We start from the raw sequence: 537051 nt of genomic DNA on the forward strand, positions 1-537051 counted from the left end.
ACTACCTCATCTCTTGGGGCCTCCCCCACTTACTGGGAAGGGCATTCTGACCAAAGGTCTCTGCCCAGCTCCGCCCCCATTTCCTCTGCTGTAAACATGCTGTGTGTCCTCCGCTTTTCTAGGCACTATGAGGGGAGGATTCCCCTCTGGGCCAAGGCTATCTTCCCTACATCTCCCTTGGATCAACCTAATGGCTCTGTGGCAACCTGACCTAGGGTCTGGCCCCCTTTCTAGCCAGTAGCCCTTGTTTCCATGGGTCTCTGAGTCAAGGGTTTGGTGGGTGAGGCTTTGTCCTAGTCCCAGTGCTGCCCTTCCCTGTCACCCACACTTGCTTTTTTTGTGTTGAGATAAGAATACTCAATCCCAGCTACCTCCCAGAGCCTTGGAGCTGCGCAGACAGAATAGCCCCAGTGGAGCCCCCTCTGTCACTGGGGAGGCACTAAATCCCACCCCTCCGATGGGAATGGCCATTGATCTTTTCTCCTGTCAGTGTGGTTTTCCTGGGGATGTCTCCTTCCCCGTCAGGGTTAGGTTCATTGCTGGGCCATGGGGAAGGACAGGCAGGGATAGAGTTCCATTAAGATAGAGGCTGGAGTTTGGAGCCTCTGAGGGCATAGGGGAGAGGCTCATTCACTAGAGTCAGGTAGGGAGGGGCTGGTTACTTTATGTCTGTTGACTGAGGATGTTTGGCATAGGTCCTAGTTGAGGGACTGGGGTGCTGGGGCTCGGTGGTAGCGCACTTGCCTGACACGTGTGAGGCACTGGGTTCGATTCTTGGCACCACATATAAAAATAAATAAAATAAAGGTCTATCAACAACTAAAAAAATTAAAAAAAAAAAACAGGTCCTGGTTGAATATGAGGTCCTCATTGCACCTCAGTGGTAACCTGCCCAAAGCCTGGGACTGAGAGCCTTAGATAGGCCTAAAGACTTTACCCACCATTAGTGACCATGCCTACCTTAAATTAGGCCACTTAAAACCCCCAGACCCCTTTCTGGGCTAGTAGCTCAACACTTATTCATCCATTTACCCACTTTTGAGGCCTTTCCCTTAACTCATCATATTTTAGGGACAAAAGGTTGTTTTTTTTTCTCTAATATTTATCAGTTATTGATGGACCTTTATACATTTATTTGTTTATATGTGGTGGTGAGAATCTAACCCAGTGCCCCACACATACTAGGCAAGTGCTCTACCACTGAGCCACAACCCCAGCCGACTAAAGGTTTTGATATGAGCACAAGAGGGAGAGGTGAATAAGATTGGAGAAGGTGGCAGGATTTCCAATGGTATCTAAAGAAGACTGGATTTGTGCAAAGGTGAAGGGGAAATCTCTTAGATCTATAGTTCCTTATCTTAGGGCCTCCCTGGATATCTTGAGACTGCCCTCTGGACTGAGACCAAACCCCTCTACCTAGTGAGGACAAAGTGCTGACCTATCTTAGCACCCGGTGCTGACTCCAGCAGCTAACTTTCTGAGGTGTAGTTGGCTGGTCTTATCCTTTCCACCCTGATTTGGGAGCTGCACAAGGGCAGTCCTTATGTCCTTTATGGCCAGTGTTGGCCTGGGGGTTGGGGAGCAAGCACAGAAGACTAAACTAAGAGCTTCAGATGAGAGATTCATGGCATGGAGAGGAGGAACTTGTTTAAATTGAGTTTCCGCCAAGCCTCCTGTTTCCCCCTGGAGTGAAACAAGGGGCTGGGTTGGACTAAACTATACCATCCTATGGCTTTGAGGACACAGAACCTTCAACAGTGGGACCTCAGGACCAGGCCTGTGGCAGCTGGTAAAAGAAATGTCTATCTGATATTCAAGCCTGGCTGGCATTCACACATGAGGGAGAAGGGTGTTCCTGCATTCTACTTCCCTGGCTCCTGGGCTTTCATTTCATAGTGCTCTTAGGTAAGGAGTGGATCAGATGACTTGCAGGGCCTTTGGAACTTGTCTTATAAAGAGGTAATGAGGGGAAATCTTGGCCCTTGCTGGGAAAGGGGGTGGAAACAGTATGCATTTTTGGGTGTGTGTTTATAGGTCCCTTCATAACCTGCAGCATCCTGGCCATTGTTACTTTTTTTTTTTTTTTTTTAACAAAACCAATTGCTCCCTGCAGTTGGTGGCCACTCCTGCCCCAGACCTCATCACTCCTTGTTAAATTCTCAGTTTATTACAGACCAGAAGTCTGCCCCACAACATGACCCATTCTAAGTGTTCTCCAGATGCTCAATCCTTGCATTGCTGAGCATTTAATAAATGGGAGAATTTTTAAAGCCATCTACATTTTGTCTGTGGTCCAATTGGGGTGTAGGGATGAAGGAGCTGGCAGGCCCTGGATCTCTCTCTTGCCTGCCCTTTGGTCTGATTGGCTGAGCTCCTGGTTCAGGTGAAATCGTGTCTGGAGGGAAAGAAGACCTGGGATAAGGGTCTATTTTCTAAATGCAGATGACAACCTGGGAGGTATGTGTATAATGGTGGGGAAGGGGATTCATCCTGAAGTTGCTGTAAGTTTTGTGCGGTGGGGAGGTGAGCTGACTAAGCTTTTGGCACCTTACACTATATCAGGATCATATTGCATGTGGTATTAATAGGTGGGCCGTTAACTTGAGGCAGAGGGCTACAGAGCTGGAATGGCATTTGGGCTCCAGGTTGGAGATTCTCTGAAGGCAGGACTGCTTGTTGGGAAGAACTTTCTACCTAAAGCCATTTTTCCCCCTAGTTGGTCAGTTTGTCATCTCCTGCCTTTAACCCCACCCAACTCCCCATTCCAGTATTCCATCCAGAATTCTGATCATGTAATACCCTTGCTCTAAACCCTTCCATAGCTCTCTACTGTCCTCAGGATATAAATCCAGGCATCTTGCAGTGGCCTATAGATCTCTGCCCACACATCCAGCTTCCCCTTTGTCTACTGCTTATTGCAGGTACTTTCTGGTCTCCAAGTCTTTGGAAGTCTGTTCTTTGCCTGGAACAACCTTTCTTACCTCTTGCTTGTATCTCCTGTTCTTACCTCCCTATGAAGGTCCTGCAGCCAGGGAATTTTGAACCTTTTCAGAACTGCTGGCACAGCTCTAATCTCTTTGCACAGTAATTAGAGATTTGCTGTTACCCTTCCCCTGACCCCTGAAGGGAGACTTAATTTATCTCTGCATCCCCAGATCCAGAGTAGGTAAAGGCATACAGCACTGGGCAGGAATGAACTGGTCCAAGATGAATGTCTCACATGCTCAGGACATTCCTAATTCTCCTGACCTAGTTAGGTTCCCCCTAGGGCTCCCTGGTAGCTCAGGAGTCACTGAGATCTCTACAAAGAGCTCCACCTTGCCTCCTCTCCCAGGGGTTTTTGTGGGTGGTGTGGGTATGCTGTAGGCCCTGTGAGGTGGCACTTTTCAGGCCTCCCATCTACACTCAAGCCTCTTGAGGCAGCACCATGGGTTCCTCCAGTAACGCTCTTCAGGAGATACTATGCCCTGTGGGCCTTTTGCCAGGGGCAAGGAGCCTGGGGAGACCATCATTAGTGCCTCTCCTGACTCCCTGTCTACTCATGAGCCTCAGTGGATCCCCAAGTAAACAAGCCCAGGCTCAGAGTCCCCAGACCCAGGAGGCAATGTCTTGGGCTGTCCTAGGAGAAGGCAGGCCTCTGGGGATGGACGGGACAAGATCCCTCCTGCATTCATGGCTGTGTATGGGGATGTAGAGGTCAAAGCTGTGAGTGGCCCGAGCTCACAAGGAGTTCCCTGCTCTGCCTGCTCAACTTTGATAGGGAGATAAACCCTGCCCCTCTGTCTTTTGGATGAATTCTAGAATGCACACGCTGCTTCCAAGCAAGGCAGGCTAGTGGGGCAGACAAAGGTGCAACCATCAAGACGCGGGCCCCACTCCACCGTAGAGGGTCTGTTGCTACCCATTTCCTTGGGCTCCATCCACTCCTTACCTGGAGCCTCCGTTCAGTCCCTGCTCTTTCGAAATTCCACCGTTGAAGTTGGGATGGAGGGATGGGATTGAACCCAGGGGGCGCCTAACCATTGAGCTACGTCTCCAGTCCTTTTTATTTTCTATTTTGAGACAAGGTCCCGCTTAAGTTGCTGAGGCTGGCTTTTAACTTGCGATACTCCTGCCTCAGCCTCTGCCACCTGAGTCGCTGGGATAATAGGCGTGCGCCACCGCGCTCAGCGGCTTTTATTTTTGCTCACGCTGACCTCGAGATCACACAGCCTCAGCTTTCCGAGGTGTGGGGATTAAAGACGTGTGCCGCCCAGGCGGGCCACCATGCATTCTTTAAATCCTGTCATCAGTAGTAACTCTAAACGGCCGCCCATCATCAAACCTATAACCCTATTGGTGCTCCTTCCTCGACGTGAACTCTGCCTAATGAGGAAAGGCATCTTCTCCAATTGACCTGTGGTGGTTTCCCTAATCCAACTGAAGAGGACTATGGGCTCTAACACGGGCTTGGTTTAGGAGTTCCAGAGGGAACAGAGGCGTAACTACAACTCCCGGGAGGCAACAAGGCCTTCGAGTCCATATTCACGTGACTTCCTTCTCGCAGATAGGGAAGTCACACGATAGGTTGGCGAGGGGCGGGGCCCGCAGCGCTGCCGGCCTATGAGTGGCCGGGTCGGATGGGCGCGCGGCAGGGGGCGGGGCCGGGTGCGCGGTACGGCGCGGGCGCGCGCCAGCAGCGGCGGCGGTGGCGGCGATTCTTGGGGGGGCGGGGAACTTTGGCCAAGGCGGCGGTGGCGACTTAGACACCGCAACTGGCGGCGGCTGCAGCTCCTACTGCTTCTCGACGCACGGCCAGCTTTCTAGTTCGAAACGAAACGCTCAACGTGGCGGGCCACGCCCGGAAAGTTTGCCGAAGAGCCACGACCTCCTGGCCGGCGCGGCCCGGCATGAAGCGGCGCTGAGGAGCCCGCTGCCGCCGCCGCCGCCGCCGCCGCCGCCTGAGGAGGAGCCGCGGCATTCCGGGCCACGCCGATGACTACTGCAAACTGTGGCACCCACGACGAGCTCGACTTCAAACTCGTCTTTGGCGAGGACGGGGCGCCGGCGCCGCCGCCCCCGGGCTCGCGGCCTGCAGGTGGGTGCCGGGCCAGGCGGGACTGAGGAACGTGCGAGCTCGCTTTTGCCTGGTTCTCCGATTGTTCGGGCACTGTTAACCTGGTGTGAGTGAGCGTACTGGGTAAAGACAAATTTAAAGAGCTGAGGAGGTGTGTGAGTTGCTGTACCATGGAAGTGGCTGCTCGCTTGCCTGTGAAGCAAACTAGGGAGGAACTTGACTCCCGGACGCCAGTGGCGGGTGCATACCCGGGGTTTGGAGGCCGAGGGTCGGGGCCGCAGCCCAAGTGGCGTCTGGTTGTCGCTCCTTTGCCAGCGTGGTGCAGAGAAAATGTTATCCCAGTGTTATGTGAGGCTCACTTGTTATTTAATCTGTGCTAGGTTGTTTTAAAAATTCTTTTTTTTTTTTTAAGAGGCGTATTTGAGGGGTAGGATTCTTTTAAAATTCGTGTACTGTTTTTAAAAATCTACGTTGCTAGGGGAGTAATGCTTTCGGGATAACTTTCAGTTGTGCAAGTTTATGGCCTATACCTAATTCGGAGTGTAATTATAACGGAATTTATCTGAAAACTGTTTTCTTGCTACAGGAAAGTGTAAGTTTTGTTTTATTTTGTTTTAAAGTAGGATATCTTTTTCATAATTATCCTAGAAAGTTCTGAAAGTCTTGTTTTAAGAGAAAGCTCTCTCCTTAGAACATTTTAAAAGATATCGTAAATTGGGAAAGCTGGACACTGTAATTCTTGCAGGTCAGACCAATCAGGAAATAGAAACAGGACGACTGGGAACTTGGGATTCTCCTATGACCTGGTTTGGAATACTGTGGTTCATTAAGTTCAGTTACATATGCAGGAGAACTCAAAAAAGTGGATGGGTAGGGTAATCCCTATTTATTCTTTCTGGGTATTTAGGTGAATTACTTCATGTTAATATTGATGTTTAACAGATGGTTCTCTAGAGTTGAATTGGAAATTTACCTGAATGTGAGGCATAAGAATTCTCTGGGCGCTTCAATACTTGTTTTATCAGATCTTTTTATTCTTTATGTTTAGGTGTCTTTTTCAAATAAATAATTTGCAATAGTTATTTATTGGCTGCATTTCTTTTCCATTTTCTTTCTTTCTTTTTGTACCGGGGATTGAACTCAGGGCCACTCCACCACTGATATCCCCAGCCCTATTTTGTATTTTATTTAGAGAGGGTCTCACTGAGTTGCTTAGTGCCTTGCTTTTGCTGAGGTTGGCTTTGAACTCACCAGCCTCAGCCTCTGGGTACAGGCAGGCATGGTGCTGGCTCTTTTCAGTTCCACCAACATTTGAGCATCTATTATGTTAAATGTGGTGTTACTTTGATGCAAAAAGGACTGGCTCCTCAGGAGTTGGGGCAATAGTTGGAGGAAACACATAGTCCAAATAACTAGGCAGATTGACTCATGATGTATTTTGTAACAGAGGAAGAAACAGGAAAAGTGGAATTTGTGGAGAGGGTGGCATTAAATTGTACTCAGATTATTGGGACTAAACAAAATAAAAACAAAGTGTTTGAGTACGTTATAAAGAAGATAAACAATTGATACCAACTTTCCTAGGCACAGATTTTGCTAGGGTCAATTATACACTAAATATATAATTAATAAAGGTGTTAACCAAACATGAATTTTAAAAGGGTGTTGTCATCTAAGTAGGAATTGTATGTACATCAGAAGAAAAAAAAAAACACCTTTTTTCTTTGTGGTACTGGGGATTGAGCCCAGGGTGCTCTGCCAACTTGAGTTACATTTTTTATTTTTGGGGGGTAGCCTTTTTTTTTTTTTCCTTTAAGGGTAGTGGGAATTTAACTGGGCTTTATCTTAAACCCTTTTTACATTTTATTTGAGACAGGTTCTTTGCTAAGTTGCTGAGGCTGGTCTTGAGCTTGCAATTCTCCTGCTCAAGTCTTCCCAAGTTTCTGGGATTACAGATGTGCACCACCATGCCTGGCTTTTTATTTTTTACTTATTTTTTTGGTACCAGGGATTGAACCCAGGGACACTTAACCACTGAGCCACATCCCCAGCCCTTGTTTATTTTGAGGCACAGTCTCCCTAAATTGCTGAGACTGGCCTTAATTGTATGATCCTCCTACCTGAGCCTTCTGAGTAGCTGGTATTACAGGTGAATGCCAGTTGCCCCCTGCAAATAAACGTTTGATATTAAAATGGGTCTTGATTTATAATTGATGTTACTAAAGGTAAAATGAGTAGTTTTATTTATGACAAAAAAAGTCCGCTTTTCTAACTGGTAAAGTTTTTAAAAATTAAGGTGAAGTACATGTGAATAAGTAAACTATTTTCAAATCAACAATTTACTGTCATTTAGTACACTCATAGTATTGTGCCTTACCACTTCTAATTCCAGATCATCTTCATTACCCCAAAAGAAAACTTGTACCCATTAAACCTCATTCTTCTTCCCCTCCCAGCCTTTGGCTACCAACAATCTGATAAGTGTAATTATGAGTACAGTATGTTTCCAGGGATTGATTCATTCTGTGTATTTCATATAAATGAAATAATATGATATATAACCTTTTGTCTCTGATTTCTTTCAATTAAGATGTTTTCATAGTTTGTTCACTGTCTATCATGTATGCATACTGCATTCCTTTCTAGAGCTAAGTAGTATTCCATTGTGAACATATAACTCATCACAATATATTTATCTCTTCATCCAGTGATAGATATTTGGGCTGTTTCATCTTTTGGTTATTGTGAATAGTGCTGCTGAACAGCACTGACAAGTGTAATTATGAGTACAGTATGTACTTTAAAGGAATTAAGTAGATTAACTGAATGCTTTTTTGAAGGTATATGCAGTGAGGTAGGCCATGAGAATAAAATTGGAGAATTGATTTAAATGTATTGTTTAAATGTATTTACTTGGTTTTGGATTCTTTTCCTCTCTGGAATGGAAGTTCCTTGAGAGGAGGGTTAGTGTTTGTATGTTGTTAATAATTATATTGTTCTTCGTTGTGGCCAGCACACTGCTTTGATGTAGTAGGCACCTGATATTTATTTAATTAATAAATAAATACCATGTTAAAAATTTTTAAAAAATATTAAGTTGTAGATAGACACAATACCTTTATTTTATTTATTTATTTTTATGTGGTGCTGAGGCTGGAACCCAGTGCCTCACATGTGCTAGGCAAGCGCTCTACCACTCAGCCACATCCCCACACCCCCCATGTAAAATTTTGAGTCAGTAATTTTTTTCCTAGTAGATGAAGTTAATGATGTTGTTTCAGTTCTTTGGCTTTTGTTGGTTTAATTTCATAAGGTACAAATCATGATAATTTGGGCCTGCAGTGGGTATTCATCTCTCAAAAGGTTTGAGGGTACTTAGCACATCTAAATTTTTTTTTTTAATTTCTCTTTCTTTTTTGGGGGGGCCACATCTAAATTTTCATACAGGGAAAATATTTTTGAAAAATGTTTGGTGGGAGGAGGAGATAGAGAGTAAAGCCAATCTAAAGGGCTGAATTTAATGTGTGTGCTAAGCAAGCTTGCTAAAGCTTCTACACAGTAGATGATTTGTGGCGTACTTGATAGCATTGAAAAAAATATATATATATGTGATTGACTTTTTTTTAATGTTTTGCTTATTGAGGTGTTTTGAGATTTTTTTCCCATTGAAGAAAATTTAAGACTCTAGAGTCTTTAGTTGTTTTTTATTTTTGTTTTAGCTCCCAGTGCTTCCTCTGATTTTCCCAGTTAAAATGGGAAAACTATTTTATTAGACTTTCTTCTTGTACTCAGCTTCAAATTGATGATACCTACCCCTCAATAGTAAATAGGGACTTTAAAATAGGTACCTGTTTAATATTAATTTCATTATTTGCCATTGTAAAGACCAGCTTCTGATACCCTATTTTGGTGTACTAAATATATATCTAACTTTGATGTTATAATAAACTTTATTTTGCAAATTCAGAGTTTCATTGTGAAATATTGATTTTCTAATCTTCAACGAGAGTCACTGGGAGGAATGTATACTACACTGTGTAGTATCTTAACCTACTGCAGTTTCCTAAAAGAAGCAATATCTTAGATATAATACATATTTTTGTAAAAAACTTTATTATAAGATTTAATTTTGCCAGGTATTATTTTTAAAAAAAAACTTGTAACACAAGTTTTTTCACGTGAAATTGAGGAACTTTTCTCAGATGATCTATTTATTTATTTATTTATTTGGTGCTAGGGATTGAACTCAGGGGTACTCGACCACTGAGTCACATCCCAGCCCTATTTTGTATTTTATTTAGAGACAGGGTCTCACTGAGTTGCTTAGTGCCTCACTTTTGCTGAGGCTGGCTTTGAACCAGTGGTCCTCCTGCCTCAGCCTCCAAAGCCACTGGGATTACAGGCACGCGCCACCACGCCCAGCTTGGGTGATTGTTTAAGACTATGATTTAGTGTTTTTGTCTTGTGCTTGGAGATCTGCTCTATGTGTTCATTATAATTTATTGCCTCTTAGATCATTTTCTCATTTTTCAGTTTTATTTTTTACTCAAGGGTTTTATTTTGATGCTCTTTAATGGTAGTTAACATTTTTTTTGTAACACAATAGGCTGGTTCCCCCCACCCCTGCTAGTTGTCAAATTTGGTTTTAGACATTTTATCTGTTTTTTAAAATTCTCTTAATTCTAGTCTTTATTCTTTAAATGTTACTTCTTTTCTCATATTTTACCAAGTAAGTGTAAGTACTGAAGGTCATTTGCTTTTTATTTATTTATTTGAGTTGTCGATGGACCTTGATTTATTCATGCACGTTGCTGAGAATCCAACTCAGTGCCTCACATGTTAAGCAAGCACTCTACAACTCCGGCCAGGTCATTTCCCTTTTTGGGGGGGTACCAGGGATGGAACTCAAGGGTACTCAGCCACTGAGCCACATCCCCAGTCCTGTTTTGTATTTTATTTGGAGACAAAGTCTCACTGAGTTGCTTAGTGCCCCACGGTTGCTGAGGCTGACCAGTCTCGACCTCCTGGGCTGCTGGGATTATAGACTTGTGCCACCATGCCCACCCAAGTCTTTTGCTTTTAATTGTTTTTCCCCTTTTTTGAATTGTTCCTGCTGCTGTAGGGAGTGAAAGGTGGTTGGTTTGCTAACCATTGTAAGTATAAGTGGATATTTAAATTAGGATTAAAAAAGGGAAGTTGTTTGTGTGGTTTCCTGTAGAAATTTAATGGTATATTTGTACATCTCATTAGTTACTGTAAAGGATGCTAATCCATATTTTCATACCATAGGCCACCTTTTTCTGTAGACTTGAATGCAGTGAGAATATGTATTAAGTAGAGTCAGTGATAAATATTTCACCATTTCACTTGGAAAAATAATTAAATATTTCATTGAAATGCTTCCTTGATTGGGATTGGAGGATGTTTCTGTAGTTATTAGCAGAGTTTCATGGTGGAGATTAGTGAATAAATGAGTTTTAGTGAGTATGAGGAAGAACTCAGGGGAAGAAAATTCAGTGTCATATTGTTGTGTTTAAAAACATTGACCATGGGCTGGGGATGTGGCTCAAGCGGTAGCGCGCTCGCCTGGCATGCGTGCGGCCCCGGTTCGATCCTCAGCACCACATACAAACAAAGATGTTGTGTCCGCCAAATACTAAAAAATAAAATATTAAAAAAAAATTGACCATGTATGCTTTGGTATTCCTGCACTTTGTTAAGTTTTCCCATTTGCTAATACAGAAGGAATATTTTGGTATGTATTCTGAAGTATTAATAGATGTTATACTACAGCTTTATTAGATAATGTAAAAGTTAAACCTGTGTATTATGTACATGGCCAAGAAATTGTGGGTATCCAATAAGGCCTGCATCTTAAGCATTAATGAGCTTTTAAAGTTATTAATTTGGGGTAAATTGTAGAATCACCTTCTTCTTATGACTTGCCTTTCAGTGGCAATCATAAATTTCCCCTAAAATTGTATGTATTTTTATAGAAGGCAGAGTCAAACTCTGCTTTTTTTAAAAAAAATATTTATTTTTTAGTTTTAGGTGGATGCAATATCTTAATTTTATTTTTATGTGATGCTGAGGATTGAACACAGTGCCTCATGAATGCTAGGCGAACACCCTACCACTGAGCCACAACCCCAGTCCAAAACTCTGCTTTTGAGGTTCACTCTATGTGTAACTTTTTGGTGAAGTGTGATCATAAGGACATTTTTGGTGAGAAAATGTATTCCTTTTTTGTTCAGGGAGTCATAAATACTGATACGTAAAATGAAAACCTTTTAAGAGAGGATAGTGACGTATGTTACTGATTTGCCTCTCTTTATTGCTAGTTGAGAAGTAGATTGTTCCGAAATGGTGATGTTTTATTTTAAACAGGGGTGGAGTGGAGGAAGCCATAGTATAGTGAAGGCAGTCATATTATTCTCAAGAGATAGGAAACCTGAGTAGTTTGAGCCTCATTTGATAGTGAGCGGTAGGTTGACTGCTCGAGCAGTAACATAAATAAGGGAGGTGCTGCTAAAGCTGTCCTGATGGTTCAGGGGAGTAGATACAGCAGATTTGGCGGTAAGCCTGCCTTCTAAAACTAAATCCAAGTCATCAAATTTGCCCAGGCATGCCATATGAGGTTCAAATAGCAGTGGAATTTAAGAGGAGTGAATTTGTTCTGGGAGGTTTAGGAGAATCACAAGCCAGAGCAAGCTTTTTTTTTTTTTTTTAAACAGCCATAATTTTAAATCAAACATAGGAATGGTCTGCATATATTTCAACTTTTCAGGTAATTTTCTATATTTATGTTGGATGACTTTCACCTGTTTGTCTGAATTTGACAAATTTTTGGAAAGAGGAACAGTTGGAGCTGTAAGATTTAAGTAGTATTGCTTATCAACAGCTGAAATTTGTTTGGACTGTCCTAGAATCCTAGTATACTGGAGAAGTAGCTTGAAGAGTCCATTTTCCTACAAATTGTACAATTTTCATTATGTTTTATGTTTCAGCAGCAGATGAGAGTTTTAACATTTAAAATATATATTTTAATGTCTCAAAATTTGTATTAATTTTGGGTTAAATTTTCATCAGCTTTTACTGTTTATTTTAATTAAAAATAAATAAGAATTGGGGCGGGGGTTGTGGCTCAGTGGTAGAGTGCTTGCCTAGCACGCGTGAGACACTGGGTTCAGTCCTCAGCACCACATTAAAATAAAGATATCGAGTCCACCTAAAACTTTAAAAAACAACAACAACAAAAAAAAGAGGATTATGTGAGCTCTGAAATTGGGTTAATTCAGATTAATATTATTATTATTATTATTTTTTGGTACCAGGAATTGAACGCAGGGCCACTTAACCACTGAGTCACATTCCCAGCCCTTTTTATTTTTTATTTTTAAACAGGGTCTTACTAAGTTGCTTAGGGCCTTGCTGAGTTGAAATATAAATGTATTTCAGTATTGCTTTATAAAAATCTTACAGTAAAGCTTGGTAAATATCACATTCAGAAAAAAATGTTATTTAGAAATAATTGAAGCTAGACACTGGGTATATGGGGATATACTTATAATCAGTGTCATGTGCCATGAATATGTAATAACAAATCTCACTATTATTTATCATTATACATCAATTAAAATAAGGAAAATTATAATAGTCTCTGCTCTTTGTATGTTTTTAAGCTTACATTTAAAATTGCACTCAGAAGCTCTTCAAGCTCTTTGAGGTGCTAGGTTAGGATAAAAAAACTGTTTACTTTTAAAAATAATACTGCGAAGTTAATAGAATTTGCTGTTGCGTGTAATTTTTAAAACTTTAATTTTTTGCAGTACTGGGAATTGAACCAGGGGCACTTTACCATGGAGATATATCCTTAGCCCTTTTTATTTTTTTATTTTTTATTTTGAGAACAGGATCTTCTTAAGTTGTCCAGGCTGGCCTTGAACTTGTAAATTAGCCTCATCCTTCTGAGTAGCTGGGGGGCTGGGGATGTGGCTGGGATTGCAGGCATATGCCACTGTGCATGGCTAAATAAAACTTATTTAACAAATTGAGAAAAATTAGTGGTATGCCTGATTAACAAAATTCATTTCTTCTTTTGATTTTGTGTATTAGCAGTGGGATGGTGAAGTTAGTGGTGTGCATAAATACAAAGTCAGCTGATCTTGTGACATGACTTATTAATTTATTTTTTGCTGTACTAGGGATCAAACCCAGGGCCTCATGCATGCTCTGAGCTACATTTCTCAGTCCTTGTGATATGCTTTTGAGTAGGTATTTTTTATTTGAAATTATTTTCTAGTTATCTGTGTGTGATCAGAAAAGTTTACTTGTTGTTTAGCAATTTAAGAGATTACCTTAAAACATTTAAATGTTTGAGCATATTGCTTGTATACATCAATCTGATGTTTATTAAGTGTTGTCAGTTCACTTGCACTTTTGAATTAATGATGAAATGAAGCTAGAGAGGTTCCTCTTAAAGACTACATTTTTAATCTATAAAATTGATGAGATTTATTTACAAAGATAATAGATATAAATTCTTTAGATTTGCGAACATTACAGAGCAAATAAGATCTGAAATTTATATCAAATTTTGCCATTTGTGCCTGGTGCAGTATCGCACGCCTGTAATTCCAAGCTACTCAGGAGGCCAGCACAGAAGGATTGCAGGAGTTCCAAGCCAACCTGGGCAACTTTATTTACTTACTTATTTGTTTATTTATTGGTGCTGGGGATTGAACCCAGGGCCTTGTGCATGCAAGGCAAGCACTCTATCAACTGAGCTATATACCCAGCCCCTGGGCAACTTTATTGACCCTGTTTCAAAATAAAATTTAAAAATGGCTGGGGTTCAGTACCCAGTACTGCAAAACAAAACAAACAACAACAAACCGCAAACCATTTGTAAGATCATACTAAACACTAAAAAATACAAATTTTAATCCTGTCCTTTATTTTTTTTAAGTTTATTTTTTAAATATTTTTTTAGTTGTAGATGGACACAATATCTTTGTTTATTTTTTTGTGTGGTGCTGGGGATTGAACCCAGGGTCCCACGCATGCAAGGCAAGTGCTCTACCACTGAGCTCCAGCTCTAGCCCTAACCCTGTCCTTTATATAAGGAAAGTCTTTGGGGGAAAATATAGAAAGTTTTACCTAAATGTTGCTTTAAAAATTTCATTTCACTGTAAGAGGTTTAAGAGAACTTGATATTTTCTCTGCTTTCAGCACTTCTTTATATTTGTCACTTCCTTTCAGTAAGGTTGTCAGTAAAAATAACATTCAAGAAAAAAAGGACAAGTGTTCAAGCTAGATGACAGGTGTATGGCATTATTCTTTTTTTTTTTTTTTTTAATTCTACTTAGTTTTACATAACAGCAGAATGCATTTCATTTCATTGTACACAAATGGAGCACAACTTTTCAGTTCTCTGGTTGTACATGATGTGGAGTCGCACCATTTGTGCAGTCATACATGTACCTAGGGTAATGATGTCTGCCTCATTCCACCATTTTTTATATGGCATTATTCTATCTATATTTTAGTTATGTTTGAAAACTTTTTTTATTTTTCAGGGTGGGGATTGAACTCAGGGACACTCAACCACTGAGCCACATCCCCAGCTCTTTTTTGTATTTTAATTACAGACAGGGTCTCACTTGAGTTATTTAGCACCTTGCTGTTGCTGAGGCTGGCTTTGAACTCAGAATCCTCCTGTCTCAACCTTCCAAGGTGCAGGGATTAGAGGTACAGGCATGCGCCACTGTGAGTGGCTGAAAACTTTTGTAATACAAAGTTTTGAATCCTTTTTGACCATGATCCAAGAAAGAAATACTTCTTTTGAACTACACAACTCCTAGAAGAAAATGTAGGATTGATACTCCAGTATATCGGCAGAGGCAACAGCTTTTTCCGTAGGACCTCTAAAACTCAGGAAATAATGCTAACAGTAAATGGTTGACATCAAGTTAAAAATCTTCTGCATAGCAAAGGAAACAATTAGGAATGTGAAGAGAAGCTACCAAATGGGAGAAAATTTTGCTAGCAATTCTTCAGATGGAGGATTGATATCTAGAATATATAAAGTACTCAAAAAACTTTATACCAGAAAATCAAATAACCCAATTAATATGTGCAAATTAATTCAGCAGACTCTTGTCAAAAAAAGAAATACAAATGGCCAACAAATACATGAAAAAATGTTCAGGATCATTAGCAATTAGGGAAATGCAAATCAAAACTATACTGAGGTTTTATCTCACACTAGTCAGAAGCATTCATCAGGAATACAAATAATAAATGCTGGAGAGGATTGGAGAAAAAGGAACGCTTTTAGGTGAAACTGTAATTTAGTACAACCACTGTGAAGTCAGTATGGAGGTTCCTCAAAAGACTAGGTATGGAACCTCCATATGACCTAGCTATACCACTCCTTGGAATTTATCCTTAAAAATTAAATTCGTTGGGGGCTGGGGTTGTGATAGAGCACTTGCTAGAAAGTGCAAGGCCCTGGGTTTGATCATCAGCACCACAAAAAAAAAAATAAATAAAGGTATTGTGTCCAACTCCAACTAAAAAATAAATATTAAAAAAATTAAAGTTGTCATACTATAGTGATACATAGATACCCATGTTTATAGTAGTGCAGTTCACAAGAACCAACTATGGAACCAGCCTAGGTGTTTATCAAAGGGTGAATGGATAAAGAAAATGTGGTATATACGTAATGGAGTTTTATTCAGCTATAAAGGAAAATGAAATTATGGCAGTTACAGGAAAATGTATGGAACTAGAAACTTTATGTTAAGCAAAATAAATCAAACAGAAGGTTAAGGATCCTTTGTTTTCTCATGAGGAAGCTAGAGAGGAAAAAAGGAAAAGAAAGGTGCAGTGGATCTTATTGAAATCAAAGAAAGATCAGTAGAGGAAAGGGAGGGACCAAGGGGTGGGAGATGGGTAGAATGGGAGAAGTGCTAAAGAGTGATATTAGCCAAATTATATTGTTACATGGTGTTCACGTATGAATGTGTAACAGTAAATCCCATTATTATGAACAATTGTAATGCACCAATAAATTGAAAAAGAAAAAAATAAAAACAGAAATTGAAAAAGGAAAAAAAAGAAATACTTACTGTGTGGTAGTGGGGGTTGAACCTTAGGGGTGCTAAACCACTTACTTATCTCTTAAGTAAGTGGTTTAGCACCCCTAAGGTAAGTAAGTGGTTTAGCACCCCTAAGGTTCAACACACACATATATAAAATATATACATGCATATATGTATGTATACATATATATGTACATATATAATATGTAATGCATTCATTTATTCTATAGTACTGGGATTGAAGCTGGGACCCTTTTTATTTTGAAATGGATGTCTAAATTGTTCCGGCTGGCCTTGAACTTATAATCTTCTCTTTCTGAGCCTCCTGAGTCTCAGTACCACAGTGCCTGGACTCTCTTTTTATTTTTTGGGACAGAGTCTTGCTGAATTAACTGAATTTTTAATTCTTCTGCCTCAGCCTCCCAAATTGGTGGGATTTTAAATATATGCCACTGTGCCCTGGTCTAGAAATATTTTCTTTTTTTTGGGGGGGTACCAGAGATTGAACTCAGGGGTGCTTAACCACTGAGCCACATTCCTACCCTGCCCCCCCCCACTTTTTAAAAAATATTTGTTAGTTGTAGTTGGACACAATACCTTTATTTTATTTTTATGTGGTGCTTAGGATCGAACCCAGGGCCTCGCATATGCTAGGCCAGTGCTCTACTGCTGAGCCACAACCCCGGCCCCTCCCCAACCCTTTTTAATATTTTATTTAGAGATAGGGTCTCACTGAGTTGCTCAGGGCCTTGCTCAGTTGCTGAGGCTGGCTTTGAACGCACAATCCTCCTGCTTCAGCCTCCTGAGCTGCTGGGATGATAGGTGTGTGACACCATGCCCACTCCAGAAATATTTCTGTTTCAATGCAGCACTCTTTTTTTTTTTTTTAAACAGTACTGGGAATTGAACTCAGGGGTGTTCTACCACCGAGTTACATCTCCATCCCTTTTTGTTTTTTGTTTCTAGATAGGGTCTTCCTAAATTGCCCAGACTGGCATGGAATCTGTGATTCTCCTGCCTCAGGTTCTTGGAGTGTTGGGATTTTTATATGCATAAAATGAACACATTTCATACAAAACAATGCTTAACTTTTACTCCATGGTATTATGCTGACATTTTCATTATATTAAAAAATTGTAGGCTGGGGTTGTAGCTCAGTGGTAGAGCACCTCACACACGTTGAGGCACTGGGTTTGATTCTCAGCACAACATAAAATAAAAAAAATAAAGATATTGTGTCCATCTACAACTAAAAATATATATTAAAAAATTGTCATAGGTCGTTAATAGGTCATGTACCACCTTCAGTTTGGTAAACAGTTCCCTTGCTCCAAGTGCAAAGGCATGTCTGTAATCCCAGCTGCTCAGGATTGCAAGGTTGAGGCCACCCTGGGCAGTTTAGCCAGATCCTGTCCCAAAATTAAATTAAAAGAAAAAGGGATGGGGATATAGCTCAGCAGTAACATGCTTGCTTAACACACACACACACACACACACACACACACCAAAAAGAAAAAGAAAAATACCCTTAAACCAGAACTCTAGGAAATAGTTTAATAGTTCTGATTAAAACCGTTAGGGCAAGGATGTCACTATGTTGCTTAGGCCCTTGCTTGCTAAGTTACTGAAGCTGTACTTGAACTTGTGATCTTCCTGCCTTAACCTCCAAAGCTGTTGACATTACAGGCATGCTCCACCATGCCTGGCAGAAAACAAATATATTTTAATTGTTAAAAATATGTAGAAAATAATAGTCAAATTTTAATTTGATATTAAATAACATAGAAAGTATTCCCTTTTTTTGTGGAGGAAAAACAATCTACAGAAAAATCACATTTAAATTTGCATTTTTATCATTATTTACTACTTTAATCCAAAAAGTTTCAGTCATATTTTAGAAAATTTTTTTAAATTGGAGGAGATAAAAATTTGTTGTAGGATCAGGTTAGAAAATATTATTTGCATGTATTATGAGTGTTATAACCAATGGGTTAACTGGAATCATAATGACATAGTCATACAGACTATAAAACATTAACTTTCAGTGTGCTTTTTGTAATAAAGTTTCATTAACAGCTTCAAAGTATCTTTCAAATTTCTGCAGTTAAATTTTTCTAATAACTAACTGTTTGCCAAAACTTTTTTTTTTTTATGTAATGCACAGAAAAAGTATTTTAAAAAATTAGGTAAGTAATTAATGTTAATGATTCTTACTCAAAATAAGAAATTCTAGCAACAAATATTAAAATGAGGTAAAATAACTATTATTTTACTAGGAATACTAAAAAATAAGTAATAGAACATTTCCCCAACATTGTATTAATCATTTTGGTCAGTATATTTAGTTTTAGACATTTTTCTTGATTACAATTTAACTGTCTATTGAATGCTGAGATCTGTGTTTTATACTTTATGTAAACAAAAATAATAATTCTGGTTTAGCTAATATAAATTATTCAATTTAACATTCATTTTAATGTTGATTAAAAAATTAAAAATAGAGTGTTTTACTGTGTTTCTACAGTGAGGAAAAATACTGGTTTCTGAACACCAGAAATATCAAAAGAAGACCAGACAACAGAATCTATAGTAAGAAAAAAAAATCAGCTTTTTTGTTTATGTTTAATGGTGACCTTTTAGAAATAATATTTTTAGCAAGTTATAATAAAAATATTTATAGCCATATTTGAGAAAAAAACCTGTTTAGGGCATTACCATATGAAAACTAGCAGGATGCAGTGGCATATGCCTATAATCCCAGCTACTCGGGAGACTGAGGCAGAAAAATTGCAAGGTTGAGGCCAGCCTAGGCAATTTAATGAGAATCTGCCTCAAATTAAAAAAAAAAAAAAAAAAGTGGGGGACAGGCATGGTGCTGGAGATTTAGTCAAGAAGTAGAAAGCTCTAGGTTCTCTAGATTTATTTCCTAGTATAAAGTTGGGTAAGATGTATAAACCAATAAAAACTACTAAGGCATAATATTTTTTAAAATTTTGCTTTGGTGTTACGGAAGGAACCCAGGGCCTTGTGAGCAGCACCTCCAGCCCTGGGTTTTTAAAAAATTGTTTAATTTATTGCTATCTTTTTATATGTTAGTTGATTAGTAAAATTTGCCATTTCTCAAAAGTGACTTATATCTCCCTTATTCTCTTTGTTCTATGGCCAGAGTCAGTCTTGGTCACCTTTCAGTTGGATTTGTGTAGTTTCTCTTTCTATTTTATTTACCTAAATTCAGGAGGTTTTTTTGTTGTTGTTTTGTTTTTTTTTTTTTGGTGGAGGAGTTTCTGGGGTTTGAACCTAGTGCGCTGTTCTACTAATTGGGTCTCCATCTCTTTATATTTTTTTAATTGAAGAAAGGGGGTTGCCAGGCTGACCTCAAGTTGCTGGGGTTATCAGTATGTGCCTCCTTGCTTGGACCAAATTCAGTTTGAAAGTCACAGCTAATGTTATCTTCAGTTTCTGCTCCTTTTTGTCTGTAACTGTCCTCAAAAGTCACGGTCATTGTGTTCACCTAAATTAACATCAAACTTATCACCTTTAATTTTATTTTTATCTCTTTCCAGGCTCAGAATTCTATACTCGTTTGAACTGCTTGGGATATCAATATTTTATGTTTTATAGTCTTTCAAGGAGATCATTTAGAGGTATTTTGATGTCATACTAAGCAAGATCTAAGTTTATTTCTATTGTTATTTGTGTGACATTGCTAAAAACTACAAAATAGTATCCATCTATATTTCAGTCCTTTCATTTTGTGAGGAACAAACTGAGGTTCGCATTGACTTACCAAACTGGATAATTTAACTAGTTAATATCAAAACAAAGACCTAGGACCTCTAACTTTCAGATCTTTGCTTTTTTTCAATAAATTGCTTAATTTGTGATTGAAAATCCTAGAGTTGTTTTTACACAGCCTATCATTTTGATCACTTTTTAAATTATTTTTTTGCATATGTTGTTAGATAAATATTTAATCCAGTATTATTGGGTACCTGTTATGTGCAAAGTATTTTTGTATGTATTATCTTTAAGACTCATGTTAACCTGGAGAGGTAGGCATTATTTTTTTTATACATGAAGAAACAAATAGATATTGATTTGATCATTTAGAAAGTGGAATAGTTGGAATTTGAGCCTTGCTTTTTTAAAAAAATTATTTATTCTTTTTTAGTTTTCGGCGGACACAACATCTTTGTTTGTATGTGGTGCTGAGGATCGAACACCGGCCTCACACAAGCCAGGCGAGCACACTACCTCTTGAGCCACATCCCCAGCCCTAGCCTTGCTTTTTTTTAATATTTTTGTTGTTGTTGTTGTAGTTGGATACAATACCTTCATTCCATTCAGTTAGTTTTATGTGGTGCTGAGGATCGAATCCAGGGCCCCGCACATGCTAGGTGAGCACTCCACCTCTGAGCACAATCCCAGCCCCTAGCCTTGCTCTTTTTTAACTGAAGTCTTGGACTCTGCTAGGCCTGCCTCTTGCCTCTGGACTTTGCAGAAAGAGTATAAATATAGAAATAATTCAGTTTTTTCCCCCTTGAGGAAAGCAAGGCTTATGGTGAGCCACGGAATCAAACATATCTTAGCTAAGACTTATAAGTTACATGTGTTCCTATGACTAGATTTTCTGCTTTTGGCTTGAAATAGCTACTTGAGGGATGCTGCTTATAAAATTTTTAAATGGTAGCAGTGGTATAGCAGACCAGGACCATCAAATGGTACTGTACCATTATATGTGTTAGGCCCAAATTTATCTCTTATGGGCCTTTTCTCTTTGTTTTTCCCCTGTGTATCTACAAGTAAAGGGATGTTACTGTTTTAGGGTTTGTTTTTTGGGTGCTGGGTATTGAACCCAGGACCTTGTACAAACTAAGCTTGTACTTCTAGGACTTGGGTACACTCCCAGCCTATTTTAGGCTGTAGGGCAGTTTACTAATAAGGAGGATTTGGTGTTTCTTTTTGGCACCCCACCCCCCACCCCAAGATATCCTGATGAAGTCTGCTTTGTGATTTTTCAGGGGTTTTTTGGTAGTTGGACTGAACCCAAGGGCAGTTTACCACTGAACTACATACATCCCCAGCCCTTTTTATTTTTGAGAGAGGGTATTGCTAAGGTGCTGAGAGTATCACTATTACTGATGCTGATCTTGAACTTGTGATCCTCCTGCCTCAGCCTCTTGAGTCAATGGGATTCCAGGCATGTGCCACTATGCCTGACTCTTACAGGCATAGTAACACCTCCACCAGTTTCCCTGCCTCCCTCCCCTGCTCACTCCTTCCCTTCCCTGCACTCTGCCACTCAGCTACACTTCCAGCCCTAAAATTTAAAGCATTTTTAGATTTGTCATCAAAGTTACACAAAACCTAAAGAGGGAAAAGTTTTAGAATTTTGAAAATGCTGCACTGAGAAATATAGATCATTAGTTTTTTTTTTAAGGTTTACATTTTGCTTTCACATGTTAAAAAAATGAGTTCCATTTATTTACTTTGAATTTCAAATGCATGTAAAACTGTACTGCCCTTTATAGACACTAACATTGATGCACATTTTTTCCTTGATATTTTGATCAATTTTTCATCTGCCATTTATTTATTTTTCACTATACTGGGAATTGAACCTGCATCTTCCCACATGCTAATCATGTGCTATAATACTAAGCTACATCCCCAGATCTTTATTTTACTGTTTATTTTTGTTTTGAGACAGGGTCTTACAGAAATGTGCAGGCTGGCCTTGAACTCTTGATGCTCTTACCTCAGCCTCCCAGGTAGCTGGGAATAGTTGGAATTTAGTGCATGCATCACCATACTGGGTTACCTGCCTTTTATTCTTATCGCCCAAGATCAGTATTATATTTTGAACTTTGCCTATAAACTTTCTCTGTTTAATACATATCCCATTGTCTGCCTTCACCAGAACTCTTCTGTCCCAAGACAAGAAAGGCCTTTTTGTCCGTACGGTTCCCTAGTAAATGTTGGCTGATCACTGTTTTAGAACTTTTGTCGACTTTTTATTATCTGATCTCTATTTGAAAGAAATAGTAAAATACTTTTCATTTTCTAGTTTAAACATATGCAAAATAATTATATTTGGCATTGACATTGGTGGTGAGAGGGAGGGACAGAGACACAGATGCTGGCCTCATGGTAATTTTCTTTTTAAAAATGTGAAAAAATGCCGCAGTCTGGCTAGAGCATGGAAAACTTTACAGGGGCATGGAGATTTACAAGGACAATTATCTAAGGTAATACAAGGAGCTAATGAACCTTACGCTGAATTTGTAGATAGGCTTATTCAAATAGCTTCTAGAATATTTGGGGATACAGAACAGGCAATGCCATTTATAAAACAACTGGCTTATGACCAAGCAAATCGTTGCTGCAGAGAGGTCATTAGACCATGGAGACATGAAGGTTTAAACGCATATATTAAATTATGTAGAGACATTAATGAACAAGGGCAAGTCTTGGCAACAGTACAACAGGCTTTAGATGCCAGGCCAAAAACATGCTATAATTGTGATCAAACAGGACATTTTAAGAGGAGTTGCCCCATAGGAGGAGGGTTTAACAAAGCTAGGTATCAAAGGAATAGAATACCGGGTATTTGCCCATGATGCCATAGAGGGAGACATTGGGCTAATGAATGCCGTTCTCAAACCACCATAGAGGGTACTCCGTTACCAAGTGTTTACCCACGATATTGTGGAGAAAGGCATCAGGCTCCATTGCCAAAAAACGGACTGGGGGGCCCAATGCTCCGGGGCCCAAAACCACAAATATACGGGGCAATGGAGGAACCCAGCAACACCATCAGGGTAGTGCCCAGGACACATTATCCATTAAATCCCTCATCAGACAAACTAGAGGGAGCACAGGGTTGGACATCTGCGCCTCTGCCAGAGCAGTACTAACTCTAGAGATGGGAGTTCAAATCATTCCCACAGGAGTAAAAGGATCTCTTCCCCAAGGAACAGTAGGCTTATTATTGGGATGCAGTTCTTCTACACTAAAAGGACTTATGATAAGTCCTGGGGTAATTGATCCCGATTATGAGGGTGAAATAAAAATTATAGCTAGTTCTCCAAGAGGTATATCAGTAATTTCACCAGGAGATAGAATAGCACAGTTATTAATAATACCCAGCCTGCATGATAAATTTTCTAGTCGTACTGTAGAAAGAGGTTCCAGGGGATTAGGCTCCACAGGTGTAGATTGGGCTATGCTGTCTTTAAATTTAGATTCTCGCCCCATGCTAAAACTAAATATTCAAGGACATGAATTTAATGGACTACTGGACACAGGTGCTGACCTTAGCATCATATCTCGTCAAGAATGGCCAAAACATTGGCCATTACAACAAGCCACTCAAACGCTTCGAGGCCTAGGAGTGGCGACTAATCCCCATAGAAGTGCAATGGTATTAGTTTGGAAGGATCCTGAAGGATGTGAAGGAACTATACAGCCCTATGTATTGGATCATCTTCTTATAAATTTATGGGGACGAGATGTCCTAGATCAATTAGGTTTGACATTAACAAATAACATCAGTCCTAACGCGCCCACTACTAGGGCTAGACAAGGCTTTAGGAAAGAAAAAAGATTAAGAGAACAAGAACAAGGTATAGCAGCACCAATTCAAATAGATCAAGGAATAAATAGACATGGATTGGGTTTTCAGAAAGGGCCACTGAGACAATCAAAATTACTTGGAAATCAGAAAGACCAGTGTGGGTTCCTTAGTGGCCCCTGACTAAAGAAAAGATACAAGTAGCCCATGACCTGGTCAAACAACAATTAGCGGAGGGACATATACAACCTTCCGTATCTCCCCATAATACTCTCATTTTTGTCATTAAAAAGAAATCTGGTAAATGGAGATTATTGCAAGATTTAAGAGCCGTTAATAATGAGATGGTTATTATGGGACCTGCTCAATCAGGGATTCCCCAATTGTCTGCTTTACCAAAAACCTGGTATGTTTTACCTATCGATATTAAAAATTGTTTTTTTTTCAATTCCAATTCATCCTGAGGATAGTCCACATTTTGCATTTACTATCCCTGCACTAAATCATGAAGGTCCTGATCAGAGATATGAATGGAAAGTACTCCCTCAAGGGATGGTTAATAGTCCAACTATGTGTCAAATTTATGTTAACAAAGCAATCCAGCCACTTAGAAATCAAAATCCTGAACTACAAATATTTCACTATATGGATGATGTGTTATTGGCACAAAAAGATAAAAACACATTGCTAGAATGTTATGCCACACTTACAAATTTATTAAAAAATTATAATCTAGAGATAGCAATAGATAAAGTACAATTAAATCTTCCAATTAATTATTTAGAAGTTCTATTATCCTCAAACATGGTCCGTCCACCCAAAATTCAAATACGAGTAGATCAACTCAAATCACTTAACGACTTTCAAAAGTTATTGGGAGACATAAATTGGATAAGGCCTTATCTAGGCATAACAACAGGAGAGCTAAGACCTTTATTTGATATCCTAAAAGGTCCATCAGATCCAAATTCACCCCGCATGTTAACGCCTGAAGCAAGAAAGGCATTAAAAATCATTGAAACATATATGGAAAATATGCATTTGGATAGAATTGATATAAGTTTGCCTTTATTATTTATTGTACTACCAACAAAAAATATTCCTACAGGAGTATTTTGGCAAGAAGGTCCATTATTGTGGATACATTTATCTTATTCTCCTAACACTATTCTTACTAGGCTGTAGGACAGTTAATACTCAAAGGAATAAAAGCAGCAAAGGGAGTGTTTGGGATTTCTCCCAATACAATTATTACTCCATATACTATGGATCAAATTGATGAGTTAGCTAATGAGTTAAATACTTGGGCAATAATCATGTGTAAATCTAATGTTTCATTTGATAATCACTTACCATCTAATCCTTTGTTGTCTTTTTGGTCTAAGCATCCTGTAGTTTTTCCAAAAATGACAAGAAAAACCCCTATTATGAATGCTCCAAATATATTCACTGATGGGTCAAATAATGGTACAGCAGCAGTAGTTACCCCTGATCAAACTTTTAAATTTTTACATTTAGTACCCAAACAATCAGCTCAAAAGGTAGAGCTTAATTCAGTATTACAAGCTTTTATGATGTTTAAAGAGTCTGTATTTAATTTATTTTCTGATAGTCAGTATGTAGTTAATGCTGTAGTATCCCTTGAAGATGCTGGTAGGATTTCCCCTTCTTCTACTGTTTTCTCTTTGTTTTCCACTATACAAAGTCTAATCTGGGACAGAAAAGATCCATTCTTTATAGGACATATCAGGGCACATACAGGATTGCCTGGAGCCCTTAGTTTGGGCAATGAATTAGCAGATAAATCTACACATGACATACATATTTTCTCCACAATAGAAGAAGCTATAAATTTTCATAAAAGGTTCCATGTCAATGCTAATACTTTACAAAAGCGTTTTAAAATAACTAAAGAACAAGCCAGACATATAATAAAGCAATGTCAAAATTGTGTGACATTTTTACCACAGTTAATCTTGGAGTCAATCCTAGAGGACTGATACCTAACCATATTTGGCAGATGGACGTCACACACTTGCCAGAATTTGGAAAGTTAAAATATTTGCATGTTACAGTTGATACTTCTTCCAGATTTTTGATGGGCTCCCTTCATGCCGGAGAAAAAAACTAAAGATGTTATAGCTCATTGCTTACAAAATTTTGCCACTGTGGGTGTTCCAAAACAGTTAAAAACAGATAATGGTCCTGGTTATCCTTCTACCTCTTTTAAACAATTTTGCTCATCATTTGGCATTAGTCACATAACAGGAATCCCATACAATCCACAGGGACAAGGCATAGTTGAAAGAGCTCATCAAACTATTAAAATGTACTTATTAAAACAAAAGGCGGGAATTGGAAAGGGATATATATCCCCCAAAGATAAACTTAAAATAACCATTTTTACTCTAAACTTTTTAAATTTGGATTCATCAGGGCTTAGTGCTGCGGAAAGACATTTGTATCCAAAAAATGTACATAAGCCTAAGGTACTTTGGAAGGATATTCTAACAGGACAATGGAAAGGTCCTGACCCGGTGATTGTCTGGAGTCGGGGCTCTGTTTGTGTGTTTCCACAGGGAGAACAACAGCCGATTTGGATTCCAGAGAGATTAACCAAAACAATTTCTACAGACCAAAAGGAAGATGATTTGACTGAAATCCACAACAGCTGATATCCAGAACTCCCGCTTGGCTATTCTTACATCTTCGACAGTAATTAACCAGGATGCTTTTTTCAATATCTATTTTATTATTGCTTTTTCCCACATCATAAAGTTCTATTTTATTTTTAAGCTCATACAGACCTAGGTTAATGTTTTTCTGATCAGTTTTATTTTTTGACTGTGGAGTTTTTAAACATTGCAATGGAGATTTCACCTATGTAAAGCTACAAGGCCTTTACTATTGTCTTATGTGTTGTATGTTACGTGTGCACACTTCTGTTTTGTGTTGTATGTCTGTATGTGCGTATGTCCATATATCATATATGAGGAGCGCTCATGAATAAATGGATCCAAATTTTTTTTTATTATTCACGTGATTTTAATGGTTTAATTTAAATTGGGTAAACAGCTGTTGAGGATTGTTTTAAAATGTGTACAAATAAGCAGGTTAACAGATCTGTTTGTTTACTTTCACCTTTCCTTTTCATTATATTTAATAATTCTGTTCAGGATAATGTAAATCGTTCAAAAATTTGTTTTCTTAGTACCTGTTAGAATATTACATATTTTTTTTTTTTTTTTAGCATCATTGTCAGAATTCCTATCTTCATCCCAGTGCCGGTGAAGACAAAGATGAAACCAAACTACAGTTTCTTCGATAGTTATCACAACAAACTGTATAAACTGATGCATCTATGAATAATAACTCAACAAGTAATGCTCAGTCAATGAGTCGATTTATTTTGGGAGGAAATGGGCATATTGATAGATTCCTCCGCTTTGAACTGCTTACAGAACTTGCCTGGACTATGTATCACTTGTATGCATTGTGATCTATCTGTTGATGCAGCAAATTATGGTAGTGCTGGCGTATCTTTGCTGATGTGTCACCAGTGATGCAATTTTTCCTAAGGAGCCGTCAGTTGACTTGGTGTTGTGGCATTTCTGTATCCTCCTCCCTTCTACTAGTGATGGTCTAATTTTGGGGGCCAACAGAGGTGAGGCAAAGAACCTCACCCCCCCACCGGCACCAAGGCCAAATTTGGGGGCCAACAGGTGAGGCAAAGAACCTCGCCCCCCCACACTGGTGCATAGGCCTATCCACAAGTATGGCTATGTGCTGGACCGGTAGTCAGTGACACGTATGATCCAATTGCAGTGGTATCAACCTAAGATAGGAGGCTGACACCTAGAGGTCAGTTCATCCCGTAACGGGTAAGAACCATATGTTGAATTGGACAAACCTAACAGGCATGGTCCCTAGCCACATTGCTTGTTACTTAATTAACAGAAAGGGGGAGATGCTAAGAGCCACAGCCAAGTAATATGATGCATGGCATTTTTGGTTGAAAGGTGATGCCAGCAAGCCATTGAGATGATATGATTATGTTAAGATTTGCATTCATATGGATATTGGACTCCTGCTGTCCACCTAGGCCTGCTACGGGACTCCTGGAGAGTTCCCATTGGTTGGGGAAGTGCGGTAGGAGGGAATTCTGGAGGAGGAACTTCCTCTTGGGATCTGGGAGAACGCTGTGTGTGTGGATCGGCAATCTTCCCGGGCGCGTACGGGGTATTGGCGGCAGTTTCAAAAAATAAAGTTTGTTCCTGCTTGAGTGGCTCGTGATTTTGTGCCCAGCCAGACTGCGGCAGAAGAACTTTTCTAGAAGGTCTCAGCAAACTTAACCTTATATTTCATTGGCCAAAATTGGGTTACATTCCCTTTCCTAAATTAGTCGCTAATAAAGATGGAAGGAATTATTCTTAGCCAACCAGGACTATCCCTTGGACTGATTGATGTGATTGGCTTCTCTTGGAGCACCTGCTTCATGGAAGAGGAATGGGTACATGGATGAAAAATTGTTGAAAGAAGGGGAAAATGGATCCTGTGAGATGGTTACCACAAGAACCTTCTGCACTTATTAACTACAGTGTGCTGAATTTGAGGAACTTTAAAATGTATATGTGGCTTTTACCATGCAGTTACTTTTTCTAGCTGTTGCTTTTTTTCCTGCTTTGTCACCGTTCTTGAGATGGACTTTGAGATGATAGAGGTGCAGAAAAAGAGAGGGAAGTATAACTGATCCTTTATTGGTAGGTTTCTGTGTCCAGTGAACTTGGTGTCTGGTGGGCCAGAGATGTAGGGGGTACTAAATTCATATTCTTTGTGATCTGAATGCAATCTGATGGTGATATAGATGTACAGAATCTTAACGGGTTACCTCACAAAACCAGCTCTGATCAAAATATAGTAAAATGTTTGTTTTTCGTTTTTGTTTTGGTTGGGTTGGGGATTGAACCCAGGGCTTCATACATGTTAGGCAAGCACTCTACCTCTGAGCTACATCTATTGACTCTTTTAATTTTACTAATCTATATATTTGATTGTTACTGTTGTTGTTATTAGTGGTACTGGGATTGGACCAAGAGACTGACACATGCTAGGTAAGTGCTCTATCACTGAACTACATCTTCACCTTTTTCTTTTAATTTTATTTTGAGATAGGGTCATGCTAAGTTGTCTAGCCCAGCATCAAACTTTGGATCTTCCTGCTTTATCCTCTCCAGTAACTGGAATTACAGGCATGTACCACCATGCCCAGCTAGTAAAGTGTTGTGAAAATGTCTATTAAACTAGTTTTATATCACTCTATGGCCAGTTTGAAAGGAACTAGCTTTTGTTAAACTGAAAAAAAATAGAAGACTATGCATTGGGTACTGGACAGGAGCACTCTATGATGTCTTGGAGTAACTAAGCTGAAAGGGACCTTAAGTTTCCTTCCATTAGGTGGATGTACTAAACCATTCAATCTTTAATAAATTTTATTGTGTCAATATTATGTGCCCAGTGTTGGAAAAAACAAATTGAATATGATTTAGTCTATTGAAGGGAACATAAATAAATACAGCAGTATAAATGTAACAAGTATAAAGAAGGTCCTCTGAGAATATAATGACAAAGAACTTATCCCTGAGTTGAGAGGTCAGAGAAGGTTTTTTTTTTTAATTATTTTTTGTAGTTGTAGATGAACAGAATGCTTTTATTTTATTTGTTATATGGTGCTAAGGATGGAATCCAGTGCCTCACATAATGCTGGGCAAGCACTCTGCCACAGAACCACAACCCCCCCGGCCTCAAGAGGGTGCTTTTGAGCCAAATCCATAAGGGTGAGTTCACCAGAAAGAAAAAAATCAATCAGGTTGATTGATTACCATGCCCAGAGACAAGTTAAAGAATGTGGTTAAGGAGCATTTGGAAAAGTGGAAGATCAGGATTCTGGAGTGTCCAGATGTGGCTGGAGAAAGAAAACCTATAATGCTGTATTGAGGAGTTTGGATTTTAGTTTGAAGGATTGGGGAGCCATTGAAGAATTCCAAACTGGACAGAAGTATCATTTATAGCTCAGATCACTGCTGCACTCTAGGGAATGGATTGAGGAAAGCAGGAATGGAGGTGGGAACAAATATATCTGACAAATGAAAAGGGTAGAGTAGTAGAGATGCCAAGGTGGAAATAGAACTGAGATAGATTTAGAGAAGATTAACCGGTAGGATCTGGAGCTGGGATTGTAGCTCAGTGGTAGAGTGCTTTCATCACTCATGTGAGGCACTGGGTTTGATCCTCAGCACCACATAATCTATAAATAAAAAAATATTTAAAAACAAACCAGAAGGATCTGATATCAGTTGTGTAAGGAGAGGAAGAAGGATAGGATGATTTCTGTTTTACTAGCTTGGGTCAATTGTGGTAGGAGAATCAGACTTGAAGTTGGGGGGCGTAGAATTTATTTAATAAAATGTGCTAAGCAGCATGAAAATTCTGTCAAAATAGAGGTGACTGAGACAGATATGGTCCTTACCCTCCATGGAATTTACAATCTGGTAATTATTTGTGAAACAAATGTAAAGAAAATAAAGATATTGAATGCGAGAAGAGTGTATAGATGTATATGTCTGGTTTGAGGTATATCTAGATTTGTTAAGCACTGGAAATAAAAGTTTAGGATTCAAAAAAGAATTTTGCCCAGAAGATACAGATGATAGTTGAAGCTATGGGCATGAGTGAAGTCACTGCAGGAGGTTGTAGATTAGAATGGGAAAAGAAGGTTGTAAGTATTAGCGTCTTGGAAACTTTCAACAAGTATTTGATGGCCAGAGAAAACCCTGAAGAAGTGTCAGAGAGTTAAGATAGATAACCAAATTTGGTGCAGTGGTACATCCCTGTGATTCCAGCAACTCAGGAGGCTGAGGCAGGAGGATCACAAGTTTGAGGCTAGGCTTGGCAGTTTACTGGGGATGATGTAGCTCAGATGTAAAACGCTCCTGGTTTCAATCCCTAGTACCCACCCCCCTAAAAAAAAAACCAAGAGAGAATACTGAATACTGAACTGAATGAAAGCCGAGGTAGAAGAGAGTTTTAGCTATTTATTATTAAAACAGGTTTATGGTGTTTGATATAAGCTACAAATATTTGCACAATTATATATGTATGTGTGTGTGTGTGTTTGTGTATGTGTGGTGCTGGCAATTGAACCCAGAACTTTGCTCTACCACTGAGCCACATCCCCTCCCTAGTTATAGGTTTTGATAGATGTATAAACCCATGAAACTAACCGCGTTCAAGACAGTGAACTAACTTATCCAGAAGATTCCTCTTCTTCCTTTGTAAAACTCTCTTCTTCCCCTTTCTCAGATAACCACTCGTTATAGATGTTATATAAATGGGATCATAGTATGTTATTTTTTTGTGGGTCTGACTTCTTCATTTATAATTATTTTGAGATTTATACATGTTATTGAGGGTGTAAATAGGTAATTTGTTTTTATTGCAAAGTAGTTTCCATTATGTGTGAATACTATAATTTGTTTGGACTACTGGACTGTTTCCAGGTTTTGGCTATTACAATAAAACTGTTATGAATGTTCATCTATAAGTCTTTGTATTGACACATATTAGGAATGGAGTGTTTGGATTATTTGTTAGTTTTGCATTTAGTTTTTAAAGAACAAGCCAAGTGTTATCTAAAGTAGTTATATCATTTTACATTTTCACTAGCAGCAGAATTACATATTTTTACATCCTTACCAACATTTGGTAAGGCTTTTTTAGTTTAGTCATTCTGACAGGTGTGTAGTAGTATCTCTTTTGGTTTTAGTTTTTATGTTCCTGATGACTAAGGCTTCTTGAACATCTTTTTTATATGCTTATTTGCCATCTCATATCTTCTTTGGTGAAGTATCAGTTCAGGTCTTTTGCCCATTTAAAAAAAGCTTTTGGGGGGGTTGGGGTGTGGCTCAATAGTAGAACACTTGCCTAGCGTGTATGAGGCCAGTGGTTTGATCCCCAGTACTATGAAAATAAAATTTTAAAATGCTTTAAATTTTGAAATAATTATAGATCCACAGGAAGTTGCAATAAAGAGCGGGGGCTGTTCTGGGTACTCGGTACTGTTTCTCCCATTGTTAGCATTTTGCTTAACTGTAGTATACAAGACCAGGACATTGACATTAGTGCAGTCAGTTTACTGAGATATACATTATATATGCACCGTGTTTGTGTGTGTGTGTGTGTGTATGTGTGTGTAGTTTTGTTACATGTATGGATTCATATAACCATTACCACAATCAAGATACAGATCTGCGGGCTGGGGTTATGGCTCAGAGGTAGAGGGCTAGCCTAGCATGCATGGCACTGGGTTTGATCCTCAGCACCACATAAAAATAAAATAAAGGTATTTTGTCCACCTGTGCCTAAAAAATAAATATTAAAAAAGATACATATCTGCTACATTATTACAAGGTTCCATCTCACTGACCTCTATAGCCACACCCACTCCTTCCCTCCCCACCCTTACTTAGACCTGGCAGTCCTACCAAGTTGTTGAGCATATTAATAGTTTGTTCTTTTGTATTACTGAGTAGCATTTTATGATGTGGATATACTACAGTTTGTTTAATGTTTTACCCATTGAAGGATATTTGGGTTATTTCCAGTTATTGGCTATTATGAACAAAATTGCTCTGAATATTTGTACAGATTTTTTTTTGTATGAACACAAGTTTTCATTTTTGAGCTATAAATGGCCAAAAGTACAGTTGCCTTCTGATCTTCAAAATGTGAGTTTAATTTTATAAGCAGCTGCCACACTTTCACATTCCCACTAGTTGTGTATGAGTTACCCAGTTCCTCTGGATCTTAGGCAACATCTGGTATTATCACTTTTTTTAGTTATTCTGATGGGTATATAGTGATCTCTCATTGTGTCTTTCATTTATTTATTTTTTAATGACTAATATTGTTGAGCATCTTTTTTTTTGGTCCTGGGAATTGAACTCAGGGGCACTGGACCATTGAGCCACAGCCCCAGCCCGTTTTGTATTTTATTTGGAGACAGAGTCTCACTGAGTTGGTTATTGCCTCAGTCTTCCAAGCCACTGGGATTATAGGCATGTGCCACCATGCCCGGCTGTCTTTTTTTATTTTTGCCATCTGTATGTCATTTTGGTCTTGTGTCTATTCAGGTCTTTGTCCCTGGTAAAATTGAGTTGATTGGGCTGAGGTTGTGGCTCAGTGGTAGAGCGCTTGCCTAGCACGTGTGAGGCAATGGGTTCAATCCTCAGCACCATATAAAAAAAATAATTTAAAAAATTCCATCTTATTAAGAAATTGTTGTTTTCTTATTGTTGTTTTATGAGTTGAAAAAAATTTTTTAAAGAAACAAGTCCTTTATCAGATATATGCTTTGCAAAAAGTTTCTCTCAATCTGTGGCTTGTGTTTTCATTCTCTTAACAATATCTCTTGTAGAAGTTTTAAATGTTGATGACTTTGATTTATCAATTTATTCTTTTTTGGGGGGAAGGGTGCTGGGGATTGAACTCGGGTACTCCACCACTGGGCCACATCCACAGCCCTATTTTGTATTTCATTTAGAGACAGGGTCTCACTGAGTTGCTTAGTCTTCGCTGTTGGTGAGGCTTTCTTTGAACTCGTGATCCTCCTGCCTCAGCCCCCAAGCTGCTGGGATTACAGGCAGGTGGCATCAATTTGTTCTTTTATGGGTTGTACTTTTGGTGATATATCCAAGAAACCTTTGCCTAATTCAAACTCACAGATTTTCTTTTGGAGATTCATACACATTTGGGACTATGATCAGTTTTGGGGGTTAATTTTTGTGTATGATGTAAGAAATGGTTCTAGGTTTATTCTTTTTACACATAGATATCTAATTCTTTCATACCCATTTGTTGAAATACTATTCTTTCTCCACTGCATTAATTTTACCATTTGTCAAAAATTAGGTGACTATATATGTGTGAGTTTAATTTTGGATTGTTTGTTCTGTTCCATTGAGCTGTATTTCTGTCCTTTACTGATACTGTACTATCATGATTACTATATCTTGGGGCTGGGGATGTGGCTCAAGCAGTAGCGCACTCGCCTGGCATGCGTGCGGCCCCGGTTCGATCCTGAGCACCACATACAAACAAAGATGTTGTGTCTGCCGAAAACTAAAAAAAAAAATTAAACAAAATGATTACTATATCTTTATAGTAACCATAGAAATCAGCTAATGTAACTCATCCAGTTTTGTTCTTTTTCAATTCCCCCCCACCCCTACACTGAGCTACATTCCCAGCCCTTTTTATTTTGAGACAGGGTCTTGTTAAATTGCTGAGGCTGGCCTTGAAGTTGTTCTACCTCAGACTCCTGAGTAGCTGGGATTATAGGCATGTTCCACCATGCCTGGTGACCTACTGGAATTTTGATTGGGATTATATTGAATCTGTAGATAGTTTTGGGAGAGTGGATATCTAAATTATAATTGTGTCTTCTATCCTGTGAATAAGATCTCTGTTGTTCTTGTTATTATTTTTATTGGTGGTGGTTGAACCCAGGGCCTTGCAGAAGCTAGGCAGATGCTCTACCACTGAGCTGAATACCCAGACCTCTTCATTGTTTTATTATTAAATCATATTTCCTTTAATTTTTTTTCAGCAAATATTTTTAAATTTTAAGTCTAAAAGTTTTATGCATCTTTTGTCAGATTTACCCCAAGTAAATATTACCCCTATTTAATATTTTTGGTGCTGTTATTAGTACTACTATAAACATTCACATAAAAATTGGTGTGTGGGCACGTAAATTTTCATTTCTCTTGGGTGTATACCTAAAATGGAATTGCTGGATCATATTTTAATTATTTTTTAACTTTTGACAATTCTCCAAACTTTTCCACAAGTTATACCTTTTTATGTTCCCACCAGATCTATGTGGATTCCAGTTTTTCTATATTCTTGCATTTACTTGTTATTGCCTATTTTTTTGGTATTGTGCTGTGATTGGTTTGCATTTTCCTAATGGCTAATGATATTGAACATTTTCATGTGCTTACTAACCATTTGTATATTTCCCTTGGTTAAGTATCTATTTAAGTCCTTTATTCATTTTTAAATTGGGTTTGTTTTTTATTGAGTTGTGAGATTTGATTATATATTCATTATATATATGTATATATATATATATATTGATTATATATAGATATAGATATATAGATACGGGTATAGATATATAGATATTTAAGAGCATCTATTCACAAATGACCTCTCCAAACCACCACTGGTTTGATATTTAAGAGCATATTAAAAGTTATCTTAGTTGAATTAGGAAAAATGCTTTTAGAGAGATAACATTCTGAATATATTGGCTTGGTCACAGCAGAGAAGAATTTGCTTTAGCTAGATTAGTTCTGTAAATTTAAAGCTACTACTTTTGCATCTAATACTCCAGGAAAATGTGATACCCTTTACAAATTTGTGTGTCATACTTGTGTAGGAGTCATGTTGTTTCAGTTGTAGTACATGTGCTGTTGAAGTGAGCACTGCATTTATTCTTTGTTTGTTTTTTTTTCCTGCTTCAACCTTCATGTTTGCCTTTCTAAAAGAGAATTTTAAGAAGGAAAGGTAGTAGCTTGTAACTCTCCTACTTGGGAGGCTGAAGTTGGAGGATCGTAAGTTCAAGGCTGGCCTCAGAAACTGAGCAAGACTTCCCTTTAAAAAGGCGGGGGCCTGGAGATGTAGCACAGTGGTAGAGCACTTTGGGGCTCAATCCCCAGCACTAAATAAATAAATAAATAAGGTAGAATGTGTGGTGGCTCATGCCTGAAGTTCCAGCAGATCAGGAAGCTGAGGCAGGAGGATCACGAGCTCTAAGCAACTTAATGAGGTCCTCAGCAACTTAGTGAGATCCTGTCTCAGAAAGGACTGAGGGGCTGGGTTTTTTGCCCAGTGGTAGAGCTCCTGACTAGCATGTGCAAGGCACTGGATTTGATCCTCAGCACCACATGAAAATAATAAATAAAATTAAGGTAATGTGTCAAAAAATGTTAAAAAAAAAAAAAAAAAAGACTGGAGATGTTGCTCAGTTGTTATGCACCTCTGGGTTCAATCCCTGGTACCCCACCCCCCCAAAAAATTATCTCTAGTGCCTTAGTGCCTCAGTGAAATTTGTACAAATGATGGCTGAAAAAGTTTACATTAGGTTTAGTGATTCGGGTAATAATGGCTATTATTAAGATTGGTTTCTCTGAAAAGATGTGATCTGAAGCCAGATAACATTGGAAAGTGAGAAAGTGGAGACAAGACAGTATACCACTCTTTCTAGGAATTTACTTTTGAGAGCAAGTTCTCTCAACCTTGACACTATTGACAGTTTGAGCTAGATAAGTCTGCTGTGGGGGAGGATTGACCTGTTCATTGTAGGATGTTTAGGAGCATCTCTGGCCCCCACTGACAATATGCCAGGAATGCCCCTCTATCTGTGACAACTCAAAATGCCTCCAGATATTCCCAAATGTTCCCCTTTGAGAACCACTCTTTTAGAGGAAGGAGAGAGAAGAACCTAAAAACAACTCATCTGGGGGAATCTTTTTAAAGGGAGTAATAGATTGAAGGAAGTAGCCACTGGAAAGAAGGGGAAGATTGAAGATATGGAAAGAGAAGTGATGAAATTAAGGGATGGAATTTAGAGCATAGAAGGAGAAATTAAATTTATTTTGGAGACAGGTCACTTATTTTCTTTTATTTAAAAATTTCATTTTTTAGTTGTAAATGAACAAATACCTTTATTTTTGTTTATTTATTTTTATGTGGTATTGAGGATTAGATCCAGTGCGAGGCAAGCACTCAACTGCTGAGCCACAACCCTAGCTCCAGGTCACTTATTTTCAATAAAAGGAAGAAGTAAAAAGGGTAAATGTAGACACTTTAGAGATACATATATTTTTTTTTATTTTTTATAGGGTCTCACTACGTTGCTTAGGGCCTTACTAAAGTTGCTTTGGCCGGCTTCAAACTTATGATTCTCTTGCCTCAGCCTCCCAAGCTGCTGGGATTATAGGCGGGAGTTTATTTTTTCTAATACATGGATGTTAAGGTGTGATTGTAGCACCATTTCTATGCTGTTGTCTTTGTCCATATAATCAAGCATAATTGTGTAAATAAGTTGTTGTTGAATTATTCTCCTGATTTCTTTTTCTATTTTTCATGAGGCTTCCCTTAAATTATTATTTTTTCAGCAATGATAAAATGTAAAGTCAGTGGAATCCATTGGGTTTTTTTTTTTAATTTTTAATATTATTTATTTATTTATTATTTTATGTGGTGCTGAGGATTGAACCCAGGGCTTCACCTGTGTGAGGTACCACTAAGCTACAACCCCAGCCCTATTTTTTAATTTTTTAATGGATATTTTCCATTGGTTTTTAAAACAGGAAGTATTTTCTTTCCCTTTTGGCAGGATATAATAGAAATGAGTATTTTTGTGAAAGTCTATATTTACTCTTGTCACAGTTTCTCAATATGTTGTAGTTGTTCTTTCCCATTTCCCCCTCCTCCTGCTTCTCTTTTCATAGCTACGGATCTAACCCAGGGGAGCTTCATGCATGCTAGGCAAGAGCTCTTCCTATGGAATATATCCCCACCCTTCAGAATGTCCTTGAGTGAAACAAATTTCCTTTGCTTAATGAATTTTGGGTATAAATTAGTTCACCTTTTCTTACTTCTTTATTGCATTTTAAGACTCTTGATTCTGCTAATCTATTCTCATTTCCAACTTAATTTTCCCTTTTTTGTAATATTCTTATTTTTCTTTCTTTATGAAGAGTTTTAGGTTTAGCCAATTGATAGCTTTTAACCCTCATTATCTTACAAAATGCTGTTTCTTAATTGTAGTTAGAGACGGGGTCTCACTGAGTAGCTTAGCGCCTCACCATTGCTGAGGCTGGTTTTGAACTTGTGATCCTCCTGCCTCAGCCTCCCAAGCTGCTGGGATTACTGGCATGTGCCACTGTGCCCGGCTCTCATGCCTACTTCTCATAACTCGTTCCTTCCTCCCAATCTTTTAGGTTCTTCTCTTTGTCCTTTGTGTTCTAAAATTGCAAGATGATGTGTATCAGTATGGATCTGTTCTCATCCATTATGCTGGATACTCAATGATACTTTTTTTCATTTTCGATTCTCTTCTGTAACTCCCAGTTTTCAGGAATAGATTTCAATATTTTTATCCTATTTTTTTAACTTTTAAAATTTTAATTATTTTTTTCTTACCATACGATTTATTTTTATTTTTTTTTAGTCATATACATGACAGCAGAATGTATTTTGACATATAATACATACATGGAGTGTACATACATCAATCATATTGTCTATTCTATTCTGCTGCCCTTCCTATCCTCCCTACTCCTCCCCTCCTCTCCCATCCTTTCTCCCTATCCAATCTAATGTGACATACTTTTTTTTCTTTTTCTCATCACAACATCATATATGTATTCTGTATAACAATGAGGTTCTCCTTCCGTCTTTCAATATTTTTATCCTATTTTCTGTTTCATTCTTGGCTTACCTTTTTGGGAGATTTCTTCAATTTCATGTTTCAGTTTTTCCTGAAATCTTCCATTTATAAGGCTCAAATAAAATAGTATATATTTATATAATAAACGATTTTAGGGGCTCTTATTTAATCTTTTAAAATAAGCACATAATCTAATTTCAGGGTTGCAATATTATCTTTTTTTGTGAGGGTATTGAGGGTAGGTTTTGTTGTTTCTATCTTATTACAAACGCTTTTCCATCTGCATTTCTTTTCCTTTTATCTGTCTTAATGTTGCTGATTGATTGATTGATTGATTTAGTTACTGGGAATTGAACCAAGGGACACTTAACCATTGAGCCCTTTTTTTGTGTTTTATTTAGAGACAGGGTCTCCCTGAGTTGCTTAGTGCCTTGCTAAATTGCTGAGGCTGGCTTTGAATTCAAGATCCTCCTGCCTCAGCCTCCACAGCTGCTGGTGGGATTATAGGCATGTGCCAACACACCTGGCTAATGTTGAAGATTTAAAATAGAAGATTTTCTCAAATGCTGGTGTGATTGTCACTATCTGCTTATTATTAAAAAATGAACCACCAAAATTTTATTGGTAATATATCACCAGTGTCATTTGCTAACCGCAGGCCTTGTTGTAGTGGTTTTTACTAGTTTACCACTCATGTTAATATCTGTAGTTCTTTACTCTTAGGCTAATTAGCTTCCCAAAAGGAGAAATCTTCCAGTCCATTGCCTGCAGAGTATAAATAAGCCCATTATTCTGAGTCTAAGGAGTAGAAAAGCACTTAAGTTTTCAGTATACAAGTTTTAAGGACTTTTATTTCATCACTCTGTATTTAGTATGGTTGCCCAGGCTTTCAGTCATCTGTTTTTACCTCTTCACAAAATTTCATCTTTTGCCTCAAGGAAGTCATTCAGTAGTATAGGGTGGGAGGTGTTCAGGAATAGATTTAGCTACTCTTTAAATAAACTTTATACCAGTCTTGTTTTTAGCTTTGGTTTCACATCCTCTTCCAGAATACCTGTTAGTACATTTTCTGAGTGTTTGGGGTTCTTTGTTATAAATCATTTTTTTCCTTGGCTTTCCTCACTGTTGGCTTATATTTTAGATTTTTCAAGTTCTAAATCAGTTACCAAGAAGAGTCCTACATTCCAGCATCTAAAAATTTTGTTGCTGTGGTTTCACCTCCTGTTCTTTTTGTTCTTGGAAGTTTACATCCATTTTATAATTATTTTCTTATCAGTTAGTGGAGTTTGAAAAGGACATGGGTAAATGAATATTTTCAGTCCTCTTCACTGAAAGTTCTTTGCATTCTTTCTAATGAGGTGGAATTCAAAATAATAATCACCATTTAAAAACATACAATTAAGTGATATTCAGTGCATTTACAATGTGGTACAACCACCAGCTCCCCCACCTGCAGCTTCCCCAAGTACTGGGGATTGAATCCAGTGGCACTTAACCACTGAGCCACATCCCCAGCCCCTATCTATCTATCTAATCTAACTATTTATTTATTTGAGACAGGATCTTGCTAAATTGCTTAGGACCTCACCAAATTGCCAAGACTTGTCTCAAATTTACAACCCTCCTGCCTCAGCCTCCTGAGTTGCTAGGATTACAGGTGTGTGCTGCTGCACCCAGCTGTCCCCAATCCTTTTTATTTTTGTTTTAAATAGGGTCTTAGCTAAATTGCAGAGACTGGCTTTGAACTTGTGATCCTACTGCTTCAGCTTCCCAAGTTCTTGCATCACTGTGCCTGGTAATCACCAGCTCTCTCTAGATTCAGAACTTTTCGTTACCCACAGTAGAATACCCCAGACTCATTAAAAAGTCTCTCCTCATTTTTTCCCCATATCTGTTGGTGACCTGTATTCTGCTTTCTGTGTCTTTGGATTTGCCTATTCTGGATATATCAGATAAGAAGGCATCATATGGGCTGTGGCTGTAGCTCAGCAGTGGCAGAGTTGAGCATGTGTGAGGCACTAGGTTTGATCCTTAGCACCACATAAAATAAATAAAATAAAGGCATTCTGTCCATCTACTACAACAACAACAACAAAAATTATTTAAAAGGCAGCGTCATATAGTATGTGGCCTTTTTTGTGTCTGACTTCTTTCACTTAACATAATGTTTTCAAGGTTCATTCAAGTTGTAGCATCTATCAGTACTTAGTTTCTTTTTGTATTTTACCGAATTTATCACAGTTTTCTTATTCATTCATCTATAGAGGACTATTTAGGTTTCCATATTCTGGCTAACATGAGTAATGCTGCTATAAACATTTATGTACAAGTTTCTATATAGACATATTTTCATTTTCTCCGATATGTGTAACTGCAGGTGGACTTGCTTGCTCATATGGCAATTATTCATTAACCTTTTGAGGCACTATCAAACTGTTTCCCACAGTATCTATACCACTTTACATTGCCACCAGTAATGTACTAGGGTTCTCACATCCTCACCAACACTTACATTTTCTGGTAAAAAAAATTTAAAGCTGAGCATCATGGGGCATGCCTGTAATCCCAGCAGTTTGAGGCCAGCCTGTGCAACTTAGACCCTGTCTCAATAAAATAATAATAATAACAACAAAAGGGTGGGGATATAGGTGGTGATAGAATGATTGCCTAGCACACACAAGGCCCTGGGTTAGATCCCTAGTATGAGTGTTGCAGGGGGGTGGCCGTGGTTTCAAAGGCATCCTTGTAGGTGTAAAATGGTATTATTTTTCAGGAGGCTGAGGCAAGAGGATTGTGAGTTCAAAGCTAGCCTCAGCAAAAGCCACACAATAAACAACTCAGTGAGACCCTGTCTCTAAATAAAATACAAAATAGGACTGGGGATGTGGCTCAAGGGTTAAGAGTCCCTGGGTTCAATCCCTGGTATTAAAAAAAAAAAAAAAAAAAGTATTATTGTGGTTTTGATTTGCATTTCCTTAATGGGCAGTGATTTTGAACAGCTTTTCATGTGTTAGCTGGCCATTTTTATATCTTCTGTGGGGAAATGTTTATTCATATTCTTTGCCCATTTTTTACTTGGGTAGTTTGTCTTTTTGTTATTAGAGTTCTCTATATATTCTGAGTACTTTTTTTAATCAGAAAAGTGGTTTGCAGATTTTTTTTTCTTTGTAGACCATGTGCTTCACTTTTCATTTTCTCTGATATGTGTAACTGCAGGTAGACTTGCTTGCTCATAATGGCAATTATTCATTAACCTTTCAAGGAACTATCGAACTGTTTCCCACAGTATCTATACCACTTTACAGTGGCTTTTTGAGATTGGCTAACTTCCTTTGTGCACAAACATTTTAAACTTTTACCATGTCCATTTGATTTAGTAATGTTCCTTTTGTTGCTTGTTGCAACAACCCTTATTTTGAGACTGGGATCCCCAAAATAAAATTCATCTGCTCCAGTCAATCCTAGATTAACTATAATACTAATGAAATAATGAGCAAGGACTAAATTTATAATTTACTTTTTTTTTTTTTTTTTTAATCTGTTCTGGGGATTGAGCCCAGGACCACAGGCAGGCTAGGCGAGCTCTCTACCACTGAGCTATAGCCTTAGTCCTTTAAAAATTTTTTTCTTTTCTCTTTTCATACAGGGTTTGTAACCTAGGCTGGCCTTAAGCTTGATAATTATTCTGCCTTAGCCTCCCAAGGAGCTCGGATTTGAGAGGCATGCACCAATTAGGCCCAGTTTATAATTGACATTTTAAAGGAAAATGTACTTTGCAAATAAGCAATATGATTAGATGGAATTCTTTTTATTTATTTATTTTTTAAATACATGACAGCGGAATGCATTACAATTCTTATTATATATAGAGAGAGGGCACAATTTTTCATATCTCTGGTTGTATACAAAGTATATTCACACAATTTGTGTCTTCATACTCGTAATTATGGTAATAATGTCCATCTCATTCACCATCTTTTTTACACCTCTCGCCCCCTTCCTTCTTCCCTCCTCTTTGCCTTATCTGTAGTTCGTCTAATCTTCCCATGGTCCCCCTCCCAACCCCACTATGAATCAGCCTCCTTATATCAGAGAAAACATTCAGCATTTGATTTTTTGAGATTGGCTAACTTCACTTAGCATTAGTTTCTCCAACGCCATCCTTTTACCTGCAAATGTCGTGGTTTTATTCTCTTTTATTGCTGAATAATATTCCATTGTGTATATATGCTACATTTTTAAAAATCCATTCATCTACTGAGGGCATCTAAGTTGGTTCCACAGTTTAGCTATTGTGAATTGTGCTGCTATAAACATTGATGTGGCTGTGTCCCTGTAGTATGCTGTTTTTAAGTCCTTTAGGTATAGACTCAGGAGAGGGATAACTGGGTCAAATGGTGGTTCCATTCCCAGTTTTCCAAGGAATCTCCATACTGCTTTCCATATTGGCTGCACCTCTTTGCAGTCCCACCAGGAATGTATGAAGTAGACCAATGGTACAGAATAGAGGACACAGAGACTAACCCACAAAATTGCAATTATCTTATATTAGACAAAGGCACCAAAAACATGCATTGGAGAAAAGATAGCCTCTTCAATGAATGGTGCTGGGAAAACTGGAAATCCATATGCAGCAAAATGAAATTAAACCCCTATCTCTCACCATGCACTAAACTCAACTCAAAGTGGATCAAGGACTAAGAATTAAATCAGAGACTCTGCGTCTAATAGAAGAAAAAGTAGGCCCTAATCTTCATCATGTGGGATTAGGTCCCAGCTTCCTTAATAAGACTCCTATAGCATAAGAATTAAAACCAAGAGTCAATAAATAGGATGGACTCAAACAAAAAAGTTTCTTCTCAGCAAAAGAAACAATCTGTGAGGTGAATAGAGAGCCTATATCTTGGGAGCAAATTTTTACCCCTCATGCATCAGATGAAGCACTAATCTCTAGGTATATAAAGAACTCAAAAAGCTAAGCACCAAATAATAATAATAATAATAACAACAACCCAGTCAATAAATGGGCCAAAGACCTGAACAGACACTTCTCAGAAGAGGATATACAATCAATTAACAAATATATGAAAAAAAAGTTCATCCTCTTTCGCAATTAGAGAAATGCAAATCAAAACTACTCTATCATCTCACTCCAGTAAGAATGGCAGCTATTCTGAAGACAACAATATGTTTTGGCGAGGATGTAGAAAAAAAGGCACACTCATAGATGGAATTCTTATAGAACAGATTGTTCTGGATGCTTTTAAGGTACTATGCCTTTGAACTGCCTGGTTTTTGTTTGTTTTTTTTTTTCCCCCCATTTCTTTTCCAGCCACCTTCTCTTCTGGTTTCCTGCTTCTAATCTGAGCATATAGTATTATGAGTTCTGAAACTGAGTTAGAGTGCTTGAACAAGAGGCCAAGGAAAATTCACATTCCTTTGAATTAAACATCTGAGATTTTATGCTGTGTCTCTGTATTTTGGGTGTTCAGAGATTTGTTTTACCTCTGTGTGTGTAACTACTTTTTGGATAGGTGACATTATCAGCTAAGTGGTTCTTGATTTATCCTAATTCAACAAGTCTGATACCATTACCAAGAAAATCATGGTTCAGAAATTTCTAGTTGAGGGTTTGCAGAACATAATTTAGGGAGTAACATGGATTCTATAAGGGAAATAATTCAACAACATTAACAAATTATTATAGGTGAAATAAATGTTAGGGATTTGCTAGGTATTGGATATACAAAAGTTGAAGTTATTCTCCGATATAATAGGAAATGTTATTCTTTTAAAAACTCTTACCATGGTTTCCTGTATACTTTGAATAAAATTCACACTCCTTACTGTGGTTATAGTTCTTGCTTCTTCCAGCTCTCTTCATTGGTTAGCTCTAGCCACATTGGGCCTTTAACTTCCTCAAAGAAACAAACATTTTATCAGACTTAGATTCTGTTTTCTTATGTTGTTCCTCTAGGTCAGAATTATCACCTTCTCTACCTTTGCCTTCCTTTCTTTGCTTGCTGGTTCCTAAATATTTTTGAGGTTTTATTTTACATGTTATCTTGTCAAAAAAGCAATTTCTGTAGCCTGTCTAAAATAAGTTCCTTTTTAGTCTTTTTTATCACTTAGTAGTACTTGAAATTTTTAATTTATGTTTTTGTCAGTCTCTCTTGAGACTGTATATTTCATGAGGATAAGGACCATACTTATAAGCATGTCTTTCTATGCTAACCATGTAGAATAGTTCCTAAAAATAACAATAAACATAACAACCACATTATTAGTAGGTCTTCACCTGCCACATTCTTCTTAATTTTACTGATGTCTCCCCCCACCCCCCATTTGTTCTTTGTTCAAAGTACTGGGAATTGAACCTAGGAGTTCTCTACCACTGAGCTACAGCCCCAGCCCTTTTTAAATTTTTTATCTTTAAACAGGGTCTCACTAAGTTGCCCATACTGGCTTTGAAATGGCAATCATCCTCCTCTAGCCTTCCAAGTTGCTGGGATTACATGCACTTGCCAGCATACCTGGCATCTTTTCCCAATTCATTCTTTTTTTTTTCCCCTCCCTAATCCCTAAACCTCGAAGTTCTCTATGCCTCACAGTTGCCTGCTTTCTTCTCTGTCTCAACTCTGTGGTGATATTCTGGTCTGTGGATTTAAATAGCTATACATTTATGACTCCTAAATTTTCATGGTCAGCCTGTGCTTTTATGTACAAGTGTCTACTTGATATTTCCATTGAAGTACTTATTGGAATCTCAGTTCAATATATACATAGTAGAAGTTTTTTTCATATCTCCCGAATCTCTCTTTTCCTTTTCATTTATGTGATTAGAAGCGCTGTTCTTGGGCTGGGGTTGTGGCTCAGTGGTAGAGCGTTTGCCTTGCACGTGTGAGGCCTTGGGTTTGATCCTCAGCACCACATAAAAATAAATAAAAATAAAGATTTTGTGTCCATCTATAACTTAAAAAAAAAAAAGTGCTGTTCTTACCAAAAGCCAAATATTCTCCATGATAAGTGGAGGTTGATCCATATGGGGGGGGGGGATGGGAAGAATGGAGGAACTTTGATTAGGCAAAGGAGAGGGAGGGTGGGGCAAGGACATGGGGATAGGAAAGATGGTGGAATGAAAAAGACATCATTATCCTAGGTACGTATATAACTATGATGCAGCTCTACATTGTATACTACTAGAGAAATGAAACGCTGTGCTCCATTTGTGTACAATGAACCGAAATGCATTCAGCTGTCATGTATAACCAATTAGAACCAAAAAAAGAAAAAGAAGAAGTACTGTTCTTAAAATAGTACATGCCTCAAGCCTTGGTCTCATCCTTGATTCTTCTCATATCTAGGCAAGGAATTCTGTCAGCGCTATCTTCATCCAAAATCTGACTCCTATTGTTATTTACACTTTTACAACCAACTGCCACACAGGTCCTGTGCTCCATTATTTTTTACCTGTTATTACAAGTAGCCTCTCACATGTCTTATTAGATATGTATATCAGATTATGGCACTTTTCTGTCTAGTCCCCTTTAGTGGTTTCTCGTCTTACAAGGTCCCTGACTAGCTTTCCTCTAATCGCATACATCCACTCTTATTTTCCCTTTCTTACTCAATTCTAGTCCCATTAGAATTTCTCATCCACTCTGAGAACACTTCCATCTTCATTCCTTTTTATTTGCAATTATCCTTGGCTTACAGTATTCTTCTCCCAAATTTCTATATAGCTGTGTTAAATTCATACTTTTTTGGTACCTCCTCAAATATTAGAGAAGCCTTTCCAGACCTCCCTTTCTAAAGTAGTAATCTTGCTTCCTCACAGTCTTCTTTGTTTAATTTTCCTTATAGCAATATCACCATCTGACATTTGTTACTAGAATATAAGATCCATGAGGGTAAGGACTTTGTTTTATTTACTATTGTGTTTTCAGTAGGATTAAAAAGTGAATAGCACAAAGTTAGTACCCTCAAAATGTCAAAATGAAATATAGCAAGATCCTTCCTTCCTTCCTTCCTTCCTTCCGAACTGAGGGATACTCAATCACTGAGCCACATCCCCAGCCCTGTTTTGTATTTTATTTAAAGACAGGGTCCCACTGAGTTGCTAAGCACCTCTCCATTGCTGAGGCTGGCTGCTTTGAACCTGTCTCAGCCTCCCGAACCGCTGGGATTACAGGCATGTGCCACCACACCAAGCTGTCCTTCTTTTCATCCTTCCTTTCTTTTATCCTTCCCACTGCTGGGTATCAAACCCAAGGTATTACACATGATTTGTAAGCACTCTGGCATGGAGCTATACCCCCAGAAACTGATTTCTTGTAGACATTGTTGAACTGATGAGATAACCACTTCTGGAAATATCTGATAAATCAAAACTTCTGAGACCCAGGGATCTCTGAAATAAAAAGATTTTTGAGCCATTACGGATAATAGCTTGAAAAACAAGGTCCTGGGACAAGTTTCTGTAACTTTTCGCAACAAGGCTAGATAGTAGTTGGAAAAATGTCTGTTGGACATTTTTAAATGAAACTTTGGGGAAGAAAAGCAAAAGCTGTTTACATTGAACCTACATTGGCAGGATATAACTCAAAGTGAAGAAAATTTTGGAACAGGAAGACTCTGAATTTGACTAGGTACCTCATATAACTGGAATCACACAGTATTTTTCTTTCTGTCACTGGCTTATTTTAGTAAAACATTTTCAGTTTTATCCATGGTGTTGTATGTGTCCTTTTTTGATATTTAAAAAAATTTTTTTAGTTGTATATGGACACATTATCTTTATTTATTTATTTATTTTTATGTGGTACTGAGGATCGAACCCAGTGCCTCACACATGCCAGGCAAGTGCTGTACCACTGAACCACAACCCCACCCCTGCATGTGTCCTTTTAAAGACAATAATATTTATGTACACTGCATTTTGTTTATTCATCTGATAATGGATGCTTGGATTAGTTAATAACATTACTATGAAAATAGTTATGTATAAATCTCTCTTTGATTCTCTGTTTTCAGTCTTTTTTTTTTTTTTTTTTTTTCCTTTTTGTCCTCAGTACTAGCGGTTGAACCTAGAGATGCTCTACCATTGAGCCACATTCCCAGCCCTCTTTTAGTTTTTCTTTTGAGACAGAATCTTGCTAAGTTGCTGAGACTGGCTTCAAACTTGTGATCTTCCTGCCTTAGCCTCCTAAATCACTGGGATTACAGGTGTGCACCACTACACCCAACTGCTGCTTTAAATTATTTTAGGACTATATCATGTGGTAATCCTGTTTTTAATTATTTGTGGAGATGCTTGACTGTTTTCCATAGCATCTACATCATTTTACATTCCCAACTGCACATAAGTGTTCCAGTTTTTCCATTTCTCCACATTTTCTCCAAAACTTGCTATTTTCTGGTTTTTTTTTTTTAATAGTATCCATCCTTATTGGTGTGAGTTGGTATTTCATTGTGGTTTGATTGTCATGTCCCTTGTAATTAGTAATGAGCATCTCTTTTCATGTGCTTTTTAAAAAATACCTTTATTTTGTTTATTTTTATGTGGTGCTGAGGATTGAACCCCGTGTCTCACACATGCAAAGCAAGTGCTCTACTGATGAGCCACAGTCCCAACCTCTCATGTGCTTTTTGTCCATTTGTATCTCTTTGGGAAAATGTCTGTTTAGTAATTTTTTTTTTTTTGTCCATTTTAGGGGTTCTTTATAAATTCTGGATGTTTACCCCTCATGAGATATAAGATTTACAAATATTTTCTTCCACTCCATAGGGAATTTTTGTGTTAGTGTCCTTTGATGCACAGATATTTTCAATTTTGATATGTTCAATTCATCTATTTTTACTTTAGTTGCTAGTGATTTTGATATCATATCCAGAAATAATTGCCATATCCAAAGTCTTGAAGCTTTTCCTTTACATTTTTTTTCTGAGTTGTATAATACAATTCTTCCATAATAAAGAACTTAACAAGGTTTTTAAAATTTCTTTTCAAAGATTGACTCATTGTATTTGAAGAAAATATATCATTGGTAGGTATTGGAGAGGAGTGAAGGCAGATGGATGGTATTGTGTAAATGGATCTTCAATTCACTGATTCTCTTAATATATTATTGGAGTCCTAGGCCAGAGGCCTGACTCTGGGGGTCCTAACAGACCAGGTTCTGCCCAAAATAAAACTGAAAAGGTAATGGTGGAAAGTAAGAAAATAATTTTTTAATTAATACAGTAAAAGTTGGGGCAGAGGGTGAATGGTATATATAATTAATATTCTTGGTCAGACTGTGGTCTGGTTGATTATTTTTTCAGTTCTGGTTCTGTAAGGTGACTCTAGAGATGTTCTTATCCTCAAGTGGACAATTTCCACTTGTTCAGGGTGTTTATTTATCAGATCTATGATTCTGGAAGGGTCAAGTGAATTTCCATGAGATAGATGATTGCTACTGCTTGGATTAGGGGCAGTCTCACATTGGGTGATGTACCTGCTTCCTCTTGTTACTGGAAGGTGTAGGACAACCACTGAAGACTTGTAGGCGCCATTCCAGGGAAGTCTGAAGCAGGATGCTGCCTTGGTTTGAGTGGGATGAGATAGGTTGGGTAAGTTTAGGGATAATAAGCCTTTTGTTACCACCTTTTAGATGAACGCTCCTTTAATGATTAACATGCCTTCATGCAGAGCTGAGCAGAGACCTTTAATTGACCCAGTTAAAAGTAATAAAGCAGACAGTTACAGAAAGAGAGTAGAGATGCCAAGTTTTATCCACATTTAGCAAAGACAGCCTAAGTTCCTGTTAAAAACTCAGTTCAGTTGAATTCAAATTTAGGCATAGTCTTGGATTTATACCCCACCAGTTAAGGATTCAATTTCCTAAGACTTCCCCCACTTCAGATGTTGACTGGCTACACATTTGCAGGTTTCATCAACCCCCTCTTAAAGTTCAGTAATTCACAAGAAGAACTCAAGTAGACAACTAACTTTTATTTGATTATTATAAAGGATACTACTCAGGAACAGCCTAATAGAACAGATATGTAGGGCAAGACATGGAAATGGGTATGTGTGCTTCCTTGCCCTCTCTGGGCATATCACCTTCCCAGCATTTCAGTGAATTTACCAACTGGAAGCTCTTCAAAACACATTGTTGCAAAGGTTTTATTAGAGATCTTATTAGATAACTCAGTTGATTAAATCATCTGCCACTGGTGACTGGATTCAGTTTCCAGCCATTCTCCCTTTGTTTTGTGGGTATGGTGGGAGCCAAAAGTTCTAATGCTCTAATCATGCCATCATCATTCTGAAGACCAGCCCCTATCCTTAATCTATCTAGGTACCCAGAGAGTCACCTCATTATCATAAACTCAGGTATGGTTAAAAGGGGCTTGTTATTGATAACAAAAGATGTTCCCATCTCTCAGGAAATTCCAAGGAAGCTCTGTGCCAGGAATCTGGGACAAAGACCAAATATAGTATATGTTTTCTGTTACACCATGGTGGATAGAGGAGTTGTTGCCTTGAAGTTTTATATATGGAGAGCATGAGGGTGCATATGTGCACACATACAATACTGTGTATAACTCAGGGGCACTGTACTTCTGAGCTACAGCCTTAGCCCTTTTTGTTTTGAGACAGGGCCTGCTAAGTTGCTGAGGCTGGCCTCTAACTTGCAATCCTTCTGCCTCAGCCTCCCCAGTCCCTGGAATTACAGGTGGACACCACTGAATCGTACTACTTCCAAATCTTAAGTGGTTACTCCATTACAGTTAAATCATAATTACATTAAATCATTATATTTAGTAATGATTCAGAAGATGTGCATGATTTAAGTTTTCATATCGACAAAGTAGAGTAATATTTTCTGGGAGTTAAGGGGAGGAAGAATGCAGAGTAACTGCTAATGGTGTCACTGGAAAAGTGATATCACCAGAAGAGGTTCCCAAGGAATTACCAAGGAAAGGGGGACACTTAATTCAGGATAAGTGGGGTCCTTCACATATGTCACAGAAAAAAAATTGAGCATATATCAGTAAGAGGGATAGATTAATTTTGTAAAGTAAGTAATGCACATTTTTCTTTACCACATTCTTTCTTGTGGTGAAAGATATTCCTCAATCTAGAAAGAGATGTGTTTTCAGGGTTCCTGACTCTTAAAAGAAAACTTGATGAAGTCTGGTTATGGGAGAGTAAGATTATAAGGGTGTCAGAAAGTAAGGGTATAAGGCTGTCAGTCTGGTAGTTCTTAGTATCTTTAGGCTGAAGGTGGTCTTCATTACCTGATTGGTAGATAACATTGGAAAGTACCCTAAGTTATAGGTTTCTTAAAATATCATATCTTTCTTCATTTTATTTATTTTTTTGGTGGGCTAATTAACAGTGCCCAAGGTAATTTACATAAGCGAATGAATTTATGGTAACTTTAAGACTTAGAGATTTTCTAGAAATTTGGGAGTGATAGGCATAGGAGAGAAACTGGCTCAGGGAATGATACACCTGGAAAGGTATATAGAACCTTAAGATTATATTTCCTCGTCTTTGCCTTTTGTATCCTTTCTACCTATTTTTATTTTTTTTCTCCTAACTCTTATAGGTTTGGAGTTTCTTTGCGGAGGCAAGAAAAATATGGAATTAGGGCTGGGGACATAACTTAGTGGTAAAGTGATTACCTAGCATGCACAAGGCCTTGGATTCCATCACCAGCAACACACATACACACAAACACACACACCCCCAGAGTTAGATAATGGTGATGGTTTTACAACTTTATATACTGTGGAACCAACTTAGATGCCCTCAGTAGATGAATGGATTTTTAAAAATGTAGCATATATACATATCTAAATGCACAATCTCATCTACTTCATTTGTTTTTATGTATGTATTATACCCACTATCCTATATCTTGTATTTTCCCCTCATTCTACATGACAGTGTTTTTCAGAATTTACTGTGTCTCAGTTTCCTGGAGAGCAGTCACATCAGATTGCTGAACCCTACACCCAAAATTTGTGATTCTGTAGGTCTGTGGTAGGATCAGAAATGTACATTTCTATCAGGTTTTCATTTGTTAACTGCTGCTGTGATGAACAACCACACATGTGGTAACTTAACAAATTTATTATGTTACAATTCTATATTATTTCCTGAACCACATTCTTTTGTCTTACTCTTCCCCTCCAACCCCTGTTCTGCCTCTTCACTCAGTGTTTTGTCTTTCTTGTTATCCACGTGACATGTTTGGGTTATACACCTTTCTTTTTATCCACAAATTTAGTTTTTTTCTTCACCACATTCTTGTGGTGAAAGATATTCCTTAATATCTATCTTGTTAATATTCCATTGTAGCTTATGGTACATTCTTTAGCAGCCTCTTTGATTGTTTTTCTTTCTTTCTTTTAAAAAAAAAAAACAAAAAACCTCTGGGCTGGATGAGATGATGCATGCCTGTAATTTTGGGGGAGACTGAGGTTGGAGGATTACAAATTCAAGGTCAACCTGGGCAATTTAGTAAGACCTTGTCTCAAAATGAGGCTGGGATTGTAGCTCGGTGGTATTGTACCTCTGTTTTAATGCCCAGTACTGAAAATAACCCGAACAGAAAAAACCCCAAAGCCATTTCATTTTGAAGTGTTTCCCTATGAATGTCCTTTTTCTGTTCAGCATCTAATCTTAAGATCCCACATTGCATTTAATTGTTGTCTCTTCTGTGACTATTTTTCTAGTTCTTTCTTCGTCTTTCATGGTCTTCATACTTTTGATGAGTTATTTGTAGTATCTCTGTAAGTTTGGGTTTGTTTAATGTTTCCTCATTATTAGATTGAGGGTTGTGGGTTTTTTTTTTTTTTTTGTACTAGGGATTGAACTCAAGGGCACTCAATCACTGAGTCACATCCCCAGCCCTTTTTGTATTTTATTTAAAGACAGAGTCTCACTGAGTTGCTTAGGGCCTCGCTAAGTTGCTGACGTTTGCTTTGAACTCGAGATCCTCCTGCTTCAGCTTCCCCAGCTGCTAGGATTACAGGTGTGTGATATTGTGCCCGGTGAATTTATTTTTTTATTTTTATTTTTGGTAAGAATACCACAGAAAAAGCTGGGCACCTGTAATTCCAGAAATTTAGGAAAAATGAGGCAGAAGGATTGCAAGTTCGAGGCTAACCTCTGCAACTTAGCAAGTCTAGACCCTTAGCAATTTAGCAGAACCTGTCTCAACAAGTGCTGGGGATGTAGTTTGGTGGTGAAGTGTGCCCTGGATTCAGTCTCCAGCCCACCCCCCACAAAAAAAAAAGTTTGTCCTTTGTCCCAGTTTTATGAGATTATTCTGTCTTTATAAGCTTATGAGATATCTTCTGTGTACTTTATCTGTTTCTGGACCTTGTATTATTCTGTCATTCTAATAGCCTGTGTTGCAGTAACAAATTCGGAGTTTTGTTTTGCTTTTCTGCAGTGCTGGGAATTAAATCCTTTTAAATGTAACACTAAGCGATTTTTAGTATATTCACAGAATTGTGCAGCCATCACTACAGTCACAGCCAATTTTAGAATATTGATTGTGTTCTAAATCAGTCATTTTCCTAAAAAGAAACCCAATATCCATTAGCAGTCACTCTACATTTTCACTAAAGCCCTTCCTTTTTTTGGGGGGGGTGTGGGGGCGGAGGTGCTGGGGATCAGGTCCTCATGTATGCTCTGCAAGTGCTCTACCACTGAGCTACATCCCAAGCCCCAGTGTTTTTTGTTTTGTTTTGTTTTTAATTTTTAATAGCTTTTTTTCTTCAGCTTTTTTTCCCAATCACATATGGGTTTTCTTTTTTGGAACACTTACTTTCTACTTCTGTTTAAGTAGAGAGGTGAGAAAGAATAGTGTACTTCAAAAACTGTTTTGGTTGATTAAGAAATATTTCAGAATTAAAACATTGTGTGTGTGTATAGAGAGAGAATGTGCATGCGTGCACAGTGCTTCCATAGTACATATGATAAAACTGAAATAATATGAAGATGATTAGCATGGCCTCTGTGCAAATTTGTAAGTTGTTCCATATTGTAAAAAATATATGTATATACCCATCTTAAATTTAAAAAGGGGAAAGAAAAGGTAATTGATGTGTTAGTCAGTTTTCTTTCACTGTAATAGATAACCTACTATAAATCAACTTAAAGGGAGGAAAGGTTTATTTTGGCTCACAGGTTTGGAAGTTGGGATCCCTGGTTAATGGCTCAGTTGCATTGGGCCCATAGTGAGGCAGCACTTCGTGTCAGGAGTGTATGGCAGAGGAAGCTTCTCAACTCATGATAGCTGAGAAACTAAGAGAATGGTAATAGAGTTCTAGTATCCCCTTCAAAGCATGCTGCCAGTGACCAAATTTCCTCCTAAGCCCCATCTCTTAAAGTTTCCACTACCTCCCAATAGCACCACAGGCAGGCGATCATTCCTTTAACACATGGACCTTTGGGGTACACTACCTCAAACTATAGCAAGATGTATTGTGTTCTTGCCAAATATTAGTTATTATATTAAATTGCCTATCTTAAAATGATCCTATATGTTTTAGATGATACCATACTCAGCTACTGACAGGTTTGGTAGTCCAGAACATTGAGATTCAACCAGGTGAAGTAACTTGTCCAAATTTGATCAGTGACTGGGTATAGCCATGAACTCCTGTGATCCTAGTAACTCAGGAGGCTGAGGCAGGAAGATCACAAGTTCCAGGCAAACCTTGGCAACTTAGACTGTCTCAAAGTTAAAATAGGGCTGGGAAAGTGGCTCAGTGGTAGAGGGACTCTGGATTTAGTCCCCATTACATTTTCCTGCCCATCCCCCCAAAGTTCCAGAATCTATCATTTACAATGATTATTAAAGGACCCTACTATTGATAGCAACATCAGAAGTTTAAAGAAGTATATTTTTTCCAGGTATAATAATGTAATGAGACAACATAATCGTCTTGACTTGTGAGCAGAGGCATTTGCACTTCTCTTTGGTGTATTTGTGAACAGTTTTCTTTTTGGTTCCCCATTGATTATCTCCTTAGAGGAAGATGTTAACAAGCACCTTGTACTAGGGTTTATTAAAACTTCTGCCTTTGTGAACATGGATAATAATGATCACTTCTTCCTAAAAGTGAAGTTTCAAAACACCCATATTGTTGCAAACACTCTCAGTAGGTTATCTGACAGGACCCATTTTGTGTTAAATATACCAGCAAGGGGTGAGTTTTAAACTTCTGTCCTTATGAAAATTACTGATAAATCATTAATTTAAAAGCCCCACTGAATTATTTTCTTTTTTTAATATTTATTTTTTGGTTAGACACAATACCTTTATTTTGTTTATTTATTTTTTATGTGGTGTATCGAACCGAGGGCCTCACGCATGCTAGACGAGTGCTCTGCTGCTGAGCCACATCCCCAACCCCACACTGAATTATTTTCTACTGAAGTAAAGTGTCCATTGGTATCATATGGCTTGTAACCTGGTCTGCTATGTGCAAATATATGAATTCTTGATGATTTGACTGCAGGGGAAGGAGTTGTCAGTGTTTATAATAAACATTTTATGAAAAAAAAATCTTAGGGACTGGAGTTGTGGCTCAGCGGTAGAGCGCTCACCTAGCATGTGCAAGGCCCTGGGTTCGATCCTCAGCACCACATAAAAATAAAAGTATTGTGTCCAATTACAACTAAAAAGAAAAATGTTAAAAAAAAATCTTTAAAAATTTTACTGCAAAGAAACTGAGGCTTAGATTAAATGATGTGACTCAGAGCTCAAGTTAATGGCAGAGGTATTCTAGGTCTCTTGGGTTTTGAGTCTATAATCCTTTGTTTTAATAAATCTAGTATGTAAGCTGGATGTGGTGCACACCTGTGTCCTGGCAGCTGGGGAGGCTGAGGCAGGAGGATTTCAAATTCGAGGCCAGCCTCAGCAACTTAGTGAGACCCTGTGTAAAAAAAAAAAAAAAAAAAAGAGCTGGGGATGTGGCTCAGTTATTAATTAAGCCTTGGGTTCAATCCCTAGTATCTCCCAAACAACAACAACAAAGAGCCCTTGTGTGTAGGCCAGAGATGTTGCTCAGTGATATAGCATGAGCTTAGCATGTGCAAGGCCCTAAAGTTCAAACTCTAGTACAACCCTCCCACCACCACCACTACCACCACCAAACAAAGGACTAGTGATGTAGCACAGTAGTAGAGTGCTTTCCTGCTGTGCACAAGGTCCTGGGCTCCATCCCCAGCACTACAAACAAAACCCCACCACCACCCCAAACAACAACAACAACAACAAAAGCACTTTTTTTGTATCCTTTACACCATTTTAACGTGCAAATCCCAAATGAAATTCAAATTATATGATTGTATCATCCTGTAATTCTGTTTTTTAGGATCACAGATGTGATTATCTTTTTAATAAGTGTTTATCTTCAGATTATATTGTAAGAGTATCATTTTTAGGAATGTGATAATAAAAATTATGCAATTATATGTAAAGATGTAATAATATATCTGCAGAAATAACTAGATGCATTTTAAAAATATCAACTCTTCAGTGGAGCTAGTGACATTTAATTTACCTCCCACTTTTTTCTCTAAAGATTATTATTATTGTTTTCATCTAGTAAGTTATACACCTGAATCTTCTAATTTCTTGTTTTGTTGACTTTTTTTTTTTTTTTTTTTTGGCTTTCCCTCATAGATCTTGAGCCAGATGATTGTGCATCCATTTACATCTTTAATGTAGATCCACCTCCATCTACTTTAAATTCACCACTTTGCTTACCACAACATGGATTACCGTCTCACTCTTCTGTTTTGTCACCATCATTTCAGCTCCAAGGTCACAAAAACTATGAAGGAACTGGTGACGTTCCTGAATCTAAATACAGCCCATTAGGTGGTCCCAAACCCTTTGAGTGCCCAAGTATTCAAATTACTTCCATCTCTCCTAACTGTCATCAAGAAACAGATGCACATGAAGATGATCTACAGATAAATGACCCAGAAAGGGAATATTTGGAGAGGCCTTCTAGAGATCATCTCTATCTTCCTCTTGAGCCATCCTACCGGGAGTCTTCCCTTAGTCCTAGTCCTGCCAGCAGCATCTCTTCTAGGAGCTGGTTCTCAGATGCATCTTCTTGTGAATCTCTTTCACACATTTATGATGATGTGGACTCGGAGTTGAATGAAGCTGCTGCCCGATTTACTCTTGGATCCCCTCTGACATCTCCAGGTGGTTCTCCGGGAGGCTGCCCTGGAGAAGAGTCCTGGCATCAACAGTATGGACTTGGACACTCCTTGTCACCCAGGCAATCTCCTTGCCACTCTCCTAGATCTAGTATCACTGACGAGAATTGGTTGAGCCCCAGGCCAGCCTCAGGACCCTCATCAAGGCCCACTTCACCCTGTGGGAAACGGCGGCACTCCAGTGCCGAAGTTTGTTATGCTGGATCCCTATCACCCCATCACTCACCTGTTCCTTCTCCTGGACACTCCCCTAGGGGAAGTATAACAGAAGATACCTGGCTCAATGCTTCTACCCATAGTGGATCAGGCCTTGGCCCTGCACTTTTTCCATTTCAGTACTGTGTAGAGACTGATATCCCTCTGAAAACAAGGAAGACTTCTGAAGATCAAGCTGCCATACTACCAGGAAAATTAGAGCTCTGTTCAGATGATCAAGGAAATTTATCACCATCCCGGGAGACTTCAGTAGATGATGGCCTTGGATCTCAGTATCCTTTAAAGAAAGATTCATCTGGTGACCAATTTCTTTCAGTTCCTTCACCCTTTACCTGGAACAAACCAAAGCCTGGCCACACACCTATATTTCGGTGAGTTGATGGAAATGACTGCTGCTGACTGAATAGTTTGGATCATTGGTGGAAATGGTTTAAACATTTTTACTCCTTCCCTCCCTTTCTTATTTTCCTTCTTTCCTATCATCCATCCATCCATCTATCTATCTATTTAACTTTTTGGTACTGGGTATTTAACCCAGGGGTACTTTACCAGCCCTTTTTATTTTTCTTTTGAGATAGGGTCTCACTAAGTTACTTAGGGCCTTGTTAAGTTGCTGAAGCTGGCCTCAAATTTGGAATCATCCTGCCTTAGCCTCCCTAGTCTCTAGGATTACAGGCATGCACTACCACTCCCAGCTCCCTTTTTATTATTATTTTTTAAAATTTCTACTTACAAATAACTATTTGTAAATCTATTTTTATTTTCTTTGAAGTCTTCAAAGCAGATAGGATAAAGTTATAATTTTGGAGGTATATAGGTGTTATGCATAGTGCACATTTGTAATCCCAGCTACCTCAGGAGGCTGAGATAGCAGGATCCCAAGCTGAAGACCAGTTTGGGCAATTTATGGAGACCCTATCTCAAAATAAAACTTAAAAAAGGATTGGGGATATATAGCTCAGTGGTAGAATACTTGCCTACCGTGTGCAAGGCCCTGGGTTCAAGTCTTAGTGCCCCCTCTACAAAAGTATATAGATGATGAATTATAGATAATAAGAAATTACACTTAAGGATTTCCTAGAAGGAATTTTCTTATCTAGAAAATCTTGTAAAAGATGGGTTATGGTGTGAATTATATTAAAAATAAAACTAACTAATTAAAAAAAGAATTGCCAAAAAATTATATATAGCAGTAACATAAGAGAATTCTAAGAGCATTCATATAATTACTAAAATCCTGTAATCATAGAATTCTAACATGGGAGCAAAGATAAGATATGAGGTATATTTGTCCTATAATATTCAGCATTAAAGTTATACTTTATCTGAAAAAAATAAAACCTAATTGGGAATAAACTTAACTCTCTCTATATATATTTTTTAATATTTATTTATTTATTTATTAGGTATAGATGGACACAACACAATGCCTTTATTTTTATGTAGTGCTGAGGATTGAACCTGGGTCCTGCCAGTGCTAGGCGAGCGCTCTACCGCTGAGCCACAATCTCAGCCCCTTAACTATATTTTTAAGAGCTTAAAGTCCCTTGTCAAATTTGTGGCAAGCATTTTTCCCCCATAATGTTATTTGTTGACTGACTGACTAGGATCTTACTACATGGTGTTGCCCAGGCTAACCTTGAATATGCCATCATCCTCTTGCTTCAACTTCCCAAGTAGCTTCCCAAGTCCACTATACCTGGCCTTAATAAAAATTTACCTTTTGACTCTCAGCTTTATAAATTTATGATTTTATTGTTTTTTCGAGAAATTTAAAAATTTTTGTATTCATATTTATCTTTTTCTTTTTGACTTTGTGTTACATTTGAAAGTCTTATCCTACTCTAAAATAATTAAAATTAAAAACCTAGCTTTCATGTGTTTCTAATAGTATGTATATGTATATATATATATAAATATATAAAACATACATGATATTTATATCAGATATGTTTGAATCTTGGATCCAGCTGAAATATATTTTGTTGTAAGGAGTGGAGAATAGTATAACAAATACTTTCCAAACAGCTTGTCAGTTGTCACAATACTATATCAAGAATTAATCTGATCATCTATAATTGATTATAAAATATAACATATTAAATACATAAAGCTGTATCCGTTTAAGGGATTTATTTTTATGCTTTTCCATTGGTATGAATTATCATCTGTAGAATTCTTAACTTTAGAAAAATATAATTTGGAATTGTGGTATTGATGCTATCTTTGAACCTATTGGTCTGCTTCTGAAATTTATCTTAATCTTTCTGTGTGGGTTTTCTCAAGCCTGCAGAGCAAGTATAGAAATTAGAGTTGATAAAATTGAGTTGTTTTTTCAGACTAATAAATATGAATACCTTCACAGTGGAAAGGTAGGCTGAGAACAGTGAAGGAGAAACAATGAAATAATTGAGATATTTTAGATGTTAAGAGTTACCTTAAAAGTTCCATTTCAGGGGCTGGGGTGTGGCTCAGTGGTAGAGCATATGTGAGTCCCTGGGTTTGATCCTCAGCACCACATAAAAATAAATCGATTAAAAAAATAGGTATTGTGTCCAACTACAACAACAAAAATAAAATATTTTTTTTTTAAAAAAAGTCCCATTTCATCAACCATTAAGATGATGTTACTTTTTTTAAAAAGTTTTTTTAAGATGGACACAATATCTTTAATTATTATTTTTTATATTTTTATGTGGTGCTGAGAATTGAACCCAGGGCTTTGCACGTGCTAGGCAAGCACTCTACCCCTGAGTACTCTACCTCTGAGCCACAACCCCAGCCCCCCAATATTACTTTTTAATACATAGTATTGTAGCTTTGGATCCATTAACATTTGACTTGTAGACATATGTTATTTTCTAATTCTATATTTTCAATGTTAATATATCTAAATGAAACTTAAAGCATCTAAGTTGTTTTAATTGTCTTATTGATCAAGTAAAAAACAATTGACCTTTTAAGATGTTACTGATGCCTCATTTTGTTTTTAGCTACCTATATACCAAAATTAAAATTATACCTTAAATTGCAATCTGTTGCTGAATATAAGCAATTTTTCAAAGAGATCAGCAAAAGAGTAATAGGAAGTGGGGTAATTAACATACGTAATAGAAGGACTTCCACTGATTTATACCTGAGAGGGAAAAACGTATGTATTCTGAGACAAAATAGAGATTTCTGTTCTTGAAGAGACACTGGTAAACATACAAAGATGCACATCTTTGTTTTAAGAAATCAAATTACTGGTTTTTTGATTGTATACATGGTTGAGAAACAGTTGTAGGTTTAGAGTTTGTCCTTTTCAAAAAAAAAATCCAGGGAGCTGGGGTTGTGGCTAATTGGATCACTTGCCTAGCACATATGGGGCCCTGGGTTCAATCCTCAGCACCGCATAAAAAATAAATAAATAAAATAAAGATATTGTGTCCACAACTACAAATTTTAAAAAAATTTAAAAATCCAGCAAAACAAAAAGTTAGATAGATTTTAGCCTGTAGAATTAAAAAATTAAAGAATTATTTAATCAGTATCTACCATAACCATTGTTATAACTTAACTATGTAAAGTTTATTTTGGAGTCCTTTGTTTCAAAGATCATAGGAGGACATGTTAGTGCTGGCAAAGAAGTGATTTGAATCACTGCTTGGCAGTAAGCATGCTGAAATGCATCTTTGTGTGTTTTGTTTATAGCACATCTTCATTACCTCCACTAGACTGGCCTTTACCATCCCACTTTGGACAGTGTGAACTGAAAATAGAAGTGCAACCTAAAACTCATCATCGAGCCCATTATGAAACAGAAGGTAGCCGAGGGGCAGTAAAAGCATCTACTGGGGGACATCCTGTTGTGAAGGTATGAGAGTTTTGGGGCTTCTGTTGCACATACCACATACCTATTAATGGTTAGATGAGTTATTCATTTAGGTGTTACAGAGCTGATAGGGAGAAAACTCAAATCTGGAAAACCTCTGTTTTCTGTACTTGTAGCTCTGGCTACATTTCTGTATTGAGTTTTCTTTGATAGTCTGAAAGATATTCTTCTTGACTGACTTTTCCAGCTGGAGAAACTCTGGGGAAAGATTGCAGTGCATTAGTCAACTTTGTATCACTGAAACAAAATACATAAGATGATCAACTGTGTAAAATTTGTGAGGTAATCAACTTACGAAGAGGAAAGTTTTACTTTGGCTCATAGTTTTAGAGGTTTCAGGCTATGGTTGATTGGTACTGTTGCTGTTAGGCCTGTGGCAAGTGTGTGGAGTAAGGAAGCCGGTAACCACATGGAGATTGGAAAGTAAAGAGAGAGAAAGGGGCGGTTCCTAACATCCCCTTCACTGGGGTCACATCCCCAGTGACCTAACTTCTTCCCACTAGGCCCTACCTGTTAAAGGTTCCACAGACTGATAATCAAGTCAGTCCTAATAGTGCCATAGACTGACAATCAAGCCTTTAACAACACATGGGCAGAACTGTGGATTCTTATATGCTGTTCTTTTATTAAGAGTTTATTAACTCTTTTAACTCTTCTATTTAAGAGTTCTTCAAAGATCTAAGGTCAAAAAACAAATTTAACCAGGCATAGTAGTGCATGTTTATAACTCCAGTGACTCAGGAGGCTGTGGCTGGAGGACTGCAAGTTTGAGATCAACCTTGGCAACTTAGCAAGACTGTCTCAAAATAAAAAATAAAAAGGGCCAAGGAATATAGCTCAGTGGTTGAGTACACCTGGGTTTCAATCTGCACTATTGCAAGGAAAAAAAAAAAAAGAGAAATTAATTATAATTATCAAGATATTGAAAGCCAAACTCAGAAGGTCAAAGATCATATGTTTTCTCTCACATGTGAAATTTAGGGAGGAAAAAGGAAAAGAAAATTGGGGTGGGGGAAAATCAAGGGAGATCAGTAAAGGAAAGTGACCATGGGAGGGAGGAATGAAGGGAAAGGGTGTCTACCTTCCCACCCATTTTTTTTAGCCTTAGCCCTGTATCTGCTTGAATTTGATGCCTATTACCAGTTCTTCATTGTTAAATTTAGTTGTTTAAGAAGGGCTTTGGATTCTGCATTCCTTGGTTTCTTTCATGATTGAGAATGTGTGTATATAGTCTATATACTCAAACATCAGAATGACTGTATATAATAATATTATGTCATCCATTTTACTCTTAGAATTATGTAGACAGTAAGTATTTAGTGGAGAAACTAATTATACTGGAGCAATTTTCAACCATTACAGTTTATGAACTATCATGTATTATAGCAGCTTTACTTTATGATTTATCATCATTGTTATTTAAGGATGTTTTAAAATGCAAAAAGATTTGCATTTTAGGCAGGTTTTAAATGATTTGTAGCAAAAAATATCAGGAAAATAGAACATGAGACTTTGTCATTTGGGCTGGATGCAGTGGTGCCTGCCTATACTCTTAGCTACTTTGGAAATGAGGATCAAGTAGGATCTCTTGAGCCCAGAAGTTTCTGGTTAGTCTAAGCAACATCGGCAAGACCCTATCTTGAAAAACAAAAAGAAAAGGAAGGAGGGAGGGAGGGGACAGAAGAAAGAAAAAATGAAATTCTGTCATTTGCTTTTAGAATCATATTTTGGTGTTAAATCAGAGTTTATTTCAAGTCAGTTAAATTTGATTAAGGATGTAGATCCTGCTTTTTTTTTTTTTTCAGTACTGAGATTGGAATCCAGGGACACTGTACCACTGAGCTACATCCCCAGCCCTTTTTATTTTTTGAAACAGGGTCTCACAGAGTTGCTGAGGATCTTGCTAAGTTGCTAAATTTGTCCTCAAACTTGGGATTCTCCTATCTCAGCCTCCCAAGTTACTAGTCACTGGGATAACAAGTGTACACCACTGTGCCAAGCAGTGTCTTGTATCTTTGACATTTCTTGTTAGGAAATAATTTTTTACAAATGCATAAATGGACAGAAGTCTTTTGGATGTCCTTGCGATTTATTTTTACAGTAATCCTTTGATTAAAAATGGTTTTCCTACTCAAGGGAAGATTAACACTCTGGTTTCATAGTTTTTTATATTCATCCTTCTTGTGAATAACTGATTTTTTCTAACTTGTTGCTTGAAGAATTATTTCATGATACTTAAAATAATGGACTTAATCAAGAGTATTCCAGATATTGATGATATTTTTGTCTTTTTTTTTTTTTTTGAATTGTGGGTTGAACCCAGGGCTTTGCAAATGTAAGGCAAACGCTTTGCCTCTGAGCTACATCCCAGCCCTGATGATATTCTTTATCAGTCTGTCTTAGTGCCTATGATGCTTCCTTTCTATCTGAGATTCCTTCTTCCTTCATTCAAAATTTTTTTTATATAACATATGCTTATACATTTCCTATTTCATTATTTTCTTCAATGACTACAATTATTATTCAGACATTGACTTGTCTGTTTACCCACAACATCTGTGTCTGTTCTCTTGGTGCTTCAATGTCATTTCTAATTTATTGAGATTTATTTTTTAAACTTCCCTCCACGTTAGTGACCTGATAGTTTCTTGACATTTCTAATTTACTTATTAGATCTGCATTTGTGTTTTAAATTTTAGTTTGATTTCTTGACTCCATTTTTTACTCATTTGGTATTTTACCATTATAATTGGCCTATTGCTTCCTTGAATTTATACTCACTTCTTGAAATGTCACAAGCAATCCATTTCTGGGCTGTGTGTGTTTGAGGGAGAGGTTTTTATTTTCTTAATTAAAAGCAAACACATTTGTTCTTCAAATGTGTTTTGTTACTCTTTATTAAGTGAAAATAAAAACTTAATTATGATAGCCTAGTACTTATGCTTTTTGTCCTTATTTTATTTGAGAGCCATGGTCTATAGCCAGAAGAAATTGGAGCAAAGAGATAGAGAATTAGGTTAGAATAGTCCTTGTTGGGTTTGACTCAGTAGAATGGACAATATCATGTGTTATGGTCCACTCCCAGGATTCTCACTGGTGTTATACTTTCATGAGTGTTGCTTTATCCTTCAGTGTAACATAGCATTCTGGAAAGTCGTAATCCCTTGTGACCTTTTCTACTTTGGCCAAAGGCCCTGGACTTTATTATTACTATTATTTTTAAATACTAAAAACTAGATGGGGAGTGCTTGTCTTGCGTGTGTGGAGCCCTGGTTTCAGTTTACATTGCTGCAGAATAACAACGAAAACAAAACAGAAAAACACAACAAACTCCTAAATACCAAAACTGCATTTTGTCCTATGTACCCAGGGAATAAGATAATTCCTTCTTCTTCTGGTTTTTTTTTTTTTTTGGTGTTAGTAGGAATTAAACCAGGGGCACCTACCACTGAATCACATACTCAGCCCTTTTTATTATTTATTTTGAGACAAGGTCTTTATAAATTGACAGGCTGACCTTGAATTCGCAATCCTTCTGAGTCTCAGGAATTATAGATAATGTGCCATTGTACCTGGCTCAGTCTACCTCAAAATGTTATTATATTGTTTCACATGTAAGAAACAGTATTTTCCCAATTCTTTTTTTAGGGTGATTTTTCATTTGTTTCCTGTATCTATTTATATGCATATACCAAAACATCACAGTGTACTCCTGTATTCCATACGCATACAAGTGTGATGTCAAAAAAATAATGGTAACTTAAGAAATTTAAAAGAAAAAATAATTCTTTAATACATATTTAGTCCTATTTTATCTGATTCCTGTTCAGAAGACAGAAATAAATACAGAAGATACATCATGAAAAGCTTTCATTAGAAGAGGTAGGAATCATGGGGTGCTTCAAATGGAGAAAATAGAAAAACATGCTTGGAATCATATAAGTGAATGCAGGAATATCTATAAAATATTTGTTTGGAGAGAAGTGAGAATACAAGCGTTATCCAAAGAATAAATTTGACTTGTGGAAATAATAAAGATAGCAAAAATCAGTGGACCAACTGAAACATTTCTGACTTAATTTTATAGACTGCTTATAATATTTGTTATAGTAAAAAAATGAATGGATATATTTTGTTATAAAACATGTTTTTTTAAATAAATAGTTAATATTCCACATACTCAAAAAGTAGTAAAAATCCATGAGGAAGAATGAAATCTAGCATAAACAACAAGCAGATTTATAGCTAATGAATAATAGAACTTCACTAAAGGAAATGGATAGAGAAATATAGATTATTATCTAAGTATTTTTTAAAATTTTTATTTATTTTTATTTCTTATATACATGACAATAGTGGAATGCATTACAATCATAATTATCCATTCACAGCATAATTTTTCATAACTCTGTATGTTCATGCCAAATTATGCCATTATATATGAGCTCTCTTATTTTTTTTTTTTTTTTTGCATTACAATTCTTAATACACCTTTATACCACAATTTATCATATCTCTGTTTGTATATATGGTATGTTGACACCAAATTCACATCTTCATACCTGTATTTTGAGTCACCCCCCTTATATCAGAGAAGACATTCGGCATTTGTTTTTTGGGGATTGGCTAACTTCACTTAGCATAATCTTCTCTAATGCTATCCATTTCCCTGCAAATGCCATGATCTTATTCTTTTTTATTGCTGAGTAGTATTCCATTGTGTATAAATGCCACATTTTTTTTTATCCATTCATCTACTGAAGGACATCTAGGTTGGCTCCACAGTTTAGCTATTGTGAATTGTGCTGCTATAAACATTTATGTGGCTATGTCCCTGTAGTATGCTGTTTTTAGGTCCTTTGGGTATAGTCCAAGAAGAGGAATAGCTGGGTCAAATGGTGGTTCCATTCCCAGCTTTCCAAGGAATCTCCATACTCTTTCCAAATTGGCTGCACCAATTTGCAGTCCCACCAGCAGTGTATGAGTGGACCTCCTCCCTGCCCCAGCCAGGACTTGTTGTTGTTTGTCTTCATAATGGCTGCCATCCTTTTTTTTTTTTTTTTTAACATAGTCTTTGTGGCTGGCTTCTTTTCTTAGAATCACATTTTCTTTCTTTCTTTCTTTTTTTTTTTTAATGTTTTTATTTTATTTTTATTTTTATGTGGTGCTGAGGATTAAACCCAGGGCTTCACACATGCGAGGCAAGTGCTTCTACCCCTGAGCTACAACCTCAGCCCATGGCTGCCATTCTTATTGGAGTGAGATGGTATCTTAGAGTAGTTTTAAGTTGCATTTCTCTGATTGCTAGAGACAATGAGCATTTTTTCATATATTTGTTGATTGATTGTATCCTCTTCTGAGAAGTGTCTGTTCAGATCCTTGGCCCATTTATTGATTGGATTGTTTTTGGTGCTTATCTTGTTGAGCTCTTTATATACCCTAGAGATTAGAGCTCTGTCAGATGTGTGAGGGGTAAAAATTTGTTCTCAGGATGTAGGCTCCCTGTTCACCTCACAGATTATTTCTTTTGCTGAGAAAAAACTTTTTAGTTTGAATCCATCCCATTTGTTGATTCTTGTTTAATTATTGCACTGTAGGAGTCAAGGAAGTTGGGGCCTAATCCCACATTATGGAGATTAGGGTCTACTTTTTCTTCTGTTAGACTCAGGATCTCTGGTTTTATTCCTAGGTTCTTGATCCATTTTGAGTTGAGTTTTGTGCATGGTGAGAGATAGGGGTTTAATTTCATTTTGTTGCGTATGGATTTCCAGTATTCCCTGCAGCGTTTGTTCATTGAAGAGGCTATATTTTCTCCAATGCATGTTTTTGGTGCCTTTGTCTAATATAAGATAATATGAATTGTAAAGCATTCCGCTGTCATATGTAAATAAAAATATTAACAAAATAAAAGAATATAAAGGACAATAAGTGTTGGCAAGGATGTGGGGGGAAAGACACACTCATATATTGCTTGTGGGACAGCAAATTGGTGCAATCCATCTGGAAAGCAGTATGGAGATTTCTTAGAAAATTGGATAGGAACCACCATTTGACCCACCTATCCCATTCCTTGGTCTATACCCAAAGTCAGCATACTGTAGTAACACAGCCACATCAATGTTATAGCAGCTCAATTCACAATAGCTAAACTGTGGAAGCAACCTAGATGCCCTTAAACAGATGAATGGATAAAGAAACTGTGGTGTGTATATATATATATATAATGGAATATTACTCAGCATTAAAAGAAAACAAAATTATGACATTTGCAGGTAAATGGGTGGAGCTGGAGAATATCATGCTAAGTGAAATAAGCCAATCCCAAAAAAACCAAAGGCTGAATGTTCTGATCAGTGGATGCTGATCCGTAATGGGGGCGGGGCATGGGAAATGGAGGAACTTTGATTGTGCAAAGGGGGGGACGGGGAGGGGAGAGGGCATGGGAAAAGGAAAGATGGTGGAATGAGTGGACATCATGTTGGAATGGTGTGCACATTATGTACAACCAGAGAAATGAAAAGTTGTGCTGCAGTTGTGTATAATGAATTCAAATGCATTCAGCTGTCATATATACCTAATTAAAATTAATTAATTAATCTTAAAAAAAAAGAAAGTCAAATAGCACATCTTGTTAAGTCAGTTGAATTTCTAAGTTGGTAACAGTTTTTCAGAATCTTAACTAAAGCAAAGTGCCTCTGATTTTAATAGTCTGTCAGAGGACCTTCCCACACACCCAAATCATTAGGTCTAGTCTAAATGGTTAATGTTGTCAAAAATAAAGAATCAGCTTTTTTTTTTAAACCTTCATTATTTTTTTTATTGTTGATAGACATTTACTTATTTATTTGTTTGTTTATATGTGGAGCTAAGAATTGAATCCAGTGCCTCACACTTGCCAGGCAAGTGCACTGCCACGGAGCCATAATCCCAGCCCCAAGAATCAGCTTTTGTTTGTGTTGTTCACAGTGGAATCAGAAGGATTTTAAAAATTTTTGATGATTCAGATGTTTATCAGGAAAAAAAAAAACCCCACATGTCTTTGGAGGATTGTTCATGTATTACTTTTTTATTATTGTCTTTTTTGAAATGACATTTTGTGCATCGATAGTATATGATACAAATAAAAGGATTTATAGATTTATAGCATTATAGAGCATGCAGACCTGAGTTTAGACTTACTTTTGTGAGCTTGTTGTAAAATGGTTTGTATAATGAATTGTGCTTTTTTCTCTGTTTGTTCTTCCTAATTAGCTCCTGGGCTATAGTGAAAAGCCGATAAATCTACAGATGTTTATTGGAACAGCAGATGATCGATACTTACGACCTCATGCATTTTACCAGGTGCATCGAATCACTGGAAAGACAGTTGCTACTGCAAGCCAAGAGATAATAATTGCCAGTACAAAAGTTCTAGAAATTCCACTTCTTCCCGAAAATAATATGTCAGCCAGGTATCTTGAAACATACTCCCAAATGGGCACTTCTTTCTTTTCCTGAAACAGCTTTCAAAAGGACATATATATATATAGCTGGATATGGTGGTGCACACCAATAATCCTAGTGGGAGCCTGTGGTAGGAGGACAACAGGGCAAGTTTGAGGCCAGCCTCAGTAACTTAGCAAGACTCTGTTTCAAATTAAAAAACTGAAAATAAGTAGGGATGTAGCTCAGTGGTAAAGTACCCCTTGGTTTAGTCCCTACTACCTTTCATATATATGCACACACGTATACACAACATAATTATACACAGGTTATAATATGTCTATATATTACTTTCTTATGTAAAAATATAGTCATTGTTCCAAATTAACTGAATGATATTATATAAATAATTGTTAGCACATTTGCTACTAGTGGTGGCATATTTCCAAAAAGAAAATTCAATTTAGCATATGTTAGTGGATCATGAGCCACTAGCCAGGCATCATCTTAGGTAATAAAAATAAAAATATATCGACTTTCATCAATTACTCAGTGTAACAGAATGAACAATAAGTAAATAATTGCAATATAATTGTAATTGTTAAGTGTCCTATAAGAAAAACATTTGACTTTACCCCAGTTATCCCATTTGACTCATTACATACCTCCCCCTCTCCAAATGATGTGGCTAACCTTTGAGAATTCAAGTAAGCATCTTTTTGCTCCAGGATCTTACTTTTCCATATAGCATCAGAAATACATTAGTATACAGTTTGCTGTCTGCTGAGGGAAATTTAAAACTTAGCTTTGAACTGTCTTTTTCTTAAGAGCTCAAAAAATTGCTCTGGTAGGGGTCAAGTGTGCAGGCATTGTTTTCATTCATTTCAGTGGATTGTCAAAGTACTATATATGAATCAAGTTTAAGTGAAAATCACTAGAATCTTATTAGGCTTGCTCATTTTACTTGAGGGACAGTATAAAAAAGAGCCATATGAATACTCATTTAAATTTTTTTGAGATAGGGTCTTATTGTATTGCCCAGGCTAGTCTTGAACTTATGGTCTCAGATGATCCCTCTGCCTCAGCCTACAGTGCTGATACTACCTGTGTGCATCACCATGCCCAATTTGAATACTTATTTCTAATCTGAAGAATTACTGTTAAACATTTTCTTAGGTTGGTCACTGTTATATACACACATAAACTTCTTTCAACTTAAAAAAGTTGATGTTTCTTGATGGCATGGTAGGTTTTGCTTTACAGGCAACAGAAAACCTATAAAAACTTTTATCGTCTTTATTTTTGCTTTGCTTTCCAGAGAGTTCATGGTTAAGCTCAGTTATCATAATTGTAGTAATTTATTACAGTTTGGGGAGTATTTATTTCCTGTTCCTTATACTTCAAAATTTTTTGTTTTTCTTTTCTTGGCCTTATTTACATTATAAAATGCCTTATATCCTTTCTATAAATAACATACAAACCAATCAGTTAAAGGGGAAAAAAAAAGTACATGAGTTTCTGTGAAATAGTCTTAGGAAATTGGGAAAGGTTCAAATCCCAAATAGTGTGAAAAAATCAGAGTAGAGACAAAGCTGCAGGAACACCACTTTGGCTAATAACAAGCAAATAGCTCTCTTGCCCCATCCTGCACATGCACACCTGAAGCATCTCTGGCTATTCTGTCTATTCTCCACTGATAGATTGGGGAGCAGGAATTATATAGGATCAGAGGCTTATGACAATATTGTACATATTGTAGAAAGCATTGAGTAAAGCCAGATGTGATGATACACGTCTGTAATCCCAGCTACTTAGGAGGCTGAGGCAGGAAGCTAGGGCAAGTTGGAGGCTAGCCTGGGCAATGTAATTAGACCCTGTCTCAAAATAAAAAATAAAAAGTACTGGGGATGTAGCCAGTGGTAGTGGGTTCATTTGCCAGTATTAAGAAAAAGGATTGAGGGGCAACTGGGAAGTTACCCAAACCTAAGAAGCTTTTTCCATGGGGAATAGATAACAAAGAAGCTAATGCCAGATGATCCTGTTTTGCCCAGTAACTTAATACTAGGTAAGCTACTAACTGGGATAAGCTAGTATCCAAGCAACGTATTGAATGTAACTATATTATATTCAATCGTTGTAGTTTTAGACAGTGGGAAATATAAAATTCTAAGTGATAGATAAGACCATTGTTCAAAATAATTTATGTATAAGTGAGTCTTAGGTATGTATTAAATGGATTTACTGTTCTCTAAAGGCAATAAAAGTAGGAAGATTAGTAAATACTCCCCCAGTTTTACCTAGTTATCCCCAAACTTGGTTATTTCATGATTAAATCTCTTGTACATATAAGAATAAACTGTAAATCACAGAGCCATCCTACAAGGTACTTCAACATAGGATGCCAGTGTTCATTGCCTTACCTTCTCATAACTCCTTTCTGTTTTTAAAATTGGATAAGTACGGATGTGGCAAAGTTATACTGTGGTATAAAATAAAGACAGTTATAATTTTAAACAGAATTTAATACTTATTTTCATTGTTGTAAATGAATATTTCTATGGGTTTGTGGGGTTTTTTGTGATTTGTTAGAATTTTAAGATAGTCATACATATATCTTTGTTTTTTGACGTGATTCTGCATAGATATTTCTGCCCTGACAAATTGACAGTACACATCTGTGTAATTTAGTTGTTTAGAAACACTCCTTATCAGTAAGCAAATAAAATTTTTGTATTTTTCTCCCTAGTATTGACTGTGCAGGTATTTTGAAACTTCGAAATTCAGATATAGAGCTTCGAAAAGGAGAAACTGATATTGGCAGAAAGAATACTAGAGTACGACTTGTGTTTCGTGTACACATCCCACAGCCCAATGGAAAAGTCCTTTCTCTGCAGATAGCTTCTATACCTGTTGAATGCTGTAAGTGAGATTGTGATATGTTTTAAGATGTTATTGAAAATAGTTTATTTTCTATTTTGCTTTTAATGTAATGTGTACATTAAAAGTATAAACTGAAAGTGTGTGTGGTGGCACATGCCTGAAATCCCAGTGATTTGAGAGGCTGAAGCAGGAGGATTGCAAGTTTAAAGCCAACCTCAGCAACTTAGTGAATTCCTAAGCAACTTAATGAACTTTGTCTCAAAAAATAAAAAGGGCTGGGGGTGTGGCTCAGTGGTTAAGCACCCATTAGTTGAATCCACGGTAAGGAAAAAAAAGTATGTTTAAATAATGACTGAGAAAAATTAGATTATGTTTCATGTACCTGTAAAGGTTAAAAAAAAAAAAAAAGTACTGTCACTAAAGTAACATGTATACACTTCTAAAAATTCATGATTGAAATGTGTACTTCATGTGTTTCAATTAATTGGTTATTTAGAAAACTATACAAAATACATGTACACCTGATGTTGCAATGATCATCTAAGTATTCTCTTGATAGAAGAATTATTTGGTGTTGTCCTCTAGTAGGTTTTTTAGATTTGTCTTCTGTTACTTGTATGTAATACAGTTATACATTTTTGTACTAATATGCTTTTGGGAATTAGATTTGTAAATTTTAACAGATGATTGTATGGAAGAAATATATTAAAAATTTAGTTGGAAAAAGAAAAGATGAGATAAATGTATGGGAATAAAGGTGAAGTTGAAGATATTAAGTAGTCTAAGAAAATAATTTAAAGATATAACATTTTAATATATCCTTCCTTGTTTTTTAAACCAGCCATGTTCTTTCACTGTGAAAGCCTAATGAATTAATCCCTAAATTTACTTTTAATTTTATTTTGTAGCTTGAGCTTGTCTCATTTATGTGAAATCTTTAGACTAATATTTTGGTTTTTTTCCTCAACTGTTAAAAAAAAAAAAAAACAGCCCAGCGGTCTGCTCAAGAACTTCCTCATATTGAGAAATACAGTATCAACAGTTGTTCTGTAAATGGAGGCCATGAAATGATTGTGACTGGATCTAATTTTCTTCCAGAATCTAAAATAATTTTTCTTGAAAAAGGACAAGGTAAATAATATAAATTGATTGACTGTAAGGGGCAAAAGGATGAAATAAATTTAGATATTTAATTAACATTAATCACAAAATAATTTCTCTGACTCTACAGGCATCATTTATATACTAGATTTTATTATAAACCAAACATTTATTCAATTTCCATATAAATGTGGAATTATCTTTAAGCATGTCTTTTCCTTGACATTTCTGCTCTTAGGTACACATTCAAAGAATTTAAAACAAAAAAAATTTAAGTTACAGATGTTTTTAGCAACATTATTCATAATAACCAAAAATTAGAAACAACCCAGATAACACCTCAAATACTCAACAGTTGGCAAATGCATAATCAGAATGTGGCATATCCATTCAACAATAAAAATTAATGAATTAATAAAAATTAACCCGTGATTCGGAATGGATGAACCTTGAAGTCGTGATATGGTACTTGAAAGAAGCTCACACAAAAGACCATATACTGTATAGTTCCATTTATACAAAATTTCCACAATAAATAATCTATGGACACCAAAACTAAGTTAATGGTTGCTCATAGTTGGAGAGGGTTGTCAATTTGAGTGACAACTGATATCTGCAGGGTTTCTTTGGGGGGCAAGAAAAAAAAAATCTTCTGAAATTAGAGACAGGGTCTCACTGAGTTGCTTATTACCTCGCTTTTGCTCAGGCTGGCTTTAAACTCACCATCCTCCTGTCTCAGCCTCCTGAGCCACTGGGATTACAGGCCAACCCTACTGCACCTGGCTGATTTGTATACTTTGAAAGGATGAAATTAGCCTGGAGGGCTGGCACACACCTGTAATCTCAGTGACTTGGGAGACTGAGGCAGGAGGAATGGCATTTCATGACCAGCCTTGCCAAGTTCAAGGTCAAGCTTGTGCAATGTATCAAAATCCGGTCTCAAAGAATAAAAGGGGCTGAGGATTTAATTCAGTGGTGCACCTCTGGGTTTCATCCCCATTATCTCTCTCTTTTTTTCTCTCCCTCCTTCCCTCCCCAGTTTCTCTCTCTCTCCCCCCCTCTCTCTTACACACACACACACACACAAGCACTCATGCATGCACATGCACACAGAAAGAAAGAGAAAAAAGAAATTTATAAGATGTGAATTATATTTATAGATTATGGGTTATATCAACTTTTGAAAAAGTAGAAGAACCCTATGTTTATTGGGGAGTTTATTTTTATCCCTTAAGAATATTTAAAACATTTTTCCATCATTTGGTCTCCCCTCATCTTTAACAATAATTACAAATTACCACTCTTAAAAATACTATAAACAAATAGTTTATACCTCTCGCCCCATTTAAGACATACAACTTGCAGCTGGGCTCAATGGTGAATGCCTGTAATTCTAGTGACTTGGGAGGCTGAGGCAGGAGGATCGTGTATTCGAAGCCAGACGCAGCAACTTAGTGAGGCCCTAAGCAACTCAGGAAGACCCTGTCTCTAATAAAATATAAAGAAGGGCTGGGGATGTGGCTCAGTAGTTAAGCACCCCTGTGTTCAATCCCTGGTACCAAATATATATTTATATATAATATATAAATTGCTGTTGGAGGGTTCTTGCCAGACTGTCTGAGTGGATCCTTTGCCTGAATTGATGCTTGCTTTTTCCTCTACAGTTTTATTTTATTTCCCTATTTTGGGATTCCATAATAGTACATATATTTTTCTGGGAATTGTTTATTTCAGAGGTCAACAATAAGATTGATCTACATCCATCAATGTAACTAGAATTTTTTCACATTCACTAATATATAGCTTTTACTGTTGAATATATTAAAGTTTATTATCCCTTTTCTTAGTGGGTATTTGAACTGTGTTCATGTTTTAGCACTGCCAGCAGTAGCTTTCAGTGTTGTTATGAATGTTCTGGTCCTTATCACCTGGTGAATTAAATTTTTTTTAATGTAGTAAAATGGTATTCTGAACTTTGGTATGAAATTTCCTGATGTCTATTAAGAGTTTTATTGACAATTCATGTTGACTTTTTGTGCAATACCTATTCTTGTCATTGCCCATTTTTTTCTACTGGGTTAGTTTTTCATTTATATAATCTAAATATTGAAGTGAGTTAGGGAAGTGTACCACATCTTTTCCCACTATCTGTGACAGAACAGCCATTATTTTCCAAAGATGGAGTGGGTTATCTGGTAAGGGAATGAATTTCCTTTCCATCATTTGAGGTATATGAGCGAAAGTTTGCCACTGCTTTGTGAGTTCACTCTGAGGACTTTCATTCACTTGATGGATAGAATGAATTCTTTCTCCCCATTTTTTCCCCACAATTATGCTTTCTTTTCATATTAGAAGTCAGTAAGGAAAAGATTCCTTTTGCCATAAATTTGTGATACTACATACATAAAATTTTGTTAGTATACTTTCTGACTTAAATTGCTTTTAACTGAAATTGTTTCTTTCAACAGATGGACGACCTCAGTGGGAGGTAGAAGGGAAAATAATCAGGGAAAAATGTCAAGGGGTAAGAAATTCAATCTTTGTGTATATAAATTCAATCTTTGTGTACATAAAATAACCTTTAATATTTGATAGAATAAGGTATGTCACTGCATAGTATGTGATGCATTGTTTTTATTCTACTAGAAGTTGGATGATTAAAAAGCAGTTTCTCAGCCTGTTATCGTGGATGATTAAAAAGTTGTTGGATGATTAAAAAGCAGTTTCTCAGCCTGTTATGGTGGTAAATGTTTGTGGTTCCACCTATGTGGGAGGCAGAGGCAGGAGAATCACCTTAGCTCACGAATTTGAGATAGCCTGGGCACCATGACAAGTCCTCATCTCAAATAAATAAATAGCGACCTGGGGTTGTGGCTCAGTGGTAGAGCGCTTGCCTGGCACCTGCAGGGCGCTGGGTTCGATCCTCAGCACCACAAAAAAATAAAATAAAGGTATTGTGTCCGACTACAACCAAAACAACAAAATGTTAAAAAAAAATAAAGTAAAAGAACTTTTTTAAAATGGCGGGGTAGGAGTTTCTCCTTTAATGATTAAAGGGTTTGTCTTTATCAAAACTGAAGTATCCATGTAGTAAATCTCCAGATTACTTATATGACTGATTGACGTGTATAATTTTGTATGATGGTAGAACCTTGTATTTAAGACTCATAAATTACTCTGAATTTAGCAGGTGCATTACGTTTTTAGTTCTGAGTGTAACACAATCTTTCTTTTCATGCTTCTTAGGCTCACATTGTCCTTGAAGTTCCTCCGTATCATAACCCAGCAGTTACAGCTGCAGTGCAGGTGCACTTTTATCTTTGCAATGGCAAGAGGAAAAAAAGCCAGTCTCAACGTTTTACTTATACACCAGGTATGAGGAGTTTTTGTGATGGTTTATTATAAGCTTGCTTTCATATTGAATAAAAATTTGCTCAATGGATACTATATTAGAATATTCAAAGTACTTTGATCATAATCAATAAAAATATCAACATATACCTGAATTTATATTGACTTTAAATTTTGTTTTTTAGTTGTAGATGGACACAATACCTTTATTTTACTCGTTTATTATTTTTATGTCATGCTAAGGATCAAACCCAGGGCCTCTCATGTGCTAGGCAAGCACTCTACCCCTGAGCCACAACCCCAGCTCTTCTTTGACTTTAAATATGAGATGTGCTGATAGTTAACTTGTAGTGATTTATTATTTAAAAAAAAAATCAGAAGATGAAATGTAAGTTTGAAGTTTATTTATTTATTTATTTAATATTTATTTTTTAGGTATAGATAGACACAACACAATGCCTTTATTTTTATGTGGTGCTGAGGATCGAACCCGGTCTCGCCCATGCTAGGGGAGTGCTTGAGCGCTCTACCACTGAGCCACAATCCTAGCAAGTTTTTTTAGAAGTTGTCAAAAATCATCAACCCTAGCTGGGTGTGGCAGCTTTAGAGCCTGAGGCAGGAGGATCACAAGCTCAAAGCCAGTCTCAGCAACTTAATGAGGTTCTGTCTCAAAATTAAAAAATAAAAAAGACTGGTGATGTGGCTTAGTGGTTAAGCGCCCCTGGATTCAGTCCCTGGTTACCCCACACACCTCACCCCCCAAAAAAAGTCACCAACCCTAAATACCTTTGACTTGGGAGACTGAGGCAGGGCAATCACAAACTTGAGGCCAGCCTAGATAACTTAGTGGAACTTTGTCTCAAAATAAAAAGGCTGGGGAAGGAGGGGCAAGTGTTTGTGAGTATGTGTATGCTGTTGGGTCATGAATTCCCTTTGTAGCCATAGCACACAGAAAGACAGTGTGCCCATTTCATAATGCCTTCATCTTTTTTATTTTTTTAAATGGTTTTATTTGTTCTTTTTAGTTATATATTATAAGAGTAGAATGTATTTTGACATATTATACATAAATGGAGTATAAGTTCCCATTCTTATGGTTATAAATGATGTGGAGTTATACTGGTTATATATTCATATATGAACATAGGAAAGTAATGTCCAATTCATTCTACTGTTTTTCCTATTCCCGTTCCCCTATCTTCCTTCATTCTCCTTTGTCTAATCCAAAGTACTTCCATTCTTCCCCCCTTGTTGTGTGTTAGAATGTGCATATCAGGTGATGTTTTTATTTTAATCATAATGAAAAATTTCAGGGCTGGGGATGTTGATCAGAGGTAGAGTGCTTGTCTGCCATGCACAGAAAAAGAAAAATCTCTTGGATTTTCATTTGACAAACATCAGCTGTGTCATACTATGGGCTTTGGGGGCTGTAATGTTGATACCAGGTTTTTTGATTTCACACACTAACAAAGAGATTTTGATACCTCTTTTTGTAGCAGTTCAAGTGTTGTAACTTTCCAGTTTTTTATTATGACACAAAAATATATGCAGTAATACATGCTGATGGTTGCATACTTGGAGAATAAATATTTATTGGTCTTTTCTATACTAGGAACTGTGCTAGTCACCAGGGCATATGATAATTTCAAAAATTGTGGTGATAAAATAGATAGTAGACTGTTTCAAAAAGTGAACAGTAACAACAGAAAACAAAGAAATCATAGTAAATTATCCATAACTTATTCTTGGAGAAACTTTTAGTTTATAGTAAGTGAGAAGAACAGTTATTTTTGAGAAGGTGCTGGTTTTTCATTTATCATGCATGTTTTTAATGGCCTGGTTATATTTCATTTATTGTCTATAAGGGCTACTTATATTCCCAAATCCAAAATCATTATTACTTGATAATGTTAGTATATTACTTGAATATAATATTTCAGATAGGGCTGGGGATGTGGCTCAAGTGGTAGCGTGCTCGCCTGGCATGCGCGTGGCGCTGGGTTCGATCCTCAGCACCACATACAAATAAAGATGTTGTGTCCACTGAAAACTAAAAAATAAATATTATTAAAAAAATAATAGTAATATTTCAGATAATTGAAAGATAGAATACAAATCTTTGAAAGCTAAAGATTTTGGTTAGCAATTTTGTTCATTCACTAATTGAGTAAGTATTTGGGTGGTAAAACCTGCTAGGTGGCAAAACCTGTCAGTCCTTTTTTGCATAGGACTTATGTCTAGTGGGACAAATAGGACTTAGTAGGTAGGTAAATAAATACTAGCTAATTTGAATTCTGCTCAGCCTCTAACTTTGGAGCTTCCTATGTGGGAGTCCCCTTTCCACTTTGATTTCCAGGAAGCTATTGAAGCAACATACCTTCCCCTGAGGCCCAATAGAAGTTACTTGCACTAGAGGTATGATCTGAGCTCTAGTTTTGGAATAATGGGGCCTTGCAGGGTAGCATTGGAGTCCAACTCTCATGTGTAACATTGTCTCTGGGAAAGGATATTCTGTATTCTAAGCAGTTGATTGGATAGCCTGTCTTTTGGATTGTGGTGGTTCTGATTGCAAGAGAAAGCATGTTGTAGAGTCAGGAGATCAGGTATTAGCTCTACCCCAGATAGTACTCACTGAATGTAAGTAAATTAATTTCAAATGGTTTTCAATTGTTTAAGTTGCTCCATTTCTCATATAAAGCTTTATGTAAAACCCAATATTATTAAAAAGAATAAAAGCTAACTAAACTGCACTCTTTGCGATGAAAGACAAAATGTAAAGCTTCTTGTATCTGAATGTTGCATTCACTGCCACATCCACTACTTGAAGGGATGTGTTAGGCTGCCAGTGGTTTGAAAACCACTAGACGAGTTAATGTTTTTCTTGAATGCCTGCATGCATTGATACTCTAAATTTGAGAATGAGTATATATAACACAAAAGATAGAGATAATTTGTTTCCAAAATTCAACTCATTCTAAATATTGTTAAGCTTCCTGTGTTAGTTTTTTGTTGCTGTGACCAAAATACCTGCATTAACAACTTAAAGGAAGAAAACTGTATTTTGACTCATGGTTTCAGATGCTTCCCACTATGTTTGGCTCCATTGCTTTAGCCTTGAAGCAAGGTAAAATAACATCATGGTGTATGTGTGTGGTAAAGAAAAGCTCAAGGTGTTGGGGGAAGGGGGTTAGGACAAGATATAATCCTCAAGGGCACACTTCTGAGGACCCATTCTTTCTATTAGACTCTAATAATGCCTTCAGATCATTAACCCACTTATGAAATCAGATCCCTCACAATCCAGTCACTTCCCAAAAGCCCTCACTCTGAACAGTGTATTGGGGAGACCAGGCCTTCAACATGTGAGCTTTTGGGAGATATTCCAAATCCAAAACAGCAGTACCTTTAACTATCTTTTATCCAACCAAGAATAAATGATCATGGATGGGCCAGTGGTGAGGACTTCCATGGTTTGGTCATGTTGGAGTGTCAGCCCCTTATAGACAAAAAGAATAATAATTGATTTGGCAGAGCAGAACTAACATTCAATTTAGCAGAGCAAATCTCTCAATTTAAGTATGCAGATGTTGGTTAAAAGCATAAGAATAAGGTTTGAATCATGTAGGGAAAAAAAAGTAGATGTTATACTGTAGTTTTCAGTCCCTTTGTCTGGCCCCGCTCCAACCCCGTACTGGGGATTGAACTCAGGGGCACTCGACCACTGAGCCATATCCCCAGCTCTATTTTGTATTTTATTTATTTAGAGATAGGGTCTTACTAAGTTGATTAGTGCATCACTGTTGCTGAGGTTGACTGTAAATTAGTGATCTTCCTGCCTCAGCCTCCTGAGCCTCTGGGATTACAGGTGTGTGCCACTGCACCCTGCTTTGTCTGCTTTGTAGTCACAGTAAGCAACTATTCATGTAACCAAGGGATCTACTTCTGCCCTCAGAATTAAGGGATAAGAGTAGGCTTTCTTTCTTTTTTTTTTTTTTTTTAACTATTTAGTGGCATTATACATCAACCCTCTAACAATGGTATAAGACAAGTTTCTTGTACATACATTTTCTTTTTTTAAAGAGAGAGAGAATTTTTTAATATTTATTTTCTAGTTTTCGGCGGACACAACATCTTTGTTTGTATGTGGTGTTGAGGATGGAACCCGGGCCGCACGCATGACAGGCAGGTGCGCTACCGCTTGAGCCACATCCCCAGCCCAAGAGTAGGCTTTCTTAATAGTCTCTCTCCTTAAGTAGAAATATAATTCTGGTTATAGGATTCATTGTAACTTTTCTGAGACCACAGTAGGAGCTGTAGTGGAGGAAAAAACAACAACAACAAAAAATTCTACTGGTTTAGGGACACAGTTCTAATTCTGCCAAGGTCAGAATAAAAGTCAATAGGTGAGAACTTAAGAAAAGTCAGGAACCAGTAGATACGGTGAACTTGAAACTCCTGAGCAAGAATCAGAAACAGGATAGAGGCCTGAACAGTGGTGCTCAGAAGCAACAAGATTGCTCATAACATTTCTCTCTGTCCTTGGTGTTCTTGTCTCATTGTTAGTGATGGGGTTAGCTTTGCCAGATTTAGAGCTTACTGCAGGTCAATCATGAGCGCGTTATATTCTTGTTAGGATGTCAGCATAAAATGCAGAATTCAAATACTCCTCTAAACAAGCATTCATTTCTCTCTTTTTCAGTGAGATGTACTATCAGCTAACCAATTTTTAGCCTAAACAAAAGACTCTAAATTGAACATCAAATTCCTGAACTAACTAAATGACTTTGAATAGAAACAAACTTTTCAATCCTCAGATTGAGACCATGATTGTGTGAAGAGACTTGTATTGGGCAGGAGTTTTATAGATAGTCACATGAGGTTTGACCTTTATTTAGGTCTCTTATCTTCTTCTGACATTAAATGAAGTTCTTTTATTTTGTGACGATCGTGAAAATTTTAATTATGTTAGCTAGAATTATAACCCGAAAAGAGCAATGAAATAATAATTACTTTTATTTTTTAAAAATATCATTATTATTTTGGTGGTACTGTTGATCATATCCAGGGGTTTAGTATCACTGAGCTACACCCTCAGCCCTTTTTATTATTTAAAACAGAGTGTCACTAAGTAGCTGTGACTGGCTTTGTCCTTTTCATGTCTCTTCAATAGGAGACTTGAAGCGGGTAATTTTTAGAAAACTAGATAAACAGTACTTGTTAAGGGAAATATTAAAATCAGTTTACTGGTAGTTAATTTGGAAGCTGATTTTATATGCTCACTAAACAAAATAAAATCATTAATTCCTACTATGAGAGATCTTTTCATCAGGAAGATTCATCCTAAATCATGGATATACTGCTTGATGTGATAAATAATAATGGTTGGTATTCATAGCCTCTGCTTGCTTGATGGAATGGTAAATCGAAATCTTTATAATACAGTGTACTACATAAAAGGTATGGACTTTGGAGGCAGAAAAATCTGGTTCAGATATTTTTAATGCCACTTAACTGCTGTAAGACCTTGGTATCTTTAATCTCCTTTTCATTATACTCATCCTATAAGGTAAGGAAATAATCTCGTAAAGGTTGTCTTGAAGTAAGTTAGCATCTTTCAGTTGCATGGGATAGAAATCCAATTTAGACTGTCTTAAAGAGAACTTACTGGCCCATGTAATTAGGTTAACCAGAAGACTGGCTTTTTAAGCATGGTTCAGCTGAAACAGTGTTGTCTCAGGCTCAGGCTTTCTCTTTTTTGTTTTAACACTGCTTTTTTTCCTCTCCTTTTGGCTCATTCTCTGGAAAGCTCTCACCAGATGGCATTTCTAGGTTTGATCTTGTTAATTAGCAATCCTAGATTAAAGAGCTGGCATGTGCAAGTGTGTGCATGCACACACATACACATAACACATATACCTATATGTCTCAATTTAGATGATCATATTCAGATCTAGCCAGGTACAGTGGTGCACGCCTATAATCCCAGTGGCTTGGGAGGCTGAGGCAGGAGGATCGCTAGTTCAAAACCAGCCTTAGCAAAAGCCAGGCAATAAGCAACTCAGTGTTGTTCCCCCCCCCCCCCGCCCCCACTACAGCTCTAAATAAAATATGAATAGGGCTGGGGATGTGGCTCAGTGGTTAAAACTGAATTCAACCCCTGGGATAACCCCACCCCCACCCCGAGAAAAAAAGAACAAAATAAATCTCTAGTCTAATTCTGTTGAGTTTTGGGGTTCTGCATATATTCTGGATATTGAGCCCTTTTCAGATATAGTGATAGGTTTCAGATCAAGGATTCCAAATTCAATGCTTTATTAAGCCATAGGGTTTAATTTTTTCTTCATTTATTTTTGGATAGGTAATATATACAAAGTGAAAAACATTAAAAGGCATAAAAAGTATATGGTAAAAAGTAAATCTCCTTCCTGCTTCTGTCTTTCTGTCCTTTCCCAGTAGTGAATATAACACTTAATGGTTTCTTGTGCATCTTCTTAGAGATATCCATACATATACAAACATTTGTATATGTATATATACACTCAGTGTTTTACATAAAATGCCCTTCTCTGAAGGTATTTGAGTTTGCCATTCCCTGCTTGGATACATATTACATTTATATAACTTAAAATGAAGGTCTGCCATAATTATTTTATGTATTGCATAATAACATAGTTTTGATCATTTTCTTTTCAGTTTTGATGAAGCAAGAACACAGAGAAGAGATTGATTTGTCTTCAGTTCCACCTTTGCCTGTGCCTCATCCTGGCCAGACCCAGAGGCCTTCCTCAGATCCAGGGAACCCACGTGACTTTTTACTGTCAGCACAGAGAGGCTTGGTTTGTCCCATTCAGCAAGCATATGCCTCTATGGTAACCTCATCCCATCTACCACAGTTGCATTGTAGAGAGGAGGGAGCAGGTAAAGAGCAGCATATGCTACCTTCTTCAGTTGTGCACCAGCCTTTTCAAGTTACACCAACATCTCCTGTGGGGTCTTCCTATCAGTCTATGCAAACTAATGTTGTGTATAATGGACCAACTTGTCTTCCTGTTAATGCTGCCTCTAGTCAAGAATTTGATCCAGTTTTGTATCAGCAGGATGCAGCTCTTCCTAATTTAGTAAATCTTGGCTGTCAACCGCTATCATCCATACCATTTCATTCTTCAAATGCAGGCTCGACAGGGCATATCTTAGCACATACACCTCATTCTGTGCAAACCTCGCCTCATCTGCAATCAATGGGATACCATTGTTCAAATATAGGACAAAGACCTGTTTCTTCTCCGGTGGCTGACCAAGTTATTAGTCAGCCTTCCCCTCAGTTGCAGCATATAACATATGGTCCTTCACGTTCAGGGTCTGCTACAACAGCTTCCCCAGCAGCCTCTTGTTCCTTGGCTAGTTCACCACTTTCTGGGCCACCGTCCCCTCAGCTGCAGTCTATGCCTTATCAATCTCCTAGCTCAGGAACTGCCTCATCACCATCTCCAGCCACCAGAATACATTCTGGACAGCACTCAACTCAAGCACAAAGTACAGGTCAGGGAGTTCTTTCTGCACCTTCATCTATAATATGTCACAGTTTGTGCGATCCAGCATCATTTCCACCTGATGGGACAACTGTGAGCATTAAGCATGAACCTGAAGATCAGGAACCTAACTTTTCAACCATTGGTCTACAAGACATCACTTTAGATGATGGTAAGTCCATCTATATGGGATTTTTTTTTTTTTTGTATGTGTTTGTGTGCTCACATGCACGCATGTGTATGTATGTGTGTGAATGTGGGGTGAGGTGGAGTTACTGGGGATTGAACCCAGGATTTCACACATGCTAGGCAGGCATTCCACCACTGAGCTATATCCTCAGTCCTCATCTGTGTGTTCTTAAAGGAATGAAAATTCAGAAACTTCTCCCAAGAGTCATGAAATAGTTACTGTGAATTATTTATTGGCGTAAATAAGTAAATTGCTATTACTAGAAATACATATTAATATATAACTTTGACCATCAGTAGGAAAATCTATACTTTGAATTGATATACCACTAGTATTTATTGATGAATTAGGGCATCCTTTGAACATATAATAAAATCACAGTAGCTAGAGAATGGAATTCAGGAGCATTAATTCAGTGAACATTGCTGAATAATACCATCTATTGCAAGAAATGGAACTAGATTCAGAGAATACTAGGAATATATTCAGGTAGAATTCCTGTCCTTGCAGAGACTCATACAAGTGTCCTTCCTGCTCCCCTGTGGTCATGATAGCTTGCCGAGTCAGGGAATGGTGATGTTTGGTTTGCTGTTGCTACTACCGACTGTTGGCATGGAAATAAATTTATTTATTTATTTATTTTTTTTAGGAGTAGTGTCTTTAATGGGTTCCGCCCCCAATGCCCGCCAAGCTGCCCTTCTAAATTTTATTTTTTATTAATGTATTTGGTATACAAATTTCTGATTTTGTGAAATCATTCAGTTAGAGAACTATAGGATAATTAATCATTTCAATAATCAGAGTTTCCCAAAGATAGAATTTTCAGGTCATAATTTTATAGCTTATTCTTGGCTTTGCTATTTACATAAAATGAAATTTTGTATATGTATTCAGTTAAAGCTACCTTAGAAATGGAAGTATGTCTGGGAAAGCATGATTCTGTGACTAGGGAATGAATGGTACAATAGAGAATGGTTTTCAAGGCATGAATGTTGGAACATCCCTAGATAAGAGAACCACACCAAAAACTAGCATAGCAATTTCCTATTCATTATCTAACCCCGACCTTACCATTCCTCTACTTCTGAGGTAAATAGTGAAATTCCAAAGGTCACACCACTAGTAAGCGTCAGAGCTGAGACTTTGATTCAGGTTTTTTTTTTTTTTTTGGTCTATTTCTTGTGGTGCTAAAGCAGGTTTCTGAATTTTTAAAAAATATCTGGATAGTTAGGGACATTCTTAGGACTATGTGTGCAAAATTTCACTGCATGAACACATGTTGACAGCTGCATCTGATATGTCACACTTGCAGGATCTGGTATTAAACATCTTGCTGTGCTGTCTCTGCACAACTGGCGTAAATGTCACTGCTTACTTATGAAGCCTGGAGATATACACAGAAGATACTACCACTTTTATGCTAAACAAATTTGAAATAAAGGCTTTTCCATATATACACAGGCTTTTTAAATGTTATCTATACTTTCTTTAGGCAGTTTTAAACTTATTTTTCATAGTGCTTTTCACCCCTAAACCTTGGGTAAGATCTTATCCTCATCACTCATTTGTGTTTTAACTGAAGATATGAGATATTTTGAGCAGGTTTCTAATGGTATTTCAATTCTTTTTTTTTTTTTTTAATAAAACAAACGAAGATACTTTTCCTTCTAAAAAGAGACCAAAGCCTAGAACCTATTTATTACAGATTGAGTGATATGAAAAGAGGGGCACAACAAATTAAAATTTCTAGAAAAGGTTTTATGAAAATTGATTTCACCTTTTGAATATATGAAGATGTATTGCAAAAATAGAACATCTGGAGAGATGGGGTCTGAGGGCATTATATAAAAGCAATTTTATTTTTGCTTCATTCATTATATAGGGGACGTGATCAAGAAAGTTTTCAGATTGTAGCCTCACAGAGGACAGGGACTGGCTATTGAATTCTCTCATTGCCACCCATCAGAGGATTTGATACAAACTCAGTCATGTCAAGCACTAATTAGAAAAAACTAAATGTATTCTGTGCACCTTGGATTATTTGCTATATGTCTATGTTTGTGAGTATGTGTGCATGCGCATACACACACTTTTTTTTTTTTTTTTTTTTTCAGTGTTGGGAATTGAAACCATAGTCTTACATATGCTAGCCTAGTACCCTACCACTGAGCTATGTTCCCAGCCCCTTGCTAAGTTGCCAGGGCAGGCTTCAAAATTGCGATCCTCCTACCTCAGCGTACTGATTTGGCCAGCATCCTGATTTTATTATAAAATCAGTGACATTTAGAAGAGAAGATATGAGTGCATCTGGAAATATTCTAATAATACTTGATAGATGATGAAGAATGAGTCTTACACAGAGCCTAAGGTACACAGTGTTATATACTTGAGTTAATGGCAGAGAGTAAAGATTTAACACCCAGGTCTCCTGATTCTAGGAGTTCAGCAGTCATGTTTATAATTAGCCTAAGGGTTGAGGTGTTAGAGTGAGTATGGAACATACAGAATAAGGGAAAGAAAATGCCATTTTCATACTGGTGAGTGAAGCTCAGTGGTAGAGCACTTGCCTTAGCATGACCCTGGATTTGATCACTAGAATCACAAAGCAAATTAACAAACAAAAAACATAAATGTCATTTTCTCCATAGATGCTTGTTTTGTGAGAGGGGCTAGGACCATCTTCAATGTAATTCTCAATATTAGATGAAGTTTTAAATGTTCTCTATTTCATCCTCTTCTACCAGAGGAGCACTTTAGTGTTCTTTGTGATATTATATTCCTTTGGGTTCCTTTGGAACGTCTCAAAGCCTCTGAAGTTCTACTATTCTTCTAGTTTTATGTGGACTCTGATGCCTCTGGAATCATGCAGAATTAATTGAATCCTTCTATTCACTGATGTTTAAGTTTATTTTCACAATGCGATATCCAGAGGGAACATACTCTAATCAGTTCAGTATAGGTTAGGATCATCACCTTACTTCTTCAGAAGACTAACATTATGTCTTGAGATCATGGGATTTTCTTAGCTTCATTGTGCTGTTAATTTAAATTGTGAGTTATAATTATTTTCAAACTCACCCCCCTTTGTTTGAATCAAAGACTAAACTTTACAGTTATTCTCATTCAGTTTCATTGAGGTGGTTTTGACCCCTCAAAACAACTTTCCAAGCTTAAAAGAGTTCCAGAAGCATTTGTGTTTAATAGATGTATGGTTCCTGCTTCAGGGAGCATACCTTAGGGGTAATAACAGCTGGACTTTAACCCAGCAGTTCTCTTTCAATCAGTCCCCTTGGAAGGCTGTAGTCTATACTCATTCAAGGCATTATTCAAAACTAATTTTGATACTTGCCTTTATTTTTTTTTTCCTTAGCTCCCTTCATATATCATTGTCTGACCTTGAAAAGTGTGTTCTATAGCATCAGATTATCAATGAGTTTCTATTCATGCTATAATTGGTATGCTTAGAACTGTAATTTTTTCATAAACTTCTCTGCATTATGATGTATTTACCCTACTTTTGGGACCAAAGATTTAACCACTTATTTTATAATGTAGAAATTGTCATGGTTATGTTTTAAACATTAAAACATAAATTGTCACAGTTATGTTTTAAAGATTACACTATTGTAAAACTAGACAGTCTTAGACCATTAAATGTAGGCCCATTTAATTTGTGATTGAGCTGAGTCCTATTACAACTTTCCATTAGAGTCCTTTCTCGAATCCCATTTGTCCTCCTTTGTTCACAGACTAACAGAGCTGCAGCTGCAGCTTTTTATCAGAGAAGAGGTTGCATGTTAAATATAGCCTGACCTGCTGGCTGTGGTGAAAACTGACACTGCCACTTGTGGGTTCTGTGTAGCAACATGCTGATCCTGACATGTAGGGCAACTGCAAATTTGACAGTAAACGGGGTCTCTAGATATGACCTTAGCTGTTTCAGTTCTGTGTGTAAGTGACAAATAGAAAAACCTGCTTTTAAGTAGATTTTTTTTTTTTTTTTTAAAGCAAGGAAATGATAAACCCATGATCTAAATGGTTACTTAATGGGGGAAGCAGGAAGCTTGTGTGAGGGAGGAACAGAGAGGTAATTATGTCAGCATTTTGGTGCACCTGTTAGATAGTAGTTTCACTAGTGTTTACATATTTATATAAATAATTATATTTAAATAAAATATGCCATGCACAGCTAATAGGGAGAGAGTATCATGAATGAAGTTATTATAGTTAATCTACTTCCGGGTACTGGAGAAGAGGGGAAAAGATAGTTAATAACTGAACTATCTCTTTTAAGTGTGACACTGGCTCCTCTGTCAGGAAACATAAATGTACCATCCAGCCTTAGACATATTTATGATGAATAATTCCAGAGACTGAAAAGTCCCATAAGTAATGTCATGTAGGTTTGGATTCTGGCTTATGCAGAGTATTCAAGACCTTAGACACTACTATCCTGGTATATACAATAAGAAACATTAATTTTTAGATCCAATGAAGAAAAAAGATATTTTATATCAAGTGTGTCTTTGTATCTTTATAGACACAATTATTCTACACCTTTAAAAATAAATGTTTTACAATGTGAGCAACAAATTTTTCTTTTAATTAACTTTATATTAAAATTTATACGTAAGCTAGGAAAAAATCCAAGAAAGGCCACTGTTAAATAAATAGCACATGAACCAGGTGTGGTGGCACACACCTATAATCCCAGCTGCTTGGGAGGCTAAGCAAAGAGGATCACAGAATTGAAGCCATTCTGGGCAATGTAGTAGTGAGACTCTGGCTTAGTGTAAAGTAAGAAAGAATGCGGATGTAGCCCAATGCTTGAAGGCTTGCTTAGAATATTAAAGCCCTGGGTTCAATTTCTACTTACTTAGCATACTTGAAGCCTTGGGTTCAATCCCTAGTTTGTATGTGGAAGGGGTGGACAGACATATAACAAGTCTGCAAAATATTTATTTTAAAAATTATTGCTGGTGATGCACGCCTGTAATCCCGGCTACTCAGGAGGCTGATGCAGGAGGATCTTGTTCAAAACTAGCCTTGGCAATTTAGCGAGGCCCTAAGCAAGTCAGTGAGACCCTCTGTCTAAAAAATAAAATAGAAAAAAGAGTTAGGGATGTGGCTCAGTGGTTAAGTGCCCCTAGATTCACTCCCTAGTACCAAACAAACCAAAACAAAAATTTCAATTATAATTACTATTTCTCAGCAAGAGAAACAATAAGAGAGGTAAATAGGGAGCCTATATCCTGGGAACAAATTTTTACTCCTCACACTTCAGATAGAGCCCTAATATCCAGAGTATACAAAGAACTCAAAAAATTAGACAATAAGAAAACAAATAACCCAATCAACAAATGGGCCAAGGACCTGAACAGACACTTCTCAGAGGAGGACATACAATCAATCAACAAGTACATGAAAAAATGCTCACCATCTCTAGCAGTCAGAGAAATGCAAATCAAAACCACCCTAAGATACCATCTCACTCCAGTAAGATTGGCAGCCATTATGAAGTCAAACAAAAACAAGTGCTGGCGAGGATGTGGGGAAAAGGGTACATTACATTTGTACATTGCTGTGGGACTGTAAATTGGTGCGGCCAATTTGGAAAGCAGTATGGAGATTCCTTGGAAAGCTGGGAATGGAACCACCATTTGACCCAGCTATTCCCCTTCTCGAACTATTCCCTAAAGACATTAAAAGAGCATACTATAGGGATACTGCTACATCGCTACATCGATGTTATAGCGGCACAATTCACAATAGCTAGACTGTGGAACCAACTAGATGCCCTTCAATAGATGACTGGATTAAAAAATGTGGCATTTATACACAATGGAGTATTACTCTGCACTAAAAAATGACAAAATCATGGAATTTGCAGGGAAATGGATGGCATTAGAGCAGATTATGCTAAGTGAAGCTAGCCAATCCCTAAAAAACAAATGCCAAATGTCTTCTTTGATATAAGGAGAACAACTAAGAACAGAGCAGGGAGGAAGAGCATTAGAAGAAGATTAACATTAAAACAGGGAGGAGAAGTGTGAGGGAAAGGAAGAGAGAAGGGAAATTGCATGGAAATGGAAGGAGACCCTCATTGTTATACAAAATTACATATAAGAGGAAGTGAGCGAAAGGGGAAAAAAACAAGGGAAAACAAAACAATGAATTGCAGTAGATGGGGTAGAGAGAGAAGATGGGAGGGGAGGGGAGGGGAGGGGGGATAGTAGAGGATAGGAAAGGCAACAGAACACAACAGACACTAGTATGGCAGTATGTAAAAAAGTGGATGTGTAACTGATGTGATTCTGCAATCTATATATGGAGTAAATATGGGAGTTCATAACCCACTTGAATCAAATGTATGAAATATGATATGTCAAGAACTATGTAATGTTTTGAACAACTAATAATAAAAATTTAAAAAGAAAAAAGAGTTAGGGATGTGGCTCAATGGTTAAGTGTCCCTAGATTCACTCCCTAGTACCAAACAAACCAAAACAAAAATTATCAATTATAATTACTATTTCTTGATAATAAAACTCCCATTTTATTGAGCAATGTGGTAGGCACTTTGCTAGTAGCACATTCTTCCTAATAATTCTTGAAATGTGAATTATTAGCTTTATTCTCTCATAGACTTGGCTCAGGGAGCTTAAGTACTATCATATTGTTAAAACGCCACAAATACTGAAACTTACATTTGAATCCCGGTCTATCTGAAATTTAAATTGTCTCAAATGTTAAGTGATTTCTAAAAGAAATTGTGATTGATGACTTTATATAATCTTGCCTCTGTAAACACAACAACCTAGTAACTTTGTAAAGCCTGTCATATGTAAGATGGTAAAGCCAGTGTCTTATTCTATTTTAAAATTCATGTCCTCTTTTTAAGTTTCTTTGAAGATAGATTATTCATAGGGACAAAAATATTTCAAATGAATCATAATTTAATTTTAGGCTCATCAGTTAAACTGTGATTTGTGGCAGTTCTCAGACTTGGCACCTCTTGCCAGGGATCTTAGCTTTTGATAGACTTAGATAAACATATCCAGACCAGCTCTTCTCTGTTTAAAGATAATTGACTCTTTTTTTTTTTTTTCTTAAACATTTCTCAAATGTAGAATTATCCCATTTATCTGGGCAAGAGGAAAAGCATGAAACTTTAATTTCTGATGGAAAATAAGATAGGATTGACGGTTATGGTTGCAGGCATTTTAGCTTCTATGAGAATATGGAACAGATTGATTCCCTGAAGACCATATTGTATATTTAAAAGTATCTATAAATACTTTTGAAATAGATTTGTTGTTATTGTTATTTGTTTTGGTATTAGGGATTGAACCCAGGGGTGCTTTACCAGTTAGTTGCTTCCCCAGCCCTTTTTATTTTTAATGTTGTAGATGGACACAATATCTTTATTTTATTTATTTATTTTTATGTGGTGCTATGCTGAGGATCAAACCTATTGCCTCATGTATACAGGGTAAGTGCTCTACCACTCAGTCAAAACCCCAGCCCTTTTTAATTTTTATTTTGAGATAGGGTCTTGATGTGTTATCCAGGGTGGCTTGGACCTTGTGATCCTCTTGCCTCTGCCTCCTGAGTCACTGGTATTTTAGACATATGCCACTATGCCTGTCTGGAATGGGAAATGTAAGATTTTTATCTGTTATTGATATAATCATTATTTTTAATAACTAATACATTTATATGATTCCATATGCTAAAAATATGGTACATAGTGAAAAATCTCTCTGCTACGTACTCAGTTGTCCTCTATATGGACAGTTGGAATTAACAAACCAATTTTTTGGCTATCACTCCAGAGTTATTTTATGTATTTATAAAGTTGATTATATTTTTCCACATTTTTACTGGGATATTATATATTATTCTGTACTTTACTTTTTCTATATAATATTGAATCTTGTATATTCAATAGAATATATTGCTCTCCTGTAACATGAAAGAGTCCTTGGATGATTTTCAGGGGCGAGGTTTCTGGAGTTTTGAACCCAGTGCCTCGCACATGCTATGCCTATGTTCTATCATTGAGATACAACACTATTCTGGAAGGTTTTGTTAATTCCAACTGAACCCACAGGTACTCTATCAATGAGCTACATTCCCCAGCATTTTTTATTTTTGAGACAGGGTCTCCCTACATTGCCCAGGATGGCCTTCCAATCCTCCTGCCCAGCTTCTTGAGTAGCTGGGATTTTAGGCAGGCAGGTAGCAAGTTTGAAGCTAGCCTGGGCTATTTAGTGAGACCCTGTTTCAAAATAAAAAAAAATAGAAACTGCTGGGGATGTAGTTCAGGGGTAGAGCACCCTGGGTTCACTTACCAGTACAGGTAAATTTTTTTAAAAATCAGGAATTGTGACTCCTCCAAATTTGCTCATTTTTGTCAGTATCATTTTGGCTTTTTGAGATTCCCTGTGAATTTCAGGGTAGATTTTTCTACGTGTCATAGACTTTGATAGGAATTGCATTGAATCTGTACCTCACTTTGAATGGTACTGTCATCGTAATAATATTAATCTTCCAGCCCATGAACATGGGATATTTTCCATTTTTTTTTTTTCATTCTTTAATTTCTTTAATCTGTGTAGTTTTCATTTTAGAAATCTCCTGCCTCCTTGGTTAATTCTTTAGTATTGTGTTCCTTTTGTTGCTATCATAAATGGAATTGATTCCATTATTTGGATTATTCATTGAAATTATGTTTGTTGATTTTTTTATCCTGCAACTTTGTTGACTTATTATCATTAACATTTTTGTGTGAGGGGGTCCTTTAGAGTTTTACATGTATAGATTGAATAGAAGTGGCAAAAGTGAGCATCCTTGCTTTGTTGAGGGAAAAGCTTTCACAGTTGAATATGTTACCTTGAAGGTTTTTCTTACATAGCCTTTATCATGTTGAGGAAATTTTTTTTTATTCCTAGTTTGTTGTTTTTATCTTAAAGAGAATTGAATTTTGATAGATGCTTTTCTGCATCAATTGAGATCGTCTTGTGTTTTTTCTCTTTCATCCTATTAATGTGATGTATTACATTGATTTTCATATGTCAAATTATCCTTGCATTCTGAAAGTAAAACTCATTTGGTCATGATGAATAACTCTTTTAAAGTGGTGCTAAATTCAGTTTGACTAGTTTTTGTTAAGGAATTTTGCATCTGTATTTTTAAAAGATATTTTTTTTTTCTTCCCTTGACCCTTGCAATGCTGGGGGTTAAATCCAGGACCTTGTGCAATACTCTACTACTGAACTACACTCCAGAATCTCTTGTAATGTCTTTGGTTTTGACATCAGGGTAATACTGGCCTTGGGATAAGTTAGGAAATGTTTCCTCCTCTTTAATCTCTTGGAAGTTTCTGAAGAATTGGTGTTAATTCTTCTATAAATGTTTAGACAAAGTTTTTGTGATCAGGAGAGGTGAGTGAGATATATTTTAGATCTGTCACTGCTGCTTCAAGGAAGTATAAAGATGTCTGAAAGACTGCATATTTCTATAAAGTACCGTCTGAAATTACCACTGAGTTAGCCAATTCACCAAAGCCACTAGTGTCTGTTGGACTATTAGTTTGTTCCTGCATTTCCTTCATATAATTTATGTGCTGATTTACGTAGAATCACATGTCTCACGTAAGTCTGTTTTGGAGGATTCCATTGTAGAGATTGGGCACACTTAGAGAGGATGCTTTGGGGGGGGGGGGTATATTTATTTATTTATTTGTTTATTCAGTCTCTAAAATACTTTGCACATACTGGAATCTTTAAATTAACCCTGAAAACTATGCGATTTCTCAAATTTAATAATAAAAAAACTTGAGACGGAAAAATGTTGCCTAAGCAAAGGATTTCTGTTTTTTTTGTTTGTTTGACTTTACTCTTTTAGCAGGATGAGTTTTATATAGATTAACTCCTTTGTTTTTCTTTTGTCTGCTTAAGATGAGGGTACGAATTAGTGTTTACAGAGATTTTTCTCTTCCAAAGTTTGTTTCTTTTGTTTGAAGTTATACAACAATGGCCAAAAGTAATTCCTAGTAGGCCAAAGCAGAAGGTTTGAGGAATTGCTGATACTTTTATAAAAACTATTATACTTAAAACTGAATTTATACCTCAAGATCACTAAAAGCAATATTTGAGCTCTTTTAAATTATTGCCTTTTTTTTTTTTTTTTTTTTTAAACTGGGGATTGAACCCAGGGATACTTAATCCCCAGCCCTTTTTATATTTTGTGATAGGGCCTTCCTAAATTGATGAGACCTTGAATTCAGGATTCTCCTGAGCCTCCTGAGCTGCTGAGATTACAGGCATATGCCACAATGCCTGGCTAAATTATTACCTTTTTAATTAGAATCATCCATTACTTAAACTATTTGGACTCCAGTATTTATATTATCTAATAAAATATGGGGAGACATTTTATGCAGTTTTGATCGATAAGTAAATTCCTCTTGATTATTGAAGAAAACAGGCTGGGCACTGTAGTGGATTAAGTTCACCCTCTGGTTTGTTCCATTCAGTAGTGATCTTGTCTTCTTTGACACAGAGCAGTTTATGTCTGACTTGGAACACCAGCCATCAGGTTCAGCAGAGAAATGGCCTAACCACAGTGAGCTCTCATGTCCAGCTCCTTTCTGGAGAATCTAGAGGGTGAGTGTTGATTGAAATGTGTCATTGTTTTTGTGCCCTAGTCTTGATATTTGCATGCATTGGCTCAATTTGCATGTGCTACACAGGAGGGGGTATGCACAGGCACCTTCTTGGTAAAACCACTTGTTACCTTTGAAGCAATACTTTCACCTAGACTCTGTTTTTCAAATTAACCATATTTAAGCTCTTATACTTGTGCTTATAATTTTAGTCTGGATTTGAATGAAAGGCAAGTGTTTAATTAGATTTATTAAGAAGCAGAGAGAGGCTCCATATGTATGATTTCTGTAGTTTGGATGCTCGGTAAATTTGGTTGTTAATCAAGTGTGTTAGCCTGTTTATTGCTGGTCAAGTACTCATTCTGGTTAAGTTTTGATGTGGGGTAGTATGGAATGGAAATAAAGCAGGAAGTTGTATCCACTTTTCAGAGGCAATCCAAAATGTTTATCCTTGGCCTATACTGAGTCCCATGTTTGTACTGTTAGTTCATCTGGGACTTCACTTGGAGGGAAGCCAGCATACTGGGGAGTTAGTCTGTGAGGGGGGAGGCTACCCGGGCTCTGGACCTCAATAGCTGTCCAGGAACACAACTTTCCCTATCATTGAGCCCTAGTCTTGGTATTTGCATGCAAATACCAAGTTCTTCAAGTACTCTCAAGGACACTTAAAGTCTGTGCTGGAAATTGAAACATACTCATTGTAATTCTCTAAATGCCATTTGAATTTCATTTAAATATGAATTTAGTTTTAGAAGGGGCCTAAAAGTTTTAGAAGTATGTCTACATGCAAATTTTAAGGATTTTGAATCTTCTGTATTATTCATCAGAGAGAGCACCAAAACCCTGACTTCTTCCAGAAGCTGGACCTACCCTGGTCTCACATCATTCTTATCTGATCATGAGAGGAATAATAGTGGTAACTAGATTCCTGTATGGGGGTATGTAAAACTTTCAGGAGATTTATAACCAGAAGATTTGAAAGAATTTTCTGATATTATAGGTAAGAAAAGCTTCCAGAAAAATTAGTAGATAAATCACCCTAGTCACATCATAGCCAAACCAAGACTAAACCTTATTTCTTTCAGTGTTTACCTTAGTGCTTTTCCCATGTGTGAAAACATTGGTCACTAGTAATCTTGGTAAAAAAGAAGTGTTGCTGTGAGAGCATAGAAACAGTAGTGTAAAAACATCCTTTTAAGATGTTAAAGCCCCCAGATGTGGTGGCCCACACCTGTAAGGTTCAAGAGTCTGAGGCAAGAAGGATCCCAAGTTTAAGGCCAACCTCAGCAACTTAGTGAAGCCCTTAGCAATTCAATGAGACCCTGTATAAACAAAATATTAAAAAGGGCTGAGGGTGTGGCTCATTGGTTAAGCATCCCTGAGGTCAGTCCCTGGTACTAGAAAACAAAAATGTTAAAGCCTTGAAAGAAAGAATTAGATATAGGGGGGAAATGTGGAGGTCTAGTGTTTGTTTGTTTGCTTGCTTTTTTGAGATGGAGAGACTTACCTATGTTAAGCACTGATGAGAAACATCAAGGAGGGGAAGATGGATAGATTGAGACTGATAAAAGATATAGAGAATGAAGAAAATTGATGGAGCAGGTCATGAAAAGGACCCTAGAGCACATGTCATAGAATGAATCCTATGGATTTATAGCTCTGAAACCCAGCTTTGTGCCCCCTTGAGGTAATATAGATTTGGAAGTCAACAGTTGACAGGATTTTTTAGAGAAAATAAAGGGATCTTCTGATAATTCTAAAATATTTTTGAGGGACTGAGGATGTAGCTCAGTGGTAGAGCATGTGCCTAGCATGCATGAAGCCCATATTTCAGTTCCCAGCATGGCGGGTGGGCAGTGGATGGCAGGGTGCCAGGTACTCTCTCAGACTCACATTGACCCAAATTGAAAAGAACAGCCTATTTTTTCATGTTTCAGTTTTTGCTGATAAAAAAAGAAGTACACACCAATATTTGAATATTCTTTCAAGTACCTGTGTACTGTTTTCCTCAGCTGGAGCTTTAATGTTTGTAAAGTGTTTTGTTACAGACAATTAAAAAAAAAAAAAAGATCTGACATTACACACATCAAAAGTTTCTTAAAAAGAAAGGAGTCTAGCTGGCCGTGGTTGGTGCATGCCTGTAACCCAGAAGCTGAGGAGGCTGAGGCAGGAGGATTGCAAATTTGAGGTTGGAGATGTAGCTCAGGCAGAGCACCCCTGGTTTGATTGCCAACGCAGGAAAAAAATAAAACAAATTAGTTAAAAAGCTGAGTGCAATGGCATAGGCCTACAGTCCCAGCTACTCAAGAGGCTGAGGCAGGAAGATTGCTTGAGCCCAGCAATTTGAGGGTAACCTGGGCAACATAGCAATATCTCATCTCAAAATAATAATAGGGGGTTAGAAGTTTAGCTCAGAGGCAGAGTGCTTGCCTAGCTGGTAAAGCCTGGAATAAGGCCCTGGAGTTCTATCCTCAGCCCTGGGTGGAAAAAAAGGAATAATAATAGTAACAATAACATGTCAGTTAAAAACCTGGTCTGAGTTGGTATCTTGCTTAAAATACATAAGTATCCTTTCTGGGTTCCCATTATGGTGTTGAGTTTTATTTTTATTAGTATAAGCTAAGCTAATGTAATGAAGATCCTAAAGTATAATGGTTTAATCATATTAGAAGTTTCTCTCAAACCTTATGGTAACTCAGATCAGAATTCCTTTTGAGTTATTGTTTCTTCCTCTAAGTTTTGTCAAAAACAGTCATCACTTGCAGGCTGAATCTTAACCTGAAGCAAGGTGTGGGGGAAGGGAGGGAAAGAGAAAGCCAAGCAAGTGATGAGAAAGATGTAAACATTAGTGTTTTGCTTATCATACATTGGAGTTGGATTTCGGTTTTGTACCAGGGATTGAAACCGCGGATGTTTAACCGATGAACCATATCCCCAGGCTTTTTTATTTTTTCTTTTGAGACAGGATCTCCCTAATTCAGGCTGACTTTGAACTTGCAATCTTCCTGCCTCAGCTTCCCAAGTCTCTGGGATTACATGTGTGCACCACCGTATCTGTCAACATTGGAGAAATTTCAATGGCCATACTTTAGCTACATGGGGAAAGCAAGGAAATCTCGTCTGTAGCTGAGCAGCCATTGTGGCTAGTTAAATCTCAGTTATTAAAAAAAGAATAAATTGAGACAGCAGGCTACCATAGATATCATCTGAATTTTTCTTTTGTCACTGGGGATTGAGTGCAGGGGCATTTTACAACTGACTGAAATACATCACCATTCCTTTTTATTTTTTTATGTTGAGACAGGGTCTTGCTAAGTTGCTAAGGGTCTTGTCAAGAGGCTGATCTCAAACTTGTGACCATCTCCTTAAATTAATACCCAGAGACTAAATTACACCTTTAATATTGGGGTTTTAGAAAAGGAAGAAAAGATGAACTTGAGGTCTTGGGTGGTAGCTCAGTGGTAGAGCATTTGCCTAGCATGTGTGAGGCACTGGGTTCAATTCTCAGTACAATAAATAGATAAATATCCATCAACAACTAAAAAATATTTTTTTAAAAAGATGAACTTGAGGGCTGGGGATGTGGCTCAAGCGGTAGCGCGCTCGCCTGGCATGCGTGTGGCCCGGGTTCGATCCTCAGCACCACATACAAACAAAGATGTTGTGTCCTCCGAAAACTAAAAAATAAATATTAAAAAAAATTCTCTCTCTCTCTCTTTAAAAAAAAAAGATGAACTTGACAATTCTAGTGAATGTTCATTGTAGTCTTAAGGGAAAATAATATTTTGAGCATGGTGGTGCTTGCCTATAAATCCCAGCTTTTCAAGAGGCTGGGGCCAATGGAAGGATTACAAGTTCATGGCCAGCCTGAGCAATTTAGGATGAGACACTGTCTCAAAATAAACCTTTATAAAGGTCTTAAGAGTGTTGTTCAGTGGTTAGAGCCCTTGCCTCCTAACATGGGTTCAATCCCCAGTATCACTTCCCACCTTTCCCCACCAAAGGAAATAACATTGAGTCTAATAGTACTCAAAATCCTTTACTAAAATGCTCATTAGAAAGTGCTTTTGGAGTTTTGTGTATGTAGCAATGTGACAAAGTGGGAGTGCCCTGGATTACCTTGACTTTTCTCATTGGGTTGTGAGATTTCATACCATACTGTTTTTGTCAACTCTAACTTTGAATCCTTACAAATGGGAAATAGCTCTGAAGGAGAGGACTGCTGCTATGCAAGCACCTCATTGTTATATGTAGAAATAGCATTCCAGTGGACTGCTAATTTGAACATTGCTTGGAGGTAAAAGTTTTGTGTTTTTAACGGCAGATATTGTTGATAGCTCTGATTCTACTTCTGTTATGGTGGCACAGGCAAACCCAGGTGTTGGAGTAGAGGGAGTTGAGGATGGTGGCTGCCAAAAGTGGGCCAGATGCTATGACCTACATAATCTGTTAGCCCTGGTGTTAGGGGCCGTTGACTCTTTATTTTAGGCTTTTAACTTACCTTACTTTTTTTTTTTTTTAATGGTACTAGGGATTGAATTTAGGGGCACTCAACCACTGAGCCACATCTCAGCCCTATTTTCTACTTTATTTAGAGATAGGGTCTCACTGAGCATCTTGCCCATTGCTAAGGCTGGCTTTGAACTCACGATCCTCCCATCTTGGCCTCCTGAGCTGCTGGGATTACAGGCATTTGCTACCATGCTCTGCCCCATCTTACTTTTTAAAGGGTATTAGAGGCATAAAAAATTCTTTACTCTTCTACCAGTTCTTAAGTTGGCATCTACTTAGTGGACTAGGGTTTACATAAATCAGTAAACTCATGCGTATATACATTAAAGTTGAAGTGAGAAATGAAATTGCAAGCATTAATTTATTTTGTTTTGTTTTTTGGTCCCAGCATTTGAATCCAGGGGTGTGTAACCAGTGAGCCACATCCTTAGCTTCTCCCCCTGCACTCCCCCCCGCACCCCAACTCCTTTTTTGAGACAGGGTCTAAGTTACTTAGGGATTTGCTAAGTTGCTGAGGCTGGCCTCAAACTTGTGACTCTCTGGCCTCACCTCCTTAGTTGCGGGGATTGCAGGCATGCACTACCACACCTGGCTCAAGATTAGTATTTATAAGAAATAACGGGGCTTGGGCTGGGGCTGAGTGGTGGAATGCTTGCCTAGCATGTGTGAGGCACTGGATTTGATCCTCAGCACCACATAAAAATAAATAAAGGCAGTGTCCATCTACAGCTAAAAAAATGTTAATAAAAAAAAACAAAATGTTGTGTTTATCAAAATTGCTAATAATTTATGTATACATTCTACATCATAGATTTGTTTGCCAGAAAAAAAAATATATATATATATATATTTTAATTCTTCAGTAGATGAACGCAATACCTATATTTTATTTATTTATTTTTATGTGGTGCTGAGGATTGAACCCAGTGCCTTTACACGTTCTAGGCAAGTGCTCTACCACTGAGCTACAACCCCAGCCCTGCCAGAAATATTTTTATTTGGTTCAATTGACACCTGAGTTTTGGCCAGTCCCAGCAGGAAGTCATACCTCAGAAACCCAGAGGTTGGAGCCTGAATTTAGAGCTCCCAGAATGAGGAAAAGTGAGGAAAGCAGAGGGCTTGAATAATTGATAAGTTGTGCTCCATTTATTGTTTTTGGTACTGGGGATTGAACCAGGGGTGCTTCACCACTGAGTCACATGCCCAGCCCTTTTTATTTTTTATTTTGAGAAAGGGTTTCATTAAGTTGCTGAGACTAGCCTTGAACTTGTGATCCTCCTGCTTCAGCCCCCCAAGTCTCTGGGATTACAGGAATGTGCCGCTGCGCCTGGCTCTCAATTTATTGTTAAAAGACTGTGAAAATACTCAGTTGCAGTTCTGATTTACTGCTCTAAGATTTTTGTTTTCATTCTTTCATATTCCCAAATTGTACTGCAGATTCAGATAAAGGAAAATGGAAATACCATGACATTGAACAGACTTTCAATTTATGTATTTATTTATTTATTTTTATAGTACTCAGGATTAAACCCTAGGGCATGTTACCATTCAGCTTCATCCACAGTCATTTTTTTTTAATTTTAATTTTTTGTAGTTGTGGATGGACAGAATGCCTTTATTTGCTTTTTTATTTTTATGTGGTGCTGAGGATCGAACCTAGTACCTCATACATGCCAGGCAACTGCTCTGCCACTGAGCTACAGCCCCAGCCCTCATCCACAGTCATTTTTAGTTTTTATTTTGAGACAGGATCTAGCTCATTTTCTGAGGTTAGTCTCAAACTTGAGATCCTCCTGCTTCAACCTCCCAAGTTGCTGGGATTACAAGCATGTGCCACTATGCCCAGCTTAATCAGACTTTTATTATAAATAGTACTCCCTGCTGGGCATGGTGGCACATGCCTGTAATCCCTGCAGTTCGGAAGGCTGAAGCAGAAGGATCACAATTTCAAGGTTAGTCTCAGCAATTTAGTGAAGCCCTGAGCAATTTAACAAGACTTCTGTCTCAAATATAAAAAAGGGCTGGGATGTGACTCAGTGATTAAGCGCTCTTGGGTTCAATCCCTGGTATCTAAATAAATGATACCCTCTGCCCATTTCAGAAAAATGATGTTTTCATCCTTACCTAAGTATTCTTGGTAAGTAGATGAATAGTGCTAGATATGGACCCTCAGTGGCTTGGGAGGCTGAGACGGGAGGATCGCAAGTTCAAAGCAAAAGCCAGGTGCTAAGCAACTCAGTGAGACTCTGTCTCTAAATAAAATACATAATAGGGCTGGGGATGTGACTCAGTGGTTGAGTGCCCCCGAGTTCAATCCCTAGTAAACCTTAAAAAAAAAAAGACCCAGAAAATAAAATATCTTATGGTTTGAAGTACTCACCTTTTTTTTTTTTTTTTTTTTTAAACAAAAGAGGAAAATAAGGTTGAGAAGTGTCTGAGTGACTTGGGTGAGGCCACCTCACCAACTGGTTTTAGAATTGAGATTCATATCACCCAGCTGGCCCCAGCGCCAAGGCTTCTTTTGTACTACCCTGCATCACTACCCGCCCACCCACCCAGCTCTGCCTTGCACTCATCTCTGTGAGAACTGAGATAAGAAGGAGCAGAGTAGCACCTTATTCCATCTCAGGTGAAAATGTGTGTAAAGTACCATTTTAAATCAGCTTTGATATTTTAAAATCTGCACAATGAAATAAGAATTGAAAAAGATATGTTTCATGGTAGTCTAGAACATCTCTGAAATGACTAATCATGGAAGGGCAATAAGTGATAGCCAAAGATGATTTGTATGTGAACTGGGTGCTTGCTTATATTTTGGACTTTTTGCCACTGCTATAAAACTAACCTAAAATAGACACTGTTAAAATCAGATGTCATGTTTTAATATTAATAACATTCTCTGGCTGGATGCCTGTAATCCCACTGACTCGGGAGGCTTGATACAGGAGGGTCCCAAGTTTGAGGGCATTCTGGGCAACTTAGCAAGACCCTATCTTAAAATAAAAATTTAAAAAGGACTGAGCTAGAGTGCCCCTGGGTTTGATTCCCAGTACCAGAAAGTTGTTAACAATAGTCTCTGATCCCCTTCCTTCCTACCCAATATTTTACTGTATTAGTTCCACATAGCTTCTGAGTGATTGTATTAAATTAGGATCCATGTACAGAAGTTATTTCCTCAGTAGTAAGACCCTTGCCTTTCAAGAGATCACAACCTGTTTGTCAGAGAGTGGTTGTGTCTGCTGATAATTTAATATGATGGGGAAGGTTAAAGGTCATGCAGAGATTGTGGGCCAGTGTGTGCTCTGTCTTAGCACCAGAGTAGCCCATAGAATCCCCAGAATCCATGCTGAAAATACTGTTCTTTGAATTTCGTGTTGCTTAGAATAACAGAGACTACGGGTATCTATTTCAGCCACCTTAATGTTTCTACTTTATGTACTATGTAAGAGGTTTTCATCCTTTCTAATATATTGAGGAAGAAACTGGAGACAAAAATATATTCTTACACAAAGCTTCTTCTCAAGTCAGGAGTAAGCTGAAGTTATATTCTGTTATTCTTTGCAAACAGCTATCAGTGAATGATCAGTAGATTCTAGCCTGGCAAATTTATTTTAAAACCATCTGATTATGACCTTTATAAATCTGTACCAGTTACTTTCAAAAATTGTCAATTCTTGACTATTGGATAATCATTGAATAATTTTGTAACTGTTTTGTAATTAAATCCCTTTGGCTTCTAATCCCTAATTCTTTCAATATACATTCAGTGCTAATCTCAGTTAAGCCTTTTTTTCTTTTTTCCTTTTCTCTCTTTTTTTGTGGGTACTGGGGTTGATTCATGCAGGGCCTTGCATATGCTGGATAAACATTCTTAGCACTACATCCCCAGCCACCCCCACCACACCCTACCCTTTTAAATTTTAGTTTTGAGACAGGGTTTCACTAAGTTGCCCCAGCTGACCTTACACTTGTGAAACTCTGATCTCAGACTCTGGAGTAGCTGGAATAAGGTATGAAACACTATGTCTGGCAATCAAATCTTTATTTCTCTTTATACCATCTGAGTGTTATCACTTGAAAGTTGCTGACATATTATAGGCACATGCATGTGCCTATAATCCCAGCAGCTCAGGAGGATCATGAGTTCAAAGCCAGCCTCAGCAATGGTGAGGTACTAAGCAACTCAGTGAGACCCTATCTCTAAATAAAATATAAAAATGGGCTTGGAATGTGACTCAGTGGTCAAGTGCCCCTGAGTTCAATCCCAGGTACCAAAAAACAAACAAACAAAACAGAAAGATGCTCCCCCTCCCTAGAGAGTGTATGCTATGCAAGCACTCTCTGAGCTGCATCTTTAGTCCATTTTTAAAATTTTATTTTGAGGGCTGGGGTTATGGCTCAGTGGTAAAGCGCTTGCCTTGTATGAGGCCCTGGGTTCGATCCTCAATACCCCACCCACACATATACATACATAGATACATACATACATACATAAAGCTATTGTGTCCATCTACAACTTAAAAAAAAATTTTTTTTGAGACTGGATTTTGCTAAATTGTGCAAGCTGGCCTTTAATCTGTGCTCTTCCCACTTCAGCCTCCCAAGTAGCTCTGATTACAGGCATATATCATCTCATCCCATGACATGAGATTTCACTAGTCCAGTACCAACATTGTATACATAAGGAAATAGAGTCTTAGATATGAAAAGTAACTTGTCAAAGAACATGCTTGAAATTGGTGGCAAAGGCTAAATTCAAACCAAACCTAATTTCTAGACTGCTCATCAGCATCCATATTTGCTTTCCCAGGTATTTTCTTATTAGAGCACAAACCTACTCTGACTTGTTATTTTCAGCCTTCTGCTTTTCAGTGGAATAATTTTTTTTTTAAAATATTTATTTATTTATTTTTCGGTGGACACAACATCTTTGTTTGTATGTGGTGCTGAGGATCGAACCCGGGCCGCACGCATGCCAGGCGAGCGCGCTACCACTTGAGCCACATCCCCAGCCCCAGGAATAAAATTTTTGAGTGCAAAACTTCTCCCACATTTTGAGGTCTAATATGACTGTGTCTAAATTTCTTCTTGCTTTGACACATTATAGCCCTTTGCCCATGGATTTCTTCTTAACTATCATACTTGCTCTCTTAGTGTAACCACATTTTCCCAGGTCATTTTTTTTTTTTAATTTAAATCATTTTCCTGCCTTACTATGCTTTTGACTTCCAAGAGTATGATAGGTTTTTTTTTTTTAAGACAAATTGCACTATTCACTAAGCATGTAACCTTAAGACAAATTATGTGAACTGTTACAGCCTTATTTAATTCATCAACAAAGGAGGATAGTAGTTCACTTAAAGGGTTGCTATGAAGATTATGTAGATATCTAATTTTAGTTCTCTTGAGTATATGCCTAGGAATGGAATTAGTATAGAATTTTTAGTTGAATAGCATGAAATAAGACAGAGAACTAAAATTTATTATTTAGGAGATTTAGTTTTTTTTTTATTTTAAAGCTAGGCATTGAATCCAGGAATACTTTATCACTGAGTATATACCAAGTCCTTTGTCATTTTTTATTTTGAGATAAGGTCTCTCTAATTTTCTGAGGGTTTTGCTAAATTGTTGAGGCTGTCCTTAAACTTGAGATCCTCCTGCCTTGGCCTCACCGGTTGCTGAGATTATAGGCATGTACCACCATACCTGGCTTGTTTAGGGGATTTGGGATTTTCTTTCCCTTTTTTATTGGTTAAGATGTAAATTCTTTGCACTGGGCCTCATGGAGCAGTGTGCTCCCTAAGTTACTTGGCACACATCAAAGAAACTGATGGAAAACAAGAGCCTGCATGGCAGTGGCACATGCCTATAATTCCAGTGTCTTGAAAGGCTGAGGCAGGAGGATTGCTAGGTCAAAGCCAACCACAGCAACTTAGTGAGGCCCTAAGCAACTTAGCAAGACCCCGTCTCAAAATTTAAAAAGGGTTGATTGAGGATATGGCTCAGTGGTTAAGTGCCCCTGGGTTCAATCCCCCAGTACCATAAAAAGAAAACAAAAGCCTACAATCAGAAAGGACCACAAACAAGTACGATGTCCCATATAAAAAAAGGTATTTGTATTAGATAGGATAACAGAAAAAAAAACCCACATCTTTGTGGTTTTACTTTGGCCAAAGCATTCGTTTTCATTCACTTCATAGATTGGAACTGTGGGAATTAGAAAAGGATAACTTTTCCCAAAGGAATTCAAGTTAGAAAAAGGTTAGATTAAAGTGAACACTTATTTCATATTTTTTATAACATAGCCTTTCCTGTAGAGCGTGAGCCTTTGGAGATTTGATAAAAAGATTTTCTTAGCCATTCCCTTTCCAGTCCAAACAGAACTGAGAGGGAGAGAAAGAAATCTGAAGCCACTTGGGAAATTATTTTTTGGTCTTTCACTCACTCAGCTCAGGAGCAGGCTTTCAAGCATTTCCTTTAACCTTTACTGAAAGCCTTAGAAATGAAATAGTTGAGGGAGAACTTAGTGTAAAGCCTGTGGCATCACTTGGAGGTCACTCATCACTTTTTCTTTTCTTCTTTTTCAGTAAACGAGATAATTGGGAGAGACATGTCCCAGATTTCTGTTTCCCAAGGCTCAGAGGCGAGCAGAGTCACTCCCATCCTGGATCCTGAGTCCCTGGATTTAGGAAGATCTGATGAGCTCTAACAGTTCTCACTGCAGCCTGGTATCCACCAACTTCTCAGCATGTTGCTCTCTTGGACCTTGGGTTTCCAACTTTTTGGCCTTCAGGACTGGTGCCAGGCGTTGGATTCACCACTGTGGGGAAAAGCAGCATTCCTCCACCTCAGGCCTTGGATAGATTTTGTAAAAGAACGGGAGCAGTATAGGCTATATTTGAACTGTGGGGAAGAGAGCTTTGCATTTTTTATATTTAAATAGGATACTTTTTATATGATGGGTGCTTTGAGTGTGAATGCAGCAGGCTCTCCATTTCAGAGGTGCTGCTTTTGCAGGTGATCTTGTTGTGTAACTAGGATTGGTAATTTGTACTGTTTTCCTGGTCATTTGAAGGTCCCCTTAGTTTTGATGATATTTTTAAAATAGGAACTTTTGGTAAAACCTTCCAGAGGCAAACAGCAACAACAAAAAAAATTATCCTAAGCCCATACCAATGCCTCAGAAATTTGGCATGTGTCCTGAAGCCTTTCATAGATTCATAGGAAATAAAGCCAAATGTAGCTCATACTCTTTATAAAAGTAAACTATTAGAAAAATGAGACCATTCCATCATTGAAGTGTTGGAATATAAAGACATTCCAGAGCATAGCCTTTTTGTAACTTTATAGGTAATCTTCCTGCAGTCTCTCCATACTGACTCCATGTTGAAACTGCTTTTTTTCCTCAGGACCATGGGTAAGATGGCTACTTATAGGTGACACTGAAAGGTGAAGTATTAGCTAGGTAATTTTCAGTTCCTGCCATTTTAAAAACTAGCAGTCAGTAAGAGTGCTCTTCCCATTTGTGTTTCCTGGCCCCAAAACCTTTTCCAAGTGGGAGCTTCTGCTTTTAGTTTGTTCTTGTCACCATTGAAGCAAGTTTCCTCCTGATGGTTCAGACGGCTTTGCAGTTTTCTTTTCTAGAGCCCAGGCAAGCTATGTCAGGAGCTGAGCATAACTGACCTATGCATTAGGATGAACAAAGAAAATGCAGGACTCTATATGGAAAGGCTTTAAGATTCTCACTAGCATAGCTTTGTCCTCCATTCTGTTTACAGCCTAAAATGACTTTAGCCTACCCTGTCCTGTGTGGGTGACCTAAAACCTAAAACCCAGCCTTTTTTCTAAAAGGCTTTGAGGTACATCCAAAAAATGAGATGGCATCATAGAACTGACCCTCTATACCAAAGACGCCCTGGTGCTGTTGCTGGTGAGACTGGCATCCAAAGCAGGGGCTAGCACAAACTCCAGCCTGCTGTCTACCAAAGGAGGTACCCAAGGTGGGTACTTTTTTCAAACCCAACTTCATATCCCTCCCTCCAGTGGGATTCACTAATTGTTTCTGGGCCTATTTCAGAGCCCTTGAAATTTTCATTATGTTTTTAAATTAAATAATGTACTTTCATTTATTCAGGAAGCAAATTTTTTGAGTGCCTACATGTAAGACAGTGTACTGGGCAGATTGAAGTTATTATTGATGTTGTTATTCCAGTGAATTGTAGGTCATAGATGCCAGGACTCTTCTGAGGCTAAGTCAGACCTGAGCAAGGGGCTGGCTTGTTGCCTGCCACCTGCAGGGTAGGAGCTACTGACCTAAAATGAGAAAGTATGGTCTTTTGTTGTTGTTTAAACATCATGGGTTTCTCCCTTAAAACTAGTTAGAGAAACAGTGTCCAATCCTTAAGCAAATCACTCTAGCCTCTCTGGGAGCTGGGTGTTTTCAAATTTTATTTGAAAGTAAATTTTGTGTCAGCATGGGTATAGTGAAATTTGCTTTAGGGCCTGTGGTTGGAAGCTCTTCACTTCCTTTGGAGGGAAAGGGGGTTGGCCTCTCAGGTGAAATTTCAGAGACATGGCCAGACTTGCTGTACCCTCTTGCCCCAGGGTAGCTGCCTCATGTGGGGTCCTTGCAAGACCCTTTTGCGGGTTGCTTTGCTGCACTCGAGAAGAAAAGCCTCTATGATCCAGAGTTGCTATGCACCAAATTTTTGATGCCTTTTAAATACCTTGATGCCTGTAGCATTAGAAATGCTTTCCTATTTAAAATAAAAGTTAAATTTTAAAATAGAGCTTTGTATACTATGTAAGCAGTTTTATATTAGCTTTGTAAGAGCTTTCATGTAAGAGTCAACAATATTTTCTGGCGCTGTAGATAAAGACGAATTTTTGTGCAACTTAGTGATGTTAAAGCACACATCCATTGGACTATGCAAACTAACTTCTAGTGGCAGCACTAAGGAACTGGACATGTGATAGCATGTCCCCCTTCCCTCTTAAACTTGTGCTAGATCTTGGATTGAAGAATGAAACAAGCAGCCTTCTGCTTACTAGAGATGCACAGAGAAACATGGCTGAAAACAGCTTTAAAAAGAACAAGTGTCTTTAGGTTCACATGTGGTGCTGCTGCCGCCCCAGGTCCAACCCCACCAGGGCCAGCTACTTGTCACCAGACCTTTATTTGGCCTAGCAGTGAAGCCCTGTGTGTGACATTCAGAAAAGATCTTGGTCATCTTTAAGGCCCAAATGGGCTCAGATTGGAACCCTGTATTTCATAAAATGGATGTTCAGTAAAGAAACTTGTTCTCAGTTATGTTTACAGCACTTGAGATTGTGTTTTCTTGTACAGTTTATATTTCAAAACGTTTTATAGGAGTGCAGTGCTCCTTAACACAAATACAAAGGGAAGAAAAGCCAACATTTCAGGCTTCTCCTTAGTTGTAGTGCTAAAATAATAAATGGTGACAGATCAAAAGTCTCTTTGAAAATCTGTCTTGAGTTTTTCTCCGCTTGAGGCTGGTTGGAACTCTTCACTGAGGCCAAAATTAAGGGCACTGTGACTTTTAGAAAGTCCACTTGGTTAGCAGCTTTCGTTGATTTTTACAAAGAGAATTCTAAATTCCGTTTGAGGCTTCAGTTCTGCACCCTTTAATGAGTGCAAAGGACATTCCATGGTGTTTGCTGGGTATGGGAAAGTTCAGAGTCCCCTTTAAAATCTAAGCCTGAGTTTTTGTGGGGGGGCCCTCTGCCCCCTAGTGTTGTCAAGGGATGCTGCAGCACATAAGAGTTTGTGGTTTTGCCATCTGATATTTGTGCCCAGCTGGCTATTAACCTTGTGTGGAGATACCCCTGGCACAATGTTGTCTCTGAGGTTTAAGTGTCCTGAGGTCAGGAGCTATTTCTCTGCACCTCTCTACCTGCCACAGGAGTAACAGGGATTGTAGAGCACTGGGACCTCTATTTAAAGGCTCAGATGGATGGACCCTTTGATTCTCCCAGGAGTCACACATTGAGGGAACCAGGGTTTACATTTTAAAAAGAAAAGCAAGCCTGCAGTGTGCCTGTGAGCTCCATGATATCTGAGGACATAGTCCAAAGGCAGAACAGACCAAATGCTCTCCGATCTCCGGGTGCCATTCAAGATGCTCATCATCCCTCCAGGTCTCCAGACCCCAAGCCCTGGATGCAAGATAGCCATCATCTTTGGGGTGAACAGGCAGAGAAGTAAGGATGGAACTGGGTTTGGTCTTCTCTATGTGCCTTCTGAGAGCTTTGACAAGCCAGAAAGAAGCCAGTGGATTGAGGGTGCTCTTGGCACAGGAGAGGCATGTTAGCTGAGGATAGATATCAGCTTATTTCCTGGCTTTCTCATCTACAAGCACACCCACTCTTTGGGGGCTTGTAACACAGGGCGAGGTGAATCACCAACAGGCATCAGAGTGGCGTAGTCATCAGGGGCTAGCTGAAGAAAGAACACAGATTTAGGGTAGGGACCTCCAGACTCAGCCAGACCCCAAATTCCTCAAGCCATACAACCTCACCTGGTAGGCCTGGAAGACACTGAGCAGATCCTTCATACCAGTTGTGTATGGGACACCCTGCATGCGCACCAGGGCTCCTGGCTGGGACAATACTGAGGTGGAAGTAGAAGCCAGGGCAGCAGGGGGTGTGGCGAGGTAGCCCACAGTGGTTGGAGAGACTGGAGGGCTAGGGTGGGAAAGACAGGTGTTTGTGCTTTGTACTTAGTTCATTTCTTCCTTCTTCAGGGGCTTTAGGTGTCACATGCCTGTAATCCCAGCAACGTGGGAGACTGAGGCAGGGAGATTGCAAGTTTGAGGCTAGCCTCGGCAATTTAGTGAGATGTCTCAAAATAAAAAGGGCTGGGGAATGTAGCCCAATGGTAAAGCACCCCTGGGTTCAATCCCTGGTAATAAAAAATAAAACCATTGGCTCTACAGTATCATCTCCCATCTATTTTACAGATGGCATCAGCCAGCCCATACCTTTTACTCCTTTGTCATCTCAGAATAAAGTCCAGTCTTCAACAGACCTTGGGTTGTCTGGGCCAGAAAGGGATCACAATCCTTCCCCAAACCAGGACAAGTAGATGGTAGCAGCATACCTGGGGTAGTAGGCTGTGTAGTTCATGTAGAGTTGAGTGGCTGGCCCTGGGTAGTAGGCAACAGGAGTAGGGGCAGCAGGCACCCTAGCAGCTGGGAGCAATGCTGAAGAGGGATACAGAGCTGCTGTCTCCGTGGGAATAAGGGTTGGGGTGGCCTGGAAGGTGGCGTAGGTGGGTGGTGAGAGGCCTAGAGGCAAGTAGAGAATACATCTGCATGGAGTCCAGTACTGCTCTGGGTGGGACAACTATAGAAATTGGGATGTAGAACAGCCTGGTCCCCACATGCCTCTTTCTCCAGCCCCAGGGAACACTCACAGGGCAGTTTGCAAGGTGGAGGGGACATGCCACTGCGGCCCAAGGTGCCACCCATCAGGACACGGCTCATCTCCTCTGTGGAGCAGGGGACCACCTCTACATAGCGTTCCTTCATCACCTTCTTGTGGCAACGCTGAGCAGCAGCTAGGGCCCGCTCTGCTGACATCATCTGAATGAAGGCATCACCAGATGGCCGGCCCTGTACACACCATCTTATAAGCAGTCTGTCTTTTGCAAGAGTGCCTTACCCCTAAAACTCTTCCTACCTGTAAACACAAGTGTTCCCCCTCCCAGCAGCAGTTTCCCCCTCCCAGCAGCAGTCTCACCTGCTGGTTGAGTACCATGTGCACACCATGGGGCCGGATGTCAGCTGCTGCCTCCCCCAGAAAGCTCAGAATATCTTCAATGGTGGCCGTGTAGGGTAGGCCTCGAAGGCGTACACAATCCCTCCCAGGCCCAGCTGCCAGTGGGAATGGGATGGGTAGCAGTGGAGCAGTCAATGTGGGAAGGAGTGGGCTAGATGCATAGCGGTTCAGAACCTAGTAGGAAGACAACAGGCTTATCAACCAAGTAGGGCAGGGGCACAGAGGAGTAAAGGTGCATCCTGGGGAAGGAGCACATTGTGGGGTGAGGATCCCTGAGTACTCACCTGCTGCACTTCAGCTGCAGTGCTCCTGAAGAGTTCAATATAGCGCTTACCAAGCATGCCCTTGTGCCTGCGCAGTGCAGTCTGTGCCAGCTCCTCACAAGCAAAGAGGGCAAAGGCATCACCAGTTGGTCTCCCATCAGGATGGCGTACAAAGAGCAATCCATCAGCTCCCCCAGTCACTGGGCACTCTGGCCCCAGGAAACCTAGTACATCTGTTGGCCCAGCTGAGAAGGGCAGTCCTCGAAGCCTCAGAATCACTTGGTCTTCCCGTGAAAGGAAACGAGCCACCTCTAATGATGTGCCTGGGTTGGGGCACAGGAGTCAACTTGTGAGTCACCTATCTTCGTTCTTGTACTTCCAAACATCCAACCATACAGGGGAGCAGAGAGGTAAGAGGTAGTGGTGCGTGGGATACAGGTCAAGAAGCAGGGGAGCTAGGCCCTGCGGAGGGTACACTTACCCCCTGCAATCTTCACAAACTCCTCCCCTGATGCTTTATATACCTGTGGATACAAAGGGAACAGCCCATGGGTCTCCAGCCTGATTCAGCTTTACCCTGCTTCACTCCCGGCCCAAAGCCCCACCTCAATATAACGGATGCCCATGTGGTGCTTGTGTCTCTGCAGTGCTAGGTCCCGCTGCTCGCTGTCCACAAAACGGATGAGGGCCTCACCATTTCTGCGGCCCTGGGCGTTGAGGCAGAGTGCTACACCACCCCTGTGGAGCCAGCACTGTTAGTGCCTCCTGGGTAGGCCTGCCCTCTGGGCCCTCCCATCCTGCCACACCTACCTGGCAATGTTGAGCCCTTTGAAGAAGCGAGCCACATCCTGGTCTGATGACTGCCAGGGCAATCCACGGGCACGTACCACAGTCTCACTGTCCACCACATCAGCCTTGCTGCTATGGGGGCAGGGCACAAAGTCAGGGGTGTCCAATTGTTGTCACCCCACCCCTACTCCCATACTCACCAAGGCCCCGTCTCATACTTCTGCTTTACCACCTGGGGCTTTGAAAACAATTGACCTGAGAAGAGATGACATGGGGGTCAGCAGAGTATGGTGGAGGGGGTCTCCCCACAAAGTTCTACAAAAAGAGGACAGTTGAGGGGGCTGGCTGAGGAACTGACAATGGGGTTTGTATTCTCTCAGAGGAGGTCACAAGTGAGCAAGAGGACTTTGAGGAATAGGCATTTACCAACCTTGACAGAAAGTAACAGGATGAGGGAACCTTACCACTGGGCCTTTCAAGCAGGTGGAGGATGATGGCCACCATTGTCTTTACTTCCCAGACCCCAAAGTCGTCCTCTGTGGCATCTGTCTCTAGTCCCAAATCTATGGATAGAGAAGTGACAATAAAGAAATTCCAGCACAAGAGGCCATGGGGCACCCAGCATGAGCACTAATCATGTTCACACCTAGGCCCAAGTCCCCTCCAGATACATGCAAAACCTCAAACACACTGGTTTGACCCAGTTCATGTGTCACCAGCCCAAATGCAGGTCCCCAGCCCAGATGCAGGTAGATGTGCTCACATCCCAAATGTCTACCAACATAGACAAAGAAATAGTTACCCTCAAAGACTCCAGATAATGCAGACTTGCCTGTGTTCACAATACCCACCAGCAGCATGCACATGCTTAGAAACATAAAAAAGCCTGTAGATGTCCCTCCACTTTAACCCTGTTGGGTCACAGATACCCTGTGCCATGGTGGCCACTGTGAGGTCCCTGGCAGAGCAGGCAGTTGGGTGCTGCATGTGGAACTCTCTGCGGAGGTCGTAGAAGGAGAAGAAAGTGTCGGGGAGCACCAGGTTCTGGGGGCACATGGGAGAGGAGATGAATGAGGAAACTGAGTTGTGTTGCCCACCCCCACGACAACAAGGGTCTTGGGAACCCTACCACATATTGTGCCTTAAGTGGCATACCTTCCTTGAGGCCTCAGGGTGCAGAACCTGTCGCAACAGCTGCTGCCCATCAGTGCAGAGCACATAAGGGTCCCCACCCAGAAGAGCCACATCCCTGTTCACCAGCTGTAAGAACTGGGGATAGGGAGTGAGGAGAGATTCAGTTAAGACACACACACAGACACAGCTAGGTAGGCAGGAATTAGGGCTAGGAGGAGGGAGGGCACAGGTTGCAAAGCTGGTTCACCCAGATGTTCAGCCCTACCCTGCCCAGGGAGGAGGAGGCCACACCTGTGAGGCCTGTCTCTTGTGTCCCAGCCCCCTCCCCAAAACCCTGTCCCAGTCCCAGTCCACTGTCGCCTCCTCCAGGCCAAATAAGGGCAGTCGCATAACCCAAGCCCCCATCACACACACTCCAGAAGTCTGGAGAGGGGCCAGAGCAAACACTTGGTAGAGTGGGACAAGCAGTGGAAGGGGAGGAGCAAAGCAGGTTAAACCTGTCCCTGAATAGGCACCACCCTCAGGCAGGTGGGGGAAGGCCCAGGCCTGCCAGAAGGCCAGAAAGCTCATGGTCAATGGCAGCCCCGCCTCCAGATCTAACCAACCAGAGGAACAGAGAAACTCCAAGGACAGAGCTCCACACTTGAACACCAGGGGCAGCATGAGCTTTGACCCACACCCTATTGACCAGCTGGCACCAAGTGTTTGCTCACAGAGGAGGTGCACTCAGGAGGCTGCCCAGCCCCTCCCCCAGGCTCCATCCCTGCTAGAGAACTGGTATAAGCACTAATCACCAATTCACAAACCCTCATCCCACCCCCATCCCTGCCCCTGCCAATTCTGTGACACCTTACAACCTGAGGCTAGCAGAGCAAAGAACCCAGCTTTTCCCTGGCACCTCCCTCAGGTGAGGGATAGGCCAGGAACTTTTTTGGAACAGACTCAGAATCTTTGTGCTTCCTCATCAAAAAAGATGAAAGAGTGCGCGTGTAAAGGTACTTACGCTCTATACTCAAGAGTCAGTCACAGAATGGCATAGCAGTAAAGAGAACAGCAACACCTCCCTCTTTAGCCAGGCTCAGGAGGCACTCAGCAGGCAGGCTGCCCCCAGACAGGGTAAGGACAGCGCCCACACCTGGCCAGCCGTCCAGGACAGGCCTGGACTAGCACCTTACACCTGGCGGCGTCTGCCCTAGAGGCAGACACCGCCCCTACGCCCCCGCTCCAGCAGCCACCCGGGGGGCGGGCAGAGGACGAGAGCCATAGAGCCGGGCGACCTATGGCCAAATCAGGGCCCCTCGACTCTTTCGATTCTGGCTGCTGGCTCTGGAAGACCTGACCCGGCAGGTTTAGAGACGTCTCAGCCTCCTCCCCTGCTGGTCAACGACTCGGAATGGATCTGGCAGCCGCCATCCCCTGCCCCCGCCCTAAAGCAGGAGTGGATGCTCGCAAAGGTTGAAAAGCAAGGCCAGGCCACCGGGAATGGCCAGCAACACATACACACGTACACGTGGGAGTAGCTCAAAGTTTCAAAGAACAAGACCCTCTCCTACCACCCGGCCAATTGGTCGCGGTGCGCCAGGCCTTGCCTCCTGCCGCTCTCTCGCGGCTCTCTCTTACATCCCCACGGCCCGGGTGTATAGTCATCTTTGCCGGCTACGGCGCTCACCTGCTGCAGCACCTTGTCCAGTGACTCGGCCCGCGCCAGGCTGTCCGCGCTCAGCCCGCTCGCCTCGCGGCACTGTGGACTCAGTGCAGTTGCCTCGGCTCGAATCAAAGACTTGTGCAGCGTCCCAACCTGCGACAGGCGGGGTAGTCCAATCACCCGTCGCGCTCCGTGGGCCCTGAAGTTTCCTGGCGCCCCTCGCCACCTCGTTTCCACCCTACCTGACGGCTCCGCGGCTCCACCACTTGCCATACTATAAGGATTAAGTCGGTCTCATCAGAGCCCAAGTCCGGCCCCAGCGCACCCGCAGTGGCCCCAAACAGCACGACCAGTGATCCGGACCCGGAACTGGGGTTTTCTGCGGAGTCTACTGCGGGGTCTGGGCCAGGCGACAGGGGCGGGGGTGGCGGCGGCGGCGGCGGCGGCGGCGGAGTCATGGCCGCAAAGCAAGGGGGCGCCCGGCCACACACACGCGGACCAACGAGGCGCACGTACGCACCGTCGGAAGGCCGACGCGGTTGAGCTTGGGCGGGACACCTTGTGTTGGGGGCGGCACCTGCGGCACCTCTGGCGCGGTGGGCGCGCCGAGATCCGCCCGCGGCGCCCCGCAGGGCGGGGCGGCTACCGGCCTCCGCCCTCTCCCTGTGTTACCTGCCGGCCTGGCGGACCACGTGACCCGGGGCGGCCCCTGAAATCTTGGGGGAGGGCCAGAACTCAGCCCAGAACGCTGGAACTCACACTCCCTACGAGGGGACGCGCTCAGGATCCGGACTCCTACTTCCCGGTCCGGTCCTGCCCAACTGTGGTGAACCCAGTTTTTTTTTATTTTAATTTTTTATTGTTGGTTATTCAAATGAACCCAGTTTTTCTCCTTTCGCCCGGACCTTAAGACCTTCGCAAAAGAACGTGCAAGACCTGAGGCCTCTTCCGGTCCATGACGGTCACGCCGGACTTGTGGAAGTCACCAGCAGTCCAGGGGCTGTGGGGGTCACGACGGCCGGCCGGGGTTTATGGAAGAAATCACCAAGGGTCAGAGGGGGCGGTGAGAATTACCACGTATCACTTGGAGGCTTCCGGGAGAGATCACTAGAGAATGGAGATGGCGAGGGCGGCAGAGATGAGGAGTCCTTAGAGCTATGGGCGGTCAACCCAGATCACAGCAAAGGATCTGTCCACATAGGTGCCAGGGCCGGCCTTAACACTGGGGTATGAGGAATCTCTTTTCCCCCAAACCCCGAGAGCTGCACCTTAGATGAGGCTGAGCCGAATGATCCAGACCTGGGGCTTCAGTGCTACCTCATGTAGGGGCGCCTGCCTGTTTTCGTCGCTTCGTTGGGCGACTGATTGCCTGGAGATTGTGAGTGTACTGGCGGTAGGAGCTAGCGGTGATGTGTACGTGCGCAAGCGAACTTCTGACTCCATCCCTTGTCCATTGGGGGCCAACAATCCTATTCTAAATAGTCCCTTTCGCCCCCTCGAGGCTCGGTGAAACTTGACAGCGCGTTTTCAGACCGCCCTGTACTTCCCTAAATTCTCCCGTTAGGTGACTGAGAAATTTGTAATCCGGCGCGTAGGGCTCCAGCCTGGAAGGAGCAGAGACGTGAAATTGCCAAACCCAACCCGCGTCCAAAGCTGGAGCCGCTCCTCCTGCTGTCAGAAAAGTGGGTCCCTGCGTCTGGGACAGTGAAAAAGAGAGCGCAAGACCCGGGCACATCCCCAGCTCATGCCCAGGGAAGGGACGCAGCCCAAGAAGAGAGGGGAGACGAGGTTGGCGGAGATGCCTTCCAGGCCATGCCACACTACAACTTGTCCCCACTTGGCAAATGAAGAGACTGAGGCTTCTGGGCCGGATGTGACTCGCGCCGGAACCCAGCTACCCGGACAGAGTGGTAGGTGGACCTGGGACAACTAGAACGTTCCCCAAGGATTGCAGTGGTGCATAGCAACCCTTCTCCAGACCGCCCATCCAAGCGACTGCCCGCTGTCCCTACCCCAGGGAAAAAAAGAGAATCGTGCACTGAGAGAGGGGAGAATGTAGCTCCTCAGGCCCCACCCCCAAGTTTGGAATTTCAAATATTTATTCGTGGGGCTGGACGGAACTGCGAGATAGGCCCCTCCTTTTCCCCCCCATCCTTTGTCAGGAGTCCCGCCCTCTGGGCTGTGCCCTTCCAGCCACCTCCCCTTTACCTGTGCAACCCTACCTTTCCAGATCCGTTTCCAAAACTACCTTGGCGTTTCCATCTGGCCTTCCCCGCCTCCTGTCTGGCACCGTTTCCTACTGAACAGTCCCGGCGTCCCTGCAGGGCTTTCCCAGAGCCGCTTGTCACTGTTGCCCCTTCTTCAACCCCATTCGTTTAACCTCCAAACTATGTGCCCAACTCCTCCAAAAGTCTCCCTGTCGAGGTGACCAGTTCGTTGTGGCATCCTTGGTGATCCTGAACCCATTCCCACTAGAGAGGCGCTCATGTTCGCTACCCAGGGTCTCCACTGGGTAGCGAACCCCAAGTCCCAAGTTGGCAGTACAGGGAGGCTCCTCCAAACCCCCACCCGCCCACCCAGCTGTTTACACCCCAAGACTATTCGTGACCCTTGGACTCTTCTTGAAAAACCAAATTCGTCCAAATAACATGGGGTCCTTGTTTTGCTGAACTCCCTTATCTGCATGTGCTTCCTCCTAGATCACCCCCTTTTTATTAAGCAATTTGTGCTTCCCCCTCACATAACCAACTTGTAATATGATTTATTAATCATTTATTGTCTCCCCACCACCCTACCCAACATCCTATCCTCGAGGACACAAGCTTTTTCCTCACATACATCTGAGGCCGGCACTGACTGAATGAATTGTCCTGGAGATTGTTTCTTTTGTCTTGGAATATTCCAGCAACGGTAAACTTCTAGGACCACAAGGCCTTTGCAGTAGGATATTCTATGTCTTTACCCTCCTTCCCAGACCACTCCTGCTTTTCCTCCTCATTTCTGCCCCTTAAGGTAGCTCCCTTCATAGCTGGGGTCCATTCTACAATTTGAAGTATCCTCCTACCCCAAACTGTTCCTTGCTTTCTGCTTCTAGGATTCATGAATCATGAATGAATGGATGAATGGGAAATAGGTACTGACAGAGGGCTAAGAAAGGCCCCAATGGCCCAGCTCAACTAAGGCCAGAGGTCTTTCCTAAGCTGCCCTTGGAAATCTCTTAGCTGGGAGTCCTAAAGGCAGCCGGAGCGCCAATCGCGGGTTAATGAAGGCCTGGGCAGATACAGGGTGAGGGCTCTCGCAAGGAGAGAGTGACAGCTTTCTCCTAAGTAGTGAAAAAGCATCCTCTCGGGACTTTCCCTTCCTAACCAGAAAAGGTCCCTCTGTGGAACAAGATTCAACGCTGGAGACCACCGCAAGGATTCACAGTCGTTGGCTCATACCTGTCGCGGCCCTCAGTGAACCAAAGGCCCGCAGCTAACCCCACTGCTAAGGGTCCTGATCTCCAAGGCCAACAGAGTAGCTAGCGCTCTGGGCTCCTCCGCGGTTCCCATCCCAGCATCTTTGCAGAATTGCGTCTGAGTTCCCACCAGAGGGCGCGCTGACTCTGTAGTCAGAACCCAATGGTGAGGATCAGAGGGCAGGAACGTGCTCCTGCGGGAATGAGGCTAAAATGCAGATGCCCTGGACTCCGCTTTCTAGGCCGCTTCTGTCTGGCTTGGAATCTTGTAGCTCCTGGATCCTTGCACATTGGCCGAGTCTTAAAGCTTGTTTTTCAGGGTCCTCAATCTTTACTTCACTCTGCCCTAGTCTGTACCCCAGACACATTGTGATTCTTTGGATCCATGGGCTGCTGAAGCAGTCACCTACCTACATATCTCTTTACTGATCTGGGAAACTACTTATCTTTCAAGACCCATCTCTAATGATTCTTACTCTGAACAACCTTCCTTGATGCCTAGACCAAGTTAGATGATCTGGTCTAGGCCTCTTGTCTCCAGGATTCTGTGTTGAATTACTAATTTGATCAGTTTGGCCTCTACTTCAGGGAGGCTCTGGCAGGAAGGAATAGGGGTCTGCTGAGGGAGAATCACTTGGCCTCCAATGGGCTCAGCTGTGATCACCAAATCAGTTTAGAGGCCTTGGTTGGGGTTTGGTTGACCCAAGATCAGCACCCACCTGGTCTATGGTTCCATGCTCCCCTCTCATGGAACATGGGATAGTGAGAGGAAATGCAAGGTCCAGTAGCAGCAGAGGCTGTATTCTCACACATTACAACTGGCCTGGCTCTTCAGTCTCTGAGTTTATTCCCACTACTGGTCTTTACTCAATGTATTCCCCTCTTCAAACACACCCTCCTTCTTTCCCAATCTTTTCCAGAATTCGCATCCAGCACTGCTGACCATTCAGTCCTTTATCTCCACCTCCCGGTCTGACAAGCACCAGGGTCCTGTCATGGAAGAGGGATGTTGTGGAGAAGGATGAATACATTCCTTCAACATGTATTAATCATCTGCTGTGTACCAGAAACTGTGCCGGGTAGTAACTAGTAACCAAGGATATGATAGAAAAAAGACAGGTGAAGGAGTTGTGGCTCAGTGGTAGAGCACTTTCCTGGCATATGTAAGGCACAGGGTTTGATTCTCAGAACCGCATACAAATAAAGATCCATTGACAACTAAAAAAAAAAAAGGTGAAGAGCTTGCTCTTGCAGCCATTGTAGTATAATAGGAGCCAGGCGAGGGATGCTTCAATTCCAGTGGTCATTTACGAGCTGAGGCCTGAATGTAGACTCCCCCAAACTGGGGAATGCAGGGTAGTCTCACTGTAGCAAGTGCAGAAATCCTGAGGAACGGGACTTTATATCCTGTTCTAGGCAGAGGTTATCCTGTTCTAGGCAGCAATAAAGCCATTAAGGCTAAAAACAAGCCAACTGGAGAGAAGGGAAAGTGAAGTTGTGGAAACAGAGCCAGACCTCATTCACTGTGAGTGAAAAGCATACCATGGGAGTTCTGTAGGTGGGCTTAGGAGGAGAGTGATGGGACTTGACATAATTTTTTTGGGGGGAGGAGTACTGGAGATTGAATCTAGAGGCATTTTACCACTGAGTTTCATTCTCAGCCCTTTTTTTTTTAATTTTCTTTTTTCTTTTTTTGTAGTTGTAGATGGACAGCATGCTTTTATTTTATTTGTTTATTTTTATGTGGTGCTGAGGATTGAACCCAGTGCCTCACATGTACTAGGCAAGTGCTCTGCCATTGAGCTACAGCCCCAGCCCCCACCCCAACCCTTTTTAAAATTTTGTAAAAATATTTTTTTAGTTGTAGATGGACATAATCTTATTTATTTATTTGTTGTAGTTGGACACAATACCTTTATTTTAATGTGGTGCTGAGGATTGAACCCAGGGCCTTGCGTATGCTAGGCAAGTGCTCTAACGCTGAGCCACAACCCCAGCCCATAATCTTTATTTTATTTTATTTATTTTTATGTGGTGCTGAGAATCAAACCCAGTGCCTCATACATGCAAGGCAAGCGCTCTACTGCTGAGCTACTACTCCAGCCCCCGCTTTGTAAAATTTTGAGACAGGTCTCACTAAGTTGCTTAGGGCCTCCTTAAGTTACTGAGGGTTGCTTTGAATTTTTTTTTAAATATTGTTTTAGTTGTAGACAGACATGATGCCTTTATTTATTTATCTGTGTGTGGTGCTTAGGATTGAACCCAGGGCTTCACACACGCAAGGCGAGTGCTCTACCACTGAGCCACAACCTCAGCCCGGTGGCTTTGAATTTTGCATCCTCCTGCCCCAGCCTTCTGAGTAGCCGGGATTACAGGCATTTGTCACTGTGCCTTTGCAATGACTTAATGTTTAATGATGTCAGTCTGGCATGTGGAAAGCAGCCCACAGGAATAAGGGCATAAATTGGGACACCAGTGAAGAGGCTACTGTGGGGATGAAGGCAAGGCAGTTTAGCATTGGGATGGGTAGAGCTGGCAAGACTTAGTGATCATCCAGTTTGTGGGATGAGAAGCAGGGTGGCATCCAGAGTCCAGGATGACCCTAGGTCTGTAGACAGGGGGAATGGGTAGATGGTAGGCTCATTGAGTAAAAGTGGGGACCCTCACCTTCTGACCCTTCTCCACAGTGCCAGCAAGGGTCATTGCTGACCAGGCATTGCCATCCCTCATCCAATAATCACGGTTCCTAATATCTGAATTGCTTGTGGGAGTGGGCTATCAGTGAACTCCTGAGAACAGGGCAACCCTTCCAGGGCCCATGGTCACCTGAGGCTGCTGGCCTGTTAAGAAGTTTAGTGTGGCCAGAGTCCAAGTCTACCCAGGTCCTTTGATCCCTTCTCTCTATCATGTAACTCTTGGCTCTGGGCTTCTGACTTTCCCTAATCCTGGCAGAAGGGTCTCTATGGTCTCCCATAGTAGGCCTTCAAGAGCAGTCTTCAGTGATCTTCTATTGGTGCCAGAGGTGAAGGAAGGGGAGGCAGGGCTTGAGGTAGGGAATATTTGGACATCAGGAGAGGAGGTTACCCTAATGACTAAGTTTCAGTTTCAGCATATGAACCCAGGGGCAGGCCAAGATACAGATCATCTTTAACACAGGGTCAGCTGCTTACCAAGAAGAGGGAAGTGGTTAGACAGAGGTCCTAGGACCAGACAGGGATGAACAGGGTGTAGCTGGCCCCAGGGAAGGGATGTGTGGAAGACCATGACTTCCATTCCTCAAACATACTGGTCTCTTTATCCCAGAATGAGGCATGGGTGTTGATATCCAAGCTGCTGTCCAGTTCTCGTCCACATTGTTTGCCCAGATTCTTGGCGTAGGGAGTCTGTGTCCTCTCTGGATCCCTAGGTTTGCTTGGAGTGGAGTAGGAGGCAACACAAGCTCCTAATGCCCCTTCCACTCTTCAGGGTCCAGGCTCAAGCCCATTCCCATCCCGAACTGCCTCATCTGGTTGAGTACCCCAGGCTCCACTTCCCAAAACGCTTACGCTGAGCCACAACCTAACTAGTATCCATAACCACAAGGTCAGGATATAGGTAGAGGGTCCTTGAGCCCGGTGACTAAACTTACCCTCAGGGCAAGTTGGGAAGAGCTGGTGTGGGGATTGGGCAAAGGTCCAGGTTAACTGCTGGTAACCTAAGGCCCAAGAACTGCCCTTGACTCACTTCCCCTCTTCTTGCTTTGCCAGGGGTAGTTAAGCCACTATGATGAGCTCGGACCCGGTATCCCTCTAGTGGTCAGGTGGGTTTCCTATCCTCGAGGTTTGGGAGGCTCCAGGATCTGGAATGAGGGCTGCGCAGCGTGGACCTCCGATGGGTACGCACCGGGTGAGTTGGGTCAGCCAGGGAGATTGAGAGCCGGGAGCCCAGCGGCGCCTAGAAGGGCTGATCGATGCTCTCGGCACGCAGCGCGGTGGAGAGAGCCAACCCCTGGGTGGACAAGGGCGGAGCTGCGAGCTAGGGAGGGAGGGACGCGTCTGATGGCGAGTCGCTATTGGCAGGCTTTTTGCAGGAGGTGCCGCGGGCGGCGGGGTTAAGCTCTTAGCCACCGCCCCGGCCTAGGCACGAGCTCGGAACACTGAACCCGCACCTCGGACCTGCAGTCCACCGCCGCACGCCATGGACCTACGCCTCTGTCCCTGCCGCAAGGCCCTGCTCCCGAGTGGCCTCCTGTTTGAACTGCTGCTGCTGCTGCTGCTGCTCGCGGACCCGGCGCTCCAGGCCCAAAGTCACCCCCCAGTGGTGCTGGGTGAGGCGTGCGTCTGGTGGTGGGTCGGTCCAACTGGACTGGGAGAAATAGGGCCTCTCTCCGGTCTGCAGCTAATAGTGAAATAGGGGATCGTCTTGGTATCAGTCTTGTCACCTGGGTCTGCCAGTCCACCACCCGCCATTCTGGGCAAGGGTGTGGTCAGCCTCTTACCATCTGCCCCTGGTTAAAAAAAAAAAAAATGGGAGTGAGTGGGAGTGATACCACCCGGTTGTCCACTCTATCAGCAGTCCCACAGCAGTGCCAAGTTTTGCTTCGCCCTATCCCTATTTTGTAGCTGGAAAGAGGCCGTTGGGCTCCATTCCTGGGGCTGGTGGGGGTGGGCAGGGTTGCCTCAGAGTTGGCCTCTCATTGGCCTTGGTCTGAACTAAATGTTACTTTTAACCCCTCAAGTAGTCTGGTACGTTCCATGTTTCAAAGGAAGCAAGGTATTTGGGGAAAAGATTGCTATTCTAGCTGGTCACCAAGCTCATTTTCCCTCACCCTCAACTTATCAAATGGATGGCAATGAGCTGAGGGAGGAAGACCTCAGGGAAACAGGATTACTGAAGACAGGGGAAAGGGTTGGGACAATAGTCATGGACAGGTGTCAGGGAACATGCATGTACACTCACCTCTTCTAAACCCAGTTAGACCAGGCTGTTGGGACTGAGTGACTTCCTTGATCACTCCCTCCTTGGTTTGAGGCCTGGCAACTACACAGGAACCAGTGTTTCCTTGTGTTGGTGGGCCAGGATCAGACCTCTCACTGGAGAGCCTTAGGTGCCTCCTTCAGCCCATATTTCCCATTTAGAGATGGTGTGTCAGTGGCCTGCCCAGGACTCCAGGGAGCAGAGGCACACTGAGGCATACCTTACATACTGTGTCTGCTGCAGCCACCCCTCCTTTGCCCACCCATGCTTTTCTTTTCTTTTAATTCATTTTTTTAGTTTTCGGTGGACATAACATCTTTGTTTGTATGTGGTGCTGAGGATCGAACCCGGGCCACACGCATGCCAGGCGAGCGCGCTACCGCTTGAGCCACATCCCCAGCCCCCCACCCATGCTTTTCTACTGGGGATATTTTAGTGGGGATGATGCAGACCACAGAAGAGTAGAGTAGATAGGCAGCATGGTTTCAGAAGGCCCCAGTAGAAGTTCCAGGTCAAGAAATGCTCAGTCAGGTGTGGTGGAGCAAGCTTGTAATCACAGCAGCTCGGGAGGCTGAGGCAGGAGGATTGCAAGTTCAAAGCCAGCCTCAGGAAAAGCGAGGTGCTAAGCAACTCAGTGAGACCCTGTCTCTAAATAAAATACATATAAGGGCTGGGGATGTGGCTCAGTGATCGAGTCCCCCTGAGTTCAATCTGCCGTACCAAAAAAGAAAAAAAAAAAAAAAGGAAAGAAAGAAATTCCCCAGGGGGATTCTGGGGCCCGGATACACCTTGGAATTCCTGTTGTCTTGATCCTTTCTCCCCAGCTTTCCAGAGTGGGACTAACAGTGACCCTCAGAGATGGAGTCTGCTGGGCAAGCCAACCTGGATGAGTAGGTGTCAGAGAAGGCTTCCTGGAGTATGATGGAGATCAAACAGGGAGATTCCTTCCAGGGAGAAGGAACTACAAATCAGGAGATAGGCAAACTCTGGGCTGGCTGGCTGGAATGTGTGATGGGGGAAGTGAATTGGGTAGGGCTCATGACTTGTTGGGTCATAGGGACTTTATCCTGGGGGTCACAAGAAGCCATGTGTGAGCTAGGGAGTTCTGAGCATGAGGGGTGTGGCATTGGGAAGTATGTGGTTAGCACACAGACTTTTTGCCTGAATTGGTACTAATTGTACTCATTAATTTGTCCAGTCCTTGCTTAAGTCAGCAAAGGAGCCTCAGATCTTAAAGGAGCCTGAGCAGATAGAATATTAACCTGCCCATTTTCTCAGGGAATTGGGATGATAGTGTTAACTCAGAGACCCCTTGGCAGGCAGTGGTGGAGTTGACCTTGAGGATGAATCCTCTAGGTGTGGATGCCGAATTGGTGGAAGAGATAGCAGAAGCCAGAGAAGTGGGAAGAAACTTTTTAGGCAAGTCATTCCCGCCTTTCTGTGTTTCCTTATCTGTTAGATGGGGATAAAGATAACCCCTCCCAAGGTTATTTGAGGCAAATAACCTTGTATGACTCTTATCCTAGTTCTGCGCTGGGGGTCTTAGGAAGCGGCCATTGTTATTTTTAGAGGCCTAATAGTCTGACCAGGGCAAAGGGTATCTGGGAAAAGCAGATCTGGTGACTTCCTCTTTCAGCCATTTCCCCCTTTGTTGGAGGCAGTAACCTGCCTAGTCCACAGGCATATTTTCTTCATACTGGAGACTCCTTGCCTTTTGCACCCACATCATTAAAGGAAGTGTCTTCTACCCTGAAAACACTGGAGTGGTGCACAGGGAGGACACACCCTGTGCTGGGCTGGGTTCAGTCAGTAAGCAGTGAATGTCTGGGGCACTGAATGCTGGCTGTTCATCAGTGGTCAAGGATCCTAAATTGAGCTGTGTTTGGGAAGTGTTGAGAGCATGGCATGTGGGGGCAGGTGTGGCCTGAAAAGGTCAATAGGAGTAAATAGACTATAAAGGGCATTGAATACTGGGCAGTAAAGCAATGGTGATAGGCTTAGGTGTCATAAAGGGTCCAGGGCTCTGAGTGGACTAAACAGGTTGCAGGGTTGTAGTCAAGTCATCTTTGGGATCTGGTCACACCCACACCTTACTAGGCTGTGACTGGAATTGTGTGCTATTTCAGGATAGCTGTCACCAGTGCCAGCTCCCAGCTTTGCTAGGGCTCTCCAGATGATCTACCCTCTGGAACTTTCTTGGACTTTGGCTTTTAGCAAGGCCTAGGGACCTTAGTAGTCCAGCAGGTACCACTAAGCTTCTCACAACTGTTTCTGTTGATGGCTTCCCTCCTACAACCGTACCTTAGACTGCCTTGTCTGGATTCAGTTCAGTTGCCCCTGTGCTATCTTGTTTCCCACTTCCTCTCTCAGGGAGAACAAGGCCGTCTCTGTGTGTGTGTGTGTGTGTGTGTGTGTGTGTGTGTGTTTTGTAGCCTGGGATGACTTAAATAGAAGTTTAGGCCTTAAGGATTTCTATCTAATGACAGGGCTGTAGTCTTGGCCAAATTAAAAAAAAAAAAAATTTAGTTTTAGATGGACACAATATTTTTATTTTACACTTATGTTGTGCTGAGGATTGAACCCAGTGCCTCATGCATGCTAGGTGAGCACTCTACCACTGAGCCACAATCCCAGCCCAAATTTTAGTGGTTTGAGAAAACTCAGAGGGGTCTCCAAGCTCCTTCTAGTCAGAGCTCTTATTTGGATCCATTAACTATAGAAGCAAGAAAAAAAGAAAAGAAACCCTGTATGTGCTTGTGGGGGATGGTTCAGGTTAAGATCTTATTTGTCAGATAAGGAAACTGAAGCTTAGCAGGGGGAAGTGACTTTGCCCTAAAGCCCCTTCCAATAATCTGAATGGCCTAGGAGGAAGTTCCAGTGAAGATTTATTTTATCTGGAGTTTGGGAGATTGTTAGGGGCCTCCCCACAAACATGTCAGGCCTCTCCCAAGTCCCCCACAGGGTATGTACCCATAGGCTTTGTATGTGCCCTACAACAGTAATAGCTGATCTGCATGAAGATGATACCCTGGCTTCTATGTCAAGGTCCCTGCTTTCTGACTTTCCTGCCCTGTGCTTTAATTTGCAGAGTGGAACTGCAGAGGTCTGCCATTATGTCCATGGCTCTGCAGAGAGGAGGCAGTCCTGCTGTAGACTTGAAGGTTCTTGGGGGTCTCCAGCTTGCCAGAGTTCACAGATGTCCTTTGTACCCCCACAGTGCCTGGTGATTTGGGTAACCAATTGGAAGCAAAGCTGGACAAGCCCTCGGTAGTGCACTACCTTTGTTCCAAGAGGACCGACAGCTACTTCACTCTCTGGCTGAACCTCGAACTGCTGCTGCCTGTCATCATTGACTGCTGGATTGACAATATCAGGTGGGGGCTGGGGCACACAGACAGGTACCACTCACCCGTGGGGCCCAGGAAGGCCTCCAGAGTCCATTTCCTTCTCATCTGTATCTCAAGAGACCTTGAGGTCAGTGACCTCTCCCTCCCTAGGCCCTCAATCTGTTCTGATCTGATCTGTCAGCCACCTCTGCACTCTGCTAGGAAGAACTCTCTTCCCCTTTCTGTTGCTCTTGTCCTTCCTCTCTCCAGTTTAGCCCTTAGTGTTCAGACCTTACACATAGTTTCTATGCCTCGTCCAGCCCCTATCTATGGCCCCACTGTTCCCTTTGTCTGGGTCTTGGTCACAACTGCCTCTGTAGCTGCTTGTTCTTCCTAGGATATGCTGTGTCTCCATGTCTTTGTACATGGTGTTTTTTCCACATGGAATTTACTTTCATGGAATTTATACTTTCATCTGATAAATTCTCTCCCATTTACCCTTGAAAACCTGACCGTAGTTCCTTTATGAAATCTCTCCTGCCAATCCTTCCCCAGGCCGCATGAATGCTTCCTTTAACCATCAAGTGCCAAACTATGTTAAAAGGATGATTCCCCAAAATTAAATATAGGCACTGTACATTTTGTATACAGTCTTATGCCACATTCAATCCCAGACTGCATTTGTAATGGTAGTTTCATAAGATTATAATGGAGCTAAAAAAATACTGTCACCTAGTGATGTAACCATTTAACCTAATAATGAAATGTATTATGCATCTTTTATGGTGGTGCTGGTGTAAATAACCCAGTGCGTAATACTTTTTTTGGGGGGCGGGGGTACTGGGGATTGAACTCAGGGGCACTGAACCACTGAGTCCCAGCCCTATTTTGTATGTCATTTAGAGACAGGGTCTCACCTCGCTTTTGCTGAGGCTGGCTTGAACTTGTGATCCTCCTGCCTCAGCTTCCTGAGTCACATAATACTTGATAATAATAGTAAACCAGGAGCTGGGGTTGTGGCTCAGGAATAGCGCTTGTCTAGAATGCGTAAAGCACTGGGTTTAATCCTCAGCACCACGTGAAAAAAAAAATAAATGTATTGTTTCCACCTACAACTAAAAATTTAAAAATGTGAAAAAAATAATTATAGTAAAAGTAAACCACTATATTACTGATTTATGTATTTACTTACACAATATTTTATTGTTATTTTAGAGTGTACTCATACTTATTAAAAGAAAGGGGGGGTTACTGCAAAATAATATGCCATGTTAATGTACTCTATGATGTTGCTTTAGTTAGCTTTTTTGTTGCTGTGACCAGAAGACCTGGAAAGAACAATTAGAGGAGGAAAAGTTTATTTTGGCGCTCAGTTTCAGAGGTCTCAGCTCATAGATAGCTGACTCCATTGCTCTTGGCCTGAGGTGAGGCAGAACATCATGGTGGAAGTGTGTGGTGGAAGAAAGTAGCGGGGAGTATGGCACCAGGAAGCAGAGATAGAGAGTGCTCTAGGGCTGGGGATGTGGTTCAAGTGGTAGTGAGCTCGCCTGGCATGCGTGCCGCCCGGGTTCGATCCTCAGCACCACATACAAAGATGTTGTGTCCGCCGAAAACTTTAAAAAAAAATAAATATTAAAAAAAAAAAAGAGAGAGAGAGAGTGCCCTACTTAGAAGGGACAAAATATATACCTGGTGGCTGGGATTCTATTTCAGTGGTAGAGCACTTGCCTAGCACGTATGAGACACTAGGTTCAATTCTCAGCATTACATAAAAAAATAAAGAAAGATATGTGTCCATCTACAACTAAAAAATTTAAAAATATATATATATATATATATATATATGTGTATATATATATATATATATATATATATATATATATTAGGTTATGCTTATGGCCTAATCAGTTCACCTCTGAAATTTGTTGCATTGCCTCATACGTGAGCTTTCTAGGGATAACTCATATGTAATCATAACAGATCACACAATGAAATTGCCAAATGACCCATTTCTCAGAATGTTTTGGTACTGGGCATTGATCCTCCTGCCTCAGCCTCTCAAGTCACTGGTTTACAGGTAACACCACACTCAGTGAACGAGTGCTGTTTTTAAACTTGCTTTCCAGGGACTGGAGGTTTGGCTACTAAGTGTTTCCCTGACCTGTACAAGGTCCTGGGTTCCATCCTCAACACCTCAAAACAAGACTAAGATTTTCTTAGTTCTGGACTAAGGAAATCTGGAAACTCAAAAAAGTTACAAAATTGACTACTCACTCAGCTAATAAGTGGCAAAATCAGAATTCAAACTCAGAAATTGTGTGACTCCAGGTTAATGTTCCCTCCCACACTGACTTCCCTGAGGGCAGGGATTATAACTGTCTTTATAGCAGTAGAAGCAAGAACACTGATGCTCAATAAACTTTCACGAATTTAAAGTTTTCCCCAGATACCTACTGGCTACTTTTCCAGGTACCCGGCTTTCCCTGTTTATGTTGCCTGCTTTGTTCACTATTTTTTCCTCAGTGTCTGATTTGTGTGTGATCAGGGTTATTTCTGGGCTGTTGATCTTCATTTCTATTTTTGTACTGAAGACATGGCCTTAGGTACTGCCAACTGGAGGTGTGGGTGGTTACTGAGAGGGGCTTGTTTGCCTTTGTTGAGCCTCTGACCTGTTTAGATTTTTAAACAAAACTGCTTTGGTTTCTTTTTTATTTTATTTTTTTCCCCTTTGGATGTCAGGGATTGAACTCAGGGGCACTCAACCACTGAGCCACATCCCCAGCCCTTTTTTGTATTTTATTTAGATACAGGGTCTCACCAAGTTGCTTAGCACCTTGCTTTTGCTGAGGCTGGCTTTGAAGTCATGATCCTCCTGTCTTAGCCTGCTGAACCACTGGGATTATAGGCGTGTTCACCACTCCTGGCTGATTTTCTTGTTTCTTTAAATTTTTTTAAGTTGTTGATGGACTTTTATTTTATTATTTATTTATATACAGTGCTGAGAATCAAACCCAGTGCCTCACACATGCTAGGCAAATGCTTTACCGCTGAGCTACAACCCCAGCCCCTGCTTTGATTTTCTAGAACAATTTTCTGCACTTTGTTGGATGGCTTTTGGGATAATCTATAGAATGAGGAGAATGGGCCCCTAGGACCTATTATTTGGGTCAGTGCTGGGGATCTTGTCAGCTTTTTGTGATCCCTGTCCCCCAACATCCCCCCATTCATAATATAGGCCAGGTACAAGGCCTGGGCTGAGGTATATAGAGGACAGGTTTACTCTTCTTCCACTTTGTATACAGTCAGTGTAAGAATACAGTCTGTGGTAAGTACCAGAAAGCCTCTGTGGCTGATCTTTAAGGGGGTGGGTGGTAACTTCACATTTTCTTGGGCATCAAGGCCACCGTAGGAGTCCTAGCCTGGCACAAGACTTTTCTTCTATCTTGCCCCCAACCCCACATTCCCATCATTCCTCTAAGCCGTCCCAGCTCCCTACCTGAAGCAGAGGGTAGAGCAGCCATGTATTCAGTCCTGAAGTGGGGGGGGGTCCCTCGTGTCTGGTTCTGTTTTGCACTGTAGCTATAGAAATTATCTATATCAATAGAAAATTAACAAAAGGGGTGTTAGGGATATCAAGCAACTGGCATACATGTCATGGTTTTAGGAGTTTGTTGGCCAAAACCTGTGTGTTATAGTCACTGGCAGGTGAAATATAGATATATGCAATATCTATATCTACCCATCTATATAGCTCCATCCATCTATATCCTTGGGATACTAAGCAAGTCATTTGAACATGGTTCATTCCTGTCTTCTGTTGATGGTATGATTGGGATGAGGCTGGCTACTGGGTCTAATGCCTAAAGCAAGAGGGACCTAGCTATACCCACATGAGTCTGCACAAGGCTTTTCTTCTGTCTCTTTATCTGGCCATGACATTCCTCTGGGTTTTGTCTACCTTCCTATATTTCTACCCTCCTAGCAGCTACAGTCATAAGGCCCTGAGGTGGCGTCCCTGTCTGATTCCGTTATGTGCTATACTCACCATCTCTTTTGCCCTGTGATGCATTGTTGGGTAGCAAGAGCTAGATCTACAGCGAGGGAGTGATGGGAGCCTGCAAGATGGGCTGCCTTCTGGAGTCAAGTGTGAAGTTCACAGCAGAGCTAGGACTGGCACTTCCTTCTGACTGGTCCAGGACCTCATTCTAGGGTAAATGACATTAGAGAGAAGGGAATTTTGCTTTGACATGAGTCCTGTGGTCAGTCTTTGGTGTAAGCCTCAGTGAGGGATTCTTGTTTGGATGTGGTTATTTTTTTTTAATATTTATTTTTTAGTTGTAGGAGGACACAATATCTTTATTTCATTTTTTTTTTTTTAATGTGGTGCTAAGGTTTGAATCTAGTGTCTCACGCATGTTAGACAAGCACTCTACCCCCCTACCACAACCTCAGCCCCCTGGATGTGGTTATTCTGATCCATGCTTTATAAACATGCTTTGTTACTTTTTGGTCTTTTTTTTTTTTACATATAACTAAACCCTGGGGATGAGAAGGGATTATGACTCAGGTCCCCGTATCAGTTTCCTCATTTTGTTTTTTGGTGCCAAGGTTCAAACAACAGGGCCTTGTGTGTGCTAAGCAAGCCAGGCTTTCTTATGGTAGTTGGAGATTTAGCTCTGCCATTGAGCCATATTTTCTGCCCCACAGGGCAGTATTGGGACACACCAAGCTTAATGTCACCTCTGGATCACCAGATCACTATTCTCTCCCAACAGGCTGATTTACAACAGAACATCCCGGGCCACCCAGTTTCCTGATGGTGTGGATGTGCGTGTCCCTGGTTTTGGGAAGACCTTCTCATTGGAGTTCCTGGACCCCAGCAAAAGCAGTGTGGGTATGTAGCTCCTGGGGCTGGGGCTAGAGCCTTTGCTGGACTCCTCAAGTTGGAGGAACCCCACTGGTTTGAAGGGGTAACCTGTGAGCTATCTGATCAGTGTGGGCACAGAGCTCTTTACTCCTCCTCCAGAGATCCATTTGGGAGACATCACAGTCTTTGTGTCAGTAGTGGTGTGGGTGTCTGGTGCTAGCTGTACCTTCTCTAATCTTGCATATTTTTGTCTATAGGTTCCTATTTCCACACCATGGTGGAGAGCCTTGTAGGCTGGGGCTACACACAGGGTGAAGATGTCCGAGGGGCCCCCTATGACTGGCGCCGAGCCCCAAGTAAGAAGTCACCCTCATTCCTTCCTCAAGGTTCTGGGAGGTGGGCAGAAGGCAATCATAGCTGCCATAGGTCTTGAGCTCTCAGCCCTGGGCTCTCCCCTATCTCTGGGCCCCTGTGGTCACACCAATACCCCTGGTCAATCTTGTCCTATTCTTCCCCATCCCTTATCCCAGGACCTCTGGGCCTCTGAACCCTGGGGAGGGTTGATAGATAAGACTGATGGGAAAAGGGGCCCCTTTATCCTCCCTTTATATAAGCTGGTGGGGAACCAGACTGCTTCCATTTGGGTTTTAGCACTCTCCCCACCCTCTAGTCCTGGGTCTGGCCTGAAGAATGGTCAGTGGTGCAAGCCCCAGGACCCTTCCTGCCTGACCCCTGCTTGGCTCTGGCCTGCAGATGAAAACGGGCCCTACTTCCTGGCCCTCCGAGAGATGATCGAGGAGATGTACCAGCTGTATGGGGGCCCTGTGGTACTGGTTGCCCACAGTATGGGCAACATGTACACACTCTACTTTCTGCAGCGGCAACCACAGGCCTGGAAGGACAAGTATATCCGTGCTTTTGTGTCACTGGGAGCTCCCTGGGGGGGCGTGGCCAAGACCCTGCGCGTCCTGGCCTCAGGTAAGACCTACCTGGCCCAGTGTGGGTGGCTAGTCCCAGGAATGCCTCCTTTCTCTCCTTCTTGCTAGGCCAACACCCTTCATGTCACTTCCTTGGTTCAGTGCCTTTCTTTCTCCAGAGCAACATTCCTTTTCAAATATCTTTTTTTTTTTTCCTAAAAGAGGATCTACTACTACTACTAATTTCACATCTTTAATTGATAGCCCTTGTAATCTGTGTTTCTCACACCTTGTATTTGGAGAGGCACAACTGCTGTCCTCACAGCCACTTGCTTGTGCATATACACCACAAACATATACATGCACACGCATTGCTAGGTCTGGCTGCTGAACTTGGTTTGTCCCAAAGGTCTTTGGAGTACCTTCTCATTCCCCCTCGCCTGCGTCCTCACTTCTTCATCTTCACCTGTGCCCCAGAGAAGGAAGGCTGGACCACCATTTCCTGTTTATGAGTTGTACCTCCATCTGTGGGCAGGGGGGGAGCCTCTATGGGTAATGCAGGGAGGAAGCAGGTGCAGATCTGGCTGGGCCTGCTTGTCTTGGCAGTTGGGAAAGTCATCACCTTATTGGTTCCTCCGTAATCCACTTGCCTTTTTATGACTGTCAGAACTTTCTAGTTATAGCCATGGGGTGGGGCTTCCTGCTTTAGGAAGAAGTTTCTCTCCCTTTGCCAGGACTCTGTGGGAGCCCTGAGGACCTTCACTTTGGGGACTGAGCCAGGACCATGCCAGGCTTCCTCCAGTCATTAGCACTGTCTGACTGCTTGGTCAACTATTCATTATGATTGGGTCAGGCCCAGCACCTGTCTCAGTGTCCTGAGTTGTCTGGATAATGAGGTCATGACTCAGACATTCAGGACTGGGTGCCATGATGGAGTTCAGGCCCCAGCCCATTTCAGAGTTTCCTCCTTTTCCTCAGATGCTAGAAAATTGTCGTCAGCACTGGCAGTCCAGGAGTGGGGGGTGAGATGTGGGAAGGTGAACCCCTAGGGGCATCCCTTTCCTCAGAATCTTATAGAAGTCCACAGCAGGCAGAGCTAAGGTCATATGGTTTCTGTTTTCAGATATTGTGGCCCCTGTCTCCAAGTTCAGATCACCCCTAGAGGTCTCACTGGCTGATGGGTGTGTTTGTGGTGTTACATTCCAGTAGGTGAAGGTCTGACTCTGTCTGTAGCTTCCCCTCCTGCCCTGTCTCCAATATCATGGCCACCAGATCAGTGCACAGGCAGGTAGGTGGGATGAGATCAGGCTGGCTGAATTCTGTTCTGAGCTTAGGAAGAAAACAACATGTATATAGTTCAATGTGATAGAGAGGACCTATTGCTTTACCTTAGACAAAGCCAGTGCCCACAGGTGTGGTGATAACATGTTTGGAGGAGGGTACCAGTTACAAGTGAGGAAATATAATAAATCACTAGGAAGAAGGGGAGAAGGGGAGATGGTGAATTGCCTAAATCCCTTGTGAGGAAATGCAAAAGAAACAAAACAAACAACAACAAAAACAAACAAACAAAACAAAAAACCCCACAAAGTTTGGATTCGCTTCCTAAATAAATGTAGCAAAAATAAAGGGAAATAATATCTTAGCTACGTGAGAGGCTGAGGCAGGAGAATCAAAAGTTTAAGGGCTGGGATTGTGGCTCAGTGGTAGAGCGCTGGCCTAGCACGCGCAAGACCCGGGTTTGATCCTCAGCACCACAAAAAAATAAAGGCATTGTGTTGTGTCCATCTACGCCTAATAAATAAATAAATAAATAAATATTTAAAAAAAAAAAAGTTCAAGGGAAGCCTGAATGTAACTCTGGTAGAACACATGTGGGAGACCCTGAATTAAATCCCCAGTACCAGAAAAAAAGGGGGTGGTGGTGGAAGGGGAACCATAAAAGCTAATGTAGAAGTGGCTGGGGATGTAGCTCAGTTGGTAGAGTGCTTGCCTTGCATGCACAAGGCCCTGAATTCAACCCTGAGTTCCACCAAAAAAAAAAAAAAAGCTAATGTCAGGATGATGATTAACAGTGTAGAGATTCCAGAGTATTGACTGGGCCATTGGCTGGGATCCAGCAGAGGACATGGTCCTGAACCTGCTGCCCATCCTATTTGTGTTCATCAGCACAGAACTGATTGAAGTCCTCTCCCTGCAGGAGACAACAACCGCATCCCTGTCATTGGGCCTCTGAAGATCCGGGAGCAGCAGCGGTCTGCAGTCTCCACCAGCTGGCTACTGCCCTACAATCATACCTGGTCACCTGAGAAGGTGTTTGTACACACACCTACAACCAACTACACACTGCGAGATTATCAACGGTTCTTCCAGGACATTGGTTTTGAAGATGGCTGGCTCATGCGGCAGGACACAGAGGGGCTGGTTGAAGCCATGGTGCCACCTGGTGTTCAGCTGCACTGCCTTTATGGCACTGGTGTCCCCACACCAGACTCCTTCTACTATGAGAACTTCCCTGATCGTGACCCTAAAATCTGCTTTGGTGATGGTGATGGCACTGTGAACTTGGAGAGTGTCCTGCAGTGCCAGGCCTGGCATAGCCTCCAGGAGCACCAAGTGTCATTGCAGGAGCTACCAGGCAGTGAGCACATTGAGATGCTGGCCAATGCCACCACCCTGGCCTATCTGAAACGTGTGCTCCTTGGGCCCTGATTTCTGTGCCAGGCAGGGCTGCTGAATGGCTTGGCCATGGGGTTTCCCCCAGTCTCTGGGACTGTCATCAAGCTCCTGGGTCTTGGGCTTTGGATTATCTGCCTTGAGAAAGTACTGTTTCTTATCCTTCCTCTATGGTAGTGAAGAAGGAGGAAATAAGCATGGACTCAAGGGACACTTTATAGAAAGAATGCTGCTGCTGTTGGATTTGTTGTGACCTCAGAAATGGGCTCTGCGGGGTGGATTGGTTGGTACCTGGCCCTAATCTCCAACTTGGGGGTCATACATTCCTTCTACCCCTATGGCCTTTCCACACTTGCCCATTGGCCCTTGGACTTCCTGTGAGAGATGTTACTTAGCGATGGTCCCTGCCCCCACAGGTCCCAGGGTGACCCTTTTCACATGCTGGCCTCAAGTAGGCCTGCTGTTGGCCATGGGTGGCTGGAGCTGCTGGCTTCCCTGTGGCCTCACTGGTAGACACAGTGGCCTGACTTCAGGCCATGGGGTAGGCTTCATGGGGTAGCCTGGTACCCCCTGCAGGCAGGGGCAATTTGTTTTGTTTTCCATGGTTCCCAGATCCAGGGGCATATACTCCACTCCTACCTCTCACCTCCAGGAGCAGCCTAGTCTGGATCAGGCAGCAGATGCTCCCTCAGTTTGGGGGGCTATGTCCCAGAAGCACTGATCCCCTTGGTTGTGCTGTGTCAGTCCTAGTATTGAAGCTGGCTCCCTTGGCTCTGGGACTGTGGTTCAAGGAGAGCTGTGCCCAGTGCCATGACCTTTTAGGGAACTGAAGGAAGCAACCATGGCTGCTCAGAGCTGCCCTGAGCTGCCCTCATGCAAACCCTACCACCACATTACCATCCTGCTAGGGTCTCTTAGAACCTAGCTGGGCTGGCACAGGGCTGAGAGGTAGTGGGTTTCTGACCCACCGCCCAGCACCTTCTCCCAGGAAGCTGAATGGTATTTAGTTTCCAGGGTCTAGCCCAGAGACTTGAGAGCCAGGAGCCTAGGGCCCATCTAGGGGTTTTCTGTCTGCCCCAGGGATGCTGTATGGTCTCCTGTGATAGCTGGGATGGAGAATCTGGACCTGCCTAATGGCAGTGGGTGCCAAATGGGCACATGGCTATAGGCTGAGATCTAGGTCCAAAGCCACCTTCAGGCTGGCCTGCATTGTTGTACCACCAGATTTCACAACTCTAGATTTTCTATGTTGTACACATGCCCAGCATCTGTCTCTTCCTTTATTCCTGGGTGGTGATCCCTGTATGGGGCTCTGAGAAGGCTGTATCTGGTTACTGGCAATAAAAATATTCTGAATGCTGTAAAGTGTCCTGGACTACTCTGAGCATGAGAAGAGGGAGGTTATGGAAGTGTGCGGACAACTAGAGAGGCAGGATATCAGGGACTGGACCTTTATGGCATCTCAGCACCAAAGCATGGCTCCTGTGCCCTACCTTGGGCTTTATCCTCCTACCACCTTTCCTGAAATCCAGTTCACCTCTGAGATGAAGAACTAGGGCTGGGGTTGTGACTCAGCAATAGAGCACTCACCTAGCATGTGCAAGGCCCTGGGTTTGATCCTTAGCACCACATAAAAATAAATAAAATAAAAGTATTGTGTCCAACTACAACTAAAAAATAAATATTAAAAAAGAAAAGAACTAGAATCTGTAATACTAGCCACTTCAGAGGCTGAGGCAGGATGATCATGAGTTCAAAGCTAGAATCAGCAATTAGTGAGGCCTTCTGCAACTCAGCAAGACCCTGTCTAATAAAATATAAAATGGGCTGGAGATGTGGCTCAGTGATTAAGCACCCGCGGGTTCAATCCCTGGTACCAAAACAACAACAACAACAAACTAGAACCTGAAACAGTCCTCTTGGAAGGGGGCTCCTGTCTTCCCCTTATTCCTTCCTGGTCAGACTCCACAATCTGCCTCAGAGCTGGGGGCAAGGATAGTCTTGCAAGTCACTGGCTGGACTCTCCTTCCCAAGCTGTGTCCTCCTTCAGCTCTCAGGTCTCAGCATCCTTTGAACCTAGAATTCCTTTTTCCTCATTTGCCTGTCATGTAGACTCCTTTTGGGACAGAGACTGAGGGAAGCAGAGAAGTTAGGCTGAGACTGGTATAGGCAAAGAGAGATGGGACCAAACAAATGGTAGAGAGGAAACATACATAGGGATGGGGTCCCAGACTGAACTTGGTAGTGGAAAGCCTGGGGCCAATAGGGTTGATAGGAGCCCCAGTTCCTGTCTCTCACAGAACCCCTCAGCCTACACTCCAGACTTTGATACAGTGTTGGCCACTAGAAGGCGCTCATGCCCTCTCGGGACTAACTACAGTACCCTGTTAGTAGGGCTTGGATAAAAGGGGTGACCCATGGGGCTGGGGATGTGGCTCAAGCGGTAGCGCGCTCGCCTGGCATGCGTGCGGCCCGGGTTCGATCCTCAGCACCACGTACAAACAAAGATGTGTCCGCCGAAAACTAAAAATAAATAAATATTTAAAAAAAAAAAAAAAAAAAAAAAAGGGGTGACCCAGAGAGAGGATGAAGATACCTGGGAATACAGAGACCAGCTGCAGAACTGCCCTCTTTAAAAGGATGACAAATCCCAGCTCTACCAGTTCCCTTCAGGTAGCCTGGGCAGCCTCGTGGCCCTCCTCATTCTGTTTCCTGGGCTGAAAAAATATATCCTGCAGGGTGGTGTGTGAAGCACTGATAGTGTTGGAGAATATCTGATTGAGTCCCTGGTGCCGTGGGCTTTCAGCTGATGGGTTGCTTGTGACACAGCAAAGCCAGAGGTTTGGAAGCCAGCAGGTTAACTTATGCAGTTGTTGCAAGGACAAGTGGACTGGCTGCTACCAAGTTTCAAAAGTGTTCAGAACTGTCCCTCTGCCTGGCCAGAGAGGCTGGAGGAGCTGCCTGGAGGTAAAGGGTCAGATGTACTAACCCAAATATGTATATATAGTCCTTTATACTTATGGAAGTTGTTCTAAGCAGAGGACAAAAGAAGTTAGCATTATCAAGGGCTCCTCAGACTGTCATCCCAGGCCTATGGGTGGGTAGGACAGGGAATGGAAAAGGTTTCTTTGGGGGGAGGGGGCAGTACCCGGGATTGAACTCACAGGTACTCAACCACAGAGTCACATCCCCACCCCTATTTTATATTTTATTTAGAGACAGGGCCTCAATCAGTTGCTTAGTACCTTGCTGTTGCTGAGGTTGGCTTTGAATTTGTGCTCCTGCTGTCTCAGCCTCCCACCTGCAGCTGGTGGGAGGAAATGGAAAAATTTTTAGGGGAAGCTCAAAGTTATTACAATCTGTATTTTAGGATCATTTCTTATCCTGCAGAGATGGGTTAGAGCAGGATAGGGATTGGGAGGCTATTGTGGCCCAGGAGAAAAGCAATGCTTGTAGCCTTGGGGACAGAGAGGATGAAGAGGTCAGGTGCTGCTGGACCACTAGGTGGAGGGGAGCAAGCATCTGAGTGTAGTTTGGAGCTAGAGGATGTGCAGTTGTCAACATACAACTGGGAGAAATGAATGAATGACCCAGTAGATTCATTGCCCGAGGTAGACAGGAAACCAAGGGGGAGGGCCCAGGAGCCCATGAGGTCAGGAGGAGAGGGAGAGGACAGAAGGATGCAACTCCTCAAAGAGGGGCACCACCAGGGTCGGGCAGAATGAGGACAGAGCCGTGGGGAGGCCCAGATTTTGCTAAGGGAGCGGCAGTGACTGTGTCTGCCAGGGCTTCAGTGATTTGAGTCTGAGCAAAGTGTGCAAGGACAAGTCCTGGGTGTGTGCCTGTCGGGAGCTCTTTAAGTGAACTGTTTGAGTCTCTTTGGATGTGGGGTCCCCCAGCTAAGGATCAGATGGGAACAAGGTAGGAGGGCCCTCTACAGCTCCGAATTGTAGCATCCGGGTGAATGTAGGGGCCCCCCGAGGCTTCCTGTGACTCCGTGCAGGGTCTGGAAGTGGCCATCCAGGACAAGGGTGGCTGGGTCCAACTCAAGGTCCACACCAGTCTCGACGCGGCAGGCTGGGGGCAGCCCAGGAATCTGCACGTACTGGCCGGGCCCGGGATCGTGGATGCCGCGGCATTGTCTGGGGCCCGGAAGCGACGCCGCCAGAGGCTGGGGCGAAGAGCCCTGTCCCGACATAGCGCGCGCTGTCGCGATCCGGTGGCGGATGACGTGGCGGGAGCGGGGGCGGGGCCTGAGCGGCCGCTGCGGCCGTGCGGCAGGGCGACCGAGCATCCTGGCGGCGCCTGGCCACCGAGAGGTAACGGGCTGGGCTGCCGGCCGGGGAGCTGGAGCGCGGGGACGCGGGGACGCGGGGCGTAGGGCGGGGAGGGGCAGGGACCGCCTCCCGCGGGGCTGAACCCTCCGCGCTGCCGCCGCCGCCGAGTGCTGGATGCGGGCCGGAAACTGCGCGGGGCGGGCCGCAGCCGCTTGAAGGTGACGCTGTGAGTGTAAGAGGGACCTGGAGCTTGAGGGTGACGCCAGGAGTTCGGGAGACCCTGAGTGTACGACTGAGTGTGTGAGAAAGACTGTGTGTGTGTGTGTGTGTGTGTGTGTGTGTGTGTGAGAGAGAGAGAGAGAGAGAGAGAGAGAGAGAGAGACACCCCCAGGGTCGTGTTGGCTTTGTGAGTGTGCGAGACCCTGAGAGAAGGTCTTTGAAGTGAGAAAAACCACGGGTGTGAGAGAGCCTTCGTGGGTGTGTGAGGGAGAGATCGTGAGGGTGAGAGACTAGGAATAAGTTGTTCCCAGAGAGAGAGAGAGAGACACCGATTGTGAGAAACAACCTGTGCCGTGTGACACGTTGAGCGAGTAAAGGTCTGAGGGTGCAGGGACGGAAGTGTGCGAAGGTGGGAACCACGCTTCTGGGGTTGCTTCAACCCTTGCCTGGGGGTCAGGGCTTGGAGCGCTGTGATATTGGAGCTTGGGAACTGGATGCTCCCGTTATTAATGGTTCCTCTGAGTGTCTCTATATCCTGTCATCTCATTTGACCAGCTCGTGTCATAACTGTCAGGAGATATTTGTGAAACATTTTGAAAATTCTCCACTGAGCGCTAAGCCAACAGCCTGGTCATCATGTTGTGTAATGGTCAGTATAAATAGGAGTCAACATCTAGTTTAACAGATGTCTTGGAGAACCTCTCATGGACACTGGTCTATGTACATGGTGACACAAATTAAAAAGAACTCAGTCTCTGCCCTTGATGGAGAAAAAAATGGCCCACTTGGCTAGCTAATGTAGCAGCAAGGTAGCAGAATATGCTAAGCCATCTGGTGCCTTATTCCCCGATTTAAGATCTAGGAGGAGCAGGCTGACTGCTTCCTGGGGTCATTTTGCCTCTTTTTACCTGGTGGGGCTCTTCAGGAAACTGCCCACGCTGCCTACATTTTTCAGGTCCCATTGTGGTTGTACACTGATGGCTTTTGCTTCCTGACTTTGGTCTCAGGGTTGTTATTTGTGTTGTTATATTTGATTTTCTTTTCCTGGCAAATATGTGGAAAACCGCAAGCCTGATTTTTTTTTTCCTTATCTTGTTCATTTCTACCTCCTCCCTTTATCTGGCTGTGAGCATATTTTTATTGAACACCAAAAGTGTATACCAGATATGTGATTCATCTTCCCTGTATTTAAAAATTTTTTTTTTGCCATGTTGAGGATCAAATGGAACTTCTTGAGAGAGGAAATTTCCTGACCTCTGTGTTTCCTGCTGCAGTCTCTAGGATATGGAGATGTTTCTACAAAAGTTATGCAAACAGTGTTCATGGGACCTGGGACTCTGGAGCAGCAGCTGCCTAGACATGCATGATTTCAGATAACCAGGCTCCTTTTTTGAAGTTTAGGCCGATTGCTTCAGTTACATCCCTGCTGTGGGTATGATGGAACTCAGAAAAGGAGGGCTGCCTCTAACTGGCATGTAAAATCTATTTTTTTTTTTTTGGAGGGGGTTTTGGACACAGGGGTATTTAACCATTGAACCACATCCACAGCCCTTTTTCTTTTTAAGCTGTCAATAGACCTTTGTTTTATTTATTGATACTTGGTGCTGAGAATTGAACCCAGTGCTTCACACATGCTAGGCAAGCGCTCTCCCACAAACCCAGCCCATCTGAAGCCCTTTTTTTTTTTTTTCCGTTTTTTGAGACAAGATCGCACTAAGTTGCTTAGGGCCTTGCTAACTTGCTGAGGCTGCTTTGAACTTGCAATCCTTCTGCCTCAGCCTCCTAAACTATTAGGATTATAGGCATGTGCCACCATGCCTGGCTTGGTATGTAAAATCTAGATTTTACAAAGGGAAGTATCCTCCTGTTTACTAGGTTCATTTAAAATTTTTTTTGTTGTTGTTAGTTATAGATGGGTAGCATGCATTTATTTTATTTGTTTATTTTTTTGTGGTGCTAAGGCTTGAACTCAGTGCCTCATACATGCTAGGCAAGTGCTCTGCCACTGAGCTACAGCCCCAGCCCCTAGGTTCATTTTTTGATAAATTGCCTCATATTCTTTGTTGCAGAGATAGACTGGCCACAACAGATAAATGGAATTTGCACTTGCTGTAGAGACTTCATTTTCTTCTCAGTAGTTTACCTGATGAATCAGTTTATAAAAGTGTGATTTTTGTGACAGGTAAATAATATTGCTCTATTCTATATTGACTTTCTTTGATTTTTATGATTTATAAAAGTTTTAGTTATTTGCATAAAATATGAATGTATTACTAATAAAGAGAATGGCTTATACATCACTAACAACTCTTTAATATTACATGTTATGTAGTACTAATTTATTATACAAGTAAGTTGCATATTTATATCTCTTTCTAAAAAGTAATTATGGTGGTTTATAATTAAAGATACTTTTAATGAGGTTGTTAAAAACAAATAGAGAAAACTGGGGCTGTCACTGGTTCGATCCTTAGCACCATATAAAAATATACAAAATAAAGGTATTGTGTCTATCTACAACTAAAAAAAAGAAATTAAAAAAAAAAAAAAGAGAGAGAAATAGAGTAAACTAAAGCCATGGGAAAGACTAGGTAGCAAACACTGTTGAAATACAGGCATCTTATCTACTGTGATTGGGAGCTAAATTTGATCCTGAGTTTTCTGATATTCTAAGTACAAAGACAAACATAAGGGCCACATGATTTTTGTCTTTTGATTGGAAGTTACAATAAATACATTTAAAACTTTCTTTGTAATCAAACTTTGATGTCTGTTTTTTCCTTTAGAAATTGCACATGATAGTTTCATGGTTGTTTTCATCAGGAAATTTTAGTGGTCTGGTAAATTACTGAATTAGCTGCAGAATTCTTTAAAATGGGATGAAATCTGTTAGAAAAACTGTTTTGTCTTCTTCCCCTTTTTTTCAGCACTGGGGATCCAACCCAGGGACTCCTGCATGTCTTTTTTTTTTTTTTTTTAAGATTGAACTCAGGTGTACTATACCATTGAGTCATATCCCCCGTTCTTTTTATTTTTTATTTTGAGACAGGCTATTGCTAAATTGCTGAGGCTGGCTTTGAACTTGCAGTCCTTCTGCCTCAGCCTCCCAAGTGATTGGAATTACAGGCATGTGCCAACATACCTAAATGCATTTTATGTAGGCTTAACACTGTTATTTCAAGATTAGACCTTATCAGGTACATTGAATAATTTAATGAAACCTATTTTATTTTTTCTTTCTTTCTTCTTCCTCCTTTTATGTGAGTGAGTGTGTGTGTGTGTGTGTGTGTGTGGTGCTGGGGATTAATTCCGGAGGCATTCTACCACTGAACCACATTCCTAGCCCCTTATTTATTTATTTATTTTTGATTTTGAGACAGGGTCTTGCTAAGTTGCCTAGGACCTCACTAAATTGCTGAGGTTAGCCTTGAAACTGTGATCCTCTTGTCTCAGCCTCCCCATTAGCTTGGATTACAAGCCCATGCCACTGCACTTGGCTCAGTCTACCTTGAAATATTATTGAATTGCTTCACAAGAAAGAAACAGTATGCTCCTAATTCTTCCCATTTATTTTTTGTGTTACTGTTGTCAGACATTTTACTTTTAAGTATGTTACACATTGCTACTGTTTTTGCTGTAGGCATCAGTTACATTCTAAGCAACTGAAAATAATCAGCAATGTGTTCTTTTTAATATTTACCTTAACTATTGTATATTGTCCCATAGCTCTTAGATGCTCTGGTATGTTTTACTTTCTTCCATTTGACTCATGGTTTTCGTTTTTCTACTAAAATTCCATATTTAGCTGGGCATCACCGTGCATGCCTGTAATCCCAGCAGCTCAGGAGGCTAAGTCAGTATGAACGCGAGTTCAAAGCCAGCCTCAGCAATTTATTGACGCACTAAGCAACTCAGACAGACCCCATGTCTAAATAAAATATAAAAAGGGCTGCTGATGTGGCTCAGTGGTTTAAGTGCTTCTGGGCTCAATCCCTTGTAACAAAATAAAATAAAATTCCATATTTGTTCCCACTTGCTACCTAACTTTAACTAGAGACTTCAATGTATTAATCATAATTATTTAATCTTTATTTTTTGGAGATTCTGGGGATCAAATCTAGACCTTATGCCTGCTAGGCATGTACTCTACCACCGAGCTATACTATACCCCCAACTCCACTGTAATTAGTTTAAATTGTTAGTTTGATATGTCCAATATCTGGGTCATTTCTAGGTCTGGTTCCTATTGATTACTTTGCTTCTTTATAGTGAGTTGTTTTTCTTGCTTTTTTGTGTTACTTGTAATTTGTTATTGATTGCCAGGCATGGTGTGTAAAATAGTAGAAGCTGAGGTTATATAATATTTATTCTGTCTGGGTTCAGTGGCACACATCTGCAATCCAGCCACTGGGGAGGCTGAAGCAGAAGGATTACAAATTCAAGGCTTGTCCCTGCAACTTAGCAAGACCCTCTCTCAAAATAAAAAGTAAAATAAAGGGCTGGGGATGTGGCTCAAGTGGTAACATGCTCGCCTGGCATGCGCAAGGCACTGGGTTCAATCCCCAGCACCACATAAAAGTAAAATAAAGATATTGTGTCCACCTAAAAACTAAAAAATAAATATTAAAAAAAGAAAATATTAAAAAAAAAGAAAAGAAAAAGAAAAAGGACTGGGGCCAGGCGCGGTGGTGCGTGCACCTGTAATCTCTGCAGCTCGGGAGGCTGAGGCAGGAGGATAGCAAGTCCAAAGCCAGCCTCAGCAATGGTGAGACACTAAGCAATTCAGTGAGACCCTGTCTCTAAATAATATACAAAATTAGGTTAGGGATATGGCTTAGTGGTTGAGTGCCCCTGAGTTCCTGGTGTGTGGCGAGGAGGGACTGGGGATGTGGCTCAGTAGCAAAGTGCCCCTGGGTTCAATCCCTAGTAGTGGAGGGAGTTGGGGGTGAGAATTATTCTAGGAAATGGGTATTACCTCTTCTTTTGCTAGGTTGTTGGTATGGAAGTTTGAGTCAATTAGGAGAAGAGCTGTTTGGGGTTTGTTGTTGCTATGGTTACCTTAGGTAACTTTATCTTCAAATTCCTCTGGAATTTCCTTGCATTCAGGGCTCAAAGGGCAGGCTTTTCTCAGTGTTTCTGTGACTCTTGCCTTAGCTTTTCTCAGGACCCATCACTACCACACTCTGAGTTATACCTGACTGTTTCTTGTTCCTGGATGTTTTCTAACCTGGTGGTGGGAAGTTTTCTGTTTTCTTGGTTCAGCCTCAGTCTTAGGGGATATTTTTCTTGAATCTTGGGGGTAGATCTTTCTGGGCGATTCTGCCCTCCCCCCCAAGAAGTAGGATACTTGTAATGGTCTTGGTCAGAATTTCCTGCTCTTCTCCCAGTCATAGAGGGTTCTCTTGGTACCCTGCCCCAGTTACCTTGGGAGTGACAGAGTTTGCTGTCCTTTCTCTGTGGGGCCAAATTGGCTTTATATTGTTCCTTTTCCAGGCCAGCACTACTGAGGGGGCGGGGGGAGACTCTGCCCAGTGTTTCTTTCTTTTTCTGGTGGTGCTGGGGATTGAACCTATGGCTTTGTGCATGCGAGGCAAGCACTTTACCAACTGAGCTATATCCCCAGCCCAGTATTTCTTTCTTTTTTTTTTTTTTTAAATATATTTTTATATTTGTTCTAATTAGTTATACATAACAGTAGAATGCATTTTGACATATCATACATAACTTCTCATTCATCTGATTGTACATGATGTAGAGTTACACAGGTCAAGTAATCATATATGCACATAGAGTAATAAAGTCCGATTCATTTTACTATCATTGCTACCCTCATGCCCTCTCCCCTCTCTTCACTCACTACTTCTGTCTAGTCCAAAATACCTCTTTGGGCTGGGGTTGTGGCAGCAGTATAATGCTCACTAGCACACGCGAGGTCCTGGATTCTATACTCAGCACCACATAAAAATAAATAAATAAAATAAAGGTATTGTGTCCAACTACAACTAAAAAATAAATATTAAAAAAACCTCTATTCTCCCCCAATCCATTGTGAATTAGCATGCACATATCAGAGAAAACATTCAGCCTTTGGTTCTTTGGGATTGGCTTATTTCACTTAGCATAATATTCTCCAGTTCCACCCATTTACTGGAAAGTGCCATAATTTCATTCTTCTTTAAGTCTGAGTAATATTCCATTGTGTATATATTCCAGTTTCTTTATCCATTCATCTGTTGAAGTCCTGCCCAGTATTTCATGTGAGCACCTACTGAGGCCTGTAGAGAAAAACCTCTAAATGGGTGGCTCTTGATAACCCATATTTGACCTTTAGTAACTCATTGAAAAAGTTCTTGAATTCTTCTTGCCCACCTATATGGTGGTCCCATCATTTTCCCACTAAGTGGAGCTTATATTTCTCTCTTGTTGGAAGTGGTTGTCTTTCCTTCAGTTTTACTCTAGTTAGTTGCCGTGTAACCTCAGCTTTCTTATGGTTTAAGAAAATTATGGTTTTATAGATTATCTGGATTTTTCTTGTCACTGAAGTGGGAATAATACTTTGTTTCTAAGAGGAAGTTAATAGTCAAGAACTTCCTATTTTATGCTAGATTTTTTTCTTCCAGTGAAATAACCTTATGTCACTTCTTCCCTCTTTTCCTTGCTTCTAGAAGTTATCTTTCAGCAATATTAACTCAGCTAAGAAAGCTTCACATTTTACTGAAGAGTTTCATATTGCCTAACTTGATGCTTACAAAAGGTCAGTGAAGCTGTTAGGGAAGAAGAGCTGGAAAAGAGAAGGGTGAGATACATCTGGTAAGCTGTGGTCTCTGACTACAGGACCTTCTCACTTCCATGCTACCATAGTGCCTGATTTTGTATTGAGGGCATGGTCCCTAACAATCTTTTTCATATTATAGGCACTTATTTTATTTTTTGCAGTACTGGGGCTAGAACCCAGGCCCTCATACATGCTAGGCGAGTTCTCTACAACTCATCTACATCCCACCTATATCCCACGTGCTTAGATTTTGTGGAGGCATGTGAAGTGAGATGTAGATAGAGAAGGCAGGGGAGGGATGACCTTGGAGTTGTGTGGCCAAGCCATCCTGGGATTTAGCCATCTGTTCTTGGGGAGCTTGCTGGAGTTACATCACAAGTCTGCTCTTGGGTGTTTAACAAAGAGAAGGAACTTTAATTACTTTTGTCCAAGGACATGTGCTTAGGGTCAATCACATTTTGTTATTGAAAGAAGAGAAAGAAACCTCAACTACACTCAGTTGTCTATGAGTGTGACTCTCCTTGGCTGAAGGAGGAGTTCTTAAATTCCAGCAGAAATCTTGTCCCTTATTCAGCTGCTGGGACTGAGATGCTAGGAAACAGCTTGTGGAGCTGTGACTGTACTCTCCCTTTTAAATAAACTACTGGATAGTTTCACTGGCATGTCAGACCTACTTAATAAAGCCACATCAGAGCTGGGTACAGTGGTACTTGTCTATAATCCTAGGTACTCAGGAGGCTGAAGTAGGAGGATCAGAAGTTTGAGGTCAGCCTGCACAACTCAGTGAGACCCTATCTCAAAATAAAGAATAGAAGGGGCTGGGTGGTAGAACATCCCTGGGTACAGTCCCTTGCTGAATAAAAAAATAAAATAGTCACATCAGATGCACCATTGTCATACTGTACAAGTACAAAAGGAAGATCTGGTAGCCCGAGCTTCCTACCTCCAACTGGGATCTGATGGAATAGAAGTTGGAGCGGTCACTGGGACCAGGCATCTTTGCTCTTCATCTCTGTGCTGAATACGGTAGAAAAGTAACCTAGGTCTCTGGGCACCTGACTCTCATGTGAGAATATGGGTTCTCAGCTGTTTATTGGATTTGTTCCCATGGATGCCTGGACTCACCTGACAAACATGTGAAAACAAATCTGTTCCCACATGCCTGCATAGGGAAACCTGCATGGCTTGGTGTCAGAGGTGAAAAATAAAAGTGGTGCTGCCTGAAAGCCCTGCCCCATCTAAGCAGAGATAGGCTGGCTCATCTCTGGGACGGGGGAAGGCTTCTGGTGCCCCAGAGAAACTTTTTCACTCAGGCTCATGTCCAGACTCTGTAACGGGATTGGGACAGGTAAGGCAGGAACATCGGGTGGGATCTGTGGAGATCAAAATTTTCCCTGACAGGTGTGTGTGTGTGTGTGTACACGCCCCCCCCCCTCCCCAGACAGATTCTCACCAAGTTGCTGAGGCTGGCCTTGAACTTGTGATCCTCCTGCTTTAGCCTCCTGAGTAGCTGGGATTACAGGTGTGTGCTACTGTGCCTTTCCTCACTCTTGAGTGACTGTGATTCCCTTGCTCTGAGCTTAGTGAGGCCAGGATATGTCATATACATCTTTGTTGAGTGGTGTGGAGGCTTCTGGAAAAATGATGTGCTGATTGCCTTCTTATCCCTGGAAGTTATCCCTTTGACCTCAATAGACTGACTCCTGGATGGGAATCAAATAGCCCACCAGATTCCTTTTTCTAAAAAGTGAGGTAATTTCAGGGGATTTGAAGCATGGCCCACACAGAAATTTAGGGAGGACGAAGTCTACACCAAGCACAGGGTAAGGAAGGTAGTTGTCTTCCTCTGACAGATTCTGGGTCCTTTGTAGGTAGTATAATGTGAATCCAACTTCCTTAAGGTTTCTGGATTAGCCCAACTCTAATCCAAAGGTGGTACTGTATGTACCATCTCTCTATGGGATGCTTTCCAATGCCAGATCTGTCACTAAGAGAAGCCTATAGCTTTTGTTGGATGTCAAGACTTCAGGATAATGTTCTGGGAAAATCTTAGAATTTCAGCCCCAGGTAAAAGTGAGGGGTGTATTGAGGAAAGCAAATAGACAAATGTTTAACCCTAGTTTATGGTGCTCCTTGGAGATCCTTCCTCCATTTTTGTCTTGTTGTATAATCACTTTCTTTTGGGTACTTTGGAAAAAGAAAGGTATTGAATGGGCAAGCAGCAATGTGGGGAATAAGATGAGTGAACACGGGTATGTATTTCCACACATGTTCTCTTCTTGGTCCAGTCCCTGCAAAAGTGATATACTCTTGTCTAAGGATCTTTTTAATCCTTCTCTGTACTGCTCATGTTCTTTGCTATCCTGAGAGTAGCTATAGATCTCTCTGTGTGAGGCTGGACACTGTGAAAATTCTTCTTGTCCTTTATATGAGAGCTGAGTAGGCAGCTTGGTAGGCAGCTTGTATACTTGGTGTATACAATGAGAGGCCTTTCAGGCTAGAGAAGGCTATGTACATGCTGCAGGGGCTTTGATCTTCTCTGCATGGTAGGTTTGTGTGTTTTAAGCTGGTAAGAAAAGAGCAAAACCAACACTCAGGGAGAATGAATTCAGTGGACAAACCCAGTGCCTACCCACAGGTCTCTTGTTGGAAACCACCATCAAATCATGCCTGTATTCTCATGGGTATCTTTCTCAGGAGCAATAGAAGTCTGCCTGTCTCCATTTTCCTGTGTCCTATTGTGGGAACTGAGAAATATATTGTATTTTGTGTGTAGCATACTGTCTGTCCCTAAGCAGGAAGTGGGCAGGGAAATTTGTCTGACTCGCAGGTCTAAACCAGAACCTCACCAACTCCTGCCAAAGATTTGACATACTTGTTTTCTTTACCAGGCTAGTGTAAACACAGTTGTGCGGGAACCATTTGCCATGGAAGCCAGAGAGATTGTGAACCCCGTACCCAGCTACCATCTCATCCCTGAGGCCAGCCAGCCCAGGGTGGAAGAAGATGTCAGCTTGCCACCTCAAGTTCCCTCAGAAGCCATGCAGCTGAAGAAGGAGATCTCTCTGCTGAATGGGGTCAGCCTGGTGGTGGGCAACATGATTGGCTCAGGGATCTTCGTCTCACCCAAGGGGGTGCTGGTATACACTGCCTCCTATGGGTTGTCACTGGTCGTGTGGGCCATTGGTGGGCTCTTCTCTGTTGTGGGCGCCCTTTGCTATGCAGAACTGGGGACCACCATCACCAAGTCAGGGGCCAGCTATGCTTATATTCTAGAGGCCTTTGGGGGCTTTATTGCCTTCATTCGCCTATGGGCCTCACTGCTAATCATTGAGCCCACCAGTCAGGCCATCATCGCCATCACCTTCGCCAGCTACATCATCCAGCCCTCCTTCCCCACCTGTGATCCCCCGTACCTGGCCTGCCGTCTTCTTGCTGCTGCTTGCATATGTAAGTATGGGGGCTGAATGTGAGAGGATATGTGGGGGCATGGGTGTGTGTGTGTGTGGGTGCTGTAATAATGGTATGGGTGCCTTATATTTAAATAGCATAATTTGCTGGGTATAATGGTGTAAAACTGTAATTCCAGGAGGCTGAGGCAGGGGGGGTCACAAGTTCAAGGCCAGGGTAATTTAGTGAGACCCTATCTCAAAATAAAAAATAAAAAGGGCTGGGATATAGCTCAGTGTTAGAGTGCCCTTGGGTTCAATCCCTAGTAATGCAGGGAAAGGTGGGGGGAAAAGAAAGCATAGTTTGCTTTTTGGGGAAGAGGTAGATACCTTACCTTTGGAAGGACTAATTTCATCAGAGTTGATTGATCCTGAGAGATATTAGAGCCTCACATTCTTCTTACTCTTGGCTGTTTCTGAGGTCTTTCCTCTACTCTCTGTGACAGGTTACTACATGTCTTATATTTATCTTGTCTGGTGCTCTTTTTTTTTTTTTTGGTCAGTTTCAAGAGATTGGTTTCAACATCAACTAGTTGAAACTTAACACAGAAAACAATTAAAAAGTCAGTGTTGAGTCCTTTATTGTGCTGCTCAAAAAGAAAAAGTGTTATTTTACTTCTCAGCTTTTCATCTTAAACTAGTTTAAAGGCATCAGTGAGGAAATAGGCTTCTCTAGACTGCGGGGTCCCAAGGCCTTATTCCTAAGCCCACAGGACCCCCTTCTTCCTGCTACTGCCACTCTTTGAGGTCCATTCCAAGCAGCAAGTACCACACCAAAATGGCTTTTTCTTATTGGTGTTTCATTTTTCTGTATACTGACTTTGTAAACAAGCTTTGCCTGCAGCTCATGAGAAAAAAGTAGCTTCTACCCTACCTTAAGGATGAGAGCCCCATGCATCCTTTTTTATTTTTTTGCATTTTCTTTTCTCTCTTATGTGAGAGGGATTCTTATGTAAAGAGGGATTCTGTGTGAAGCCCTTGAAAGGAGAGAAGATTGTTATACAACCTTGCAGAGCTAGAGCTTCAGTTAGCCCAGAATTCTCTGTGTTCCATAGCACTGTGCTGCCAAAGGCACTTAATTATACCCTGTTCTTTCCTTATCTCTGCTTATAAAAGCTTTGGCTATATATAGTTTGTCTACAATATTAAAAATAGACTGAGAGTACCTTGGAACTAGCAATATGGATTGTATAGTACACCATGCCTCCTGACTTTAAGGACTTTGTTAAAGCAAACAGTGAGGAGAAAACATACTCCTGGGAGGAGAAAGGATGATTAGTATTCACCTATGTGTCTAACAGACTTTGGTCCTGAAGATTCTGGCATGACTCATCTCTAAAAAAAGGGAGTAAGTGTATGATTCTAAACATGGTCATTAAGGAGAGAATTAAATTATCCTCAAATTACCCATAATCTCTCACTAAGAGATGAGTACTTTTAATAATTTAATATTGTCTTCATTTTTTTTATAGAATTGGGATCAGACTTTGCTTATTAATTTATATTCTGGTTTTTAAATTAATTAATTGCATTTTACCCCTGAACTACAGCTCTCCCTACTCCCCCAGCCTGCATTTTTTTTTTTTTTTTTTTTTTTGAGACAGGTTCTTGCTGAGTTGCCCAAGCTGGCCTCAACCCTCCTGTGAGTCATGGAATTTCACTGGAATTAGTGGTGTATGCATGCAACTGCACCTGGCTATATTCTGGTTTTTAAGCTTAATATATAATTTTCCCTTTATTTCATAAAAACAACATTAAAAAAATTTTAAATTATGGTTTCTTTGTTGATTCATAAGTTATTTTTTTAATTTTTAAATTATTTATTTGTTTTTATGTGGTGCTGAGGATCAAACCCAGTGCCTTGTGCGTGCGTGCTAAGCGAGTGCTCTACTGCTAAGCCCCAGCCCCAGCCCCCCAAACAACATTTTTTAAAAATATATTTTTTTAGGGCTGGGATTGTGGCTCAGCGGTGGAGCGCTCGCCTAACATGGGCGGGACCCGGGTTTGATCCTCAGCACCACATAAAAATAAAAGGGCATTGTGTTGTGTCCATCTACACCTAAAAAATAAATTAATTAATTTAAAAAAATATTTTTTTAGATGTAGATGTAAATATCTTTATTTTATTTCTTTATATGTGGTGCTGAGTATCAAATCCAGTGCCTCATGCATGCGAGGCAAGCGCTTTACCCCTGAGCTACAACCCCAGCCCAAAAGCAACATTTTTAAAGTAGTGTTTTTTTAATTAAAATATAATAAATGGACTTTATAGACAAGTTGGCAGATAAAGAATAGTATAAAAAAATTAAAATCATTCATGATTTTACCTCCCAGAAAACTATTGTTATTATGAGTGAAATACCTTCCAATATTTTTTTCTATATATATATATATTTTTTTTTTTTTTAAATTTTTTAGACGTTGATGGACCTTTATTTTATTCATTTATTTATATGTGGTGCTGAGAATCGAAACCAGTGCCTCACACATGCTGGGCAAGTGCTCAACCACTGAGCCACAACCCCAGCCCCATCTTATATAAAATTTATCATTTTTAAAATGATCCTGCTGAGCATGGTGGTACACACCTATAATCCCAGCTACTCAGGACACTGAGGCAGCAGAATCATAAATTTGAGGCCCACAGTGACTTAATGAGGCCCTAAACAACTTAGTGAGACCCTGTCTCAAAATTAAAAAATAAAAAGGCTGGGCATGGTGGCACATGCCTATAATCCCAGCGGCTGGGGAGGCTGAGACAGGAGAATCACGAGTTCAAGGCCAGCCTCAGCAATGTGAGGCATTAAGCAACTCAGTGAGACCCTATCTCTAAATAAAATACAAAATAGGGCTGGGATGTGGCTCGGTGGTTGAGTATCCCTGAGTTCATTTCCCGGTACCAAAAAAATAAAAATAAAAAAACAAAAAATAAAACGACTGGGGATGTGGCTCAGTGATAAAGCACCTCTGGTTTAATCTCCCAAAAATAACTTAAAAAATCAAAATAAAAACTCATACTCTTTGTGTCTTATATACTGTTTTTCCCCACATACTTTTTTATTAGTGCATTATAGTTGTACATATTGAGGGGATTTATTGTTACATATTCATACATGCACACCATATAACAATATAATTGGGCCAATATCACTCCCCAGCATTTCCCTGTCCTACTTCCCACCCCTTAGTCCCTTTCCTCTACTGATTTCGCTTTTTTAAAAAATATTTCTTTTAGTTATAGGTGGACACAATGCCTTTATTTTTATTTATTTATTTTCCTGTGGTGCTGGGGATTGAATCCCAGTGCCTTACCTGTGCTAGGTGAGCACTCTACCTGAGCCACAACCCCAACCCTTGATTTTTTTTTTAAATATATATATGTTTTTAAATTGTAGTTGGACTCAATACCTTTATTTTATTTATTTATTTTTATGTGGTGCTAAGGATTGAACCAGCACCTTGCATGTGCTACTGCTAGATGAGTGCTCTAGCTCTACTGATGAGCCACAGCTATAGCCCTCACTTTGATTTTTAGAAGATCCACCCCCACCTTTGTTTTCCTTTTTCCTCTCTAGCTTCCTCATATGAGAGAAGGCATACCACCTGAGTTTGACTTATTTTGCTTAATGGGATGGTCTCTAGTTCTATCCACTTTTCTCAAATGCCATATCATTTTTCTTTTTAGCTGAATAAAAGTCCATTGGGTATATAGCCACATTTTCTTTATCCATTCATCCACCAATGGACACCTAGGCTGGTACCATAGTTTGGTTATGGTATTGTGCTGTTATAAACATGGGTATGCTTGTATTGATGTATTACGTTGACTATAATTCTTTCGGATAAATACTGAGAAGTGGTATAACTTGGTCAGATGGTGGTTCCATGCCTAGTCTTTTGAGGAACCTCCACACTGATTTCCATAGTGGTTGTACTAACTTGTAGTCCCACCAGTAGTGTAAAGGTGTTCTTTTTTTCTCCACATCCTCTTCAGCATTTATTATTTGTATTCTTGTTGACTGCCATTCTAGTTGGAGTGAGATGAAATCTCATTGTAGTTTTGATTTGCATTTCCCTAATTGCTAATGATCCTGAACATTTTTTCATGTATTTGATGGCCATTTGTATTTCTTCTTTTGAATACTCTGTTTAATTCATTTGTCTATATTAATTGGATTATTTGACTTTTTTTGGTGTAAAGTTTTTTGAATTCTTTATATGTTCTAGACATTAATACTGTCTGAAGAGTAGGTAACATAGATTTTCTCCAATTCTATAGGTTCCTTCTTCATAGTCCTGTTTCTTTTGTTATGCAGAAAAGATTTTTAATTTGATTCTGTCCCATTTATTAACTCTTGGCATTATTTCCTGAGCTTTATCGGTTCTTATACTGGTTTTTAAATTTTAGCATCTAATCTCTTTTATCAAATATTCTTAGAAAACATGATTTGGGGACATAGGTGTGATTTCCAGGCAGTGTAGTATAATGATTAAACTCAGAGGGCCCAAAGCTGGACTGGGTTTGATTTCTAGCTTTACCACTGATTTAGGGAATTAATTATCTGCTGCCTTGGTTTTCTCATTTGGAAATGAGATTATTAATAGTGCCTAGCTGAAAAGATTGTTGTGAAGAATAAAAGACAAATAGCTGTGTAAATGCTTTTCTCTTCCTGACATATAGTAAGAGCTCTATAGTAAATAATGCTGTAAATAATTATGTCTTTGTACATAAATCATTTTAGAGTTCCTGAATATTTTCTTAGGATTAAATTAAACAAGGGAAATCATTGTGTCTAAGGAAATAAACTGTTGCAGGATTCTTTTTAGAGTGTTGTATGAGTTCCTCAATTGATTGGGCATCTGAAAGTGCCTGTGCATTAGTGGCTGATAGCTTTAGAGTAAATTCAAAGAACAACCAAGTCAAAGGGCATGTTATATATAATTTTTGATACCCAGAAGATTTTTATCTTAATTTTTGTTTGTTAAATTATATTTTCTTCCCTTTATTATTTTTCCCATGTTTTTTTTTTACTTAAAAGCCTATCCTCATACTAGGCACTGATCTTGGGATTGGAGGAGTAGCCTTACTTTTTAGATATGCCAAATATTGGTATTTCCTGGTCTCTTTCATTCAACATGTACTTTTACCCAGATTTCTCAAGATTGGAATTGCTGCAAGCCCCTTATCCCAGAAGCCAAGGCTTTTCTAGAATCCAGGCCTGAGGGCAGGAACTTATCAGAAATCAGCCAAGTCATAAAACTATGCTCCATAGTCCTAACTGACTTGATTTTAGGGTTCAACTTATTTCCCTTCTTGGAACTTTTAGGTCATAGGATTAGGCTTTAAATAGAGCTGAGGTATGGGAGGGAGTCGCTTTGGGTAGGAATGGCAGTGGGAACAGCCTGATCTCAAGAGACATAAATTGGAAGAAACTGACTAGGTCATTATTAGGGGGGAAAAAACCAAAGATCCATTGAATCCAGTGTGAGGCTTGGGTAGGATAGGAGAATGAAGTTAGTCTTGAAATAGAGACATAAGAGGGGCTAGCTTGTTGTTTAGAAGAATGCACAAAGAAGTTATAGCCATGCCAGGCTAGATAATTAAAGTTCCATTCTTAGACTAGAGGGCCTAGCAAGTCTCCAGACTTGGACCATAGATGGATTTGTTAGGCCTGCACAGTGTTTTAAATAATATTGAAATAGTTGCCAACATTTGAAAAATCAGTACTTGTCCTTTCTCTGAAAAAATCTGGCAACACTAAACTTAAATTCCTGCCTGATTCAATCAGCTAGATTTTGAGTATCTGTCCTTTCCTTTAAATGGAGTATATACTTTATAGTCTACTACAGTCCTGCTTCCTCTCCTTTTATACCCAGACTTTCTTTCTTTTCCTTATTTTATCACTTTTTTTCATGCCTGAAGCCATTGCTGCTTTAGACTCTGGCTCTCTATATAGCTGCACCCCACCATATTCCTAGGTTACACTAACAGGGGATTTAAGCAGCTTTTTTGGGATGTTGAGCTGTCTTAGTTACTTATTATCTTAGAGCAGTGGTTTTCGACCTGAAGTGAGTTTGTCTTCCATGAGATGTTTGGCAATGTCTGGAGGTGTTTTGGTTGATATGATTAGTGGGTATTGGTGCTGCTGGCATCTAGAAGGTTGGGGCCAGAGATGATGCTGAACATCTGCCATAGACGAGACAAACCTGCACAGTAAAGACTTATCTGGTCCAAAATGTCCATAGTTCTATAGTTAAGAAACTGTGTCCTAAAGGTATACTTTGTTCAAATGTATTCAGGAATCTTGGAATTTTCTATGGTGGGTGGAGCCTCAGACTGTAGACTATACTTGGTAAGCTTACTTATGGGACCATAGTGGGGGAAAAGATGGTTCTTGAGGAACATAGGGTCTTCTTTTTGGGTAGGACCCGTACATTTGGTAACATGGATACCCAGTATTGTAAGGATATTTGATTTGACAGCAGAAGAGTAACACTTCTGGCTTAGGTGTTCTTAGTCCATTTATTTTGCGGGATTTGACTTATGGATCCTGCCTGTTACGTGGACTCATATATATCACTGGAGAATGCTTGCCTTGAAGGAATCAAGATGGAACCAATTCAGTAATGACAGTGACATCACAGCCCAGAGCCTCACAGCTAAGACTCTGTTTCCCCTGAGTTTATTTGGTAAGGCTGACAATGAGGAGGAGGAGAAGTGGGGAAAGAAGACTGATATTGATGAGACTAGAGTGAAGAAACACCTAATGAGTCTTGAATATCTTTCTTTTGTTTCTTGCTGCCTTGGACTCAGGCCTGGTCAAACTTTTGAATAAAAGGAATATTCTTGCTGGGTGACTTGGGAGGCTGGAGCAAGAGGATTACAAATTTGAGACCAGCCTCAGCAATTTAGCAAGGCCCTAAGCAACATAGTGAGAACTTCTCTCAAAATAAAAAAGGCTTGATATGCATCTCAGTGGTAAAGTGCCCCTGGGTTCAATTCCCAGTACCAAAAAAAGGCCGGGGGGGGGGGGGGGCGGATATTCTCCCCCTATTATGATCAGTAGTTACTATGGATAGATGGGTCTCTCTCTCTCTCTCTCTCTCTCGTACTGGGGAGCACTTTATCAGAGTTACATTCCCAGCCCTTCTTATTTTTTATTTTGAGGTGCTTAGGGCCTCACTAAATGGCTGAGGTTGGCCATTTAGCAATCAAATTGCAATCCTCTTTCCTCAGCCTCCCCAATTGCTGGGATTACAGGCTTGTATCACTGCACCCAGCCATCTTTCATATTTCTAAGTGACACAAGGCTAAGGAGACTTGATCTTGCTCAAAGACTCTAACCCTATATGTAGTTCAAGTGTTCGGATAATAAGACTAGATATATTTGTATGATTAAAGACAAAGATTCTTTTTTTTCTTTTTTCTTTTTTGGTGTTAGGAATTGAACCCTTGCCCCCCACACATTCTAATACTAAGCTATATGCCCCCCCCCCAGGTAGTTTTATCTATCTATCTATCTATCTATCTATCTATCTATCTATCTATTCAGTTATCTGACTATCTGTTGTTACTGGGATTGAACCCAGGGGTACCTTACCCTTCTCTCAAAATAAAAAGGGCTTGATATGAGCTATATTCCCAGTCCTTTTTTTGAGACAGGTCTCAAGCCTCAAGTTTGTGATCCTCCAGTCTCAGCTTCCTGAATTGCTGGTATCACAGTTGTGCACTACCAGGGTTGGCAGTTCTGCTATTTTCAGAAATTAGGATCTAATTTTTTTCTTTGCTGCTTTTTTTTTTCTTTGCAGAACTGGGGATCAAACCTGAGCCACTTTACCACTGAGCTACATCCCCATCCTTTTTATTTTTCATTTTAAGGCAGAGGCTTGCTAAATTGCTGAGGTTCTTGCTAAGTTGCCAAGGCTAACCTCCAACTTGTGACCCTCCTGTCTCAGTCTCCTGAGTTGCTAGGATTACAGGCATATGCCACTGCACCTGGCTTATTTATTTATTTATTTATTTATTTTTATGATGTGGTCTTGCTGTGTTGATCAGGCTGGCCCTGATCTAGGCTTAAGTGACCCTCCTGCCTCAGCTTCCTGAGTAGCTGGGACTGTAGGGGCATGCCATTGGGCCCTGCTTTAGGAATACTCCTTAAAAGGCACCTAAATTACATATTCCTATACATCTAGGAGGTAGCTACTGATTCTGGATTTCCATTTGGAAGGAAATGGACTGTTGTAGAGCATTTCACTCCGAAAAGACTTAAAATTGGCCCCCTTGGGCTGGGGATATAGCTCAGTTGGTAGAGTGCTTGCCTCTCATGCACAAGGCCATGGGTTCAGTCCTCAGCAGCACAAAAAAAATAAAAATTTGCCCCCCTTTTTTTCCCCACCACCTTTGTCATTGCCACGTAGGACCGTACTCCTTTGTCCTTGGATGCCCTTGGTAACACCCAGCCTGTTTGTGAGAAGACTTGGAAGGTTTCTCTCCTCTCCCCTCTGGGAAAAGGAAACTGTGACTCTCAGCATAGCTGGGACTACAGCTTCAGGCCGACCAGCCACTTGCTGTCAGGAAGAGTGTTAGAGGTACAGCTCTGTCAGGAGGAGCATGTTACTTTGGATTAGTTTAGGTTTCATACAACAGAAAACCCAAAGAAGCATAACTCCAATGTTGAAGTTTATTTCTCTCACCTGTTAAAAATAGGCAGGTTGGGTTGGTAAGACAACTTTTAAAATGCTTCAGAGAGCCAGGTTTCTTTCTTCTATCTTAATGCTCTGCCATCCTCAGCCTGTGACGTCTAACTGTGGTCCAGAATGACTACTCAAGCTCCACATGTCATGTTGGGCATTGTAGGTGACCAGAAGGACAAAGGTATACTCTTCCTTTTAGAGGTCTTATCTGCTCACATATCTGGGAGAAAATCTAGTTTCCTAGCCTTAACTACTTGCAGAGGAAACTAGGAATGTCTGTTTTAGAGTGGCCAAGACTAGCTCAAGTTTCTATTAAGGAGTTTGGTAAGTAATGACCATGGAAGATGACTAGCAATCTCTACCACAGAGAGACTTTGGGAATTTGTTTCTGTGTCAGGGTTGGGTCTGGATCTCTTTGAGTACTGATTTCTTTGGGAGAGAGAGCCTCATAATGGGTCCCTGCTTATTGGTGCCAGCTTATCCAGCAAGGAAATGCCATGGAGAGGGAAAGCTTAGAAGTTCAAGTGGAGGCAGCGGAATCTGAGCACCTGGCCACAAGGCTCAGCCTTGTCTTTGAGCTCTGATACAGTCTAGTGAGCTAGCTAGCTGGGAGTTCTTTATTTTATTTTATTTTTTTAACATTCTTTTTTAGTTGTCAATGGACCTTTATTATTTAATTTATTTATATTTGGTGCTGAGAATCGAACCCAGTGCCTCACACTTGCTAGGCAAGCACTCTACAACTGAGCCACAACCCCAGCCCCATGGGCTTGGAGTTCTGGGAGGCATCAAGGGGTGTGATTTAGATGGTGAAATTGTGTTTCTTAACTAGAATCAGGAAAGCAGTCAAGGGACTTGGCTTCTGCTTGGTAGAATGTTCTCTGGCAGGGCTGAGAGTAGAATGAGGCAAGCTAGGAGCCTGGAGCCAGGATGTAAGGATACACTCACTCTCAGGTTCCTGCACGTGGTCCCCTGAAAGTGGATGTTTTTTTTACATTTTGTGCCCTGGATATCTGACTTTTGATCCTACCCCTGGCCTTGTTCTCTGGCCATACATTGTGGCATTTTAACTATGTTCATTGAGAAAGAAGTATATGTGCATAGTGAATGTGTCAAAGTATAAAATGGTGTAGAAAAAGGCTCCCTCCCTCTCCAGATCTTTAGTCTTCTTCTCAGGAGTTAGTGTTACTGACCAGGTGCTTTTATATCCTTGCAGCAGGTCTTTTGGAACTGACCCTGCAGGGACTTCCTTGGGGAATGGACTCCATTCATTAGTTTAGTTCACAGTCATTGAATTTCCACAGTGTGCTCTATTTACTTGTGTGCAGAGAGGACTAGCCCTGCAGGAAATTAGCAACAGAACTGAGAGAAGGAGAAGGTGCTATGCCTGGCATTGTGGAATGAAGATTGTTATCAGTCCCTTCCCCATTTTGGTTCTACATACAAGCTCAGTGAGCACTTCCAGGATATTGTCAGTTTCTTTTCTGATGTGGATCCTTTTTCATCTATGTTATCTTTTTTTTTTTTTCCTTCCCTGTGTCTCTATCTCATTGTCTTTGCCTTGTATCTATCTCTGCTGTTTTCTTTGTGTATTTCTTTTTCTTTTCTTTTTTTGTACTATGAATTGAACCCAAGGGTGCTTTACCACTGAGCTACATCCCAGCCCTTTTTTAAATTTTGAGATAAGGTCTTGCTAAGTTGCTTAGGGTCTTGCTACATTGCTGAGGCTGGCCTCAAACTTGCAATCCTCCTGCCTCTGCTTCCCTAGTTGCTGGGATTACAGGTGTGCACCCTATGTCCAGTTCTGAGTATTTCTTACTCTCTCACTTCTGTTTCTTTTTGTAGTCCTGCTTCCTTCCTCTGCTTACTTGTGGTTTCTGGTCCTCTGTTACCAAGGGCTTGTGTGTTTGACTTGTTGTGGTTCCCAACTCATTTTAGAGTACCCTGCTACTATTAGATTTGGTCTCTTGGTATTCAAATTCCATGTTCCTGGGGGAGACAATCTAAAAAGCCAGCATGGGTCCAATGTCTGGCTTAGTTAGCTATGATGAAGAGGGGAAGCAATTCTCAAGAAGGGACTGGGTAAGTACTTAAAAATATGCTTACTGTATTATATCCACAGGGGTAATCTACAGAGGTCTGTGGATTACTGGTGGCTATTAACTATGTATGTTAGCTGATTAGGCTTAGCCCATACATACAATTTTGATAATCAGGTAGGTCCCTGGGAAGACTTTCCAGCAGCACGCACTCCTTTGGGTTGCTTTTTTGTGTCCATTGATGCCTCCAGTCCCCCCTCATGATTGACTAGTGAACACCTGTGTAATTTGCCAGTGTATTGAGTGAAGCTCTTAAAGCACCATAGAGACTCTTCTCTGTTTACTTCCACAGCTGGCCCTGGGTGTTCTCCTTTTGACACCTTTCTGACAATTGCCTTATCCCAGTGAATTGGCTGTCAAGTGAAAGCCATCGCTACTTTGATTCCAGCAAGGGTTCCTTAGTTCTCCTTTGCTTAGCAGTGAGCTTAAAAACATGCTTTGCTTTTTTTGCCGTCTGAAAATTTGTGATCTTGGGGAAGCACATAAACACCTAAAAGACCTGTTTTAAGACAGATGTCCAAAGGAACCTAGCATCAGACTCTAGCTATGAAGTGGGAATGCCATAGGGTTCAGGGGAGAGAGTACACAGGGAGGGGATAGCTGGTATTTGGGGGGATGGTTTTTAGAGGGAATGGGGACTGAATTAGACCCAGCCCTTTTTGTTTTATTTTGAGACAGAGTCTCAATAAGATGCTGAGGCTGGCTGGCTTCAAAGTTGTGATCCTCCTATCTCAGCCTCCTGAGTAGCTGTGATTACAGGTATGCACCATGTGCCTGGCTACCTTTATTATCTTTGAATATCCACAGTATTGGGACATTCATAGGTGCTGTCAGGTGGGGCAGGTTCAAGTTATCTGTCTATTTGCCTGTTTTGGTTCTCATTTGTCCATTGTTCCCTCTAATTTAGGCAAGAAGGGCAGAAGTGATGCTCTCTGTAAAGAGGGTGGGCCTATGTGCCTTCAGCTTAAGCCTGGCAGTGACTTTATGGTTTTCCTCCTAGGTCTGCTGACATTTGTGAACTGTGCCTATGTCAAGTGGGGCACACGAGTACAGGACACGTTCACTTACGCCAAGGTCCTAGCCCTCATTGCCATCATTGTCATGGGCATTGTTAAACTGTGCCAGGGTAAGAGGGGCCTGAGGTGGGAAGAAGGGTGGATGTCCAGGAGCTCCTCTGGTTCCCTGAGGAAGATATGGGGACTTTGCTAGCTTTACTACTCAGTTCTTTCTGTGTACATGTTAGTGTTTCAGTGAGTTCAAGAGATGGCCTTGAATCTCTTTTTGCCCTTGTAGGCCAGGCTAGATATGTCAGGCCCTCCCTCAGGGCTGCTTTAATTTTGTGGAGACTGGGACCATTGTAAGAAGCCAGTTGAGGGCCTAGAAAGTCTTGAAACTTGGGTCATAATTGGGTCACAAAAGTAACCAGGGGGAGGATAGAGTGGGCTCCTGGGTTTGGGTCTGTGACTGCCAGGCAGTGGATAGGAAAATTTGATCTTCCTGGAGGGGAGTGTCAGGGTGTGTGTGGGTGTGGAAATGAGTGGTTATTTTGTAGCCTTTACTTTTCATCTGAACTTGCATTTAGCATTCTGTCCCAAAGTCAGCTCTTAAGAAAATACTAGAATATTAGGAAACTGACACTGTCTTTCCTTACATAGGCTTTTAAAAGCTTTTCATTTCTAGATCAGAGCAGATTGGCAGTGAGGGTAACAGGCCTCCTAAGATATCCTGAGCCCTTAGAGAAGTCCTGAGAGGTCTTTAGCCAAGGATTTCTCCCTCACTTAACGATCTCATTTTCTAGATCATCCATCCCTAAATGTGTCTGTTTACACCCCATGGGGATCTGAGACCCTCATATAAGACCTATTGAATCATACTTTGGTTGGTTGTTTTTTGTTTTGTTTTGGTACTGGAGTTTGAAATAAAGGTGGGGAGGGGTGCTTTACCACTGAGCTACAGCCCGAGTTCTTTTTAGTTTTTATTTTGAGAGAGGGTCTCACTATGTGGCTGAGGCTAACCTTGCTTGCAATCCTCCTGCCTTAGCCTCCCAAGTTACTGGAATAACAGGCATGTGCCACTGTGCCTGACTTAAGCTTTGGCTGGTTTTAAGTCCAAAAAGCTGTGCTTTTAATAAGTATCCTGTGTGATCAGTCCAGGACCTTTGTGCACTCATGCTAAGTGCAGCCAGCCATCTGGGTGTCCTTGGAGTCTCAAGAACATCTTGGTGTCAGTGATTGTTGAGTAATTCTCCTCCCAAAATCTGTGCTTCAGGGAACCACTGTGTGCAATGACTGACACCCCGGGAGGATGGATATCTATTTTCACTGCTCTTACTGCACACCTAGCCCTTTCTTCCATATTGAAAACTGCATCTAGGCTTTCTGCAGCAGGTTATTACAAGCTTCCTTAGAAGTCTGAGTTCTGTTAAAAAACCTCAGTGTGTCCAAAAGGTCTCTGATCTGGGTGGCAGGGTGCTGCCCTCTGGGATTTCAGATTTGTAGTCTCCAGAGGTCTCTAAAGAGAATGACAGGTGCCTGGGTTGGCTCCCTGAAGAGTGAGTGTGGCCCCATGAGAGACAAGAAAATCTCATTTCCTGTATAGCCTGTGATTTCCTGCCCCGTGCAACCACACCCACTGCAAGTGGAGTGGCAGATCCTTTCTGCAAGACTGATAAACCCACATGACCAAATTGTGCAGTGATGTGGGCCAAGATCCTCACAGGAAGTTCTAATGAGTAGTGGAAAATGACCTCTTTATGTGAAAGCCTTGTGGTGTTATAAAAAATAGAAGAAGAGTTGTGGCCTGCTGTGAGTCATTTGTAGGAAATGGAAATTCCTTAGGGTTTTAGAAAAAATATTGGCACATCCGAGGCAATGCCTTTGTTTTTCTGAGATTGTCTAGTTTTACGGAAGGAATATGAGCTTTTCTGAGGATGTGGGTTGGGTGGTAGAGTACAGGGAACTGGTGGTTGTTGTTCTTTTGGTGCTAAATGATATTTTTTTTTTCTTTCCCTTGTCCTATATTTTCCCTGTCTTTTCTTATCCCTCCTTTTTTTCCTCCCCTTTTTTGCTTTTTTTCATTTTCCTTTCCTCTTTCTTATTATCTTCCCCATTTTTCCTCTTCTCCATACACCTTCCATCCCCCTTTCCCTATTCTCCTTCAACTTCTTTCTTCTCTCTGAATTCCCACCTGCTTTTGTCCCCACAGGACACTCTGAGCACTTTCAGGATGCCTTTGAGGGTTCCTCCTGGGACATGGGAAACCTCTCTCTTGCCCTCTACTCTGCCCTCTTCTCTTACTCAGGTTGGGACACCCTTAATTTTGTAACAGAAGAAATCATAAACCCAGAAAGGTAAAGGTGAGATCACACTCTCAACTCCCCAGCTTGGCTGGAACTCCTGCTGATAATGGGTACATTGCCCTCTTCCCACAGTCTTCCCTCTGCCTCTCATTCCCTCTTCTCTCTATTACCCTTCTCCAGTTAGGAGGGGTTGGAGGTTAGTGAGTGGGAGTGAGTGATGGTGGGAAAGCCCTTGGTTATCACCCTCATGTTTGCACTGGAGGGTCCCCAGGGACCTTCCTAGAGGAGAGGTCTTCAGTGGGCAGCAGTAGATCCAGCTGGGTCTGAGGTGTCAAGACCTTACACTCTGCTGCTGAGACTGCAGCCTGTGAAACCTGAGCTGCTTCTGGCCAGCTGGTCCCCTAGTCTGGCTTCTGGTCTCCATAGGACTAAATCGCTCCTTGGATTTGTCCTGAGATGATAGATACAGAAGGATTATGAACCCTGTGGGACTCATTGGACCTTCTGTGGCAAGGATTTTCTGTATTTCTCAATAGAAAGAGCCCCGGGGCACTGGATGTATACCCACTCTAGGCCACATGGGGAAAGACTGCCTCAAAGACTTAGAGGCCAGGGAACTATTAAATGTTAGGAAAATTTCCCTAGAGACTTACTGAACTTTGATCCCTAGGAGAGGTGGGTTCTAGGTAGGGTTCCAGGTTCTATCTCACTTGTCCTGACAGAAATTTGCCCTTGGCCATTGGGATTTCTATGCCAATTGTGACGTTTATCTACATCCTGACCAACGTGGCCTATTACACAGTGCTGAACATTTCCGATGTCCTTAACAGTGATGCAGTGGCTGTGGTGAGTCTCTTGGAAACCTCATTTTCTTCTCATCTTATGATCCTCAGCCCCCGTAAATGGCCTAGTCTCTCCTCTGCAACTACTCCAGCTCTGAAAGATGACGGGATGGGTCTAGGCCAGATGGTGGGCTGTTCAGCAGTGACTACTTTTGTCCTGAGATTGTCAATGCACAGGATTTGAAACCCTGTCCTGTGTTGAGTGCCCCTTCTGTGCTCTGCCACCAGACATTTGCTGACCAGACATTTGGCATGTTCAGCTGGACCATCCCTATTGCTGTTGCCCTGTCCTGCTTTGGGGGCCTCAATGCATCTATCTTTGCTTCATCAAGGTATGTATCTCAGCTTTACCAATAATACTCTACAACATTTAATTTTCTAGAGCTGTAGGTATAAGAGATTGTCTTTTTTCTGTCCCTCTTATAGGCAGAAACTCTCTTGTGTGGGAGCGTGTGTTTGTTTTTGTGCAAACATTTGTATACTGGTACCTCATGTTTCTGTCTGATGTTAGGATGGATGGTAAGGGTATAGGGGAGGAAGGAAATAGCTTATAGTAGTGACCGTGGCAGGTACCAAGTTTTAGGCTCCTTGTGGGTTATACTAAAGTCCCAGGATTTGTACTTTCAATAAATTAATAACTGAGCATTTGGTATATACCAGGTACTAGTGCTGCAAACAGGATGACTCTGCCCCTCACTTCACAGAGAACACTGAGGCTGTTAAGTAGGCTCCTGCTCTTCTCTCAGTGCACAGAACTGTCTTCCTATTGATGCAGATAAAGAATTATGTCTCCTTCCATTAGCTGGCCTCAGGGGTTAGCACTTCCCCTTTTTTTAAGCATTTGCTTCATCACTTATCCCATCTCTTTGGTGGATGTTCACTTGGAGCCAGCTCTCCATGTCTTTCTCTTATTTCTACTTAGAGAAGTCACAGCTTTTCCCATCTCTCCTTTTCCCCTTACATGAAACACTGTGTGTGGGTGTCTGCTTGGGATTGAACTAGATCCCTACATATATTAAATACATACTCCACCCTTATCCCTGGTATGTACTTGAGAACAGTAGTCAACATTTCATTTTCCACTTATAGTTTGGCTTCTGTTACTTGACAGATATTCTTTTTTTTTTTTTTTTTTTAAGAATTTCTGTTTTAGTTGTAGATGAACACAATATCTTTATTTTGTTTATTTATTTTTTTATGTGGTGCTGAGGATTGAACCCAGTGCCTCACACATGCTAGGTGAGCACTCTACCACTGAGCCACAACCCTAGCCCTTGACAAATATTCTTATTAAGAATACCTTCCTTTTAGCCTGTCTTCAGTCCTCATTCAACTGGACCTCTGAAGCAAGTGATGCTGAACACTTTCTCTTTCTGAAACTATTTGCCTGGCTTCTGAGACATTTGATAACTGAGAAGAAGACTTCTTTTCTGATTATTCATCCATTTATCCTATAAATGGTTTTGTCCCCAGGGCCAGGAGTGTAGCATTTAATATATATTTGCCACATGAACACACAGAAGGATGAATCAGTAAAAGCTTTGTCCCATTCATTCTTTTTACTAGTTTTTACACACCAATATATGTATCTGTGGCATCTCTGGGGCAACCAGAGTAATAGAGTTTTCAGGGCCTTAGTAAAGAATATAGTGTATCCAGCATGATGGCGCACACCTGTAATCCCAGCAGCTCGGAAGACTGAGGCAGGAGGATTGTGAGTTCCAAGCCAGCCTCAGCAACGATGAGGCGCTAAGCAACTCAGTGAGACCCTGTCTCTAAATAAAATAAAAAATAGGGCTGGGGATGTGGTTCAGTGGCTGAGTGCCCCGAGTTCAATGCCCACCCCCTCACCCCGCCCCCCCCCCCCCCCCCCGCCCCGAAAACATAGTGTCATTCTCCCTCAACTTAGCCTGGTGTGGCTCTTCACAGGGTGCCCCACCCAACATGGTACTCTCCGTAGCCTCATGCTTACTGATGCTCCAAGACATCTCACTTGGCTCTGCCAGTTGTCCCAGATAGTGGGTGCTTTCTCACCTCTCTCGGTCGTCTTGTGGCATTGGCAGTAAGGGGGTGGAGGACACTTGGAGAATGATGTCAAAGTTGCTGCCTGTGTTATCTTTTTTGCTTTGTCTTCTTTGCTTTGTCAGCTATTTGAGGCTTCGTACATCTTTGCCTCCTCTCCTGTTCCAGCATGCCCTTTGTCATATTTCTCCTCTATCTAGTACAAATTATTAGCCTAATGAACAAATTCCAATATCTTGCCTTATAATGTCTTTCCAGGTGATGTCATTGACCCTAGGACTCTGTGAGATGGCCCCCAAGTATCTCAGACTTACTGTGAACTCCACATGGGATTTCTCTCCAGTTGTGCCCCATGTTTTTTCTTACTTGGCTACTTGGTATCTTGATTTTTTTCCCTTGGTGCCACCCTGTTCCCCCCAGCTCAAACTTGCACATAAACATACACACACATACAGTCACAGTACAATGCTTGAGGTTATGCTATCTGTCTTGTTCATTCTTCAACCTTGGTACCCACCTTTAGGGCTCTGATATTATGGAACAATTGTAATGGATGACCTTGTCTGGCCTTTCTTTCATACCCTAGCATCTTCCTGCTTTAGTGTGGCCACCATGATGCCACCAGGGGTCACCAGAGGGCAGTAAGTCCTAACAGGTCTTTATTTCAAAGTCACAACTGGCTCCCAGCTGGGCCTTTTTATACAGGTAATTCCAGGCACTCCCTCCTTGTATACTTCATCCTGGGTCTTTGAATTGTAGCATCAGCATTCAAAGAAGCAGTGCTCTTTCATGCCTCCAAGCTCTTTTACCTTCGTACATGTTGGTTCCCCACCTACCCACTCCTGGCAAACTCTAGTTCTTCTTCTAGCCCAGATGTGGTCATCTTTGTAAAACTTTTTAATCCCTCAGCCAACCCTCAAGCCTAGTGAATGAGTGCTATGCACTCTGATGCTGCTGGCTACCCTGGATACCATTTCATTTTCATGCTGGTCTGTTTTTCAGTTGATAAAGCTCATTAGGTATAGAGTGGAGGCCTGGGTTCTCTCTTTGATCCCTATACTCACCTTGGCCTATCATATATCAGGTACTTGGGGAAGATATACTCTGAGCACAAATAGAAATCTGGCAGCTCTTCTTTAAAAGCCATTGGGTTGGCTATGAATTTGTAATATGGCAGAGTGGAGGTATCCCTGGGAAATGGATTGTTGTGCTAGGAAGCAATGGCAGGGTGTGGCATCTGTGGGATGTTGGTGAGATATCTGGTTGAGAGAAGCATGGGTATCTGTGGGGGATAGCAAATTCCATTGCTGATGGCCTGGGGTGGTCAGTGGATAATGATTGGGGGGTGGTTCTAGGGTATTAGTGAGGGGCTTATGGCTAAGGGTGGAGGCATCTGTGGGTATTATGACTAATGAGTTGGGCATGCATAGAGCCTGGGAGACTGTCCCCTTTTTCTGGGGCTCTAGGCTTTTTTTGTCCAAGTGAGGAGTATGGCTCACTAAAAGAAACATGTTTACACATTTCTTACCCCTCCAGGTTGTTCTTCGTGGGCTCACGTGAGGGCCACCTCCCAGATCTTCTGTCTATGATTCACATTGAGCGTTTTACACCCATCCCAGCTTTGTTGTTCAATGTAAGCTTTGTTGGGGGCAGTATGGGCTTGGGCATGTCTGTGCAGGGCTCCTAATTCTAACTAGGGTGTTTTATATGGAAGAGTGTTTTAGTCCCTTGTTTTTTTTCCCCCCTTGAAACCAAAATACCCAAAAAGAACAACTTAGAGGAGGAAAATTTTATTTGGCGCTCACAGTTTCAGAGATCTCAGTCCACAGACGGCCAATTTTATTAATTTGGGCCTAAGGTGAGGCAGCACATCATGGGGGAAGAGTCCAGCAGAAGAGCTTCCTTCATGGCAGCAAGGAAGCTCAGAGAAAGAGAGGGAAGAGACTGCAGGGAAAATGCACACTTCCAGAACACCTAGCCAAGTGACCACCTCCTCCAGCCACACCCCACCACCCGGCCCATTCATACTACGATGGATGGATTAGATTACAGCTCTTAGAATTCAATCACTTTACCTCTGAACATTCCTGCATTAACATAGGAGCTTTGTGGGGAGCATCTCATATCCAAATCATAACAAACAGGGACCCAGAGAAAGGCTTACTCTGAGATTTGAAAAGCAGTTCATCATATATTTTGCATTGTGGGGATGAAACCCAATGTCTTTTGCATGCTAGCACATTCTACTACTGAGCTACATCCCTTAATACAAGGTCCTCACTTATCTCTTTAAATTTTTAAATCTTTTGTTGATAATTTGGGGTAATTTTAGGTACGGAGAATTCTTCATACTTGAGTTTAAGCAAACCCAAACTGTCTCAGGACTGTAGTCCCTGACTCTTGTCCCCCAGGATTCTTCTTCTTTTTTTTTTTTTTAAATAAAATGTATTTATTTATTTTAAATAGGTATATATGTCAACTGAGTGCATTTTGATTCATTGTACACAACTGCAGCACAACTTTTTATTTCTCTGATTATACGTGATGTAGCCTCGCACCATATGTGCACTCATACATGTACCTAGGGTAATAATGCCCATCACATTTCATCATCTTTACTACTCCCATACTCTCTCCTCTTGTTCCTCCCCTTTGCCCAATCAAAGTTCCTCCATTTTTCCCTGTTCCCCCCCATTATGGATCAGCATCCACTTATCATCAGAGAGAACATTAGGCCTTTGGTTTTTGGATTGGTTTGTTTCTCTTAGCATGATATTCTCCATCTCCATCCATTTACCTGCAAATGCCATGATTTTATTCTCTTTTAATGCTGAGTAATATTCCATTGTTTATATATACCCGTTTCTTTATCCATTCATCTATTGAAGGGCATCTAGGTTGGCTCCACAGTTTAGCTATTGTGAATTGAGCTGCTATAAACATTGATGTGGCTGCCTTATTATAGCGTGCTGATTTTAAGTCCATTGGGTATGACTGAGGAGTGGGATAGCTGGGTCAAATGGTGGTTCCATTCCAAGTTTTCTAAGGAATCTCCATATTGTTTTCCAGAGTGGCACACCAATTTGCAGTTCCACCAGCAATGTATGACTGTGCCTTTTCCCCCACATCCTCGCCAACACTTATTGTTGGTATTCTTGATACCATTCTGACTGGCGTGAGATGAAATCTTAGTTTTGATTTGCATTTCTCTAATTACTAGAAACATAGAACATTTTGTCATATATTTGTTGATTGATTGTATATATTCTTCTGGAAAAGATAGCACAGCTCCTTAGCCCATTTTGTTTTTGTTTTTTTTTTTTGAGTTCTTTATATATCCAGGGGATTAGTGCTCTATTTGACGTGCATGTGGCAAAAATTAGCTTCCAGAATGTAGGCTCTTTCTTCACTTCATCGATTGTTTCTTTTGCTGAGAAGAAGCTTTTTAGTTTGAATCCATCCCATTTATTGATTCTTGAGATTATTTCTTGTGCTTTAGGAGTCTTGTTAAGGAAGTCAGGGCCTAATCTGACATGATGAAGATTTTGGCCTACTTTTTCTTCTATTAGGCACAGGGTCTTTGGTCTAATTCCTAGGTCCTTGATCCACTTTGAGCTGAATTTTGTGCATGGTGAGAGAAATGGGTTTAAGTTTCATTTTGCTACATATGGATTTCTAGTTTTCTCAGCACCATCTGTTGAAGAGTCTTTTCTCCAATGTATGTTTTTGGCTCCTTTGTCTAGTATGAGATAATTGTATTTATGTGGGTTTGTCCTCCTCCAGGATTCTTTGTTCTAGAGGGCAAGTTCTGTCATACCCACCCCTCATCCCACCTCTCTTGGAGGTATGGATCCATTTTGCTAATCTGCTTTTTTCATACTGGGGATTGAGTCCAGGAGCATTCTATCTCTAAGCCCTTTTCTTTTAAATTTTATTTTTGAGACAGGGTCTTGTTAAATTGCCCAGGTGGAGCTGGGTGTACTGGTGCATGCCTGAAATCCCAGCTACTCAGGAGGCTGAGGCAGGAGGATCATAAATTTGAGACCAGCTTCAGCAATTTAGTGAGATCCTGTCTCAAAATACAAATCTTTTTTTTTTTTTTTTGAGAGAGAGAGAGAATCTTTTTTTAAATTTTCGGCGGACACAAGATCTTTGTTTGTATGTGGTGCTGAGGATCGAACCTGGGCCGCATGCATGCCAGGCAAGCGCGCTACCACTTGAGCCACATCCCCAACCCTCAAAATACAAATCTTTAAAAGTCCCTGGGTTCAATCCCAGTACCGTAAAAATAGATAGCTAGATAGCACAGACAGGCCTGAAACTTGTGATACTTCTACCTCAGTCTCTCTAGTAGCTGGGATTTACAAGCCTGTGCCACCACACCTGGTGCTAATCTGCATTTCTGAAGCCAAACAATCCAAGTTTAGCATCTTCCTAGGGTAGAGTGTGATTCATGTTGAGGTTGGTGCATTGAGGGCAAGTTCTAGAGGGCAAGTTCTGCCATCAGAAGAGGAGAGAACTTGCCTTGCTATTGAAGTGCTTGCAACAAGAAAGGAGGCACTGATTGTAGGAAGGGCCTAACAGAAGAAGGTGAGGCGCTGCCTTGAAGATTAATGTGAAGAACAGGTGTATATAATACCAAGAGGTCACTGAAAACCAGAGATAATCTGGTGAAGCTACATCAGATCTGATGATTGCTGGAAGGTGGACTCTCCTGGGGTGGGCTTTTGGTGATAATATTCCCCTCCTCTCCCTTGCTGCTTTCCCCAGTGTACAATGACACTCATCTACCTCACCGTGGAGGATGTTTTCCTGCTCATCAACTACTTCAGCTTCAGCTACTGGTTCTTTGTGGGCCTGTCTGTTGTTGGACAGCTCTACCTTCGCTGGAAGGAGCCCGATCGGCCCCGGCCACTCAAGGTCAGCAGCTCTGTGCAGACAAGGAAGTGGGGGCCCTCTCCCTAGTATGCCTTCTTACCCATGCCCTATTCCCTTATCTCATCTCATTTAATATCTCACCCCCCTCCATTTCAGCTGAGCCTATTTTTTCCCATCGTGTTCTGCATATGCTCCTTGTTTCTGGTGATTGTGCCTCTCTTCAGTGACACCATCAATTCTCTCATTGGCATTGGGATTGCCCTCTCCGGGGTCCCTGTCTACTTCGTGGGTGTTTACCTTCCAGAATCCCGGAGGCCTCTCTTTCTTCGGAATGTCCTGGGTGAGTTTCTTTGTCCCATCACTTATTGGCTATATACACATGTGCACAGGTTCCCACAGGGGCTAACTACTCCCCTTGCCACTGCTGGTGATTTTTTGGAGGATGAGACCTGGCTGCTCACGAGACTTTTCTTTTGATCTTGACATGATCTCTTTAGTTCTGATTTTAGAGTCCTATTTGGGGGTTAAAGCATTATCTCTTGACAGTACAAGGAAAACAAGTGGTCATGCCTCAGACTGGCTGGGTATGGAATGAGGACAAGGAGGCTGGATAGTGGGGAGGGGTGAAGCCTGGCCCAGGGTACCTAAGGGACAGGTGGGAAAGGAGCCACAAATGTGCTTTTAGCCTTCAGTTTGTTCAGGTTGGGGCTGCAGCTAAATGTGTTTGCTAAAACCTATGATTCTTTGTTTTCATTTAGCTACCATCACCAGAATCACCCAGCAACTTTGCTTTTGTGTCCTGACTGAGCTAGATGTAACTGAAGAGAAAAAGATTGAGAGGAAAACTGACTAGAGGCCAGAAGTGACATTCCCTGAGGCCTGGAAAGCTGGCCACCTGTGGCCATAACCACCAAAGTCCAGATAACAAGACTATGTGGGCCTAGCCCTCCTGAATTAAAGGAGCCTATTGAGCCACATTCTGTAAGGGGACTCAGGGCCAGTGCTCACTCATTGGTAAGCTATGGGAGGAGACTCAGGGTTGGGGATACCTGAAGGTGGGGACCTCAGGGTAGAGGGGGGTTGGGGAACAGGGGAATGGTTGTTTAGTTTTGCAGTGTGAGTAGGTGCACCCCTGACATACTGGGTAAGTTGCTACAGAGGAGAGGAAGTGCTAGATTGATGGCTCTGATTGTGGTTCACAGCATGTGAAGTTTGAACCAAAAGTCTCTAAAGTGAGGATACTTTATGGGAGCTTTCCTCTGACCAGGTGCAACCTCCTGATGTTAGAGGCTCAAAATGCTACCATTTCTTCCTCTGGCTCAGAATTCTTCCCTGGGAAGAGGGTTATATTCCTTGTTTGTTTTGGGGGAGGCGCAAACAGCAAGCTTTATTTAACTGATGTGGGAACAGTGTCTCCCCTTTCCTGAATTCCACAAGAGAAATACTATTCTGTGTAATGGAACTTCACACTCAAACAATAAGCTTGACAGGAGGAAGGCTGTTCATGGTCTCAATGGTGGCCACTGAAGTTCCATATTGTCAAGGTTGACTTCTCATTTGTGTCCATGTGCTTAGGGAGCCACAGGATTTTGCTGTATACAGATTAGCCTTCTTTTGGAGGAGGTCCTGCCTGACTGAATTTCCCTGGAACACATTTGCACTTATGGTCAAAATCCTTAAGAAAAGAGGCAAGCTTCTGGCACTGTAATGAGTTGATTTTGGCCATCTGCCTACCTGTACCTTCCTAGCTGGAACCATGATGCTTTGGCAGAGGCTGCAGTCCCAAAATAAGGGCTGGGGAAGACCTCCCTGTTCCAGCTAAGGGGGAGCAGCTCTGTGGCTAACTGGACACTGCCACTGCTACCACCAAATTCAAATTCCAGTATTCCTTTACTTATTGATATTTAACCTGGAACACCAATTCTAGCAAAAGAATGTTCATTAATGTATAGGAAATAATAGTCTGTGTGTGTTTAAAAATTCAAAATACCCCAAACCGAGTCTCTCTGCCCTGAGAGATGTCTCAATGTGGTGGTAAATCAGATTCTGATAATAGATTTTATGTTCACTTTCACACGATCTTCAGTTGAGTCTTACCTGCAAAAGTGAACTTTAAGGATTTTTAAAATCATGGACATATACTTTAGTTTATAGATAGGTCTTGTGTTACTAGCAACTGGCTCAGGTTTGACAAGTAGATATGAACAAATTTATGAGTCAGAAATCTGGTAATACTAATATTTTTGAAGGATAATCCTTTATTTTATTGAAACCTTAGGTCATTGTTCTAGTTGATACAGTTAATCTCTGGGTTTCTGGTATGAAGTTTGAGAGGGCTGAAATGTTCTGGAATTCAGGAGGGTCACCTGAAATCTATCCACTATCAGTAATTTGGGGGAACATCTTACGGACCCAAGTCATCAAATAACTTGTTCCTTTCTGAAAGGGCCAGTGTGAGGGACTGCTGTGCAGACCCAAGCAAGCCCACTCTGGTGCTGAAAGTAGTCATTTTCTTTTTCTGAAAACCTCACACCAGGCTGCATCCTGGCTTCTGTTATTGGCACCAGGCTTTGTTTACACTCCAAGCTGCCTCAGTGTGGGTCACAGGGATAGTGTACTCCTTTCCTGCCCACCTTCCCTTGCCCCTGAGGCCTTGCAGGGCTGCAGTCTCAGGAAGCACTTGGTACTTGTGGGACTTCTATTTTTTTTCCTGTGGAGATCAGTGAAGACTCTAGGGGAAAAGCTACTTCAACCTCAATCTGGCACCTCAGCTAACTTTCAAGAATGGAAAGCAACTAACTTTGGTGCTTAAGTTGGGCCACCAGGTCAGTCCAGAGCAGCAGGTTTGGCCTAATGGGATCTTCCTTCATGGCTGCATTGGATTATACAACTGTTCTGGGATGCCCCCAGATACTGTCATCTTAGGCCCAGAAGAACTTGTTGGTCTGGCACATCCCATGGACATCTTGTCTTTAGATTTTGGAATTGGTCGACAGTGAAGACAAGAACTGTGGGGCAATCTTTCCTTCTGATCATTCTTCACCAAACTGACCCCAGTTGCAGACAAGGTAATTACCTTGGACATATACTTGCTTAATAAAGTTTTAGGGGAGCATGATCAGTTGTCTTTGGTTCAGGGCATGCATCTATGAGAATATGGGGGGACATTCCTACTGTCATGGGTTGGGGATTTGTATACCAAATTCCTGTCTGATGACAAGGAGTCTTGTGCAAAGGCTGACTTGCCTAAACTATATAAATATGATTTCTGTCTGAGCTGAGCTGGCACCATCCCAGGGCTCCTCTGGAGCTAATCCTTTAAGCATTATGCTTATCTGAGGATCCTTGACTCTGGCTTTAGTGTTTTCCACCCAATAACCAGCTTCTCCCAGGAATGTGCCGCCCCCCAGTGGCTTCTCAGAAGAAGGGACACCACACTTCAGGTGCTGAGTGCTTGCTTAGTGAGCCATGTCATCTTCCTCTCATTACTGAAGGATGACAACATTCTTCCTCGGTGTTGGGTACAAACTTCTCTTAGAAACCCTTCTGTGGGAGGGAAGCCAGACACCCTACAGACTCAAGTTTCATAGTGGAATTAGTTCCCACCAGGTCTTTGTTAAATCTTACTAAATCCTTCTCCTGGTGTGCTAATCCCTTTTGCAATGGTACAGTTTGTACCCTTTTCAGTAGGTAGTTTGTGAAGCTGTCAGCCCTTTAATGTTGATGAAACTTAATGAACACATAAACAGCAGTGAGTACATTAAAATGGCAAAGTGGTTTTTAATCCTTCATTTCTGTGTCTACAGAAGGAGACTAAGATGACTAGTATTAAGCCTGTGTTTAGGTTTAATTAGCTGCAGTAATAGCCTGAGTACAGAGCCTAATAATTTTAGCAGATTTAACAATTCCATGTAGATAGGAACAAATGTAGGTAAGTGCTTATAAAATGGACATAAAGTAAAAGAATGGGTAGAAGTAGGAAGGGACAAGTAGAGAAACCTATAAAATCTTGAAAGAGATGAGAAGAAGACTTCTTCCTGTATATTTCACTTTCCTATGTGATAGAGAAATAGGGTGAGACGGCTACCTCAAATGGAAAGTTTTATGTGTTTCTCTAGACCTGTGCTACCTAGTAGCTAATGTAGCTAGTTAAAACAAAGTAAAAAATTCATGGCCAAGTATGGTAATCTCAGCTACTCAGCAAACAGGCAAGAGGAGTCCAAATCTGAGGCCAGCTCTTAGTGAGACCCTTTCTCGAAATTTTAAAAAAATTAAAAAGGGCTGAGATGTAGCTCAGTGGCACAGCACTTGCCTAATGTGTAAGGCTCTAGGTTCAGTAGAAAAAAAGAAAGAAAAAAAAATTCAGTTTCTCAGTTGCACTAATCAGATTGCAAGTGCTCAACGGCCACATGTGGCTAGTGGCTACTATTAGAGAGTATAGATATAGAACATTTATCACTGCACAAAATTCTATTTGACTAGAATCAATGCCAAACAGTTAAGGCAGCTGGGATTTTGGAAAGAGTAGGGATAGAGATTGCTTACAAGAGATTTAAAGTTTGGGCACCAAAATTTGTTCTGTTCATATATAGTTTGTTTTCCCTATCCATAAATTTTGCATTCATGGATTCAACTAACTGTAGATTAAAAATATTTTTTTTTGTAGAAAAAAAAAACTACTTATACTAAACATAGTTTTTGTCATTATTCCCCAAATACAGTATATCAGCTATGTATATTGCACTCTTTTTTTTTTTGTTTTGGTACTGGAGTTTGAACCAGGGGCACTCAACCAATGAGCCACTTAGGGCCTTGCTAGGTTGCTGAGGCTGGCTTTGAACTTGTGGTCCTCCTGCCTGAGCCTTGTGTGAGCTGTTGGGATTACAGGGGTGTGCCACAGTGCCTGCCTGCATTAGATTTTATAAATAATCTGGAGATGACAAAGTATTTGAAGGATGTGTGTAGGTTATATGCAAATATTATGTCATTTTATACAAGGGACTTGAGCATCTGTGGATTTTGGTATCCACAGGAGGTTTTTGAATCAGTCACCCACAGATACTGAAGAACAATTACTGTTTTGGTAAGAAACACTTCTCGATAGAAAGCCAAGTTCAGGTTATGCTTACTTCATCCTCCCTTGCTGTGAGATCTTCATGTCTAAGGTTAATTCTGTAATTTCTACCTCATTAACCCCCCATTTTTTTTTATGGGGGAATGTCAATGGAAAAACACCTAAGATATTCAGATTTAAAAGGTTTTGAAGAGTTGGGTGTGTTAGTGCTTATTTATAATCCCAGCTACTTATTAGGCTAAAGGAAGGAGAATGATAAGTTTGAGGCTAGTCATTTAGTGAGACCCTGTCTCAAAAACATAAAAAGGGCTGGAGGTGTTGCTTAGTGGTAGAGTACTCCTGGGTTCAGTTCCCAGAACTGCAAAAAAAAAAGGGGGGAAAAGTTTTTGAAAAATTGCTTGCTTCCATATTAAAAATTAATCTTTATTAAATAGTATCACATTCATATGCATTGTGCCTTGGCCCCATTACCAAAGGACAACAGCAATCTTTACAACCATTATTGAAGTCCGAAGCAGGGAGGACAGAGACTTATTGACTAAAACCTCCCAGCTCAGATTCCACATTCTGCCCTAATAGTTGTTATAACTGGGTTGTGCCCTGCAAGGGACCCACTGTAGCCCTTCTAGATCCCTCTATCGAAGAGAGCAGGCTTTTACTGCAGGTAGGCAGCCTGGAGTGGGGTGGGAGGAAGCAGAATATTACTGCTAATGAAACAAGTGTCTCTCTTTCCCTTCTGGCTTCAGCATGGGAGAACTGGAATATTAGGAAAAATGCCTGGGCCAGGAAGTGAAAGGAACTTCCATTTTTTTTCCCCCCCAGATGGTAGGGTCTTTTTTGATAGAGGTCAAGTAGCCTACTGTGAGTAGAAAAGATGTACTCCCTTAAGTTTTCACTGCTGGGGTGGTACTATTGGGTCTGCTTTTTCCTTCCACATGTTCAGCTAGGAATCCTAAGAGCATGTTGCTAGGTCAGTTGATACCAGTCACAGAGCCCTCAAAGGCCTGTGGTAGAACCTCCTGGATATCACAAGACCATCAATCTGAATCCAGGTCGTGGGGGTTGTCATAGCCAAACTCCTTCTGTACATCCAGAGGGTACTTGCTCCATACCAGTCGCCTGCTGCTGCCTCTTTCCTCTTCACTGAGGCTGTTATATTCATCAGAGTCTAGATGGAGACACCAGGAATGGATTCTTACTCTATGATTTTATAGGGTATGGCAAGAACTCCTTCCCTTCTCAAAAAGGTCTAATTTTTTGTTCCCCATTATAAAATACTTTTTCAGTAAATAAAATCTAGAATGTAGAACATTTTTAAAGTATTCATTCCCACCATCTAACCAAGTCCCTAATACTGGGAGTATTTTGTCACTTTCCCCTTTGGTAAAATTCTTTATTATGAGACATCAAAAATTTATTTTTATTGGCTGTACTCAGAAGAATGTAGTCACCAAAGAAACTGAGTTGCCAGGATATCCTTCCTCCTTCTTCCCCTAATACTACGACTGTGTTATATCATTCTCTAAAGAATTGGAAATGTAGAAATTTTTTGAAATTATTTGGCAGACTTGTGAAAATCCTGGGCCTATCCCTACTGGCAACCCTCTTTCTTCATTATTCCTAGATAGGAGCAGGGAGAGGGGCATCGGGCTAGATGTTTTAACTAAATCCCAACCACTGAAGTTGGTGCAGTATTGTCTCATTTTCCGAAGGAGAAATGAGGCTTATTGGAGTAACTTGCATAAGAGTCATAAGAAGGCAATGACAGAACTAAGGATCTGAACTGACATTATGCTCCCAGCAGTCCTCCTGGAAATACAGTTCAATGGCAGAGAAGGAAATCAGTTGAGATGTACCTGTCAATTGCCTTCATCTCAGACTTGGATCTTATCAGTCCCTCCCTATCCAGTCTTCCACCTACCTCTGGAATCATCACCATCACTGCTCTCTTCCTCTGGGTACTCGTTGCGCCAATTATTCTCACTGTTCTCATCATCTTCGTCTTCATAAATGTCATCTGGTTGTTGATCATCATTTACCTGCACATCTCAACACAAACATGAGTCTAAGTCAAATCATCTTAAGGGTATGCTCTTTGGAGGAAGCTATTAGGATACTGGGGAGATTCAGGTGAAAGTACCATGTGAAAAAGGCAGATTAGGAGTTAGTTCAACTGCTATACAAGGGACTATGATAATCTTAGGCTAAGAGGAGATGATTCAACTCCACCAGAATGGAATGCAGAGGAGCCACAGCTCTGAGCAGGTAATGACAGCAATCTTCAAACTCCTGGAGGGCCACCAGATGGGAGAGGAATTTTATGGATTGTGGGTGATGCCAAAGGTCAGAACTAAAACACAATATGAGGAGGTGCACAAAGGCAGGAGTAGGAACTATGTAGTGGTCCATGGTGGATGCCTGACAGCAAAACTATGGATACAGTGCAGGTACAAGAGAAGGTACTTAACTCTTACAATTTGAGTATATCAGGTGCCAACTACATCTTTCTCATTAATCATATTAAAATTTAAGAATATGGTGTTAGGATGTTAGCTTTCATCATCCAAAGTTTTCTCCTCTTTTAATACAATTAAAATAAAAACTTCTGTGCACACCGGTAATCCCAGCTACTCATGAGGCTGAGGCAAGAGGATCACAAGTTGAAGCCAGTCTCAGCAACTTAGAGAGACCCTGTCTCAAAATTAAAAAATAAAAAAGGGTGTGGCTCAGTGGTAGAGTCCTTGCCCAGCATGCATGAGGACCTGGGTTCAATCCTCAGTGCCTAAATAAATTAATAAAAATTTAAAAAGGGCTGGAATGTGGCTTAGTGGTTAAGTGCCCCTGGGTTAATTCCTCAGCACCCTAAATAAATAAATAAATAAAAGCTTTTGTTCTCATTCATGTTAAGAATGTCTGATTTTGCCAGATGTAGTGGTGCACACCAATCCTGGTAACTTGGGAGGGAGAGGAAAGAGGATTACAAGTTCAAGGCCATCCTGGGTAACTTAGTGAGATCCTGTCTCAAAAGAAAAAGAAAAGGGACTGGGGATGTTGCTCAGTAGTGAAGTCTCCTTGGGTTCAATTCCCAGTACCAAAAAAAAAAAAAAGTTTTTACTTTGATTTTATTTAAGCCCTTATACATATTTAACCTCTAAAGTGGATAGCTATAAACAGGTAGCCATAAACAATGAAGATAATTTTGTAAACCTTGTAAAAGATTATGAGCAAAAATTATCAGTGCTTCTAAAAAATATCAACCCCCATCAGTCCCCTTGGAAATACTGTTCAATGGTAGAGAAAGAAAATTTGGGGGTATTTCCCAAAATTTCCTACACTAAACTCAGGTTTCTAAAAGACGTTTAGAGTAAATTTTTACTGCCATGTGAAAAATTTATTTCCTGCTGGGCACAGGGGCATATGCCTGTAATCCAAGCTACTCTGGAGGCTGATGCAGGTGTATCCCAGTTCAAGGCCAGCATAATCAACTTAGATACACCCTGTCCCAAATTAAAATTAAAAAGGTTGAGGATGTACCACAGTGGTTGAGAGCTTGCTTAGTGTGTGCCAGGCCCTGGGTTCAATCCCCAGTCTTACCAAAACAAAACAACAATAACAACAAAACCAATCTAGAATAAGTTTTTCCTTTTAAGTAAGAACAAGAAAAATGATGAGAAGTGAAGCCCGGAGAGGCAAAGCACCCTAACCAAAGAAAAAGTTTAGGTAGCCACATGCCCTTCTCCCTTCATTGACCTCCTTACCAGGTCCCACTCCTGGCTGTAGGGCTGCACAGAGAGGATATTCTCAATCCACCCTGGAGTGGCCATCTCCAAGTAGTAAATGTCATACACATAGTCATCGTGCTTTTGTTCCTCTTGGTGCCCGACTCCTGGTCCATCCTCAGATACAGTCAACCGCTCGCGGATCATCTCTACAGAATTGCAGAGGATCACATCTGGGTCAGATGTCTGTGAAAACATAATACAGGCATGACTCAAAACGTTTTCCATGAGGAACCGAAGAGTTGTGTGAAAGAAGGCCTGTTACAGTTCTGTTAATATTTAAGATTCTTATTCTCAGGCTGGGGCTGTAGCTCAGTGGTAAAGTGCCTGCCTTGCACGTGTGAGGTGTTTTTACAAAATAAAAGAAATCCAGAATGTCTGTAAAACTAACGGGTAGTCCTTCTTTTTGAATAAAAACCTATTAAGAATTCCTCCTGCTCTTTTGATCTTGGCTGACACAAAAAAACACATGGGAGCTGGGGTTGTAGCTCAGTGGCAGAGCACTTGTCTTACACATGTGAGGCCCTGGGTTCAATCCTCAGCACCATATAAAAATAAATGAATATTTAAATAAAGATTTGTGTCCATTTACAACTTAAAAAAAAAAAAAAACAAAAAAAACCCCCCCAAGAAAACAGAACAAAAACACATGAGAACACTGGCCTAAAAAGAGGCAAAGGGAGTTAGATAAATTGGCCAGCTTGTTCCCAAGCTCTGAGTCAAACCTGCTTCTACAGATCTAGATCTTCTCTGAGTTCCTTTGGCATGATGTTTTCCCATTAGGGATCCACAGACCCAATCCACCTCTATTGCTGACCATAAAATGGGCTGGCATTTTGTGAGGCCACCTTTAGAGGCCTACAGGCAACTCCTGGGGACCACTACCATTGCTCATTCTTTGGCTTGCCCCACTGACATCATTTTTTTTTTTATTTTTAATGGTATTAGGGATTGAACCCAGGGGCACTTTACCACTGAGCTACATTCCCAGCCCTTATTTTTATTTTGAGATGGGATTTTGCTAAGTTGGTGAGGCTGGCCTGTCCCTTGCAATCCTCTCATCTCCGCCTCCTCTCCTGAGTCACTGGGATTATAGATGTGCACTACCATGGCGGGCACTGACCTCTTTTTAAATCACAAATTGATTCACCTATCTTTTCTGCTCAAAAGAATAGCTTGAATGAAATGTCCCAGAATAGGTTTAGTCCAGGTAAGATGTAGTCCAGTGCTTATAAGATGTCTTATCCAGGGTCCTATAGCACAAGTAGGTATGGAAACTAGGGGGATGTACTGTGGAATGCCCCTCAACAGATTCATCACAGGAAGCTGCATAGCTCAAACCAGATACCTCATGAGAAAGTGGAGAGTGTCCCATGGTCAAAGCACACAGGGAGACTGAGGTTGTCATTTACAGGTTCAGAGGATTCTCCCATCAAAGTCAATGAAACTACAGATGCAAGTTTTTGTGCAGGCTCTTGAGCAAAGCTCTTCATGGGGAAAGGTTTAGCTCCAACACACAGGTCCCGACCTGTTGGTCCACTGAACACCACACAAATTCAGCTTTAGGGCCTTTGCCCTTGCAGGTCCTCTGCCTTGAAAGCCCCCGCCCCCCAACCAATGCCCTGTCATCATTCCTTCCCTTCCTTCCTTCCTTCCTTCCTTTTTTATTATTTTTTAGTATTACGGATTGAACCTAGGGGCTCTTAACTACTGATCCACGTCCTCAGCCCTTTTAAAATACTATATTTACAGACAGGATCTTCCTAAGATCGGCCTCTGCCTCCTGAGCTGCTGGGATTATAGGGGTGTGCCACCGCGCCCAGCCTTGCCATTCACTTTCAAGTCTTTACTTGAAAGGCTTTTTTCACAAAATTGGCACCACGCTTTCTCGCCTTTGTCCCCTTCTAACAATTTACTCGCTAACGTTTTTCTCCTCTGCTTGAATGTTTTCTTCTCTGTCCTCACTGTTGTATGCATACAATTTAAGAACAATACCTGGCACATAGGCACTCGCTGAGTAAATACGTGTAGAGTAAAAAATCAAATCGGTAAAATCTATTCCTAAGGTTAAGCTATGTGCGGCCACTTAACTAAGTGCTGCCCTCTGCGCAGACTCTTTCTGGTATTACCACCAAAGATGTCCAGCACCCACTTCCCGATGCATACTCACTTTGAAGGAGGCCGTGGTGTCAGCCTCTGGGTCTTCCTCCTCATGTACCAGGTCCAATAGCTGAAAGTCTGCATCCCCAGCAGCTTTTGGGGTTCCTGGCGCGTACACGGACTCCAGGCTGCCGGAGGTCCCTGAGGATCGGCGGCTGGAGACCACCCGGTAGCGGCCTTCTTTCCGCACATCGCGAGCTGAGGCGCGGAGATCGCGGCGGATACGCTGCTGGCTGCCCCGGGAAGGGCGCAAGGCAGCCCGCACGAGCTCCTGGACTGGCTCCTCCTGGAGAGCAGCAGGGGAAGATAGGGTAGCGTCAGCAAGGGGGTTGGAGATTCGGTTCCATCCCGGCCGCGACCCAAGATCCCCTCCACACAAATTCCATCACCGCCCAATACCTGAGAGTGCACGGTGGCCACCAACTGGAAGACATTATTCTCCGCCGCTCTCTCCAGACCCTCCGGTGTCTTCTGAGCAGCCGACTCGACATCGACATCGCCGCTCCGAAGGCGCTTACAAGCAAGCACAAGAGCCTCGGCTGGCTCCGCGGTGCGCTTCCGCTTCACCCGCAGCACTGCAGTCCTGCCGGCCTCCATAGCGGCTGTCGCGAAGCACTGTGGGAAGGCGAGGGATGCGTCGGGAGAACCCTCCAGTTGTGCTCCAGGTCCCGCCCCGTGGACGCCCGAAGGTCCCGCCCAGCACGCTGACCACGGCAAGATGGCGGTAGCGGCGGCGGCGGTAGTAAGCCGAGTGATTCCTGCGCCGGGTGAGAAGCTGGGCGTGCTGGGAAGGTGGGGTCGTAGTTGGAGTCCCGGCGACAACTAGCGTAGTGTCCTCTGCCTCAGGCTTGGGTGGAGGTGTCTGGCGTGGGCGTACTCGGATGCCGCGGTGTGCCCCTGTTCCGGACCTTTCCTGAGTACGCATGTGGCTGCTCGGAGCGCCCTGGCCGGCAGGAGAGTGTGTTTTCAGGCCAGCCCTGGCTTTTCGGTCCGGTTAGCAATGCCTTCGGTGGGCCAGTGGCTGAGCACAGGACGAGGCCTGTGTTACAGACAGCACTCTTGCTTGGTGCCTCGCACCACGAACTGGGCCACTGTTCCTCGATTAAAAAGCTCTGATGACTCGCCTTTTCTAGTCAGTGTCGTTGAACACCATTTCATATACCCAACGCCGTAACCAGGAGTGGCCCTGCAAAAGTGGGCACCTGATGTAGACATGCTTCTGCTTAAAACCCTTGGGTGACTCCTGTTGCACTTAGAATAGAATGCTTTTGGAAACCGAAAGGCCACGTGTATTTTGTAGAAGCTCACTTCTTTTTTTTTTTAATTAGTATTTCCATTATTTCTTTTTATTGCTGGGGATTGAACTCAGGGCCTCATGCATGCCAGATACACCAAAAAGTTTGAATTATTTTCTGACATCTAGTATAACTACCATTGAATATTTGCAATATTTTTGCAGCAATGATTATTTTCTATTATTTTTTGGTCAATATTTTGTTTATATAATTTATACAGAATGGCAGTGTTGCTGGAAATGTAACTCAGTGGTAAAGCACTTGCCTAGCATGCTTAAGGCTTGGGTTCCATCTTGAGCACTGGATAAAACAAACACGAACAAAAATGTGTAATATGCTGGGTGCTGAGGCATGGGTCTGTAGCTAATGGGGAGGTTATTTAGGAGGCCGGTACAAGAAGATTCCCTTGCTAGGTGCCATGGTGCATGCCTGTAATCACAGCTGCTCAAGAGGCCGAGGCAGGAGGATGGCAAGTTCAAAGCCAGCCTTAGCAATTTAGCAATGTCCTAAGCAATTCAGCAAGACCTTGTCTCTAAATAAAATATAAAAAAGGGCTGGGAGCTAGGCATGGTGTCACATCTCTGAAATCCCAGCAGCTCAGGAGGCTAAGGCAGGAGGATTGCGAATTCAGAGCCAGCCTCAGCAAAAGTGCGGCACTAAGCAACTCAGTGAGACCTTCTTTCTAAATAAAATACAAAATAGGGGTGGGAATGTGGCTCAGTGGTTAAGTGTCCCTGGGTTCAATCCTGGTACAGAAAAAAAAAAAGAAGGAGAAGGAGATTCCCTTGAACTCAAGAGTTTGAGGCCTGCCTGGGCAATATAGGGAGACCCTGTCTCAAAAAAAAAAAAAAATCACAAAGAGATGGGATGACTTGAATTATCTAAAAGAAGGATCAGGGGGATCTGTGGTATGTATCACCACAACTAATTGGGAGGCTGAGGCAGGAGGATCCCATGTTGGAGGCCAACTGACAACCTAGTAAGACCCAGTCTCAAGATGAAAGTGTTCTAGGGATATCGCTCAGTGGTAGAGTGTTTACTTTGCCTATGTGAGACCCTGAGTTCAACCCTCAGGACTGAAAAAAGGAAAGTCTGAAATAGAGTTCAGCAAATACAGCCTGCAGGCCAAATTCTTCTCTTGGCTCCCTATTTTTGTTTGGTTTTGCCTTTTTCTTTTTCTTTTTTTTTTTTTTAATTTTTTAGTTGTCAATGGATTTTTACTTTATTTATTTACTTATATGTGGTGCTGAGAATGGAACCCAGGGCCTCGCATATGCCAGGCAGGTGCTCTACCCCTGAGCCTCAGCCCCAGCCTTGGGTTTTGCCTTTTTATCTTCTGTTGTTGTGGTATTGGGGTCAAAGGCAGGAAGTCCTGCAGGCTAGACAGGCACTCCACCACTGGGCTACACTCCCCAAAACAACTTTTATTGCTTTTCATTGTTAAAGGTAAAAATGATGGGAGGGAGGGCCTGGGCATTGTTTTGGACTGAGTTCCTGAACTGGGTCCCAAAAGGCCAGGCCAAACCAAAATGGAGTGACTCATGCTACATACCATGTAATCAAACTGGGACTTTCAGGAGGCAGTTAGATCCCCAAACAGACAAGTTTTCCTGGAAACGGGAGATTCCAGCCTACCTGAGTCAGGGTAGTAAGGAAGTCCCCGGGGCTTCAAACCTTATCAAATGTAGCAGCCTGGAGCAACCTGATCCTAACTACTAGGCTCTTGTTTTCTATTGTTCTCTTTCCCTGTTCCCACCTTACAAAGTCCACAGCTGGCCCAGGGGATTTGCATTCTAGTCTGTAGAATAGAAGCCAATGGAATCTATCATTAAATTTGCTGTAATTTTGCCTTTAACATAACCAAAGAACCCCAACCAGTGCTCCCTCTCTGGTTTCCCATGGCCCTGGGGACACAGTCAGAAACCTTAGCCAGGACTCAGGGTCCTCTGCACCCTGGCTGACCTCTCAGCTTTGTCCTTTGCTCCTGGCCCTCCCTATTTCCCCTCCAGCTCCTTGAGTCTCAGATTTTGCCAACTCTCCCTTTGGCCGCCAGGCTCTGATGCTTAGGCTCCTAATCAAGAACTTCCTCTTGCCTCTCAGAATACCTGCTTTCCCCCACCCTCAGGTAGCTGGATTTACTAACACTGCCCCTAAAAAAGAGGTCACCTCCACCTGCTCCTGATAGGCCCTGACTTCTCACTGACCCTACCCCTCTCTCACACCAGGTCCAGATTTCCTCACACCTTACTCTCCATTGACAAAAAAAAAAAAAAAAGTGGGGTGGGGTAGGGGGAGGACTGAGAATGTAGCTCAGTGGTCAGCACTTGCCTAGCATGTGCGAGGGCCCTGGGGTGGATCCCTAGGATGACAAATAAAATAAGAAAAGTTTTGTTTTTGCAATTTTTTTTCCCAAATACAAAAGCTATTCAGCTATGTCTTCCCTTCTCCTGTCCTTTCCCACCCTTCTCTTCCTACATCCCTGCTGTTCATTGTGACTTACTGACTCTGTAGGGAGCAGGCCAGGCCTGAAGCTAGAAGCTCACTTCTAATCTCCTATTATTTCTTGTGCGGAAGCGCTTCATTCATTCAGGCTTTTATCACATTTTCTTTATGCATCTTGTTCTTTCTACTTTAGTTTATGGCCCTTGGAAAGTTGGGGTAAGCATTCCTGGCATATAAAAACTATGTCCCTAACTTTTAGCCTGGCTTGCGATGCAGGCTCGCAACTTGAATGTTGTCTTCTTCAGAGTCCTTCTGTAACTATTCTTTTTAAATGTGCCCTGTACACTTCCTTTCTTGCACTCACATAGAGTCTATTCTCTAAGGGGTCAAGGACCTCCTCTGTCTTATAATGGTGGTCCTATTTATCCCAGTCCCTAACACAGTGTCTGCTATAGAGAAGTTTTGAACGAGTAACTGAAATCTGACTAGTAATACAATTAGGGTTTGGCTTGATGATTTCCATTCATTCCTCAAATGTGAGTTCATAGCTTCTGGAGGATGTGGAAAGGGTCAGAGAATGTCTCCTGAATCTGAAGTGAGTGCTCCTTCTGAAAGAGGACAAGTCATACTAATATATGAGGGATTTATCCATGGAAGTGTTTACCTAGAAGTTCAGTCATTCATAAAATTGTTAATACAGGGCATGGTTCCCATCTAACAACATTTATTTGAGACTAGGGGTGTAGCTCAGTGGTAGAGCACTTGCCTACCATGTGATGTCCTCGGTTCAATCCCCAACACTGCAAGGAATTAATTATACAGAATTATAAAGCCAGTGACTACAGTTCTGAAAGGATATTGTATTCCTGGTTTTATCCACAGCAGTGTCACCGGCAGAAAAGGAATTCCATTGAACAAAGTTCTGTACTACAATCTTGAATTTTAAATGACTTCAGAAGTGGTTGTACATGGACCACAGGATAAGGGTTTTGGGATTGTTTCCCACATAAACCCCTGCAACATGTTTTCTAATTCCCAATCCTTTTTTTTTTTTTTTTTTAATCAGGATTTTGCTGAGTTGCTTAGGGCCTTGTTGAATTGCTGAGTGACTTTGAACTTGCAATCTTCCTGCTTTAGTCTCCCCAGTTGCTGGAATTACAGGTGTGCACCTTCCTGCTTGGCAAGATCAATTAAATCTTGATGGAAAGATGAAAATAGTGATTAACAAATACTTCAATGACTTTGATATTTTTGTCAATTTCTTAATTCTTTTTTCTCACCTTTTGTTTTATTGTCCTCTTCTCATTTTTGGGTACCATGATTGAATAGATTTCTGACCATCAGATCTGTTCTTAAGAAGCAAACTGGCAAGGCTGCTTTTCTATCCAGACACTGGGGAGCTCGTGGCACCATGAAGGTCTTCTGTGGGCGAGCCAATCCCACTACAGGATCTGTTGAGTGGCTGGAAGAGGATGAACACTATGACTACCACCAGGAGATTGCCAGGTAACAAGGGCAGGTTCATAGTTGGGACTACAGCTGGATTGTGCACTCTTCTCAAAGCAGATGCCTATAATCCATGCTGGGATGGCTCCAGTAGACTGTCACTCAGTGCTTAATGATCATAGCTGGTGTTATTCATGAGCAGGTCTGTTTAACCAGGAAGGTATCTGTAGAGTTAGGTACAGTCATGCCCATTGGAGTGCCAGACATTTGTAGCTGCCTTACCAGTCTCAGAAGATCTATCTAGTATTGTAAAGAAGACCCAAGATTCAGTACTAGTGGAGTTGATGAAATTTTTGTATCACTGAAATGGTGACCCACTTACATAGGCAGATTCTCTTGAGTAAAAAAGAAAAAGAAAAATGCTTTTTTTTTCCCCCTTAGAAGGAATGTTTGAAAGTATGTGGTTGTAGTTACTGAGCAATCATTAAGCGATTTCAACTTGCAAACACTGTGCTAGGACTGTGGAAACCAAGATGGAGAAAATTGGTTTTCCATCCTTAAGGAATGTGCAGTTTTATGGAAGAGACAGGTATAAAAAATTATAGCATAGCCAGGCATGGTGGTACATATCTGTAATCCCAGCTTCTCAGGAGGCTAACCCAGAAAGATAGCAAGTTCAAGACTATACTGGGCAACTTGGCAAGACCATGTCTTGAAAAAAATGAAAAGCTTGGGTTGTAGCTCACTGGTAGAGTATATCTGAATTTAATTCCCAGTATCACCAAAGTAGGTGGTGAGAGAAGGTGCTGAAAGGTCAGTGGAAATCACATTGTAAAGAGTTGGAATAAAACACAGGAAGAGGAACATGGGCTTAAGTATGGGCTTCACCACTTCTTAACTTGGCCATGCTATTTTACTTCACCAACCTGTAGTATAATACCACATGCCTTGTTAAATAATATTCATGTCACTATATAATATCTTTATCTTAGGGCTGCTTGAGATTGCATGAAATATGTGTCTGCTACAGAATAAGGGCTCAACACTGTTGCCTTACTTCTAAAACTTTGTACATTATTTTCTGAGTAATTAAAATGTTAAGTGGGAGAAAGAGGATCAGGTTGTATTTTGGAACACTTGCTGAGAGCAGTATGGGGAATGGGATGGAAAGAGGAATTCATTTGGGTGAATATTGCAGGCCCAAAGCTTAGGCAGTAGAGATGGAGAGAGAAAGAGACACCTTTGAGGGAGCTTGAGTTTGGTAACTCAGAGTTTGAGTTTGGAAGCAGTGATGGAAGGAGAGAGAAAGTTGAAGAAGCACCAAAATTTCTGATAAGAGTGACTAGGGGATGGAGCTACCTTAGCTATCCCCTAAGGTAGAGGGGATACAGGAGGAATGGGCAGTGTTGAGGAAGGGAAGGTGATGGAGATGATGTGTTTGGGTTTGGACATACAGATGGATATGCCAGTGGGTAGATAGACATGTGGGTCTGGAGACAGAGGATCTTCTGAAATTAGTGGAATTAAAACAGGGAGGGGTTATAGTCTCTGAGAGGATGTGGAACATGAAAGGCTGAAGAAGAAATCCTGCAGTAGCTCAAGAGGCAGAAGCAGGAGGGATTGGCCAGAGTGAAAAGGGGGAGAGAGTTTTAGGAAAGATGACATGCCCAACAAGGCTGCTGAGAAGTCCTTGATGATTGATGTTTAATGTTAGTGACAGCAGTGAGCTGGTGGTGGTGAGGGAAAGTGAGTAGCTGATGAGGCAAGAAAGATGATGAGTGAATATGCCTTAAAAAGTGGGCAGGGAACTCATTTTCAAGATTGTTTAAATCTGTGTTTTCCTAGGTTGCAATTCTAATTAACCCCAAGTAAATATAATTTTCTTTACTCTCAACTAGGTTGAATTTATTCTTTGTTAGCATAGCAAAAGACTGGAAACCACACAGTGTAGTATTATGGGAGAAAATGAAGTGCAGAATTAATTGCAGACCATAGATTTGTAAATTTCTATGGCAGAATATATGGATAAATGATTCTCCTCCCTTTAATACTTTGTAGTTATTGAACTTTTTTTTTCTTTTTTAGTTGTTGATGTACCTTTTTTTTTTTGGGCAGCTTGGGAGGCTGAGACAGGAGAATTGCAAATTCAAAGCCAGCCTCAGCAACAACAAGGTGCTAAGCAACTAAGACCCTGTCTCTAAATAAAATACAAAATAGGGCTGGGGATGTGGCTGAGTGCCTGTGAGTTCAATCCCTGGTTACCACCACCCCCACAAAAAAAATAAAAAATAAATAAAGAGAAGTGAAGATGCTAGACATGATGGATGATGGCCTTCACTTACATAGCAAATGTGTGATTTTCCTTTCCCACTTCCTCCTTCTAGCATCACCTGCCAAGGTGCACATGTATGCAAGCTTAGGTCAAGGATTAGGGATATTGAATTTAGAATTCTTCCAAAGGAGGAAATTGTATAACATATAACATGATCAGGATGCTAGTGGCTATGAGATTATTAGGACAGGGCTAATTACCATAGCATTTTGGGGTCTAAGAAGGAACATCTGTTTCTGAGATTTTTTTCTGTAGTACCAGAGAATCACAGCTTTTAATTCTATTATAATAACTTAAAATGGATGATTTGTTTGTTTCATCTGATTGAGGAATGCATTTATATTTGTGAATGCTCTTCATGCGTTGATGTGTGTCATTATGAACAAAGGTTTCTGACCTGTCTTTTTTTGTCTTTTAGGTCATCCTATGCAGATATGCTACATGACAAAGACAGAGTAAGTGTAAAGGGAAATCATTATTTTGATATGGTGTATGAAATCTTGGAATATGAGAATGTTAAAAACTTCTGGAGATGGATGCAGTGATGCATGCCTATAATCCCAGCTGCTTGAGAGGCTGTGGCAAGTGGATCACAAGTTCAACTTGGTGAGACTGGCTCAAAATGTAAAAAGGAGCTGGGAGTATATATAGTTCAGTTGTGGAGTGCCTGCTCAGTACACACAAGGCCCTGGGTTTAGTCCCCAGTACTACAAAAGAAACAAAACTCCCCTAGGAATCATGATGTGATAATAATACTAAGAGACAGTTTTGTGTAATGGTCAGGCAATTAATCAGAAGGCTGGATCCTACCCCTGACTCTGTTTTTTTCCTTTCTTTTTTTTTTTTTTTTGCACTCTTTAACTTTATTAATATAAAAGTTGGGGGGCTGGGGATGTGGCTCAAGCGGTAGCATGGCATGTGTGGGGCACTGGGTTCCATCCTCAACACCACATAAAAATAAAATAAAGATGTTGTGTCCACCAAAAACTAAAAATAAATTTAAAAAAAAAAGATAAAAGTTGGATATATTTGTGTTGTACTATATGGCGTTTTGATGTGTGTATATATGTTCATATCAAGCTATGTTCATATCAAGATTTTAATATATCTTTACCTACATGCTTCTTTTGGTGGTAAGAATATTTAAAATCTACTCTGTTAGTAGTTTCCAAGTGTACTATTCATTAGTATTAATTGTAGTCACCATGTTGTATAATAGATTTCTAGAACTTACTCATCCTGTATAACTGAAACTTTATACCCTTTAACTATACCATTCTTTGATTCTAAGTTCCAACTTCTTTATATTTGACATATAAGTCAGATCATGAGTATTTGTCTTTCTCTGTCTGGCTTTCAACTTAATGCCCACCCTCAAACCCTGGCCCCATGCCCCCTGTCCATTCATGTTGTCACAGATGACAAGATTTCCTTCTTTTTCAAAGCTGAACGGTGGGATTACATAGTCTGCCCTGCAGAGCGGGTCCTTTTTGCTGTGGCTTCCAGGAGATTTGGCCAAAAGGCATTCCATCCCAACTTTTTAAAAAATTTTTATTTTTTTATTTTGAGACAGAGTCTCACTAAGTCGCTGAGGCTGGCTTTGAATTTGTGATCCTCCTGCCTCAGCCTCCTGAGCCATTGAGATTACAGGCATGTACCACTGCACCTGGCAGGACGTAACTTCTTTCTATCTTGATGGCTCAGTGAAGCAGAGATATCTTATTTTACATCTGTATTGGTTTGGCTGAATAGGTACCCTGATCTTTCTGTTGAAAATAACAAAAAATGATGGAAAAAAAATCTGTACGTCTTTTTAAATTGATAAAGTTAATAAGGAATATTAAGAGACCATTAGATTTGGGGATAAGTTTTTATGCAGCAGTAAGTAACTAGTACAAGACTGGTATCCACAGGGCAACACTCTTTGACCATAGTGCAATCAATTCAGAGATCTCAATACAAGAATATAACTTAAAAGATACTAAAAGGAATGTAGTTCAGTACTATAGCACTTGCCTGGTGCCTGTGAGGCCCTTGGTTTGATCTCTAGTAAAGCCAGGGGAAAAAGTCCATAAGAATGTAGCTAAAGTAGCTGGGCAGAGTGGCACACACCTGTAATCCAACAGCTCAGAAGGCTGAGGCAAGAGGATTGTAAATTCAAAGTTAGCCCTAGCAACTTAGTGAGACCCTATGCAACTTGTCTAAAAAAAATAAAAGTGGCTGAAGGATATGTCTCAGTGGTAAAGCACCCCTGAATTTAATATATATGTGTGTGTGTGTGTGTGTGTGTGTGTGTGTGTGTGTGTATATATATATATGAATGATACATACATAAGTGTACATACATATGCATATAAATTTATGTATATAACTAAAGAGCTTGATGGGGTGATGCATGCCTGTAATCCCAGCAACTCGAGAGGCTGAAGCAGGAGGGTAGCAAAGAAATAAGAGATATAAGAGGCATATAAAGAGAAAGGAGGATAGCAAGTACAAGGCCGGTCTCAGCAATTTAGTGAGACTCTAAAGTAGCATAGTGAGACCCTGTCTCAGAAATTTAAAAAATTGCTGGGGAATGTGACTCTGTGGTTAAGCACCCCTGGGTTCCCAAAAAAGGCAGCAAGAACACAAAAAGCTTACTGCGGTAATGCTTGCAGGGAGCCCTTGCCTCACCTAGGGCTGAGAAAAAGGAGAAATTTAAGGTTTGCAGAAACTGGCTGTACAGGCTTGGGGAGCTGATGCTCTCACCTCTGAAAGGGATCACAACTTGAGGGCTGCTGCTTCTCTGAGAGGGTTCTGAGGAGGCTTATTATGGAGGTTCTGGGAGAAATTGGGTCTGAAACCAACTGCTACTCATGAGAGGACTCTGACCAGAGCAGCATCCTTGTAGGAAGGAGCAAGATTCTCCCTGCTCCTACCATCTTGTCACCCTCTTATTCCCCCATTGGCTGTATCTAACACCTAGGGGGAAAAAAAAAAGCTCTTGTCCCAGCATCACTAAGCAGAGTATAGAAGAGTGAATGAGGAAGGAATATGATCACTTAATAATGAGCTGGAAGCTGATGCAGTGCTCCTGAAGTCTTAGAAGGCCCACCCAACTCAGCTGGCCACTGTTGTTCCTCCAGGGGCTGGAAAGGTCAGTGGGTCCTGATTAACATTGTTGCTGCAAACCATGATTCTCCAACTCTGCAAAGCACCTTTTTACTTATTTATAATAATTGGTGTGAAGTAACAGCTCTTTTATTTCTCTCTTAGAATATAAAATATTACCAGGGTATCCGGGCTGCTGTGAGCAGGGTAAAGAACAGAGGACAGAAAGCCATAGTTCTCGACATTGGTACTGGCACAGGACTCTTGTCAATGATGGCTGTCACAGCAGGTGCTGACTTCTGCTATGCTATTGAGGTGAGCTACACTGTTTTGAGCGTGTGTCCTGTGTCTTAAATAGAAAGTGCCTTATGCCTTTGCACTTTCTCTGTCTGTTCATAAACATTTATAGAGGGCGTGTTCCATTCCTTGTGCAGAGCCAGGTTCTTAGCACTTAGAGATGAGTCAAATGTGATTCCATGACCTCATTTGCTGCTCTGAAAACAGTGGCTCTTAGTCTTTGGCTGCACATCAGATTTACTGAGGCACTTCAAAAATACTGATGACACGTACATGTGGTGGCATGCATCTGTTGTCCCAGATACTTGGGAGGCTGAGGTGGGAGGATCACTTTAACCCAGGATTTTGAGACCAGCCTGGGCAACATAGTGAGACTCCCTTCTTAAGAAAAACCTTTTGCCAGTCCTCCCCCATACCAACAGGTTTTTTTTAAAAAAAAATTTTTTAAATATTGATGGACCTTTATTTTATTCATTTATTTATATGCAGTTCTGAGAGTCGAACCCAGTGCCTCATACATGCTAGGCATGTGCTGTACCACTGAGCCACAACCCCAGCCCCCACCCCCACAACAGGTTTTGATTTAATTTTTCTGGGTTGTGGCCTGGTGTTGGGAAATTGGAATATGCAGCAAAGTTAAATGTTCCTATGGAGCAATCTATCATATGTTTACCAATCAGCTATTTCTTAGAACATTAAACATAATTTTCTGAAATGTAAATAATGTATATTATAGGAAATTTGATAAATATAAGTTGTTTATTAACCCACAATTAACCATTGTTAAAATTTGGGGTGTACAGGGGGGTGTGAATTTAAGTATTTTTCTCTACAAAATTGGATTCAGTTATTGAGATGGAAATAATAAAGATCAAAAATAATAGTGACTTAAAATAGGTTTTTTTTTTCTTTTGCTATTTCATGTAAAGTCTGGTGGTTAACAGTCCAGCATGTTCTATCCAGGCTTTTTTCAGCTCCCTGCCCTGTCATCCCTACACTGTGGCCTCTGATACTCATGTTATAGAAAGGTGGCTATTTTAGGCTAAGGAAATATTGTTTGGAGAACAGTGTTATTCAGTGTCTTGGTAAAGGACATGATAGATCAGGAAGGTAGAGTGCAACCAGTTTGTCTAGGACCTACATGCCACAGTAAAGAGTTTTAAATAAAATTTTGAGTTATTAAAAAAATTGTTTTTTGGTATCAGGAATTAAACTCGAGGGCTCTTAATCACTAAGCCACATCCCCAGCCTTTTTTTTTTTTTTTTTAACATTTTATTTAGATCAGGATCTCGCTAGGTGGCTTTGGGCCTTCCTAAGTTGTTGAGACTGGCTTTGAACTCACAGTCCTCCTGCCTCAGCCTCCTGAGCTGCTGGAGTTACAGGTGTACACCACCATACTTGGCCTGGTAGTGCTGAGAATTGAACCCAGGGTCTTGCACATGTTAGCCAAGCACTGTACCATGGAACTACATCCTCAGCCTCTTGAGTTAGGTGTATTTATCCTGAGATAAAGAAAATGGACTTGAGGTCTCCATGAGATCAAGTCCTGAGAGTTATAGTACATGTGTGAGAAACTATGCACTTGTCATGGAATTTCATAGAAAGGAGTAAAAACCTCTTCTGGGGGCTGGGATTCGTGGCTCAGGGGCTGGGGTTGTGGCTCAGAGGTTGAGTGCTCGTCTAGCATGCGTGAGGCATTGGGTTTGATCCTCAACACCACATAAAAATAAAATAAAGGTATTGTGTCCACCTGTAATTAAAAGCAAATAAATAAATATATATATTTAAAAAAAAAAAAAACCCTCTTCTGTACTTTAAGGGACTCACAAGGGTATTTGAGCAGATACAAAGAAATCAATTTTTTAGGATGGTTGACTTGATAGCTTTAAAGTAGATTTTATTGTTTTGGGCTTTGTGTATGTGTGTGTGTGGGGGGGTGGGGATTGAATCCAGCGCCCTGCACATGCTAAGCAAGCACCCGACCACAAAAGTCCCAAAGTAGATTTTATTATCTTTAATTTGCAAATGAAGAAACTAAGACTCAGAGAGGTTAAGGACTTAAGTCCTGCAATTAATAAACAGGAAAGCTAGACCTGAAACCAAAGGCTCTGTTCCTAATTATGTAATTCACTTCATAGTGGTAGCTTTGATGGGAGGGAGTGTGCAAATTTGTGTGTTGTTTTCCTAGTGCAGGTACGTAGGAGGGCAGAGGTACCATTGACTGGTTAGAGGAACCCAGAGGAATATGCTTAATTGGTTGGAAAGATAATACATTTATCTATCTATTTATTAATTTTTAAAGAATTTTTTTGATATTTATTTTTTAATTTTTGGTGGACACAACATCTTTTTTTTTTTTTTTTTTAAATGTGGTGCTGAGGATCGAACCCAGAGCCCCACGCATGCCAGGTGAGCACGCTACTGCTTGAGCCACATCCCCAGCTCAAGTTAATACATTTATATTGGATGTGTTGAGTCTGAGAGATGCTGGTCCTATGGCAGGAGCTGGTACATGAATAGACTGCCACCACGCCCTGCCCCAACGTATATATTCTTTTTTTCTCCCAACATATCAACATATATATATATATATATATATATATATATATATATATATATATATATATATATTTTTTTTTTTTTTTAAATATTTATTTTTTATTTATAGGTGGATACAATATCTTCATTTGTATGTGGTGCTGAGGATTGAACCCAGTGCCTCACATATGCTAGGCAAGCACTCTACCTCTGAGCCACAACCCCAACACCCCCACCCCCACCACACACAATGTATATATTCTTTATAAAAGAATATATAATTTCTAGCCAGGTGCAATGGCACACACCTATAATCCCAGGGACTTGGGAAGCTGAGACAGAAGGAATGCAAATTTGAGGCCAGCCTCAGCAATGTAGTGAGATTCTTCCTCAAAATAAAAAATACAAAAAAGGTCTGGGCCCCAGCACCACACACACACACACACACACACACTCACACACACACACACACTCACACGCACTCACACACACACACACAAAAGGTCTGGGAATATAGTTCAGTAGTAAAACACCGTGGGTTTAACTCTAGTAAACTCCCTCTCCCCCAAATATAGAATTTCCCCCTTGATTATAGTAAAGAAATATGTGTTCGTAGTTGAAAATGTGGAAAATACAGAAAAGGATTTGGAAAGAATGAAAATCTTGTCATTGTGACCAGAGATTTTGTCATTTGTTGTATTTCCACTCTGTGTATGGCCACATATGACTTAGTATGTTTTATGTACTAATGTGGTTGGAGCTGTGACTCTAGACTAGGCAGGTTGAGTTGGAGAGGTTTATGTTTAGGGAGACTTGCTGAGTTCAGGGAAGACTTCTGGAGAGGGAAGGATTTGTGCCGCCTTGTGAAGATGGGTTTGATATGGCAGGTCGGGGTCAGGATAGGGAAGCCTTAGGCTGGCCTGTGGACAGTGGGGAGATCTGTGTGGCTAACTAAGCATTGTTCAGGGGCAGAATTGTATGGGAGCTGGGGGATGGCTGTGAAGGTTAGGTGGCCTGCATTTAGATGACCTTGAGTACCGTAAGGAAATGTAGGATGTATTCTGCCAGCAGTGGGCATCTGGAACAGTTCTGAGCATAACTGTAATTTGTCCACACTTAATCTAACATAATAACAGCCTCAGTTTCCTCTGGAAAGTGTGGCACACTTACCAGGTTTTTGAGGCAAAGTCCTTTCATCTCTATAGCATGGCAGTGACACCTATCGCCCTTCCTAAGAAGTGCAGGATCCTCTCTATTCCCGCTTTGCTGGGTATGCAGTGGAAGCTCCTAAATGCATGTTAATCCTGAATCTCATCCTTTTATGTTTACTTGCATGACACATATTTGTAGAATAAAGCATTTAAGGATTTGGAAAGAATGAAATCTTTAAGTTAGAAATCTTAAGACCAGAATATCTTGCTAACCCTGGACGGCCAGAATATCTTGCTAACCCTAGACGATAGGATGTATTTATTGCTCACTTTTCCTTGGGTTTTGGCTCTGATTTCCAGGTTTTCAAGCCTATGGCTGATGCTGCTGTGAAAATTGTGAAGAAAAATGGCTTCAGTGATAAAATTAAGGTTATCAACAAGCATTCCACTGAGGTGACTGTAGGGCCAGGTGAGATCTACATCGCCTGTGTTGAAAGTTTTATTTGTTCTTGTATGAGAGAGGAAAACATTTTTTCCAACTACCTAGAATAAATCCAGGTCCTCTGTGTAGTGGCTCTGACTTTATGCACTTTGCTTCTTTTGATGTTTATCAGTCTACTAGTTAAAACAAATCAGCTATGAAAACACCAGAGCTAATCAAGTGTAATAGCAGTCATACAAACAAAAGCTTCTTTTTCCTTTCTTTCTTTCTTTTTTTTTTCAGTACTGGGGATTGAACTCAGGGCCTCACACATGTTCTATCACTAAGCTATATCTCAAGCCCTGAAAACTGCTTTTGCTTTATGCAAGTTGGAATTCTTATATGGCCAACCTCTCTAAAGTTTGGTCAGACAGAAGTAAAACTAAGATAGCAGGAAGAAGCTTATATAGTTCTGATATCATGTCTCAGCATGTAGCATGTGACATTTTCCTGTATGGTACATGCTCTTGAGGTATCCAGCGCATTTTTAATAGTCTAGGAATTTGATTCAGACTTCTAAAATTTCACATGCCATGTTTAGAGAGCACAATTGAAACATTTGCACACACAAATAAAAATTTTCTGTGGTATGTTATGGGTATCACTAATTTTTTTGAAAATGCAATATTTTAGGAGTGAAGCATCTATCTAAAGTCAGTATGTTTCTTCATTTAAAAGAATATTGGGCCAGGTGCAATGGCATATGCCTGTAATCCCAGCAACTTGGCGGGCTGAGGCAGGAGGATTTTAAGTTCAAAGCCAGCCTCAGCAACTTAATGAGGCCCTAAGCAACTTAGTGAGACCCTGTCTCAAAATGTAAAATAAAAAGGGATGGGGATATGGCTCAGTGGTTAAATGCCCCTAGGTTCCACCCCTGGTACCCCCCGCCCCCCCCAAAAAAAAGGGCTGAGGATGTAGTTCAGTGGTAGAGCACTTGCCTAGCATGCACAAGAGTTTGGGTTTAGTTGCCAGCACTGCAGAAATAAAAGTAACAATAATAATAATGATGATAACTGAAACGATTGTTCTTATATGAAGAATCTGAAATATATAAAAGAACAGTTTTGTCTTTTATTTTAAAACATAACAAGCATACAAATAAGTGTGGAAATCATTATTTTTTAAAAAAGGGAAAAGAACACACAAAATTTATTATAAGCCTAAGGCGTGGGAGTATTAGACTCCCGTTATCCAAATTTTAATCAACGTTATCAGGGTATGAGTCACATAAAAGAATGAACTTATTTTAAGAGTATTGTTTAGTGAGTTTTGACAAATAGAAACACATTTGTAACCATCACCACAATCAAGATAATAGGATATTGACACCATGCCCAAAAGATTCCTCATGACCCTATACTTAGTTCCCAAATAGCCTTGGCTCTATTATATCCATTGATGCACTTTCTTTAGGATAGGTCTATCCTTTCTAGAATTTCAAGGAAATGGAATTTTAGCAGTGTTGTCAGCGTGTACTCTTTTGTTTCTGCTTTTTTAGTTTATCTTTGTAGTTTTAACATTGTTTTATTTCTGCCGTCTCTTTCTTTTCTAAGAAAAAAATTTAATTGATTCATTTTTATTCTGGCTCTGGGTCACATTTTTTCTTTTTCATATGTTTAGTAATTTTTTTTTTTTTTTTTTTGGTACTGGGGTTTGAGCCCAGAGGTGCTTTACCACTGAGACAGGTGTACATCACCGTGCCTAGCTATTGTCTTCTTGGCATGAGTTGGGTCACTTGACTCTACCCAGTAGATGCCCAGAACACTCCCCTCACATCCATCATTTGGGCCAACTAAAAATGTTTCAGACATTTATAAATGTCCCAGTATCTAAGGCAGGGCAAAAGTTTTACCTGTCAAGAACCACTGCTGGGCTGTGGATGTGGCTCAAGCGGTAGCGCGCTCGCCTGGCATGCGTGCGGCCCGGGTTCAATCCTCAGCACCATATACAAACAAAGATGTTGTGTCCGCCGAAAACTAAAAAATAAATATTAAAATTCTCTCTCTCTCTCTCTTTAAAACAAAACAAAACAAAAAAAAGAACCACTGCTCTAAGACTACTTTGACCAGACTGTTATGGTATGAGTAGGGCCTCTGCAAGGATTCTGTAGTCTGGGGTGATCAAAACTTGAGTGTTCCTAGTCCTCTGAGGGTTATGGAAATTGTTCAGCTTTGCCTGGCTTTGCGGAATCTTACCCTGTGTTTAAGATTTAAGGAGAACCCTGTGTGGTTCAGAAGCCCTTGTTCTGTGTAACTTTTTCTCTGGCTTCCTCCCCTGGTCAGTTCTAGCTGCCTCTACTTTCTTGAATCTAGTTTATGTATGTGTAGCTCAGTAGGACTGCTGTGCTCTGCTTTACTTCTTGGCCCTTGGACAAATATCTGGAAAGTGCCAAAAGCCAGAGCAGTAAGTAGGAGCATTCACTGATTTGTTTCTCTCTTGGGGAACAATTTGTGTTGCCTCTTTTTCACTGTCTAAAACACTTGCCCAGTTTTTTGGTTGATGATGGTGGACAAATAAGTCTGATTCCTTATACTCCATAGTGTCCCAAAGTGGGAGGTCTTTCACTTTTGAAAATTTGTCTTGACAGCATGGAGACTAGCCTACAAAGGAGGCCTTGCAGGGAATGCTGTTCCTGTGACTCTGCTCCATGCCCTTGTCCAGGCTTTGTTCACAAATACTCTGGATTAGGCCAGGTCCCTTGTGTGCTTTCTTCATACTTTTCCTTTGGGCACTTATTACTGCAATAGCTAAATAATTAAGTAGTTGTCCACTTAATTTCTGTATCCCTTCACAGCTGCGACATGCGGTCATGGTCCAGGTAGATCTTACTAATAATTCCATTCCCTATCTGCACATGGCCTGGCACATTAAGGGATTCAGAGATAATTTGTTTAGTGAGTAGATTGTTAACCTTGCTTGGTACGTAACTTCTTGTAAATGGACTTTTTTTTTGGTACTAGGGATTTAACCCATGGGATTTGTTTTTAACCCCATCTCAACAAGTTGCTTCATCTTTGACAAGTTTGGTATCTTCCTATTTCCCTTCTCTAATCATTGCAGGATAGGTGTTTCTCTGATTCATTCCTTTCAAAATCTCTCTTCCTGGGTCCCAGGGGCATTTCCTAGTCTTGGTTCTTTTTTGTTATGTTCTTTCTGTTCTCAAATGTGTGTTCTCCAAGGTTCTGTTTGTGCCCTTTTTACAAATGGCATATAAGTTTGTGGTTTGTTCCCCAGAGATGGATTACGTAGCAATCATGGGTAGTAGCAGTTGCTTACCCATCCATTCTGTTCACTTGGCAAAGATTTAGGAAGTGACTGGAGTAACTGCCCCACTTTACGCCTCTCTGTACCTCCCCCTCACACTGAATACCAGGTTCTCAAGAAATATTTATTAAAATTCACCAGATCATAAAGTTTTGTATTTATTTTAATGAAGCAAATTGGGACGATACATCATTTTAAGTTTTATAATTGGCTTAAAAATTATTTTGGAAGGGCTTGGTGATTGATTGGCTGTGGAATGACACAGTTTTGTGTGTGTGTGTGTGTGTGTGTGTGTGTGTGGATTGAACCTAGGGCCTTGGGCATGCAAGGCAAGCACTCTGCCCACTGAGCTATATCCCCAGCCTGACAGAGAGGAATAAAGAATTCAGCTAGTGTTCACTAGTTGACTATTAGTGGATGCTGTGTTGTCCTAGGCACCAGGATACAGTAGTGAATGGGTAAGGCAGGGTTCCTGCTCTTTGGGAGCTGGTAAATTATGCCATTTTTTGGGCAATGTGATTGGGCAGAAACACATCAAGGAGGAGCAGATATGTGGCAGTAGGGTGGGGTCTGTTTGGGATAGTGTATTCCAGTTGGATTTTGGCATCACAGAAAGATGGGCAAGGCCACTTGAGTGAATGGTCTTTGTGCCAGGAAAAATAAGTTTTTTCTTTACCTCTTTTACTAAATACTGCCATTAAGCACACAAGTGTACTTCAGAGGAAGGGGATGATTTTTGTATCTTTGATGTCCTAACCAATACCATGTGAGTCAGAGCTCATTCTCTTTGTTTTATGAATGAGGCAACTGATGGTCAGAATCGAGGATTCAGGACTAGAAAGCAAGATCCAGTCCAGGCCTGCAGGACTTCAGGCATAAGCTTTCTCTACTACAACCTGCTGAACCATTTTATGTTTCTCTTTTCTAGCATCATCTGTGTGACTTGTCCTCTGTGTAGGGAAGATGAGTGGGCTTTGTCAAATTGTAATTCATGAGTCATTTTAAGTGTTTACAGTTGTTTCTCCATGATGAATGGCCCCTTCTAAAGTCTATTTTGTTTCTTGGCTCATTAAAATTTATAATTTTGTAGAAGTAGCATTTCATTATAGAGGTTTAGAAAACAAGAGTTAACAACAACAACAAAAAACACCCTGTTCTAAAACAGCAGTTATTTAGGAGATTGTTGGGTGGCAAGAAACCAACTTAATTAAGAGGATTTAATGGAAGGAATCTGGGGATTCTAAATCATGAATTACAATTTTGGTGGTTGTAGTCAAGACTCCCAGTGAATAAGTCATCAGACAACCTCTCTTGCTTTGGTTTTCTTGCCCTTTTTCAACAGCCTAGAAGTATTTGAAGTACTTGTATTCAGTTTTTTCTTTCCAAATAATTTTGCTAGTAAGGATAGAAAAAATTCAACATAGTTGACTGATTTATTTTCAGTTTGGACAATTTGGAACTTCCCTCATCCCCGTTTTTTCCCCGTCTTTTTGTTTGTGGTTTGAGGGATCAAAATCAGGGTCTCAAATATATTGGGCAAGTGCTCTACCTCTTCAGCTATAGCTCCAGCCTTCTCTAATTGTATTTTTTTAAAAAAATATTTATTTATTTATTTTTTTAGTTATCGGCGGACACAACATCTTTGTTTGTATGTGGTGCTGAGGACCGAAGCCTGGCCGCATGTACACCAGGCGAGCACGCTACCGCTTGAGCCACATCCTCAGCCCTCTAATTGTATTTTTATCAGATTTTCTTTTTGGGTTTTTATTTATATTATTATTATTTTTTTCAAGACTCTCCCCCAGTCTTAAACATACAGAAAAGTTGAAAGAACAATGCAGAAAGCACCCATTTTCCTTGAACCTGGATTTGTGAGGTTGCCATTTTTCCATATATATATTTTGTGTGTGTGTGTGTGTGTGTGTGTGTGTGTGTGTGTGTGTACTGAACCATTGGGTTCTCTGACACCATTCCCTTTTGTTTTTCAGATGGTGACATGCCATGCCGAGCCAATATCCTGGTCACAGAGCTGTTTGACACAGAACTGATTGGAGAGGGAGCACTGCCCTCCTATGAGCATGCACATAGGCATCTTGTACAGGTAGTGGGGTCAGGGCCTCCCTTGGGAGTGTTGTTTTGATTTCAGCCACTGTGCACACAGTGCTCACTACTGCATCTTGTTTATCACAGTTCTTAGTAGCTCTTCATACACCCTGAGGCACCTGTTAATGCTTGGGAGGCATAGTAGTGCTGAGGTAGAAAGACCCTGTGTAGCTGGGCCAGTGTTGCACACCTATAATCCCAGTGACTTGGGAGATTGAAGCAGGAGGGTCATAAGTTTGAGGCCCCACTGGGCAATTTAGGGAGATCTTGTCTCAAAGTAAAAATTAAAAAGGGTTGGGGCCAGGGATGTGGCTCAAAGGTAGAGCATTTGCCTGACCTGCATGAGTCCCTGAGTTCAATCTCCAGCACTGCTAAATAAATAAAGACAAATTTAAAAAGGGAGAATTGGGGATCCCAGCATAGTGCTAGAGTGCCCCTGGGTTCAGTCCCCAGTACTGGAAGGAAAACAAAAAAAAAGAGAGAGAGATTCTATGTAATTACAAATGAGTATCCTTTTCACTGCCTGATCCCTAGTGCCTGATGTGTAGATGGATGGTTGAAGTAGGAGAACAGCTAGAGAGAAGGCTAGAGCTACATCCAGCATGTCAGGTCAGTTGAGGGTGGATGGTTGTCCATTAGACTTTGAAGTGAGGAGGTTCTGGTCCTGGTGCCTGGGGAAGAGTGTGCTGAAAGGATGCTTTTGAGTCCTGGGCTAGAATCACTGCTTGGCAGTAAGACTTAAATTCTGTCTTCCAAGTAAGTCATAGGAGTTCATCAACATGGTGACAATTAAGGTTTATTTTTGAAGTATTTAATAGTACCAGATAGCTAGGAACTTAACTGATTTAAATCATTTTAGGTGTAATTTATATTCTTTTTGAAATGTAGTTCCTTTTTTTTTTTTTTTCTTTTCCTGAGGGCATAAGACTAAAAACAATGCACTATCCTGATAGTGGGAAGGTATTAGATATTACTGAATTAGCCTAATGAACAATAGTGATCAAAATTACTGTGGGTCAGATGCCTGATTTATTGTTGTTCTTTTGTTTTGTATTTACATAAACTTAGGAAAATTGTGAAGCTGTGCCCCACAGAGCAACTGTGTATGCGCAGCTAGTGGAGTCCAGAAGGATGTGGTCCTGGAACAAGCTGTTTCCTGTCCGTGTTCAGACCAGTCTTGGAGAGCAGGTCATCATTCCTCCCTCAGAACTGGAGAGATGCCCTGGTGCACCTTCTGTCTATGACATACAGCTGAACCAGGTGTCACCTACTGACTTCACTGTCCTCAGCGATGTGCTGCCTATGTTCAGGTACCAAGGAGCCTCCCTGAGTGAACAGGGCTTTGAGACAGCTGATGAAATTTGGGTCTTTGGAAGTTATTTTTGCTTGGGAAGAAAACCTAGCTGCAACCAAGTATCCTTTGAGTTCACCATAGAAGCTTAACAATGCAGTGTTGAGATTAAATTATGTTTCAATTCCTGAATATCCTTTCACAGTGTGGACTTCAGCAAACAAGTCAGTAGTTCAGCAGCCTTCTATAGCAGGCAGTTTGAACCTCTGGCATCTGGCCAAGCTCAAGTGGTTCTCTCCTGGTGGGACATTGAAATGGACCCTGAAGGGAAGATCAAGTGCACAATGGCCCCCTTTTGGGCTCATTCAGACCCAAAGGGGCTCCAGGTAAGAGGCACTAGCTGAACACATTTGCATGTAATTCAGGAAACTTGTATACTTTTGTTCATGGGAAAGTAACCCATTGAGCCTTAGATGGTAAGAATTTAGAGACAGAAGGAATGGTCAGAGTTAAGAGTTTTTTCTTTAAAAAAAAGCACAGGGAAAAAATAGAAAAGAAGCACAGGGGACTGAGGATGGAGTTCTGGTAGAGTGGGTGCCTAGCTTGACTTGTGGCCCTGGATTCTAGCCCTAGTGCTTCAAAAAATAAATGAATAAAAAATTAAAGCACAGACTAGCTATGGTAAGATAGACGTCTTGGGATGAGTTCATGATCATCACCAATAGTCATGGTTTGCAACACAGAAGTCTTAGTTTTGCTGCTGTCCTTCATCCTGGCAAAACTATTTTCTTGGGATACTTCCCCTCAACCCCAAATAATTCCAGGAGGCAAGGGCTCAGATAAATGTAATAGAGAACCGCAGACTCACTTTCTGCGGCTTTAAACTCCCATCTTCTATAGCTCAATGGAAAGTGGGCGAAGAACATGAACTACAAAAAGGAAACAGATTACTCATCAACATGTGATAAGTTGTTTACCCTCACTCATAGTAAGGAACTACAACTTTAAACAGCAATGAAAATAAAAACTAAATAAAGTACTGTGAGATACCATGTTTACCTATTAGTGGATAAATTTGATAGCACACTTGATGATGAAGCTTGGGGAAAAAGCAGGAAAGTGAACCATCAGAACACCCATTGAGCACAGTGTGGCTCGGTCCTGGTGAAAAGTGATGCCACTTGTACATATTTGGGCTCTGGTAGATTTGCGTATTTGCAGAAAAATGTACATGCAGAATGCTCACCAAAGCCCAACTTAGTAGAAAAAGAACAACCTGAAGACTGCCTGTAAGAACTCCTTGGGTCATTATCCTATATCCTTTCGGTGAATGAGGTAGCTCTCTAGGCACTGATGTGGAACAATCTCCAGGATGTTTTTTTTTAAATCAAACAATAGTCTTTATTTTTTCAAGTGCTTTAAGTAATTCCATTTAAAGCTTAAAAGAAGAGGTCTCAGGGAATTCTTGACTGCACTAATCTCATCCACATTTTTTATTTTGTTTTTTTAATTTATTCTCATTTGTTATACATGATGGCAGAATGCAGTTCATTTCATATTACACATATAGAGCACAATTTTTCAAGTCACTAAAATTATACACAAAGTATTTTCACACCATTTGTGTCTTCATACATGTACTTAGGGTAATGATATCTAACTCATTCCACCATCATTCCTATCCTCTACCTTCTTCTTTCCCCTCCCTCCCCTTTGCCCTATCTTCAGATCCTCCATTCCTCCCATGCTCCCTCTACCCCATTGCCATTATGAGTCAGCATCCAGGATGTATTTTTGAGTGAAACAAAAATAAAAATGTTGAGCCAGGCATGTTGGTGCATATCTGTAATCCCAGCAATTTAGGAGGATTCCAAGTTCAAGGCCAGCCTGGGCAACTTAGTGAGACCCTTTCTCAAATACAGTGAAAGGTATTTTAGGGCCAAGATATAAAACCTTCTCTCTACCTTTGAGCATCTCAGGCACCATCTTTTTGGTGTTACTACTGACTTTTTTTTTTTTTTAAAGAGAGAGGGAGAGAGAGAGAGAGAGAATTTTAATATTTATTTTTTAGTTTCTGGCGGACACAACATCTTTGTTTGTATGTGGTGCTGAGGATAGAACCCGGGCCGCACGCATGCCAGGCGAGCGCGCTACCGCTTGAGCCACATCCCCAGCCTCTACTATTGACTTTTGTTCCAACTTTCCTCAGTAGCTTTAATCCTCTGTTGGCTAAGTGCCCACGCATGTGCACATCTGTGGGGGGGTGGGGGGGCTGGTCAGAATTCAATCTTAGAATGTTAAAATTTTATTTGCATATCCTTAGATTGTTATTGTGTATTTTCTCCTTTAATCCACATATAAGGCATGCTAAGTAACCACAGCAATTCACAGACTCTGAAAGTTCAGGTACAGGCTTAGTTCCTTGTGTCCAGGAAGCAGTGATGTGGTTCTGGTCCTTAGTTCTTCAGACTATGAATCTTGTGTCCTTTCTCTTAACAGTGGTAACTTTTCAATTGTCTGGAATTTGAAAGCTGCTAATGAATTTCCCTCATGAATTCACGAGACTGCTTTAATCCCATTTAGCCTGTTGTACCTTGGAACAGAGGTTTTGCCACCAGCTTTTTAGCATTAGGACCTGGGGGACTCCCTGTGTGGAGAATGTGGGAAGGACAGGTGACAGGGAAGCACCCTAAGAGCCACAAGGGGTAAGGAAGGCTTCTCCTGTCATCAGGAATGAATGACAGGTTTAAGAACTTGTTTTATTTTTTTCTTCTTGTTATTATTGTAGTTTTTCCAGAACATACCTGGTTGGATTTTCATTTTCCAGCCTTTATGTTCAACAGAGATCTTAGATTTTGTTAAATTTGTTAAATTTTTGTTAAATTCAAGTCTAGATGGGGTGGGATATGTCCCTGAGAAGTGGGATAAGCCTCAGGCTTCGTTTGCTGATGATTAAGCCATGTCCTAGGAGTCTCACAGCGTGAAATTTTTCCTAGTTCCTGAGGATGACAGAATGGACAGGCATCATCAGGGTGGAGCCAAGCATCCAGTTTTTAGGGAGTTCGTTTTTTTTTTTTAAACAATGCTATTGCATTCTTTTTTGAAAAGAGATTATAAATCTCATTTTATAAAATAAAAGTCCACTTGTGGTCCCAAAATAATTACCTTTTTTGATCTCTTTCCAAATGTGGATATTTGTTGATGCTTAACCTATCTGTGTTATAGCCATGTACATTGACACATCTGTAATCCCAGTGACTCAGGAGACCGAGGCAGGAGGATTGCAAGTCTGAGGGTAGCCTTAACAACTCAGTAAAAACCTGTTTTAAAATTAAAAAGTCTCAGGCAGTAGCAGAGCACCTGCTTAGCATGCACGAGTAAGTTGCAGAATCTAACATTTTACTGTTAAATACCTCAACATACATCTCCTAAGAATAAAATCTTCAACAGAAGTAAAATACCGTTATTGCTCTTAAGAAAACTAATAGTAGCCAGGAATAATGATGCACACCTATAATCCCAGCAGCTTGGGCGGCTGAAACAGGAGGATAACGAGTTCAAAGCCAGCCTCAGCGAAAGGGAAGCACTAAGCAACTCAGTGAGACCCTGCCTCTAAATAAAATACAAAATAGGGCTGGGGATATGGCTCAGTGGTTGAGAGCCCCTGAGTTCAAACCCCAGTACCACCCAAAAAAGAAAACTAATAGTAATTCCTTGATAACTTCTAATATAGGTGATTCAAAATAAATTTTCCTTGTCACCAGATGTCTTCAGTAGTTTTTGTTTTTTCCCAATCCAGGATCCAGTTAGGTTTTATGTAATTCATTTGACCTTTTTTGGGTTTTGAAGTCACTTAGAAGACAAAGGAAATTGTGAGTATGTTAAACCCTGTAGAATAGAAATGCCATGGAACTTCTCAGGGCAGGGTCTGTTACATACCAATAGGTAAAACCTTGTTTGGGAGTCAGGAAATTTTTCCCTCAAATGAAATATGACATAGCCCAGCAGATTAAAGAGAACACTGACACTACTCTGTGGGTAGGGACTGAAGTCTGTACTTTTCTTTTCTCCTGAGCCACTCTGGAGACTACTACCCATGGCCACGTTGTATCTTCCTAAAACCAGCAGGGTTGCAACAAGCTTTTGTGCCACTGGATTCTCTGATTTGAGAATTTTTTTCTTTATCTCTTTGGCCACAGTAGCCAGCTATAGTCTGTACCATGTCTCCCTGCAAACTGATATTTGGCCTGGCTTTTAGCCTCTGGATTAGAAGCGTTGCTTTTGTTGCAGCTTGGTGACAGCTGGCTCTGTTCCTCATTTCAGTGGCGGGATCATTGGATGCAATGTGTGTACTTCCTGCCACAAGAGGAACCTATTGTACAGGGCACAACCCACTGCCTGGTAGCCCACCATGATGACTACTGTGTATGGTACAGCCTTCAGAAGACCAGGTAGGCCTACAGGTTGTGGAGGGAGAGGACTGGGCTTGTAGACTGCATATTGATGTAAATTCCTCATGAAGAGACCCTATAGAGATGTGAGTGTGCAGCTTTGTTTCTAAACAGAATAAAAACAAAGGTTTGTGGCTGTGTCAGAGACCATTTGTGTATACTCAGAAGAGGCTTTCATGTTTTGCTAGAGTCCATTTAATCCTATTTTATATAAAAAGTCTGCAATCAGAGGGCCCTGTAACCTCCAGTGCCTACTCAAGAGCCATTGTTCAGACTCATACCCTATAGAGAGACCCTTAGGGCCCAGGTCAAATTCCACTGGGCAGGTTCCTATGCCGTGCCTACTCACTCTCTGGCATCTAGCAGGTTGTGTTCATCACCTGTCTATGTTCATTTTCTGGTTTAGCCCTGAAGAAAATGGGAGAGTCCACCAAATGCGCCCTGTCTGTGACTGCCAAGCTCACCTGCTCTGGAATCGACCTCGATTTGGAGAGATCAATGATCAGGATAGAACTGATCAGTATGCCCAGGCATTGAGGACTGTGAGTGTCTGACCCTTTGGTTCCCATAGACTCCAGCATTCTGCTTATGATTTACTAATCTTGTTTTCTGTGTTCCCTCATCTGTAAGGGGCTTCTGCTGGCTCCATCTGGGGTGGGTACTAGAAAGCCAGAGAACTTACTCTGGACTTCCAAAGGACTTGCTGTCTGTTCCTGTGAGAGTTCCTCTGAGAACAACAAGTTCTCCCCAGCCCATATCTGTCCTGCTGAACACCTTTGCTTTTGTGGCCACCAGCCATCAGTGTGGGTGAACCCAGTGACATTAGCCACCCATCTTTTCATCTGTTGCTCCTTTCTAAAATCTTCTAAAATGTGAATTTGACCATGGAACTTCCTGTACTGAAAACCTATGTTGCTGCTGCCTATAGAGGGCACTTAGACTAGGGACCCCAGGTGGAGTTTAAAGGGGACCTCTTGGACCCCTTGAAGTTATATACAGAAATCCATGTGCATGGGTACACATGCATGCCTTTTTCAGTGAAAGAAAGGATCCAAGCTGTCCTAAATTCCTCAGCAAGGAATCTGATCTATAGAGGTACCTCTGCCTTTGGGGAGTCACTTGAGAACACATGGGTCAGATCGAGAAGAAACTTATCATTGAAGACTGGAGGTGACTTCCTGCCAGTGGGACAGGCCTTCAGTCAGGTCTGCTAGGTGGGTTGAGGAGCATCTTTCCAGGCAGTGGGCACAAATGGGGAGATGTAAGCAAAGGTGGGGGCTGGTTACTGCATAGACCCTGGAGACAGACATGACAGCATGGGGACCCAAGAGGATCCAACTTAGCAGTGGGGAAAATGGAATGAGATCAATTTTATTATCAGCCCTTGTACATGGGATTGGGAAAAGGGAAGCCTTTCTCTCATGTTGCCAGCAGGAATCTCCTAAGAAACTAAGAAAACTTTGTTCTCAGTGTTCTTTTCCTGCAGGTGCTGACCCCAGACAGCATTTGCCTGTGTGTCAGTGATGGCAGTCTGCTCTCCATGCTGGCCTATTACCTCGGGGCAGAGCAGGTACTGGACATGTGTCTTTCTGTTGGCTTCCTAAGGTTGAATCTTTCCTCTTTCTCTTTTTAATTTCATTTATTTTTATTTACTTTTCTTTTTTGTTTTGCTGTTTTTCATTATTAAAAGTTCATTGAGTTAGGGCATTGTGTGATTCATATACACAATTCTGTAATCAAAGCTCTTTGCAAGTGCAGGTGTGTAGAGTGTGGTTGGTTTAGGAGCTGAGGGATTTTCCTGCAAGTCAGGCTGTAACAACTGCCATGAAAATGCAGCTCAGAGTTCTGAGTTGGCCAGCTTGCCAGGGTCAGTGCCCAAAGTAGGTGCTGTCCCAGGTAGGTGGTCAATACAGAGTTATTTGAGTGAGGTCTTCTTCCCTGGAATAGTTTTGTCATGTTTTCATCTTGGATTTCCTCCTCTGCTAGTGCATCTCTGGTAACTCATAGCTGTTCTCTCTAGGTATTTACAATTGAGAGTTCAGCAGCTTCCCATAAACTGATGAAAAAAGTAAGTTATGATTGTTGTTACTGAATTAACAAGGGGACCTTTGGGGTTTTCTTTCCTGAGTATTGGATGGGTCTTTGCAGCAACATTGGTAGTTGCTGCATTGAGATCCTTTTTGTGTGTGTGGCCAGAGAGCTGGCCTGGACATTTTCTGAGATTAGCATCAAAGTAGAAGCAAACATTTGGACTCTGCTTTGGGGTTTGTGGATGAAGAAGTTTAGGCTTTTTTCCTCACTTCACATAAAACTAAGAAAACTAAAATCCCTTCAGCTCTACAACTGAGTGATTTGTGCTCAGGGAGTAACTGCCTTTACCTTGACTAGAGATGCCATTTCTCTCCCTGGCAGTGATTGATTTCCTTTCCAAAGGATAACCTGCCTTCACCAGAACTGCAAGCCTGGTGCTGGATCCTGCCATGTGCCTGTAAGAAAAATGTCTGTTGCTAGCACAGAGTTTGCTCATGACCTCATCCTTGGTCTGTAGGAGGCCTCTTGAGAGGGCCTCACAAAATAAATAAAAGAGTTGTCCTCCAGAGACATTTGGCCAGAAAACTCAAAGCAGAGAAGACAACTTGAAGAAGTGCTTTTTTGTTTTTAATTTTTGCCATGCTGGGGATTGAACCCAGGGCCTCACACCAGGCAAGTGCTCTACCACTGAGCTACACCCCAGACTGAGTTTTGTTGTTGTTGTTGTCATTGTTTTCTTTTCCTGGACCAAAATAGTATTTATATTTGTTTTCTTTCTAATTATATTTGTTTTCTTTCTAAGATCTTCAAGGCTAACCACTTGGAAAATAAAATTAATATCATTGAGAAACGGCCTGAGTTACTAACGACTGCAGACTTGGAGGGTAAGAAGGTGAGGAACAGAAACTGCGGTCACACTGGGGCCCTGTAAGGTTGGATAGCACAACACTGAGATAGCTGCAGCTCTACCCTGTCCTGTGGGTCTCATGGTGTCCCCCATGTAGCTTACCAGCTGAGACCTGGCCACTGTGAAGGGCATGGTGGGTATTTGTACAGAGGCCCCACAAGTACACAACTGCACTCCTCAGGTGAGGACAGTGCAGCCTGCAGGGGTTAAAGGAGCAGAGTGTTTCTCTCTTTCTCTTGATAGCACTCTCCTCTTCCCTTCTTCTTACTCCTGTCCTCCCACTGTAATTCTTCTAGCTCCTGGAGCTGCTACCACCAGGAGCCTCAGGGTTACTAAATATGGTCTGTCTTTAGGCTGTGGCCCTTGGGCCCATGTTACCTGATGGACCTCCTCTTTACTTTTAAGAGACCACTTGTCCCGGTTTTTCTTTGCTCTTACCTTCTGGCTGCTCATTCTTAGTCTCCTTCATGGTTGTCTCTCTTCACTTTGATCCTCACTTCATGCTCTTTTCCATACTCAGTCTGTCCCTTTATCCCTTCTTGCCCCCTCTGCTGCATCTCTTCTCCAGGTAATGACATCCTTTCCCATATGTGAACCCAGTAACCCTGAAAGTCAGTCTTCACTGTGGGTAGGCTCTTTATCTTTTTTGGATTCAAATCTCTTATGTCTTGACTGCCAACCCACAAGCTTTCCTTGAATATCCCGTAAGCTGAATTCATCCAAAGCATAACCTATCATCCTTTGTCTTTTCTGCCAACCTTTCTTCTTGATAACAGCTTTATTGAGATGTAATTGACATACTATAAAACTAACCCATTTTGAAGTATACAATTTAATGGTTTTTAGTAAATGTGGAGAGTTTATACAGCTGTCACCCAGTCCAGTTTTAGAATATTTCTCCCCAGATCCTCTGGATCCTGTTGGGATTACAGGCGTATGCCACCACACCTAGCTAAAAATTATGTTCAATTTTTTTAAGAAACTGATAAAGCTGTTGTCTAAAGTGGCTACACCATGTGTTCCCCTTAGTGTCTTCACCAATACTTGGTATTATTTCTTTTTTAGTATAATCATTTTAATGGATGTGCAGTGACAGTGCAATTTTAATTTATCTTTTCATGTGTTTATTATCTGTTTATATATTTGGTGAAATGTCTGTTCATGTTTCTTGCCCATTTTACTATCATGCCTTTTTATTTCTTGTTTTATATTTTTTAATATCCCTGAAGGGGATGCACTGTTTGTGGAGGTGCTGCAATACCAGGTTGATGTGTGGTATAGACAGAGCAAGATCCTATTCCATCTCCCTGCTCCAAAAATCCATTTACTGTATTGTCCTATAAGAACAGATACTACACTTGATCTTAGCTAAAAGGCTAAGAAGCGATCATCATGCCTTTTTAAAAATAATAGTTTTATTAAGATATAATTCACTTGCTATATAGTTAATTCACAGTGTGCAATTCATTGATTTCAGTATATTCTTAAGGTTGTGGAACTATCACCACATCAACTTTAGAACATTTTTATACCCTAAAAGACTCTGTTTCCATTATTGGTCATTCCTCATTTGCCCCCAGTCTTCCCAGCACTAGGCAACTACTTTCCCTTTGAATGTGCCACTTATACATTTCTTGTAAATGGAATCATACAGTATAAAAGATCATCCGTGTTCTGGCAGGGGCTGTAGCTCAGTGGCAGAGCGCTTGCATAACGTGTGAGGGACTGGGTTCGAGCTTTAGTACCACATAAAAATAAACAAAGGCATTCTGTCCATCTATAACAGCATACTCAGGCACACAAAAATAAAATAAAAAAGATCATCCATGTTGTACCTAAATATGAATCTCATCTTTTTGTTGCTGAGTAAGCTACTATTATATGGATATACCACATTTTATTTATCCATTTATCAGTTAATAGACATTAGTGCTGTCTGTTTGTACTTTTTGGCTATTGTGACTAGTGCTGCTATGAACATCCAGATACAAATTGCCCTTTCTTCCCCTGTAGATGAGGGTTTAGAAGATAATTAAATATGTAAACCATTTGTGTGACACACTAGCCAGATTGCATGTCCTTACTGAATCAAAGTGATAAGAGCAGGCATTTATGCCTTTTTTCCTGCTGTTGGGTGCAGAGGAAAGAGGCAGTCAGGTACCCAGGGCCAACCCTGTTCTGGTATCAGTGTTTGCTACTGAGTGTAACCTGATGCCTGTTCTGAGGGCCCCCAACCTGGAGAGTCTCATTGGCCTCTGCACATGCTGCTTCTCCCTTTCTGCACACCTGCCTCCTGACCTGGATATTGCAACACCCACCCAAGTCACCTCCTGTCCTCAGCTCCACCTACAGACCTCTCCCAACAATACTTTATGCTCCTCAGAAGGATCTTTTAAAATACAATCCTTATTTCAAATTCCTGGTTAAAACTTTTGGTGATCCCTCATGCCTCTAGGGCAAGTTCTGGGCCCCCTTAACTGGTCATCAATTGCCTCTGGGTGATCTGTCTTCTGTCCATGTCTTGGCCCCCCCCTTACCATCCTGCCATCTATCCTGTCCTGAGGAGCTCCTTGAAGGCCTTGTTACCTCTTGGGCTCTTGCTTGGCCTCTGCCTCTCCCTTTGCCTGGAATCTCTCTCCCCTTCCTTGATTTTCTGACTCCTGGTCATGCATTTGTTTGTTTACTCAGCAAATGTTTACTGAACATCTGCTCCTGCCAGGCCTCATGCTGTGGATCTCATGTGATACTTGAACCTAGTGGGGGCAGCAGAGTTCAAGCAGCACTGATCAACTGTGGTACAGCTTTGAGTGAGGATTGGCAGGATGCCATTCTGGAAGCTCTTTCTGGTGCTGTTACCTCTGAAGCCCCTGTATGCAAGCACCTACCCCTTCCTTGCTTTTGTCAGATGAGGACAGTATCCACCTTGTCTCCATCACTCTCTACTCTGGGCTCCTGAGGGCAGGACTCATATCTTTCTCATATTTGTGTCTTCAGGCAGGTACAGACCTGGTGTAGCTATTCACTGACTGAGTGAATGAATGAACAGCCCATTACTTCCAAGTTTCTGTGAAACTGGTGACCTGCCCTTTACTTGTCGGCACTTTTGATACCAGGGACCTGCTTCTGCTCTGTTTCCCAGGTCTCCCTCCTTCTGGGTGAGCCCTTCTTCACCACCAGCCTGCTGCCGTGGCACAACCTGTACTTCTGGTATGTCCGGACCGCTGTGGACCAGCACCTAAAGCCTGGTGCTGTGGTGATGCCCCAGGCTGCCTCACTGCACGCTATGGTCGTGGAGTTCAGGGTAGGCAACCCAGAGAGCTTTGCAAAAAAACAAAAGCAGGAGAAGGGTGGGGAATCTGATTTTTTGCAGAGACCTTGGGTGCAGATGGAACAACTTAGACCTTGATGACTTGGGCTTTTCTTTTCATATCAGTGCACCACAGGGCTGAATAGGAGAAGCTTGCCATTTTAGAAAGCAGTAATTTGACATATGAAATGGAAATGGCTGTGTGTTGTCATTTCACAATTGTGGCTTATCAGAATAATTAAAAAATATAAATTAAGTGTTTCAGAAGACAAGCTGTGCGGCTTGCTCTGCTCTCATTAAGAGCGGAGGCTCGGTTGTTAAAGCATTCTGAGATGGGGAGTCAGCTTCTTTATGCAAGAAGAAATTGAAAAGCTTCATTTTAATTTTCTCATCAAAGCAGAACCACAGTTGCAGTCATTTTGGGAAAGGCATTTTTTATTAAAAGGATTTTGAAATGCTTTTAACCTGAAATGTAGAATGAATAGCGTTTGATATTTCTTTTATAAGAATAGCTCTGTCTGTTGGTAGCTTTGTGGTCCATCACTTAATTTCTGGACATTTCTTCTGTATTTTTTACCTGATAAAATTTTCAGGTGAATTCTGCTTCTCATGGCCAAAGAAGAGCTATAGAGAAGGATGCATATCCCTAGGTTATGTGTACCAAGAAGCAGAGGACAGAGATGGAATATCAGAGTGGACCTTTTCCTTGCCATCATTCTTGTGTTTTGCTTACGGCACTGAGCCTTGGAGAATTGCTTTATTTGGAGAGTTAAAAAAAAAAAAAATCCCAGGGTAGTCTGGACAGGAAGTGCCAAACTGTAGCCCGGTAGCACTGACTGGTTGTTCCATAGAGGAAAGAATGTAGTATCATAGAAGTTTACAGATTCCCAGTCGAGTCTTAACTGAAACTGCCCTGGCTCTTTGGTCTCTTTGTCCCTTCAGGCTTGGGAAATCTGTCCCAAGTGTGCAACAGGAACAGTAAGATTTGCCTCTGGTTTTGCTGGCCTCTTGACCCTTCTATTCTTGTCATCACATTTCTCTGTGGCTCTGGTTAGCTATAGACAGGTCTGTACTTTGCTCACAGGACCTGTGGCGGATCCGGAGCCCCTGTGGTGACTGTGAAGGCTTTGACGTGCACATCATGGATGACATGATTAAGGTAAGTATGGCACTGTCCAACTCATCCTTTCCACATGGCCCCAGTCCTGGCTTGGGTGGCAGAGGAGTGTGCAGAGAGCTTTTCTCTTTCGGGCAGAAGTCACATGTGCTGCCTGTTCTTGGCCCTGTGCTACAACCTCTGATTCAGAATCTTGGGCCAGGGTCTATATGTACATCACCACACCATTGAAACTGTTCCTACTAATGTCAACAGCTTATTTCTGTTGGGGCAGTCTTCCTGCAAGGCAGTTGGGTAACTTGTGGCATTTTCATTTGGGGGTTACTTTCTAGGGGAGAACGCTTGAGCATGGGGAGCATGTGCAGGGAGGTCCATCCTGCAGTGTTGTGAAGTGTAGCCCTGTGGTGTGTATGTTGTACTTTTGTACTTTCCCAGTGCAGTGTATGGTAGATGTTGGCAACACCCTGAATGTCCAACAGTGGTGGGTGACCACCAGGGTCTGTGTCCCCTACAACCCAGGGCAGTCATGACAACCACAGTGGTTTGTGTCTCTGTGAAGTTTGATCTGAAGAGTTGTGACATGTTTACACATCCACACAAGGATGTCATGGTCCTATTTTTATGATTAAAAAATTCACATATACGTACAGGGAGAAGGTGAAATAGTGGGCACTGCTGTGTTAGCTGTGCAATCAGAGAGTGGAGACCTTCCCCCCTTGTGCTTATCTTTCAGTTAACATTTTTGTATGTGAACATGGATTGCTGTATAAACATATTTTAAGCAAATAAATCCTGTGGGTATTTTCTATTTATATCTCACCTTCCCTTCCCTAGAAGTCTACTGATTATCCATGCTTCTAGAAATTTCCTTTTTAATAAATCTCCTTTGTGCCAAGAAACTGCATACATAATCTCTGGATCCCTCTGCTGTCTCTGGTTACTCCTGAGATTCCTTCCTAAGCACCCACCACCCTGCCTATCATCTGAAGTGTCACATATTCTGTGTCTTGCTTTGGTCCCTGCTCCTGATTCTGCCTACCTGTGCTGTCCCCTGTCCCCTTTGTAGCTGATAAGACTCTGCCACTCTGGTGTCTGGTCAGTATCTGCCTCCCTCCCCACCTTCTCTGATTAGATTTTTTTTTTTTTAATATTTATTTTTTAGTTATCGGTGGGCACAACATCTTTGTTTGTATGTGGTGCTGAGGATTGAACCCGGCCGCATACGTGTCAGGCGAGCGCGCTACCGCTTGAGCCACATCCCCAGCCCTCTGATTAGAATTTAACCTTTATTTTTTATTTGTTTTTTATGTGGGGCTAAGGATCAAACCCAGTGCCTCACCTATGCTAAGCAAGTGCTCTACCACTGAGCTGCAACTCCAGCCTAGTGTCTGCGTCTCTCTCCTGCATGCAGACCAGATAGCTGAGAGTGGCAGACATCTCCATTAGACTTGTGCTGCCCCAGCCCCAGTGCATCTGCCCTTCTGCCCTCAGCCCAGCGCCTTCCAGTGCTCCTACCTAAGACCTGGCATCTCTTCAGGGACATCTTCCTTCCCAACTTGCAGTTGGTTGTCTGATTCCCAGGGAGCCTCCAATCCAGTTTTTTCCCCATACTGCTGTAGATTCTGTCAGGGCCCCTTTGGGTTTACAGCCTCCTGCCGCTCCTGCTTCCTCTGCCTGGAGCCCATGTAGATCCTGAAGCTGGCCATGTTCCCTCTCTGGGAAAGGCCTGTCCCCAAGCCCTCCAAAGTAACCTGGGGCTGCTCCTGCCTCCTTTCCCTGCTTGGTTCTTGTTCAGCCATCCACTCTCCCGACCATGCTCCTATTTGAGTTATCTCCTCCAGACAGTTTCCCTGTCCCACTTCTGCCCACCCCAGCACCATTCCCACCCAGATGCCAATGCTTTCTCAGGCACTGGGCCTGCTTGCTTACGTGTTCATTTCTCCCCATTCCCAGCCTCTGAGCCTCCTGTCATTGATCTCACAGTTTTAGTGGTCAGTATCAGTGAACAGGTAAGTGTCTAAGCACCAGATGTTTCACCAACATAGACATTTGGTCCACAGAATAGCTCAAGAGTAGGCATTGTCCTCACAGGTAAAAGGGTAGAAAATGAGGCTTAGAGAATTGAAGTGAGCCAGCCAGTGAGTGGGCAGGGAAGGGAGAGCGAGAAGCGAACTGACCAGGTGCCTGGTGATGTTCTGTGAGAACATGCTGCTCCATGTGACTGCAGTTTTCCTCAGGGGCTATAGAGTTGAGGGGGTCCCTGGCATGAATCCTGGAGAGTCCCTGTGGCTCTAAGCTCAGCTCTACAGATACCTGCCCCTCCCCATTTCCTTCTCTCAGTCTGCCCTGGATTTCCGAGAGAGCAAGGAGGCAGAGCCCCACCCGCTGTGGGAATACCCTTGCCGTAGCCTCTCAGAACCCCAGAGGCTCCTGACCTTTGATTTTCGGCAGCCCGTTCCCCAGCAGCCTGTGTGTGCTGAGGGCTCCATGGAGCTGAGGAGGTGAGTGGAGACTCTGGGAGGGTGTTGGGGTGGAGGAAGTAGGGGCTGCTTTCCCTCTAGCAATTACTGCCCATATAGCAAAGTACAGCTTGCCTGGGAGATACTTTTGGCCCGTGGCATGTCCTCATCTCATCCTTGCCCTTCTTGCATGTATGGTGGGTCCCACAGCCTCAGGGAGGAGGACTCCAAGTGGGCCTTCCTCATACCTCTATCTGAGCTCCCCTGCGGGATCAACTACAGAGAAATGGGAGCTTGGTTACTATGGTTACCCACTGGACTGTTTTCCTGAACTCTCCTGGGATTAAAGCAGGTTAGGATTGGTGAGAGCTGCTTGCTGTGAGCCTGAGAGACCCTACCCAGCTCCAGCTTCCTTCATGTAGAAGAGTGCCTCCTAATACTTGCGGAAGCCCTGAGATAGAGCTCCCAGGGCTCTGTGCACCAGGTGACAGCACAGGCAGGCAGGACTGATGCCTGGCTGTCTTCCAGTGTATCTGGGAGGAGCCTGGCTCTATACCACTGGTCCTCTGCCTGTAGGGGCTGACCTGCAGCACACAGCTCTGCCCTGCTGTGATTCTGAGTGCTTGGCTAGGTACAAGGAATGAAGGGGAATCTGAGCTGCGGCTGCTCTTGCTATGCTTTTTATGTGTGGCCTTTATTTAGGTGGGGTGTGGAGAGTTAAGAGCACTGAACTGGATGGGATGGGAATGGTAAAGACCAGGCATTTCAGGAAAGCAGAGGGGAGCCTGGCCTGTACTCCCCCATTTCTGTGTGACTCTCTGTTTGACCCATCACTACAGGCCTGGGAGAAGTCATGGGATTGTCCTATGGATGGAATACCACCTGACACCAGACAGCACTGTTAGCACTGGCCTTCTGGAGCCTGTCGAAGACAAGGTAGTGCCGTGTGCACCAAACCCAGAGTGTGCTGACCCCCCCTTGTGCTCTGGGTATTCCTGTTCTGTGTTCTTAAAGCCAGATAGCTACTCAGTGGTCACCTGGCCCCCTAAGCAGATTTGTTTTTTTTCCCCACTGCAAGCTTCTGGGCTGGAGGCTGACCAGGAAGGTGGTTCTGGTGCCAGGGACCTTCTCCATCTCTTGATGCTCTTCCTACAGGGGAACTGTTGCTGGAACCCCCACTGCAAGCAGGGCGTGTACTTTCTCAACCCCACACTGGATCCTAGAGTGCCTCTGCTGGGCAACCCTCGGGCAGTCACCTATACTGTGGAGTTTCACCCCAACACCGGAGATATCACCATGGAGTTCAAACTTACAGACATACCAGATTGACCCCTACTCATTGAAATAAAGTGGTCTTAAGGCTGTGGGCTCTGAATGGGTTGTGGCTTTTGCGTGGAAGGGAGGTTGAAGGTGCTTGTCTACTTCAAGGGACCTGCTTGTCCTCGGCACAGCTCCAGACACATCAGGCAGTATGGGCCAGTGATTGATTTGAAGCCATGGAAAGGCCAGAGAAGCTACCCTGTTTGTGGTCCTGAGCACTCAGAAGGTTCTGGCGCAGTGATGTCTCCTGCCCTACCTACAATGGCATAGAGGCACAGGGCCCTCTTAGCCAGGCACTGCTCCTAGTGCAGCCTGCCTAGCCTGACTGCTTTCTGGGGTTTCCAGGTCCCTGCCCATCTGGCTTCATTAGGAGAGCCTTCAAGGAGTGGAGATGCTGAGCTGAGCTGTGGCTGGGCTCCTGGGGCTTGAAGATCCTGGTGGAATCAAGGTTGAGAGGACTGGGTTCTGGCCCTTTCTGCACTGGATAGTTGCATGAAGTTATATCCATAGGTACCTGGGCATCTGGCTTCAGTACATATCGGCAGATGGCCTGCCAATCCCCAAGACCCATACCAGAGAAGAGACTATCTCAAAGCAGTTTCTGAAGGGCAGCCCTGGGAAATCAGCCATCAGGAAGAGGAGCCAGGAAGTGCAGCCCTTTCCCATGTGCCCCTTTGTATCTATTGGAATGCCTCTGCCACCCCCTCAAAAGTGGAGCAGATGGAGTGTGTATGGTACAGATCACCCCAGCTCTGCTTCAGCAGGGACAGCCAGCAGTGCCTGCGGAGGCTTTCCCCACACACTCAGCATGCCCTTTAGCTCTTGACCTTTAGTTCTCAAAGAAAGTGGGAGACATCCAAGAGAACTCAGATGAGCTGGGGACCTGGCATTTGGAAGCAGACTTGAGTTGTGTCCCCATAGTCATCTCTCCTTGCCCCAGGCTGCCCAATCCCCAGGTCTGGAGCCTGCAGGGTCTGCTTCAGCTTGTCGCTCAAATAAGTACAGAACACCAGCCTTGAGCCTCACAGTTTTATTTTCTCCTCATTCTCCATCCTTCCTTTCAGCACCATAAAGGAAAAAAACCACCTCTCTTTTCAAAATATTTTATCAGGTGTAAAGATTGTTTTTCTTCTAGGGAAGAATCGTCTGGATATATAGTTGATAATGTTTTTACCAAAACCTTAGGTGTCTTACCATATAAAACCCCTAATGTCCCATGAGGATACAATACAGAAAAAAATACAGAAATTAAAAAAGTTTTTTTTCTTCTTTTTAAAACAGTATTTCTAAATCTCAGCAAGTTAATACAATAGTTAAAAAGCATCAAGGTTAATATTCATACCTAAAACACAAGGTGGTTTTGGACAAATGAAAATGAACGTTTCCTTCCTAAGCTGTTCCCACCTGCCTCATAGCTTCCCTTGAGATCTGGGTGACCCCTGTGACCACCTCCTCCCAGGCCTTAGATGCCACAGAATCTGAGATCTTGGCAATGTTTTTTGTTTCTTTTTTAAAAAAAATCGAAGTGGAAAAGCCTGGCTGTCACAAGCCCTGAGAGACCACAGGCATTCTGCCATGAAATGGCTGGCAGGTGGTCTGAGCTTCAGCACTGAGGGAGGTGTGAGGGGATCAGGGAGGCAGGATGTCCCTCCTCTGGATGTCAGGACCTAAGCAGAGAGAGGCCACCTTGGGATGACAGAAAATGACCGAGGCACAGGGCGGTGTGACTTGCCTAAGGCCGCCCTGGGAGTTGGGAGGGAGAAAAGCATGTGGCCCTGACTCCACACTGCCCTCACCCTCAGGGACATAAACTGCTGGAGTCTGGTTTAGGGGCCTAACCTTGGCTGGGCTGCTCTCCCTGTGTGCACAGCAGCTTAGGTCCTGGGGTTGGCCCTGCCCAGGCAAACCTTGCATGTGTATTTGGCTGCTCCCAAGAGTGGAGGACCTTCCACTCCATAAAGCCTCAGCAAGGCCCTGGGAGGCCAGGCCCTTGCAGGGTAGGGGCAGGGCAGAGAGCCTAGGCAGAACTGCCCTTGCATGAGCAGTTGCTTCCTGGCTCTGGGCTTGCAGGGATGGGACAGGAGGCCTGGGTAGGGGAAGTTCTTCCCAGACCAGGTGGTCAAGCAGATCGAGTGTCACTGTGGATGGATGTCCCAGCGCCAAGCTGCCCAGGCTCTGCAGGAATCTTCCTCCCCAGCACAGGGCCTGGCATCTGGCTGGCTGTTTGCCCCTTCTAGGCCTCTCTTGCTGCTCAGCGGGTGACAAGGCACAGCTTCAGTGCACCAGCACCAGGAAGTCCAGACAGCAGGGTCCTGGTGCTGCCCCCAGCCTTGCCAGGCAAAGCTGGCTACAAGATCAGGGAACTTCAAGACCAGTGGGAATTTTCATAAACAGTCCCTCAGGTTGGAGCCTGGCACCTTGAAACAGAAGCCTTCCTGTGTGACTGGGGAACGGCCCCTGCTGTCTAAAGGCAGGTGGCAAGAGGCAGTGCTTCTGTGGGGCCTGAGCAGCTACAGGCCTCCTCCCCAGGCCCAAGGCAGATGGGGGACAGTGGGCTGCTGGCCAGCTCTGCTGTACCAAGCCTGGGGTTGACCCTGGTTGCACAATGGCAGAGTGGCTTGTGTATGCCTGGATGCCAGCCAGTACAACTCCCTTCCCCAAGCCAGCAGTGGCCTGACCACCCTAGCCTGCACACCAGTGAGGAACAGGTTGCTCTCCACACCTTGGCCTCCTGCCCCTCGATCCAGGGTGCCGCAGAGCCATGACATTGGCTGGGGGCACTGTAGTGGATGGGCCTGGGCCTGGGAGGTCAGAGCTGCAACCCCCCTGGGGGGCAGGCAGGCTTTTCCTGAGCTCAGCCGCATGTGGATAGGGAAAGTCCCCAGGGAAGGATTGGTCCCGAACCAGAGAGGTGTCTGGAGGGAAGCAAGGGGCTGCAGAAGAAAGAAGAGGACATGTTGGCTTTGATAGAAGAGAAGAAGCTACAAATCTGTCATTTTCAAAAGCAGGCCCCCACCCCTGTATGCTGTTGAGTCCCCTTTCTGTAAAAAAAAAAAAAAAAAAGTGATGCCCTCTTGGATTTCTACTTATGGCTCCATAACACAGATTGGAGACTCCTGGAGGAGGCACCTGGTGGCCGGAGCCAGCTGGACCCTGGTGTCTGGGCTGGGGAAGGGACCCTGTATTGGGAAGAGCAAAGTTCTACCTAGCAACGTGCAGACCCTTTAAAGTGAAGGGTGATTTTGTTTTAACTTTTTATGTTTTCTTTTTAAAATGTAATCGCCCTTGAATGCAAAACCCTGGGAAAAGCCCTGGGCTGGCTAGTAAGGACACAGCCCTCATCCCGCAGCACAGTCGGCTGGTGGTGGAAGGCTGGTGGCCGTGCCCAGGAAGTGCTTCTTTGGCTGGTTCTGATTGTGTTTGGAGTTTGGCCTTGGGTGAGGCCTGAGCAGGGGGTCTGGGTGGCTACAGTGTGGCATGTGGCATGCGGGCAGTGTGCATGCGAGGGTGCAGGCATGCGAGACAACATGGGCAGCAGACAAAAGTAATGAACCCTGGACGAAGCTTGAGAAGAGATACAGAGAGTACATAACCCAGTCCTCCTACTAACCCTCGGCTCACAAACTAAGTTGTGCTGTAGATCTGTAGAAAATCATGTTTGGAAAGAATGGCACTGGTTAGGCAGCCAGGGGCTCCCAGGCTGGCCTAAGTCCTCTGTCCTTGGAGGGGCCCAGAGGCACAGAGCAGCGCTGCTTCCAGGCTCCCCAGGGACTGACGGGGGCTCCTTCCCTGTCCCCTACCCTCTTCCCCCCAGCACTGGGCACTCAATGGAGGGGACATGGCCCAGGGATGGGCTACGGCTCAAAGGGCTGACAGAGGCCCTGCTGCTCCAGATGCCGGCAAGTTAGCTGGTCTACGCCTCCTCCTCCCCTGAAGACACCATCAGCCGCATGGCCACCGGAAGGTGGTCCGTCAGGCCAGACAGTTGAGTGATAAAACTGAATTCTTCCACTTCCTGAGTTGGGGGGAGGGAGAGAGGAAGCATTCTGATTAGTCCCAAAGGACATCCTGCAAATGAGGGGCCTGGGGGCAGAAGATGGCAACCTCGGGGTCCCAGAATGTGGCCTCCAGGCTGGGGTTGTGCAAATGGGGCCTAACGGACTGAGGGAATCACAGCTCTCATTTTAAAAGAGCATGGACTGGGGGTGGGGTCCGAAGAGAGCCTCAGTGCTGTGGAGGGCTGCGGGGCCTGTCCCCAACTCACGGCCTTCCAGTCGGGGCACAGCCCCTCCTCGGCATGCAGCATGTAGTCGATGCGACGTCCATTGCCCTTTAGCAGGTCCTTCCGCCCCTTCTGACCAGACCCGGGACTCTTGCTAGTGGGGAAAGCCAGGTACTCCCTGCGGCCTTCCTCACTCTCCAGGACCCTGTTGATGGACAGGAATCAAGGTGAGGTCCCCACACCTCCCCCTCCCCTGCAGACACCATCAGGAACTTGCAAGCCCTGTGGTCTCTTTCCGAAGTGAGAGAGGAGTAGGTCAGACCAAATATCTGGCTCAAGTTCTGTCTTCTCTGTCGCTCCACAAAAGACACAGGCTGCAGGGAAGCCAAGGCAGAGCCTGTTGAGTTTCTGGCTGAGTGGGGCCCTCTGGGATCTGTCACAGGCTGTCCTGTGCCCATCTCGAGCTGGCCAGTCCTTGCTGTCCCATCTGAACTCAGATGTTGATCTCGGTACTCTCCTGGCTGTAGTCAGGTTGGGCCCCTACTTGCTCTCCAGAAGGGTCTTCTGCTCCAAGTCAATACAGACTCCTTTGGGGAATGTGGTCTTTGCCACAAGCTTCAGGGACCTGTCTTTCCTGGAAGCCTCTGTTCCTCCCACCCCATGACTATTTCAGGTGGCAGGAAGCTAAGGGAGCCAGGAGAGTACTAGGCCCCATCAGAAGACTCAACTTATATTGATCTGTCTCTAAGCAACAGTGCTATCTAGATTATGTCCCCAAACCCATGAGCCTCAATTTCCTCCTCTGTGAAGCAAGAATGGTTGCTGTGAATCCGAGATGCTTGGGGAAGCTCACTGCGTGCTCAAGGGAGGACAGGCAAGTGGGTGGGACCCACTTGGTTCTGGGTCTTTTGATCCCTTCCTGGCATCTTTGCCCTAGAGAGCAGGGTGCCTGGCTCCTTCCTTGCAGCCTTTCCCCTGGAGCCTGAGCATCCCTGGACAGGTGGCTTAGTATCACTCTGGGACTTCCTGTTGCAGAAGGCAGGCTCAGGCCAGGGGCCGAAGTAGGAGACACTGCTCAGGCTGCCAGATGGTTAATGCCTGGACACACTGAAATGGTGCCTGGAAATGTTGGGCCAGCTAATGGGTTTCTACCAGGTTTTTATCAGCCTTAAGATAAATACACTAATGACATTCAGAACATTGTTTCGGCTCTGAGATACAATCCATTACTGTCCTTTGCCTTTGATAATTAATTCCAGCATCAATGATCTGAGAGTTACTGATAGTCATTTTTTAATCATCATCTCATAAAAAGATAATTTTCTCAGCATAGGATGATGTTTCAAATTTAGTCTATAATCTAATTAATTGGCTCAAATTAGCTGCTAGGAGCCACCGCCATGGCTCTGTGCAGTCTCGGGCTGTGAATTATAAATCAGTTCTGCTGTTGGCCTCTCCGACGTCTCCTTTATGGAAGCTTCACTGGGTTCAAAAACGAAGCTTGGCTGGGATGTGACTGTGTCTACTTGGAGGGTGACTGACTTGTGTTCTCTGCTCATGTTTTCATTTGCCTAATTCATGCTACAAACTGCTAGTTCCTTTCCTCAGACACCTTACTTAGCTGCTCTGCTACAGGGTGGGCCTATGGCCAGGCCCTGGAAAGTGCTGGTTCCTTTTCCCATACCAGCAGGGCCCCAAGGTAGGCTGGGCCTGGGACAGAATGAGTCCTTAAAACACAAGGCCAGACTCTGGCTGCCAGTTTAGGAAACATCCCCTAGAGACCCCAGAGTCTTCACCCAGCTCTGAGCTTCTCAACAAGGCTAGTCCTGGAGTGTCAGGGCCTGAGGGCAGCAATAGGCTTCCAGCTTCTAGCTGAGACCCTGAGGCTGTCAACAGTAGGGGCAGATTCCCACAGAAGGAAACCCCTCACTGGCCTGAGCCAAGGCGGCTCTCCTGGCTCCTGCCAGCCTCATCTCCCCACCACCTAAGTCGGGACCTCAGGGTCTCATAGACCTGGGAGATGGTCGGGATGGGGTCCCACCAGCAGCAGCGTGGGTACTTACTTTTGCAGATTGTCAGGGGTGCACACATCCTCATCATAGAGGCCATTTGTGTCCAGCAAGGTACCTGGAGACAATGTCAAGAGTGGTCACTGGTCAGTGCAGGCAGGGTTCAGTCAGCCCCAATGGGCTGGCCTCTGTGGGTTGCGGCAAACAGGGTGCACCAGGGTCCCCAGCAGGGGGGCCTTGTGGCGGGGTCCTAGTGATCTTTCCTTAGGAAACCTGGGACCCCAGCACCCAGCCAGCTCTGACCCCCAGCCCCGCTCACCAATGGCCCACGGCTTCTCCTCCCCAGGCCCCAGGCGGCAGGGGTCCTTGTAGCGTGTAAACAGGGAGTGCTGCTGCTCCAGCTTGTCATCTGTGCGGAGAGGAACAGGGAGGAAATGCTGTGGGGTTATCACCTGTTCTGGGGGGCCTGCTCTTCTTGGTTCCTGTCACTGATTCCTACCAGATGCTGCCAGGTCGCTGTCCTTTAGGTCACCTTTAGGCCACCTTTTGTCACTGGTTTTCTGTGTCCTTGAGAACTACCCCATCCCCCACCCCATAACACTCACCTTAGACTTCAAGTTCCCTGTCTGAGGTCAGAGGTCATTGTCCCTCTTGGGCTCCAGGAGACAGTGACCTCAAGACCTTCCCAGTTCCTACTGCCAACTCTTGTGGGGGGCTGGCTAATGCTGCCCCTGCCAGGACTCCTGGCCTCTTCACAGATCTGAGTGCCTGGCCCTGAGGGAGGAGTGGACTCCATAGGTTCAGAAAGGGAGGGACTTGCCTGGGGTTCCCATTTGTCCTGCCAACTCACAGAGCCAGAAAGGCCTTTCAGCGACCCCTAGGAGGGAAGACCACTGAGTGGGGTCTGGCTAGGTGGGATTCACCCCTCCAAGAAGGCCTGTTGTTGTTGGGGATTGAACCCAGAGACACCACTGAACTACATCTACAGAGCCCTTTTTATTTTTTATTTTGAGACAGGTTCTCACTAAGTTGCTGAACTTGTTATCCTTCTGCCTTGCTGGGATTGCAGGCGTGAGCTTTTTGGTAGTGGGGATTGAACTCGGGGGCACTGAACCACATCCCCAACCATTTTTTTTATACTTTATTTAGAGACAGGGTCTCACTGAGTTGTTTAGGACCTTGCTAAGTTGCTGAGGCTGGCTTTGAACTCATGATCCTCCTGTCTCAGCCTCCTTACAGGCATGTGCCACTGCACCCAGCTTGAAAGCCTCTTCTCTTGTGTGCTGGGTCTCCACTGTGACTCAGGAAGATCTCAGGAGCACTCCAGTTTGGAGTTGGCTACAAGCATGTGACTAAGACAGGGGACCACAGGGACTGGGTGCTGGGGCAGGAGCTGCTGTACTGGGGATGACAGCCCCACTGCCCCATAAAGCACCCGTGGAAGATGGTTCCTTTCAGCAGGCTGGTGATTATGCGTTTTATGGTGGGGACCCCATTCTCCCTGCTCAACCTGGAGCTCCCACTGTCGTCAAGAGCTGCCTCCTTGGCCAAAAGAGATTTAAACAGCTACCATCTGCTGTCCCCAACTGAGGGCACCACCCTGTGCTCCCAGTGAGACCTTTGGGTTTCCTGCCTCACTGAGGACTAGGCTGGAGCTCAGACCCCATGTAATTACACCCCATCCTCAATTTGCTTTGGGAGCTGTGGCTGGTACAGGGGTGACAGTCAGTAAGGGTTCCAGGCAGAGGGAGGTTTAGAGCTGCCCAAATCTCTTGTTGGTCCTTATAAAATTAAAAAAAAAATATCTACATTTTTTTTTGGTTGTACTGGGGATTGAACCCAGGAGCACTCTACCACTAAGCCACAGCCTGTTTTTTAAATTTTTTATTTTGAGATAGTTCTAAGTTGCTGAAGGTCTTGCTAAGTTGCTGAGGCTGGCCTTGAACTTTCCATCCTACCTCAGGATCCCAGGTTGCTGGGATTATAGGCATGTGCTACCATGGCTGGCAAGATCAATTTTTTGTTTAAATCAATTATTTAGAATTTCACAGTTGATGAACTTGGAATCTTTTAGTTTAAAAGTTTAATGCATGATGCCCACTATTCAAATTCCAGCTCAACCACTTACTGGCTATGTGACCTTGAGCTAGTTATTTAACTCTGAGTCCCGGCTTCCTTTTCTACACCAGGTGGAGAAATACAGCACCTTCCTCTTAGGGTTGTTAAGAACCTTAAATGAAATGGCAGTTAGAGCTGAGCCTGGTGGCTCATGCCTGTAATCCCAGTGACTCAGGAGGCTGAAGCAGGAGGATCGTAAGTTCAAGGCCAGCCTCGGCAACTTATTAAGAAACTTAGTGAGATCCTAAGCAATTTAGAGAGATCCTATTTCAAAATAAAAAATAAAAAGGACTGGGGATGTAGCTCAGTGATAGAGTGCCCCTGGGCTCGATCCAACAGAGAAAAAGAGAGGGAGTGATGCGGGTGAGGGGGGAGGTGAGAAATAGAAATTAGAATCCCGCCTGGTTCAAAGTAAGTGCGGAATGTATGCTCTCATATTATTCACTAACTCTCCCTGAGTCCGAGTTTCAGAGGCCTTGAGCCTCCCTTGTCACAAGTTTGTTTTTAGGGCATTGCTTTTTCTCCTGCCAGCAGCCTCTGAGCTTTCGAGGTAGAGCGTGGGTTTCCTGTTCTAGGATTTCTTGGGGGCAGAGACATCATAGTCTTGCTAAATTTCCTGCCCACGCTCTCAGGAGGAGCAGGAAGTTTTCTGAGCTGCCTAACTCAAGTCTTTCTAGCTGTGACTGAAGCCCACACCCTGCGCTGCCCAGAACAGCAGACCCAACTGGGGAGGGGGCCTCACCAGAGGAACAGTTGTCAAAGTTCAAATCTCCGCAGATGACGTCAAACACCACCAGCTCCTCGGGGTTGGCTGCGCTGGACGAGGAGGTAGATTTTCGGAAATCAGCCAGCCAGTCCTGAAGCAGGTCCAGCTGCTCACACCGGATGGCACTGTCCTCTGCAGGGCAGACAGACATTGGATGATGAAGCTTATGTGGGGGGCCCCAGCTAGGCCCCAGGCACCGATCCCACCCTCAGAAAACCATGGCCTGCAACCTACCTGGTGGGGCATGCAGGTGTGTGCAGGCGATGTACCCGACGATTCTTTGGTCCTGAGGTGTGCTTCCCACCTGCACCTGGGGGCCAGGGGAGGGAGGTGGGGGGGCAAGGTGTCAGTGCACACCCACCAGTTATCATGGCTTAGGGTACAAAGGATCCCTCTTGGTCAAACCCTCTGGAGCCCTGTTTTGTGCCAGGGTCCTGGTAGTTTGGGGTCTGGGTAAGGACATGACATGTCCTGCTTCTAGGAGCTTAAGGCCAGGTGTGGGAGAAAGATGCATAAATAAAACATCCACCCGTGGTGTCGCACTGCCCATGAGGATCTATGTAAGGCTTTATAGGGGCAAATACAGAATACACAGACAGGTTTCTCCCCAGTCCCTGCCATCTCCTGGTGGCCAGAGCACCCACCGACATGACCCTCAGTTCCTGTCCACTACATACATGTGGTGGCTCTGCCTCCCTCCCCCAGCCACATGCCAGACCTGATCCCATCTTTGTGCTTCTTCCCTCTGAACCTCAGGCCAGACACCCCTCCAGGCAGACCCAGCCTCAAAGCCTGCCCCACCCTCTGCTCTGAGGGGCCATAGACCCTGCCACTCTCCCACAGTCCTCACTCTCTACCCCTGTGGCTGCATGGCAAGATGCTTCATCTGCTTTATAGGCCATGGTTCCCTGAGGTCCCTCGGTCTTGGATGAGAGCTCTGGCCTGTGTGTCCATGGCTCTGAGTCAGTTCTGGCCTGTGTTCCTGGGCTCTGGGCCCAAGACCCTGGGCTGCTCCTTCCTCCACAGTGGCCTCTTCATGCCTTCACACTTCCACTCCACTTGGACCTCTGTCCTGGCCTCCTTGCTCACCTCCTTTATCAAGGACTCAGCAAATCTAAGTGGGCTGGAGCAGAGGAGGCCACTCTGTCCACCCCTGCCCAATCTACACATGACCCTGGCAGGCTGTCTCCAAGTGTTGGCTTAATAAAACTGTACATCATAAAGATGACTCAAAATGGTCCCACCCAGGTGGTAACCCTCAGCATAAGATGGGTCCCTGTGGTTGGGGCCAGCATGGGATGGCCACAGAGAGATGCTTCCCTCCCCAAGTCTGAAGGCTTCTCAAGACCCTCTGAACATGTTACACCTGATGAAGGTCACTGGGGAAGAGTCCTTCACCCAGATACTTCCCAAGGACTGGCGTGGGTACCTGTCCCTGGAGGCCTCTTTTGATCCTTATCTTTCCAGCCACCTGCTCCAGGGGCCCAGTTGGCATCTGTCTCTCCTTTCACCTCTGAAGCTGGGTTGGTATCTTCTCTCCCATCTAGACTTTCTCATCAGCAAACCACCCTACCTTTCTCCAGCTCCTCACCTATCTCCCAGCCTGATGCCCATCTTCCCTTCTCTGGCACCCATAAGATGAATGTCTGGCTATTTGAAAATGGGCTCTACAGCTGTGTAAAACGTGGCTGTTTCTAAACTCACGTGCTCACCCTTCACTTCTTGCCCATACACCAGATCCAAACCCCACAGCATCCCCTGCCCCGAGAATGACTCTGTGAAATCACGTGTCCTCGATGCCTCCTCTTGCAAAAGCACAGTGCGTTGTTAAACCACAGTGCTCCAACAGGGCACAGGATGGCACTGTCACCCCCACATTCCTTGGGGAACACTCTGTGAGCACTTAGCACTTCTCACCCCAGCTGCAAGGTTGACACTGAATGTCTGCTCTTCTTATAGATGGACACACTGAGGCCCAGAGAAATTAAGCCATGGATCAGGAGGTTCAGATGGGAAGGTGGGTGTGGATAAGACCTGGTGGCCCACACACTGCTCTTCACTGCTTTCTGAGCTTCTGGTACCTCTGCCCGCTTCTTTCCAGCCACCTATTGTTGGTCTTAATGTGCCAGCCTCTCACTTGCTCAGCACTTATTGACACTTGCCCTGTGCTGAGTCCCAGGTAGGGACAGGGCACATGGGCAGAAAGGCACCTGACTCTGTCCTGTTGCCCTAAACCTGCCCAGAGGGAAGACACCAGCGCAACAGCAGGGCCACAACCGCCTGTCACACACCCTGCCTCTTCCTCTTATTCGGAGTGTGATCTTGCCAGGACCCACTTTATTATTTGCTGGGACTTATTGATTCCTGGCTCGTGTCCTCGGGAGCCACAGAGTCTTGTGTTTCTCTTGCAAAAACAAACAATCACACCGAGAGTCTGTGCTTTTTAGTCCTGGTGGGCAAAGACTGTCAACAGAAAATGTGCCCAGAATAGGGCTCTGTCATATTGAGACAAGAGGAATTCCCGTCCCTTCCTTCACAGGAAGCTGCATTTCTCTAAAAGATCTGAAGTTCCAGAGTAAACTGTGTGTGCAGGCCTGGAGGAGGGAAGTAACAGAGGAAGGGAACGCTGTCAGCACCCTTCCTGTGTCCCTACCCCTCCTTCCTAGCCCTTGCATGTGCCAGGCACACGCTCCACTCTCCAGGGCAATGTCTAAGCCCTCAAGGCCACAACACAGCTGGGCACAGAGCTGAAGAGCACATGAAGGGAAGAGCCTGCTTGTGCCAGGCATAGAGGCCCCTGGGGGAGTGGACAGAGCACAGGCTGCGAGGAGAGACCCAGCGAAAAGGTGGACCTTCCTGAGGCAGTGGAACATGGCGAGGGGGGTCAGCTCTGGCAAGGGAGGAGGAGGCCCAGCTCCAGGAACTAGGCCAGACAGCTACAACCACACTGGGCCAACACAGGAATGGAGCCTGGGCCAAGGTGGTAGGGTTGGAGACATAGGGTGGTGCCAGGGATGTTGGAAAGTAAAACGAAGAGCCCGGAACAGACAGGGTGGGCCCAAGGAGTGGCCCAAATGGCTTTTGGATAGTAGAACTAGGAGAGGGCAGCTCGGGGCAGATGCTGAGTTTGGTTCAGGGATGAATGGGATGTGTCCTGGAGGCAGTCAGATGCGGGGCTGGGTCTCCAGAGGAACATCTGGGCTGAGACAAAGCTGAGGGTCATCAGCAAGGGCAGAAATGGAAGCCATGGAGTCACATTCCCTAGGGAAGGTACAGGTTTGGCTGGGATTGTCCCGGCCCGCAACCTGGGCTATCAGCAGCTGTGCAAAATGTGGCAGACTCATGCTGCCAGATCTGCCGTGGTGTCAAGAGAAGTTGCAACCTGGGTTTTATGTAAAATATCTTGATTTTTAAATATTTGTCAATTTAAAAAAAAGTTTTAATGACATGGACCAAATTAAACATATTTGTAGACCAGTTTGAGAGCCAGGAGGTAGAGAGAGACAAAAAGAACATTCATCACAGAGCCACAAAGGAGGGGCTGTCCCAAGGAGACCATTGTTGACCTTGGTGGGAACAGTGGTCTGGGTACCAGACAAGGAGGGAAGTGAGGGGACATGTGGGTTGGCCTGCGCTGAAGTGGATGGTGGTGGAGAAGTGTCTCTGGCCTCAGAACCGTCAGTAATAGGGCAGGGTGAGAGGGCACACTCTCTTACCCTGAGTCTGACAATATATACCCTTCTTCCCCAGAAAGTCACTCTGGTTTCTGAGACAAAAATATACCCACAGAACAGAACACCAACGAACCATATGCCAGAATGGGAAGGCTGGATCTACTTGCCAGAGGAGTTTTCAGCATCTTTGACTGTGAATGAAGAGCCAGAGCCCCGACTCTGTCCTGGTGGAGCCGCACAAGAGACATCGAGCACCTGGAGGGGAGCCAGGGCCCTAAGGTGCCCGCCTGGCCCCATCAGACTCTGTGGAGACATCCGCCCTCACTCCTGCAGGTGACAGTTCACACACCAGCATTTTCCTGGACAGGCTGAGTGCGATGGTATTGAGATGGGAACTAAGAAGTAAGGGGACCCCACCTGCTCTGGGCCTCTGAGCCGTGCCCCTTCCTGCTGAGCATCGATTTCTCACCTTAAAGGAGAGAACCAACACCCACAGCAGCTGCTGCCTCTGTTGGGGGCAAAAAGCCCTGTTCTACATCAGCTGGACAAGTGATGCTTCAGAAAACTCTGGAAGCATCAAGAGTGATTTTTGGATAGAGAACAAAAAGTCAAAATTCTTTGCATCTCAGGCTCAGTGGAAGATAATGTGTAATGACCAAATTACCATGGTCTGAAAACTCCGATTGCATCCAAATTAGCAGAAATAATTATGATTCACTTTAATTAGTGACTATGGAAGCAAAGCCATGGGCTGGTGGGCAGAGAGCCTGGCCTGGCAGCTGCTGACAGCCAGGAGGGAGGGCTGTTCAAGCCAGTGAGGCTGATGGCCTTGGTGAGCTGGGTGTGGTCATGCCTGCACTCTTTATTTGCACTGGTCTCCGTCTCTTGCGAATGGAGCTGGGGCCTGTTTTCTCCTCTTCCTCCCCCATCGCTGCCATCATCACCATGGCTGTCACCACATGAACTACAGAGTGGCTCTGAATCCCTCCCAGGCCTCACCTCGATGGTTCATTCCCAGGCTGCCCCCATTTTACAGACAGGGAAATGGTGGCTCAGAGATCTGATGAATTGTCTCAGATCACCCAGACAGTTTTGCCTGGATTTTGTCCCTATGTTTGTATTTCTCTTGTCATTGCACTGGTGACAAGGTTCAGTCCCATGAAAGATCTTGTCTGCCTCCCCTTCAGCCCCCAGAAGAGATGGGGGAAGGATGCCCAGCTGCAGCCCACCTCCCCACGTGGCTCGGGCATGGCTGGCATGTGGCCCTCAGGTTGGCCAAGGCCTCCTACCTTGAGAAACAGAGCTCCCTTAGAGGCCAGGGCATCGAAGCTGCGCCCGTTGGGGTAACAGTGATAGGCCACGTCCATGACTGGGTAGCGGCTGGCAAAGAGGAGGCCGCTGTTGAGACACTTGAAGCTGCAGCAGCCGCGGCAGCCGTAGACCCCGACGTCATACAGGATGTACTCAAAGTAGCCATGCAGCTGCTCTTTCAACTTGGCAGCTGCCCGCTTGTCAAACACCTCCTGCAGGCACAGGAAGTCCAGGTTGGCGGGGAAGAAGGCCGAGACCTCATGGTCAAAGGCCTCATCTGGGTGCCGCCTCCTGCGGGCGGCTTTCTTCACCACCGAGGCCTTGTACAGGAGCTTGCTGTTGGCACCCGGCTCCCCGGCGCCACCGCCATCCGGCCCAGCTCGAGCCTTCACCAGGGACTCCCTGGAGGCCGAGGGGCTGCCCAGGCTCCCCGAATCCCCATCCCGCTGATTGTGGTTGGGCGTCTGGCCCCTTGGGCCTCCACCAGCCCCATTCCTGGCTTGGCTCCCAGTGGCAGGGTCATCGCCTTCAGGTGGCCGGCCCCCCTCCTCGCCACCAATGCGCACAATGCAGGCGTCCTCAAGGTTGCCATCAGCTGGGTCCCCAGGGGCCGGGCCATTGGCAGCCTCGTCACCCGGGTGACGCCCGCCATCACCCTTGTATTCCACAGAGGCTGTCCTCTTAATGCTCCCAGGAACAGCCCGGGCCCCGCCATCGCCGCCCTGTGGTGACACGAGGCTGCTGAAGCTGGCCGCGCTGATGGAGGTGTTGGTGGGGGAATCAATGTAGATTTTGATCTGGGGCCGGGCCGCCCCATTGCGGATTCTCTGCCCGATCTCTTTGGCCCGCGCTTGGGTGTTGAAAAGGTTGTTGAGCCTGGCCAGCGAGTCGGGGAGGAGGCAGAGGTTGGCGGTGGCGAAGCAGAAGCTTTTGCCAGCCCCCGTGCCCTTCCATTCACCAAGCAGGGCTGCCCCGCCAGCCGGGCTCTTGTCTTCCAGCCGTGAGTAGGTGTAGGGCCGGCGGGCAGACTGCAGGGGGGACCAGAAGAGAAACCCGAGGAAGGCGAAGGGCAGAGCGGCCACTAGGAGGGCCAGGTAGACAGGCGTGAAGAGGGCGGTGCAGAGCAGCTGCAGGCAACACGGGTCGTCTGCCCGCTGGCGCTTCTCGTAGGTGGTGGGTATGAAGGAGGCCGCCAGCCGGTCCACCAGCCAGTAACATGGGAAGATGAGGGCCCAGGACACGGCGTGCAGGGCGGACAGACAGCTATTGGGAAAGGGGGTCGTGTACAAAACCATCGCAGCTCACTGGGCACCACGGCCGGCCCAACTACATGGTGTCCGTGGCAGCTGCGGCACTTTCCTGGGCAGGGGTGGGCACGTTGGGGGCAGCTGGAGGAGGGGTCACCTCCTTGAGAGATTCGACTCTAGATGGCTACTGATGAGTGCTGGCCGGCAGGTCATGGATCACCTCCGTGGGCCATGCTGGGACATCGGGGCCTAAGGAGAACCTGCAGAGACAGAAAGTGAGGAGGCTTTTATTGACCTTTAAGGAGCAGGACTGTTCTGGTGGGAGGACCAGGCTGGAGCCAGCAGGCTCCTGGGGCATTTAGAGGTCAGGAGACCCAACTCACTCAGTTTGTCTACCTGTGTTTTATCCTCCTGGAGTAAACAGCTTGGGCCTGACTGTCCCTAACTGTCTGGATCTTATGACCTAATTGCTTGAAAAATGGCCCCAGTTTTCAGATGGCACAGGTTTGTGGGTGCCAAGGGGATATGCTAGAGATCCTAGAAGATGCCTGGTTGACACCGGCAGGAGCAGCATGAAGTCCTTCTGAAGCCAGAGGCATTTTTAAATGGGTGGACAGTGACCCTGGGTTAGAGAAGCTGCAAGCATGATGTGTCACTGAATTCAATTAGGTCAGGACGCAAGACAGTGTGGCTGGCAGGGCCTAAGACGAGAGTGGCCCACGACAAACAACCCCACTCTGGCTGTGGCCCTGCCGGGGGACCCAGCCATAGGCTCCACTCCCTCTGGACCCCAGCAAGGACCCCTCAGCCCCCACCAGCACGGATCCTGGTATAGCCTATGCCTTATCAACTGCCAGAATGACAGTTACCCAGTTACAGGGACCCTACTGTCCCTGGGACTTTTGGAGAAGTTCCCTAGGATGTGTGGGTCTGGTCCAAGCTTTAGTTGTTCTCTTGCTGATTCTTCAAGATGCAACCCCAGAAAAGGCCTCAGCCACCTGAATATGTCCACCCTGGGTCCAGGTCCCAGACTGTACAGGAGCCACGGTGGGTCTCAGAGCAGGCCCAAGACTCCACCCAGGAGAGGTGACAGGTATGTTTGTGGTGCAGAGTCTGCATCAATAAAGATAGGAGTCTGCATGATCAAGAAGCCTCTGTGGGCCCAGGGTGTTCCTTCTGAGGGGAACTTGAGTGAGTGTGATCCAGATCAGCCAGGTGATAGTGCTTACTGTCCCCACCCAGCTTCTGCCCCAGTACTCTGGTGGGTCTGAGTCCACAGTTCACCCTCTCCTCCTCCTGAATCCTTGGTCACCCAAGTCAGGGACCTGAGTATCATCTGGACTCCACCCTATTTCAGTTCTCATGTCCCATCTGTCCCTTCTGGAATCCCTGCATGGATCCAGGACTGTGTCACATTTCACTGACTTCATCAGCCTATACCCCCCACACAACAGCTGGAGGGACATCTCCTCAGCCATCTCCAGGCCTGCCCATCTCTATAACCCTGGTGCCCCTCTGGTGCTTGTATCTCCCTCCCTCTGCCCTTTGCCTCAATTACCCTCTCAGCTTAGAAATCACCTTCCCTAAGTCATCTTGCCCAGGTGACTTAGGTACCTCCACTGGGGGCTCCTATTCCCCTCAAGAATGGTTCAGTCTCTGCAGTTCTGTGTCACAAATGCTTTGGGACATGTCCACCTCCCAGGAGACCAGAAGTGTCTGGAAAGAAGGGGCTGACAAGGGCCCAGGAGCCCCAGGCTGGCACAGGCAAGTGCTCCAGAGATGAGGTGAGTGAGTGGGGGTTGATTCTCGATGCTTCTGGCCAGAGGGGAGGCAGTCATTTTCCTGACAGCCCCATGGTATGAGGGGGTTGTCTATGTGGCATGTCAGTGGCCCAAGCATACCCACAAGGCCACCAACCCCAGGGCTGATGGTGCAGTGCAGATATCTAAAGATGAACCTAAGCTGGTGGCTCTGTCTGGTTCTGAAGAACACATTCACAAGGGTTTTACATTCTTCAGGGGAAATCAGTGTGAAGGGAACGCTGGAAGCTCACAGTGCGGGTGAGTCCACACAGACCACAGTGCAGAGCCAGCTCTGCACTGGGCCTCAGTAAAATCTGGGACCTGAGCTTGGGGTTCAGTGCTGAGAAGGGCTAGTGGGTGTCCAGAATCTTCCCACACCTGCCATCTGGCTTGGGAAACTCCAGTACGACTCATTCATTCTTTAATGTCCTAGTAATTCATGGCTGTGAGAGGGGTAGGCTCAGCCAATCAGCAGCCCTGGCCAGAGTGGGAACCGTGGAAGAAGACATGGAGCGGCCTATCTGGACCTCTGTCTCTGCTGCATCCATGGGGCCAGAAGCAGAACCTGTGGGTTCTATTCCTGTGGGAGCAACAGCGGGTGGGATGGGATCTCCTAAGGCTTTTCAGATACCAGTGATCCCTGCATCTGCCACCAAGATCCTAGGGGAGGGCCCAGGCCATACTCTTGGAGCCACCTGGGCATCACACCAAAGTCTAGGGGTACACCCACTCCTGAGTAACCTTCTGTTTTTCCTTTTCATTTCTTTCTTTCTTTCTTTTTCTTTTTTTTTTGTACTGGAGATTGAACCCAGGGGCTCTTAACCACTGAGCCATATCCCCAGCCCTTTTTATTTTGAGACAAGCTCTCATTAAGTTGCTCCAGGCCTCCCTAAGTTGCTGAGGCTGGCTTTGAACTTGCAATCCTCCTGCGCCACTGAGATTATAGGCATGCACTGCCGTGCCCAGCTTTCTCTCCTCATTTCTGGCTTGAAGTCACCAGTCAACACCATCCTCACCTGAGCTCCTGGCTCACCTGGGCACTGTCCTCCTGTCCCAGTGTGCCAAATCATATTTTCTCTCTCCCTTTGGTGGCCCCATTGTCTTGAGGAATAAAGTCCAATCTTCCAATCTGTCTGAGGCCCTCTGTGCCCCAGCACCCACCTAATCCTCCCTGCTGCCATCCCAGGTCCTTCACAGCCACCCTGAGTCCACCACACAGGCCCCCTCACTGGCCTCCCTCCTCCTTCCTGCCCAATTCTGCACACCAACAGGAGTGACCAGGCCTGTGCTCCTGCCTGAAACTCCCTGCCCCTCTCCTGTCCTCCTCTGCACTCTTTGGGCTCAGCTGATGTGCCTCCTCCTCAGGGAGGTCTTCCTTGACCCCATCCAAGGATGCCTGTAACCCCCAACCACTCCCCATACTGCTGCCATTCTGCCAGGAGCCAGAACTATTTACTACATGGGATTTTTTTCTGTGCTGTGAGCTCCATCAGGACGCATGTCTGTGGCTGGGCCCTGGCAGTAGCCTCCATGTTCAGAGAGGGAAAGAACAGTTGCAGAAATGACTGACGGAGGGATGAGTGCACCCTGCTCAAGGGGCAGGTGTGGTAGCTGGGGCTGCCAACCTAGAGGCTCAGTCACCCTGCGCCAGGGGTCAGGCTTCACCCATAAGCAGAAGCATGGGCCGTGGGGCGGGCTGAGCCCTGGCTGTGATGACACTTTTGTAGAAAGAATCCGGGAGGAAGGAGTTTGCCCTCAAAGCAGCACAGGCCTGTGTTCCACATGGTGGCCAGAGCTCTGTTATGGTCAGAGGTGGATGCAGCTTCACTTCATCAAAGAGTTCCTGAGGGGAATTTCTCAAACCTTCCATCTTGTCATGTGGCTTGTCCCCAGTACTGGCTGATGGGGCTGGGGTCTGCTATTTGCTGGGACAAATACTGGGGGTGAGGGGAGAGACTCCCTCTCAGCTGCTCTGTGTCCCTCTCATTCCTGCTGTGACCCCAGACACCCTTCTGGGCAAGTTCTCCCAGCCCTGCCTGCATAGGCAGGGGGCGGCCAGACCTGATCTTCTTGCCTCTCCTGGATTGGTCATGGGCATGTTTATGGTCCCCATTTAGGTGTGGGTGGGATCTGGTGGGCAGTGGGGCCCATCCTTTAAAAGGATGGTCACCTTGAATCTCCTGACCCTCCCTGCTGCCATCCCAGGTGCTTCACAGCTACCCCAAGGGCACCACAAAGGCCCCCTAACTGGCCTCCCTCCTGTGGTGCCCTGGACAGGAGGAGCCCACCTAAATGCTGCCTGCCAGCCCTGCCCTGTGCAGGGCCCTGAATCTACACACAGAAGCTGCTACTGCAGGAGAGGCAGAGGGGACTGCCACGGATGAGCTGGCTTCTAAAGCTCTGTGGTTAATTATTTCGTCTCGGGGAAATGAAAGGAGGGTAAACAAACAACACACATTAATTAGTCTGATCTACACTTTCCCCACGAAAGAGACATGCTACAGTTAAACACGAGAGGCACAACTTCTTAGAGAAAACTCGAGTCCTCAGAGGAGTGGCCATGGCAGGATGCGGCTTCCCCTGGCTGGTGCAGGACACAGGCAGGTCCTAACTGCATCCACGTGTCTCCTTTCTCTTGCCTGCTGCTTTGCAGCACTGGGCTGTGGTGAGTGGGCCAGGCTGAGGCTCTGTCTCTGGGTGAGGTGCTCCTTCCTTTCCTCCATGACCCAATTCTCTCTTCCTGGTCCTAGGGCTGGCAGTTTCGCCAAGAGAAGTCACCATGGGCTCTAATGGTGCTGGAGACCCTTCGAAGTCCACATGTGCTGAGCTTCTGCAGTTCAACCACTCAGACCCGATTGCTCTTTTAGGGTTCCTTTTGACAAATCCAACAGTCATCCCTGGATTTGTCCCCATTGCAAATCCTGGTGTGTGGCTTCTAGGGTTACCAGAAACCACACACCCTGTTCCACCACCATGGTCTCCAGAGCCAAGCTGGAGTCCTGGATACCTTCATATCCTAAGGGATGCTGGCAGGCTCCATGGTTACTCTTGGGCCTGGGAGCAGGGTGTGGGCAGGACTCATGGAAGTTGACTTCTCTGTTCTAGAAATGGAGACTAGATTCACTCCTCTCCCTGGGCTTTGCTGCTCAGTGCTCAGGAGTGGCTGACCTGAATGAAATTCTGGCACTGGTCATGACATGGGGGCTGCAGCACCTACCTCTCAGGGCCACCATGAGGACTAGAAGAAGTCAATTGGTGCTGTGGTCAGCCCTGCTTCCTTCCCTTACCCCTCTCCTCCTGAGGATAGTCCTCATGTGCTCTGTTTTCTCTCTCCACCCCATGCTCTCTGCACTGTTCTGGGGACTAGCTTGAACCCAACCATGGGACTTTTATTTTTTTGGTGTTGGAGATTGAACCAGGAGCACTTAAATATTGAGCTACATCCCCGCCTTTTTAATTTTTTATTTTGAGACAGGGTCTCACTAAGTTGCTTAGGGCCTTGCTAAATTGCTGAGGCTGGCTTTGAACTTGTGATCCTCCTGTCTTAGCCTCTCAAATCTCTGGGATCACAGGAGTGTTCCACCATGCCCAGTCCACCCATGGGACCTTTAGGACACTGACCCAAAATGCCTTCAGGCCTCAGAGATGCCATCTACATTGTTTGGGCCAAAGCCAAAGGCTTCACTAACTTGTCTCTCTCTTTGCAGGAAGGACTGGACTAGGCCGTGGAGCCAGGACAGGCTCCATGATTCACAGGTTGATCCAGGTATGATGGGAACTTTCCTAGGGATATTGGGAGCCCAGACAATCCCAAGTCCATCTGGGAGAGGAAGAAGGGACAAATCCAGGAGGTCACAGCCTGTTATTATTATTTTTTTTCATTATTTCTGGGTTGGCATAGGGCACTGAGAGCAAGCAACTCCAAGATGTGGCTGCTCCTGCCAGTTGGTGTGTCAACACTGACACATCTGATTGTTAACCTATGACCTGGGAAGGGGCGGACTGGCTCTTCAGAGGCCTGACCTAAGCCAAGACCCCTCACCCTAGACACCAGTGTGAGGACAAAGAGGCCAGCTGATCTGCCCTCACCAGGGGAGGGCATCCTCAGGAATGGTCCTGCCTGAGCAGGCCATGGTGAGACTGCTGCTATTGGATATCAGATTACTCAGGACCCAGGACTGCCATCTCACTCCTCAGATCCATGAGGGGCAGACCTGGGAGGCATTCTGGTGACACAGGCCCTGTCTGCATAGCAGCTCTAAGGTTCCTAGGTAGAAGTTGAATTTAAACTTGAAATTCTTTTGCAGTGGGAAAGTGAGCAAGCCAGACCAGTTCTACTGGTCAAGGCAAGCCCTGGTCCCTCTGTGGAGGCTCATGCCATCTTTGAGGTATTCCTGAGCTTCAGGAAACTTCTGGAAAGTTGATTTGAGGGCTAGGCTAGGACTTGTCCCTCCTTTACCTCCCTTTCCTTTGGCCCCCTGCCTGCTGGACCTCTCTTCCCAGCAGCAGGGCCATGAGTCCTCGAGCAAAGGGATCTCCTCTGAGTCCTCTTTGTGTCCATAGGCTCATGTCTAAACAGGGGCTGAGCCAAGCCCCAGGTTTTTGCAGGAAAGGCCCAGTGGCTGCTCCAATCCAATTACCTGAATGTGCCTGCATCCACCAGCAGCACTGAGATGGAGCCAGCCCATTCTGCCTAGATGCCTGCCGTGGAGGAGTTGGCATGGCAACGTGAGCTCTGAGCTGCTGAAACTTGGAGTCAGCTTGTCACTGTGAGGACAGAAAGACTGAAGAGAGATGGATGCCTTTCCAAATGGGGAGGGGGGTGGACAAATCCAGACTAATCACTGAAAGCCAAACCCCAGACAGAATAGTCTAGTGTCCAGCATAAATACATGGGCTGTAGCAGTGACTCCCACAGACTCAGGTGCACCAGGTAAATGCCTATTCATTTTTCTAGATCAAAAGTCCCCACCACTCGGCTTATGCTTCCCTGCTTTTCTCTACTTCTCTGACTGTGGCAGATGTACTGCTCTGCTCGACTTTGGTGAGGGTTGGGGGTTAGTGAGCCAGGCCCGGCCAAACAGCACCACAGCCCTCTGACCCCAAGCTGGACAGTCACACAGCCAAGCAGGACCCTCTAAGATCTTCCTGGAATTCTAGCCAGACCCTCTGGAAAGAAGCTTATATTTTCTCTGAGATGAAAGTACTCAGCTGAGAGCTTGAGGCTCTGGGGCCTTCCTTGAAAGTGAGTCCAATTCAGAGGAAAACAGACCTTAGGGCTAAGAGGAGAGAAGCCAAGTTCTGTTGACATATTTGAGATCAAATCTCTCTGTGCCTGAAGCCATACAACCTGCAGACATTCTAATTAATGAGTCAGCAAATTTCCCTTTCTTTGCTTTCTTTTTTGTCACTTTGAGTTGGGTTTCTGTCAGTTGCCACCAAAGGGATCTTGTTTCATATGTATTCTAAAACAATCCTTTTCAGCCCCTCCCCTGTGCACCTCCTGTCTCCTCTGGGCTGCCCATGGAGCCACCCTCCTGAGCCCTGAGGCCCTGCAGGACCTGTGTCCCTCATAGCATCAGGTATGCATGGTCAGGTCTTCCTTCTGGATATTGGGCAATATCCTTATGTGTTAAGCATGGATATAACATCTCAGGCTAGGTGGAGACAAGCTCGTGCAAGGAGGTGGAACAAAGACTTAGACTCTTTGCTTTTGCTTACAAATGTCGTATGGGTAGCTAAAAACAGGATCAAAGACTTGGCATCTCTGCCTCCATTTGCATCCTTCTCTTTCGCTTTGAGTCACCTTGGATTCCAGGAACAAGGTCTGATCATCATTGAAGCCACCCCCTCGTCAACAGCAACTTTCTTATGGGGGACAAGACCCCACCTAACCAATACTGACATAAAGATGGACAGATAAAACCTGATCAAGATTCCCCTGCTTGGCCACTGGGGAAAACCCCCAGATTTGCAAACCCCACCTTTGCCCTCATTCCCCTTCCCATAAAACCTCAAAGTCATTGTTAGTCCCTTGAAGACAGGACTAAGGATGTGGATCTTCTTGTCTTCCCAGTGTAGCTACACAGATTAAAGTTCCTTTCATGCTTTTCATCATTTCCTTTTTTGTTTAGTTTCTGGGGCAAGCAGCTGGACCCTATTTGTTGGATCCCCAGGGTCAGGCTTCTGGCCTAGAACTCTGGTAACAGAGGCAGACACTTGGTGCAGGGGAATACCTGTCTTGTCTCTATCATGATTGCTATTACTGCTACCGCGGGGGATTCCCTTGCTGCAAAGGCACTCAGGAGGGCTGGAGGTGTCGCTCAGTGGCTTAGCATTCACACAAAGTCCTGGGCTCAACCCTCAGTACACATACACACACCAAAAAGAAAAAAACCCAAACCAACCAAACCAAACCACAAAATCTTTGTGATATAGCTAGAGCCTTCAAAGTTTTCTCATATGTCTGTTCAGTCTAATAAAGAAACACTCTCCTCTCCCAGGTGAAGGCCAAGACAGTGTGGGAGGCGTCAGGGCCTGTCTCCTGGCAGGACCTGATCAGAGCTGTCTGTTGTGGGCTGTCTGTGTGAGCCCAAGTTACAGGCCTCTGCAGAAGCCAGATGCAGGCAAAGGGGCCATAAAATTTTCAAAAAGAAACTTTCCATGGGAGCTATTAATGCATCATGTGGTTTCTGAGAATAGGAACAGGCTGAGAGCAGCTCTGGGATGCTCCTTCCACCAGCCAACCCCTTCATTTCCATGTAAGAACTCAGAGAGCCCAGATGAGGCTGATCATGCATGATTGTAAAGCAAATATCAAGCCAGGTTGGTGGAGCATGAGCAAGGGTACCCAAGCCAATCTGATGTTTAAAACAGTAGGACCCCAGGGTCAGGCCCTCCTGCTACAGTGGCACAGACGTTGCTCTGAACACAGGAGCTCCATCACAGTGTGTATTGAAGATCGGCCTGCCCTACTCTCTTCTGTCTACCACCTCAGATTCATCTATTGGTGACCACAAAGGAGACCACTAAGGAGACCGTTGGGGGGCAGCTGACACCTAAATCTATGCTCAAGTCAGCCCAAGCCACACCTTCCTTTATTCTCATGGACCTTTCTGTTGCAGATCTGTCTGCTGGGACAGAAATCACAGGGCTCCTGCAAGTCCTGTGTCCTCATAGAGGTTGAGCCGGGACAGTAGAGGAGGCTGGGATGAAGGCTTCCTCCATGATGAAGATGAGGTCTTGGATCTCCACCCTTCTCCACATGGGGCACTGATGGGCAGAGCTGGAGCAGGCTCGATGTAGATAATAGCTGAGCATCTATCTGGGCCTGGGCCTCTGAGCTCAAGTGTCCTATCCTGCCTGGGTGCTGGGGTCCGTGCCTGAGCTGGACATCACCAATGGCCACATGCCACAGCATCCTGGAATCCACTAGCAAGTCACATCACGGGCCTCAAGGGAGCTCTGTAGGGTCCTCTGTGTGACAGTGGTTGTCCAATCAGCTGGCTCCCAGCATGCGCCTAGCTGGTCAGTGCCATCTCCACTGCAGGGATGGAGAACAGAGGAGACTCACTTCTTTCAGGCCCTGCAGTTGGGGCTTCTGTCTCAGTGAAGTCCCTGCTTCCCTGACTCAATTGCTGATGTCAATGGTTCATGAGATGAACAAGGCTCAGAACATACTTTAGAAGGAATGACAACATGCTTTCTATGGGAGGAGAATCTTAAACACAAATCCTTGCAAATGCTAGGATCCATGTTCAGATGCATTTCAAGCACAGAGCTTCCTGCTGGAATGGGTCAGCTGCCTGGGCAGTGGGGAGGTATTTCAAGGAGAACACAGAGGAGACAACAAACCTTCCCCAAACAGAAGATATTTACAAAAATTCTTCTGAAGGGAATCATTTCACATTCAGCCTGAAGTTTTCTATTCAAGGAACATTTAACAAACTGAGTCCTAAAGGAGAATTTGTGCAGAGATTAAAAAGCAAATGAGTGAGAATGAGTAAATAAAACCAGGCACCAATGTGTCACCAACTCTCTCGACAACCCTGGGAAGCTGGGCCTGAAGGCCTGGCTTCCTGGACTGAGGCTGGGTCTCACTCCTCACTGTGGGTTGAAGCTCTAGACTGGGCACTTTTGGAGACTCCTAACCCCAAGCTGTACTCAGGGCCTCCCTCTGCACATGGCACAATGGGAGCGATAGGTTCCAACGGAACCCTGTTTCACTGACAGAGGATGCTCTGGTCTGGCTGGAGAAAGGCTGCTGGCTTGGGAGTGCTCCGACCAACTTGTCCCACTGTCCAGTGCATCCAGAATATAAACTGGGAGGGATTTGAGAGCTGCTGGAGTCTGTTGCCCAGGGAGGTGGGACTTACAGCTTTATCTAATTAAGACTGTGAATTGGTCATTTGTCAAATAACCAATGAGGAGATTATGAGGGTTTGTAGCCCCTCAAGTTCCTTTTAAGTACTGCCACCAAACTTGTCTCCTTCAACACCAGGGGTCTTCTGGGGCTCTGGATTCCAACTCATTCCTGTCCCTGGAGGTGGCAACCCTGTCTCCAACTGCTCTTGGCTATCAAATCTTGCACTTCTGAGAGGGGAGATTCCCACTTGGCTCTGCTTGTGGCTGCTGTGTGTATCCAGACTGCTAGTGCAGACAGTGACACATCTCCACTCAGGAGAGACTACTTAAAAAGATAGATAAGCATGCTTTGCCTGGGTAAAGCCTGAGTAGACTTTCCTCTTTGTCCACCTCTCCCTCCAATCTAGGCCAGAGCTTTTGCCTCGATTCCTCTGGCCCCTGTGACAGCTGGATACAGCAGGCACAAAGTAGGATTGTACTTTCTAGACAGCTTGTGGGGACAGAGTACTTACTAGCCGATATGAGACCTTCTGGAGGTCTCTCCCTCTGCCACATTGACCTGCAGTGGTTTTTGGTTGTTTTTGGTACTGGGGATGGAATCCAGGTGCACTCCACCACTGAGCCACATTCCCTGTCCTTTTTGTGTTTTATTTTGAGATAGGCTGGCCTCAAACTTGCAATCTTCCTCTCTCAGCTTCCCTAGTTGCTGGGATTACAGGCATGCACCACTGCGCCCAGCCTGTATCTAAGATGGGGGCTGCTACATCAGCAGAGGCCCAGGGTGAGAAGACATGGAGTCGGGCCCCTGCTAACTCTCATGTAGTGGAAGCAAGAGGAAGATCTTTGCTTATAACCACAGTATAACTCATCCTGTCCTGACCAATGAAGGGAGGCTTCTGGTTTGCTGTATAATCAGTCCAAGACTTGATGCCAAAAACAAGTGTTTTGACTGACAACCTTCCGTTTCCAGGAATACAACCAGATCTACCCTCCAGACCCCACTTTCTCCATCTTCATTTTGATGACAATAATGATGTTCCTCCTCCCTGAATTCAGGTCAGGCAGGGGGCTCACCTCCATGTATGAGGACAAAAATGTTCATTCCTGCTTTGTGTCTGGGAACCATGAGGCATTAGGGCCTTTGGACCTTAATCTTTTAATTTAGTGGAAACTGCTTTTGCTCAAAGAGAGACAGCTACTTAGGTGACATATAGAAGGCAAACCCACAGAAATAGAGAAGCAAACCCATTGGAAAAATTTCCCTAAGTGTGGAGTTGGTCACAGGGGCTGAGCAGGGCCTACAGGAGATGGGCAGGAGGTCCTCTGAGGACACTGAGATGAAGCCAACAGCCTGTGCTCTATGTTGGAAAAAAGAGGTGGGGCATGGTCAGACACCACCAGCCCCACTGGCTGATGGAAGCACTCAGGGCTAGTGAGGGGCAGGGCTAGGGCGGCAGTTGTTAAAAAGAGAGGCTGGGGTCTCCTAGCAAGTCAGATGTGACTTCAGGGGGTTTACTGCTAGGGCTGAAGAGTTTCTGGCAACAGAAACTTTGCCTTCTTGGTGTGTATATTGAGGGTGCAAGTGTCCTCCAGAGGGTATGGGGACAGGAAGGCGATGGGTGTTGGGTAAGGCAAGCAAAGGAGAGGCAGGTCATGTGGAAGGACAGAGAGGGAGCAGAGTGGGCACCAGGCAAGACTCAAGAAGTCCTACCTGCCAGAACCACACCCTCAATGACAAGAGTGACCACCAGATCCCTGCCTGCAGGCGAGGAGGCACAGGGGAGGAATAGCTGTGGAACAGGGGCCTGAGAGGAGGACCCAGCTCACTCATTCACAGTTGGTTTGTTTAACTTCAAGATGGCCTGTGTGGACAGCACACAGGGTTTAGGGGCCACAGCAATGATGTCTTCATCAAACGCCAGCTAGCCCTCACCAAGGGCCCGAGGGAAAACTAAAGCCCCTTTGGCCTGCTGCAAACAGACCATTTCTGTCTTGGGCACTGGGTTGTTTCTGTGAAGGCCATTGCACAAGTTTGCAGTATGTACATGAGAAAGGTGGCCAGCCCCTGTTACCTACATCTGACACCTTCAGATCTATCAAGCTAGAAATAGGATTAAGAGACAGGAGGCTCAAGCCCTGTTGACAATCTATCCCTCCAAGCAAAAGGAGCAGGGACTTGTGTGTTGCCCTGTGGCTTGTCTCTGCAGGACCAGGGACTTGACTATATGGCATCCTGGGGGTGGAAGGAGGTGCTCATCCACCTACCCCAACCTCCATTTCTGCCAGAAAGTGAGGGGTCTGTTTTTCTAACTCTGAGACCAGACAAGGAATAACTACCTCCCACAGGCCCTCAATATTCAGGTAAGAGGAACCCTGCCACTTGACTGACAAGTGGTAGACCTGTGCCCTGTTGACTTTGCAGCCAGAATGGCTTCAGCAAGCCAGCTCATCTGAGGCTACTTGCAGCCACTCAGGACCTCACACTCATTTTTCCCCTCCCTTCCTTTCTTTTCCCCTGCTCAGGTAGGACAGAGTAAGAACTAGTCCTTGGCAAAGACGTGAAAGATTGGAAACAAACATTAGAAAGGCAGAAATGATGGATCCACCTCTAGGAGCCATCTGAGTAGATATAAAGCACACACTTCAAAGAATGTGCTCTTCACACTGGGGTGTATTGACACTGCAAAGCCACCCCAGATGGGTATGGTTGGCACCACTGTACCTGATTCTCAGAGACATAAATTCCTGAGAGATACAACCAGATCATCTGTCTCCAATTTCCCCTGTTTCTCTACCTTTCCCACCAAGACTAGACATAAATGATATGCAAACGTATTCAAAATATATAAATGAGCACCTTCCAGCATCCCTCCCCCATTTCCAGGACAAGTTTTGGGGAAAGGTAACATAGTCTCCTAACCTATCCTCCACTCTTTCTGTTGCTACTGGAGATTGAAACCAGAGGTGTTTTGCCACTGAACTACATCCCCATTTATTTTTAATTTTGAGACAGGGTCTAAATTGAGAGGCTGACCTTGAACTTGCAATCACCCTGCCTCAGCCTTCTGAGTTGCTGGGATTATATGTGTGTACCATCGCCCCTGGGAAGTATCTACTCTTGTTTCTGGAGAATGCTCAGTAGTTTTGAATTGTTTTTTTTTTTTTTTGGGGGGGGTGGGGGATGGATTCAAGAGAATTAGTAAACTTTAAAACTTCTGATACATATTGCCAAACTGCTTTCTACCAAGGTTGTGCTAAATTACTGATTGTTTAAGAATAGCTGTTTCACAATACTCTTCCCAACTCTAGCATCCAAAATTTCTGTTATCTCTTTCTGATAGTTTATCGGTCAATGATGTCTGGTTACAACTTCCAGGATACATAATTCATATCTCTTCACTCAGTCCTAATCTTAGGAACTGAGGGATTTGGCATTGTCTTTGCAGATGTGGGAGTGCAGACACACCCCCTTCTTGCAGACACCACACTTCACAGGTGGGCAGGCTTGACCCACATGGCTACGGAGCTGTGGATTTCAAAATTTTGACCAAGCTGCACATCTTTTCTTAAACGATTTCACATAGCACCTCTTTATATCAAAACATTAACAAGGAGATCATGAGGGGAGGCCTAGATTGACCTGGCCGGCCCTGGGAGGTTCCAGAAGCCCTCAGTCTTACCTGAGGAGGGGCCACTTGGACGTTGTTGTCTTTCCTTCTGAAGAGAGGACGTCTTGGCAGTCAAGACCTGAAAGGAGATGGATGAACAGTTCAGAGGGGTGACCGGAACAATCTCCGGAACTCAACCAACAGCCACCGAGCAGCCCCGAACAGGTGAGCCAGGTACAAAGACCGAGGAGCTCCACCTGCGCTGGAGGCTCAGCCACACCCTCTCTGTCGCCAGGGTGAGGGTGTGGGCCGGCTGTCCCCGCAGACCAAGTGCAGCCGGAGGGGGTTGGGGCGGAGGTTTGTGTGATAGGTGGGGAGTAGGGGGCTGTCAGGATGGAAGAGCCCTCCACGTGGACCAGCAAAGGGCAGTGGAGGGGGCGTAGGGAAGAGGCAGACTCTGGGTTTGATCTGATAGGTGAAGCCGGAACAATCAGAGCGCTCCCCAGGAGCTTTGTGTAATCAATCTCTGCCTCTCAAAGATACCGGGGCGGGCAGGGGGTGGGGGAGCTGAACCCAGGCCGGGGAAGGACGGTGGCCACCGGGACGGGGGTGGGTTGGGGGAGGAGCTGGCGTCTGGAGCAAGAACCAGATAAGGGGAAGGATAGACAGGCCAGCTGAGGGAAGTTTCAGCAGGGACACTTTGTGAACCCAGCGGGGTCTTCAGAGGTGACGGTTGGAAGGGCACTCGTGTGAGCAGAGGCCTTTGGACACGATGCCACAAGATCCCCGAATCCCTTCCGCTGACCCAACACAGGGATCCTGGCATTACGCCGCAGGGACCTTGCCCTCGACACGTGGGCCCCAGTCCCTGCAGGCCCCGCCCCCGCCCTCAGCTCCGCCTCTGGCCTCAGGTGCTGGTCCCGCCCCCCTGATCTCCGGCCAGTGCGGTTTTGCGACCCCGCCCCCTAACCTCAGGGGCTGTCTGGGCTCTGTAGTCCCGCCTTCCAACTCCAGACCCCGCCCCCGACTCGCTGGTCAAATCTTTGGCTCGGGTCCAGCCTCCGGGCTTAGTTTCGACTTTCAAGTTCAGCTCTATTCAGCTCTGTCCTAGCGCTACCGGTGCTGCTCTCCTTGTGCCCTCCACTTCTCAAGCCAGTTCCACTGCCCTGCCCAAAGCCCTCTTACCGCCCACTCATCCCAGAAAGGCTACCGCACTTCTCAGGGCCCTTCCAGATCATACTGGGTCCTTCATGCAAAATTATTTTGTAAGTCACCCAAATGAGGTGTTTTAAAAGAATCCGAAATCTGTATCCCAATCCATTCTGTGTTTCCTAATCAAAGATATTGCAGAAGCAGTGGCAGGAGTGTCTCCTTCACCACATAGTTGGCTCCCTTCTGATTAGGAATCCTCAATGAAAAGGTTTGCGTTTCAGTGAGACCTGGTTCCAGAATAGTAGCTGAAGGTCCTGGGCAAGTGGCTAAACCTCTGAGTCTCCAGTATCCCCTCCCGTGGAACAATGGGGGCTAATACAGAATCTTGGATGACCATGGCCGCCAAGCATCAACTAAAATTGAGACTTGGTGTTCCCAGATCAGTATGGGAAGAAGGAAGCCCAGAGTCTAAAGTTCCATAGCTACTCAAAGTGACCTGAATTTCCCCAGGGGCCCTAATTTCCATGTGGATATCTGGCTTTTCCTCTCTGAGTTAAATACAAGACAGTCACTCCTCGCCCACCCCATAGCCCAGAGAGTCCAGTCTGCCTAGAGTCACTTAGTGTTTTGCTGTCTTGACTTCCACAGGCTGCCCCATTTCCTGCCCCTGAGATGCCTGGCTCCTCAACTCTATAGACAGATGACCCGCATGCATTTCTGTCCCTCACTCTCTTGCTGGGCTGATCTGACTGTAGATTACAGGCCAGCAAGTCTTTGGAGTAGATATAAAGGAGGCAGTCCCCTCTGAGCCGCCGGGGGCGGTCAGCCTCCACTACCCTCTCTCCAAGTGTGGAGGGGCTCACTCCTCATCTCTCAATAAGAAATTTGTCAGGCAGAATCTTTAGCTTCTGACAATTTTCTAACTGTCCCCCACTAGCTACACAACTCCCACCCTTCTGCCAAATTCTCCTGAAAAATTTCCTGTATGTATTTTTGAAATGATATTAAATGACAGGAACTGACTACTTAGGGAGGGGTTCCTGAAGGGAAATGGAATCTCCACAACCTTGACGTTATAGGCCCTTTCCTTTCCTGGGGGAGGGGGAAGAAAAGACAGAAAGAAAGAAAAGAAAGAAAAGGAAAACTATGTCAGATCATTGATATTCTGAGCCAGACCTTGTTTTGAAATATGCTGCCTCCATCCTTTCAACAAACTACAGCCTTTCTCCCTCTTTTAAAATAAGATCACATCAAGTGAAGGATTAGAAATGGGAAAAATCCAATCAGAGCGTCCCTCAGCCAGCTACACATCTCAGTATACTCCCAGCCGAGGAGAATCAACTCTGCCACAACCCTGCTCAGCATCATTCAGAACGCACCGGTAGGAAATGGTGAAACAGAAGGACCTTTCATCCCCTGGTGAGCCCAGCCTGCAGCGCTGCTCTCCTGTGTCCGGAAGCTGGCTATGCCTGGGCTGAGTTGGGGCCTTTGGCTTAAATAGGCAGTGGGAGCAGGGGAGGGCGGGCCGTGGGGAGGGCATGGAAAGTGGGCCGTTTACCCAGCACAGCAGAGCAGTGTCTGCGAAGCCAGTAGTGGTCCCAAGCATGCGCCTGCCTGCCTGTCTATCCACCCAGAGGCCCCAAACCCACAGGCCCCTAGACCACAGGCCAGCACCTGGGGTGACTCCTGATGGATGTGCAGCTCCAAATGAGACCACATCCCTGTGTACACGGTGCTTAGGTTCTTGGATGCCTCTACCTTTTCTGGGTAACAGAACTCGCTATGGAGTTAACGGACTTGCTTTCTCCTCAGAATCAGTAGCAGCCTCAGGTGCCTCTCCAAGTCCCAGTTTCTACTTCCTTGAAATGAGGATAACATTGACTTTCATAGGTTCAGAAATAATGTTTGTAAAGGGACCTGGCACCTTTACAAACATTAAAGCTGATTTAATTATCCACCTGGTGATACTGGAGCAAAGTATCTTTGAGACTTAAACAGAGAGGTTTGGTAACCAGGCCTTCAGAGGAGTGTCAGGATGAGACTTCATGCAGAGCTGAGACTTTTCAGCCTCATGCTACAGTTGAAGCTTGGGGTGAGAGTGGGAAGCAGCTTCTGGCCTTGGAGGAGAAATCATCCCTAAGCCCCCAAAACCAAGGCAAAAGAGAGGCAGGGCTGGACAGGTGCGCTCATGCAGCCTGTGCTTTTGGTTGAGACCTACAGTGGGGAGTGTGCAGAGTAAACTGCTGGGGATGACCAGTGAGAGGAGCTGTCACCTTAAACCTTAAAGTTCTCCAAGGAAGGCTGTGGGAAGGTGAGTGCCTCACTTGGTTGGTTTAACTTGATCTTCCAGTGGAGTTGGATAGTGCCTGCATCTCAGTGATCCCAGGTTAGAACATCAGCCAGTGGGGAATTAAGACAAAGCAGTAGTTAACTGTTGGTTCATGCTTATAAAATTTCTACCCTTAGAAGTACATGTAAATCCAGGTGTGGTGACACATGCCTGTAATCCCAGTGATTTGGGAGGCTTAGGCAGGAGGATTGCAAGTTCAAGGCCAGCTTCAGCAAGTTGGTGAGACCCTATCTCAAAATAAAATAAAAAGGGAGGGGTGCAGTGCTAGGGATGTGAATCAGTGGATAAGCATCCCTGGAATCATTCTTTGGTAGGGAAAAAAAAGTGCATGTAAATCTAATAAATAATTGGAGTTATATGCAAGAATCTGTCTTTTAACAGGAAAAGTATGCATTTTTAGTTTGATTAACAAAATGTTAACTCCTCATTTCCTCCCCAAAAGGCAGCCAAACAGAGGACCAGGATCTCTAGAATTGGAATCAGAGGGAAATCAACTTTGCCATAAGTACTGATAAAGGAGAAGCCGATGTTATGGTTACAAGTAAACCCTGGTCATCTGCCAATCATTGATGAGCTTGGCACCCTTTCAGGTGTTTGGACTGCAATGAAGTCAAGGATTAGAAATGGGAAAAAGATGCACAAGAAAGAGCATGTACTTCAAAGCCCAGTCTGGGTTCAAATCCAGTTCTGAGTAACACTGGGCCTTGCTTTATCTTCTCCGATCCTTCCTTGGAGGTTTTACAACCTTGCAGGGCTCTTGAGAGAACAAAAAGAGGTGGTGTTGGTGAAAACCCTTAGTAGATGTTCAGTGATAGTTGTCCATTTTGGAAGGATAATTCTATAGGGAACATGGGTGAGCAGGAGGAAGGCCAGGATAGTAGCTGAAACAGGGAGACAGCAGGGCCAAATAGTGAAAATAATCCCCAGGCATGGTGGCAGAGATCTGTAATCTCAGCAATTTGGGAGGCTGAGGCAGAAGGATCACAAGTTCAGAAGCCAGCCTCAGCAATTTAGTGAGGCTATAAGCAACTTAGTGAGACCCTGTCTCAAAATAAAAAATAAAATGGGCTGGGGATATGGCTTAGTAGGTAAGTGCCCCTGTATTTAAACCCTGGTACCCCCCCCCAAAAAAAAAAAAAGTAGTGAAAATAAGAAATAAGGGGTCACATATCTCATGGATATCTAAGAAGGCAAAATGGTGTTATGAATTGAATATTTGTGTTCCTCCCCACTAAATTCCTATGTTGAAGCCCTAAACCCCAGCATAGCTCGCTCTCTCTCTCTCTCTCTCTCTCTCTCTCTCTCTCTCTGTGTGTGTGTGTGTGTGTATGTGTGTGTGTGTGTGTGTGTGTGTACATTCCCCCTTTTTTAGTGTGACTGTATTTGGAGATAGGGCTTCTAAGGAAGTAATTAAAAAAGGTCATAAGGGTGGGGCCCTGATCTGATAAGATTAGTGTCCCTAAGAAAGAAAATCAGAGAATTCTTATATGTACCCAAGAAAGGCCACATGAGGACTTATTGAGAAAGCCCATGTCTACCACAAAGACAGCCCTCACCAGGTACAGAATCATCCAGAATCTTGATCTCAAATTTCTAGCCTTCAGGACTGTGAGAAAATAAATTTTAAATCATTTAAGCTACCAAGTCTGTTACTTTGTTATGGCAGCTGGAGCAGACTAATACCAATGGGTGGGACCAAGGAGTAGTTGGGTAGTGTGAAAGAACACTAGGAATGAATTCAGAGATCTCCCAGTTCCAACAACTATGTGGATGATGGAGGTGCTCACTGGCCAGGGTTAGGGTGGGTGTTCATTGACATTTGCATGCATATGTCCAGGTGACAGTGGGAGGAACTCAGAGCTGAGGTCTGGGCTGGAGCACAATTTGGGGATTATTAAAATGTAGATGAATTATTAAATGCAGATGATTATTAAAATGTAGATTATTAAAATGTCTTGGGAGTGACAACATTTTGTCAGATCATTTCATTCTTTCTTCTTCAATGGGTCCATTCTAATTCTAATTTCTTGTTATATAAGACAGCTTTTGTCTTTATAGTTTTGTAAAAAGTCAGACATTATCCTTTGCTTTTAAAAAGCATAATTGTGTACAATTAGCTTCCAATTTGTATATCACTCTGTTTTTCCTGCTTGTACCGACCATGTCTTGTTTAGGAGCACAACTGAGGTGGGGTTAGACTCCACTTACTAGTTAGAACTTCAACTTTTTCCCCCCTGAGGCTTATTTTGTGGTCAGTATTTGTGACGTCAGCTCTCTAATTCTTATACAATTTAAGAAGACATTTTCTCCCTTCACTTCAACCTGTTGGATGATTTACAACTCAAAATTTTAACCAGCACATATTCATTTCTGAATTTTCTCAAAGTTGAACTTCAAAGGCCTCATGTGTGCTCTTTTGTTTGTTTGTTGTTTGTTTGGTATTGGGTATTGAACTTAGAGACACTCGACCACTGAACCACATCCCCAGCCCTATTTTGCATTTTATTTAAAGATAGGGTCTCACTGAGTTGCTTAGTGCCTCACATTTGGTGAGGCTGGCTTTGAACTCGCGATCCTCCAGTCTCAGCCTCCTGAGCCGATGGGATTACAAGTATGTGCCACCACACCTGGCTCTCATGTGCGCTCTTTAGTTCTAGGCTGAGGTGTTTTTCCATCTTTAGAAACTTGTCTTCTATTATTTCTTTTCCCAATATGTCCCTTGTGATATGCCTCTTCCCATTCACCTCTCTCTTCCTGTGCTTATTTTAGGGTTGTGACTCCATTTCCCATTTTCCAAATCAGTTATTTGCTCTCTGATGTCTTACTTTATCTTTAATATCACTGATTCCCGTGTTCTGTTATTTCAGTTATGCCAATTACTCCCTCTAGGTGTTTCCCGATTCTTTTATGATTTGTGCCATGGAATTATACCCACTTTGGGTTTGGATCTATTCCTGTTAGTAATTTTTTTTTGTTATTTTTCAAGGTAGTTAGTTATTATCCAGTTCATCCTAATTGTTCCTGAAACTTTTCAGATTACATCATTTAAAAGCCAAATTAAAGATGTTTGTTGAGTGCCTACTGTATGCAGATATTGCTGCTCATTAGTAATTGTGGTATCTGCTTTTAAATTTCTAAGTTTGGTGCAAAATAATTCAGCTTCTTTAGGGCAGTTTCTGATTAATTCATTGACACTATCGTGTTCCAAAAAATAATTAAACTATATTCTATGTACAATATGGACCTTTTTTTCATAAGCAGTGAGAGAGTTATTGCTAAGGGAAAATAAAGATAGAAAAAAAAAAAAAAACAGAGGCAGTGAGGCAGAGCTGGAGATACCAAGAGAGCGAGGTGAGGGCCTCTTTATTCTGATGATGGCCACAGGTGGCCACAGAGGGGATGTCTTATGACTGAGGCTTGTCCTATTGATTTTTGTTGGTGTTGAAATGACTCATTGTTTTACGGTCTGCTTAAATGGCGTACAGAGGCATGACTTGCTCTCCAGCACCCTCAGTGGGAAGTGCTTATTTCTTTTTCCCATTGGGGGTGGAATTGATAGGAACAGAGGTGAGACATACAGGTGATGGTGGGGGCTGACTGCATGTAAACAGTGCAACATTCTCTCCCAGCCCAGTCCTCCCAAAGTCCATATTGATTGAGCAACTAATCTGTGTGTTTCCTGAACTCTGAATCAGAGCTCCTCCCTGTTTCAGGGGCAAGTGTGATGTGGTTGGGAGGAGGGTTTCTTGGGGCTCTCTGTTCCCACAGAACTCCAGAGTGGCCTCATTTCACACTTCTTGGGAGCCAGTTTCTCGAGTGACAGATTGATTGCTGTATGGGTGGTTACCAAAAAAGAATCTATTTTATTAGCTGTTTGTCTTGCAAAGTTAAATCATTAAAAAAAAAAAAACTTATCAAAATGTCATTGTCTCGGGGTTTACAACGTGTCCTCCAGCTCTGAGGGAAGATCTCAGTCCCACAGGTAAAGAGCTGTCATGTCAGTCCGGGCTGAGCCCTTGAGTGATGAGCGGGTCAGGCAGGTGAGCTCAGTCCCCTGCTGCCCCAGCCTGGGCTCCCTCAAGGAGGGGAGCTGAGGGGGCAGCTGGGCACCAATGGACATCTCCAAACCTCATCCTGGTGCCCAAATTGTCTTCATCTTTCTTAATACCAAGAAAAATAAAACCCTAGAGATTTGTGCACAAGAAAGGTAACTTTGTTTTCTCTATTTGAGGAGGAAATAGAAAACATCCCACTTACTCATATTTTACATTAAGAACAAGGAAATATATTAAACAATTAAAAAGCATATGGCTTCCTGGGGCTGAAGATGTAACTCAGGGGTAGAGTTAGTATACATAAATCCCTGGGTTTAATCCCCAGTATTGCAAACAAAAAAAATTTTTTTTAAAGTATTTGGTTTCCTATTGTGGCAGTTATAGAAGAGAAATGAGAAATTGGAAGCTGCCAAGGGAAGGCAGGGAGTGGAGTCTTGTCCCACACCAAGCCTTGGTGTCCGGCATGGGCTGGCTGCCTAACTTCCTCAGCATTGACCCTGACCTTGACCGCTCCCTCACCCTCAATCTGTCCTGTTCAGAGTCAAAGCCCGATTGCTCCTAGTCCCTCTCCCCACTCTCCCCTAGGCATCACCTCCCCAGCTCCCTTACTTCATGCTTGCAGTGCTGTGTGACCCTCATGTTGTTTGGCCCCTGCCATCACACTCGGTTTCTTCATCCATGACACCCACCACGATCAGTTTTGAGTTCTTTGGTTGTTCAGTGGCTCCTGTCTCCCTCCACCTACAGGCTAACGCCCTCCACCTCAAGGCCTGGCTTGAGGCCCTAATGATCAGGCCTTGCCCTCTCCAGCCTCCTTTTTGTGCCTCCCTTCCCTCCCACTGATTTGTTCTGTGGCTCCAGCCTCTAGCTTTTGATTTTGCTAGAACATGCCATGCTCTACACAACTCCATGCCTTTACATATGTTGTCCCCTGTGTCTGTAGCACCTTCCCTGGGAGGTCCACCTGGCACCTATCCTCCAAGGCTCGGTTCTAAAGCTGTCAACCCCCTTCTCAATGGCCTACCCTCAGGCTTAGTACTGGCAGCCCAGAGCCCTGAGCACCAAGCACAGGGCCCAGGCCCCCAGGAGCACTTGGGAAACTGTGGTTGAGTTAATAAAAATGGCTTCTATCTGAGCTGGCATGTCAATCACCAAAAGGCTCAATTCCCTTTGTACACACCACGGGCACAGCAGGAGCCGTGAGAAACTGCTTCTAATGGTTTGAACTAGTGCATCAATTAGATTACCTTGTCATAAAGGAAGATATGCAAAAATAGAGCCTTGAAAGTTAAAAGACTCATGTGAACTCACATGTGAGTACTGATAGCACCTACAGCTTGCTGGGATCATCATCATCAGCAGCAATAGTTTGGGGGTACCCACTCTGTGCCATGCATGTGCTAAGAGCATAGCACACACATTTTCTTGTTTAAAGCCTGGGAAGTTGGATAATATTGTCTCCATTCTCAGAGAAGAAAACTGAGGCTCAGGGCGGAGTGTGGGGCTTAAGTGGTTTGTCTAGAAACTAAAGTGATAGAATGATTTGGCCTGGACTCTGGATAAACTTATCCACAGCTCCTTCCTGGTTAGGATCTTGAGCCTATCAGTTGCCTGTGTGTAAGAAGCTGTTGCAGGCGAGGGAGGAACTCCACGGGGGTGGGAAGGCTTGTTAGCCACCAGCCTCCCCTCCTTCCTACCACGCTCATCTGTCCCAGAGGGATTTGAGGTGAATGCCATTGTTTGTCCTTAACCCTTGAGTGTGAACGAATTCATCAGCTGCTGTCTTGAGGCATCTATCTGATCAGAGAGCTGGTGTGTGTGTGCGCGCACGCGCAAGAACCTGGTAGTGCCATTGCTGTGGATGAAGGGGTGGGAAGGGACACCTTGGCCAAGCCCTGGGTCTCTTACCAGGTCCCTCAGCCTGTCCTTCCATCCACTCTGTAAGTCTGAATGGCCTCCCAGCTAGAGCCCGTTCTTTGCTCCCAGAAGACACATGTCCTGAATCCCCTCTCCTGTTCTACTCTTTACCACCCTGTCCTTACCTGCTAGCACCTCTGAGTCCTTCCACATCTTCCATGATCCCTGCTCTCCCAGAAGGGCCTTTCCTTAGTCTGTAATGCCTCCTCCACACAACACTTGTCAGCCTCAAGTCTCCTTCCCGGAGAAGCCTTCCTGATCTCCCCAGTTTAGCATCAGGGCCTCCTGCAATGAGTGCCCATTGTGCCCAGCCCCACCCAGATGTGGGCTCTGGAAGGCCTGGGACCTGCATCCCAGGTCAAGCCATCCCTGTCACTTGTAGACAGCAAAGCTCTGGGGGCAATGACCACAGGGAAGAATATGCCCCAAATGTGCCCCTCCAAAGGGAAGTGTTCAACCTGGTGCTGGGATGCTGGGTCCTCAAGGGTGAGGGGACTGGCCTGGGGCAAGGGTGCTGAAACATGCCAGGGCTGTGGCCATGCAGGCCCCTGCTGAAGGATGCCTGTTCCCACAGCAGGCAGGCACGGGGAGGGAAAAGGGGGTCAAGGACAGAACCTAGGGGCTCATCCATTTTTGGCTTGGTGAGGAAAGAAGAGCCAAAAAGAGCGCCAGGGAAGGGGGAAGATCGCAGGAAGGTGGCTAAAATGTAGCACTGTTTTTATTTAGTTCTCAGATAATCTAACTTTTTTTCTTTTTCACTTAGAATAGCTAGAAAAGGAGGGCCCTGCATGGCAGTCCCCGGGATGAGAAAGCCATGTGTCAAGGCTGTGGCTGAATCCCTGGCTCTATTTTTACCCTCGCGACACTACCTCTTTGAGCCCTGACAAGGGATCCTGGCCTGAGGTGGCCTGAGCTGGCGTCTCCAAGGCACATGTGGCCAGCCCTTGCCTCCTTCTCCAGAAACCACCTAAAAGCTGGCTATTCACTTCTCTTGACCAGAAATAAATGCATCAGACAAATGTTCTCAGGCAAATGGCTTTTGTTTCCTTTCTTCGGTTCAAAGTTGGGTCTTTGTTCACAGTAGTTACATTAAAATGAACACTAATTAATGTCCTTAAAATAGAATCTCCATATTTCCAAGTTTAGAAAGAAAAACCACCTAGGAATGAAAAATATGTGGCTGTACATGAAATGCCATCCCATTAGCCACAGAATCTTTTATGCGCCTCAGTGGGGAGTGCCTGTCAAGTGGGATTTGTGGCAGTGCACACCGTGGCCAAGGGTGTCTGTGGTTGCTTTTCATTCTGTCCCCCTCCAGGTCAAGGAAGCCTTTGACATCTGTGGCCGGGAGCTCTGGGGGTTCGCCAGCCTCTAATTACATTTCTTTTTTTAAATATTGATAAACAGTCCCTCTGTTGATTCAAATGTTTGAAAATATAGGGCCTGTAGCTGTTGGCTCTGAACAAAGAGCAAATCTCTCAGGCCTCCTCAGGGAGCTTCTCTCTGTGCCTCTGGGTTCTCGGACTCAAATTTAAATGCTGAAGCCAAAGAACTGTCCCTCTGGGTGAGGGAGAGGAGGAGGTCATTTCAGGATGCAAAATCAGGCCTGGCCAGGACACAGGGTGAGGCCCCACTTTCCCCAGATGGAGACTTCTGGCCTCTTCTACTACCAGGCTTCTGCTCTAGGTTCCAGATAGTGGACAGAGGTAGGGACAGGAAGAGCTGCCATCTAACTCCCACTATACACCTGCCTGATGCCCCAGGCACATCTGGTCACCTCTTTGTTTCATTTATGAACCAGGCCCTGTCCCCATAACCCTTGTACCTAAACAGAATAACATGGCTGCCCCACCCCCAATATCGACTGCTACTTGGGATGGAGGGAATAGGGACTGGAGGGGTCCCTTCTAGGCCCATGTTCCAGGAAACAGTGCCATCCATCCCATCTGGTGGACACCCACCTGCACAGAAGGACCTTCAGATCCCCCTAGATACACAAGAGGAGATGCAACTAGAGGTGGCGAGTGGTGGTCTGCATCCCCAACTACCATTTTCTGTGTATGACTCAGAGGCCAATCAGCCACTTCCTACCTGGACTGCCAGGTTGCCTTGTCCTCATCAATTGGCAGATCTGCCCAGTGGCCAGGTATTGTCTTCTAGTAACCTCACCCAGAGAGGAGTGACTGGTTACACATGAAGAGCATCAGTACCATATGAATAGACCCCAGATCCTGCTCCGCTTAGCCTCATGCTCCTCGGGTGCCAGTGTGAGTGTCACCACACCTCCCCTCCCCACTCTAAAACACAGCAGGGCAGCTCCTGATAGAGTTACCATCACACAGATGAGGAATCTGAGGCCCAGAGTGGTAAAGCCTGCAGCCCAGGATCACTTTGGAGGAGCTGAGATCTTAACTCCAACACTAGTGTTCTTTTCAATCCACCCTGCCACAGAGACTTTTGGCTCTACTTCCTGCTTTTGGCAAATGTCCTCTAGAAGGAGCCACCTCAAATACATGCATCAAGGGTGACATGGTGCTGGTAAGGATCGAAGGCTCTGAGGAGGTGACAGCAGCCATGGTGCTTCTTGTCAAGTCTTGTGCAACTCTGTTGGGTTATCCCCCTTAGTTGGGAGGACCTTGTCAGCATGATTCATTTGGATTATAATGTTTAAAGATAATTATGGATTAGTTTGGTGACCATCAGACCCTTCTGTTTTATCCCAGGAAATGGACTTAACCTGGTTATGGAGTAAATCAGATATAATCAGCTCTTAATTCAATATGGTGACTCTAAGTAACATTTATCAAGATACTGAAGCTAATCTGTGGGTCAGACAACAGTGGTGGCAGCTTTAGACTCAGACAAGAAGACTCAACTTGCACTCTCTGACAGCCTTCTGAAAGTTAGGTGGAAGAGACGAACTTTTTCAGTAACACATGATACAGATACACAGACTCAAATGTCCCAGACCCAGATGGGGGCATATGCACATTTGCAGATAGGCCATATGCACTTGCTGACTGTCCAAATGTACACCTGAAGCCTTATTCTGCAATGGCCATGCTCCCCAGAACCTGAGAAAGATGCCTAGATACCTGGAACACTGCTTTGGTCAAAACCAAACCTAGGAGATCAGCAGTGTGTGGGCTGATCATCCCAGCCCCTTCTGTGCCTGAGGATTGTTAACTGGGTACATGTACTTGGTGAACTTCTGGCCAGCTTTGAGTGGAAGGGATTTATCTTCTAACTGATGACTGGGGGGTTACAGAGGCCAAATAACAACGAGATTACAGGGTAATTGTGGATGCTCTGAACTGAACTTTTGTGTCTTCAGAGCTCCAACAGGTACCACTCTGTGAGGTGCTGGGACTCAGAGCTGAGACCTCGAAAGCTTGGTTCAGGCCTGGGCTGCCAACACCAGGTGGCTGCTGTACCAGAAAGAAGACAAGAGGAGGAGGAGTGGAGTCTTTGGGTCTAGGGAAACTACTGGGATGTGGTGTTGAGGGTGAAGGGGGAGGAGGTTCTGGGAGAGGTGTGGTTTGCAGAGCAGAGCTGGGTTGGAGAGGCCTGACCCCGGCTCTCTGTCCCTGGCCTCTGCTCTTTCCCTAACTGCTACATTCTCTGAGCCTTGCTCTATGCTATTGGCAGTGCTGGGTGCAGAACATCAGGAGTGGTAACCCTTGCAACATTCCTGGACATTTCACAGACAGTGACACAGAAGCTCAGAACCTTGAGAACCACCTGGGCCAATGGGTGTCAGAATTGGGACTGGAACTCTGATTTGCTATGCTCCAAAGCCTGGGTATCTTTTACAGCATGGTCCACCTAGATGACACATGGTGGCTGGGGGTGAGGGGTTACTCCTGACGATGAGCAGAGGCATTTCAGCACGTAGCTGACTCATCACTCATGGACTGGATGTTCCCAGCAGTCAGTCGCCACTGGGGGTTTTCCTAGCCAATACCTGAGGTCGGTCTGTGATGAACACTGGGTGGAATGCCAGGCAGGGAGGGGTTACACAAGGCCTGAGTTTGGGAGATTGGGACTGAAGTGGAGTTGGAAGTGATCAGGGTGTAGGAGGCAGCAGAGGCCTTGGGGTAAGTGAGATGCTACAGGGAGTGGGCTAGGGACATGCCCTGGGGACAAGGAGGCTGGGGGCCGGGCAGGCTGAGAGGATATGAGGGTACACCTGTACAGAATAGGTCAAACAGCCTCCAGGACTCCGGGCTCCACTCTTCCAAAGGCCAGCTCCATGTATCTGCCCTCCTGAATTTAGCCCTTGCATGAAAGGCCATTGTCTAGGATCCCCACCCAGTAGGAGGTGCTAGGAACCACAGTCCTCATACCGCAGGCGAGGTGTCAAGGCAGTGTGCTGGCCAGGACAGGGAGATGGCACGGCTGTGAGACAGGCTGCCAAGCCAGGAGTTCTAGAAGGTCTTCAGGATTGTATAAACAGTTTCCTAAGAACCTTTGGAATTCCAGCAAAGCCAACGTACCAGAGATGCTGAGAGTTTCCAGGCTGTCCTCACTCTCCTGGCTTTATGTCCAGCTCTCCTTCCTGACTGCCAGCCTGGCTGACCGGCAGTGAGCCAGGCCTACACCAGACACTTCCCTGCAAACTCACAGAGGTGGGAGCCACAGAGAGGCAACGAGCTTCCCCAGACTCCACCCAGCCTCCCTCCGAGGGACATGCTGCCCTCCAGGCCTCCCAGCAAGCTCTCCTGCACTCCCCAGGGCTGCTAGTGACCTTCTCTGTCCACCAAGTCCACCCTTTGGCTTCTTGTTCCTCCAGCTCCTCTTATAACTGATAAGTCTACTTTTTAGAATGAGTTCCGGGTTCAGCATGCTGTAGTGGTTCTGCCTTCCCCAATAATGGGGATGGTGTGAGACATACAGTCCCAGAAGGGGGGCTGCATCCAGACACCAAGCGTCACCAGCCTGAGATTGGCTCTGTGACATGTACCTGGGTAATAGTGGGAGGACGCGTTCTAGGCTAGAGTCATGATGCAGCCGGGCTTTTCATGCCGGCACCAGCTGGAGGAGTCCCGTGGAACAGGCCTCACTGGAGCAGGGGACACCTTTGCACCAGTGGTGGAAGGAGCAGGGTGTCCTCTGGTGGTCTGAGTGGTAGTGACTGGTTGTATCCCCAGACGGGTATTTTGACTAAGGGTTGTGGCGTCGGCTGGTCAGAGCCTTTCCTGACTGGATGCTGGCATCAGAGTTGGGAATGTAACTCCCAACTGGAGTGACATTCCCCTGGGAAGCCAGTGTGTGCTGAGCTAGGAGGCTTCTGGGAAGATGCTGAGAAGGGCGAGAAGGGCTTGTGGGATGGGCTCTGCTGAATTGCTGGAGAGATTTTGTTCCTGTAATGATGATGAGCTAGTCATCAGAGCTCTGGAGTCTATAAAGTGGATTTGTAGATGCTGCGTCGGGGCACAGCACACAAAGCACCATGCTCCCCGACCCCAGTGCCTCTGCTCCTACCGTAATGCTCTGCCCTCAGTTGTCCATGTGGCTCACTCCTTTATTCAGGTCCCTGATCAAAAGTGTCTTCCTTGGAATACCCTTTCCTGAACACCCTACACAAATAATTCCCTCTTTGTTGCTCTCTATCTCCTTCCCTGGTCCATTTTTTTCTTCCCCAAACCCACTTAGTACATTATGCATCTCTCTATTGTCTTTCTTCTTCCATTGGAACATCATGGGGGTAGGGGTTCCGTCTGTTTCCTTCATTGTTGGATGCATGGCACCCAGAACAGTGCCTGGCTCAAAGCAGAGACCAGTGCGAATCCACTGGAGGTCAGAACTGACCTCTGTGTAAAGAGCAGCAACCTGTCTGCTCTCCCTGTCTTCACTCAGCCTGGGGGTGCTGAAGACCGTGGCCCAGCCCAGCAAGCAGGCTGCTTCTTGGTGTCAGGAAGGCTGGTTTGATCAATTAAGTACCCAACATGAGTCCTCAACATCCAGGGCTTTTTCAGTTTTTTCTTCTAATCATTACTCCTGATCATGGGATCTGTAACTATTTTGGAAGTGGATTTACTGCGATTAAATTCTTTCTTTGCCTAATCCTTTATGGAAAACAAAAGTTTTAAAGAAAGTGAATTTGAATGGATTTGCTGAGGTTTGGTTGCTTGTACATGGTTTTACCCAGTTCACTTCACAGTCCAGGCCCCAAAGAAGACTCGGATGGGTCTCCCTGTACCAGAGGGGAGCAGATCCCCACTGTCCTCAGGGCCTGTGACTAAGGGGTGACCACAAATAAGGAGTCACGGGGCCAAGGCCCTGGAGGAGAGGAGCTCACAGTGCCCATGCACTTTGTCTGGCAGGGACTGCCAGGCTGCAGCGTGGCTGGGGTGCTGGACAGGATTACAGCCATGTTTCTGCCTTCCAGTAGAAACTGTGAGGGTGGGTCTGCAGGGGCTGGGACACAGGGAGGTTCTGGAAAGTAACTTTGATAAGCAGGAGGGAAAGGACATGTCAAGGTCCTTCTGTGCGGATGCCCCCCCCCCCCGCCCCCCGTCCTGGAGGCACTAGTCCCCAGAGAGGCTGTCACCTTTGCAGCCCAGCCCAGTACCGAACCTGGGGGTACAGCGATAGTCGAAAATGCTGCCGTGGGAAAGAAGCTTTGATCCAGAATAAAAATAAAAAGGTACTGGTGCCTGAAAGACCTACTCCAGTGACTTTTAATGCCATGTGGGGACCTTGTTCTTGGCAACCCAGTCACATGTGTCTAGACTTGCCGGCCCGAGGATCCTGCTGGGGTAGAAATTGGCTATTACCCAGTTATTTGGTAACTCTCAGAGAATGGGATTTTCCTCTTCTGCTGGTTGGATTTTTAACTTTGGGATTTGTCACTGGTGGAATTTGCCCTCTGGGACCTATAGGTTTGGGGGATTGCGGGTGGAGACCTATTCCTGGGTGGAGACAGCAGAGTTTCTTCACCCAGAAAGGTGTTTTGGTGAGGGTAAGGGCTCACAGCCTTGGGTCTCATGGCTGCCGTTATGATCTGCTGGCCTGGATTACCCTGTTCACGGGACTCTGGTGGCTTCCTTGCCAGGTTTCATTAAGAGAGATGCATAGGACAATTGTGGCTGGCTGGCCATCATGAGCCTGCCTGTACCCAGATGAGAATGGTGACTTCTTGGGGTAAAATTTGCAGCCTGAAAGTCCTTCTCCTCTTCAGCAATGTGAGCTGTCATAGCAGAGGCTAAGAATGCCAGCTTAGCCCAGGATGGCACACCACATGTGCTGCCCATGCACAGGGAACCCTTGCTTCATGACCCTCCTCACTGGGGACAGGTTGGAGGCTGATGTGGCCGCATGTCCCTAACTCAGCTGGGCTTCCCCAGGAGTGAACATTCAGAGTCAGTGCGTGTCCTCAACCCAAGACTTAGTGACAACTAACACAGGTGGAGCCCCTTCTTCCTGCTGGACAGAGGGCCAAGTGGTTTAGCTCACTTAATCCTCAACCCTGCCCCTGTGGTAGGAGCCCTTAGCATTCACTGCTTTTGTCCTCCATCAGCAGTACGCTGGGATTTGAACCCCCGGGGCCTGATGCCAAGAGCGGATGCTCTCCCCCAGTCGGCCTGTCTTCTCCTGGGGCCTGTTGGATGATTCATTTCTTATTCTACACCCAGAGACAACGAGGCATAAACCAGAATAAAAGGGGGCTATTATGATATCACTATTTGCCATTTATCTAAATTAGATAATAAATCATGGAACTACTTGAGACAATATACATGTCAACCTCCTGAACATTTAGTAATCTCTAGACACCATTTGATGGTGTCTATGGTATAATTAACACTTTCTTGGAGAAAGTATATTTCTGTGAAATGGAAAAGTGAATGAGAAAATAAACTCAACCCAGGTCCTCATCCATGGGGCGGGGCCCTTGGTGGTGGCCAGTTGGGATGGATGGAGCTGGTGGGGGGATGCGCAATCGTTCCTAGCCCTCTCTAGGCCAGGGCTGTGCCCTGGGAAGGGGAAACCTGTTGTCTGCAGTAGCAGGCGACAAAGCTGAGTGATGCCGCTGAGCTCCAAATAACTCCCCGGCCATTCATCAGGCTCAGCATAATTGGGCATCTGCCACTGGCATCTCCAGATGTTCGCCTTTATCAGACGTGGATGCGGTTCAGGGTTTTCATTCAGAGCCTCGTAAAAAGCCCTAGCTGGTTGGGGACGTTTATTGTTCATTTTATTTGAGTTCCTTATCATGTGCAAAATGTTCCAGGCCCCATTAGGAGACACAAAAGATTCAGAAAACACAGTTTCAGGGGGGTGGAATCTCACCGTAGCGTAGCGGAGACACAGCCACCGACATTTACAAACATTTGCTGAACACAATCAGCTGGATGGAATAAGAGTCGCTCTTAGCATCACATCGGGGCAGGGGGGTGTCCGGTGGTGGAGGCCGAGCACTTAGTGCTTGCCTGGGGGAATCTTCTAAAATTCCAGGCTGCTCGCTCAGGAATATGGTCTTCAGATTACTACCCAGTAAGATGGGGGCCGGGTGGGGTCCAGAAATGGGGCAGAAGTATGACCAGGAGAATATTAAAAGGGATTCGCATCTCTTGAGATGAACATTTGAGGTCTCGGTCCAGGCACATTATAATTATTGCTTAACCATAAGTGTGGCTTGGCAAGATGCATTGATTTATATGTAGGTAGCTAAGGGTATTCAGGGAAAACCAAACACAGGCAATAAGAACTGTCCCCATCAATTTACAAAATTCACGTCTGAGGCAGCATCATGGAGGGCAGACAACCCTGCTCATGAGCATAAATTAAAGCTATTTTCTTTGGAAAAGGATAATTTAAATGATCAATAACCTCTTTTGAAAGACTGAGAGTATTTCTTTTTTTAAAGCAACTTCACTGACTCTCCTCCTTTTATCAATAAAGGCTTAGTGGAAGCTTATAACAATAGGTATGACAGTGAAATTATTAAAATAGAAATGGGAAATTGGAACCCATTCAGAAAAGAGAATATAAGTTTTCTAACCTCAATGGACAATCTCATGTCCATGACCACGCTCCAAATTTATCTTTGAGCTTCCTGGAATCCAAGGCAAAAGGGGAAACATAACCAATTACATAACTCCAGCTACTAAGATGGACAAAGTATGCCAATTCATTGTTATTTAATTATTTGTGAATTCATAAAGAGAGGTAGGACAGCTTTAGGGGAAATGGGGGAGATTTAAAAAATATTTAGAAAACATCAATTTTGGAATTTTTGACAAGAGGTGAAGCCTGGGCAATGAGGAGGGACATGACCACCAGGATCTGGGTGAAGCTGGATGGCCGCTGCTCATGGGTTTATGGCTGAAGGAATGGATTATTGCTGTGGGAGCAAGTCACGGCCTGACCTAGACCTAGGCAGTTGTCTGTGTCTAGCCTGCCCTCAGGCACCGGCTGTGCTCTATTTCTCTTGTCTTCCCAGGCAATGGCTGTGACATTTGCACCTGAAGAACTCGACCATGGCTCTGTCTCTCCTAGGTTGAGAACTCCAGGAAGTGGGTATTTGCCTTGTCCTGGTCACACCTCAGTTAGTGTTGGATGATAATAGCTCACGAACCAAGATCAGGAAAAATATCGACAAAATAACAAACATCATTTACAAGTGAGTGGGGGCATTTTAAAAGCTCTTGATGACCACAATAAAATCTGCCAGCCTTTTTACCATGGCGAGCATCTCAATGGACCTGCTCAGTAGAGCCAGGTGGGTATGAAGTGTTGGGTCAGTTTGTTAGTTTGCCTCAGAAGGACCTATGGTGGCCCTTCTGATATGTTCTGGGCTCTGCTTAAGTGGCTGTATTGGGACCCTTGTGGGTGGTGGCCAGGCTTTGATGAAGCAGTGGGGAGGACCGTCAGTGACAATGCTGGCCTATCTCCCAGCAGGCTTTAAGGGTGGGATTCCTGCAGGTGTGGGTAACAGGAAGGAGTGAGGGTTGGAAGGGAAAGGGGGCGGGGGAGAACTGGGCTTGAGCTGGACCAGCTGGTCTGCCCACAGGACCGGAGGCCAGGCAGGGGGAAGTGATTGGGGATAATGATGAAAGAGGTCAAAGGGAGGCCCAGATCAGCAGTGGAGGAAGAGCACCCTTGTCAAGCCAGGTCGATAAAGCAAGCTCCATGCTTTATCTTGGTGTTTTATTCTGTCAAATGGAACTCCTGATGCCCTTCCTGTCTTGCCCTGGTGGCACTGAGGGAAAGTGGTATGATTCTCTGGGATCCCAAGACAATGGGTAGGGCCACCACAAACTGCTGAGAGCTAGGAGGAGGCCCCAGAAATGATACACACGAGGAATTCAAAAGTTTGGACCATCAGGAATTGGCCATCCCCTGAGCCAGAGGAGAGAGGCTGGGATGGGGGTGTTTTGAGACAGGGTGGCTGAGAGGACAGTAGAAAGAAGGACATGGGGGAAGCAAATTCACTTTGTGATCTGAAGAGTTTGAAAAGGCGGCAGGCAGCCAGAAATGTGGGACTGGACCAGGACAGCCACAGAGGCAGGAGGGTCGGTGCATTAGGAAGTCTGAGTGGCCAAAGGCATTTTCTGAGAAGAAAAACTAGCCAGAGATGGTGCCAAAGGGGAGGGCCTGAATCTAGAACCATCTAGAGATTGGAAAGGAGGAGGAGGAATGTGCAGTGTATGAGGCCAGGGAGACAGAGGCAGTTGCCGGGCCGAGCTGTGCCCAGTCAGATGAGCCTGGGACACTTCCTCGGAAAGGACTAGGAGGGGAGGGCATGATGTGCAGACAATAGGGAATGAGTGGCTGGAGAGAACTGTTGAGGTACTCCCCTAGCAGCCCATTAGGAGCCCTGAGTGTACCCTGGCCCAATGACCAGGGCCAACATACATGGCCACTTCCTGCGAGGAAGCTCACAGGCCAGCATGACAATCCCTGAGACCCATAAGTGACCAAACCACCTAACATCAAACATAGAAAAGGTCGGGATTTCTCCAGCCACATCTACCTCCCAAAATATCTGAGTCCAGTAGAAAGCAGAAGGCATCTCTGAAGAGTCAAGATGGCTGCCAGAGCACCCCCCCGACTCTAGCCAGCATGCTCGCTTTGAAAGGAGACGCCTCACTCACCGCCTGCGTGCTTTATTTAACTCAGAGTCACTGTTTGATTTTTTTTTTTTAAATCAAATCCAAGAGAAAAACCACAAGGTAAGGGGCTCTGTCAATCTCAAATATGCAAAATCATCCGAGTAAGGAATTGGCCTGGACAGGCTCCCAGCTCCCACTCAAACTGACATTCCATGATTCCCATATTTTTGTAAGGAGGATCCCTGAGTCATCTAGACATTGTAAAATAATATCCCATCTCTGCTGCTTTAGAAGGCAGAACCATGTAAGCTCTGAGTTTTATGTCAAGAAGTCATGCTTTTAAAAGTTCGGCATTTGAAGAGGAGATGGATGCACATCTATTGAGCACCTACTACATACATACCATCTTAAACTTATTGACCTTTTAACAATCCTACAAGAACCATCACCTTTACAGTTCACAGGAAAGGAGACAGATTTGCAGAGAATTGAAGGAGGGTATCTCAGCTTATATTGCTTTTTTTTTTTTTTGGTCCGGAAATTGAACCCAGGGGTGCTTAACCATTGAACCACATCCCCAGTCCTTTTTTATATTTTATCTAGAGACAGGCTCTCGCTAAGTTGCTTAGGGCCTTGCTAAGTTGCTGAGGCTGGCTTTGAACTGGTGATTCTCCTGCCTCAGTCTCCCAAGCTGCTGGGATTACAGGCATGCGCCACCGTGCCCAGCATCAGCTTACATTGTTAATGCTTTTCTCATTTCACCCTTGGCTTCCGCTAGTCCCTGGTGCCTGTGAGAAATACCTGCTCTTTTTATTATTTGCTTATTTTGAGGCAGGATCCTACCATTTGCCCAGGCTGGCCCCAAACTGCTGGACTCAAGTGACCCTCCAACTTCAGCTTCCTGAGCACCTGATTTACACGTATATGTGGCACTCTACCTGGCAGAATACCTGCTGTTTTATAACAGGTGAACAAGACCTTGCTGGATCCACAGGGCCTGAGTTTGGGTGATGCTCTCTGGAGTAGTGGGGATGGTGGTCACTGTCCCATCAGCTAACTGTGGGGCCCGCTGTTCCTTCCCTGGCCTCCACAGCTTTGGTCATTCTGAGGGGTACAGGGACTAGTCCTGCAAGACTCCCTATCATGAGGAAGGCGTGGGCTGACCTGGAAAGCAGTTTTGTCCCAGCATCCTCCAGGGGAAATAACTCCTGGGGGGACTTGATGGTAACAGGCTGTTTTTCATTCTTTAATCACTCAGAAAAACACATTCATTTCAGTTTATTCAAAACAGTGGAAAATCATTGAGGTTTTTCCTGTGTAAAGGTCAAACTATAAAAAGATAAGTGGACTCAGAGAACTCCAGGCTGGTCGCAGAACATGGCCGTGCATTAGGATGGATCCGAAAAAGGCTTTAATCCTCCTTTGGAAACAGCTCATAATAATCCCCTCTGTACTTTCCCCTATGTGTGTTAAATTCTTGTTTTTGGGTTCAAGGACCCAAAGCAAGTAACTTTTAATGGGTAGAGCACCATCTGTACAGACTGGAGCCCTGGCTCAGAATCCTCACCAGCTGCGATGCACCAAGTGTAAAACTCTGAGTGAGTATCCTCACCTCCTGAGCCACCTTTTCCCCATTTGAAAATTGGGCACACTCCCCATCTCAGTGCTCTTCTGAAGGGCCCAGTGTGCCACCTGGCAAGGTCCAGGCAGGTGGACTCTGAACTTTCCTCACCTTCCCACCCATGACTTTCCACCTCAGAAGTAGACAGATGAAGCCTGGTCTGCCAGGAGGGCACTAGCAGCTGCACCCTGGAGACCCTGCTCTGGCCTGCTTCCGCACCTTGACCACCTGACTACATTCCCAGACTCTGATAGGGCTCTGCTGTGCATGGACTTGGGTGACCTGTGAAGTCCTTGCTGCTGGGAGATAAACAAGTCACTGTGAGATCCCCATCACAAGGACATTTTAAAAGGGCACTTGGTAATTTAACTGCTTTTGTGAAGCTGAGCGAGTGATGGGAGGACGAGAGAATTTTGAAAACGCTTAAGAACTTGATAAAATCTTTCAGAGTGTCTTTGGGAAGATAAGGAGTGGCTGTCCCCTCCACTTCAGCAAATCCGGCCTTCGCACATGCTCAGGTGTGTGCAGACACCTGTGGTGTGGGCCAGCCTGGTCTCTCCAACATGAGCCACAACACTGGTGGGTAGAGGAGGGGGTTTGGGAGATGAAGTCAGACCTGATGCTGGGTCTGGCAGCCTGGTTTTCTGGCAGGGGAATCTCTGGGCCTGGGGGTCCTCCAAGCCCCACAGAGGGGAGCTGGACTTTGTTTCCTAATTTGCACAGGTAGGAACAGAAGGAATGGCATGTATAAAGACCTGTAGAGGAAAGCACTGGCTTTGGGCCTGGCCACCAGGGGAGGTATGTGGCATAATATGAGGGAAGCTGGTAGCAGATCCTGCAGACATCAAATCAAGTGACGTGTCTGATTTGTGATCTATAAAGGTCACATGGGTACCAAGAGGAAGGCTCAGAGTCAGCAGGTCCAGGTAGAAAGTTGCTTTGGTCACCCAGGGATGGAGTGGCAGCATGAAGATAACACTTTTAGAGGAGTGATGGACTAATGACTGGTGTGATTTTGAAGGCCAGAGAGGACAGGCCTACCGGGAGGTCTCAGGCCTCTGGCCTGAGTAGTTGGGTGGATGGGGCGCCCTCACTCTGAGGTGGAAGATGGTGTGCGTTTGGGTGTCAGAGATGGGCAGATAGCTGTTAAGGTACCTGAGAGACATTCAGGTGGGGCCAGGCCTTGAGAGCAGGGGACCTCCTAACATACAGAGTTAGGGAGAGGGTCAAGCCAGAGATTGAAAAGTGGCCAGCAGCTAGGCGCAGTGGCACACGCCTGTAATCCAGTGTCAGGAAGCTGAGGCAGGAGGAGTACAAGTTTGAGGCCAGCCTCAGCAACTTAGTGAGGCCCTAAACAACTTAGCAAGACCCTGTCTCAAAATAAAATATAAAAGGGTATAAAAGGAGTTGGGATTGTGGCTTAGTGGTTGAGCGCCCCTGGGTTCAATTATCAGTACAAAAGAGAAAAGAAAAGAAAAAGTGGCCAGTAACTGAAATCCAGAGAGTGGATGAAATCCCACAGGAAGAGTGCAGAGACCTAAAGAGGGCCAGGAAGAAGCTCCTGAAATTCCTGACAGTGAACCCTGTAGACAGCCCAAGGAGTGGGCAGCCAGGTTGTTAGGAGAGCAAGAAATAGAGGTCCTGAGACAGGAGCCTGAGGGGTCAGGCAGCAGGGAGGTCTTTGAGGTTGAAGGGCCTGATCAGTTTAAGGCCCTAGCTGAGGTTTGAGGCAATTCTGCAACTTTGCAGGTGGTTTGTTTTCTTGGACAGAAGGTTCAGAGTGGGCTTCCAGGGAGTTTCCAGAAGATCTGTCGGGAACTTTATCCTATGTCTTAAATTTTCTCCCTGTCGGGACCTCAGTAACCTGGAAAGGGTAACCATGACTGCTGTGTTTATATTATTTTAATCAAAAAATATAGTGGATGCTTATTTTATTAACATGAGGTTTATCTTACTATCCTTTATGCTCTTCAAATGAAAAGATATGTAACTTCACATATAATTTGTAGAGTTTTGGAACGCTTACCTTCAAACTTGTTTTCTTCAACACTGGGGGGCGGGGTGGTCACTGAGGCCTGTCTTAGACCATTAAATATTTAATGTAACATGCTCAGCTTCACAACATAAAAGAGAAAGGGCAGTTTTTGGCTTAGATACAAATGACTCTGCCCTCAGATGTGTCCAACAGCCTGATTTAGTATTAAATCTCTGAAATGATTGATTATCCATTAGGGTAGCTGTTTAAAGAGTTCATTGCATCAGATTCAAACTGATAACATCTTCCCTGCAAGGCAGCGAGGTGAGACCTGGCAGAACCACACGGAATCTGAATGGAGCTATGGATTCTGCCTCCTGGGGGACTCAGACCAGACTCTATTAATGAAAGTAACAGGCTGCTGTGGCTACTGTGCCTGGTGACCATGCATGTGCCAGCCACTTCCTGCTGGACAGGTCAGGGAGAGCTCTTTGCAAGGAACAAACATTGTCACAGGGCATAGCTCAGAATCAGACCCTTTTCCCTGCTCTGTGCCTCTTAGGCCCCCTGAATTCTCCCTTGTCCTCGGCCAGTCCCTCTCATGTCCCCATCCCTGGGGCCTCAGACTCTGAGCTGACCCAGGCCCACACTGCACCCACCTTGCTTCCCTCCTCAGGTCATTGCAGCTGCCCCAAGGGGGGGTTGTCCCTAATCCTTCCTGAACCTCTCATCCAGTCAACACAAGCAAACTTTACAAAGTCCAAGTCTAAGGCCATTATCATCTGCTCCTCACCTTGGCAGGTTTCCTATTAATAGCACCACCCAATTCGTCCCCTAATTCTGCCTTGTCCTTGTATGCTTAGCAAACAGTTTACTTTGGCAGACTCACCAGGAAGTGATAATACTGCAAAAGCCAGGCGGTTTATGGGGCTTTTATTTCTGAAGTTGTATATGTAGGTAGGTGTGCCTCAGGTTGGTGTTCAACAGTTTTCAGGCTTAAGTAATCGTTGTTCATGCTAAAAGGAACAGTACTGGGGCTTCGGGCTCTGTCTGTGTGGTGTATCCAAGCACAGGCAATGTGCCATATATTCTAGGGGCAACTTGACTGGTCCTAGGGCCTTGTCCAAGCCCAAGTGGGAGGCATGTCATTGCAGGACGCCAGTTCCCTCTGAGCTGTGTGGCTGGAAGGCTGCTGGGCGCTCAGTCATGCATGCTGTACCCAAAGGCTCTTTGGAATATTTCACAGCTATGTTCACTGGAGGTTAAGCCCCCTCCTGTGGTTGGTCTGTGGCCAATGCCTGGCAAATGGGGAGAGAATAGTGAGGCCAGGTCGCTTGACTTCCACTTAGGGAAACTCTGAGGGGCTGTCTTGGCTCTGAGCTGGGTCTCTTTCTTCCTTGCCCCAACCCCTCCTTTTTCCCTTCCTTGCATTCACCAACAAACCTGCACACACTCAAGAATCCTAGTCTGTGGCCAGCCGCCAGGGCTCAGCTGACCAAGGCTGGGCTGACCCACCCTTTCCCCTTCCAGAGCCAATCTGGCAAAGCTGTGCTGGGGCTGCTCAGGTGTTTCCAGCTCCTCTGACCAGGTGGGACCAACTCAATTGTTCTATTCTACTCTTTTGTTACATTCAAGCCTCCCTAAGAGGCCGCCTGGGAGGCATTTGTTTGTTTTTGGACTTAGGAGAAACTATGGTTTTAGGCTTTGGTTTGTTTTGGTTTCGATTTGTTTTATGCTACAAACACCAACAATTGGGGAAGAGATCAGGCTTTCTTTGCTTTTGCTGCTCGGAAGCTTGGAGCCTAGGCCTTGGAGGACTGTATGGTGCTGGACAAAGACCCTGGCACCTTCTGAGTTTGCTGAGCTGCCTTCCTTGCTGTGGTTTCTGGCTTTTTTGTGCTTTATCACACAGTTGCTCTGAGCTTCTCAACCCCTGTGTGGAATGAGGTTGGGTATGATTGAGTAAACACACATGCAGCTGTGGAGGTGTAGTGTCACGCAGGCCTGTCCACCCATAACCAGCTCTGGACATTTGCCAAGACATAACTTCTCTAAGCCATAGTTTATTCAGTCAAGGAGTGGGCCTGATGCATGCGCCACAGGATTACTTTGAAGATAAATATAATAAGCATATGCTTAGTGCCCTTCAAGTACTAAGTGCTCAAAATATGGCAGACATTCATAACAATTGTCTATAAAATCATGTTTCTCTCAAGAAACTGCCTTACCATGTGATCAGAGTTGTCCCTTCTTCCTTCCTGTTGTGTTTTGGCTGTCAGTCAAGATAACTTTGTGACCTGCTGGGTTTCCCTGTATTGTGGCAGAAAGATGCCCACGCAGGGGTCTATAGCCTGCCGCAGGCTTATGAGGCAACAGAAAGGGCACTGGGAATTTTTGCTGAGAGTTGATCTAGGCAGGTGGATATGCAATCAAAATACCAATGAGAGAAATGAGCACCTACTTGGCTGGAGGAGACATAAACTCTTTATGTAAACTGAGACTTCATAAGATGAGAAAAGGGTTGTGGATGAGAGATGGGTGATGAGTTATTTCACTTAAGACGATGCAAATCTATGCCTTTGAATACTTTAAATATAACCCTCTGTTATAAAAAGAATTGCATGAAATTTTTTAGAGCTGAGATCTTTCTATGGGTGAGAGACTCACTTTCCTGATAGGGACATGTTCCCTGAAATGTAAGTGGGGAAGGCAAAGAACAACAGCCATGTTAGCATCATGTTCCCCTGTAGGCAGCTTAGGAGGATCCAGTGCATTCTGTGGTCTACACCAGCAGCCTGTATGTCACATGTTACCTTGCAAACCAGTTCAGAACCCATAGCAGAGCAGAGAAGCCCATTTCAAAGGGAGGTGGCTTGGAAAGGTCAATCTGCCCCTTGCTCTGCCCTCTCATACATGTCAGTTGGGTGTGAACCATGGTCTTGAGATTGTCCATAGATAGATCTGAAACTGGATTTCCTTGTTTTTAAGGACGACGAAGAGTCCAGAGAGCAAGGACCCCATCCCTATTCTGGGTCTAGAATGGTCCTGCTGGGTGCATCCTTTTGGGGAGGAAAGAGGGACAGTATGAGGACAGGATGTTGATGGTGGGGGTTAAGGGTAGGAAGAAGGAGTATTAGGGAAAGATGGAGGGAGGGTGGCATAAGGTCAAAAATGGATCCAGAACAGGCCCCAGCATGATCTGCCTGTAGAAGTGGCCTCAGGAGGAGTGAGAAGAGCAAAGAAATGGGGTATTGCTAAAGGACAGAGCAAGTATCTGGCTTGCTGGCTTGGTCTTTTAGTTTTTTTTTTCCATACCAGGGATGGAGCCCAGGGGTTCTTAGCTGCTGAGCTATATACCCAGCCCGATTTTTTTTTTTTTTTTTTTTGAGACAGGGTCTTGCTAAGTTGCTTAAGGCCTCCCTAAGTTGCTGAGGCTGGCTTTGAACACGTGAATCCTCCTGCCTCAGTCTCTGGAGCCTCTGGGATTACAGGTGTGCATCACTATGCCTGGCTTCGGCCATTTAGTTTTGAAAAGATGAGGGATGCTAGGTCCCACCTCTCTGGGGATAGTTTAGAAGGGGTCTGAGGTGGGTCTGGAGGAAGCTCTCCAGAGCTGCTATGGGTCATTAGTGAAACAGGAAGAGGCTCAAGGTTGATGGCCCTTGAGCTGGGATCCTGCCACAGAGACTGGCCAAAGTTCTAGAGCACAGACTAAGCATATTAAACCTTCCTTTGGGGGATCAACCAGAGCAAGAGGACCATCTATGACTGGTCCAGGGATCTTCTGCTCCATCACCCACAGGCAGATGTGGGACCAATGTCCTCCTCAATCCATAGCCTGAAGGAGAGGGCAGAGTAGGGCCATACTTTCAGTCTCTTTCAGCATCTATTGACAGTTTTTTCCTAAAAACCTGTTACACATTTCCTTGCACATCTAGAGTTTTGATGAGTGAGAAAACCTACATATTTCACTTCCATTTTGATAACAATAACTTTCTTCCTTTCTATGGAGGATCAAAGATAGCCACCGCCCCTCCCCCACTCAACAGAACACAGATGCCCCAGGGCCCAGCTTCCATTTTCCCCATGTAATGATGATAATGAGATAACAATCATATTGAAGCCAGATTCTTCAAATGAGTATAATGACAATAATGATAAAGGCAGCACTGGAGAGTGGGGCGGGGGTGGGTGGTGGGTGGTGGGGAAGACTTGGGAGCTAGACTGTCTGGGCCCATGTAGCATTTGGAGCCCCACCTCTCAATAACTGTGGGAAATTGGGAACTTTGTTCCCAGGAACCCTCATCTGTCAAACAGAGATCAAAGTAGCTAATCATTGAAACACATTTAGCAGAGTACCTGGCATGGGTTAGTGTCCTGTCCCGCTATTGCTATTCTTATTACTAATATCATTACTATTGTTGTTATTTCTACTACTGATATCATTATTGTTATGACTGTTCTTAATATGGATATCATGACTGTAGGCACCAACACTTTTTCCTGTACATGTATCACACTATCACAATCCTATAAGGGAAAAGGCATAATTACTATTATTCCACTTTGCAGACGAGGAAACTGAGGCTAAGAGAGGTAGAGGGACTTGGCCCAAAGACCCCCAGCCTGATGCAGAGCGATAGCATGCCTTAGTAAGACCAAACACCTAGGTGACCCAGGATTAAAGGGATTCTTCTCCAGTACCGGATAGTCCTTCCATTATCCCTGTGCAGCAGGGAGGGAGGTTCTACTGCCTCTCTTTAATGCATGGGGCAATAGGGCCAGATGGGTTAAGTGGCTCCTAGGTGGCTCTGCCTTCTTCAGCTAAGCTGTTTTTGAGCCAGCTGATTAGAACTACTCTCCAAAATCACAATTTAACCATCCATTGTTATGTGCATAGAAGCAACTGCCCTGTGGACCACCCCACCTGGTGCTGTCACAGTGATTAATAAGGATATTCGGTCCTCACATGAGGCCTCTCAGCCAAGGCCTTAGAATGCTTTGCAAACATTAATTAAGCTTCATGGCAGTGACTCAGCTAGTGGGGACCCTGAGCCCACTTTATATATCTTCATATAATCACTCCCTTATCAAGTCACATCCTTCAGCCCAGCCAGGCCTGGTAGGTATTCCCCATCCCTGAAAGAATTTGGCCAAAATCACTTTTCAGAGGAAAGACTTGTCTCTTGCCCTTCTAGACTTATAACCAATGCTCAGAGCCATTTCACATTTGAGTCAGGACAATGCCAACAGCCTAATGCCTGAACCCTACCTGTGCCTAACTGGAGGCAGATGTAGCTTCTGACCTGTGCCCACCAGCATCTGTCCACAGGGACCTCTGGAGTCAGGTCTATCCCTGCAACACCATCTATATCTCACCCCCATCCTTCCTTCATCCACATCACCCCACATCACCAGCTCTGCCCTTGCCCATCTGCCACCTACTTGCTGTGGCTCTGACTGCCTGGAGCTTATAGGGAGGTGGGTAGAGACTGATAAGTCAGGGCAAAAAGCTTGGGCCTCCACCCAAAGATGGGGGTAGCCACAAAAGGGACACATTTGATCAAAGGTGTGCTTTGGCATGACAGTACAGGATGGTATGAGTGTGGGGTGAGGGATGGGGAGACCAGAGGCAATGGGGCCAGGAAGAGGCATGGCAATGAGCCAGGGGAGGAGAGAGGTGCTTCTAGTTCAGCTGTGGCAATGGAGGGGAGTGCAGGGAGGGTTTGTGTAATGTTTAGGAAGGAGACTGACAGGACTCAGTGACTACATGGAGGTAGGATGAGGGAGAGGGAGGAGCCCTGAACAGAGCTCACTACCTCCTGGCCCACTCTGCTAGGCATTTCTGTTCCCTGTGTCAGGCACTGGGCTTAGTAAACTCATGACCAACTTCGTAATGTTTGTGCACCAGTACTCTCCTTGCTCTCCTGGGGAAGCCATGGCTAATAAACAACCAAGTCCAAACCCTACTTTCTCAACTCCATCACCTCCTGGGCACATCCTTTCTGGCTTGGTCAGGGACTAGAGCCTGACACTCATACCTCAGTCTCCATTCCTGGGCCACTGACATTCCAGGGCACTACTGAATTGACCTGCATAGAGTCTGAGGGGGCGAGCATTTGTTTTCTTCCACACTTGATTGATGAAACTACAGTTGTGGGGGGAAGGGCCTGCCTCTATGTTAGGCTAAATATTGGCCCCCGAAAGATGTCCACACCCCAACCCCCAGAACCTATGAATATGTTACTTTATGCGGCAAAAGGAACATTGCAGATATGATTAAGTTAAGGATCTTCAGATGAGACTGGATTTTCTAGGTGGGTCCAGAGTAATCACAAATGTTCTTACAAGAAGAAGCAAGAACGCCAAAGATGGATAAGGGGAGATGAGAGAAGCCAAAGCCGAAACAATGTACTTTGAAGATGGAAGAAGCAGCCATGAGCCAAGAAATACAAGAAGCTTCTAGAAATTAGAAAAAGGCTAAGAAATGGATTCTCCCTTAGAAATTCCAGAAGGAACACCAAGCTTACTGACACTTTGATTTTAGGTCAATGAAACTGATTTTAGATTTCCGAGCTCCAAAAATGCTAAGATAACAAATTCCTCTGTATCATTAAACTATGGCAGAAATCCGCACTAGGTGTGGAATTTATTTTGGGTGAGAGAAGGGGTTTATTCTGATTTTGCAGAGGCTCTCACAGAATCAGAATCATCTCCCCTTGCCCAGAACTGGAGAAGTCAAAGATGTGTCTGGTCCTCGTCTGAGCCGTCATGAGCTGGATCAGGGGATTGGGAAAGACAAGGGGATGGAAAGTGTGTGGGAAGCCGAGGCCAGGAGAGGGCTCAGAGGAGAGAAACGACATTTGTTGCTGCTGCTGATTGAGGTCCCTGGTCAGGAGAGAACCGGTGGCAAGGAAGTCCTCATCCTACTCAGGGGTCTGTTGGAGTTTGATGGTACTGAGGATTTGGGGAGGAAAGGGAGGAAATTTTTCCCCTTGACCATGGATTTGAGATGGCTGCAAATTGCTTCCTATGTAGTCTCCTTATTTTAACCTCCAGGGAAGAGTGGGGCATTTCTGCCTTCTGAGAGTACATCTGCTACAGAGGAGGAGGCTGAGGGGGCTGTCAGAGAGACTGGCTGGGCAGCACTGGCTGGGCAGTCCCCGCATTAGAGAGAGGGTTGAAGTGAAATCTCTGAGGTCGCTTTCAGCTTAAAAAGTCAGAGTATTCCTAGAAAGGACTAATTTTTATTTTTTTGAACTGGAGATTAAACCCAGGGGTGCTTAGCAACGGAGCTCTAGCCCCAGCTGTTTTAAAAAGTTGTTTTTTTTTTGAGATAGGGTCTTGCTAAGTTGCTGACTCTGGCTTTGAACTGACAATCCTCCTGTCTCAGCCTCCCCAGCCACTGGAATAACAGGTAATAGCCACTATACCTGGCTAGAACTAATTTTCTTAACCGTTGTGCATTTTTATGGCCCAGGCCTGGTTTATAGGATTTTAGTTAGAATCATTAAAATTCACTTAGTCCTCAGAGAGGCTATGCAGTCATTTTCAAAGTTATTAGCTCATTGATCTTCACAACCTCTGAGCAGGTACTGATATTGCCTCAATTTACAGCTAAGGGAACAGGGGTTCAGAGATATGAAGTTCAAGTTAGTATCAGAGCCAAGATACTTATTTCTGTCTTCCATGTTGCCTCCTTTCTGACACAAAAGATCATCCATTCATCCCTATTCTATGTCCTGGTTCAAGGAGGCTGAAGACTTTTCTTGGGATTCTGTAAGGAGTTACCAGCAAACTGGGTTGAGCCTTTCTTCCTGTCTCCTGCTCACTAGAACTCTGCTTTAGGTTTAGACAGGGGCCTTTGGGCTGCCCCATGGTTTGCCCACTAACAGGTGTTTCCTAAGCTTGGCACTGTGCTCTGAGCATGGAGGAAAGACTGGTGCAGGTGAAGCTATTCATGGAGGCTGACATGAAGGTTCTGGAGCCCACAGTGGATGAGATAAACAACAAGGAGAAGCTGGGATGCTGTTCCCAGGGGAGAGGAAAGACTAAAGGCCTCCCTAGGTGGTGGGCAGTCCACACTGAAGTGGACAGAGCCCAGTGTGACTTGCTGTGAATCACTACACCAAGGACTATGTATGGGTAGCTTCCTGTCCCTCCTTGCACATGCCAGGGGAGCTGGTTTTTCATTTTCTGGGACTTGGTCTTCTCTCTAGCCCTTCTTTCTGCTTCATCAAGGAGAACAGCAGCAGGGCTCTCATTCTGAGTCCTCCAGCGTCTGGCTGTGGAGGATGATGGGTCAGCACATTCAGAAGCATGGCAGATTGAAGGCCAGGGCTGACTAGCCCTCCTGGTCCTTGCCATTGACTGTTGGGAAGTCAGTCTCTCCTAGTTCTCTCCTGATTAAAGGAGTACTGCCATACCCTTACACCCTGTACATACACGACAGATTGCAATCACCCTAAAGATGTTCTCTTGGGGCTTTGAATCCTGAACCCTCCCACTAGGGTATGAAGCCTTCCCTTCTGCCTGATTCAATTGCCCCTCCACAATGGTTCTGGAATTAGCATCTCCAGAGACCTGTGTGATTCCTGGGAACAATCTGAAGAGCTTTGGTTCTGTGTGCTGGAGGCATATGGCATTATGGTTAACAGTCAAGCCAAAAAGTCAAGCTGAGCTTGACTCTGCTGTGACCAGGTAAAGTAACTTCATTTATGAACCCCAACTCATTCATCCACAAAACAGAGATTATCACAGAAGCCACATCATAACATGGTTGAGGGACAACAAGGAAAAACCCATATAGAATGTTTTAGCTCTGCCCAGCTGCCAGAATGCTCAATAGAGGCTGTGATGTTCCAAAATCTGTTGCCCTGGTGACTCTACTATAGTAAACAAGAAGCACGTTCTAAAGGAAATTGTCTCTAATAAAAGGTGTAGAAGCTGTCTCCCAAGATGGTGTGGAGGAAAGGCCTGGGCCTCAGCTGATGGGACGGTGTTTGTGGGAAGGTGTTCATGGCTCCTACCACCACTTCTCAGACAGCGTGCTTATGAGGGCTAGACTCAGAACCTCTAGCTTCAGACCCTTGGTTATTAATTCTCAGCACATGAGAAACAAGAAGTGAACTCTCGGAAGTGCCCTGCAGCCAAGGCTGGAACTGGTGAGGGAAGGACTCCCCTATTCGAAAGGCTGCTGAGGGTGGGGTGGTGTGGGCAGAGCCCTGCCTGCCAAGTGGTTCTCCTCCAGCCTCCTGGTTCTCAGGTTCCACATGAAGCATCAGTGGCTGTGTTTAGCACAGGAGTGGGGGAAGTGACCCAGATTCTTCATCTACTGAAGGGAATTCTTGGCTCCTGGGATGTGGAAGCTTCTGGAAGCAACTCCATTGGATGACATGAAGACAAGAGGAAGGGATATGGAGAATAAGCAGTGCCATTGAAAGAGAGAGAGAGGTACACTGCCCAGAAGGGGCAGCACCTTGGTTTTCCAGCATTCTGTGGTACAGAAGTCATCACATGTGTGTTTCCAAGGTTGATTATGTACGCTCGGCACCCACCACACAGCTTGTCATGTGAAGGGTGCTAAGGGAGTGCTGAGTGAGTGGGTTTGGCCAGAAAGGAGCAGGGATCTCTGGTGCCGACCATGGGCCATATTTTCCCCAAGGAAAATAAACTTCAGACTTCAGATAAAACAAGGGTGAAAATATAATAGAAGCTCTAATTTATACCATCTTATCTGTTGCAGTGTTAATAATCCTATTCTGTTTTTGCTAAGTGCATAGCCTAGTTCTGAGTAACAATCCTCTTTTTTTTGTTATTTTATTTATATTTTTCTAAATAGGATCTTTACATGATCAGGCATGTGGTCAACACTTTGCTGAACATAAACTAAGGTTTGATATAGAACCAGGTCACATGATGTCAGGCAGGAGGGCACCCCCAGGGGAATGAGTATTGATTTGATAACCTCATTTGATCTTTGACAAACCATTCATTATGTCATTATGGAAATAGGACAAGAAGAGCATGCAGAGTGGTGAGCTGGCTGACCCAGGTCGCAATGACAACCAGTTCCTGACCATGCCAAGAAGCTTCCGTGGATCTCCCACGGCAGGCTGAAGCTGACTCCCGCTGGGCTAGCCGCTCACCCCTACTGCTTGGCTCTTTGATGGAAGTCGCCAGTGGTAACTACAGAATATTTGAGAGACAGAAAGAGAGAGAAAAAGAAAGAGATGCTTCAAAAGACTGTGAAACAATGGAAAGCTCTTGACAATTGATTTAAAATCAATATGGTGAGGAAATAGTACCCAAAATAGAAATATCCCCAAGAGGCCAGGAGACAGATCAACATTCCTAGTTGCTATTTTTTGTCACTGTTCTCATTTACCAGCCCCAGCCATGCACACACATTTGAATCTCTCATAAACACTTGGCCTCGGGCCTGGGAGGTTTGATAGCTTATCAATAATAAGAACAATAATAATTCCAGTTAGGGACTACTTCCCATTTTATATTTCCTTGTTTAATCCTCCCATCAACCCACCTCTGTTGATATGATTCTTCCCATTTTACAGATGAGGAGGCTCAGCCATTCCAGGTTTGCTTGGCAACCAAATTTTATTTTATTATTTTATTTTTTTTTAAATATTTTATTTATTTATTTATTTAGTTTTTGGCGGACACAACATCTTTGTTTGTATGTGGTGCTGAGGATGGAACCCGGGCCTGCACGCATGCCAGGCGAGCACACTACCACTTGAGCCACATCCCCAGCCCCAAGGCAACCAAATTTTAAATCAGAGATTTAAGTTCAGGTCTGTCTGATTCCCATTGTGGATGGCAGAAAAGGATAGATTGGCGTTGGGGATAATGGATGCATTGAGTAAAAGAATATTTTTAAATAATATATTTTTTTCAGCACCTGGGATTGAACCCAAGGGTCCTCTATTACTGAGTTATATCCCCAGCCCTTTTAATTTTTTAATTTTGAGGTAGGGTCTTGCTAAGTTGCTCAGGCTAGCCTTGGACCTGTGATCCTCCTGCCTCAACCTCTGAGTAGCTGGGATTACTACTTGGGATATAGCATGTTCCAATAGAACTTTCTATAATGATGTTCTGTAACTGCACGGTCCAGTATGGTAGCCACTAGCTACATATGGCTATTGGGTATTTCAAATGTGGCTAAGAAACTGAATTTTCAATTACCGTTAAACATCTGCATGTTGCTATTGGCTACCATACTGGACAGCATAGCCCCAGCGCTAAGGGCAGAGATCAACAGGCTGATCCTGGGTCCGGGGCTACGAAACACCTTTTTCATTTGGGTCACAGGAGTAGGATGGGGAATTGAAAATGATTGGGGGGTGCTGATGCACTGTGAGCAGTCACCTCCAAATGTGGGAGCTGAGACATTAAATCAGAAAGGAAGGAGGGAGGGAGTGGGCAGGACAGAGGTGAGAGGAGGGGCTTGGAAAGCGGGGGCAGCTACAAGATGGGTTCATCTGAGGATCCAGTCCTTTGTTCCCTAGGCTGAAGACCCAGAAATGCAAAGGAAAGGCAAAGCCTTCAGAGAGGGAAGGGCTCAAAAACAAGTTAATCGCTTCTGCCCCAAAGGGAAGCACCTTCGGGTCCTTCTGGAAGAAGCCCTCAACTTCCTGTAAGCTTGTATCCACCTTTTACCACATCCATTTCTTTGTTTGCTTTGGAGCATCTGAGCAGCCTACGTCTCATGTCTCATCCTGGGAGCAGGGAAATAAACATCACCGTGGAGACAAACTCACTTGACTCCACTTATAGCGGCTAATGGCCCAAGATTTTCCAACTTGAAGGCCCTTTTGCTTCTGTGAGCATCACCCGAGAAGATTTGGCTGTGGAAACAAAGATATTAGGAAGCAGAGTGCAATAAACTGCGTATGATCAGAAAGACTAGGATGAAGCCTGTCCAGATATGTTGGAAGCAACACTTGGAATAGAGGAGCCATGCAGGCTGCCTCAAATAGTTACCTGACCTCTGGTTTGCAAATTGAATGAATGCATCCCCCCCTCCCTTTGTTCTCACCCACCTGAAGATTTGTGGGGAGCAGGTACAGCAATAGAAGGGGCTTGGATGGCTTGTTCCAGTGGGAATTTCTTGCCTTGGTCTTTCAAAAGAAAGGGGCAAAGGGGTTATGTTTTTGTCTTTAGACTTCTTTGAATCTATCTGGAGGCCAAGAGGTGGATAACAGAACTGGTCACAAGGAGAAAAGGGCTTCCCAGGAAGTCTAGCTGGGAAGTGGACGTCTAATTGCTTCTTGTCTGTGTCTGATTATGGAAGGAAAAGAAAGGATAAGTTTGGGAGGTTTGCAAGGGCAATGCCTGAGGGCCCCACATCATAGAACCCTTCATCTGTACTTTGGTCTGGACTAGGGGCTGGAGAGGGTCAGTTTTGGAGGAGACAGGCAGACCTAGATACCAATGGTCACACCACAGTGGTGTGTGAAGGGGATATGACTCATCTGGTTCTTGAGTCTGGCAACTATAGTCACATCAAAAATTCCATCATTCAGCAGACTTGATGTTACATGCCTGTAATCCAGTGACTCAGGAGGCTGAGGCAGGAGGAACTTAAGTTCGAGGCCAGTCTCAGCAATTTAGCAAGGCCCTAAGTAACTTAGTGAGACCTTAACTCAATATGAAAAGTGAAAAGGGACTGGGCATACAGCTCTGTAGTAAAGTGCTTGAGTTTAATCCTAGTACAAAACAACAACAACACAAAACCCCCCAAAGACAATTCCACCTGTCAAAGACTATGGCCAGAGAGGGTAGCCTGGGCAAACCAGGGGAACATCTCAGTGATGTAACCAAAGTTGGCTGCCTGTGGGGAGATGACGGCTCTCTGATGGCTGCACACCACTTGCCATAGACAGGTGAGGGTCTACTTCACTGTAGGATTATGGATCTAGAGTCATTCCTTGCCCACCAGGTACCCTGCAGTGGGGAGTATGGAAACCCCAGAACTGCACTGCTGGTGGTCAGGGCTTCAGCTTCAGCCAAGGCTGTCAGTGTTCTTGCTGGATCAGTGGGTTCCAGTCCAGGCAAACCACCTGCTAGACCCTGCAAAGCTCAGGGTAATTGGGGCTACCAAAGCTGATACCAGTCAGAGCTGCATGGGGGCTGCTTAGCACTCTTTGCTTGAGCAAGGTTGTTCTGAAAAACTTAGTGCACCTCTGTGCCCAGTGACTGGTGAACTCTAACTGCCTTGGAAACTTTGGTGCTGGGTTGCATTTACCAACAAGAATCTGGATAGGTTCAGGGCCACTGGGCCTTGATGTTCCTGCACTGATTACAGGAGAACTGTTGTTTTTGCTCTTGGCAAGAGCTTGGGGCACAAGTGATGGGCACCACAGTCTTTCCTTGCTGGCCTGAGGTGTGGCATGATCAGGTATAGCCCAGCTTGGAAGGAACAGGGCTGCATGGCCCAGGGATGGCACTGGCCTTCCTTATCCTTGTCAGCAATGAGTCTCTGCAAGATCTTTGGGCTCTACCCTTCCCCGTTCTTTTCTAATTGAAGGGATTTAGGACCAAGGCAGGAAACTGTCTTAGGAGAGAGGAGTGAAGTCCAGGTCCGCAGTGAGAAGGGACATAAAGTGAGGCCAGGCTCCCAGCATGAGTGTAGAGGAGGTGGTACCCAAGGTTAGCTTTGACCTAACAGCAGCAGGAGCTGCCGTCTCTTCCCTCCAGCCCCTGTCACCAACATATATGCTCTGCTATGGTTGAATGTCTCTACCAAAACTCATATGGAAATTTGATCCCCACTGGGAAGTATTAAGAGGGTAGAAAATTAATCTGTCCATGGTGTTTGGAGGTAGGACCTTTGGGAGGTAATTAAGGTTAAGAGGTCATAATCATGGGGCCCTAATTCAATAGGACTGTGACTTTATAAGAAGAGGAGGAGGGAGCTAAGCTAGGATGATCTGTCTTGTCATGAAATGCCCTGAGCTGCCATGGGACTCGGCAGAAAGTCCCACAAGCAAGAAGGACCTTACCAAATGTGGCCATCAGATCTTGAACTTCCCAGCCTTCAGAACCATGAGCCAAATAAACCTTTATTTTTCATTAATTACTCAGCCTGTGCTATTTAGTTATAACAACAGAAAAGGGACCTAGATATCTACCTACCTCCCCCTGCTGCTCCCCACTCAATCTCAGTCTCTCTTCCTTTCCAGTAATGCATAGGAATATTTTCCAGTAACAACAGGTCTCAGCAAAGCATGCCACGGTGCCCCTCTGTGAGTATTTGGTGCAGATGTTTTCTGCTGCCTCCCCAGTCATGCTTTTTATCGACTGCAATGCCAGGGCCATGGATTGTGATTCTGTGGTGAGAATCAATTTCATAGACGTCAATAAACTAAGAGGAGGATTAATTCAGACTCTGAGGCTGAGCATGACAGCTATTTTGGGTCAAGTCCACATTTCATTCCTGAATGGACTCTGGCTTACCCATCCTTCCCCAGTCCAGCTCCTCAGCTTTCATTCTGATTTCAGCACACTGTTTGGCCACGTGCCTACAAGAAGCCCTGGGCTAATTTCCAATCACAGGGGCTTTTTGCCCCCATGGCCTTACTGTTCACTATAAAAACAATATAGAAGACAATTTGGAAGCACATCATGCAGAATCATGCTCCTCTCATAGCAACAATTCTGAATGGTCTTCCCCTTCAATCTGGGCCCATATGTGTAATGGCAGGACCAGTACACTGTCTTTATGGTCTATTTATTCAATTAATGTTAGATGCATCTCCATGTGGCCTTTGAGTCTTCGAGAGCATCATTTCCAGTGGCTGCAGAATGTCGTGTCAAGTGGATAGACATGCATTATTTAATCATTTGCCTTCTGTGCACATTATTGCTGGAAGCCAGGTCATCTGACCTGATTTTGGCTCATAACGCACATTTGCCAGTCCTGGTGCAGGGAGGTACTAAAGTGGGGGCAGAGAGCAGATGCATTTATTCATGAAACATTTATTAACTGTCAGCTAAAGGCAAGACATCAAACCAGTGAGAGGATGGGGTTTGAGGGAGTAAGAGAATGTGGCCCTAGGTACCCAATTGCTTGAGAGTCTGACTGAGGCAAGGAGGAGCTGTCAGGGTTGCTGACTCCCAGGGAAGTTTATAATAGGCCTGGTTTTATGAAAATAAGTTCTCAGGTAATTGGGACTTATTTTTTAGACATTAGTTCATTCCCATTTATTTGTTACTGATGATAAAATAATAAAGTTTGTGGCTAAGTTACTTTAAAAATGAATAAGCAAAGATGCCAGGAACTGTTCCTATAATCACATCAATCACAGTTTAAAAAAAAAATCAGTGCCTTCTGATGTTTCTTGAGTGAGAGGGGAAGGGATGTGAAGTTGGAGCTGTCTTGCTGTGAATTATACAAAAAACCTGGAGATTTTTCCCACCTGTATTCTCAATCATGCTCCTGCATGGAACAGGAATAGGGAGATTGAAAACCACTGTCTGATGTGAGAAGAATAACTGCTGTTTACTGAGCTTCTGCTGCAAAACAGACACTGTACCAGGCACTTTACTTAAGAAACATGATTTTTGTTTCAACAGTCTTCATGGAGGTAATGTTTTCATTTTAAGAGGAGGTTGTGAATTAGAAAAGTTAAGTGACTTGCTAAAGGTTACTTAGCAACATCTCTTTTCTGAAGCCAGATACCTGCATAGGATTTCATGAAACCTTTCGCAAAGAATGGTCTCATGCACATTTGACTCTTAAAATAAAATGGTAACTGGATAGCAACCCAGACCTTGGAAAGTAAGAGAAATTATATGTAATAATTTTAGAAAGCTCTCAAAGTAATTTACTTTCCAATGAGAATATGTACTTAGAGCTGAAATTGATAAGAATATATGTTTCGAATTAGTACTTTAAGTTTATTTTTGCTCTTTTCAAAAGAGACTGTACTTTGTAGTTAGTTATAAAAGCCTTTAAATTAACATACCACATCAGTGGGCTAAAAACCTGATCTCATCCTCACTCATTTTACTGGTAAATTAAAAACTTTAGGGTATTTACAGTCTTTCTGTTCTGCCCTGAGAAGTCAGGAGGCCAGCCCAGAAACCACTGACCCGCACATCTCAGCAGCAGGGTGGAGTCTGTCCCTTGAATTGGCAGCTGGATGTATGCGTTGGGCAGAAGAAAACTTGAGTTCAGGGTGAACATTCCAAGTGGCAGGAGATTTTGGTCCCAGCTCTGAAAATTTGCCTTTGTTGCTTTTCTTGATTACTGCAATAACCTTAGTTCATATTCCCATAAGTCAGAGAGAGACATTGGTTTTATTTTTGGATGGCATAGAGTGGGCGATGATTTATTCTGATTCATTCGTGGGAACCTTCTTCTGCATCTGACTGGGGATGCCTAAGTGCTCTCATTACCACCCCTGGGGGCATCCCTGCCTCACACTCATCTCTATGCAACACCCTCAGGTACTCAGAGGGCTATGAGTGCAGGCATGCCCACCATTCCTGTCCCACACTCCATGGGGTGATGTCCAGTCTACAAGCTGATGTATACCCCTGAAGTTCTACGATGAGTTTGGGGCTAGAGATGAATTTGGGAGTCCTTCACATATAGAGAGGAGCTATGTCCCTGTAGAAGAATGGATGAGATCATCAAGGGCACAGGTAGAGAGGGAAAGTGGGGGATCCCAATATGTCTTATCTTGGAACAATCACATTTGAGCTACCAGTGGAGGATGTGTGGATGAAAAAGGCCCAGTGGAGGCTGGGAAGCCGAGTGGAGAGAATGCAGTGCCCTGGGGCAAAGAAACAGAGGGTTTCATGCAGGGAGTAACTGAGGAGGCACCAAGAGGGCCTGCCAGGCTGTGCACTGTCTGGGACCCTCAGGGATTCCTTCTGCTGCCCTTGTTTGTTATATTTTATCCATTCCCCACGAATATATTGTCTCAAATTGTTGGAAATTAGAAAACCCTGTTCTATGAGGATGAATCTTATTCCATCCTTTTTTAAAGTTTATTTTTAGTCAGAATATTATATGATCACTGAAGAACATTGGAAGAAAACGTGGAAACAAAAAATTTTAAATATCTAAATTTCAACCTTTCTAAACACACCAGATGTGAAAATCTGGTATATTTTCTTTCAGTGGTTTAGGGTTTAAAAAATTGCAATTATAATTATAGTGTATATATAAATTTGTACTAAATTTAACATTTGTATCACAGGCATCCATCTAGGGTGGTCTTTTAAAACATGGCAAACATCATTCAGATGGAAACCACGCTCAGTACCCACTTTTTAATTCAATCTTTATTAAATGACTTCTTTCTATTTTTATATGTTTTGGCTACTTGATGTCAGGTTCTGAGAGTAGTATGTAAATGTATGCCCACAACTGTCATTTGGCTAGCTTCTTGTATTTCTTGTAACAGATTTTGCCTCATGTATTTTGATGCTAAAGTACTGAGTGTACAAATGTTCAGAACAGTTATGCCTTCACAATTGCTCCTATGAATATAAAATTACCCTTTTTATCCTGTTCAACGCTGCTTATTCCCTTAAATTGTGCTTTGTCTGATATTGCCACTCACGCTTTTGCTTTTGATTGTGGTTACCTGGTAAAGCTTTGCCTAGCCTGGAGCCATTTTATTTTAGGTAAGTCTCTTGTATTAATTCAATCTGGGAACCTTTGTCTTCTATCAAGGAAATGTTAAATGCTTACACTTATTGTCATAACTATTCTGGGTGGCCTCCTGCCATCATGTTTTATGTTTTCTGCATCTCCTTTCTTTTCTGACTTTTGAGCCATCACTGATGATTTCTTCTTTTCTCTTCTGCAGTGATCTGGAAGGGAGACATCTTGTTTCTCACTCCACTGATCTGCTTTCTCTTGCCTCCAATGAATGTTTTAATTTGTCTCTGTGTTCGGTTTCTAAGCAGCTCTGCTTATCTCAGCCTGCCCTTCTCATCTCCTTTGGTGGAGGCGACATCCTCAACATCCTGGCAGAAGGGTTTAAAGGCCTTCTGTTGATTTTTCTTTGTTTGCCAACTCCCAGAAGGGAGTCCTGTGTACCTGGAGCAGGAGAGTGGTAGGTCACTCCTGGGGGCTACCTCAGTGCTTCCTGAGAGTGAAGGGACCATCTAGGTCCTAACCAGAGGGTGAATGTGTTTGTCAAGGCAGGAGGTGTCCTCATCACCACTTATGTATGGAAGCTTCTCTGCTGGTCCTTCATTATGAAAGGTAGCCTGAGCATATCTGCTCCTAGCTGGCAGAGATAAGCCCTTTGCAGAGAGAGGGTCCAAGGGCTGAAGGACCACAGTGAAGATGTAGGGAGCCTGAGAGGGCTCCGGTCCAGACAGGTGGTTCAAGGTATATCATCTCAGGTGTGCAATTTCCAGGGCACACAACTTATCTTAAAAGATCCTTTTAAAGACTTGTAAATGGGCTTTCAGTAAGGGCTTTTTTTCAGTACTTTTTTTTGTCTACTAAGGGTATGGCTCTAATATATTGTATATTAAAACTCTTTACAGTGCAATTAGCAGCTTTAAATGGTTTGTTTAAACACTCTTGTGTATGTGTGTGTGTATATATGGATAGATATGTACACATATATGTATATGTATTTTTAAATAAGATGGTTGTTCCTCTGATTCCCCTAACATAGAGGTGGCACTTCAGTGCCCACAGATGGGGTGAGAGTGTTGGGGCTGGCAAAGGCGGGGTGTGGGCTGGCTATGGGGGATAGCCTGCTCCAGAGTGAAGGCCCTTGTCTTCTAGGGGTCTGGGAAACAGGGATGGGACTTGCTTGCCATAGCAATCCTCTAAGGTTTTCTTGAGAGTGGCCTCAGAGACAAGTCAGAGATCAGAAGACTTTCTGGTGAGAAGTGGGTAGGATAGTACATGCAGTAGTTAGTGCTATGGTAGGGCCAGCCTGGCTTCTGGGGGGCGGTGAAGCCAAATATCACTTCAGGAGAGCTAGCCATTCCCACCAGACACCAGAGGCTGATGCCTCATGAATTCCTCTGGGACCAGAACCTTGGCTGAGATCCTTTGAAATATTTCAGCCAGAATTAAGAGGTAGCATCACCAGGGTCTAGACAAGCAGGTGCCAAGGAAGCCTTAGGGCTTGGACAAAGCCAGGTCTTGTCCATGGAGATCAAAGTCATCATTCTAACTTCTGTGCTGCTCCAGCCCACATGATCAAGATGACCACTGCCAAGCCCTCAGAGGATTAGATCCAGAGATGTAGGCGATATGCCCACTCAATAGAACAATCCAAATTTCTTGCAGCAAGCGCCAATGTGTTTCCCCTACACACATATAGTTTATATGTATGTTGATATAACTCTCTAAAGTAGGTGTTAACACCTGGACCCAATACACATAAGTGTGTGTGTGTGTGTGTTTGTGTCTGTGTGTGTGTGTTTGAATTCCCATCAGCAGAATTAGTCACTCCTCTGTGCTCCCAATGCTCTCTGCCCATCCCTCCATTAGACTACTTATCTTCTTGCACAGTAATTATCTGTCTCTGTCTGTCCTCCTTTCAGGCTGAGTACCTGCAGGCAGAAACGCAGTTCTGTGCTTTGTACACGGTAGGTACACAATGGATTTTGTTAAATGAATGTTGATGAATTCACAACCCTCCACTCACTATATATAGGCAACTATGTACTATAGTTCTTTTATGATGGAAATGCTGGTTACTCTGATTTGATCATTACAAATTATAAACATGTATTAAATGATCATACCGTACTCCATTAATATGGAAATATTTATGTCAATTAAAATAAATAAAAATAAGTAAATTTTTAAAAAATATTTTTATTAGTTGTTGATGAAACTTTATTTTATTTACTTATTTATATGTGGTGTTGAGAATCGAATCCAGTGCCTCACACATGCTAGGCAAGCACTCTACCACTCAGCCAAACCCCAGCCCCAAATAAGTAGATTTTAAAAAGTCAATTTAAAATTTTGTCCTTCTAAAGGTTAAGAATGGAAACACTGTATTCTTTTCAGCATACCATACTTTGGGAGGAAGCCTGGCTGTTTAGGTCATACTACATCATGGTGCCCCTGGTGGCAGCATGTTCTAATTGCAGGCAAAGTGTCTCAAGAGCCCGTCTCTTGCCTCCTTTGCCTTTAAGCTGCTACCCCAGGCTCCACAGCTGGGTCTGCTCAGATCTGATGTGAGATAAGATATGTAGTATTTTTAAGTTTCCAATTTGTCTCACCTGTTGAGTTATATTATTTCAGAGGTACAAGGAAGCACTTAGAAGGCATCATCATGAGATGGCTGTGTTCATTTGCACATTTCCTATACTGTACTCCTCGTTCTGTTTTAGAATTAACTCCATGAGGACAGGGATTTATCTCTTCACTTCCATGTCTCAAATGCATGGCATAGGGCATATCACAGACTAGGAGTCAGGTTTGTCCACAGATATGAGCACTTGCTGAGCACCTACTGTGTACCAGGCCCTGTGCTGGAGGCTGATCCCTGGAGCTGTTTCCTGTGCAGGAACCTTTACGAATTGGCATGTCAGAACATTGGGGTCAGAACAGTCAAGCAAAGGGGGCCTGGGTGATGAAGTCACTCTGAAATTACCACACAGCCCTATTTTCTGACACTCAGCCATTCTAAACATCTGGCCTTTAATTATTCTTCTGATTTCCCAGCTTGGTTTTGTTCTTCAGAATTGACTATTTGGCCCTGTCACATTTAGCCTGTGTAGACACATGTTAATTGTTATTAGGGTCAAAGGTCGAATGAGCCTTTATCATTCTAGTACCCAGGGTTTGTCATTTCTCATTAGTGACATGTTTCTAGACATAGGAACTTAGCCCTGGATAACTTGGCAAAATCTTCCTTTCCTTGCCCACCCTGTATTTATTCTAGAACTGTGGAGGGTGTCTGGAATCCTAGCATGACTTTTCAAAGAGAACACAATGAGGCACCATGATCTCTTTCATCTTCTATCATCTTGCACATCAAAACTCCTCTTTTACTCATCAAGGGACTCTCTTATAGCTGTGAAAGTTACCTCCCCACTGCCTCGCATCCTCCACAGAACTGCAGGTGCCTCTTGGAAGAACTGCCGATCTCACCCTTTTCCCTTCCTGCCTTTGTTTTCCATTGTTATTAGAAGCGTAGCCATGGAGAGAAATCTGGTGCAGATTGTGACTGCAGTCATTAGAAAAGATAGATTTTCCTTCAAACCAGCTTATGGAGGATGGGGTTTGGTTTCCAGCCCCTGCTGCCTATTGAGAAATAAACAGAATGAATTTAAGATGGCAAGACCAGAAAAATATTTTGTAAAACAAGCTCTCTGCATGGGAGGGGCCACTGACTGGGGGGTGGTGCATCTAGAAAGGGCATGGGATTTGTAATAACCTGGACTCAAAATTCTCACAGCAGCCACTCTGGGTGGCAGCCACTTGGGGGTGTCACTGGGGTATCACAAACCAAATGACAAAACTACCTGTCTTCTAGAGCACAGGGAAAGCGCCAGAGGCCAGGAAGCAAATCTTTTGCCTTCTCCCTTGCAGAGAAGGCCTCTTCTAAGCTTTGTGCTTGGATTTGGGCACCGCAGCTGTTCTTGGCATCTGTGCTTCCTGGCAGCCTCTGCAACCTGCCACTTGACACAGGCAGCAGTCCTTGCAGCAGGCTGCCCATCCTTCTCCTGCCTGCAGCTTTGTGAAGACCAAATGAAAGAAAATGCCATGCAAATTCTTTGAAAAGTGAAGAGCCCTAGTAGGGATGCTGGACTGTGGCACTATCTGGCCATGCCCTGCACAAACTCTGGCTTGGTGAGCATGCTCGACACTGCAATAAAATGCCCACCTGCAGTGAGATGCCCCACACTGGTGATTTCAGGTTTCACATCCCTTTCTTTGCCAATGAACATGTTTGGTTCTCTAACACTTGTTAGTCTGACATTCAAGGCTTTCCAAACATCTATTTCCTGCGGAAATTCCTCTCCATTTCATTGCTTCCAGAACACACCATTGGCACTCCTGCCCCTGCTCATTTCCTCATGGCTTTTACCTACCTTCTCTTCCCACTCTGTTCACCCCTGAGAGCTTTTCCATATTGTATCCACCCCAAAGACTAAGCAGAGGGCTAGGTGTGGTGGCTTACACCTGTAATTCTAGCGCCTGGGGAGGCTGAGGCAGGAGGCTCACGAGTTTAAAGCCAGTCTCAGCAATTAACCACAATTATCTCTTCCTTCTTCAAATAGTTCCTGGGTTCTTGCTGACCTTCAACCACAGAGGCAGTGATGACAGTGGCTAAAAGTAATCTCTGCAGTCAGATTCTGGTGGGGTCCCAGTGTCACCTGTTACTGTGATCTTGAGCAAGTTTCTCAAAGCCATTATTTTCCTTGGCTATAAAACAGGGATAATAATGGTTGTTTTTTTATACATATAATGTGCCAAGCACAATGCTTGACCCACTGTAACTTCTCAATAAATAGTATTATCCCAAACATTTGCTTATACATTGACAACCTAGAGAAGTTAGTTTTGTTGCTCCAAGAGGCTCAGAAAGCTTAAAGTACTTCCCCGAAGCCATGTATTTGGTGGTAAAAATGAGATTCAGATTCAGGACTGACTAGGGTCCACAGCTTTCCTACTGCCATGGCCAACCCACTTTAAACCAAGCTTCCTTTGGTTAATCCAGCTTTTGCTCTTTGGCCCATTCTGCACATGGACACTTCTACTCTCCCTTGCTAGACCCTGGGGTTCTCCAGGGCAAAGATTCTCAAAATATTGCCACCCCAGCTACATATTCTTCAGCATTTGTTGAGTGAACAAAAAAGATTGGGGAAATATGCATGTCAAGACTGGACTATCTCCCCAAAACTTAGCACTGGCACTTGGTCCCTGGAAACCAGGGCCTCTCAACAGAACTGGAGTGAGCCCACCTCCAGGGTCCTCTCCACCTCCCACCCATCATATGTTGATTCAAGAAATCTGACTGTATTGGTGTCCTGCTAAAGCACTTCCCACACTTCCTATGGAACTGAGTATTTTCTCTGTAGTTTAACATGCTCTGATAGCATAAATCTTCACTGAGTTTAACTTGTATTTCTTTGGTTCCAAAGTCAAACTTTTGGAAGGAGAGAAACAATGAGCAGTGAATGGACTCATGGCTGCCCTGGGAGGCAAAAGAACATGATTCTAGAGCTCCACTCTCCATGTTTGTCCTTTGTTTAAAAAATAAAGCTGCATGTAAAATGCTCTAAACACTAAGGTCAGTGTCAGAACTTCAGGAGAAATGAGATGGAGAATAGTACCCATTTTGCTGTTTGCCTCATCATTCCAGAAAAAGAACCCCACACGTGTAAACTGGATAGAGAAGAACATAAAAAAAATTGTGTAGTGTGTGCTCAAAGCTGCAGAGACCCTACATTTTGCTGTAGACACTCTTAATTGGGTGAAACGCCTTTCAGCCCCTCAGGGACCAAGTGGGGATGGGGAATAAAGCAGCAGAATTATAGAAAAGGCTCTGGAGATTCTGAACAGAAAATTCTCTACTATAGAACAGAGAGTTCTTTATTAGGAGCACCCAAAGTGCCACTTAGTAATAGCTACCATTTGTTGAATGCCTACTATGTATCAGGTGTTTTGTTTGCATTATCTAATTTCCTCCTTACTGCAGCTTGCAAGAGATTTGGTGTGATTTCCATCATATATAGAAGAAGAAACTGAGAACCAGTGTTTTGACCAAAGCTAATGGGAATGGCAGAACAGCTTGACCTTCGGTATGTCTGATTCCTGTCCCCAGAGGATAACTGTATCATTTCTCTGAGGAACCCTGGAGTCCAAGAGACTTAAGCTCTTGAGTCATCTGGTACAAATACCCTCTAAACATCCTCTTCCTCAACCCATTAGCAGAAGGCAAGACCTATGCATAATGCAGTTAGCTAATTTGTTTATTCATTGTATGCTTATGTAAATGGCTTGAAAGTTTTCCTCAGCATCAATATCTGCCAGAAAATAGCAGCCACATCACAATAACTCATGACTTACACTTAGCAAGTGTTTTCAATCATGTTTTAACTAGCAGTAAATTTTTTTGTTTAATTTATTTGAAAATTGCCTGCTTGTTCTCCTTCCCATTGCCCTGTCTTTTAAGATTCTATAAACTTATTTTATTAACAACAGTTAATATTATGTAAATGTTAATTGTGGGCCAGTTACTGTTCTAAGTAATTTAACTCATAAGCTAGGACCTAGGTAGGTTGTTATCATCCTCATTTTGTAGATGAGGAAATGAAAGTTTAAGGTCACACAGCCCAAATGGTAGAGCCAGGATTCAATCTCAGACAAATGGATTATAGAATCTACTTTGCTAAATGCATCAGTTTTTTAAACAAAATTTCCTCCAAAATGGAAAAATTTAGGATAGCACTGTCCAGTAGAAGTATAAGATGTGGCTATAAAAGCAAGCCACATATACAATTATATTCATATGTGTATATGACTCTCTGTATATGTATATATATGTGTGTGTATATATATATGGTGGTGTTGGTATTGGTGTTGGGGATTGAACAATAGCTATGTTAGGCAAGTACTCTACTACTGAGCTGCACCCAAACCTCATATAAACTTGAAACCACATTAAAGAAGTTAAAAAAACACGTGGAATTAATTTTAAAAATGAATTTTATTTAACTCAATATATACAAAATATTATTATTCAACCTGGTCACATTTCAAGTGCTCAGTAGTCAACTAGCAGCTACCATATTGGACAATGGATAAAGATGGGCTTTCTACTTTTCCTATTTTATCATTTGTTTCTCTTTCAACTTTAAATCTGGCTGTTGCATTAGAATTGGATTTTTAAAAGGCTATGTTAATGGAAATGTGCCCTTTGGATAATTTGATGAACAGACCAGCAATTTAGAATAGTAGAAAGAACATACGTTAGATATTATAAAACTTTGGTTCTAAGAGCCATCTTTGCAACTAACTAGGATTGTGGTGGAGCAACCCTCCAATTCCTTCAGCCTCCTTCATTACAATATAAGAGATGATGGTTTATGATTCTAAAGATTATTTTTTAAAAAACTCTGCTTATAGCAGAGTATAGTTTCCAAGGGTTCTGCATCTTTTCCCTTCTCAATCTGCTCAATATTTCTATATGATAGGGCCTATGCCAAGTTGGGATTATATTTTCTGAGCACACCTCTGTGCCTGGCACACCTAAGGCACAAGGATAACTGTTGAATGAATGTAATTCCAGTCCTCTTATAAGGGACCCCAGACCTTCCCAGTTATTGTCAGAATAACTACAGCAGCCTTAGCAACTGCATGCATTTCTGCTTCCTTACTTATATTGGATGAAGTATTGATAATCTAAGTTTTATGAAGGGTTATATCCAGGATTAAAATTTTTTTCTGCTCCTGTTAGCAAAGAAGAGGTGCTCAGCCCTAGGCATGGCTGCCTAGAGACCCTCACAAATGGCCTCCCTCTTATTACATGCTGTTCTGATGCTGAGGAGAGTTAATTAATGACTCTAAATAAGAAAACAATCAAATCTGTCTCTGGTCATATGAGTCAGAGCAGACCCAGATGGGGAGCTGGGTCCTTGGCCTCCAAGTGCCCTAGGGAAATGCAATAGCTGTCTTTGAGCCTTGCGTCAGAGCTCTGCAAAGTCCCAGCCTGGAAGGAAAAGGAAATCACTCAAAATGAAGTGAAGATCCAGTTTGATGTGAGGCATTTTCTTAAGAGGCCAGGCTGCCTATCTGAGTATTGTACAGACCAAAGTCCAGAGAGAAGAGAAAGAACACTATTTTATTCCTCTTACCCCCATTGGATACCCAAACCTATAGTTACTAAATGGGGAATTCTCAAGCACAAGCCCCTGTGTATGTGGCAAGACTGGAGCAGTTGGAATTGCCACCCTAGGAGGACCAGAGGACACATGGCATGAAGTTCACCAAGCCCCAACCTGCCCAACTTCAGGAGTCTTGCAGCCATATATGAAGGTAGAATATTGGCTGTGATAACATGATGACAGGAATGTGATCTTTCCGTGAGTTTTGCTGAGGCCCACAGAAGAGAAAACTTTATTTGGGTGTCAGAAGCTTTGCTGTGAAAATCTGAGATTGGAAATAGGTGGAAGGAGTCTTCTAACAATATCCAGGTGTCCTTAGCTTTGGAACAGGATGCTATAAAATAAAGATAAGACCTATTTCTTTGGCTCTACATGCACTCTTTGACAAAAATAACAGTCTCCTCATGGAATTTTTTCCTCCTTACTTTTTATTTTTTCCTTTTTAAGAAAGTAAGGAGGGAAAAAAAAGAGACAGAAAGGAAAAAGGAAGGAAGGAAGACCAAAACCATTTTGTTGCCATCTGGGTTTGGCTTACTGTGAAATTTTTCCACTCTAGAAAGAAAATGCTGTGCTACTGGCCATGAGGGTCATAACATTGTCCTTTTTCTCTTCTTTGGTAACAACGTTCAGGTAACAAACCTTTTTATGAGGATAAGACGTAAAGAATGGCAATATCCTTGCTGAACTTGAAAGGACTCTGTGATTTATGTCTGAATCCTAGTTGGTTTCCAATTCCATTTCTCTAAAATTTGGTTAGAACCTTATATAAGACAGTCCAGTATTTCAATTTTTCTTCCTTAATAGCAGCAGGGAGTAAATGTGGTAAGGAAGGGATTCCAGAGTTTAAGAGATTCGGGATGGAACCTAAACTCTGCCCTTCTGTGTGACCTTGGGTAGGCCCTTTTTCTCCAAAAGTTTTGTTTCCTCATCTTGAAAGTGGGAATAACACCACCACCTACCTCATAGAACTGTGAGGATTAAATACATTCTTGCATGTGAAGAGCCTGACTCAGAAAATGTTTCCTCTTATTATTAGCTTGTAATTCTTTAAATAGAGATTGCCGATGGGTTCATTCAAAGTGATGTGGTAAAAGCCTCTACAGCTGTTTCCTCCTATTCCGTTCTGTGATCAACTATAGGGAAATCCTCCCAGAGGCCATTGCCCCCAGCTCTTGCTTCAGTTCGATGCCCTATAATCCCTTCTTCCCACTGGGCTGACTGAGGCCAGTGCTCCAGAACCTTGGACAGCTCCACTTCTTAGCAATTCTGTGATCTGCCTGTGGGAGAGGAGCGGGAGCAGGAAGAACCTGGGGAACTTCCCCAGAAAGGCTGCTTTAATGCCATAATTTAGGAATCCCAGGGGCTGCAGTCTCACTCCCAGCATGCATGCTCACATTTAGATGCATGCGGACACTGGCATGCATGTTCAGATTCTTCAACATGACCAGCCCTCCTGCAAATTTCTATGGGGCCTCTTGTCAGAAAGTCATAAATCCACCATAAGATTTACTAAACTATAGAGTCCTTTTTTTTCTTTCCTGTGAACTTCAAGAATTTTTTGAGCCCAAAAAGAACAGAAACACCACCCACATCTTCCTGTATCTGCCGATATTTAATTTGTTTGGCTTCAGTACAAGGATTAAACATTCTTGATTAACCTCAAATGAAAGTAATAATGTATGAGCATGAGGAAATGTTTTACAAGACAAAGATTCAGGGATGAATTAAAAGAAACATAAAATAATGTTACTGCCTGTAGGTGATGTTAAGCACCATTCTCTAATCAGGATAAGCAGGTGGTTCAATTTATGAGGTAATTTAGCTTTTCATTCTCCAATGCAGAACACAACACACTATATGCAGTCACCTTCCAAACAGGCGAGGAAGAAATTAAGTCCTATTTTTACTTTATGATACTGAGTCACGTAGTTCAATGCAAATCACATGGATGCCAAAGTAAGAACAATGCCAGGTATTTAAATACATCCTTTTCTTTGAGGAGCTCTAATGATTTTGTGACAGCATGAAATCCCTTCAGAGTGACTCTAGGAGAAGAGACACTTGTCACCAGGTGAGCATTTAGGACTAAGCATGTTTTATCTACCACCCCCCACTCCTATCATTATCTCTGGAAGAGCCAGTGTTTGCAAGCGTTCTGCATTTAGTAATAGCCTCCAAATGTCTGCATATTCTAGGCCATATCATATTGAAGAAAAGAATATTTGTCTTTGAAAAATGTTATTGAATAATTTAATGAGGAAGAGAAGAGGATAAAAGAGAAACAGGAAAAGATAGGAAGGGAACAGTAAAGATAGAAGAGAGACCAGGAAGATGCCTGAATCTTCCTGAACTTGATAAATGTTTTCCATGCATTGTCCTCATGAATGAATTTGATGCCCATCCTCAACTGAACAGAAACACAAAGGCCTTCAGGTCCTCTTTAAACATTTCCAAAGGAGTGAAGACATCAGCAGTTCCACTGCTTGAACTCTCTTGAAGGAACTGCAGACAAGAACATCAACTCAGGACTCCAAAGGTAGACAGGGAGCCCCCAAGTAGAAAGGTTTGTGGTTTGACTTAACAATGCCCACCCGTATTCTGTGATTCTACATAAGGCAGAGAATTGGTTGTCAAATTGTTCCTTGGTTTGACTTTCTCCCAGCAGAGGTCGCTGTGGATACTAGCAGTGGACATTTGTGGGGACTGGACCCCACAGGCTGGTATTCCCCTGTAGAGTACCTGCACTTCCACTGGTCACAGTCTAGCTTTTCATTCTATGGGAAGAAAACTTCTCAAAGACACAAAACATTTTTGCCATAAAAGTACCATGAAATTGGAGTCAATTGCTAGGGATGGGCAGGAATGGGAAGGTTGTGTTATCTTCTAAGGGTATTACCTTGTAATGGAATCTCGGTAATGGAAGCCCTGGTGTCCTCTCTGTCAATGTACCTGGCACTTCTGACACTCCACCCACAACTGACCAGCAACCCTAGCCCTGTATTCCTTCCAGACATGAAGGCCAAAGTGAAAAAATTTGCCTTGCCACACATCTTGCACCCACCTCATAAGGGACTCTGTTGATGAGCAACCCCCTGCAAAAACAAAACAAAACTTTACTTGGCAGCCCATGGGAGTAGTGGAGCAGAACTCTGGTCTTCAGGGCAGCCCATTATAGCAGGATAAAATCTCTGAGGGATGGGAACGGCAGGGTACTGGAGAGGATGTTAGGGTCAGCCTTGAGGCTCTAAAAAGGCTGGAGAGAATTTCACATTCTTGTGAAGTCCCACTTACTGAACCATACCCAGGTTTGCAAGATAGTTCCAAGGAAGCCTGAAGCTGCCTCCACCCTGAAGGCATCCCCTCAGACGCTAAGTCATTACTGGGACTTGAGAGTTCAGGGGTTGACTAACCTGCACTTTGACACCCAAGCCTAACAGTAAGTGGCTCTTCTCTCTCCCCCACCTCACCCTCCGCCCCTCTCTATTCCTCTCTCCTCACTCGTCTCTTTCTTCTCTGCCAGGTTCAGTTTCACCATGACAAACACATGAACACAGCTCTGACCCACATTATCACCAATGCAAACTAATTCCCCCTCCTTCTCTCTCTCCCCCAGAACCAGATTTGGCCTAATATGGCTATGGTGGGAACAGTCAGAATACCTCTCCAGACTCTGACCCACTCATGTCCCCTGCACCCCATGTCTCTCTGCAAGGTGGAGCCCCTGCATGTCCCTATCCTCGTGCTCACAAGTCCTGGCCCTGTGCATACAGTATCCTGGGGACCCGGCCGGCAGGGGGTCGCAGGGGTGGGAAAGGGAGGGGTGTAAGGCAAGTGCCTTGTCCCGGAGCAGCCGCCTCCTCCCTCGGGATTTTCCATCTCTGCTCGCGCGGGTTCCCGAAGAACGAGCGCGCTTTGTCTCTCTCCTGGCTCCTGGCACGTTTCCGCGGAAGCAACCCGCGCCGCGCCCGAGCCCTCCCCCTCTCCGCACTCAGCCGCGCCCCTCGCCCAACCAGCCGCGCACGCCTGCCAGTGCGGCCACGGCGGCTTTGTCCTCCCATGGATGCCTGGGCAGTGCGCGAAAGCCAGGCACCCAGGAGTGGCCGCTGGGCGCCCGGGAAGCAGATACCCTCCGCCGGATCTGGGGCGCGCCCCACGCGGAATGGAGCAGCTCTAGAGAATCCTCCGGTGCGGGGGACATCCGCCTGAAGCTCCCGGTTGCCTGAGAGGGGACCCGCCCCGTCCTGCCCCACACATGCCCATCTGGGGTTGGCTACCCGCCTGAGGTCCCCGGGGCGTGGCGGAGTAGGGAGGGTCGTCTTGATTCACTGAGCCCGGGACCTGGATCCAGGTGGAGAGGGCCTGGGAGGGAAGAGCCAGGTAGGGAGGGGTTCCTCAAATCCTCTTACTTCCCCCTACCCACCTCTCACACCCAGGCCACTCTGTCAGACCTTAGGAGCCGCCGGGCACGCAAGACCCGGAGCATCTGTCAATGCTCTCCTTTAAGGGCTACTTGGAGCAAGGTGGGGAGGGGTCTCTGGGCATTTCCCCCCTCACATCTCAACAACCTCCCTGCCTCCCCTATCAAAAGAAAAAACCCTAGGAGAGTAGAAATGGTAGGGGGGAAGAGTCCTTGGTTTATCCACATTCTCAATCTCCCTCTTCACAAAACCCTAGGCTGCAGGAGGAGGGCGTGGGAAGGATCTCCCTTACAGCTTGCACCCCAGGAGGGTCTGAACTGAGGGGAGGAGTCCCGCGGTCTCATTCATCACAACCAACCCCTTTGTAACCTCGAGCTGCTGGGGTGTTGTGGGGAAGGATCCCCCTGCCTCTGAACCTCTCATCCCAGAGCACTCCCACCCAGCCTCAATAATCCAAGCAGCCTCGACTTCAGGCACAGGGGGAGGGAGACTCCAAGCCTTCCACGCTCTCCCAGGAGAGATGGGGGGAGGGTCCCCAAGCCCTCGCTCCTCACACTCAAGAAACCCCTCCACCATGAAACAAAAACTAACCCAAGCTGCTGCGACCTTAGGCGCTCTGCCACGGGGTCAGTCAGCTGCTATCCGGGACGGACGATCTTAAGAGCGGCGCTACACATCCCATCAACTCCCAAGGCCCCCCTCACGCATCAGTGCATCCCCCCTCCAATAAAACAAAAGCGCATCTTGCAGCACAAACCTCAGGCAGCAGGCAGGAGAGCGATTAGCGCCCGGAAGCGTACCCGGAGCCCACCGGCTCCTCACCGCTCCGGTTTCCCGGCCGCGGATCTCGCGGCGGCTGCGGCAGCTGCTGTGGCAGAGACCGCGGCTCTGGCGTCCGGAGCCTCCCTCGGACTCAGCACCTGGAGCGGCGAACAGCTCCGCGCCTCATTCCTCTGACCCCGCCTTCCCCGCGCCGCCGTAGCCAATGGCGGCAAAGGCCCCGCCTAGGAGGCTGCCCATTGGGGGGGGTCACTGTCCCCCGGTTCCTCTGGCCCCGCCCGCAGATGCTTGGGTCCCTCGGTCAAGACCACATTCCCCAGAGACCGCCGGAGTTTTCGCATGGCCTTCTGGAACTTGTAGTACCCTAATGACGCAGAATGGGCTTATACCGGGGGCAGGCAAACGGAGATGGACTGCATTTCCCAGACTGCATCGAAGAAACCGTGGCGCGGAGGAGGGCGGGAGGACTGTTTCCATAGCAAAAATGTCCAGTGGGGGGATGCCTGGTGAAGAAATGGGGTCGGCCGCTTGACCCTCGAAAGATCGTGTGTGACCTCGGACAGCTTCTTAGGCTGTTTTTATTATCTTTTTAAAAATTCTTACCTTAAAACCCTGGACCTCAGTTTTCCTATCTGGGAAGAGGGGCGAGGAGATGTTCATCGCCCACACTGGGCGGTCCTGGGGCAAACCGAGGACGAACCGCTTTGGTCCCTGACAGCAACGGCGAAGGAAGGAGGAGTCATTCCCGTCGTGCTCTAAACTTTCTCTGTTTTTGTCTCTATCCTGTCATAAAGGAGCGCTTTACTTTTGGTCACATCCCTTGCCGGCCCACCAAGGCCTTCTCATCTTGTCTCCTTCCCATCCCGGGATACCGCAGCATCTCCTCCACTGCAACCTGACAGAGGGCGCTACTTTGGCTTAAAACTCTTCACAGGCCTCCCAATGTCTCCTGAATTAAGATCACATTCCCCAGAGTGACTGGAAAGGCCCTTCAAGATCTGGACTCCACCTTCTTGCAATACCGACTTCTTTGGAAACTGGGAAGCCTTAAACACCCATTTTCTGTCACTCCCTTGGGCCCCTCCACCATGTCCTCAGCTAACTCCTTAACACCCTTCAGGCCCCAGCCTAGATACTGCCAGTTGGACTGTGCATTAGGTGCCCCACCCTGTGTTTGAGCAGCACCCTCTACTTCCCCTATTCTGTTTGCATGTTTACAATACCCATCTTCCTCATTAGATTGTGAGATCCACAGAGCAGGCGCCATATCTCTATTATTCATATTTACAGTCCAGTGCCTATAGCATCTGGCACTTAGTAGGTATTCAAATTAAATCTATACATGGATACTTGTTGAGTTGAAAATGAGTAGAAATTTAACTGAACTTCACTCACATACACCTCCAAAATCTTGATTTCCTAAGGTTGTGCATTTCCCATTGCTGGAGATGTTCAACATGAAGGATGCTACACCTTGAAGAAATGTTTATGTCATCCATATAGTGAGTTTGGATTTTTTTCTGAATGCTCTGGGGCCCTTCTAATCCTATGGTGCTAGGGATTATAGATCCATGCCTGTTATTCCTGTCAGTTCTTCCCTAAATGTCATCAGTTCTTCATGTTCCTCTATTTCTAGCTGTTGGCCCTACTCCTTTCTGTGCCTAAGTGCCCTACCTCCCACTCCCCTTCTGGGAAAGATCTTCTCCTTCTCTCCTAGGCTAGTGCTCTATCACTGAGCTACATCCCAATCCTGTTTAAAATTTTATTTGAGACAGTCTCATTAAGTTGACTGGGCTGTACTCAAACTTGTGATCCTCCTGTCTTAAGTCTCCCAAGTAGCTGGAATTATAGGCATGTGTCATCACATCTGGCTCTGGGGGAAATCTTCTGCCCCTGTGAGTTATGAAGTAGACACAGCCTGAGGTCTCTGCCCTTCTTTCAACCTTCTGCTCAACATCATAGGGCACCAGTAAGATATCCCACCTTGCTAGGTATCATCTTTCCTGAATCCCTACTAACGGTTCTGATGTTGGCTAGATAGTCCAATTTAGTCTGCACATGCTTCATTTGTCATCCCTCCAGAAGTTTTGGGTGTATATCAACTGAGGCCTTCTGGGAAGAATGCCTTAATATATGAGTATAATTAATTCATGGCCAAAAAGGAAGTAACCAGGGAAACTTTTACCCTGAAAATAATTCAAACCAAAGATGCAGAGCCTAAGAGAAAACAATCTTGTTATCCTTGAATTGGTGACAGCCAGGAAGGGAAGGCTGAATGGGGAAATGAGTAAAATGGATGGCATTTAGGGAAGAACTGATAGGGCTTCTAAGAGGCATGGAAGAGGGCTTTGATCCTAGCTAAACCATCAAGGAAGGCAATTGGAGCTGGGTGAACAGATGGGACCTCATTACTGAAAATGAGAACACTGCAAGGAGCAGGGGAAATGGGGTGTGTGCTGAAGCTTGGTGTCCAATTTTGTGGATGCAATACGAGCAGAGGCTGTTAGAAAAGTGGATAGTGGGAAGACAATGCCACAAGGTGGACATTGGCAGAGAATCTGCAAAATGCTACGAAAGAAGCCCACCTGGAGCCAGAGCCGAAACTCTCTGGAGATTCAGAAGTACTGCTAGGGTTGAGGTGTAGCTCAGTGGTAGAGCACTTGCCTAGCAGGCATGAGTACTTGGGTTCAATCCTCAATATTCTAAAAAAAAAAGTAGGGCAAGTTTTCAGGAAATTGTTACAAGTTGGAAAAGATCAAGGTCTCTTGATTCTCCCCGAACACAGGGACTAAAATAGCATCTTCTCAATCAAAAAGAGTCAGGAAGCCTGGGTTCTAATACTGATTTTGCCTCTGATTAGATATGTGACCCTGGCTTGGATCTGTTTCTTCCATTGTAAATGCTGTTAATTGGTGTTAGGGAGAAGCTAATAAGGGTAGAGGTGAGGAAATTCAAATGCATTTGCTAGCTGTGTGACCTTGCACAAACTACCTTCTTGGATCTGCAGTCTGCTTATTTGAAAATGTTGTAAGGGATAAATGAGACATCCTATGTGAAGTACTTTGTAAATATTAAGACTAATGTTTGTCTGTTTCCACATTTTCCATCTTGGATGAGTTGATATTAATTTGACTATGAATGGACTGTAGAAGATGATCTCCTAGGTAATCTGGGTTGGACTCCCTTTTCCCTCTCTTAATACTTGTGTGACTTTGGTCAAGTTATTTAATCTTTAATCCTGTATGTCTACATTTTCTTTTTTGAGAAATGGAAATAATGTGTACCTCAGAGTTGTGAGGATTAGATGAAATAAGGTGGCTGACTATGAGAAAATGCTCCGTGTGTCTGTTTTGTCATTTTTAGGGGTAGTTTTAGACCACAGAACTGTAAAGGAATAAAATTCTAGATGCTTAAAGCTAGCATTGCAGAGGATTCCAAGGGAACATTGTACCAGTTTTATACCTTCTTAGAGGGGTAAAAGGGTCTCAGCAATTGATACTGAATCTCAGATACTGAGGGTTTGGAACAATTTATCAGTGTTGTGTCCTAAAGAGTTTAGTATACTAAGATGATGACATAAACTTAATTTGAACATTTTAAAGGACAGGTGCATTTCTAAAGGTCTAGGACTGTGTGGAGAATGGCCAGAGAAGAAAAGACTGGGATGTAGACTGGAAAGCTGTGGCAGTCATCCAGCAGGGTGTGGAAAAGTAGATCTGAGCTATCCTAAGGTGAATACTCAGGGAACTTTGTGAGTGATGAGCTGAGAGTAGGGAGGAGAGTGGCCATAGCTGAGACCCAGGTTTCTGCCTTGGGTAACTAGATGGATGGAGGGTGGTGCTCTTCCCCTGAGATGTGAAATAGTGAAGTAGAAGTTTAGGCAGAAAGTGGAAGAGGTGAATTTGAATTGCATATGGTATACTAGGTGAGATGCCCCAGCAGCTGATTTGGAACTTATGAGACCTGATCTGAAGGTAGAATCATAAATTATCGAATATCAGCCTATGGATCATAATTATAGATATGAGTTAACTCATTCAGTAGAGACGGTCAAAGAGAAGACCCCAATTCCTTGGGAAATGTCAACATTTAAGGAACAAGTGGAGGAAGAGGAGCCCAGAAAGACAGGTGGAAAGAACATCAGAGAAACAGGAAGAGAATAGGGTACCAGTGAGGCCAAAGAGAGGAAGTAGGGTGACATGGTGCAGCAAGGTCAGATAAGCCAAGATTTGAAACAAACAAACTAAATGAAGCAACAAAAAAGGTCACTGGTGACCTTGGAGAGATGAGGTTCAGTGGTCTAGCAGAGATGGAAATCTGAGTGAATGAGAGGGGTTGAGGAAATCCCTTGGAAGTGGACTAGTTTTGAAGAGGAGGACACATTTGTTTTGGGTTGGGAGAGATTAGGTCATTAAAGGCCAATGGGGAGGAGTCAAAGAGTGACAGTGAAGGATAAACGAGGAGGGATTGAAGGAGGGAGTGAAGTCTATGAGACAGTGGAAGGTGGTAGAGTTTAGAGTGAGCCTCAGGCAGGAGGAGAACTCATTTTTCCTCTAAGATGGAAGGGAATGAGGGAAGGAGGAGTCAGGAAATTGAAGTTCATACCTTATGGCCATTCTTCTCTGATACTGAAAGCAAGAATTATGTTCTCAAAGGGAGGAGATCGAATAGGATGGGAAATTTTGATAAAGAAGAAAAGATTCAAGATGGTTACTGCAGAAAAGAGAAGGGAAAGCTAATAGTGACTCACAGAGGCTGCAGGGAAGTGGTGAGGGCCTGCAGAGGTTGGGGACCATGGGCTTGTAGTGCATCATTCTGTGTGGATGTGAGCTTTGTCCATCTCATCAGCCCTGAGATAGGTAAAGAGAAGGCTCTTGGTGAGGATGATTCAAAGCTGGGTTTGCTGGACAAAGGAGACAAGGAAATAAGGGATTTGGAGATGCTGATAATCAGAGAAATAGAGGTGGTGGTCCACCAAGATGAAGGTGAAGCCAGGATGGAGTGGACAGATGGAGGCAGTGAGTTTCTTGGTGGAGTAAAGGGACCGATGTGTTGAGTGGCAGGGAAGACCAGAGAAGGCAAGCATTGCTGGTCAAAGGAGGAGAAACTCTGGGCAGGGACAGGGAAAGGGTGGCTGGAGTAGACCAAGTAGGTTTAAGGATTGAAAGGTAAGTTTGTTAAATGGGTTACTGGCAAGGCTCCCACAAAGATGGCTGCTTTGACTGAGAGAAGAACCCTGGGATCTCCATTTCCAATGAATGGAAATTTAGATGATGGCAAGGACAATGGTTGGGCTATAGAGCCCTCTGACATGAGTGTCACAGAAACCAAGATATTGGGACACTAAGAGGAAGCCCTCTAGCCTGAGGTTTGAGGGGGTAAGGAGGAAGAGAAGCAGTAAGCTTTCTCAGACACTTTCACACAACTATTGTGTCAACATCATCTACACATGCTCAGTTTTACACACATCTAAAAGGTAGAATGTCTAGGAATAAAATTAACCAAACCAAAAAGCAACTCCAGATTTCATGGTGAAGTTGTATCAAACAAGTTCAATTGTAGTGATTCCTATAATTTATATTTTGGTATAGTTTGTAGTTTTAAGTATGTGCGTATCAATAGAAAAATGTGTTTAAGAAACAAATTTGAATATTTTTTTTGCAAATTTCATTTCTTAGCAACAATTTGTTTTCTCAGTTTAGAACATAAATTAGAGAACTTGTGTTGATTTTTTTTTTTCCAAATGTAGAGCTTAGAGCTTAATTCATGCCTTTGAAATGCCATGAATTTGAAATGCAGCCATTTTCCTCTCTGCATCCTTGAAAGGGATTACAAGGATTTTATTAGTTTTTCAAATAATCTGCCAGCACATTCAGACTTCCCACAAGGGTCTCCTATTAGTACTGCTAGATTGTAAGTGGTGCCACAGACGTGCTGTATGTGGAATATTTAAGACAAGTCAAATGTACAGCCAACTTTAGGGTTTCCCAAACAGCAGCTCAGTTTGTAATTATGGGACTTCGTATAGAATATGAAACAGACATGTAGTTTAAATTGAAAAAAAAGATCTCTACAATGTCTAAAGAAAAAAAGGACAAAATCAGTTAACCAATTGAGCAATCTCTGTCTTTTAAAATTTCTGTTATTTTAAGATTTTTTTTTATGGTTGATATGTCTTTGTAACCTTGAAATAGGCCTTCTCTTCTAGCACCTTGAAAGGGGTACTAAGGAAATATTTTGTGAATCAATTTGTGAATGTTATGATGACATGTTCATAGTTTAAAATATCATGGTAAACTTTCATAAAATATAAAATGATTCTTTTAAACCTATGTCAGATCTTCTCATACTTCTGCTCAAATTTCTTTAGTTACTTCTCTGTGTCCTTGAGAATAAATAAGTCCTTATGATGACTGAGGGCCATATGTTCTGACTCCCTTTGCCTCTCTGCTTATATTCTAGGCCTCCTGTGCTTTGATTGCACCAAGTGTCCTCTGGCCTCACGACCTTTAAACTGGCTGTTCTCCCCGCTGTATTGCTTTCCCTAGATATATCATGGCCATCCCTCATAAAATGGTACCCTTTCCTCTCCTGGTGCTCTCTGTTTCCATTTCCTGCTTGATTTTTTTCATTAACACTTGTCAACATATAACATATGCATTCTGATTTTTTTAACGTCTGTCCCTAACTTTCACTCCTCCAGTGACCCACTAGAATAAGCTCTTCATTAGGGTAGGATCTTAATTTTGTTTACTGCTATACTCAGCATGTAGAACAGTACCTGGTACATAATAGGTATTCAGATAAACATGTTCAATGAATAAGAATAACAGCACATCATTCCAATATGTGACCCTAATTTCCACATTACTGTTCACATCTAGGACACATGTATGTAGTATGTATAACCTTTCATATTCTGAAAATCATAGCTTAGATTTAATTGTTCTGTTTTTTATGTAACATGCAATAAGCATTTTTCCTTGTTTGTATTCGTTTGTTCAGTTTCCTCAGTCATTCATTCAACAAGTACTTGATAAGATAGATGTTCTTGTTTTCCAGATAGTTCTGAGGCTACAATGGTGAATAGATATAAGACTTACCTTTAGGGAACAGAGACTCTTGGTAAATATCATTTGTAATGATGGCCTAATATTCCAGTGTATGCCATACTATTCTCAACCTCTCCCTTATTTAAGACTTCTTGTCTAATTAATAATTATGTAATGAATATCTTCAATTTTGTAGCAATTACCCAAACAGATATACTTATGGTTATTGAATTAGAAGATTAAAGATGGTTTTGGTTTGATACCATCTGCCACTTTACTTTCAGAAAGGGTGGTACCTCTTTTATCTAATCAGCAGCATGAATGTTCTAGCTTTATCCCAGCCTCCCCAACATTGGATATTACATTTAGTTATGAAGAGGATAAAATGGTCCCTCCATTATCTTTGAATTTAATTGATGTCTCAGTAATAGTACACATTTTTATTTGTATTTTTGGTATCATTAGTTAGTGCAGTAGGTCCTCAGGTGGTTCGTTGAGGACCACTGTCTTACCTTGTAGATTGTGCTCCGTGTTTAGCACATAGTGAAGGCTTAACATAAGCATTTTAGAGTTGGAAGAGACTGCATTTTCAATGAATATTTCTAACATATGGTTTTCCAGCCTCTGTTTGCATGCCCATGCCAATGGGGACCTCACCACCTCATGGGACAGAATGTACAGTTTTTGCAGAGCTCTGCAGGTTTGATATCTGCCCCCTGTGAATTTCATATGGCCCCTGCTCTGCCTTCTGAAGCAGTAGGTCCCACTCCAGATATTATAGACTCTCCCCATATTAATTACTCATCTTGGCACACATGTAGCCAAACTAGAATATTCAACCCCTGGAGAAGTCTAGCAGGCTCAGAGGCCAGGACATTGTCCCACCCATCAGTCTCCATAGTGGTCAAGTCAGAAACCTCTTCTACTGATTAACATGCAGCTTACAGGCAACTGGGAATCTAAGCTCTTTTTTTTTTTTAGTTGTTGATGGACATTTATTTATTTATTTGTGGGGCTGAGAATCAAACCCACATGATAGGTAAATGCTTTACCACTGAACTACAACCTCAGCCCTAAACTCTTCTTTATGCACCTCACAGACACTTCTGCAGTTGATCTTTTTAAACCTGAAAGCAAGACTTTGCTTTTCTTCCATCATTTCAACCTCTGAGAGAAGCTGCTTGATCCCATTTCTCCTGTCCCTAAGGGGGATGATGAGTCATTCTGACAACAGGTGTTGGTGTGATGATGGAATGAGATACAGGGGTAATATTGGTCACTCTTTTTGGCTGTCTCGCATCTAAGTCGTCTTCCTGTGTTTGAGGAATTCTATGTATGATGAGATGAGGCCACCTTCTTTTGTAATAGGGTGTGGGCGCCAGCCTAAGACTCAGGCTACTCCAGGCAGAAAACATCCCCCACCCTCTTCAATGATTTTGAATTGGAAGCAAATGACTATAAAAGAGAGGGACCTGCTTTGGGATTGGATGAGTACAATCTGGATTGCCAGTGACAGCAGTTTCATGGGTAGTATCCAGCATGGCCCCCATCTGTGGTATAGATGGTGGGGACAGTATGCCAGTTTCAGTTATTGTAATGATATCTTCTTAGACCAGCACTGAGTTGGGATTTGGGCATTTTGCAAAGTCTAACTGACAGTTAAAGTTGACCACTGGCTCTAAGGCAGTGTGAGCAGAGTCCCACCAGCTTAGTGTGGGAATGGCAGGGCCCAGAGGGCCTGCTCGGCACACATAAGCAGATTGGCTGCTTGCCCTCTCCTACCCTTGGACCATTACCAACAGTCAGGGTCAGGACGTGGTGCTGAGTTTTATTATAAAGCAAGTTGCCTGGTGATTTGCAGCTGTCCCTAGGTGTTCTCACTGGGGTGGAAGAGGAAACCTACCTGGATATACCTCCCAACTCTGGAATCCATCCTGTGCTGCCCTCAGGCTGCCCTTCATCCCCTAAACTATACCTCTCCTGTCTAGTTTAGTTGTATCTCCAGAGTCTTGCCTACAGGCTGCCATTTAGGTCCATTAACCCAGGCAGGACTGGCTCTACTGCTCTGGCTGGGAGAGTAATGGACCCTGGAAGCCTATGAGAGTGAGCATAACCTCTCTGAGGTCTTCCTATCTTGAAATCCAGATCACCCCAAATCAGCCCTGCTGGGGTGTATGTGTGGGTAGTGGCAAGATGGTGAGTGCTCCTGTCTTAGGGCATACCCTGATCCAGTGAACATGGAGCACTGGTACTGACCTCATTCCTACCTTTGCCTAGTACCCTGGTGCTCCTTCAAAGAGGCCAAAGATTGTGATGTATCCAAATTCACCAGGGGTTACATATTGGGGTTAGACCACAGTCATGTCAGAACCATGTAGCATCATCCAGAGGGATTCTTATAGGGAACTATAGGTTTTGTCCTTGCTGTAGCCACTGTTTTTTTTTTTTAAATTTCATTCTTTTTAGTTATACATGACATATCATACATACATTCTTGTGGTTGTCTATGATGTGGAGTTACACTAGTCGTGTATTCATATATGAACATAGGAAAGTTATGTCTGATTCATTCTACTGTCTTTCCCATTCACATGTACCTTCCTTTCCCCTCATTCCCTCCTGTCCATTTTGGTGAATCTTCACTCCCCACCTCCCAACCACCTATTATGAGTCAGCATCCACATATCAGAGAGAGCATTTTGCCTTTGGTTTTTTGGGATTTAGCTACTGTTTTTTTTTTTGTTTTGTTTTGTTTTTTTTTTTTGTGTGTGTGTGTGTGTGCATGTGTGTGTGTGTGAAGTTAAGATTGCAACTGCAGCAGGGTGCTTTAGCACATACCTGTAATCCCAGAGACTTCGTACGCTGAGGCAGGAGGATCAGAAGTTAGAGGACAGCCTCAGTAACTTAGTGAGACCCTGTCTCAAAATAAAAACCAAAAAAGGGTTGGGGATATAGTGAAATGGCAAAGCATCCCCAGGGTCATTTCCCAGTAACCCCCTGGGGAAAAAAAAAGATTGTAACTGCAAATTTTAATTTTCTTGACAAATATGACTATACATAATATTGTTTTGTTGCACACTAAAATAAGACTCACTATAAAAATAATATAAACTATAAGTTCTGAAGCCTTATCTGAGCTAGACAGACTTTCAATGTCTCTGAGTCAGGCAGTGCCTTAGCACTATCTATGATTCTCTTTACTTAATCTACACCATAGCTGTATGAACTCAGTACCATTATAATTTCCGTTTTACACACGAGGAAACTAGGGCCCAGAAAAGCTTAGGAGTAGCCTAAGGTCATATGCTGGTCCTCCCCCCAGGGAGCTTGGAAAACTGCCCTTCCTATAGCCCTTCCACTGTGGGCAGCTCTGGCTATTGAAATGTTTCCCCTCACATAGAACAAAATGATCTTCTCCCTAAGTCAGTCCCTGTTTCTGCTGCTCCCTGTAGTCCAGTGTGGCACCTCCTGGTCTCACAGTCTTCCGGTTCAGTTCTGAACTCCATTCCTGTCTGGGGACATTTCAGCTTCTTCTTCTGGTAATATCTGAACCATTTTTAAAAAATATTTTTTAATATTTATTTTTCAGTTTTCGGTGGACACAACATCTTTATTTTATTTTATGTGGTGCTGAGGATCCAACCCAGTGCCCCGCGCATGCCAGGCGAGTGCGTTACCACTTGAGCCACATCTCCAGCCCATCTGAAACATTTTGTATCAGCAAAGTCCTTAGAAGAATCATGGCAGGTAGCTCTACAGTACTCTAGTTACTTTGACACCAAAGGGACTGGTGTCCTCTCTGTCCTACTCCTGTCAGGAGCATGGCAAGAAATCGTAGACCTGTCAACCAACTTTAGAAGGGGGTTGGTAGAAATTTCTCCTTCCCTAAGAAAAGTGGCATGAACACAATCATTAAGACCAAGCTGATGATTATATTGTTACATGGGAATTTTCTCTCTCCTGACTAGAATGTAGCAGCCTTCCTGAGGGAAGGAATTTTTGCTAATTTTCTTCACTGCTATATCCCCAGCACCTGGAATGGTGCCTGGAACATTATAAGTATTTCAACCTTGTTGAATTAATGGTACAGTTCTGAATCTGGTGCTATTTCCACAGGTTACCAAATTTTCTGGGGAAGAATGTGACCTCCCAAGTCTCTGGCTTTAAATTTCATTTTCCCTTACCTCACCAGTTCTAATTTTTTATTGTGGCCAAAGATCGTGATGTATCCAATATAAGAATGAATAAGAATATGAATAAGAATATAACCATAACAAAACATAAAATAAATAACCCTGTCTCAAAAGCAATTCCACTTGATCATGTAACACTCAGCATGATTTGGTTGAGCCTGATAAGGGGCCATCTGCAGAGGCGGTTCTATTTCTAGTATTCTGTCCTATGGAAAATCATTCTGTGACTTTCTTCTTTAATATTTAAGCTTAAATTTAGGCTGCAAAATTATTAGGAAATAGTGAAGGGAGAGGTATTTGGTCCTTACATTTTTTATCACTTCTATGCAAATAATATGTGTAATCTGTTGTTTTATTGAGAAAACATAGGTAAGCAAAATCATAAAAATAAAAATTGCTTATATTCCCACCACCCAGACAGTCACTGCTAACATTTTTCTGTTTATATAAAATATTGAAGTAGGTAATCTGGTGATTGATTTGTGCACATCCTTGATATATTTTTCTGATGAGAAAGTAAATATGGATATCCAGTTCTCAGGCCAGGTCTATATGAACTAAGAGGGGGCCATAGGTTTGAGCCCAGCAGTGCACAGGTAGTAGAGATGGGGTCACCTTCAGTTCATAGCTCAGAATCTGACTTCGGAGGGTGACCTTAGCAGTGGCAGGAGGCCTGAATGGGTGTGAATGAGGAAAACAGCTCTGACCTGGCTGAACATCCCAGATTTGACACAAAGCAAATTTCATGAAATTTTCCTAGAAATGGGAGTGCCTTTTCCTGAGAATTAAAGACGAGGTAATCTTGGAAGATTCTGCCCCAAGATGACTCACAAATCAGGAGTCAAGCCAAGCTCTGGGGACAGTGAGCATGGTGAACACTAGGATCATTGTGTCTTCTACTTTGTCCTGTAGGCCACTTTTCTTCCCCTTGATTTCTGAGGGTGGCACCATGTTACTTTTGGTCAAGATTCACAGCAGGAAAAGGTGGGATCTGTGTGCAATGAACCAGAGACCATGCACTTGGATGTCGTTATCTTCAAGCTGCCTTGTATGGGATCCCTGAGAAGTTGGGGGACATGGACCAAATGGCTCCTGTTTCTTTAAAGTTAATATAAGGTTTTCCTTCTTCTCCATGATAACTGTTTTAATATTAAAAATTCCCCCCCGAAAAAAAGCTTTAAGTGAAATTGGTGTTCTAGGGTGCTCAGCACATAGGCACTTTGTGGAAACATTAGTTAGATAAATATACTCACCCATACTTTCAGGATACTCTTGCTTTGGTCCCATGGCAAGGGACCAAAGCACTGGTACACTAGATTCACTGGACTGGGAGGTAAAGAAATTAATTTTCACTAGACACTACCTATAACCCAGGTAAGGTGCTGAGAAACTGATGTGACTCCATTTTTGAGAAACCAGCTTCTACCTCAAGACCTGTCCTAAGGAAGGGGGCGTGACCCTTGTCCAGGGAAAAACCCACAGAACACTCCTAAGCACATACCCACCCTGCTGAGTTGTTAGTCTGCAAATAACAGGAGAGATCTGTGGTGCCAGGTGTCCCTGACTCAGTTAGGCTAGGAGAGGACCCATAGCAACCCCCTAGCAACCACCAATCAGCATGAGACAAGGAAAATAACTGGGATGCCAGATGACCCCCCAGTAGTTTATGGTGGTTGATAACATGTTGGGAAACCATGTAGTTTAGCACGTACACCCCTTGTGGACTAAACCAATCAGTTCAAAGGAATCCCCCTCTTGTATTAACCAAGTACCCCTACCCAACTTGTTCCCGCCAGTGAATGTGCTAATCAATGTTAAGAGTTGTTGTTTGATTTTCCCACGGTATAGAATGATTTACTGTGTGATGTTGTGACGCATAGAGTATCCCCCCAAACCTATAAAATGTCACTGAACAAAGGACTGGGACTCACTCCCTGGGACCGCTGTGTCGGGAACGGTTGTGAGTCCAGGCTCGAGCTTGCAATAAAGACTCTTGTGTGATTGCATCAGATTTGGCTCCTGGAGGTCTATTGGGGTCCCATGAATCTGGCATTACAGTGCCAGGTGTTTTACCTATATGGCCTCAGTTTAATCCTCATAACTCTGCAAGGATATTTATTTTATAAGCAAGAAATTAAAAAGAGAAAGTAGGTAGAATTATCAAGGTCTGGAGTAGGAAAAAAGACAAAATTGCTGGTGTCTACTGCCCTTCTCTCTCCATATACCACGTGGCCCCTGAGGCCAGTTTACCCAGAATTTTCTTGGATACTGCATGAGAAATGTGGCCCCCTGGAGGCATGAAAAAACAAACAACAACAACAAAAAAAAATCTTTCTACCTCCATCTTCCTCCATTGAAGGCTGGAGGGATCACAGGACCTGCCTGTGGGCAGAGGAAGGCAGCACCTCTGGGAGTCTTGATCAAACACACCCCCTCATTCCTGAGTGGGCCAAACAGGAGGAAAAGAATGAACTATAGTGGATAAGAGTGGGAGAGAGAAGGGGGAGCCCCATCTCTATCTCAGGCATGAGGCTGCCTGCACAGTCTAGAGCCCAAGGCAGGAGTCTCTATCCTATTTGGAGCTGGGATGAGGACTGAGACATTCTTCTTGTCCTCAGCGTTGCAAGTCAGGAAAGCAGCATGGCCTCTTGGAACCTTGGCCTCCAGCCCTGCCTGGATGATGGAGTAAGCCCAGCTCTACCCCAGCTGTGCATCTGGAGCTCCTAGGACATGCAGACCTCCACCAGCTTGAACCAGAAAAACATGGGCACAGAGCCCAGCTCCACCCATAGAACCAAAGCTTTGAAAGGTGTTAGGAAGGTGCAGTAACTCCTTGCTCTACTATAAAAGAGCCTACCCCAGTCTAGTGAAGCTAGAGCCTCTCCTCCTCCTACTGCCACCCTCTGCCTCTTCCTGGTGCTCATTGGGCCCCTTTGTCCCTGGATCTTTTGTGCCATGGGTTTCTTAGTCCCCCAGAACAAGAGGTGGTTAGAGGTAGAGGCTGCTCAGTCCTCATTCCTGCCTATCCAGACTCAACTTTTTTGCCCATTTGTGGATAGATTCCCTCGGAGGATCCACAGCTCATAAAAACTTCTTAAGATCTTTGTCCTCAACAATTAGAACTGTCTTGTCCCCTAGGCCCTTGATGAAGGTGCAGTATGTGGTTCTGCAGCCTGAAGTCTGCATGCCCCCTCCAGCCATGGCCTTTGTCTTGACCTCACACTCCAATTGACTCCTGGAGACTTTCCAACAATCCTTTCTTGCAGCTAAGCATGTGAGTCATGAGGTGTAATGCAGCCCCTCCCAAGCCAAACTGGACCCTTCCTGCTCATTGTATAAGGGACATACATGTGACTTTTTTTTTTTTTTTTTTTTGTACCCAAACTGCATTCTATAGGTTGCAAGGCCCTCAGATACACTAGACTTGGGATAAGCCTATGGGATGTCTGTTTGCAGTGCCACAACTATGCCCACCCCAGGCACCTCATACTCCCCACTCATGGGACAGCTTTGGGAACTGAGCAGCAGCTGGCTCCGATGGTCTTCACTGAGCTTTGCCCTGCTCTTGCCCCACACATTGCAGGGCAGCTGGCCACCCACACTGTTACTGCTGAGGCATGCTGGGATGTCCCTGAGGAAGAGACACCCTTTCCGTGTTATTGCAGCATAAAAACCACTTGGGATAGTGGTTGGCATATTTAGCTTCTTTGATCTTTCAATCTTTGTTTCTAGTTCTGTTTATGGCTCAAGTTCAAATTTCCCTGGTTTCACGCAACCATGAGTTGAGGGTCCTTGGGTAAGCAACCCACCATGGCTTTGTGGAACTCTCCTAAAACACAAATTACAAGGCTCAAGATTATTCACAGATGTCTGGGAGTGGTGGTTGACATGATAATTCAATGAGGGCATTGCAGTCCCAAAAGGGGACACTTGATCTTCCAAAGGGAGCCCATAAAGCCCATCCCCTCCTTCTCAGGTTAGCCACACAGTGCTTCCCATACCCTTCCCTAGGGCACAGAGCAGGGAGGTGTGTGTTGAGGGGCATGGGACCTGAGCCCTGAAGAGCTGGATTCTGCAAGGCAATTATAAGAGGTTGCAAAAAGTAAATATAGTGTGAGCTCACTGTATACAGACTTAGAGAAGGAGCTGAAAGTATGTTCCTGGGTGTTAACCAACAGAGGCCAGCTCTGGGACGGAATATACACATTCTTGGGTTCTCCTTTTGCTTATCTGCCTTTAAATTCTTCTGCCATGAACAGAATATTAAAAAGGAGAACTATGAACAAATCCTATCATTTGATATTTAAGTAGTTCTGAACTTTTTTGAGTATAAATTGTGCAAAGCAGGAATTATTAGCTGAAAATGACTTAAAATTATATAATACACACACACATACACACACACACACACACGAGCAGATCTCATCCCTAAATTCTAAAAAAAATTGCTCAGAGATTTTTAAAGTAATTACAAAACTGCTGCAGTGTTCAGCAGCATGATTCCTAGTAAAAAGGAAGGGACTGGAAATAATGGTTTCCAATCCAGTCAACTTTCCAATAAGTTATTAATTTGACCAAAACAGCCCATTGTAGAAACTTTTAAGCTTTTCTTCCTAAGCTCTGGCAGCACCAGTCACCTTTGTGCGGTGGGGTGGGAATTGAAGACAAGAATCTCACGCCCTTGTTACCTTTGGGCTTGTGGGGCAGACACAAGGCCGAGAACTGCAAGGTCCTATGCTCACAGAAGCACTTGACTCTGACTCAGAGCAAGGTGGGGTTTCTACTTCAATGTTGAAAGCATCAACTCCAGCCATTCAAATGGCTTTTCTATTTACTCTCTTTTAAGTTCCCACAGATTATGATCTTTAAAAATAAAATTGGAAAAGTCTCTTTTACCTGCTAACCCCTGCTGTTCTCAGAGCTGCTGTCCAACCAGATCTACACCCTATACCCTTCTCTGCCTACCTCAACTTGGAATAATCCCTCCTTCCACACCTGTCCATGGGGCTTTGGGGCTGTCACTCTCTACTGGGACAAAAGAGAATCAGCGCCACTGCAGAGAGAAGGTTTCCAAGGCAGCCAGAATCTTTGCCAGTCCTTTTATTCACAACTGACTGAACTCTGATTCTATTCCCTACGTTGGCTGTTTCCTGCTTGTCCAGCTCTCCTCAAATTGTCCAGCCTACCTGTCTCCGATGATCTTAACTGTCTCTCTCTCCAGTAACCTTAATTTCCGCCCCCTCCCCCTACTCCCCAGAGTGAATCAAATCAGCTGAAGCCATTCTCTCCTTTGCCTCTAGCAGGATCCACAAGGCATTTCCAAGACTAACCCTCCTCCTGGACTCTCCTGCCCACTCTCACTTGCCTCTTCCAAGATCCAGTTCAATAAATCACTCCTCCTCCTCTGATTCTCTGATCCACCAATCCATCCCTTGTGTCCTGTTCCTTTCCTTCACCCTATATGCATAATTCTTTCCCATTCTGGAAAATCTTATCTTTTTCTTGCTTCCTCTTGAAACTCCCACATTGTCCTTGACAAACTTCTAGTAAAGAAACCACATTTTGCTTCCTTTTCCTCATCTTCTTTTATTTTCCACCAAGGCTGGATCCTACCAAAACTGACTGCCTCTGGAAGATCTCCAACTACACTGTCTTCTCCTTCTTCCCTTCCTCCTCCTCCTCCTTCTTTCTCCTTTGCGCTGAGGATTAGACCCAGAGCCATGCACTTCACCACTGAACTACACCCCCACTCCAACCAATGACTTCCTAAGTTCCTAAGTGTCAAGTTATTAAATGACATCTTTTAAATCTTCACTTGAATGAACCTACGTCCCAGTATTTGACCAATTTCTATAATGCCTCCTTAAAACTGTTGTGATTTCATTGGCTTTTCTTGTCTCCTGAGGCTTTTCAGCATCAGGACCTTAAATTATCTGATCAATACTTAAGTATTGGTATGCCCCTGAGTTTTTCTTTGATTGTGCTGCTTAGCCTTCCTGCCCATCAACTTTTTCCCGAAAAGCATTTATGTAAAATGTTTGGACTGTTGCCAGTGACTGTCCAATGGAGCTTTGCAGTCAGAAACCACTGGGTCTCTTTGATTTTCCAGAGAAAATCAAAGTGTTGACCCAAAGCAATATAATTCTTCCTTCCTTCCTTCCTTCCTTCCTTCCTTTCTTACCAGGGATGAAGCCAGGGACACTCAACCACTGAGCCACATCCCCAGCCCTTTTTATTTTTTATTTTTGAGACAGGGTCTTGCCAAATTGCTTAGAGCCTTGCTAAGTTGCTGAGGCTGGATTTGAACTTGTGATCCTCCTGCTTCAGGCTTCAGAGCCTCTGGGATTATAGGCACAAGCTACCATGCCTGGCAGAGGAATTTATTTCTAACAGTGGAAATTCAGGCATTGGGCCCGTGTAAACTGAATGCAAGCGGGTCTCATCGGTCTCCCATTTTCCTATATGAAGCCAGCTTCTTCCCTGTTCCAAGATTCAATCAACTTGAAAGGCCTAGAACTGAGGCTTGTAGAGGCTATGTTCACTGGATTGTTCCATGTTATATTTCAGAGTCTTCCATGTCTCCACCTATCTGATTCATTTGTCTACAGTGCTCAATGGTATCCCATTGCATGGATACACTACTGTGTCTGTTCTCCTTCTGATGAACATGAAGATTGTTCCCAGTTGAGGAATATGTCCCACAGTGCTGCTATACCACTCTCATGCCTGCCTCCTGTGCACACACAGGAATTTCTCTAGGTCTGTGTCTATCTTGAACTTTACTAGTTAATGCAAAATTTGCTTTCCAAAAGTTATACCAGTGTGTGTTCCAACTAGTGAGCATCATAGTCTACAATACCGTAAATAAAAGGAAAAGGCACAAGTCTCACCTGCTGCCATCCAGCCTCCCATTTAGCTTACTTTGTTCCCAGGTCATTTCTTGCTGCCAGAATACCCCACATAGATTGTGGAAACCATGCAGACTCCAGTGCCTGGTTCCAGCCTTGCCTGAGCTCGGTGCTATAAGTCTTCCTGCTGGAACCCTGCTAGGAGATATCCCCATGCTCCACAATGTGGCTCTTTCCAACATTTCCAGGACTGGAGCTCTCTCCCTGAGGTGTACCTCCTACCAGGGCTAGCTATACCCAATGCCAGTAAAAGCATGGGGTCGATAGTTCCCAAAGCAGGAAAAAAAAAAAATGACCTGTTTTCCAGTCTCTTTCTCCACCTGTAATGGGTTCTTAAATTTGTTTTTTAATTTTGTGCTTCCTCAGCCACAGAGTTATGTATAGCTTGAGTGCAGACCCTCAGTGCGTGAGGCCTGCCCCATCACGTGGCTCACATGCCCAATCCTGACCTATCCTAGGCTGGGCCCAGAACCCAGCTGGAGTGGGTACAGTCACTGGGTGGTAGCTGTGGACAGAAGAGGGAGGTGCAGAGATGGCAGGAGGAGGCAGGACTGGTGAATGGAGGCTCCAAGTAAGTCCCTGGTACATTCTCTGTTGCCCCATCAGATTTCACCTCATACACAAACTCAAAGATAAAATCATTAAGGGTTTCAAGATGACTAATGCACAGTGTTCTGAGTTTTCCAACTCAGGGCCCTGCAGCTTCATTGGATGCTGGCTCTGCCTATTACACCCCTCAAAACTGATGCCTAAGGTCCCTTGCCTTCCCTATCCTGGATTTGCCAGAGGACCACATATCAATGTGTTGAGTCTTAGTGGCGCAGGTGCTTTGGTTTCTGCAGAAAGATCCCTAAACTGTCAAGTGTGTGTCTATTTGGAGTTCCTACTTGTCCTTTTGTCCCTCAATGGCCTTAACCACTTAACCTAATTCTTCTCCTGTTCCTCTTCATTTTTTGTTAAGTGTTATATCAGTATTTCTGTTCCCTACAATTACAGTATGACACTAAGGCTTCAGGTACAAAAATAACATTTAAAACTATTTTGTGGAGGACTAGGGCTGTAGCTCAGTGGTAGAGCACCTTGCCTACCAGGCATGAGACACTGGGCTCCATCCCCCGGCATAAGAAATATTAGTGATAATAATAAAATTATTCAATGGAAAAGCACAGAAACTGCTACTAAAGAATAAGCAAGTGAAGCTGGCTAATCCAATAGGTGGCTCCTTGTCAAATCTAGTGAAATACAAAATCAACATGATAATCACTAAAGTCAGATAATTTCGTCCAAACGTGGGGTGAATGCCTACTTTGGGAGGCTCAGGCAGGATAAACACAAGTCCCAGGCCACCTCAGCAACTTAGCCAGACCCTATCTCAAAAACAGCAACAATAAAAAGGATCAGGGATGTAGCTCAGTAGTAAAGATCTCCTAGGTACTGAAGAAACTAAGTCAGGAGATTTTGACTAACAAAATCATTCTGTCACCAATAGTCAGTGTAGAAGCTAATTTTGAAATGTTTTTGAACAATTTTGTTTTAAACACTGTAAGGCTGTTTTCTCATTGAGTATTATTGAGAATAGGAAAATTAATTTTGTATTCTGCTCAATAGGAATGAGGGCAAATTTTTCTTTTATATATATAGTAGATGGACACAATATCTTTATTTTTATTTATTTATTTTTATGTGGTACTAAGGATAAAACCTAGGGCCCCATGAGGGCAAGGCAAGCGCTCTACCACTGAGCTACAACCTCAGCCCAAGGCAAACTCTTCTTAGAGTGAACTGAAATTGGATTTGAGTCAGGATAGAAAATTTGAAAAAAAATTATAGGATTTCCTGAGGTTGAGTAGCTAAAGTCTTTGTAGAAGAGATCTCGTTTGTTTGTGTGTGAAAGTTCTTGCTGTTTTAAAATAAATACTTGCAAAAAAAGGCATCTCTAAGAATAAATTTAGTTTCAGCTTTGTTTTGTTTTTCTTTTTTTTTTTTCCTTCTTTTATATTTATTGGAGCTAACCCAACTCTTTTGTTTTATTTTCTATTCCTCTCCACTGAAACTCACCAAAATATAGGTGGAGCACCCCCAATCCAAAAATCCAAAATGCTCTGAAATTTAAAACTTTTCCAGTGCCAACACAAGTGGAAAATTCCACACCAAGAAACTTTGTTTCCTGCATGAAATTATTAAAAATGTTATGAATTACCTTCAGGCTATGGTATAAGATATATGTGAAACATAATTGAATTCCTTGTTTAAACTTGGATCACATTCCCAAGTTATCTCATTCCAAAATTTAAAAAAAATTAAAAATTTAAAAAATAAAAAGAAAGAAAGAAATTGAAATCTGAAATGTTTCTGGTTCCAAGTATTTTGAATACTGTACTGGGTTCTGCACAATTAGTAGTAGCAGAATTTGCTAGAAAAAAAAATAAAAGATTGTAAAAGAAACAACCTGGAACACCCACATTTCTGTTTATTCAAAGGGCAGCTCTGTGTTTTTACAGTCAAGTCATTAACCATTTCACACAATAGCCCGGGGAGTCACATTCCTACTTTGTCTTACAGGAAACCAACACAGCAGTGGCTGAGTCTGCTTGGAGGTAGGGTGGCAGGAGGGAAGCCAGGAGGGGAAGTTACATTGCTGGGGTGCGTGTCTAACACACATTCTTATTTTAATCTTGTAACGGTGCCACTTGACAGATAGGGAAACTGAGGTTCAGAGAAGGGTGGGCACTCGGCCAAGGCCACAGAGTGGAAAGCCACAGGTCCCTCTTACCATGCTGCCCCTCTGGAGAGGAACAGCAGGGAATTTGTGGTGCTGAGCCCTTGGTGGGGGAGGAAGCTAAGTGTTCTCTGAGCACAGTGTGCTTCTAACTGGTTCTCCTTTCTCTGTTCTCCTTTCAGCCGTCCTTAATCACTCAAGGCCGTGTGGAGAGAATCAGCAGCTGTGTGGAGAGCCTTCTGCCAGCCCCAGAGCTTTAGGGGAAGTTCAGTTTCTCTGATAGGGAAGATGAATGGTCCCGAAAGCATAAGCAGGCACAGCTTCCCCACACTGTTTGACATGAGCAGCGAGGGTTTTGCTGACAGACCCCGAGGCTAGGGAGAAGTGATCTACCCAGGATCCCACAGCGAATTATGGTGGAGTCCAGCTCCAGCACTGGGCTTCTCGCCACCTTTGCACCAATCAGCACGTGCCATGAAGTCGCAGATGGCTAGAGATGACATTCAGGGGACTGGTGGGTGTTGGCATCTCAGCATCATCCTCATTTATTAGGAGCCTTGGAGCCACATTCTTCTTGGGAGTTGATTATATGTTTCCAAAACTGAATTAACTCTTTGAAGTTTGAGATCTTGAATAAAAGCCTCATGTCTCACGCCAACTTTGCTATGGATTCTGCAGGACGAATAGGTGGAAACAGTTAACCGAAAGTTCCTTAGAGCAAGGCTTACTAACTCCATCTTTATCTGTTGCAGGAGCTAAGAAAACTTCCTGCAGTGGCATACCCAAGGAGTGCCGTGCCTAGGGAGGATCCAGTGCGGGTTGCAAGGTGCACACTCTTCAGAGCATCAACACAGTCCCCTGACTCTAGTTGTCTTTATCACTGTGGCTCTTCCCCTTGAAGGCCACTCCCATCCATCTATCTGACTTGTTTTGCCCTGAACCTTCGGGGCCAGCAAACACTGAGACAAAAACACTGTGAGGCCAAGTGAGAGACAGCCAAATGTGAGTTCCCTTGTAGTCTCCCGGATGCCTGGACTCAGGTCCAGCTCAGCAGCTCTCAATGCCTTTCAGCTCAGTTCCTGGGGTCCCCAAGGGATTTTCCAGCCTCAGCCTTGTCTTCCCCACAACCTTGTCTTGAGTTTGGAGTAGAACCTGCCCCCAGCACATACATTCCCAGTGGTCCCTCCCCGACCAGCTCCTGAGTGGCCCTTGCTTTCTCACCGTTGGGTCCCTGCACCTTATTCTCTTCCCTAGAGCCACACACTCCTTCCTGTTGGCTCAAGTGGGGTCAGGAAAAGTCTTGCAGTTGATGACCTGCAAACCTGACACTTGGGCAGGTGGTCATGGGGTTCCCCAGGAGTCGAGCCAAGGAAGTCCAACCCTGGTGTGCTTATCTACATCCTGTACATGGGGGACACCATCAAGAAGGCCAAAGTCTGGGAGAGTGACATGAAGGGAAGTGGTGAATGACAAGCAGAAACTGAAGGCCAGCTGGACAACTGAGAAGATGTGGCTCTCAAGCATTTCAGATGGGCACATGGGGGAGGGGCAACCTCAGGGCCCCAGTCCTGACTCAAGCCCGTCCTTTGGACTGTGATGACAGTGCACCCTGAGCACTACCACACCTTTATGCTCCTCTCCTCCCACCCAGCCCCCTGTTGAACCTGTCTGCTTTCTGTGCCCTGCTAGCTATTTCCCCACATGCCCAGACTTTGCCCCCAGGAGTGCCAAGCACAGGTTGCCAGGTCTATCTCAGATGTATTATCTGTTCCCAGGCTGGGGTAGGAAATGCCCTGCTAAGACCAAAAGCAGTTCCTCCAGACTCTAGCAGAGGCCCCAGTGTGACCCGTGACTTTGTTAAAAACCCTCTTGGAGCTTAGCCATCTTTGGCCATTCTCTGAACCCGGCTGGGATTCACACACTCAAGTCCCTATTTGGTTTTGGTCACGGTCTCAGTTCCCTCGGCACTATATCTAACCCTGCTCTGCTCTGCTCTGCCCTGAGCGCACTCTCTCTCCCCTCAGGGATGTAATTTTCAAGTTCTTCCTAGGATTTTTTGCCATCAACCTGGCCATCCCTGTCCTTTCTTCATGGCCTCTCAGGACTAAAGCTGCAGAGATAAAATCCTGAAGACCATGAGAGTAGAGCCTCGACCATCTTGTTTATCACTCTAGCCTCATTATCAGCATGTAATAGGTGCCCAATAAATAGCTCTACAGGGGCCTTGGCTCCCCTTAAGGAGGTAGATGGTCTCAGTGTCAGGGCCTTGACCCCTCTTCACCCCATACTGATCCGATGCACCCTTGTGTGGAGTGCCAGGATCCCATTCAATGCCAGGTGTGTCTCAGGGCACCAAGGATGGGGCTGAGATATCAGAACCCTGCATCCTTCTCCTTCTGACTCCCCAGTTTCCTTTTGTGTCCTTCTTGTTCCTATCTTTGTTTATATCCCAGTGGCCATGAGAGCTCTCCTGGGAAGACCATTCTGCTAAATTACAAATCGAATCATGTTCTGCTAAACCACAAGTGCATCGAATTGGGGGAAACAATTGCCATGGCAACATGCCACACCTTGTGCAGGTTCTTCATTTGGGGAGTGGTCACTCAGTTGAGCAGCAAGGTGGTCATTCTTGGCACATGGTTTCAATTAAAATTCATTAAGAGAATTTCCCTGGTAACCCAGCCAAGTGATGATTTGGCACCTGGTACTTTCTTGGTGAACTATCTAGAAAGAGACTTTCCCAACACATGGGGACTCAGTTCAGTCAGAAATACCTAGAAATGTGGGTGGGATATGCTCCCAAACTCTGGGTCTTCAGAGACACCAGACCAACCTGGACAGCAGAACAAGGTCTGTGGTGTCCACAAAGGTCAGCAGTGTCCACTAATGATCTAGAAAGGAAGAGCAGAGAGTCTGTCATGAACACCCTCCAGCCCTATACTGCAGTATAGCCCTTCTCAAAGTCAGGGTGAGCTTACTGAGATAATGGACTTAAGTAAGTCCCAGAGAAGAGGGTGGCTGTCACTGGAAGAGTCTTCTTGCTTCTTGAGAACAATCTAAAATTCACTTACAGGTGATTTCTGCAAACCCGATTATTTTGTGGATGTCTACAAGAGAGTGTGACTTCAAGGAATACTGAGGACACTTGTCTATCAGGTGACTTCCTTTGTCATACAAGTAATAAACCCAACAGCTATATTCATTTTGCAGATGAATTTTTTTATTTGCTCTAATTAGCTATACATGACAGTAGAATGCATTTTGACTCATTGTATACAAATGGAACATAACTTCATTTTTCTGGTTGTACACAACGCAGAGTCACACCATTCGTGCAATCATACACATACACAGAGTAATAATGTTTGTCTCATCCCACCATCATTTTCCCCCATACTCCCTCCCCTACACTTACTCCCATCTGCCCAATCCAAAGTTTCTCCATTCTTCCCTTGGCCCACCCGCCCCCAATTATGGATCAGCATCCGTTTATCAGAGAAAACTTTTGGCCTTCGATTTTTTTGAAGTATTTTTTTAGTTGTTGATAGACCTTAATTTTATTTATTTATTTATATATGGTGCTGAGAATCGAACCCAGTGCCTCACACATGTCAGGCAGGCTCTCTACCACTGAGCCACAATTCCAGCCCTGGCCTTTGATTTTTGGGGATTGGTTTACTTCGCTTAGCATGATATTCTCCAACTCCATCCATTTACCTACAAATGCCACAATTTCATTATTATTTAAAGCTGAGTAATATTCCATTGTTGCAGCTGAATTTTTGAGTTAAGCTTTCCTATCTAAGTCTAATGCTATCAAGGATAATATACAGGGGATGAGGACAGATCATCCAGGAGCAGCGATGTTGGCCTTGTTCACACTTCAGTTTACATAAATCTGTGGGAACCATCACCATGAAAGGTCCTCATGATGCTTGAGCAACAGAAATTACCTCCACAACTTCTGGCCTGAGCTCCAGATTTGGCTTAGCAATGAGATCAACCTCTGGATGCTTTAGCCAGAATGACAGTCTGACCACGGGACTATGGAGACTTTAATCAGGTCAGTGTGATAAAGGTTAGAATCTGACTTCATCAGACATAGAGAGGCTCCCTGCATGGACTTCCTGCCTCCAAGATGTCACAGTACCCTGTAGATATGTAAGGACCATCTTGTCTGACAGCCTCAACCTGAAGGGTGAGCCCCAATGGTTCAGTTCATTCAGGAGTCAGCCCGGCTCAGCATCTCCCCTCTGCCTTGTCCAGTTCCTCAGCATATAGGGAGTCTTCCCAGCGTGAGTCACCACACACTCCACAAACAAGGAAGGAATGACAGTGGAGTTATTGCCCCATGGTTGGGTGCACTCCCCTGATTCTGATGTGATCACAACTGGGCTGAGTGATAAACTAGTCCTTCCACTGCTCCTTCTGGAAGCTGCTTCATCGTCACGATCCTCAACAGAATAGATGATGCAGAAAGCACGGCCCTTGCCTCCCAGGAACCTGAAATACGTCGGAGAGGTGCATCTGAGTCACATGATGGGGGAGACTGAGATTGAGCTGTCAGGCCCTACACACCCCCAACCAGGAGAGCTGAGCATTGGCTTATCTTCACCAAGGGACAAGACTATTTTCCTCACTCCCACTTCTTCATTTGAAAAGCTTTATTTAGGCATAACTGATGTACAATAAATTGCACTTATTTAAAGTCTACAATCTGATGTTTTGACCTATGTCTACCCCTGTAAAACCATCACCACAGTCAAGACAATAACCATAACTTCATCCTCCTTCATCCCTCCTGCCCCACCTGCTCTGCTCCCAGCCAACTGTTGGCTGGGATTAGTGATTAGCTTACATGTTCTAGAATTGTATGTACATGGAATTACATGGTTTGTGCACTATTTTTGGTCTGTCTTTTTTCATTTCACATTATTTTAAGGGTCATTCAGGCCATTGTTTGTGTAAACATTCTATTCTTTTTTATTTGCTAAGTAATATTTAGCATGATATTCTCAACTCCATCCATTTACCTACAAATGCCACAATTTGTTTATCTATTCATTTGTTAATAGATATTTAGGTTGCTTCCTCAGAAAACTTGGAATGGAAATGCCATTTGACCCAGTTATCTCCCTCCTTAGTATATACTCAAAGATTTAACATCAGCATACCAAAGTGACGCAGCCACACCAATGTTTATAGCAGCTCAATTCATAATAGCTAAGCTATGGAACCAACCTAGGTGCTCTTCAATGGATGAATGGATAAACAAAATGTGATACACACACACATAAAGAAGAATGAGACTATCATGCCATGTGAAATAAGCCAATATCTCAAAACCAAAGGCCAATTGTTCTCGCTAATATGCGAATGCTAACACGCAATAAGTGGGGAGGGAAGAATAGAAGTTCATTGAATTAGACAAAAGGAACTGGAGGGAAAGGAGGGGGGATGGGAATAGGAAATAAAAAGAATGAGTCAGACATAACTTTTTTATGTTCATATATGAACACACGACCACTGTAACTCCACATCACTTACAACCACAAGAATGGGAAGTTATACTCCATGTATGTATGATATGTCCAAATAAATTCTACTGTCATGTATAACTAAAAAGAATAAATAAAAAATAGGTATTTTGGTTGTTTCTAGATTAGGGACTATTGCAAATAGAACTACTAAGAATATTCATGTACAAGTGTTGGTGTGAATATGTTTATTTCTTTGGGTAAGTACCTAGGAATAAAATGGCTGGCTTATATGGCAGGTGAATGTTTAACTTTTAAGGAGATTGCCAAACTGTTTTCCAAGGTGGCTGAATTATTTTTATTCCCCACCAGATGTTTGCTTATTTGCTGGTGCCAGGGATTGAACCCAGGGATACTCTACCACTGGGCTACATCTCCAGCCCTTTCAATTTTTCTCTTTTTATGTGGTGTGATACGGTCACACTAAGTCACTGAGGCTGGTCTTGAACTTGTGATTCTCCTGACTCAGCTTCCTGAGTTGCTGGGATCACAGGCAGGAGCCACTGAGCCTGGCTCCTACCAGCTGTTTATGAGAGTTGCAGTTGTTTATTGTTCCATATCATTCTTGGTTGAAGTGTCTCTTTAAATATTTTTCATGCATTAAGTTGGCCTGTTTGTCTTCTATGATTGAGTTGCACCATGTCTATATTTGCAAACTAATATCCAGCAAAAGGCTTATATTTTGAATATATCATTATATAAAATATAATATTATATATGTACATATATACATATATGTATGTGTGTGTGTGTATATATATATATATATATATATATATATATATATATATATATATATATATATAATGTATTTGAAATTAGAGCATTTTTGGCTGTATACTTTGCAAAGACTTTCCCCCAGGCTGTGACTTACCTTTTCAGTTTTGTAGAAGTTCATTTTGAAACATAAAATTTTAAGTCTTGAAAATTTTCAAATCAATTGATGTATTAATGCCTATCATTTTAGACTGTACTTTTTGTGTACTATTTAGGAAATCTTTGCCAAATCCAAGGCCATAAAGAATTTCTTCTATGTTCTCTAGCCATTTTATGGTTTCAGTTCTTACATTTAGTTCCATGATCCATTTCGAGTTAATTTTGTATACGGTGTGAGGGAAGGGTTTAGTTCAGCCACTTTCTCTGAAGATTCCTGGTGCTCTGGGTGGATATTTGGTCTTCTCCCCACACTACAGCTCTATTCTAAATTCTTTATAAAGCCACCACCTGTTCCAGTCTCTGGCATCTCCTAAGCTCATCAGTCTCTTTGAGCTCATAAGCTCAAAGCAACTTGATGGAGACAAAGACCCCTCCTCACCCCTTCCCAGATGCCTTGGAGCACCATCTAGCATTGATCATGGGGCAAAGACCAGACAGCATTTCTCGGAGGCCATTCTACTCTTGATGGCTGTTTATTTCTGGTGACAATTGCCCTTCTTTTGGCTACTGAAGTGACTGGTTTGGAAATCCCCAATGTGAGAGAAAGCCAGCCAGATATCAGCTAGCCCATTCCGCTTGCATATGGAAACCCATGCTCAAGGAAAGGAGTCAGCCTCCAGAGGGAGGGCAGTTACTGTCATCTTCATTTGGGGAGTGAGAAAACTGGTTTCATGAGACTTGGTGATCTGCTTCAGGTCAGACAACTGGCTTATCACAGAGTGCCTGCTTTCTTAACCCCAGATCCACACTACCTGGTCCCTGGCTGTCACCATCTCAAAAAGACCTGGCTCAGACCTCCTACTCCCTGGCCAGCAGTTTTCATCCTGAAAATGCTACAAGTTGCAGGTAGAATTTTCCTGCTCCCAAGACAAGTCTCAACTCCACATTCTTTCATGGTTTCAAAGAAAAGCAACTTTAATGGACAAGGGATTTTTTCAAGAGTCTATTTAAAGTCTTGGGTATAAATCAAAAAACCAGATCGGGAGGAGGCTGGTTTCTCCTGTTCAAATGGATTCTCTTTCTTTCTTTCTTTCTTTCCTTCCTTCCTTCTCTTTCTGCCCTTTGTTGGGCCTAGAAAGGAAGTGCTCCTGAAGGGATCAAGTGGCAGTTCACAGCATGGAGGCTGTGGCAGGAAGGAGGGGAGGTGAGGGCTGTCCTGACCTTCCCCCAGTCCTGTGTGCAGCAGGCCCTCCACATTGCCTCTCTGTCCCCATCAACACCAAGTTTTTCAGTCTTTTCCTTGGCCCTTTCCTCGGGCCTCTGTCCACCCAGCCAGGCTGGTCACTCAGGGACATACACACACTTTATGCCTTCCGCTCCACCCCTGTCCCTCAGCTTTACATGTACCAGTGTCCCTCCTCCTGGGGGAACAAGAACCAGCTTGGGTTCCATCTTGTATCGGTCGGACATGTCCACTTCCTGCCCCAGCTCCCTAGGCTAGCTACCCTCACCCGTGCCAAGCCTGTCTTCAAGTCTCAGTCTTGCAGAACCTATTTCCCTGAGGTCTGAAACTGGTAATTAGGCCTCATCCCATTTTCCTCCACATAGCTTTCCTGTGTGTCTTATCCCCCTCCTAGACTGAAGGTTCCTCCCAGGCACAGCTGGCTCTGACCCTTCCTCATTCCATCCTGTCTCCTCAGCCTAGGCATCAGCGACGCAGCCCAAATCCTCATGGATTGCTTCCAGCTGATTTTCCCAAGTTCAAGTTTTGGCAGGAAGGTGGGAGGTTTTCCAGCTGCGGTTTATAGTTTTCCTCTGAGTTCTAGAAAGGAAACCAGCAATGGTGGCACACAGGTTTGGGGCTAAAGACTTGGGGCAGATAAGAGTTGGCACTCAACTCTGAAGGCCAGAGACGTAAGGGAAGAGAGGCTGTGGGCTCAGAGCCAGTCCTTGCACCACCCAAAAGCACCTCTGCCTAAGGGAACTTCACTGCTTCCCACACAGGGAGGGCCCACGACTGGTAAAATGACACGGCACATGCTCACATGCCCCACGTGCCAAGCTCTGGGGGAACGCACCCTATCCTCCAAGCTGTCCTGCTCAGGAAGGATCCGCTCTGGAAGCTTCTGCCCATCTGCTTGAACAAGATTTAAGAATTCTGAAACATACACACCTCGTACCATACAGGGCACTTCTACCAGGCTGAAGAACAGACCAGGCACTGTCTCGAGTCTCAGGAAACTTGCTGCCCACCAGGCATATGAACATGCTCCAGCAAGTTGAAAATCTCCGACAGTCACTAAATGGGAAAGAGATCTTTCCTGGGGAGGGGACATTTAGAATGAAGCTTCAGGAAGGGTAGGGATTGGAAAAGTGAGGGTCTGGAAGAGGAATGGGTGTGCAAAGGCAGGGAGTTAGGACCCACATAGGATGTGCTCAGGTGACAGTGAGCAGCCAGAACGGCCTGGGTGTGAGTAAATTCAGGGAATATGAGGCTGCACCAGAAAGTTGGGACCAATTTATAAACATCTTTGAAAGACAGCTTAATGCTTTATGGACATGACCTCTGAGTCAGATGAATAGACCTGGATTTGCTGCTTCACAGCTGGGGAAATGTGGGCAAGTTAGTTCATTTCTCAAAGCCTCAGTTTCCTCATTGTGAAACTGCTATGAAAAAAACAACTCACGGGGCAGCTGGGAGGAGGGAATGGACATATTGCTTGTGATGCTCACTGCCCGTGCCTGTACCCAGTATGTGCTCTGCTGATGTTTATTGCTCATGTTAGCCATTCTGACTCTGCAGACTTCCTGAAGTGATGGGCAGGGTCTGAGCCAAGGAGCAGCTGCCTCGGCACCTCAGAGGATGGACTGGCAGGGTTGGGTGGCATCAGGAAGAACTAGTGGAGGCTGTCACAGAGGCCCAGTGTGATTCTGGGCTTGGGCACTGGCTGAACTGGGATAAAGAGGAAAGCGCTCAACTCTGCTTTCTCAAGGCCAGCAAGCCTTAAGACAAGGGAAGTCACAGTGGCAGAGTAGGGACCCCTAAGAAGGCCACACACGGATCTTAATGGATCCCGAGAACAAGTTCTGCCACATGCTGAGCCTCAGGGAGCCCAGCTTTGAGGGGGCCAGGGGAGGGGGTGGTGCTCAGAGGGGAGTGGTAGACAGGTAATGCTGGGGGCTGTGTCAGGAGACAGCTGGGTGGGCAGGACTAATGCCACATGGAGCAGGAAACTAGGCCAGGTTCCATCTCTCACACACAGTATGATTCTGAATCTATCCTAATTTGTGCTTTGTTCTACAAAGTCATTCTTGAGTCCACAGACTTTGGCTCAAGAAAGTCACTAAGACTCAGCCTGTCCGCACCTTCCTTGCTGAAGTTCAGACCTTTCTTCCATCCCACAGGTATACTTAGGGTACCTGCTGCTTGGGCTCTGGCATAGCTGCCTTAAAGTAGATCAATGAAGACCCCACCAGACACTTGATGACTGCCACACCCACAGGGCCAGGCTCAGCCAGGGACCCTGGGGACATGGGGAGTAGGGGTATCAGGTCTGCTCCCAAGGGACCCAGAACCTTTAGGATGCCTGAGAGACACAGTTCAGAGTGCTCTTTTGAACTTATCAAAGAATGTTCCAGAGCAAGTATATTGGAGGAAGGCAGGAATAGAACCAGTTTTATCTCCTTGTCATTCATATCTAACTCTCAGATTTTGATGAGCTGGTCTTTCTGTGATCTTTTTCTTTTATATTAATTTTTTATTATTGTGCTTCCCCCCTCCACTAATTGGCACTTATGCACCTTTTCTTTTTCTTTTTCCCTTTAGTATTTACCCCAGAAACGACTATTTATCAAGGTTAAAATTTAACTTAATTGCTGGGCACGGTGGCACATACCTGAAATGCCAGTGGCTTGGGAGGCTGAGGCAGGAGGATCACAAGCTCAAAACCAGCCTCAGCAACTTAGCAAGCACCTTTGTGGGACCCTGTCTCAAAATAAAAATAAAAAGGACTGGAGATGTGGCTCAATGGTGAAGTGCCCCTGGGTTCAATCTCTGGTACCAAAACCAAACCAAAACCAAAAAAAGTTAATCACTTTATCTTCCTCTTTGATAATATAAAACCTTAAAACATTTTAGCTCTGTTGACCCTCTCCTGTCTTTTATGCTTATGTTATTTATGTACTTTAATTCTATCTTGTTTTGTAACCCACAAGACCTTAGAATTACTATGATGCAGTCAATGTATGTATAGCCTTTCTCGGGTACTTACCACTCTCTAAGCTCTTCCTGTGTTCCCGAATCTCAGGTCTTCTCTCTGGAATCACTTTCCTTCTGCCTAACATGTGTCCTTTAGAATATCCTGCAACGAGAGTTCCCTGGTTCTATGTTCTCTTACTGTTTGTTGCTCTGAAAATGTGTATGGTATTCACTCACAGAAGATACTGTCACTGGATAAAGAATTCTGGGTTGTCAGGGCATACCCCTCCTGTTGTGAGGTTGACAAATCAGTTGTTAGTCTAAATTACACTGACTTTTGCCTCTGGTTCTGTCTGTCTGTTTTCCTGTCTGTCTCTCTCTGTGTATTCCGCACTTTATCAGGTATGTTTAAACATGTATTTCTTTCTTTTCTTCTTTTTAAATAATGCTTAAAATTCCTTGGCATTCTTTACACCATGAATAGCCTCCCTTATAGACTCTGGAAGATTTTTAGCCAGTGTCTCTTCGTGTGCTGCCTCTCTCTGTTCCCTTTCCTTTCCCTCTAGAACATCTACTAGTCATAGTCTGCTCTTTGCATGTCTCTTAATTTTTCTGCCATGTTTTCTGACTTTCTGTCTCTCTGGGCAGTTTTCCATTGCTTTCTTTCTTTCTTTTTTTTTTTAAATTCATCTGTCAGCTCACAAATTCTCTTACACTAAATCTAATCTTTTACCATGTTTAAAAATTTCAGTTCTGGTGTTTTTTATTTCTGGAGTTCTGTTTGCGTCTTTTCTCAAATCTGCTAGGTCACTCTTTGTAGTTTCCTATTCTCTGCAAATATTTTCAAACCTGTCTTTTATTTCACTACACATAGTAAGTGGTTGTTTCTACAATCAGTGCTCCAAAACACTGCAACCTGAGATTGTTGCAGTTTGGTTATCTGCCATCTTCTGTCCCTGAGGGTGCATGTGCACTGTTTCTTCTGTGCTTGGTTCTTTTAGGCATGTGTACTGCTCATGCCTAAATTTGAAAACTTATTGGTGGTCATTTGTTAAGGATCAGGATGAAGAAGCCTCCCCGCAGAGGCAATATATGTTATCTTTCTGCCAGTGCCTGGGGATATTAGTGATTCAAGAATACTTTACATTCAGGACTAGAAGTTTCCCAACCACCCAAATGATATGAAACCAGGCTACTGATCTGTGCAGAGTCTGGCTTGTGGTTATGACTTCTCTGTGAAGTCTCTTCCACCCAACTTTTGCGTTCTCATGGTGGGGAGGCCTTTAAGGTGCCCACTCAATCTTGGAGGGTCTCCTGATAGATTCCCCATCTAGGACAGACCCTGAGTTTTGACATTTATTTATATAGTTCCACATGATCATTAAAACTAAATTTCTTATTTACCTGTATCATCAAACATTCACTGGACCAAAATGATTCCAGTGTTCCTTACTTACCTAGGTGCTTGCCCCTCCTTGGATTTTTTAAAATATTTTTTTAGTTGTCAATGGACTTTATTTATTTATATGTAGTGCTGAGAATCGAACCCAGTGCCTCACACATGCTAGGCAAGCGCTCTACCACTGAGCCACAATCCAGCCCCTCCCCTTGGATTTTGACATTTTTCCTTTCTTTCTTGCCAGTTCTTCAATACTTTTAAGAAGAGGGTTTTTTTGTTTTGTTATGTTTTGTTTTTTTAATGTTTCATCCAGCAACTGTATTCCCTAAAACAGAACTTGGCAGATCTCACCTTGAATAAGTTACTTTACCTTTCGGCTCCTCAGCCTCATACTTATACCTTATAGGGTGGTTGAGAGGATTAAATGAGAAAATAAAGGTAAAGGAAGTAACACAGTGCTCAGCACATTAGTTCTCTTCCCTCTTATGACCTGGTGGAGCCGGGTACTTGGGACAAATCAGGTGCCCCTTCATCTGAGGCCCAAGATCCAACTTTTGCAGCATCTGGGGAATGGGGGCCAATGACCAGAGTTCATGTCCTTCAACAGCTAGGTGCCAGCTAAAATTTTGACCCCAGAAATGGAAGTCTGGTAACCCAACCAAGCTGGGCCAAGACAGAGGAGGTCCTACCTATGGGGTCTAGTGATAGGAGCATGGCCCTGGGGGATTCTGGATCCATGAGTTCAACAGCATCCCAAGGAGAGCCCATCAGGCCCCTGAGGGTGGTTTGACTGCAGATGCTTCCTAGGCTGGGGGACCGAGTGTCCCTTTGAAATGTGAAGAGCTGGACAGAAGGAGGGAGCCCCTTAAGCAGTGCAGAATTTTCCCAGTCAATTCTGAGCCCTTCCCCATCCTCCTCTATTACAGTCCCCCTGACACCAGAGGGTTTTAATGAATTTCCACCCTCATAAAAACTGCTCTCTTGGGGATGCTGTTCTCTTCCCAGTGAGAGGTCCCTAAACTCAGGGTCAGATGACACAGTTGTCTCCTATCCGCTCAGCCCCATTGGTGTTGATTAGAGAGCCTCCTGTCCTTGCCTGAGCCTAATCTCACTTGTTTTTGTCCCCATGGCTTTTATACCAGTTCCCTGGAAGGTGAGATCTGATTGGACAGGTTAGACGTGTCCACCCTAACAGTGTGCTTGGCAGGGTCCCAGCCCAGACAGACCCTTCCAGATTTCATTCATGTGGATGGGGTACAGGGATCAGGTCGGAAACCATTGCATGAGCTATTGAGCAGCCCGGGGCTGGAAGAATGCTAAATCAGTATAGAGCCAAGCCACTTTCTAATTGAACATAGCACTTCTACTGTTTTACCTCATGGTTAAAGCAGCTTTTTATTTATTTATTTATCTAGTTGTAGATGGACTCAATACCTTTATTTTACTTATTTATTTTTATGTGGTGCTGAGGATCAAACCCAGTGCCCCACACAGAGTAGGCAAGTGCTCTACTACTGGGATATAGCTGCAGCCCCCCTAAAGTAGCTTTTTAAACAAGGTCATCCAGGTTAAAGAAAGGAAAAGGTGCTTGCCCTTACAAAGTAGAAAATAAATACAAATGTGTACCAAATATATCAATTAAAGAGCCCGAGTCTCTGGACTGCGGAGGTGAAAGCCCTTAGAGAAAGTCTCCACCCTCCGGGGATTGCCCTGCATTCTAATTATCCTGTGGGGAATCTTCACAGGAAAACATTGTGAAGGGCTTTTAGCATGAGCCATCTTAAAGAAATTCCCTGCAGAGACCAAGGGAGGAGAATTAGGCGAGCATCAGGCTCAGACACACATTTGGGATTTAAGAGGCAAACATTATTGCATCATGTTCTAAAATCTGGAATTTCTCTGGAATTCTTTGAGCTCCCATAGCAAAACTTGTCCTTCATTGGAAGCACTTCTTATCTTATATCACAAAATGTTTGCTGAGATTTGCTCAGTTGTTTCTTTGGCCTGACCTGCCCTTCCTCCCTCTCTGTGCCAGGCAGACCTTTGTGGTGGTCCCTCCCAACAAAGCCTTCCCTGACCCTTGATGCTCTCAACAGAAAGACCAGCTCATCAAAATCTGAGAGTTAGATATGAATGACAAAGAGATAAAACTGGTTCTATTCCTGCCTTCCTCTAGTATACTAGAACATTCTTCCATAATTTCACAAGAGCACTCTGAACTGTGTCTCTCAGGCATCCTAAAGATTCTGGGTCCCTTGAGAGCAGACCTGATACCCCCACTCCCCATGGCCCCAGGGTCCCTGGCTGAGCCTGACCCTGTGGGTGTGGCAGTCATCAAGTGTCTGGTGGGGTCTTCATTGATCTACTTTAAGGCAGCTATGACAGAGCCCAAGCATCAGGTACCCTAAGTATACCTATGGGACGGAAGAAATATCTGAACTTCAGCAAGAAAGGTGGAGACAGGCTGAGTCTTAGTGACTTTCTTGAGCCAAAGTCTGTGGATCTCAAGAATGACTTTCTAGAACTTCATTCTGGGGCGAAACCTTGAGAGATTTTAAAGCAACATGACCTGAGAGGGCCCTTTCCCAGGCAAGGTGCAAAAGGAGTACCTTCTAAGGGAGTCTGGCCTTGAAGGAACCTTCTCAGGGGGAACCAGTTACTCAACCAGCTCGGGTGGGATTCAAGAACAACCCAGCTCACTGGCTGATTCTGCTCAAGGGAGAACAAGGTGAGCAAGCCCCATGTCTGGTTTTGCAAGGAGATTTGCATAAGTGATCACCTGCCTGTGGTGTTAGGAAAGAGTCACATCATTGTGGGACAGGGTTTCTGCCTTGCTCCTGTTCCCTGCAGTGCCTCTGGTTATGGCTGCTTCTCCTCGCAATGTGTGGCTATGGTATAGGGACCTTGGGCCCTGGTACACCTGACTTTTTCTAGGCACCAACATAGAAGTTGTGGAGCATGATTTCTATGCATTTTGATCCTCAGATTAGTTCCCCTCAGATCCCCCATATATGGCTTCTTCACTGTTTCCTGGCTGATCTAGGCAGAGTGGGGGTTCTTAACCCCTGCAGGGCCTGGCTCCTGACAGAAGACCAGCCTGCCTAAGGCTGGAGCTTAATGGGAAGGTGAGGCATGGGCTGGGTGGGGAAGGATTACTCCTGAACAGTGCTTAGGCCAGAGACCTGCTCAGACCCCTAAACCCTGGGGAGGAGGAGGCCAGGATCCACCAGGCAGTCACTAAAGGCATCAGGAGCTCAAATGGCCCCTTCTTGGTGTTTCTATCTGCATGTTTAGGACTCTCTGCAGAGCCTGCCTCCCATTCCAGCCCTCCAAACTGCTAGCTGCAGTCTCTGGTGCTGTTTTTGCCAGACCTGAGGAATGCAGATGACCCAATCAATCTCAGAACCTTCTGATGGGCCCTGGGGCAGGGGCCTCACCCCTCTCTGGAAGGAGCCACACCCAGCCCTTCTCCCCAGCCAAGGATAGAGTTCCCCTGTGTGTTCCCCTGTATGGGAGGAAGGGGGCACTCCCCATACAGCTCCCAACCCCTCAGCAGTGGCTGAACCCTCATCAGTGATCAGTCCTCCCTCTTCTCAGGAAAGCAGCTTGTCTCTCCCTGGAGGCTGGGCCTTCTGCACTTCTAGAGCTTCCCATGATTACCTCCCATTCCTCGGAATCTCTTCTTCCCCAGCCCATAAGGACCCATCCCATGTTCTTGGACATGGAATCCACTGCGTAGTCTTGTGGATGCCCATATGCCTGGCTCGGCCAAGGCAAGGGCGAACACAGGCTGTTCCTGGCCTCGAGGAGCCCACAGTCTACTGGGACAGACAAACAGCCAATTGCACACCAGGACTATGGAGGAGAGAATAAGGAACCATGAATGGTGACCTGCCAGGGTCACGAAGGCTTCCCTGGAGAGGCCACAACTGAGCAGGGCCCTGAAGAGGAGAGGAGTTCTCTGGATGGATGAAGCAGACCAGCCAAGCTATTGGGGCACATTCAGGGAGCCACAACTAATGTATGGATTGCCAGGAGAGAACAAGCCAGAGAGGGGGCCAGGTGGCTTAAAAACCCTGATGACCATCAAGCAGCACCTGTATTCTGAAGGCCGTGCAAGGAGACCCTTCCTCCTCCTCCTCTTTCTCTTCTTCTTTTTTTTAACCTGGAATTGAATCCAAGGTCACTTAACCACTGAGCCACATCTCCAGCTCTTTTTTTATGTTTTTATTTTGAGCCAGGGTCTCGCTAAGTCCTTAGGGCGACGCTAATTTGCTAAGGTTTGTCTCCTGAACTGGAGTCATCCTGCCTCAGCCTCCTGAGTTTTAGGATTACAGACAGGCATGCACCACCATGCCAGGCCTTCTTCTTCTTCAAAATACCTTTAGTAAGGTACATAAAATGCATATACTACAATATATATTAGACACACTTAACATGTACAATCTGATGAATTTTTGACGTGTATACCCATGAAACCACCAACAACAACACAGTGAACACATCCATCCCCACCAAGTTTCCTCCTGGGGCTGGGGCTGTGGCTCAGTGGAAGCACACTTGCTTGGCATGTGTGAGGCATTGGGTTCGACTCCCAGCACCATATATAAATAAATAAAATAAAGGTCATTGGCAACTAAAAATATATTTTAAAAAAGTTTCCTCCTGTCCCTTTCTGATCTCTCCTTATCCCCACTTTCTCTAGCAACCACCCATCTGCTTCTCTGTCATTATAGATGAGTTTGCATTTTCTGAATTTTAAATAAATGGGATCATCTAGTATGTGCTGTTTTTGTTTGTTATTCTTTCGTTCAGCAGAATTATTTTGAGATTCATCCATGGTCTTGTGTATATTAATAGTTAATTTATTTTCATTGCTAAATACCATTCCATTATGTGGACTATATAGCAACTTGTTTATCTTTTCACCTGTGGTGAATGTTGGGTTGTTTCCAGTTTGGGGCTGTTACAAATATGATTGCTATGAATGTTCATGCCCAGATGTCTGTGAATATAAGCTTTTATTTCTCTTGGGTAAATATGTAGAAGTGGAGTGCCTGGGTCATATGATGCATATATATTTATCTTAAGAAACTGCTGAACTGTTTTCCAAAGTAGTTGTTCCATTTCACCTTCTGTTAGCCTCATGTGAGGTTCCCACCTGCTCTTTCTTGACTGGTTACAAATTGCAGGGGGAGCTTCAGAATTGAGTCTCCTTTGGATCTGTCTGTCTGGTGACTCCAACCAAAGCCCCAAGATCTGCACTCCTTGGCCTTGGATATGGAGGCAGGAGTGTTGAAAAACCCTTTCTGAAGATGGTTTCAGAGATGCTGCATTCTCCCAGGAGGCTTGTTGGTACTGGGAACATCCCAGGGGATGGGGGCACCTGAGTAGAACCAGAGAAGATAATGAGCTGAGGGGATATCTAGTTCAGTCTGGAGGAGATCACCCCGGACCTGAAGGGGCCTTAATCCCATAAATCACAGCACAAACACCATGGAAACTACTTTTTGCACAAATAAATTAAGTATTGGAGCTGGTGTCAGGGCTCCCAGGAGTTGTGGGAGCAGCCATGGTCCCTGCCTCAGAGCGCTGTTCCAGGGACCTGGCTCCCAGTCAGACTGCCCAGGAAGGAGACACAGGACCAAGGACTCCAGAGCTGTGAGGATGTTCCCAAGTGGAAGGATACTGATCTAGGACCATTCCCTGCAGGAAGGAGCCATGGAGCAGTATCCAAGACCAGGGGACAATGTCAAGGTCTGTGTTTCTACAATCACTCCTGGGCCTTGCTTTTCTGGCTGCCGATATTTGTAGTTCAAATAACATCAAATCTCTGATGTTAGGAGCTGATACACTCTGTAGGGTATGAGCCCCACCACCGTTTGGGATATGCTATTCATTCATTTGCTCATGCATTCATTCATTCACCTTCATCAGTGCCTCAGTAGAACCAGAGATGACTCAGGCAGGTTGGGATCTAATGGTGCAGCCCTCCAGGCCCTGCTGAAGGACTTAGGCAGTACTCAACAGGAGGGACACTGACAGCTTCCTCACAGGGTGTGATTAGACAGGCCTTGGGTTGGAGCCACGATGGATTAGAGTGTGCACAGACAGCTGGGCAGGGAAGCCATTAGGAAGAGGTGAAGGAGGAACTGAGCAGAGCAGTGGGGGATGGGGAGCTCAGGGAGGAAAACTGTAGAGTGAGTGGGGAGAGGGGTCAGCACCAGCCCAGGGTTGCCAGCACTTTCCTCTCCTGGCTCTAGTAACACTGCTGTGGCTGGTTCCCACCGAACACTGATTGCATAAACGGTAAATGGGTGGGGCACGGTTAATGGGTGGGGCACGGTTGGAGGGATATACGGATGGCTGTTTGGTCTCAGAAGCAGAGCCTGAAACGATCTACTGGAGATGATAGTTGAGCCAAAGCACGTGCCTCACCCCCCACCCGTCCATCACTTGCTGCCTGAGCAGCTATGCTTCACCGAGGGGAGGGTAGGGACCACAGGTGCCCTCCTGGGTCCAGCAGTAAGCTGCTGACTCATGTCTGACAGCCCTCAGCCTGGATTGGCCCCCAGAAGCTCAGTCATTTGTGAAACAAGGGGACTTCACTTCCTTTTTGCCCCAAATTCATTGGGCAGTGAAGGACTCTCTGGGGCCATAATTTTGAACTTCTAGGAATGAGAGGCCTCTGTTTCCTTTGGAGACCTCATCCTCAAGGGGAGGAGGGGAGGGGAGGTTAAAGGCCTCAGCCTGATCCATGATGAAGAGGAATTGGGTCTCAGCTGTGATCACTGGGCCTTTGCATCATGTGACTTTTTTCTGGTTGCACACAAGGAGTAGAGCCCTGGCCAGGCACGTTTCTGTTGTTTAGATTCACTCCCTGAAGGCTCACCCGCAGATGACCTCAGAATGATATTCACCGTTCCCAAAATTTGCCTTCAAAATAATGTGGGGGGGTGGTGGGCAGGGGCAGAAATGGGAGGACCAGTGGGCACGGCTGCTGGGTTTGCTGGTGGGGAGGGAAGAACATTGGGACGCACAGGGAAAGGCCCAGAGGCCTGGGTTCAAAGCACCGTGCCACTTGGACTAAGTGACCATGAGAAGGAGTCATTTGACCTCCCTGAGCTGACACTGGACCATGAGCACAGGAGCCTGCCAATCTGTGATTGGACTCCTCCTCTCCAGTCCGGACCCTGTGAGGGTCGAGACCCCAGTGTAGACCTTCTGCATCAGAGTTGAAAAGATGGATGTTCTCTCCTGCTTCTCTGGCTCAGGTGGCCACTTGTCAGCCCGCTGACGCCAAGTGTTTACAGAGAGTGAATCTCAACCTGAGATCTAAAGTCAAAGCCCCTGACCTGAGGTCTAGACCAGATCATGATGAGAATTTGGTTTAATCGTGAACAATGTGATCATTTGGTCATTGACTTGACTCGTGAGCTGCTCATGGATCTTTGGAACTACTTGGGGTTTCAGTGTCCGTGTTCAGAGCTGGGAGGACACCTGAAGTGTCCACTCGACCCATTGTGTGTTATAACATGAAACCTAGACCTGAAGAGAGAAGATAACCACCAAGGCCCTGGCCAGAAATGACCAAGCTTGTTCACCTGGGCTCTGGGAGCTCCCAAGGACCTCCATGTTTGGCCTTCTGGGGTACACTTCTCAGAGATTCCCAAGGACCACTGGCCTGGTCACTGTCACTGCCTTGGCCTGTTCTCTATGGCACCACCAGCAGGGCCCCCTGTCTGACCACTGAATTGCTGAGGAAAGAGCCTGTGAATGAGGCCTTCCTGTCTGTCAGGCTATCAGCTACAGGGTTAGGGGAGAGCTGCTCAGGTGCCAGGGTCCCGGTCCAGGCAGTGGAGGTAAAGAGTTCAAGGCAGGGGGATGGGGATGGGGCGAGGCCTGGACTCTGAGCCAGTGCAGGAGATAAGGCTTGTGAGGAACCAGGCAGATCCTGGCACAGAGCATGCAGCTGTCATTCTGTCAGGGCACTCCCCTGGGGCTTTGATAGTAAAGACTGGAGGGAGGCCTAGCAAGGAGGTGTCTGGGCAGAGGCCAGATGATCAAGGCTGAACATCCCTGGACCTAGGATATGACTTCTGCTAATGACCAAGGCAGAGCCAGAGGGATGACCCTTAAATCTCCTGGAGCTCTGCCAGGCAGTCCCCTTAGGGTGGTGGCCACCCTATCTCAGGATAGAGGAGAGGAATGCGGAAGAACCAGGTAGGGTGTGCCCCAGGGAGGGAGGCTGTGATCTTGGTGCTGTATTTGTCCAGAAAATGCTCCCCCGGGCTTGCTGGCCCTGTCTAGAGCTGTAGATGTGGGTTGCCCATCAGGGTGGCGTCCCATCCTAAGACACAAATCACCCCCATGAAGTTCCTCCAGGCTTTATGTCCTTCATGCCTAGTCTGGGTCCCATATAGAGTAGAGATGCCTCTGGCTACTTGCCAAATAAGCAACAGAAGGAGCAAGTCACCAGAGAGATGGGTCCCCAGTCCCCTAGGTCCCCCCACCCTGCCACACAGAAGTGTGTCCTGGGTAGGGAAAATGAGCAGGTTAAATGAGCCACTGACCCTAGCCTTCTTGAAGGTCATGGAGCAATTCCAGAGTCAAACCTGGATCAGGTCAGGACTTTATTGAGGTGCTAGTTAAGGTTGTGGTGAATGGTAGGAATAAAAAGTGGAAAGGGCCAAAGATGTGGGTCTAGGGTCTCTATGGATGGTGGCATGAAAGCTGAGGTCCTACTGTATGCAGCTTTCCTTGGGACTCTTGACAGCAGAAGCCAGTTTTACAGAATCTGATGGGGAGTCACTGGAGAGGCCATTTTAGGTACAGAGGCAGATATCTCCCATTTGGGGAGCCCCATACATTAAAAAGGCAGCACCTCTTTCCCAACAGAGGGCAGTTCCTGAGGTGCAACTGTGGGACCTTTGATGTAGGCATTTGGAATGGGTAACTCCACCCTATCTTTTATTTCCATTCCTGTGGATAGCAGACCCCATTCATTTTGAGGAAAATGGGGCTCCTGGCATAAGCCTGAACTTGTCACCTGTTCCCTTAGAGGCCTCTGGGGGGCCTGCATGCTCCTAGCACCCCAAGACACCTGTGTCTGGACCTGGAGATCTGGCCAGCCATGCACCACATGCCAAGGAATTGCATATTGAAAAGACACAGTAATTCAGCATTGCTAGCCACAGGGGAAATGCAAATGAAAACCACAAGGAGATCCACCATACTCCTATTAGAAAGGTTAAAAGAAATAGATAATACAAGTGTTGATTAGGATGTGAGGCAACAGGAACTCTCAGACACAACTGGAAGAAATGCAAAATGGCACAGTCACCTTGGGAAACATTTCAGCATTTTCTTACAGTTAGGAATCTCCCAACAATCTCATTCCTAGATATTTCCCCAAGAGAAATGAAAATTTAGGTTTGTACAAAAAAAAAAAAAAAAAAACCCAACTGCACGTAACTGCTTATAAGAGCAGTTTTATTCATAATAGCCCTAACTTGAAACGACACAAAAGTCCTTCAGCTGGTGAATGGACGATAAAACTGGTACGTGCTCACAGAGGAACACTACTTGGCAAGAAGAAGGAATGGTCTAGAGACATGAGCAACCACAGGGGTGGATCTCAAATATGTTGAGCTAAGTTAAAGCAGCCAGATTCAAAAGGCTCCACACTTGTGATTCCCATTTACATTTTGAAAGAAGAAAAACAATAGGTACAGAAAACATATCCATGGGGCTGAAGGGTGGTGGTAGTGAGGAGACTGACTCCAAAGGGGTTTGAGGGAAGCTTCTGGAAAGATGGGAACATTTTCTATCTTGGTTATGCCAGAGATTACATAACTATATTTGTTTATCGAAATTCATAGAACTATATGCCACACAAGGTGGCCTCTACTGTACATACATAAAACTTCAACAAAGGCTTAAAAGCACAGCTGCTCTTTCTGAGAACTGACCATTTGCAGGCACTGCACCAAGGGCTCAGAATGTGTTTTCTTCTCATCCATTCACCTGGTCCTTTGATCAGCAGCAAGCTTTTGCAGAGTGCAGGCCCAAGGCACCATGTCTCTTTACCCTTCCCTACACTTTCAGGCTGCGTACTTCCCAGAGTCAGCTGGAGAAGTGGCCAGCACCCAATCCTGGGGGCCTAAGGATGAACTTGAAGGCTTTCTGTAGGTTCATCTCCGTGGAGTGACGAATTTCAGCCTTTGTCAGCCTCCTGGGGGAGTCCACCATCCAGAGAGGGTGGCCAAGGAGGTGCAGCAAGACAAATGAACTGCGAGGGGTTTGCTCCCTCCGTAAGGTGCTGTCCCCACACCAGATGGCAGGGTACATGTCTGGTGGCCAGACCATGCTGCTCATGGCTCTGTTCACAGCCTCTGGGCTGTGTATTAGTTTTTCTTGGTAGGTGGCCCTTCCTCTGCTTGGGAGAGTGTCTGTTTCTGCCCAGGTCAGACAAGAGTGGCCTTGGCTTCCCTGGTGAGAAAATTCAAAAGTGTGAAATCCCAGGATAAACCCAGGGTGGGGTACACAAGCACGGGGAAAACGAACACACCACAGCTGCATGTGTCAACATGGACCCAATTCAAAAATACAAGAACAAGTGACAAGATGGACATGTCTGATACCATGTAAGTATGTGTTTTTTTTTTTCCAGGTAACTATGTTTTAAAAACATAAAAATAGTACTGTATGTTGTTAGGGATACAAACTTATGTGTATGCTATGGTGTTATATAGAAACTTATTATGAATATAAAAAAAAATTTAAAAACACAAACAAGAAAAATGCATAACTTCAGCTGGATTGGCTCTGGGAGGACACACCAAAAATATAAATAAATATGGCAAACCTGACACTTGTTAAATCTAAAATGTTTCACAATGTTTTCTGTACTTTGGGTCAAAATATTTCAAAAATTTAAAAGCAAGCCAATCTGAACCTTGAGAACACTATGCTCAGTGAAATAAGTCAGAAACAAAAGGACAAATATTGGATAATTCCACTCTTGGACAGAAAATAGGATGGGGGTTACCAGAGACTGAGGATGGGGGATGAGAGATAGTGTTTCATGGGGACAGAGTTTCAGCTGGGGACCATGACAAAGTTCTGGGGACGGATGGTGGTGATAGCTGCACAAGGTGAATAACGTAAAGCCACTGAATGGTTAAAATGGTAAGTTTTGTGTTCTGTATGTTTTACAAGAAAAATAAATAAAAACTACCCAGGATACACAAATCTATAGAGACAGAAAGTAGATTAATGGCCGCCTAGGGCTGGGGAGGATGCCAGGAACATGGCCAAGGGGGATAGGGTTTCTTTCTGGGGTAATGAAAATGTTCTGAAATTGATTGTGGTGATGGATGCATGGCTCTGTGACTACACTAAAAGCCATTGAGCTGAACACTTTCAATAGGTGAAATGTATGGCATGTGACTTGTACCTTGATAAAGCCATTTTTAAAAAAGATAAAAAGCTATAGGGGGAAGTCCTTCCTGTGATAGCCACTGGAATAGGAGCCTATGGTCGGTCTGATCCAACCAGATTCTGACATGAGTGATCAGAAGCCCCAAAGCCTCCCTGACTCCTGCCACCCCAAGACCTGGGGAGAAGATTCTGCCAGCGGGGAGCCCAGGCTGGAGCCACTGCTGCATCTTGAGGGCTCTGGAGGAAAGCAGAGTCAGAGCCGTTGCAGAATGAGGTTAATGAGAATCGGCTCCAGGCTCCAGGGGTTTGAGCCTTAATTAATACCTGCCAGGCCCTAGATGATTGTGAAATCCCAGGTTCTGTAAATGGGCACAGCACTGGCCTTGTTAGCACCAGCCTATCACACAGGAGAAACAAGCCAGCCTGCTCAGCTCCCTGTAGGGGTGGGACCAGAGAGGCCAGGCCAGGCAGGAGCTGCCTCTCTGCTCCCCTGTCCTGCTCTGCAGGCCATTCCCAGGGTCTGAGTGGTCTAGAGCAGTCGAGCTCCAGGGTAGTCACCATGAGTGCCAGTTATTACAGCCAGGCTCCTGGTTGTTGGGAACAGGAACCCTGTACTTTAGTTTACTGAGGAGCATAATCAGGCAGACCTGCTACAGCAATTTTGGTGACAGTCCCTCCTAGCTTAAAGAAGGACTGCAAGTGATTGTGGTTGATCCCTTTCGTGTTAGATGTGCCTCCTTGAGTTAAGCCCAGCCAGATTCTGTGGGCCCGTGCCTGGGGGACCAGCTCTGTCCCTGCCCAGTGTATGCTGGGGGTGTGGAGCCAGCCACTTTGAGCCCTGGCCCTTCCTGCCTGTTGGCTCCTTCCTACTGGAGGCTAGCACCCTCCCCCAGAGGAATGCTGGGTTCTCCCAAGGCTGAGGGCGTGGCCTCTCTCGCTCCTTCTGACACTCCTCTCCCAAGGGTGGCATTCAGACTACATCATCCTTTGGGCCACCCATTCAAAAGTGAGCACCTTACACTGGCCTCTTGGGCCCCTACTTATTCTGGGACATCTGGATTCCATGAGGAACCCTCCAACCCTAACAGAGACTTGCTGCCCTCTGATGCTATGGCCACAAACCATTCATAACCCCTGGGATAATTCTGCAGCCAGGGAGTGCAGGCCAGAGGCAGGATCTGCAGCCCTCGGAACCCTTAGCTCTGGAATGGTGATGCTTCAATTTAGGGACTCTGGAGGCCCATGAACTTGAGGGCCTATGACCCTAGGTGTACTCAGTCCAGGAGACCCATTGTCCCCAGTGTCACCAGGCATTGGGGAGCCTGTGACCCTGGGCCACCACTATGGTTATGAACAGTTTTTTTCCCACCAAAACTCATGATGAGATTTGGTCCCTGGTGTAACAGTGTTGCAAGGTGATGTGGACACTGTCCTCATGAGTGGATTAATGTCTTTCTCAAGAGTCTGGATTAGTTATGATGGGAATGGATTACTCTTCAGGAGAGTGAGCTACAAAGGGAGACTGGCACCTCCCTTCACTCTCCCACACAGGTATTTCTCTTCCTCTGTGAGGCTGTCACAAGAGCTGAGCAGATGCAGGACCATGCTCTTGGACTCTGGAACTGTGAGTCAAAATAAATCTTTTTTATTTAGAAATCATTCAGCCTCAGGAATTTTGTTATAGCAACAGAAATCCCACTGCAGCAGTCAGCTTCTTGTATGTGATCTTTTCTATCCAGTCCCTCCAGTGAGTACCAGGTGCATGCTTTGCTGATAAGACACAGCACAGTCTTCTTCACATAGGATCCTAATCCCAGGTTTCCCCAATTCTCTTAGGTGTGTAGCATCCAAATGGATGTAACTTGTCACTCCTGACAGGCAGCTTTGAGGATCATGAACATCACCCTCCACCCAGCAGTCCCTCCCTCCCTCCCTCCTGTCAGCCTCAAACATAGCCAGCTAATTGTTATCTCTTTCCTTATCCAGGTCCTGTCAAGCCAGATGAGACAGACAAGAGCTTGATTGCCACCTGCCAGAGATCTCCCTTAGGGCTGACAGAGGTCTTTCTCTAGTCCCTGCAGGGGAGCAGTATAGTGCTGTGATTGGACCCACAGGCGTGGGGCACAGGTTCCTGGGTTCAACCCTTCTTACCTGGGCAGGTTACTTAACCTCTCTGTCTATCAATTGTAGAATAAGGGCAATCATAACACTACCCAATGTTGTTGTGAGGATCAAATGAGTTCGCGTGTGGAAAGTGCTTGTGTGGGCCTGGCATGCAGTATAACCTGAGGAAGGTCAGTGGACACTTGTGCTGCTCTGGAATCTCCTCCAACATCCATCCTCCGTGTCTAAGAATGTGTCCCATGAGGGTGGCCAGGCGTCTTGCTGATGCCCAGGTGACGCCTGTCCACAGCCTATCCCTGACCCCCTACTCCAGCAGAGGAAATGCTGTCTGCAATAGGTGGATGCTGAAACTCTGTCCCCAAAAGTTTGTGTGACATGTTCAACAAGTGACCAAAAGCCCTACCTCCCACCCAACTGCCTGAGGCAAGGCTATGTGGCCACCTAATGAGGGGTGCGGCCTCTCCCTAACAGACCATCCTGGGCATCCCGGAGGAGGCCAGCTTTCTTCTATTTATAGTCACACTTCTCTGCCATAGGGCTCATCTCTAATTTGGGAGGTCTTGTTAGGTTTTCTTTATGTTCTCTTCATGTGGATCACTGGAAAAATAAGTGAAAAGGAAAATCATGGGTGTTTGTGGTGAGGGAAAATTACCAGGGGGATGGCAGCCTTCGTGTTCCCCACCTTGAGGGCATGCCTGGGGTGTCCTGGGACATCAGAACAAGAAATGGGTGTGGTTACAGGGTGCTCCTGGGGCAAGCACTGCAGCACAGGGACAGCTTGGAGCTTGAATCCTGGCTTTGCCATCAGCTCTCTGGGCGCCAGAGGCAGGTCTTACCTCTCTAGGCTTCACCTGCCCTGATGGGAATCACTGACCGGCTCAGCATCCTGGTGGGCTGGGATGCACAGTCCCCTTGGGAAGGACAAAGGACAGCTTAAAAACAAGAGTAGGAGAGTCTAAGGCCCAGTTCTGGCCTGCCCTAGTGCCCAGGACCCATGTCTCTCATCTCTTAGGGCCCTGGGAACTTCCGCCCACCCCCACTTTCTATTCCACAGGGACCTCTGGCCTGGGAGGCAGGGCCCAGAGTGTCCAGGACAAGAGGAGCAAAGCAGTCATGTCTGCAACAGGCTCCCCTATGGGCCAGCAGGGGTTAATGTGGACACAATGGGTCACCAAGTTGCATCCAAAGACCTTCCTGTACACGAGTCCATTTTAAGAAGGTGGCCTGGCGTGTCTCACTGCAGATCATGGCCAAACTTATTTTAAACTGGGTAAAATACAGGCTCCGTGTTTCTGCAGTCTGTGGTTTGTGCACGTGACGAGGCTGTGGTGGGTGGGACCCTGGTGGGCCTGGCTCTTGGCCTTCTGCTGACCTCTGTCCGTCAGTCTGCCTGCAGGGGTGCCATTCTCCACCCCAAAGATCTGGCTTGACTCCCCTCAGTCTGGGTAAGCAGGGCAAAGCAGATGCTAGAGGTTTTACTGCCTGAAAGACATGGCTAGATCAAGGCCACCCAGCTCTGGTCAGTACCAGGTCCTCAGGCAGGGAGTGGAAGCATATTTTGAAATAGGAAAACTGGAAAGGGGGTGCAGATGGGCCCTGGGGTGGGGACTGGGGAGGAGCAGAAGGTGGTATAGCCCAGTGGCAACACAGAGGCCAGACCACCTCGATCAAAGCCCAGCTTGGCCCCGCTCCTCTGCTTAATGTGTAAAATGGGGATAGTGGCAGTAACATGTACCAAGTTGAGAGGGTTCAATGAGCTGAGGGTGAAACAGAACCTGCCTGGTACTTTGCAGCCCCTTGTGGCCTTGCCCTGCCCTGGCCCTGCTCTGTCCCTCTGTGGGTAGAAGATGAATGGGGATTACCCATGACCCCCACCTTAAAGGGCGGGCAAGGAAGAGTCTCTGCACTGGAGAGTGGCAGTGAGGCCAAGGCAGGCCGCCCGCTCTGCAGCTCTGCCTGGTTAGGCGATCAGCCTACCTGCAGGGGCACATGTGGGATTGGAGGACCTACTTCTCTGTCCACTTTCCTCTGCTCAGGAGGGGGCTCAGCCAAGTTCCCAGCTTCCCCCACCACGCTTACCCTCAGGTTCTTGTCATTACATCCCGTCTGGTGCCCTGCCATACTGGGTAGGACCCTCAGCTGCCCTCTGTCACTTTGGATTTTCCTTTCAACGCTCCTGCTGAGGCTGTACCTGCCACCCATGGAGCCACGTCCAGTGCCCTGCACAGGAAACACTGCCCAGGACAGATGTGTCCGTCTGCACACCAGGGACTGTGCAGCCCAGTGCCGTTACCCCAGGACAAACTTGTATTCTAGTCCTGGCAGCTTTGCAGCCCAGATGGCTTACCTTAGACAAGTAACTGGGCTTCTCTGAGCCAGCATCGTCACTGGCCAGATAAAGATGATGATTCCTACCCAAAAGGTCATTTGAGGATCATGGGGGAATGATTGCAGGGACCCAGCAAGGGTCCCAGTGCACAGTAGGTGCTCAGCTCCTCCCACAGGCCTCAGTGACTCATTGGGGCTAAGGGGCCTTGGGACCAATATAGCGCACCCGCTGGTTTCACTTCCTTAATTTCACACCAGTCCACCCCCTCACTGTCAACTCCACCACCTCTGCCCTGTTCAGCCCTCTCCAGACCTCTGACCTGGACTCTCCAGTCCATTCTCCACACTTAAAACTATAAGGAGCTTTATGTATTTATTTTTTGTGGTGCTGGAATTAAACCCAAGGCCTCATGTATGCTAGACAAGCATGCTACCACTGAACCACATCCCTATAACAAATTTCATAGCTCAGGAATTGGATCATGGCTCTCCCTTCCTGCCTACAACTATCTGTGGCTCTCCACTGCCCCCAGGGAAAGGTCCAGATTCTTGGACCTGGCCAGGTACTCATCATCACTCCAAGCATATTCCATGTAAGAGGAATATGACTTTCCCCCAGACATGGCTTCCAGCTTTCTACCTCCCTTTCCTGGGCCCCGGGTATGGAATAGCTGGGCTTGGCCTCTGCAAATCCCCTCTCCCTCAAACTCCCACTTTCATCTATTGGAAAAACTCTCAGGCAGGCTACAGATTTGCCAGCCACAATTAGCATAATAAAACATCTCTCCTATTTTTATCCTCTTCCTACCTCAACACCAGAAGACGACATGGGGACAGAAGGTGGTGGTGGCCTCTTTCTGCCTGATCCAGCTCATCCCCCATTTGCCAGCTAGTGATCACCTCTTCAGGATAAATGAGGGCAGGCAGAGAGGTGGGCAGGGAAGGAAGGGGCTGAGTACTGGAGCTGGAGTCTGACATCTGGCTTTCTCCATGGTAGATGTACAATTTCTGGATCTTTCTCAGCTGGGCAGTTTCATGGGCTCCTTGAAGATGTCCCTTGTCCAGCTACCCAGTGGGAACCTTCCAGTGCACTTCTGTAGCATGGGCTTCACCTCCCTAGCAACTGCTTGCAACCCATCTCAGCCTCTTTCTGTCACTGTCACCTTACCAGGAAGGAGGTGCTCTTGGGCAAAAATGTCTTCATGATGACTCCAATCTGGCTTTCTACTGCTGAGGGTGGGGAGCAAAGACACAGCCCACATTCTGAAAGCATCTGTAATCTGAGAAGTTTGGATGTTGTTATAGTTTGGATCTTGAATGCCCCCCCCCCCCAAAGACCCATGCATTGAAGGCTTGATCTGCAGCCCGTGCTGCAATTGGGAGGGGGAACCTTTCAGAGGTGTGGCCTAGTTGGCTGGGTTGGTGAACTTCTAATCCAAGCTACTTGGGAGGTTGAGACAGGAGGATTACAAACTCAAGGAGGAGGCCTCATTCTTTCTTTTTCTTCTCACTCTCCATCCTTAATGCAGGGATGATGATCTCTGCCACCACACTGATGGTGCGGTGTCCCCAAGGGACACCCCAGACGGGGTAAGCATCAGTGGGAGGAGGAACATTCAGAGTGCCATTTGGGACCTAAGAGAAAGAGCAGGAGGAGCCAACCAGGCCACAGAGACTGCAATGGCATGCAGCCAAGTGTTAGAGGGGTGACTGGCATCAGACTGCCTGCACTCAAATCCCAGGGTCACTTCTTATCAGCTGAGAACTTTGACCAGTCCATTGGTATCTGGAAGCCTCAGTTTATCCTGCCAAATGTGTTTGTTAACAGTATCTACCTCCTAGGGCTGTCATGAGAAATGATCAGATCCTTCCACATGAAGCACTTTAGCACAGAACTTCAGATTGTAAGCATCCGGGATGTTGGCTTATATGGTAGATTTTAGGAAAGTCCTTCCCAGTGGAATCCCAAAGCCCTCTGCTAGTTGCTGACCAAAACCAACATAGGAGGAAGTGGCCTCACTGAGCTGATAAAGCTTGGAGCTGCTTTCTGCCTCCCCAAATCAGGGTCCTCAAGGGGTCACATTCCAAGAGCTTCACCAAGGTCAAGCTGGAGTCATGGCAGCAGAACCGGGGATCCTCCCTTTGCAAATACTTCCAGGAAGGTGATTTCACAACTCTGAAGGGTCTGTACCAGCTCTGCACAGCCCCCTCCTCCATGGGTTTTCCTGGGGTCATGCCCAGTCTTGATCTCACAGCTGAGCACTTTCTATCTTCAGAGAAAAAGAGAAGTAAAACCCACGTGGGGACCTTTGGTATGTCACCCTCAGATCTTATCACCCTATATGGGGTCATGGTCCCTTTCGAAAATCTGATGAGTGCTCCAGACCCTCCTCCCAGGCATGGGGCAGGGGAAGGCTTTCCCAAATAAATACAATCCCCACAAGTCAAACTTTGCAAGATCCCCTGTCTTTTAGGAAAGGTTCCTGATATAACTTGGTGGCTAATCTGGCAGGCTCTAGAGTTCAATTCCCTAAGTCCCACTGCTGCTGCTATGGTTTACTGGTTCTGAGACCTTAAACAAGTCATGGAATATCTTTAAAACCTCAGTTTTCCAATCTTAAAAATGGAAGCAAAGATGGCTGTGGTGGCTCACCCCTGTAATCCCAGTGACTTGGGAGGCTGAGGCAGGAGGATCTGCAAGTTCAAGGCCAGCCTGGGCAACTTAGCCAAGATCCTGCCTCAAAATAAAAAATAAAAAGGACTGGGGATGTAACTCAGAGGTAGAGAATCCCTGGGTTCAATTCCAGGTGGGGGGTTGAGGAGCAGAAACAGTGTCTCTTACATAAGATTTTGAAAGGGTTCAATGTAGGAAAATCACTTGCTCCTGCTCCCCCTCCCCCACCTCTGCCTTTTTTTTTTTTTTTTTTTGCTCTGCAAATTCTGTATCTGAGGAAATTCCTCAGTCCAGGACAAACTAACATAGTTTGTCACCTAGTAAATGACACAGTCACCTGCATTTAATGTCACCCAGTGCAGGTTGTCCATACATGGTCCATCACTGTTGGCTAATACTATGGGTCTTTTCCCCAGTTCTGTCTGAGAGCAACGATGCCTGGAGATCACACCATGTCCCCATCTGCTTTCACAGCTTCCTGGGAAACCCTTCAGCCCCTCCAGGCCTCTGCTTGTTCACTCACTAAACAAAAGAAATGAACTTGAAAGTTGCTGGGGATTCTTCCCACTAGAGCCTATGAGATGTATTCAGGGGCCTAGTACCTGGCCAGCAGAGTTGAAGGTAGATGGCACCACCACCACCTGTCCACTCTCCTGCTGGGCATGATTGTTCCAGTGACAGAGCCTGGGTCCCCAGGAGAGTTGGAAACTTCATTTGTACCTTGCTGGCATTTAATATCCACAGCTGGGACTTATTTGGCACATAGGAAATCTTAAGTTGGGGATAGGAGGGTGGTCACAAGATAATTGATGACCTCTTATCTTTTTTTATTTATTTTTTTTGTACAGGAGATTGAACTTAGGGGCACTTAACCACTGAGCCACATCCCCAGTGCTCCACCCCTGCATTTCTTTTTTTTTTTTTTAAAGAGAGAGAGAGAGAGAGAGAATTTTTTTTTTAATATTTATTTTTTTTTACTTTTCGCTGGACACAACATCTTTGTTTGTATGTGGTGCTGAGGATCGAACCCAGGCTGCACGCATGCCAGGCAAGCACGCTACCGCTTGAGCCACATCCCCAGCCCCTACCCCTGCATTTCTTATGTTTTTATTTTGAAACAGGGTCTTGCTAAGTTCTTAGGTCCTCACAAAGTTGCTAAGGCTGTCCTCAAACTCGCAATCCTCCTGCCTCAGCTTCCTGAATCACTGGGATTACAGGCCATGCCCGGCAATGTCCTTGTATCTTTATGAGGTTACAATTCAGCTCTGGTAATGAACATGCCAGGGAGAAATGGAGGTCATTCCCAGGAAGACTTTCCCTGGAATTGCTGCAAATATAAAGAGACACTTCTCCTGGTAGAACAGGTGAATCTAGGTTTTAATCCTTCTTTATAGGACCCACCCAAACATTCAGATTTCCATTCAAGCTAGGCATCAGTAGGAAATAACTGGGACCCTCCCACAAGATTTTTGGGTCTGTAAGTCCTTGAGGACATGAATCCTGCCATCCAAATCCCCTTGCCCGTGTGCCTCAGAGCCTGTGAGATGTATTTAGGGGCCTAGTACCTGGCCAGGCAGAGTTGGCCAGGCAGAGTGTGGCAAGGCATGCACAAGATGCTCAGTGATGATCTGTCATTCCCAAGCTCTTCACTGGCCCCTGCATAGTTGCCTGCAGCAGGTTCCATTAACAAAGAGGACTGCTTTACTTAGGTCTCATGAAGCATGCCCAGGGAGGAGGTTGGGGACATGGATCCCTCTATTTGTGATGTCAGATATTATCTCAGATTATCCTGAGAGACAGTTACCCTAAATATTTAAGTGTTCCAGAACTAGTTAACCTTGGAGTGAAAAATGAGGATAGCCCATACACTTGGGAGAGAGATGACCAGGTTCTAACATGTGGAGAAAGGGTTATCAACTGCCTGGGTTTTCACATTGATCCTCAGAACCAGGCATAGCAAAACAGTTGGTTGCCCTTAATGGAGATGTTACAGGTTGGGAGTCAAAGTGCTCATATTGAGACAGGAAGGAGCTGGGAACTCATAACAGAGGCCCCATCAGGAATCTGCTGTTGGTTGGAAGGGACTGGTGGGAGTACTCACAGCAGAGCCCAGGCCGTATCTAAAAGAAAGCCGTTTCTTAGACAGTGACTTTTAGAAGCCCTGACATCTGTCAATGAGCTTTGTTAGGAGTGATCTCTTGGCTCCAAGAAGAAAGAATCCTTTCTGGAAGCCGGGTGGTTAGGGGAGCCAGCAGAACTTGGCAGATCTCAGGGTCACCGCAGCAAAGACAGCCTCTTGGCCAAAGTTGGTAGATGTATGTGGCACACAGGCAAGGCCCTGAGAAAGTCTCAGATATTTCTGGACAGTTCACTTGGACAGAGTGCTAACTCCAGCCTGATGCTGGCAGAAGTTCATGCCTCTGGAATCAGGCACAGAAACATGAAAGCTAGATATTATGCCAGTTTTCAAAAATTTGGAGCAACAGGATTTTTTTAGTGAAGAAAAAAGTGTATTCCTCTTACTAAAAGGTGTTTTCAGGGGAGAACATTGTGTCCAACTTCTTCTTAAGAAAGACGTGGGAGGGATTCTTCTCTTTAAGCTTTAACATCTAAGGTGGAAACATGCAGGTTTAGATTGATTTGTCACAAATTATTTGTTTATGAAAGAAAAGTGTTTAGTGTACCTCTCAACTCTAGGGGGCACCTAAGGGCTCGCTCTGGTTGCTGAGAGGGGTGGCGAGGGGCTGCTCCCGCTTCTGATGACAGGGTTCTATTGTTTTCATCCTGGATTTGTTGTGACTTGAATACCAGGTGTGCCTCTACAGGACAGGGACTAGCTGGACCTGGTCCACTTGCTGTGGGCTCTGCAATGCCCATTCAGGGGCCTGGCATCAGTAGATGTCCCCTAATGCTTCCAAAATTTCAGTGAATTGATCCGCAGCCTGAGCAATGAAACACTTAGGTCACAGGCATCCTTGATTCTACTAGTGAAAGCTCTCCCTCCCCCTTGGTGACCTCAGAAAGTGAGGCCTGTGGGAGATAGCATGTGTCACTCTAGTCCCTGGACCCTATCGTCTAGCCAGCTTCATTGATTCCAGGGCTGTCGCGGTCTGTTGACTCATTCAGACCCACAGCCACCTGCGTCCAAACTGGCTCTCCTGCTTCCCTCCCTTTGACTCCTTCATTCCACTCATACTGGGGCACATGGGCCATTCCCACTTCCCTCATTGTGGTCTTCTGCATTTTATTAGGGGATGCACCCATCCTCCATGCCAGGCAGGGACTTTCCACTCCTTCCCAGCTGTGAAGATGGACCTTGACACATCAGTGCCCATCAGCAGGTCTCATCCATCTGGCTTCAGTGATTAGCTAAGGAGTGGACCAGATTCAATCAGGGTCAATCAGACCAGAAGGGACTTTGGATGAACCCCTGGAAAGGTGTTTTCTAGATCATCTAAAGAAGCCACCTAGAAAAAGACCTTCTGAGTCTTCTGGATGGTCAGAGTTTGACCAGGGCTTGGAGCACTTTTGCTGTGTTGAGATGACCAGGCTGAAGAAGACCACAGCCACGGGCAGGCAGGAGAGGAACTTCCAGAGCAGTGGACACAATGCCTTACCTGAACCTTGGCTGGACCTTCAGCCCCCACTGGACTCTTCAATGATATGAACCAACCCACTCTCTGTTGTTTGTGCTTGTTGGAGTTGGGTATTCTGTGAGCTGCAGCAGAGAGTGTGCAGTATGATCTCACTAAAGAGGAGCTTTTCAAATTATAGGATCAGGATTGAGGCAGCCTGGGTCCAGGGGAAAGAGGACAAGGCAGCAGTCTGATGGCCCACCCAGGCACCAACAGCCTTCAACTTCCAATCCCGAATCCCTGGGAGGGGACTCCAAGTGAATGTCCTCAAGGCAGACAGAGGACAACAGGTCTGGTGAGGAGAGGGGTGGTGCCCAGGGTCCTCTCTCCCAGCCTTGTCTGGGGGTCCCCTTAATTTAACTCCACCTGCCTGGGGAGTGCAGAGTGCCGTCCACTTAAAGAAATCAGAGCAGCTGCCACTTTGAAGCAGGAAAGATATGTGTAGGTGGGTGGGGTGGAGGCGGGTAATTATGCAGGAAAAATCATTTTCTTGATGATATTCTTCTGGAAATACGTGTGGAGCAGAGAGAGCAGCAGGAGGGACGATGGGAAGGAAGAATGTGTTAGCAGAGACGGTGCCTCCCAGAGGCGCACAGAGGTACAGGGTGCAGTGCTTTTCCTATTTATCTGACCATGGCATCCTTTTCTGGGAGCTTCTGGGACTCCATAGGATACCCCTGGAGGAAATCTTTAATGTGGGACTTCATCCATGCTTTGACTAAAGGACTTATTGGCAATGGTTGAGAGTCCCTCTCGTGTATGTGTGTGTGTTTATATGACATGCCCACTCTTCCTACCCATGACCAATGGGGCTGGGTGCTACTGTCTTTTCATGCCTGGACCATTTATGCTCTGGGGAAAGGAAGAGAGCAGGGGAGGGGGCTGTAATGAGCCACACAGAGAGCTGGGAACTCTACATACCATCTTTTTACCCCCTTACGGTCTGCCCACAGATCCAGTGTGCCCTGCGTGCTCTCAGTGGCAGAGGGACACCCTGAACTCTGAGAAGCAGCTCTGAGGTTGTGAACATTGGATGCAGATAATTATCCAGCTGAGAGTAATCTGAACATTTCTTAGGGCTATTTCTGCATAATTATAAATATTTGAGGATATTAAGCTCCCAGGTTACGCATTGAGGGTATTATTTGAGCAATGGTTGGCTGCAGAGCTGGAAACACAAACATCTTTTCATTCTTCCCTCCTGGTGCACTTAGAATTCTTCATGGGATTCAAAAGAAAAAAAAAAGTTTCAGTTGAGGAAACAACAACCTGGAAGCAAAGTCCGTTGCTAATATTTCTTAAATAGCTTTAAATCAAAAAGGAGGAATGTGACCACTTTAGTTCATTGTGGTAGGTTTGTGATGCATTTTCTCTATGGGTTAGGAAAGCAATTACCACCAAGCAACCTACTCATGATTCCGTTGTGATAAAATGTTCCCTCTAATGGGGTCGATATGGCAAGCAGTGAGTTTTTACAGCACTCAAAGCTTCCGGAAGGAAGCGTTCTCACGTGTGGAGTTCCTTGGCATGCACTGAGAGTCATGACTGGCTCTAAGCACCTGTCGTGGTGCAGGGGATTCTTAATAGAAAACAGGACCTTCCAACTAAGCAGAGGCCAGTAGCTGGGTTCTGCTGTCCTGGCTCTGCCTGGTGGCCCATGTGATGCTCTGAGGCCTGTCCAGTCTCCCACCCTTGGTCACCCCAATCTGTCATAGCATATCTTCCTCATGCACTCCCCCTCTTTTGCCGTACTCCAGCTTTGGAAAACAGAGCCCATCTGCGGTAGGCACACTCTCAGCCTATCCTTCCATCTGCTTCGAAGCTGTGTTTCACACCCGGTTCTCCCACAGAGGCCTCTGGTCACAACCCCGAGGATTTGTTGTTGTTGCTGTGCCCTAATTTTCAGCTGCGATCCTGTGGCCAACCCTCTGCCTCCCTCTAGGACCCCTGAACCTCATCTGTCCACCCCTCACCAATAGCATTGCCATCTAAGGCCACGGCCTGGCAGGAGCTGCTGTCCCTGTCCAACTGGCTAGCCCAGTGAGAATCTTGGCCCGCAGTCCAGACCGCCGCCCCAAACCTTGACCTCACGTTGCTAGTGTCACAGTGAGACTCCGGTGAAGATTAATTAATGCACAGAATCAGAACTTTCTTTCCCACAGAGGATGGCACTGGCTTGGCGCGTCCTCCTAGACCCTCAGGAGGGCAGGTTTGGGGTGGGTGTACCCGGAGGTGAAAGTTTCCAGGGACAAACATCCAACATTGGTTTGGAAGCCTGTCTCAAAGGTGGAACCAAGCAGGGACCCATCGTACTCCCCACACGACGCGTCTGCCACCCGCGCCAGACCCCTCTCCCGCTCACTGTTCTTGGGTAGGGTACAAGGAGAGGATCTGGGAGCAAGGCGACAAACCCAGGTGGACCAGGCGGACCTTCAGATCCCTTATCCCAGAGGCCGGCCGCCAGGTTCAGGCAGCCTGGTCCGGCCAGCGCGGGCCCCGGGCGCCCCCTGGAGGCTGTGTGGGTTGCAGACGCACAGCATAGACCCAGGAAGGCGCTCGCTTTAAGAACTTCCTGCCCCTGAACAGGAAAAATACCCTTTATAAAAACGGGTAAGGACCAGATGCATCAGCTCCTTTAAATCTCAAAACAATGCTACTAGGGAGGGGCAGATTGTTCCATCCTACAGATAAATAAAGGGAGAAACAGAGAGGCTAAGTGACTTGCTCCAGGGCACACAGTAAGTGGCAGAGCCAGTATCTCACCTAGCAGCAGGTCTCCTAGGTTTGGCCTTACTCACTATATGGGACTAATTCTTATCATATGAAAAGAGAGGGGGGAAAAAGTAAATTAAAATAATCCATTCAACACACCTGGGAATCCAGGTTGAGTACATTCTGCTCATGGGCCAAGCAGGACCCCAGGTGTCCTTGCATTTGTTCCCTTCCCAGGTCTGGAGCTTGCTTGAAGGTACCTGACTTTGAAGCAAGCTGCCCTTCTGTGAGTCCCCCATCTGCTGGCCTGGGGCAGATGGGCCAGGCCCTGGCTGGAATCTGCATGGCCTCCTTTCCCCCAGAGGCAGAAGCAGGGCAAGGTCAGAGGGAAGACACCCCAGAGAGGTGAACCTGATTCTGCCCTGCTACCTGTTTTCTTCTTGCTATGGCCAAAAGGTCATTCCTCTGCTTAGGCCTCAACACACCCTTTTGAGACTAGATAAATCACTCTACAAATGGCTTATGTTTGTGATGGTGGTGAAATACTCAGTTGCTTAGAGCCAACAGGTTCCTGTGGGTTCTCGGCCCAGCTTGACTCCTTTGAGTCCTGCTTAGGTCACCTGAAGCAAGGGCAAGCTCCTTTTCAAGATGAGCCCCAACTGGGTAGGACCTGGAACAAGAGGAAACTGAGAATGAGGGCCGTCTGGGGCCATTGGGTCACTCCATTGCTCTCCCAAAGTCACAAGCTCTCTCTCTCCCAATCAACAACCCCTCCCCACCCCAGCCCCGCCCCTCTCCTCTGAGTATCTTTCTCTCTCCCTCTCCTGTCTCCTCTTGGTTTCTGCTTTCTCATCCCCGAACACACTGTTGATCTAAATATCTCCTGACCTTGCTATTTCCTACACCAGCTGCTATCAGCCTATGGCTGGAGTCCTTCATTCCTGCTTCCAAGCCAGCTCATCTCAGTTTTGCCAGAGACATCATCTATCTCTGAACTGGTTGCCTTGGGTCCTGGTACCCTGCAGCCAAGAAGGGAGGGCACTAACATGGTTGGCATAAAGCCGTCCCTTCAGTAGGTGCTGTGGGTGATTCAGGCACCTCCTAGTTTCTTTTTTCCCCCACTGTTGACTCATGCTTGAGTTTTATTTGTTGGCCTTTGTTATTGTTGCCTAAAGGTCTTTTAGGATTCTTAAATCTTTCTCAGGCACCAAGCCTTGTGCCTGGTGGAGGTGCCCACTCAGAAGCCTGGCAGGAGAGGGTCATTCACAGTTAAACAAACAATAAGTCATTTCCTCCTCCCTCCTTAGTCTCACCTTTCATTAAGGAAAAAAAGGGGAACCATATTTAATAAACACCATCCATTAGATTAGATCAACGATTTCTGAATATGGCATTTCTTCCAGAAACAGTATCTCTCCTGCCCTCACAGAAGAGCATGTGGTCAAGAGGAAATTGAATAAAGTCCTTTAATCAGCCGCAGTAGTATTTGAATCATTTAATTTAGGATCTGACAACCACAAATTACTTTATTTTTGAGGCCAATTTTAGCCGACCAGGAGAGCTGGCCCAGTCCAACTCAGACTTAATAAATGCCTGATCTGGTAAGTTTGGGGCGGAGGCTTAACTGAGGTTTTGCAAATATAATCAAAACATATCTCCCATGCTGTGTGTGCCTGCTGAGTTCTTGGATATGCTCCCTTCCCATCTCTCTGTGGCTGAGAGTGAACCCTGGGGGTGGAGAGAGCCAGGATACCAGGCAGGGAGCTGTCACCTCTGGCTCCGTGCTTTCTATTCCTGGTTCTGCCTTCTCATGGACAGGAAAACAAGTCAAATCAAATTAGATGCCAGACACACAGTGCCTTATGGCAGTTCACCCTCTGTCTCCAATCTTTTACCTGCTGAAACTCCTTTACTGGAAACAATGAAAAACAAGCTTCTGGTTCAAAATAATACCCACTGGACACCACCCCCATGTGGTCTCTGCCAAAGTTATTTGTTGTTATACTGAGGATTGAACCCAGGAGTGTTCTACCACTGAGCTATATCCCCAGCCCTTTTTATGTTTATTTGGAGACAGGGTCTCACTAAGTTGCTGAGGTTGGCCTGGAACTAGAAATCCTCCTGCTTCAGCCTCCTGAATTTCTGGGATTACAGGTGGGTGCCACCATGCCCAACTCCAGAGTTCTAGTAAAAGACAAAATGCAAGACCCCTGCTTCAGTACCAGTGCACCACCAGCTGCATCTGATTCCTACCAGTTGTCTCCCCTAACTATCAGATAGATATGGCTGGGCTGGCAAAAATCCCTGAGAATTCATTCTCTCCCTACAGCAAAGAGCAGCCATGTATCTGTACCAGGGTCAGACTTTTAGGCCAGACTCCCCATTTTTCTCCATCTGCTTCAGACTAAGCAGACTAAGTCTGTTTTCTGTTGGTATAACAGAATACCTGAGACTGTGTATTTGTAAAGAATAGAGGTTTATTCAACTCATGGTTCCGGAGGCTTGGCTGTCCAAGGTTGAGGGACTACATCTGGTGAAGGCCTTGCTTGTGGGGACTCTGCAGAGTCCCAAGGCAGCACAGGGCATCACATGGCAAGGGTTTGTTGATTAGGTTCTAAGGTGACTCCACGATGGTTGTCTTGTCAGTGACCATCTCTTGTCCACCTGACACATACAAGGGTCAGAGCCAAACAAACTTTTACAGTGGGCCCACTCTTGAAATAACTTATTAACTCATAAATCCTACTAATCTAGGAATGGATTAGTCCATTGATAAGGCAGAGCCCTAATCATCTCTTAAAGGCCCCACCTGGTCCCATATCTTAATATCATAGCACAAGGAAGCAAAATAACAAGAAGGAGGCTGGGGGCACAAACCAGGGCCTGTGGGCTTCTTGGGGTCACCTTGTATTCTTGGAGTACCCATAAGTAAGTGGCATTAAGAAATTTAAAGCTGGGTGTGGTGGCACACACCTGTAATCACAGCACTTGGGAGGCTGAGTCAGGAGGATCAAAAATTCAAAGCAATTTAGTAAGGCCCTCAGCAACTTAGGGAGACCCTGTCTCAAAATAAAAAATAAAAAGAGTTGGGGATGTGGCTCAGTGGTTAAGCACCCCTGAGTTCAATCCATGGTACCAAAAAGAAAAAAGAAAGAAGAGGAAAAAAATAAGAAATATCAAGGACAAAGGGAGATAATGAGGAATGGTGATGGAGATCTGGGGGAGAGCTGCTGAAGTCCATCAACCTCACTGGCACCCTCACTACCCATCCCCCACTCTACTCCAGGCCTGACTTTTCCTGTAACCTTGACTTTGCCACTTACCCCCGTGTACCCTTGGGTCTCTTTCTTAATTTCTGATCTTTATATGTGGAACAGGGAGAACAAAAGCCCTTCCCTCCCAGGGTTGTTGTGAAAATTGAACGAGGTAAGTATTCGAGAACATAAACTACTTGGGGAAATAAGAATAATAAATCCTCTGACCTAGATGCAATTGGAGATCATAGAAAATCTAGATGAGTGTAGGCTGAAGATATGATCTTATGCTAGAAAGATGAATATGTCTTGAGTTGATACAGAATAGAGTGCATTGCATTAAAGAAAAAATTAAAGGAGATCATGTATGCGTAACTCCATAAATATGACTCATAAAATATAGCCATAAAGCAATTTATCTTTGTCTCTCTTTGTCCTTTAAACTCACCCTACAGAGCTACTTTCCCCCTTGCTTCTTGATGCAATTTAAACCAATTCCCCCTTAAGATCCCTCTTCACCCTCCCCACCCCCTGCAGGCAGCGGTTTCTAGCTCTTTTTGCTCTGCAGGAAGTTTCTTGATTAGGTTCTGAGGTGACTCCATGCTGGCAATCTCATGTCCATGGCCACCTCATGTCCACCTGAGACAAACTCATCCTTTGCCCTCATGCTCTTGGCATGGAAGCAGATACCAAAGTGGCTACCCTCCTTGCTGTACCACAGAATCCCCTGTCCCCTGCCATTGAGATCCTTTGGCCTGAGTCACCCTGGTGCACTGTGTTCCTGAAGCCCCAAAGGATATAGGTTGACCTTCCCAACTGGTCCCACAAAAGCCTCTTTCCCTAAGCTTGAGGTGGGAGGCAAGCTGTCCTCACCTTCACCCTGGGGAGGGGGGATACACAGCATAACTCTTCAAATATGCCCACAGAGCCCAATGTGCTGCACATGCCCAGTAAATACAGCCGCGCCAGGCTTTTGGTCCTCCTGGGACCCAGGCAGAGAGGAACTGTGACTGCTGGACCTTGACTCCCCCTGTCCCAAACAGTCCCTAAGTCAGTCAAAGTCCCCACGTGACATAGCTAATGAGAGACTGCTCATGGAAAATTATGCTTTTCTGGTCTTTTCCAATAGCCTCCAGGAAGAATAAAGTTCTCTATGTGCGATCTAATGCTGGGTACACAAAATCTGACTATTTCAATAACTTAAGAAAATGACAAAGAAAGCACGCACACACACGGAAGTAACTTTTCAAAATCTGAGATGGCTCTCCGACCTTAAGGGTTCGTGGAAAGAGAGAAAGCCACTGGAATTCTTTATTCTTATATAGGGGACATACAAGGAGAGGTTCCATGGAACATTCTATCCCCCAAAGAGCAAAGGGGTAGGATTACAAAGGAACAGGTGAGTGTAACTCAGCCCCAGCAGCTGACGCCTACTGCTGGAGCCACGCCCTGTTATCTGAGCTGGGGTAATGCCCAAGTTACTGCGACTTGGCGCTACCTGGCCAGACTGAACGCAATAATTGTTCAGAGCCTCGTGCATCAGGACTTAAAGGCTCCTGCATCCAGGGCAGCTCCCGACAATCAAACCTCATGACAGAAGAATTATGAGGTCCTTTTGTCGGTGTGACTTAAAAGGGTCCCAGAAGTGCCAGGTCTGAAGGCAAAATGAAAACTGCTTCTGAAAGCAGAGGGTGAGGGGGCTGGAGAGAGTGGGGTGATGGGAATGTAAAGGAAATCAATCAGAGCTGCCTGGGAGAAAAACCTGGGGTCCAAAGGTAGCCCAGAATTCCTGTCCTCTTGGGGAGAAGTCTGGGTTCTGTTCTCAGAGTGGCCCAGGAGGAGACAGATGGTATGAGCAGGGAAATCAGTGCCCTAGGAAAGTCCACATTGGCAAGCCTCTCTCTGATGATTAAATGGCAGCAGATAAATTTAACTAAACGTGAGTAATGGGGACACAAAGGGGAAGTGAAGAGAAATAGAATATTTTAGCAACATAAGGAAATGAGAAGAAAATGACTTTGCAACAAAATGTCAAACTTCTGTGCCTGGAGGAGATGTAATCTGGTCATTGCAGGCTCAGGAGAGCGGGGGAGTCTGTGGTTATTCCAAGAAAATTCTTATTCACTTTAATTTAATAACATATGACCAAATACCTTTGGGACAGTGTCAGGAGACAGATCTAGAAGTCAGAGAGTACTGTCCCTGTTAACTGGGGTGTTTCTTGTTTGTTGTTTTGCAAGGAGCATCTGTGCCTATATCCATGTGTCTATCCATTCATCCATCCATTCAAGAAATGAATGTTAAAAGCCCAAAGATTAAGAAAAGACACAGATTATCCTTAGACAGACTGCAAGAGATCCTGGCTGGCTGGGGAGACAGACAAGGGAGCAAAAAGTTATAATGTAGGGCTACATCAGGCCTAACACTTGATGGTTTATAGAATGGACACACCATTAAAAATGTAGTTCTGGGAAGGCACCAGAAAGGGACAAATATCAAACTGGGTCTTGAAGGATGAAAATTTCAACAGTTAGGCAAGTAAGTCAAGAGCAGTCAGGGAGAAGGGACTCTACGTGACAAGATAGAAGGAAACACCAGTAACAAGGGGATGCTTGTTATAATCATGGGGGCTGGGGAAGATTGGCCAGGGAAAGATGAGAGGAGGCAAAGAGCAGATTGGTGGAGCTCTGATGAGGAAAAACACCCCCAAGAAGGCAGACCCCAAGAAGACTCCATCTAATACCCATCGTCAGCCCAAAGGCCTATTTATCTTTCAAGCCTCAACTCTGGCACCACTTCTTCCAGGAAGATTTGCTTCCTGACTCAGGCTAGTGGGTCCCCCTCCCTCTTTGTGGTGGTCCCAGTCTACCTGCAGCGATATATTAGATTGGCTGGTCTTCATACCTGTCCATCTCCCAACTGAAGCTATTGTTGTGGTGTGAACTGATAAATACAATCAATAAGAGTGTAAATTATAGTCTATAGATTAGTAAAAAATATAGATTATAGATATAAGATTTTGATAAGTGAGATAAGACAATTATAAAGCCAAAACTGTCATAGGCAGACCTAAGCCTCCATTTTGCTGCCTCCTATAAAAAACTGTTACAAGAGCTGTTTCTGAGAAACTGAAATGAAAACTGTTTTCTTATAAAAATTGTTTTTCTGTACTATGAACCCCACAAATTGTGCCCTACTCAGGATGCAGCGGTGGTCGTAGTGAGCTACATCCTGGGTTTGAGTGCCCTTCTGGATCTACATGACTTTGAAGTAGATTCTCGCCCCCCTGACCCCTGCCCAAATTCAGGATGCGACTGTCTGGCACCTGCTTGAACCCAGGACTATGGTCAACTGAACTGCAAAGCTAAGGCTTTTTTAGCTTCTGTTTATCTCTTGCTTGCTGACTGGAAAATTCCAGCTTGCCTAGAGCCCACAGGTCCCACTTATTAATGTTTTAATTTCTATAATTGGCTAGCTTACATGACAATAAGCAAGTCACTGAGTGGTGGTTTTTGTTCTTATATTTCTTATATTCTCTTTCGATGGACCAGGAAGCTGCTGTCCTCCCACAGAGCTTGAGTCTCTGTGGTGGGTGACAGTCCCTGGCCAGGTAAATTAAGCTCTCTTTTGATTCGAAATTTGGACTTAGAGCGCTTTCTGGAGCGACTCCCCAAGACACTATGACACCCAGCTCTAATGATGATCCCCTGCCCACACACAAATAGACCCCTGGATTTGGCCACTGTGTCCTATGGTATCTTAGGGAATACCACCCCAAGGATGAATAAGGTTCATCCAGAGAAGTGGCTCTGGAAGCTAAAATCTGGATCAAGGTTTGCTAGGAAGGGTGTTTTATTCCATAAGACATCGGATTTTTGTGCTTTATAGAGGGACTCTGGAAGTGACTTGGGTGACAGCCCTTCTTAAGTCCCCAGGACCCTGGATGGAAGGGGTGGATACTTAGGGTTACTGGGCCTGGGTGACAAAGCCAGAGGAACCTAGCCCGGGGTAGAGAAGCCAGAATAGCTGAGAGGTGAGACGGGAGAGCTCGAAGCTAAGGCTCAGGGCAGTGGCAAATGGAACAGAGACCCCGTAAGTCAGCCACCTCTTTGCATAGAGCTGTGAGTGTAACACTCTAGGGGGAAGGACAGAGCGGCGGGTTCCTCGGATGTCCGCTAGAGGGAAACCTAGGCTACATCAGCTGGAGGGTCGCCATGGAAACAGCAGAACTGATGCTGCCTGAGAGCTGGACAAAGGCGCAAAGGTGAGGAGAACGCCCCAGGCTCGCTGAAAGGACTGTGGCTGTCAGTTCCAGGCAGGCCGTGAGTCCAGAACAAGGCCCAGGCAGAGGCAAAGGACCCAAATGACCTTCACCTTCGTGTTTCCTCACCTCCTTAGAGGTCACACCTTCACCAACTGAGCGAGGCCTAGCAGTTGTGGAAGAAAAATAAAATGAGATTTTGAATCAGCTAAATCAACTCTTTCATTATGCAGATGAAATGGAAACTCAGAAAGGGAAAGACACGTGTTGAAACCATACAGCAGCAAGAAAAGAAAGGGAATAAGCCTTGTAAATGATCAAAGCCCATTTTGAAGTAACGCTCAACCATAATATATAATGTTTATATGAGTGCTTATTTGTTTTATATGTTTCTGTGATAAAGAATTGTTATGTATTTGTAAAAAAAAAAAAATCTAAACCCAGTCTAGAAATGTGTTTTGTTTCTAATGACAGTTTTTAGATTTTTAAAAAAATTTTTAGTTTTCGATGGAACTTTATTTTTTTATATGTGGTGCTGAGAATTGTACCCAGTGCCTTACACATGCAAGGCAAGTACTCTACTACTGAGCTACAACCCCAGCCCCTGTTTTTGAATTTAAATTGATTTAAGTGTCAGCTTTCACTTAATAAGAGTTTATAACATGATGCTATAATGTAACTTAAGAAGCTCCTTTGCTGATAACCTTAATCTCTCTTCCTGTACCATATCCTTCTTCCTCCCCCAACTAGTGACCTTTACCTATCTGTGCTCTTATTTCCTCTATAAAACGAAGGTGTGGGCCTAACTGCTCTCAAAATTCATTACTCTTTATAATAAAGGAAAGCCTTCATTTCATAAACTCAGCCCACATTTACAGGGCACACTAGTGGGTAAAATCCTTTTGGAATTGGAGCCTGCTTGTTTCTGTACTGGGGTCCTGGCAGGCTCAGCCTCAGGACAAGTTCTCCTGGGTCCCTTGGGTTCATATATCTGGTTGTAATATAGGATAATATTATCCACAACCAAAAACTACCTAAATTAGAATATTCACAAATTCATTCATTTGAAAGTTTATTTTTAAACTCAGATACAATAACCAGGCAGTGGCACATACTTTGGAGACTAAGGTGGAAGAATCACTTGAGCCCACAAGTTCAAGCAAGACTAACCTGGGGTTGGGACTGTGGCTCAGCGGTAGAGCACTTGCCTCATATGTGCAAGGCCCTGGGTTCGATCCTCAGCAGCACGTAAAAATAAGTAAATAAAAAAAAGGTATTGTGTCCAACTACAACTAAAAAATAAATATTAAAAAAAAGGACTAACCTGGGCAACATAGTTAGACCCTGTCTCAAAAATAAAAAATAAACAAAATCCCAGTTAATTCAATAATTATAACATGAAAATAATCTTGTTGAATTTCAAGTCTCTCGTTCTTTCTCTGCTTTTCTTTTTTGTCCCCAACCAGAGTCCTTTGCTTGGCTGCAACTGAGATGTCATTTGCATGTTAGAGGGCCTGGTGAGATCAATTTCCATACACAACCAACCATATTCAGGGTCATTGAAAATACTTGTCTTTGGGGTTCCAGAGGTATATAGAGAAAGCCTTCCTTGGATAAATATTGTTCATGACTCCAAACCCACTTGGAGAACCTGAGATAAAGCAGACCAGACCACAGGGTCAAGACAAAGATGGAATACTAGGGTGCTCCTGAGACCCATCCTATCAACTGACATACAAAGAGATCTGATAAACCAAGGGGCAAGAGACTGACTCAGGAAGGCCTCCCTGGGAGAGACAAGTGGCTCAGTTAGAACCCAAAGTGAGCTTCTGATCTCTGGCCCTTGTTATCTGCAGGGACTGCATTGACCCTGAGGTGACACCACCTGGCTGGACCTGAGTTACCACAGCTGGGATGGAGCAAGGGTGTTCAGAGCCCTTCAGCTTGGCCCAGAAAAACACGAGAAAAGTTTTGTGAGGCTATCTGGGGCAGCAGGGATCCAGAAAGCCTAGGCTAATTAGCTATAAATTTTGTTGAACTGAAAAATATTTTCTGGGACTTTAGGAGCTTTTGGAGAAATACAGTTGAATTCAAGGGTGGATGGCAGGGTTATAGTGGTCAGGAAACTTTCAAAAAGCAAACTTTCTCCAATGCAATTTTGGAGGTCTGTGACAAGGTCAGAAGCTTGCTACTCAGTGGGTCTGGGAGTCTGAATGTTCATTTTTTTTCCCCAGTATCTACTCCATTCATATATCCAACTAAGGGACTTTCATTAGACTAAACTAACGACAAACTGTAGTACTGTTTTCAAACAACACAATTGCACTCGATGAAATAGAATAGTACTCAGCAATAAAAAAGGAATCAACTATTGAGACACACAATGACTTGGATGATTTCAAGGGCATTATTCTGAGTGGGAAAAAACTTCAATCTCCAAAGTTCACATATTGTATGATTTCATTTATTTAACATTTGAAAAATGGCAAAAATATACAGATAAATAGATCAATGGTTGTCATGGATCAGAGAAGGGGGCAGGGAAGGTATCACTATAAAAGGGCCTGGAGGCTGGGCTCCTGTTTATGTGTTGCCCTCAATTCTCACAAACCTGTTACAACCCAGGAGAAAATGCCCTTCTTTCCTAGTATTTACATAAAACATTTCAGAAAAAAAGATCTAATTGGTCTACTTTGAGTCATATGGGAGGCTATGATTGTCATTTCACCAGAACTTCCCAGAAGAAGGGAAAATACCTTCCTCCAAAGGAGGGATTGCTGTTGTACAGATGAGGAATGGGATGTTGAGCAGAGGTAGGGGGAAAAAGATGGCCATTATAACATATAAAATAGGTAAATATATATGTTAATTAATGAAACCTGATCCTGGAATCTATTTGGAATGAATGAATAATTCACTAGTATAGTTTAAGATTTCATCATGGTGGTCCCCACACCCGGTGTCACAGTCATCAGATTGGTCTCAGGGCCAGCTAGGCTCTTGAGTGAAGACTGATAGGTGGTCCACAGAGGTCATGAGAGCCATGAAGAAGAACTGTGCTAAGCCTACAGGGTCAGAGGCAGCCCAGAACAGCTCTCAAGGAGGGGTCATCAGGGACTCATCTGTGACATGAAAGAGTGCACAACACAGGAGAGAGAAGCCACTTGGATCCTAGATCTGACACTTGATAGTTGAGTGACCTTGACATGATTCTTAAATCTTCTGAACCCGTTTCCTCACGTATAAAATGGGGATGAGAATCTCTATCTCATAGATTGTTAAATTCGGTTGAGATGATGTACATAAAATGCCAGGTCTATCCCTGGCAGACAGAAACTGCCAAATTCTCATTATTGTTATGCGAAAGATTTTAGAGCGGTAATGAATCGCAGTGGCCAACAGGGGACACTCGAGCCCAGCGGTCTGGAGACCCACGCTCTGGCGAGGCTGGTCAAAATAGATGCTAGAGGTAGAATACGGAAGGGCTGAGACTCGCTCCCCGGGGTCCACGTGGGGTGGACTCGCAGTTCGGCTTCAGAGCAGGCAAAGGAGTGCCAAAGTGTGGGAGGCCAACCTTACCCGTGACTGAGTTACACTCCCCAGCTGGGTGCTGAGGCGCTCAGTCACAGAAATGGGTGTGTCTTGCTACAGCCCCATGGGTGAAGTTATGCTCACCTGTTCCTTTGTAATATAACCCCTTGCCCTGTTTAGGATAGAATCCTCCATGGAAGTGCCTTGTGTGTGTCCCCTCCTCTTACTGTGCCCTTGGGTGTGGCCTACCCAGGTGTCAGTCAACCTACTGACAGTGGACATCATGAAGATAGACTCAGCCCCCTGAAACCTGACCCCTTGCCTCATTTAAATAGCTTCTCCTCAATAAAAGGGGTCAGGGCGTGTTTCTCTCTCTCTCTCTCTCTCTCTCTCTCTCTCTCTCTCTCTCTCTTTCTGCGGACCCTTAAGGTCAGAGGAGCCATCACAGCAACCCCAAAGAAAAAGGTATTTGTGTCTCTTGTGTGGTTATTTCGTGCAGCCCAGTTAGCCCAGTTTAACTAGAGTGACTCCTGAGCCTTTTAGTCGTGAGAACAGAAACCCGGCACCAAAGCTATGAGGCCCCCAGTCAATGGCCTACTGGTGCCTTTCTGGACCCGGGTTCCCTGTGGCTCCAGGAATTGCACTTTCTCTGGTGTTAACAGGATCAGATTTGAGCGGGTTACGTTCGCCATTGCATCTCCTCTCATGGGTTTTCATGGAAACCGGAGGATGGGACGTTTTTATGAACGTTTTAAGTGACTGTAACTTGGATGTTCTTATGTTAGGGAGGAGGCCTCAGCCAGAAGCAGGGCCCACTGCGCATTGCAGGCCGAGCGTGGAATTGAAGGTCCAATTCTCGTGGGTGTTAAAGATAGAGCAGGCGGGGGTGGGGGGCTGGGGCTCAGTGGTAGAGCGCTTGCCTGGCATTTGTGAGGCACTGGGTTCGATTCTCAGCACCACATATAAATAAATAAACAAAATAAAGGTCCATCGAATATATATATATATATATATATATATATATATATATATATATATATATATATATATCATGCGATAAGGAAGGAATTGGACAAGGTTCCACTGAATCTTATTGTCCTCCTTACCCCAGGAGAAGTGTGGCCTCTTGTCCACCAGGGCTGGGGCGGGGAGGGGGGGTGGTGAAGAAGCTTTTCAGAGCACCACTATAGGGACCTGGAGGTCTCCGCCCGCGTCTCTGGCGGTTCCCCCGCCCGCCTAGCCTGGACTGTTCGGGGAAGAGGATCGTTTCATAGGTTGTTAAACTCGGATGAAAAAATGTACTTAAAAAGACTGGCCTGGCTCTGGCATTCGCATTATTGTTATGAGAGTAGATCACAGCGTCCGGCAGGACGCCCGAAGCCGTTGTCATAGAGACGGCGCAGCTAAGTGTGTGGCTTTTGATTGGCTGCGAGCTCGTTTAGCGCCCCGCCCACACCCGCCCCGTGGAGTTGGGCTAGTAAGGTTGATCCTCCGGGAGGAAACCGGGCGCTGGGCTGTGGGCGCTTACAGAGCCCTGCACTTGAGAAAACTGTCCAAACGAATTCTGGCTGGTTTCTACCCCTATCCGCCAGCCGCAGGGCCGCGCTTCCCCCAGACGCCCTCTCCCGCCCATCAGAGCCTGGACAGCCAGCGGAGCGGAGGGCCTGCCTGGAACGGGACTCACTGCGGGCTGTCCTCTCTTTCCTCAAGCTTGGCTCTTGTTCAGGGCCCAGATCCCGCAGGGGCCTAGCGCCAGAACAGCCATCTGTGAACCACACCCCCGACTCACACCCCCACTTCTGGTGCCTGGGGCTGAGTGTGATGGTCTGGCCTCCGGGGCGAGGGGTGGCTTGGGGAGCGTGTAGTTGTGGTTTAGGGTGCCATTTCGGAACTGGGAGGAGAAGCCTGTGAATCCCCCTGAGGATGTGCGACCATATGTGTGTTCATCGGTGCAGAAAGCCAAGCCAACCACCAGAGCACTAAGAATGAGGGACCTCAGCCTCTAAAACTTCCCCTTGGTCCATCTCCCACTAAGACCTCGGGTTTTAAAAATATTCTTTGAAACGGTCAATTTGAAGGTTTTTTTTTATATATATATATATTTAAAAAAAAAAACGAATAAAAAGTACCTTTCACATCATTTTACTCTTTTATTGCTACTGAGTGCTAAAAGCTTGTGCACACTCAGCTCCAATCCCTCAGGTCACCCTCAGGTCTCACCAGGTTCTTTCTGAACCCTGACTTTATGTTAAGGCCCCTGGGAGGTGCTCTGGCTCCCAGACGTGGCCTTAAATGAGGGCTGTGGTCCTGCCAGTGCCCAGGGAGAGAGCTTTGGTCCTTGGGGTCCAGAAAGAGGCAGTGGCTTTGCCCTGCATCTTCCAGCCCAGTAAGAATGAGGCAGGGTCTGGAGGGAGGACTCTGCACAGGGTCACGTTGTTCTGTACCAGGATGTAACTGGGAGCCAACTGATGGAAGGATGTGGCCCCATAGGGTAGATCCTGAGTGCCCCGTGTTAGTACAGTCCCTACCTCTACTTCCTAAGAAGAGAAGGGTGAAAGTAGCATTTAGCAGCCACAAACCATCAGGGAATCTGTGTCCTTGGTGTAGCAATTAGCCCTGAAGCTCAGTGCAAACATAAAGTTAGATACGATCAGGGTCAGAAAAGATGAAGAGAAGACAGTACTTGAAAGACATTGAGTGCCCCAGGTTCTGGTTGAGGATGGTTTTGGATTATAGAGTCTGCAAACAACATGGACCCTTTCCACTGTCTTTAATTGACTTCCAGTGCTCCATACTCCCGATGCCCTCTTACCTTCCTGGCCACTGCATCTCAGCTTCTAGACTATTGAGTGCTCTAGGGTTTGGATTATGGAATCCCTCCCCCCCCTGCCAATTTTTCTTCCCCTCATCCAGTCCCTTAGCTTTGTCATCTGTATTCTGTCAATTCCCAAATTTTCATCTTCTCTGAACTCCAGGCTTATATATTGAAACGGTCAATTTGAACTCCCAGTGGAATTTGTCCACTTAGAATCCAACATGGCCAAAACACAGCTCTTAATTCCACATATGCCTTACCCCAAATAAACCTGTTCTCCCTTAGTTTTTCCCATCTCAGTAAGTGACACAATTATCCTCCTCATGCAACTGGCTGCAAAACTGAGGTTATGCATCTTTTTACCCTCCCTGCAGCCCACAGTAAGTGAAGAAATGGAACGTTGCCCAAACCCCTGAATTCCCCATGGGCTGCTTCTTGTTCAGACTCTTCTCCCTCTCCCCAGAGGAAACCTGGTTTGCCTTTTATGATAAACATTTCCTTGGTTTTCTTTATAAATTTTCTAAAGAGTATGCATCTCATAACTTTATATGTAAATGTTGCCTGTTTTTTTAACTTCATGTACACAAAATCATTCTATTTTAACTTCTTGCATTTCCTTCACTCAATACTATGTTTGTGAGATTCATCATGCTTAGAATGGAGCTCTAGTTCATTCATTTCCTGCCTTCCTTTCATTATATTTGGTGTTTGAACACATCACAACTTACTTATTACTAGTATCAATCTATGTCTTTAAATACCCAAATACAGTCCTTAAACTCAGATTGCATAAGGCATGGTAGCACATGTAATTCCAGTGATAAGAGAGGCTAAGAAAGGAGGCTCACAAGTTCGAGGCCAGTCTTGGCAGCTTAGTGAGATCCTGTCTCAAAGAGTAAAGACTACCGGGTGTGGGCCGGGGATGTAGCTCAGTGGTAGAGTGCTTGCTTAGCAAGTATGGGACCTTGAGTTCAATTCCCAGGACCTCAGAAAAGGAGTAGTTGAGGATGTAGCTCAGTAGTAAAGCACCCCTGGGTTCAATTCCTAGTACCCCTTCAAAAAATTAAACTCAGATTGCATTGATTCTATATCATATTTTGGGTCATAATGACCATAATTTAAGCAAAAATTCATAAATTGTCACGATAAACCCAGAGTCATATGATGTTGGGCTGATGTCAAGCCCTAATATTTTTTTAAAATAAATGACAGAAAAATGCATTACAATTCATATTACACATATAGAACACAGTTTTTCATACCTCTGGCTGTATATAAAGTACGTTTATACCATTTGTGTCTTCATATATGTACTTTGGATAATGATGTCCATCACATTCCACTATCATTTCTAACCCCATGCCCCCTCCCTTCTCCTCCCACCCCTAAGCTTTAATATTGATAGGGCTATATTTCTGGAGGTACTACAAGGAAGTCTGTTTCTTTTTTCAACTTCTTGGCTTCCCACCCTCTTCCTCCATCCTCAAAGTCAACAACATTATATCTCTTTGATCATTTTCCCATAGTCACATTTCCCTCTGACCACAGCCAAAAAAGAAGTTCTCCACCTTTAAGGATCTATGTGATTAGATTGATCCATCTGGATAATCCAGAATACCTTTTCCATTTCAAGATGATAAATTTAATTGCATCTGCAAAGTCCCTTTAGCCATGTTAGGAAACATATTCACAGGTTCTGGGAATTTGGGCATAGACTGGTGGGAGTGGGGGGGGCATTATCCTGCCCACTGCAGGATCCAATCAGACCAGACAGCCTGAGTTAGAGATTTTATGAAGTAAGAAGCCCAGTGCTGGAGGCAGTGGGCATGATATTGCTCTGGGTGCTGATGCATATATAGATGTAATTATACTTGCAATGTGTGGGTGCATAATAGAGTTTCCAGGTTTCAAAATAAAGCACAAAAGAGGTGGAACAGATTTGGGAAGGAATGCCTGAGAAGGGCATTCAAGAGGTATCTGCCAAGAGGTTGGAAAAATGGGTCTGAAATGATGTTATCTTCTAAATTGTTCAGAGCAGATCTTGGCCATTCTCTAAAATGTGTATTTACTTCTAGTGAAAATTATTTTAGGAATCAGCGAGGCTTTACTGAACATCTTCTGCATTGTGTGTGTTTGCTGTTCATTGCCTTTCATTGTGAAAAATATTTGCATTTTTTTGGGGGGGGGGGTGTTTGTTTATGCTTTGTTTTCCCCTTGAGGTGAAATCCACATAATGTAAAATTTAACATACGCACATTAGAAAATTTATAATAAAAAAGACAGTAATAAATGTGGGTAGGGTTGTGAAGAAAGTGGAAGTTTCATACCCTGCTGGTGAAAATGTAAAATGGTGCAGCCACGTTGGAAAACAGATTTGCAGTTCTTTAAAATGCTAAACATAGAGTTGCCAAATATTGAGCAATTCCACTTCTTGGTACCTCCCAAGAGCAATGAAAACATATGCCTCCACAAAATGTGTACACAAATATTCACAATAGCATTGCAATTATGAATACATTAAAAAAACAAAAGTGTAAACATCCCAAATGCCCACCAACTGATGAACAAATGTGGTATATTCATACGATCAAATACTATTCAGCAATAAAAGGAGTGAAGTATTGATAGATGAAGGATTTGGACAGTGATAACCCCCAGGACAGGGAAATGACAACCCCAACAAACTGTCGGATCTGGAGGAAGAAGGAGGAGGAAGGCAATCATTAATCCTCTCCTAGTAAATCCTCTCCCAGTAGCAATGGGCTCTGGGAGGAAAAAAAGCAAACTTTCATTCTTTCCCGGGTTCATCCCTTCCTGGGTTCATTCCCAGGATCTCCACCAAAAGCAACCATGTTGGGAAGGCCCAGCAACAATGGGTAAATGGACCCAACAACAATGGGTCCTGAAGGGAGGAGGCAGATACTAAAATGCTGGATGCTAGACTTTCACCCTTTCCCATTGCCAATGAGTCCTGGAAGAGAAAAGTAAATAGTGAATCTGTGAGTAACAATGGGTCCCAGAGAAAGAAGGTCTACAGTGAATTCTGGATGAGTTCTGAGCTTTCATCCCATTTACTGAGTTGCTGAGCCACACTGATAGAAATGGAAGTACATTTGTTCCTAAGGAAACCCTTGGATACCACCTGACTTAGGAATTCTGGCTCTGGATTCTGGCTGCACTTCAACCTCTTCCAATCTCCCCAGTTCTTTCTCATACCCAGTTAATTCCACAGGCTCCTACAGTTTATGGGCTGTGCTACCCAAAGCCCTGTGGGCCCAAGTCCAATTTTTTTCTAGCATCCACTTACTACCCAATCAATGGAAATTCAGGCTGCCCACCTTACACTCAGCATTGCTCTCTAATTCTAATTGTGTGTGTTTGCTAATTCCCTTTCCCTTGTAATTTATAAAAACCTCCTCTCCTGGGTAATGTAAGTATTTGAGTGCTTCTCTTTCTCAAGTTCATCTTGTGGTTGGGAATGAAACACCACATTCCATACTAGGCGGAGGACTTGCTGTTTGGAGGAATTCTTCCTTTTCTTTCCCATCCTAATCTTCTTAAATAGTGGGGAAAGAAGGGTGGCATTGGGGCAATGGTTAATAGCCACAGGGCAAATCAGCACTCTGTCTCCTATGTAAGACTTGATGCATCTAGCCCCAAATGTATCTCTTTAGAAAGATGCCCCAAATGTATCTCTTTAGAATACAAAGAACTTAATCTTCCACTCTGGGTCCTGAGACAATAGGAAAAGGTCTTCTTATCCCCTCACAGTAATAAGCAACTCCACTGTTTTGCTAATCCAGTGGTTCCCATCACTCAAGGTTAAATCCACACTCTTTTTTTTATCATGACCCCCCAAAACCTGATGGAGCCCCAGCCTACCTGCTTTCCTAACTTCTCCACCCACTCTCCCATCCCTCACTTTGTTACAGCTGCTTTAGGCAACTGTTTCTAAAACAAATCAAACTTGTTTCCACCTGAGGACTTTTGCACCCGGGGTCCCTTCGGCCTGGTATTCTTTTCTCTCTGTAATTGCCTCCTTAAATCCAAGTTACTAAATTATTGATTTAGGTCACCCCAGACCATTCTAATTCATATTTCTGAATTACTAATTCAGAACATTATACTGCTAATTCCAGAGCATATATTCAGGGAGTAATGGAAGAAAGCATAATTCTTTAATGCACACACTCTCAATAAAGTAATATAACATCAGGAACACGTAGGTATAATCATTTTCTACTTTGTATGTGATGCTTCAAAGAATTCCAGTTTAGGTCTAGGAAATTGAGACTGACTTTTATGATATATGAAGTAATTATATAAACCCATTGGCTGCATCTAAAAGTCTACCTATCTTTGTGTTAAAATTTTACACTATTTAAGGCTTATCCCAAGCAGAAAATCCTGAATAATAGGAGATCAAATAATAAAGTAACACGGTAGTAGCAGTTTGCTTATGCCATCGATCGGTCGTGGATTTATCTGAAATTTCCTTTTCCTTTCCTTTAATATCATTAAATAGTATCTTAGTTATAGATGTAGTCTGGGGGTCAGGATGTCCAAACTTTGGTAGTGACCCATGGGTGAAGATGGCATCGAAGCATCAACGTTCCCCAGGCTCTAACTTGGCCTCACTTTCTCCCGAAATTATCTTGTGTTTTACGTTTTTATTGTCTGCCTCAACCGCAGGCGCCAGAGCTGTATGCCGCCACTAGATAGGCTCAGTCACTAAAAAGACACACCAACATTCAATTCACACTGCCCGGCCCGCTCGCCCTCACTGCGGTCCCCACCAGGGGGCGCGGAGTCTTAGGGGCGGCCTCTGAGGGGCCCGCGCGCGAGGCCCTCTGGGAAGTGTAGTTCACGTGCCCGCCACGGCTCTGGGGCTGCGGGAGCGAGGCTCCGGGTGCGCAGGCGCACTTCTGGCTCTACCCCGCCGCTGCGGCCATTGTCCAGCCCAGTTGCGGCGGAGGCCGCTTTGGGTAGCTAACCCTTCTGCAGAAAAGACCTGAAGAGAACAGAGCCTGCGGCGGTGGTCGAGGGCCGACCTGAGGCCCTGGGTAGGCCTGAGGTCACAAGTCCTGAGGCCCCTGGAGGCGCTGATTCGGAGTGCGCGGGTCGGCGCAACACTTCTCACGGGTTTGAGGGGTGTCAATTGGGCCTCGCCCACCATCCTGCGGGTGTGACTGGGCGTGGCTGGAGGGGGTTGTCCGAGAAGCCGCCAAGCCCCAGTTTGGGGGAGGAGGGGCGGCTGGCCCTGACGGGATCCGCCCTCCTCCCCACCCTCCGGGCCGAAGTGGCTGGGAGCGCGGGCAGAGGCGGGGCGGGCAGGGTGGGGACCCTGGTTGCAGCCTGGTGAGTGCGCGCTGTCCTCTCTCCGCAGCCGCTGTCCAGGAGCCCGCCCCGCAGAGGCAGAAATGGCCCCCAGGCCTCCGATGGCCGCGCCCCAGGTGAGCCGCTGGTTCCGAACCTCCCGGGGCATCCCATCCAGCGGTGCTCTGGGGCGCTTTTGGAACAGTCATTGTTCTAAAGACTCCCATTCCTGGCTCGATTGCCGCTCCGAGCCCCAGGCACGCAAAGTCCCAGGATGTCCAGAGCCCGTGGAGAGAAATTCCCAAAAGTCTGGCGGCACTGTGGGTTAGAGGAGACCACGGTGGTGCAATCCTGTGAGAGGAGTTAAGGTTAAATGTGTTGGGAAGTCCCGAGTACTGTGCTAGTTCTTTGAACTCTGTCAATGAGGAATGGAGAGGGTGGGGTGACAAGATAGGAAATTGTAGAAGAGGAAGTGACAGTGAGTGAAAAGAGAAGAACCCCTTCTGATCCAGAAGCTCATCAGGGGGCCAAAGAAACCTGATGAAAATATGCCTAGGAAGAGGTTGGTGATGGGGCTTTCTTGGGTAAGACCAAAAACAACAAAAGAAAACAAAAACCACCAGAGTTAACCAGCCCCGAGATTTTTTGTGGCCTTTTATGCTTTAACAAAGGTCTGATAGTGCACACACGCATCTCCAGATGTCAAAGCCTTTGCTTTAATTAATATGAGGCTGATTTGTGAACTCATTTGTTCTTGTGACAGAGTGCATTTTCTAGAAACATCACAACTCAAGAGTATCCATTAAGTTACATAGAGTATATTGGTGAAAAATATATCCAGATTATATCTGGTTCTTTTAGTCCATACTCTTTAGAATTAAGGAAAAATTGTAAATTATTGTTGGTGTATGAGACAATCGAGATCAATCCAGTAAAAAGTACCAACTACTAATGTCCTTTAAAAGCCATTTACAAAAAAAGAAAAAAGAAAGAAAAGCTTACCGTAAATTAAGCACACGAAGTATGCTTAAATACACCTGTGTTCTTTTACTGCTTGTTATAATTTTGTTTTATGAGCCTTATGGAGTAAGACAGGTGACAGTACTAGAAATAGTTATTTAGTTTGAGTAATCATTGTTATCACCTTTTCAGTGTTTCCTCTGTAGGCTGAGAATTAGGATGGCTTAATATTTCATCTGGGGGATGGCTCTTTCTGAAGGAGCGTTGCTTCCCCCCCCCCTTTTTTTTTTTTTTAGAAACCTAAATGTTTATTGCATGTACTAAGAAGGGAAGTTGGAACATTAAGGATAGAGACTACACTCAAGGCTTTTAATATGACAGTCTTAATGAATCAAATACACCATGAAATAATAGATTATCATGAAATAAATAAGCCAACTACTAATTTAAAAGTGAGTAACAACAATTAAGGAAGAACTAATTTCATAGTAACAGTTATTCCTGCCAAAGAGCATTTTCATCTTTAAGAAAACAAGTGGTTATTAAATTGGAATGGGTGTCTATTAAGCATTGTTAATATAAATGATATATTTTAGGAATAGCAGATTATCTTCCAATTACAGATTCTCTTTCTTATTTTCAGACACTACTCAACCTACAAGTGACAAATTATCAATATTGTAGGAGGGCTTTTTAGGGGGTGACAGTGGCTATGTGTTCTAAGCAGTGAATTTTAAGCCCTCTTTAAACTTTACTTTTAGAGCTATACTTCCTAAGCACTCTGGCTAGCGATATTTTCCTGGAATTTTTGATGGTCTCTTGAGTTATCTAACTCAGTCTGCAGGTGATGACTGGAGATGAGGGACAGGAAAGAACAGAACACTGGCCCTAAGTGGGGCTTTTTAGGCAGAACTTTCCTTTATCAGTGGTTTTCCTTCTTTGAGCATGGTCCTCAGGGGAATGCAAAGATGAGTGGGGGTAGAGTCTCACACAGAAGTATAGCACAAGAGAGGTGGAGTCCCCTGTTGTTGCAGAGGTCCAGAGACTGCTGTGAATTCAGGAAAGAGATAAGAAGTTCTGCCTGTGGAAAGGAATCAGTGGAGATGCCACCTATGAATAGAAATGGAGTCTAAGCAGGTGAAAATAAGGGGGGTAAGAGTAGAGCTGACTGACTTTGTGTGTTAGGGGAGTTGAGAGGTAAGACCTGTGACAACAGATGTGGGCTGCAGGCAGCAAGTGGATACTAAGGAGCTTGTACTTTTTTATTTTTGGCCTTATAACCCATTCACTCATTTATTTATTCATTCAACAGATAAATCATTGAGCCCCTATTATATGTCTGGGCACTTGTCTAGGCAGTTGGGATACTTCAATTAATACAATTATAAAGGACTTTGTTCTTATGGACCTTATATTCTAGAAAGAGAAGAGAGTTGGAAGAATTCAGTAACTAAGTACATTTTATAGTATTCTAGAATAGTTTCACAGAAAAAAAGAGAAAGGTAAGAGGGAAGGTAGGGGACTTGTGATAGGGGTACAGATTTGGGGGGGGGGAGTACTGGGGATTGAACTTGTGTGGTTTACCACTGAGCTATATCTCCAGCCCTTTTATTTCTTATTTTGACACAGGTTCTTGCAGAGTTGCTGAGGGTCTTGCTAAATTGCTAAGGCTGGCCTTGAATTTGTGATCTTCCTGCCTCCACCTCCCAAGTGGCAGGATTACAGGCAAGCACTATCATGCCCAGTAGGGGTACAATTTTAAATAGCAAGGCTAAGGTAAACCTTATCCTTCCTGAAACGACATCTGAGCAGATTTAAAGGAGGTGAGGGAATTAAGGATGCAGACATCTGGGGGAAGAGTGCAGTGGTTAGAGGGAACAGCCTAATGCAGGATGTGTCTGGTTTATTCAAGGAGCAGCTAGGAGACCAGTATAGCTGGAACTGATTTTAGGCAGGGAGCTAGTATAACTTTAAATATTGCCATGACTGATGAGTCATAGGAGAAAGTTTGAAAGTTGGAGCTCCTTTAGAGAGGTGTTTTGGTAGGTGTAGTTGACAAATAGCCAAAGTGTCTCCACCTGAAGTAGGAGTGAATGGGAGCAGAGATGGAAACAGTGGGATGCTCTTAGAATTAGTAGCCTCTAGGATTGTGAGTAGCTTTATCAGTGTAAACACTCTGCATCCGTGTTCTCCTTCTATATATATATATATATATATATATATATATACACACACACACACTACATTTTCAGTTAGGGAAAATAAAAAGGTGTTTTCCATTCACCAAAACAGTAAGAAATGATTGAGAGTTCTAACTTAATGGGGAGGGGTCAAAGACTGGTCTCTGCTGACTCAAGATTCTAACAGCTCTGTGGTTAGATCATCTAGTTGACCAGACCCAGGAAAACGTGGTCTATGTCACCCAAATTCAAGACAAGATGCTCCAGGGCCATCAGGGGAAGCCAAGTCACTTCTTGATCAGGTTAGGATGATTTCTGGTCAAGAATGTTAGAGCTCCTTCTATTCCTTTCCCAGCTTCCTTCTGAGCTAAGAAGTGGAGCTGGTCTTTAAGCCTTAGGTCAAATACACCTTCTCTTCCCTCTGTGCATTCCTAGAAGAACTAGCTATGCATGCCTATGATGTTACTGTTCTTACATAGTATAGAGTGGTGTGTTTCCCCCATCAGTTTCAGGCTTTGAGCCCTTGAAGGGCAGGGCCATCTGACTCCTCCTTTCTATTGCTTACTTCAGAGTAATCTTGAGGTAGGTGGGTATAATGAGTGAACATTCAGAACAACTAACCCCCCAGTGGCAGTTTTATACTTTCTGCATTGTGGTTTTGATTTGCAACTTTCTAATGATTAATGAAGTTGAGCATCTTTTCATATACTCATTGGCCATTTGCATACCTTCTTTGGAAAAAATGCTTATTCAAGCTTTTTTCTTGTGTGTGTGTGCGTGTGTGTGTGTGTGCGTGTGTGTGTGTGTGTGTGTGTGTGTGGTGCTGGGGATTGAACCCAGGACTTGGCACATGGTGGGAAAGTGCTTTAGTTATGAGCTACATCCTCAGTCCTTTTTGAGTCAGCATCTCCATAAAGTTGCCCAGGCTGGCTTCGAATGTGATCCTTCTACTTCAGCCTCTCAAATAGCTGGGATTGCAGCTCTCCTTTGCTCATTTTTTTTTCAGTTGGATTGTTTGGTTTTTTTGTTGAGTGTTAGGTGTTCTCTGTACATTCTGGATATTAATTTCAATACAATGGTGTTTTAATAGAAAAAGAGGCATTTGTGATCCCTCTTCTTTAGTGCCTCTGTATTAATGATTTGATGAATTTCCTTCTTTTCCCTCTATTCATGTTTTTTCCTTTAAACATTTCAATTATTACATTTAAATTTTTATTTCAGCCAGACGCAGTGGCTCGTGCCTGTAATTCTAGAAGCTAGGGAAGCTGAGACAGGAGGATTATAAATTCTCAACAACTTAGTGAGGCCCTATGCAATTTAATGAGAGCCTGTCTCAAAAAAAAAAGGTGTGTGGGGAGCCAGGCACGATGGTACATGCCTGTAATCCCAGCCGCAGGGGATGCTGAGGCAGGATGATCAGGATTTCAAAGCTAGTCTCAGCATGGTGAGGCACTGAGCAACTCAGTGAGACCCTGTCTCTAAATAAAATACAAAAAAGGGCTGGGGATGTGACTCAGTGGTTGAGTGCCCCTGAGTTCAATCCGTAGTACCAAAAAAAAAAAAAAAAAAAAATGGTGTGGAGGGAGGCTAAGAATGTGGTGTAGTAAGTGCCCCTGGGTTCAATTCCTGCTACCAAAAAAGAATAAAATAAAAATTTATATCATTTTTATGAGGATTTATCTTTTTCTATCAGTGTTAATAGCAGTATTATATTGTTTTGCATGAATGTACTAAAAGTTACATAGCCATTTCTTTTTTTAAAAAATATTTTTAGTTACACATGGACACAATATTTTTTAGTTATACATGGACACAGTATCTTTATTTATTTTTTTATGTGGTGCTGAAGATCAAACCCAGTGTTCTGCCACTGAGCCACAACCCCAGCCCTAGACATTTCTTTTAAGACATTTAAATTGTTTCTCCATTTTTTTACTATTATAAATAATACCGGATAATCCCATTTGATTATAGTAGATAATTCTTTCAAAATACCATTGGAAAAATTTTCATCTGTATTCTTTAGTGAAATAGCTCTCAGAGAAAGGGATCTCTGCCAGATTTTAGAGTCATGCTTAACTTAACCTTCATTTGTAGAAACATTCTGATAGCTTTTTTTTTTTTTTTTTTTTTTGGTATTGGCAGTTTAACCCAGGGGCACTTTATCACTGAGCTACATTTCCAGCCCTTTATATCTTTTTTATTTTTAGACAGGGTCTCACTGATTTGCTGAGCCTTGCTAAATTGCTGAGACTGGCCTTGAACTTGCTATCCTCCTGCCTCAGCCTACCAAGACACTGGGATTACAGGCATGCACCACCATGCCCAGTCACCTAAGGAACTTTTAAAAATGCTTGTCAGGGCCTCGGGCAAATTAGATAAAAGTTTCCCAGGTAATTCTATTCACTCTCAAAATGCTTGTGGTGGTGATTCTGAAATGAAGTCTGAGAAATTCTTGAGGGAGAAAAATTTGAGTAGATGGCGATAATTCTGAAGTGGAGAAGTGGACTAAAGGCTGGAGGAAGACATGGAGGTTGGAAGTTCTGGAAAAGCTCCACACAGAAAGGGAAAATTGAACTTGTTCTAGAATGATGTCTGGGAATTTTTGCCATATAGCTGAGGGAAGAAAGTACACTGTGATCAGAATGGGATGTACAAAGGCAAGGTGACACAAAAGAGAATATATTATTAGGGCAGAGTCCATGTGGTAGAAATATGAGGTGTTATGGCAGGAGGGCAAAGTCTGAGAAAGACGAATCAGTAGTCTGGAAAAGGGTGAACTGAAGCAGAGATCTAGAATAATCTAGAACAACATTGTCCCAAAGAAATAGGAGCTATATCTGTGTAGTTATTTTAATTTACTAGTTTTCAAAATGTGAAAAATAGCAGATAAAATTAATTTTAGTAATACATATATTTAACCCAATATATCCAGAATATTATAATTTCTGTTATTAATATTTTAAAATTACTAAGGAGGTATTTTACTTTTTTGGTACTAAATCTTTGAAATCTTTTGTGTATTTTATACTCAACAAATAAGCTTGATGTTGTTAAGGACAGCAAGATCAGGATAACTACAGCCTAGTGCATGATAGCAGAGCTTAGATTTTATTTTTAATATAGTGGATACTATTGATTTTAGGCAGTGAAGGGCCAGGGGTTGTGATTCAGTGGTAGAACACTTGCCTAGCATGCATGAGGCACTGGGTTTGATCCCCAGCACCACATAAAAATAAATAAATATAATAAAGGTATTGTGATTTTAGGCAGTGAAACATCTATACTACAGAGTGCTGAAATGGTTCAAAGTAATAAGGTGAAATTATATATACTAGTATGAAAAGATCTTCAAGATACATAGTCAAATGTAAAAGGCAGGTTGTAGAATAATATGAAAGTCATGAAACATAACTTCTGTATGTATGTGTAAAATATGGACAAGAGACTTGTAAATGTATATACCAAACTGTTAAGAGCGATTGCTTCTGGAAAGCAAAATGGGATGGATTAGTTGTGGGGGTGAAAGAGGGCTGTCATTTTTCACTTGCCACTGTATTTGAATTTTTGTAACAGCAGAAGTAATTGGGCCACAAGGTATCGGTGATTCTATAAACAGCCTTAGTTTGGAAGGAAAACAGGAAGATAGCTAAGTAGGGATATAGGGTTACAAGACAAATTGCCCCTCATGACTTTCTTGACAGATATACTAGATTCTTTGTAGGGTTATATAATTGACTAGCATATATAACCCAACATTGCAAACACATGATTACTGCTTCTAATAAATCCCACCATATGTTCCCAGTATTGCCATGGGAACATTTGTAGGGTTGATCCCTAGTTGAACAGGAATGTGATCTTGTAGGAATCAGTGACATTCAAAGATGTGGCTGTGGACTTCACCCGTGAAGAATGGCACCATGTGGACCCTGCTCAGAGGAACTTATATAGGGATGTGATGCTGGAGAACTACAGCCACCTGGTTTCTCTTGGTAAGAATCACTTCCCTTGGTGTCCCTCCTGTTGGCGGGTCTTTCCTTTCTCAGTTGCTAAGGGTGTGGTGCTCATAGTCTAGGTAACTATGAGCAGGGTGTCCAGGGATTAGAGCTTATTCATGTCTTTAGGACTCACCTTTCTAGGATTTTGAGCCTTCTCTTAGGTGAAAAGTCTTTATTTGCAGAAATGGAAATAGGCACTTTGATTGCATGACTCCTTAAGTTGCACCTTTTTTTTCCTTCAGAGTTCCTGAGGATCAAGGACTAGTACTGATTATAGGAGGGTTCTTTGTCCTTGCACAAACACCCAAATCTTGTGTATTTACCCATGAGCAGGGTATCAAGTTTCCAAGCCAGAAGTGATCTTCAAATTGGAGCAAGGAGAAGAGCCATGGATATCAGAGGGAGAAATCCAAAGGCCTTTCTATTCAGGTAAATGAGTGAGAATTCTACTTGTGCAGACAGTGGCACAAGCTTAGGGAGGGGACACCATCAGCAAGCTTAGGAACCTCTTAGACCTGCAGAGGAAGCTGAAGCCATCTTCTGAGTGACATCTATGCATGTCTGTCTTCTCCAATGATACCTCTCCTGAAAGTAGGTCTTAAGAGAAAATGGTACCCCTTTTTCTTCTCTTAAAGTAGCCTTTTACCCTAGCTCAGAAATACTATCTCTGCCTATCCTGCATCTGCCTGCTAGATTATATTTTCCTTGGGTATTCTCAGACTACCTTCATTATGTAGCAATACTTTTTCTTACTCATTCAGACATGAATTGAACTTCCATATCTCTTCCTTATTTTGTCTTGTTGCTTTCACTGTTGGATGCTATGGACTTGTAGGAAATACCTCAGCCTTGATTTTTTCTTTATAACCTGCTTCTAGACACTTTTCCCTGGCCACATTCCTGAAACACCTGTCTTAGGAGCAACACTATCTTGCTTCCATCCTGTATTTATGCTGGTTGGATTCATTGCCTCCCTCTATATCCCTCTAGTACGTCCTTTCCCAGTCTCCTGGCTTGTGTGTGGGGCGGGGTTCTGGGTTTTAAGTCTGTGGTAGTCAGCTTTCTGTTACTGTAATGAAATGCCTGGGGTGATTGACTTAAGGAGAAAAGGTTTATTTTGGCTCACAGGTTTAGAGGTTCCACACATGATCAATTAGCCCTGTTGCTTTGGGTCTGTGGCAAGGCATCACATCATGACAGGAGTGTTTGGCCAAGTGGAATCACTCACTTCATCAGCCAGGAAGCAAAAGAGAGAGAGGAGAAGGCTAGGATCCCATGATCCCCTTCAAGGGCCTTTACCCAGTGACCTAAAGAATTCCCATTGGTCCCATCTCATAAAGATTCTATCACCTCCCAATAGCTCTACCCTGGGGACCAAGCCTTTAATACATGGGCCTTTGGAGGACACATAACATCCATACTGTAACAGGGTCTTTTGTTTTTGCCCCAAGTGAAGCCACTTAGGAATCTTCAGCCTTCTCTGCTTTCTTTCTCTGTGACCTTTCTAAAAAGTTGCCTGCCTTTGTGATAGTTGCAGCTCTTTATTCTATGCTCTGGACCCAGAAATCCTCCTTACTTGTACCCTGGTCATTTTTTTTCCTTCTGACAGGACCTTCAGTTGGAAGTCTCATGGAGCTCATATTATCTTTTATGATCTTTCATCCCCAGTCAGCACATTTTGCTACTTTGTCCATTATTCATTTCTGCCTTTGCCTCTTAGAAACCACTGGGTTTTCTGATCCCTTAGGCCAGACACAATAATCAGTTTTTTTTTTTTCTTTCAACCCAGGTTATTTTCCTCTTTTGTGAAGCATCTTCGATTTTCCTGTCTCTTAACTTCCACTGATGGCATCCTAAATTATGCCTTGGGCTAAGATAGTATACTATAATTCACAGGTAGAATTTCTCACTGTCTTTTCTTTTTATAATCCATGTTGAATTGTTAAAACAATGGCTTTATCAAGATATAATTCCCATACTGTAAGAGTAACCTTTTCAAAGCATATAAGTCAGTGTTTTTGTGTGTGTGTGCATGTTTCAGAGAGCTGTGTAAACACCACTACTGTGTTGTACACTATATTATGCAAAAAGTTAGAATGTGCTCATCACCCTCAAAAAACTCATCACTCCAGAAACCCATTAGCAACTCACAGCCCACTCTCCACTCCTCCCAGCCCCTGGAAGCCATTGATCTGCTTTCTGTCTATGCTGGACATTTTGTATAAATAGATTTATATAATATATGACTGGCTTCTTTAACTTGGTACAGTGTTTTCAAGGTTGATGCATGCTGCAGCCCATATAAATACTTCATTTCTTTTTATGCTGAGTTATTTCATTGTATGAATATGCCACATTTTGTTTAACTGTTCATCAGTTCATCGACCATATTGGTTTTTAATATATTATCTTCATAAATCTTTCACCTCTGACAAAACTTTCCTTTTATTTACTGTACTCATTATGAGGAAACAGAAGTTCCTTTAATTTTTTTATTAAATTATTTTTTATTCTAATTTGTTATACATGATGGCAGAATGCAATTCATCTCATATACACATATAGAGCACAATTTTTCAAGACACTGATTGTAAACAAAGTATATTTCACACCATTCGAGTCCTCACACGTCCTCATACATTTCTATCTCATCACATCGTCTTTCCTACCCCCATGCCCCCTCTCTTCCCCTGTCTCCCCTTTGCCCTATCTAAAGTTCCTCCATTCCTCTCATGCTCCCCCCCCCCCGCCATCACCATTATGAGTCAGCATCCTCATACTGAAGAAAACATTCAGCCTTTGGTTTTGGGGGATTGGGTTACTTCACTTAGCATTATATTCTCCAACTCCATCCATTTATCTGCAAATGCCATGATTTAATTCTCTTTTAATGCTGAGTAATGTTCCATTGTGTATATATACCAAAGTTTCCCAAAGTTCCCTCAATTTAAAAGTTCCCTATAATATCTTCTAGAATTACCTTTCTGTTCCTACTAAAACAAACTCCCCTTAGTTTGAAATGAATAATGGGCAAAGTAGCAATTCCCCTTATAAATAGTATATGCTTTCCCTCATTAGGGAGTATGTTCTACCTCCCCAAAGCCATCTATTCTTTGAGTTCAGATTCAAATAAAACCTGATATACATTAATATATTTATTTCTTCCTTGGTCACAAATACAAGTTCTGTCCTCTCCACTATACAAACTCAGATTTATTTATATTTCTGTATATACTGTCTATTTGATTGACTATTATAGAATCTGGCTAGGGAGAAAACTTTCTCTTTCCTTAATTTCAATAAGCTTTCTTGAATGCCCCACTGATAAGGATTCTAAAAAAATACAAAGCATTCTCAGGCCTTAAGAATTTAGAATTGATTCTTGAAGGGTAAGGAATTTGAGGTTTAGCGGCTCTTAGTTGTTGTTTTTTCCCTTCTCAACATTTCATTTTGAAAAGTGTAAAATATATTGAAAAAAAAAGTACAGTGAACACAATATACCTACTACCAGAATTATCACACTCATTGTCCTTTACAATTTTTTATTGTAAAGGACAACGAAATCTTTTTTCACATATCTGTTCATCTATCTATCAGTCCACTTTTTGATGCACTTCCAAGGAAGTTGCAGGCATGAGTACAATTCATCACTATATACTTCAGCATGCATATCATTAACTAGAGTTTTTTGTGTTTTTTTTAAGAAAATGTTACATACAATGAAATGTTTACCTCTTTTATGTACCATCCACATGGTTTTGACAGATGTATTCACCAAATTTCCATTTGTAAGGGCAGAAAGCTTCCTTTCCTTAGTTTTAAAAGCTTGCTTTTTTTAGAACCTAGAAATTAATTAATTCTCTGTTATTGGTATTCTGAAGTAAAAACAGACTTAGAGATTCATTTACATAGCCAACCAAAAAAAAATACTTTTTGGTCAAGAGAGGTGATTAATATAGAATCAGAGCTCTACACTAAAAGTGTAGCCCCAGTGTTAAGGACAAAGATGATTTGCTGCTGTGCAGTGGTGCATGCCTGTAATCCCAGAAGCTCAAGAAGCTGAGGCAGGAGTTTTAAGCCAGCCTCAGCAACTTAGCAAGGTCCTAACCAACTCAGGGAGGCCCTGTCTCTAAATAAAATATAAAAAAGGGCTGGGGATATTGCTCATTGGTTAAGGCCCCTGGGCCCAATCTCTGGTACCAAAAAAAAAAAAAAAAAAAAAAAATTGCCTCTTGAAATTCTACTTTTTCTCAGTTTGTAGATTATAATTCTTGATCTTCAAGTATGTCATATATTCATTGACTGAAGATTTTTCTCTGCACTACTTGGAGACCTAGAACTTCAGAGGTGACTTGAAAAGAACTATGAAATGAATGTAGTAGGAAGGTGGATTTTGTGGTTGTTTGTAAAATGGACAGGAAACATGTAAAGCATACAGGATCCTACAAGATGGACTATGATCCTATTACATTTATATCTATGCCTACACTCATACTCACTTTTTCCTTTGTTCATTAACAAGCCCACCTATATGGGCTTTCCTAATTCACTATAGTCTTACCACACATTCTACATCTATAGTCTTCACTATCACCTCTCCTAACTCTTCCCTTCCTCATTTTGGGTCTTCACAGACTATAAGACTGTTTTCAAAACACAATCATGTATAATTTATCTCTTTCATTTCCTCATTTCTATTACGGTGGTTGGTTTTAACAGGAAGAATTAGGGGAACTTTTGCACTTTGCATTTCTTTCAGACTGGAAGACCAGGCCTGAAGCCAAATCATCAAATCTGCAGCAGGGTATATCTGAAGTATTCCACAGCACAGATGATTTCTCACATGCCACAATAGAAGACCCCTGGGATATTAGTAGCCAGTTAGAGGGGCATCAGGAAAACTGGAGGAGACATCCGGGGCCAGAAGCATCTACCCAGAAGAAAATCCCACCAGAGGGAAGTTTTGCACAAAATAAATCTGGTGAAGACTCTAGATTGAACACAGACCTGGTTCCACAACTGAACAGTCCTTCAAGCATAAGGCCTAGTGAATGTGAAACACTTGGAAGCAATCTGGGACATAATGGAGAGTTGCTTAATCAGAACAATATCCTTGCAAAAAAGAAACCCTATAAATGTAATAAATGTAGAAAAGCCTTTATTCACAGATCATCACTTACTAAACATGAGAAAACTCATAAAGGAGAAGATAATTTCCCCAATGGTACAGATCAGGGAATTTATCCTGGAAAGAAACACCATGAGTGTACTGACTGTGGGAAAACTTTCCTCTGGAAGACACAGCTTATTGAGCATCATAGAATTCACACTGGGGAAAAACCCTTTGAGTGCAATGTGTGTGGAAAGGCCTTCAGGCATAGTTCATCCCTAGGTCAGCACGAGAATGCTCATACTGGAGAGAAACCCTATCAGTGTAGTCTCTGTGGGAAGGCCTTCCAGCGCAGTTCCTCCCTTGTTCAACACCAGAGAATTCACACTGGAGAAAAGCCTTATCGCTGTAATCTCTGTGGGAGGTCCTTTAGGCATGGTACATCCCTCACTCAACATGAGGTCACTCATAGTGGGGAGAAACCTTTCCAGTGTAAAGAATGTGGGAAAGCCTTTAGTCGATGTTCTTCCCTTGTCCAGCATGAGAGGACTCATACTGGAGAGAAACCCTTTGAATGTAGTATATGTGGGAGGGCTTTTGGTCAGAGCCCATCCCTTTATAAGCATATGAGGATTCATAAGAGAGGCAAACCTTACCAAAGCAATAACTATAGTGTAGATTTCAAGCACAACTTATCTCTTACTCAAGATGAAAATCTACTGGCTGAAGTGAAATCCTACCATTGTAATGACTGTGGAGAAGACTTCAGTCACATTACAGACTTTACTGACCATCAGAGGATCCATACTGCTGAGAATCCCTATGATTGTGAGCAGGCCTTTAGTCAACAATCTGTTTCCCATCCTGGAGAGAAACCTTATCAGTGTAATGTGTGTGGGAAAGCTTTTAAAAGAAGTACAAGTTTCATAGAGCATCACAGAATTCATACTGGAGAGAAGCCCTATGAATGTAATGAATGTGGAGAAGCCTTCAGTCGACGCTCATCACTTACCCAACATGAGAGAACCCACACTGGAGAGAAACCCTATGAATGTATTGACTGTGGAAAAGCCTTCAGTCAGAGTTCATCTCTTATTCAGCATGAGAGAACTCATACTGGAGAGAAACCATATGAATGTAATGAATGTGGGCGGGCCTTCCGAAAGAAAACCAATCTGCATGATCATCAGAGAATTCATACTGGAGAAAAACCATATGCTTGTAAGGAATGTGGGAAAAACTTCAGTCGAAGCTCAGCTCTTACAAAGCACCAGAGAATTCATACACGAAATAAACTGTAGGAACCCTATACTTAGGAATATATAGAAAGCTTTAGCTAAAATACTGTTCCAATTCAGTATTCAAGGATTTTTATTGGAAAGTTCAAGAATGTAATTTGTGTGTGTGTGTGTGTGTGTGTATGTGTGTGTGTGTGTTTGTATGTTGTGTGTGGAGAAAATTTAGCACTAGACAATTTTATACAATAAATTAAAAGCTACATTCTCATATGTGATTAGAGGTGTTTGTAAAAATTACAAACAACATATATAGCCATTTGGAAATTATATTCCTTCACATTGGACTTTATAAAGCTTTTAATATGAGTATTCAGATCACCAACTTTGACAGCTTGACATGTAACTTCCATTGTTTACAGCCTTTAAAAAAACAAAAACACCCACAAAAACTGCTACACTAATGACAAAAACTTATTTTAAACATTGCTTGACAGTTGCTCTCAACTGCAATTGTTACATGAAATTCTCTGTGGAAACCAGTTCCACCTCCAAGAATTTACCACTTAAAGAATTAAGTAATTAGCCCAACCACTTCATTGTACAGATGAAGAGGACTGAAAGCCAAAGATTTGAGGTGGTTTGTGCATTATAGGATGGTACATCCTATAATGACAAAGCTGACTGGAGAATGAGGTTTCCTGAGTCTTTGGCTCCATAGCATTGCTACTATGAAAGGGTATTCTGGAATTCAGAAGGCTTTAAAATAAATTTTAAAATAGATACCCATGGGTTGGTTGGGCACTTTGAAATTTCTAAAATCATAAGAGACAGCAAAGTATGCAAATTTGTTTCAAACTTACAAACATTGTAAGCTTACAAGCCAAAATGTTAACAGAAACTAGATAGTTGAATTATGGGTAACTTTTCCTTTTCCTGGTTATATTATACTTTCAGCTAACATGCCAGTTTTATGGAACTAGCAAGTCCTTTTATTGTACTTTTCATTGCACTCCCATGAAAAATATCCTGCCCCGAGTTTCCTGTAGCAGATCAATGGGAAAACACCACCAAACTTGCAGATTTTTTTTTCCAAATTAATTTTACACTGCAGAAGTCCAGTTAACCAGTTACCTGTTGCCATAAATTCTGTCTTTTGACTCAGAGAAACAGCATGCTTTGGCTCATTGTGTGCAAAAGAATATTTTGCCATTACAAAAAAAAAAAATTGGCTTGTTTTAGCTGCATGGTGTTTCTCCATCTGAAAAGCTTGAGCTAAATATTAATCTCCCACTCTGACCCTTAATGGCCCCAAGTGCCTCCCCTAAGTTATCTGAAAAGAATTTCCAGAACCTTCATTGGTTAACATCGGTAGTGAAGACAAATTTGAAAGCAACTGTGGACATCGATCCCTTCACGCAAGAGTCATTCCCCTGCAAGACAAGCAAGTTTCCCAGCCCTGATTATGATTCTCAGGGAGGGGTGAAATGAGTGGTGATGATGGTGAACCCTTCATACTTTATTCTTTGTGTGCCAGACGGCAGGAGTCAACACCCTTCTCTCATCCTCAATGAGGTAGCTCTTAAACAGTCTTCATTTTTTTTTTTTTCAGGGATAAATAAGCATGAGTGTTGAAATGTGGTATGTGAAGCCCAATGAGTGTGTCACCTATGAATCAAGATGGATAGGACATTCCATAGTAAATCTGCCTTTTCTAGATGTTAGCCCTTCAAAGAAACCTTTTTCTGTGACACTTGTTGCTTAGCACACACAATGTCAAAGCCATGCTTGTGTTGACACATAGTTTGATGATGGGTAATTCAGTCAGGTCCTCTCTGACCATGTGGTTAGGATGCCTGTCAGAAACTGTGCTGAGGGATAAGGGGTCCCTATATTGGACTGCTTGGAGGGAATCCCATGAATTGCAACCAATTGAGTGCTGCTTCACTGTTACTGAAGTTTATAAAAACTCAGTTCCAGAAGACCCAGAAGGAGACCACTAGTTTATGTGTGGAACAAGTCTAAATCTAAAGTTGATTCTCCATCGATTCTCAGCACATCTTCATTTACTCCCTAGGGAGGAAGCCAAGGACAGATGAGTGACTAATTGAGCAGAGGGCTTTCCTAATACAAGCAGTCATGCACGGTACACTTATGAATATCCAGTCTTTTAGGGCTACGTGAAATGCATCCTGTAACATGATTGTATTCTTTCAATAAATTGCCTTCTGAGTTGAATGGGAGTCAGTTTGTCTTTTTCAATTTTCAGAACTTGGCTAAGATAAAGGATGCCACATCAAGAAGAAGGGATTAACTGCTAAACTCTTCACAGCCAGGTAAGTTAATAGTAGCTATCATTTATTTATGTTTAGTGTGTGAAAGATATTGTGCTTAGTGCTTCACTTCCATCATTTCATTTAATCCTCACAACTCCTGGTTGGAGATGCTGTGGCAGCCCTTGTCTTTGCCCAGTGTTTTCTTTTCTTCTCTTGTAACAGTCCCTCCTCAATGACCACAGGAACACAAGTCAGTGTGTCCCCAGAGCTCAGTGATATTTCTAGGGTCAGGCATGTGACCTAAATCAGGGATTAATATGCATGAGGATATTTAGTCCTGATTTTTAGGGGCAAATCAATCAGAATCCTTTGCTAGAATTTTTTCAAAGTTAAACTTTCAAGGCAACTTTTTCTTTTTTTTAGTGGTGGTAGGGGGTGAGCTGGGGATTGAACCCAGGGGTGCTTTACTACTGAACTATTCCTTCCCCTTTTAATTTTTTGAGACAGGGTTTTGCTAAGTTGCTGAGGGCCCTACTGAATTGCTGAAGCTGGCCTCAAACTTGCAATCCTCTTGCCTCAGCCTCCTGAGGCAGGCATGTGCCACTATGCCTGGCTCAAGGAAACTGTTTTTGAATATCTAGGCTGTAAAGGTGAAGGCCTAGAGCTTCCTAGAGTCTGATTTTTGTTATTAGTGATGGGAGGTCTCCTGTAGTAGCAGAAGATGAAGCTGACATCCAAGTATTCTTGTTTCTGTTCCCTGAGGTCCCTTGGACCTAGTTCAATTCCTGAAGCTCTCTGGAATTCCATGAGCTCCCCACTATCAGTCCAACAGTTCCTCCTTTTTTCCTAATTTTTTGTGTTTCTGTTGCTTGCATTAAATAAACTGAATACATGTATTATACCCTTGTTAAATAAATAACTTACCTACAGTTGTACTGCCCAAGACAGATTCAGGCTATAAATCCAGGATTTTCTGACTCCACCAGTATAGCTCTTATCCTCAAACTCTGATGTCTCCAGAGCCATGTTACATTCAGGAAGTACATGTAATACATTTGGGGATGAATGGATGAAGGGATATGATGACAGGTTAGGTTGGAGGCTGAGCAAAGACAAAGTGGCAAAGGACTCTGGAATATTTTTCTTGACTATTCAATAAATTAAATTTCCTAACTATATCCTTAATATATCAGTTATTTACATTTGCCTATATGATAGATAAAATCTTGTTTTATGCTTTTAAAATGTTTATCATAAATGTTTTTCATGTTGATGCAGTGTCTTGATCTTTTTAAGTCCCTTATTTGAGTTGATTTTGGTATTGGTTTTTAAAATAATGACATGGAACATTTTTATGTTTTAAAGCACCCTACTTTTTTTTCTTACTATATCCAGAATGGTATTACAGAGTCAGCATGCATAGAGTAGTATGCCAGTTGTTATGAGATTCAGACAAAAATAAGCTGCATGCAACAGTATTCAGTGCAGGATGAATAGTCTCAAAATTTCAAGAGAGCCAGGAGAAAACCAGTCTCCACTCCTGTGTGTTTGTGGAAGGGCCCAAGGCAAGCATTATATCTGCCAGAGTATCTAACACACCTTATGAAAGGTAAAAAAATACTTTTGAATTTATCAGGTAGTGATGCTCAGTTCTTTACAGTGACAATGGGCTTTTAGAAAATTGGTTAATTACTCATCTGTAAAAATGCAAATGTCACTTCAGGAAAGTTTTTGCTAACTACATCCTATATCAAGGAAATTAATCTCCCTTCATTAAATTTTCATAGTTACTGTAAATGTCCTTTATGTTACCACAATTTATGTTGGTGATTACTTGGTTTTTTTTCTCATACTAGATTGTGAGTCCCAATAGGGAGGCTCTTTTTGTTCTGCTTATCACAATGCCAGTCATATAGTTGGCACTTAATATAGTCTTGTAAAGTGAGCACTTGAGTAGGGAAAGACAAAGCAGATTTGCTCATAAATAAAAAGATGCCCAACCTTGAAATCAGAAGGTTGAAAGGTAAAAATGTGACATTATTTCATAGTAGTTAGGCTGGCAAAAATTTAGGAATCTAGCGGGGAAAATTGAGAACTCTTATTAATCTTTGTTGAGAGGGAAGGTAATCTGGTATAATCATTTTGGGGAGTAATTTGGGAATATCTAGTAAGATTGAAGCTAGGCATACTTCATGATCCAAGAATTCCACTTGTAGGTACATACCCTATGCTAGAAATTCTCCTGTTAGCACAAAGAAACATTCATAAGGGTATTCACAGCAGCAATGTTTGAAACAGTAAAAATGTGGGCACCTACATTTGGAACCATATCAATAGATTCATGTGTGGTATATCCTTATTATTCAAAACAGTATTTAAATGAAGGAACCAAAACATCTGGCAAAAAGTAAAAAATCTAGCTCTGCCTATTCCACTCTTGTACCCATGCAGCCAAATGGAGAAAAACAAAACCATGATGTTAGTCCCACTTAAATTTCTTGTCTGCCAATCTCCAGCATTTGTTTCCCTAGTCTAATCATCATCCCCCTCTCAGGTGCCATTTTGTGGGGTGGGGGAGGTGGGGATTGAACCCAGGGCCTTGTGTATGCAAGGCAACACTCAACCAACTGAGCTATTTCCCCAGCCCTCAGGTGCCATTTTATACCTTCTCTCTACTCAAACCTCTAACACTTAGCCCCACTCCTCCCTCAGCTGATGACCCTGTTTCCTAGTTAACTGAGGAAAAAAAAGCAATCAAAAGAGAACTCCTTGATTTTCTGAGTTTGGCAAGAACTGATCAAAAATAAATAAATGAAAAATAAAAAATAAGTAAAAGGAAGAAGTGAAGGAAAAGTGGAGGGGATGGGGACTGAGATGGAATAAATCAAATTCCATACATGTATGATTTTGTCCAAATAAACACACCTACTATGTATAATATAATGCTCTAAAAAAATGTGAAAAAAGAACTTGTGTGTGCATCTTGTCCTTGTGCTCTTCCTTCCTTATCCTCTAGTGGACTTCATTCTTTTATTGAGACCAACTCTTCTAGTGTATTAGACCCATCCTTAAATGACAACATAATTCCTACAATTGCTCTTTTTCCTGCATCTTAAAAGCTTCTTTTCTACTAAGTGTTGTCCATCAGCATAATAATGTGTATTTTTTTCCTCAGATACACATGGTATACTCTCCATCTCCTTCCACTTACCGACTTCTCCATTTCTTCCTTCACTTAATAGCAGTTTTCCTCAATAGAGATATGGAACGCTCATTGTTTCCAATTCTTCCAATCTTTCTTGCATCCACTACCATCAGTTCTTTGTTTCTCCTCTTGTTAAAGGTCACAGTGATCCCCACGTGGCAAAATGCGGTAGTATTTTTTTGGTCTGCTTGACTTTTCAACATCATTTGCCTCATTTTTGACATATGTTTTCACTTGGCTTCCAGGTGATACTTACCTAGATTTCCTTATAATTTATTGGCAATTACCTCTCACAAATTATCTTTCCTTGCTCTAGATGGGGGAATTCCTTTAGGGCTTAGTCTTTGGATCTGTTTTCTTTTTCTACAGTCACCACCTTGGGACTCTGAACCTGTCTCATAGCATAAAAATCTATTTTATGACAACTTCAAATTTTATGTCTCCATCCTATGATTCTATATTCACAATAACCAACTGCTTACTTTGTATTTCCACTTAAATGTCCTAACATGCCTCAAATTTGATATGTCTAAAGATAAACCCAATCTCCCCCTTTTCCCCTATAAGCATGTTCTTCACTCAGTCTTTCCAAATGAGAAAAGGCAACTCCCATCTCTCGAGTTCCTCAGGCCCTAAACCAGGTAACCACTGTTGATTGATTTTTGTTCACACCCCACAGCCAAGCAATAGTAACGCCTGACTGCTAATTTTCTGGATTTTAAAAAATGGCCATTTCTCTTTCTCTACTGATACCACCATAGTCCAAGTAATCATCAACATCTCTGGCCCAGATTTTTGCAACAGCCCTCAAATTTGTCTGTGATTTCATCCCTACCTCTTTGTGTTCACAGTTTAGCAGCCAGAACCATATTGTAAAAATCTAAGATCTGCTCAGAGGCCTCTAATAGCTCCCCATTTCACTCAATAAATCTAAATGAAAGCCTCACTCAACACTACCTGCTGCCTGATGTCATCTGTCTCTGTCTTCTCATCACTCCCTTCTTGGTAGCACTGCCCCACTGGCTCCCTAAAGTAACCTACACAGGCCCAGCCAACTTCTACTTCAGAACTTTCACATTGGCTCTTTCTCCTCCCCTTTAGATCTTTGCTCAAGAGAGAGAGAGAGAGAGATAATTTTTTAATATTTATTTTTTAGTTTTCAGTGGACACAACATCTTTTATTTTTATGTGGTGCTGAGGATCGAACCCAGTGCCCGGCGCATGCCAGGCTAGCGCGCTACAGCTTGAGCCACATCCCCAGCCCTTTGCTCAAGTATTTTATCAGCAAAGAGCCCTTCCTTGACTACCAAAGTCCAGATGTTTTCGCTGATATGCAGATGCTAATTCACAATAAGGGGAGGGGAAAAAATAGAGGTACTTTGGATTAGGCAGAGGGGAGTGAAGTGAGGCTAGGGGGTATACGGGAAGGATAGGAGAATGAAATGGACATTATTACCCTATGTACATATATGATTACACAACTGGTGTGATTCTAAATCAGTACAACCAGAAGAATAAGTAATAGTCCACTTATATGTGATGTGTCAAAATGCATTCTACTGTCATGTCCTTCCCCCACCCCTCTCTCTTTTTGCTGCCATGAAGGGAGCAGCTTTCCTCTGTTGAGTCTTTCAAACACCATGTGCTGCCTCATCCTGGGCCCACTGCAATGGAGTCAGCCTTCTAAGGACTGAAACCTCTGAAACTGTGAGACCCATATAAACTTCTCCTTCAAGTTATTCTTGTTGCATGTTTTGATCACAGCAATGAAAAGGTTAACTAAAACAGGGGCTTTATTAGCAACTCCAAGCTAAGAGAAAAATTCTCACCAAAGTCCTATAACAATTATTAATTTTGAACCTGGACATTAAAATTCAGCTAATTGCAGTTTTTTCCTTTTATTTGTTCTAATTGTGTCCATGTATGACCAAAGAAATTTTTAAAAATTAAAGAAGGCTGGGGATGTATCTCAGTAGTTAAGTGTACCTGGGTTCAATCCCTAGTTAAAAAAAAAAAAAAAATCAAAAGATGGATCTGGGTGGGACTCTCTGGAAACTTCCCAGGGACCTCCATTAAAACTGGAGGGTGGGAGAGGCACACCTCTCTGAGAAGACTCACTCTCTTCCTTTCTTCCTTGATAGTGTCCCCTTTTCCTATCCCTTCTAATAAACTCATGCCTGGTACTATGTGTGACTAGCTTAAAATGCTTCAGGTTTGATTGCAAGAACTCATGGTCACAGAATCCCGAGTCTCTTTGGCTCCAGGGGTGGAACTTGTTCTGTAACAGTTCCCCTGTATTCTAAAGGGTCCCATAAGGACTGGGAACACTATCCCACAGGACTTGATGAAATATATTAAGATTCTCACAACCTCTTGATTCTGGGCCCCTTTATATACGGAACCATATATCAAGGGTTTGATCCAGAGGAGAGGGCCTCCTGCTCCTGAAATGAGGACTCTTCCCCTCTCTCTTGGGGCTGAGAAACTAAAGCACCCAGAATGACTGTAGATATTGGGAGTATCTCCATCCCCAGCAAAACCTCGGGCCCATTTCAGGAATGCCATCTGGAGTTCTGAGAGCTTTACGTGTATCCCCTGATTGTATATGGGGGACAGGTTGCAAGGGAATAAACAGACTGGTGCCCAAAAGCATGTGGAGATTTCAGAAGGGAGGGGGTTACTGCTGGCAGCAGAGTGTAAAGTCCTCTGAGGGACCACATTTGAATTGTACCTGAAAAGAAAGGATAGATCCATTCCATCAGCTTTCTTTGCTGTCAGAGATCACAAGATAGAATTTCAGTGGTTTCTGGATTGGCCATATAATTGACTGTCGGAACCAATATCCTATAATTCTCACACCTGTGCTGCACTCCTAACCAGGGGGAACAAACCAAAGGGAAATCTCAAACTGTTCTTGAAACGCCAAAACATGGTAGTCACCCTGTGCCTGGAACTCCCCCAAAGGAGGAAGGAGGGCAGCAGCAATAGGGTTGGGTCCCAGTGGCTGCTTAGTCAAAATAGGGGATAAATCACCTGGAGAGGGATTGGAGGCAAGAATTTTTTGGCGACAAAGGCCATCTTGCTGTGAATGAACACATGAGGCAGGAGTGGCGTCAGAGCAAGCCAAGGGCCTCAGGCAGAACAGGACTATCATAGCCAAATAGAGGTACAGGGTTCTGCCCTGCCTTTCCTCTTAGATTTCTCTTGCCCAGCACACTGTCTAGGAGAAGTGCAGGGTGGAGAGTGGACACAGGCCAGCATGTAGGGATCTAAGACTAAAGAGACTTTAGCGTTTTAAAATGGCTGCACTGAGGGTTTTGTTCGTTTCCTCGGTGCTGGGAATTAAATCCAGGGACACTCTTCCACTGAGCTACATCCCTAGCCCCCTAGCCCTTTTTCTTTTTCATTTTGACACAAGGTCTCACTAAGTCTGGCCTTGAACTTGCCATCCTCTAGCCTCATCCTCCCGAGTCGGTAGGATTACAGGCGTGAGCCATCGCTCGGGTTTCGGACTGTTTTAATAACCGGAAGCAAGCACAAAATTGTTTTTGCACAGGTTAAGGGATCTAAACTGGGAATTTAATAGCGTAACATGAGACGTCCATTTAACGATGACACACAGGTTAGAAAGGTTTTCGACACCTATTTAAGATTAATTACAGGAAGACCCGCTGTACCCTTTAAAGAGGCGTCCAAAGGAAGCATTTCACGAGCTGTAGTAAGGAGTACTCTCCCACCAGGTGCGCCGCGGACGCGTCCCAGGGGAGCAGCCGACACCTGGCTCGCATTGAGCGGAAAGCGTTGGCCGGGGCGCACTTCCGCTTCCGGGTCTCACGCACTCCGGGTCGCGCTCAGCGGTGGTCTGCGCAGGCGTGTGGGAAGTCGTCCAGCTCCGAGGTGGAGCGTCAGCTCTAGTGTAGCCTGGTGACCTTCGACCTGTTCTGTCTTGAGCCAGGTCACCCTTCTGTGGCTGCCGCAAGCCACCTGTGCCCCATCTCCGGGACACGCTAGGTCGGGCCCCTGTCCAGCTCCCCCACGCTCTTTGCGCGATGCCTTAATATGGCCCAATAAATTGAGCCCCGTGGAATTGTCTAGGTAAACGGATGAACTCTAGATCAGCGTGGCTTTCCCTGTGGAAATCATGAGTTTCTATTGTCGGAAACAGCGTCATAAAGAACAGACACCCCCAGGCGTGGTGGTGCACCACTGTAATACCATCTTAAATGTAAAGCTGAGGCAGAAGGATCACAGCAAGTTGGAAGCCAGCCTCAGTAAGTTAACGAGATCCTGTGAAAGGGCGGAGGGAGAAAGAAAGAGAAAGAAGAAAATCAAAGGCAAATAAAATCTTAAAACACATAAGCTGGTGTGGTTCTGTACATCTGAAATCCCAATGGCTAGGGAGGCTGAGGCAGGAGGATCGCGAGTTCAAAGCCAGCCTCAGCAAAGGTGCTAAGCAACTCAGTGAGAACCTGTCTCCAAATAAAATACAAAATAGGGCTGGGATGTGGCTCAGTGGTGAGTGCCCCTGAGTTTAATCCCCAGTACAAATATATATATATATATATATATATATATATATATATATATATATATATATATATATATATAATCAACTAAGTTTTTAAAGAAATAACAGCTCACCTAGGGAGGTTGAGACAGGACAATCGCAGGTTTGAGGCCAGCCTCAGCAACTTAGTGAAGACCTATCTCAAAAAATAAAATGAAATGAAAGGACCAGGTATGTAGCTCAGGTTAAAGTGTCCCTGGGGCGGGGGTTGTGGCTCAGTGGTACAGCGCTTGCCTAGCATGTGTGAGGCACTGGGTTCAATTCTCAGCACCACATAAAGGTCCATCAACAACTAATAAAATATATTTTTAAAAAGTGCCCCTAGATTCAATCCCCATATCAAAACAAACATAAAAACAGCTAACTTCCCTGCAGCAATCATGGAAGACATGTGAATGACGAAGTAATTGTACTTGAAAGTATCTGCAAATCTTGAATTTCATGCATTGCAAAAATCAGGGTTGGGAACACAATGAGTCCTTTTAATATAACTGAAAACAGGAATTTCACCATGAGCAGAACCTAATGAAAGGAAACTCCACAAGGCTTTATTTCTTATAGGCAAATGATCCCAGATGAATGGTCAAAGACACAAGAAAAAACAAAACTGAAATAGTAAAATATGGATAAATGTAAATGTTAACTGTACAAAGCAACAATGTTATTTGTATGTCTCTCAACATATGTAGAGTTAAAATCCAAGACAATGATACTTTCACTTCTGGATGTGACAAAGTAGCTTTACTAAGCACTCTTTTTAGAACTACCTCCAAGAAGAGCTGGATAAACTACAAAATACATGTATGAGTGCACTGGAGGTTGCCAGAGTAGTTAGGAATTAAGAAGCCAAGATGTCAGAGGGAAAGGGAAACTCACTAAGGTCTGCCTGACATTCTGAGTACTCCCTGTTCTAGAGCAGGTAAGTTGATGGTTCTGGCCATTAGTTGAAAGAGTTGACAGAGGTCAACAGATAAAAAGCAAAGGCAAGAAGAGCTTTCAGTACTCTTAAGGGCTGGGGAAACAAAAATTAAAGTTCTGAACACATTGCCCTGCTCAGCCTGGGAACATTTTTGATAAACATGCTGGTCTATCAACAAGGACACTGGGACTTCAACCTAGGAACCAGAAGACAAACTTAAAGGGAAACCTGAGTGAGATCAGCAAGAATAACAATCTCCAGATGTTCTCTGCAGCATAAAAACAATGACAACACTAGCAAAAACGGTCAGAATCAGCTTTTTCAGAACTCTAGAAATTAAAAGTCTTGTAGCAGTCTAGGGAGCGTTTATTTAAGTAAAATAGCTGCTTTGCAGTAAGAACAGTAATTTTGTGACCATTTAACATGCCCTATTACCATTTCCATCTCCCCAGATCCTTGGTAACCTTGAAAACCAACAGCCTGACAAATACTAGAATGGGGAGAACAAGGTTTTGGAGTGTCTTTAAAACACTATTCCCAGAAAATTGTCATTATTTGAACTGCATGGTGATTTCTGGCAAGGCTTCACTCACAAAACCTGCCTTTCTTTGACCTGACTTGGAGCTTGCTTGTGCAAATATCCTCCCCCACCCCCAGGGTGTCTGTTGAAAATTATCATGTCAGTGGCTTAATGTTGTGGCTACCTGAGACAGTAGGAAACAGTCATTACAAACAAAGGCTAAACAAAAAGTTTAACAAGAAAAGCTGGGAATGAGATGGCCATAGGGAACTTTGCAAAGCTCCACCATATTCCTGGGCATCAAGAAGGCTATATATGGGCTGGGGTTGTGGCTCAGTGACAGAGCATTCGCCTAGCATGTATGAGGTACTGGGTTCAATTCTCAGCACCACATGAAAATAAATAAAGTCCATCAACAACTAAGAAATATATATTTTTTTTAAAAAAAGAAGGCTATACTTGTGCATATGTAGGGCTGTGTGGCATCTCTAAGCCTGTGTAAATACTCAGGGAAGACTCAGAAAGGCCCCAGCTCTCACTTCTGACTGAGCTTGGAGATCTAGGCAAGCAGGAGTGAAGCTAAAGCGAGTTGTAAATTGTCTGGTTGAGTGTTTAAGGTGTGCCCACAACATACAGAAGAGTCCCTTGCCCTTTGGCAAAAAAATATAAGACACAGTGGTTTTAGGCATTTAAGGAACTCTCTGTCTAATCATTGGCTGACCACCAGAGTAGCTAACTGAGCAGAGATTTTATTGGCCATATGACAAAGAGAACAAACTTTGCAGAATAAGTTCAGAAGAGTCACAAAATAATCAGCAGCAAAAATGAGAGTGAGCAACAACAAACAACCTTAGGAAGGGAAGGCTAGCCTGGGGACCTGATTCTGGTGGGGCCAACCTCACTGACTCAAGGACCCAGCAATTCAACAGGACAACAATGATGAGCCTACCAAGAAGATCGTGCAGCCCTGGGTCCTTTGCGTGGGACAAGAGAGTCTAATTAGCCACAGCCCCTTCCTCCTCAAGGCATGGCACTGGGGTTTTTGTTTTATTTTGTCTTGGGGAGGCGATTCCTAGCACCATACTCCACCACTGAGGTCCTCAGGGGTCAGTAGGGAACCAGGTATAGGCCTTTGTGTCACAAGTTTTACCATCAAAAGTTGGAGACCCAGGAGTACAGAAAAAGAGGGATAGGAAATAAAATGTCAGAGGTGTGGGAAAAAAGATGGAGGATAGGGAACCAAGAGAAGAATGGGAAGGGATGGTGATAGGAGGAGAAGGCAGGAGGTTATGAGTAGAAGTCTGAAAAACTGCCCCAGGGAATCCCTCCTGGGAACTCAAAGGGTAGTAAGTTTAGGGGGGTTCTGTACAAATTACAGGAACCATTTCCTCCATGCTTACCCCTTCATACCCCCAGCCAGGCCAAATCAGCTGTTAAGAGGGACATTTTTGGTCCTTTCCCACTCTCTATTCATTTTTTAATTTCACCCACAAACCCCTTTGAGAAGATCAAGAGACCAACCCCAATATTGCCCAACCCATCTGAACACTACCTACCATCTTTTTTCTCTGACTTGTTAAGGAGAGATGTTGGGTGGAAAATTCCATCCTCATATCAGGCATTCACCTCACTCATTAAAACAGAATCCTTGGGCTGGGGCTATAGCTCAGTGGGAGAGCCCTCGCCTACTAAATCCTACCCCTGAGTTAGATCCCTAGCAGTGTGCTAAAAAAAAATAAAATAAAAAAATTTAAAAATAAAAAATTCTTTCTGTCATTTCTCAGACACAACTCAATGTTATGGTTAGAGAAATATAAATTTATTTTTTAAATATCCCTGAATTCATCAGACATTTGGTCGTTGTCTAGCACTGTGGTTCCCAAATTAAAGCATGCATCGGAATCACCTAGCATGCGTGAGGCTCTGGGTTCGATTCTCAGCACCACATAAAAATAAAATAAAGATATTGTGTCCAACTAAAAAATAAATATATAAAAAAAGTTCCCACATGATGCTGATCCTGCTAATTGTCAAAAATCCAACTACTTAGCTGGGCGCAGTGGCGAGCACTCGTAATCACAGCTATTCAGAAGGCTGAGGCAGGAGGATTGCAAGTTCCAGGCCAGTCTGGGCAACTTATTTGCTCAAACTCTCAACCAATTTTTCTATCTATATCCTTTCTTCAAACATGTCTATACAATATTTCATAGAGAATATAGATGAAAGTATTATCAAGGATAATATAGAAATGATAAAACCTTGTGTTGTTTTTCTAATTTTTTTTTTGTGCATGTGTTTTGTTTGACTAATGCTATAGTCTGTATTTTAAATGTCCCTCAAAGGCCCATATATTAAAGCCTCAGTCTTAGCCCGTGGCAGAACATTTAGGATGTAGAACCTACTGGAAGGAAGTCAGATCACTGTAGTATGCCTTTGAAGGGAGCACTGGGACCCTGGTCCCTTTCTCTCTCTTTGCTTCCTAGTTTCAATGAAGTGAACAGGCCTCCTTTGCCATACTCCTTCCATAATATACTGTGCTAGCCCAGGACTCAGCAACCATGCTGAAACAATGAGCCAAAATAACTTCTCTTCCCTATAAGTTGATTATCTCAAGTATTTTGTCACAGTAACAGAAAGTTAACACAACTATGTAAGCTGAAAAGAAATAAAAATATGTGTTGGAGTGGTAGGGAGAGGAAGGTAGGATGGAGCCCCACTGGTGCTGGTACTGAGTGCCCAGAGCTGGGGATAAGTGCAGTCACCTTAACACAGCACAAGTGTGCTCCTGGGCAGCTGCTTTTCCCTGGCGATTCTCCCAGGTAAGGAAGGATTGAGTCTCTGACACTGGTCTAGAGGGCCTAAGTGTGAGGCCTTCCAAAGAAACCAGATGCAGCTGCAGAGGACCAAGGGATGAAAGGGAAGGAATGCCCTGGCCAGAGAACAGTAGCTGGAACCTAGCAGGGTGAAGGGAACTGAGCGTGCTGCCACAACCTGGGAAGCCCCCCACCACCACACAAGCCTAGAGGCTTGGAGCAGCAGAGTTGGTTGTTGGTGGCAGTTAAATGGCATTTCCTTAAAAGTCAGATACAATTATGAGATTTATTTTCTTAGGTGTAGGAATTTTACTACATGTCTATAAAATTATTCCTTTTCAAGTTTCTCAAGAGAATAGCAGCCCTCATTTTTCTTCAAAGTATGTATATTCAGCCAAGCCTTAAATCAGGACTTACTGTTAGGTGCAGGACAGGCTGAGTAAACTGTCTGCAGGGCATACCAAACAAAGTTAGCTGCAGGATGACCTGGCCACTCAAACCCTCTGTCTGGTTCTTTATCAACTATTTGCTTCAAGCCCAAACACCCAAGCCCCCGCTCAAGGCTGAACACTCAACCCCCTGCTCAAGGCCGAACACATAACCCCCCTTGTGCCAACAAGGCAGCTTGCAGACCCAGAGACCTCATTAGATTTGGGCTATAAAAACTCTCTCCTAAAAAGATTAACATTAAACAGGGACAAGAGGTCGGAGGGAAAGGGAGAGAGAAGGGAAATTGCATGGAAATGGAAGGAGACCCTCATTGTTATACAAAATTACATATAAGAGGATGTGAGGGGAAAGGGAAAAAAAAATAAGGGAGAGAAATGAATTACAGTAGATGGGGTAGAGAGAGAAGATGGGAGGGGAGGGGAGGGGGGGATAGTAGAGGATAGGAAAGATAGCAGAATACAACAGTCTCTAGTATGGCAATATGTAAAAATGTGGATGTGATTCTGCAGTCTGTATACGGGGTAAAAATGGGAGTTCATAACCCACTTGAATCAAATGTATGAAATATGATATGTCAAGAGCTTTGTAATGTTTTGAACAACCAATAAAAAAACAAAAACAAACAAACAAAAACTTGCCCCCCCCCCCCTCTCTCTCTCTCTCTCTTTCACTCTCTCTTCTCTTTCTCTCTTTTCTCCTCTGTTGCACTGCTGTAATAAAGATCTCTTGGTTGCTCTGAGTGTTGTGGTCATTTTTCTTTCACTTACCAGTGTGTTATACATCTGCTAACGGTTTGCAATGAAAATGCAGTGCAGTGAAAATTCACTAAGCTGTGTCTCCTTCCCTCCCCCAGAAGTGTTCATTTTTTGTGTTTGCTTTTTATTTTTGACTGATCTTAAGCCAATCCGTTCTTCTTGTAAAATATCTAATTTTCAGGAACATAGTTTTGTAAATACACTAGATCTGCTCTTTGCAAGTTATCTTTCCCCCTTTCTTTTGTTTTTTCAATTGAACATCATGTCCTGTCATCTTTCCCTCTCGCTGCACCCTCAGGCCCTCACACACTGGGTCGCATGCCTGGGTTCAGGGTCCAGCACCTCCTGGGTGCTCAGTAAACATTTACAAACAAAATAAATGAACAATTTCAAGGTTCCTCAATGCTTTCCAAGTCCTTGCTCTCAATACTCCTTGCTCTCTGAGTGACCTGATGTAAGGATTGAGTTAATATCTATAAAGTACTCGGCACGGTGCTCGGCTTATAGTAGGTCCTTTTAAAAATATGTGTATCTAAAGTGAGCGGGGTATGATCGCGAGGTGCCCTGGCCTACTGAGAGCTCTTCTGGACATAGTCCAGTTCAAGAGCTCGGGTTGCAGAGCCAGATTAACCTGCCGGCTGCGGCGCCGCGTGCGAGTCCGGTGGCCACGAGGGGGCGGTGGCGCGCCACAGAGAGCGCCCGCAACTCCGGAGCTCGGATCCTCCCGCCCAGGCGAGCTTGTTGGGCTTCCTCTCCTTTTTTCTTTCTTTTCTCCCTTCCCGCCTTTAATTCTGGAATTCTGGAATGTCACCTCCTTCCTTTTCACCTGCTCTCAGCGGCCTCCATGCATGGATCTTGCACCAGAGAGGAAGAGATTTGGGGCACTTGGCAATAGCGAGGATGGGGGTCAGAGGCAGAAATAAAGACCCCCCCACAAAAAATATATATATGAACAAAAAGTTAAAAATAATAAATAAGGAGCCCTTCAATCCGTGGCGCCCCCAATATGGAGCCGCCCAGCAGCGCCACAAGTAAAGCATTCGTTCTTTCTCATAACTTTTTATTTTGAAAAAAAAAATTGACCTTTTAAACTTGTACAATCAACAGGCACCTTTTTACTTTTTCATCTGGATTCACCTGTTGCCAATGTGTTTTACCAGAATATTTCACACTCGTTTTATTTGCATTACTTTGGCTAAACTATTTGAGCATTACACCCTGACTTCTAATATGCAGTCATAATGCTATTACGGCACCTAAGAAACTCAACATTGATATAATGCTACTATCTCACAGTCACATATCCACATTTCCCCAATTGTCCCAATTACATCCTGTATAGTTGTGGTTTTGTTTTATTTGTGATCCAGCATCTGATCAATAATCACATCACATTTTTATAGCATTTTTGAAGGCAAGTTGTCTTGTAGAGGATTCCATAATCTGAATTTGTTTTGTCTTATTTCTTGGTACCAGGGATTGAACCCAGGGACACTTTACCACTGAGCTACATGCCCAGCCCTTTTTCTTTTTTATTTTGATAAGGTCTCGCTAAGTTGTCTGGCTGGCATTGAATTTGTGAATCTCCTGCTTCAACTTCTCAAGTAGCGATTTACAGGCATGTATCACCTGACTACTCTCTTATTCTTCATAATTATAATCAGGAAGACACTTTTGAGAAAAATATTATGTTGTCTGTTTCTCTGTTTCTCCCATAGAAATTGTCACCTTCTGACGTGTTATTGTGTTTACTGTTTGTCTCTTTCTGATGATTATGTAAACTCTGTGAGAACGGATTTTTCTCTGCTTTTATCCACTGCTGCATTTCTAACATGTCAAAGAAAACATGACACATTGTATTGGCACTTAATACATATTTATTGAATGAATGCATTTATCATCTATTATTGCATTGCAAATTACCACAAACATTTACTCTCTTTCTTGGGGCTCATGAATCTGGAGTTTGCTTAACTGGGTGATTCAGGCCGTTTGCTCCATGAGGCTGTGATCCAACTGTTGACCAGAGCTGTAGCTGTCTCTAGGCTCTCTGGAGCTGCAGAACCCGGTTCCAAGTTCATTCACATTTTGGTGACAGACCTGAGCTCCTCACTGGCTATTGGCTGTCACAAGGGATTCCCCACAAAGCTGCCTCACGTCACGACAGCTGGTTTTCCCTGAAGTGATGAGTGAGAGGAAAAGAAAGAGAGAACACCCAAAACATAAGCCACAATCCTTTTATTACCTAATCACAAAAATGATATGTGTATATTGTTACAGAACAATGACCCCCAAGATGTCCATGTCCTACTCCCCAGAACCTGTGAATATGCTACTCTACACGAAAGGACTTGCAGGTGTGACTCAGGATTTTGAAATGGGAACAGTGTCATGAATTGCCCAGGTGGCCCAGTGTAACCAAAAGCATTCTTTTAAGGGGAAAAAAGGAAGAGCCCAGGACAGTCAGAGAATCTGGAGGTTGCTTAGCTGGGTGAGAGTCAGAGAGTCAGCCCAGGACAGAGAGTCAACCCAGGACAGTCAGAGAACCAGCAGTTAAAAAGGGAGCTGTAGAGATGGGAATGGAGGTTGGAGTGACGCACTTTGAAGTAGGAGGAAGAGATCACGTGACAAGGAATGCAGGCAGCCACTAGAAGCCTGAACAGCCAAGATTTTCCCCAGGAGCCTCCCAAAGGAACACAACCCTGCTGGTACCTTAATTTCTGCTCAGTAGGACCCATTTAGATGTCTGGTCCCCAGAACAGCAAAATATTACATTTGTGTTGCCTTAAACCACTAAGATTGTGGTAATTTGTTACAGTAACAATAGGAAATGAATACACTATCACCTTTGTGATGTCATGTTAGTGAGGAGGGAGTCACTAAGTCCAGCCCACATTTCTAGAATGTGAATAACAGAGCACATGATTATTAGGGCCATTTCAGAAGGTGCCTATCAGTGAATTAATTATTATTATTAACCCCACTTTACAGGACTCAGAGGAGTGAAATAATGTACTTGAGATCATACAGCTAATAATGATAGAGCCACTTCCATCTGATAGAATAAATTCCAAACTCCTTTCATAAGTAGATACAAAGACCTACCGGATCCAGGTTCCACCTCATTCCCTAATCTTAAACATGCCAAGCCTATTCTTTTTCACCTGCTCCTTCCTCTCCACTGGGCTGCCACCACAACCTTCAGGTCTCAGTTCAAATACAAGTCTTCCCTGACCACCACTAATAAATACAGTGACTTTCAGATGTTTACCATCTGATATCTGTTTTCACTTCTCCTGGTGTCTATTCCCACTCCTCCTATCACTTTTGAAGACAAGGGCTTTAACAGTTCTGTTAAAGCTATATCCCCACTACTGTACTAGTGCACAGTAGGTGTCCAATGAGTATTAGCTGAATGAATGAATGGCTGCACAGGGAGATAACACAGTTACAAACAATTCAACTCACTTCTCTGGGTGTATTGAAATAACAATCCTTACCCGGAAGAGCTTATGAGAATTAAAAGATCAACAAGTCACCAGGCCTAAAGTAATATGATGTATTTTTAAAGAAATGAGAGTTTTGATTCTCTCATCAGCAGCAGGCTAGACCTGGGGGCATTTGCAGGGCTCTGCATTCTGAGAGCCCTTTGTCTCCAGAGAGGGAAGAAGGCTGGCAGGAGGGTGGGCAACCCACCAGCACTGTTTGGGTAATAACTGACCATTTTCTTCCCAGACTGGTTCTGCTGGTCCCCACGCCCCTTCCCACAGGCAAAAACCTCCTCAGGACCTGATTCTGCAGGTCAACCATGAATTTAATGAGAATACGCCAGACAGAGAAAGCCAGCTCAGCTAGGGAGACTGGGCTTTTTTGTGATCTTGGACAAGGAACCCATTTTCTCTGTGTGCGTGTGTGCGCACGCGTGCTTGTGTGTGTGTGTGTGTGTGTGTGTGTGTGTGTGTGTGTTGGGGACTGGAAATAACTTGGGTATAGTTCACAGCCTTTGTTTTTTGGTTGTTACTTTTTATAATACTGGGGATTGAACCCAGGGATATTCTACACTCTACACTGAGCTCCATCCCCACCTCTTTTTATTTTTTTTATTTTGAGACAGGGTCTCTATTGCCCAAGTTGGCCTGGAAATTGTGATCTCCTGCCTTGGCCTCTAAGTAGCTGGAATGACAGGCATGTGCCACCTCACCGGGTTCACAGTCCACTCTTATAATTAGTTTGTGCCAGGCTCCTCCCTGGCTTCATATATTCACTCATTCATTCTTTTCTTTTTATCCTTATCTCTCCTTCCCATTTCCCTCCTCCTCCACTCTATTTAATGAAGACCTAGTTTGTATGCAGTTTTGTCAAATGCAAATTATTGGGTTTTAAAAAATTTTTTTAGTTGTAGTTATACACAATACCTTTATTTTTATTTACTTTTATTCGGTGCTGAGAATCGAACCTAGCGCCTCGCACATGCTAGGCAGGCGCTTTATTGCTGAGCCACAACCCCAGTGCATGAAGTATTGTTTTGTATAAATGTATAAATGTGAGTCTTTTTTTTTTTTTTTTTTTTGGTACCAGGGATTGAACTAAGAGGCACTAAACCACTGAGCCACATCCCCAGTCCTTTTTTTTAATATATATTTTATTTAGAGTCAGGGTCTTGCTGAGTTGCTTGGGGCCTCACTAAGTTGCTGAGGCTGGCTTTGAATTCGTAATCCTCCTGCCTTAGTCTCCCGAGCCACCGAGATTACAGGCATGTGCACTGCACCCAGCTGATTTTACTTTTTTAATTAAGAGGCATCTTGCTATAGATCAGATTCTGTCTCTTACTGCGGTAGCCAGCCTCCCAGATGCCCCCCACACTCTGGGTAGATCTCCTGGTAGTCAAATCTTTGAGTAGTCTCTTCTGTGATGGATTAAATGTTTATGTCCACAAAATTCAGAGCCCTAATCCCCAGTGTGATGCTGTTTGGAAGCGGAGCCTTTGGGAAGTGATTAGGTTTTAGAAGAGTTCATGGGGATAGGATCCAATGATGCAATTAGAGCCTTTAAAGGAAGAGATTCAAGGGTTCACTTTCCCCATGCATGCACCAGGGAGAGGCTGTGCGAGCACACAGTGAGATGGTGGCCTCCTACAGGCCAAGAGGCCTGAGAATGAAACCTACCTCACTGATTTTTGAACTTCCCAGTCTCCAAAACAGTAAGTCTCCAAAACACCCTGTCTATGAGATTTTGTTATGGCAGCCCAAGCAGGCTAAGACACCAGTCCTATAGTGAACACAGCTGATCCTAATCAACCTGTGGGCTATTGCAGGGATAGTGGTATGTGATTTTTCCAGGTCTAGGTGGTAAAAGACATCGTAATCTCCTGTTCTCTCTTGGATCAGCCACACTAGGGAAAGCCAGCTGCCATGTCACAAGGACACTCCAGCAGCCCTCTGGAGAGGTCTAAGAGGAAGTGAGGCCTCCCACCATCAGCAAGCACTTGGCAGCCACATAGGTGAATTCTCTAGCCTGAGACATTTTAACTACAACCTCTGATAGATGCCAGGCTAGAACCATCCAGTCAAGCCACTCCCGATTTCCTGACTCATAGAAACTAAATGAGAAATGTTTGTTTTTATTTTAAGTCATTGTATTTGGGGATAATGTGTTACAGGGCAACAAATAATAAATACATTTATTTTTTCATTCAGCTGTACAGCTTGTAGACCTATCCCAGTCTCTGCATGTTTGTGTAACTCAGGAATCAGCAGAGGTCTACTGTAAAGAGCTAGATAGCACATATTTTAGACTTTGCAGGCCACATGGTCTCTGTTGCAACAACAGAACATAAAAGCAGCTGCAGACAATAAAGGGAAGGAACATGTTAGTGTTCTAATATAATTTTGTGGGTGTTGAAATTTGAATTTCATATAATTTTCATGTGTCACAAAATAATTTTAGGATTCCCCACCCCTGACCATTTAAAAATGTAAAAATCATCCTCAGATCATGAGCCAAGTTGTGAAAAAACAGGGGGTGGGTCAAATTTAGCATACAGGCTTTAGTTGATCGATCGCTGACATATCTCATTGTTATGAGCAGCTACATAATCATTCCATAAAGTGCTTTTGCCGTATTTGCATAGCTATTCTCCTGTGAGGGGCATCCAGTTATCTGCCATCCTCCACTACCATAGACAATAGCTTCAGTGAACACTCTTGGCTGTGTGGGAAGGTTCTGGCATATGTGCCCCGGAGTGGAGATTGCTAGGTCTCATGGTATGGCACTACCCTCCCCAGTGTGTCATGGGAGCTCCTCCTTCCTCACACTCAACCAACACTTGGTGTTACCCAACTTCCTAATTTTTGCCAATCTTGTGAATTGATGTCTCCCTGTTTTAGTTTGTATTTCCTTAGTAACTAATGAATGTGGATATTGTTTTTGACTTTTTTTTTTTTTTTTTTTTTTTTGGTTTTTTATTATCAGGGATTGAACCCAGGGAGCCACAGCCCTTTTTTTTTTTTTTTTTTTTTGAGACAGGACCTCTCTACATTGCTGAGACTGACCTCAAATTTGCAATCCACCTGCCTCAGACTCTCAAGCTGCTGGGATTACAGGCATGCACCATTACAGCCAGCTTGGATATCTTTTGGGTGCCTAACTCCTATAAACTATTTTTTAGTGATTTAAAGCCACTCAGTTTTCACACAACTTCATGAGCCAGTACTGTTGTGACCATTTCCCAGGTGAAGAAACTGAGGACAGAGGTGCCCAAAGTCACACAGATGACCGAGGGAATCAGTAAACCATAGCACGCCTGCTATTGTTACTTTTTTTAAAAAAATATTTTTTAGTTGTCAATGGACCATTATTTTGTTTATTTATTTTTATGTGGTGCTAAGAATCGAACCCAGTGCCTCACACATGCTAGGCAAGCACTCGACCACTGAGCCACAACCCCAGCCCTGTTGTTACTTTTTAATAGTTCTGTTCAGGTATAATTCTCGTAGCACACCTGAAGTGTGCAATTCAGCAGGTGTTAGTATACTCTCAGTATACTAACATATAGTATAGTCATAGTATACTAACATATAGTATAGTCCTCTATCACCACAAGCAATTTCAGGACATTTTTATATTCCAAAGAAACCCTATATTCCTTAGTGATCACCCCCCAGTCACTAAGGAATATAGGGTTTCTCATCTACTTTATGTCTCTACAGACTTTCTAATTCTGGACATTCTTCACAAATGAAAGCTTACTATATATTGCCTCTTGACTGGCTTCTTTCATTAGTGTAATGTTTTCAAGGCTCATTCACTTTGTAGCATATATAAAATTTTTATTCCTTTTTATAGTTGAATAATAGTCCATTGTATGGATATACACCATTTGGTTTATCCATTCATCAATTAATGAACATTTGTGTTTTTCTTCTACTTTTTTGGCTATTCTGAATAGTGCTGTTATAAACTTTCATGTACCAATTTTTGCTTAGACGCATATTTTCATTTCTTTTAGGTATATACTTAGGAATGGAGTTGCTGGGCCAGATAGTAATTATGTTTAACATTTTGAGGCAATATCTGTTTTTATACATTCCAGGAGCTAAAAATGGTTTCTGCATTTTTAAATGGCTAGAAAAAAAAAGTAGAAGAATAATGTATTGTAACACATAAAGATTACATAGAATTCAAATTCAGTTTACACAGAGTTCTGTGGCAGCTACTTTCATTCGTTTATACATTGTGTATGGATTCTTTTGTATTATAGTGACAACACTGAGCATTGTTAACTATATGCCTGCAATGCCTAAAATTCTGCTCTCTGGTTACTATGTGTTGGTGTTAATTTAGTGATTTGTTATTATTGTTGGGCTGGTAGGGGCAGCTTGGGTATGTGCTGACTACAGGGCAGATGGTAATCGGAGCCAGGTCACCAGCCCCTGTTGGCCATGTCCTTGCCTAGTGACCTATAGGAATGAGAACTCACACCTGGCCCCATTTTGTGGACTGAGAAACTGAGTCCTGTGGAGTCTGCTCAGGTTCATGCAAACTAGGGGAGGAGGGAGCGAGGGCTTAGCTTTCCTCTCTTCCTGGGCAGCTTCCTCCCATCCAGTTTCGAGAAGGCCTGGCTGTGAATAATTCATGGCTGGCGTTTGCCGAGCACTCCATCTTGTCAGAGCACTCTGGTCATCATTAATTAGTAAAAACCTGGCTTCGGCTGTCACCCAATAATACAAAAACAGAAATGGCTTTGATCTCTCACCCCTAAAACTAGAAGATTCCATCTCCACGTAAGACTCTGATCAGCAGATTTATCCTCCCCACCCATTGCCCCATCATCTCCTAAAGACCTAAACCCTACTATTTTAGCTACAAATTCTAGCTTTCTGCAGGAAAGAGGGCAGTCTCAGGGTTGGAGCCCCAGCCCTCATAGCTGGTATTCTCTGAGAAGTCACGTCCTCCCTCTGCCCTCATTTGTGCTTGTCTGGAAGGATAAATAATGATGTCTGTTTCTGGGGTTGTTATGAGGATTATTGCTGTGAGTTTTTACAAAAAGACTCTCAAAGGAACCCTCATATGTAGCTTTTGGGGATGTAAAATGGCTCAGCAGCTTTTAGAAACACAGCCTGACATTTCCCCCAAATGGTTAAACGCAGAGATGCCATATGATCCTGCAATTTCACTCCTGGGCACATACCCAAGAGCAATGAAAACATCCTCACAAAAACTTGTACACGAATGTTCACAACAATATAAACAACAGCCGATGAATGGACGAGTAAAATGTATGTAGATGTTCAGTGGAATAGTGTTTGACTATAAAAAGGAATGAAGTACCGATACATGGACAATGTGGATGAATCTTGTAAACATTACACTAAGTGAAAGAAGCCAGACAGAAAGGGCCACATATTGTAGGAATCTGTTTACACAAAATGTCTAGATTAAACAAATCGTTGGCGACAGATAATAGGTTGAACCTCAGTAACTTAGCAAGGCCCTAAGCAACTTGGTGAGACCCTGTCTCAAAATAAAAAATAAAAAAGGGCTGGGGATGTGGCTCAATTGTGAAGCACCCCTGAGTTCAATCCCTGGTATCAAAAAGCAGAAAGAAACCATTGAAGAACTGAGGACATAACTCAGTTGGTAGAGTGCTTGCCTACCATGCACAAAGCCCTAGGTTCAATTCCCAGCACCACCAAAACATTGAATTGCATGCTTAAGTAGGTAAAGTTTATAATGTGTAAATCATACCTCCTTAAAGGTGTTGTTATTTTATTTTTTATTGCAGTATTGAGCATTGAACCCAGGGGCATTCTACTGCTGAGCTACTCTCCAGCTCTTTTATATTTCTTTGAGACAGGGTCTCCTTAAGTTGGGAAGTTGGCCTTGAACTTGTGATTCTCCTGCCTCAGCCTCTAAAGCTCTTTTTTAAAAGTGCTTTTGGACTAGGGGTGTAGCTAGGTAGCAGAGTGCTTGCCTAGCATGCATGAAGCCCTTTGTTTGATCCCCAGCACCAACAAAAAAGAAGAAAAAGATTCTGAAGTTTCAATTGCTGAGTACAATGATATCATATGCATGATGGATGATCATATTCATAATGACCGAGCTGAATGTTCTGACCGGTGAGTTTAGGATCAAGCTTAAGACTTTTGACATCAGAGACACCTAGAGCTCTTGCTATGTATGACCGTGGGCAAATCATTAAACTCTTTGAGCTTCAGTTTAACTCATCTGTAGAATTGGTACAATAATCCCTGTCTCATAGGATTGCCGTGACAATTAAATAAATATTGTGGCAGTATGCTGAGCTTGTGGCTTGCCACCTAGATGCTCAGTACATGATGATATTATTTCCACATCTGACTCTTCTGGTCACCCCAGGGAGCAGATATTTTTAAAAACTCTCCAGGTGAGTGCTGTAATCAGGCAAATCTGAGAAGCAGGGCTGCTCCAACTTGAAGTCATTTGGCCTCTTATATATGTCCTTCCCCCAAACCCTCTTAATTGTTTGCTGTTTCATGCTGACTGGCCTCTATTTGCAGAAGATCCCCTATTTAGAGGCCCATACTCTTAGCTTCAGTAATTACACACAGCCCTTGAGAGTTTGTCATTTCTTCATACTTTGATTCAGAGTAAGGATTGATAACATCAATAACAGCAGTCATGAGTATCCCTGCAGTGGGCCTCTGCAGGGGGTTCCTTTATGCCCTCACAGCAACCTTCTGAGTGGGATTGGTTGTCTCTGCTTTGCCTCAGAGAGCTTAAATAACTTGCCCAAGTCTTAGGAAGGTGAGCAGCAGGGTCAGAATTGAGACTTAGTTTTTGTGTGACCCCCAAAGTCAGTGTCATAGATCTTGTACTGTACAGTATCCAGTAGTTATCACAGTATGAAGAAATCAGAGCTCAGAGACCTCAGGAGGCTTTTCAAAGATCACATGGAAGCTTCTGGACCAAGTTAAAGCTGCTGCTCTGATTTTTATCCTTCCAATCTAGGGCTTTCTCATGTTAATGCCCTACCCCAAACAAAACAAAACAAAGAGCAAGGAAATAACTAACAACTCCAACAACAGCAAAAGGATCACCTTTAGGATCACTTTAACATACTTTTTTTTTTTTAACTTACAGAAAATGTTCTCAATGACAAATAACAGGAGTTAATATTTATTGAGCATTTTCTTTGTGCCAAGTGTTATTTTAAACTCTATATTTTATTAACGCAATTAGACCCTAACAACAACAGATGACATGAGTGCTATTATCACAGAGGCAAGGAAGTCATGGACCCTCTATGGGGTTTGCATTAGGTCACTGACTAGACATTGTGAGATTCAGGACTCAGATCCCGGCAGAGCAGCTTTGAGACCTTGCTTTGGTCACTTGGCAGTGCTTGCTTTGAAGTGTGTCTACTGCAGTGTGGTTTATAATATACAAAAAATGGAAAGAAAGCTACATGCCCAACCTCAGGGCACAGCCCAGTTAAATAAATTATGGTGTGCCTTTTGAACAAATTATTCTGAAGCCATTAAATATCATGCTAGAAAGGATTCTTCAATGACACAAAAAAGTATTCACAACATTTCAGGTGAAAAAGCCAGATTCAAAAATAGTATTGCTTGTGTTATTAATCCATTTATAGAGCACAAAATTAGGCAAAACTGATGTCTGTTTTAAAAGTCAAGATAATGGTTACCCATGGGTGGGGGGTTTATGACTGGCAGGTGGCACAGGGAGGCTTATTGGGGAAGATTGTGTTTGTCCCTTATTCTGGGTCCTAGTAACACATGGGTTCAATATTGCTGATCTGATCATTTATGATCTGCTCACTTTTCTGTGTTTGTGTTAGAGTTCAATGAAAAGTTTAAAAATATATTGCTACTATAATCTTAATTTATAAAATATGTATGTATACATTTGCAGAGAGAAGAAAGAATGGAGGAAACACACATCGAAGGACAATTACAAATAGCTGGTCTATATCATAAGCAATGTCAAGGTCAAAAAAGACTGAGAAACTCTTCCAATTTAAAGAAGGCTAAAGAGTTGTGATGACTAAGTGCCATACAGAATCCTGGATTAGATCCTGGACAGGGAAAAATATGTAAGCACAGCTGATTGATTGAAATATGGATTATAGATTAGATAATACTATTACAATGTTAAATGTCCTGAGTTTGCTAATTGTATTGTGGTCATATTGTGGTCATGTATGGAAATGTCTTTGTTCTTCAGGAAATAAACACTGATATGTTTAGGGTTTAAAGGGCATGATGTGTCCAATACAATCTCAAAAAGGTCAGAAAATCATTTATATATAGTATACAAATATTTAAATATTTATATGCAGAGAAAAAATTTATAAAGCAAATAGTGAATTGAACTGATTCTTGTGGATAAAAAATTTCTAGTCATTTCTCCCTCTCGCTGGGAATTTCTTGTATTATCCTTGGAACTTTTCTATCAGTTTAAAATTATATCAAAATTACAAATTGCCCAAAGTGAAGAGGGGAAGACAGACACACAAACCTCTACTTTTTTAGAAGTAGTACTAAACTAAAATTGGAGAAAGATAAGTACTAATTTTCCAAATAACCTTTTGAAAAGTAATAAGGGAAGCCAGATGTGGTGGCATTCACCTGTAATCCCTCCCAGTTTGGGAGGCTGAGGCAGGAGTATTACAAATTCAAGGCCAGCCTCAGCAACTTAATGAGACTGTTATGGTTTAGATATGAGATGTCCCCCAAAAGCTCATGTATGAGACAATGCAAGAATGTTCACAGCTGAGGGGCTGGGGATGTGGCTCAAGCGGTAGCACGCTCGCCTGGCATGGGTGCGCCCCGGGTTCGATCCTCAGCACCACATACAAACAAAGATGTTGTGTCTGCCGAAAACTAAAATGTAAATAAAATGTTTTTTAAAAAGAATGTTCACAGCTGAAATTATTAAATTATGATAACTGTTATTTAAATTAGTGGATTAATTAACTGATACAGATTAACTGGATTGTAACTGTAGGCAGGTAAGGTGTGACTGGAGGAAGTAGGTCACTGGGAGCATGCCTTTATGGTTTGTATTTCCTCCCTGGTGAGTGGAGCTTTCTCTGCTTCCTGGTTGCCACGCCCTAAACTGGTTTCCTCCGCCACACCCTCTGCCATGATGTTCTGCCTCACGTCAGGCCCAGAGTTTCAGAGTTGGCCTATCTCTGAAACTATGAGTTGAAATGAACTTTTCCTCCTTTAAATTGTTCTTGTGAGGTATTCTGGTCACAGCAATGCAAAGCTGAACAAAACAGAGACCCTGTCTCAAAATAAAAAGTAAAAAGGGGCTGGGGTTGTGGCTCAGTGGCAGAGAGCTTGCCTTGCATGTGTGAGGCACTAGGTTTGATCCTCAGCACCACATAAAAATGAATAAACAAAATAAAGATATTGTGTTCATGTATAACTAAAAAATTTTTTTAATTGAAGAAGATGAAACTTTTTTATTTTTTATTATTTATGGTTTTTGTAATCGCTCTTTTTAAAAAAATGTTTATTTTTTAGTTGTAGTTGGACACAATACCTTTATTTCACTTATTTATTTTTATGTGGTGCTGAGGATCGAACCCAGGGTCTCGCACATGCGAGGCGAGTGCCCTACCGCTGAGCTACAACCCCAGCCCCCCAAAATTTTTATAAATAAAATAAAAAGTAAATAGAGCTGGGATTGTAGTTCATGGGCGAGCACCCCTGGGTTCAATCTCCAGTACCAAAACACAAAACAAAACAAAAAAACATAAAAGGGCCAGGGCATAGCTCAGTGGAAAAGCACTTGTATGAAGCTCTGGGTTCAATCCCCAGCACCCCACTACCACCACCACCAAAAAAAAGGTAATAGAACAGTGGTACACTTTCTTTTTCTTTTCTTTTTTCGGTACCAGGGATTGAACTCAGGGGTACTCAACCACTGAGCCACATCCCCAGCCCCTATTTTGTATTTTATTTAAGGACAGGATCTCACTGAGTTGCTTAGCACCTTGCTTTTGCTGAGGCTGGCTTTGAACTCATGATCCTCCTGCCTCAGCCTCCCAAGCCACTAGGATTACAGGCATGTGCCATTGCACCCTGCTAGTGGTACACTTTTCTATGGAAGGAAATATACCAAGCATCACCTGTCCCCAGGTGATGTGGAGTCTGCTATTGACAGGATGTGACATATTGGACAGTTACTTATGTCCTCTGTGCCTGTTTTCTTATCTCTCCTGTGCAATGAATGAGACTAGAAATGCCTGCTTGCAGGGTCTTCCCAAGGGACAGCAGTGATAAACACTTGTGACAATGTTGGCACACACTGAGACTCATGTAAATATCAGCCAGTAGCATATCTGGTTGGTAAGATTGTGGGGAAAACACTCTATTTTTTGAACTCCATGAAGTGAACACAGAATATTCTTGTATATGGACAAAAAAAATATGAAATAAAACTGTCAATAGCACTTTGGGGGAGGATTCAGGGAGATGTCTCCAGTGCTCTGCTTTCCCCTCCCTCTGTCTCTTTCCTCTTCCTCCCTCCTTCCCTCCCCCCAAACCCCTCCCCTCTGCTCACCAGATCACATTCCTCACTTCTATCCCCAAATAACTATAATTAAGCTCTTACTCTGTCATGGCCATTTCACGGTTCTGCGTCTGAAATCAGCTCCTCCTGGCTTGTCTCCCTTCTCCTCAACCTTGGGAAGCAGAGGCAGCATTCTGCATAGCCCAGGATGTGCCACGAGATTTAAGAATGATATAATCTCCATTTGTTGACTATTCCCTCAGCGTGTGCCAGGCTTGGCTGCTTGTGTTCAGCTCCTTCTATATAATACCTTCTTGGTCCTCGCCGTGACCCCATAAGGAAACCAAAGCTGGGGAGGTAGAGTAAGTCTCCCGAGGGCCTCCCAGGTAAGTGGTGGAGCTGTGATTTGAATCCACCTCGATCTGGCCTCAGTGCTGGGAGACAATCCTGCTTCCTCAACTGACAGGTATACTCTGAACTCCCCACACCCAGGCACCCAGGCTCTAGGGTCATTTGATATCAAAACTGGCCATCCTCACCCTCCCTATCTCCTTACCCTCCACAACATGATCTCCCCCTACCTAAAAGGAGGAGTCTATCTCCCCAGCCCTTTAATCTTGGCTGTCCTCACTTTAACCAATAGAATGCAGCAGAAGTGAGGGCGTGCCACATCTAGGGCTGATTAGCCAGGCCTGAGTGTGGCCATCCTCGACCTGCCTGCTTGACTGTTGATACAGGAGCCAAGGCAAGCTTAGCCAGCTGTGCTCGGATCTGCAGATCCAAAGACTCTCAAGCAATTGTCTTCAGCCACTGGTCTTGAGGGATGGCTGATTTTACAGCAATAGTTAATGATACTGCCCTTTATAGAAGAGACTAGGTGAAAGGTTGTTGGCAAGTCTCCCCTGATAGGAGGAAAGAACATTGGCCAAACCTCTATTTAGGGCTAGGGGTGTGGCTCAGTGGTAAATAGCTTGCCTAGCTGATGAGGTCCTGGGTTGGATCCCTGGAATGGCAAAAAAGATAAAATGAGTCTATTTGATGCTGGCTATATTTGCTGAGCATTTTTATTAAATCCCCATAACAACTTTATAAAGTAGGTACAGGGTGAGTATCCATTATGATAAATGCTTGGGGCCAGAAATATTTTGTATTCTTTCGGATTTTGGAATACTTAGATACACATAATGAGGTATCTTGGGGGTAGGAACCAAATCAAAACACAAAATTAATTTGTTTCATATACGCCTTATGCACAGACCCTTAGGCACCAATATTTTATGCAGCATTAGTACCCCTGCCTTTTTACTGCAACCCATCACATGAGATCAGGTGCAGAATGTACCCCATCCCCAAAAGTCGACCCTATGCTTCCTGGCAGGTGGCGTGCTGCTCTGAGTACTTGGGTCTCTCTGCATCAGCAGCTTGTGCTTTCTGTGGCTGTGACTGTGCGGCCTGATTGATTGACCAGGCTTAAAAGGTATGTTCTTGAATTTAAGATCTCAGGCTTCCAGTCCCCATAGGTCATCAACAAAGACCAAAAGGCCTGGCATGAACAGGATATTATTATTCACCCGAGAAGACATTATAAACCACAAGAGCACAAGCCCAGTAGGCAGGACTGACCACCCAGCTCACTCAGCACACTGCGTCTTCATCCCTCCATCCAGGAGGATCCATAATTAAACCTGCAGCAGGCAAGAGGCAAACAAGGATTTTGTGCAAACTGGCATGGGGAAAGTGCTTTGAATGCAATTTAATTTCAAAATTCTAGAGCTCCCAAACTTGACATGCTGTGACAGACAGTTCATTTAGAGTCTGCCCCTATGTAGCCCTCACTAGGACCATCCCCTGGGGGAAAATGGCCCAAAGAGTATAATTGTTGTTCACTAGATAATGTCTAGGTTTGGGAAACTATGGTGCCAAAGATGCTATGTACTAAAGTTCCCATGTATGTTTTCGGTTAAGTGTATCATGGAAAGAGAGACAGAAAGAAAGAGGGAGGAAGGCAGAACATAGGACTGGCCTGGGTCATAAAGAATTCACAGACAGAACTAGTGACTGGCATTTGCCCATATTACAGGATCACCATGCTGTACAACTTCAGAGGACAGCACTCATACTGTATTTTATTCACAGAGATATACATTTTGATGGCCTATGAGACAAGCTGCTGGTCCTTTCATAATAAAATAAATACCAATTAAATCAGTAAGGTGCTGTTTTTCACATATTGGATTGTCAAAGTTCAGATTGTTGGTAAAATCCATAATCACCACCTCTACATCCAACTCACTCCAACCCCAGCAATTCTTCTTTTTTAAATTAATTAATTAATTAATTTGTTCTAATTTGTTATACATGACAGCAGAATGCATTTCAGTTGATGGTACACAAATGGAGCACAATTTTTCACTTCTCTGGTTGTACACAAAGTAGAGTCTCGCCATTTGTGTCTTCATACATTTACCTAGAGTAATCATGTCCATCTCATTCTACCATCTTTCCTACCCTCATGCCTCCTCCCTTCTCCACCCTCCCCTTTGCCCTATTCAAAGTTCCTCCATTCCTCTCATGCTCCCCCCCAACCCCCATTATGGATCAGCATCCACTTATCAGAGAAAATATTTGGCCTTTGGTTTTTTGGGATTGGCTTACTTCACTTAGCATAATATTCTCCAGCTCCATCCATTTACCTGCAAATGCCATGATTTTAATGCTGATTAATATTCCATTGTGTATGTACACATTTTCTTTATCCATTCATCTATTAAAGGACATCTAGGTTGGTTCCACAATTAGCTAATGTGAATTGTGCTGTTATAAACATTGATGTGGCTGTGTCACTGTAGTATACTAAGTCCTTTGGGTATAAACCAAGGAGTGGGATACCTGGGTGAAATGGTGGTTCCATTCCAAGTTTTCTAAGGAATCTCCATACTCCCAGCAATTCTTTGACTCCCTTGAGACCAGCAGCCCATGGATCCTATCACCCTTCCTTGTCTCTTACACTTATTCCCTCACTTCCCTCTTTTGGGTGCCTTAAATTCTATGTTACATCATTAAAGATCATTACGGTTCACTCCTCTATATGCATGCTCAGCTTCCTGGCCCCTCTGCTACACTCACCCAGACCAACATCTTCAAATCCAACTCTGCTACTCTGCACCTGCACCTGTGCCCCTGAACAGGCCTGGGGGAAATGCACAACCACATTGTTTGGTTTTAAATGCCTGCCCAGTCACATCAGGCGGACCCCCAGGGTAGCTTGGCAATCTCACTGCCTTTCTTAGACCATTCACTCTCCCACTCTCCCAGAAGATTATTTCACCCCTTCTTCTGACTCTTCCGATGTACACTCATCCTCCCCTGTGCTCACTCTCAGCTGATGATTTCATCAGAAGAGAACTTCCACAAGCTCCCACATCCGCCTGCACCTACCTCCTCCATCGTCCCCACACCCTACCTGGCTTCCTAGGACTGCTCCTTTGTTAAGACCAACCCCTCACATAGCACTAGATCCCAGCCCCTCCTTTCCACTCAGTCCATCGCTTCAATAATCCCTCCCTGCTTTCTCCTGCATTATCAGTCTCCTCCAGGCATTCATTTCTTTCCAGCAACCTTCAGAGTCCTGTAATTTATCAATGTTAAAAAAAAAAAAATGTTAAAAAACCATGGTGGCGCACGCCTGTCATGCCAGCAACTCTGGAGGCTGAGGCAAGAGGATCTCAAGTTTGAGGTCAGTCTCAGCAACTTAGTGAGGCCCTCAGCAATTTAGTGAGACCTTGCCACAAAATAAAATATAAAAAGGGATGGAGATGTGGCTTAGTAGTTAAGCTACCCAAATTCAATCCATGGTATGAAAAATTAAAAAAAAAATTGAAAAAAACTACATTGGGATGGATAGATGGGCATAAATATAAAAAAATCACATATAAACTGAGCGCAGTGGCTCCTACCTTTAATCCCAGTGACTAGAGAGGCTGAGGCAGGAGGATTGCAAGTTCAAAAGCCAGCCTCAGCAACTTAGTGAGACCCTAAGCAACTTAACTAAACTTAATGAGACCCTAAGCAACTAAATAAAATATATAAAAGGGCTGGGGATGTGGCTCAGTGGTTAAATGCCTCTAGGTTCAACAACAACAAAGTCAAGTATAATAAAATAGGAAACATAGATTTTTTTTTTTTTTTTTTTTGGTACTGGGGTTTGAACTCAGGGGCACTCAACCACAGAGCCACATCCCCAGCCCTCTTTTGTATTTTATTTAGATTCAGGGTCTCACAGAGTTGCTGAGGGCCTGGTTAAATTGCTGAGCCTGGCTTTGAATTCACGATCCTTCTGTCTCAGCCTCCTGAGCTGCTGGGATTACAGGCGTGTGTCACCATGCCTGGCAGAATCATAGATTCTATATAGGTCTATATGTGTTTACTGTAAAATTCTTGCAATTTTTGGATATGTTTTTTAAATTTTCATAGTAAGATATTGCAGGGTAAATTCTCTCTTGACCTCATGTCTCTCTCTTGCTGTTACTTCATCTCTGCTCTCCTTTGCAGAAAAAATCCTAAACGTCTTGGCTGAGCTCATTCATTCCTCTTCTCTCATTTATTCTCACACTGACTCCAATCCAGATTTTATCCCAACAGTTCACCAAAATGTTTCATAAAGCTCACCAGTGCTGGGCTGGGGATGTGGCTCAAGTGGTAGCGCGCTCGCCTGGCATGCATGCGGCCTGGGTTCGATCCTCAACACCACATACAAAGATGTTGTGTCCGCCGAAAACTAAAAAATAAATATTAAAAAAAATTATCTCTCCACTTTAGGAAATCCAGTGTTTGTTCTTCAGTCTAGTCTTGTTCAATCCATCACCTATTGACTCAGTTGATCACATCTTGTTCCTTATAAGACTTTCTTCGCTTAATTCCAGGATGAAACTCTCTCCTCTATGTCCCTTCCTCACAGGCCACTCCTCCTTAGTTTATTTTGTGTCTCTTTGCCCTCCCAATCTCTTAAAGTTTAAATGCGTAAGGGGTCAGTTCTTAATCATTTTCTTTATCTCCCTTGGTTATTTTATGCAGTTTTATAGATTTAATTACTAGGGGATTATCCCCCAATTTTAATCTCTAGCCTAGACCTTGTTCCAACTACCTACCTCAACATCTCCCCATGGGTAGATAAAAGACATCTCAACCTCAACATGCCCAGGACCCAATTTCTGGTTAGTCCCAATGAATCACAGGTCCTCTTGTCTATACTCCTTTACAATGTGAGCTTCAGTTCCTATTACAGTTTAGATATGAGGTGTTCCCCAAAAGCTCACATGTGAGACAATGCAAGAAAGTTTAGAGGTGAAATGATTGAGTTATGAGAGCCTTAATCTAATCAGTGTGTTGATTCACTTGAATGGATTAACGGGGTGGTGACTGTGGTCAGGTAGGGTAAGACTGGGGACGTGCCTTTGGGGTATATATTTTGTGCCTAGTGAGCAAGCTCTCTCTGCTTCCTGGTTGCCATTTCTGAGCTGCTTTCCTCCACCACACTTTTCTATGATGTTCTGCCTCACTTGGGCCCAGAGCAATGGAGTCAGCAGTCTCCAGAACAAGACTACTGAAAACATGACTGCCAGATAAATTTTTCTCCTCTAAAGTTCTTGTCAAGTCTTTTTGGTCACAGTGGCAAAAAAAAAAAAGAAGAAGAAGAAGAAGAAGAAGCTGATTAAAACAGTCTGGGCTGGCCTTGCGTCTTGCTTTGACCAATAGAAGATAGTAGAGTGTGAATTCCAGAGCCTGGGACTTTAAAGACTTCATGAATTTCCTTCTCCCACTTTTGGAACCTTGATACCACCACCAGGAAGAATCTCAGGCCAGATCACTAAGGCTGATAGCCTATGTAGAGGAGGAGATAGGGGCCCCAGCAGCTGCCAGCAATGTGGGCCTCCAGCCCAGTGGAGCTATCAGATAACCTCTGTGGCACAATCTATCCCACCAGAGGTCAGCAGAAAATCCCCAGATCACCATATTACTAACTGCATAACTGAGAGAATAATAAATCATTTCCAGCCAGTATATTTGCAGTATTTTCCTGCCTCAGCCTCTGGAGTTGCTGGGATTACCGGCATGCACCACCATGCCAAACTCCTCCCATAAATTGATAAATGTTAACTCCATTCTTCCAATTGCTTAGGCCAAAAATCCTGGACTTATCCTTGACTCACCTTCTTATATTTACATCTAGTGTCGCGACCCCTCGCCGGCAAGGGAAAACACGACACAGGATTCTTCTTTCAGCAGTTTATTCAGGCCTTGATTCAAGTATCATCTTCTAGCGACCCCCGCACCGAGCGCCCAAGCATAGCCTAATAAAGCCTCCCGCATACCAATCTTAAGCCGCCACGTGGATCTTTCTCATAGGGTGATAAGGGATTACGCGCCAACTCTCCATAAAAGGAGTTGTTTATCACAGGCCACAGTGGAAGCTGGCGCCATCTTCTAATGGCGGCCACGATCTATAACAATGGCTTACCACAATCTAGTGTGTCAGCAAATGATATATCATTACCTTTGAATCATATCCAGCGGGGAGTGGCAGTGCACACCTGTAATCCCAGCTATTGGAGAGGATGAAGCAAGAAGATCACTAACTTGAGGCCAGGCTTCGCAATTTATTGTGACCCTGTCAAAATAAAATAAAGAGGCTGGAGATGCAGCTCAGTGGTAGAGCACCTGCCTAGCATGTTCCAGGCCATGAGTTCCATCCCCAATCCTCATATTGCAAACAAATGAGCAAAACAAATTCAGATGTCCATACTTACCACCTCCACTGCTGCCAGCCTGGTCCAAGCCACCATCTTCTCTTGCCTGGAGTATTGCAGGAGTCTCCTCCCTGCTCTCTGTTTCCCTCCTTGCTCTTCTCCTCTACTTCTCCACCCAGCAGGCAAAGTGATCCTTTCAAAGTTTAAGTCAAATCGCATCATTCTTCTTTCTGGTCAAAATGCTGCAGGAACTCGACACTTCACTCCAAGTAGAGGTTAGGGTTCTAATAATGACCTACAAGACCCTGCCTGATTTGTCTCTAATCTTGCCTTTTGCTTCTTTCCCTTTGTCCAGCTGTTTCAGCCTCCACAGCCTTTTTCTTTCCTTGAACCACGCAGGGTGCCCTCCTATGTCAAGGCTGGGCACTTGTCCTTCCCTTTGTATAAAGTACTCTTCCCCTATGACACCTATGTGACCTAGATACCTATGTGACTTCTCCAGATGTCTGTTCAGGTGTCACTTTATGAGATGGACCTCCTCTGATCATCGAGAGCACCATGCCCCAGCCCTGCCACATCCCAGCTCCGTTCATCCCTAGTCTCTGTACCCTGCTGCCGAACTCTCCATAGCGCTCGACACCATCGGACCCATCACGGTTTATCATTCATTTTCTCCCACTAGAAGCTTCATGGACAGAGCCTTCCTCTTGAAGTAGGGTAGAAGGAATAGAAAACAGGTAGAGACATAAAGGAACAATAGGAAATATAAAAGTTCCACTTGCTTTTCTAGGCCTGTCCCTCTCTAAGCCAATTTCTCTCCCAGGCCTGTCATTCCCAAATTTCTGGGAAATCTGTCCACCTACCTTGTGCACTGTTAATAAGTAGATTAAGTAAAGAGACATATGACATTTTAGGAAACCTATAATTTGGGGGACTTTCCAGCATTATCTATTGATCAGATAATGGAGACCGTGACAGCCTGAAGATCCTGAGAATGACCAGACCATCAGAACCCCTCTTGAGGTCACCGGGCTGATGTCATTACATACCTTCCCATACCCACCCCTCACCAAGTTTTCTTTAAAAGCAAAACCGGAAAACACATCTCTCACTCTGCAGAGAGACGAGATAGAGATAGCTGCCTGCATTCTCCCTTGAGAGTGTATTCCTTGCTTTCCTAAATAAACCTCTGTGCCTCTCCTTACAGAAGATGATTTTTTTTTGGAGGGGGGCGCACCAGGGATTGAACTCAGGGGTGCTTAACCACTGAGCCACACCTCCAGCCTTTTTTTTTTTTTTTTTTTTAGACCAGGTCTCACTTTCAGTCTTGCTTACAGTCTCACTAAATTGTTGAGACTGGCTTCACAAATCACAGGTTTTGAACTGGCTTCAAAACCTGTGATTCTCCCACCTCAGCCTCTAAGTGACTGGGATTATAGGCATGTGCCACCATATCTAGCATAAAATTTTTTTGTATGGTAATGAAGATTGTACCACTCCTCTGAACTGCATCCTCAATCCTTTTTATTTTTTATTTTGAGTCAGGGTCTCATTAAATTTGCTCCTGGCACAGCCTCCCAAATTACTGAGATTATAGGCATCTGCCATCACCCCTGGCTTTGGGACCCTCTTCTGGAGATAATTTGCAAAATTTTTTTTCATGGTACCTGGGATTGAAGTCAGGGGCACTCAACCACAGAGCCTCGTCCCCAGCCCTATTTTGTATTTTATTTAGAGACCGGGTCTCACTGAGTTGCTTAGGGCCTCGTTAAATTGCTGAGGCTGGCTTTGAACTCACAATCCTCCTGTCTCAGCCTCCAGAACTGCTGGGATTGCAGGCATGTGCCACTGCGCCCGGCTCATTTGAAAAGATTGCTAAAAAATTCTTCCAATCCCTGTATAAATATCTTTTTGCAGTGTGACACTGGTGCTCCTCCCATCACAATTGAGTATATTTCCATATCTCTTGAATATGGGCTGGTCTTGTGATATGCTTTTATGTGGCAGAATTTACGTGGGAGTTTCAAGTCTTGTATTAGACAGAGTTCTCCAGAGAAACAGGACCTATAGGATAAATATGAAGAGATTTAATATGGAAGCCATCTCACAGGTTTATGGAGTCTCAGAAGCCCTTCGATATGCTGTCTGCAAGCCGCAGAACTAGAAAAGTCAATGATATGATTCGGTTTAACACCAAAGGCCTGAGAACTGGACAGGGGTGATAGGTCAGTAACTGGGTGGACACTGGTGTGAGTCCCAAGTCCCTGAAGCTGAAGGCCCCAGAACCAGGAGCTCCAATGCCAAGAACAGAAGAAAATACCGACCCAGCTCAGGAAGGGAAGAATTCTCCCCACCCCCACCCTTTTATTTTTTAAAATTTGGGTTCATCAGTGGATTAGATAATGCCCACATGTATTGGAGAGGATGATTTTCTTTGCATGGTATAGTGATTCAAATGTTAACATCTCCCAGAAACACCCTTAGAGACACCCCAGAAATAATGTTTGCCAGCTATCTGAGCATCTTTTAATACAGTTATGCAGACACACAAACTTACTAACACATACCTAAACCCCAAGAGACCTTTCAGTTTCCACCCTTGCCCTTTTTTTGGTGGTGGGGTGGGGGGGGGGCGGGGATGTTGGTAACTGGGAATTGAACTCAAGGGAGCTCAACCACTGAGCCACATCCCCAACCCTATTTTGTATTTTATTTAGAGACAAGGTCACACTGAGTTGCTTAGCGCCTCACTTTTGCTGAGGCTGGCTTCGAACTCCTGATCCTCCTGTCTCAGCCTCCCAAACTGCTGGGATTACAGGTTGCACCACCACACCTGGCTCTGCCCTTGCCCTTTTGAAGCTCCTCTGTTGCTATATGCAGAAGCCTAGAGCTGGGGGTGTGGCTCGGTTGTAGAGTGCTTGCCTAGCATGCAGGAGGCCCTGGGCTCAACCCCAGCACTGCAAAAAAGAAGCAGCAGCCCAAGCCACCCTTCTGGAGACCCCATGGAGAGAGGGGCCCAGCAAATAGAGCCTGCACCAACCACCAGACTTGTGAATGAGGGCAGTGCAGGGCATCCAGTCCTAGTCCTGCCACAAGATGGCTTCATGAGAGATCCAAGGTGAACCAACAGGAGAATCATCTAGCTGACTTCAATCTAAATTGCTGACCAAAGACCACAAGTAAATGAAATGGCTCTTTTAAGAAGTATGTTTTAAGCTGGGTATGGTGGCACATGCCTGTAATCCCAGTGAATCTGGAGGCTGAGGCAGGATTCCAAATTTTCGACCAGCCTCAGCAACTTAGCAAGAACCTGTCTCAAAATTTTAAAATAAATAAATAAATAGGGCTGGGGATGTAGGTCAGTGGTAAAGTGTCCCTGGGTTCAATCCTCAATACAAAAGAAAAAGAAAAAGAAAAAAGAAAGAACTTACAAAATGCCTAACAAGTGTTGTTGATTATCTCTGCACAAGAAAATATGAAATTTCCTGAAATGAATTTGGTATATATGAAAAAAAAATTGTGGAAATTTTCCTGAATTTGATGATCTAAACATTTTCCTATTTTTAATATAATTTTTTTGTTTTTAATATACGTAAAAAATGGAAAATTTGGGGCTGGGGTTGTGGTTCAGTGGTAAAGCGCTTGTCTTACATGTGTGGGCACTGGGTTCGATTCTCAGCACCACATAAAAATAAATAAACAAAATAAAGGTATTGTGTCCATCTACAAATAAAAAAAATTTAATGGGAAATTTACTCATTAATAATGAGAAACTTTTTAAAACTGTTAATGATAACACTTTTTCAACTATTCTGGAAAAGAGACAAATTATTTTTCTGTAGTTTTATAGAGAATATTTTAAAATCATTGCCATATGAAGAGATGACTGAAGAGTTTATAGTCAAAAATGCATTTAAAAAAGTGTTAAAATGTCAAAACCATTAACTAATAAAAGTAATATTTTCTGCATTTTGTGATGTTTATGGATTTGTCAATTTTTTTTAATTTTTAGTTTGTAGTAATTATTCTTACATTCTAGAGACTTAGATGAGTTTGTGTTTTTTGTCTTCCCCAAACTGTATATTGTCAAAATCCCATGAAACCTGGATCTGCCAGTGAACAAATGAACACAAGCTTTTTAAAATTAAAAAAAAAATTAATTGTATATAGACACAATAGATTTTATTTATTTATGTGTTTCTGAGAAATCAAACAAAAGTCCTCACACATGCTAGGCAAGTGCTGTATTACTGAGCTACAAACTCAGCCCTGAACACAAATTTTGATCCACAAAAACATAAGGCAGGAAGAACCTCAGGGCCTCTACCTCAAAGGAGGCTGTGGGGGTAACATTGTCCACCCCCCAACACAACTGGGCATGCCCAGAGGGCAGGCAGATGAACACAAATATGAGACTTCTCATGTGGAAATGTTCACCCAAAGTGCTATTTGGGAGATTTCAGGGGCCCCACCTCCAGGAGGGACATTAGTTAGGGTGAGGGTGGGGGGCTAGGAGCAATCCCAACACCTTCATGTCTAGAGGAGGGGGGAAGGCTTGGGATGGGCTGGTCCAGCTGAGGCACCTGACCATATATTCATTCCACAAATAGCTACTGAACCTCCCGACTGTCTGCCAGGTACTGTGGTCAGGCTCTGGAACAAACCACAGGAAAATTCGTGCCCTCCTGTGTTGACAGGAGGTGTGGGTGGGAGTGGGAGGAGAGCAGAACAATAAACATAATAAAAAGTAAATTTTTTACTACTTGAGAAGGTGAGAAGTGCCAAGGTGAAAAACAGAACTGGGTGAGAGTGTTGGGACATGGTGTGTGACGGGCGAGGAGTGCAGCTTTCCACTGGGGGTCAGGGAGGGCCTCTAGGGGATAGTGCCCTTTAAGCCAAGGTTAAAGGACCCAGGCAGGGAGCCCTGTGGCTACCTGGGGGAGGTGAGGGGCCGGTAGGGCCAGACCCTGGATGGGAGCAGTCTCAAAGGGCTGAAAAGGTGGAAGTGAGGCAGAAGTAGGAGGTGAGACCTGAGACTGAGAGGCTCAGAGCTCACATGAGATGCTGAGGAGACTGGAAGACATAGGAGGGTTGGGGCAGAGCAGTGATGTGCTTTGGCTGTTGACGGGAGAACAGATGATGGGGACAAGGCAGGGAGACCAGCAAAGAGACTGTTGTCTAATGTAGGAGAAGATGACAGAGGCTTGCACCAGGGGTCAGATCCTAGATTCATCTCAAAGATGGAGCCAAGAGGACTTATTGGATTGGAATACGAGAGAAAGAAAAGTGAGGAGAGTGTCACCTCCAGGTTTGTGGCCTAAGCCGCTGAACTGATTGGCCATCACTGAGCTGGGAAGTCTGCTTTGGGGACAGATGAGGGCCAACTCTGGAATCACTGGGAGGACCTACAAGGGCCAGAGGAGGTTCCACCTTAAGGGGAATTGGACCCCAGCTCTGCTAAGGTCTGACTCAATCCAGGATGCAATAAACATTCCTTGAAGGCAGAGTGGGTGGTCCTTGCTCCACAATCCATTTCCCCCTCGTTCACATAGTTGCAGTTGGTGAGTGAACCCACTGCTGCCTTCATGAGCACATTTTTTTTTTTCCAGTTGTTTCTTAAAGGGGAGGCTCTTGAGTCTTTTCAGCTATGGAAGGTTAAATTCGATTTAGGCCAAAATTATTTTAGAATAAGTCATGTTTGCCGTACCTGGTGGGACACACCCGTAATTCCAGCTCCTTGTAGAGTGCTTGCCTAGCATGCAGGAGGCCCTGGGCTCAACCCCAGCACTGGGAGGCTGACACAGGAAGATCAAAAGTTGGAGGCCAGCTTGGGCAACTTAGTGAGTGAGACTGTCTCAGTGGTAGAGTGCTTGCCCAGGAAGCCAGTATAAAGGGAGAGGGATGAACAAATAATGCTAATGTTTTGCGTAAAAACCAAATTGTGAGGATTAAAACCATATGTCCACACAAAAACTTGTATGTGAATATTTATGGCAAAATCTGAAAGCAGGGCTGGGGTTGTGGCTCAATGGTCAAGTGCTTGCCTTGCATGCGTGAGGCACTGTGTTTGATTCTCGGCACCACATATAGATAAATGAATAAAATAAAGGTCCATCAACAACTAAAAAATAAATAAACAACAACCAAAAAAAAAAAAAAAAAACCTGAAAGCATTATTTGTAATAAATGCAGAAGCAAACCTGAAAATCTGTCAATTGATGATAGATAAACAGAATATGGTATGTCCTTATAATGAAATATTACTTGATGTTAAAAAAATGAAGTGTGTGCTAAATCATGGATATACCCAGAAAACATCATTCATAGTGAAAGAAACCAGTGACAAAAACTATTGTTTTATTCCATTTATACAAAATATCAGGAATAGACAAATCTACAGATACAGAAAACAAATTGGTTGCATTGCTCTGGGGATTTTGGAAGAAAACGAGGAGGGTCTATGGGTATGGGGCTTCTTTTGGGGGGTGATGAAAGTGTTCTGAAATTGGTTATAGTGATGGCTGCACAAGTCTGTGAATATACAAAAATCATTTCATTGTACACTTAAAATTAGGGAGTTGTGTGGCAGATGGATTACATCTTAAATGAGGCTGTTATTTTTAAAAAACTAGAAAATTAAAAAAAAAAAAACACACACATACCACAATTTCCCAAAGGGAACCTGTGAGCATGTGTGAGCGTGTGAGCATGTGTCACAACTGACACTGAGACCAGTCAAACCACAAATGACTCCAACTAATCGCATTTGGCAATGCTCAATCATGCACTGGTCACACGCTGCTGCCAGTACTTAATACTGATCATAGGAGTTTATAGGCCATTTTATAAATGCCACGCTTGGGCAGACAGAGCTACTTACCCAGAGCACGGAAAGCAGTGGTTATGATCTCAGGCTCTGCAGTGGGACAACCCTGGCTTTGAACCTCAGCTCTGCCTTATGACCACTTGGCAAGTTCACCTCTCTCTGCCATAGTTTCCTCACATGTAGAACGGAGATAATAACACCTACCCCTAGGGGTGATGAAGGGAATAAATGAGATACTCTATGTAGAACACTTGAACCAGAGCCCAGAACTGGGAATGGATCAATGGTAGCCAGCATCATTGATAATAAGGCACACAAAGCACTGAACTCCGTGTCTGGCACCCGGGAAGTGTAATAAGATGATAACCGTTACACTTTTCACAGGCAAAATGTATAAGAGACAGAATCAACTTTACAGACAAGGGTAAAGAATTTGAATTATGTTGCTGAAGAAAAAAAAATAGGTAACTTTAGAAGATTGCTATTTGCCCCCACCCCCAACTTGGCTTTCTACTTGTCCCTCTGTAGCAAATACCAACACAGCCTAAAGCACCAGGCTCTCCCCTGCAGCCTCTTGACCCCTCCCACCACATCATTAATGAGTAAATCCAAGCTTCCGGAGGCTTCTAGAACATTTCCAACTAAGAAACTGGGGTTTTTGACAAGGAGCCAAGACAGGAAATGACATTGCCCCTCCAAGGCATGAACCAAGACAGAACTAGAAATGGAACTCACAGTAGAAAATAATTGCAATTGGTTTTCCCAGGAATGCAAGAGCATTTCAACAGCAGGAAATCCATTCATGTCCCACATTGTGTTGCCTGTTTAAGGAGAAAAACAGAATCACTTCAATACCTGTAGGAAAGAGTAGGAACTGACAAAATTTAGTGCTCATTTGAGATTAAACATTAATGAGCAGAATTGAAGGGAAATTCCTGTTCCTGTTCACATTATTGCATATTTAATGTATTACATATATTTTAACCCATATCAAAAGCACACTTAATGGTCAAGCAAGAAACTATTCCCCAACCAGGAAAGAGGCAAGAATGATAATGGCAAGCAACAAAATGTCCACAAGGATGTCAACACCATCCAATGGGGAAAGAATACTCTTTTCAACAAATGGTGCTTGAACAACTGGATATTCTCATGCAAAAGAAGGAAGCTGGACTCATCTCTTACCATATGCAAATGTGAATTTAAAATGAGTCAAAGAGCTAAAAGCTATGACTATAAAACTCCTAGAAGAAAACATAAGTATCAGTCTTCATTACGTTGGATTTGGCAACAGTTTCTTAGGTATGATTCCAAAAGCATAAGTAATCAAAGAAAAAAGTAAATAAATTAGACTTCATCAAAATAAAAACGTTTTGTGCCTTAAAAGACATTAATGAACTGGAAATGGTGGTGCACGCCTATATTCAAGACCAACCTGGGCAAATTAACACCATGCTGTCTCACCAGAAAAATTTTAAAAGGGCTGGGAATGTAGCTCAGTAGTAGAGTGCCCCTGGGTTCAAACCCAGAGTACTGCAAAAAATAAAAAAGACACTATTAAGAAAATAAAAAGACAACTCACAATACAAGATAAAATATTTGCATATCATATGTTTTAAAAGGGTCTAGTATCCAGAATATATAAAGAAATCCTACAACACAACAGTAAAGAGAAATAACCCTATTTAAACATGGACAATGGTTTTAAATCAACAGTTAACAACAAAAGATATGCAAATAGCCAACAAGCACCTGAAAAGATGCTCAATACCATTAGTGATTAGGAAATGCAAATCAAAATTATACTGAGAACTCCTTGGGAGGCTGAGGAAGGAGGATCGAAAGTTCAAGGCCAGCCTCAGCAACTTTACAAGGCCCTAAGCAAGTTATCAAGAACCTGTCTCAAAATAAAAATATAAGAAAGGGGTGGAGATGTGGTTCAGTGGTTAAGTGCCCCACGTGGGTTCAATCCCTGGTACCACCACACACACACAAAAAAATTCATGCTGAGATACCATTTCATATACACAAGATTGGCTATCATCAAAAAAATATGTATCAACAAGTATTGTCAAGGATGTGGAGAAATGGAAACTTCCACATTGCTTGGGAGAGGATTTAAAATGGTGCAGCAGTGGGTTGGGGATATAGCTCAGTGTTAGAGTGCTTGCCTCATATGTGCAGGGACCTGGGTTTAATTCTCACTACCACCAAGGAGAGAAAAAAATAAAATAAAGAATGTAGTGCTTTGAAAAATAGTTTTTCAACTCCTCAAAAAGTAAGATGATTCATTCTACTCAGATATATACTCAAGAGAATTGAAAAAACTTGTGCATAAATGTTCACAGCAGCATAGCCTAAAATCAGAAACTACCTAAACCTACATCAACTGAGCAACCAAACAAAATGCAGCATACTCATACAATGGAATATTACTCACTCACAAAAAAAGAATGATGTAATGATACATGCTTCAGGGTGAATGAAACTTGAAAGCATTATGCTATATTTAAGGAGCCAGGTAGAAAAGACCACATATTGTATAATTCCATTTATATGAAATGTAACAAATAGCTATCTAAATCCATAGGTGATCACCAGGGGGCTGAGAAGGACTTGGATGGGGAGTGACTGCTAATAGGTAGTGTTTCTTTGTGGATTAATAAAAAACCTTCTGGAATTAAATAGTAGTGACAGTTGTACAATCTGCACTCTTGAAGTGACTACTTTAAAATGGTGAATGCTGCTGGTTGTGGTGGTGCTCACCTATAATCCCAGCAGCTAGAGAGGCTGAGGCAGGAAGATTGCCTGTTCAAAAACCAGCCTCAGCAACTTAGTGAGGTAGTAAGAAACTCAACAAGACCCTGTCTCTAAATAAAACATAAAAAAGGACTGGGGATGTAGCTTAGTGATTAAGCCCTCTGGGTTCAATCTCTGGTATACCAAAATTTTTTTTAATTTAAATAGTGAATATTATGTACATTACATCTCAATTTTAAAATTTTGCATAATTGAAAAACTGAAGTTGAAAAATCCCGTTCTAGCAATTCTATATATATATACACACACATGTGTGTGCATATATGTGTGTGTGTGTGTGTATAGATAGATAGATAGATAGATAGATAGTAGATGGACAGCAATGCCTTTATTTTTTATTTGCTTATTTTTTATATGTGGTGCTAAGGATTGAACCCAGTGCCTCAAACATGCTAGACAAGCACTCTGCCACTGAGCCCCAGCCCCAACCCTCTCTACTTCTTGATACATACTCTAAGACACATAGACCTCCCATGATCCAGGACAGCACTTCAATAGGATAAAAATGACCATAGGTGACATAGTGACAGTTATACATACCATTAAATTAGTGTCAGATTAACTTGGATGCATGTTATGTTTGATTCCCACTCATCCATCTAAATCGTTTTGGCTCACGGACTACGGTTATAGATATACATCTTAATGGAGTGAGACTGAAGATCACTTCTCTATGGTGCTAATCCTCAGCTCCCAGGTATTTCTAAGCAGATCACAAGGTTGGAGTTTTCGGAGTTGAAGAGCACCTTCTGTCTGTGTAGGTGAGATGCTTTCTCCCCTGCAAGGAGTAGCAGATGAAGGACTAGCTGGAAAAAAGGGGAACATCTTCACGGCAAGTGGCCCACCAACCAGGTTCACCAGGTGAGAGGACACTTTTGTGCATTTCTTTTCCTGAGACTAACTGTTGGTCTGTGTAGGTTCCACTTTTTCTCTTGACTAGAGGGAACTTAGAATGTGAAATCAGCCTCTTGGTATTAGTACAAGATCTACAAAATTCAGACAAACTCAAGAAGCCCACATCCTGTTTAATTTATTTGATCCGAAATAACTTATTAGATATGATCTATTAGAGTATTTTCTGCATACACAGAAGATAATAAATGCTTGCTAATAAAAAAGAGATGGCCATAAGCTCATTTTACTCCCCCACTCACACACACATCAAGAGGCAGAGTCTGTTTCCCACCCTTTGCATCTGAGCCGGTCTTGCGACTTGCTTTAACCCATGGAATTTAACACAAGTGTTTATTGCCTAGTTTTAAGCCTAGGCCTCAGACTTTGCAGCATCTGCTCACACTCTCTTGGAATACTTCTTTCATTCTGTAAAGAAGTCCAACTGGAGGCTGGGGTTGTGGCTCAGTGGTAGAGTGCTCACCTAGCATGCATGAGGCACTGGATTCGGTCCTTAGCACCCCATAAAAATTAAAAATAAAGATATTGTGTCCACCTAAAACTAAAAATATTTTTAAAAAAGAAGTCCAGCTGGAGAGAGAGGCCCAGACCTCCCAGCTGAGACTCCAGACACATCAGTGAGGCTATTGCAGGCCACCCAGCCAAGCTGCCAGCTGACTGCAGCCACTAAATTCATGTAAGACTAGAAGAACCACCTTGTCAATCCATAGAGTCTTGATAAATAAACCACTATACTTTTAAGCCACTAAGTTTTAGGGGTGTTTTGTTATTCAGCAATAGCTAATTGATACAGCACTGACACCATGCTCACATTAACAAATGGAAAGCAGCCCAAGTGTTGGTTGGATGGTAGAGTAGCTAAGAACCAGGACTTTGGCCCCACAGTTGGGCCTTACAGCCCTCTCCCACTGTGCCACTTAATAATTGTGTGATGATGAGGAATTTATTGACCTTTTATTTTTCCAATACTGGGAACTGAGCTCAGGGGTGCTCTATCCCTGAGCCACATCCCCACCCCTTTTTATTTTTTGAGATAGGGTCTCTCTAAATTGGTAAACTTGGCCTCTAATTTACAATCCTCCTGCCTCAACCACCCAAGTAGCTGGGATTATAGGGGTGTGCCAACAGGTCTGGTTTATCTAACTTTAATGTTATGTTCTCCCATGTCCTTATAAGAATTCAAGGAATTTGACGGGGTATGTGGGGTGGGAGGTAACTCAGTGGTAGCATGCAAGCATACACAAGGGCCCTGGATTCAATCCTTAGCACACACACACACAAAAAATCAACAAATTAATAGTATAACAAGAGAACTTAGGGGTGTCCTCTGGTAGAGAGAAATGTTATTACATGTTGGCTATTTTTGTTATATGAACATCAACAAATGGCTTACATATGTGTTGGAGTTCCCTACAGGGAATACAGGAATAAATGTCACATATATCAACTTGGACAATTCTCAAAAATATCTTATTGTGTGGAGAAAAGCAAATTGTATAAATGTAATATTTCCATAAAAGTACTTTGAGAGTGCAGGAAGGATGTAGACCCTGAAGGCAAAGATGAGAATGGATTTCTCAGCAGAAATTGAGGAATAATTACTTTATTCACAATGTCCTTTTTTATTATTATACAGAAAGGACTCTAGTTGCAAAATACCTTAAAAAGTTATACCTAGGAAGAAGACTAGGAACAAATAGGCTACAATTCAAACATTGGTGAATTCATTCCCCCTCTCCAAATTCCTGCCTTCATTTAATTACAGTGGTGCCAACTCCTTCCTTTCCTTCGAGATCAGCTTGGGGATGTGACCTTGGGCTGGCCCCCGCACCTGTCCTTCAGCAGGCAGGCCCAGCCAGGTGGATGCATGCACCTGGCTCAGAGCTGGGCTTAGAGCTGCGTGATCCCAGCCTCTAGGTCCCGGCCCACCCATGCCTACAGGCGACTGTGTTCCTGCCAGTGCCTTAGATCTCAGGCTTTGATCCTCCAAATGCTTGAGGATCGTTAGTTTCCCTCACAGGAATATAAGGGGCTTCCCCAGGCTGCAATGCCTCAGGTAGAGGGTGGGGACTTGAGGCCCCCCCACCTAGCAGCAGAGGGCAACAGGAGAGGTGTTGTGCAGGTGTTGGGTGGGAGCAGCAGAGACACCAGAGGCGATTTCCTTCCGTGGCAGGTGTGGAATGGAGGGCTTTATCAGGCTGTTTAAATTTTTAAAGACTTTTGTGGGTGATGTTTTTGTCTTGCTGTCACTATTTCACTGAGGAAGACAGACAAATCAGCTTTGGTGTCCTTACCTATTGTGTACAGAGTGTGAAAGGAAGGCAAAGACCTATGAAATGCAGATGAGAGAGGAGTGGGGGCTGTGAGTACTGAGAATAGGTAGCACCTCAAAAGAATTACCTGCATTTTTCTGTTTGTTCTTTCTCAGTTTTAGTTTGTTTGTTTTAATGTGAGGGATTGGACCCAGGGGTGCTTAACGACTGAGCCACATCTACAGCCCTTTCTATTGTTTATTTTGAGACAGGTTCTCACAAAGTTGCTTTGGGTCTCACTAAGTTGCTGAAGCTGGCCTTGAACTTGCCATCCTCCTGCCTTAGCCTCCAAAGCCATTGGGATTACAGGCATGTGCCACCCTGCCTGCTATTCTTTCTGGTTTGATTGATAGGTTCTGGATTCAACAATCTGGAAAACTAGATCTCAGATAAGACTGGTTTTTGAACTCACAAATAACATGTTTTTGTTTTGCTTTGTTTTTGAAAACTAATACAAAAAAGAACATAGGTATTCCAAAAATAAAGAGAACAAAATCACTCATAATTTCACCACTTAGAAGTGTGGTGTTTGTGTCTACTCTCTTCTTGTTCTTTCAATGAGTACTTATTGCGCACCTACTGTTTGCTAATTTGAATGCTGGGGTTATAATGGTGAGCTAAATACTCAGATTCTGCCTTCACATGGTTCCCAGACTAAGCGGGAGCTAGAAATTAACCAAAGAAGCATACAAAGAAATGCTAATTTAAATAGTGATGAGGACTGGTATATTTGGTCCTATAAGAGGATAAAACACTGGATTCTGATCTAGTTAGAGAAGTCAGGAAAGGTTTTTTCCCAGGAAGTGGAAATTGAGCTAAGATTAAATGAGAAATTAAGTGGAAAAAGAAGAAGAGAAGAACACCACAGGGAGAGGAAACAGCATGTGCAAAAGCCCTGTGTCAGAAGAGATCATGGCAGTTTGGGGATATGGAGAGACTGAGCACCACACACAGCAGAGGAGACAGATGAGAACCTAGACAAGCCCCATGAGGCAGTCCTTAGAAGACTTGTTAAGGAATTTTTATTTGGGCTAATGGAAAACCATTAAAGGGTCTTAATTATCAGATTTTCTTTTGAAACAATCTATTCTTTCTTTCAGGGAGGTGGGGTGGGGACTGAATGCAGAACCCCAGGCTTGCTAGGGAAGTACTAGACCACTGAGCTACATCCCCAATCCTTTTTCATTTTGAGAAAGTATCTCACTAACCTGCCCAGGTTTGCCTTGAATTTGTGATCAAGTTGCTGGGATTACAGGTGTGCATGCACCACCATGCCTGGCTTTGAAAAAGTATATTCTTTACTATATTTTCCTGTGTGCTTCTTTTTAAATATACAAATGGGGTCATTCTTAGGTATAACTTTTAACTTAAAAATGTTAAAAGTCAGCTGGGAGCGGTGGTGCATGACTGTAATCCCAGCAACTCGTGAGGCTAAGGCAGGAGGATTGAGAGTTCAAAGCCAGCCTCAGCAGATTAACATGGCACTTAGCAACTCAGTGAGACCCTGTCTTAAAATAAAATATTAAAATGGCTGAGGATGTGGCTCAGTAGTTAAGTACCCCTGGGTTCAATCCCTGGTACAAAAAAAAAAGTTAAAATAATCCAAACATTTATTATAATTGTTGGGGGGGGGGTGCTGGGGATCAAACCTAGGGTCCTGCACATCTAGGCAAGCTCTCTACCACTGTGTTTCACTCCCAGCCCTATTAATTTTTTTTGTAGGAGGTGTTTTTTCCCCACTTCTTTTTTTTTAAAGTTTATTTTTTAGTCTTAGGTGGATACAATATTTTTATTTTATTTTTATGTGGTGCTGAAGCTCAAACCCAGGGCCTCATGCATGCTAGGTGAGCACTCTACCACTGAGCCACAACCCCAACCCTTTTCCCTACTTTTAAAATAGGTAGTATTAAAAAATTTTTAAACACGTGAAAGAATTGTACTGTGAGCATCCATACACCACCACCTAGATTCTCTTGTTGACATTTTGATATATTTGCTTTATAACATTTTTGTCCAGCCAGCCATTATTGTAGCCAACCATTAATACATTTCTCTTTGTATTCAACAACACACTGAATATATCTTTTCATAAAAATAAATATTTTTCTACAATAGCATGTGAAGGGATTGCTTCCAAATTTATCATTGAATGCACCATTTATGTAATTCTTGAAAGATTTGCTCTTTTATTTGGTGGGGGCAGGGGTGGTACTAGGGATTAAACTCAGGGGCACTTGAACACTGAGCCACACCCTCAGCCCTATTCTGTATTTTATTTAGAGACAGGGTCTCACTGAGTTGCTTAGTGCCTCACCATTGCTGAGGCTGGCTTTGAACTCACAATCCTCCTGTCTTAGCCTCCAAGCTGCTGGGATTACAGGCATGCACCACCACTGTGCCCAGCTCAAGATTTGCTCTATTTTGAGTCCTAAAGAGAATATTCCAGTTGTCAATTTCACCCACGGCTCTAGAATCTGATCATTTTTCTGCATTTCCTCTGTAACCACCAGGGCCAACCCAAGTCCATGACCTCTTGCCTAGACAGGGCACCAGCTTCCTCTCTCCTCCCTTACTCCCATTTCTCCTGCTTCCGCTCAATGTTTTCCCGTACCAGCCAGGGAGATGGTTAAACAATATAAGTCAGGCCATCTATTATTCCTTCATTTAAAATTCTTCAGTAGCTCCCTCTTATCCTAGGATAAATGTCAGACCATGTATTATGGCTCTAGAGTCCCATAGAATCTGACTTCTCTGTTTCTAGAAGTTTCTTGCCTTAGGACCTTTGCACATGCTGTTCCCTCTGCCTGAATTACTTATTCTCCTAGCTTTTTCCATGACTGGCTTCTTCTCAATCTTCATGTCTTAGCTTCAGCGTGGCCTCCTTAGAGTATCTGCCCTGACCCATTCTATCAAAAATAGGCTTCCCAATGACTATCTCATTTCTTTACTTGTTTTTCTTAGCACTTCCAATAGTCTGTAATTATCTCGCTTGTTTACTTCTCTACTTGTTTATTGTCAAAAACTCCATGAAAGCAAGGACCTTGTCTCATTGGTCTATCATTGTGTCTCCAGTGCCGAAAATAACACATATAGTAGGCTGTCAGTAAATATATATTGAATATCATGGAGCAGTAAATGGGATCTAGACTAGAAAGAATCTTATAAACCCTGCTGGATACAGCACAGTAAGGAAACATTTAGGAATTTTCTTTTCTTTTCTTTTCTTTGATGCTAAGGCTGACCTCAAACTCATTGTCCTCCTGACTCAGCCTCCTCAGTAACTGATTACAGATGTGTACCCCTGTGCTGTGTGCATTGGGAGATTTTAATCAGAGACACAGAGAGATCAGATTTGGCAATTATAAAAGATCAGTCTGCCACTGGTGGGGAAAACCAATTGGAGGGGAACAACACTAAGGAAAGTTATGGCAGTGATCCAAGAGAAAGATGGTAAAATTAAGTGAGTAGCATGCACAAAGCCCTTGGCACTGGACGATATGGAACAAGGAGCTATTATTAGCAATACAGCAGGCAAGTAGGAGCTGCCTGAAGTATTACCTAACGTTAGGAGCCCAAGAGCTAGAGGGATTTGTGTATTCACTAGAATCTTTTTGAGCCTCCAATCTCCTCCTCCATTGATAAATACTAGAATTTCTTATCCTCACCCTTGATTTATTTTTTTCTGGTGTTCATTCTTGTAGTTTTTTTGTTTGTTTGTTTGTTTGTTTGTTTGTTTTGTGTGTGTGTGTTTAGATCTGCATTCTTCTGCCCATGATCCTCCTTATCACATTCATTCTATCTGCTGGGTGAGGGGAATTTCTTGGAGGGAGTTTGTGGCAATTCTCATTAGCTGTGTGACCTGGTGAGTCACCTGATCTTGTTGAATTCAGTTTCATTTTGTGTAAAATGAGGACTCTGATATCTAGCCTGTGAGGATCAGCGAATAATTGTTTAGCAAGTATTTTCAAAATGCAAAAAAAGAGAGAGAGAGAGAGAGAGAGAGAGAGAGAGAGAGAGAGAGAGAGAGAACTATTATTTTATTCAAATTTAAAACAAAATTTTTTGAGGTGCGTGGATTGAACCCAGTTGTGGATTGACCTTGCATCTGCTAGGAAAGCACTCTAACACTGTACCGTCTAGGCCTATTAAATGCCTATTGTGTGCCAGGTGCTACGGTGATGTGGGGAATGCAGTAAACAGAAATGCCAACCTAACAGAGTCGACATTATTACTGAAGTCCAATTGAATTCTGGGATTTTTAGATTTTGGTTACATTTTCTCAAACTGTCAGATCATTTTGGAGCCCTGTTAGAAAAAAGTATAGATTCTTGGCCTGACCAGTTTTACTGAGTCAGTAAGGGGAGGACAGAGTGGGAGAGCTCTGTGAGGTTATTCAGAAAAATTGGAAAAGAAGAGATTAAGTTGATTAGTTGATTAAATTCTTCCTTTTTCCTTTTCCCAAACACTGATTAACCCATTCAGCAATACTGAACACATGTCTGTTTATATTCTTTTTTTTTTTTTTTTTTTTTTTGCAAACGTTATCTAATAAGAAGTGGCTTCAGATGGCTCTCAGGAAGAACAAGTCAACACATCATCAGCCATTTGACCTTCAACATGAAAGCAGGTCTGGGTAGAAAGTGCTGTCCTTTGATCTTCTTCTTCTTTTTTTTTTTTTTGCAGGGGGTGTACCAGGGTTTGAACTCAAGGTCACTCAACCACTGAGCCTATTTTGTATTTTATTTAGAGACAGGGTCTCAATGAGTTGCTTAGCGCCTTTGCTGAGGTTGGCTTTGAACTCACAATCCTCTTGTCTCAGCCTCTCGAGCAGCAGGGATTATAGGCATGTGCCACCATGCCCGGCTGTCCTTTGATTTTTTTAAATCTGCCACAGAGCTTGCCAAGTCGCTATGGGTTGGTCAACTCCTAATCTGAACCTCAGTCTCATCACCAAAATCAAGTAAGGGTTTCCCAAATATTAGTTCATTTAAGGGTGCTGGGTTGGCTGCATCAAAATTACCTGAGGAGCTTATTAAATCTCTACACTCCCAGGCCCCATAGACTGGAGAGCTTAATTCAGCAGAGCTGGATGTCATCTGTCACTTCTACTTTTTAATAAGTTTCCTGGGTGCATTAGTTAGCTTTCCATTACTGTAAAAAATAACCTGAGATTGGAAACTTATACAGAGGAAAGGTTTATTTTGGCTCATACTTTTGGAGGACTTCAGTCCATGGGAGGTTGACCCTGTCTCTAACGGCAGGAAACATGCAGCCAAACATATTCCACCCCTCTCATGGCCAGAAAGCAAAAGAAAGAAGGAAGGGGCTGGGGTCCCACAATCCCTTTCCAAAACACACCCCCAGTGACCTGAAGACCTCCCACTAGGCTCCACCTCTTAAAGGTTCCACCACCTCCCAGAAATGCCAAGTTAGGGACAAAGCCTCCATAACACACAGACCTTTGGAGGACATTCCTGATCCAAGCTATAGCATGGGGCAATTTTTGATATGCATCCAAATTTAGGACCTACTAAGCTATATCAAACTCTATCTCAGTTTTATCATCTATAAAGTATCATTTCTCTGTTGGCAGAATTAAAGAAGTGAATTTACACAGTGAACTTAGAATAGTGTCGGCACACAGAAGGTACTGGGTAAGTTTTCTCTATCTATCATGGTCCAATCGGGAAGATGAAAATGACTATGAGTATTTAAGCCAGAGAGAATTTAATTTAGAGGCAATGGAGGGGTTGAGAAGCCAAACAAGACAGTGATGCTACTCGGAGATTAGATGGCATGAAGTCATATACCCCTTAAGAGGAAGAAGACGGGGAAAAGTACAATTATGACTGGAGCCCAGAGTTTGGGGTCACCTGGCTGAACCATGGCAGGAACTGGGGCTGCAGATAAGACATAGCCACTGCCAAGACACTGCTGGAGGAGGAGAAGCACACCTGGCTTTTCCTTTGTCCTGTCCTCCAGCCTCCCAGTAATGCCTCCCATGGCAGAGCCCAGCAGGAAGTCATCTTTCAAGGGGGCCTGGGAAACCATCTGTAGGGGTCACCCTGACTTTCAGGGGAAGGATGAAAAATAGTTCTGAGGGCAGATTATTGTTATTTTGTTGTTGTAATTATTATTTCAAGGTGCTTTCTGACCCTAAAGTTGTCAAGGGTTTCTAGGCTTTAGCCAATCACTGAGATCCAGGGCTTTGTGAGTGCTTATTGATTAATCGATTCCTTGTCCTCAACATACACATATACACAGATGCTTGATCTCTGCAAACTGACAGCTCAGACTTTGGCAAAGATGCACCAGCACTGAGCGCTGAAGGCAGCATTGCTCCGCCCAAGATTCAAGGAAAGGGAAGGCATGCAGATCTCAGTTTCTCAGTGCAGACTGGCTGCCTCAGCACCTTTAAAAAGAGTAATTCAGGAGTAATGAATGGGAAGAGCTGGCCAGTGATGTCATGGGGCAGAAAGGAGGGCCCCAGGAAGTGGAGGAATAGATTCAAAGAAGGAAGAATGTAGAATCATTTGTGCAGAGCCCTGAGTGAGGAGTGCCAGGAAAGAGGGACTCACCCATTTTAAGGCCACTTCCTGGAAGACTGGAAAACACCCATTTGTGTCAGGACATATCTTCATAAGTGTGCTCTGTGGGAGTGAAGCTTTTAGAATTTTACTACCAAAAATGGGAAGAAAAGTTCTATCTAAATGTTTCTTGGAGAGCCCAGAATTTAACCTTGGACCAAAGGCAAATATGTTTATTTTGAGACAGTCTTAGAAAAAGGATCAGAGATTGTGGACCTGTTCCCCAAATTCATTTTTCTAGGAAATCTTAGCAGCAGGTTGGCCGTTAAGTCAGGCAATGAGTTTTGGGGTGAGGCAGAACTGAGTTGGAATGGGGCTTTGTCTCTGCCCTGGCTATGTGGCCTTGGGCAGGAGACTTAACCTCAATCTTCTCTTTGTTAAGTAGGAATCATATGAATTACTTTGTAAAATTATGAAGATTGGAATAAGATCATGCATGAGGTTGGGGATGTATATAGCTCATTTGGTAGAGTTCTTGCCTCGCATGCACAAGGCCCTGGGTTCAATGCTCAGTGCCACACACACAAAAAAAAATCTACATGAAAGTACTTAGCACAGAGTCTGGTATTCAGTGAGTAATCAGAAAATGGCAGCAATTCGCTTTTTAGGATGTGTGTGATTTGTATGACTCTTTGTAAAACACTTTGCCTTCTATTGGCTGTCTGTGACGTGAGCTGTGAGTGGTGAGTCAGGGACCAACACTGATTTTGCTTCTCCCATGCACCTAGCACCCACCGGATGCTCAACAGTTATAATCTTGTTGGTTTCACTCACTCAATACATATTTGAATATCTTTTCTATACCAGACTATTCTATGCACCCAGGCTATAGCAGTGGATAAAGGAGACAAAATTCCCTGCCTCTCACTGAGGACGCACTCAATAATGGGAGAGAGACCATAAGTACAATGAGATGAACTCTTTGTGTTTCAATGTTCTAAAAAGCTTTACAAATATGAACTCAGAACCTCTGAGGAAGGCATCTTAATACTATCCCATTTTATAGATGGGAACATTTGAAACACAAGGGGATTAGAAATCACTAGCCCATGGCTGGGGATATAGCTCAATTGGTAGAGTGCTTGCCTCACATGCACAAGACCCTGGGTTCAATCCCTAGCACCAAACATGCACACACACAAAAGAAATCACCAGCCCAATGTTTCACAGTTAAGTAGAGCTGGATTCAGGATTTGAAGCTAGGCAATGTGACACCAGAGTCCTTGATCTTAATTATTGCTGTTACCTCTCAAAATATATATATATGTACTAATAAATCAAGGCATGGTAAGTGCTCTGAGGAAAGCAAAGTAGGGTGACAGGAGAGTGCTCAGGGGACAGCCTCTCTGAGGGGCCATATCTGAGCAGAGACCTGAAGGAGGGGAGGGAGTGATGCGGGGGACATGGAGGGAAACATAATCCAGGCCCAGGGAAGAACAAGTGAAAAAACCTGATACAGGACCCCCCTGGCATTTGGGGAAAGCAAAGGGAGGCCAGCAGGGGAGGAGTGATGAGTCAGAGGGTGAAGGAAGGATGGGGAAATTGTGGGAGGAGCAAGTGCAGGGCAAGAGTCTAATTTGGGATAATCTCATCCACACCCAAGCAGGAGTTATGATATACCTCCAGAGGGTTTAGACAGGTTAAGTAACTCACCCCAGGTCACCAAGCAGTCATTTTCAGAGTCGCAATTCAAACTCAGGTCTGAGGGACTTAACTTCAGTGCCAAGGGCATGTCCCTGTTTGGGTGCTGTAGGGGAAGTCTCCCCTAACAGCCCTGGTGCCTGAACCTGAGGAGCTTCTTAGGAGGGAATAGGTGGAGAATGAGGCAGAGGAGACACTCAGAACAAACAAACAGCGCCAGAGATTTCACAGTTGTTTAAATGTGATATACAGACAAGAAACACAAGAAACACCCATGAGGGGCAATTCTTTGGGAAAACAAAAAGAATGGAAGAGCCAGGCGGGGGTGGTAGTGCACACCTGTAATCCCTACTACTCTGGAGGCTGAGCCAGGAGGATCACAAGTTTGAGGGTAACATGGACAACTTAGTGAGACCCTGTCTTAATAAAATAATTAGAAAGGGCTGGGGTAAAGCTCAGTGGTAGAGTACTTTCCTACCACGTGGAAGGCCCTGGGTTCAATCACCAGTACTGGAAGAAAAAGAAAAAGTCTCAGCCTATGCTCTGTTAGAAATGTCTCCCCAGGCCCGTGTGTTAAAGCTTGGTCCCTAGGGTGGCACTATAGGAAAGTGCTGAAACCTAGTAGGAGGTCTTTAGATCATTGGGACATACCCTTGAAGGGTACTGTGTGATCCAGGCCCCACCTTCTTCCTCTCTTTGCTTCCTGGCCACAAAGTGGGTTTTGCTCTGCCTGTGTTCCCATCATGATGTGCTGCCTCCCTACAGGCCCACAGCATCAGTGCCAATATGGACTTGAAACTCCAAAATTGTGAACCAAAATAAACATTTTCTCTTTATAAGTTGTTTATTTTAGGTATTTTGTTATAGTAACAGAAAAACTGACGAACACAGATGGGAAGGCCTTTACGCCCAGGATTCTTTTCAGATGGGAAAACCTTCCACCACAAGTTGACCCAGAATTGACATGCCTTGACAAAATAGTATCCTCATGCCCGATGTCTGCCCTGAACTGGTGCATGCAACCTCAGCCTCCTCAACATGCCACTGTTAAGCATCTCTAAACATGCCCCCAAATGGAAATTCTGATCTCCCCGCATCCCAAGCATGTCCTGCCTGCAATGGGATTCCAAGAAGCCAACGGTTCATGTACCCAGAGTAGCTTATTAAGGATGTGCTCCAAAAAGAAACTGGTGAATAAAAGAAAGGAGAGATCACACAAGGTATGACTGCAGACCCGGTCCCACATTGGGTAGCTTCAGCCTGAGCTCATAGCACAGCTCTGGAGTGCAAGTTACATTTCCAAGTTGTTCACCTGGAGGGGAGAAAGCTGGGCTCTCACACTCCTGCGCCACTGGCTATGGACTGAAGAATTAAACTTTTGGGTACTTCTTTGCAAAGGCAAAGGGACTCTAGTAACCAGAGTCCAGGCCACAGAAGAGTCACAGGGCAGGCTGTATGAACATCAGCACACAAGCCAAGAGCGAGAGCTCAGAAACCATAAAAGGGATCCCAGGGACTCTGAGCAGGGGCCCTGACAGTGCCTACTATAGGTGTCTTCCCCATCTCAGGAAATGACATTGCCATCCTGCTGACTCCTCAGGGCCAAAACACTGGAGTCATCCCTAATCCTTCTGCCCTTCACTTACCACCGTCAATCAGCAATACCTTCAAAATACACCATGCTAACCATTTTAAAGTGTGCAGTTCGGTGGCATTGAGTACATTCATATGTTACTATTGTTACCAGCATCTGTCCACAGAACTCTTTCATCTTACAAAATGAAAAATCTGTATCTGTTAAGCATTTGGTTGATCCCTTCCTCCGTTGATGGACACTTGAATTGCTCCCACTTTTCCGCAATTACGAATACGTTGCTATGATGAACATAGAGTATCTATGTTCTCTTCAAGTCCCTCTTTTTACTTCTATTGGGTAATTTATCTCCCAGAAATAGAACTGGAGGATCATATGGTAAAATTCTATTGTTTTTTTAAAAAATATTTTTAGAATATTTATTTATTTATTACTGTGTAAGGGATGCCACCCTAGGGCTTTGCACACACTAGGCAAGTACTCTACAACTGAGCTACATCCCCAGCTTTTTTTTTTTGAGACAGAGTTTTGCTAAATTGCCCAGGCTGGTTGTGAATTGGCATTCCTCCTACTTCGGGCTCTCAAGTAGCTGGTATTACAGGCGTGTTCTACCTTGTCTGGCTCTGATTTTCCTCTTCTTCTTCTTTTTTTTTTAAAAAATCTTTCTTTTTCTTATCCTCTTCAAATGACAAATTCAAGCCAAGCCATTCCATCATTTACCCAGCTGTTTGAAAGAAAGCCCAACAGACTTCTGCCCTGGTCCCCAGAAGTCTATTCTCAACAGCACTTCTCCACTCAAAACCAACAGAGGCTTCCTCCTTTCTCAAAGTACAAGCCAAAGTTACAATGATCTGTGGGGCTCTACAAGATTTGGTTCTTATCCTCCCAAGCTCTCTGACTCATTTCCTACTTGCTCATTCTACTCCAGCCACAGTAGCTTTTTTTTGCTGTTCCTTGTAATCTGCTGCCCCAGGCATTTTGCCACATTTTCTCTGCCTGGAATACTTTCCCTCCAAGTGCTTAGCTGGGGCTTGTTCCATGGCTTGCCTGGAGTCCTTGTTCAAAAGTCCTTGTCTTGGCCAGACCTCTGGGCTTTCTTGCTCCCTGAATCCCATCCACTAGAATATTTGGTGGCAAGGGCGAGGCTGTGGCTCAGTAGTACAGCACTTGTCTGGCAGGTGCAAGCCCCTGGGTTCCACACCACAAAAAAAGAGAGAAGGAGGAGAAGGAAGAAGAAGATAAAAGAAAGAAAAAGAGAAAGAAAGCCTTGGGAAAATGACCTCTCAGACTCCATCACCTGCCTTTCTTGCTCTCAAGTTTCTGGTTGGTTTGGTGGATTCACACCAGGAGAAGGGCAAGAGGAGAGAGATGCTGGGTGTTTTTTCCCTGCATCCTCTCTGCTCTGGGCAGTAGAGATGCCTTTCTCCACCATAGCTGCCTTCAAGAGGGGAAGGTTCCCATGCTCCAACTACCTCTGCTGGATCCTTGAACTTCTAATACCACTTCTAATTCCTACCCCCACTTTTTTTTTTTAAGAGGAGCCTGACTGTTTTGCCCAGGCTGAACCCTGCCATTCCTTTGGACCTTTCAAGAGGACTTGAACTCCCCAAACAGAATTCTGTTTCCTGCAAGACCCTCCTGGCAACACCTGCTGCATGGCTTTATTTTCTGCTTTCAGCCCTACCACCTATTGGTGAATCCGCACTTCTCATTCTGTTTTTATTCTTCTACACAGTACATATTACCTCCTAACCTATTACATATTTACTTATTTGTTTACATCCCTCTACACTCTGGGATGGAAAGACCAAGGGTGCAAGGACGTGTGTTTTGTTCGCTAATGCATCCCCAGGGCTTGACACCCAGCAGGCTGTCAGCAAATTTAACTGAAATTCAGAATAGAAATTCATTCAGTTAAATGAATAAATGTGAATGAACGATCGACTAGGGGAGCTACGGAGAAGATGGCGGTGTGGTCCAAGTGGCAGGCTCCAATGCTTACTCTCAATTTCTCCCCTCCTCTCCCTGCCCGCTCCCCCGCCCCGCGCGCCGGGAATGCTGAGTGCCCTGGAAGGAGGCGGAAATGAGCGCGCACTACAGCCCTCCAGCCGGGTGTTTACTTAATTAGGACCTGTATCCCGAGGCTCGTTTGTGTTTAACTGTCCGCCTAATGGCCTCGCCTGGCTCCGGGCGGGCGCGATGGAACCTGCGAGGTGAGGATAGCTGGGCCTGCGCCATCGCTAAGCACCGGCTCCCCTTGGACTTGGAAAGCGCCCCCACACGGAGAGCGGGATTAGAGAGGCGCAGAATTCTTCCAGCCCAGAGAGAAACGGCTGGCAAGGCGGAGGAGGCCAAATGAGCCGGATCCTAGAATACCAGGCAACATTGGGCTCTTGCTCTCTGCCAGGTACTGAGCTTAGTGTTTTAAACCTGTTAATTTCCTAGTGCAAACCTTTAGAGAGTAGCTGTTATAAGGCATCACGACATTATTACAATGGAGTAATAGCTCCACTGACAGATGGAGAACTGAGTTACAGCACTAGTAAGTGGTGGGGCCCTGGTTCGAACCCAGACAGTGTGGGCACAGAGCCAAGGTCAGGCAAGAGAGAGGAAGGACTCCTCTCTGTCTGCCTCTTGGCCAGAGGCCTGTGAGAAGGACGGGTAGCTTATCAAGTTAGTCCTTGAAGGCCAGAGAATCTATAATTGAACTGCCCAGTCCCCTCCTCAAATCCTTAAATTTGAGTGGGGTGCGGGGGATGAAGAGGCATCATCTTGGGGTTCTCAAGGGAGCAGGGGAAGGGGAGGGAGGTTCAAGGAACTAGGGTGTGAGACTAGTCGGGAAAGCTTGTCTCGCTGAGGAAAGGACATGTGGAGTGACTGAGCCTAGAATCCTGTCTATGCCCAGAACCCACTTGAGTGCGTCGAAGAGGAAAGCCCTTCATGTCTAACGTAGTGGAAAGAGTAACGTAGAGGAACGAGTCCCAGCTGCTCCATTTATCTCCCAGCAAGAGTGTAGGAGAGATCTTTGAAGAGAGAAATCACTGCACAGCAAACAGTTTTTAGTAGATTATGTCCAGTATTTCAGATCAATAAAAACCGCGTTTAAAAATTTACGTTTTACATAAAATTGAGAAAGCACTATTTATATTAGGGTGATGTTGCTGGAGATGGTGGGTCAATCACTAATAACCAACCTCTCGCCCTTTGGTACTCTTAGGGCTTCCAGACTCTGGGCCCTTTTCTCCCAGCCTCCATTTGTATATTTGTAAAACGGAAGTAAAGATTCTCCTGCAAGTAGAATCAGATTCGGTAACGTGGTCCCTGGGGACCTCACCACCAATTTTAAACCCCAAGTCCTCCCGGTTGCGGCGGGAGGGGGGCGGAGGGGAGTCAGGGGAAGTGGAGAAAAAAGGGAGAGGGCAACCTCCACTGTAGTAGGGTGTGGGGGACACACCCGGCCTCCATCAAAGCTTTGGATAACTGTGCGCCTCCGGGTGCATGAATGAGGAGCCTCTGTTTCCAGCAGTGTTCAGATGTGTCTCTACTTTTTTTTTTTTCCGCTGTAGTCGCAAGGCAAAGAGTCATTTGTCTTCTGATGCTGCGGAGGTTGAGGAATGGAGTGGGTTTTCTTTTTTCCCTTCGAATCCAGGACCTGCGAGACTGAAGAGTCCCTGCAGGAAAAGCCCCTAAAAAGCTGAAGAACTCTGGGGGTCACCAGGGACGACAAGAGGGGCTTCGCGAGTGCCTTAAGCACGCCGGCTTCGGCCCCACCTGCGAGGGGGCGGGAACTTATGACGCTGGACCAATCAGCGCCTACCTGCGCTCACCTGGCCTCCTCCCGCCGGCTCCCCGGAGTCGCGGCGCTCAAAGCGGCTCTGAGAGTAAAGCTGAGCACAGTTCTGCTGTCGCGGCAGCTTCTTCATCCTTCTCTCTCCAACCATGGGGTTCCTTAGTGGGCCTCTTGCGTCCCTCCTCCTCCTACTGCAGGTACTCCTGTGCCTTGCCCTCGCCCTAGTCGGGAATGTTCCCTGGAGGGCGGGCGGGGTCTGCACACCACAGCGGCGTCGGGAGATGGCCGGGCTTGGCTCCTTGGGGCCAAAGTAGTCCTGGATACCGGGTACGGATTCCTCGGAATAGGGTATGCAGGTCCGAGCACGCAGTGACCCAGCCTCCCTCTTTCCCCCCTCTGCCTTCAGGCACAGGTTTGCTGGCTGCCGTGCGCGGCCTCGGAGCCGTGCCGGGTGGGCTTCGGGGAGTCTGAAGTGCCCTTAGAGGTTGGAGGCAAGGAGCCAGAGCCCAGCCAGGCGATGAGAAAAGGTAAGACCCCCCCCCTCCCCGAATCCTGCTCTTGTTGAAACTCCGTGCGGGGAACCACACGTGGTTCGCTGCGTTGTGATCTAGCACGTTGTGTCCAGGGTAGAGTAGGGGACTTCTGGCTCCTACTCAGAATCGGGAAAGACACAGAAAGCCATTTGGAGTTTGGGATGGGAGTAAATGTCTAACGGAAAAGGCTGGACAGCGTAGCGCCCTCTAACGTCCAGCTCCTCCTGGCTCCGCAGCCACTGCTGCCTTGACCCCTTGATGCCTCGCGGCTGATCCCCCTCACCCAGCCCCGACGTGGAAAGCTCTCCCCGACTGGCCTCAGCAGAGGAATGCGCCGTCCACATTCCTCCCCAACCCCTGCGCAGGTGTGGGGATGAGCCGTGCCCCGGGCAGCCCCCTTCGCCCCTCTCGGGCCCCCTTTGTGAACCGTGCTTTGTGTCTCCGACAGACAGACGGGGTCTGTTTCTCTTCTCCGCGCTCCCCTCCCCCGTCCCCCTTCTTCCCGGGCAGCTGGAATGCACTCTTAACCCTGCCCTTCCCGGAGGGCCAGCGTGCCTGCAAACGGCCTGGCACACCTGGGCTGAAGCTACCACGCACAAAGGATACCCGCATCCCCCAAAGTCTTGGTAGTGGGATGCTAGATCACTTGTGCAGGAGGAGAGTAGTGTCCCAAGCCAGCCGCCTTGGGCTATGGAGACAGTGGATGAAAGATCAAAGCACATTTTTGATCTTCTATTACTATTCTCCTCCTGCCCTCAAAAACTTGAGTGGGGGGTCACTTTGGTGCGGAGAACAAGTGTGTCATGAGACCCAAGCAGCTGCCAACTGGTGGGAGGTTCTTTCCCTCCAAGTGGAGAAGACAATGGGGGTTTCTCCCTGGGATCAAACCCAAGTTCTTAAACAGGGGTGTAACCCAGGATTCTTGGGTGGAGTTCCAGAGAACTTGCCTGTGCATTTCTCTGAGGAGGGATTTATACTTACTTGGCTTTCAAAATATTAAGTACCACTGGCTCCTCGTATTTTCCTAGTACTTTCATCAGTGTGCTCCTTAACTTAGATACAAGTGCCCATTGCTTAAATGTGGGGTGTCAGTGCTGGGAGACCAATGGCTCTCCTTTGTTTCTGCAAAAGAGGATTGAGTGTCCTTGAGTCTGTAAAAGGCTTAAAAGAAAAGAAAAGAGAAAAGAAAAAAAATCTTTTCCCAAATAACTCTGCACGTTGACAAAACAATTAACCGCCAGGCTCCTAAACCCTTGGCTGTAGGGAGCCAAGTAGAGACATTAAGAGGCCATGCCTCATAAACTTTAAATTCTTGCACATGAGTTTATTACTGCTGGCTAACAAACTGCAACTGAGCCAACCTGTAAAAATGTTAACTCGGGCAGGGCCCCAAATCCAATTCCGGCTCCCTGAGGAAGCTTTATTGCTACCCAGACCTGTGCCAAATCCACACCCCTCCCCCGCCTCCATTGTCAAGTTCTCTGCTCTAGTCTGAAAGCAGGCTATGGTTTTGAGTGTTGTCAGTGCCTTATCTTTTTTACTGAAGCAAGAAATATCAGATTAGCCGTCACTTCACCAGGCTTGGGGTTGCTGGGGGGAAGCAGTGATCAAGTTTTCCATTTCATGGTTGAGTTGGCCAGTGCTTCCCAGTGACGTAAGGCATTCTAAACCTTTTGAGGAGATTCAGCTTTCTCGGATGTCTGGTTTATGATTGTGAAAATGGTGGGCTTGTGACAGGAACACACCTGGGTTTCAAAACAAAGCGTGGGTTAATGCGCTTGGCTCACCTTGCCTCTCTGCTAAAATGACTGGTTCTTGGGGCACGCTTCCTATGAAATGGGCTATCACATTGTCTTTAAAGGCAACTTTCTGGGCCCAACTGGCCTCTATAAGTTGACATTTCCCAAGCCAGGTGCAGTGATGTGCATTTATAAATCCCACCTACTTGGGAAGCTGAGGTAGGAGGATCCCTCAAGTCCACAAGTTCAGAGGCAGCCTGGACAACATGAGACTATCATCTCTCTCTCTCTCTCTTTTTTTTTTTTTGGTACCAGGGATTGAACCCAGGGCATTTCAACCCTGAGCTACATCCCCATCCCTTTTTATATTTTATTTTGAGACAGGGTCTTGCTAAGTTACTTAGGACCTTGGTAAATTGATGATGCTGGCTTTGAATTCGAAATCCTCCTGCCTCACTCAACCTCTTGAGTTGCTGGGATTATAGGAATGTGCCACCGGTGCCCAATGAGACCCCCATCTCTTACAAAGTAAATAAAATTAAAAATTTAAACTCAAATAGAGAGACCTCAACAAAAACTATGGGTATTTCTCCCCCTGGTCTTCAGTGACCAATATACCCACCCCACTGCCGTACTCTTTTTTTTTTTTTTAATTTTTTATTGTGGGTTGTTCAAAACATTACAAATTTCTTGACATATCATATTCCACACTTTGATTCAAGTGGGTTATGAACTCCCACCTTCACCCCATACACAGATTGCAGAATCACATCAGTTACACGGCAGAACTAACATCCCACTGCCGTACTCTTAAAACAGGCATTCTAGCCTGAATTCAGCCAGTTGAAAGGGTTATCCTGCAGGCACATACAAACTCTCAAGATTGGCCAAGCTGACAATAGTTTTCATATTGCTAAGAAACAGTTGCCCCTGTTGTTTGCCCCTGGGTTATGAATATTACGGGTGTCTATGAAGTTGAGCTCAAAGAAATTATCTGATATAATTAATGCCTTGTTTGCATGTGTTTCTTCCCCTTCAAAGTCCTTCTACAACTCTGAGCTTGCTTTATCCTCCTAACATTCCCTTGAAGCAGGAAAGGTAAATATTAAGTAACTTGAGCTCTTAATCTCAGAGTTGGAACTTCAGAAACTCTGAAGCCCAGCTCTGCCAGAAGTTTTAAAGGTGGGGAAACAGAGGCACATATGATGGATTCAGTTCTCCAGGCTGAACAGCTCGCAGATTTTTTGGAGGCTCCCAGGCATGGCTTTTACCTCTTGGTATGTGTCTAGGATATGGTACTTAATAGGATGCCCAGGAGGTATTTGCACAAATCATGATGATCTTATGAAGCTCAGCCCATTTTACAGAAGAAATCTAACTGGTTATAGTTTCACTGAAGTCATTGTTGTGGGGACCAGCGGGGATTTAAATGAAAGTTTCTGATTCCTGACTTCCTGGCATTTTTTTTTTTTAATACTAGAAAATAGGAAGTGGATGGAAAGAAGTGGAATGCTGGAACCCTGAGTCCCACAGCCACCAATAATAACCCCTAATCATTTATTCCTTTCTATTATAGGGTTTTCCAAAAAACATTTCTGTAGAGGGAGCTGGCTTGGATACAGTCTCTGAGGATCCCAGTGTGGGGGCATGACTAGACCAAGAGTAAGAGATTAATCTGGAGAAATAGAACAGGAATGTTCCCGTACCCTGACCCCTACAAATCTAAGTTCCACAGTTCTTCAGGTGTGGTCTGGAAGCAAAGACAGAGAGGTGGGAGGTGGGAACTTGCCTGGGATTCATGTAGTGATTAGGAGTGAAGGACCTATGGTGATCTATCCATCCTTAACCGTGAGCTATTGAGAGAAGTAGCTTAATGACATAGTGATCCAGGACATCAGCATGACCCCTCAGCAGGTTCAATGAATCCTCAGTCAGCCTTTGGGTATGATGGAAACCTAACCATAGGGAATGTCAAAGTTCAATAAGGAACCTGAGCATGAATTAATTTGAAGATGATTATTTTAGTGTTTAGTATAAAATTGCTTTTCAGTTCGGAGCCCCTACTCTAGGCTCTGCCATTTTCATTCTTTCAATAAACATTTATTTAGCCTCTGTGTATACAGGCACTCTTCTAGAACTGTGTCTAAAGCAATGAACCAAGCAAAGCCCTTGCTTTTGGGGAACTTACAGTCTAATGTTAGTTATTTTCTGTGTTTATGGCTGTCTTGAAAAGCAGGTGGTGATAACTTCCCCTTAGCTGTGAAATGGGGTCACTGGGGCAATCGGCAGTAAGGACAGGTTTTAAATCCTGGTTGGCTGCCTCCACAGTCTCTGAGGAATGAAGGTTGGGGAACTGGGCCTTTGAGCCCAGCTGGCTGCCTTCCTGGCTCTGCAGCAGAGTAGGGTTAATTGTGGAACACATCGTGCTACATCGCCATCAGTTGTGCCTGGGGAGCAGGTCTCAAACCTCTAGTCTCCCTTCAGCCTCCTCACATGGCACTCTGTTCCTAGGCTACCATGCAGGTGTCCTCTCCTTCCTGCTTCATCAGGAAGGCATTGTTCATAAAGAGCAAGGAGTTCCTGAGGCTGCAAACTATCACTCTGCAAAGCATTTTGAGGATGACGGAAAGAGAGGGAGAGAAGGACACAAAACAGCATTGCCAGCCCCTCAGAAGCCCCTTCCCTCCAGATAGCCACCATTCTTCCTTTTGTGTGTGTGGCAGGGACGTAGGTACTACAGACTGAACCAAGGAGTGCTACCATTGACTATGCCCCCAGTCCTTTTTTAAAAATTTGAGATGGGGTCTCACTAAGTGGCTGAGACTGGCCTTAAACTTGGAATCCTCCTAACTAAGCCTCCTAAGTTGCTGGCATTATAGGGCTATGCCACTGCACCCACTTCAAATACCATAGATTAATTTGCCTGTATTTGAATTTTACATAAGAATCATACATTATATTCTCTTGGATCTGGCTTCTTTCTCTACACATTGTGAGATTCCTGCATAATTCTGGGTACAGTTGTAGTTGCTTCTCATTGTTCTGTAGTATCCTACTATTTGACCATGTGTGTGTTCTGTTGATGGTCATGTGAGTAATGTTTTTGACTATGATTAATAGTGCTCCATCAACTTTTTTTAAAAAGTTTTTTTTTAGTTGAAGATGGACACAATACCTTTTTAAAGTTTTATTTATTTATTTTTATGTGGTGCTGAGGACCAAACCCAGTGCCTCACACGTGCTAGGCGAGTGCTCTACCACTGAGCTATAGCCCCAGCGCTCCATCAATTTTTTTCTCTTATTTATTGTTGGTGGTGCTGGGAATCAAACCCAGATTCTTAACTGTGCTAGGCAGGCACTCTATCACTGAGCTATAACCCCAGCCTTTTTTTTTTTTTCCCCCCGAGACAGCTAAGTTGCTGAGGCTGGCCCTGAACTTGCAATCTCTCTGCCTTGGCCTCCTGACTAACTGGGATAGCAGGTGTGCACTACATCTGAATGTACACGTCTTTTGATGAAACTATGTACCCGTATCTGTTAGGTATACACCAAGGAGCATAATCGCTGGGTTAAATGAGGGTTGCCTGAGGATCCCAGCACTGTGGTTTTGCCCTGAAATGTCAGCTTTTCTCTGTCCTGCAGTAGCTGGATCTCTTCTGGATTCTCCAACTCCAACAAGTCTTCTTACCAGATCCACCCTTTCTGGACTCCTGTGTCTCATCTGGTCCTATGTTCAAGGACACAGGTCTTCATTATTTACTTGTTCCTTTGTGTCGGAGGAGAGTATTTTCCCATTATTTGCCCTGAAACTAATGCTTGTTTCTTTACCCCAAAGTAGGAAGGAAATCTGGAAAGGGCCGTGAATTTCTTAGGTGAAAACATCTTCCTGGGTGAGATTTTAATCCTCGCCAGTGTGGAGGAGGGCAGCAGCCTACTCATTTGGCCAGTACGGTCAAGTTCAGCTCCCCCCTTATTATAGAGAAGTGAAGTGTCTGAGATTCAAGGCCAAGTTGAAAGGGTCATTCAGCCAACAAGTGTCTGCATATCTCCTGGGTGCTAGGTATTCAGAGGTAAGCAAGGCTCACTGCTCTTGGCCTCCGTGAGCTCCTGATTAGAGGAAACAGTTTTCTTCAGGCAATTTTTTTTTTTCTTTTTCTTTTTGTTTTGTTTTGTTCTGGGCATTGAACCCAGGTCCTTGTGCATGCTAGGCAAACTCTCTACCACTGAGCTATATCCCCAGCCCACAAGACAACTTTAATAATGAATCTTTCATTCAACAACTCTTTAATTGAATGCCTACTAAGTGTCAGGTATTGTTCTAGGTCCTGGGTATATATTAGTGAACAAAATGTCCAAAATCCTCCACTTATGTGCTTATAGAGAGACAGATAAAATAAATACTGGCATGTGTGATGTGTATGAGAAAGATATTGAATGGGGGATGAAAAGGGAATAGTATAAAATCCACTAGCAAGGGTTGCTAACATGCTTTTTGAGAGACCTATAGGAAGTGATGTCTGAATTGGAGCTGAGGAAGAGCTGGGGCAGCAGAGGCGGCTGGGAACGTGCTGGCAGGGGAACAGTAAGCAGAATAGATTCCAGGAACTTAAATCATTTATTTAACCATGGAGCGTAAGGTGGGGGGAGCCAATGAGCAGCAGACAGTGTGGAGGCAGCTTGAATTGTCTCACCCCTCAACAGAGGTAGCACCGCAAAACTTGGGAAAGGCAGGAGAGACATTTGAAGCCCCTGTTGTAGCCCTATGGCGGCCAGTATTCCCAAAGTCTCTTCTGAACCAGGACACTGGGTCTCACCTCCAGCATCCTCTCCCTTGACGGTTTGCAGACTGGAGGATGCTATTGACTGTTGACTTCCCTGCTCATTTCATTTAGTTATCCAGCATCACCAGCACAGGCAGCAGAGCTGGCTTGCAAGGGCTGACAAAATATCAACCTAAATACCGTTTATTGAGAGCTTACTGCATTCCAGAATCACACTATGTACTTTATGTAATAAGCCCCTTTAATCCTCCTGAAAGCCTCCTGGGGTGGGCAGAATTGGCCCCATTTAAGTGACTTGGAAACCTTGGCTTGTAATTTTGTAATTTAGCCATGGTCACCCACCTAGTAAGTTGTGGAGACAGGCTTTGAACCCAGGTCTGACCCCCTAAGTGTGAGCTACCAACAATTTGGGAATCTTTGTGGGAGTAGGAAAAAGATTGTGAACCCCAGCCAAACTAGAGGAAGATGGGAAATAGTTAACTTCTGACCCAAGAGCTTTGAATTCCTGTTCCCTCCCAAGGCCTCTGTTAATCACCAGAAGCTGGAGTGGTGGGGGCCCTTCTGTCCAGTGAGCTCTGGCCTCCCTTTTAGGATGGGGGGAGTAGGGAGGGTTCAGATACCAGGCCCCATATCACTCACACTGACAGCTCTCTGCAGACTCTGCTTCTGTTTGTTCCTCTTCTGTCTTTCCTCACCCGCCCCACCCCCAAACCTGGCTCTGAGTCCAGGAGCTCTATGGTCTCTGTCCTGCTTTCTCCCCTCCCCCAGCCAAATCCTGCACCTCTGCCCCCGATTCTGGGTTACCTGCAGTGTCAGTAGTCTGCAGACTCCCCCAGCTACTGAAATCCCTGCAGGCTGCAGCTGCCCTGGTCCTGCTGAACTTTGGGAAGCTGGGGTCCTGCTGCTTGGGCAGTGCCTGACCCTCAGGAAGCAAGCCCAGCGGACAGATGCCTTTCCCCCTCCATGCCATCTTTGAACTCACAACTCTGGGTCTGTCACAGTCTAACATCTGAGGAGAGGGCTCAGAGCCAGGGCCACACAGAAAGGAGGTGGGAGGGATGGTGGGCTGCTGCTTCCCTCATGAGGCCATACAGAGCCCTAGGAAGGACAGATCTGTTCTCTGGTGACTTACTGGTTAAGTGGAGCGACTGGAGCTAAGAAGGTGCAGTTCCAGCCTCTTCTCTTGCTCCTCCGTCTCAGTAACCCCACTTTTGCTGATTTAAGACTACACAAGAGGGCTGCAAGTGTAGCTTTCTGGTATCAGTGGTAGAGCATGTGTTCAGCGTGCACCAGGCCTCGTGTTCAAGCCCCAGCACCAAAAAAAAAAAAAAAAAAAAGGACCAGCTAAGATTAGTTTGGAATTATGTTTCTATTACCAAGAAACCTTGAAAACCTGTATGGAATACTTGGGAAAGTAGGTTTATTTTGCCCAGGGTTCAGACCTGTGGGTCTCACATTTGCTTTAGGAAGTCTCTGATCCCCTGGAACTCGTTGTTTACAGGAAAACTCTACCTTTTTTCTAGGAAGATTCCTCCCCCCAAATTTGAGGACTGTGGCAAGGCAAGGACCAGTCATTCTATAGAAAAGCAGGAACTACCATCCAGAGAAATGGTTCCCACCTGGTCCATTCAGAAATTCTTCAGACTCTTGTCAAACCCAGCAGCAGGGACAGGACTATGGTGTGCGTCTGGGCACTGGTAAAGGAAAAGGGGATTGATTGTTGGCCTGGCTTCTCACCCCAAACTGTGTGACCAGAGGCAAGTGACTGTGAGTCCCAACCTCCAGCCTTGAGGCTTTAACTGTCCTGTGTGGGAAATGCCTCCAAGGCCCTAGAGCTCTGAGGAGGTGGGGCTCTGCTCGCAGTGGGCCCAGGTAGAGAACAGCTAAGGCTGGCAGCTTGCTGAGCTACCTCTGCCCAGCGAGCCCCATCTTGTCATAGCTTCAGGCAGGGGGAAAATAGCTACTGAGGGCTCTCCCCAAGCAAGCCAGTACAGGACTCCAGGCCTGTATCCTGCCCTCTCCCTATGGAGTCACTTCAACCAGTGCTTCCCACTAGGCCTTCAGACCTGCTGTTTTCATGTCTTTTATGGTCTTTTTCTGCTTCCAGAATTCTCCTAAATTCCCCAGCTGGGACTCAACCCCATTCCCATTGGCTTAGCCCTGCCTTTGGCTTCTGAGTCAATAACAAGTTTAGCTGATGATCAAAATTGCCCAGGGCTTTTTTTTTTTTATCATTCCACCCCCATATATATTATTTTGTATTGTTTGTGCAGGTCTGATTGGTTGGAATTTTTAATTAATCTATAAAATATGTTCATTGAAAAGACAAAGTTTTTGCAGCAAAATATGTGGCACTTACTATGTGACAGGTATCGTTCTCGGCATTATACATGTATTTAATTCATGTTATATGTATATAATTATGCTCATTTAATTTTTGAACATCCCTTGAGAGAATTACAGATGAGGAAACTGAGATCAAAACCCTACACAAGATCATACAGCTAACTGAGTGAGTAGTAGAGTTTGGGTTCAAATCTCAGTCTGAGCTGAAATCACTGGATCCTGCTGCCTGTTCATAGAAGCAAATCAGAAATAAATACATAATGGTTCTTCTCTGTTGAGAGCCACAGTCAAGTCGGAATGATGCCTAGCATTTTTCCAGAGGGAATGGTTGAAAGGTGATGCCAGCGAGCCATTAAGATGATGACTGAGTTAACCTGTATATAATTGCTGTGACTGGATGATGCTAAATTGAAACAGGCTGTGTATTGACTTGTATATGGACCCTGCTCCAGCAATAGGGCGGCTCCGGGAATAGGGCTGCTCTTGCTGCTTTGAGGCGGCTCTGTGGCAGCTCGGTTATTTGTGCCCAGCCAGACTGCAGCACTTCTCTTTTCCCATTCTGTTCCCTAAGGGCAAGGACAGTTAATGGTTTAATGTGTATCCTTCTAGACCTTTTTCTGTGCAAAAGACTTAAGTATCATACAGGGTTTGTAAAAGCAATTGGACTAAGTCTTACTTACAAATGTTATTCTATAACTTGTTTGGGGGGGTGGGGCGGAGAGGTAGTTATGGGGTGGGGGGACATTCTACCGCAGACTTACAACCCTAGCCCTTCTTGTTTTATTTTGAGATAGGGTCTTGCTGAGTTTCAAAGGCTGGCCTTGAACTTATGATCCTCCTGCCTCAGCCTCTGGAGAAGCTGGGATTGTAAGTGTGCACCATCATGCCATGGTACAACTTGCTTTGTGTGTGTGTGTGTGTGTGTGTGATGCTGGGGATTGAACCCAGGACCTTGTGCATGTAACACAAGCACTCTACCAACTGGGCACAACTTTCTTTTTTAACTTAGTCACAGGCATCTTTCTAGACTGTGCAATACAAATCAATCTTGGTTTTAACCACTCCATAGTCTTCTATATGGTGAATGGACCATTATATATTTGGCCAGTCCTCTGTTTTTATCTTTTATAGATGTGGTGGTAGGGAGGAGTTAGCACAAAAATTGGGAAGTGTTTGGATTTTTAGAAATCCAACTATCGAGAATTACCTTATTAGGAAAGACTGTCAAAGAAAGAAGATGGAGTGAATTGTGCATCTTAACCCCGTCCAGATAAATTGAGCTTTTCTGGTTGAACAATGCCCTTAAACAGACTGTGCTGTGAGCTTCAGATAAGGTAACTATTTCATTAAAAATCATTAGTTTTCACAGCAACCATTGTTTTATGACTTAATTATCTGCATAATGTTTCAAAAGCTTTTGAAATCACCAAAAAAGATTTAAATTTTTTAAAATTGCATTACTACAAGTAAACTACCAAGGTTATTCACACTAGCATTATATTGGTTTGAAAACATGGCATTTAGACAGAACAAAAATGCATTTTTTTTTCTTCTCAAGTTTTTCTTAAGATTTCAAAATCTAGTTAGCAAGAGTTTTGCTGAATAAAAGGTGATTTCCATTCTTAAAGCAGACACTCATTTCTGATCTCATTTCCCCCAGCAGTGACTGATGAGTTTTTTCTTAATCCCAATGATTGCTGCTTCAGTAAACAGTCTTGTACAGGCGGTTGCATTGATATAAAGGACACATTCTTGAAAACCTCAAAGAATTCATAACTCTCATGACTGGAGGCTTACGTTTTCATATGAACATATGTGAAATGTATGTGTGGGGGGTGGGAAAGCTAGGGGGTGCTTACAATTCAATAGTCTCTCCAGCTTTGTAATTATGTGACTTTGTGTAATTTCTTTAAATTGGGGGATTTGCATTTCTTTGAACTTTCCGTACAATGTGAAACTTTAATATTTATGGCACCATTTTATTGATTTATTTTTTACGTGGTGTTGAGGATCGAACCCAGTGCCTCATACAGGCTACACAAGTGCACCACTACTCAACCACAACCTCAGCCCATATGGCACCATTTTAAATGTCTACAGTTGAGGTTTACATAAAATCTATTATAATGTATGTGTGTAATATACATAATGTATAGAGTGCTTGAGCTGGGATCTAGAGCCACAAGACTTAGTTGAATCTGTCCATTTACTGGCTATGCATCCTTGGGCAAGATACTTAACCCCTGTGTCTCAGTTTTTCTCATCTATAAAACGGGGATAATAATAGGGTCTCATATAGCTGAAGTGAGGGTTAAATGAATTAGTATATGAGACAGCATTAGTCAGTAGATCAATGTAAGGAGTTAATGGCAGTAGCAATCGTAGTACTTTTACAGCTGGAATATTTTGTATGCATATTTCTTTTGAATTCCTAGAAGTGAAACTGCAGGATCAAAGGACTTTCATTCAACACTTTATCGAACAGCTACTTTGGACCAGGTGCTGTGCTAGGGGTTAGGATACAGTGTTAAGCAAATTCTGACAGTACATTTGCATATTATGCAGACTTGTGGGGAAGACAGACAAGTAGATAATCATCAATAAACATATAATCATAAGTTATACTTAATTCCACGGGAGAAAGTTGCACACAGCTAGAAGAGTTTTCAACAGGGAAAACTGATCTACTTTGCAAGTGTAGAAGGAAAGTTTCCCTGAGAAAGTAACTTTTGAATCCAGAGCTGAGAGATATTAAGAGTTAACCAGTGAGAATACAAGAAGACACTGTTCCAGACAAGGAACAGTGTGCACAAAAACTCTATGGTAGGGTGTTCATGGTGTGAGGACAGCTGGCTCAGCAATTTGGGAAGCTGAGGCAGGAGGATCACAAGTTTGAGGTGAGGTCAACTTCAGCAACTTAATGAGACCCTGTCTCAAAAAATAAAAGGATTGGGGTTGTAGCTCAGTGGTTAAAGTACCCTTGGAGAGAAAAAAAGAAGAGGAAGAAGAAGAGAGTATCAGCAGGAGGAGAAATGTGGCTAGAAACTAGAGATTGGAATTGTACATTAAAGATTTTGTTGTTATCCTAAGAACAATGGCACCCCATTGGTGAGTTCCAAACAAGGAAGTACTCTCATTTCATCTTCTCAAATGTACTGTACTAATGCATTTTTTTTAAAAAAATCCTTTCTATATGGAGATTTTTGCATCTAATTAGACTGGTGATGATGTCATATGGGGATAGAAGTAGAAAAGCCTAAGTCTTGGTGATTGACTGGTAAGAGGAAATGTAAGTGAGAAATGGTCGCTAACCACATGCCAGGCACTGTGCTAAGTACTAACTTATTTAACTAAGATAGCTATTATCATCATCATTAGCATTTCATTGCTGTGAAAATAGGCCCAGAAAGATCATCAAACTTGTCCAAAGTCAATATGAAACTGAAATTTGAGCCCAGACACTCTGACTCCAACTCTGGGCTGCTTCTGATGCCCAGATTTTAGGCTTGAGCAGCTGAGTGTACGATATACTGTTGGAAGGTGGGGAAGACGCTAGAAAAAGACCATATTTGGGCTAAGGTTAAAAAAGGCCAAGAATTTGGTTTTTGACATATTGATTTCAAGAGACCTTTAAAGCATCCAAAGAGAGATATTGAACAGACCGAAATATGTGTTGGTCAGAGGAAAGATCTGGACATTTGAAATTTTGATATTTACATAATTTAAAGTGCCATCAAAGAGCCATACCAATTTACCTATGAAAAATAAATGGAAGAATCAAGAACTTAAAACAAACAAATTGCCTTCACAAAACCAGCCTCCAGAAACTGATGCAGTAGACATGACAGGTAGGCTGGAAGCAGGGAATATGGATTTTTTAGAAATTCACCAGATGATTCTGTCAGCTATGTTTGTGAATCATTGCTCTGTGACAGCAGTAAGTCATTGTGAAGAGCTCACTGTACAGAAAGGAATAAATTGGGGTCTGGGGATGTACCTGTTTTGCTTTTTAAATCACTAGGTGGTTTTTCTTTTTCTTTCTTTTGGTGCTAGGAATGAACCAAGGGTTGCTTAACCACTGAGTCACATCCCCAGCCTTTTTTTTTTTTTTTTTTTTTTTTAATATGAGAGCAGAATGATCCCCAGCCCTTTTTATCTTTTGAGACAGAGTCTGCCTAAGTTGCTTAGGGTCTGCCTAAGTTGCTGAGACTGGCTTTGAACTTGCAATCCTCTTGCCTTAGCCTTCTGAGCTATTGAGATTACAGGTGTGTACCACAGGCCCAGCCCTGATTTTTAATCTTCATTTTTAATACTTCATCTCAGCACATCTTGGGCTATAACCAGCCCCTGGGTACATATATTCCTATTTTAGAGACTGAACATTGCCATATATGGGGATAGACACCTGGAATCCCAACAACTCTGGAGGTTGAGGCAGAAGGATTGCAAGTTCGAGGCCAGCCTCAGCAACTTAGCAAAGTCCTTAGCAACTCAGTAAGCCCCTGTCTCAAAAAAAAAAAATGCTGGGGATGTGGCTCAGTGCCCCTTGGTTCCTAGGTTTAATCCCTGGTACCAAAAAAAAAAAAAAAAAAAAGAAAGAAAGAAAAGAAAAAAAAAAAAGAAAAGGAGGAGGAAAGGAAAGACTGGGCATTAAGGAGGGCTTACATTTATTGATAAAGTGCTTACTGTTAAACAGTTGAAAGTTAAATGACCTGCCCAAGGCTGCAGGGGTAATGTGCAATATTTTAACCCACTAAACCTTTAATTGCCAATGCTGCTGTCCCAGGTTGGTCACTAGGATCTCTCTGATCAGGATGGGAGGCAGAGAGGGGCAGATAACAAACCTCATGTTGAGCTTCGACTCAGCTGTGTTCCAAAGAGTGCTGTGGAGTGTGGCCTGTCCTTGGTTTATCTCTAGGGATTAAAGGGGAGGACCAGCCTCCCGAGGGTAAGGAGGAACCTGAGCGATATAGCTCTTCCAGAGAGCTCTCAGCAGAGAATAAAAACTCTAGAAAGAACTTCTTTCTCCCTTTTCAACAAATTGTGTGGGTTGCCACATGATTATTCTAGAGGGGAGGGAAGATCACATAAAATACTGATTGCAAATCACATATGTGTTGATTGTGGAAAAACTGGAAGATGAGCAAAATCTGGTCCTGCTCATTGGCTGTCATCTTTGCCTAGAAGATGCTTGGTGATAGGGGAGAGCCAATCTGCTTTTCTGGTACCAGGATTTAGTTCTATTTCTCATTTGTACAAATATGAAAATATTAATATTTTATAATTGTCAGACTCATCCTATAAATGGCTGTTTTATGACCTGTTTTTCACCCCCCCTCTACAGAGCATTATTTTTCCTGGGTAGGTTTTCTTTTACAACATTTAAAGCTGTAGATTACGCATTTGAATGCCTGCAGCATGGCATGATTCAGTATTCTGTTGAAAGGTTATTGAGACTTTTGTCTTCCAATTAAGTAATAGTCATGAAGATCTTTCAGGTATGGTTTTTTCCCATCTGGGATGACTTCAGGCACAATGTCTGGATCAGAGGGTTTATTTACAGCTTCTTGATTGCCAAAAGAGTGCCAATTTGCATTCTTCCCTGCTCCTGGCAATGTATAGCAGTGGGTGGTTCCCAACTATTCCATAGCACTTGACCTTTTAATAAATATTTCTTAGTAAGTGAACTTTTCCTATATATAGTTTTACTAGAAAATGCCAGAGTCATCATTTTGGGTATTTTGTTTTTTTGTTTCTTGGGTTTGTTTTTTGTACTAGGGACTGAACCCAGGGGCACTTAATTACTGAGCCACATCTTCAGCCATTTTTTGTATTTTATTTAGAGACGAGGCCTTGCTGAGTTGCTTAGAGCCTTGTTAAGTTGCCAAGGCTGGCTTTGAACCTGTGATCCTCCCGCCCCAGCCTCCTGGGCCACTGGGATTACAGGCGTGTGCCACCAGCCCAGCTGAAATCTTCTTTCAAGTCAATTCCATATACTTTCCCTCTGTACCTTCTTACACCAGTTCGTTAACAGAAGGTAGTAATAGCTATAAGGAAAAGTCTCTTTGCTTTATGACCTAGATATGTCTCTAAACCAAGCTAGAATAGAGATTTCCTAGCCAATTTCTCCTCCCAGTTTCCAAATTGCCCTTGACCACAATGTGATCAAGCTGATGTCACTCATTTCTTCTAGTCAGAGTGCCAAGGGGTCCACAGGAAAACTGGCCAAGACTGTCCACTTGATGGACATCTTATCCCCCAAAAGATAGATTGTTTTATTTTGACAGAACATTTAATAGGGTTGGACATTTGAACTATATAGCATCTTAATGTTGTGGCTAAGAAGACAGATTTCTTTCTTTATTTTATTTATTTATTGTCGGTCCTGGGGATTGAACCCAGAGTCTTATGCATGTGAGGCAAGTACTTTACCAACGTGAGCTTTATCCCCAGCCCCAAGAAGACAAATTTCTGACTTCAAGGAGTTTCTTTGAAAGTTTGGAGGTATGCAGGAAATTCCAACCTAAAAACAGACATAGAACATAAGAGAATGAGTCTTCAGTCCAGTATTCATCAGTTCTTACAAATCCATATTTAGAAAAACCTTATTTTTTTAACAAGTTTAATACCCCAGAGACTGGACTCTTCTGGCCCTAGTTTTTTTTTTTTAAATATTTTTTGTAGTCGTAGTTGGACACAATACCGTTATTTATTTATATTTATGTGGTGCTGAGGATCGAACCCAGGGCCTCACACGTGCTAGGCGAGCGCTCTACCACTGAGCCACAACCCCAGCCCTGGCCCTAGTTTTATAGTGGCATCCAGTTCGGGACCTGAGGCTAGCCTTGACAAGATGGTCTTTGGAGAGGAGCTTTGAGCCTAGGTTAGGGACTCTTGGTTCTACTGGATGTCTTCTTTATAGTACAGATACACAGAGCTCTGATTTTTATTAGTTAATTTCTCTAGAAGCAGAATTGGTCATTCCTGACTTACCTTTCCTCTGGTTCCCACCAATATTCTTTCTGCTCAATGCTAAAGTTGTCAGTTTATATTGGTAAAGCAGATACCTCTTCCTCAGGTTCACTGACTTGATGATTCAGAATCCCTGTGAGGGAAACAGACTAAGGCAGTAAAGGACTTTGTCTGAGGGCCCAGGTGGGTGTGAAGTCAGAGCTGTTTAGGCCTTTGTTTTCCAGACTTGAAGTCTGAACTGTTGCCCACGTGCTCATCAGTGGCCATCAGCTCAGCTCAGAAAGAGTTTGCCACAAGCCCGTTCATGCCCCCATGACTTGGCCGAGATGTGTGGCCTTGCAAAGCTGCAGTCGGGAACAGGAATCAGCTGACCTCACTGGCTGTTAGGAGATGAGGCGGAGAAGGATGAGTGATGATGATGAGACCTGGTTTCGGATCAGTTTCATTTTGAAAGTGATACAAAGCCCATGGTGCCAGGAAGCATCTAGGAAGAAGCTGTCATGCTCTGCCCCAGGGCTTATCTGTTCACCAGCTCGACTCTGACATTCCCACAGGTGCCCCAGCAAGTTTCTTTAGAAAGGGTCAGCTTGTCTATGAGATCGCCATCTTCTGCCTCCCCCAGTAAACCACAGAGCAACCTATAGAATAGCCCTTTGTAGATGCAGACTGAGCAGGCTCCCTGCTGTATTGTTTGGTCCTATGTATCTGCCTCTTCCTTTGGTGCTTCATCCATCAGGCAAAGCATAGAACTGTAGCTAATTCCTTCCCAGGTTGGGAGAGTTTCTCTGTGGTATAGAAAGAGGCCAGGACTTGGAGTCAGAAACCGAAGTTAATTGTGCGTAAACTAATGGTACCTTTTGTTGGCAGCTTACTCCAGGCCAGGCACAGTTCTTAATGCTATGCAAACAACTGTCTTGTTATCCCAGTAATTTTATGGGCTGTGTATTACTATTCCTATTTTTCAGCTTCCACAAGCTCCCACAATTTGACCAAGTATATAGTGGGCGAATAGCAGTGTATGGATTGGAACCTGAGTCTTTTGGAATCTAGGTCCCTGCCTTCAGATTTGAAGCCTGTTCCTGCAGCCTCCCAGTTGTGGGGACTTATATACTTTGCTTGTCTGAAGCTGCTTCCTGAGGCTGTTCAACCCCTGGCAGCTTCTTGTTTCCTGAGTTGTCAGATTAAGAACAGTAATATCTACTTTGCGTGTTATTTCATGAGGATTTAGGCAGGAAAACACTTAGCTGGGTGTCTTGGGCAGAGTGGGTGTTTGAAACTTGTTTTTGCCTGCCTAGACTGATGCCCTTTGGTTGTGTTCTGCATCTAATCAAATGCAGGTTAAAGCTGATAGGACCAGGCCCCTGGTGTGCCTGGACTACACAGCCTGTGTGGGAGGCATGGCAATCATAGTACATGACTACTGGATTCTCCTTGATATTGGCATCGTCCCCCTCCAAGAAGAGATGGAAGCCCAGATACTGTGCTACAGATGCTTGGAACCATGTAATAGTGGAAATGTGCCAAGAAATAAGGCAACAGGATGTATTTTACACTCCTGGGGGGTAGATTTTATAGACAGCAGGAAGAGGATTTCTAGGTTACCGGCATCTTGAAGAAATTGCAGCTTTTAGAGTTTTGGGGTTTAGGACTTCTGAGTAATAGGGGAGTCATTAGCCTCCTGTGGGGTAACTCAATAGGAGAGGATTGGAGAGTTCATGAGAGCTGACAGGATCATCTGACTAATCTTTGACTGACTAAAGACCTTCTCTTAGGAAAAGGGCTGCTTTAAAAATAGGAAAAGTGACTTAATTTATTATCAGTGTTTGAATAACTAATGCAGTCAACAAGGGTCATATTTGAAAAGGTGTATGGTAAAAGATCTCATCCCTATTTGTCACCTTGGTTTACCCACTCATAGGTCCAGTTTCTTGGGTTGCCTTTCAGAGGTATTTTTCAGATGCTGTTTTAAAATGCAAATGTTGGGAGTTAGGGATATAGCTCAGTTGGTAGAGCGCTTGCCTTGCATGCACAAGGCCCTGGTTCAATCCCCAGCACTGCCAAAAAAAAAAAAAAAAGCAAATGTTAACATATTAGCACAGAATACATTACTCTACACCTTTACACTTTTGTGTGTGTGTACCAGGGATTGAATTCAGGAACACTTAGCCACTGAGCCATATCCCAAGCCCACTTTATTTTTTGAGACAGGGTCTTGTTAAGTTGCTTAGGGTCTCATTAAATTGCTGAGGTTGGTCTCAAACATATAATCCTCCTGCTTCAGCCTCCCAAATCGTTGGGATTACAGGCATATAATCTACACCTTTAAAAAAAAATTACCAGTATGTCATAGAGATCTTTTCATGTAGATAGGGAATAAGAACTACCTCATCTTTTGTAGCATTTTTAAAAAATGACTGCTTAGTATTTCACTGCATAGATGATATAACACAAGTTAAACAGTTCTTATTGATAAGCATTTAGGTTTCCTCTGGAATTTTGCTATTACTATAGCTGCATTGTTGATTAGTGTGATAGAAACCTGTGGGGAAGTGATTTTGCAGTATCTTTTAAGAATTTAGATACTTAAGGATATATTGTTCCTAATATATCCCTGGTAACCAAAAGAATGTTATAGGTACATGGGAACTACTTGCCTCAGAGCACTAGGGAACCTTGCATGATAGTGATAGATGATGCTATATAAGGTTCTGGGGTTTGCAGATTCATGTTTTTAGGTTTCCTCTTGTATGATACTAATAATAACTTTATGAAATCTTATTTCCATCTTCCAAATGTGAGAATATAAGTTTCTAATAAGTTAATCTCAGCCACTTGGAAGGCTGAGGCAGGAAGATTGCAAGTTTGAGGCCTGCCTGGGTGACTTAGTGAGACCCTGTATCAGAATGAAATAAAAAGGGCTGGGTGGAGCTTAGTGGTAGAATGTAGCCTGTGCAAGGTGCTGGTTTCAATCCCCAGTACTGCAGGGGGAAAAAAGGTCCATATCAACATGTCAGTGTTCTAAACTAACAGTTGTTTGTTTGTTTGTTTGCTTTTTTTTGTTTAAATATAGGGAAAAGAACACATAAAATTTATTACATGCCTAAAAGCATGGGAGTTTTAGACTCCCTAGCAGATTTTTGAGGTACTTTTTACATGATTACATTGTTGTTTTGTTTATATTTTTTTATTTTGAGACAGGGTCTCACTGAGTTACTAAAGACCTTGCTACATTGCTGAGACTGGCCTTGAATTTATGATCCTCCTGCCTCAGATTCCTGAGTCACTGGGATCAAATGAATGTGCCACCATGCCCAGAGTTTACACTGTTTCTTAGCACAGCTTTAAATAACACCAAATTACCTAGTGAATTTAGGTGTTCCCTTTATTTCTCTTAATCTTTTTATTACATCAAGAAGAAAATGTATGTGTTCCTACTACATACTTTCAATAACTTTTTTGTGTGTGTGGTGCTGGGGATTGAACCCAGAGCCTTGTGCGAGGCAAGCACTCTACTAACTGAGCTATATCCCCAGCCCTCAATGACTTTTTTTTTGGTGGGGTGGGGGGACTGGGGATTAAACTAAGGGGCATTTGACTACTGAGCCACATCCCTAGCCCTATTTTGTATTTTATTTAGAAACAGGGTCTCATTGAGTTGCTTAGTGCCTCACCATTGCTGAGACTGGCTTTGAGCTCCTCCTGACTCAGCCTCCTGAATCACTGGGATTACAGGTGTACACCACCACACCCGGCTCTCAATACATTTTTTTTTTTTTTTTTTTTTGTGGTGCTGGGGATTGAACCTAGGGTCTTGTGAATGTGCGGCAAGCACTTTACCAGCTGAGCTACATCCCCAGCCCTCTCAATAACTTTTTAAAATATTTTTTTAGTTGTAGATGAACGCAATACCTTTATTTTATTTATTTATTTTTAAGTGGCGCTGAGGACCGAACCCAGTGCCTGGCACGTACTAGGCAAGTGCTCTACCGCTGAGCCACAACCCCAGCCCCCAATAACTTTTTAGTAACATGTTTTTCTTTCTTTCAAGACAAGGAAAAGCATATCTCAGGCTCAAAGCTTCAGCAAACAATTGATTCTGGAACCCAGAGAATTCAAGTACCTTACCCAGGTTCACCCAAAAAGTTCAGTACCTGCATAAGACTGGGAAGGTCCCTGTCTCTATGAGTCATGAACAGGAGACCCTTCCAAAATGCTGTTTATATATAATCACCTCAATTCAGTCCTTTATGTTTATTCTGACAACCCTACAAGGAGGTATTATTAATAACTCCAAGTTTAGTGCTTTCTTCCCAGATATCACACTGCCTTACATGGCATCTAAAAGACAATCTGTTAGCCAGGCTTGGTGGGGCATGCCTGTATTCCCAGCAGCTCAGGAGGCTGAGGCAGGAGGATCACAAGTTCAAAGCTAGCCTCAGCATTTAGAAAGTCCCTAAGCAACTTAGTGAGAACCTATCTCTAAATAAAATGTAAAAAAGGGGGTAGAAATGTGGTGCAGTGGTTAAGAACACCTGGTTCCATCTCCAGTACCAAAACAAAATAAGACATAAACAGAGAATGGGAACAAGTGATGGGAAATGAAGGGGAGATTCAACTCTCTCAGACACACCAGGAAGATGGTATAACCATGGTGGTTAAGGAAATGACTCAGGTTTCATTGCCTAGCTTTGTAACTTTAATGAACTTGTTTAGCCTCTCAGTTTCCTAATCTGGAAAATGGATGTTCAAATATTCCTCATAGTTGGGCATGGTGGCACACGCCTGTAATCTTATGACTCGGAAGGCTGAGGCGGGAAGATCACAAGTTTGAGGCCGACAACTTAGACCCTATCTCAAAAAAAGAGCTGGGATTGTATCTCAGAGGTAGAGTTCTTGCCGAGCGTGCGTGAGGCACAGGGTTTGATCCTTAGTACCACATAAAAATAAAATAAAGATATTGTGTCCACCTATAACTAAAAAATAAATATAAAAAAAGAGGTTTGGAGGTGTAACTCTGTGATTGGATGCTCTGTGTTCAATACCTAGTAACACACACACACTTGCACACACAAACACACGCATACACACACACACACAGAATCATAGATGGGCATGGTGGGTGGCGCATGCCTGCAATCCCAGTGACTTAGGAGGCTGACACAGGATGATCGCAAGTTTGAGGTCAACCTCAGCAACTTAGTGAGAGCCTGTCTCAAATTAAAAAGGACTGGGGATGTAGCTCAGTGGTAAAGGGACCCTGGGTTCAATCATCAGTACAAAAGAAATTATATGTATGTGTGTGTGTGTCTTTGTGTATACATGTACATACATATATAATTCACACATATATACACACATACATACATATACCTTTCATGCATACATAGACCTTTTATATGTATTTTTCAGTATATATGTATGTTTTCAGTATATGTTTTCCTTCATAGGTTGCCTGGTGAAGATTAAATAAGTGTGTGCGTTAGCTGTTGGTAGTGATTCATGAGGGGAGGGATTCCTGACTCTTGAGTCTGCAGCATGTTTGTTAGGGCTTCCATAACAAAGTTCCATGGGTGAGCTGCTTAAACAGAAATGTATGTCTCACAATTTTGGAGTCTAAAATCAAGGGAAGGTTGGTTTCTTTTGAGGCCCCCTCCTTTGTTTGAATATGGCAACTTTCTGTGTTTTGACTTGGTCATTCCCTTGAACTGTCCATGTCCCAGTTTCCTCTCCTAAGGACACCAGTCTTGGTAGATTAAGGCCCACTCTAAAGACCTCACTTTAACTTAATTACATCTTTTAAAACCCTATCTATTTTCACTCAGGCAGGAGGGTACATGTCTGGAATTCTAGCTGCTAAGGAGACTAAAGGCAAGAGGATCTTAAGTTCGTGGCCAGCCTTGGCAAATTAGTGAGATGCTGTCTCAAAATAAAAAGGCCTGGAGATGTAGTTCACTGGTAGAGCACCCTGCATTTGTTCAATCCCTAGTACCAGGAGTGGGGAGAAAGACCCCATCTTCAAATATAGTCATGCTGTAAGGTACTGGGGGTTAGGACTTCAACATATGAATTTGGGAGGTGGAGATCACAAGAGTTTGTGATAAGAGAAAACTTGGGCCTATATAACAATTAAGAAATACAATTTAGCAGATAGTCACAGTCAAGCAGTTAGGGTGCTGGACTTAAAAATAAGTTGTAATCATTGGGAAGGTTCATTTTCCTCCAGTCTTTTTTCTGCGCCTAGTTAACACATATTATATATGTAGTTCTGCATTCTGCTTTGATTTTACTTTACAGCATAAAAATTTCCCTATGTAATTTCAGAATGCTACCATTAGTATTACTTTGCATAACTGGATAAGTCCATGGCCCCTTAGATATTTTTTCCCTGTATTTAAGGTGGGTTAACCTTTGTCACTTATAATTTCTGGCCATTCTAGATTTAAGGCCAAATAAGATTCCTCAGATGAGACTATAGAGCTGTGTGCTCAAGGTACAGACATGACTGCACTGGGGATCTCATGGCTCCTGGGACTCTCTGAAGCAGAATCAGAACTAGATCCCCTTTTCCCTTCTTCCCACTGGCCAAGCATGTCACAACCTAGGACTCCTCACTGGGGATGTCGTCAAGGAGTCAGAGCTGGTCTCTAAGCAATCATCTCTTTCTCATGGGCACATTCCAGCCTTCCCTCAGAGGATCCTGTATGTGTGAGTTCTTGGGCTCTGGGGCCTGGCTCTGAGCTCTGAGGAGCAGAAGGAAGCTCTTAATGGTCCTTAGGCCTCTCTGTCTGCTCCAATCACAACCCCTCTCCAAGAGTGGGCAGTGTCTTTCCTTCTTTTACCTAGATAAGTTTTGCCTATTTTTGAGCTTTATGTGGATGGAAATATGCTAATGAATACCAGAATGTTGCACCCCCAAATATGCATCTTTGACATAAATATTAAGAAGCAGCAAACTGAAGGAAGAGCTCTTTCTATGCCCCCCACCCCACCCCAGCTTTCTACCTAGTGACCGGATATAAATTCTCCTTTACTGGAGTCAACTCTTATCAGCTCAGAGACAGCTCCAGAGGAATCTGCAAATCTCGCTCCATTAGTTTACTCTCATGTATTTACCATCCCACAGTTTCCTCCCTCTGGAAGCTTGGAACTGCTTTCCTTCGTCTTGTCATCTCTAAAATTTATTGTTTTTTGTTGCTGGTGCTGTGTAAACCAGAGTTCTAAACCACTGCTTTGAGCTACCTTTCCCTGAGGTTTTGCCCATGTATTATGCACCGCACACATTAATAAACCTTTTTTTGTAGTTGTTGTTAAATCTGTCTTTTTTGTTTCAGGGGTCTATCTTGACTGGGGGCCTCAGGATTGAGGAGAAATGATATTTCTTTCTTCCAGGACAATACATGTGTCCTTGCATGTATCTGGTTTCTATTATTCAACAATGTTAGAGTCACCCATGTTGTTGGGTGTCCTTGTAGTTGATTCATTTCAATATGTAATTATACCACAGTGTTTCTCTCCATCCTACCTTGATGAATATTTACTGTTTACAGTTTTTAGCTCTTATGAATAGTGCTTCAATAAACATTGAATGCTTTTGGTACATGTATTTTGTGAGGTCTATACCTCAGAGTAGAATTACTAAATCTTCGTAATTGCGTATACTTAAGTTCAGTATATATTGACAGACTTTTTTCCAAAAGATTGTACATTTTACACACCTGTGTCAGGCTTCTACCCCTTTTGTGAGTGGTAAAATATCCATAACATAAAATTTACCATTTTATTCTGGGCACAGTGGCACATGTCTTTAATCCCAGCTACTCAGGAGATTGAGGGAAAAGGATCCCAAGAGGCCAGCCTCAGCAACTTAGTGAGACCCTGTCTCAAATAAAAAATAAAAAGGGCTGGGGGGACTGGGATGCTCAGTTGGCAGAGTGCTTGCCTCACATGCACAAGGCCCTGGGTTCAATCCCAAGCACCACCAAAAAAAAAAAAAAAGGGAGGGAGGTGGGGGGTATATAGCTCAGAGGTAAAGTGCCCCTGGGTTTTATCCCTAAGACTACCAAAATTTAAAAAAAAGAGAGATGAAAAAGCATGTTATACCCATATCAGGGAATATTATTCAAACTTTAAGAAGAATAAAGTTCTGACATGCGAGAATATCAATAAACCTTGAAAACATTATGCTGGGTCTGGGGGTGTAGTTCAGTGTTAGAGAACATGCTCAGCAGGCACAGGGTCATGGGTTCAATCTCAGCACCAGAAACAAAACAAAATTATGCTAAGAGTGGAATTTCTAATCTTTGTAACTCTCCATGTGACTTTTATGTATTGGGGGTAGGGGTAGTGCTGAGGATTGAGCCCAGGGCCTCACCCATGCTGGACAAGTGCTGTCCCACTGAGCTCACCCCAAGCCTTACGTTGACTTTTGGATGAACTGCCAAACTCTTTTCCACATTGGCTGCACCATTTCACATTCCCACCAGCAATGTGGGAGGCTTCCAATTTCTCTACATTCTTGCCAAGACTTGTTATTTTCCTTCATTTTTTTAAATAGCCATCCAAGAGGGTATGAAGTGGTATCTCATTATAATTTTAACTTGCATTTCCCTAATGACTAATGATATTTAGTATCTTTTAATGCACTTGTTTATCTTCTTCAAAGAAATGTCTTTTCCAGTCCTTTGCCTTTTTTTTTTTTTTTATTAGTTTTTTCTTGTTGAGTTTTAGGAGTTCTATACATATTCTGGTATTAATTTTTTAAAATTCTACTTTTTTATTATACTTTAATATTTTTTAGTGATAGATGGACACACTACCTTTATTTATTCATCTTTATGTGGTGCTGAGGATAGAACCCACTGCCTCACCCGTGCTAGGCAAGTGCTCTACCACTGAACCACAACCCCAGCCCATATATTATACTTTTTTAAATACTTTGTTATGTTCAAATTACTTTTGTAGTTAAAAATAAAATATCAGCTACATACCACGGCACACACCTGTAATCCCTGTACTAAGGAAGCTGAGGCAGGAGGATTTAAAGTTGAAAGACCACCAGTGCAGTTTAGCAAAACCATGTCTGAAAATAAAATTTAAAAAGGGCTAAGGATGTAGCTCAATGGTAGAGTTCCCCTGGTTCAATTCTCAGTATTGGGGGAGGTGGACCTTACTCTTTATTATAAGGAAAAATATTTTTAAGCTGGGCACCGTGGCTTGTGATCCCAGCTGCATAGGAAGTCAGGATAGGAAGATTACAAGTTTGAGACAAACCCAGGCAAGTTAGTGAGACCCTGTCTCAAAATAAAAAGGGCTGAGATGTAGCTCAGTGATAGAGTGTCCCTGGGTTCAATACCCAGTATAATCCTGAGAGGAAAAAAAAAAAAAAAGATACTTAATCCAAATGGTAATAATAACCTAATAACTAAACAACTCTTCCAAACAGGACATTTGTATGGCCCAGGGACAGTAATGTCCTTGTTATGCTGTAGCCTAGCAAAACTATGAGTACTGGGTCAGATCTGGTTCTTATGAGGCCCAAAGTGTGGCCTCTGGCAGTTTCCCTGATTTTTTGCTTTGGCTTCAAAGAAGGGTAGATTCCTCAGATTGCTTATTGGCCATAAGTCCTTGGTTGCTAAAGCCATTGTGAGCCAAGCTAACCCTATAGAGAAGGTAGCCTGATCCTCAGCCACCCAGCTTGTGAGCATGAGTTTTCTTATCTTTGAAAAGGGCTAATGCCTACCTAGGAGGGTTGTTACAAGAATGAAACAGGCCCAGCCTCTGACTAGGGACTGGTAAGTTGGTTTTGGTTTTTATTTGTGGCACTAGGGATTGAACTGAGGCCCCCAAGCCTATTAGGCAAGTGGTCTTCCACCAAGCAACATCCCTAGGCCCCCTTTTTTTTTTTTTGTACCAGGGATTGAACTCAGGGGCACTTGACCACATCCCCAGCCCTATTTTTTATTTTATTTAGAGATAGGTCTTACTGGGTTGCTTAGCACCTCACTTTTGCTGAGGCTGGCTTTGAACTCGAAATCCTCCTATCTCAGTCTCCTAAGCTTCTGGGATTATAGGTATGTGCCACTGTGCCCGGCTCCCCAGCCCTTGTTTATATTTATGTTTTTAAATTTTGAGACAGGGTCTTGCTAAATTGCCCAAGCTGGCCTCAAACTTGTCATCCTCCTGTCTCAGCCTCCAGAGTCATTGTGATTACAGGCATGAGCCATCACATCTCTGGCTTCCAGTGTTTCAGAGATGGTCTAGCAGGGGGAATTCAGAAGGGGTGTGACCAACTGAAACAATCAGAGGTTGTCCAGAGTGAATTGTGGGCAACAGTGTGATGATGCATGTTGTATATAGATAGATGATTCATGGCCTCCAGAAAATCTTCCACCTCTAGCTATAACCTTTAGTCAAATGTGTGTTTCACAAGGCTGCCCGGGATTAATGTCACTGAATGTCTGTGATCTTGGTTCTCTGGTTTCATGAACAAAAAGGGATTTGACCCACAAACTGACAATGAAGGTCTCTCCCTCTTGAGACCTAACATGGAAGTTCTATCTGGATTTATATTAGTCACTCTGCTTGTCAGAGAAACTAAGGCAAGGCCCCATCTGCAGCACTTGATAACAGTCCTTGATCCAGTCAGGGACTCTTGTCAGGTCTTGTTTCCCCTCAGGTAGCTTCCAGGGCCTTTCTTTTTTGGGGGGTGGGAGGTGGGGCGAATCCCGGGGATTGAACTCAGAGGCACTTGACCACTGAGCCATATCCCCAGCCCTATTTTGTATTTTATTAGAGACAAGGTCTCACTGAGTTGCTTAGCACCTCACTAAATTTGGCTTTGAACTCGCGATTCTCCTGCCTCTGCCTCCCAAGCCTCTGGGATTACATGTCTGCGCCACCACACCTGGCTTCCAGGGCCTTTCTAATGCGTTCTTTCTCCCTTCCCCACCACAGCTTTCACCGGCTGCCCTGAGGAGGAACTGGCCCTGCTTGGCACTGATAACGACTTCCCTGCGCTGAACAGTGGAACAGTCCAGGTAAAACACCAGTCTTCCTACAGGACAAAAGGAAGGGTTCTCTATGCACACACAGACTGCTGCTGGTCAGGAGTCCTTGGTTGCTAAGGCTGCTGTAAGCATGAGTGATTGCAGCTGCCCAGTAAGGACACCAGAGAGTCAGGCCAGTGGGCCCTTAGCAGTGAATACCATGCACTTAGGCCTTGGGATCCCTCTCCCACCTTCCTTCCCAGCTTAACCCCAAGTGAAGGTCATTCCATGCAGGATTGCCAATCCCATGAGTCTCTAGGAAGGTGGATCTGAGGTGCCTGGCCACACTTCTTAGTTTTTTTTTTTAATCTTTTGATTAGCTAATATAGCCCCATGGTTTAAATTTAAAATTTAAATTTTATTTTTTAAATAAAAAAAAATTTTTAACTATACATTGAACACTTTCCATTTGTCTCCATCTGCCTAAAACACCCCCCCCACACACACACACACACACACGCTACAAGAGAAAACACAGATAACCATCTTGGGCAGGTTCTTTCCCTCCAGAGTTTACCTCCATATGTAATGTTTGTCAGCTGCCATTTCTGTATATGTATTTTCAATATTATATTTAGATAGGTTATGTTTGTGTATATACAGATATAAAATGTTTTTTTTCCTTTTATGCAAAAGTTAACATTCACATGTCTGTTCTTTCTTTTTGCATGAAACAGTATATTAAATCAGTACAATGCCAGTCCCCTTCCCACAGATAACCACTGTTATTAGTTTCTTATGTATTTTCCAGACATGGTCTGTGTTAATAAAATATGAACATAAGGTCTTATTTTCCTGTCCTCTTACACAAAAGATGGAATAGTGTCTGGTACATATTTAGCATTTTGTTTGTTAAATAAAATTCTAAACCATAAGCTGTTTGTCCTTTGATCTTTTAACAGTATATATCAAAGAGCTTTCCCAGTCAGCACATGGAAAACATTCTCATTCCTCATTTTTAGAGTTGTGTAATATTCTACTACATGCTGTATTATGTGGTCCTCCTCTATAACTGGATTATTTCGAAGTGTCCTTGTGCAGTAGATCATCTAGGTCTGCCTCCTGGCTCTATACTCCTATGGGTGAGAGGTTGTTGGGAATGTTACAGCTCTTTCCTCATCCAGGGGGCTTCTCTCCTTTCAGGAAAGGAAAACACTGAAGGTCTCCCAATCCAAACGCATCTTACGAAGACGCAAGAGAGAATGGGTGGTCCCGCCAATATCTGTCCCTGAGAATGGCAAGGGTCCCTTCCCCCAGAGGCTAAATCAGGTATGACTGTGCCTTCCCCCTTGGAGTCATTGGTGACTGCAGGGAGCGCCATCTTTGAATGTGAGGTTTCTTGCCACTGAGTTCTGGGATCTGCAGAGGAAAATCCCTGTCATGGAAGCAGATTCTAATAAGGCTGTGCCCCTCCCCAACCTCTCCACGGAAAATTCCTTGCTATAGTCATGAGGTCTTTGTTACTTTGTCAGCTGCCATTTTCTTTTGCTTCCAGCTCAAATCCAATAAAGACAGGGGCACCAAGATTTTCTACAGCATCACAGGGCCTGGGGCAGACAGCCCCCCTGAGGGCATCTTCACCATAGAGAAGGAGACAGGCTGGTTGTTATTGAATAAGCCACTGGACCGGGAAAAGATCGCCAAGTATGAGGCAAGTGGCCTGTAGTGTCCTGTTAGAATTAGAGCCTTAGGGCCCCGGGGGTGCAGGTATCGGGTTGATCATAGACCTCTGTGCCCACAGCTTTTTGGCCATGCTGTGTCAGAGAATGGTGCCTCGGTGGAGGAGCCCATGAATATCTCCATCATCGTGACAGACCAGAATGACCACAAGCCCAACTTCACCCAGGCTGTCTTCAGAGGGAGTGTCATGGAGGGTGTACTCCCTGGTAAGAGGATTGGAAGAAACTGCTGTGGATTTGCTGGGCCCAGACTTAACTTTGGGTCAACTTCTAGAACCATCTGGAAGTCAGTCCACACCCTTAAATATCATAAGACCCCACCACTCCTGATTTCCTTGTCTGTGCATCAGATTGCCTGTGATCTTAAAAATCTAGATTCTCCAACTGTATCTCATGATTCCTGACTAACAGTCCTCAAATAGTGCTCTGGAATCTGTGCATGTGAAAATTTTCCAGAAGCTTCAGGTAATCAACCAAGTTTAGGAACCATTAACGCGGAAACTGCAAAGAACGAGATTTGAATCTTGACTTTACCAGCTGTGGTCCTGGGCATATTCTTATCTCTGAATCATCACATCTAAAAATGAAAATAATAGCAACCTTAAAGAAATATAAAAATTAAAAATAACACATGCAGCTAGGAGTATAGTTCAGTGGTGCTTAGCATACTTGAAGCCCTGGGTTTCATCTCCAACACCAAAAAAAAAGAAAGAAAGGAAGGAAGGAAGAAAAGAAAAAGAACTCGTACTTGACATTATATACAGTGGAGTATCATTCTTTTTTCATTTCCCCCCACTTGTTCTGGAGATTTAATCCAGGGGCTTCTACCACTGAGCCATACCCTCAGCCATTTTCATTTTATTTGAGACAGGGTCTTGCTAAGTTGCCCAAGCTGGCCTCAAACTTGTGATCCTCCTGCCTTAGCCTTGACATTTGACATGAAGTTCTTTAGTGAAGGCAGCTGCAAGAAAATCAGAGCTGGAAGGTGTTAGAACATGGCTTAGGGAGAGAAAAGAAAATTGCCAGGACTAGGAAAGAGGGTGGTGGGAGACCAGTAGAGAAGAGGGAAGTAGATGTCTTTTAGTGTGTGTAGTGCTGGGGATTATAGTACGTGCATATTAATGACCATCGAGGGCAGGCACTTGCTGGGGGAGGGGTTTGTGAGTTGATTAAACAGGAAGTAACAAATTCCCACAATAAAAAGTCTTAGATTAAATCTTTTTTTTTTTTCTTCCTTATACTTTAAGACTCCTAGCAAAAGTCAGTGTAAACTGGTATGGTGCTTCAAAGGTTTGGAGGCCTACACTTTTTCTGTCTTTTTCTGCTCTTTTGGCCTTTGTTCTCAAGGTTACCCTTATGGCTGCTGGGTCTAGCCATTACATCTGGAAGGAGGTGAGAGGTAGGAAGAACAAGCCCATATTTGCAAAAACATTTCCCCCAAAGTTGTATGTCCTGTTTTTATCAAACTTTATTCTCTTGGTCATAGGAAGGTGCCAAAAGGTTGGAAAATAGCCTTTGTTCCTTTAAAAAAAAAAAAAAAAAAACTACCTGTGCCCAGCCTAAAATGAGGATGACAATTCTAAAAAAGAAGGAAAGAGTTGAAAATGGGTGCCAGACAAACAGACTCTGTCACTAAGTAGATACGACCAAGTTGAAACATGGAGGAGACTCTCAGAGTTCCAAAAGTGGGCAAGGCTGGAATTGGACCTGGGAGGAAAAGGTACTCACTCATTCGTCCTTTCTCCTCTCCAGGTACTTCAGTGATGCAGGTAACAGCCACAGATGAGGATGATGCCATCAACACCTACAACGGGGTGGTTGCCTACTCCATCCATAGCCAGGAACCAAAGGACCCACACGACCTCATGTTCACTGTCCACCGAAGCACAGGCACCATCAGTGTCATTTCCAGTGGCCTGGACCGTGAGGTGAACAGCCCTGAGGGAAAGTGCTGCCAACCTAGGCTTGCCCAGACTGGGGCCTGACTCTCAGAGCATAAACTCCTGTCACTGTCCCTGTCCCTGTCCCTGAGGTCAAGGCAGAACAATGGGGACCCAAATCAGCTGGGCTGTCAGCTACTGTGTTCACACACGGATGTCCCACAGCTCCCTTGGGTGGGTGGCCTGCTGCCAAACAATCTCATTGAATCTCTTCTGAGGATGAGGAGGCAGCTGTAAAATGAAGACTTTTGATATTTTCTGGAGGTTTTCTCATTTCCTCTTGGAATGGTTCGCTTAGTGTGCACATTGCATAGATTTGTCCCTTGTGCACCACAAAGTAGAATTAGCTCCATGGATATTGGAGTTGCCTTCTGTTTCCTAATTAATATCTTTGCCCAAATCCCTGCTTAATACTCCCACAGTGGAGCAGCTAAGGGTTGGGGCCAGTGCCCAGACTTTCTCAGGATAGACCCAGGAGAACTGCTGGCACCTGAGACTCCTCCCCAGCACTCCCCTCTGCTTCTATTCTTTCTGGTAAGGTGAGAGTAGGACAAGGGGCCAAGAATATCACGAGAGGAACACTTCTCTATCTCTATACTCCCTCAAGGCTTTGGTTCTTAGAGCCCAGGTGAGGGACTCCTGAGACTGGACTCACGGTGGGCTTCCCCTCTCCTTTCTTTATCCCCAGAAAGTCCCTGAATACACACTGACCATCCAGGCTACAGACATGGATGGAGATGGCTCCACTACCACAGCAGTGGCAATAGTGGAAATCCTTGATGCCAATGACAATGCTCCTGTGTTCAACCCCCAGAAGGTAACACCCGTTCTTCTTTCTTCCCTCATCAGTAACGAAGGGCTTAAGTTTAATCCTCTCATGAAATTTTGAATCCTGCCTATGTTGCTTTGAGTCCTAGCCTTACCATTTACTGGCTGTGTGACCTTAGGCAAACTACTAACCCTTTTGTGCCCTCATTTCTTAATCTGTGAAATGGAGATAATGATCATACCTGCTGCATTGTTCTGAGTTTTAAATGAAATAATCTATGTACCGTTTTGAACACAATCCTGGCAAAATAAGTGCTGCATATGAAAATCTTTGTTGATATGAAAACTTACTATCCTTTGAATCCTCATCTCTCCACATTCCCCCAGTGAATACTTGTACACCTCCAATGACAGAGGCCTCAATGCCACTCAGGGTGACATGTCCCACCCCTTCCAATTGTAGATATCTGTGATTGCTAACATTCTTCAGACCTGATTAAAAATTTGTTCTAGGGCTGGGGTTGTGGCTTAGCGGTAGAACACTTGCCTAGCTGGGCGAGGCCCTGGGTTTGATCCTCAGCACCACATAAAAATAAATAAATAAATAACAAATAAATAAAAGATAATTTAAAAAATTTTTTTGTTCTGGGAGTGTAGCTTAGTGGTAGAGCACTTGCTTAGTATGCATAAGTTCCTGGGTTTGATGCCAACATCCCATAAAAACTTTTTGGTTCTTAGCAGCTGATTTTCTAGTCTTTACTTCCTGTCCTAGAACCTCCAAAAAACCTCTGTCCATTGCCCCAACACAAATAGACTCCTACCCTTATTTTCACCTTTCTTATAACCTACTGATCTCAGGTTGATGGATGACTGTATCCAGCAGGGACTTGGATACCCAGACGAGTGAGATTCTGGAACATCAGGCTCCTGGGAGGAGGGAAAACACCCAATGTTGGTGTGGTCTGTCCCTGCAGCTGTTAAGCTAATGCTTGGGACATTCTGCACCAGTGTGTGCCCTGAAAACCTGCTAAGGGGTTGGTGGGCCAGGAAAGGGTAAAGGCCATGGGGCTCCCCAGAAGGAAGATGGAGGACACATGGCTGATGACAGTAGAACAGCCTCTAAGGAAAGTCAGTCTCTCTGCTCTGATTGCTCTGTGCTTCCCACACTGACAGTATGAAGCCCGGGTGCCAGAAAATGCAGTGGGCCATGAGGTGCAGAGGCTGACAGTGACTGATCTGGATGCCCCCAACTCAACAGCGTGGCATGCCATCTACCGCATTGTGGGAGGTGACGATGGGGACCATTTTACCATCACCACCCACCCTGAGAGCAACCAGGGCATCTTGACAACCAGGAAGGTGAGTTTCTTTGAACTTAAACAAAGGACACACCTGGGACAGCCAGGATTCCAGCCTCCAGGACAAGGGAGCCACAGGTGAGTCACTGATTCAATTGAAGCACATCAATGGATTCTTCCCAGAACCCAGTTTCCACAGGCCACCTCCAGAGTCGTCTCTCAGAATCTGTTTTATTAGAATCATGCTAATTTTGCATTTACTCAGCAACACACATCTAGGTATTTAGATGTGAAAAGTTTCAAATTATTTAGTAGGCCAGGCTCAGTGGGGCTTGCCTATAATCCAAGTTCTTGGGAGGCTTAAGCAGGAAGATTACAAGTTGGTTTATATTCAAAACATTCTATACTCTAATTATGAACAGGTGTTTTACACCCGCAGATGTAGGAATGTCTTAAGGGATATTGGCAAGTTACATGGGATATGGGATCAGTCTTAACACTGTGGGAGTGGCATCCATGCCCCAGCATATGAGTAACAATGGCACCCCTAGTCAGACTTTCATAAATTTCTAAAACACTCCCTAGAGGGCATCACCACCCCATTGAAAACCAATATTCTAGGCCTTACTAAGCTAGTTGCCTCTGGGGTGATCCAAGAGACTCCACTAGATGTCTACTCAGGAAACACAGGAGGCTTTGGAGACAGAGAGAGATCCATGTGAGGGATTGTTGCTTGTAGGGGGAGGGCTCGATCCCCTCACTATGGGCTCTTTCCTTCTGACGCCCACAGGCCTCCTCACGAAATGGTGGTTCACGTTCTTCTCTCCTAGGGCTTGGATTTTGAGGCCCAAAACCAGCACACCCTATATGTAACAGTGACCAATGAGGCTCCCTTTGTGGTGAAACTCCCAACCTCCACAGCCACCATAGTGGTCCATGTGGAGGACGTGAACGAGGCCCCTGAGTTTGTCCCACCCTCCAAAGTCATTGAGGCCCAAGAAGGTATCTCCACTGGGGAGGCTATCGGCATCTACACTGCACAGGACCCTGACAAGGAGGATCAAAAGATCAGGTACTCCTCGTGAACTGGCTCCAGTCAGCCAAATGTACCGGTACAGTAGGGCGGGTTGTTCTATTACCATAAAGATTGTTCAGCTGGGCTGGGCACTTAGTAAGACCCTGTCTCAAACTAAAAAGGGCTAGAGATGTGGCTCGGTGGTTAAGTACCCCTCAGTTAAATCGCTGGAACCAAAAAAAAAAAAAAAGTTGTACAATATTTTTGAGTATCACTCTGGCACTGGACCTCTCCTTCCTGCTGTGCTGGAGACAAAAGAGTAGAGGTTCAGGGGAAGGTGGGTCCTCTCTCACCCACATATCCCTGCTGGCTCCCTTCCTGCTATTTTAGTCTCCGTTTCAATGAGATTCATTTTCTCTGTGGTCCTGCTTAAGAGCCCAGAGACCATCTGTATTGGGTCTAAAGAGGTTTGAATGATGACACTAGAATTCATGTGACCCTTCTCAATTATTTCCAGCTACCACATCATGAGAGACCCAGCAGGATGGCTAGCAATGGACCCAGACAGTGGACAAATCACTGCTGCAGGCATCTTGGACCGTGAGGATGAGCGGTTTGTGAAGAACAACGTCTATGAAGTCATGGTTTTGGCCACAGACAATGGTGAGAATTTCCTCCCAAGTTTCCCACAGGGGGATACCTTTGGTTCTCAAATAATATAACACAGCCTGTTCCCTCTGCACAGAGGATTGTGGTGGGATCAGTTCCACCAAACCAGTCGGGAGAGTTGAAAGGGTCCTTTGGGAGTGGGGGTGTCTCTTAAAGGACTGTTCCTAGGGAGACTGGCTATGGTTATGATTATGATTTTTCTGATACCCAAGAGTCAGGAAAGATCCTGAAGACCCCATTCAACCTAAGTTTTTGGTTCACTGAACCCTAAATTGACCTTTAGTTTCCCCTTATAGTTGGGTAACAGAGAATACCTGGAAAATACCATGATTGATTAGTGATTTCACACCACAGTCAGTGGGGGAGTATGATATAATTGACATCTCTGCTTAGCACATAGTGAACCAACACCTTCAGGTTCCCTGAAGCTGATCTGCAAATACCAGACTAGCCCTGAGGTGGCCAATAGGTTTCACTCTGTGGCAGATTATAATGACTATTTGGGTGAAGTGGCTGCAGCTAATCTATGATAGATTGATAATGTCTGCATGGACACATGAGAGATGACTTGATTTTCATGTATTTGTTGTCATCACTGGTTTGATCTGTAATGAAGTTAAGGCATGGAGAGACTTTCAGGTTAGAGCTGGGTGTAGAGCTGGAGTCTGAGATGAATTAAGTCAGTTTTAGGGTAGCTTAACATCAGTTCATCCAGCAACCAAGGGCAGATGCTGAAAAGATGTCATATGTATTGTTATAAACAGGAAGCCCTCCCACCACTGGCACAGGAACTCTTCTCCTAACACTTACTGACATCAACGACCATGGCCCAATTCCTGAGCCCCGTCAAATCATCATCTGCAACCAAAGCCCTGTGCCTCAAGTGCTGAACATCACAGACAAGGACCTGTCCCCCCACTCCTCCCCTTTCCAGGCCCAGCTAACACATGACTCGGATATCTACTGGATGGCAGAAGTCAGTGAAAAAGGTAACTTAAGTGGTGGTAGCAGGTGAGGTCTACCCCACACTAGCACGATGCACAAATTCTTATTCCAGCATTTTTGGGGTCACAGATAATGATCTCCACAAGAACATCAGTCAGATGCTATTTATGGGCTAGGGTTGTATCTCAGTGGCAGATCACTTTCTTAGCATGTGCAAGGACATGTATTTGATGTCCAGCACCACACACGCATAAAGCAGCCAGGCATAGTGGCACATGCCTATAATCCCAAACACTCAGGATGCTGAAACAAGAGGGTAGCAAGTTTGAGGCCAGCCTGGACAATTTATCAAAATCTTGCCTTAAAATAAAAATCATTTTAACTGGGCTGGGGATGTATCTCAGTAGTAGAGCACTTACTTGCATGTGATGTGTGAGGCCCCCAGTACCACACCAAAAAAAAAAAAAAGAAGAAAGAAAAAGTGCATGGTAGCATATGCCTGTAATCTCAGACCTTGGAAGGCTGAGGCAGGAGGATCACACATTCAAGGCCAGCTTTAGCACCTTAGTGCGACCCTAGACAACTTAGCAAGACTCTGTCTCAAAACACTTTTAAAAAGAAGGGCTGGGGGGCTGGGGATGTGGCTCAAGCGATAGCGCACTCGCCTGGCGTGCAGGCCCGGGTTTGATCCTCAGCACCACATACAAACAAAGATGTTGTGTCCGCCGAGAACTAAAAAATAAATATTAAAAAATTCTCTCTCTCTCTCTTTCTCTCTCTCTCTCTCTCTCTCTCTCTCCCTCTCCCCCCCCCCCACTCTCTCTTTAAAAAAAAAAAAATATTTAAAAAGAAGGGCTGGGGAAGAAGGCTAGTGTAAGAATTCTATTGGAAGCCTTTGGAATCTCATAGGAACTCTGAAAGATATTTCTAGTCCATCTGGCCTTTCTATGCAAATGGGAAAAACAGGGCCCAGTGAGAGAGGAAGTGACTTGTCCAGTATTACATAGCAAGAGTTAGGGCTCCAAGCCTGTTGTGGTGTCACTCGCCTGTAATCCCAGCAGCTCAGGAGGCTGGGGCAGGAGAATTGCAAGTTTGAGGGCATCCTCGGAAACTTAGCAAACCCCATCTCAAAAAAATAAAAAGAACTGGGGATGTAGCTTAGTGGCAAAATGCCCATGGATCTCCAGTACAGGCTGGGAGTGTAGTTCATTGGCAGAGCACATGCTTAGCATGTGCAAAGCCTTTGGTTGGATCCTCAGTACTGCAAAAAGAAAAAGGATTGCAGCACAGCAATTATAGCTAACACTCTCAGCAAGCTTAGTAGGCCAAACATCACCTCACGTGCTCCACCCTGGAGTACTTAATCCCCACATCGATGCTATGAAGAAGGTACTGTTGTCTCTGCCTCACACACATATTTTACAGATGAGGAAATCAAATACAGAGGCTTAAATATCTTGACAGAGGCATTATTATGGCTAGAAAATACTTTCATGGAGGTTTTAGTCCAGGTATCTGACTTATCATTATATTCTGTTGTGTACCATTGATGGGACCCTGGCAATATGCAAAAGCTTTTTCTTTTTTTTTCCTTATTTTATCTTTCTACCAATCTCTAGTCAGCATTTTCATCCCCACATATAGATAAGAATGAGGCTTGAGGTTAACTAACATGCCCAAGGGTATAGCATAGGTGATAATTAGGAGTTGAAGCAGGCTTGGACTCCAGAGCCCCTGGCCCTCCTGTTCCCAGCCTACTTCCCTGTCCTGCTTCTCTCTGGGCCACTGTTTTGAAGTTCTTAGCCTTCAGGATTTTTCAGTTGTTGTATGGACCGGAGAGGAGTGAGTCGGACCCTAAGTACCAATAAGGCTATGAGAAAAACTGCCTTACCTTGGCTTAAGGTGCTTCTTAGGGATGGGAATCCCCAGGAGAGAAATGGAGAACCAATACATTCAGTTTCTACCCCAAAGAAACCAAATAACCCCATTTCTGTTACTGCTGCTAAGCCCAGGTCTGCAAGAACTTGGGAGACCTCCTTCAGACACCCACATTATCTCATTTTTTGATTCCTGTGATTTGGACGTATACATCTACCTTTCCTTGGGAGTCCAAATTGGTCTCCTCTGTCACCCTCTTGTGGCCTAGAAACCATTTTTTTTTTTTTCTCCCTGAACATACCATGGAAGAGCTTAAACCAGAAATGCCTTAGTTCAATACCTGACCCCTCCATTGACTTTTCACCAGCTTTGTGACTGTGTGCAAATTATAGAACCTGGGCCTCAGGTTCCTTATGTGTGGGATGGGTCAGTATTTCTGTCTACTTCCTTGTTATAAAGTAGTAAATTAAATATGATTAAATAGGTGAATGCATGAAAGTCCATACTTAGTTCAGGTGAGCTGTCATCTTCAAGGCCTGTATTTCCCAGTAACCTTCTCAGATCTGGCTCATGGAAGTGTGAACATTATGCCCAAATCCCCAAAAAACCAATCCTTGAACACAGTACTGATATCTGTTTTTTTGTTTTAATTTACTTTTTCTCTTTGCCCTTGTCCTTGTCATCAGGGGAATTCATCCACACTTTACGTATGTGACTTTGGGCTAGTTACTTGACTCCCTCGGCCTCAATTTCTACTTTTGTAAAATGAAGTTAATTGCATTACTTGCCTCTCAAAGTTGTGGTGAGGGTTAAGGTAGGGCCTGGCAGATAGTAAGCATCTATTTAGTCACTGCCACCACTATCATTAACAGCAACTGAGAAATCAGCCCTAGAGCATGGTGCCAGTGTTTGGTGACATATCCCGTGTTGGCCTCTCCACACAGTAGACCAGATACTCAGTTTGCAGAAGTATCTCTGCCTGCCACTGCTAAATGGGAACAGGGTGAATTCTGCCTCTGGCCTTCTTACTTAGAGTGTACAGATCCTTTTAACTAGAAGTGGCTTGAGGTCAGTGCTGAAATAGCTTGTAAGCCTGAGGGGTGGGTTAGAAACTCAGAGGTTGGTTGTGAGTACCAGTGATTAGTGGGTGAGAGATGCCACAATGTTGGGGATAATCCTGCAGGATGAAAAATGTTCCACCCATGCTGTTTGTGCCTCTCTTGAGAAAGGTGGGTCTGAACTGAAGGCCTTTCTTCAAAGAGACCCCTGACCCTGTATTCCTCACTTACAACCTACGCCCCTCCCTACTCTGGGTTTGCCACAGTTTCTCCCGAGTGCTTGAATTGTGGGCCACTGAACTTCGCTTCTGCTCTGTGCTTAGCCTGTTACTTCCCTGAGCCTTTGAAGGCTAGCTAGTTGGTCAAATTACTGCTCACCTGAACTAAGTATGGACTAAGTATGCATTCACCTATTTAATCTTCATGACATATTTCTGGCATCCCTGAACTTGTGTGTAATCACTAATGCTTTGATAACATGGGTTAGCATCCTGTCTGATTGGTTTAATATACCACTATGTAACCAAGTCACATGCATTTGGATTTAGTTGTCATCACATGGAAATATAGGTACTTCATATTTAATCATGCTGGGCACAATTGGCACCCACCTGAAATCCCAGCGACCCTGTAGTCTGAGGCAGGAGGATCACAAGTTCAAGACCAACCTAGGCCACTTAGTGGGTCCTGAGCAACTTATCAAGACCCTGTCTCAAAAAAGTGCCCCTGGATTCAATCCCTGGTATCCCCCCTGAAAAAAATTAAATCATGTAGTTGAGGTATAAATTTTTATTATAAAAGCAAAATAATGGCTGGGCACAGTGGTGTACACCTCTGATCCCAGCTACACAGGAAGCTGAGGCAGGAAGAAGCACAAATTCAAGACCAGCCATTAGGCAAATTAGCAAGTCCCTTCGTGTTAAGTCAGTTTTTTGTCCCTGTGACCAAAATACATGACAGGAACAACTTAGAGAAGGAAAAGTTTACTTTGGGCTAAGGTTTCAAAGGTTTGTTCCACAGTTGGACCAACTCCATTACTCTGGGTTCGAGGTGAGGCAGAACATCATGGCAGGGGGCAAGGCAGAGGAAAGCTGCTCAGCTCATGGTATTTGGGAAGCAGAGAGGGAGGGCGCATGCAAGAGGGTGCAACCAGATATAATGCCCTGGAGCACACCTCCAGTGACCTACTTCTTCCAGCCACGCCCCACCTCCCTATAGTTACCACCAATATAGTCTACTCGAATTTTTAATCCATCAAATGGACTAATCCACCATTAATCCAGGTTAGAGCTCTCATAATCATTTCACCTCTGAACATTACTACATTGTCTTTCACATGGCTTTTGGGGGACACTAAAGATCCAAACTACAACACCCTATTTCAAAATTTTTTATTTAGCTGGACACAGTGGCACACACCTGTAATCCCAATAGCTCAGAGGCTGAAGCAGGAGGATCACAAGTTCAAAGCCAGCCTCAGCAAAAAAGCAATGTACTAAGGAATTCAGTGAGAACCTGTCTCTAAATAAAAATTCAGAATAGGTCTGGGATGAGGCTCAGTGGTCAAGGGCCCCTGAGTTCAATCCCTAGTACCAAAAAAAAAAAAGTATTTCTTCTTTGGTACTGGTGATTGAACCCAGGAGCCCTCTACCACTGAGCCACATGCCCCATCCTTTTGATTTTTGATATAGGGCCTCACTAAGTTGCTGAGGCTAGTCTCAAACTTGGAATCCTCCTGCCTTGACCTCATGAGTTGCTGGGATTATAGGCCTGTCTTACCATGTTCAGCTTAAAATATTTTTTAAAAAGAGCTGGGGGATGTGTAGCTCAGTGATAGAGCACTTGCCTAGCATGAGCAAGATACTGGGTTCAGTCTCCAGGGCTCAGTCCCCATTACTAATAAATAAATAAATAAATAGATAGCTAAATAAATGGCAAAATGATGCAATAATAAGTAAGGGCTGGAAATGCAGTTCAGGGGTAGAGCAATTGCCTGCCATGCACAAGAGCCTTGTTCGATCCCCAACACTACATAACCAATAAAGTTGTGATGCGACCCTAGACTACATAACCAATAAAACAAAGTAATTCCCATAATAAATGATAGTGGACATTGAAATATGAAAACAAGTGGCCAATGTAAACATTAAATGATTTAGGTCTATTTCATGGGAAGAATAATATATTCTTTTGAGGCAAAGAACAGTCTAGGAGCTAATGTGTTGATAAATTATTGGGTCCATATCACATAACTGTTAAGGCTTTCATTTTAAAAATACTGTTATTTCATTCATTTATTTCTGCAGTACTGGGGATTGAACCCAGGGCCTAGCATATGCTAGGCAAGTGCTGTGCCACAGACCTATACCTGCAGTCATTTTTTTAAAATTTTATTTTGAGACAAGGTCTTACTAAGTTTCTCAGGCTGGTCTTGAATTTACAATCCTTAGTCGGGATTAAAGGATTGTATGCTACTATGCTTGGCGGTTGTTGATTTTTCTTTAAATGATGAATTAATTTTTATATCCTAATAATTCTGAGACAATGAATTTGCTTTAGCCAGTTGTTGTTGTTGTTGTTGTTATTATTATTATTATTATTATTGGTGCTGGGGATAGAATCCAAGACCTTGCATATACTAAGCATGAACTCTACTACTAAGCTATAATCCCAGCCATAGATATTAATTTTTCAGGATATTTCTCTTTAGCTCAAACGCAGACATTGTTCTCCAATCTCCATCATAATGTATTTAGTTCCAACACTTATGGCATCTCCAGACTAATAAATGCTATGTCCGTTCAGGAGATACAGTGGCCTTGTCCCTAAAGAAGTTTCTGAAGCAAGACACATACGATGTGCACCTTTCTCTCTCTGACCATGGTAACAAGGAGCAGCTAACAGTGATCAGTGCCACTGTGTGCGACTGCCGTGGCCATGTGGACACCTGCCCCATACCCTGGAAGGGCGGTTTCATTCTCCCTGTCTTGGGGGCTGTCCTGGCTCTGCTACGTGAGTACCACACACCTTCTCACTCCAATACTGGAATACTTACAAGACATGATTCTATTTTGAATTGGGACCAAGAAGCTACCAACATGGCCCATCCATTCCTTAGACACTTAATTCCAGGAGTGGTATTCAGTAGACATACTCTGGAGCTTCTGGATTGTACCAGGCATTAGAGATACAAGTGGTTAGCAAATAGATGTGGTCCTGCCATCACATACTCTCAGGCTTGAGCGGTGGTTCCTTAGGCATTAGTAGTACCAGGAATTTGTTAGAAAGGTAGATTCTCAGGTCCCACTTCAGAACTCCAGAATATTAGGGATAGGACTCAGTAAACTGCATTTTGACAAACTCTCAGGGAGGCCGGTCATGGTGGCACTCACCTGTGATCCCAGCTACTCCTGAGACTGAGACAGGAGGATTGCAAGTTTGAAGTTAGTCTCAGCAACTTAGGGAGGCCCTGTTTCAAAATAAAAATAGCTGGAACTATAGTTCAGTCACAGAGTACTCTAGGTTTAATCTCCAGCACAGTTAAAAAAAAAAAAAAACCCCACCAGTATGGGAAGTCTGACAATAAATGATACCGAATTATAGTGGGAAGGAATGGAGTTGGAGTCGGGCTGCTTCTAGGAGGAAGTGATTATGCCCAAACCTAAAGGTAAAGCCATGTATATGCGTGGAGAGTGGGTCGAGAGGAGACAGCCCAGGAAAGGTTCCAAAGTGGGAAACTGCTAGTATATTTGAGAAACTCAGAAGAGGCCAGTGTGTTGACTTTAGTGTGTGTGTGTGTGTGTGTGTGTGTGTGTGTGTGAGCGGGTGAGTGTGTGGCGGGGGTTGGAGGCATATGCAGGGCCAGTCATGTAAGCTTTGGTAAGTAGTTGGGTTTTTCCTAGGTGCAGGGAGAGCCATTGTAGTGTGTTAAGCTTTGGCTGTTAAGTGGGGGCTCTAAGGTTGGGTGGGGCTCTGTGGTTGGGATGTGGTTGGGGGTGAATATTCACATTTCCCAATTCTTTCAGTCCTCCTGCTGGTGCTCCTCTTATTGGTGAGAAAGAAGCGGAAGGTCAAAGAGCCCCTTCTGCTCCCAGAAGATGACACCCGTGACAATGTTTTCTATTATGGTGAAGAGGGTGGTGGTGAAGAGGACCAGGTGAGCCACTGAGGCAGGGGTCGTTGGGTCAACTAACTGACCACATTAGCTGCACTGACCAGCCCTGGAAGATCAGTCTTCAACAGGATTGACTATCAGCTTCTCTTCTGAGGGGATATGGTCCCTCACTGGTCTCTGTGGTCCAGCCAATGGACCTCAATCAAAACTGCACTTAATTGGGGAAGATAGGGAGAGTAGGAATGAGGACTTACAGAAATTTCTATAGAGGAAATTTCCTATAGAGGAAAGGGAGGCTCTGCAAGGTCCTCTGATGACCTGAGCCCTTGCAGATGACATTATCAGTCTTCCAAGACCTACCTATGAACCCTCGCATTCAAAGGATGAAGTGTAACTGGTGGGGAGAGGTCTCAATCCTGTGTTCTCATTTCTTTTCCTGAAGGATTATGATATCACCCAACTCCACCGGGGTCTAGAGGCCAGGCCTGAGGTAATTCTCCGCAATGATGTTGCACCAACCTTCATCCCTACACCCATGTACCGGCCCCGGCCAGCCAACCCGGATGAAATTGGCAACTTCATCATTGAGGTAAGAAATGACGGGCCAGCCTAGCACAGCCCTTTAATTAAATCTAGCATCAGCAGCTCAGGAGAACAAGCATGGCTCTGGATTCGTGTTTCTGGGTTTGAATTCTGGCTCCACCACCAACCAGCTGTATGATCTCTGTATGTTTGAGTATCTCTGGGCCTCTGTTTCCTCCTCCATGAAATACAGTTTTGCAGACTACTTAAGAATAGGTTGGAGCCTGGCACAATGGCACACGCCTATAATCCCAGCAGCTCAGGAGGCTGAGGAAGGAGGATCAAAAGTTCAAAGCCAGCCTCAGTAACTTAGTGAGGCCCTAAGCAACTCAGTGAGACCCTGTCTCTAAATAAAATATAAAAAATTTTTAAAAAGGGGGCTGGAGAAATGACTCAGTGGTTAAGTGCCCCTGGATTCAATTCCTGGTACCAAAAAAATAAAGAAAGAAAGAGTAGATTAGAAATAATTTATTCGTTTATTCAAACATAGTAGTTGTTAGGAGAATATTCTGGAATTAGACTACCTGGGTTTGAATTCTAAAGATTCTAGGTGATTCCAATGTAGAGGAAAATTTAGAATCTCTTTTATGAATTACTTCATGAATTGCTTCAAATGAGGAAGCTCTAGAAACTGTGGCTTCGGCACCTTCCTGCCTTTGGAATCACCTGGGACTTCAGAGGCCATCAGAACTTACCCCAGGGACTGGAATCCATTGATCTGGCTGGGATCTGGGTTTTAATTCTGAAAATAAATCAAAGATGAAGAACCAGTGAACTAGACATATGGGAGGTCTATGATATGAGCCCAGCATAGCGATCAATGAGTGGCTGTCTTTAACAGAAAAAGAGAAAAAAAAAATTAGATGAAATTCACAACTAATTGGGTGGGGTGTATTCATCTGTGGCAGTGGATAGAATCCTGGGTGGGAGGTCAGGAGGCCTCAGCCCTGACTCAAACCCTCTGCCTCAGTCCTTTCTTCTGCAGAGATGGATAAATAATCCAGTGGTGAGCCTCTATTCTTTAACCTGAGCATGTTTGGAAGAGTGTGGTGCAAAAAACAAGTGTCTCACACAAGGGGAAAAGCTGCTCAGGGTACCTGGTTCCCAGAGGATGCTTTGGAGCTAAATACTTGGAGCTCATCCTTCCAGTTAAATGCAGAAGTTTCCAGAATGACTGCATTTGGGGCATTTTGCAAATGCTGTCTCATTTAAACCCCACATCATTTTACAAATGATAAAATAGTGTCCAACTATGTACTAGGTAAAGCTTTACATGTATTCATTTATTCCTCTAAAACTGTGACATGTTACCATTTTACAGACAGGGAACAGAAGCATACAGCAGTTCAGAGATGCCCAGAGTCCCAAAACCAGTGTGTGGAGACTGAGTTCAGGCACAGTCTGTTTGCAGGGTCCCTGCCCTTCACCACTGGTGTGTGTTGCCCCGAGCTGCCATGCTGAGTCCCTGTGCTAACTGCTTTCTAGGCTTTGTGTTTCATTTCAACCTTCGAAGCCTTGAGGGAGAGGAGTGCTGGCCAGGCAGCTGAGGAAAGGGGGGCTCTGCAAGGTCCTCTGATGACCTGAGCCCTTGCAGCTGAGCCTCAGGCCCAGTGCTCCTGACTCCTGCTCTCTGTTGCACAGAACCTGAAGGCCGCCAACACAGACCCTGCAGCCCCACCGTACGACTCCCTACTAGTGTTCGACTACGAGGGCAGTGGCTCTGATGCTGCCTCCCTGAGCTCCTTGACCTCCTCGGCCTCTGACCAAGACCAGGATTATGATTATCTGAACGAGTGGGGCAGTCGCTTCAAGAAGCTGGCGGACATGTACGGAGGCGGTGAGGATGACTAGGCTGCTGCGCCAGGAATAAAATGTCAGGCCACAGCAGCCTCTCGAAGGGGTCTCAGTCCCCACTTAAGCCAAGGACTTCGGAGCTTGTCAAGAAGAGGCCTGAGCAACTCGGAAGGAAGAGGATGCAAGTCTGCCATAAGCCCGTCCGTATGGAAGGATGTGACAGTTAGACTTCACCCCTGACCACCTCAGACCACCTCTCAGCCTCATCAGGGTTGCCTCAGACCAAAATTCCAGATGTTTCTTACCTGCCATAAAGTGCTCAGCCCATATCCTGGGCCTGGACCGTCTCTGATGCTCCATGATGACTTTCCCTCTGGAATGGAACCTTATCTTAGAAAGAGGCCTCTTACGGTATTCCTATTTTTTGTTTTATTTTTGTGGTGCTTGGAATTGAACCCAAGGCCTTGAGCATGCTAGGCAAGAGCTCTACCGCTGAGCTATCTCCTCAGCCCCCCTGTGTTTTGTTTTTGTTGTGTTTTAATGCTGTTATTTAGAGTCTTCTCAGTGTCCCCTCAGCCCTCCAGAAGCGCAGCCTGCAGGGTTTACTGCCCTCGTGCATTCCTCCGATCCCCAGACCCTGAGGCCTCCTACTTGCATTTTTATACTGTGTGTGTCTAGGTTGTCCTGTATTTTTTTACTTTCCCTATTGTGTGCTGTAGAAGGTGATGACAATCGTATAAATGTACTAGAAGTGTTTTTATTAAAGGAACTTTTCCCAGAGATGCCAGTGGAGTAAAAATTTTTTTTAACTTCTTTATTGACATCTAAGTGCCTCACCACACCATTCCCCCTGCTAAGGTTCATATCAGTGGTTGTTACCATTTTCCGCATTGTGCAAAGGGACTAGGCTCTTCTACCCCCACTGGCTTCCTCCCAGCTTCCCTCTGTGGTAGAGGAAGCTCAGGGTTCGCCTACATACTCAGGTGAGTCCAGCGGCAGGTAGGGGGTTATGGTGGAGGGGTACGGACCTGTCCTCTCCCTGCAAATTCAGAGCTGCTCCTCTGTGGCAAAACCATTCACCTCTTTCCCCTTGGGCTGAGTGCCACCAGAGCCCAGGTGAGGTTGCTTAGCCTCTACCTGCCTCAGATTTTTCATTTATAAAATGGGGAGTTTTATGTGATTCAATGAATTAATATCTGGTGCATGGATGGTGCTATTTGTTAATTAGAAACCACTGCAACTTAGAACTTTTAGATCCAGATGGCACTTAACTTCCATTGTTTCCTTTAAACATACCCTCATACTCAGCCTCTGAGGAGGTTTCCCTGCTTTAAAGAATGGTCTTTTGGGGGGCTGGGATGGGTCTCATTGGTAAAGTACTCGTCTAGTATGTGTGAGGCACTAGGTTTGATCCTCAGCACCATATAAAAAATAATGAATAAAGATATTTTTTTTAAAAAAAGAATGGCCTCATTGTTGGGTTTTTATTTTTCTTAAATAATACCTGGTCATCATCAAAAGCAGGCAAAATGGGGGTGGGGGGCGAGGATAGAGAACCCACCCAGAATATCAGGGAAATTGGAACATTTCCGATAAGACCAGGGCTCAAGTGCAGGAGTAAGGATGAGGAATCAAAGATAGAAGATTCCATTTGTGCCTCTGTTAAAGGAAAGATCAAATTTTTCAATAAAACAAAAGAATCTAAAATAGAGCTAAAGGAATTGCTAGGGTTGAAATAAGTGTTTCCTTCCCCAAAAGTGACCAATTCTTTTTTTAAAAAAAAATATTTATTTAGATACTGGGGATTGAACCTCAGGGTGCTTTACCACTGAGCTACATCCCCAGCCCTTTTTATTTTTGAGATAGTCTCACTAAGTGGGACTGGCCTTGAACTTATGATTCTCCTTGCCTTAGCCTCCTAAATAGCTGAGATTCCACCATGCCCAGTGAGAGTAACTAATTCTTCAAAGCAGCTGTACTCAAAAGTCCAGACCTTGACCCAACAACACTAGTCTCACCTACTGAATTGGGCCTGCAGTCTGGTTTAACCACCACCCCCACAGGTGATTCTGACACAAAGGTTTTTCACCTAGGCTCTGACAGTGGAGGTCCTTGGATGGAGAAGTCAAAAGGGAATCTAATAGATTTCTCATTATTCTTGGTCCATAGTGCCTTAGCCCTCCGCCAAGACTGCCTCCTGTCTTTCCTCCCAAGCCACAGCTCCTGGTTCCCACTGCCTCAGATCCCCACAGCCAGGGACCTGATGCTTTTGCTGATAATCCCCCTCCACCAGGACCCTATTATTCTGGCTGATAAGGGGGTATGGGAGGATTGGGTGTCCCAGTTAGCTGCCTCTGTGGCCCCTTATTTTCAGCTCCTTTCACAGAAGCCTGAATGAAGCAGGAAAACTTATCTTAAGCTACAACTAATTGTAAAACCAAATAGCCACTGTTCAGCTGGACTTTTCTCTGGAGACTTCTGGAGGGAGTTGAGGAGGTACAGCAACCTTCCCCAGCTAAGCCTGGCCTCTGTGGATGGACCTAGATTCTTGCAGTGATGAAGCCAGTCACCAACCTCTGAATTAAAAAGAATGGGCCTACGGTGCCTATCTCTGAAATCCCAGCAACTTGGGAGACTGAGACAGGAAGAACACAAGTTCAAGGCCAGCCTCAGTAATTTAGCAAGGCCCTAAGCAATTTAGCAAGAAACTGTCTCAAAATAAAAAATGAAAAGGCCTGGGGATATAGCTCAGTGGTAACCCTGGGTTCAATCTCCAGTACCAAAAAATTAAAAGTGGAGCTTCACGAGAAGAAGGGGCTGGGCACCCAGAGACCTGTCTCCTCAGCCCCATCTTCCCAATGTGTCTCCTTACATGCAGAATATTTTGAAAACTGCTCCAATCTGCTGTCGTTTTGCAGAAGGGAAAAGATAAAACTCCAAATAAGGAACTCCTTCAGTCCCCTAAAGCAGAACTTGAGACCAGCCAGGCCTGGTCACACCAACAATCCTTTCTCCTTCTCAAAGGGGGTGCAGTAATTCCCATTTGCCCAAGCCCTGGAGAGGCAACAGCAGGTGGCTGTCATCCCTGGAAGGTCAGGTTGCAAGAGGACCCAAATTCCTGTCCCTGCCCATGCTAGGCTTCCTTAACCAATGGGACCCACAAAGAGACATAGAGCTAAGACCCAGTCAGGAAACTGCTAAGGGATGGCCAGTTAGGAAGGGTCCCTTAAGTCAGCTGGGTGATAAGCCTGCCATTGACAGGGTGGAGGGCAGTCCCTTGGGAAGCTCCTTAGCAGCCCACCTGCTGTGTCTTCAGTTCAGCTCTGTGAGCCAACTCCTCTCAGATTAAAGGCAGAGCCTACTCCCATTAAAATAGCCCACCAGGGCTGGTTACAGTGGCTCATGACTATAATCCCAGCAATTTGGGAGGCTAAGGAAGGATCACAAGTTCCAAGGCCAGGCTCAGCAACTTAATGAGGCCCTAAGAAACTCAGTGAAATCCTGTTTCAAAATAAAAAATAAAAAGGGCTGGGGGATGTAACTCAGTAGTAAAACCCCTCTGGGTTAAATCTCCAGTACTCCAAAAATTTTTTAAAGGATTAAAAATGGCTGTGGATACAGCTCATTGGTAAAGCAACTCTGGGTTCAATCCCAGGGTTGGCATGGTTCAGAGCACATCTTGGCACTTCCACCTTGAGGCCTTGGAGAAATCACTTCACTGCTCTGCCTCATATGCTGGCATGCAAGGATTACATAAATTTTCTTGCTATCACTACTAATGTTGTAGTCGAGGGACTGATAGGGCCAATTGTGGCTCCTTTTCTCTACACTCACACCCTGAGTGGAGACTGCATTTCCAGATGGAAATTTCTCAGAAATTCCCAGACTGCGGGAACTTTCAGTGGCTGTGGTTTTCTGAAAGGCTCTTCTCTTCATGCCCAGCAGAGGGCATCACTCACCAAATCACAGCCACAGCGGGCACCTCCCAGCCTGGCCAGCCAAGAACCACAACAGGCAGGAACTGACATGAACATGCTGATGAAGGTGGTGGTGGTGGAGGCAGGTGTTAGCAGCAGCTGTTAATATTTATTGGTTTATGACTGCCCAGAGCCTTCAAATACATGGAGTCCTTTTCTCTTTTTCCCCTGTTGGAAATTTCATTGGGAATTAAACCCAGGGTTGCCTTACCTCTAAGCTACATCCTCAGCCCGTTTTTAAATTTTATTTTGAGATAGGGTCTTGCTAAGTTGCCCAGGCTGACCTTGAATTGGCCTCCCAGTAATCCTTCCCAGTCACTAAGATTACAGGTGTGCGCCATCATACCTGGCACATCCTCCCACTTCTTAACCATGCAGAGGATTTACAGTTACCTTTTTAAAAGGAAACTGATAGCCTCAGCAATTTGGGAGACTGAAGCAGGAGGATCGCAAATTCATGGCAGCCTGGACAAATTAGCAAGACCCTGTCCCAAATTAAAAAAATAAAATGGGCTTGGAATGTGGTTCAGTGGTCAGGTACCCGTGGGTTCAATCACTGGTACCAAAACAAAACAAAAAAAAAGAGCCTATCCTGAGTTCTTTTCTGGGGGAGCTTTTCTTCACAGTGACGAGGAAGCCAGGTTTGTATCTGGACCCTGGGACACAGGGGACTGGGGAGGAATGTGGCTGTGTGAGGAGAATCAGCCCCAATCCCAGGAAACATGGCCGCTCCCTCCTCTTCCCACCCTGTGCTTTGAGGTTCTTTGTGCATGAGTGAGTGTGTGTGTGTGTGTGTGTGTGTGTGTGTGTACACCCCAGCCCATGCTGGTTCTGTCACCGGTCACCCAAAACAGCTTCCATTGACCACCATTTGGGCCTAGGAGTACACATGTGAGCTATGCTGGCTGTTTGCTCAGGAAAGGCCTGGGGAAGACCTGAGGCCATTTGGGCAGGGAATGATCTAGAAGGTAGGGGATGGGGGCAGGTTCTAGTAGTCACAACTCCTTAGCTTTGTAGAGAGGGGCAAAAGGACCACAGCAGAGCCCTCTATAGCTCAGAGCACAGGCCCTTCCTGCACTACTTAAGGGAATTCTCAAAGGGAGACAGACCATTAATAAAGACAAATTAATAAAACACACATGTGGCAAAAGATGAGGCCAAGGAAGAAAGTAGAACTGAGATGGGCATAGGGAAGAAGAGGCTGGGGTAAAGGATCATGTCCCCAGTAGCCAGGGAAGGCCTTATTGAGAAGATGGCATTTGAATTCAAGGACTGAATATATCAGGGGGCAAGCATGGTCACATTAGAAGGAACAGCAAATGCAAAGGCCCAGAGGTGTGCTTCTCAGGGTTTAGCAAGGAGGCCAGTGTGTCTGGAACACAGTGGGAAAGGGCCAGAAAGTAGCTGGATGCAGTGGCACACCCCTGTAATCCCTGATACTTGGAAGCTAAGGCAGGAGGATTGAAAGATCAAGGCCAGCCTGGTCAATTTGAGTCTCAAAATTTAAAATTAAAAGTGCTATGGATGTGTTATAGTGTTTGCCTAATACGCCTGAGACTCTGGGTTTAGTCCCCAGGACCATAAGAAAATAAGTAAATAAAAACAAAAAGAATATGGTAGGAGGTTAGGGAGGTAAGGGCCCTGGTGCCCCATCCTGAGCCTCAGCTGGGTGAAAGCTGAGTTCAGGACATGGCCCAGTCCCACAGAGCCTGGGAAAAGACCTGACTCAGCTCCACCCGGAGCTGGCAAAACCTGATTCTTCCTCTGAGCCATCCTCGGTCACTAAAAGGGAGTTTGGGGCCTGTCTGGGCCTGTGGGCAGCTGCAGAGCTGGCAGGCAGGAGCAGCAAGATTCCTCTCTCTCTCTCTCTCTCTCTCTCTCTTTCTCTCTCTCTCTCTCTCTCTCTCTCTCTCCCCCCCCCCACTGTTGAATGGGGACCCTGCCTGAGAGGACCACTAACTAATCTGAGGGGGCAGAGCCCTGGTTAGATGCAGTCCTTGAGGTGGCATATCTGGGGGTGACTCAGGCTAACCTCTCCCAAGGAGACCCAAAAAAAGGGATGTTAAAAGAACACCCAGTGTTCAATGCCATGCCTGAAGTGTGCACTTTTTTGGAGTCCATAAGTGCCAGCTGCTGTTATTGTTCCTGCTGCTGGTTCTTAGGCCCTCTTCAAGTTAGAGAGAGTTCGGGAGCTGCCGTCCCCTCTGCTGCCCCAGCATTCCTGTGCCCTCTGCCTGGTGAGCCTCAGGGTGTGGCAGCCCAAGAGGAATCTGAGCAGAGATGGGTGGGGTCAGGAATGTGGGGCTCAGTTCCAACCATTTCTGTCCCCATCGCCTTCCAGGAAGCCAGGGCTGGTAGCTGATAGGGCAGGGCAGGGAAGGCCTCAGTGTGTCACCCCAGAGGAACTGAAGACCAAGGCACTCTGGGAAACCAATGCTAACTGATTGCAAAGTTAATTATTCTTTGAGTGTCATGAATTAATACCATGTACCAGACTATATGCTAAGGTTTCACTTTAAATCAAAACCAGATTTCCTCAGAGCCTTTATATTTGCCCTCCACCTGGTATGCCATTCCTCCAGACACCTGTTGGCTCCCATCCTTCCTTCAGACATCATGCAAATACCAACTTATCAGAGATGCCATCCCTGTATTTACCCCCCAACTTTTTTTTTTTTAAGGCAGGGTCTTCTTACATTGCCCAAGCTGGCCTTGAAGTCCTGGGCTCACGTGATCCTCCTGCTCAGCCTCCTAAGTAGCTAGTACTACAGGTGCATGCCACCATGCTCAGCTGGGTAACCCTTTGAAATGTGCAACCCTATGGCCACCACCATACCTTATTTTTTCCATAGCATTAATTCACCATATTGTACTTGGTTTTTTTGTTGTTGTTGTTTTCTTTTTCAGTACTAGGGATTGAACTCAGGGCCTTGTGCATATTAGGCAAGCACTCTACCACTAAGCTATATTCCCAACCCTTTTTAAAAATTTTATTTTGAGACAGAGTATAACCTTGAACTTGTGATCCTTCTGCCTCAGCCTCCTGAGTTGCTGGAATTACAGGCAGGAGTGTGTCACCACACCTGGCTACTGCACTCTATTTTATCTATCTGTCTTGTGTGCCTTCTTCCCCTCTCTGAACATAAGCTCTATGAGGGCATAGACTTTTTTTTTTTTCCACTGCTGTTTCCCCAATCCATAGAATGGTACCTGGCACAAAGGAGATACTCAATAAATATTTGCTGAATAAAGGTTTCTTGCAAGCCGGGTGCAGTAGCAAATGCCTGTAATCCCAGCGGCTCAGGAGGCTGAGGCGAAGGATCGCCAGTTCAAAGTCAGCCTCAGCAAAAAGCAAGGTCCTAAACAACTCATGAGACTCTGTCTCTAAATGAAGCACAAAATAGGGCCGGGGATGTAGCTCAGTGGTTGAATGCCCCTGAGTTCAATCCCTGGTACCCACCCTCCCCCCCCAAAAAAAAGGTCTCTTACAAACTTCCAAAGAAGAAGAGATGTGAAATCCAAGGCCCCAGGCTAGAGGTGTGACTCAGTGGTGGGCCCACCTACCAAGTGTGAGGCCCTAACTTCAATCCTCAGCACCCGCAAGAAAAGAAAAATGGAAACCAAGTCACCCAAGCTTGTACCCACATGGTAAGCTACAAAGCTGAAAGAATCCAGGGACACCACATAAGTTATCTTGTTTCATTAGAACAGCAGAAATTGTCACAGCCATGATTATTCCACTTTACAGAGGGGCAAATGGAGGCTAGAGTGGCAGAGGTGGGAGCTGGCACTGATTCTGTCCTGACCAAGCCATTGTGTCTCAGGCTTTGTGGGGGCAGTGGGATGTGAGACAATCTTAGGTGATACATGAGCAAGATATTAAAATATTGAATGCCTCTAAATCTCAGAGAAATTGTCCCTTTTCAGTCTTCCTTCCATCCTGCTTGTATTGAGGAGAGTTCCTTATTGCACCTTGCACTTACGAGACTTTTTTTTTCTTCCCCTGAGCTGGGGATTGGACCCTGGGCCATATGTTTTGTCTTATAGTTCTTCAAAAAAAAAAAAAAAAAGTTAATTTTCTTTTGAAAGAGATTATTTATATCCATAAAATAAGAGAATAATTAAGTGCTAACCTGAGTGTTCAAACTTGCTTACAGTTGGAGAAAGAGTGGGAGGAGATTTCAGGGGATAGAGAAATCTAGGAAGTTGCTCGACAGAGGAAGAACCTCTGAGTTGGCCTTGAAGGAGCTGGATAAGGCACTGAGAGAAAGGAGCCAGGAAAGAATGGCTTATTAGAATTTTAGAATGTAAAAGAAAAGGTCTCAGAGAGTCTCATGCTCCCTTTGCCACCAACTTGTTGTACAGATGAGAAAACTAAGAGCCACAAGGCAGCTATAGCAAATAAATACAAGTGCCCCAACTGGCTCCTGTATCAGGATCTGGTTCCTGGGGGAACCCAATTATTACAGTGCTTTGGTTAGCTTTTGCATTGCTATGACCACGATATGTGACAAGAACAACTTAAAGGAGGCACAGTTTCAGAGATTTCAGTCCGTAGATGGCCATCACCATTGTCTGAGCCCAAGGTGAGGCCACATCATGGGGACAGGACATGGCAGAAAAAATGCTGCTCAGCTCAGGATGGGGTCAGGAGGAAAGGGTGGGGAACTTGTACCCTTCCACGGCCTGCCCCCAGTGACCCACCTGCCTAGAGTGACCTCCTAATCAGTCCATTCAAACTAGGATGACCTGATTAGGTTATAGCTCTCATGATCAAATCATTTCACCTCTGAATATTCCTGCATTGACAGGAGCTTTGGAGGGAGGGACACTTCATATGCAAACCATAACATAGTTTGGATCTTGAATATCCATCAAAGCCTATGTTTTGAAGGCTTGGCACAGGGTACCACTGGGAGATGATGGAACCTTTAGTAGGTGGAGCTTCATGGCAAAAAGTTAGGCCTTCGAAGTAGATATTGATACAGCCAGCCCCCTTGAACCCAGTTCATATGGCCAGCCCGGCCAGCTGGTGATAAAAGACTGAGGAGGTAGCTCAGTGGCACAGCACTTGCCTATCATGTGTGGGGCCCTGGGTTTTTGAGTGGCAGGCTGGGTAGGGAGAGACACTTTGATACTTTTCTATATTCTGATATTTGTGAACCAAATAAATGCCTCACCCATCCCAAAGTTATATTTGAAAAAGGAAAAGTAGGAAAGAGGGAAAGAGGGAGGAAGGCAGAGCCCTCTGGCTTCTGCGGAGAGAGAGAAAGTTATGGAGACCAGATGTATCAGTGGGAGAGCTGGCAAGACACAGGCAAGCTCAAGTCCACCTGGGGAGCACTAAGGGACTACTGTTTACAGTGTGTCCAGCAGGGCTGAGTTTCTCAGTCTAAGTCCTCTTGCCTCTGGGACGGCTGATTCTCAGTTGTGAGGCTGTAGGATGCTTGGCAACATCTCTGGCCTCTGCTCACTAGATGCCACTAGCATCCCAACTTGGTCACGACCCAAGATGTCTCCAGACAGTACCAAATGCCCCCCAAGGAGGAGGACAAAATCATCACTGGTTGAGAACAATTTGTCAAAAGTGACCTTCTGGGATGGCAAGGCATCCTCAAGCTAGCAACGGAGACCACTGCCTTCCTGCACCCGAGTGGGACAAAGGGAGGAGACCGTCTTTCAGACCTTTGAGAGTTGAAGCCATGGGAGGGTGTCCATGGGGTAGGGGTTGTGGCCACAAGTGGCAGAAAGCAGTCACTGCCAAACAGCCTGGTCAGGATGGAGCAGGGAGAGATGCTTCAACTTCACCTCTTTCCCACCCCATCTCTTCTGGGTTCAGTCGCTCAATTTGACCAACCAAAAGCTAGAATGCAGTTCAGTGTGGTGGCGCACGCCTGTAATCCCAGAGGCTCAGGAAGTTGAGACAGGAGTTCAAAGCCAGCCTCAGCAATGGTGAAGCGCTAAGCAACTCAGTGAGACCCTGTCTCTAAATAAAATACAAAATAGGGCTGAGGATGTGGCTCAGTGGTTGAGTGCCCCTGAGTTCAGTCCTGGGTACCAAAAAAAAAAAAAAAAAGCCACAAGAAGGTGCCAACGAGAGTACTATCCTCAGTGGTCACCATCCTAGCACACAGAGCAGGACAAGAGGGAGGAATACTGGAGTGGGATGGGGAGGGAATTAAGCAGCACAGAAGCCATTGCAGTCAACCCAGTCGGGTGATGGTGGCTGGGATGGGGAGGGGAAGGGAGTGGACAGAGATGGGTAGATTGGGGGATGTCTGGGAGGATTCTGTGGCTGACCAATATGGCAGTGGATGAGAAGAAAGAGTTAAGGACAAGGAATTCAGGTTTCTGGCCTGGGCAGCTGGGCTGACAATGACAGTGCCATTACTGAAAGGTAGAAAGAGGAGCAGGTTAGAGATGGGTAATGATGAGTTTGATTTTGAACATTTTGAGGTTTCTGAGGGATGTGTAAGCAGAGGCGTTGGGATGCAGCAAGGTTCTCTGCAGGTGCCAAGTGTCAGAGGACTGCGCTGCACACCAGCCAGGGCACTCTGGAAGGAAGGGGCACGCGGGTGCCAGCTTCCCCCAGACTTTTTTAAGTTTCACACTAGATATGAGAGGGAAGTTGCCACCAGCCCCAGAGGAAGGAACAGGAAGAGTGAAGGAGAAGTATGGTTCCAGGGAACCCACATCCTTATTTCACACACCCCTTCTCCCTCTGGGGTTGGCTTCCCAGGGAGAGAAGTAAAAGCTGAGGCGAGGCCTGACCACAGGCACAGACCAATGAAGAGAGCAGCAGGGACCATGGTATGTCAGGTATGTATTCCAATATCTGTGGGGTCAGATACTGGGATGGGGGAACAAGGTTGCCTGGTGTCTTCTCCCGGCTCAGGCCCCACAGGGACAAAGCTTGGAGATGGAGGAAGCAGGCCAGGGCAACTAGGCCCATCCATTGCCCAAGCGCCAAGGGCTACTCTCTACCTACACAATCCCAGGAAGTAAGGAGCCCAGAAAGCTTTCAGTGAGTCCAGAGACCAGCTGTCGAGCTGTGACAAGTGCCAATCAGAATTTCAAACTGAAATAATCATCTCTAGAATTATAATCATGGTAACAATAATAGTGATGAGCATAACAGCCCCCTTGGTTGAAGAGCTTTCTCAGCGCCAGGTGGTCTGCAGGACACTTTCTTTTATCAACTCCAATCAGGTTGCTAGAGTCACCTGATCTTTCTAAGGTGCAGATCCAATAACTTAACTGAGCTGCATGGAAAGGACCTTATGACCCCCTCTGACAGACAAGAAAACTGAGGCTAAGAAGAGTGCAGGGACTCAGCTACTTAGCTAAGATTTGAACCTGAAACTGCCCAGTTCCAAAGTCCTCTTTTTTTAATCTTTTGTGGTACTAAGGATTAAACGCAGGATGACCCATCTCCAGTCCTTTCTATTTTTAATTTTGAGACATGATCTCATTAAGTTGCTGAGACTGGCTTGAATTTGTGAGACTTCTTCCCCAGCCTCTCAAGTAGCTGGGATTCCAGGTCTGCACCACTGAACGGGCTCCAAGATTTTTAAGCAGTAACTCCACCTTTTAAATATTTTTTTTAAGTTGTTGATGAACCTTTATTTTATTTATTTATATGTGGTGCTGAGAATCGAACCCAGTGCCTCACACATGCTAGGCAAGCGCTCTACCACTGAGCCACAACCCCAGCCCCTAAGCAGCCCCCTTTGCTCTGGGCCACAGTCTCCCTCCCAGGCACCTCCGTTCTCCATGAACAGCTTGACCCACTTCCCTTCCTGCCCCCATGATCTCCCTCAGGTCCCTCCTGTCCCTCCCTCCCTCAGACTGTATGGAAAGGAAGTCAAGACTGCTTTTGGTCCATAACACTTTATCATCCTTGGCAAACTTTTTCTTTTCTTTGTGGTACTGGGGGTTGAACCCAGTGCACTCTTACCACTGAACAACATCCCTAGCGTCTCTCATTTTTATAAATTTCATTTCATTAAATTTCCCAGGCTGGCCTGGAACTTAAAATCTTCTAGCCTCAACCTTCACATATTTGGGATTATAGGCATTCACCACTATGCCCAACTTGAAAAACATTTGTGTGTGTGTGTGTGTGTGTATATGTATACACACACACAGAGATACACACACAGATACACATACTGAGCCCATCCCCAAACCTGTTTTTATATTTTATTTTGAGACATCGTCTCACTAAGTTGCTTAAGGGCCTCCATAAATTGCTGAGACTGGCTTTGAACTTGTGACCTCTTGCTTCAATCTCCCAAACTACTGAGATTACAGGTAAGCATCACCACACCTGGCTTGAAAAAACATTTTTAGATGTCGATTTATTTCACGTATTTTTTTCTGCTAAGGAAAAAGAATAAAACTAAGTGATTTCACTTTTATATATGTCCCTCTTTTCACCTCCCTCTAATAATTCAGTTGACCTTCAAAAAAGGGGGCAGGGGCAGAAGCTAACCCTAACCAACCAGCATATCAAGTTACTCTTGCTCCCAGTGCTGATGTCAGGAACAGGTTTATTTTTCTAGTAATATTAGACATCTTGACTCATGAGGCAGTAGGGAATAATACCAAGGTTTGTTTCTGGTCTGCTGCAAACTCTCTACCCCTTAGCTCCATGCGCACCTCCCCTGGGCCAGGCCAGACCCCAGATTCCTCATCAAGATGAATGCAGGGGCCTTGATCTATGCTCCTGCCCCCACAGGAGTCCTATCCAAAGATCCTCCTCAAGGACTCCTCCCCATCTGTGCCAGAGTGACCTCTGAGACACAGATCTCATTGGAACCCTTCTTTTCTCAAACACTTCTGTTCCATTTCCATGACCTACTAGATAAAGTCCAAACAACCAGTCATCTGAAGCCCTTCTAATTTGAGCCCTAGTTGACTCAAGCACCTTCCGTCCCGGCCACCAGCCCCTCTCCCAGATACAGGCCCCACTGGACATTCTCCCTGTCTGGAATACAGGCTTTGCTTCTGCCTGGCTTTTGCCCATGTGGTTCCCCAGCTGGGTGTGTTTCCTTCCCACCCTGTTGCTCCCCACAGCTAAATCGCTTCTTGTACATTTCCTGTGCAAAGGCTTCCTCAGTCCTGGGTCTGCCAGAGTTAGTTTCTCCTGGATATTCTGCAGGTCTCATCAGGGCCTGCTTCTTGTGTATTTTATGTACATCTCCCCCATTAGTCTTAAGGTAATTTCAGCACCACTCTCACCCCATCAAGCATGATACCTGGGACCACACAGGTGCTGAGAATTAAAGTCTGGCACTGAAAACTTTCTCAGATCTCATAGTCATATTTCCAGTAAAGGCAGTTAACAGGACTGGAGATGTTGCTCCGTGGTAGAGTGCTTCCCTGCCACATATGAGGCTCCAGTTCAATCCCCAGCACAGCAAAAAATAGGGAGGGTGGAGGTAAAGTCTGGTCTCCCAAAGCTACTTTACTCCAATCTACAAATAACTCAGTTCTGGCCACCATGTCACTTCTTCCAGGAAGTCTTGTGGACTCGTAATCTCTTCAAGAAAGTGTCCCTAGCACCTTCATTAAGGTAGTAATCATGCCACATGGTATGCTTGCCTCTTTAACTATTCATCTCCCAGCCAGGACCAGTTTAAGAATAGCCTCTTGGTGGCAGGAGCTATGGATCTAGTCCTAGGAAAGCACTTAGCAATAATGATGGGTATGGAGAATTCTCAGGATGCCAGGTACATTTTGAGCACTCAACGTGTCCTGACTCATTTAAGCATCAGGACAATCCTTGAGGAGGGTGATATTAGCCATATTTGATGGAAGGGTAAACTGAAGCCAGAGCAGTTTTAAACTTGACCACACAGCTGGGAAGTGGAGGAAAAATGACTGGAGTCTAGCCCTCACCTGCACAATCTGAACTGTATCACTGGGTGAAGGGAATTAGAGCCAATGCCCCCCACCACACCCCAATAGCCCTGGTCCATCCGTGGACTCCTGGTCATTTTCCCCCAGGAGACACAGTCTCATGCCAGTCTGCAGGGAATTGCTCAAAAGCAAAGCTGAGGTCTGTACTAATAAAGCGCTCTTGGTGAATAACATTTTAATAAAGACTGTTTGTTCTTCTCTGCCTGAGAAGATGCCCATTTCCTGCCGCTCCATGGGGAGGTCCTGGGAATGGTTAGCATTGCTTTGCTGAGTGAATAACCTCTGAGGCTGCTTTAGAGACAAAGGACTTAACAGGATCAGGCCAAATGCCAGAGCTCTCAGAGAGGGCCACCTCTGTCCTTGCTGATGAGCACAATAGAAGGCTCAAAACTCTGAAACAGGCCTCTCATCTTTGACCCACTAACACCAATTGGAGAAATGTATACTAAAGACCTCTCCAAATAATTCCCAAAGCTATATATATGAAGGAATTCCTTAAGACTAGGGGGAAAATAAAGATCCATCAAAAAGGAATTAATTGGGGGCTGGTGATGTAGCTCAGTGGCAGAGCGCTTGCCTAGCACGTGTGAAGCACTGAGTTCGATCCTTAGCACCACATAAACATAAACAAAGAAAATAAAGGCATTCTGTCCATCTATAATTCAAAAAATCTTTTTAAAAAAGGAATTAAGGGGGCTGGGGATGTGGCTCAAGCGGTAGCGTGCTCACCTGGCATGCGCGCGGCCCGGGTTTGATCCTCAGCACCACATACAAACAAAGATGTTGTGTCTGCCGAAAACTAAAAAAAAAAATAAATATTAAAAAAATTCTCTCTCTCTCTCTCTCTCTCCTTTAAAAAAATAAATAAATAAATACATAAATAAAAAAGGAATTAATTAGATGGAGTTGGAGAATATCACGCTAAGAGAAGTAAGCCAATCCCAAGAAACCAAAGGCTGAATGTTCTGTCTGATAAGTGGATGTTAATCCATAATGTGGGGAGGGGGGCATGGGAAAAATGGAGGATCTTTGATGGGGCAAAGGGGAGAGAGGAGTGGGGAAGGGAAGTGGGGGCAGGAAAGATGGTGGAATGAGATGGACATGGACATCATTACCCTAGGAACATGTATGACTGCACATACAGTGTGACACTACATCCTGAACAACCAGAGAAATGAAAAGTGGTGCTGCAATTGTGCACATGAATCAAAATGCATTCTACTATCATATGTACCTAATTAAAATTAATTAATTAATTAATCAAAAAAGGAATTAGTGGGCTGGGGATAACTGGTGGAACTCAGTTGGTGGAGCACTTGCCTTGCATGCACAAAGCCATGGGTTCAATCCCCAGCATCACAAAAAAAAAAAAAAAAAAGGATAAAAAGGAATTAATTAATCAATCAATCAATTAATTTTTTGTGGTATTGGGTATTTAGCTCAGGGGCAGTCTACCAAGTCCCCCAATAGCATTTTGCCTGCCTTTGGTATCAGGGACTGAACCCAAAGAAGCTTAACCACTGAGCCACAACCCTTTTTTATATTTTATTTAGAGACAGGGTCTTGCTGAGTTGCTTAGGGCCTCACAAAATTGCTGAGTCTGGCTTTGAAATGGAGATCCTCCACCTCAGGGGTGGGAGCCTGGCCCCGGGTAACAATGTTTTAAATCGTTTTAATAAAAGAATATATATATATATTTTTTTCCTTTTACATTTATTTATTTATTTATTTATGTGGTGCTGAGGATCAAGCCCAGTGCCTGACACTTGCGAGGCAAGCGCTCTACCACCGAGCTACAACCCCAGCTCCTCAATAGCATTTTTTTTTCTGATACCAGTGATTGAACCCAGGGGCGCTTAACAACTGAGCTAAATCCTCAGCGCTTTTTTGTATTTTATTTAAAGACAGGGTCTCTCTGAGTTGCTAAGTGCCTCGCTAAATTGCTGAGGCTGGCTTTGAACTTTCGATCCTTCTGTCTCAGCCACCAAGTCACTGGAATTACAGGCATGCACCACCATGTGTGACTCCCAATAGCAATTTTTTGGTTTTTTTGGTGCTAGGGATCCAACCCAGGGCCTTGTGCATGCAAGGCAAGCACTCTACCAACTGAGCTATATAGGATTATTAAGGGCTACTTTTCCTCTGTTTGAAAAGCTATACTTTATGGATTTCTTTTTAAACACTCCAGGTAAGCACTCTATCACTCTTTATTTTTTGAGACAGAGCCTCACTAAGTTGCTAAGGCAGTCCTCAAACTTGGGATCCCCATGTTTTTTAGTCAGCTTTTTCACTGCTGTGACTAAAGGACCCGACCAACACAATTGTAGAAGAGAAAGGGTTTATTTGAGGGCTCACGGTTTCAGAAGTCTTAGTTCATAGAAGGTCGGCTCCAGTCCTTGGGGCTTGAGGTGAGACAGAACATCATGGTGGGAGAGGGTGGCTCACAGCATGGTGATCTGGAAGCAGAGAAAGAGACTCCTTCTGCCAGATACATATATATATCCCAAAGCTTCGTCCCCCAAGCCCTACCTCCTCCAGCCACACCCTGCCACTTAAGTCACCATTTAGTTAATCCTGTCAGGGAATTAATTGATTAGGTTAAGACTCTTACAACCCATTTCTCCTCTGAACCTTCTTGCGCTGTCTCACATGTGAGCTTTTGGGGGACACCTCACATCCAAACCTTAACACCCTGCTTCAGTCTCTCAAACATCTGGGATTATAAACACCCACCATCACACGGACCTAGCTATTTTTAACTCTTTTAATTCTGTGCTCATTTTTACCTCTCCATCAAACTCAAACAATAAAAATAATGACATCTTTTTTTAAAAATATATATATTTATTTATTTTTTTTAGGTGTAGATGGACACAACACAATACCTTTATTTTTATGTGGTGCTGAGAATCGAACCCAGGTCTCGCCCGTGCTAGGTGAGCGTTCTACCACTGACCCACAATCCCAGCCCAGAATAATGACATCTTACATCTACCTATGAAATCCTTCCCTGTATCCCCCTAAAACTAACCAATCTTTGAATGATTGTGTTTTTCCTTCCCTTGCTTCTTTTATATAGCTTAACATGTAAATACATATGGTTTAAATATACCACGGTTTACTTTTAGTTGTTCCTAACCTTTTATTTAAAAAAAAAAAAAAGTAATAGAGATGAGGATGCAGCTCAGTAGTAGAGCACATGCTTAGCATGCATGAGGTCAGGGGTCAATCCCCAGCACTAAGAAAGAAGAGAAAAAAGTACAGTTTGGAATGTCCCATTCAACATGATATTACTCAGATTCATTCATGCTGTGTGTATAGCTACAGTAGATTCACTTTTTTTGGATTGCTCTATTTTAATCCTCTGTATGAACTCGCTGGAGGGTTTTGTTTGTTATCCATTCTCCTATCAATGGACCTTGGGTTTCTCCAGATTTTTGCTCTTACAAGTAAAGCATTTATAAACATTCTTGTACAGAATTCCTGCTATCTCTGTGTCTGGTGTTTTCTCTGATTAAATGAAAGCCCTGGGGTGTAGGATTTGTGAATGCTCAATTTTACTGGAATCCTACCAGTTCATACTTAACAGCCTCAGGTCAAAGAAACACTGCTAATGCAGATCCTCTGCTGCCCTAGGCATAGACTTCTTCATTTTGGCAATTGAATGAACAGACCTGCACAACACTTACTGTTTTGCTCTTTCCAAACTTTGTACCAGGTGCATGTGTTATCTATGCCAATAACTAAAATGTAATTATAGTTTTGTCTGAAAAAACAAGATTGGATATAGGGGTTGGAGGTATAGCTCAGTGGTAGAGTGCTTGCCTATTTCCCACCAGGGTCTGAGTTCAATCCCAGCACGCTGCCCCTCAAAAAAAAAAAAGAAAAGGTTGAATACAGCTCAAAATGTCATTCCCCCTGCCCCCCAGTTCTGGGAATCAAACTCAGGGCCTCATAAATGCTCTACAACTAAGCCATGTCCCCAGCCCTCAAAATGTCAATTGTGGTTATCTCTGAAATAACAGGTGACTTTCATTTTTATTTTTCTTCTGTTTGCTTATCCCTGCATTTAAAATTTTTTCTATTGTGGATAATTTATTTATTTTTCCCCATTCTTTTTTTTATTTGTTTTAATTAGTTACACATGACAGTACAATGATCTTGACATATCATACATTTGAATCAGATGAGGTATAATTTCTCATTTTTCTGAGTGTACAGGTTGCAGAATCACATTGGTTATGCAGTCACGTATATACCCACAGCAATAATAATGTCTAGTTTATTCTGCTGTCCTTCCTTTTCCCCCTTCCCCTCCCCTCCCCTCAATTGTGGATATTTATTACATTATTACATATATATATATATATATATATATATATATATATATATATAATTTTTTTTTCAAATAAAGAGAGAAGGGGCTGGGCATGTGACTCAGAGGTAGAGCATTTGCCTATCAAGTGTGAGCCCTGGATTCACTCCCTAGCACTGAAAGAAGGTGGGGAGGCATACGCATCCGTTAGCATTAGTTATTAGATAAATGCAAATTAAGACCATAATGAGATACTACTATACTAGAATGGATACAATTGAAAAGACTGACCATGTAGCCAAATACTGGCAAATGGGAACTCTCAGACATTACTGATGGCATTATGAAAAGGTATGGCCACTTTGAAAAGCAGTTTGGTAATCTTTTATACACATATGCTAACCCTATGATTCAGCAATTCTACTCCTAGGTATTTTCCAAGAAGAATGAAAAGAAATGTTCATAAGAGACTCAAGAATGGTTCAGGCGTGGTAGCACCCACCTGTAATCCCAGCGGCTCTGGAGGCTGAGGCAGGAGAATTTCAAGTTCAAAGCCAGCCTCAGCAACGGCGAGGTGCTAAGCAATTCAGTGAGACCCTATCTCTAAATAAAATACAAAATAGGACTGGGGATGTGGCTCAATGGTTAAGTGCCCCTAAGTTCAATCCCTGGTACCCCAAAACAAAAACATGAATGTTTCTAAGTAGCTTTATTCATAATAGCCCCAAACTGGAAATATCCCCAAACCCCTTAGGTACTAAATGGATAAACAATTACACAATTTTTGGTATGTTCACAAAATGGAATACTCTATTAAGCCAGAAAGAATAAACTATCACTACAGATACGATATGGAGGCATCTCCAAAGCATTTTGCTAAGTGGAAGAAACCATGGGCCTATATACTGTGTGGTTTCATTCATATGACAGTCCAAAAAAGAAAAATCTATGGAGACAGAGAAAGGTTCAGAGGAGCCAGGGCCTAGGGATGGGTGGTATAGTTGTCTCTAAGGGCACAGGGAGTTTGGATATGAAACAGATGTTCTGCATCTTGATAATAGGAGTGCACAGATAACTGCCATGTGTCCATCAAAACTTGACGAGCTGTATGCCAAAAAGTGGGTGTATGCCTGTAATTCCAGTGACTTGGGAAGCTGAAGCAGGAAGATTGCAAGTTTGAGACAAACCTTGGCAATATAGGGAGGCCCTAGGGACTTAGCAAAACCCTGTCTCAAAATAAAACATTAAAAAAGGGCTGGGGTGGCTCAGTAGCAACCCTGGGTTCAATCCCAAGTACAAGAAAGAAAGAAAGAAAGAGAGAGAGAGAGAGAGAGAGAGAGAGAGGAAGGAAGGAAGGAAGGGAGGGAGGGAGGGAGGAAGGAAGAAAAGAAAAGAAACGAAACCTAAGACTTTGGCTATACCCATTCAAAAAGTATAGTTCCTGGGTCTACAAATGTACTTACTCCATGGTAGAGTACTCAGCACCATGGGGGGGGGGGGCGGGCAGGAAATAGATATAAGGGACTAGGGATATAGCTCATTTGGTAGAGTGTTTGCATCCCATGCACAAAGCCCTGGGTTCAATACCCAGCAGCACACACACACACACACACACACACACACACAAGGTATAGTTCTCTATGCCTGGGATTGCTTAACCGGAAGTTAGGTGCCTGTATCTGGCTTGCTAAGAGAATCCAAGAGTGAAGTTAGATTAGAAGAAAGCAAAGACAGATCCCTGATGACATCACTTGACTACCTGGAGTCATCTATGCAGGAAGTTCATCTCTCTCTGGACTTTTTGGTACTTAAGCCCCAAATTACACCCCTCCTTTCTTTCTGTGTAGGCACTTGTGTTTCTTGACACTTATAACCCAAAGCAATGAGCCCACAATGCCAACATACAGAGAGGAGAGAACATTGGACCAGGAGTTTTAAAACTTGGATTTGAATAGAGATTTAACTATGTAGTAGGTCTTGAAACTGCTCTGTATTTCAGCCGCTTCAGCTGCGGCGTAAAGGGAACGGTGTTGCTCCCTGAAATGGTGTTGTGCTGGGAAATCAAATAGCATATGGGAAAGTAATTGGTAATCTGTACCATGCTTTGCAAATTCTAAGGCTCCATACATAGAAGGGCAACTTTTGTTGCACATGTCCAATAGAAATGGTTAAATAGAAGTGAATTTACCCCACTTATTCCATTTACCCCATGTCTATTTCACTGTGTGACAACTGGCAGATGTTTTAACCTCTCTGAGCCTAGGTTCTTGCTTTGAAAAAATTGATCCTTTGGGGTCCCTCTGGGGGGATTTGCAGTCTCAGTCAAGTGACTCTCTTGCAATAGGGATGGAGTGTAGCTCAGTGGTAGAATATGTGCTGAACCTATGTGAGGTCCTGGGTTTCATTCCTGCACCAAAAATAAATAAAATGAAATCCTGCAATGGCTCCCTATTGATTTCAGGACACAGTGCAAGCTACTGACTCTGATAACAGAGTTCCCACCCCTGCTTGGTCTTTACCTGCCTCTTATGCATGATCTCTTCTCCAGCTAGACTGAATGCTCCTCCCCTCTGGGCTTTTTGCCCAAGTGGTGACCTTTGCCAGGAACCTTTGGTTAAATTCAACTTAGTTTCTTTCTTTCTTTCCTTCCTTCCTTCCTTCTTTCGACTGGGGATTGAACCCAGGGGCACTTAACTGAACCACATCCCCAGCCTTTTTTTATATTTTATTTGGAAACAGTGTCTCACCAAGTTGCTGAGGCTGGCATTGAACTGGTGATTCTCCTACCTCAGTCTTCTACCTGACTCCCTTGTGCCTCCCCATCATACCTCCTGGTTAATCACAAATCACTCATCACCAGGTCTAGTCCTCAACCAGAACCACTGATATGGCTATCCTAGTTGCTAGAATATTCTATTAAATCTTTCCATATCAGTTGGTAAGCAGCTGCTTCCTGGAGTCCCTCAAGGTCTCCCCCACAGCCCCTGCTTCTCCCACAGCCCCCACCTCCCCACTATCCAGCAACCAAAAGGGTAAAGCCAGACACTGCCAGGGGCCTGGGACCCTGTCCTGATGTTCATGGTTGGTGTTCATTCTGTCTGGACTGGTGCCTGGGCTCTACCAGCTGTTAAATATTGTTAATATCATTCTTGATAATTGCCATGGAATGCAAATCCCTGGGTTGTAAATCCCTTGCCTGCTTATTCAACCAGATCATAAACTCCTTGAGGGCAGGGTGGTGCCTCCCTCAGCAACTAAGCATCTGGTATGTGCTAGGTGTCCAGTGAGCATTCACTGAGTCAATGAAAATGTAAGTGAATAAGTGATTGTGGTCTTTAAGTTAGAGAGACTCTGGAAAATAATGGGCTCTTCATCCTCGAGTTAGACTGGAGTTTTCTAGGCCTGCATTGGAAACCTTGCCCTTTGCCCAGGCTTAATTGTCCACGCTTTATTTTCTTATTCTGGAAGGAAGCTCCTGCCACCTGCCCCAGCATGGCTCCAGCCTGGCCCCAGCCAGGCCAGCTCCACCCTCCTCTCCTATAAAACCTGGGAAGACAAGTCATAGTCCTTCCACTCACACAGGCATAAGGTGAGCACACATGGTCAACTGATGGTCAACCAGTGGATGCTTACTGGCTCTAATGTTGTCCCCGTTTACCTGGGATCTACAGCATGGGAACCCTTGGTATTAGCCAAATGGGTACAGTTGGTCTCACTAGCCCTAGGTTGCTTGAGTTCTTTGCAGACAGCAGGGAGGATGGTATCTTTCAGGATGGATTGCTGTGTTGTTGGTGCTCAACACAGTATGTGGCCCAAGGTGGATTTGCCCTAGCTCTGTCACTTAGTGCCTGTGGAAAATTAGGTCACCTCTCAGTTTCCTCAAGTGGAAACAAAATAATATATTTCTCTTAGAGGTATAGGCATTAATACAAAGTTAAAGTGCTTGGAGCATAATGCCTAACACATAATGAGTATTCTAGAAATGACAGCCATTATTATTTTTATTGTTGTTATTTCAATTGTTTATGTGCACAGAAGAAAAGTTTCTAGGTTTTTCAGTCGGTAGAGCAAATGAAAGACAGTTGATGTTATAAGACTGAAAAAGTCACCCCTCTACTTAGTCTGAGGCTGGCTTTGAACCTGCGATCCTTCTGCCTCAGCCTCATGAACCTGGGATTACAGGTGTACACCATTGCTGGGTGAGAATTACAAATTTGAGGCCAGCCTCAACAATTTAGCAAGACCCTATCTGGAATAAAAAATAAAAGGGGATGGGAGTGTAACTCAGTGATAGAGCAACCCTGGACTCAATCCCCAACACTGCAAAAAAATGACAAAAACAAAAAATAAATAAGGAAAAAAAAAACACCAAAACAAAACAAAATCTAAAAAACATTGACAACTACAACAAAACCCAGCTCTGCTGTGATATAATTCACATGCCATACAATCTATCCATGTGAAGTTGTCAGTTGAGTGTTTTGCAGTATATTCACAAGGTTGTGTACATTTAGAATATGTTCGCCCCAGCTACAAGAAGCCCAGTTTCCACCCTACCCTCACCCTTCGCAGCCCCTGGCAACTTAATCTGCTTTCTCTCCATATATTTGCCTATTCCAGATATTTCAGCAAAAAAGAATTGCGAATCTGGTACTGTGGCACACACCTGTAATCCCAGAGATTCAGGAGGCTGAAGCAGGATTGCAAATTCAAGACTAGCTTCAGCAATTTAGCAAGGCCCTGCCCCAAAAATAGAAAAGGAGGGAGTATGTACTCCGGGTTCAATTCCCAGTCCCCAAAATAATAATATTAACATTTTAATTATTAAAAAATGAAAGTGGATCGCCAAGTGCGGTGGCACACGCCTGTAATCCCAGCAGCCCAGGAGGCTGAGACAGGAGGATCTCGAGTTCAAAGCCAGCCTCAGCAATGGCGAGGTGCTAAGCAACTCAGTAAAATACTGTCTCTAAATAAAATACAAAATAGGACTGGGGATGTGGCTCAGGGGCCAAGTGCCCCCTGAGTTCAATCCCTAGTACCAAAATAAATAAATAAATGTGGAGAGTTGTCTCCAGTTTTCTCATTCTTTTATTATTATTATTTAATGTGTGTGTGCAGGGGTTGGGGTGGGGCGGTGGCCCTGGAATGGAACCCAGGACCTTGATCCTGTTAGGCAAGTGCTCTACCATGGAGAAACAACCTAACTCTCAGGGGGGAGGGGCTGAACTTGGAAGGGACCGATTTCATTGGTTGCTAAGCCCCGAGAGGGCTGGCTTTTGGGAGGGCTTTAATTCTCCATCCTGAATGGACAGCATCTTTGTTGGCCAGATTTCCCTGAGTCTGAGAGAAGGTGTGGAACCTTCTTTGTTTGGAAGTGGGAGCAGAAAATCATAGGTCTTTGGGACCTTGACAGTTATTCTGCAGCTTTAATTTTTTTTTTTTTTTTTGGTGGGGGGGGCTGTACGGGGGATTGAACCTAGGAGCACTCTACCAATGAACCACATTCCCAGGCTCCTTTTATTATTTTTCATTTTGCGACAGGGTCATCTCAGTAAGTTGCCAAGGCTGCCCTTGAACTTTGAATCTTCTTGCCTTGCCTCTGGGTTTGCTGGGATCACAAACCAGCGCCACCGCACCTAACTTTTTTTTTTTTAAATTATAGGTGGACACAATATCTTTATTTTATTTTTATATGGTGATGAGGACCGAACCCAGTGCCTCACACATGCTATCAGAGTGCTCTACCTCTGAGCCACAACCCCAGCCTCCAATTTTTTTTTCCTTTTTTAATGGAATACGTGTCATCCTATGATGAGGCCATGCTAACTAATCTAACTATCGTTCCAAATTTACTATATGTGCTGCCAAAGCCAGCACTGTCATTATTATTATTTTTTAATATATTTATTTAGTTAGTTAGTTAGTTAGTTAGTTTTCGGCAGACACAACATCTTTGTTTGTATGTGGTGCTGAGAATCGAACCTGGGCGGCATGCATGCCAGGCGAGCGCGCTACTGCTTGAGCCACATCCCCAGCCCCAGCACTGTCAATCTTGAATAACTAAGTCCAAAGGTGAATCCCATGAGAGGGGATCTCCTGGCCCTGGAGCACAGCAGCAGTCTCTTCTCAAGGTCATCTAGTTGGGTTGGAGGGGGCCTGCTGTCCAAGGGCTTGGCTCAGGGGAAAACCCTGACCCCTGAGCAATGTGCAATATGGAACCCTTTAGTTAATGTTTATTTCGCACTTCCTGTTTGCTCTGCTTACTTAGGCGTCTTACCTAATTCTTCAAACTATTCAAGGGGATAGATGCTATAATTATTCTCATTGGGAAGGTGAGGAGATTAGGAGTCCAGAGAGAGTTTAATGACTCATTTAAAGGCTTATAATTAGCAGACACAAAAGCAGGATTCAACCCAGGCATTTAGGCACCAAGTCTGCACTGGGAACACCTTTGCCACACTAGTCTTGGAGCTGCACTGCCAGTGTCAAGCCTGTATCTACTGTCAAACTGACTATCTCTCTCTCCCAGGCTCAGCTACCTGCTCTGGAAAGTGAGGATAAAACCAAGCTGGGGGACTGAGTGGTCAGACCCAGGGCCTGCCCCTCCTCAAGGTCCCTCCCTCATCTCACCATATTGGAAACTCTATCCTGGTGGGATAAGAAGCAGCTTAGGTTCTTGCCTGCCTCTTTCTCTAGACTGCTCTAGAGTCTGGAGTTGCAGGCCAATCTAACAGAACATTTCTTTTTTCTTTTTTTGTGTGGTAGGATTGAACCCAGGACCTTCCATATTCTAGGCAAGCACTCTCCCACTGATCTATAAGCCCAGCCCACAACAGACTATTTCTTGCTTAATTAAGATTCGACACTTAGTTCAAATGGCATCTGGAAATAAGAACCTGTCTCAATTTTAGCAGTATAGCGTGGAGATTAAGAGGCTTTGGAGGCAAGTGGCCCACAGTTCATATTCCAGCTCTGAACATTTTACTGTGTGTAATGGTTAATTTCAGCCATCTTCTTGACTCAATTTAGGGATACCCATTTAGTTGATGCAGCTTTATTTCTGAATATGAATGTGAGGGTGTTTCCAGAAGATAGAAATGTAGGTGGGCACTATCAATTGGCCCATGGTTTCAGAGTCTATGCAAATACCAAGACTCATCAAATTGTATATTTAAATATATGTAGTCAGTTATACTTTAAAAAAAGAAATAGGGAAATGCTGGGTACAGTGGCACACACCTGTAATCCTAGCTACTTAGGAGGCTGAACCAGGAGGATCATAAGCTCAAAGCCAGCCTCAGCAATTTAGCAGGAACTTGTCTCAAAATAAAAAATTTTAAAAATGGCTGGGGATGTGGCTCAGTGGTTGAGCGCCGTAGATTCAATCCCTGATACCAAAAAGAAAAAAAAAAAAAAAAAAGAAATGGGGAAATTTATAAAGAAAATTAAGGAATATAACAGACAAATGTAAACCGTGGATGAGAAGAGGGAAGCTGAATTCATATTTTCTCTCCTTCCTCTCCCCAGGAGCCAGGATGTTCTTCTCCTGCACATAGATATCAGAACTCCTACCTTCAGACTCTGGAACTAGCATTAGTGGGCCACCCACCCCCACCCCATTATCTCAGGCCTTTGGACTTGAACTGAGCCACACTACTGATTTTTCTGTTTCTCCAGCTTGCAGATGGCACAGTGTGAAGGTCTGCAGCCTCCATAATCACCTGTACCTTTCTCCTTTCTCTCCACATACAGTGTGTATTTCATTGGTTTCTGTTCTCTGGAAAATGCTGACCTGTCTCAAATCTCTTTGTCTCTCTGTAAACCTCTGCTTCCAAATCTTTAAAATGGATGTCTTGATAATAAGGGACTTGTATGAGGAATGGTGAGATAAATGTATATAGAGTATGGCGAACTCCAGTAAATAGTATCTATCATTTTTATCACATACTATAATGCAGTTACTGGCATCCAGCACAATGCCTGACACACAATTGGCATTCAGTAAATATTTAATAAATAAACGAATGAATGTTTACTTGTCTGCATCCCCCACAACCTTCTGAACTCCTTAAGGGCAGGGACCATATTTTGTTTATTTCTCTGTCTCCTGTGATGAGCATGTACCTGGCACATGGGAGTGCTTAATAAATGCTTGTGTTTGCCCTAATGAGATAATGGATCTAGAGAGCCATCATCTCTGGGGCTACAAACCACAAGGTGATAGAGAACTTGATAATGGAGGAATCAGATGATACCAATTGAATTAAGCATCTTAAAAGAGAGCCAACTGGACAATTTCTTGCATCTTGATATTATGCTGTGGGAAATGCCCAGCATCATTGATGAAATATTTTTGCCTAAAAAGAATGGATCTGAATCAAATCATTTCTCTGTACAAATAGTTTATGCCGAATACGGGAGAAAAGAACACACCGAATGACATCTCAAGGATGCATTGACAAAATGCAGCGTATTCTATGCTATCTTTTTTTCTTTTTCTTTTTTCTTTCTTTCTTTCTTTTTTTTTTTTTGATGATGATACCAGGGATTGGATCCATAAGTGCTCATCACTGAGATACATCTCCAGCTCTTTTTTAATTTTCATTTTGAGACAGGGTCTTGATAAGGGACTCAGTTTGCCCTGGAACTTATGATCCTCCTGTCCAAGTTGCTGGAATCACAGATATATACCACTGCCATTGTGCCCTATTTTATTGTGGGTTTTTGTTTTTGTTGTTGTTGTGGTGGTACCAGAGATTAAACTCAGGGGCACTTGACCCCTGAGCCATATCCCCAGGCCTTTTATGTATTTTATTTAGAGACAGGTCTCACGGACTTGCTTAGTGCCTTGCCTTTGCTGAGGCTGGCTTTGAACTTGCAATCTTCCTGTCTAAGCTTCCTGAGCCACTGGGATTACAGGCAGGTGCCATCAGGCCTGGCTTGTTTTATTTATTTATTTATTTAAAATAGAGAGTTGCTATGCTGACCAGACTGGCCAACTCCTGGTCTCAAGAAACCCTCTGGAGGCTGAGATTGTAGCTCAGGGGTAGAGCAACTTGCCTAGTGCATGTGAAGCACTGAGTTCGATCTTCAGCATCATATAAAAAATAAATATATACCACATTTTTTAAATCTAGTCATCTATTGAAGGACACCTAGGTTGGTTCCATAGTTTAGCTATTGTGAATTGAGCTGCTATAAACAAAAGAGGTGAAAGACCTCTACAATGAAATCTACAAAACACTAAAGAAAGAAATTGAAGAAAACTTTAGAAGATGGAAAGATCTCCTATGCTCCTGGATAGCAGAATTAATATTGTCAAAATAGCCATACTACCAAAAGTGTTATACAGATTTAATGCAATCCCTATTAAAATCCCAATGACTTTGTTCATAGAAATAGAGAAAGAAATAATTAAATTTATTTGGAAAAATAAGAGACCCAGAATAGCTAAAGCAATCCTTAGCAAGAAAAATGAAGCAGGAGGCATTGTAATACCAGACTTTAAACTATACTACAGAGCTATAGTAACAAAAACAGCAAGTTATTGGCACCAAAATAGACTTTAGACCAATGGTACAGAATAGAGGACATAGAGACAAACCCATATAAATACAGTTATGTCATACTAGACAAAGTTACCAAAAACATTCACTAGAGAAAAGATAGCCCATTCAACAAATGGTGCTGGCAAAACTTGAAATCCATATGTAGCAAAATGAAATTAAACCTCTATCTCTCACCCTGCACAAAGTGGATCAAAGACTTAGGCACTGGGGCTGGGGTTGTGGCTCAGTGGTAGAGTGCTTGCCTAGCATGCGTGACTCACTGAGTTTGATTCTCAACACCACATACAAATAAATAAAATAAAGGTCCATCAACAACTAAAAAATATTTTAAAAAATTTAAAAAAAGACTTAGGTAGGCATTAGAATAGAGATACTGTGCCCAATAGAAGAAAAAATAAGCCCAAGTCTTCACCACTTTGGCCTAGGATCTGATTTCCTTAACAAGATTCCTAAAGCGCAAGAAGTAATATCAAGAATCAATAAATGAGATGGATTCAATTAAAAAGCTTCTCAGCAAAAGAAACAATCAGTAATGTGAGGAGAGAACCTACAGATTGGAAGAAAATATTTACCACATGCATTTCCAATAAGGCATTAATGTCTAGGATATATAAAGAACTCAAAAAACTTAACACCAAAAAATCAAATAACCCAATCAACAAATGGGCTAAGGAACTGAACAGACACTTCACAGAAGAAGAAATATAATCGATCAATAAATATATGAAAAAGTGTTCAACATCTCTAGCAATTAGAGAAATGCTAATCAAAACTACTCTAAGATTTCATTTCACTCCTGTCAGAATTGCAATCATTAAGAATACAGGAAAGAATAAATGTTGGTGAGAAATTATGGCATTTTCCAGTAAATGGATAGAGTTCGAGAATATCATGCTAAGCAAAATAAGCCAATCCCAAAAAACCAAAGGCCAAATGCTTTCTCTAATATGCAGATGCTAATTCACAATAAGGTGGCAGGGCACTAGAGAAGAATAGCATTGCCTTAGATTAGGTAAAGGGAAGTTACCTTAGATTAGGTAGAAGGAGGGGAGGGGATGTGGGGATAGGAAAGATAGTAGAATGAAACAGATATTATTACTTTATCTATGTATGTGACTACATGACCAATATGATTTTGCAACATGTACACTCAGAAAAATGAGAAATTACATCCCATCTATGTATGATATATCAAAGTGCATAAATGCATTTTACTGTCATGTATAACTAATTAAAACAAATAAAAAATTAATTTAAAAACCTAACCTATAAAATAAATAAATACATACATAAATAAACTAATAAATAAATTAAAGGTATTATGTCCATATAACTAAAAAAGAAAAGAAATCCACTGGCCTCAGCCTCCTGAGTGCCGTCTGGATGACACACCTGGATGAACCATTGTCTGGTGGTTGTTGTTTTTGTAACTGCAAATCTACAATTATGTCAAAATAAAAACAAAATGAATACATTCATTATTTGAATTGTTAATGGTCTCACAATATATGTAAATGCTAAAACTCATCTTGTATATTTTAAGAGACTTTTTTCTTTTTTTAAATTTTTGTTAGTTATTGATGGACCTTTATTCATTTATTTATTTATATGTGGTACTGAGAATTGAAACCAGTGCCTCACACGTTCTAGGCAAGCACGCTACCACTGAGCCACAACCCTAGCCTCCCCCCCCTTTTTTTTGTACTGGGGATTTAGTCTAGGGGCACTTTACTACTGAGTTATATCCCCAACCCTTTTTATTTTTTGAGACAGGGTCTCACTAAGTTGCTGGGGGTCTTGCTAAGTTGCCCAAAATGGACTCAAACTTGCGATCCTCCTGTCTCAGCTTCCCTAGTCACTGGGATTATAGGGGTGCACCATTGCTCCTGGTCCTCTTGAATATTTTAAATATAGGTAGTAAATTATATCTAAAAAAAAAAAAAAAAAATTGAACAAGGGTATCTGGCACTGTGGTGCAGGTTTACAGTCGTAAACCCAGGGACTCAGGAGCAAGTTCTGGAGAAGATTCAGCAACTGAGTGAGGCTCTAAGCAACTTAGAGACCTATATCAAAATAAAAAATAAAAAACCACTAGGGATGGGCTGGGTTTGTGGCTCAGTGGTAGAGCACTTGCCTAGCACATGCAAGGTGCTGGGTTCCATCCTCAGCACCACATAAAAATAAATATATAAAATAAAGGAATTTTGTCAAACTACAACCAAAATAAAATAAAAGGACTGGGGATATAGTTCTGTAGTTAAGTACCTCTGGGTTCAATTCCTGGTACCAGAAAAAAAAAAAAAAGTCAACACAGTATCATATGTCTATAATCCAAGCTACTCTTCAGGCTGAGAGGCAGGAAGATTGCAATTTCAAGGCCAACCTGGGGAATTTAGTGATACTGTTTCAGCTGGGGAGACTGAGGCAGAAAGATTATGAGTTCAAGCCAGCCTCAGCAATTTAGCGAGGCCCTAAGCAACTCAGGGAGACCCTGTCTCTAAATAAAATACAAAAAAGGGCTGGGGATGTGGCTCAGTGATTCAGTGCCCCTGGATTCAGTCCCCAGTACCAAAAAAAAAAAAAAAAAAAAAAGGAGGTGGGGCTGGGGAAATACCAGAGCCTGAGGCAGGAGGCTCATGAGTTGGAGGTCAGCCTCAGCAATTTAGCGAGAACTTGTCTCAAAACAAAAACAAAAAAAACAGTCTAGGGATGTGACTCAGTGGTTAAGCGCCCCTAGGTTGAGTTCCTTGTACCAAAAAATTAAAACATGTCTTGATCATAGATGCAGAATGCAATACTTACAGCAGAAGTGACATGTTTTCTCAATTTGTTTTAAACTCTTCTGTAAAAACAAAAATAAAAATGCTGAGGTAGAAAGAAGAAATAAGGCCTGGGGGTGTGGCTCTGCGTTGGAGTCACATGCGGGGGCCCTGGGTTTGATCCTCAGCACCACATAAAAATAAATAAGTAAAATATAGGTATTGTGTCCAACTACTTCTAAAAAATAAATATTTACCGAAGAAGAAGAAGAAGAAGAGGAGGAGGAGGAGGAGGAGGAGGAGAAGGAAGAAAGATGAAACAAGATTTGGTACAAAGTTTATATATTGTGAACTTCTTTTTTTTTTTTTTTTTGGTGCTGGGGATTGAACCCAGGGCCTTGGGCTTGAGAGACAAGCACTCTTCCAACTGAGCTATACCCCCAGCACCTATTGTGAACTTCTTAAAAGTACAAAAGGGGTTGGGTATATAGTTCAGTTGATAAAGTGCTTGCCTCACTTGCACAAGGCCCTGGGTTCAATCCTCAGCAGTACAAAAAAATTGGGAGTTGGGTGAAGATACATGAGGTTTCATTATACAGTTGGCCCTACATATCTGACAATTCGATCAATAGTTTGAATATATATATATATATATATATATATATATATATATATATATATATATATATATATATTTAAGTTGCATCTGACTATGCGAAGTTTTCCCTGCCTGTAGTCCCAGCTACTAAGGCTTCAAGGCCCCTCTGGGCCTATTTTTTAAATTAAAAAAAAAAAAATGTTTTTTCAGTGCTGATATCCAAATCAGGACTTTGCATGTGCTAGGCAAGCAGTCTACCACTGAGCTACATTCCCAGCCCCTATTTTTTTTTTTGCTTTTGAAATAAAACTGCATACCTGCAGGCTCAGCTACAAAGGGCAGGCCACCTATCAGTTACCCTCAGTTGGACAGGAGGCTGGAGCAGTTTATCCAGTTCCTCCCCTGCATGCTGGCAGGTGGCCCAGCAGAGGTGTCAGGAGGGCCCCCTAGGGTAGCAGGAATGGGGCCTCCTCTCCCCCCACAGCCAGGAGCCTGATCCTGCTATAATCCCTAGCAATTCCAATTTCCCTGGGGATTCCAGTCCAGCCAGATGGGGGTTGGGCTCCCCCAGGAGAGAGCAAGGGGAGGGGCACCTCTCCTGGTCTGAACACCATTATTACAGTTCCCTTGCCAGAGATAAAAGGCACAAGACTGCCTGGGGGATTAATCGTTAGCTTCCCGCCTGACCAGTCACCAGGGCAGCTGGGAAATGGAAGTCCATCAGAGAAGCAATCTACAATGAGGAAACCTGGAGTTTGTAATGCGCTGAGGGATGTATGCCAGTTGGCACCTGGTGGGAAGGTCTGTTATCTTTCTGGAGCGATCTCAAGGGCACCTGTAGGGCCTCTGGATCACAAGTCTTTTTCCTATTGGTGCCTGAAATTCCCAAGATCTCAGCTCCTGGGTTTTGTTTTTTTCCTACTCCCTGGTTGAGAAGCTAAGGAAAGCAGCACCTTCCCACCTCATTGACAGAGTTGCATACAAGCTCAAGGGGGTTCACAGGTCCCCCAGAAGCCCATCCACAGATAGCAGATTAAGTACCCAGGAAGGAGTAGTTCCAAGGCTTTCATAGCTTGGAAAAAAGCAAGTCAGCGCGCAACACGCTCTTTAAAATGCAAATGACCCTAGAGGGTCAAATGACTAACTCTCCTGTGTGAAAGGTTTTCCCCATTGAGAACAGAAATAGCCCACTAGGCTTTCCCTGTGGGGGTAGGGGAAAGGACAGCCTGGGGCAGGGGAGGCTTCCTGGGGACATTGGATTTTTACCTAAAACTGGGAAGGAAAGGTATTGGGCAAGGAGTGCTGAGCACACTCAGAAAAAGATTATGAATTCAGTGTTATCAAGGTCTCCATTTTATGGAAGAGGAAACATGGGCTGGGGGAGATTGAAGTGTCTTAAGCCATCCAGATAGTGGCAGCATTGGAATTTGAACACTGGGCTATTCTAAGATCAATACCCTGAGAGCATAGCTCAATGTCACCAGCACAGGCTCACCACACTGACCATTTGATCCCCATAGCGAGGTGTTCTGTTTAATAGAAGAGGGGACAGAGGCAATTACCTGTGTTGCCCAGTCACACTGGGCCCACCCCCACATGGAACCCCTCTGTATTCCCTCAGTCTGAATGGCCAGGGGGTAGCTACCCTTCCAGGAGCTTGGAGAAGGACTTGCCGAGAAGTCTAAAGAGCACATCAGGCCTGACTGTCTTCACTGCCCCTAATTGTTTTCTAAAATCCTTTTTATTGAATTATCCTAGCGTAATGGAAGAATCTGGGAGAGTCACCACAGAGTTACAAGGCCAGGTCTTGCTGGGTAGAAGAAAGCAAAGTCCCAAAGGCTCCCTGGGTCCAGTGATGGTATGAAATATGTATTTTTACATAACTGGGAGGAAAAAAAATAAACGGACAAGGCTGCCCCATGGGGGAAACGCCTCTTTCTGTATTTCCATTATCCTGTTTAATGCACCGTCCAGCAGGAGCCTCAGTGGGAAAGGAAATACCGGAGCCTTTCTCCTCTGAGCCTCCTGGTGGGTTAAGAGGCAGAGGGAGCCAAGATGCAGAAATCAAAAATTTTGGGTGTGTGTTTGGAAACTCATTAAACTGAAGGGGTCAGCCTGGGGGGGAGGGGCTGCCAGGAAACTGTTTTGGTTTGAGACAACACCTCTCCTCTGCAGAGGAGAAAGTACTCCTTGTGGGTGGGCTCAGATTCACCTTCAGCTCTTGCGAAATACTCAACATGGCCTTCCCCATGAGGGAGGCAAATGCGGTTGGGCCTTTCAACAGTACAATGTCCACACCAAACATTTATTGAACGGTTGCTGCTACATGCCAAGTACCCTGTTTAGTGATTGTTTTTCCATTAGCCAGAGTCAATTCATTTATGCAGATGAGAACACTGACTTGCTCAAGGTCACACAGCTATGGAGTGGCAGAAACATACTGCTTCATGGTTCTGACTGTGCTTGGATGAAGGCAAGGGAGATGTCCTTGTCAGCAGAGCCAAATTGCGCAGATAGTGGCCAGCCACAGGCAGACAGGGAAACTATGTGATCTAAGTTTTGCCTGTCTATTCTGTTTTTGATCCTAAGATTACTTTACCAGGGACAGAATTCTCTAGAGAAGGTGATGGTGGCTGTGGTATTAAGATCCCAAATCTGCCGATCAGGAGATCATGGGTTCTGGTCTTGATTTTTCTTCTTTCTTTCTTTCTTTTTTTTTTTTTGGGCAGGTGGTGGGGGAGGTCTTGCTATGTTGCTGAGCTGGCCTCGTACTCAGGATCCTCCAGTCTCAGGCTCCCAAATTGCTGGGATTACAGGCATATGCCAATGTACTGGCTGCTCTTGGCTTTCACATTGACTTATTATGTGACATTGAATGAATTATGTGACAATAACAAGTTTGAGTGATCTCTTAAGGGTCTCTTCCAGGTCAGCATTTAAAAAAAAATGCAGATTGAAATCCCTCCCAACTGGGAGGGATACTGTCTGGGGCCACATGAGGTGAAAATGGGGGAGAAAGGGCCCTGGGGTCAGTGGGAGGTGTGTTTCAATCCTGTACCAGCTCTGACTAGCCTCAGCCTATTCATTCCTCAATTACACTTCTATTGAATGGGAATAGTAACACAGCTCTTAGGTGTTTTGTTTTTGTTTTGCAGTGCTGGAGATTTAATCTAGGAGTTTATGCATGACAGTATTATGATGACAAGTATTGTCACATCTCTAGCCCTTTAATGGTTTCCAGATGAAATTAAAGGAGATGGTCAATGTCAAGTATTTGGCACAGAGCCTGCAAGTAACTTCAAGACCCTGCACCTACTGTTTCTATTATTGCCCCTTACATTTGTACAGAACTTCTTTGGCTCAGAAACTTGATCGTATTAGTTGTATGGGTGTCTCACAACACCGTATGGAAGCATTTGTGATCATTATTCCAAGGCTTGAAGAGACGGTTCTGACCCAGTGGGTCAATTTGCTGATTCACTAACCTATAGAGAACTGCAGTTAAGAGTAGATTTTGCTGGGAGAGGTGGTGTATGAAATCACAGCTACTCCAGAGGCCAAGGAAGGAAGATGGCAAGTTGGAAGCCAGCCTGTGCAATTTAGTGAACTCCTGTCTCAAATTAAAATTTAAAAACTGGGGATGTAGCTCAGTGGTACAGGGCCCTTGGGTTCAATCTCCAGTACCAAGAGGGGGAAAAATTATAAAAAGAACTAGAAGCTGGTGCGATGGCTTATGCGTGTAATCCTTGGAGACTGGAGAGGTTGAGGCAGGAGTACTGAAAGTTCGAGAACAGCTTTAGGAATTTAGTGAAACTACCTCACAATAAAAATAAAAAGTTTTGGGGATGTAGCTCAGTGGTAAAGTGGCCCTGAGTTCAACCACAGTACCAAAAAAAGGGCGGGGAGCCATTGGGTCAAGAGCTCAGTGGTAGAATGCCTCTGGGTTCAGTCCCCAGTATTGCAGAAGCTAACCAACCAACCAACCAACAAACCTAAAAGCTGGGCGTGGTGGCTCATGCCTGTAATCTCAGTGACTGAGGAGGCTGAGGCAGAGGATAGCAAGTTCGAGGGCTGCATGGGCAATCTGGTAAAATAAAACAAAAATAGCTGGGGATGTAGCTCAGTAGTAGAACACCCCAGGTTCAATCCCCAGTACCCCAAAGAAAAACAGAGAGAAGAAAAAAGGAACCAGATACCAGATAAAGGGTAAAGTGTAAAGCCCTTTCTCATCCCAGGTCTTAAGAGTAGGTCACCCTCGGTGCTGG

At 43.6% G+C, this 537051-nt stretch overlaps 9 protein-coding genes, 2 non-coding genes and 1 pseudogene across 27 annotated transcripts; 7 read left to right on the plus strand and 5 right to left on the minus strand.

Annotated features, from left to right (window-relative positions):
- Positions 1-4684: 4684 nt before the first annotated feature.
- On the plus strand, positions 4685-107035 carry Nfatc3 (nuclear factor of activated T cells 3). 2 transcript variants are annotated; one of them, XM_027933249.3, is made up of 11 exons: positions 4685-5077; positions 55955-57089; positions 60412-60574; positions 67844-68043; positions 70761-70933; positions 71885-72025; positions 74464-74519; positions 75242-75368; positions 82040-83047; positions 93632-93735; positions 104834-104921. In XM_027933249.3, exons 1-10 carry the CDS (start codon positions 4975-4977, stop codon positions 93730-93732), a joined length of 3207 nt encoding a protein of 1068 aa, XP_027789050.1. In that variant the 5' UTR covers positions 4685-4974; the 3' UTR covers positions 93733-93735; positions 104834-104921. The 2 variants fall into 2 exon arrangements, with proteins under 2 accessions (XP_027789050.1, XP_027789049.1); XM_027933248.3 differs by lacking the exon at positions 93632-93735 and having other exon boundaries at positions 104834-107035.
- On the plus strand, positions 53218-53321 carry LOC114090981 (U6 spliceosomal RNA). The gene has a single exon (XR_003582442.1). It is a non-coding gene; the product is annotated as a U6 spliceosomal RNA (small nuclear RNA).
- A 518-nt stretch (positions 107036-107553) lies between the features above and the next one.
- Esrp2 (epithelial splicing regulatory protein 2) lies at positions 107554-114365 on the minus strand. 3 transcript variants are annotated; one of them, XM_027933252.3, is made up of 15 exons: positions 114119-114365; positions 113901-114029; positions 112253-112366; positions 112027-112141; positions 111562-111660; positions 111298-111352; positions 111119-111226; positions 110914-111046; positions 110790-110832; positions 110330-110631; positions 110007-110219; positions 109681-109879; positions 109366-109552; positions 108785-108950; positions 107554-108705 (listed from the first exon to the last, which is right to left on the minus strand). In XM_027933252.3, exons 1-15 carry the CDS (start codon positions 114332-114334, stop codon positions 108616-108618), a joined length of 2169 nt encoding a protein of 722 aa, XP_027789053.2. In that variant the 5' UTR covers positions 114335-114365; the 3' UTR covers positions 107554-108615. The 3 variants fall into 3 exon arrangements, with proteins under 3 accessions (XP_027789053.2, XP_027789052.2, XP_027789054.2); XM_027933251.3 differs by having other exon boundaries at positions 111119-111229; XM_027933253.3 differs by having other exon boundaries at positions 111119-111259.
- Positions 114366-121394: 7029 nt separating this feature from the next.
- Pla2g15 (phospholipase A2 group XV) lies at positions 121395-135440 on the plus strand. Of its 2 annotated transcripts, none has more exons than XM_027933151.2 (6): positions 121395-121639; positions 125507-125663; positions 130391-130509; positions 130740-130838; positions 131361-131460; positions 133600-133809. In XM_027933151.2, exons 1-6 carry the CDS (start codon positions 121510-121512, stop codon positions 133706-133708), a joined length of 714 nt encoding a protein of 237 aa, XP_027788952.1. In that variant the 5' UTR covers positions 121395-121509; the 3' UTR covers positions 133709-133809. The 2 variants fall into 2 exon arrangements, with proteins under 2 accessions (XP_027788952.1, XP_027788951.1); XM_027933150.2 differs by having other exon boundaries at positions 121424-121639; positions 131236-131460; positions 133600-135440.
- On the minus strand, positions 128826-128957 carry LOC114090984 (small nucleolar RNA SNORA51). Its single transcript, XR_003582445.1, has one exon. It is a non-coding gene; the product is annotated as a small nucleolar RNA SNORA51 (small nucleolar RNA).
- A 2895-nt stretch (positions 135441-138335) lies between the features above and the next one.
- Slc7a6 (solute carrier family 7 member 6) lies at positions 138336-173746 on the plus strand. 5 transcript variants are annotated; one of them, XM_027932980.3, is made up of 11 exons: positions 138336-138394; positions 140641-140753; positions 148238-148796; positions 160589-160714; positions 162793-162937; positions 163609-163732; positions 163957-164060; positions 167287-167383; positions 170521-170670; positions 170785-170968; positions 171387-173746. In XM_027932980.3, exons 3-11 carry the CDS (start codon positions 148274-148276, stop codon positions 171479-171481), a joined length of 1548 nt encoding a protein of 515 aa, XP_027788781.1. In that variant the 5' UTR covers positions 138336-138394; positions 140641-140753; positions 148238-148273; the 3' UTR covers positions 171482-173746. The 5 variants fall into 5 exon arrangements, with proteins under 5 accessions (XP_027788781.1, XP_027788782.1, XP_027788783.1 ...); XM_071604786.1 differs by lacking the exon at positions 138336-138394 and adding an exon at positions 138511-138578; XM_027932981.2 differs by lacking the exon at positions 140641-140753 and having other exon boundaries at positions 138339-138394.
- Positions 173747-174384: 638 nt separating this feature from the next.
- Positions 174385-182269, minus strand: Slc7a6os (solute carrier family 7 member 6 opposite strand). Its single transcript, XM_027933207.3, has 5 exons — positions 182041-182269; positions 181652-181927; positions 179461-179667; positions 177624-177741; positions 174385-176870 (listed from the first exon to the last, which is right to left on the minus strand). Exons 1-5 carry the CDS (start codon positions 182236-182238, stop codon positions 176740-176742), a joined length of 930 nt encoding a protein of 309 aa, XP_027789008.1. The 5' UTR covers positions 182239-182269; the 3' UTR covers positions 174385-176739.
- Positions 182270-182323: 54 nt separating this feature from the next.
- Prmt7 (protein arginine methyltransferase 7) lies at positions 182324-219019 on the plus strand. Of its 2 annotated transcripts, none has more exons than XM_027933204.2 (18): positions 182324-182408; positions 186708-186884; positions 189575-189611; positions 192412-192561; positions 196594-196702; positions 201967-202079; positions 203150-203391; positions 203578-203758; positions 207696-207823; positions 208230-208365; positions 209310-209393; positions 209844-209891; positions 210657-210746; positions 213901-214062; positions 215153-215227; positions 217526-217686; positions 218484-218580; positions 218800-219019. In XM_027933204.2, the coding sequence occupies exons 2-18, from the start codon at positions 186790-186792 to the stop codon at positions 218971-218973; spliced, it is 2082 nt and encodes a 693-aa protein (XP_027789005.2). In that variant the 5' UTR covers positions 182324-182408; positions 186708-186789; the 3' UTR covers positions 218974-219019. The 2 variants fall into 2 exon arrangements, with proteins under 2 accessions (XP_027789005.2, XP_027789004.2); XM_027933203.2 differs by having other exon boundaries at positions 182345-182433.
- LOC114090988 (U2 spliceosomal RNA) lies at positions 211989-212149 on the minus strand (annotated as a pseudogene).
- Positions 219020-219979: 960 nt separating the features above from the next.
- Smpd3 (sphingomyelin phosphodiesterase 3) lies at positions 219980-250698 on the minus strand. Its single transcript, XM_027933206.3, has 9 exons — positions 250617-250698; positions 248158-248224; positions 233043-234571; positions 228314-228389; positions 228056-228211; positions 225515-225604; positions 225250-225313; positions 223229-223391; positions 219980-222979 (listed from the first exon to the last, which is right to left on the minus strand). The coding sequence occupies exons 3-9, from the start codon at positions 234357-234359 to the stop codon at positions 222878-222880; spliced, it is 1968 nt and encodes a 655-aa protein (XP_027789007.2). The 5' UTR covers positions 234360-234571; positions 248158-248224; positions 250617-250698; the 3' UTR covers positions 219980-222877.
- A 129188-nt stretch (positions 250699-379886) lies between these two features.
- Zfp90 (ZFP90 zinc finger protein) lies at positions 379887-420728 on the plus strand. Of its 7 annotated transcripts, none has more exons than XM_071604317.1 (5): positions 379887-380384; positions 387256-387382; positions 387722-387817; positions 396003-396069; positions 420651-420728. In XM_071604317.1, the coding sequence occupies exons 1-4, from the start codon at positions 380352-380354 to the stop codon at positions 396011-396013; spliced, it is 267 nt and encodes an 88-aa protein (XP_071460418.1). In that variant the 5' UTR covers positions 379887-380351; the 3' UTR covers positions 396014-396069; positions 420651-420728. The 7 variants fall into 7 exon arrangements, with proteins under 7 accessions (XP_071460418.1, XP_071460419.1, XP_071460420.1 ...); XM_071604318.1 differs by lacking the exon at positions 420651-420728 and adding an exon at positions 405153-405202; XM_071604319.1 differs by lacking the exon at positions 420651-420728 and adding an exon at positions 399782-399846.
- A 35909-nt stretch (positions 420729-456637) lies between these two features.
- On the plus strand, positions 456638-501701 carry Cdh3 (cadherin 3). 2 transcript variants are annotated; one of them, XM_071604132.1, is made up of 17 exons: positions 456638-456685; positions 456895-457015; positions 463888-463890; positions 483813-483895; positions 485048-485173; positions 485400-485555; positions 485646-485790; positions 487336-487511; positions 488212-488340; positions 489465-489650; positions 490420-490661; positions 491122-491267; positions 492038-492262; positions 497960-498166; positions 499180-499310; positions 499711-499857; positions 501492-501701. In XM_071604132.1, exons 1-17 carry the CDS (start codon positions 456638-456640, stop codon positions 501699-501701), a joined length of 2481 nt encoding a protein of 826 aa, XP_071460233.1. The 2 variants fall into 2 exon arrangements, with proteins under 2 accessions (XP_071460233.1, XP_027788961.1); XM_027933160.2 differs by lacking the exon at positions 463888-463890 and having other exon boundaries at positions 456901-457015; positions 483813-483906; positions 485029-485173.
- Positions 501702-537051: the final 35350 nt, after the last annotated feature.

The sequence above is a fragment of the Marmota flaviventris genome, chromosome 18, assembly GCF_047511675.1.
Source record: "Marmota flaviventris isolate mMarFla1 chromosome 18, mMarFla1.hap1, whole genome shotgun sequence".
Lineage (NCBI taxonomy): Eukaryota > Metazoa > Chordata > Mammalia > Rodentia > Sciuridae > Marmota > Marmota flaviventris.

Coding starts and splice junctions, on each gene's coding strand:
- Slc7a6 (XM_071604785.1), top strand. Junction 162,938..163,608: donor GAAATCATAAACCCAGAAAG/GTAAAGGTGAGA, acceptor TTGTCCTGACAG/AAATTTGCCCTTGGCCATTG. Junction 164,061..167,286: donor TCTATCTTTGCTTCATCAAG/GTATGTATCTCA, acceptor TTACCCCTCCAG/GTTGTTCTTCGTGGGCTCAC.
- Pla2g15 (XM_027933150.2), top strand. CDS start 121,510: ATGGACCTACGCCTCTGTCCCTGCCGCAAGGCCCTGCTCCCGAGTGGC. Junction 121,640..125,506: donor TCACCCCCCAGTGGTGCTGG/GTGAGGCGTGCG, acceptor GTACCCCCACAG/TGCCTGGTGATTTGGGTAAC. Junction 125,664..130,390: donor TGCTGGATTGACAATATCAG/GTGGGGGCTGGG, acceptor CTCTCCCAACAG/GCTGATTTACAACAGAACAT.
- Prmt7 (XM_027933203.2), top strand. CDS start 182,360: ATGGCGGTAGCGGCGGCGGCGGTAGTAAGCCGAGTGATTCCTGCGCCG. Junction 208,366..209,309: donor ATGCCCAGGCATTGAGGACT/GTGAGTGTCTGA, acceptor CTTTTCCTGCAG/GTGCTGACCCCAGACAGCAT. Junction 215,228..217,525: donor TCATGGATGACATGATTAAG/GTAAGTATGGCA, acceptor TCCTTCTCTCAG/TCTGCCCTGGATTTCCGAGA.
- Zfp90 (XM_027933285.2), top strand. CDS start 380,352: ATGGCCCCCAGGCCTCCGATGGCCGCGCCCCAG. Junction 387,383..387,721: donor CAGCCACCTGGTTTCTCTTG/GTAAGAATCACT, acceptor ACCCATGAGCAG/GGTATCAAGTTTCCAAGCCA. Junction 387,818..392,147: donor CCAAAGGCCTTTCTATTCAG/GTAAATGAGTGA, acceptor CATTTCTTTCAG/ACTGGAAGACCAGGCCTGAA.
- Slc7a6os (XM_027933207.3), bottom strand. CDS start 182,238: ATGGAGGCCGGCAGGACTGCAGTGCTGCGGGTGAAGCGGAAGCGCACC. Junction 181,928..182,040: donor TGGCCACCGTGCACTCTCAG/GTATTGGGCGGT, acceptor GCTGCTCTCCAG/GAGGAGCCAGTCCAGGAGCT. Junction 179,668..181,651: donor ACACCACGGCCTCCTTCAAA/GTGAGTATGCAT, acceptor ATGTTTTCACAG/ACATCTGACCCAGATGTGAT.
- Smpd3 (XM_027933206.3), bottom strand. CDS start 234,359: ATGGTTTTGTACACGACCCCCTTTCCCAATAGCTGTCTGTCCGCCCTG. Junction 225,314..225,514: donor GGAGAAGCCGTGGGCCATTG/GTGAGCGGGGCT, acceptor CATTGTCTCCAG/GTACCTTGCTGGACACAAAT. Junction 222,980..223,228: donor TGTGCCCCGACTGGAAGGCC/GTGAGTTGGGGA, acceptor CCCCCAACTCAG/GAAGTGGAAGAATTCAGTTT.
- Nfatc3 (XM_027933248.3), top strand. CDS start 4,975: ATGACTACTGCAAACTGTGGCACCCACGACGAGCTCGACTTCAAACTC. Junction 74,520..75,241: donor TCAGGGAAAAATGTCAAGGG/GTAAGAAATTCA, acceptor CATGCTTCTTAG/GCTCACATTGTCCTTGAAGT. Junction 83,048..104,833: donor AGACATCACTTTAGATGATG/GTAAGTCCATCT, acceptor CTTCTTTTTCAG/TAAACGAGATAATTGGGAGA.
- Cdh3 (XM_027933160.2), top strand. CDS start 456,638: ATGGGGTTCCTTAGTGGGCCTCTTGCGTCCCTCCTCCTCCTACTGCAG. Junction 457,016..483,812: donor CAGCCAGGCGATGAGAAAAG/GTAAGACCCCCC, acceptor TCCCCACCACAG/CTTTCACCGGCTGCCCTGAG. Junction 485,556..485,645: donor AAAAGATCGCCAAGTATGAG/GCAAGTGGCCTG, acceptor CTGTGCCCACAG/CTTTTTGGCCATGCTGTGTC.
- Esrp2 (XM_027933253.3), bottom strand. CDS start 114,334: ATGACTCCGCCGCCGCCGCCGCCGCCGCCGCCACCCCCGCCCCTGTCG. Junction 112,367..113,900: donor TGGACAAGGTGCTGCAGCAG/GTGAGCGCCGTA, acceptor CCCTATCCCCAG/TTCTTACAGCTGGTGAACAG. Junction 111,661..112,026: donor AGTGGCCACCATGGCACAGG/GTATCTGTGACC, acceptor CTCTATCCATAG/ATTTGGGACTAGAGACAGAT.